The 561468-nt window shown below is 45.7% G+C and overlaps 26 protein-coding genes, 6 long non-coding RNA genes and 1 pseudogene across 121 annotated transcripts in view; 15 read left to right on the top strand and 18 right to left on the bottom strand.

Moving 5' to 3' along the window:
• The window catches only part of LOC309648206, an 80262-nt gene extending 18630 nt beyond the window's left edge, over positions 1-61632 (top strand). The window contains exon 2 of the long non-coding RNA XR_014256523.1: positions 61578-61632. This is a non-coding gene — a long non-coding RNA (uncharacterized lncRNA). The remainder of the gene's footprint in view (positions 1-61577) is intronic.
• S100A16 (S100 calcium binding protein A16) lies at positions 24336-30384 on the bottom strand. 7 transcript variants are annotated; one of them, XM_082436406.1, is made up of 4 exons: positions 30228-30368; positions 29798-29887; positions 25398-25575; positions 24336-25083 (listed from the first exon to the last, which is right to left on the bottom strand). In XM_082436406.1, exons 3-4 carry the CDS (start codon positions 25548-25550, stop codon positions 24925-24927), a joined length of 312 nt encoding a protein of 103 aa, XP_082292532.1. In that variant the 5' UTR covers positions 25551-25575; positions 29798-29887; positions 30228-30368; the 3' UTR covers positions 24336-24924. The 7 variants fall into 7 exon arrangements, with proteins under 7 accessions (XP_082292532.1, XP_082292530.1, XP_082292528.1 ...); XM_082436404.1 differs by having other exon boundaries at positions 25398-25579; positions 30228-30367; XM_082436402.1 differs by lacking the exon at positions 29798-29887 and having other exon boundaries at positions 25398-25579; positions 30228-30384.
• Positions 31437-33739, bottom strand: S100A14 (S100 calcium binding protein A14). Its single transcript, XM_082436366.1, has 4 exons — positions 33603-33739; positions 33080-33187; positions 32475-32621; positions 31437-32251 (listed from the first exon to the last, which is right to left on the bottom strand). The coding sequence occupies exons 2-4, from the start codon at positions 33107-33109 to the stop codon at positions 32114-32116; spliced, it is 315 nt and encodes a 104-aa protein (XP_082292492.1). The 5' UTR covers positions 33110-33187; positions 33603-33739; the 3' UTR covers positions 31437-32113.
• S100A13 (S100 calcium binding protein A13) lies at positions 36191-44899 on the bottom strand. 2 transcript variants are annotated; one of them, XM_082436234.1, is made up of 3 exons: positions 44782-44899; positions 43597-43790; positions 36191-36415 (listed from the first exon to the last, which is right to left on the bottom strand). In XM_082436234.1, the coding sequence occupies exons 2-3, from the start codon at positions 43747-43749 to the stop codon at positions 36272-36274; spliced, it is 297 nt and encodes a 98-aa protein (XP_082292360.1). In that variant the 5' UTR covers positions 43750-43790; positions 44782-44899; the 3' UTR covers positions 36191-36271. The 2 variants fall into 2 exon arrangements, with proteins under 2 accessions (XP_082292360.1, XP_082292361.1); XM_082436235.1 differs by lacking the exon at positions 44782-44899 and adding an exon at positions 43952-44259.
• Positions 44640-49245, top strand: S100A1 (S100 calcium binding protein A1). Of its 2 annotated transcripts, XM_082436485.1 has the most exons (4): positions 44640-44763; positions 45780-45838; positions 47829-47981; positions 48940-49245. In XM_082436485.1, exons 3-4 carry the CDS (start codon positions 47841-47843, stop codon positions 49081-49083), a joined length of 285 nt encoding a protein of 94 aa, XP_082292611.1. In that variant the 5' UTR covers positions 44640-44763; positions 45780-45838; positions 47829-47840; the 3' UTR covers positions 49084-49245. The 2 variants fall into 2 exon arrangements, with proteins under 2 accessions (XP_082292611.1, XP_082292610.1); XM_082436484.1 differs by lacking the exon at positions 44640-44763 and having other exon boundaries at positions 45724-45838.
• CHTOP (chromatin target of PRMT1) lies at positions 51002-59683 on the top strand. Of its 10 annotated transcripts, XM_082436123.1 has the most exons (8): positions 51012-51305; positions 51793-51834; positions 52295-52376; positions 53723-53876; positions 54499-54582; positions 56432-56618; positions 57446-57583; positions 59277-59683. In XM_082436123.1, exons 3-8 carry the CDS (start codon positions 52312-52314, stop codon positions 59480-59482), a joined length of 834 nt encoding a protein of 277 aa, XP_082292249.1. In that variant the 5' UTR covers positions 51012-51305; positions 51793-51834; positions 52295-52311; the 3' UTR covers positions 59483-59683. The 10 variants fall into 10 exon arrangements, with proteins under 10 accessions (XP_082292255.1, XP_082292254.1, XP_082292249.1 ...); XM_082436129.1 differs by lacking the exon at positions 51793-51834 and having other exon boundaries at positions 51002-51305; positions 57388-57583; positions 59277-59416; XM_082436125.1 differs by lacking the exon at positions 51793-51834 and having other exon boundaries at positions 51013-51305; positions 56435-56618.
• A 3195-nt stretch (positions 61633-64827) lies between the features above and the next one.
• Positions 64828-70200, bottom strand: LOC309648209. The gene is made up of 2 exons (XR_014256529.1): positions 68667-70200; positions 64828-68351 (listed from the first exon to the last, which is right to left on the bottom strand). It is a non-coding gene; the product is annotated as an uncharacterized lncRNA (long non-coding RNA).
• Positions 70201-76244: 6044 nt separating this feature from the next.
• On the top strand, positions 76245-78084 carry SNAPIN (SNAP associated protein). Its single transcript, XM_082436264.1, has 4 exons — positions 76245-76459; positions 76725-76771; positions 77017-77135; positions 77469-78084. Exons 1-4 carry the CDS (start codon positions 76317-76319, stop codon positions 77568-77570), a joined length of 411 nt encoding a protein of 136 aa, XP_082292390.1. The 5' UTR covers positions 76245-76316; the 3' UTR covers positions 77571-78084.
• A 183-nt stretch (positions 78085-78267) lies between these two features.
• On the bottom strand, positions 78268-85020 carry ILF2 (interleukin enhancer binding factor 2). 2 transcript variants are annotated; one of them, XM_082435942.1, is made up of 14 exons: positions 84896-85020; positions 84115-84174; positions 83856-83898; positions 83307-83411; positions 82859-82936; positions 82421-82523; positions 81780-81845; positions 81196-81312; positions 80630-80708; positions 79956-80043; positions 79451-79512; positions 79259-79373; positions 78948-79038; positions 78268-78798 (listed from the first exon to the last, which is right to left on the bottom strand). In XM_082435942.1, the coding sequence occupies exons 1-14, from the start codon at positions 84898-84900 to the stop codon at positions 78638-78640; spliced, it is 1173 nt and encodes a 390-aa protein (XP_082292068.1). In that variant the 5' UTR covers positions 84901-85020; the 3' UTR covers positions 78268-78637. The 2 variants fall into 2 exon arrangements, with proteins under 2 accessions (XP_082292068.1, XP_082292069.1); XM_082435943.1 differs by lacking the exon at positions 83307-83411.
• Positions 85021-90167: 5147 nt separating this feature from the next.
• NPR1 (natriuretic peptide receptor 1) lies at positions 90168-106630 on the top strand. 3 transcript variants are annotated; one of them, XM_082435516.1, is made up of 22 exons: positions 90168-91343; positions 92061-92260; positions 92696-92809; positions 93233-93368; positions 93736-93827; positions 94516-94651; positions 95365-95449; positions 96302-96422; positions 97064-97138; positions 97281-97358; positions 97767-97871; positions 98128-98202; positions 98321-98477; positions 99085-99240; positions 99481-99649; positions 100355-100501; positions 100587-100710; positions 100864-100932; positions 101201-101375; positions 101626-101724; positions 103762-103853; positions 105039-106630. In XM_082435516.1, the coding sequence occupies exons 1-22, from the start codon at positions 90632-90634 to the stop codon at positions 105057-105059; spliced, it is 3138 nt and encodes a 1045-aa protein (XP_082291642.1). In that variant the 5' UTR covers positions 90168-90631; the 3' UTR covers positions 105060-106630. The 3 variants fall into 3 exon arrangements, with proteins under 3 accessions (XP_082291642.1, XP_082291640.1, XP_082291641.1); XM_082435514.1 differs by lacking the exon at positions 105039-106630 and adding an exon at positions 104006-104691 and having other exon boundaries at positions 90175-91343; XM_082435515.1 differs by lacking the exon at positions 105039-106630 and adding an exon at positions 104006-104691 and having other exon boundaries at positions 90181-91343; positions 98131-98202.
• A 5185-nt stretch (positions 106631-111815) lies between these two features.
• On the bottom strand, positions 111816-120629 carry LOC309647957 (tubulin alpha-1B chain pseudogene; annotated as a pseudogene). Its single transcript has one exon. The product of its transcript is annotated as a tubulin alpha-1B chain pseudogene (transcript).
• A 4423-nt stretch (positions 120630-125052) lies between these two features.
• On the top strand, positions 125053-163062 carry INTS3 (integrator complex subunit 3). Its single transcript, XM_082435550.1, has 30 exons — positions 125053-125809; positions 133319-133402; positions 134389-134472; positions 140772-140885; positions 141082-141166; positions 142520-142586; positions 144920-145064; positions 146157-146286; positions 147571-147668; positions 148851-149042; positions 150006-150093; positions 150598-150677; positions 151137-151228; positions 151573-151679; positions 152641-152760; positions 153140-153269; positions 153734-153788; positions 154004-154107; positions 154637-154681; positions 154901-155020; positions 156608-156761; positions 157825-157893; positions 158766-158841; positions 159289-159402; positions 159793-159841; positions 160921-161088; positions 161425-161525; positions 161643-161715; positions 161920-162076; positions 162193-163062. Exons 1-30 carry the CDS (start codon positions 125648-125650, stop codon positions 162268-162270), a joined length of 3141 nt encoding a protein of 1046 aa, XP_082291676.1. The 5' UTR covers positions 125053-125647; the 3' UTR covers positions 162271-163062.
• A 1287-nt stretch (positions 163063-164349) lies between these two features.
• SLC27A3 (solute carrier family 27 member 3) lies at positions 164350-169157 on the top strand. 2 transcript variants are annotated; one of them, XM_082435730.1, is made up of 10 exons: positions 164350-165156; positions 165514-165723; positions 166067-166225; positions 166800-166924; positions 167200-167394; positions 167501-167591; positions 167701-167899; positions 168148-168245; positions 168439-168501; positions 168821-168959. In XM_082435730.1, exons 1-9 carry the CDS (start codon positions 164508-164510, stop codon positions 168456-168458), a joined length of 1746 nt encoding a protein of 581 aa, XP_082291856.1. In that variant the 5' UTR covers positions 164350-164507; the 3' UTR covers positions 168459-168501; positions 168821-168959. The 2 variants fall into 2 exon arrangements, with proteins under 2 accessions (XP_082291856.1, XP_082291855.1); XM_082435729.1 differs by having other exon boundaries at positions 164352-165156; positions 168371-168501; positions 168821-169157.
• Positions 169158-187360: 18203 nt separating this feature from the next.
• Positions 187361-197371, top strand: LOC309655237 (immunoglobulin superfamily DCC subclass member 3-like; the record flags this gene model as incomplete). Its single annotated transcript, XM_082450226.1, is given in 15 exon segments — positions 187361-187718; positions 187721-187846; positions 188296-188440; positions 188521-188651; positions 192131-192268; positions 192354-192512; positions 192653-192818; positions 193109-193353; positions 193669-193833; positions 193918-194106; positions 194217-194233; positions 194237-194324; positions 194456-194585; positions 195001-195130; positions 195224-197371. Coding segments are annotated over 15 exon segments (2217 nt in total). The 3' UTR covers positions 195254-197371.
• A 1053-nt stretch (positions 197372-198424) lies between these two features.
• On the bottom strand, positions 198425-282660 carry GATAD2B (GATA zinc finger domain containing 2B). Of its 5 annotated transcripts, XM_082435752.1 has the most exons (12): positions 282292-282660; positions 253158-253199; positions 212874-213209; positions 208764-208893; positions 207954-208085; positions 207514-207642; positions 206887-207057; positions 205881-206196; positions 204661-204863; positions 203620-203730; positions 203345-203462; positions 198425-202693 (listed from the first exon to the last, which is right to left on the bottom strand). In XM_082435752.1, the coding sequence occupies exons 3-12, from the start codon at positions 213206-213208 to the stop codon at positions 202560-202562; spliced, it is 1779 nt and encodes a 592-aa protein (XP_082291878.1). In that variant the 5' UTR covers position 213209; positions 253158-253199; positions 282292-282660; the 3' UTR covers positions 198425-202559. The 5 variants fall into 5 exon arrangements, with proteins under 5 accessions (XP_082291878.1, XP_082291877.1, XP_082291875.1 ...); XM_082435751.1 differs by lacking the exon at positions 253158-253199; XM_082435749.1 differs by lacking the exons at positions 253158-253199; positions 282292-282660 and adding an exon at positions 254406-254539.
• Positions 255321-259598, top strand: LOC309648216. Its single transcript, XR_014256536.1, has 2 exons — positions 255321-256720; positions 257049-259598. It is a non-coding gene; the product is annotated as an uncharacterized lncRNA (long non-coding RNA).
• On the top strand, positions 262279-272688 carry LOC309648212. The gene is made up of 2 exons (XR_014256530.1): positions 262279-265458; positions 265840-272688. It is a non-coding gene; the product is annotated as an uncharacterized lncRNA (long non-coding RNA).
• A 3858-nt stretch (positions 282661-286518) lies between the features above and the next one.
• On the bottom strand, positions 286519-301599 carry DENND4B (DENN domain containing 4B). Of its 5 annotated transcripts, XM_082435206.1 has the most exons (29): positions 301224-301599; positions 300082-300230; positions 298993-299332; positions 298135-298387; positions 297813-297882; positions 297443-297612; positions 297126-297370; positions 296634-296700; positions 296479-296537; positions 296167-296311; positions 295716-295891; positions 295461-295561; positions 294490-294705; positions 293803-293948; positions 293363-293502; positions 293144-293270; positions 292518-292724; positions 292045-292173; positions 291029-291218; positions 290626-290793; positions 289977-290365; positions 289691-289813; positions 289320-289489; positions 289094-289235; positions 288629-288865; positions 287973-288090; positions 287716-287881; positions 287563-287627; positions 286519-287462 (listed from the first exon to the last, which is right to left on the bottom strand). In XM_082435206.1, exons 2-29 carry the CDS (start codon positions 300089-300091, stop codon positions 287317-287319), a joined length of 4515 nt encoding a protein of 1504 aa, XP_082291332.1. In that variant the 5' UTR covers positions 300092-300230; positions 301224-301599; the 3' UTR covers positions 286519-287316. The 5 variants fall into 5 exon arrangements, with proteins under 5 accessions (XP_082291332.1, XP_082291333.1, XP_082291334.1 ...); XM_082435207.1 differs by lacking the exon at positions 300082-300230 and having other exon boundaries at positions 301224-301357; XM_082435208.1 differs by lacking the exons at positions 300082-300230; positions 301224-301599 and adding an exon at positions 300759-301110.
• Positions 301600-302763: 1164 nt separating this feature from the next.
• On the bottom strand, positions 302764-312631 carry CRTC2 (CREB regulated transcription coactivator 2). Of its 13 annotated transcripts, none has more exons than XM_082435622.1 (14): positions 312172-312631; positions 309314-309415; positions 309125-309238; positions 308473-308537; positions 307782-307850; positions 307508-307611; positions 307378-307431; positions 307142-307206; positions 306991-307040; positions 306616-306860; positions 305847-306253; positions 304252-304521; positions 303546-303732; positions 302764-303414 (listed from the first exon to the last, which is right to left on the bottom strand). In XM_082435622.1, the coding sequence occupies exons 1-14, from the start codon at positions 312295-312297 to the stop codon at positions 303194-303196; spliced, it is 2079 nt and encodes a 692-aa protein (XP_082291748.1). In that variant the 5' UTR covers positions 312298-312631; the 3' UTR covers positions 302764-303193. The 13 variants fall into 13 exon arrangements, with proteins under 13 accessions (XP_082291748.1, XP_082291742.1, XP_082291747.1 ...); XM_082435616.1 differs by having other exon boundaries at positions 312145-312627; XM_082435621.1 differs by having other exon boundaries at positions 307378-307407; positions 312145-312624.
• Positions 312632-312904: 273 nt separating this feature from the next.
• SLC39A1 (solute carrier family 39 member 1) lies at positions 312905-317944 on the bottom strand. Of its 3 annotated transcripts, none has more exons than XM_082435910.1 (4): positions 317751-317944; positions 315997-316215; positions 315707-315837; positions 312905-314554 (listed from the first exon to the last, which is right to left on the bottom strand). In XM_082435910.1, the coding sequence occupies exons 1-4, from the start codon at positions 317920-317922 to the stop codon at positions 313898-313900; spliced, it is 1179 nt and encodes a 392-aa protein (XP_082292036.1). In that variant the 5' UTR covers positions 317923-317944; the 3' UTR covers positions 312905-313897. The 3 variants fall into 3 exon arrangements, with proteins under 3 accessions (XP_082292036.1, XP_082292038.1, XP_082292037.1); XM_082435912.1 differs by lacking the exon at positions 317751-317944 and adding an exon at positions 316942-317061; XM_082435911.1 differs by lacking the exon at positions 317751-317944 and adding an exon at positions 316379-316401.
• A 2873-nt stretch (positions 317945-320817) lies between these two features.
• On the top strand, positions 320818-325961 carry CREB3L4 (cAMP responsive element binding protein 3 like 4). Of its 4 annotated transcripts, none has more exons than XM_082435868.1 (10): positions 320825-321223; positions 321647-321758; positions 322069-322315; positions 322460-322581; positions 324353-324445; positions 324579-324685; positions 324802-324870; positions 324979-325063; positions 325257-325353; positions 325483-325961. In XM_082435868.1, the coding sequence occupies exons 2-10, from the start codon at positions 321651-321653 to the stop codon at positions 325674-325676; spliced, it is 1122 nt and encodes a 373-aa protein (XP_082291994.1). In that variant the 5' UTR covers positions 320825-321223; positions 321647-321650; the 3' UTR covers positions 325677-325961. The 4 variants fall into 4 exon arrangements, with proteins under 4 accessions (XP_082291991.1, XP_082291994.1, XP_082291993.1 ...); XM_082435867.1 differs by having other exon boundaries at positions 320827-321223; positions 321647-321824; XM_082435865.1 differs by having other exon boundaries at positions 320818-321223; positions 321647-321824; positions 322069-322581.
• A 135-nt stretch (positions 325962-326096) lies between these two features.
• JTB (jumping translocation breakpoint) lies at positions 326097-328721 on the bottom strand. The gene is made up of 5 exons (XM_082436252.1): positions 327994-328721; positions 327798-327835; positions 327506-327588; positions 326968-327047; positions 326097-326418 (listed from the first exon to the last, which is right to left on the bottom strand). The coding sequence occupies exons 1-5, from the start codon at positions 328074-328076 to the stop codon at positions 326262-326264; spliced, it is 441 nt and encodes a 146-aa protein (XP_082292378.1). The 5' UTR covers positions 328077-328721; the 3' UTR covers positions 326097-326261.
• Positions 328722-331591: 2870 nt separating this feature from the next.
• On the bottom strand, positions 331592-336130 carry RAB13 (RAB13, member RAS oncogene family). Its single transcript, XM_082436233.1, has 8 exons — positions 335875-336130; positions 334117-334177; positions 333205-333265; positions 332888-332965; positions 332693-332782; positions 332506-332571; positions 332348-332401; positions 331592-332156 (listed from the first exon to the last, which is right to left on the bottom strand). The coding sequence occupies exons 1-8, from the start codon at positions 335996-335998 to the stop codon at positions 332079-332081; spliced, it is 612 nt and encodes a 203-aa protein (XP_082292359.1). The 5' UTR covers positions 335999-336130; the 3' UTR covers positions 331592-332078.
• Positions 336131-336317: 187 nt separating this feature from the next.
• Positions 336318-339038, bottom strand: LOC309648220. The gene is made up of 2 exons (XR_014256537.1): positions 338997-339038; positions 336318-336963 (listed from the first exon to the last, which is right to left on the bottom strand). It is a non-coding gene; the product is annotated as an uncharacterized lncRNA (long non-coding RNA).
• Positions 339039-339094: 56 nt separating this feature from the next.
• RPS27 (ribosomal protein S27) lies at positions 339095-340773 on the top strand. Of its 3 annotated transcripts, none has more exons than XM_082436367.1 (4): positions 339095-339236; positions 339527-339692; positions 340208-340318; positions 340690-340773. In XM_082436367.1, the coding sequence occupies exons 1-4, from the start codon at positions 339231-339233 to the stop codon at positions 340716-340718; spliced, it is 312 nt and encodes a 103-aa protein (XP_082292493.1). In that variant the 5' UTR covers positions 339095-339230; the 3' UTR covers positions 340719-340773. The 3 variants fall into 3 exon arrangements, with proteins under 3 accessions (XP_082292493.1, XP_082292494.1, XP_082292495.1); XM_082436368.1 differs by having other exon boundaries at positions 339096-339236; positions 339527-339635; XM_082436369.1 differs by lacking the exon at positions 339095-339236 and adding an exon at positions 339255-339446 and having other exon boundaries at positions 339527-339635.
• A 101-nt stretch (positions 340774-340874) lies between these two features.
• Positions 340875-418783, bottom strand: NUP210L (nucleoporin 210 like). The gene is made up of 40 exons (XM_082435250.1): positions 417711-418783; positions 416060-416196; positions 410393-410524; positions 409428-409521; positions 408723-408873; positions 406981-407113; positions 405923-406081; positions 401030-401098; positions 400314-400420; positions 399511-399651; positions 387381-387518; positions 386755-386913; positions 384256-384454; positions 382127-382272; positions 377939-378160; positions 376685-376858; positions 370262-370454; positions 367190-367278; positions 366877-366981; positions 366474-366575; positions 365375-365503; positions 364720-364847; positions 363488-363620; positions 362972-363034; positions 362426-362605; positions 361963-362043; positions 361744-361875; positions 361424-361582; positions 360378-360469; positions 359067-359241; positions 358004-358179; positions 357099-357316; positions 355324-355463; positions 349819-349945; positions 347081-347230; positions 345376-345626; positions 344704-344893; positions 341975-342076; positions 341398-341472; positions 340875-341300 (listed from the first exon to the last, which is right to left on the bottom strand). The coding sequence occupies exons 1-40, from the start codon at positions 417905-417907 to the stop codon at positions 341200-341202; spliced, it is 5649 nt and encodes a 1882-aa protein (XP_082291376.1). The 5' UTR covers positions 417908-418783; the 3' UTR covers positions 340875-341199.
• A 210-nt stretch (positions 418784-418993) lies between these two features.
• TPM3 (tropomyosin 3) lies at positions 418994-446118 on the bottom strand (the record flags this gene model as incomplete). 12 transcript variants are annotated; one of them, XM_082435991.1, is made up of 10 exons in its annotated part: positions 445902-446118; positions 445174-445299; positions 434167-434300; positions 432379-432496; positions 432189-432259; positions 430844-430919; positions 429988-430050; positions 429739-429808; positions 428699-428777; positions 419929-420291 (listed from the first exon to the last, which is right to left on the bottom strand). In XM_082435991.1, the coding sequence occupies exons 1-10, from the start codon at positions 446013-446015 to the stop codon at positions 420288-420290; spliced, it is 855 nt and encodes a 284-aa protein (XP_082292117.1). In that variant the 5' UTR covers positions 446016-446118. The 12 variants fall into 12 exon arrangements, with proteins under 12 accessions (XP_082292120.1, XP_082292119.1, XP_082292114.1 ...); XM_082435992.1 differs by lacking the exons at positions 419929-420291; positions 430844-430919 and adding exons at positions 427760-427955; positions 431471-431546; XM_082435987.1 differs by lacking the exon at positions 419929-420291 and adding an exon at positions 427760-427955 and having other exon boundaries at positions 445902-446117.
• On the bottom strand, positions 434551-440061 carry LOC309648224. The gene is made up of 2 exons (XR_014256539.1): positions 439185-440061; positions 434551-436464 (listed from the first exon to the last, which is right to left on the bottom strand). It is a non-coding gene; the product is annotated as an uncharacterized lncRNA (long non-coding RNA).
• Positions 446119-451472: 5354 nt separating the features above from the next.
• Positions 451473-455504, bottom strand: CFAP141 (cilia and flagella associated protein 141). The gene is made up of 4 exons (XM_082436285.1): positions 455214-455504; positions 454836-454876; positions 452472-452601; positions 451473-451917 (listed from the first exon to the last, which is right to left on the bottom strand). The coding sequence occupies exons 1-4, from the start codon at positions 455325-455327 to the stop codon at positions 451816-451818; spliced, it is 387 nt and encodes a 128-aa protein (XP_082292411.1). The 5' UTR covers positions 455328-455504; the 3' UTR covers positions 451473-451815.
• An 84-nt stretch (positions 455505-455588) lies between these two features.
• Positions 455589-464627, bottom strand: LOC309648092 (protein C1orf43 homolog). 3 transcript variants are annotated; one of them, XM_082436187.1, is made up of 7 exons: positions 464326-464618; positions 463833-463934; positions 459856-459973; positions 459590-459643; positions 458760-458926; positions 458613-458671; positions 455589-456538 (listed from the first exon to the last, which is right to left on the bottom strand). In XM_082436187.1, the coding sequence occupies exons 1-7, from the start codon at positions 464389-464391 to the stop codon at positions 456343-456345; spliced, it is 762 nt and encodes a 253-aa protein (XP_082292313.1). In that variant the 5' UTR covers positions 464392-464618; the 3' UTR covers positions 455589-456342. The 3 variants fall into 3 exon arrangements, with proteins under 3 accessions (XP_082292313.1, XP_082292314.1, XP_082292315.1); XM_082436189.1 differs by having other exon boundaries at positions 456402-456538; positions 458565-458671; positions 464326-464627; XM_082436188.1 differs by lacking the exon at positions 463833-463934 and having other exon boundaries at positions 464326-464620.
• Positions 464628-464872: 245 nt separating this feature from the next.
• Positions 464873-508166, top strand: UBAP2L (ubiquitin associated protein 2 like). Of its 24 annotated transcripts, none has more exons than XM_082435315.1 (29): positions 464873-464960; positions 469044-469173; positions 470694-470771; positions 471319-471429; positions 475024-475192; positions 475595-475690; positions 476113-476158; positions 476678-476790; positions 478604-478663; positions 480850-480902; positions 482905-482990; positions 485565-485736; positions 490358-490556; positions 491157-491434; positions 491592-491764; positions 492805-492994; positions 493721-493775; positions 494177-494351; positions 494967-495039; positions 496105-496300; positions 496391-496479; positions 497744-497797; positions 498421-498502; positions 499269-499486; positions 499871-499976; positions 504710-504777; positions 505867-506064; positions 506481-506531; positions 507383-507840. In XM_082435315.1, the coding sequence occupies exons 2-29, from the start codon at positions 469084-469086 to the stop codon at positions 507476-507478; spliced, it is 3375 nt and encodes a 1124-aa protein (XP_082291441.1). In that variant the 5' UTR covers positions 464873-464960; positions 469044-469083; the 3' UTR covers positions 507479-507840. The 24 variants fall into 24 exon arrangements, with proteins under 24 accessions (XP_082291441.1, XP_082291435.1, XP_082291431.1 ...); XM_082435305.1 differs by lacking the exon at positions 507383-507840 and adding an exon at positions 508050-508166 and having other exon boundaries at positions 464928-464960; positions 505870-506064; XM_082435304.1 differs by having other exon boundaries at positions 464933-465025.
• Positions 508167-509247: 1081 nt separating this feature from the next.
• HAX1 (HCLS1 associated protein X-1) lies at positions 509248-511920 on the top strand. Of its 2 annotated transcripts, none has more exons than XM_082436103.1 (7): positions 509248-509416; positions 509943-510199; positions 510366-510553; positions 511005-511056; positions 511184-511290; positions 511419-511509; positions 511659-511920. In XM_082436103.1, the coding sequence occupies exons 1-7, from the start codon at positions 509364-509366 to the stop codon at positions 511742-511744; spliced, it is 834 nt and encodes a 277-aa protein (XP_082292229.1). In that variant the 5' UTR covers positions 509248-509363; the 3' UTR covers positions 511745-511920. The 2 variants fall into 2 exon arrangements, with proteins under 2 accessions (XP_082292229.1, XP_082292230.1); XM_082436104.1 differs by having other exon boundaries at positions 509250-509416; positions 509905-510199.
• Positions 511921-524601: 12681 nt separating this feature from the next.
• ATP8B2 (ATPase phospholipid transporting 8B2) lies at positions 524602-547665 on the top strand. 4 transcript variants are annotated; one of them, XR_014256260.1, is made up of 29 exons: positions 524602-524800; positions 527269-527336; positions 529573-529631; positions 529995-530108; positions 530229-530327; positions 530601-530662; positions 530764-530836; positions 531116-531186; positions 531437-531516; positions 532753-532911; positions 533127-533215; positions 535084-535280; positions 538004-538212; positions 539073-539116; positions 539375-539540; positions 539835-540023; positions 540176-540291; positions 540380-540544; positions 540629-540740; positions 540855-540984; positions 541109-541253; positions 541416-541614; positions 541760-541983; positions 542255-542338; positions 542679-542924; positions 543077-543215; positions 545226-545356; positions 545619-546930; positions 547520-547665. XR_014256260.1 is itself a non-coding variant. In XM_082435261.1 (29 exons), exons 2-28 carry the CDS (start codon positions 527306-527308, stop codon positions 545895-545897), a joined length of 3612 nt encoding a protein of 1203 aa, XP_082291387.1. In that variant the 5' UTR covers positions 524602-524800; positions 527269-527305; the 3' UTR covers positions 545898-545924; positions 546789-547513. The 4 variants fall into 4 exon arrangements, 3 of the variants coding, with proteins under 3 accessions (XP_082291387.1, XP_082291389.1, XP_082291388.1); XM_082435261.1 differs by lacking the exon at positions 547520-547665 and having other exon boundaries at positions 545619-545924; positions 546789-547513; XM_082435263.1 differs by lacking the exon at positions 547520-547665 and having other exon boundaries at positions 540879-540984; positions 545619-546443.
• Positions 547666-561468: the final 13803 nt, after the last annotated feature.

Genomic DNA, 561468 nt, shown 5'->3' with positions numbered 1-561468 from the left:
TGCTAGGGGCACTACCTGGACACCTGTCCTTAAATAGGAACTGAGGCCAGGTCAGTGCCAATCAAGGGGCCATATTCCTGAGACTGATGAAAATCACATAATTTGCCACTAACTTGCTGTGTGATCTAGAGCAATTCCCTCCCCCTCCTGGCAGAACAGGAGGGTTGGATAGACCGACCCCTAGAGTCCAATCCTGCTCTACATTCTCCACTTCTCCATGAAGGCAGAGAAGCCAGGACACAGGCAGGCAGTGGGCACATCCTGGCAGTGACTGTGCCCATGAGACTGGGAAGCTGGGTGTCTGCTTTCCGTCCATCCCTTCGCCCCAGCTCCAGGTGCCAGAGGTTTCCCACCAGTGGCTCCTGGGCTTTGCCTGTCTTGTTTATGCCTCCTGGTGGTTGCGACATGTCATTGCAGGCTGGTCTCTGGGCTCTCCTTTCCCTCCCTCCTGTCGGGGTCTGCCAGTTCTTGCCCTGCCCTGCTCCTGACTCAGGCAGGAGAAGGCAGTGCTGATTCTTCTCCAGCGAGCCTTCCCACACCCACACCTCTCACACCTGCCTGATGTATGAAGTTTTTCCAGGCCAGGTGGACTTCTGTAAACTGTTTAAAAGCCACAGGGAGCGGGCAGGAGGGAACTAGGTGGCAGAAGTGAGGTGCTGAACACTGTCAAGCTCTGCCAACCCTCCCACTGTCCCGGGGGCAGCTTGGCAGGAAGGGAAATAGTCTTGCTGTTGGGGCCCCAGGTTTAAGCCCTGGCTTTCTCCTGACTTACTGTGCGACTCTGGGGGAGTTGCACCAACCTCTGAGCTTAAACTTTTTCACTACAAGGATCCCTTTTATTCTACTTCTCCCCCCCCCACGCCCCTGCAAATCTGCTTTGAGATATTTTCTCTTAACAAACTGAATGAAATAATTTATCTACTATCCCCTGACAGCCTGCTCAGCATGAGAGAACCTGCGTTATCACACTGGGTGTGGGTCATTCTGGACCTGCTGTGTGTAATGCATTTGTCATTCTCTTTGCTGGAGGGGTGCGGACTGACATTATGGGGCACCTACTGTGTGCAGGGTAACTGTCCATATATCATCCCATTTAATTTACACAACAATCCCAGGAAATTGGTACAGTCTTACCCCACTTTACAAAGGAGAAAATTGAGGCTCAGGGAAGTTTTCCCAAGCTCACACAATGAATGAGGCATGACTTAAACACAGGTGGTCACAATGGTAAACCTCCCCTATAACGTCCAATCATCAAGAATCCTCAAGAGGGGCTTCCCTGGTGGCACAGTGGTTAAGAATCCGCCTGTCAATGCAGGGGACACGGGTTCGAGCCCAGGTCTAGGAAGATCCCACATGCCGCGGAGCAACTAAGCCCGTGCGCCACAGCTACTGAGCCTGCGCTCTAGAGCCCGCAAGCCACAACTTCTGAAGCCCAGGTGCCTAGAGCCTGTGCTCCGCCGCAACAAGAGAAGCCACCGCAATAAGAAGCCCGCGCACCACAACGAAGAATAGCCCCCACTCGCCACAACTAGAGAAAGCCCGCGCAGCAATGAAGACCCAATGCAGCCAAAAATTAATTAATTGATTTTTTTAAAAAATAAAGAGAGACGTTCTAAGAGATCAATGTATAATACTAGGAAATCGTTGTAGCAGAGAAGTTAAGACGTTAGATTCTGAGTTTGAATCTTGACTCCACCATATTCTAGCTCTATTGATCAAGATCTTTCAGCTGTAAGAGACAGGAGTTCAAGGCAAGCTCACTGAAGATAAAAGGGGATGTATTCTGTCACATAACTGGTAAGAATCACTGTGATAATTCACAGGATCAATGAACCACAGCCTTGGGGGCTAGAACAGGGAACTCAACACCACCCATCCATCCGTCCAGCCTTCTCTCATCACTGTTTGTCTCTCTTTGCATGTTGGCTTCACTCTTACTATAGCAGGGTCTTTCTGTATAACAAGGAACGTGGCCACAGACTATTCCAGCTTTGTAGACCCGGTGTCCGTATATCTCAGGAAGAGCCCTGATTGGCCCTGCCTGGTTCATGTACTCAGCTGTGGACCGATCCCTGTTTCCAGGGAGTCAGGGTTTTATAAATGGCCAGCGTGGTCAGGTACCCAGCCTACAGTCAAGGATCTCTTTCCAAAAGAAGGAAGCAAACTACCGCAGTCACTACACTAGCCATGTGACCTTACAAACATGACTTAACCCCCCTCTAGGAATCAGTTTCCTCTCCTGTAACATGAGGATACTATCACCCACCTCACAGATCAAATGAGATAACGCATGTAAAGTACCTAGTGGGCACTCAGTGAATGTTATTAGATACAACAGAAGAAGAAACCACGACGTACAGTTAGAATCAGCGTCATTGCCGAGATGGGGTCATCTGACATGTCAGCAACATAAAACCATGATCAAAACTCTCACATCCACTGAAACACAAGGATGATACTCTACTCCCAGTTTCCCTGTCAACATTTATAAGTTTTTTGAGCCCTCATTTTGTCATCTGCTAGTATCAGATGTTAACAGTTTAATACAAACTAATAAAGAAAATCTTAAAATTGAGGAAAATCTGCTCATTTGCTTCATTCATTCTCCTAGCTTGGAAATGATCTTGTTTTCCCCAGTATAATTGGCAAAACATCTAGGACCCACTTCAAATATAGCAGAGTTCGGTGACAACCTCGGCTGACCTAGTTCAATGCCTCCCCATACCCCATCTCATGGATAAGGAAATTGACTCCCTACATGGGGGTAGATACACACATCATCCATCCCAGCTTACTCAGGATGTTAAGATCGTCCACCTCCAGTTACCCTGGCTCTTTATTCACCAACCAGCCTCTGGTTTGTATTTGGATTCTCACAGAAACTTTCCTTCTGGGAAGAAATTGAGCTCATTTCTACAATGTTTGTGTTTAACCACACAGTCGTAAGAATGCACAAGAATTAGTCTCTCAGAACAAGATCATCCCTAAGTGAAGTAATAAAGAAAGACTTTCTGAACCTGCCCAGCTAGATAAACATCTGATTCTAAGATGGAAAGAGGGCAGCAGTCAGGTAGAGGGGAAGAAACTCAAGTGTACTGAGTATTTACTCTGTGTAGACATTGTTTCAAGTACTACACATACATTACCTAAATTAATCCTCCCAACCACCCTATAATGTGGGGCATGTCTGTGATTAAGACATCAGGAAACAGAAGCTAAGGGGATTAAGTGTAGAGCCAGGACTGGAACTCAGGTTGGCCTGGCTGCAGAGCACTACTCCTCAATCACCCAGACTGCCTGCCTCTCCTCCGTCCAAAGTTCCTTTTCTGGTCACTTCCCTGGTCCCTCTTCTCCCTACCCCTGCTGGTAGGGCTGACATTAGTCTCATACCCTTTTCTCTCTTGCTTGCTTCCCTCTGTCTCTTTTCTCTCTCTCCCTCTTTCTCACAACATCATCACCCTCCCAGTTTAGACAACTCCTAAAATGAAAGGGTGTGATTCTGCATTCAGGCAGCTCCACCCTCCCAGTCCCAGGCTGTCACTGCTCCCCTGGTCATCCAAGCCCCAACATGGGCATCATCCTGCCTTATTCTGTAGAACCCCAGATCCAGCCAAGCAGCCTCTCCAGCTCAGGTCCTCACTGAACACACACCAAGGGCTGCTGGGTTTTCCTTGGAACCTCACCTGGCCGACCCTTCCTCTCTGTGCCTGTAGCTAGAGGCTCACCACAGCTGTCCTGGGAGAGCAACTTCCTGACCCATCTCTTCTGGGACCCCACTCTCTCCCTTCATCCATTCTGATCGTAGCTATCTAACTATCCATTCTATCCCCTACTTGCTCAAAAACCTTCTGGGTCTCTCCATTGACCATCACATCATTTAAACTCTTCAGTGTGTATGCGTAATCTAAAAAGAAATGATACAAATGAACTTATCTACAAAACAGAAACAGACTCACAGACTTAGAGAACGGAAGTTATGGTTACCAGGGGGGCAGGGTGGAGGGAAGGGACAGTTGGGGAGTTTGGGACTGACATGTACACACTGCTACATTTAAAATGGATAACCAACAAGGACCTACTGTGTAGCACAGGGAACTCTGCTTAACGTTATGTGGCAGCCTGGACGGGAGGGGAGTTTGGGGAAGATGGATACATGCACATGTATGGGTGAGTCGCTTTGCTGTGCACCTGAAACTATCACAACCTTGTTAATTGGCTATACTCCTATATAAAATTAAAAGTTTTAAAAATAAATAAATAAACAAACTCCAGTGTGGCTCTCAAGGGTACAACTCTCTGATTCATTATTTATTCATGCACACAACGAAGGTTAATTACATAGTGACACTGCACTAGGCCCTGGGGATACATTGGTGGAAAAAAACTGACACATCCCTTGCCCTGGTGGGGCATGTAATCAAGTGAGGAAGACAGGCAATAAATGTAAATTATAAGTTGTAGTAAGAGCTATGAATGAAAACCAGTGTGTGCAATGATAGAGGATCATCACCTGGGTAGGGTGGTCAGGAAACGGCCTGCTAAGGAGGAGACCTTTCATCTGAGACCTGAGGGATGAGGAGTTCCCCACACAGGGCATAGAGGATGAACATTCCAGGCACTGGACCAGAGATGGGAGGGAGTTTGGGGTGTGAAAGAAGCAAAAGAAGACCAGTGTGGGTGGGGCATGAATGGTGAGGGAGAGAATGGCATAAGATGGAATTGCAGAGGTCAGGAGGGGTCAAGTCATGCAGAGCCTTGTAGGCCAATGTAAGGAGTTTGGGTTTTATTCTAAGTACAATAGGAAACCATGGAAGGATTTTAAGTAATAGAATGGCATAGCCTAATTTAGGTTTTAAACATGACTCTGGGGTACTTTCAATGAAAAATGGCAGAGTAGGGACTTCCTTGGTGGTCCGGTGGTTAAGACTCCACACTTCCACTGCAGGGGGCACAGGTTCAATCCCTGGTTGGGGAAGTAAGATCCCGCATGTAGTGCAGCACAGCCAAATAATAATAATAATAATATAAAATAAAATATATGATTAAAAAAAAAGAAAAATGGCAGAGTAGAGATATTTTTTTGTTTCTCCACTTTGGAAGTTCCCTAAGTATAATCAAACAAAACAAAATGTAGAGGAGGGAAAGACCATGCTTAATGAAACTGGTATAACTCCAAACCACAAATCATGAAGGGCACCTGCCAAATACAGTTAAGTGTGGATCTGAGCAAGGGCCCTACATGAAAGCAGAAACATGCTGCTCAAACCCCTGGGTTTGAGAACACCCCCTTAAAAGGATAGCCTATGTCCCTTTGATTGAAGCAATGGTATTTGAGGCTGAGAACAAGCTGAAAAGAGGTCTCGCTGAGGAGAGATCTTCCTGCGGAGACCTAGTTTGACACCTCAGGACAACAGGGAAGGGATAGCTTAAGAAGATACCATGCTGGCATGACATTCCTATTGCCTTGTGACATGGCCTCCTAGTCTAGAATGCCACCAGAATGAACTGGGGTAAAGCAGGAAAGGAGGCAGAGAATGTCAGACCGTACGCCACCAAGTTTGACTGTGATGCAACCCTACCTCACAAATGCCAAAAATTGAAAGGAGATATGTGCCTCCACACACCACCAGGTACCATCCCAGCCCACTACACTCCCACCCCACTCTACAGCACACCATCCTTCAGGCAATAGCTAGCTCCATTCAAAGTAAACAATAATCAGAGAAGACAATGTTTAAGAAAATTTCATGCAACATGACCTCTTTTTTAAAAACAACTTTTTTAAAAAGATACAAAGATTCTAAGAAAAGATTATACAGCAAAAGAAAGAAAAGGGAAAATTAGAAGACTTCAGAAAAGAAATAAAAGGAAAAAATTAAATCATTACATAGATGAAGACCATATTTTTAAATAGAATAAACACAGTGGAAAACAAAATCAGGAACATAATGATAGGTTTAAGAAAATCATAAAAAAAGAAATGGAAAAGCACAATAATGAAAATATCATTATGGTAAGAAGGAAAAATGTGGAAAACAGAAAAATCCAACCAATATATAATTGGTATTTCTGAAGAAGAGAACAAAACAAATAGAATAAATTAATCTAAAATAAATACTTGACTGTTCAAATCTAATGCACACAGCATATTCCAAGGAAAAAAATGATCCAGAACTACCAAAACCAAGACATATTCTGATGAAGTCATTGTGTTAAAAAAGAAAGAATTATGGTATATATATATATATATATATATATATATATATATATATATATATTATGGACTATTACTATTATATATATATATATATATTATATATATATATATTATGGACTATTATTCGGCCATAAAAAATAATGAAATAATGTTATTTGCAGCAACATGGATGGACCTAGAGATTATCAAACTAAGTGAAGTCAGACAAATATATGATATCACTTATATGTGGAATCTAAAAAAATGATATAAATGAACTTATTTACAAAACAGAAATAGACTCACAGGCATAGAAAACAAACTTATGGCTACCAAAGGGGATGGGGGGGTGGGGATAAACTAAGACTTTGGGATTAACATACACACACTGCTTATAGGACATTCCATCCGAAAGCAGCAGAATACACTTTCTTCTCAAGTGCACATGGAACATTCTCTAAGATAGATCACATCTTGGGCCACAAATCAAGCCTCAGTAAATTTATGAAAATTGAAATGATATCAAGCATCTTTTCCAAGCACAAAGCCATGAGATTAGAAATCAATTACAGGGGAAAAAAAAACTGTAAAAAACACAAATACATGGAGGCTAAACAATATGTTACCAAACAACCAATGGATCACTGAAGAAATCAAAGAGGAAATCAAAAAATGCCTAAAGACAAATGAAAACACAACGATCCAAAACCTATGGGACGCAGCAAAACCAGTTCTAAGAGGGAAGTTTATAGCAATATAATCTTACATCAGGAAACAAAAATAATCTCAAATAAACATACACACACTACTATATATAAAATAGGTAAACAAGGACCTATACTCAATATCTTATAATAACCTATAATGGAAAAGAATCTGAAAAAGAATATATGTGTGTGTGTATGTATAACTGAATCACTTTGCTGTACACTTGAAACTAACACAACGCTGTAAATTAACTATACTTCAATTTAAAAAAAAATAGAAAGAAAAAAGAATTAGACTTCCATTTCCATCTGATTAAAATGTAATAGTCATACTTTTTCTAATTCACAGCTAAGCTCAAAAGAAAGTAAAGGAAATCCCCGGAGACCCAAAGCAAAGGAAGAACTAAAAACCAAGTAGTAAGCATGAGTTAATGCTGCAGCTGTCCTTGGGAAGGGGTGGTTTCTAGTCTCAGGAAACAAAGGGCTTCAGTTTTTAGGGACCAATGGAAAAGAAGTGAGTCTAAATCTGCAAGTAGCTGGGAAATGGGAAGCCCCCTACATGAAGCAAAGACCCTCAAAGGACTGCTCCCTTAATGAAAGAATGGCCTGAAAGAAAAATCTCTCACCAGCAGAATGAGATTACAAGGGAGCTTGTATAGTGGCATGGTTCAGAAAATCTCAAAATAAGAAATTAGCATAAAAAGTGGTGCTAAACTGGTAATGGCCTGAGGTACTTGATAAAAACAAAATGACTTTGAAGGCCCAAACTCTTAAAACAGATTAACCAGGATTCCCCCAGATAAAACTGAGAATGAGGACTTCCCTGGTGGCACAGTGGTTAAGAATCCGCCTGCTAGTGTAGGGGACACGGGTTCGATCCCTGGTCCGGGAAGATCCCAGATGCCGCAGAGCAACTAAGCCCATGCTCCACAACAACTGCGCCTGCGTGCTGCAACTACTGAAGCCCATGCATCTAGAGCCCGTGCTCCGCAACAAGAGAAGCCACCACGATGAAAAGCCCCCGCACAGCAACGAAGAGTAGCCCCTGCGCACCACAACTAGAGAAAGCTCACGTGCAGCAATGAAGACCCAACACAGCTAATCAATCTTAAAAAAAAAAACTGAGAGTGAAATTTGAAAAATTACATAAAATAGGCAGCTTTGCAGGGGAAAAAATATATATATATTTTATATATATATATATATATATATATATATATATATATATATATATATATATATATATAATTCACCAAAATTGACTAAGAGAGAGAAAATCTGAAGACCTATAACTATTAAAGAAATTGATCTGTAGTATAAATCCACACAATAATGATAAAAATTAAAAATAAAACAGATCCAAATGATTTTTGCAGGCAAGTTTATCAAACAGCCAAGAAAAAAATGTTATACAAACTTATATTTCTAGAAAACAGAAAAAGAGGAAAGAGTGCCCAGCTTATTTTATGTGGCAGTTATGAAATAAACTTTGCGGTAAAGACTGCTGGTTGCCCCATTACCTATTCTCTTGTCTCTCATAGCAAAAGAACCCGTACTTTTAAGTTCAAATAAAGGCCACACTCCCCAGCCTTCCTTGCATCTAGGAGTAGCCACATGACTAAGCTCTGGCCTAGAGAAGAAAACAGAAGTGATGTTACTGAGCAGGTCATTATGAAGCCTTCCCCGGACAGACCACCCCCCCACACCCTCCACGTCCTCCTCCTGTCTCTCATTTGTAGAAAAGCTTCGGTCTCCGAGGCCTCCCATGAGTCACAAAAAGCCAGCTCAAGAGTCAAGGATTGAAAGAATGGGAACATATAGTAACAAAAGATAGCAGTTTGGCCAGGAGACCTGGTAACAATTTAAACAGGTCAGCCATATGGCAGTCACAGAATCGCTCACTCCTCCCTGAAGGACATAGAGAACAGAGTCTGATGCACATTCCTGAGTTGTTTTGCAGATACTAAAACCACCACCAGAGGGAAAAAGCTAACTACATGGTAACCAGACTATAGCCATGATATAAGCTGCTCCATCTTGAGCAGTACTAAATCTATGACTTGCCTAATTCCAGAAACAGGCCTCAAGGAAATGGGAACAAATCAACCCTGGAGTTGTAGATTGACTGCTTTTAAAACAATCAAGATGTTGCTGACCAGATCACTGCATGACCAGTTTTGAGATGATTGTCAGAGTTGACTGTTACTGTTCGGCACATAGCCCCTGCCTGCACACCCCTGAAACTTCCCAGTTTTTTCCTATAAGATCCTCTTCCCACTAACTGGCAACTTGGAGATGGTTTTGTGGGCACTAGTCCACCATCTTCCCAGGTTGCCAGCTTCCTGTATAAAGCATCTGTCTTTTTCCACCAACCCTTGTCTCTCAAACATTGACTTTTGAGCCAAATCTGAGTTTGATTCCAACTCTGGCCAGTAACAGCGATAGATGCAACTTCTGAATCATGTCCTTAATGGCAGAGAACAGGCTCTTCTTTCACTGCTGTTTAGAATACAGATGAGCCATTTGGACCATACAAACCAGGGAGAGCTGAGCAGAACCACCAAACTAGCCCTAGACCACAAACCTCCAGATAGTACATGACAAAGCAGTCAACTTCTTCCTCCTTGCCTCTGCTATTTTTGGTATTTGTTACACACAGCCAAATCTGTGTACTAAGTAAGTCACCCTACATGTTAACACCAGAAATGTACCATATGAGAAAGGAAAATTAGAAACCAATCTCAATTATGCTTACAGATACAAAATCCTCAGTAAACTATTAGCAAATGGAATCCATCATTATACTTAAGAAAAATGCATCATGACTAAGTTGGTCAACGTCATGAATGCAGAGATGGTTTTAACAATAGAAAATGTATTAATGTAAGTCACCCCATTAACAGATTAAAAATTAAAATTAGACGATTATCTCAATAGATGCCAGAATAAATTCAATACCCATGCATAATGAAACTCTTAGTAATCTAGGAATGGAAAGAAATATCTTGACCAACAAAGGGCATCTATCAAAAACCTAGTTCAATTTCATTCTCAATAGTAAATGATTTAAATTATTCATTTTTTTAATATAAATTCATTTATTTATTTATTTTTGGCTGCATTGGGTCTTCGTTGCTGCACGCAGGCTTTCTCTAGTTGCGGCGAGCGGGGGCAACTCTTCGTTGTGGTGCGCGGGCTTCTCGTTGCGGTGGCTTCTCTTTTTGCTGAGCGTGGGCTCTAGGCACGCAGGCTTCAGTAGTTGTGGCACGTGGGCTCAGTCGTTGTGGCACACGGGCTCTAGAGAGCAGGCTTAGTAGTTGTGGCCCACGGGCTTAGTCACTCCGTGACATGTGGGATCTTCCCGGACCAGGGCTCGAACCCATGTCCCCTACATTAGCAGGCAGATTCTTAACCACTGCACCACCAGGGAAGTCCCTAAATCATTCTTATTAAAGTCAAGAACAAGGAAAGGATTCCCACTATTATCACTTCACTCAACGTTAAACTGAAGAGTATGGCCATTTTTCTTAAGGTCTAAGGATTAGGAAAAAATAACAAGATGATATGATTGTCTCCATGGAAAGACAAGAACCCTGACAGCTGACTACAAACAGGGCAGCATAAAAGCCCTGTTGGGATAAGAAGCGGATGAACATAGGTGTGGGCTGACCTGGGGCAGCCAAGCTCCCTCCTGCAAATCCCCAGAGCTGGAGGATTACGACCTAAAGAGACTGCCTCTTCCCAGAGCTGTGTTTTAAATTAAAGTTTGAAGGCATAGCCCTTCCCAGAATGTTGCCTAGTAGAGTGACAGCAAAGAGAATAGTGACCCTAGTTCTCTGGTGTCTTTGGCTGTCCACACTGAGGGCCCCAATACCCATCGCCAGACACAGTAACTGAGAACAAACCCCACCCCAGCGCAGGAAACATGTACTTACAAGCCAAAATAATCAGAACCTGAGGTGTATAGCTATTATAATGACATACAAAAAAGAGCAAGCTAAACCATTTGAAGGAGAATTGTTGAAATTGATGAACCAAGAAATTAAAATAAGATAATAAATATCCTCAAAAAGATAAAGAACAACTGATAGAAATAAGAACAAGAGGTCATAAAAAAAGAACCAAGTAGACATATCGAATATAAAAAATATATTTGTTGACATTAAGAACACAACAAGTGGAAAAAATAAAGGATGGATACAGCTGGAGAACAAATGAGTGAACTGGGAGATCAGACTGAGAAAATCTCCCAGAGGGCAGAAGAAAAGATTAAAGAGAGAATATTTCAAAAGGAGCTAAATGACATAGAGAATAAAAGTGTGAGATCAGGATAATAGGATTCCCCAAAGAGAGGGAAAAAAAAAAAGGTGGGGGGGGAATAGCTGAAGAAATATGGTAATACATTTCTGAGAGTTAGAGAAAGGTGAAAGGTCTCAGCTTGAAACGGTGCAGAGTGCTAACTGGGGTAACTAAGGAGGGGAAAAAACACATTTAGACTCATACTGAAATTTAAGTATATCAAATCAGATAAAATTCTATAAACATCTCCAAAAGAAATACAACGGAACAAAAATCAAACTGCATCAGACTTCTCAACAGAAACATTAGATGCAAGACAAAGTAGCAATGTTTTTAAACGTTGAAAGAAATCTTACATATAGCCAAATAGTCATTCAAATGTGAGGGTATTAAACCCTGGTGGTCCGGGGGTTGGGACTGCTCTTCAGCTGCCTGGGGCCGGGTTCAGTCCCTGGTGGGGGAAATAGGATCCCACAAGCAGCCTGGAACAGCCAAAAGAAAAAAAATAATCCTCAGGCATAGTAGGCCTCAGGAAAAAGACCAACATTAAAAACACTCTTCGGTACTTCCCTGGTGGCACAGTGGTTAAGAATCCGCCTGCCAATGCAGGGGACACGGGTTCGAGCCCTAGTCCGGGATGATCCCACATGCCACGGAGCAACTAAACCAGTGCGCCACAACTACTGAGCCTGCGCTCTAGAGCCTGCTACTGAGCCCAAGTGCCACAACTACTGAAGCCTGCGTGCCTAGAGCCCATGCTCTGCAACAAGAGAAGCCACGACAATAAGCCAGTGCACCGCAATGAAGAGTAGCCCCCACTCACCACAACTAGAGAAAGCCCACGAGCAGCAACAAAGACCCAGCACAGCCAAAAATAAAAAATAAATTTATTTTTTTAAAAAAACAACACTCTTAGAGAAGGTACTCAAATAAGAAGAGAGACAAATGAGGATGATGCCTGAGATATGGAGAGTAAAATTGGTTAAATAATATAATAAAACTGATTATTTTAAAAAGCCAAAGGGCAAGGGACAGAGAGAGAGAATGAAATGGCTGGTTGGAGAGCAGAGTCTCCAGTTGCTGCAGGTTATATTTGCAAAAAAAAATACTTGGCACAAAATTTTATTATCGGCTTGAGGAAAAGTACTTGAGGGACAAGACAGCTAGCATTTGGTTGGGGAATTACACAAAAGAAGAATCAACCTGAATTTTAAGCACTGTCAAGATGATGAGAGGAGAGAGAGGAAAGGGCACGACTAAAAGGATATGAGGGTGTGAAAAAGTACTTCTGCTATTAAGGGAAATATAAAATGAATGATACATTTAGAAATTATTCTAAGGAGGAACATGGAGTTAAATTAAAGCAATCACAACATTGTAAAAATATAGAATGTATAACTTTTAAAATACAAGAAGAAAGTTGGCTCCATCCGTTGGAAAGCAAGAAAGAAAAAAACAACAAAAAAGGCACAGTATATGGAAAATTAAATGTCAGAATAAGTCCTAATGCTATAAAGGAATCTGTAATAAAGATGAACAAAATAAACATACTTGTTAAAAGACAAAGATTCCCAAGTTGGGTTTAAAAATTTTTTCAGCAGTATGTTGCATACAAGAGAAACATTTAAAAGAAAAATGTATTAAATGTTTAAATTTTAAATATTTTAAATAAAAGAACAGGAGAAAATACACCAGGCAAATATAAAGCATAAGAAATATCAGGGAAGTAATTTTGATATTGGATAAAAGAGAACTCAAGATGAAAAAATATGAGACAAGAGGAACATAATACAAGAAAATACAAACATCATGAACATTAAAACACCAATAATATAGCCTCAAAATATACAAAGCAACAGCTAACAAAACTTCTGGAAGAAATAAATAAATTATGATTAGAAATTGTAATGTACTCTTCTCAGAAACTGATCAAGGAGACAAAACAAAAGCAGAAACATAAAATAGCTGAATAATGTTATTGGTAAATTCAAACTATTTGGTATATATATATAGAATCCTATACCCAACAAAGAGAACATAATCATTTTTTTCTAGCACATGTGGATCATGTAATATTGAATAAGCTCTAGGACACAAAAGAAGTCTCAATAAATTTCAAAGAATCATTATTACACAGATTATGTTTTCTTACTATAATACAATAAGAATTTTAATTAATAGATAATAAAATAGTTTTAAAAGAAACAGAAAAAAAATGAAAACAGCCCTAATGTTCATCAACAGTATAGAGAAATAAGTTAGAGCATATTTAAACAATGAAATATGACACAGTAAGGTAAATGAATGAACTTCATCAATATGGATAAAACAAGAGAGGAAGTTGCAGAAGAATCCATGCATTATGGTACTATTTATATAAAGTGCAAAAACATGCAATACTAAATAACATATTGCTTAGGAATACGTACACATGTGATCAAAAAATTTTTTTTTAATCAAGGGAATCATAAACTCATAATTCAGGATGGTGGTAAAAAACTATAAACTCATAATTCAGGAGCAAAATTTGCCACCCCAAAATGTGTCTCTTTGGCTTGAAGATTAATTTAATTTTAAGAAACATAAGACTCAGGAAGTCTTTCTTTTTACCTCCCCCTTAGCTGCCTAAAGAATTCGGATAAAAGCCAGAACAAAGCTATCACCAGAGCTATCTGCAAAGAATATAGGCTAGGTGTGGTAGGGAGAGATCAGAGCCCACTAGTGTCCGATTGTCTCTGCATGGCCCAGCAAACATATATTTACAGAATATTTGCTTCTCTATCTCCAACTGAATTGCCTTCCTCTCCTTTGAAGTTCCAAACAACTACCCCCAAATTCCTCTTTTGTCTTTAGCTGAAGATGGTATTTAAGGTGAGGGTTTTGACCATTTTGGTGAGTTACTTAAGTTTTCCTAGGTCTTGCCCATGTATACATCTTATTAACCTTTTGTTTGATTTTCTCCTGTTAATCTGTCTCATGTCAATTTAATTCTTAGACCAGCCAGAAGAACCTAGAAGGGCAGAGGAAAATTTTCTCCTCCCAATAGTGGCTACAGCTGTGGAGAGGGCCAGTGCAATATAGGACTGCACATGGAGGCCTTCACCTAGATCTGTAAGTTTTGTTTGTTTTAAGGGATCTAAAGCAAATATTTTTTAAATGTTCAAATTCAACAAAGCTTATGACTGGATAATGTGCTATTTTCTATACGCTTCTGTATGCTTGAAATATTTCATCATTAAAATAGTAGGAAAAGGGGGCTTCCCTGGTGGCGCAGTGGTTGAGAATCTGCCTGCCAATGCAGGGGACACAGGTTCGAGCCCTGGTCTGGGAGGATCCCACATGCCGCGGAGCGACTGGGCCCGTGAGCCACAATTACTGAGCCTGCGCGTCTGGAGCCTGAGCTCTGCAACAAGAGAGGCCGCGATAATGAGAGGCCCGCGCACCGCGATGAAGAGTGGCACCCACTTGCCACAACTAGAGAAAGCCCTCGCACAGAAACGAAGACCCAACACAGCCATAAATAAAATAAATAAATAAATAAATCAACCCAAAAAAAAGTTTAAAAAAAAAAAAAAATTCTGAAAAAAAAAAAAATAGTAGGAAAAGAAAAAGAAAGAAAAGAAGAGAGAGCGTCCATGGAAGGAAAGCCAGCCACAGACAAGGTAGGAAAATCCAGTTAGCCTGAGATTTTCCCATGGAACTCACAATGGCAGCAAACAGAGTAGCCATGTCTACAGGGCACAGAGAGAAAGAATGTATGACCCGAGAACTTTATGCCCTGCCAAGCAGCAACAGTCTCAAGCTGAAAGAACTCAGGGAATACAGAAGCCAAGAGCCCTTTGAAATCCAACCAACCAAATAATGACTCAAATAAAGGATGCCGGAATGAAGAAGCCAGGCTAAAAGGTCTGTTTGTGAGAGCTGAATTCATAGAACTAAGACTAAACTTGCATTGGAAATCATGGTTACAAAACAGAATGTGAATACTGTATACGTCGACATTTTTAAATTAACTAATATAACTATCAGAAATTGGTAGATTGGGGCAGGGGAAATGGGAATAAGTGTAAATATACTGTTTTCCTCATCCTTCTGGTAGGTGGTGAGGAGTTGTTTTTTATCTCTGACTCTTTTACAAGCTAATATTTCTCATGATGAAAAATAATTTATTTTTCCCACGAGATTTATTTTATTTCATAAAATTTAGTAATTTGTTCATTTTCCATTTGCCACTTTTCCCTTTTGTTATCTACAAGTAAAACTTAAATAGTACTTTTTATTATAAATAACATGTATTGTGGTCCCATTTTTGTAACTTTTTTTTCTGTAAGTCTATCTATCAGTCTCTCTAGCTGTCTATACTGATAGAGAGAGAGCCAAATGGTATTCAACAAATGTTAATGCTTATTTCTGGGTGGTGGGATAGTGATTAATTTTTTTCTTTCTTCTCTGTATTTTGCTGCTTAATTTGTTGTTGTTGCTGCTGCTGCTAATGGATACGGGTCATGGGCATTCTTTTAGAAGAAACAGAAAAGATGACCTTGGCAGTAATTTCAAGAATGGATCGAGGCAGGACTTGTGGGAAGCAGAGAAGATTGGCCCTTGCAGTGGGGGGAGATGGTGATGGTTTTGAAATGATGGGAAGGGCATTAGAGAGGGAAAGAAGTGAACAGATTGGAGATTTATTTTTGAGGTAGAACCAATAGAACTTGCTGATCAATTAGGTATGGGGAGTGAGAGGTAAGGAAGACCCCAAGAAAACTTCTGGATTTGACTTATACGGCTGAGGAGATGGTAGCACCGTTAATATGGGAAGGTGGGATTGGGGATGTGGATTTAGAGGGAAAACCAGGAGTTTGTTTTTGGACTTGGTCAGTTTCATATACTGTGAGACATCCATGTGGAAGTTCATTTATTCAACAAATATTGAGTATTTACTGTTAGGTGAGCCAACACGGGCTGTGAAAGAATTCACAGAAGTGTGAACAAGGGAAAAAAAGAAAGTTTTTATTCACTTTCTGAGGGAGGAAAGAGGCCAGACGCATAGAGTGGCATTAGCCCCAAAGGCTGGGGGTTTGAGTCTTTCACTGGGCTTCAAAGGGCAAGGTGCAGGAAAGAGGGGGTGGGTTCATATCTATTTTGGTCCAGAGTTGTATCAAAGCTGGATGTGCTTCTACAGGATGTGTTTTTTCCAAGAATCTGTAACTTTTTGTCTTCAGAAATTTTCCAGTCCTTGGGTGTCTGAAAGAGACTTGATAGTGGCCCTTGACAGGGGTTACTCTATTTTGAACATTGTTAGATGGGTTTACACTTACTATGTGCTAGGCACTGGGGGATGCTACAGTGAACAAGAGAGACAATGAAATCTTCCCTCGTGGTGCTTGCAATAAACAATAAGTAGGGACTTACCTGGTGGCGCAGTGGTTAAGAATCCGCTTGCCAATGCAGGGGACACGGGTTCCAGCCCTGGTCCGGGAAGATCCCACATGCTGCAGAACAACTAAGCCTGTGTGCCACAACTACTGAGCCTGCCCTCTAGAGCCCACGAGCCACAACTACTGAGCCTGCATGCCACAACTACTGAAGCCCACACACCTAGAGCCTGTGCTCCGCAACAAAAGAAGCCACCACGATGAGAAGCCTGCGCACCGCAACGAAGAGTAGCCCCCGCTCACCGCAACTAAAGAAATCCCACGTGCAGCAACGAAGACCAAGCGCAGCCAAAAATAAATAAAATACATTTTTTAATAATAAAATTTTTTTAAAAATTAAAATTAAAAAAAATAAACAATAAGTAAAACACAGTATTTTAGAGGTCACAAGTGCCATGAGGAAAAATAAAGCAGGAAGTAGGAATAGGGTATACCAGCCTGTGGAGAGGTTCAATTTTTTTTTTTATATTTATTTTATTTATTTATTTATTTGGCTGCGCCAGGTCTTAGCTTTGGCACGCAAGCTCTTAGTTGCAGCATGCGGCATCTAGTTCCCTGACCAGGGATCGAACCCGGGTCCCCTGCATTGGGAGCATGTGGTCTTAACCACTGGACCACCAGGGAAGTCCCAAGAGGTTCAATTTTAAATAAAGTGGTCAAGGAAGTTTCCACTGAGAGAGAGACATTTGATCAAAGACTTGAAGTAGATGAGGGAGAGGCCATGTGACTATCTGGGGAAGAGAGTTCTTCTCTAGCACCCAAAGAGGGGATAGTGGGAACCTCTGATTTATAGGCAGAAGTTCAATTGGTATCTGAAGTGGGGTGGGGGGGGGAATTTGGGGGGACGTTTTGTAGGACTGAGCCCTTAACCTGTAGATCTGATGCTATCTGCAGGTAGATAGTTTCAGAATTGAGCTGAATTATAAGAGACCCAGCTGGTGTCAGAGAATTGCTTGGTGGCATGGGGAAAAATCTCACACATTGAATTGGAATTGGTGTCAGAATTGCAGATGCTTTTTATTTTTTTTTTTTTATTTTTTTTTTTTTTAATTTTTATTTATGGCTGTGTTGGGTCTTCGTTTCTCTGCGAGGGCTTTCTCTAGTTGCGGCAAGCAGGGGCCACTCTTCATCGCGGTGCGCGGGCCTCTCACTGTCACGGCCTCTCTTATTGCGGAGCACAGGATCCAGACGCGCAGGCTCAGTAGCTGTGGCTCACGGGCCCAGTTGCTCCGCGGCATGTGGGATCTTCCCAGACCAGGGCTCGAACCCGTGTCCCCTGCATTGGCAGGCAGATTCTCAACCACTGCGCCACCAGGGAAGCCCGCAGATGCTTTTTAGACACAACCTCTTCTCTTCTCACTCCATGCTCTATCCCTTGGCATGCTCATCCATGCCCAATGCTTAGGTTTCCATCTATGTTTCTGCCTCCCAAACTGCCAATCCAGCCCTCCTCTCTGGACTTTGGATGTGTATATCCAACTACTTCTTTGACATTACCATGTGACTATCACAAGAAGATGTCTAAAACTAAAATTGCAATATCCACACACCTACCGCCCCAAATCTGGGCCTCCTCCAGTTTTCCCTGGGGCAATAAATGGCACCACTATTTATCTGGTTTCACAAGCCAGAAATATGGAAGTCACATGCACACCTGCCTCTCCCTGGTCCATCATGTCCAGCCCATCAAGGCCTGACTATTTTACCCCCTAAATCTCTCACGAATGCATCCACCTCTCACATTTCCCCACCACACCGCTCCCCAGAACTCACTGTTCTTCATCTCCGCTTTATTTTTCTTTACACATCATATGATTTCTTTGTTTGTTTGCTGCTCACATATCTCCACCTGACTAGACTCCAAGCTCCATAGAGAGAGAATAGTGCCTGGCATGTAGTGAGCACTAAATAAGCACGTGTTGACTGGATGAATGAGCCTGCACTCTCTCCACCGGAGTTCAGGAGATAATTGTAGTTAAGAACAACAGCTCCCGGGCTTCCCTGGTGACGCAGTGGTTGAGAATCTGCCTGCTAATGCAGGGGATGCGGGTTCGAGCCCTGGTCTGGGAAGATCCCACATGCCGCGGAGCAACTAGGCCCCTGAGCCACAACTACTGAGCCTGCGCATCTGGAGCCTGTGCTCCACAACAAGAGAGAGGCCACGATAGTGAGAGGCCTGCGCACCGCAATGAAGAGTGGCCCCCGCTTGCCGCAACTAGAGAAAGCCCTCGCACAGAAACAAAGACCCAACACAGCCAAAAATAAATAAATAAAAATTTTTTTTAAAAAAGTATTCATTAAGAACAGCAGCTCCCAAATCAGACTGCCTGTGTTCCACCACTTGTCAGTTCTATGATCTCTAGCAAGTTATGTAACTTCTCTGTGCCTCAGTTTCCTCTCCTGTAAAATAGAGATAACAAAAGTACTTACTTCATTGGCTTGTGGGGATTAGGGAGTTAATATATGTGAAATAGAACAATACCTGGTATAGAGTAAGTACTCAGTAACAATTGGCAATTATTTGCTATTATTTATTAAATTACCTCTTCACTGGTCTCCCTGCCCCGACTCTACCCCCTCTCTTAATCTTCTCCATATTGCAAAATGGAATTTTAAGTGAAATTTTTCAAAGTGCAAATCTGATCATGTCGCACACTCAAGCGCACACAAACACACACACACTCACATTGCTGAAAAAACCATTCAGTGGCTACCAATCCTTAACATGTCCCCCAGGGTCCTGCCCACCCCTCCAGCCTCACCTTGTTATCTGTCTCCACCTTGTTCTTGGGCTTTAGCCACACTTAACTTTCCCTCGGTAACTCATCATGCCCCCTTTCTGCCACGGAGCCTTTGCATATAATGGTCCTTCTATCTAGGTAGCACTTCCTCCCCTCAACTTCACTCTCAACCTCCCTCCTCCCTTTGCCTGGATAACTTCTGCTCATCTTTCAGATCTCAACTCAAGAGTCACTTCCATAATGACATTCCCCACTCCCAGACTAAAATTCAGGTTTCTTTTTTTAAAATTACCATAGGGAATTCCCTGGTGGTCCAGTGGTTAGGACTCAGCACTTTCAGTGCCATGGCCTGGGTTCAATCCGTGGTCAAGGAACTAAGATTCTGCAAGCCACGTGGTGTGGCCAAAAAGAAAAAAAATTACTGTAAATTTGACCCCTTAGCAGTTGACCTCAGTTTGCAATTATCCACTTGTTTGTGTTATCACGTGGTTATTTGTTGTCTTCTCTAAACTGAAAGCCCCATAAAATCAGGAAACATATATTTCCTCCTCTTTTTATTGCAGTATCTACTGTACCTGGCACATACAAAGTACTACCGTCTGAATGAGTGAATGAATAAATGAATGAATGGGTCCTCAGCAGAAGCAACCACAACCACCATACAGGGCCTGTAAGGGGCTTAACCCTTCATAGTTATCGGGACCAAGACACAGACAACAGCCTCTGCCCTTTGGGCAGTTCACAGAGTTAGTAAAAGAGGGGGTCTGAGTGGCAGGTGTGCTGGCCGTCAGCAGTGTGTCTTTGACTAAGCCACGTCACCTCTCTGAGCCTCCATATCTTCATCTGTAAAATGTGGATCGTGATTCTTGTCTCACAGGGTTAAGGAGGACCGAATGAGCCTTGGATGAGAAAGTGTTTTTTAAAACTTTTAACATTGAACAAACAGAAAGGATTGTTTTATTTTCCAAAAGGGAACTTTACTAGGAATTGAAATGGAAAGAAAAGCCAAATATACAGGAAGTACAAAAGCTGACCCAGGTGGCTTTAGTTTCCTTACCCTAATGTGGCAAGATAAGCCAGGTTCTCACCCCATAGAATGACAAGCCTAGCTACAGATGGGTTTGTGGGTGCAATTTATTGGGCACCCACCACCTCAGTCCCAATAGTTTAGACACTAGGCCAGGCCAGTGTGAGACGCCAGACAGAGGGACCCTTCTCAGCTCCACTGTGGGACCCCCACAGGAGCCTGTTCTGGCCCCCTATCCCCTGCTCTGCTCGGGCCCTGCTCAGGCCATCTGGTCTTCTGGGTGAGGGAGGAAGGCCCACCCTTCTCTGGGCCCAACACTCCCCAGAGAGGCCTCCAGCTGAGCTGCCTGACCTCAAAGTGGCTGCTTTTGCTCCCCTGGGGCCTCTCTGGCTCCAGGCCCTGGAGCCCAATCCTTGATTGTTGTTAAGTTTCTCTGACCTCCACTGAAGCTCAGCATCGTCCCCAGTGCTCTAGGCTTACACTTAGACCCCTCTAGAAACAGGCCTCTAACTGGGGTCACACACCAGCTCATTTCCTGCCAGCTGTTCTAAAGTCTTGACCAGTGAAGTGTTTGTTTCCAGACACAAACCAGGGGCAGTGAAGGGAGCTCTATTCTGAGCTGCCTCCGGGATCTCACATGTCATCCCCACACCTTAGGCTTCACATCAAGTCTTTGGCAGAAGACTTGTACACTGAAAACGACAAACCATTGCTGGAAGAAATTGAAGAAGGCACAAATAGAGGGAAAGACATCCCATGTTCTTGGATTGGAAGACTTAATATCATTAAATGTCCATACTATCCAAAGTGACCTACAGATTAAATACAATCCCTATCAAAATCCCAGTGGCATTTTTTTAGAAATAGAAAAAACTATCCTAAAAGTCATATGGAATCTCAAAGGACTCCAAATAGCCAAAACAATCTTGAGAAAGAAGAGTAAAGCTGGAGGCCTCACACTTCCTGATTTCAAAACATATTATAAAGCTACAGTAATCAAAACAGTATGGAACTGGCAAAAAGGACAGACAGACATACAGGGACTTCACTGGTGGTCGAGTGGGTAAGACACTGTGCTCTCAATGCAGGGGGACAAGGTTAGATCCCTGGTCAGGGAACTAGATCCCACATGCATGCCACAACTAAGAGTTCTCATGCTGCAACTAAGAAGCCCGCATGCCGCAACTAAAAGATCCCTCATGCCACAACTAAAGATCCCGTATGCCGCAATGAAAATCCTGCGTGCCACAACTAAGACCCAGTGCAACCAAAATTAATTAATTAATTAACTAATTTAAAAGATAGACATACAGGCCAATGGACCAGAATGGAGAGCCCAAAAATACACCCTCACATATTTGATTGAATGATTTTCAACAAGGATATCAAGACCACACAATGGGGAAAGGATAGTCTCTTCAACAAATGGTGTTAGGAAAACTGGATATTCATATACAAAAGAATGAATTTGGACCCTTACCTTATACCATATACAAAAATTAACTCAAAATGGAAACCTAAAAGTAAGACCTGAAACTATAAAACTCATAGAAGAAAACATCAGGGAAAATCCTCATGACATTGTAACAAGCAAAGATTCCTTGGATATGACACCAAAAAAAGATAACAAAAGCAAAAATAGACAAATAGAACTACATGAAACTTAAAAACTTCTGGGGAACAAAGGAAATAATCAACAAAGTAAAAAGATAACTTACAGAATGGGGGGAAATATTTGCAAGCCATATGTCAGATAACAGGTTAATTAATATCCAGGATATATAAAGAACTACAACTCAACAAAATAAAATAAAACATAACCAACTTAAAAATGAGCAAAGGATTTGAATAGACATTTCTCCAAAGTAGATTACACAAATGGTCAAGAAGCATATTAAAAGATGCTCAACATCACTAATTATCAGTGAAATGCAAATTAAAAAGAAAAAGACACAAGATACCATCTCACTTTCATTAGGATGGTCACTATCAAAAAAAAAAAAAAAAGAAAATAGCAAGTATTGAGGAGAATGTGGAGAAATTGGAACCCTTGTGCACTGTTGGTGGGAATGTAAAATGGTGCATCCACTATGGAATAGTATGGAGGTTCTTCAAAATTTTTTAAATAGAACTGCCATATAACCCAACAATCCCACTTCTGGGTATACATTGAAAATAATTGAGGGGACTTCCCTGGCTGTCCAGTGGTTAAGACTCCGTGCTTCCACTGCAGGGGACATGAGTTCGATCCCTGGTTGGGGAGTTAAGATCCCACATGCCATGCTGTGTGGCCAAAAAATTTTTTTAAAAAAGACAAGAAAAAAATTTAAAACAGGATCTTGAAGAGATATTATCACTTCCATGTTCATTACAGCTTTATTCACATTAGCCAAGATCTAGAAGCAACCTAAATGCCCATTGGCAGATGAAAGGACAAAGAAAATGTGGTATATACATAAAATGGAATATTATTCAGCCTTCCAAAAGAAGGAAATTCTGTCATATGCTACAACATGGAAGAACCTTGAGGATATTATGTTAAGTGAAATAAGCCAGTCACGAAAGGGCAAGTACTGCATGATTCCACTTATATGAGGTATCTAAAGTAATCAAACTCATAGAAACAGAAAGTAGAACGGTGGTTGCCAGGGCCTGAGAGGTGGTGAATGGGGAGTTGCTGTTCAGTGAGTATAGAGGTTCAGTCCTGTAAGATGAAAAAGCTCTAGAGATCTGCTGTACAACAATGTGCATATAGCTAACAATACTGTAATGTGCACTTAAAATTTGTGAAGAGGGTAAACTGATGTGTGTATTTTATCACAATTATATATATATAATGTGAGTGAGTTCTTCACCACTCAGTCAAGGTAGCATTGTGACCCCCAGGACAGGCAAAGGGTGTTCTTTACTTTTTGGGGGGGGCTATATTGGGTCTTTTTTGTGGTGTACAGGCTTCTCATTGCAGTGGCTTCTCCCGCTGCAGAGCACGGACTCTAGGCACGCAGGCTTCAGTAGTTGTGGCATGCGGGCTCTGTAGTTGTAGCTCACAGGCTCTAGAGTGCAGGTTCAGTAGTTGTGGCGCACGGGCTTAGTTGCTCCGCGGCATGTGGGATCTTCCCAGACCAGGGCTCGAACCCGTGTCCCCTGCATTGGCAGGTGGATTCTTAACCACTGCACCACCAGGGAAGTCCCTGTTCTTTACATTTTTAACTGGAGAAGGGTTGCTGTGAAGGAGAGATGGGAAAGAAGACCAGTGTGCTACCTTGACTGCAAGCCCATTCTGAGGCAGGTCACTTTTAGAAGGTTGAGGATCTGTAATGGATTCCAATAAAACTGTCTATGCCTGTGCATCTTTAGAAAAACCTTAAACCTTAGGGGTAAGCTGCCCTGGGTTGAAAACCATTGATCAAGAGCGCACAGGCTTGATTTCCTGCCCTGTTTCTTTTGGGGGCATGTGCTGTCTTTCCATGGCAGGGGAGAAACATAGAAGCTGTCATTGTCCCCTACATCAGGCACAAGTCCCAACTCTGGCCTTCCACACCCCTTCCTTTGCACCCCACTTTCTCATCCCATAAACTTCTCTGTGTATTAGAATAATCTGTACATGAGAATTCAGTATCTCTGTGCTATTCATGACTCAAGACTGAGGGTTGTGGCGCCTCTCTCATGGAATTTCAGTGAGGACAAGATGGGATACACTGTGTGCCCAGAAGTTGAATGTGAGTTGAGTTTGGTCTATGAGGGACCAGAGGTGATGACACGTGTGGCCTTTGGCCCTTCATGGAGGAGGGAAGTAGCTGCTGACCCAGGGCTAACAGCACCAGCTGGGATCCCAGAGTTCTACTTCTTTCTTGCTCTGCCCTCTCGGTGAGATTTCCCCTTGCCACCCCCTTGCATCGGGGCCCATGGCAAAGATCACCAAGGCATGAGGAAGTTCTAAGGAGTGGAAAGGTTTTAATGAACATTACAAAGGGACTGGGTGAGGGGGACACAAACTCCAAATCCAGCCTTTGTTGCCCATTTCAGTGGCTCAGGAGGGAGGGGGCTCAACCCTGTTCCCAGACCCAGAGGCAGCTAGAGGGCAATCCCTGGAAGTCTCCTCTACCCAGCAGAGGGGCTGAGGGAAAGGGGAGAGAGAAGTCTCTGCTAGTGTTGCCAGGAGCGGGGAGACCTGAAGCAGCAAGCTGACCTCTAAGGTCAGGAGAGACCTGGAATCAGGCAGGAACATCAGAGGTCAGAAGGGTAGATGGACTGAACAGGTGGGGAAACTCTTGGGTCCCCATACAGCACTGTCACAGAGGGGCCCCAGGGTCTGCTGGCTCCAGGGACTGAGACCCTCAGGGAGACACCCCCAGACTGAGACACTCACAAAGGGGCCCTGACGTCCCCCCTTGCCCTGTTCAGCAACGGTCAGGAGAAGGTCTAGAGGGAGAAGAGAGGACAGGGGTCTGGGTGGGCAGAGGAGGCTGAGGAGGGAGTCTAGGAAGAGCATCGGGGGAGGGGACGGTGGGAGGGTCCTCTAGCTGCTGCTCTGCTGCTCCTGCTGGCGGATAAGGTTGGCGATGGGGCTAGTGATGCCGCCTATCAAGTTCCAGTACTCGTCGAAGCTGATGCACCCGTCATGGTTGGCGTCCAGGTTCTGGATGAGCTTGTCAGCAGCCCTTCGGTTCCCCGTGTCCTGGCAAGGAATTGAAGGTCAGCAATACTGAGGTGGCAGCTCTACAGAGGCCCCAGGAAGGACCCTAGGCAGAGTCCAGGGTCTGGCCTGGGCTGCTGCTGCCCTTGGAAGATGGGAACAGAGCCGTCACTGGCTCAGGCCTGGGCACCCTGAGGACAGAGGGCTGGGCGGGGTGGAGACCCCTGGTTTTGGGGGGATAACTCTGAAAGGACAGAAGTGGCAGTGGGGAAGGAAACCCAGAGAGGACAAGAGCTTCAGGAGCTGGGTGGGGTAGGGGCGTGGAGAGGCCAGGCCCTTGGGTGGGGGGACCTCACCGTCAGCATATGGTTGAGCTCCTTCTGAAGCATCTTCCGGAAGCTGCTCTTGCTGATCTTGTTCTTGGCCAGGCTGTTCTTGGACACGTATTTGTAGAAGTTTTCCACCAGGACGACCACCGCCTTCTCCAGCTCCGTGTAGGAGTCCGCCATCTCACCACCTCACACCTCGCAGGGCCTGGCTGCCAGGATGAGGGGAGGTGAGGAGACCCCACAGGCCACACCTGCTCCTTCGTCTCTCTGCCCCTGTCCTCCCGCTGGCCCCACCCCCTGGGCCTCTGGCCCCCCAGGCTGGCTGGTCCTCAGGAGGAAGTAAGCAGGGAAAGGGGAACCCAGGGTGGGCCTGGAATGACAACTATGTGTCTCCTCTCCTCCAGGTGCTCCCCAGCTCAACCGCCTCAACAGGTTTTCCAGGCACTTCCCCAGCCCCAGGCACTGAGCTTGTCAGAGCCCCAGAGAGAACAAGAGGCTCCGTGGGAAGAGGATGAGAGCCAGTGCCCATCCTTCCGCCTTCTCCATACCTGGCCCACCCAGAGTCCCTGGCCCGGGGACAAGCACAGATAGAAACTGCTAGGATGGGCCACGTCCCCCACCCCCAGGGTTGGCCGAGACCCCTGACCCAGGCAACAAAGCAGGAGGCGGGGACCTAGGCTCTCCCCAGTCCTTCCCGCCAGGCTCCAGGACAGTGCGTCCAGGGTCTCAGGCCATGGCTGCCCTTCTCTGATAAAAGACAATGTCCTGATCCATCAAGTGAGGCTTTGTGCAGGCCCCCAGCCAGCCCCGGCTAGCCTAACCTCCCTCATACCCACCCCGAAATATACAGCAGGATACAAGGGCCCCTCCCCACCCTATTACCTAAGGAGGAGCCCGACAGTTCAGCCCCAGCTGGAGACAGCTGAAGATGGAGCCTCCACAGCCAGCCAGAGGCTACACACATCAGCCCCTCGCCCCAGGACAAAAGGCACTCACATTGCAAGCGGATACAGCCTACTGAATAACAGGATATGAGGGGAACAGGCGGATCTACTCTGTGAGTCGCCGCCCATGCCCAGAGCCCCCCCAAGTGAACCCTGGCAAATGAGCCTCCCTTCCCGCCCCCAAGCCCAGGAATGAGTTGCAGCTGCCTTGCCCATTGGGTCTTGGCAAGGGAAGGTGGACACCGCCACCAGGGCATCCCATGTTTCGATATGGAAGGGAAGTCTGCTTCTCCGAGCCCCACCGCAGCCCCTGCCCCTGCCACCTGCTTTCTAATCCCCCTCTTGGCCATCCATCCCTCCTCCTGTGCCCATTGCCCTGCCCTCTCCACCTAGCTGAAGCCTGCCCAAACCGCACCTCCAGGGAAGACTGCCCTGACCCTTGCCCTCTGGTCCTCCTCCCCTGGCTCCCACAGACTCTCAGCCATCCTTGGCTGGGCCCACTAGCTGCTGTGACTGCAGTCTCTTCCTGGATCATCTCTCCCCAGACACCAGACCTTCCTGGAAACAAGGATAGTGTTTCTTATACACAGCCATTGTGTTAGGACTGGGAGACTTTGGGACCACTTTTTAAAATCCTAGATATACAACCTCCCTGCTTTTAATCTCTGCGTCTCCTCTCGCCCACGTGGCCTGGCCCAATGCTTTGCTCAAGGTAGATGCTCTATAAATATTCCACCTCCTGCCAGCCCTGATACCAGGTATCCAAGGCCCCTGACCACCCTTCGAAGATTTTTCTTTTACTAAACTTCTTCTGGAGGAAGGGTGAGACCCAGAAGGACTAAGCCAGGATGCAGGAAGGAAGGAGAGTTGAGAGGGAGAGGGGTCAGGCTAGGGCAACTCTGACCAGGAATCCTACCCTTCTCTCCCCTGCCTCGTCCACCTGACCGCTCTGGTCTGTGGCCGCAAGAATGAAGTATGGAACCAGGGCTGTAGGAAACCTTTTTTTTTTTTTCCAGTACTCTTTATTTATTGTGTGTAATTGTGTGGTTCAATGTTTATACCTTTGTAAGACTTTCATACAAATGCTCTAACATTCACAAGTGAGACAAAAATGTTTCAATCCATGAACTGTCTGCCCTGCTGCCCTTGGGTGGGCAGTTGCCCAGGCCTACGACCAGCATTCCTGGGGATTCCGAAAGCTGCACCCATGTCAGCAAGGATTGTGTCATGCCCTACTCCCAACCAGCCTTGGGAGTGGGGAGAAAGTTCAGAGAATCCCCCACTTTCACCATTCCAGACCTTGTTCCCCAAGTGAGGAATCCTGTGGGAAACAGTCAGGGAGAGGAAAGGATAAGAAATGGGTTTGGGGGGCAGTGTGTCTCTGTCCCTCTCCCCATGGCCCAGCACTCCCCTCCCCCCACCTGCCATCTTGGAGCCCAGTCCTGCCCTTCCTTGATACCATGCCTCAGCCTCTACCTGGCAAGACACAGGTGAGCTCCCAGGAGACATCTCGGCACCTGCTGTCAGGTACACAGTCGCCCCAGAGAGCTGCGCTTCAGCTCCCAGGCCTCCCAGTAGTCCCCACCCCACCTCCTTCTAGCCAAATGGACAATGCTGGAGTTAACAATTTGGACAAATGCTTTTCTGAAGCTTTTTCCGAAGGAAAGGTGTTCGAGGGGAAGAGTCAGGTGTCATTACCTTCTTTCTCCTTCCCTTCCCTGGGGGTCAGGAGACAGGCTCTGCCACCACACCCATGCCAAGGTCACCTGCCCCTCCTGCCTGCCCAGTCCTCCCACCAAACCAGGCCAGAGGGTCCCCAGGCATGTGGTTGGGGGGAGGGGAGGTGGTGGGCCATCCCATCAGCCCCTCCCTGGGAAGGGTGGGGCAAGAGGTAACTCCTGCATTGACTTTGCCACAGGTTGATCCTGGCCTGAGGGTGGGGGGGGGGGGGGGGGGGGGTGGACAGTACACTGGAGCCTTCCAAAAAAATGAGAATGGAGGGACTCGTCCTCCAAAGGACCCTCTCACCTGGGGCCCCCATCCCTCCTGCAATGTTCTCATTGTCTTCACCTTGGCTGATTCATCACTGAGCAACCAAGAGGCCCCCACCCCGCCCACCTCAGCCCAGCTTGCTGACTTCTCCAAAAGCCCAAATTGCCCTGACACCATGCTCCTGGGTCTCAGCCACTCCAGCCCCACCCTCCCACCCCCAGGTGCTGGGCCCCACCCCTCCAAGTGCCTCCTCTTCACCCTCCATCTCTTCAACTCCCCAGTCCCTTTCCGTGTGGAGCCCTGAACATCCACCACACCCTCTAAAACTCACCTCCTCTTCCCACCTCCACACACACTTCTTGAGTCTTAAATTGTTCCCAAGTGTTGGGATATGTCCCTGGACTCCTATCCCTCCTAGTCACCTCTCCTCTAGAGCCTAGGCCACTCTCAAGCCTCAATTTGGCATTCTCTGCATTCCTTTCATCTACCTTGAATTTGTTCACTCATTTATCCACCATTCACTTGCTTACTCTCTCATTCATTTCCTACTTAATTCACTCATTTGCCCCAGCTGCCTGCAATACACAGGGAAGGCACAATCTACACTGGGCTGGTAATGCTTTACTCAATTTGCAAGGTTGTTTCAAATTAACCTCTCCAGCCTCTCCAGCTCCGTTCTGTGTTCCCTCTTCTCCTGCTCTTTTCCCAGTTCCAGAGGCTAGTATCTCACACAAGTGTCCCTGCCTACCCCCCAGCCCCACCCTCACAGGACTCACTGCATCTAATCCACACAAATGTACACAATCACAATGAGCAAGGAATTCTGCTATTTCTGATCCCCTCTGCTTGGGTGACCCACCTACCTTCCAAACTCTTCTGCTTTCAGAATACGTAGCTGGAGGAAGAAGACTGTTCCTCAGAAATTTTTTTCCAGACAAGTGAAGTTGGAGGAGTTTGGTGTGGACACGGACACAGACACACGCACACGCGCGCGCGCACACACACACACACACACACACACCTGCCCCTGGCCTCACCAACACCCAGAGAGCTCTTTTCTAGTCGATGGGGAAAGTCTGAGCTCGTGCTCACCAGCACTCCAGGACTCCGTCATGGGTCTCCAAGCACACCAGCCCTCACCCCCTCCGACCCGGACAGGGAGCAGGGCCAGGCAGGGGAAATGCTCTACAGGGCAGGGGGCTCCACTAAGCAAAGCAAGTCAAGCCAGAACCTGCCTGGGTCTTGAGGTAGAGGAGAAGCTGCCCAGTTTCCGGGCCCCTCTCCTGGAGTTCAGGCTCCAGGGGGCCTCACCCAGGTTCCTCCCGGGCCCCATCGCCCCTCCCAAGGAACAGCTCCCAGAGCACTTGGGGCCGGCGTCCGGCACCTGCCTGAGTTGAGAGGTGGAGAGAAGCAACCCAGGCCCCTGCCTCCCCTCCTCGGGCTGCTCTCAGGCTCTCTGGGCCCTCCCTGGCTTCTCCTGGACCCCATTACCTCTCCCGGACACAGCCCCCAGCGCCCAGCGAGGCCTGTGTCCAGGGTCTAGCTACTCCCCAACCTCCACCAAACACATCTGCCGTTTTTCTGTTGGGGAAAATCGGAGCAGCTGAGGGCAAAGCTTCTGAACACTCTGCCCGGTGGCCCAGCCCTGGGAGAGGAACCCGGTCAGCTGCTGGGCTGGGGAGGGGGTCTTGCCACCCCATCCACTCCTCTGAAGACCTCTCCAACCCCCAAGCCCACCAGAACGCTCCATTCCCAAACTGGCCTTTTGGAAAAGTTAACAATTGACAAAACCTTCCTGCTCAGTCTCTGCAGGCCCCCCTCCCCAGGCCCCCTTCACTGCCCTTTGTCCGGGCCTCCCCAGCCTGCAGGGCCCCTCCGGCAGCCCCAGACCTCCCAGGACGGGCCTGGAGTGCTCACCTACCTTCTTGGTCCACCTCCTCTCCTGCGGGGCTCTGGAACCTGGGCTCTGGCACTGCCAAGTAGCTACGCCCTCAGCCAGCCAGGACTCCTCCCCGCTGCACTCCCAGAATCTGTCCCACTCCCTCCCGGCCCTGCCTGGAGGAGCTGGCTCAGTGGGGAGGTAGGGTCTGAGCTCCCTCTTGACTTACTTGGCCCTGGGGTTGGGCCCATGTTAAAGGGATACACACCTTTTTTAAACACCCTTCCGCCCCCCACCCCAGAGGGAGTGGTGCAAGCTGGCGCTCCCCCAACCCCACCCTCCTAACCCCGCAGGGCCTGAACAGAATTTACAACTTTGAGAAAGGAAGGGAAAGACTGTCACCTGCCCTTCTCACCTGGGTCACTGGGAGCCCCGTTTCAGGGACCCCCTAACAGACAAATTCAGTTAGTATTCCAGGCCAGCGTGGCTGGCCACTTAAATTTCCTTGCTGTTGGGATTTCAGGAGTAATGCCGGATTTCCATGGGCTACAGTCAAAAGGGCCCAGAGCGTGGCTCCTTGTCTTCCACCTCCAGTGCACCCATCCCTAGAACCTCTTGTGTGCAGCAGAGGATTCCTCTGGAAACACCCCTCTACCCCTTCTCCAAGATACCCAAGGAAACTGGCCAGTTTGATGTCCCAGAGGCAACAGCTGATGCCAGAAGTGACCCATCCCCCCACTCCAGTGACTTCCGCTCACTGGCTCTCACTCTGTGTCAGGCTCTCTGCTAAGTACTTTACATCATGTGTCCGATCCCCATTTTACAGATGAGGAAACTGATACTCTGAGAATATGCCCCAAGTTCCAAAGATAGTACGTGGCAGAGCTGGGATTCAAACCCAGGTTGGTCAGCCTGTTTCTCGGCCTCACATTTCCCCTGCTACCAGTCAGCCAGGCACACCTGGGTTCATATTCTTCTCCCCACATGTGCACACACGCCCTCCTGTCCTGTCAGAGGGCCGGGTCCCTGGCAAAGTACAGCCTGTCTCTCAGAGAGAACCAGGTCTCCCACATTTTAGGCCTTGTGCCATCCTCAACCCAAATCCACGGGGGAACGTGAGGCCCCTATTCACCTCCACTGCCGACCACTGCAGCCCCACAGGTACCGTGCCACCTAATGACTCTGCCATTCACCCCAACTCCTCACCCACGGACCCTTGGGGTGGGGGTGGGGTTCAGTCAAGACAACGTCTTTCATTTTTTCCATCTTCTTTATTAATCAAATGATACAAAACAACCATCATTCTGTAAATGCCCAAGCACCCAGCTGGTCCTCTTACTCCCAAAAGTCACCCTCCTCAACCTCTCCCCCACCCTGCTCTCTCTCTTCCCCTGCCCTAAGCCAGGGAGACAGAGTCCTGAGAGGAGGCTGGGGCAGAGCTGGGGGCAGGGAGGGACAGCACTGGACAGACAGTTTGGGTTGGGGAAGAGATTAGGAGGGGTAGGTTCGTAGAGACCCTTTTTAGTACCGAATATCCATTCCTACTTCCACCCCCTTCAAATCAGTTCCCATAGCTCAGCTCCTCTCTGCCCTTCCCCCACTACTAAATGACTTGGCCCTTACAGCATCCTCAACCCTCCAGCAGCCTTCCAATACATCCCTGGCCCCAACCACCCCCTGAGCCTCCCCCAGGTGGGGACCCCTGGACCCATTAGCTCCATGGAGCTCCCAGGAATGAAGTACACAGAGGCCCCAGGAAGGGCCATTATGAACCTGAACCTTGCAGAGGTGAGACAGTGGGGTGGGGGTGGGGGGCTGGGGAATAGTGCGGGGGTGGTGGAGAGAGGAGTTTTATTTCCAGGCCCCCCAGGCTCTGGAGGCCCCCTTTCCCCAATATCCCCCCACCGCAGAATTCCAGGGGAAGGTTTTCAACTCCCCGGGACAGGGCTCTCCAGCTTCACACTCTTGGCTGCTTCTCCAATCAGCTCCCAGAAAGTCCCGAACTCCAGTTTAGAGTCGTTACAGCTGCCCAAGTTGGCAATTTTCTCTTCCAGCCCACAGTTGTTCTGAAAGGAGGGAAGACACCACAGCTCAGCCAGGAAGCACCTTCCAATCTTCCCACTCCACCCTGCCCAGGGGCAGAAAGCAGGTCCTGAGCCTACCTGGCACTGACAAGGGGAAGGGCTGGGGTTTGCCAGTACCAGGGGCCTTGGCAGTGTGGGTGGGGTCTTGGAGTACTTGCTTGGGAAGTCAGGGCACTGCCTGGGGCGGGGTCCACTCCCTCAGTACCGGCATGAGGTGGGGCAGCTGCTGGGTGACCAGGTGCCGAAGCTCGGAGGGGGTCAGCGTCTCCTTCCCACCCTCCACCGAATACTGGTGGAAGTTCTTGATCAGGGTCTCGATGGCCCTCTCCACATCACTGAGTTCCTGGGCTTCCTGAGGGCAACAGACATCACCCATGTTGCAGAGGCCCCACCCATCCTATGACACCCTGCTTCCCCAGGAGCCGGGCAGAGCCAACAGGGCAGAAGACAGATGGCAGGCACAAGACAGCTGGCAGGCACGTGGGCCCTCGCCCACTCCAAAGTCCAGCATCCAGCCCCTTTACCCCCACTGTCCTCTGCCCTGAGCCATGTGTTGGGCAAAGCTTCCTCCCCACCTCCCCCCAGCCTCCAGGCAGGGCAGGTCCCAGCATGAGACCCAGGCATCCTCTTCCAGGGAGGGCCCATCTGCATCACCCTGTGTGGGCACCAGAGAGGGTTCAGGTCTCACAGGCAGGGTCTGGAGTGCAGAGCAAGGCCAAGGTGAGGGGGCAGAAGTCAGTGAGGGACATAGACCCTCAGGGTGAAGGAGAGGAGAGTGGGAACAGAAAGGCCAGGAATGAATGGGCCCACCTCCACGTTGGCTGACCCACACTGTCCCATGGTGCTCAATGCACTTGGTCCTTTGTTGAGAGTTTTGTCGTCCTACAGCCGGCCCCAGAGGATCTGATGTCTCATGATCTGCTCAGAGGAGGGGGGAGGCTGAGCTAAGGAGAGAACTCAGCATTTCTTTCTCAACTATCCCCTTTGGCTCACCCCAGATATTCTGTGCCTCACCCAGGGGGTCAGAGCCAACTCCACACAAGCCCCATCCCTGCCCAGGCTCCCAAAGCTAAGGTCACAGCCCCCAGGCCAACCTATTTAGAGGGAATCCCTTGAGCCTCACCTTAGCCTCCTTCCTCCCACCCCTTCCAACTCCCCACCCCTGTTCCACACACACACACACACACACACACACACACACACACACATACACACCAGCCTCCAGGGCCTGGTCCCCCAGACCCTCCCCTGGCAGACTAGGGTAGGATAGGTTAAGCATGCCCTCTGGACTGGGAACAGCCCATTTTGGGTGAAAAGCCCTGGGACTCCTTACCTGCTGGCAGCCGCTGAGACAGGACTGGAAGAGCCAGTGCACCTGAGCTCAGCTCTTATACCTGGGGGAAGGGAGGGGAGGCAGGGGGCTGGGCCTCCTCCCGAAGCCAGCCCTGCTCCTGCAGCCGCCTGGGCTGTGAGCCAGCCCCGCGGGGGCCCCAGCTCCATTGGCCGCAGCTCCGAGAGCCCGCCCGCACCCCGGCCACGAGGAGGGAACCATGGAGAGCTGGGTCTGGGATGCCCCTGGCCCCAGACCAGCAGGCAGAGTCCAGGGAAGATAGGGAGGGGAGGCTGGTGGGGGGAGAGAGGGAGGACTTGGAAACACTGTGGCATGGAGCCTGGGAGGAAAGGCCTGGAGGAAATGTAGGACAGGAAAGGGTTCTGAGGGGGCTCTGAGTCAGTCACCAGGAAAGAAGGAGAAGCAGAGGCTGGTCAAGGCGGGTTTTGTGGCCTTGAAGGAATGAGGGACACGTGGGTTGAAGTACTTTAATGTGTCACACACACACATTCCTCCCCGCAAGGCCGATTTAGATAGTGACACTCAAGCCTGCCCAGCCTTGCCGAGTCCTAATGGCAGAAATTTGGGTCGGGAGGAAGGAGCCAGAGAAGGGCAGCCCGGTGAAGGGGGCAGACTGAGTGTTGTCCTGATGTCCTTTCAGCTCCCCGAAGCCAGCATGCATGTGTGGGAGGCCCAGATGGGTTATCTGTCAGCGAACAACCTCTCCAAACTGGTTGGGCTACCTGCTTCTCCCTCCCTCAGAATCCCATGCCTTCCCTAACCCAGAGACTCCACGGCAAACCGCCCTCCCCACCGCCCCCCCAATCCAGCACCCGGGATAACATCCCAGGGATCCTGGACTGTAGGTCTGGGGGGAACTCAGCCCAACCCCAGCGGCCTTCTCCACCTGATGAGGAGGAGGAAGGGAGAAGGCAGGGGAGTCTGTGTGGGTCAGGAAAGGATGGGGCAGTACTGAGAGCCAGAGTTCCTGGACTCCTTTCCTAAACTCTGAGATCAAAGCATACCTCCCAGTGCCCCTCTGCGGGTCTCCTTCTAGGGCTCCTATGTACTTTTGGCCTCCACTGGGGTGTCTGTAAGTGTCTCAATGAGGGGGCCCTTCCAAAGTAGCTTATTCTGAGAGTTCTTCTGAGGGGTCTCAATCTGGGGACCCTTCTGAGGCTATCTCGATTTCAGGGTTTCTCCAAGACTGTCTCAGCCTGAGGTCTCTAATGTCTCAGTCTGGGGGTCCCTCTTAGAGTCTCTCACTGTGAGTGAGCCCCTCAGGAATGTCTCAAATGGACCCTCAGAGTCCCAGCCTGGCGGTCCCTCTGAGGTCTCTCAGTCCAGGGGCACTTAGATGGAAGGTCTCAATCTAGGACCTTTTCATGGTGTGTGATGGGGAGCTTGTCTCAGCCTAAATGTTCCTCTGGACTCATAGCTGCCTCAAATGATGGACACCTGACAGGAAGGCAGTGACAGTCCTTGGAAGGCAGTGCCTGCTGGGCTGCCCCACCCCTGCTCCCTCTGGTGGCAGACAGTTCAAACCACATGCCCCTCCAACCAAGAAGGATGGGGAGAGCAGCGCTTGGGTGCCCTAAAGTTCTGCTTCCTGCAGCGTGACCGCCACCCTCACCCCAGTCCTCGAACCAGAACCCTGTGTTCATCCCTCTGCTTCACCCCTGCTATGGTAGGAGGGAGGAGAGGAGGGTCCAGGGTTCCCAAGCACCCGTCCAGAGAGGATCCCGGTTCATTACAGAGGCTCTGGAATTTCAACCCAGTTCTACCTATTCTTGTCTTTGTGACTTAACCTCTCTAAAATCTGTTTCCTTATCTTTAATACAAGACTTAAAAATAGTACCTACCTCAACGGGCTGTGAGCATTAACTAAAATAATACAAGAAAATGTTCAGCCCTGTTCCTGGCACAGAGCAAGCCCTCAACACATGTTCACTGCTGTCATTACCATCCAATGACACAAACCCCAGGAATAAGAAAGTGGGAACCGGGCTTCCCTGGTGGCGCACTGGGTAAGAATCTGCCTGCCAATGCAAGGGACACGGGTTCGAGCCCTGCTCCGGGAAGATCCCACATGCCGCGGAGCAACTAAGCCCGTGCACCACAACTACTGAGCCTGCGCTCTAGAGCCCGTGAGCCACAGCTACTGAGCCCACGTGCTGCAATTACTGAAGCCTGCGTGCCTAGAGCCCGTGCTCCGCAACAAGAGAAGCCACCGCAATGAGAAGCCCACGCACTGCAACAAAGAGTAGCCCTCGCTCACCGCAACTAGAGAAAGCCCGTGCAGCAACGAAGACCCAACACAGCCAAAAGTAAAAACAAACAAATAAATAAATAAATTTATTAAAAAAAAAAAAAAAAAGAAAGTGGGAACCAAGATTCATCAACCATGTATTTATTGAGCACCTATCCTGTACAAGATCTGATGCTGCAGAGTATCTGAAGATAAATAACATTCCTGGTCCTCAAGGAGCTCATAATTTTTGGACCCAACCTCAGGTGGGGACAGAGCTTTCCCATCCCCTAGTCCCAAGAAAAGAAATCATCAGAGTGGGTGTGAGAAAGAAACATCTGTGTTTCAAGGAGAAAGTTTTATTTGTGGGGAGTGGGGTACTGCCCAGCCCTGCCATGCCCACCCCCATCCCGGCCAGCCGGCTTTACTTCTTTCGGATCTCCAGGGCCTTCTCCTTCCTGATCTCCTTGGCCAGCTCCCCAATCAGTCTCCAGTACTCGTTGAACTTGAGCTCTGAGTCCTGATTCACGTCCAAGCTCTTCATCTTCTCATCTAAGGAGCCCACATCCTGAGGAGACACCACAGGGAAGAGTGGGGTTAGAAACGAGGATTTTGACACAGGGAGGGAAGAATTGCCAATCGCCACTCCCTTTCCTCAGAGAGCACTAGGATCTGCCCCAAACCTTCAGGACGAAGCTGCAGCCCCAACACAGGACTGCCCGGGTGCCCAACTCCAAGGGGAAGCAGAGGAGGGAAGTGGGGAGCCTGTTTATAGTGTTTGCTGTGGTCTAAATATACCCACCATGGCGGATTAGGAACCATAAACATGATGTCACTGAACGCAGAGAGAAGAAGAGATGCACACAATGGGCCTTCAACTGCAGGTATGGGTGGGCTCCAGCACGCCGCTGTGCCAGCCCTGGGATAAGCCCAAAGACACTCGGGGAGCCCTTGTAGGCATTGACTCACTCTGACCACCCACAGAGCCTTCTCAGGCCACACTCCTCCATTACAGAAAGCTGGAGAAGTTCACAGCACTTGGCTGCCCATTTGCATAATCCTAATGCCTTCTCATTCTTCCAGTTGGGTCACTAGCCTGGTAGATCAGAGGAATGGCAAGGACACAAGGTATGTGGTTTCCTAGGGGGCCCTTGGCAAAGTCTCTCCCAGCAGAACTGTGAAATCTAAGGATATTCTAAGTTGGACCATCATGATCAAAGGATTTGTTGCCAGATAAGTAACCACAACCAGAAAGTTGACTGTTGAACAATGGATCCATGTCAAACCAGACAAGGGTGCCTCAGGCAGAGCTCATGCTAAACATATGAATCAACATTTGGATGAAGGCAGAGAAGGCTTGCCAAATCTATAGATGGCACAAAGCTAATTTATAGAAGAGCTAAACAAGACTTTTTTTAAAGCTACAATCATGCTTATTTATAAAATACTATAAGTATTGCCAGTGGAAGGCAAAGATGCCCAGTGTAACACACGGAGGGGGAAAACATACAATTAGTCAAGAGAAAGAAATAAAAGGTAAAATTGTTGGGAAAGAAGATGCAAATTCACCTCTTATATTAGCAATTATATAATTGTATACCTAGAAAAAAACAAAAGAGTGATAAAGGTTAACATTTCAACAAGTGTAAGCACTTAATAGTGCTGACTGTTCTGAGCATATGCTGAACACCCTACATGCTTTACATCATTTAATCTTCATAATCTGCTAGAATGAAAGGCTCCTGAGCACAGGGACCTTGTCCGTCTTGTTCACCACCATAATGCCAGTGCCTGGGAGAATGTCTGGCACATAGCAGAGGCTTGTTCACCACTATAACCCAAAGCCTAGGACAGTGTCAGAACAGAACGTAGTAGGCACTCAATAAATACTGACTGAATAAATGCAAGAACAATCCAACAAGGACAGTATTATTATGAGTCCATTTCACAGATGAGAAATGAAGGCTCAGAAAGATTAAACAACTAACCAGGGATGACAAGCTAGACCCTGCATTTGAACCTAGACTGTCGGACTCTGAGCTTATGCTCTTACCCACTAATCTGTATTTCTTCCCCAAAAAAACTATTAGAAATGATAAAGTATCAGGTAACAATATTAATACACAAAAACTAATACCAGTTCGAAAATATAATATGAAAGATCCCACTTAAGATAGTAAAAAATAAAATAAAGCACTCAGGAAAAAATGTAGGACTCTATTAAGCTTTTGTGAAGAAAACTGAACTGAAGGATATGAAAGAAAACAAGAATAAATAGAAAAACATACTTTTTTTACAGAGAAGGATTCAATAGTGTAAAGATGTCAATTTTCCCTAAAATAACATTTTTATATAATCCCAATTAAAATATTTACAGGATTCTTTTTAATATGATTAAATGTTACTAAAATTCTTCTTGAAAAGTCAACATGTGGGATCTACTGGTAAAATTCTGAAAAAAAAACAATAATGAGGGAGAACCAACCCTACAGGCTACCAAAGCATATTTTAAAACCACAGTAATTAAATGAGAATGTTTCTAAATAAGTAATAAACAGATCAATGAAACGGAATAAAGAGCCCCAAAATATACATGTGAATTGAATAAATAATAAGTGGGGTATTTAACATCAGTAAGAAAATTTTAATAATAAAATAAAGTCTGGGAGTTTTTTAATAAGTTAAACTGGGGAAGACCTTTCTAAACATGGCATAAAACACAGAAGCCATTCAGGAAAAGTTTGACAGATTTGACTACATAAAAATTTTTTATATTCTGTATGGCAAAAACGACCAAAAACAAACTTGAAGGACAAAGGGCAAATTAGGGGGAAATGTTTGCAATGCACATAATAGACAAAGGCTATTTTCTTTATTTATAAAGAGCTATAATAAATCAATATGGAAAGAAAAACTCTTTGATAAAAGAAACAAGCAGTTCACAGAAAAGGCAATATATATGCCTATCAAAAATATTTTTTGAAGTTCTATTTCACTCAGAATTAAAGAAGTGTAAATCAGAACAAGACACCATTTCCACATATTAGATTGGCAAAATTTAAAAGCTCAGTAAGGGCTTCCCTGGTGGTGCAGTGGTTAAGAATCCTCCTGCCAATGCAGGGGGTGTGGGTTCGAGCCCTGGTCAGGGAAGATCCCACATGCCACATGCACCACAACTACTGAGCCTGCGCTCTACAGCCCACGAGCCACAACTACTGACCCCATGTGCCACAACTACTGAAGCCCGCGTGCCTAGAGCCCGTGCTCCAACAAGAGAAGCCACCACAATGAGAAGCCCGCGCACCACAATGAAGAGTAGCCCCTGCTCGCCACAACTAGAGAAAGCCTGCACCCAGCAAGAAGACCCAATGCAGCCAAAAATAAAATAAATAAATAAATTTATAAAAATAAAATTTAAAAAAAGCTCAGTAAGACCCATTTTGGGCAAGGATGTGGGAAACAGGCAGTCGCATGCACTGCTGGTGGCCATGAAAACAAGTACAAACTTGTTGAGAGGCAAATTAATAATATCCATAAAAATTAAGAACAAACCTTTTGACCTAATATTTATACTGCCAGACATTAATTCTATAAATATTTTCCCTTGAGTATGTAAAGATATATCGATATAAACAACATTTGCAAAAGGGAAAAGTGAACACAAGAGAAATGTTCATCAGTAGAGGACTGGCTACATAAATTTGTGTTAAGCTACATATTAGAATACAGTACACCATTTTTTAAACTGGGAAAACAGCCTATATGCATTGTTACATTTTTTAAAAGCTATTTGTAGAACCATAAGTAAGATGCATTTATTCATTCACTCACTCAACAATTTTTACTTCTTTTTTTTTTTTTTTAATTTATTTATTATTTATTTTTGGCTGTGTTGGGTCTTCGTTTCTGTGCGAGGGCTTTCTCTAGTTGCGGCAAGCGGGGGCCACTCTTCATCGCGATGCGCGGGCCTCTCACTATCGCGGCCTCTCTTGTTGCGGAGCACAGGCTCCAGACGCACAGGCTCAGTAGTTGTGGCTCACAGGCCTAGTTGCTCCGCGGCATGCGGGATCTTCCCAGACCAGGGCTCGAACCCGTGTCCCCTGCATTGGCAGGCAGATTCTCAACCACTGTGCCACCAGGGAAGCCCATTTACTTCTTTTAAACTTTTTTACTATCTCACTTATTCCCTCAGCATTTTATTGAGCACCTAACTAGGAGTCAGACACTAAGTGCTGGAGATAAAACAGTGAGCAGATTCCTTTCCTTCATGGAATAAGAATGTTTCCTACATGGAAAGGAAGGAAATTATATGTTACTTCTTGGTAATGTAAAATTGTATAATGGAGGCTAAGTTGTGAAGGAAGTGTTCTGAAAGAAAATAGCCCAGGGTAAAGGAACAGAGCACAAGGAGATGATCTCTGTACTCAGTGGTGAAGGAAGGTCATGCTGAGGATTTGCCATCTGAGCAGAAATCTGTCAAATGAGGAATAAGCCTAGCAGATACCTGGGGGATGAGCATTCTGAACCAGGAGAGGAAAAGTAGAGACAGCACAAAGTGGAGAGTATAAGTAACTCTCACTGCTTTTGAGGAGTTTTACTACAAAGGGGAACAGAGATGTAAGGCACAGCTGGAGGGAATTATAGGGTCAAGGGAGGTTTTCTTTTATTTTAAGACGGGAGACAGTACAGCATATTTGTAAACTGATCAGAACAATCTAGTAGAGAGGGAAATTTTGATGATGCAAGAGATTAGAGGAAGAATTGAGGGCTTTCCTGGTGGCTCAGTGGTTAAGAATCCGCCTGACAATGCAGGGGACACGGGTTTGAGCCCTGGGCTGGGAAGATCCCACATGCCGTGGAGCAACTAAGCCCGTGCGCCACAACTACTGAGCCTGCGCTCTAGAGCCGCGAGCCACAACTACTGAGCCTGCATGCCACAGCTACCGAAGCCCACGTGCCACAACTACTGAAGGCCACGCGCCTAGAGCCCGTGCTCCACAACAAGAGAAGTCACCGCAATGAGATGCCTGCACACCGCAACGAGGAGTAGCCCCTGCTCTGCGCAACTAGAGAAAGCCCGTGCGCAGCAACGAGGACCCAATGCAGCCAAAATAAATTTAATTAATTAATTAATATTTTTTAAAAAAAGGAGGGGCTTCCCTGGTGGCGCAGTGGTTGAGAATCTGCCTGCCAATGCAGGGGACACGGGTTCAAGCCCTGGTCTGGGAAGATCCCACATGCCGTGGAGCAACTAAGCCCGTGCGCCACAACTACTGAGCCTGTGCATCTGGAGCCTGTGCTCCGCAAAAAGAGAGGCCACGATAGTGAGAGGCCCACGCACCACGATGAAGAGTGGCCCCCACTTCCCGCAACTAGAGAAAGCCCTCGAACAGAAACAAAGACCCAACACAGCCAAAAATAAATAAATTAATTAATTTTTTAAAAAAAGATTAAAAAATAAAAATTAAAAAGAGGAAGAATTGAAAGAGTAACGTCTTTAAGTAGGTGAGAAGGGATGGGATTTAGTGCACCAATGGAGCGGCTGGCCTTAGCAGCAGAGACAGATCATTCATATTAACAGGAAGGAAGGCAGGCAATGTGCTGATCGGTTGGTAGTTTTGGGGGAGGAAGCATATAGAAGTTTCCTGATGGCTTTTATTTTTCTCAGTGAGAAAACTTCTCAGTGAGAGGGAGACTATGAAAAGAGGTACTGGAGTTTAAGGAGAAAGGAAAAGTTGTGAAATAATCATCTGAAAGAGCTGGTAAATGAATTAACTATGGAAATGTCGAAGAATTGCCAGGCATTGCTAAGGGTCCTACTGGGGGCTGTGGTTATAGATTTAAAGTGAGACAAGTCAACAACATGGCAGTGCATTTTTCTCTAGCCAGATTCAGCTGTACAAGCGCAGACACAGAACGGTGGGTTTCACCAACAAGCTAATGAAGCTGAAATGTTGGATTTAACCTGGGTTGGGATTTTGCCAAATAACTAGGACAGAGAGAAAGAGAATCAAGGGAGTTGAGCGAGTGATTACAGTGGTGAGCCTTAGAACCCAGCTGAGTAAGAAGGGAAATGAGGGCTCGAGGGAGGGTGATGGAAGATGAAAAAGCGATAGGGTCAAGAGACTGAAGTTCCCAGCGGAGTCAGGAAGTCGTGGAGTGGAGGAACTAGATAGAGGAACAGAACTGGAATGACAGGAGGTGGTAGACAGAGAAAGAGAGGCCTGAAATTGAGATTATGGAGATGGTGCATTGGTAATGACAAGATCTAAAGAATGGACAGGGCAGCAGAGCGGAGGGGCAGGGATGCTGAGATGCAGGAAGACAGAACCTTTGAAAGTAAGGAGTTGAAGAAACTGAAAGGCCCAGGGACTTCCATGGTGGTCCAGTGGTTACGATGCCAGGCTCCCAATGCAGTGGGCGTGGGTTCGATCCCTTGTCTGGGAACTAAGATCCCACATGCCACGCAGCGCGGCCAAAGAAAAAGAAACTGAAAGGCCCAGGTGTTGAATAAGTTGTCTGTGTGGATATTGAAGATAATGACAGTGGCAGTGATGAGAAGAAAAACAGTAAGCCAGAAGCTGAAGAGCTATAAGGTGTGCAATTAGAAGGGTGGCACATGGTACATATGAGCTTCCAAGGAGCTGGGTGTCTTAGGAAGGAGAAGAGGGAATTCCCTGGCCGTCCAGTGGTTAGGACTGTGTGCTCTCACTGCTGAGGGCCCGGGTTTTAACCCCTGGTCGGGGAACTAAAATCTCACAAGCTGCGCGGGTGCAGCCAAAAAAAGAAGAAGAAGAAGAAGAAGAAACTAAGATCTGGAAGTTGCAATGAAAAGCAAACAGGTCACTATCTGCATGTCAAGGCCCAGAGGGAGTTGGATTTGGAAGAAAAACCAGTCATTATTTGACAAGGCTACAGGGAATGCTGTACTTTCAGGGCAGAGCCTGAAGTTTCCTGTGAGAAGAGGAAGGGAAAAGTCTAAGGATGTAGGAGATATTGCAAATGATAGACTATGAATTTCAGAGACTAGTTTGTGTTTTTTTTTTCTAATCCATGTTCACACACTTTTATGTGCCTTTGAATTTTCAGAAAGGATGTAAAAGAAACTGTTTACAGCCTGGGATGATGTGCCAACCCAGAGCGGATGAAATGTAAATCCCTACTCCACCCTGTGAATAAGAGAGAAAGAATGATCCTGTCAGTTGCATTATTGAGGGGATTCCCAGAGGGGGTGGGGAATAATCACAGACCACTTACAGGGACCTCCTATACTGAGATTCTATGACTCCATTAATTTGGCTGTGTTTTTATTTTTGACAAACCCTTTCCCATAGCTGGGCCTCGGTTTCTGTATACGTGAAGTGAGGAATTTGGACCGTGTTTTCTCTTGGCCTCCTTCTAGCTCTGATGGTCTATGAATCTCCTGGAAGCCAGCTCTGGGTCCAGTCCTGCGTTGGGGAAATGAGACCAGAGAGGCACAGAGAGACACCACGAGAACACGACAGCATGATCTGATGGGAGCACAAAGTCCAGTACAACACTCGCACTCACACAGACATAATATTACCTAACTATACACACAAACACACCAGGCAAGAACACCCAGAACCATTTACACATGCAGTCACCACACCCCCCTCCACAGTACACCTGTGGTCACCTTATCATGCTCAGTAATAGCTCCTCGTATACACAGTGTCCCACAGCCACTGGCTCCCAAAACCTCACACCCAGAGACCCCCCACCTACCTTGAGCAGGTGAGGCAACTGCTGAGTGACCAGTTCCTTAAACTCATTGATGCTGAGGCTGCCCTTCCGGCCCTCCTGCCCTGCAAAGGTGAAGAAGGTGGTGACCACAGTCTCAATGGCCGCCTCCAGCTCAGTCAGTGGTTCGGCTGCCATTAGGACCCTGGGGCTGGAGCTGACGTCCTCACGGGGCTGACCTGCAGGAGGGGGAAGAGAAAGAGAGAGTCAGGACAGGCCAGAGCGCCCCTGCCCTGGCGCTGCCACCTCAAGCCTCTGCCTGGAGGAGGCCTCAAGGGGAAGTAGGGAAGGGACAGGGATGCAGGGATGGAGATTGGGGCAGGGGACCAGGCAATGGTACCTCAGTGTAGGTGGGGGAAGAAATGTTCACTTCCAGAAACCCCTTCCTCTCTAGGTCTCACAGTCTGGGGGTCCTTTTGAAGTGGCCGTGTCTCAGGGACCCCTGTGTGGTGGTCCCTCAGTCTGGAGACCCCTCTGTCTGGGAGCAGGCTTTCAGTCTGGGGTCCTTCTTTGGAGTCCTCTCAGTCTGGTGGCCCCTCTGTGGGGTTCAGTCCCAAGGGTCCTTTCTTGGAGCTTAACTGGCCTCAAAGGGTCATGGGGTTGTTTGTCTCCAAAGCTTGTTTGTGCAAGGACCTGGGTCTCCACCCGCCTGCATTGCACCCGCCCACACACACACACACACACACACACACTGGCGGCTCTTCCCAGCAGAGAGGCCAGGGTCTGGCAAATGCCCAGCTGTGGTCAGGGTTGGCTCGGTCTGGGCAGACCCCGCCTCTCTGTCGTCCCGCTCGCCCCTCCCCTCGGGGGCAGCTGGGCACACTGCGGAGCCCAGGACCCCATAGCCCTCCCCGCCCCCGTCTCCCAGCGACAGGGTCCTGGATGGGGCTCCGCTGACTGCCCGCGCCCAGGAGGGGCTTGGTACTGGCACTCACAGCGCCCGGAGTGGAGGGGCGCCGGGGGCGGGGGGAGGTACGGCTGGGACAAGGGGGCATGCCCAATCATCCTCCCTTTTCCCACCCACCCCCTGCCCTCTGCAAGGACTGCTGCTGGATTTCCCAAAGCCATTTCCTGAATCCCAGTCTGAGCCGGCTCCAGGGTAGGGACCTGGGAGCCCAGGGCGGAAAAAGGCTCCCCAGGCACCCTCCAGAGGTAAGGGTTGCGACTCACCGGGGCAAGGAGATGGGATGCAGCGAGCAGGAGCCCTAGGGCTGAGGTTTATAAGCGTCCCTGGAGGGAGGAAAGAGCCCCTCCCAAGCCCGGAGGTGTCAAGTTTCCGTCGTGCATTCTGAAGAGAGGGGAGCGCCCAGTCAAGCCTCCCGCCCGGCCCTCCCCACCCCAAGCAATCAGGCCTGGAACCCTGGCCCCGCCCCCCCCCAACGCAGCCCACCGCAGCCTCCACTTGGTGAGGGGGAGGGCCCGCCTGGAGCTGCCTGGCCAGATCCCATTCAGCAGGCATCCTGGGGTCCCATCCCTCCCAACACGGGGAGCCTGCTGCCCCACTACACCCGCCCCCTCTGATCTGGAGTATGTATGTTGGGGGGTGGGGAGGCCACTGTAAATTCAAAGAATCAACTGAGGGAGCTCGGCACTGAGAGGTCCCACCTAAGAAACACCACAAGAGGGCCCCTCAGAATGGGATCCCACCAAGGACCCTGCAGCTCTAGACCCCTACAGAGGATCCAGACTGAGACCCCACAAACAGAGGGGGACCCAGGCCAAGCCCCCCACAGAGGAGACCCTGGATTGAAATCCCGCGGTGGGGTCTCAGGCTGAAACCCCTCGGGGAGACTCCCAAGACTAAATTATTCACTGAGAAGTTCCCTCGCTGAGCCCCTCAGCCAGGTGCGTGTACCTCTTCCTGGCCTAGCAGCATACCCAGTACTGTGGGAGGCAGGGGGAGCCGAGAAGGCCTCTGAGTGTTCCTTCTTCCCAGGACCTTTCCCACCTCCCTTCCTCCTGGGCCCTGCCTTTTGGGACCCAGTGTGGGGGGAGGCAGGGGAGGCTGGAGAAGAGGACACAGGACAGCCTGTTCCAGCCCGGGAGACAGAGGGCGCCTCTGTCCACTCCTGGCCCCTTGCCCCACTGGGTGTCTGTCTGTGAAGGGGTGGAGCCAGTGGGGGGTGTCGGCGGGGGAAGGACGACTGAAGACAGGTCTCCCCACACAGCTCCGGTAGCCACATTTGCAGCCTCGTCTGTCTGTCCAGAACCTGCTCCCAGGCTGACAGTGAGTATCCTGCCCCATCTGCCCTGGGTCCCTGCCCTGGCCAGCCTTGCGGAAAGGGGATTTCAGCAGGGCTCCAAAAGTCTGGGGAGGATGGCACTGTGGTGCCCTGAGGGTCTGGGAGGAGCTCGGGATTTGGGGGAGACAGTGGTTGGAAGGTGGTGAGGGGAGGCAAGTGAAGGACGGAGGGAGATCCGGGAGCTCAGTGAATAAGGAAGCCAGTGGGGAACGCAGCCACTGAGTTTCCAGGAGACCAGGCCCTCCTACCGCAGAGCTCTCATGTGCCCCCGCAAGGCTCCCTCCATCTCCCAGGTGCTGGGGAGGAGACCCAGCTCTCGCCTTGCTTCCAGCGGTGTAAGAATAAGAAAGCAGATGGACCAGCTCCTTCTGCCCACCCACCCCCCGCCAGCCTTGGTCTCTCTGCCACCCCACCCAGCCTTGCCAAGAGCTCAGGTCCCAGGGAAGTTGGGGGGCGGGGGTGGCAGAGCATGAATCATGTGATACCAGGAAGGGGGCACGAGGGTACAGGGTACTATACCCACTCCCACTCTCCCTTCACGTGACCTCCCCTTTCTCCTCCTCCTCTTTCTTGGCCCAGTTTCTCCACTCCTCTTTCCTCTCATTCTTTCCCTTTGTTTTTCTGTCTGCCCCCTCCCTGCCAAGGTCCTCTCAGAATGGGCCCTACGCAAAATCACAGGCTGCTTGAGGTCTCCAGGCAACCTCTGTGTGCCTCTCCTGGATGGCGCTGATAACTGAGCCACCAGCACCCGTCCCTCCGCCCCCTCCCCCAAGCCGCCCCCCAGCTTATCCCCTCCATCAGCCCCAGCTTGGGTTCCATCTCCCCCGTGTCTCTGTGACAACCGCTTCTCACGTCCGGAGTTCAGGTGACATTCACAAGGGCCCCATTGAAGAGCTAGGATGTCATCCGATCAGGGCCCATTGTCCAGCCCCTCAGGTCTGGGGAAGGATGGGGACACCTGATCTGAGACACCTGAGCTGCCCCCTGAGGCTGTGGAGGGGCCGACGTTCCAAGGCCAAGGGAAAGAGACCCCCTGGCTTGGCAGTCCCTTCTCCTCAACAGACCCCTCCATTTTTCCCCTCCTCTCTCCCAGCCCCTTGGATTCAGAGGACCTCATGCACTCAGCCTTTATCTCCCCTAACACATACCAGCCCCATTCTCCCTGCTGCCACTGTCCCCACATCACCCAAGTTGGGCCTGGGGGTGGGAGTGGCAGGGACAAGATCCCACAAGTGTCCTCTCCCCCTCCCTGGGAGCCCTGGCTCCAAGGAAAAGGCTCAGACATTCCTCTTTCCCTTTCCACCACCACACAGTAGAAGGGCTGAATCTGCAGAGAAGCAAGACGAACCAAACTAGAGGTAACGGAGGGAAGCCAAAGTGACATGTTTAGGAGAGAACAGTGTAGAAGGACCAAGAGAGGCCCCCAGTCTGCTGACAAGAAACTCAGAGGCAGTGAGATGCCCCATCCCCATGAACCTTGGGCCACCCACTCGGACTGCCACCCTACCCACCAGGCCGACCAAGGGCACCAGATTGACTCCTTGCTCGGGGTGGGCAGCAGAGCCAAGGCTATAGAGGGGAGCCCAGCCCACCATCCCCAACAGCAGATCTTGGCTGTGCTGGGCAGGCAAGTCCAGGGTAAAAATAGAGCCAGAGGAAGCCAGGCCGGGTCCTGTGACCACCCCAACCTGCCTGCCCCACCCTCCTCAGTATCCAGGCAGCCAGGAGCACTGCAAAGTCCACTGCAGGCCTCTAGAGCCAGCCCAGCTCCAGCTGTTCTACCTCCATGCCCAAAGCCGTGACTCCCTCTGGCTGGGGTGTGGATTGAAGGGCACAGAGAATGAGGCTAGACTTAGGTCTGAACAGTTATGGTGGGGCTCCGATCTCATGGCTCTTTGAGCTGTGGGCCCCTACCCCAACCCCAGCTACCCCAGGCATGGTCCCCAGCTCACTTCCATGGTGGGACGTGGGTAGGTGAGCTGCGAGATGGGCTCTGAGCTGGAGACGGCAATGGAGACTCTCATCAATGTGTTCCACGCCCACTCGGGCAAGGAGGGGGACAAGTACAAGCTGAGCAAGAAGGAGCTGAAAGAGCTGCTGCAGACGGAGCTCTCCGGCTTCCTGGACGTGAGCACAGGGTGGGGGTACAGGGTGGAGTGGGCGAGGGGTGGGGGAACAGAGTGGGCACCTCCCTGCCATCTTCCCCACCCCACCCCAGCTCAGCCCAACCATCTCCTTCCTCTCCCAGACTCCCCTACTCCTCTGGGTTCAAGTCAAAATGCCCTGATTTACTGATCACCTGTTAAGGGCTAGGCCCTGTGTAGATGCATCAATAACAAAACACACAGTCTAGCAGGGAAGGACTGACACTTGAAAGTAAACCTTGAACACCAGGAAGCACCCGGGGCCTTAACAGAGGTGCCAGAAAGGATTATGGGAGAATATTAACCTGACTGAAGTGGACGGCTTCTCCAAAGAGGTGGCACTCAGGCCCCTGGAAGATTATTAGGGTAAATGAAGACATTTTAGGAGGAGGTACAGTATCTGAACAAGAGCATGTGAGAAAGAAGATGGAGCGTGCTCGGTAGTTTTGACTGGACTGAAGAATGCAGAAGAGAAGCCAGTAGAAAGTGTACCAGCCTTGAGATTTTATGAGACCTGGGTTCAAATTCTGGCGCTGCCACTTAATAGCTGTGTGACTTTGGGCATGTTCCTTAACCACCGACTGTCAATTTGTTTCTTCTCTAGAATGGGACTAATGAAAGCTACTTCATACTATTTGTGCTAGAATTAAATGAGACAGTGCTTGTAAAGCTCCTAGTGTAGTGCTTCTCACATTGTAGGCACTCGACATATGGTAATTGTTTTTATTATTCTGCCTTGTTAAGGAGCTGATTCTGTAGGCAACAGGAAGCCACAAGTATTTTGTTAGTTTTGAGGAGGGCAGCAAGAGTCCCATAATTAGAAGTAGTTCTCCCTCTTGCTCATCTCTGCCTCCTTCTCCCCAATCAACCAGCCCCCATGCCCCTGACTCAGTGCTGTTCATTTCCCTGTACACCTACCTCTCCGTCTCCTCCCTCCACAGGCCCAAAAGGATGCAGATGCTGTGGACAAGGTGATGAAGGAGTTAGATGAGAATGGAGATGGAGAGGTGGACTTCCAGGAGTATGTGGTGCTGGTAGCTGCCCTCACAGTGGCCTGTAACAACTTCTTCTGGGAGAACAGTTGAGCAGACGGCCCCAGTGGGCAGCGCCCTTCGCCTCCACCCTACCATACCTGCCCCTTCACCCTGCTTCCCCCTCACCCCACTTTTCCCTCCCCACCAACAAGGGCGCAAGAGTAGTGGGCCAGGCCTGCAACTCATCTTTCATTAAAGGCTCCTCTCTCACCAGCCGCCAGCTGCTGTCTGTCTCCTTTGGGATATGGAAGTGGGTGGGGAAGTGAAGGCTGCTCACTCCCAACCTGCCTTATTTGGGGAGGGATCTTATTTTGAGAGAGGTCAAGGGGCCATTACATCTTCCTACTTAAGGAATGCTCAAGGCCCAGGAAGGTTGGGGTTCAATGTCCCAGCTGGAAGTGGAGGAGACATCAGCTTCTCAGATATAAAGCCAGAAGAATTTCCCTTCAACCTTCAAAGAATATGTACTGAAGACCTACCGTGTGCTAGACAACCTATGGGAACTGGGGACACAGCAGTGAGCAAAACAAACACGACCCTCAACATCACATAGGTAAAGTCCAGTAAGGATGCCAAAACATACACACATACATGCTAGGAAGGAAAATGAAAGGATCTGATGCACGTGATTGGGGTGGGGGGTGTTGAAGACGTGTTCATACACTCATTCTTCAAACATGCGAGCCTTTTATTGTGTGTCCAGCCATAATGAAAATCCCGCATAGGTCTACATCAAAATCCACATGGATGGCAGATGGCGAGAGAGGACACGGAAGGGGGAGCAGGGACGCAAAGGTCCCCCCCAGATAACTATTTAACAATGTTCAGGCCAAGTTGGGGAGGGAAGTGAAGAGGAAAATATGGACGGGTGGTGGTGAGTGGTGCAGGATCTAGTAGAGGTGTGCACCCAGCACTGGCCCCCAGGCCTTGGCTGGGGCGTTTGTAGCAATCTGCAACCCTCTGACCGGGGCCAAGGCAAATGATGAGGGGAGAGCCAGTGCCAATTACCTGGGCCCAGTGGTCCACAAGAGAGACCAAGGAGGGACTTCCCTGGTGGCGCAGTAGTTAAGAATCCGCCTGCCAATGCAGGGGACGCGGGTTCCATCCCTGGTCCAGGAAGATCCCACATGCTGCGGAGCAACTAAGCCTGTGTGCCACAACTACTGAGCCTGCGTGCCACAACTACTGAGCCTGCGTGCACAACTACTGAAGCCCACATGCCTAGAGCCCGTGCTCTGCAACAAGAGAAGCCACTGCAGTGAGAAGCCCGTGCACCGCAAGGAAGAGTAGCCTCCGTTCGACACAACTAGAGAAAGCCCACGTGCAGCAACAAAGACCCAACGCAGCCAAAAATAAATAATAAAATTAATTAATTAAAAAAAAAAGAGAGAGAGAGACGGAGGAACATCCGCATAAATAATTGTAGTCCGTCTGCCTTAGCTTGAGGGGTGGAGGGATGCGCCAGGAAATACGAACATCTTTTTCAGGGGGACCGAATCAGCCCCAGCGACCCAAATTACTAACCCGCAGCCCCCTTAAAACCCAGGAGCAGGGACTTCCCTGGTGGTCCAGTGGCTAAGACTCTGCACTCTCAATGCAGGGGGCCCAGGTTCAATCCCTGGTCAGGGAACTAGATCCCACATGCTGCAACTAAGAGTTCATATGCCACAACTAAAGATCCCGCATGCTGCAACTAAGACCCAATGCTGCCAAATAAATACATATTTTTTAAAAGCTTTAAAAAATAATCCATTTTCCAAAAATAAACAGAGCTATGCCACTTGGCCACGCCCCTTCCTAGGCGGGGCGGGGGGGAGGGGGCTGCGTTTAATAGAGACCAGGCCTTTGCTAAAGCCCCGCCTTCTCCCTAGGGCTCCGCCCTAATCCCGCGCAGGCGTGGCACAAATTTTTCGGCCCCTTAGTGGTGCGACGGATCTGACGCATAACGTAACTGCGTCGACGCCATTTTAGCCGGTCCCTCTCCGTACTGGGTGTGGCGGCCATTTTGTTTTCGACACCGAGCGGGAGTTGACGGCAGCCGCTGTGGTGAAAGGCAGGAAAGGGCAGGCCGGTTAGCAGGCGAACGGGCCAACCGGACAGCCAGCCAACAGCAACGAACTAACATAGCAATCTACCGCTTAACACATCTAACTAACCGCCCACCAAGTTAACCCGAGCCCCTCCACCGTCAGCTTAGATTCGGCCGGCCCCCGGCCCGCCTGCCGCAGCCGTGGTGGCAGCCCCGGGAGGAGCACTGGCGTCCGTTTCCTTCGGTACGTGTTTGTGGTGAGGAGCGCAAGAGTCCTGGGGAACGGAGGGGGTCCGGCGGACGCGGAACGGGAGCTGGCGGGATGTGGAGGCAGACAGGGTGTCCGAGACGGAGGCCCCGGAGGGGGCGGAGCCCCTGAGAGGGAGGCGGGGGAGACCCCGGACTGGAAACTCGCCGCGGGATTGATGGAAAAGGTGGGGATTTGATAGGGTTAAAAAAGAATGTTGTTTGGTGGGTTGAGCAACGTTGGCGGTTCTCACAGGGCTTTGAGAGGGAAGAGAGATCAAAGGAGGACCACACGACTTTAGGGAACGTTGGAAAGTAATGGCGGCTTCAGGGTTAAATTTTGTGGAGCGCTCTCCGGGAGCGAACTCCCAGGTGAATGCCCATTTAGGGAAACCTTGCCTACTCCCTCCCTCCCCCAGCTCCGCAGGCCCTTGCTAAGGCTCCTACTTGATTCTGAAACTGGTATGCTTGTGTCATCTCTCTAGATCAGTGGTTCTCAGTTGTGGCTGCACAAGAGAAGCACCGAGGTAGACTTTTTTTTTTTTTTTTCCCCCTTCGAGGTAGACTTTTTGGGGTTTTTTCCCCTTCTAATTGCTGATCCCCAGACCTCACCGTCAGAGATTGTGCTTTAAATAGTTTGGGCCCAGGCTTCTGTGTTTTGTTGTTTTTTTTAAAAAAAACTTCTTGCAGCCAAGGTTGAGAAGGACCGCTCTAGATGAAAAACCAAACTCTTAACACTTTATTTGACTAGGTCTAAGTCTGCCATTTTGGAGGCTTGGGCAGATATTTTCTGTCCTGTGGCCTTGGAGTTTATTGGTTTGAGGTAGCTAGCTTCTTAAGTTTAAGCACCTGAAATGAGTTTTGGTGTGATCGTCAATAGTCATTGATACAGGCCTTTTCATTCATTTTTGGTTGGGGCCTTTGGCACTTGTTGAAATGAGGTGGTCGTCATTCTCATTTGCTCATTCTGTCCATTGTCCTTTGTAGATTCTCGGGATTTGAAGATGGCTGCACAGTCAGCGCCGAAAGTTGTGCTAAAAAGCACCACCAAGATGTCTCTAAATGAGCGGTGAGGCAGCCAACAGCAACTTCAGCTCGTTCATAAGAAAACATTACTTAAATTGGCCCTGGGGTCCAATGCACAAAAACCGGTTTTAAACTAAATACCAACAGAAGGCTACAGACCTCTGTTCTTAGTTGCATCGTATGTGGTACACAAAACAAATTGGGCGGTTGTTTCAAAACCCCTTATCAGTAGATTTTTATGTTATGCTGTCTGAAATATTTATCTGGTGGGATGTATTTTAAAAAGACTCCTCACACCCTCCCTTTTCTTCACTTTTTTTTTTTTTTTTTTTTTTAACATTGATACAGGGGTGGTGCAGCTCGGTAGCATGGTACCCTAGCTGCAGTAGGCTTGCTGCCCAGTCCAAGGCCAGCAGTGTTGTGTCTGGCCTGTAAGAGGCGGGTAGCAAGCTATGAATATGTCCAAAGGCCCTTGAATATCATTCTTGGGCCTTGTAAGAGGCACTCGCTTTGCTCCATTTCACTTTCTTTCCATTCTGCTTTTAGTTTGTTTTTGCTTTCAATTCTTTTACAATTGAATGTTCTTCTCTTTCATTCCATTAAACTTACCTTGACAGGAATAATAGAAGAGTGTCTTCACAAGCTCTTAAATGATTAAGCTAATCTTAACTTTTTCAGAAATAATCACTTAGAGTCAGAAAAAGTAATCATTTGACACTAAGAAAAGTTAAGGCATTTAAAGGCACTTTCTGTCTCTGAGAGCTTTGTTCATTGAGTGCCTTCGACCAGTGACTTTATTAAGCTGATGTTAGACCACTAAAAGATTTACTTATGTTTGTTTGCCTTTTCTGAAGCATATGTACTTATCTTTATCCCTTAGTAATACACTAATTCTCCATATTCATGTTACTACGTGAACAAATATATGAGAGAATGTGATATGCTCCTATAATTTATGTGGGTGTATCATTTCCATGGGCTTTGAAGGTGCTGTAGTCCTTCCTTATATTTGCCCTTAAAATGCACCCTCAGGTCCCCAAAGGTTTTGGCTTGCTTTGTGTGTCTTTGAAACTACATCTTCTGTCTCTTGTCATCATATCTGCTTATTGCGTGCTTTTCATACTTTCTACCTCTCTAAAAGCCGTTACCTGAGCCCTTGTTATCACTTTTGATTGAATGTGCTACACTTAGCTGCATTTCTAAGTTTCTGATTCTTGCAAGTTTGTGGAAGCAGAGGAGTCTTTAACCCACATCAGCCTTGATCTAAGTGTACCACTTTACTTAAAGTTCGTGGGATCTGGAGCTCCTGGTCTAGCAAGCCATGAAAATGCCAATAAATGTTTTGTAATAAAGCGTTTATTTAAACATCCATTTTGTTCGACCTTGAAGCTTTACTAATATGCTGAAGAACAAACAGCCGATGCCAGTGAATATTCGGGCTTCGATGCAGCAACAACAGCAGCTAGCCAGTGCCAGAAACAGAAGACTGGCCCAGCAGATGGAGAATAGACCCTCTGTCCAGGCAGCATTAAAACTTAAGCAGGTGAGAGAATGGGTCTTAATGCTCCAGAAGCAGCTGGTGATCCCTGTCAGGTAGTCCACTGAGGCTGTCAGGACGCCATGGATAATTACGAGGTGGCTCAGGGCAAAAGCTGAACTTCTCTGGAGGAAAGAGAAGTTCAGAGAATTCTCATTTTGGCAGGTACCAATAAGTAACTTTTTGTTGTCTTTCTCTTTTAGGGAGTTTGCCATCAAGGTGGCCTGTTTCTGTGTTATCAATGAGTATTAATCTCTTTTGTTCTCTGATCCTTTGCCCTTAAAATAGATGCACTGGCTTTTTCCACAAAGAAATTTTGGTTTCTGTTTTAGATGATCTTCAAAAAATCCTTTATTTCTCATTAAATGCTTTACAAATTAGGGAAATGATTTTATTCTTTCTTCCCTAATACACGGAGTCTGAAAGGCCTCTTAGTCAAAGGTTTTCAATGCTAAACAGTAGAAAGAGTGGGGTGACCCTCATCTCCACAACACCTAAAGTTTTGTCAGTAAAGTAGAGCGAGAACACTGAGTAATTAATTTAAGAGTTAGCGGGTTCTCTTTCAAATTTCCAGTAAGAGGTAATCCTATTCAGATCTGAAATAAAACCTGCTCTTTATTATTCATAGACTTTATATGCAAGTCCGGACAGTGGCTGTGGAAGGATATGTCCAAGCTGTGGCTGGGCGTCTGGAGGGCGGTGCCATGCAACTGTAAGGACTTTAACTGGTAGCACTGCATGGCTGTGCATAAAATCAGCAGTTAAATATAACACCCTTCCACCCCCACCCTGAACCACTGGGCTCACTGACCAAAAATAAACAAGGCCTTCTGCTTCAGCTGCCTTAAGCCTTGGAGTGGCTGCATTCATCCCAGACTCAGGAAAGCAGTAAAAGGCGCCACTGTTTTCTAAGAGTAAATATTAAAAATTGTTGAAGACAGGTCTCTGACATATTATTCCAAAGGACCTTTTAATAAGAAGCTTGGAACAGAGGCTGCGCAGAAGAAAGGAGCCTCTAGAGCACTGCTGTCCAATAGAACTTTCCACGGTGTTGGAAATGTTCTGTATCTGTGCTCTCCATACAGTAGCCATTAGCCACATTGACTGTTGCGCACTCAAAATGTGGCTAGTGCCATTGAGGATCTTAAATTTTTATTTTTATTTATTTATTTTTTTACTTGTAATTTAAATTAGCCACATGTGGCTAGTGGTTACCTTAGCATATAGCACAGCTCTAGAGTGGAAACTGAATGATACAGTTGACATCCTTCAGCTTCTTTTCAATGTTAGAGACTAGTATTGGTGGCAAGTAAGGGATGGGAAGGGAGAAGAACTTCTAAGTACTATGCATTCTCCCCTTAAAGCACAGATCTTGGGAGAATGTACCAAGGATGACTAAACACAAGAGACTTGTAGAAAGAAGTCCTGACCTCATGTTGTTCAGAGCCTGCCCCTCTGATTAGAAGCAGTTTATGATCTCATGCTAGAAAGCTAATAATAATAACTCGCAGCATATGGTTGCAGAGAAAATCATTTGTAGTCATTTGTGGGTGAAGCCTGAGGACGCATAATTTATTTTCGTTCATACTGACTTACGGCGTTATAGGAGAACAGGTTTGCTAGGGCTTTGGTGGTGTTCAAGGCTACACGGTCACCCTTTCCTCTGAAGGAATTTTAATTGTCTGAGATGTGGTCTTTGTAGTTTCTCTTTGAGGGACAGATTATTGAAAAATTTCTATCTATGGTATGTCCTTGTTCTCAAATGTGGCCCTGAGTTTTATGATTATAGCTAAACTGTCTTAATTCTAATGCAGGTTTGGCTAGCTTTCTATGGAGATACATTTGAGTTATGTGTTTATTTTGAATTAAAAGTCATTATACTGAATTAATGGAGCTGTTTGCAAAGGTAGACATGGAATTACGGCTATTTAAGATATGTAAGGAAAGGAGATTTGACTTTTTTGTGTTTATTTACATCTTAAGGTAAAAAGTGGACCGTCTGGAGATAGATACTCAGAGGAAAAATGGAACACACTGGCCTCTTTGACTGAGAAATCAAACTTGTTCTTAAGTCACAAGAATTCAAATGAAATTGTAATTTAAACTTTGCCCAGAGTGTGATGAACTTCCTATGGTGTTTGAGTAAGCCTTTGAAGACAGTGGTAGTCCTTGGGCAGGTATGAATCCAGTCCTGTCATTGTCAACTGGTGGTTCAAAAACAGCAGAATCCAGGATTTGAAATACAGTGTTCTTATCAAAACTTATGTTCCAAGTAGTGGTATATGACTTCTGTAGCCAAACTAGTGAGGTAATTTGTGGTGATGCCAATTTCATGGGACCATACTCAAGCTTCTTAGAAGCTCTGGATCAGAATTCTGCTTGTTTTCTACCATGTTCTGAGGCAAAGGCTTGCTTCTGGTTTGGGATCCTTATGACACCCCGTGCAGGTTTATCTCCCGCCACACAGACATCTCACTTGCTTCTTTTTCTCTGCACTTTGAGTTGCTAAATCCCATTGGATTGCTTTTTTGATCTCAATTCCCTAACACCTTTTCTTCCAGAAGAGCTTAAAGCAGCGCCTGGGTAAGAGTAACATCCAGGCACGGTTAGGCCGACCAATAGGGGCCCTGGCCAGGGGAGCAATCGGAGGACGAGGCCTGCCCATTATCCAGAGAGGCTTGCCCAGAGGAGGACTTCGTGGGGGACGTGCCACAAGAACCCTACTTAGGGGCGGGATGTCGCTCCGAGGTCAGTGCTCTGTACCTGATAATTGTCGGGCTACACCCCCTTCCCTTTTCTCTTGGGCTGCTTATGGACACATTTGTTTAACATCTTTAAGCCTGAATTTGTATTAATATAATTAATAACTTCTGAAATCACATATTTTTAATAGTGCTGCATGTTTTTTATCGATACCATTCCTTTTCTGATAATGTGCGATGGTGAGAGGCTAGGACCTGCGTTACAACAGGTAATTCATGTCATCTCCATTCCATTTTAAAACACCCTGCTGCTGCTTGAATCGAAGCACATTCAAGTTCTAGAAATAAGTCAAATCTAAGAAACTTCTTGGCCTGTTGGCCTATATCTTAACTAATCATCTCTGTTCCTGGTTCTAGTGAAATACTCTATTACATCTGGAAAAAAGAGGACAAGTTGACCAATAGCACTTAGCTACTATATGTTACATTTTAGGCACTGTTATACTGTTCTCTATATAGTTCTTGTCCCCTACAAAACTGTATTGAGAGCAGGAACCATATCATTTATTTTTAAATCTACCATAATGCTAGGCACCTACCTGTGATTATTCAATAGATACTCATTAGATGTATGTACTTAACTAATTGACTTAACTCCCAGCTTCTTCCAAAAGTGGATTTGTGGTCAGACTTGTTGAATTGATTGAATAAAGAGCAGCTTAATCTTTTCACACTCAGTGTGCAGCTTGCCCCACCCAACCTGAAAATTAACTGAATTAACTCTCATTTAACCCTCACCGCCTTCCTTTGGTTAGAATCTACTTTGTCTCTCTTGGATTTACCTGCATATACATTGTATGCCTCCTCTCCAAGGTCAAAACCTGCTCCGAGGTGGACGAGCCGTAGCTCCCCGAATGGGCTTAAGAAGAGGTGGTGTTCGAGGTCGTGGAGGTCCTGGGAGAGGGGGCCTAGGGCGTGGAGCTATGGGTCGTGGCGGAATCGGTGGTAGAGGTTAGTCAGCTACCAACTTCAGAGACTAGCTTCCCCTTATTTCTCTCCCTTCAAAACTCAGAGCCACCTTTCTGCACAGCTTTAAGTCATAGGCAGGCTTATTTGTTTGTCTTGTTTGTTTTATGAAACTGGCTTATTTTCTAAATTCACATGCTGGTAATGTGGAGGTATGTCCTGGGTTTTCCAAGAACAGTCAGGTATGTGTTACAGAGCCAGATTATATTCAGACTTATTTCAGGCTCTTGCAAATTTAAATTGTATTGTTAAAAATGACAGAATGGTCAGTTTGGCGTTTTATCTTTTTCTGTCCCTGACCCACCACCACACACCCCACCCCATAGCTCAAAACCCACTTTGAGTCTAAGAAGAGAAAGGAGGGAGATGTACAGAAATGAAGCAGAGTTTAAGAGGATGGTGAGGCTTGGAGCTAGGTATTGACTCTGAAGCCAAGTAAATTCAAGATAAAGTTTGTGTCCATGCGAAACCAGAGATGACTTTTTTTGATCAAAGTAGAAAAAGCAAGATGGTATTGTGTCGGTTAACTAACTGACTCTTGTTGATAATCTTACCTTGAGACTTAGTGATATTTGTCCTGTGACCTCATAGCCCAGACTGGAAGAGAGTTTTTAATGGTGTTGCTGTTAATGCCAAATCCCATGGGAGTTTTCTGGCCTAGAGTTTAGTGGAAAACTCCCAGCAACACCTGTCCAGGAAAAATAAATATATATTCTTGTAGCCCCTGGGTATATTTGCTTTGGTCTTTTTAAAGTGTGTGGTGGGTCTTCCATAATTTATGACCTTGAAGTTGCCAGGGGATAATAACTATTGGGAAAAGAAATTTGATAACCAAGGGCTTGTTTTCTTCTCTCGCATTATATGTTGCTTGGCTTATTGAGTGAAGTACAAGCTAGTTTGGGTTTCAGGATGAAATAGCATGTTTCCAAATTATCTTGACTTGGTTTCTGAGAGAGACATCACAGGGATTGGGCGGGGAGGAGTCTGAAGTAGCTTTTCAGAAAGCTGGGTATGTTTTGTTAAGTGAATTGAAACCACCTCTCAGATAACCATAATTGTTAAAATGTGAATAGAATCGGGAGATAGAAATGGCTGGGACTACTCAAAATGTTTTTCCCCAATTCCCTTCATTGTTCCTATGTCAGAATAACTCCTCAGTCTCCTGACATAGGATCAGTTCATTGGGTTTGATAAATTTGAGGAGACGAGCTAATTTTTCAGAAGGATCTCCAGTAAAGTTTAATTTGAAAACTGTCTAGCTTCACACTCCTGTTTCTCTGTGCCCTTGTTACTTCCTCCCTATCTTACTAAGTGGGATTATCTTTAATGTACTTGTATTTTAATTGTAAACTTATGTAGCGAGTCTCAAATTTTAGTTTCTCTGTCTTAGGAGAGATAAAGAAATTTTTAATTATCAGTTAACTATATTCCCTTACTTTGTTGATAGAATAAAAAAATTTTAAATAGCATTTAGAGATGAGCATGTAATAAGGGATTCATTATGTGTGCTTTCCATGTGTTGCTTTCTACCCAGTATGTTTCCTGTTTTTCCAGATTTCTCCTCTTTTGCCCTGCCCTTCAGCCTTTCTCAGCTAGGCCCCACTGCTCTAAGGGGCATTTACCATAGCACCAATTAAACTTACTTGTAACTGTTTTTCTTTTTTTTCCCTTGGGCCAGGTCGGGGTATGATAGGTCGGGGAAGAGGGGGCTTTGGAGGCAGAGGACGAGGCCGTGGACGAGGGAGAGGTGCCCTTGCTCGCCCTGTACTGACCAAGGAGCAGCTGGACAACCAACTGGATGCGTACATGTCAAAAACGAAAGGACACCTGGATGCGGAGTTGGATGCCTACATGGCTCAAACAGATCCCGAAACCAATGATTGAAGCCTGCCCACCCTCCTGTGAGATTCTTGTTAAAGTCACACATCTGTAAATAACCTTGAGATAACAGATGAGAAGAAACTTGATTGATGCTGGAAGGACCTATCATAATAGGCTATGGACTGACTTGCCACCAGTTTGTGCATTTAGTGTGTTCCTTTTACTTTTTGATACTGTGTTGTATGAAACTCTTTTTTCCTCTGACTTGGGTTTTGTTTTGTTGTTGTTTGGGGTTTTTTTTCCTTTGCCCAGACTTCTCTTTGAACATGACTTTGTTGGCCTTGTGGCTAGTACACCCTCTTCCCCGCTCTGCCTTCCCTCACTTGTCATATGCTTTGACATTCTGACATTTCCTCTGTTCATCTCCCATGAAAAAGTACCAGAAAGAGCCCATCAATGTCCCTCCTTAATGTCTAGGTTTCTGAGTTACAGTTCTGTTCTGCATCATCTTTAAAGAGCCTCTTAAAAGTGTTTAGAAAATCTGGAGCTCAAAAATGCATTCTGCCATGCTGATGTTTTAGTAAAGTAAATTAGGAACTTTGACATAGCTACAGGGCCACCTAACAAGTTACACACGGTAGCAGCTCTGATTTGATTAAAGTTATTACCATGTACATTTACACCACATAACCAGTGTAGTAGGTCAGGTATGTGCACTTTCTACCCTGGAATGAGAATTATAAACTTTTCCTCTTGGCTTTGCATCATGCCCAAAGAGGGTATTTTTGGATTGGCTTACACCTACAAAAGAGTGAGGAAAGCCGTTTGGTTTGGCAGATGCTTCAGAAGGGAAAGGGCTGGAAATTGATGGCAGATATCTGGTGGGAGGGGTCAGAAGATATCCATGCTGAAATGCTATTATCCTTATGTTTATACCAGGCCAATCTTGGGCTTCATTCATTGACTTTGTTTGACCCTTATTCCCCTTGAAGTTTTAATTAAGTTCAGCCATATTCTGTCAACTGTTCCAGTTTCAGTAGAGTCTATTGTTTCTGGTTCATTATAACAAGAAATTGTTCTCTGAAATCCAGTCAGGACTTTCTCTTTATTTGTTGGGCTCTTTGAAATATTATGGCCACTATAACAATATTTTGATATACCCCTTGTAGAGTTGAGAGTCCTTCATAGTTGTATTAAAATTTGGGGTGGGAGGGGGATGTGACTTTGGGGCAGAAAGTGAACAATTTGCCCTCTTTTGAATAATCCCCGAGGTAAGATTAACCACACAGAGTAATGTACCAACACATTTGGTCCATAGGAAGCTCAAACATAATGGTCTCGGGGGCAGTCGAGGACCCTGGCCCTGGTTTCCCTTTTCCCCTGTGCTGTTTAAGGGAAAAGAAGAAGCTAACCACCTCTAATCAAACCAGTTGCCATTGAGCTACCTGGTACCCTAAACTGTTGGGAGGTTGTGTGTGATTGTAGACTGGGAAGGAAATTTTGGCCAGGACAACCTGAACTTGAATCCCATTTGTATGACCTGGGCTACTTAACCTCTGGATTGTGAAGCAAGTTTAGTTGTAGAAGGGAGAGCTTGAAAAGACCATGCGGGGTTAGGACAGAGCCACGCTCACATAACCAATCAGACCTAGTTTTGAAGTGTCTGAACTCTACTTATTCTTAATAGAAGTGGACTGTGAGACTGGAGGTCTTTAGCCCAGACAAGTATTTATAACCTTTAATCGGAAAGAGTGAAAAAGGTATTTTTGTGTGGGCAAGGCCAATTTAAAGGATAGTTCCTTAGATCCCAAACTCCAGTCAGCCACCAACGTTCTTCTGTGGGAGAGGTACTGATTGGCAGTGGGCAGGCTACCCCATGCGAACTTCGCATCCACTGGTAGCCTTTTGTCAGTCATCTTGCAGGGCCTCCAGAATACCTTTGGGAGAAAGGGAGGGAGCTGCAGGGTGAGTGAGTCCTTCTACCCCGGGACGACCCGTCCCTGGGATTTTTTCCCCAGCCCTGTCCTTCCCAAATACTTTGACCCTCCTTCAAGGTAGCTAACAGATACGTGCCCTCAGGATATTTTTAATCTGGTGGCTTTTGGCACCACCCTTCATAATCCACTGAGATCCTCTGTGTAAGAATAAGGAGTGAAAGAGGCACCGGGTTTTTTGTTGTTGTTGTTTTAAATTTATTATTTATTTATTATTTATTTTTGGCTGTGTTGGGTCTTCGTTTCTGTGTGAGGGCTTTCTCTAGTTGTGGCAAGCGGGGGCCACTCTTCATCGCGATGCGCGGGCCTCTCACTGTCGCGGCCTCTCTTGTTGAGAGAGCACAGGCTCCAGACGCGCTGGCTCAGTAGTTGTGGCTCACGGGCCCAGCTGCTCCGCGGCATGTGGTATCCTCCCAGACCAGGGCTCGAACCCGCGTCCCCTGCATTGGCAGGCAGATTCTCAACCACTGCGCCACCAGGGAAGCCCGAGGCACCGGTTTTGAAGCTTATTCAAGGGAAGGGGTAACTAGCCGAGGGAGAGATGGGGAGGGGCCAGCAGTATGAGTCTGGGTCTCACAGTGCCCAATTGCAGTTCCATGGAGCCCACACCAGAGGTCACCCCGTATACTTTTGGCAAGGTTCCAGGCTAAAAGCAAAGTGTTGAGGGAGTCAGGAAATGAGAGGTGAGGGGTGTACTGGGTGGCAGCAAGTGTCTGAGGCCTCCCACCACCGCCAGTCCATCCGCTGATGTAATTCCCTTGTGAGGGAGAGGTCCATTTCAGAACAGAGCTCCTGGATGCCTCGGCCCCTAGGCTAAGGAAGAGAAGCTGGGGCCAGGATACTGGGTCCTTCAGGAAACGGGAACTTCCCGAGGTGCCAGGTGTGCCTTAGCTGCTCACTCTCCTGGGTCAACCTCTTCCAGCTCAGGATTGCCCTGCGCAGGGTGCTTCCAGTCCCACCTCGTCCTGCTGACTCAGTGCTCCTAGTGCCCACAGGTGTCTGTCCAAAAAGACCTGCCCCGTGTCCTCTATGCCCATCTCTTGCACTGGCCCAACTTGCAGGGTAGTGAACTAAGACCAGGTTGGGGCTGCTGTTTCTGGCACCTGTGTGATCTTTACTAACTACGAAAATGTCAAACAGATCTAGTGGTCAGGGGACCCTGAGGCATCCTGGGGAGGAGTGGGGGGGGGGTTACTTTGTGGGTCCCAGTGAAGATGGGCAGTGAGGCAACCACTGGAGCTTAAGGCCCCTTCCCTTTCTGCCTCCTCTATATCCCTCCTACCAGTTGAAGAATTCCTCCCCAACAGTGGGCAAAGGAACTTCCCTACCAGTCATGGACCCTCCAGCTCCACTCACTGCTCACTGCAGTTCCCAGAGTCTCCTTGAGGCCTGCGCCCACTTCTGCCATCCTCGATCCTTCGTGAGTGTCCCGGGTAGAGCAGAGTGGGACAAAGAGAGTCAGCCTGGCTCCTGGGTCAGCCTTTCACTCATTCAGCCACCATCTGCCAAGGGCTTGCCAAACAGACACAAACAAGGCATTGTTTGTTAGAAAGGCATTGGGAGTACAGAGAAGAGATTGATGAGCCAGAATATGAAAGTCAAGGGAAAGTTTAACAGAGAAGGGGGGAAGAATATTCGAAGGAGAGGGAACAAATACAAAGGTGCAGGGAAAGTGTGTTCAGTGGTCCTTCAAAGTAGGGTGGGAGACACAACTGATCAGATTGGGTAGCCTGGAGCCTAATTGTCTGCTAAAGACCTTGGCCTTTATGCTCTGGGTAGTGGGGAGTCATTGAGGACTTTAAGTAGGAGAGTGCCATGGGATGATTTATACAGAATGGTGGCTGGAAGTGAAAACGGGCTAGAGGGAGGACCATGGAGACTGGGAAACTATTAGGTTAGTCTAAAACAAAACAGAGCTGGCCTGAACCTGGGCAGGCCACACCCTCAGCAGTTTCCTAACTATCTGACATCTGGGATGCCTGTCAGCACGAGAGACAGGAGTCAGGGGTGGCCTGAGCAACCACAGTGGAGAAAGCACATGGCATATGCCTCTCCCTGGCCTGCTCTTGTTTGTCTCCTTAGTGTCCCCGTGTGGTGACCCCATGATGCCTGATCTGCCACCCAACCCAGCCTCCACCACAGGTACCCACTCACTATGGCCTCATACCCTGGAAAGAGCTAAGCTTCCAGGCAAGAGGGGCTGGCAGAGGACAGGCCTCCAGCCCCCATAAGTCCAAATGGCAGCACTTTCCTCCCCTCCTCCAGGCCCCCTGCGGCCTTGTCAGGTAGTTTCAGCTAATACCCACCCGCCAGCAGTGAACAGCACCCAGACCAGCACTGTAAATGGGACAGGCCTAGGGGGTGGCTCCTCGAAGGGAGGCAAGGGGCCCAGAGAGGCTGGGACCTGGGAGGAGACCCGGCCTGGCCTGGCCTCTGTGTCCCCTCTCCTCTTCCCGTGGGCTGTTCTGTCCATCCCACTGCAACCCCAGCCCTCCCACTACCTCTCACGCTGATTCTCCAGGCAATGTTGTTACCAAAAGCTCAGCCTCTCTGTACACCGGTGCCAAATCCAATCTCGGAGACAGAGTTTTGGGTGAAATAAAAAAGACAGCTTTACTACTTTGCCAGGCAAAGGGGACACACTGGACTTCTGCCTCACAAAACTATGTGTCCCAACCCAGGAGGATTTGATGAGGGTCTTATATGGTTCAGAGGGGGGTCTCTGCCAAGATTAGGGTGTGAGCAGGACTGGCACTCCCTTAATCTCCTCTCAGGTGGTCGGTCGCCTAATCTTGATGAGCTTCTCTGGTCCCTTTAATCTTGCCTCAGGTGGTTTCTTGGCGACCCCTCCCTTGATTAGCAACTGTTCAAACCTGGAGCTCAGGGAAGGTCATGGAGGCTGAAGTCTTGCCTACAAGAAATGGGGGACGAAAGGGCCTCCATGGCTGGGAGCCCCACAGGGCCCCACTCGGTTTCAATGTGAGAAGGGCAAGGGTGCCCAAGCCTCCAGTTCCCTGGGTTCCGGGCACCTTTAAGGACTAACCTCCTGCTCTCTCCCTCCCCACAAACACACATATAGACACAGTTGTCACAGTGGAGGCATGAGAAATGGAATATTTCCTGCCATATCAGTAAACAAAGGATGTCACAGTCATCAGCTTGCAGCCCTCCAGTGTGAGCTGGTGAGCCTTGAGGGAACTCGGGAAGGAAAGAATACCTGCCATCTAGCAGCCATCAGCCTGCAGCCACTCCCTACGGTGAGCACGGAGGAAACTCAGGATGTGAAAATACAGGGTACTGGCCCCAGATAGCTGAGGTGCATATCAAAGGAATGATTTCAGTGAGCCCAGAACTCTTGCATCTTCCCATACATAGAAAAGCACTAAACTCCTTAACTTGGGATATCTGGTTTTCTTTTTTTTTTAATTTATTTATTTATTTATTTTTTATTATTATTTTTTTTTTGGCTGTGTTGGGTCTTCGTTTCTGTGCGAGGGCTTTCTCTAGTTGCGGCGAGCAGGGGCCACTCTTCATCGCGGTGCGCAGGCCTCTCACTGTTGCGGCCTCTCTTGTTGCGGAGCACAGGCTCCAGATGCGCAGGCTCAGTAGTTGTGGCTCATGGGCCCAGTTGCTCCGCGGCATGTGGGATCTTCCCAGATCAGGGCTCGAACCCGTGTCCCCTGCATTGGCAGGCAGATTCTCAACCACTGCGCCACCAGGGAAGCCCTATCTGGTTTTCTTTAACCATAATCTTTTGATGTTCCCGGCTACCTGCCCTTTGTTGCAAAATATCTGTAGAACTTGGCTCCCCCCTTCGCCTCCTCTGAGCAGTTCTCTCAGGGTTACTTGAGATGCTGCCTCCCGGGCTTGAAGTCCTAAAAATTCCCGCTGAATAAAACATAACTCTCAACTTTTAGGTTGTGTATAATTTTTTAAGTCCACAGGCATATCATCTCGTTTCTGACCCTGAAACTTCCCCAGGCACCACCTCCAGCCTCTTATCAGGAAATCACATCTCCAGACTGCTTATGTTCTGTCTCCAACTTTTAGCTGGTAGTGTTAGGGTTAGAGTAGGATAATCAAACAGTTAGCTCAGAAACCCCATTAGGGGATTGTAGATAGAGAGAAAACTTCAGGGGGGCTTTGGGAGACCACAGTAAGATTAATGATCACTCAAGAAATTAATGGGAAAATCCTGCAACAATGTGGGCTTGCTTGACTCATAAAGCAGAGCAAGTCGTTTAGCATCAAAGCCAGATTGGCTCACTTAACAACAAAACCAAGCTAACTTGATTAGCAACAAAAGCATACAACAGAAGAATGAGACATGCCCCAAAACAATTAAACAATGGTGACATGAGACCACATCCTTCCCAGTGAGCTCAGTAAGTTAATGACCCACAAGACATGTTCTTTGGCCCCTAGGACATGCTCTTTGCACACAAAAAAACAATCATTATGGAAAGGTGAAAGACCCTCATTGTACTGAGACCTGAAATAATTTTTCCAAAGTGCCATGACAGTCCTGGCCTGACCATGTAGGGACAAAACTCCCCTGCCCAAACTGGAGGAGGAGCTGATGATGGAAGCGTGACACCTACTCAAGAAAGACAAAGAAGGTCTTCTCCCCCTCCCCTCTCTTCCTTTGATTAGAAAAATGTAACCCACTAAGTACTCGGGGGAGCACAACGCTCGCCTGCCTGCTTGTTAGCCTCACAAGCATCCTATTCTAATAAATCACTTCTTATCACTTTGCCCCTCACTGAATTCTTTCTGCATTGAGACATAAAGGACCAGAGCTCTTCAGAGCCCCCGGAAACACCACCTATCTGTTTCAGTAGCGCAAGTGGGAGAGGTGTTGCAGGTGACCTCTGGCTGCCCTATTCTCCTGCCTGGGTGGGCTCTCTGACCTTACCACACCCATTCTAGTGACTTGGCCAGGCAGGATGACCCCCGAGAGTGGAGACTGAGGTGAAGGTGACAGCAGTCTACCACCACTAATCCCCAGACAAGGGCCTCTTACTGTGTAGGGCAGGCAGGCCAGTAGACCTGGGGCAGCTATGGCTCCATGAGCCCTCTTTAAAGGATTCTCTTAATTCTCCATTTAGGCTTGACTTATTTAATTTCTTTACCCTTTAGTGTAAGGTGATTATCAATTTAAGATTTAAACACATCTTTGGTGTGATATTATGAGGTATAAGAAATATATATTTGGGGCTTCCCTGGTGGCGCAGTGGATAAGAATCTGCCTGCCATTGCAGGGGACATAAGGTTCGATCCCTGGTCCGGGAAGACCCCACATGCCGCAGAGCAACTAAGCCCGTGCGCCACAACTACTGAGCCTGCGCTCTAGAGCCCGCGAGCCACAACTACTGAAGCCCACGTGCCTAGAGCCCGTGCTCCACAACAAGAGAAGCCACCACCCGCACACCACAACAAAGAGTAGCCCCCGCTCGCTGCGACTAGAGAAAGCCCACGTGCAGCAACAAAGACCCAGCATAGCCAAAAATAAATAAATAAAAATTAAAAAAAAAAAAAAAGAAATATATATTTGGTCGTCAGCCCCAGTTCCTGGCACAGAATTCCTAAAACCCTTAGAATTTCCTGTGATAAGAGCAATAAAGGTGTCTTTTGTTATGTTAATAAGGTGACTTTTGAAAAGCTCCAGGTAACCTAAGGGGGGAGGGGGATAGTTGCCAGGGGAATCAATCAAGTGATTAGAGGGTTGGAAATTCCAGTCCCACCCCCAGACCTCTGGGGAGGGCAGGGAGGCTGGAGATAGAGTTATGTTAATGAGGTGGTTTGGACCTCACCAAAGGATGGGGGCTGATTGCCAGAACCAACCTTGTGATTAGAGGGATGGAATTTTCAATCCCACCCCCCAATCTCCATGGAGGGGAGAGGGGCTGGAGGTTGAGTTCAATCGATGGCCAATGATGCATGCCTATGTAATGAAGACCTCACAAAAACCCAAAAGTGTTGCAGGAAGGGGGACCTCTTTCAGGGCCCGAGAGTGGGCTCTTGTCTTACACTGAGAAATGAATTGTCCAAGGAGACACAGGTGCTGACAAAGCAAGAGACTTTATTGGGAAAGGGCGCCTGGGCAGAGAGCAGCAGGGTAAGGGAAACCAGGAGAACTGCTCTGCCTCGTGGCTCGCAGTCTCAGGTTTTATGGTAATGGAGTTAGTTTCCGCGTTGTCTCCGGCCAATCATTCTGACTCAGGGTCCTTCCTGGTGAGGCGCGTATCTCTCAGCCAAGATGGATTCCAGCGAGGAGGATTCTGGGAGGTTGGTAGGACATATGGACTGGTATCTCCTCTCTCCTTTTGACCTTTCCTGAATTCTTCCGGTTGGTGGGTAGCTTGTTAGTTCCGCATTCCTTAGCAGGACCTCCTGTTTAAGATAATTCATGCAAGTGGTTACTACGGTGCCTGGCCAGGGCGGGTGGTTTCAGTCAGTCTTTCCCCTAACAAAAGGACTGAGAGCTTACTGAGCCTCCTTGACCTTCCCTGAGTTCCAAAATGTAGATTCAAACAGTTGCTTATCAAGGAAGGGCGGGAATGCAGAAATGAAGAAGAAGCAGTCAAAAAACAATAGTGCAGCCATAGGGCAGGGTTCTGGTTCCTCCTCAAGGGATATACATAACAAAATACCTTTGAGTTCTTCTGCTGGAACAAGGCTCCCATCCAGGTGGAGGATGGTGACTTGAGGCTGAGCATAAGACTCCTGGAGCACCATGCTATCACCTCACCACCAACCAATCAGAAGAGAGTCTGCACACAGCAGAAGACAACAAAGACTCTGGACCCCTCCCCAGATGATTCTCCCTTTAAAAACTTCATGGTCAAAGCAGAATCCTCGGAGTTAATCTTTGGACATGAGTCCACCATCTCCCCAGGTTGCCGGCCTCCTGAATAAAGCAAGCTTTCCGGGCTTCCCTGGTGGCGCAGTGGTTGAGAATCTGCCTGCTAATGCAGGGGTCACGGGTTCGAGCCCTGATCTGGGAAGATCCCACATGCGGGAATATCCCACATGCCGCGGAGCGACTAGGCCCGTGAGCCACAATTGCTGAGCCTGCGCGTCTGGAGCCTGTGCTCCGCAACAAGAGAGGCCGAGATAGTGAGAGGCCCGCGCACCGCGATGAAGAGTGGCCCCCGCTCGCCACAACTAGAGAAAACCCTCGCACAGAAACAAAGACCCAACACAGCCAAAAATAAATAAATAAATAAATAAAGCAAGCTTTCCATTCCTACCAGCACTTGTCTCTCTGGTATTGGCTTTGGAGCGGCAAGCGGCCGCACCTGAGTTCAGTAACACTAGGAGGGGGTCGTGGGAACCTCTGACTTATATCCAGTCTGTCAAAAGTACGTGTAACAACCTGAGCTAGTGATAGAGACTGGTGTCTGAAGTGGAAAGAGTGGGGGGTGTGGAGGAGCACTGGTGGCAGTCATAGGAAGATCTTTAACCTGCTGTGGACAAAGAATGTCCTGCCTTTTCAGTAAACAAAGGATGTTGAGGCCATCAAGCCCTCAGCCACTGCAGCTGTGCGAGGGTGCACCCTGAGGGGATTCAGGATGGAGAAAAACAGGATACTGGCCCTATCCTTTGATAGTTAAGGGGTATATCAAAGGAATAATTTCAATAAGCCCAGACTCCTTCATCTTCCCATACATAGAAAAGCGCTAAACTCATTAACCTGAGATGTCTGTTTCTTTAATTAGCCATAATCTTTTGATGTTCCACTAAGTAGGGGTTTTTTGTTTGTTCGTTTGTTTGTTTTTGCAGAAACTCCTATATAGCCTGGTTCCTCCCTTACGTCTTCAGAACAGTCCCTCAGAGCTATCTGAGGAAGCTGTACCTCAGGCTTAAGTCCTCAGTAATGCCCCAAATAAAACATAATTCTCAACTTTTAGGTTGTGCTTTTTTTTTTTTCAGTCGACACTGGAATCTGACGCAACCTCGGGTAGTGTCAGAATTGAGTTAAATTCTCGGACACCCTGCTGGTGTCTGAGAATTGCTTGTTGAAAGTGTGGGGAAACCCACACACACGTTGGCATTGGGTCAAAGAAACCGAAAGACGTGGGGATAAGAGACACACACAGTGAAAAAGCTTATCTGGAAGTGTTGGGTGAAATGAGTTCCCCCAAAATGTTCTGAAGATTTACCCTTTGGATTTTGTGTGTGAAAGCACATCCTCTAAGGGAATTTCATTTCAGAGGGGACACCAGGTCAGCAAATGGAGAAGAGAGAGGAGACGACGGCAAGCTAGACAAGAAAGATAAAAGAGGGGAACAGTCCTCCTCAGCCTCCACCCTCCGACCCCTTTGGGATAAGCAGGAGTCCTGGGGTCTGACCTGATCCTGGTCTGAGGATGGAGGATGTGGAGGTGGTGGATCCCAAGCACCAGTTAAAACAGCAGGGGGCTTCCCTGGTGGCACAGTGGTTAAGACTCTGCGCTCCCAATGCAGGGGACACGTGTTCAATCCCTGGTTAGGGAACTAGATCCCACATGCATGCCGCAACTAAGAGTTTGCATGCCACAACTAAGGAGCCCGTGAGCCACAACGAAGGAGCACACCTGCCGAAACTAAGACCCAGTGCAACCAAATAAATTAAATAAATATTAACCAAAAAATACAGCGGGAATCTCGGGCCTCCTGGCTGCCTACCCCTTCCCCACTCCCACCCCTACTGCCGCCCCTTCAGCTCTGCCATTGAAGCATTGTAGGGCTCCCCAGACAAAGTTCTCACCTCCCAGAAATCAGGGTAGACCAGGCAATACCCAGCCCTTACCTGGACCTGACAGAGGCCCGAAGAAGTCTGACTCTCGGGTCCCCCCATAGTTAAAGCTGCCACCAGACACCACTCTGTGCCCCACTCCAAACAGGAAGGACCCGCTGACAGCCCTGAGCACCCTCCTGCCACACTCGGGCGCCACGTGGGATGTCGGGGTGCTGCCAGCCTGCCAGGGAGAGGGCACAGTGCGCCTTCCCGCAACAGACCCCTCCCCCACGTCCTCTGCCTGCCTCGTCTCCTTTTTTTTTTTTTTTTAAGTTTTTTTTTTTTTAATCAATTTTATTTTTGGCTGGGTTGGGTCTTCATGCTGCATGCCGGCTTCCTCTAGTTGCGGCGAGCGGGGGCTACTCTTCGTTGCGGTGCACGGGCTTCTCATTGCGGTGGCTTCTCTTGTTGCAGAACGCGGGCACTAGCCACGTGGACTTCAGTGGTTGTGGCACGCAGGCTCAGTAGTTGTGGCTTGTGGGCTCTAGAGCACAGGCTCAGTAGCTGTGGTGCACGGGCTCATGTGGGATCTTCCCGGACCAGGGCTCGAACCCGCGTCCCCTGCCTTCGCAGGCAGATTCTTTTTTTTTTTTTTTTTTTTAATTTTATTTGTTTATTTATTTATTTATGACTGTGTTGGGTCTTCGTTTCTGTGCGAGGGCTTTCTCTAGTTGCGGCAAGCGGGGGCCACTTTTCATCGCGGTGCGCGGGCCTCTCACTATCGCGGCCTCTCTTGTTGCGGAGAACAGGCTCCAGACACGCAGGCTCAGTAATTGTGACTCACAGGCCCAGTTGCTCCGCGGCATGTGGGATCTTCCCAGATCAGGGCTCGAACCCGTGTGCCCTGAATTAGCAGGCAGATTCTCAACCACTGCGCCACCAGGGAAGCCCCGCAGGCAGATTCTTAACCACTGCGCCACCAGGGAAGCCCCGCAGGCAGAGTCTTAACCACTGCACCACCAGGGAAGCCCCTGCCTCTTCTTTATGAAAGTTGTAGTCTCCCAGGCCTCCCCTGGGTCACAAAATCCTAGCTCAAGAATTAATGAGTGAGGGAATTCCCTGGCGGTCCAGTGGTTAGGACTCTGTTCTCACTGCCGAAGGCACGGGTTCAATTCCTGGTAGGGGAATTAAGATCCCACAAGCCGTGTGGCAAGGCCAAGATAAATAAATAAATAAACAGTACAACTTTAAACATTAAAAAAAAAAAAGAATTAATGAGTGAAAGGATGTGAACATGTAGGGACAAAAATAGCAGTTGGGCCAGGAGAACTGGTAAGAATTTATACAGTAAATCAGCCATATGTTGGTCACAGAATCTTTAGTTCCCCCCTGAAGTACCTAGATAAAAGTATCTGATGCACATTTCCTGAGCTGTTTTACAGATGCTAAAACCCCCACCAAATAGAAGAAGTTAAATACTTGATGACCATGAGCTTGCAGTCCCCAGACCAGCTGGAGCCTGAGGATTGATAATGTTAACCCCTGTGACACCACACTATTACCTCACCATCAACCAATCAGAGAGTTGTGCACATTCTGATCACATACCCTGTGACTCCCCTCCCTCACCTTTCCCTTAAAAACTTTTCCCTGAGACCCTTCGAGGAGTTCGGGTCTTCTGAGCATGAGCCACCCTGTTCTCCTTGCATGGCCCTTGCAATAAACCTCTCGCCGCTCCAAACAATGATGTTTCAGTTTGCTTGGCCTCACTGTGCATCAGGCACACAAACTTGGGTTTGACAACAGCTGTGTTGCCTGAGCCACTGCAGCGCTCAGCACAGCACAATGCAGAGGTTTCTCGTGGACATACTCCCAGACCCACCTTCAGGTAGCCAGCAAGGAGGGGGCAAGTCAACCTAAGCACTTAGAGTCGGTTGAATCAGCAGATGTGGAACCCGTGGATACGGAGGGCCTACTGTAAAAGCGATTCCTTAAAAGTTTGGACAGTAATTGCAGTGGAGCAAGAAAATCTTCTTGTTTGGTTTTTCTCCCAAGATAAAAACCTGCGCAGATTTGAAGGCACTTTTACCAGTGTTACACAGATGGTTCAAAGTTTTTAAGACTCTCAGAGTCAAGGTTTCTTTTCATTGCAAGTATGTGAATATATCTCTGCAGCTACAGTCTGTATTCAAACTACTGGAATAAAATATCTGCCAGTCAAAAAAAAAGGGGGAGGGTAGACTTCCCTGGTGGTCCAGTGGTTAAGAATCCGCCTTCCAATGCAGGGGACACAGGTTCGATTCCTGGTCAGGGAACTAAAAGATCCCACATGCAGCGGGACAACTAAGCCCGTGCACTGCAACTAGAGAGAAGCCTGTGCGCCACAACTACTGAACCCGTGTGCCACAACTAGAGAAACCCTTGCGCTGAAACTAGAGAGAAGCCCGCACATCGCAAGGAAGACCCAGGGCAGCCAAAAAAAAAAACAGGGGTTGGGGAGCTCAGAGACAGAAGAGAGGGGGAGTTTTTATGACTTACATCTCCTTCAGCCTCTGTGGAAAAGTGAAGGACCAGAGGACTACTGCTATGTGATACTGGCGCAAGCAGGGAGGAGGGGGAGTTTGCACTGAGTACCTTGTGCCATGATGCCTGGAATTTGATAAGTGTTTAGAGAATGAATAATTGAACCAGCACTGGCTTTCAACCTGTTATCCAACTTCAGGGTTTCTGGAAGAGCCTTGCCCAGTCTCCCTCACCGAGGTGTCCAAGGAATCAAGAAAAGATGGATTCTAGAGTCCCTTTCAGCACTTATTTTCTCTGAGCAGGGTTATCATGTAATCTGACTGATACGTTAGCGTGCAGGCTGACCTGGAGGGTACAGAGACTAGAGGCAAGAAGATCAGTCAGGAGGCTGATACAATGCCCTCTTGAGATATAAGAGCTAACTCAAAAAAAAAGCTAAGTCAATGTGATAAGGAGTGAAAAGGAAAGCATAAAAACAAAACACAGAGTGATTTTCTTCAGAGAATCAGCCTTTGAAGTAGGATTACCAGATAATATACTTATACTAAAAAATTATTTGTTGTTTATCTGAAATTCAAATTTACCTAGCATCCCAGAGTTTTTTGTTTGCTCTGTTTTCTAAATCTGGCAACCCTACTTCGAACAGTTACCTGAAAGGGCTGTGGCCTAACTTGGGGGCTTCCTGTCTAGACACAGATCATAAACCTCTTTTCCAGCCAAGGCCAGCCCCTGTTCTCTGTCCCTGGCACAGGCCTCAAGGACTTGGCCCTTTTTCCTTTCCTCTTCAACATTCACACCGCTTTGTCCCGGGCTTCCTCTTCTGAAAGCCTGATTATGAAGCAGGCTGCTGTTGCCCTAGCTACCCCGCTTCCTTGCCACTTACTCCCCAAATAAGCCCCCAGCCTCTCCTGAGAGTTTTACCTCTAATCACTAGAGGGAAAGATAGAGGGAAACAAACACAGTAAACAACAAAAACTGTACAAGGCTTTAAAAGTTGCCATAGTTGGGGTCTCAGGTTTGCAGCTGCTGACCACCACTCTCCCACAGTGATTTAAACACCTTTATTCCTGAGGACGAAACTGTCAATGAAAAAAATTTATCAATAGTCAATCTAAGAAATGGAAATGGAAAAAAGAAATAAAATGGAAAATTTTATTCAAACCAACCTGAAGATATGTATATATATATATTTTTTAACATTTATTTATTTATTTATTTGGCTGCACTGGGTCTTCGCTGCAGCACACAGGCTTTTAGTTGCGGTATGTGGCATCTAGTTACCTGACCAGGGATTGAACCCAGGCCCCCTGCATTGGGACCGTGGAGTCTTAACCACTGGACCACCAGGGAAGTCTCCAACCTGAGCATTATAAGCTGAAGACAGTCTTTCAGAAACTCTGAGGACTGTTCCAAAGAGCTAAGGTGGGAGGCTAGGACTTAACGTGATTTTGACGAAGGGGTATGTGCAATCAAGCTCACGTCTTGGTAGACGGTGACTGCTATTCTCCAGAAATAGAGAGCTTAGTTAATGGTTTAGTGCTTTTCTAAGAATGGGAAGATGCAAGAAACAGAGATCATAAAATTTTCTCCTGAAAACACATAACTGAGGGCCAGTTCTGCCAGTTTTCCCAGAGCATGAAGTGCCTCATCCTGATCCTAAATTCCTTTCAGGGTGTACTGTAGGTCATTGACCGCAGTGGCTAATGACTTGATTCTTATAGAACTGGCTAGTGGGCAACATTCTTTATTTTACAATCCTCTACCTTTCAGTCTTTATTTCAACCAAGGTTTGGGAGGCATTTCATGGCCAGCTTGTTTCATGGTGCTAGGAATGCTCATTCCCAGGTCAGGCAAGGATTTCATTGATAGGCCAATGTGTTATTACTGGACTAGGCCCTGTTAACAGTAACCAAAAGCCTCTGGACTGTCTGTCTTACTTGTCTCTTACGGTCTGGATAATGATTCGCTCTTGTTGTTTCTTCCTATATCTAGAGTTACGCTATTACAATCATTGATCTTATAGAACTATATATTTGGTCAATAGTTTCAAGTTGCCTAGTCATCATTATTTTTATTGGAGGCTCAGTCACACATTTGGTAATGCAAGAAACAATAATCTTGTAAAATAGGCAGAATACAAGTAACATAGTTAGTAACATTAATGAGGTAATAAGTAAACATTTAAGCTAAGAAATTCCATTAGGTATCTCCCCAGGTCATCTGACCTAGTCTGTTCTGCAAGCAATCACTGTCATTAAGGGCAATGATATATTGGTATTGTACATAAAGTTTACCAAAGATATCTGCACGTACAAGGTGAGTGGTGGGTCATCCTGACGTCTTACAGGATTGAGAAAGGAATGTTATCTTCTAAGGAGTTACATGGTTGGCCTCAGAAGAAGAAAAATTTATCTTTATGGTTGAGCTGGTATTTCTGACATTGGAGAGATCTGGTTAATGCATAATGCAGACGCACACTGCACACTAGAGGGAAGAAAAGAGGCCCAAACAGGGAGAACTTTTTTTTTTTTTTTTTTACTAAACCAGCAGGGAATTCCCAAGCAGAGAACATTTTCATGTTTAAATTTTTCTTGTTTGCCTTAAAATAAGAACTTCATTTCATCAAAGCTCAAGGCTGAACATTCTGGTGCCCATTTATTGTGAATCACTGGAACACGTTAGGGCTTAAAGGACAGAGGGCTGTGCCTCTTGTTAAGAATTCAACAAGAGATGTAAACTCTCTGGAAAGCCATGAAAAACAAAATAAAAGTAGGGAAACTTTTTGAGGGTAGATAAAATTAAAATATGGAAACATGCTGGTTAAAAACAATTTTTTTTACTGTGGGAAAATCCATATAACATAAAATTTACCACTTTAACCATTTTTAAGTGTACGGTTCAGTGGCATTAAGTAAACTCACGTTATGTAACTATCACCACTACTAGTCTCTAGAACTTTTAAATCATCCATACTGAAACTCTGTATCCATTAAGCAACAAGCCCCCATTCCCCCTTCTCCCCAGCCGCTGGCAACACTGTTCTGATCAGGAGATAAAACTACATTTTATGTCCATGAATTTGACTGCTCTACGCACCTCATACAAGCAGAATCATTAAATATTTGTCCTTCTGTGTCTGGCTTATTTCACTTAGCATAACGTCGTCACGTTTAACGCATAGCATGTACCAGAATTTCATTCCTTCTTAAGGCTGAACAGTATTCAGATGCAGTTTTGCACATATTTTAGCGCCATTAAAAAATACACTTAAATTTAGAAATATACTATACTATGACTATCATCTGGCTTTCCCACAAAATTAACATGGGAAAGCTATGGACAACTGGGGACATAAGCATTTATTTTTCACCTTTGGAGAAAACAAAACGTACGCATCCCCAAAATGGTTCCTTCTAGCTCTTAAAGTCCGGAGACTTTCAAAACCCGCCACTTCATGGCCTACAAAGAACTACAACTCCCGGTAGCTCCAGGGCCCGGCCCTTCGCCCCGCCCTGCTGGCTCCAGAGACTGCGTTTCCCAGAAATCCCAGGCCGGGGTCAGAGCTGGCACTCCCCGGGCGCCCCCTGGCGGCGCACTTCGGCGGGGTTTCAGTTCCCGGCGGCCCTCGCGGCAGGTTCCGGCCGTAAGGGCAGTTCGTGATGGCGGGAGCTGGTTCCGCCGCTGTGTCCGGGGCAGGAACCCCCGTGGCGGGGCCCGCAGGCCGCGACCTCTTCGCCGAGGGGCTCCTCGAGTTCCTGCGACCGGCTGTGCAGCAGCTTGACTCTCACGTCCACGCCGTCAGGTGCCCTAGAGGGAAGGTTGGGGCGGGGCCTCTCCTCGATTTGGTTTTGTAGGGGCGGGGCCAAGAAAGGGCGGAGACAAGACGAGTTCGGCTTTCCGATGGGACTAAGAATTTGGGGAAACTGATTGGAGGCGGGGCAGACCGTCGGAGGGCCTGCCGGTGGGGGCAGAGGCTGGCTTTTCTGAGCACTTAGGAAACACATAGGGGAGTAGGTTTTTGAGTTCCATTAACTGTCTGACCGTGTAGGCCTTGTACCTCTTTGCAGAGAGAGCCAAGTAGAGCTCCGGGAACAAATTGACAACCTAGCTACCGGTGAGTAAGCATCCCCGTATACCCGGGATCCTACAAGTCACTACAGGACCTTATGTTTTGCCAACCTCTGGGGCTGGGCTTCTGTCATTTGCTTCCAGGGCTGCCGATGGACTCTTCTTTTCTTAAGTTTCTAGTGACTGTGCCCATGTGGAATAAGAGTGCTTTCCATAGCATTTACTAACTTACTTGTTCCAAGAATGAGAAGGCCATTAGGTGTTTAGTTGCATCTTCCTTCCATTTCCCAGAACTGTGCCGTATCAATGAGGATCAGAAAGTGGCCCTGGATCTCGACCCCTATGTGAAGAAGCTCCTTAATGCCCGGCGACGAGTCGTCTTGGTTAATAACATCCTACAGAATGCCCAGGTAAAGGAATTTCCTACCAACAGTAACTCTTTGTTCTTCTAAGTCCTTAAGGTATTCTCCGATTTTCAAGGGGTGTCATGAAGTCCCCAACACAATGAAAGTCACCGTAATTTTTAGTCTTTTTGGGGAAAGGGAGTTGTCAACTAATGCCAGCCAGAATAGAACTTACTGTTCTTATTCTTAACCCCCAGTTGCTCTCATTTATGTTCTTACATACCTTAGAAGACTTAACGTTGAGATGAAGCAAGCCTAAGACATTTTCCAGCCTAGTTGACAGCAAGCTCTAAATCCTTTCACAGGGCAGTTAATTTGATTCCAAATCTTGTTTTGTAGGAACGGCTGAGGCGGCTAAACCACAGTGTTGCCAAGGAAACAGCCCGAAGGAGGGCAATGCTGGATTCAGGAGTTTACCCCCCTGGTTCCCCAAGCAAGTAACAGGCCAGAAGATGGGCCCATGGCCACAGAATAGCACAAATACCATTCCCCGGCTGCCTGTTTCCTCCAGGACTCCCTGTAGGTGTTGGGACATCAAAAGGGCGGCCCTGTGGTTTGTTTGAAGCACTTCAGTCTTACCCATTTATGTGGGGCCCAAAGAAACCTGTGTAGAGCAGGACTCAGGATCCCAAAGGATTTACTATGGCTCTTGCTTCCAAGAATGAGCTGAGGCCTCTACATTTTTTTTTTTTTTAAGCTCCATACTCAAGGCCCACCTCCTCTACCATCTCCGAGCCGCATTAACAAGGGAGGGGCTTCCTCTTTTACATGCGAGGTTGTTGGACCTGGGCAGAATGTCCTCTACGTGTGACTTCCAATATTCCTTTGTTTACACTAGAAAGGGCAGGCAAAGTCAAGGTGAATGACCCACCTACCCTTTTTTGTTGACTGCACTGGCTTGACTACTGTAGCAGTGTTACTAGAACCATTTAATTCAATAAATGCTTAAATGGTATTCCAGTTTACTCTGGTATATGGAAAGGTTCCAAGAGTCTTCTGCATTAATTCAAATATAGCTTCAAATTGAGATCTAGTGTTCACAATGAAAAGACTCAAGTATCATTTTCAATGAAGAGTACAGAAAGCAAAAGGAAGCAAAACAGCTTGCCAGATGCCAAGGAAAAACAAGACCAAGAGCCCTACTAGGAAGTACTTTAATCTTTTTTCTTAGTAAAAAAAACATTGCAAACACTAACAGTTCACAACATTTCAACAGCGAAGTACTGGTTGAGAGAGGTTTCCAGGAGCTCGGGATTCTAGAGTATTAGGAATAAAAGTTGGTATCCTGCTTCACTATAGATGGATGGCATAGGTCATAAATGGGAGACTTCTGGCTACTAAGCCAGTTTCAGAACGCAGTGGAATGACAATTCCTTCTATAGTGTCTTTTTAATCTTCCTTCCTGTCTCCCCTATCCCTCAGAAATGCCACCACATAAAGCCCAGCAGCAGTTAGCTTAGGCTCCAGTCTTCTCCTTGGGTAAGAAAGGGGGTGAAGAGACAGGGAGGTCATTCCTGAGTCTCCATGCTTTCCTCTTCCTCTCCTTGAGGTGGCTCTTCTGTATTCTCCTCCTCTTCCTCTCCTTCCTTCTTCTCTGGTGGCTTCTCATAAGCCTTTTCTGAAGGTGTCACTATCACTCCATCCCAGGTAGATATTTCAGAAGCAAGATCTAGAAGAGAAAAAAGGTGACTTCAGACAAGTAGCCCAACATACAAGTCATGACCCACACAGTGGAAACAGTAAGACATGAGTAGTGTAGAGTTTCTTTGTAGATCACAGAGTACCGTAAAGAACCCCTGTCCCACAGTGGTCACTCACAGCTGGCATCACCCTCCTGGCCAAGGATCTTCCTAAAGCCACCATGTGAGAGGATTCGGACCAGAGTCTGAGCTGTGTAGCAGACCATATCCTGAGGGAGAGCAAAGTAAGGGTAAATTAGCAATGAAAATCAAAATACCTTATTTGACTAACATTCTCATGAAAAGTGAGATAAAAACAACTTTTAATTTCAAGACCAAAGTCTGTGAGAACCCCCAAATCCCTGACCACTAAAAACCACATTCCCTTTGCCTTCTGACCAGATATTCAAGAGTGGGGCACAGCAGACCATTTCAGAGCTGTCCCAATACCTGCTGTTCCAGAGTCATGACTGTGTGTACTCTGAAGTTGCCACTCTCACAGGGGTCAGTGATACCCACTGACCCTGGCAGGAAGAGTCCTGCAGCCAGAATCTGCAAGCATCGTCTGAAACATGGAGAGGTATTAGAAGAACACACAAGACAGCTTACATCCAGCCCCAAACCCAAAGCAGCATGCTATACCTGTATGCCACATTTAGGGCCAAAGGCTGTCTGGTGGGGTTGTTCATCACAGCATAGTGCCCCTAGAAGAAAATGAATGTGGCAGGTGCGCCATAAAGTGGCAATTTTATCTTCAAACAAATTAAAACTTTAAACCATCATGAAGAAAACTGGTTAATGTCTAGCTAAAATTTTAACGTTAAGAAGCAGTTCTGAAATGACTGCTCATTCAGTAATTTCTCTCCATTACCACATTAATGAAATGACAGCAGTAATGAGAAAAACAAAGGTGCAGTAATAACTACTCATTTAACTGAATACTCCAAAAGCCCAAATAAATAATAAACATTGAATCTTTATTGGAGTACTTGTCCACTAATGAGATTTCTTTTTTTTCCCTTTCCCTTCTCCGCCCTTCCCCCCCATTTCTTTTTAATCTGTACCAAATTTCATATTCTGGTAGGTTTCAGAGTAATTACTGTAACATAGGGAGGATCAGGAATTCCAATTGCCCTTCATTACTTACAAGTAGGTCAAGTATCCAGGGAGTGAGGGGCTCAAAGCCAGGAAAACGAATCCTCAGGTCCTTCAGCAGTCTGATGAGAACTTTAACTCTGAAGGTAAGAGGGACCAAGGATTGAAAGTAATAACAGATCATGAAACAAACTAGTGAATGTAACAAAAAGGAAAGAGACTCACAGATATAGAGAACAAACTAGTGGTTACCAGTGGGGAGAGGGAAGGGGGGAGGGGCAAAATAGGAATAGGGGATTAAGAGGTACAAACTATTATGTATAAAATAAGCTACAAGGATATACTGTACAACATGGGGGATATAGCCAATATTTTATAATAACTATAGATGGAGTATAACCTTTAAAAATTGTGAATTACTATGTCGTATACCTGTAACAATACTGTACATCAACTATAGCTAAAAAAAAAAATAAAGTAATAAGATTATTTACTTCCACACCTAAGGTACAGAGATGAAGCTATTTCCAGATCTATACATTCCCTTCTTTCCCTCAACCTAAGTTTGCTTACTTAAGATAAAAATCAAAATCCAGACAGAAGATCACAGCCAAAAATGTTCTGTGAGAGGAAGTATTGGTGGTGGTGTTGGGGGGGTGGTATCCTGCTGTTCAATGTAGTTAGAAGGATCAGGATATATCTTCACTCAAACAGGGAGGGACTCACGTGGACTGAGAAGCATTTTCCTCAAACCAGCGGGCATGTCGGATGGCTGCTAAGGCACTCTGCAACACCTTGATATCCACTAGAAGACAAGCATGACGTCCACCAAGATGAAACATTCCCATTATTGAGCAAGCAATTCAATCCCACTGCCATAGTCCAAGAACGTGGAAGGAGGACAGGATAACATAGTAATTCCTTAAACCACCCCCGTGTTCCCCAGATCAGCAAGTCATCTGTCCAAAAATCACTATTCCTCCCCCAAACCAAATCTGGAAGATGCAAGAGCCCCAATTTTCTCCGAAAGCCTACCCCCCTCCATAAATATTTCCTCAGTCCTTTTTCTTAAATCCTCAAACTGCTTTCTTGGCCATGCTGGCTCTGACAATTTCACTAGGAAGCTGGTAAAACTGTTTCCAAATTACAGAGAAAGACAGCAAAGTTTGGGGGTAAACTTAGTTTGTTGCTATTCCACATGTGACCTTTTGGGACCTAAGTAAACTCAATAGCACTTTATACCATATTTTGAATTTCTCCAAATTTAACAGCAACGGAATAAAAGAACTAACAGTGGAGTTCTGGGTCCAGTTTTCGGAGATTGGGTGGCACTGTTGTAATGAGAATCTTCACTGTAGCATCAGAAGAACTGATTTCAAAGCCAGTTTCATTGGTCAGCATGGTCAAAACTGCAAACAGAAAAATCAAAAGCTGTAACTCATATCTCCATTAGATGACCAAAGGTAAATCCAGGATGAGGGTGGGGGAACAGATAGGGTTTTTTTTATTTATTTACTTATTTATCTTTTTGGCCGCACCGTGCGGCATGTGGGATCTTAGTTCCCCAACCAAGGATGGAACCCATTCCCCTTGCATTGGGAGCTCGGTGTCTTAACCACTAGACCACCAGGGAAGTCCCGTAGATAGATTTTTAAAAACAGCAACAATCCAGAATCAGAACTGAGAATACACAGTTTAAAAGTAAGGGACATCAACTGGATTTTGAACGCTGGCGAACTCTGCCCAAAACTTCCCCAACCTAAAACTCTACATTAGCTCTTCCTTCTAGCCTGACCTGACTTTGTTAAAATGAACTTATAATCATAGACCTGGCTCCTGTGACCACTAAATTACATGTTCAGCAACAAACTCAAACCTTCAGAAGGATCCTGTGCCCTTAGGCTCTCCACGACCTTGTTCCCTAGTGCAGCAACGGCTTCCACTAGATTGAGACAACAGGAGATAATGAAGATTACAATTATTTATGTAGATTTTCTGTACATCTCTGTACTCTGATTTCTGCTGGAGCAAGGACAAGCAGCTGAATGAACACTTTTACAAGGGGAAGCTAACACCTGGACAGAGAAATCGGAAGGCTCAGGGAACAGGACACCTCCTCCTATATACACACACCTTTTTCCACAGCAGGGTTTCTTGTCAGTGGGACTAATGCCATATTGGCCTGGATAATTCTTTGTTTGGGGTTGGGAGGTAGGGTCTGTCTTGTGTACTGTAGAATGCTTAGCAGCAACCCTGGCTTCTACCCAAAAACGTTAGCCCCAGGACATCTCCAGACACTGCCAAATATCCCCTAGGGAGCAAAATCACCCCCCGTTGAGAAACACTGTCCTATAGTAACTGGCCATATTCTTTCACATACAACACACATTAAAAAACTAAATTTCCCATTTGTCTTCCAAACAGCCTTTCTCTCAAGAAATTTGGGCTTTAAAGATTCCTATGCCTCAAATCCAACTGCTATGTTCTGCTCCTAAGGCCAGAGAGAGGCACACTCACATGTTGGCAAAATCTTTAGGATCACCACCAGGTCAGCCACATTGTGTCCTGTAGTCATCGTTCCCTTTTTATACGATCCGACTTGTCGGACTTCTTCAATTTGCTGTTGGAAAAGGGATTTCAAAAAGAAAACTCAGAAGTGAGAACACTGCCTAGTTCCCCTCAGAACTCAGTTACAACACAGCTTATTACCCGGATTTGGAAGTAGCACAGTTCAAATCATATCCCAAAATAAGCACGTGAAAAGCCTGGTTCATCTTGGTTAGCTGACAGTAACGATATAAGTCTGGTCCCCAAGATCAGCACTACAAAGGAATTCCACTGTACTTTCCTATTTTAAGAGTGGCTTTGAATAGGCACCTGAAGAATTAAGAGACAGGAGCCAAGGAAAGTTCCACAAGGCTCCCCTTTCCTAGGACTAAGTCATCAAAAACTCACCACTTCAAATGTCCCTGGAGCCACAATCAAATTGTCAATCACATTGTTAATTTTTGTCACCAGAGAAAGGATAGAGGCCTGAAAGACAGCAGGAAACAAAAATATCCTCAGGTGAAACACTGTAAGCGACTTCTCATCAAGCTTGACTATTTCCCCCTAATCCCTTCAATAGGAGATGAAGCAATACCTGCACGGGCTCTGAGAACATCCTGACCCTTCCAGCCTTGAATACTTTTTGATCCCAAAGATAGATTCCCCAGTAAAAATATGAATGCACATGTAATTTGTTTATATATTCACCTGGCGCTCTCCCTCTACCCACAAAGAGAAATAAGGAGAACGAATAAACTTTCTGTGGAGTTTAGGCTCTGATAACTGTAACCTCATCAGTAGTTATTTACTTCTTTAGCTTCCTTTGAGGAATCTCAGGAGGGAAGCCAAAATATACCTGTTCAGCAGAGTTAGGAGCAAGGTCCTGATTCCTCTTCAGCAAGGCCTCACTGAAGGAAGTTTCATCAGGCGCTGGCTTGACCCGGGGAAAGGCCATTTCACACTAAACCAGAAATAAACAGCTACATACTACTTACCAAAAATAATATACAATAGAGATTTTCTTTCTGTTGCCACAACACAAAAAAATTGAAAACAGAAAATTCTACAGCACTTATTTTTACTCCTTAAGATGTTCAAACAAGGGTAGAAGCTGGAGGGAATAGCCATAATTTAAGCTCTTACTGCCGTTACACTAACAGGTAAGCCAGAGATACCACTGACTGTTCAGAACAAAGATTATAACCATGTTACTGCCCACTGTGGCCGAGGAACTGTCTTCCCCATCCCGCTTACACTGTTTATGTATGTAAAGCAACACACGGCTGACTCAAACCCACCCCCAACTCCACTCACAGATCCCTTTTTCTGCTCCAACTACCACCTGACTTCATTAATAGGGAGATGCTGGGCTCAACTACAAGTGAACAGTGGCCAAGGTACTCACCAAATAGAAATCAAATGGGATATGTGGCACAAAGGGCCTGAACCTAAAATACAGAAAACAATTCAAATTACTCACCACAGAAATCAAACTGACTTTGCATAATGGGGCCAAACTCATCTACCAGGAGAGCATGCAAAGAATGCTTCTAACCCACAGCTGGATCTCACAAAGGCAGGTAAGATTAGTCCACTCCAAACTCCTATTTAGATGACTGAAATGGAAACTAACGGCTGCAGAGATGCTAAAAACTGGCACTCACCCTCCTCCTGGGCCTCCTCTGGAACCAAAGCGCCCGCCACGACCGCGGCCTCTGTCACCCCTAGAAATGCATGAATAGATTTTAACTTTGTTTTGACCTCGTTGAAGCAATCTCCACCATACCGGCCACAGGATTTCGAGTTAGCCTACCTCCATCGCTCTGCACTTCCCTTTGGAAGCCAAGCGATCCCATTCCCACTTACACTTCTCCCCCCCAATTCCAAGTGCCCAGCCTCACCCCCCATGACCTCCGCCTTCTGGATAAATTAATCACATCAAACCTCACATTAAATACTGATGGGGCTCAGTGAACCCTACAAGAAATGCCCCATAATTGCTGAGACACTCCAACCCTAAGACTTCAGAGACTAACGTAACTGCTCATTTATTCGTTCATGTGGTAAAAGCATCAGGCATATCCGATATGTCAAGCACTTGGCACTGAGGATGCATGAGGCACGTTCCAGCCTTCTCAGTCTAGATGGCGGGGTGGGGGGGAGTGCTCCTCCTGAGACCTGAGGACACCCCCTCATCTGAACACCCCAGAGACCGAAGTGTCGAGCCTGCCTACCCACTCCTGGGCCCCACCCCCATCCCCGGCCCGAGTTTCCCCGCCTCCTCGGCCCCCGACCTCCGCCACTCTCCCAGCCCAGGAGCTCTCAGGTTTCCGTGCAGCCCCTAGAAACACGGCCCTTTCAAGTCCTCCGACTCCTTTCAGCCCAACTTCCCACAGTTTTCGGTCGAATACCCGAAACCTCTCTAGAGCACCCCATAGCCGTTACCTCATGGCGTCCTAGAGCCCGAACAATGGAAGCCACACCAACCGCCCCTTTCCTCCGAGGGGCAGACAACTGGAGAGGCAGCCCGCCGGCGTGTCCCAACAAACTCCGGCGCGATTGGCTCCCGCCGTACTCCGCCGCTTGTGCCTATTGGTTTACTTTGGGAAACCGGTTTATGAACCAATGAAAAGCGCCTACTGTGTCAGGAACTAGCCAATAAGAACGGACTTGACAGTAATGACTTTTGCAGACGCTAGGGGGCGCTGTGTAAAGAAATCAGGATGGGTAGCATTCGGAGAACTTTCTGTACACTTCATGGAAAACCATTTTCCGAAGCAGCAGAGTGGCGCAGCGGAAGCGTGCTGGGCCCATAACCCAGAGGTCGATGGATCGAAACCATCCTCTGCTATTTTTTTTTCTCCCTAGGAGTTTAAATTTCTTCAATAAATGTAACCGCCATACTCCTACTTTTTCCTCTCTCAAAAATGCAGGCTTTAGAAGCTGTTTTTGCCATCAGCAAGCGAAATGGAACAGGAAGGGACTTTAGGTGACTGTGAACACTACACGTCTGGGTGTGGTTCACAGAGGCTAGAAACTTGAGACAGGAGAAGCGGATTTGAGTATGTATATTGATTGAATCAGAGGGGGAAAATACTGATGGTGAGGGACTAGCAGGGAAACTGAGACAGCCTTTGGAAAGAGAGCTCAGAAAAAGAGCGCAAGGGAAGTGACAGGAGAGAAGGACCAGACCCCCTGCCATTTGCCCAGTTTCCCCTCATTTCTCTTTTCCTCACTCTACAACCTCCCTGGCGGATTTTACCCTTATACGAAGTTTCACAGCCACAAATATGGATATACTATGGTTGCATTTACATCAAGCATATTACTATGTGCTTTTCGTCCTTCTATAATCCTGTTTCTCCCCCTTCTTGCCTTGTTTTGCATTGATTACTATTTATTATTCCTTCCCTGCCTCTGTCAATTGGAAGTTACACACTCTTTTTCTACTCTTTTAGTGGTTACCCTAAAAATTACGACGTGCCTCCTTGAACTGGCAAGCTCTAATTTTATGTAATACTTTTACCCTCCTCGTGAAAAATGAAGGAATAATTTAATTCCATTTACCACTGTCACTCCCTCCAGAACTATATATATTGTTGTGTAACTTTTTAAAGTACTATATTGATACTAATATACTAATTGTAGTATTATTTACTACAGCAAAATGCACAGATCTTAAGTCTACAGATCGATTAATTTTGAGTAATGTATTCTGCCCATCACACAGATTAACATAAAGAACATTTTTATCACCTCAAAAAATTCACTCATACCCCTTTGCCCTTCCCTTAGAGACAATCACTATTCCAATTTCTATTATCATAGATTAGTTTCGTCTGTTCTTCCCATAAATGGACTCACATCCTATGTACTCTTTTTTGCCTAGCTTCTTTTGCTTGACACATTTCAAGATTCTTCCATGTTTTTGCATTTATCAGCAATTTGTTCCTTTTTATTTATGAGTAGCATGCCATTGCATAAATATTCCACAGTTTGTTTACCCACTCTCCTGTTGATGAATTCAGGACCTCCAACTGGCTGAGACACAGGTGAGCACATCTGGGCTGTTTCCAGTTTGGAGCCATTATGTATAAAGCAGCTATGACCATTTTTGTACAAGGTTCTTGGGGTGAGATGCAATTGTTCCTCTTGGGTAAGTGTAGGTGTATACGTTTACAGAATTTAAATTCCATATATATGTTCAATCCCACAAGACATTAATGCTTATTAATTAAAGCAGTGGTCATTGAGATTTGCCATTTTTAATGCTCTTTATTCCTTCCTGTATCCCCAACACTCATCTGGAATAATATTCCTTCCGCTTGAGAATTAGTGCCCTTCTGCTGGTGGCTAACTTTCTTGGTTTTGGTTTTTCTGAATACATCTTTATTTCACCTTTGTTTTTGAAGGACATTTTCTCTAGATATGTAATTCTAAATTGGAAGTCATTTTCTTTCAGCACATTTACGATATTATTTTACTATTTTATGGCTTCCATTTTTGCTGTGAAAAAAAAGTTGTTAATCAAATGGTTGCTCCTCTGAAGGTAACCAATCCTCTTTTTTCTGCCTATTTTTAAGATTTTATATTTGGTTTAATTTCCTGCAGCTTCACTCTGATGGCTCCAGGTATGGATTTTTTTTTTTTTTTTAATCGTGAGATTTGTTGAACTTCTTGAATCTGTGGCTTGATGTATTTCATTTATTTTTTAAGTTTCTCAGCCATTATCTCTTTAAATATTGCTTCTACCCTATTATTTCCCCCCCTCCTGGGCTCCAAATAAAGGTGTGTCAGACTTTCTCATGGTATCCTTTATATCTCCAACCCCCTCTTTTATATTTTTCATTCCTTTGTATCCATGCTTCATTCTGAGTGGTTTCTTCTGTCCTTTCTTCCAATTCATTACTTACTCCTCAGATGAGTCTAACTTGCTCTTAAACCCATGAATTGGTTCTTAATTTTGGCTTTTGACTATTTCAGGTCTGGATTTTCTGTTTACTTCTGGTTTATCCTACTCCTAGGTTTCCCCTAGGAGTGCAGCCTTTCAGGATCCTAACCCTAAATAGGAAGGTGGTTTACCTAAGCAATCACCTTTGGGGACATTTGGACTCCAAATTTTGTCTCACTTGCCCCACACAGCCTATTTTCTGCCACCAATTTTGGATCAGCAAATGACTCTAGGGTAAAAGCTCTCCTACTGCTGGTCTCCTGCTTTCCTCTCCTTCCATGCTCTCACTGTCTTCTTAGTTAGTTTATTTTAAAAAGCATTTCATCTAACATTTTTAGTTGTCTGCAGCTCAGCTTGAGGATTGGACAAATTATTTAAGCCACCATTGTTGAAAGAGAAGCTCAGTTACTAAGTTGGATTTCTAGTCTAGTTCTCCTGAGCTCCAGTTCCACTAATCCAATGGCCTATTGGACACCTCCACTTGGGTATCTACAGGCACTTCAAAAGCAATAAACTAAAATTATCTTCCCCCTGAAACCTTTCAGCTTCTCTTAGCTTCTCAACTAATGAGTCAATGTCACCTAGACTTCAGTTATTTGTATGCTTTTCCTGAATTCCAGTTGATTCTACTTAAAAAGCATCTCCCTATAGTGAACAAGACCGTATTATACATTTAAAAATTTGTTAAGAGGGTAGATCTCATGTTAGGTGTTCTTAACACACACACACACACACACACACACACACACACAAGGACACAAGGAAATGTTTGGAGGTGATGGAAATGTTTATTACCTTGGTGTTGTGGTGATGTGTTTCACGGGCATATGCATATGTCCAAACTCATCAAATTGTATACATTAAATATGTACAGCTTATGGTATATCAATCATACCTCAAAAAAACTTTAAAAAAATTTTTCCAATCTCCTATCTACCTCTATAGCCTCTGGAGCCCTCGTTATAGAACAAAGACATTATGCCTGTCCCACAAAAGCTTGCATGATCTGCCCTCTGCTACCTTTTCTTGCCTCTCCTCCTCAGTCATTCTTACACCCATAAACCTTACATCCTAGATCAGGGTTGAAAACATGCACTGCTAATGCAGCCAGTAATGCAAATGAGTGAACAGGGTGAATAGGGACCATGATGAGCTAGACTCATCTCAAAGAAGTAATGGATACTTGGTTCCAGATTATTGTTCATGGAGAGATGCAGAACCTAGATTACCAGCTCTCCAATATTTCAAGACAAGTCAGAATTCCAAATATTCATGTGCCATCTGCTGATTTTAAAATATGGGCAATAAATTTATGGGCAAATTTTATATATATATATATATATATATAATATACATATATAATATATAACATATATATATTTGAGAGAGAGAGTACATGCCAGACAAAACATGCCTGCCGTCTGAAGTTGGTCCATGGGCTACTTTTGCTCCAGACCATAAGAATATTCAAAATTCTCCTAAATATGTAGGAAACAGACTTCAGTATTCTGCCGTCTCTGCACAGAATACCTTTCTCATCCTCCTACCCTTGTTGAATTATTTCTCGTTGAAGATTTTCCTGGCCCTAATGCAAGCAAAATAGCCCTTATCTGGGCCTCTTAGCAATTTACCTATCTCTCTGTTGTAGTATTTAACTATATGACATTATGGCTATTTGTCCCAAATAGAGCTCCTCAAAGGTATGGACTATATATATATGATATATATGAGATACATACACACACACACACACACACACACACACACACACACATATATATAGTCTTCATCTTTATGCCTTCAGCCGGTGCTTAACACGTACTAGGTCCTCTGGAAATCTGCAGTACGGAAGAAGTTTCCTGATCTTTAGTCTTGCCTAGGTACAGGCTTGCAGAGGTTGGCAGCGCAATACGGTCAACGACTTCTGCTGGCCATTAGAGGGCAGACTGATTCCACAGCTCTCCGGCCCCCAGCCCAGCCGTCAAGGGCCCCAAAATACTCTCCCCAATTTACCCCTCCGCTTGTCATTTCCAACACTGTCTCCCACCGCCCCGACAAATCCCATTTTAATCATCCTCCTCAAGACACACATTCACACACTGGCAGGGACCCTGAGAACACACCTCTTCGCTCCTCCAGCCACCCGCAAGCTCTCCCTCCCCGTTCCTACAGCCTTTGGGGAACTAAAGAGTTAACTCCGCCCTTCTACCTGGTCCTTTTTCTCCGCTAATCCGCTCAATCTGGAAAACGGGCCGGGCGGGGCGGGGGGGAGATCCTAGATGGACTGGTTACGGGGACCCTGGATTCACCTACTTTAACGCCTTTTCCAGAAACCGTCACCCTCCCGCACCACCCCGACACACATCCAAACACTCACACTTTTTCCTGCCAAGATCCCAAACCAGCACCTCTTTCTCTCTTCCCCAGACGGAACCAGGTAGGAGGGGAGGGAAAGGTGGGGCGCAAGAGGCCCCCTGTTGCTCCCACACACTTCTCTATTCAGTTCTCCTTCCCGACCCCGCAACGGAGCCCTTTCTACCGGTGCCGCTTCTCGGAGGAGGAAGAAGTTTGGCCGCCGAGAAGCGCGAAGAGGGTCTAAAGGAAAGTGTGCGGGCTGAGGGGCTCGGAAGAGCCCGCGACTTCGGGGCGGGGAGGAAGGAGTTAAAGATCCAGGATTGGTTCTACGGTCACGGAGTCTGGGAGGGGAAGCGGCCGGGAGGGAGGGTTCGGAGCTTGGCTTGGGTCCTCCCCAGTCCCCCCCGGACTGCCGGAGACTTGGGCCGGCCGGACGCCCCTTCTGGCACACTCCCTGGGCCAGGCGCTCACGCACACATACAAACCCTCACACTCTCCTTTCCCTCCCTGGCGCCCTCTCCCATCCTTCTCCACGGAGCGCTCGCTCGCGCTCTCGTTTTCTCTCTCCTAACACACTCACACACACACACACACACACGCTCTCGCTCACACTCGCGTCTTCTCGGCCCCCGCGCTCTCCTTGCACCCACCTGCTCTGCAGCGCCCTGGGCGCACCCCTCGGTCGCGCGCCCCTGGCGCTCCTGGCGCAGACTGTCACAGCTAGAGGGGGCAGCGTGCCCCGGGGTGAGCGCCCCCGCCCCGCTCGTCCTCCCTCCCACAGGGGCGCTCCTGGTGCCCAGGACGGGCCGCTGAACCGGAGGGGACGCAGGAGGCCATGGTGGGAGCGCTTGTCCGCCTCGGTGCCCGCTGAGGCCATGCCGCGCCCCGGCTGCCCCTCCGGCGCTCGCCTGCGCCTGCTTCTCCTCCTGCCGCCGCTGCTGCTGCTCCCGGGCGGCTACGCGGGCGACCTGACGGTGGCCGTGGTGCTGCCTCTGGCCAACACCTCGTACCCGTGGTCGTGGGCGCGCGTGGGACCGGCGGTGGAGCTGGCCCTGGCCCGGGTGAAGGCGCGGCCGGACCTGCTGCCGGGCTGGACAGTCCGCACGGTGCTGGGCAGCAGCGAGAGCGCGCTGGGCGTCTGCTCCGACACCGCCGCGCCCCTGGCCGCCGTGGACCTCAAGTGGGAGCACAACCCCGCGGTGTTCCTGGGCCCCGGCTGCGTGTACGCCGCCGCCCCCGTGGGCCGCTTCACTGCGCACTGGCGGGTGCCGCTGCTGACCGCCGGCGCCCCGGCGGTGGGGTTCGGGGCCAAGGACGAGTACGCGCTGACCACCCGCGCCGGGCCCAGCCATGCCAAGCTGGGCGACTTCGTGGCGGCTCTGCACCGACGGCTGGGCTGGGAGCGCCAGGCGCTAGTGCTCTACGCCTACCAGCCCCGCGACGACCAGCCCTGCTTCTTCGTGGTGGAGGGGCTGTACATGCAGGTCCGCGACCGCCTCAACATCACGGTGGACCACCTGGAGTTCGCCGAGGGCGACCGCGACCACTACACCATGCTGCTGCGCACCGTGCGACGCAAAGGCCGAGGTGAGACGGGCACACCCGTCCGGCCGCTTTGCCTCCGGGCCTTCCCCGGGACATCCTCTCTCTTCTCTGGGCCAGACTTCTCCTCCCCGCCAGACTTCTCCTCCCCGCGGCTCCTCGTTCCTGTCTCAGCCTCCTCCGCCCTTTCCACCTCTGAGTTTCTATTTCCCTCTTTTTCTCCATTACCCGCCCCCCTTCCAGTTCCTAGGCTCTCCTCTCTTCTCACCTCCCCCCTCCCTCACCTCCTTCCCACAGGTTCCTCCGGAGTTAACCGGAGGGAGAAAATGCCTCCGGCCACCATGACACTTAGTAGGGCCCCAGCTTAGTTCCTATCCCTCATCTCTCCCCCATTTTCCTTCTCTTCCCAACAGGCTTCTCCCCTCCTCCAGCCTCTCCTCCCGGTGCTCCCACACGCCCTCTCCTCTTCCAGTCTCCTCTCCAGCTGTCCCTTCTCTGCTCTCACCCCCTCCTGACCTCACCTTGCCCACCTTTGGCTCCACTATTCCCTCTCTCCCTATCTGGGCTCCTTCCTCCTCCCCCTCCCACTGCCTCCTCCCTCCCTTCATCTTCCTCAGGCCACAGCCCAGACTGAGCCAGGAGTTCCACTTAACTACCTCGGGGTCTCTGAATTTCCTCCCCTGGGTGCCCCAGCTTCAGTTCCCCCTCCACTCCCTGACACTTAGGCTTTTCTCTCTCTCTCTGACCCCCCTTCCTCCCCAGTTGTCTACATCTGCAGCTCCCCAGATACCTTCAGAACCCTGATGCTTCTGGCCCTGGAAGCTGGCCTGAGCGGGGAGGACTATGTTTTCTTCCATCTGGACCTCTTTGGGCAAAGCCTGCAGGGAGCACATGGCCTTGCTCCCCACAGGCCCTGGGAGAGAGGGGATGGGCAGGACGTCAGCGCCCACCAGGCCTTTCAGGTGAGTGTTCAGCTTGGAAGCGCAGGCTGTGGGGCTCTGGGCTGGTGGCACATTGTTTCTGGGTCCTGGGTCCCTCAGGGTCTGAAAGGATTCCAGAAAAGGGGTTCTTGATGCTCAGAGGGAGTTAGGTGACAAAGGGCAGGGGGCTGGGGCAAGGGGTGTATAGAGGGCCAGGGGACTTCAGAACCACGAGGCTAAAAAGATGAGAGAATGCCCTTGAGGTGGGATAATGTTCACATCTCACAGACCATCTGGACTTGGAAAAGCCATCCCAGTTCATCCCCTGCTTTGAAGCAGGCAGCACCTCACGCAGGATATAGGGTCCAATTTGACCTTGAGCAAGCAGAGATGCAGCTCTGGGAGGTGGGCACCCAGGGTACTGGGAGGACTGGAGTCAGCACCCAGCTCTCCCCTCTCCACTGACCCCTTCCTCAGGCTGCCAAAATCATTACATATAAAGAGCCGGATAATCCTGAGTACTTGGAATTCCTACAGAAGCTAAAACACTTGGCCCATGAGCAGTTCAACTTCACCGTGGAGGATGGCCTGGTAGGAGGGGTTCCTGGGACCCTGCAGCGTGGACCTCCAGCCCCCAGTTCACGGCCCTCTGCCAGTCGCCGCCCTGCTCTCTCAGCCATCCCCGTATTCCCAGGTCTCCCCTTCTTTCCCTTCCCACTGTTCCCGTATCTCTCCTGATGATGGAGGGGGGCATTGACAAGTTGTTCAACCTCTGAAACTCAAATCCTTATCAGTAAAATGAGGATGCTACATCCTGCCCTATCTGCCAAGCAGGATTCAGAAGCAGTGATATACGCGGAGGCGTCTTACAAGTAGTAAAATCTCTCTGTGCTGTGAGCGTGTTTTCTCCCATCCTCTTCCAAGCTCCCAGTGCCTCCCATTCCCCACCCAACAGCGCCCCGCTCTGTGCCCTTCACACGTCCCACCCCAGCCCAGCTCTGCCTGCCCCTGCAGGTGAACACCATCCCAGCGTCCTTCCACGACGGGCTCCTGCTCTATGTCCAGGCAGTGTCGGAGACTCTAGCATATGGGGGAACTGTCACCGATGGGGAGGGCATCACTCAGCGGATGTGGAACCGAAGCTTCCAAGGTCAGGCACTGGAGGTGGCAGGAATGGGCTACCTTGGGGTGCCCCAGGCAGGAAGCAGTGGGAAGCCCCTAGCCCTGCAGTGCAGGTACTCACTTGCCCCCACCAGTCTCTTCCTCTCTTCTACCTCTCTTCTTCTTTAGGCTCTTTTCCCCGTGTCCCTAGTGCCATCAAGAAGTCTTCCTAAGTGCCCAACCCCAACCATTCCTGCTGCTGAAATGTCTGTCTGTCTCTTTTATTCCATATATACATATACACATATTTGGAAGGCAAGACAGAGAAGATCAAAAGATCAACAGACAGAGATGAGGTGTGGGACCAATGAATTTCCACCCTGTCAAAACACAGCCATCTTCCTCCATACCCCCAGGTGTGACAGGATACCTGAAAATGGACAGCAATGGAGATCGGGAGACCGACTTCTCCCTCTGGGATATGGATCCTGACACTGGCGCTTTCAGGGTAAGGCTGTGCCCCCAGAAGACAGTGCCAACTGGGAATGACATTTCACCCTCCCACCGCCCTGGGTAAAAGAGATCCAGCCAATCTCGAGGAGCAACCAGAATGATAGGGACTTACAGGTGTTATCCTTGGGGAACCCCATGTCTGAGGAGGGAGCACAGTCCTGCCCTCAGGAAACTCCATGTCTCCAAAGGTAGGCAAGATCCCCTCCCAGCAGAGACAGACTGACTCAGGGCCAAGATGAATGCACATCATACTGCTCTATAAGTGCAACAGGAGCAGGAAGGGATTGAGACCACAGGCACCAAGGAGCAGATCATCCAGGGAAGGCTTCCTGGAGGAGGGGGTACCTGGATTAGGCCTGGGAATGTGGACTGAGAACACTGCATTTTCCTATTTCCTGTGTGCTTCAATCCAAGATTATAAACTCCCTGAGTGTAGGGCTGTGATTCCATACAGTTTTCTTTATAAAGCCCTTAAGTCATTTCCAAATTTGTCCACTCTGATAACATGGGGCATAGGTATGAGGCTCTCTGCATCCAGTCACGGCAGGGACTCGTTGAATAGTTGACAGTGCAGACACAGTCCCTGGCAGCAGAGATGGGGTAGGTGGGGGGCAGGATTTCTCCCTTGGACAGGAGGCCTCACCAAGGGCCCTTGCCCACCCACCACTCCTGCCCTCCCATAGGTTGTTCTGAACTTCAATGGAACCTCCCAAGAGCTGGTGACCGTGTCAGGGTGCAAACTGAACTGGCCTCTGGGGTATCCACCTCCTGATGTCCCCAAATGTGGTTTTGACAATGAGGACCCAGCCTGCAACCAAGGTGACCGCCCCTTGCCTTCCAAGCCTCCATTATGGAGATGCTGCATCCTTCCTGCTCAGGGAGTCAAATACATGCTCCTCTCCCACACTGAGGGGCTCCTGGAGAGACTCCTCCTGCCTTTTTCTTCCCTTCATCCATCATCCCAGTTCACTGATTGAATATTTTTTTAAACTTTTTACTTTATTTCATTATTATATTAATTTTATTTATTTATTTATTGGCTGTGTTGGGTCTTCGTTGCTGTGCACGGGCTTTGTCTAGTTGTGGCGAGCGGGGGCTACTCTTTGTTGAGGTGCGCGGACTTCTCATTGCGGTGGCTTCTCTTGTTGCGGAGCACGGGCTCTAGAGCGCAGGCTCAGTAGTTGTGGCCCACGGGCTTAATTGCTGCACTGCATGTGGGATCTTCCTGGACCAGGGATCAAACCCGTGTCCCCCCTATTGGCAGGCGGATTCTTAACCACTGCACCACCAGGGAAGTCCCTGATTGAATATTAAAAGGTTCTTCAGGGAATTCCCTGGTGGTCCAGTGGTTCGGACTCCACGCTTCCACTTCAGGGGGCCTGGGTTCAATCCCTGGTCGGGGAACTAAGATCCCACATGCCTGTGCGGTACAGCCAAAAAAATTTTAAAATAAAAAAAATAAAGGTTCTTCCCCCTGGTGTCCAATGTCTAACCCAAATCTCTCTTGCTGCAACTTGGACTCTCCCCTACAGACCACTTTTCCACCCTGGAGGTGCTGGCTTTGGTGGGCAGCCTCTCCCTCCTCAGCATTCTGATCGTCTCCTTCTTCATATACAGGTAAGCCTTGGAATGAGGGTGGTGATTGAGGCTGGGAGACCTAAAGAACCAATAGCAGAGGAGGTGGCAGGGACCCAGAGGGAAGAGGGAGGGGTAAAGGGACAGCACAGCAAGGCCCAGGGAGATGGGGGAGAAAAGAGACTAAAAAGCCTCAGGACACCTGGAAGAGAGAAGGAGGAGGGAACAGAGGTGGAGTGGCCAGCGAGGATCTGGGAGATCCAAGAAGGAGCAGATCTGTTGGGGGCATCATAGGGTGTGGATTCCGGCCTGAGGCTCGTTTATCCTCCCTTCCTGCTTGTACAGACCAGATGGGAAGCAGTGGTCCAACACCTGTGGGGTTGGGCCTATATTAGTTGAGCAGGGATGAAGGCTCTGCTGTGAACCAAGTGCTGAACCCAGAGTGGAGGAGAGAGAGAAGGAAGCCCCACTCCTGCCTTCCAGTGGGAGGCTGACAGGAAAATGCAGGAAAAGTTAAAGACAGAGGGAAGCAAGGAGGGAGAGAAGGAAATCAATGCTGGTCAAGCATATACTGTGTGCCAGGCACTTCCACACACAGTTTTTCTTTTCATTCTTATAACAATGCTTTGAAATAAATGTCGAGGTCCCCAATTCCAAATGAGGACATTTAGACATGAACCTGAGACTCAGAGAAGTGGAGTGACTACCCCAAGTTCCCCAGTGAGGCAGAATTTCACCCAAGCCTCCTGACTCTCAGCCAGGAGGATGTAATTGCCCCACCCATCTCTTAGCAACTGCAGTGGTCCCAGGGCTCTGAGGAGAGGCTGCTGAAGCACCCCCCAACCCTGGGTCAGGGGCTCAGACATGGACTTAGGTGCACATTTCTTGCCTCAGGAAGATGCAGCTGGAGAAGGAACTGGCCTCAGAGCTGTGGCGGGTGCGTTGGGAGGACGTGCAGCCCAGTAGCCTAGAGAGGCACCTCCGGAGTGCAGGCAGCCGGCTGACCCTGAGTGGGGTAAGAACTCCGGTACTGGGGGAAGGGGACAGAGTTGGGAATGGGCGTGTGGGTAGTGCCTGATCGGTAGGGTAGAGAGCAGGCTTCTAGTCCCAGCCCTGCCTTCACTTGCTGTATGACCTTGGGCAAGTCACATTCCCTCTCTGAGATTACTGCAGGTAATGATTACATCTACAGAGCTCCCTCACAGGGCTCTTTCAAAAGTTAGAGATAGCATATGTGAAAATACATTTTACTTTATTTTTTTATTTGTTTGTTTTTTTGTATAATCATCTGAAAGTTTCTGCATATTTTTTTTTCATTGGGGTATAGTTGTTTTACAACGTTGTGTTAATTTCTACTGTACAGTGAAGTAGTAGAGTTCCCTGTGCTATACAGCAGGTTCTTATTAGTTACCTATTTTATACATATTAGTGTATATATGTCAATCCCAGTCTCCCAGTTCATCTCACCCCCCACGCCCCACCCCCCTGAAAATACATTTTAAAAAAGTAAATAAATGAGGAAAGGATTTTATGATGTGGAATGAGAGGCAGGGCGACACAAAGATAAGGCAGGGTAGTGAAGATCAGAGCTCAAGCAACCAGGATGGAGAGCCAGGTCCATGGGCTGACCACCCGTCCTGCATTCCGTCCCTTCAGAGAGGCTCCAATTACGGCTCCCTGCTGACCACAGAGGGCCAGTTCCAAATCTTTGCCAAGACAGCGTATTATAAGGTGGGTCTGGGGAAAGACCACTGGTCCTCAGGACTGGGGCAGAGCTTTCCTGTGATGGAGGACTGGAGACGGTCTTAGCACAGGGGTGGGCTGTCAGGGCTGGGCCATCTCCTTACAGTGACAATCTCCATTCCTCACTCAGGGTAACCTCGTGGCTGTGAAACGTGTGAACCGTAAACGCATTGAGCTGACGCGGGAAGTCCTCTTTGAGCTGAAGCATGTAATGTGGGGAGGGAGGCAATGGCCTGGGGAAGAATCTAGGGACACAGTGGAGGTTGGCCAACAGAATGGGTATGGAGGGACTGCAGGGTATCCTAGGAAGGGATGGGCACTGTAGCCCTGGGATGGGCCCCTGCGTGATGTGGGTAGGAGTAGGGGAATCATAGATGGGAGAAGGGCTGGAGATTTTGTAGGGGCTCCATTGGATGGGCTTAAGAAGCAGAGGGAGTAGGGAGCAGGTTCTGGGGAAGGGTTCTTTAGAACAGGAGTGGGAATCACCAGGGAAGGTCCTAGAATGTCTGCAGAGAATGCATAGGGACTTAAGGAGAGTGATGGGTCCCCAAGGGTGGGGGCAACTTGGCAAGGAGTGAGGTCTCTGTCAGGCTCTGATGCTGGCTCTCACCTGCAGATGCGGGATGTGCAGAACGAACACCTGACCAGGTTTGTGGGGGCCTGCACTGACCCCCCCAACATCTGTATCCTCACAGAGTACTGTCCCCGTGGGAGCTTGCAGGTGAGGCGACAAGGGAGTGTCAGGACAACTAGGTCTAGCCCTGGGTCTGCCCCTGACTCAACATAAGGCCCTGGGCAAGCCTCTCCTTCTTTCTGACCTTTATTTTCCCCATCTGTAAAATGGGAGTGGGGGGAGGGTGGTGGCACTAGAGTAGATCCAAAGCTTTGTCCCGTTCTGCCAGTTAATGTCAGTGGAACCCCTGCACTCCTCCTCCTGGGGGCATGTGCAGGGTACAGGGCTGACTCTCACTGCCCAGCAGGACATCCTGGAGAATGAGAGCATCACCCTGGACTGGATGTTCCGGTACTCGCTCACCCATGACATCGTCAAGGTAGGCCCAAAAGTGCCCACTGGGTGTGGGGGGAGGGGCCAGGCAGTCTTCTCCCCTGGCTGTGGTTGGTTGGAGGTCTCACTCATGCCCAAGACCCCTGCCTCCCCAAATGTCCCAGGGTATGCTGTTCCTGCACAATGGGGCCATTTGCTCCCATGGGAACCTCAAGTCATCCAACTGCGTGGTAGACGGGCGCTTCGTGCTCAAGATCACTGACTACGGGCTGGAGAGCTTCAGGGACCCGGAGCCCGAGCAAGGATACACCCTCTATGCCAGTGAGCCCCGACCTGACTCTGACCCCTAACACCAACCCCAGCACAGCCCAGTGGGGAGGCTGATGCCTGGCCTGTGATGGGCTCGGGCCCACCTTTCCTGACTCCCTGCTCAATTCATCATCAGTAGAAAGCGGAGTCAGGGCTTCCCTGGTGGTGCAGTGGTTAAGAATCTGCCTGCCAATGCAGGGGACACGGGTTCGAGCCCTGGTCTGGGAAGATCCCACATGCCGCGGAGCAACTAAGCCCGTGAGCCACAACTACTGAGCCTGTGCGTCTGGAGCCTGTGCTCCACAACAGGAGAGACCACGACAGTGAGAGGCCTGCGCACCACGATGAAGAGTGGCCCCCGCTCTCTGCAACTGGAGAAAGCCCTCACACAGAAACGAAGACCCAGCACAGCCAAAAATAAATAAATTAATTAATTAATTAAAAAAAAAAAAAAGAAAGAAAGCAGAGTCAGACAAAATGGTCTCAAGGCCCCTTCTAGCCCTAGCACCCCCTGTGATGTCTCCAGATCAGTCCCAGTCACATCCTCTGGCACCTTGTTTCCCCTCATCCCTTAGCTTTGGGGCCCTTCACCCTGTGACTCCTGACCTCTGACCTGCAGAAAAGTTGTGGACAGCCCCTGAGCTCCTGCGAATGGCCTCACCCCCTGCCCGGGGCTCCCAGGCTGGTGACGTGTACAGCTTTGGAATCATCCTTCAGGAGATTGCCCTGAGGAGTGGTGTCTTCCATGTGGAAGGTTTGGACCTCAGTCCCAAAGGTGAGAGGACCATGCTTTCCCCTAATGCTGCCACACTCAACTAACCCCAGCTCCAGAGAGAGGGAACCCTGGAAATGCCACCGCCCTTTGCTCCACTGCTGCCAGTGACCCTGAGCATGACTAGCCCAGTTCCCTGCAGGGCTCCCCTGCCCCGTGCCTTGGTCCTGGACCTCCCCACCCCGTTTCTCAACAGGCCCTGGGCTGAACCTACCCCTCGGCCTCTCTTCCCCCACCACACAGAGATCATCGAACGTGTGACTCGGGGCGAGCAGCCCCCCTTCCGGCCCTCCCTGGCCCTGCAGAGTCACCTGGAGGAACTGGGGCAGCTGATGCAGCGCTGCTGGGCCGAGGACCCGCAGGAGCGGCCACCCTTCCAACAGATCCGCCTGATGCTGCGCAAATTTAACAGGTCGCTGGCATTAGTCCTGGATCCTCCCAGCCTCCTCTACCCCCCACAGCGAGCGCGTGCCTCACACTTAAGTCTTATCCCTGTGGTGGCAGAGGCCACGCACAGCCCCCCATACACAGGCTGCTCCAACCCGCCACAGCCTCGCAGCCCCCTCTGTGAATACTGTAGGACCCAGCTGGTCCCACAGTCCCCTACCTCTCATACCCTGCTCCTCCACTGGCCCCTACTCCATCAGCCTTCAGTGGCCGCAGAGTAAATGGCCTCCCACCTCCTCCCTACACCTCTCTGCCCTCCGTGGGAGCTCCCACCCGGCCCTTTGATCCCCTTCCCCAGTGTGCCCCTGGGGGCCGGTTCCTCCAGGCACACCCCTCTGCCAGCCTGTGTGCCCTCACTCTGTTCTCAACTGGTCCCTGTCCCTTTCTGCCTCTTCTACCTCCTTCTAAGCCCCTTGTGTTCAACAAAGATGTTCAAAATAGCCAATACGTCCGAAGCTTGATACTTGACCCTGGGGTCTCAGGGATGAATTGTACTTTCCTCCGACCCTTTTCCCCTGCCACCCCCATCCTGCTGTGCCCCCCAATCCTGACTCTCGCCAGGGACCCCACTGCAGTGGGCTGACATTAAGCCTGGGTAGGGTGAGAGCCTGGGGGAGGCGCTTCAGGGTAGGGCGTGCTGCTCCTCTCTCACCGCCACCCCTGTCCCCAGAGAGAACAGCAGCAACATCCTGGATAACCTGCTGTCGCGCATGGAACAGTACGCCAACAACCTGGAAGAGCTGGTGGAGGAGCGGACCCAGGCCTACCTGGAGGAGAAGCGCAAGGCGGAGGCCCTGCTCTACCAGATTCTGCCTCAGTGAGTGCCCGTGCTTGGTGCTCCCACCACCCCTGTCCCAGCCCCACCTCTCCTTCTGATCCTGCACCTGTCCCTGACCCCCCAGCTCAGTGGCTGAGCAGCTGAAGCGCGGGGAGACGGTCCAGGCCGAAGCCTTTGACAGCGTCACTATCTACTTCAGCGACATTGTGGGTTTCACGGCCCTGTCGGCGGAGAGCACGCCCATGCAGGTAAGTCAGGCACAGCCCCAGGTGGCAGAGCAGCCGGGTGTGCTTGGCTTGGCACCTCCATCCCATAGGCCTGCCTTCTGGTTCCGCTTTTCCCACCCGAGCCCAGGTGGGGTCCCTTACTCCCCACCCCTTTTGGCTTCTCTTTTCTTCCAGGTGGTGACCCTGCTCAACGACCTGTACACTTGCTTTGATGCTGTCATAGACAACTTTGATGTCTACAAGGTGAGAAAAGATGGGAGGGGACAGACAGACGGATGTGGAGGGCAGAATGACATAGTCTTAAGCGAGAAGACCAAGAGACATGGACAAAGACAGTGTCACTTGGAGACCCAGGAAAGGGCAGAAAAACCGCACGGGGGACGGGGGATGAGCGAACAGTGGCTGGTAGATGGGGGGTGGGGAAAGGAAGGCGGTGCCCACAGTGTGGGGGCCGCACCGGGAGGAGAAAGTTCCAGTCCTCAGGTCCGGCACCCTCTCGCGGCCCTCACAGGTGGAGACCATTGGGGATGCCTACATGGTGGTGTCCGGGCTCCCAGTGCGGAACGGGAGGCTGCACGCCCGCGAGGTGGCCCGCATGGCCCTAGCGCTGCTGGACGCGGTGCGCTCCTTCCGCATCCGCCACCGGCCCCAGGAGCAGCTGCGCTTGCGCATCGGCATCCACACAGGTGAGGCCGCCGGAGGGGCGGGGAGGGGGCTCCCAAAAGCTGGAGCTGCAGGTGAGAGACGAGCCGGCCACGCCGCCACTGCTCCCGGTGCGCGCGTACACCCACACCTCTGGGCTCCCACCGACCGCAGATCCCACCTGCTGCCTCTCCTGGAGCGCCCTAGCCCTGTCCTATGGCCACCCTCCGTTCCTCCCACCTACTTCCCTAAACTGATGGGCTTCCCTCACTGATGGGCTTCCACTCCCTCCAGGACCCGTGTGTGCAGGTGTGGTAGGGCTGAAGATGCCCCGTTACTGTCTTTTTGGGGACACAGTCAACACGGCCTCAAGAATGGAGTCTAACGGGGAAGGTATGCTGGGTCCCCGAGGCGGGACAGGGAGGGCAGGGTGGCTGTGGCTGAGGAAGGCTCTCCTGGCAGCGGGTGCCTATCCAATCCATGTTCTCCCTCCTCCCAGGCTCCCTTTTCATAAGGGTTCAACCTGGCCAGATCACCTTGAATCTAATCAGAGACTCAGGTCCCAGCTGCACCCTCTTGGCAAATGACTGAAAAGTCTTTCCAGACCAATGTCCAGCAGTTCCCAGCTGGGAACTACCTTTAGGGCCCTCTTGGGTGTGGTAAAGAGGGCTCCAAAGCAGCCCACTTGGGTGTGAATCTCAGCTCTACAACCGACTCAGCTGTGTCAGTTTGCTACACCTCCCTGAGCCTCTGTTTTCCTCACCTGGAAAATGAGAATTAAATATCTACCTCAGAAGAGTTACGTGAGAAAGTCATATAACACAACTAGCAGATAATTGTCATTCAACTTTTCTGAGCCTTAGCTGTTGCTCTTTTTTTTTTTAATTAATTAATTTATTTATTTATGGCTGCGTTGGGTCTTCGTTGCTGTGTGCGGGCTTTGTCTAGTTGTGGTGAGTGGAGGATAGTCTTCGTTGCGGTGCGCGGGCTTCTCCTTCTGGTGGCTTCTCTTGTTGCAGAGCAGGGACTCTAGGTGTGTGAGCTTCAGTAGTTGTGGCACATGGGCTCAGTAGTTGTGGTTCGCGGCCTCTAGAGGGCAGGCTCAGTAGTTGTGGCGCACACGCTTCGTTGCTCCGCGGCATGTGGGATCTTCCCAGACCAGGGCTCGAACCCGTGTCCCCTGCATTGGCGGGCAGATTCTTAATCACTGCACCACCAGGGAAGTCCCTGTTTATCTTTAAAATGATGCCTGTCTCAGTGTTCTAAAAAACATAGCCCAACCCCTGGAACACAGTAGGTACCTGATAAATGCTTGCTCCCACCTCTTCCCTGGGGCTTGCTTCCTGTTGATCTTCTGCCTCCTGCTGTAGTCAACACAATTAAATTCAGTAAATATTTATTGAGCAACTACTGAGTACCAGGCCCTGGAATACTAAGATGACCCAGACCAAAGTTTGCTAGGGAGTCCACATGGACCCCAGCTAAGCCTCGTGGTGGGCAAAGGGCTACTTGGGAGCCCAGAGGGGGTCTGGTTCAGCAGATATTCCCTGGGCACTGTGTTGAGGCCGTCGAAGTGGGAGAAAGCTTCTCACTGAGGTTCAGTCCTCAAGGAGCACATTCTCAGAAATCGTTTAACAGCAGAAAAGGGCCTCTGCGATGCAGACCCCAGGAGTGGTAGGGGCGAGTTCAGAGGGAGGTCAAAGAAGGGCTGTGGGGAACAGCAGTCAGGAGTCAGGAGTCTGGGCAGACCTCAGCAGATTTGGGCAGGTCTCCTCCCCGAGGCCTGGGCTCCCTCAGCCCTGAAATAAGGGTGTTGAGTTAAGAAACGATGATAGCAAACACTTGTATAGTGCCTCCTAAGTGCCAGACTCTTTTAAAATATGTAATGAATAATGTTAAATTTAATCCTCACTAGAAGGCTTTGAGATGGGGCCTGTTGCTATCAGCATTTTGTAGACTAGGAAACTGAGGCACAGATAGTTTATACTACTTCCCCAAGCAAGTGTCCAAGCTGGGATTCATACTAGGCAGGGCAGGCTCCAGTGTCTGAGCTCCTGACCACTACACTCTACTGTCTGTCTAGAGCCTGGTGATGCTCTGGCGTGCTGTCCGATAGAACTTTCTGCAGTAATGGAAATGTTCTATAAGCTGTGCTGTCCAATATGGTAGCCTCTGAGGCATTGCATTTTTCACTATATTTCAATTACAGTTTAAATAGCCACATGTGACTAGTGGCTTTCATGGTGGACAACACAGTTCTAGAGTTCTTAGGGAGAGGCCCGTGTGGTCAGACACTACATGGAGGGGGTGGGACTTTGAATTAGGAGGCTTTCTGGGCCAAAGGAAGGAGGGAGAGCATCTTTCTAGCCCCACAGTCCCTGATCTCCTGCTCCCATCTCTTGCATCTCTCATCTCCCTTCTCCTACCCAGCCCTGAAGATCCACTTGTCTTCTGAGACCAAGGCTGTCCTGGAGGAGTTTGGTGGTTTCGAGCTGGAGCTTCGAGGGGATGTAGAAATGAAGGTAGAAAAGGAAGTCCCTACCCTTACCACCCCTTAGGGTCCCCGAAGGGCTTACCCTCCCCCAGGCCCCTTCTCAAGCAGCCAACCCCACTCCCAACATTTGGGAAAGTGGATGAGTCACTCCCCACCCCAAACTCCTCTTTTTCCCTCCAGGGCAAAGGCAAAGTTCGGACCTACTGGCTACTGGGGGAGCGGGGGAGTAGCACCCGAGGCTGACCTGGCTCTCCTCCTGGCCTTCCACACCTCCCTTCCCTGTGCCAGAGGTGAGAGAGAGGTGCCAGGCCTCAGCCTCGCCTGCAGTATCCCCACCATTGCCAAAGAAGTAGCTTGAACAGCTCAGATGTGCAGACCCCAGTGGAGACACCAGACATTACCTCTGAAAGTGGACTGGTATTGAGGGAGAACTTGGAGCTCACAGGACCAGACCAGAACTCACAGCCATGCCCAGGGACACAAACACACACACACACACACACACACACACACACACACACACACGTAGGCACACGCACCTGCTCTCCACCCTGACTCAGGCCAGGCCAGGCTGGGATATGGATTCCTGGATCCTCCTGCCCCTCCCTGTGCCCTCTTCCCTCAACCTTGCTACACTGTGACTTTTATGGGGAGGAGGAAAAGGAAAAGGGATTATAGGTGAATCTAGGGGCTGGGGGGAGTCCACATCTGGGCCTAGCCCAGATGGGCCACAAACATGCCCCCTGTCCCCCACCACCCAACCTAGGATGCAATGCACAGGGGAGAAAGGGAAGGACAGAGGGCTGTGGGCTTGTATGCCTTGCTTCTCCTGTGAGTGGAGACCATTAAAATCTTTATTCCAGTGACAGTGTCTTTTCTTGAGGGAGAGCGGGTTGCCAGAAAACACAGCCATATTCTCCATCCTGTGCTTCAAATAAGGTGTTTCTCAAGTCGGAATGCAGTATCTGAAAAAGGCTGCAGTGCCCCTTCCGTTTTGAGGAGCCAGTGTTACAGCCTACGAATTACCCCAGCAGTGCTGATGCTGTTGGTCTCAGGACCCATTTACTCCCTTAAAAGCTACTGAGGGCCCCAAAGAGCTTTTGTTTATGTGGGTCATACCTATCAGTATATTCTGTATTAGCAATTAAAACAAGTCTTTGTTAACTCATTTAAAATAACTATAATAAACCCATCACATGTTCATTTTTTGCAGCTTTATCAAAGACAGTCTTAAGAGAAACTGGCTTTTTTTGAAGACTACAGTGAGTAGTTTGGTGCTACTGCCTTGATTTATGCTAAGACACCAGCAGTTTTAACCCCACTGTTTTTGCACCATCAGTGCAAATATCAACACAGTCAATAAGGCAAATAATATAATTAGTAGGAGTGTGAAAATCTTGTGTGTGTGTGTGTGTGTGTGTGTGTGCATGTGTGTGTGTGTGTGTGCGTGTGTGTGTGTGGCTTGAGGAATCTTAGTGCCCTGACCAGGGATTGAACCCGGGGCCCCTGGCAGTGAAAGCACCGAGTCCTAACCACTGGGAATTCCCATGAACGTCATTTTGACCTCATCCATCCCCTGAAAGGATCTTGGAGACCCACAGAATCCGTGGACTACACTTTGAGAACTGCTCTATTACCCAATGCCCAGCATACAGTAGGAATATAAGGAGTGTGGACTGAATGGAGAGTCCTGGCATCTGCTCCAGGAGGCCTGGGAGCCAAGAAGGAGGGGTGAGGTGGGAACATATGGATCCCTTTTTACCTCAGTTGAAATGTGGGAATTGTCCACCTGCCCATCCATCCCCATACCAGTGTAGACAAATGTGAGTGATAGTTTACAACATGACTCTCAGCTGGGCTAAGGGCCCTCCTTTCCCTGCTCTAGCCACCCACCCCACCCCCTTCCTGATCAGGCAGGCAGGAATGTGAATGCGGGGGAGAGGTGGCTGCAGCTTCACCTCCCCCATGGGGAAAGAAAGTGCCAGACATTTCTTCAGTACCATCCATCAAGTGCAGACAGGCCCCTCCTCCGACCTCCCCAAGCCTCTTACTGGAGTCCACGCCCAGCGCCCAGCGGGACTGGAGGTCTGTGTGGGCTATGGAGAGCTTGGACGTCTGCCTTCAGGACAGTGCGCCCTGATACACAAATGGTGGTCTGGAGGTGAAGAAAGGATAAATTGTTCTCCCTTTGTCTGATGACCCTTCTTGATGTCCTGTGCTCCCTGCCCACCCTTTTTGGCCTCAGTCAGATTTGATTTATTGGGAGAAGGAGCTAACACAGTCAAGTACGCACCCTCCTCCGCTGGGGATGAATAGCTCTGGGAAGGCCTAACAGAAGGGTGGTTGCCTTGGTAACCATAGCACATCCACCTTCCTGGTGGGCCCTGGTGGCCATGTTGACTCCCAAGCCCCCATTCCTCCTCGCAGGTAGTGGCAGTCCCAGAAGAGAGTAGAAATACTAGAGAACTGTGGGACCTAAGATGTCAGATCAGGGACTTCCCTGGTGGTGCAATGGTTAAGAATCCGCCTGCCAATGCAGGGCACACGGGTTCGAGCCCTGGTCTGGGAAGATCCCACATGCCGCAGAGCAACTAAGCCTGTGCGCCACAACTACTGAGCCTGCGCTCTAGAGCCCACAAGCCACAACTACTGAGCCCGCGTGCCACAACTACTGAAGCCTGCGCACCTAAAGTCCGCGCTCCACAACAAGAGAAGCCACTGCAATGAGAAGCCCGCGCACCGCAACAAAGAGTAGCCCCCCCTCGCCTCAAGTAGAGAAAGCCCGCGCACAGCAATGAAGACCCAATGCAGCCAAAAATAAATTTAAAAATAATAATTAAAAAAAAAAAAGAAGTCAGATCAGGCTGGAGGCTGGGATATCTAGAGAGACTGGGGTTTGGGGAGGGGAGACTGTAAGAGATGAGGTGGGGAAGGAGGGGCGGGGAGCTGATTGACTGAGGAGCCCCGGTAAGACAATTGTAGGAAATTGCCGGTCAGATCCTTCCGGGGCAGCCTGGCTCCACTGCGGGCACTTGGAGGGGAGGGGGCTGGGGGAGTGGGCGTGAGGAGAAGCCCAAGGAGTCGATGACTTCAGCAGCTCAAGAACTTTCACTGGAACTGAGGAGATTTCCTTCCGGAGGAAGGCCCCCGAAGCCAGGAAGGACTGGGAAAGCCATTACTGAGGGGAGGTGCGAGGGGCCGGAGTGGGGGGCGGCGTTCTGAGGGTAGCAGTAGCGCCCCTCCTGCTAGCCAGGGAGACGGATTTGCGCCAGAACCTCCGCCCACGTGGGAGGGGCTGTCTAGCCTCACTGAGTGTCCCAGGCTGTCCTGCTGCGTAGGTCTGGGAGGGTGGGGGGCAACAGGGTTTCCCTGGAGCATGATAAGAAGAATAACAACAGTAATCATTGGCATTCGATTGTGCCTTGCAGTTGACAAAGACTTTCACATATATTATCTCATCAGCCCACATGACACCCTTGGAAGGGAAGGGCAGGGAGTGCAGCTGAGGTAGGAGGGCCCAGCTGTGGTCCAGCTGTGGGTAGGAGGGCCCACTGCAGAGAGTGTGCAGAGGGAACCAGCCCTGTGCAAGGCTGGGACCCAGAAAAAAAAAAAAAAAAAGCTGATAGAAGAAGACAAATATCCTCCCCCTACCCCCTCTTTTCTCTATATCAAAGAGCTAGGGTAATTTATTTATCATAACAGTACATCTAGTGATAATTTTTTTTTAATGATTTATACCTTTCAGGACAGATCCATGGAATCTAATTAGCAGTGGAGGCCAGTTTTGCAGCCTGAAAGTCATTTTTTCATTAAATTGCAAGAGCTGTAAAAATACAAAAATAAGTAAATTAACCATAAAAAAAAAAAAAAACCCTAATGCTGTCCAGGGAGATTTAATCTCATTGAGCTGGAACGCAAGAAAAATTCCAGGTGAGGTGTTTACCATCAAGATGCTGATGAATTTGGATACTGGTGAGGAGGATGAGGCCATGGGAAGAGAGGAGATGCGGGGGCAGGAACCCTGGTAGTGCTAACCCCAGGTTTAGTGAGAGGGACCAGATAGGGAAAAAACCCACCCACCCAGTTCCCTATCACACATATTGTACCAGTGAGTGGGTGGGTGGGTTGGTTGCCCTTTAAGAACCTTTCCATAGCGAAGACTCCATAACCAAATACATCTGTTAATCACTGTGGTACCCCTTCTGGACTTGATGCAGCCATCCCACTTTTACTCTCTGCCTTCGGCTTTCAAATGTGGACTGCATATGGCATACCTTGGCTGTTGATAATGTCCTATGATCAGGTTGGCTTATGTTGTCTCAGCCCACCAAACTCCCAGCAGGCCAGAACCAGGCCAAAATACCACATAGATCTCAGTATTCAGAACTGGAGTAATTTCAAACGTCTATCAAGTGAGAGGCAGTGTGATGCTGGGTAAGAGGCTAACTCTGGATTCAGACCCAGCTCTGCCACCTATAATCCGTGTAGCTTTGGGCAAATTTCTCAACTTCTCTAAGCCTCAGTTTTCTGCTCTAACACGGGAATGGTCATAATAAGACCTACCCCACAGGGTTGCCTGGAGGATTAGAAGAGGTTTTTCTCATTACATCCTTAGAACACTGAAGGGCAGGTAGTAAGGACTAGTTGTTTACTAGTGTTATTAAGAGTCTACATTATGCAAACCATAATGCTAGATGTAAGGAGTTCCTGATGTCCAGGGAACAGTTGGAAGCAAAATGCAGCCCATGATTAGACCCCTCAATGAGAGGTAAGATCTAAAAATCTCAGAAGAAAAACTAGAGGTTATGCACTCCAACCGCTTATCCAGGGCTGAAATCCTTTTAAAAACATCTGTGTAACTTCCATGTTCTATTGGAAAACTTTCAGGGACTTGGAACTAAGACCATTCTATTTTTGAACAGCTGTAATTAGAATGTTCTTCCTGATATAAGAAGATGGAGATATTTCTATCATCAGAACTGCTTTTGAGGAAATCATCTTTGTTTATGGACAAGGAAGCATGCTCATGCTCCTTCAACTGCCACCTAAGGAAGGTACATCTTGTTGGATGAAGGGTCCTTTGTTTTGCTGAGCCTGGAGCTGAGTTTTTATATAAATTGTGAAGCTCAGGACAAGCTTGTCTGATAAATCCACTTGTGTGACAGTTGAAAGAAGAAGCAAGGGTAGAGGTATTCCAGTAGCTGAATTGAGACTTTGCAGACCACCTATAGCTAACAGAGACTTTAAAAAAAAAAGAAGAAGGCTAGTGTGATGGGAATTCCCTGGCGGTCCAGTGGTTAGGACTTGGCTTCCCTGGTCGGTCGGAGAACTAAGATCCCACAAGTGCCGCCAAAAAAACCCAAAAAACAAAAAACTTGTGGCTTTATTGTTTTCTGGAAATGACACACACTTCTATAAAGAGGTACAGAGAAGAAATTTACATTCTGCCATTGAAATAGTTACTGTTAACATTTGATGAACATCATTCCAATGTGAATTAAAAATTGTTTGATATTGGGTATTTAATACAAATTCCCTTTATGTTTATGGAAAGGCCAATCTGCCTCTTATTATCTCTTCCACTGGCCCTACCACTGCCATTCCTAGCTCTGTAAAAGTCTCCTCTCTCTTCCAACAACAGCCAACCCCTCCACCGCTTCCCCCCATTTCCCCGACGCCCACCCCCGCCCCATATTGGAGCCTTAGCCATATAACATCACTAGTTCCTTTAGAGATTCCCCTAAGATCTGACTGCAAACTCTGTACCATTCTGGGTGAGCTCCTGTGGGTTCACCCTGGTCCGTCAACCTCCCTTTGACAGCCTGCCTCCCTGTCAGGAGCAGAATCATCCAGGTGAGTCTGAGGAGTGCAGAGATCAGGCAGCTCTCACCTCCTTGCCTCTGTCACACAATGGGCTATTACGGAACTTGTGGTCACACATACCTCTCCCTTCCCCCACCTCCACAGTTTTTCTCACATTGCTGCTGTTAATCCAAGTCTCTCCCACCTTGTACTCTGTTAAATTTTAAAGTGAAAAATACCTATTTTACTAAAGATTTCATATAAGAGATGAAGAAGAGGAGGGTTATGTCACTGAGAGCACAGTGTTTCTACCTAGATACTCATTAGACAGGCTTACTGTCTCCTCAGAGTCCCTCTCCAGCTGGCCCCCAGCCAGGATGGATCCAGGTTTTGTGGGGCTTGAAGTTTATGCAATCTGGTGGGTCCTCTTTAAGAAAGAGAATACACGGCTTCCCTGGTGGTGCAGTGGTTAAGAATCTGCCTGCCAATACAGGGGACACGGGTTCGAGCCCTGGTCTGGGAAGATCCCACGTGCCGCGGAGCAACTAAACCCGTGCGCCCCAACTACTGAGCCTGCTCTCTAGAGCCCGTGAGCCACAACTACCGAGCCTGTGTGCTGCAACTACTGAAGCCCGCGTGCCTAGAGCCCTGCAACAAGAGAAGCCACCACAATGAGAAGCCCGTGCACCGCAACGAAGAGTAGCCCCGACTCACCGCAACTAGAGAAAGCCTGCGCGCAGCAACGAAGACCCAACGCAGCCAAAAAACTAAATCAATAAAATAAATAAACTAAAAATTAAAAAAAGAGAATACAAAATTAGGTATGAAATATTTAATTAGAATGTGAAGATAAATTACAACAAATTACAAATTTAAAATTTCGAAAAGCTAACAAACATCCAAACATACCAAAACCTAGAAAAATAACAATATCTTTTTTTCCATTATGCTTTATTACAAGATATTGAATATAGTTCCCTGTGCTATACAGTAGAACCTTGTTGTTTATCTATTTTATATATAGTAGTTTGTATCTGCTAATCCCAAACTCCTAATTTATCCCTCCCCCACTCCCTTTTCCCTTTGGTAACCGTAAGTTTGTTTTCTATGTCTGTGAGTCTGTTTCTGTTTCATAAATATATTCATTTGTGTCATATTTTATTTATTTACTTGTAATAAATTTATTTATTTTTTGGCTGTGGTGGGTCTTCGTTGCTGCGCGCGGGCTTCTCATTGCAGTGGCTTCTCTTTGTTGCGGAGCACGGGGTCTAGGCACGCGGACTTCAGAATTTGTGGCTCATGGGCTCTAGAGCACAGGCTCATAGTTGTGGCGCATGGGCTTATTTGCCCTGCAGCATGTGGGATCTTCCCAGACCAGGGCTCGAACCCATGTCCCCTGCATTGGCAGGTGGATTCTTAACAACTGCACCACCAGGGAAGTCCATGTGTCATATTTTAGATCCACATATAAGAGATATCATATGGTATTTGTCTTTTTCTGACTTTCTTCACTTAGTATGATAATCTCTAGGTCCATCATGTTGCTACAAATGGCATTATTTCATTCTTTTTTATGGCTGAGTAGTATTCCATTGCATATATGTACCACATCTTCTTTATCCATTCATCTGTCAATGGACATTTAGGTTGCTGCCATGTCTTGGCTATTGTAAATAGTGCTGCTATGAACATTGGGGTGCATGTATCTTTTTGAATTATAGTTTCTTCTGGATATATGCCCAGAAGTGGGATTGCTGGATCATATGGCAACCCTGTTTTTATTTTTTTAAGGAAACTCCATACTGTTTTTCATAGTGGCTGCCCCTATTTACATTCCTACCCACAGTGTAGGAGGGTTCCCTTTTCTCCACACCCTCTCTAGCATTTGTTATTTGTAGACTTTTTAATGATGGCCATTCTGACCAGTATGAGGTGGTACCTCACTGTAGTTTTGATTTGCATTTCTCTAATAATTAGTGATGTCGAGCATCTTTTCATGTGCCTATTGGCTATCTGTATGTCTTCTTTGGAGAAATGTCTATTTAGGTCTTCTACCCATTTTTTGATTGGGTTGTTTGTTTTTCTTGGAAAAATAACAATATCTTTATTAACTGCCTGACACGTCTATAATATTATTTCCTTCTTGTTGCATACTCTTTGATTGGCTTTTCATATGACAATGATTTTTTTTTTTTTTTTTGGCTGTGTTGGGTCCTCGTTTCTGTGCGTGGGCTTCCTCTAGTTGCGGCAAGCGGGGGCCACTCTTCATCGTGGTGTGCGGGCCTCTCACTATCGTGGCCTCTCTTGTTGCGGAGCACAGGCTCCAGATGCGCAGGCTCAGTAGTTGTGGCTCACGGGCCCAGTTGCTCCACGGCATGTGGGATCTTCCCAGACCAGGGCTCGAACCCGTGTCCCCTGCATTGGCAGGCGGATTCTCAACCACTGCACCACCAGGGAAGCCCGACAATGATTTTTGTGATATCATTCTCTATGGAGGGAATAGAAAGATAATTCAGTCCTTCCTCTGTCAAAGTTAAGTGAAATTTTTTTTTATTATCAATAAGTGGGATACAGAAAGCATGTAACTTCATATACAAACTTGCTGTTTATAATACTGCTGCAGGTTTATGCCCTACATCAGAAGTTCTGATGAAAAATTATATTTTGCACAATTTTCATCAAAAAGTGAAAAAAATATGTTTATAATTATATACTAGATAACTGAGTATATTCCTGATGGGAGAGAACTTCTGTTTTGACTAGGTATCAAGGAAAGTTGAATTCTCCCTTTACAATTTTACACATCTGGTGACTAGAAGAATTTTCCATAGACTAGTTTCTGGCTCTCTGTGTATTTCAAATCTTGTTTCTTCTCTACTAACCGTGTGCTTCCAGAGCTCAGCATAAAGGATATGTTCACATCCTATGTTCATATAGTCTCTGGCCCTGTACCTGTCATAATGCTGGATGAGCCTGCTTAGTCCATGGTAGAGTACTCCCGAAAGCTATTCCTACGTGGAAATGGTTAGCAATAACTGTGTATGAAAGTGACTGCAAACTATGGAAATATATCCCACTGAACTCGAAAGAAATGTATTTCCAACTAAACCTCACCTTAGCCAGATCACCAAAACGCCTCTCATACTACACAACAGAAGGCGAAGCTTGCAGAGGTGCCAGAGTGGAAAAAGAGTGGTGTTAGCAAATTATGGCTAAAATATCTCCCTTTTGCAAATTTTACAAACGCATGTGAGCCCATTGCTAGACACTCTCCCAGGGTCTTGGAAGCAGTCAGTGTAAGTGAGTAGCTCAGAAGCCTAAGCTTCATTAGTCCATATTAAATCTGCCTCTTCTGTCTCCAGCCCTTCCCTATACCACCTCTAAAATTCCCCAGGATCCAGTCCCCAGGGAATCACAGCCAACCCCCCCCTCCCTAAATGAGATATAATCAACATATTATATTAGTTTCAGGTGTACAACATAATGATTCAGTATGTGTATAGATTGCAAAATAATCACCACAGTAAGTCTAGTTAACATCCAACACCACACAGAGTTATAATTTTTTTTCTTGTGATGAGAACTTTTAAGAAATGCTCTCTTAGCAACTTTCAGATATACAATACAGTATCATTTACTGTAGTCACCCTGCTGTGCATTACATCCCCATGAGTTATTTATTTTGTAACTGGAAGTTTGTACTTTGTGGCCATTTCACTGCCCCACCCCGACCACCAATCTGTTCTCTGTATCTGTGAGTTCAATTTTTGTTATTGTTTTTGTTTGTTTGTTTTAGAGCCCACATATAAGTGAGGCTGTACAGTATTTGTCTTTCTCTGATTTATTTCACTTAGCATAATGCCCTCGAGGTCCATCCATGTTGTCCTAAATGGCAAGATTTCCTTCTTTTATGGCTGAATAATATTCCATTGAATATACATACCACATTTTCTTTATCCATTCATCTAATGGAAACTTGGGTTGCTTCCATCTTGGCTATTGTAAATAATGCTGCAATGCACATGGGGGTGCATATGTCTTTTCGAGTTGTTTTCCTTTCCTTCAGATCAATATCCAGAAGTAGAATTGCTGGCACACATGGTAGTTTCTTTTTTTTTTATTTTTGGCTGCGTTGGGTCTTCATTGCTGCAGGCGGGCTTTCTCTAGTTGTGACGAGTGGGGGCTACTCTTAGTTGCTGTGCACAGACTTCTTATTGTGGTGGCTTCTCTTGTTGTGGAACAGTTGCGGTGCGTGGGCTCAGTAGTTGCAGCGTGCAGGCTTCAGTAGTTGTGGCACGCAGGCTCAGTAGTTGTGGCTCGCGGGCTCTAGAGCACAGGCTCAGTAGTAGAGCACATGGGTTTAGTTGCTCCACAGCATGTGGAATCTTCCCAGACCAGGGATCGAACCCCTGTCCCCCTGCACTGGCAGGCGGATGCTTAACCACTGCACCACCAGGGAAGTCCTATGGTAGTTTCTTTTAAATTAAACTAGTTGAATTTTAAAATCAGCAATTACACAGTTGAAAAATAAAATATGTATATAAAGATACACAATGAAAAGTATCTCTTGCATCTGCCCCATTGTCATCTATATCCACGTAAATATAAGTAAACACTTTTATTAATTTCTTTTTGTCCTTACCAAGTTTCTTTACATGAGCATGACCACACATAAGTGTATATTATGTTTTCCCCTTTCTTACACAAATGGTAGCATCTTGCTTAGCTCACTTAATGACATATCTTTGAACTTTTTCCATATCAGCTTGGAAAGAGCTTCCTTATTCTTTTTGAGCTGCATAGTATTAATTTTGTGGATATGTCATAATCTATTAACCTAGTTGATGGACATTGACATGTTTTCAATCTTTTGCTATTATATACAATGTTGTAATGTTTAATCAGATACCTATACCTAATGTGTAATCTTATATCTTTGTCGTGTTCCATGAAGTATATCTGCAAGAGAAACTCCTGGAAGTGGGATTGCTGAGTCAAAGAGTATATGTGTTTGTAGTTCTTATATCTGTTTCAAATTGTCCCCATATAGGGTTTACCAATATGTACACCCACCAACAAAACATGAGTATGACTAATTCCCTAAAACTTTGACAACTGTTTTCAAACTTTGGGATTTTTGCCAACCTGACAGATGAAAATTAGTGTCTCAATTTCATTTCATTTGCTCCGTTTATAAAAATTGAGGTAAAACATATATATAGTAAAATGTACAGCTCAATAAAATTTTACATGTGTATGCCATCACCCAAATAAACCACATAACCGTCACCCAAATGAAGATCTGATTGTTCCTAGTACCTCAGAAGTCGCCTTCATTACCCTTCCCGATCAGTACCTCCTCCAACCCTCACCTCCTCAGAGTCAGTCATTATTCTTATTAATATTGGCATAGATAACTTTAAGTATTCTTGAACTTCATATGCGTGAAATGACACAGTATATAGTGTACCTAGTGTGTCTGGGTTCTTTTTTTTCTTTAAGACTTTTTTATTTTAGTTAATTAATTAATTGATTGATTGATTGATTTTGGGCTACATTGGGTCGTCATTGCTGCACGGGCTTTCTCTAGTTGTGGTGAGCGGGGGCTACTCTTCGCTGCGGTGCGCGGGCTTCTCATTGCGGTGGCTTCTCTTGTTGCGGAGCACGGGCTCTAGGTGCACGGGCTTCAGTAGTTGTGGTGCACGGGCTCAGACTTTTTAAAGAGCAGTTTAATGTCCCAGCAAAACTGAGGGGAAGGTACAGAGATTTCCCATATACCCCCTGCCCCACACATGTATAGCCTCCCCCATTATCAACATCCCACACCAGACTGGTACATTTCTTACAATTGATGAACCTACATTGACATATTATTACCATCCAAAGTCTATACTTTACCTCAGGGTTCACTCTTGGTGTTGTACATTCTATGGGTTTGAACAAATGTATAATGACATGTATCCATCATTATATCATACAGAGTATTTTCACTGCCCTAAAAATTCTCGGTGCTCTCCTTATTCATCCCTCCACCCACCACCCACCCCCTGGCAACCAGATCTTTTTATCATCTGCACAGTTTTGCCTTTTCCAGAATGTCATAAAGTTGGAATCATACAGTATGCAGCCTTTTCAGATTGACTTCTTTCACTTAGTAATGTGCATTTAAGGCTCCTCCATGTCTTTTCATGGCTTGATACATGACTTCTTTTTGGTGCTGTGTCTGGATTCTTTCAGTCAACATTATGTCTGTGAGATGAATCCAGTGTTGTGAGAGTAATGGAGTTTGTTCTTTTTTACCACTATATATTATTCCATTGTATTAATATATCTATAATTATTTATCCTTTTTATTGTTTTTCTTTTTTTTTAATTTTTTTAAAAATTTCTGTTTTTTTGGCTGCATTGGGTCTTAGTTGTGACATGCGGGATCTTCATTGAGGCATGTGGGATCTTTCATTGTGGCACGCCGGCTTAGCTGCCCCACGGCATGTGGGATCTTAGTTCCCTGACCAGGGATCGAACCTGCTCCCCCTGCGTTGGAAGGCAGATTCTTTACCACTGGACCACCAGTGAAGTCCCTATTTTTTCTTTTTTTTTTTTTTTGATTGAAGCATAGTTGATTTACAATGTTGTGTTAGTTAAGGTGTGATTTCAGCAAAGTGATTTATATATATATATGAATATATATAATATATATATTATTCCTTTCTGTATCCTTTCTATTGTTGATGGACTTTTGGATTGTTTCTAGTTTTTTTAAAAAAGACTATTTTTTAGAGTAGTTTTAGGTTCACAATTGTTTCTAGTTTTTTACTGTAATAAATAATGCTACTGGCCACACCACTTGGCATGTGGAACTTCCCTGATCAGGGATCAAACCCACGCCCCCCTGCAGTGGAAGCAGGGAGTCTTAACCACTGGACCACCAGAGAAGTCCTATGAACTTTCTTATACATGCCTTTTAGTGGACACATACACTAATTTCTCTTGGCTGTAAACTTAGAGTGGAACTACTATGTCCTGGGACAGGCAACTGTTTAACTTTGGTAGATACTGTTCAACGGTTTACTAAAGTAATTAGACTAATTTCCACACCATCCAGCAGTGTTATGATAGTGCCAATCACTGGACATCCTCACCAACACTTGGTACTGTCAGGCTTTTCATTCTCATAAGTGTTTAGTGGTATCTCATAAGTTTCTTTTTGAAATTTTAAAAAATTGAAGTAATTTTTAATTTACAGAACTCTTGCAAGAAGGGTACAAAGAACTTCTGTACACCCTTCAACTAGATTTACCCATTAACATTTTACCACATTTTCTTTATCATTCTCTTTTTCTCCCTTTCTATCTACTTATCTGTATACGTCTATATATCTATATCTATAATATGAAGGGTTAGGATTTTATATATATAAGTATAAATATACATATTAATATATTATTTTATATATGTATAAATTATATATGACATTCTCTTACATAACCATTATTTATTTGTCAAAATCAGGAAATATACTTCTATCTAGTCTATAGCATGTATTCAAATTTTTCCAATTTCCAATTGTTCCAATAATGTACATTATAGAAAACATTTTTTTTTTCAGTCCAAGATCCAGTCCAGGATCACACATTACATATAGTTGTCATGTCTCAATATTTTTTAATCTAGAAGAGTCCTTCAGTCTTAGGTCTAAATGACCTTAACATTTTGGACAGGCCAGTTATGTTTTAGAATGTCTCTCAATTTGGGTTTCTCTGATTCTTGCTTAAATCATTATTACTATAATTTTTGTCAAACGGTGATTTTTTTTCATTGTAGTTTTTTTAAATTATTTTTTACTGTGGTAAAATACATGCAACACAAAATTTGCCATTTTAACCATTTTTAAGTGTGTAAGTCAGTGACATTAATTACATTCACAATGTTGTATAACCATCAACATTATTCCCAAAATGTATTCATCACCTCAAAAAGAAGGTCTACAACCACTAAACAATGATTTCCCATTCCCACCTCCCCTAACCCCTGGTAACCTCTAATCTACTTTCTATTTTTATGAATTTGTCTATTGTAGATATTTCATATAAGTGGAATCATGCAATAGCTATCCTTTCCTGTCTGGATTATTTCACTTAGCATATTGTTTTTAAGGTTCATCCATGTTGTAACATGCATTTGATTTGTATTTCCCTTATTACTAATGATGTTGACCATCTTTGCATGTGCTTATTGGCCATTTGTATATCTTCTTTGGGCAAACATCTATTCAAGTCCTCTGCCCATTTTCTAATTGGGTGGTTTGGTTTTTTCTTTTTGAGTTTTAGGAGTTCTTTATATATTCTGGATATTAAACCCTCATATGACATGAAAATATTTTCTCCCTTTCTATGGGTTGTCTTTTAACTTTCTCGATAATATCCTTTGATGTACAAAAGTTTTAAATTTTAATGAAGTCCAGTTTATTTCTTTTTACTTTTGTTGTTCATGCTTTTGGTATTATATCTAAGAATCCGTTGCCAAATTCAATGTCATAATGCTTTTATCCTATGTTTTCTTCTAAGAGATTTATAGTTTTAGCTCTTATATTTAAGTTGTTGACCCATTTTTAGTTAATTTTTGTATATGGTGTGAGGTGGGTATCCAATTTCATTCTTTTGCATGTAGAAATCCAGTTGTCCCATCACTATCTGTTGAAGAGACTGTTCTTTCCCCATTGTATGAACTTGGCACCCTTGTCAAAAATTGACTAGCTATAAATTTATTATCTTATTTCTGGACTCTCAATTCTATTCCATTGATCTATAAGTCTATATTCATACCAATATAATAACACTGTTTTCATTACTGTAGCATATTGTAGTAAATTTTTAAATTGGGAAGTGTGAGTCCCTTGACTTTGTTCTTTTTTTTCAAGATTATTTTGGCTATTCAGAGCCCCTTGGAATTCCATGTGAATTTATAGATTGGCTTTCCATTTCTGCAAAAAAAGCTGTTGGAATTTTGATAGAGATTGCATTAAATCTGTAGATCAGTTGCTTTGTATAGCACTGACGGCTTAATATTATCTTCTTACCCACGAACATGGGGTGTCTTCCATTTGTTTAGGTCTTCCTTAATTTCTTTCAGCAGTAGTTTGAAGTTTTCAGTGTACAAGTCTTTTACACCCTTGTTTAAATTTATTCCTAAGTAATTTATTCTTTTGAAGATATTATAAATATTATATAAATATTATAGATATTATAAATGGAATTGCCTTTTTTTTTTTTTTTTTTTTTTTTTTTTTTTGCCACACCATGTGGCTTGGAGGACCAGCAGTGAAAACTCAGAGTCCTAACCACTGGACCACCAGGGAATTCCCATAATTGCCTTTTTTTTTTTTTTTTTTCCTTTCTTAAAGCCTTTACTTTTCAGACATGACAGAAAAATCTTACAGGTACACATGGAAAAGTGATACATGATCACAGTTGAAAGTGAAGACAGTCTAGTCAGAAAGCTTTTACTCCTGTCAGCTAATGTTGAAGCTGAAGTTCTGAGTATGACATGCTGCAGGGCTGAAAGGAATGGTAATTAGTACTCTTCTCCTTCTTCCTCTCCCTCTCCCTCAACAGCACCAACACCAACCTCCTCATAATCCTTCTCAAGGGCAGCCATATCCTCACGGACCTCAGAAAACTCTCCTTCTTCCATGCCCTCACCCACGTACCAGTGAACAAAGGCACGCTTGGCATACATCAGGTCAAACTTGTGGTCCAGGCGAGCCCAGGCCTCAGCGATGGCTGTGGTGTTGCTCAGCATGCACACAGCTCACTGTACTTTGGCCAGGTCTCTACCAGGTACCGCAGTGGGAGGCTGGTAATTAATGCCAACTTTGAAGCCAGTGGTGCACCAGTCCACAAACTGGATGCTGTACTTGGTCTTGATTGTGGCAATGGCAGCATTGACATCTTTGGGAACCATGTCACCACGGTACAACAGGCAGCAAGCCATGTATTTACCATGCTGAGGGTTGCGTTTCACCATCTGGTTGGCTGGTTCAAAGCAAACACTGGTGATCTCTGCTACAGAAAGCTGTTCATGGTAGGCTTTCTCAGCAGAGATGACAGGGGCATATGTGGCCAGAGGGAAGTGGATGCAGGGATAGGGCACCTGGTTGGTCTGGAATTCTGTCAGATCAACATTCCCCATCAAATCTCAGGGAAGCAGTGATGGAGGACACCATCTGGCTAATAAGGCGGTTAAGATTCGTGTAGGTTGGGCGCTCAGTATCGAGGTTTCTACGACAGATGTCATAGATGGCCTCATTGTCTACCATGAAGGCACAGTCAGAGTGCTCCAGGGTGGTGTGGGTGGTGAGGATGGAGTTATAGGGCTCAACTACAGCTGTGGAAACCTGGAGGGCTGGGTAAATGGAGAACTCCAGTTTGGACTTCTTGCCATAATCGACAGAGAGACGTTCCATCAGCAGGGAGGTGAACCCAGAACCAGTTCCCCCACCAAAGCTGTGGAAAACCAAGAAGCCCTGAAGACCTATGCACTGGTCAGCCAGTTTCCGAATTCGGAAGATGAGGTCAATGATCTCCTGGCCAATGGTGTAGTGACCTCGGGCATAGTTACTGGCAGCATCTTCCTTGCCTGTGATGAGCTGCTCAGGGTGGAAAAGCTGGCGGCAGGTGCCAGTGCGAACTTCATCAATGACCATGGGTTTCAGGTCTACAAACACTGCCCTGGGCACATGCTTGCCAGCGCCTGTCTCACCGAAGAAGGTGTTGAAGGAGTCATCTCCTCCCCCAGTAGTCTTGTCACTTGGCATCTGGCCATCGGGCTGGATGCCATGTTCCAGGCAGTAGAGCTCCCAGCAGGCATTGCTGATCTGGACACCAGCCTGGCCAACGTGGATGGAGATGCACTCATGCATGGTGGCTACGGGTCAGCAGGCGCAGGCCGCAGGAGTAGACACCGGGTCCCGGTTACCCTCCTCGACAAACTAAGAGTCGAGGTAAGTAACGCACTGAGGCAGGGGCGGTGCGGGAGCCACTTAAGTAGCGGTCCAGGGAGGGGAGGGGCTGGCGGGCACAGTTGGTGCCATGGCCGCAGGCCCCTCCCCCCGGCCCAGCGCACCCTCCGTAATTGCCTTTTTAATTTCCTTTTTGGACTGTTCACTGCTGTTGCACAGAAACACAGCTGGTTTTTGTGTGCTGATCTTGTACCCTACAACTTTGTTGAATTCATTTATTAGCTCTAGGGTCTCTCTTATGGATTCTTTGGGGGTTTTCTCTATATAGGATTGTCATCTGTGCATAGATATTTAACATTACTTCTTCCTTTTCAATTTGGATGTCTTTTGTTTCTTTTCCTTTTCTATTTGCTCTGGCTAGAATTTCCAGTATCACATTGTAGTTTTAATTAGTATTATTGCCCTAATGACTGTTGATGTTGACAACCTTTTCATATGTTTGTTAACCATTTGGATGTCCTTCTTTGTGAAATGCCAGCTTACGTCTTTTGTCCATTTTTCAAATGAGTTGTCTGTCTTTTATATATCTATATCTATCTGTCTGTCTACCTATCTATCATCTATCTATCTATCATCTTGTGATACCAGTCTTTTGTCAGATATGTGCATTACATATATTTTCTCCCAGTCCATGGCTTGTTATTATTCTTTTAATGATGTCTTTTAATGGACAGTTCTTAATTTTAATGAAGTCCAATTCATCCATCCTTCCATTATGATTTCTGTGTCTATTAAGAAATCTTTGCCTGTCCCACTTCACTAATTTTTTAATATTAATTTCAGGAACTCACATTTATCCCTGTTTGTTTTAAATCCTTTCTGTTGGGTTGGCCAAAAGGCTCATTCCATTTTTTCCGTAAGATGGCTCTAGTAGCACTTAGTTGTCTTCAACTTCATTCAAAACAATTTTGTTAGATTGTATGTGACAGCTGTTATATCACTGTGCATTTAAAAAAAGACTTATCAAAATTGGTGAATTTTTATGTAGCCATTTTAATATTGAAGATGGAAGAAAAAAAGCAACATTTTCGGCATATTATGCTTTATTATTTCAAGAAAGGTAGAAACTCAACTGAAACGCAAAAAGATTTGTGCAGTGTATGGAGAAGGTGCTGTGACTGATCGAATGTGTCAAAAGTGGTTTGCAAAGTTTCGTGCTGGAGGTTTCTCGCTGGACGATGCTCCATGATCGGGTAGACCAGTTGAAGTTGATAGCGATCAGATCGAGACATTAATTGACAACAGTCAACGTTATACCATGCGGGAGATAGCCGACATACTCAAAATATCCAAGTCAAGCCTTGAAAATCATTTGCACCATCTTGGTTATATTCATCACTTTGATGTTTGGGTTCAACATTAGTTAAGCGAAAAACACCTTCTTGACCATATTTCCACATGCGATTCTCTACTTAAACGTAATGAAAACGTTCCGTTTTTAAAACAAATTGTGACAGGCGATGAAAAGTGGATACTGTACAAGAATGTGGAACAGAAAAATCGTGGGGCAGGTGAAAGGAACCACCACCAACCACACCAAAGGCTGGTCTTCATCCAAAGAAGGTGATGGTGTGTATATGGTGGGATTGGAAGGGAGTCCTCCATTATGAGCTCCTTCTGGAAGACCAAACGATTAATTCCAACAAGTACTGCTCCCAATTAGACCAACTGAAAGCAGGACTCGACAAAAAGTGTCCGGAATTAGCCAAGAGAAAACACATACTCTTCCATCAGGATAACACAAGACCGCATGTTTCTTTGATGACCAGGCAAAGACTGTTACAGCTTGGCTGGGAAGTTCTGATTCATCCACCATATTCACCAGACATTGCACTTTCGTATTTCCATTTATTTCGGTCTCTACAAAATTCTCTTAGTGGAAAAAATTTCAATTCCCTGGAAGACTGTAAAAGGCACTTGGAACAGTTCTTTGCTCAAAAAGATAAAAAGTTTTGGGAAGATGGGATTATGAAGCTGCCTGAAAAATGGCAGAAGGTAGTGGAACAAAACGGGGAATACATTGTTCAATAAAGTTCTTGATGAAAAATGAAAAATGTGTCTTTTATTTTTACTTAAAAACCAAAAGCACTTTTTGGCTTTTAACCCAATAGAATAAGGCCTAGGCATGTAAATAAGCACATTTTTCACTATTAAATATCTTCTTATGTTCAGTTCATTCTCTGATCTCATTAACAACTTTTTCAGTGCAATCTGGCAATCCAGTCTATTAGCTAGTAGTCTCAACTTTATGTTTTTCTGTATATTTTATAAGCATGCCTTTTTAGTCTTTACCCAGATCCTTTCTTTAATTCATCATTCTGTCTGAGGTAGGGAGAAATCCTCCATTGTCACAACCCAAAAGCCTCTCAGGATTATTAGGCATTGGGTTGTTTTTCTCCCTGATGGAGGAACTTTCTGCAGCACTGTCTTTTTAATTTTATTTTTTCTTGATTCTAGGGCCTTATTATTTGATTCTTATTAATGATAACTATAGTTTCCCCTGCCTCCAAAAAAACTTTCTATTTGCAATCTCAATTACCTTCAACACAGGTAATGCAATCTCAATTACCTTCAACACAGGTTTGGATTTTGACAAATGGAAGGTCTTTTGTTCTAGAAATCAACTAGGTAGGGGCAGGATCAGGGAAGAGCTCAGTTTCTTCAGAGGAGAGGAGGAGAATATTTTGAGGTTGTTAAATAGAATAAAGTAGATTTCCATGTTTTGATTTGGGGAAAAAAATTGCCAGGATATAAATGTTAATTGAGCAAGAAGCAAGAAATTGTAAAACATGATTTTATTTTTGTTAAAAGCCAAATGGAAACAACCAAAGAAATAAACTGTGGATACGTGTTTATGCATGTTTGAAAAAGTAGGGAAAGATATACAACAAATTAGTGACACTGATGACTCAAGAGCAGTAAGACTGGAGGGGTGAAAAGGAAAAAAGAGGGTTCACTTCAACTTTAATGTTTGAATTGTTATGAGTTTTTATTACTGACAGGTTTTTTTTAATTATAGGAATTTAAAGTCTTGGGAGACTATATTGATTAGGTAGGGATGAGTCAGATAGGTTTACTAAGGACTTGGGAAATTTAGAAAGTGGCTGAGAGGGTAGTTTAGTAAGATAGAGAAGTGGCAGGATGTTGAATGGATTAGAATCCATTGTAACCCCTAAAGATATACTATATATATATATATGGGCTAGAGAGGAACAAATTCCAGAGATCTTTTTTTTTTTTTTTAATTTTTGGCTGTGTTAGGTCTTTGCTGCTGCGTGCGGGCTTTATCTAGTTGCGTGGAGCCGAGGCTACTCTTCACTGAGGCGCGCGGGCTTATAGCGGTGGCTTCTCTTGTTGCAGAGCATGGGCTGTAGGCATGCGGGCTTCAGTAATTGTGGCACGCAGGTTCAGTAGTTGTGGCTTGTGGGCTCTAGAGCGCAGGCTGGGTAGTTTTGGTGCACTGAGCTGCTCCGCGGGATGTGGGGTTTTCCCAGACCAGGGCTCGAACCCGTGTCCCCTGCAATGGCAGACAGATTCTTAACCACTGCACCACCAGGGAAGCCCCCAGAGACATTTCTAAGAAAAAAAATCAAACAGCCTTTAGTGACTGAATATGGGAAGAAAATAATGAATGTCAAAAACAAGCTTCCACACTGGGCTGCTGGGGGCAAATGCTGACACGAACACAGATAAGACAGGAGAACAATATAGGGCTTCCAGAAGCCTTTCTAATAATGAATCCATGCACGATTCTAATGAATCAGTACACGATTCTAGTGCACAAGTGGGCCCATGAACTTTTTTTTTTTTTTGGCAACGTCCGGCTGATAACTGCATTTGCATGAACGCATACACTGGCTTGTGTGACGTAGTCTTAGCTCCGGGAGCTGGCTCCACACCATCCGATGACACTTGCTCTGGGACTGCTTAAGGGTTAGGGCTCCACTTCCTATGAATTGATAGTGAATGCACTATCAGTTCGTAGCTAGCCTTCGGGTTTCCCAAAGCTACCTAGGAACAGCGCCAGGTTCCCGTACCCACCCTAGCTTCCGAATAAGGGAGGAAAAGAGGGCGGAGGCCAGCGCCGCGCACGCGCTTTAATACACGCAAGCGCAGCCTCTCTCCTTCCTGATAATCTCTCACACCCACCCCACCTCCGGGAAGTCGTTCCGCCCCGCCCTCCGAGAGCAAAGGAGGGATGCGATTGGGCACGCGGTTGTCCATCAGGCCGGTGTCTCTTCTGCTCAATACCATTGGCAGCCCGGGAAAAGGCCAGCGGGCCGACGTCGGCCTACTTCTTCGAGACTCAGCGCCACCGCGGAAGCCGCTATTGGCGGAGGCCAGGGACCGCGACTGCTCACTTCCGGCGCGGGCCACCACGATTCCTCCCCCTCCCCCGCCGTCGCCCTTGGTCTTCCCACCCCCCGCCCTTCCACCATGGCCGCCTCTGTGTGGTGTAGGGAGAAGCTGGTCCTCCGTGTCCTCCTATAGCGCTTACTGCATCACCCTCACTCCTGGGGGCCGGAACCAAAGGAACCTCGCTCCCCAACCCTTGGGGCACCAGCCAGGAAGGTTTCCTACCCCATGCTTCAGGGGCAGGACTCCTCTTTCCCCCACCTCCTGAGGCAGAAACTTAGGGTTTTCTTTGCTTCTCTTAGGGTCAGAAGGCAGAAAGGGCTGCTCTTCCACTTCTTCAGGGACAGAAGCCTCTCCTACCCTTCCCGTAGGGGTGCAGACCCTTACCCCAGCATACTTAAGAGCTAACGGTGTTTCCTCAGCACCGCCACTCCAGAGGCAGGACCTGGAGGCCCGTCTGCCTTGCCTCCTGCACAGGAGCGGCCCGTCGGAGAGGAGGGAGGAGTGGAGAGGCCAGGGAACCTTTCCCTCCCCTCCCCCACTTGTCCCTCTTGCCCCCCAGTCCCTGGCAATCCCCAATTCCCCCTTTCTAGGACTTCCTATCCATCCACTCCCTGGCCTTTTCCCGTCTCCCGGCTGCAGCCATGGAGTTACAGAAGGGAAAGGGGGCGGCAGCAGCAGCAGCAGCAGCAGCAGCAGCTGCTTCGGGAGCAGCGGGAGGTGGAGGAGGAGCGGGAGCAGGAGCCCCAGGAGGGGGGAGGCTGCTACTTTCAACCAGTTTGGATGCCAAGGATGAGTTAGAGGAGGTAGGTGTGGGGGGGGTGGGGAAGGGAGTTAAGAAATGGGGTTGAGGAGGGAAACTGGAGCGAATACGGGGTGGGGGTGGGGGAGGAGGCCTTCACGTGTTTTCTAAGACAGCACAAACACTGCTATAGACTTCCTGCTCGTGAAGGAGGAAGTGCAGGAGGAAGTGTGGGCCAACTTCCTGGACAGGTCGAAACAGCAACAGCAGCTACTAGTGTGAAAATGGGGGGGGGGGGCGCGGGTGTTGATCAGGAAGGGATACAGACAGCATCCAGATCAACTGAATTTATTTTTGACATTCCTTTCCCATTACAGGCCACAGCTATTATTAATAGTTACCCTGTTTCATCTTAGGTCATATATTGAGTTGAGAAGTAATGTATGTGTGTGTAGGTATCTGGGGGGCTGAGAGGAGCTTGCAGTAGACCGTGGACCATCCTGTTAGATAGTATTGACTTCATGTAGACACCGTCAATTGCCAGTGATGTTAACTGGGCATTTAGAATGAGTGAGGACTTAAGGAAAAGTGAGTTGTGTTTTGTTAGGTAGTGGGGTGAGGTGCAGGGTGAATGGGACCTAGGGGACTCTCCTTCAGAACCAGATAGCACACACACAAAGGAGAGAACACATAGATGCTGAGAAAGAGGGTAGGGTGAGGCGATGCAGTGGGCCTGAATGGGGATTTTAGACTACTGAATAATTGACCTGACCCTCCCCGGCCTGTTCCTCTTACCCTGTCCCTGACAATCCAGAGTTGATCATTTATCCCTTTCCACTGCTATACATGAAAAGACATACTTAGGAATGTGAGACCCAGAAGTGGGACATGATTGCTGGACTGTTTGCAAGACCTAATGCATTCAACTTAGTGGTTATCCAGGGACAGGATGAGTAAATTATTAGGCTCTGGCTCTTCACTGGCCATTTCCCTGCTTCTAACTTTGTCACTGCTCTTTATCAGATGTTAGAGGGTGGTCAAGCAGCTAGGTGGAGTTCATAGTTTAAATTTGAAAAAAATGTTGGTGCAGATACAAGATGGTGGAACATACATGCAAAAATGAGCTTTGTGAATCAAGGAGCGGCTGGATAGCAACTTTGTGAATTATCCATCGCAAGTGTCTGTTCACAGACTGTCTGGCTTCCCATCATGCTTCTCCCCCATAATTCTATGTGCATTTAGATGAATCAAAGTTTGTTTTCTGCTGTTGTTTTTATCAGCTAAGGTAGATATAATTAGGAACATAAACAATACTTCTAAAAGTAATGTATTCCCAAAATAAATACAAGTGACTTTGCCAGGATTGCCTGGCAATTTAAATTATCTGCTTTTTTAGAAATGGCCACTGTCATTGTCAAAGTATTTATTGAGCCCTGTGTTCTAGCACTGAAACTCTATAGAATTGTAGCAGGAAAGTCATTGACTACCTTTGATCCCTACACCAGTTGGGTGGAGGGGAAGAGACCCCAAGGGTGGTGGAACTCTGTTTATTCCCCACTCTGATTGCTGGAAAGGTCGTCCTGCTCTAATTTGTACCACAGCATCCTGTTCTGAGTAGTGACATGTTTGCTAGTAAGCGAAACGATATGGCAGAAGGGGACCACAAAAGAGAGGAAGCATTTATTTTCTTGCTTTTTTGGACTGTCTTGAGAGTGAACTTTCAACTGTTTCCAGAGAGAAGGGGGTGGGAGGGTCTCCTTTTTTTCCTGATATCCTTTGTGGTGTAGGTGTTTCCCAGAATGTGTCAGCCTCCCCTCTTTCCTTCTTTGCCCTTTGTTCTTTGCATTTGAAATTTCCAGCAAGCCTTGCCACTGCTTTTAACCCCATGTATGTGGTTCCCACTAGACCAGAGTGTCTCTAAGGTCAAGACTTATTGGTTTCTTCCTCTGGGTCTCTGCACAGATCTCTGCACACAGAAGTTATCAAAACATGGTGTCAACTGATCTCTGCTTGTTCTGGCTTGGTTATTTTCCAGCATAGGCCCACCTATTGCCCAGGAACACAGAGGCAGTAGCTTGCTGACCAGATATATACTTACTCTGTGCTGAGTCTGATAGGAAAATAGAATGAGGAAGACCCAAGGCCTGCCTTCCAGAGCTTATCGTCTAAAGACCGAGTTAACACACTCACAAGAAAGGTAAACACAAAAACCCCGCGAGGGTAGTGAAGAGACTGGAGTCATTACAGCTGGGTGTGATGAGGAAAGGCCCTTAGAGGCCTGGAGTATAGAGCACTGGTGAAGAGCATCCCAGGCAGGGACTGTGCCTCTTCTACCCAAGGGAGCATTTGTTGTATCCTTTCTTCTCTTTGGCCCTGTTCTTCTCTTTGAATGGGGAATTCTTGCTCATCTCCATCCAGATTTGAGGAATGAGATGAAAATAGTGCCAAAGATTGGAGGGGTTTAGAACATGTAGCTCCTAGTTTCACAAGGCTTCAAAGCTCCCGGTCACTCCTTCTCTGGAGAATGACCCTGTCCACTTTGAAATCAGGCTAAAAGCAGGAGCTGTGGCCCAAACAAGTTAGAACTTCCTCTTAAGCTATGGACAGGTCTCAGGGTTGCGTTTGGTTAGAGGTATGTCCCTTCCAGGTTTTCTCTAAGGAGTAATTCACGTCCGGTCTGTGAAGATTCTCCAGGGAATGGGCTTTGAGTCACCTCTAATTTTTTTCCCCTTAAATCCTCATTTCATATAAAAGTGACTCTTGGTTGTAGAATACTTGGAACCCAGTTCGTTCAGTAGTTCTTTACTAATGTGGGTCCTTGGGGATTTTGTAGGTCAGATCATATCTTCTTTTCCTTAAGCCTTTGGATTTTAGTCCCTCAAGGCCACTGACTTCCCATAAAGGGGCAGTATTTAATATACAGTTGTTGTTGTTTTTAATTAATTAATTTATTTTTAGCTGCATTGGTCTTCTGTGCTGCGTGCGGGCTTTCTCTAGTTGCGGTGAGCGGGGGCTACTCTTCGTTGCGGTGCGCGGGCTTCTCATTGCAGTGGCTTCTCTTGTTGTGGAGCATGGGCTCTAGACGTGCGGGCTTCAGTAGTTGTGGCTCGTGGGCTCTAGAGCGCAGGCTCAGTAGTTGTGGCTCGAGGGCTTAGTTGCTCCGCGGCATGTGGGATCTTCCTAGACCAGGGCTCGAACCTGTGTCCCCTGCATTGGTAGGCGGATTCTTAACCACTGCGCCACCAGGGAAGCCCAATATACAGTTTTTAACAAACTGTGTATTCACCTGGCCGAGGGAGGGGAAACTGAGAGGTTAGAGCAATCCTCAGACTTCAGTCTCCAGCTTCAGGTGTATACTTGCAAACTAGAAGACCTCCCCGCTTTCCACCCCCACTCCATCTACTGCTGTTGTCATGGAAACCATGGTCAGGTAGTTTTAGTACTAGAAAAATTATTTTAGAAGCTCCTAGAGATGGTAAATATTTACTCAGCTCTCTGAGGTGCTGTTGTGAAGGGCTTACTCTGAACAGAGTCGTTCTGCCAGCAATTGTTGGCAGCTGCGTGTGTGATTCCGTCTTTACTAAGGGCCTCTGGAGACTGGGGGGAAGAGGGGTACTGCTGCTTGATTGTAGGGATCTGGCTTCCTGCAGCCCTCTTTGAGGGGATGTGGTCCTTCAGTCATCCTGAATGATTTGTAATTAGTTCTCCCATCTCTGTTTGGAAAAGTAGTTTCTGTAGTTCAGGAAGAGCAGCATCTTTTATATACTTCTATTGCCTAGGAAGGACTGACCCTCACAATTCTTTCCTCATTGCTTTTATCCACGCCTCCAAATTCTGGACTCTCCCACTTTCTACATCCTTAGCTGGGCCTCCCTGTTCCAAGAGGCCACTTTTATTTCTTGACTGGGCAGTGACCCATAGAATTGACTCAGGCCTCTGAGTGGAGCTTAGAATATCGAGGAGAGGCCTAGAGAAACCTGGTTTAGTCCAAGGTCTCTGTGTTACATCATAGCTAGAAACTAGGCCACCCCATAGGGCTGTGTATCCAGCTTTGTGTGAGGACCTTGGTGCAGGGTGCATCCGTCAGACCTCCTCCCCTCTCCCGTTACTCTTCTCTCATAGAAGGCAAAAGTAGGAGAGGAAGCTTTGCAGCCTGGTCAGGGACTTACCCATGTCCTGTAGTAGGAGGGCTCGGTTTTCAGGGATCTTTGAGGACGTGCCATTAGAAGTAGTGGCAGGGGGCGTTGGGGGTGGTGGTCTGGTCCTCATGGACTTAGTTGTGTGATCGCTGAGCTTTTTCACAAATGGAATAGAGTCTAATTCAACTGAGGCTACCTGCTAGGTGCTTTCACGTATGTTATCTTGTTTAATCCTCAGAGCAACCTTGTGATATAGGCTTTGTCTCTATTTTTCAGGTAAGAAAACCAGGGTATTATAAGTAAAGGATTAAATAAGTCTTGGTAAGTTAAGTAACTCACCTAAGATTAGCCTAAGACTTGCCAGTGGTGGAGGAATCCTCTTCCTTGCTTGTCAGTTGGCTCCTCAGCCAGCTGCTCTTTTGACTTCCCTTGCATCTCTGTTGATTCAACAGATATTTCTTCCTTTTAGTAGGAAGTAATATCTAGGGTTTTAGGATGCTGTGCTGCTGCTTGCTCACCGTCTTCCTCCACTCTGAAACTGTTTGTTAAGCCAGGCCGGGTAAGCAAGGCCTCGCAGAGCTCCCAGCAAGAACACCCTGGATTTAGCAACTGGAGGAACTGGTCCTCCAGTCGTTGATAACTATCTTAGGAGGAGAGGGATAAGATTTAAAAAGAGAAAATACAACCTGAGGTTTTTTTCTTCCCTCCCCCTATCTTATAGGAGCTGGGCTAGGTAATGATGGATCTTAGAGTTTGTGGGAGAGGTGGGTTGTGAGATTTACAACTCAGCTTTCCTGTGATCTCACAGCTCCTTTTCACAAGTACGCAGGTGCTGTTGATTAAGACTAAGCACGCTTATCTGACCTATTTTGGAGGATAGTCAGACCTGATGCTGGGTAGCGACGTTGTCAAACCTGGGTGGCTTTGGGCCTAATTTAGGTTGAATTTTTGTGGCTATGGGAGCTCCTCGTCTTAACACTCAGTTCTACTTTGCTCTTGGGTAGGGACGGACGTAGGCAAACTCAGGATGATGGTCAAAGGAGAAACGTGGTGGTCTTTCATTCCTAGACCTCTTTCCTGTTGTCCTTATTTGTCGGTTCTTGACAATGTGGTAGTTCTCAACAAGATGTTTTGTGATGACCTTTAGGATTGGGGGAGGTAAATTGTCTGCCTTTGTCCCTGTTTTGCTAGCATCATTACCACTGGGAATTGGGAAGTGGTTTTCTTAAACAGTTTTGGGGTTAATCCTCAAGATAAAATTTTAAAAGACTCAGGAAGTAGTTTAGGTGGTAATAATGGAGAGGCTCACTGACTTAAATGAGATACATTTTGTCAATATTTTCTCAATGTTTAGTGTTAAATGCTTTGGAACAGGATCAGTGACTTAAGATCTCCTTGGAAGGTTGAGCACATGCTGTCTTAGAGTTAGCCTTTGTAATTAAGAATGATCCTTGGATGGACTTTAATGCAGCTCTCCCCGCCTTTGTTTGACTAGAGACCCAGGAAGGTTTTAGTTTGGCCTTTTGTTCTTCATTAGTCCTTTTCTTTCCTACACTCATTTTTTTTTTTACAAGTTTGTTTTTATCTTTTTGGAGCGACATTTCAAACATAAAAAACTAGAATAGTATAATTGCCCTGGAGCCATCACTCTGCTTCAGTACTTATCAGTACATGGCAATCTTGTTTTATCTCCCTTTAGTCTCCTCTGGATTATTTTGAAGCAAACCCAAGCTGTATCATTTCATCTGTAGGTATTTCATATATATGTCTATGAGAGATGGACTTTTTTCTTTTTAACATAGCCACAATATCATACCTAAAAATATTAACAATAATTCCTCAATGTAATAATATACTCATTGTTCAAACTGACTCTCTCATAAATTCTTTTTTTTTTTTTTAAAGGTTTTTTTCCTTAAGTTCCTCAGGTGCTTTGTTGGGTTTTTGGGGGTTTTTTTTGCCCTGTGGCATGGCTTGCGGGATCTTAGTTCCCCAACCAGGGATTGAACCTGGGCCCACAACAGTGAAAATACAGAGTCCTATCCACTGGACCACTAGGGAATTCCCATAAATTCTTTTTATAATTGGTTTTTCAGATCAGTAATCAAACAAGGATCACCCATTTGTTACATTCAGTTGATATATCCCTTTAATTTTTTAATAACTAAAATAATTTCAAGCTTAGAGAAAAATTGTAAGACATAGAACTCTCATATACTCTTCACCCAGATTCACCAATTGTTAACATTTGCTGCACTTGGTTTTTCATTATCTCTCTATATACATGTTATTATTTTAACGTTTTGAGAGTAAGTTGCAGCCGCAATGCCACTTAAGATATAAATATTTCCGGGAGTATTTCCTAAGAACAAGGATCCTCTGTTACATAATCCCTGTTTTATTATCTAAGTCGGAACATTTAACATCGATACGTTACTCTTATAGTACATATTCATATTTTACCAGTTGTCCCAATAATGTCCATTATGGCAGTCCAGGATCACACATTGCATTTAGGTGTACTATCTCTTTAATTCTTAGTCCTATCTCTGTCCTTCACCTTAAACACTTTGACAGGCCAGTTATTTTATAAATCTCTCTCAATTTGGGTTGTCGAAATTTCTTCATGATTAGACTGAGATTATTCATTTTGGGCAAGAAAACCATAGAAGTGATGTTTAGCCTTTTCAGCGCACCATATCAGAGGCACGTATGTCAGCTGTCAGTTTGTGTTGTTATTTGGGATATTAACCCTGATCACTTAAGGTTAAGGTGGTATCCTTCAGGATTTCCTACAGTTATTTTCCCTTTGTAATTAGTATTTCGAACCTATGTAAATATTCTCTTGTGAAAGTTTTGCCTCTGGTTTTAGCATTCATTGATGATATTTGCCTGAATCAGTTATTATTCCTGTCATTCCTTCTGCATTTTTAGTTGGCATTCCACTGTAAGGAAGAGCTTTCCCTTTATTTATCATGTATGTACATATCTATCTATCAGCGTGGACTCATGGATTCTTATTTTATTCAAGGGGTTGAAATCTTAAGGCTCTTTTTTTTTTTTTTGGCCATGCCTCGTGGTTTGTGGGATCTTAGTTCCCCTACCAGGGATCGAACCCAGGCCCCGGCAGTGAAAGCACAGAATCCTAACCACTGGACTGCCAGGGAATTCCATTAAGCTTCTTTTAATACATGGGGTTCTCCCTCCCTGCTTTTTTCCTTGCAATTTAAATGTTAAAGAAGTCAGGAAGCCTGTCATGATTTATACATTCTGGACTCTGCTGATTATATCCTCATGGTGACTTGACTTGTAAACTGGTAGTTAGGTCTAGAGACGTGATGAGATTTAAATTTTTAAAAAACTTTATTGGGGGCCGGAAATACATCACAGGTGGTGGTATGGAGCACTCTGAATTTTTTCTCACCCCTTCACAGAGGTTGGAAAGATGTATGAGCATTGTGACATCGATGACTACTGGTGTCTCAGAGAGAGAGGCCAATGACGCCCTCAATGCCTACGTGAGTATAATACTCTCCCCGTACCCATTTCTGCTTCTTTGAAAGCTTTCAGACATGATCAAAAAGATGGAAAGAAAGAAAAAAAAAAGATGGAAAGACTTCAGTGGTTAAGAACTAGGGGGTTGAAGTTAATGTCTTGGTTTCCTGAACCAGGCTTCCCAACTCCTCTCTTTCTTTCTTTTATTTATTTATTTACTTTTTATACAGCAGGTTCTTCTTAGTTATCTATTTTATACATATTAGTGTATATATGTCAATCCCAATCTCCCAGTTCATCCCACCACCACCCCCCTCTCCCTCTCCTCTCTTTCTTTCTTAATGTGGGAATCCCATCTGTTGGAGCCTTAGGTGTCTTTGAATAACAACTTTAAAAAATAACTCATCGTTCTGTGGTGGCTTTTTTCTTTGTAAATCATTCTCACATATTTGATCTTTTACATTTCTTAATCAGTCTGTGAGGTTGAAAGGATTTAAAGTAATACATGTAAAGGATTTAGAGTAGTTTCTGGCACATAGTGAATGTTCAGTAAATATTTCTTACTTATTAGTAGTAATTATTCTTATTATGTCTTCACCTTACAAATATCAGAGGTTCAGTGATTTGCCCAAGGTCTTGACTTGGTAGGTGCACTTGTTAATCCATGAATGACTGTTTGCAGCTCCCTCTCTACTAAAGCCTGTTAAGGTCTGGTAAAGGTGTGGAGTAGGGTTTTTTTTTTTTTTTTTCTCATTTTAAACACTCTTTTTATTTTCTGCCTCTATCCTTCATCAAGCCTTGGAGAAAGCAGTATGGATCCATCCTTTCCCTCCACCTCTCTCCTAAAACAGATGCCCCATCACTTTTAGGGGAAGGAAATCATCAGATTTAAGAGTTGATGATTCTCCTTTGCAGGTCACTCAAGAGTCCCAAATTTTCTGGGAGCAGCTGTGCTCAAGAACTTTCCTCCTGTGAGTGACAACTAGTTTTTTCTTTCCTCATATCCCAGGTATGCAAAGGCCCCCCCCAGCACGAGGAAATCTGCCTGGGCCTCTTCACGCTTGTCCTCACTGAACCTGCCCAAGCCCAGAAGGTAAGACTCCCTTCTCTGGACCCACACTCCCTTCTCAGATATGAGCTGAGAATATGGTGGAACTTATGGTTTAACTGGAATAGTACCACACCCTTTGACCAGGGCTAGATCATCTTGTTCTCCAAATACAGTTGCAACTCCCTTTTCACTCAGTAAATTGGTCACTCTGACTAAAGTCCTTTCTCTTTTTCCAGATTCTGAAGCTAAAAGGCAAGAAAAGGCAGTTGTGAGAGTGAAAAAGCATTTAAAGAGTTTTAAATTGTAGACTTAGGGACTTCCCCGGCGGTCCAGTGGTTGAGACTGCGCCTTCCAATGCAGGGGGTGTGGGTTCGATCCCTGGGCGGGGAGCTGAGATCCCACATGCCTGGCAGCCAAAAAACCAAAACATAAAACAGAAGCAATATTGTAACAAATTCAATAAAGACTTAAAAATTGTAGATTTATGAGTCAAGGCTAAAAGAGTTGGGATTTAATCCAGAGAAGAGCACAAATATAAGCAAGTCCATTGAGAGTTCTTATCCAGAAGAGTGTGACTTGTAGTTTTCAGGTTTTATCAGTGCAGGTGAACAGAAACCAGGTTTAACATTGCAGCAAGTAGGATTTAAATTAGACAGCTTGGGAGTTCCCTGGTGGCCTAGTGGTTAGGATTCCGGGCTTTCACTGCTGTGGCCCAGGTTCCTGAAAGCCTCGCAGAGAAGCCAATAGATAAATAGATAGATAGGTAGATAGATAGATAGATAGATAACTAACTAAATAAATAAATAAGACAGCTTAATGTTAGGTGAGGCAGTAATAATGTAGTGATTAAGAGTACACTGGAGTCAGACTTCGTGAGGACTACTGTATGAAAATTAGTCTGGGGTTCTTCACAAATAGAAGTGTCTCCTTTATGTAGAATGGTTTAAGAGAAGTCCTTGCTTGAGGCGAGGGACTGAGCAGGATGATCTCTTTGGATTCCATTCTTTCTATAATAAAGGAGCAAAATCCTGTCTTTTGCCTCTCTAGATTTCCACTTTCTTTGTCCTTGAGTCTTGCATGATGGTTTAGAAACATATGTCTGGTATCTGGCATTAACTGCGTGACACTAACAGAGAAGAGCTTGGAGAGGGGGAATTCACTGTTCTCCTTGCCCCTTCCGTGAACAAAAGGAGTGTGGAAGGAAACAAACATGCTCTGTGTTCAGCATTGTGTTCGGCTCTATCCAGACACATTTCATTTATTTATTTGTTTTTTCTTGGCGCTGTCTGGTCTTCATTGCGGCACACGGGATCTTCATTGTGGTGCGCGGGCTTCTCTCTAGTTGTGGCATGCGGGTTTTCTCTTCTCTAGTTGAGGCGCGCCAGCTCAGTAGTTGTGGCGCGCAGGCTTAGTTGCCCTGCAGCATGTGGGATCTTAGCTCCCCGACCAGGGATCGAACCTGCGTCCCCTGCATTGGAAGGCGGATTCTTTTTTTTTTAATATCTTTATTGGAGTATAATTGCTTTACAATGTTGTGTTACTTTCTGCTGCACAACAAAGTGAATCAGCTATATATATACATATATCCCCATATCCCCTACCTCTTGAGCCTCCCTCCCACCCTCCCTGTCCCACCCTCTAGGTTGTCACAAAGCATCGAGCTGATCTCCCTGTGCTATGTGGCTGCTTCCCACTAGCTATCTATTTTACGTTTGGTAGTGTATATGTGTCAGTGCTACTCTCTCACTTTGCCCCACCTTCCCCTTCCCTCCTGGAAGGTGGATTCTTTTTTTTTTTAATTAATTTATTTTATTTATTTATTTTGGCTGCATTGGGTCTTCGTTGCTGCGTGCGGGCTTCTCTAGTTGCGGCGAGCGGGGGCTACTCTTTGTTGCAGTGCGTGGGCTTCTCACTGCGGTGGCTTCTCTTGTTGTGGAGCACGGGCTCTAGGCGCACAGGCTTCAGTAGTTGTGGCACTTGGGCTCAGTAGTTGTGGCTCACGGGCTCTAGAGAGCAGGCTCAGTAGTTGTGGCTCACGGGCTTAGTTGCTCCGTGACATGTGGGATCTTCCCGGACCAGGGCTCGAACCCGTGTCCCCTGCCCTGGCAGGCGGATTCTTAACCACTGCGCCACCAGGGAAATCCCGGAAGGTGGATTCTTTATCACTGGACCACCAGGGAAGTCCCAGACACATTTCATTTAATCCTCTCAAAAAGCCATGTGAAACTGGTAGCTTTGTTCTCTTCCCCCAAACCACTCCCAGTGTACCTGTAAGAAACCTGGAGGTCAGATACATTGTCATTTGTTCAAGGAAAACCAAGGGAAAATCATTCCCAGGGACAAGGACGGATGCCCATGGTCCCCTGGCCTAGCTGTTTGAATTAACCTCAGGGGAAGGACTTACGGGCGTGGCAACCTGATGTATTTGTACTCCTCATGCCAACTGGAGCAGGATCTGGGGTGAGGGTGGGTGGTAGGGCAGCAACTATTCACAAGTTGGTGAATGGCCTTGGGAACCTATGGCCTTGGTTTCCCAGGCCATTTCTGGGCTGGGACGTTGTTGAGTTAAATTGGCATTTCAGGGACTTCCCTGGTGGTTCAGTGGTTAAGACTTCGCCTTCCAGTGCAGGGGGTGCAGGTTCGATCCCTGGTCGGGGAGTGGAGAGCCCTCATGCCTCGTGGAAGCAATATTGTAACAAATTCAATAAAGACTTTAAAAATGGTTCACATCAAAAACATCTTTTAAAAAAAAATTTGGCATTTCATTTTCATACTGAATTTATCATCGAGATCCTTGAAGACAAATGAATGTCTCCAATCTGGTGTTGTTAACCAGTAATGTGATCCAGCCCAGCCCCTCTATTTTAAAGAAAGTGTTGGCAAAGATGGGTGTGAAGGGTTGGGGTTAAGGTTTAGTTTTCTCTCACGTGGGTTTTTATACATACAATTAAAATCTTATTTAGTCATCTCAGTGCAAATTCATCTTGCCCGCTGGTTTTATTTGTGTTTCGAGTGAGATCTGAATCAGCTAGGGTACATCAGTAAACTTCAGTGAAGGGGGCAGGGCCCTGTGGTATTTCTAGCTCTTTGCCTGACCTGGCAGTGAGAGGCCACAGGGCTATGCGTTATAAGTGCTTATTATGTCATGAATTTGGCCATCCACCCATGACAAGGGACTAGAGCACCTTGTCTTCTTTTTGCTCTATGACAGCCCCATGAGGGTGGCGCAGGCCCTCACCTTGGGTCTCATAGTTGGTTGATAGCTGCACCAGGATTATGTGCACATGCTGGAGGTTTCCAAGTACATCCGCTACCTGGGAGCCTCCTAGGCTGACAGGCCCTCAGGTCAGGCCTTTTCAGACGAAGGGGGTGGAGACGAGAATTAGGAGGATACAGTTTTAGGCAAGTGAGGAACTATCAGGTAGTGACTCATTCAGAGGCCTTGAGCCAGGTCAGAGTACGGTGGAAGAATCTGTGACCTCTTACTGCTTTAATCCTTCTCCTTAAAAGGGTGATTATCTTACAAAATGCTTTCTGTACTGCAGAAGTTTTAGGTAGGCGTTACTGATGAGGACTGATCCTAATGCATTGTTTTAGGCTTCAGCTTAAAACAAGGGGAGTGTTTCCTAAGGGTTTATTTGGAGTTAATTCTGTCACTGGAACAGAAACCTCAGGGTGGGTCGGAGATTCTGCTGTTCCTACATCTCCATGGGCTGAGAGGTGGGAGGTGGGGATGCCGGAGAAGGTGGTAGTGGAAACTGAGTCTTGAACACATCAGAAACCTGCTCTGGGAAGGCATGAGCTGAGCAGCCTCTGTCAGTGCTGGCAGGCAGGTTCAAAGAGTTAGGACCAGCTCTCTGGGACTTCTTAGTAGGTGGAGCTAACACGAGAACTTAGTTAAGGAGAGAGCAGTCAGGTATTGGTGGAGAGTGGAACACGCATGGCGTGGATTTTGTTCCAGTTCTACCTTCTTAACTTGCGTTGGCAGCTTTTGTGTTTATATTCTTTGAGTTTATTTCCTATTTGATGTCTGAACTGAATAGCTGGGAGCAGGCCTGGCTGGGGGACTGCAGTGTGGTGGGAGGCTAAGTTGGAGGCCTTAGCTTCTGTGCAGCCTCTCGCAGTCAGTAGATACAGGTGATAGGAAAGGATTTAACATCGATGCCAAGTTCCCTCTTCATCAAAGGTCAAGTCCAGGCCCTGGCAGTTTTTGGTTCAGGTGCTTCTCTCAGCAGGCAGCTCCAGAAAGAAAGCTGGGGGCTATGAGGGCCTAGGCTGGAATATCACTACTCCCAACACAGGACAGATACGCTACCTCAGCACCATTCTGTCACCTCTCCTTTCTTTTGAGATCCTCTGTTTCCCACTGAGTTTTTTTCCCCATCTACTTATCTTCCAAGCCAGGCAGCAAACTGGCACAGAGTTTGGAGAGACAACTGCAGCATCAGGAATAGGATACTCCTGGTACCCAGCTGCCATGTGTTACCAGCAGGTGTGGTTGATAAGGTCCCAGATGGAGCATGGAATTAGGCAGACAGAATCTGCTTGCTTCATCTGACCCTATGTCTCCTGAGGGGCTGTCCTCCTTCCCTGTCCTGGGTCTCTTCTGCATTTCTGGGATTTCTGCTTTTGTTTTGAACAGACAGGGCTCCTCTCTGTTCTCCTCTCTGCTCCTCCACTACTAATTAGTAGTGTCTCTATCTTTGGCCTGACATAGGTTTCCCTTCTGCCTCTGCTTCCCTCAATCCTCTGCCCATTCTGTGACTCACTTCTCCAGGGGAGGCTCCAGGGCTGAACCACATTTACTGACCAGCACGCTGGCAGTAGGTCACTGGGTTCTCTTATCTCTTTCTTGTTCCCTTGCTTGTACTTTTGATCTCCCAGCCCTCCCTCTGCAGATGAATTTAGAGGATAATCAAATTCTCCTTTGGATATGAAAAGTTTATGGCACATGGGGGAATCTCTTAAGTATTCTTATTTTCATCAGATAGATTGTTTTGACTTAAGGGCAATAGAGGAAGTAGAAGTAGCAATAGCTAATGTCTTAGGAGTCCCTAGACACACCAAGGCCAGGGAGCTGGGGTCTTGAGGAGTATCAGTACTTCTCTTTTGAATGCTTAGGCTGAACGTGTTTAGAAATGTAGTAGTCACTAAGCCACTCTAAACGCTTACCTCCATCCCCAGCAGCCTCGTTTCCTTTTAGTTATTTCTAACAGTGGTATGGGGTGGTTAAGAGCATGGAGTCTAGAGTTGCAGTGCTGGGACTTGAATCTTCCTTTTATCTCTAATGTGACCTGGGGCAAATTACTTTAACCTCTCTGTGCCTGTTTCCTCATCTGTAAAAACAGAGATGATAATAAATAGGGTGATTATGTGATTCAAATGCAATAAATAGAATATAAAGTTTGTGCACTACGCCAATGCATGTTCCCTATTATAATTGCTATTATTGTTGATGCTGTCCTTGCTACTGGCCTTCTGAGGTTGTAGGATACTGCCTATCTAAATTTTACCCTTTGTGCTGAGACCCTGACAGCATAGAACTCAGCAGGCTAAGGAGATTGCTAATGAGGTCCCCTAAGATGGTCCTCCAGGAGTCTGGTCTCTTTAGAGAGACAGGGTGAGAAAAGCTCTAGCGGGAAGAGAAACAAGAGCTCTCAGAGGAAATTGGCATGCCTTCCCTCACCTCCCCCAGAGTTGGGTGTGCTTAAGGACCCCTCCTTTTTCAATACTTGGCAGAAGCAAAGGGCAGCCCAGAGAAAAGAAGAAAGGTGTTTAGTTAAGGAAGTTCGGTTTGGTTCTGCCCTTTCTTTCCAGGGTCCTGGTCCCTGGAGCCTCTTTCCTTAATACTCCTAGCCTTTTGCTTCGTCTGGCTGTGTCAATACAAGTCTAAAAATCTCTTTGAGATCCTTTCCAAGCTATTCAACCAAACCCATTCTGCAGTGACCTTTTACTGGCAGATGAAAAGCAGATGGCCTCCACCTGGTTTTGCTCAGCTGGTGGCATCAAACAGTGTGACGCTTCCTAAGAAGGGAGGTAGGGGACAGGGAGCCTTTCTTAGCAGGCTTTTCTGCCTTATTAGAGTAGGTCAGTCCCTTTTCCCCACCCTGTGTGATGGAGCACGGGGTAGGCTTGGGGTGGAAGGATGGCATCCAGAGTGGAAAGTCTTTGCGTTGGTGGTATAGTGGTGAACATAGCTGCCTTCCAGAGTGGAAAGTCTTTCATTGCCACTCATATCGCATTGGTGGTATTTAAGTTGGAGAGGGCAGGGGGCCCACTGTGAGTGGGATCAGGAGCCTATCCTCAGCTTGCTGGCTGCTCACAAACCTCACTTCTCACAGTGTTACCGGGACTTGGCTCTGGTGAGTCGTGACGGCATGAATATTGTCCTGAATAAAATCAACCAGATACTTATGGAGAAGTACTTGAAGTTGCAGGATACCTGCCGTACTCAGGTAAGGCCAGAAAGAAAAGAGAGATCCAGCTCAGAGACGTAACAGAATGGATCCTCTCCTAAGGGGAAGGGAAGGAGGAATCGGGGGTAACATACTACTACTACCTTTGTACACCTAAATTCTAATGTGATTGGATTAGCCCCTTTCTCAAATTCACAGGCCTTTCTCTTCATCTGTCTTTTCCTCTCTCCTTTAGTTGGTGTGGTTGGTACGGGAACTAGTGAAGAGTGGGGTTCTGGGAGCCGATGGTGTTTGCATGACATTCATGAAGCAGATTGCCGGTGAGTTGGATGGCAAGAACGTAAAGAAGAAAGGAGAGCAGCCCAGAGCGTAAATCCAGGCAATGGAGAATGATTAAGTACCTAAGGGACTTGATTCCTGGATTGCTTAGACTCTTTCCTTTTGACCCAGGCATCTTCTGGCCACGTATGTTGCAGAAAGAAATTGAAAAATCACTGGGGGCCTTTTGAAGCAATAAGTCTTGCCTCCTTTTCCTTCCTGCCAAACTCGAGGCCTGGTATAAAATAGGTGGCCTATTGTAACCAGTCCTCACTCTGGGGTTTCATGGCATATTGGACCAGAAAGAATCTGGAAAGAATGGGGAGAGAAGTAAGGGCAAAATAATTGGTTCTCATCACACTGTACTTTCAGAAACCCAGGCATCTTCTCTGGCTCCACCTCAATGTTCTGAACACTTGGGGCCAGTTTGAGGGACGAACTGTGTCACAGAACAGACCCTGACATTTAGGTTTTGTTATCTTCTTGGCATCAGTGACATCTGTCTGAGCCACTGAATATCCAAGAGGCCTGCCCCTGCTACTTCTATTCCCAAAATTACATGTGTTTGTTTAAAAATGACCCTGCCTCTCTATCTCACCATTGCCCCTTGGTTCTTTGCTTCCTCTTCAGGATTTTGTACAACACCGATGCTCCTGTTGTGATGTGTATAAACCTTAATCTATGTGATGTGTGACTCTGTGAACGTGGAATTTTTAAATTAGGACCCGGGGCAAGGCGTAGCATTGTTGTGCTGGCTGTTTTTATCCACTCTCCTGGTACTTTCTTCCCTGTTTGGCTTCTCCCAAATAGGGAGTCCCCACTTCTCATCCTAAGACTTTGGTCTGGCATTACTGAATGTTTAATTCAGCCCCAGGAAGTTTCATAGCAAGCACTCAAGACTGTGATACGTGGAAGCAAGAAACCCTTGGCCTGTCCTGAGCCTGACACAGGATTGGGGACATCCAGTGGCTGGACTGCAGCTCTTGCTAGCCACCTGCACTTCTCAGGCCCTGTCTGAAATACCATCCTTTCTTTCCAAGCATGGGCTTTTCATATCTCCTTCCCAGACATTCCCTTTCAGGGTTCACACTATTCCCATTCCAACCCCCTGTCTATGGAAAAGTAGCAGTTCTGGTTTCTGGAAAAATCCCAAACCTTCCCTTCCCTTCTCTCTGGAGTCAAAGGGGGAAACTTTAAAGCGTGACAGAACAGAAGACAGTTTTTCCAGCACTCAGAACATCAGTGATGGGATAACAGTTAGGGACGGACCAGTAGGATGGTGAAGAAGTGTACTGGATTAGCTGAGTCACTAATCAGAGCCATTCTGATTCTCTGTTTTCTCCCCCTTTGATCAGGTGGGGATGTTACGGCAAAAAATATCTGGTTGGCAGAGAGTGTTCTGGATATCCTGATGGAGCAGAGGTAGAGTCTATCGTGAAGGGTGGGGCAAGAGCCAGATATGGCCTCAGTGGGTGTGAGTGTGGGAAATGGGGATGCAAGGGTTGTGTGAGGACTGTTAGTGGCCCAAGAACACCTTAGGTTAGAGGGGATGAGGTGGGGGAGGGAGAGACCAGTGTATTGGTGGCAAGTGAAGGAATTAATGCCATGGTATGGCCCAGGGATGAAGGAGTGGGAAAGAAGGTCTTTGCTAAAATCTCTCGGAGCCCAGGAAAAACTCGTTTCATCTGATAAGGGTTTATTTTTGATGCAGACCTCCATGGAATGTTTATCTTTGGGGGGAGGTGGGGGAGAATGAGCTCAGCAGAGTAGGGCCAGCCAGCCACCCAGGCCTGGCAGGTACCCCTTTTCTCCCTTCCAAGACTATCCATCCTACCCATGCCCCCCTTCTGTTGAAGTGGCACAGGGGGTGGTGGGAGTGAGGAGGTCACTGAGACCAGTGGTACAGAGGGCATGAGGGGGCATGTTGGGCTTTCCAGCTGATTCTTTCCCTTCCCTGTCAAAGTAAAGGACCAGAAAATATGAGGGCTGTTCCATATATGAACTTGTTTGGGGGTGAGGCCTACCTCTGAGTCCTGTGGCCTCAGTCTTCCTGTTGCTTGATTTCAGAGTCTATTTCTGGGAGAGGACAGCAGAGTAGTCACGTGATTGAGAGGGCTGATAGCCTCCATATTTCCGATGGTTTAGAAGAATGGACCTCCTCCCTTATTCACACTTGTGAAAGAGGTGGCTGTGTTCTGTGCTCTGCCGGAGCTTGAAAGCTGTGCCAGGTCTGCCGTGCAGTGCCACCTAGTGCCCTGGGCCTGGATGCGCAGCTGCAGGTGCGACTGGCGGCACTTCTTCCGTCTTTGGTACCAGCACACAGCACATGAGATCCTAGTGGTTTCTTACCAGGTCTCTGCTTCTCTTAGGTCGCTGTGCCTTCCTAACGTCCTGGGTCAGGGGGTTTCACTTTCATCTCTCTTTCTGTTCATTACCCCATCCCAGGATTCAGATACATTCATCACCTCTACTAGCAAATCTTCCTAAAAAGTGATTTTTCTCATTTTGTCCCTGGTGCCAGATACCTCCTGTTCCCATACCTTAAAGCAGAATTCCACTCATTTGGGCAATTAGAGTGCAGTCTTAGTGTACAGGTGTCAGATAACTGCCCTACCTTTTCTCCTGCCCTCCAAAAAACTCACATCCTTTGATGCAAGTGAGTCCCTAGAAGTTTAAAACTGTCCTCTTCCACACCTTCCCTCTTACTCCTTCCCAAGTGTTTCTAGGGCCGTGGAATTAAAAGATAGCAGGTGCGGGAGGGAGACCCATCCCTGTGTCCTTGGCTGCTGCTTTCATTCTGTGAAAGGAAAAGTCCAGAGTCTCTTAATTAGGTGGCTTGAGCACTTTTCCGGAATCAGGATGTTGCCTGCTTGGATTAATTAAACTCCCTGTCTTCTTCCTCTGGTTCCCTGCCTTCCAGCAGGGGTGCCAAAGCCTTACAAACTACTTGCTTGGGGGAGACAGCTCCCCAGTTTTGGTGCTTTTGAGCCAGCATTGGAGTCTTTGGAATCTCCCCACTGTGTCTTAACACCCCTTTTCAAGCAGCAGGGAATGCACAATTCTTTCATTCCCCCCTTTCCTCAGGGAACGTCTAAAACTCCCGGGAAAATAGGTTTGCTCTCCAAAATCTCGTTCGTCTTTTCAGATTATGATTTAAGGCAGGTGACTCATTGACTGGGAGTGGGATCAGTGGCCAGAGAGCAAGCCAGGGGAAGGTTTGTGACGTGGTGGGCTGCTAATGACAAGCTGACACAGTGTGTTCTGAAATCTCCAGGGTCCTGAAAGGGTCTTGGTAATCCCCAGAGTCCTTGGGCCACACTTTACGAACTACTGACTGAGGGACACTTCCAAACCTTCTTCTTCATAGTCTGAGCCAGGTAGAAGCTCTGGCTTATCTTTGTCCCTTGTACCTCGACAGTGCTTGGCACACGATAGGCACTCAGTTAATGTTTGAGTGACGGAGTCAACAAACAAAATTATTTTATTGGAAGCTAAGTTCTTATGTGGTAAAGAGAGATTGCTTTTATTTAGCACTTACCTTTATTGGGCACTTGGTAGAGTGGAAGGAAGTTGTCCCTACCTTAGCCAGTTAATAGTCCAAGATAGATAACGACAGCAGGAGCGGGCAATTAAGGAACCAAAAACTTACTCCCAGTGCTAATCATCACACATCTGTGAGGCACTGGAGCCAAGTGTGGGGGTGAAGTGGGAGGGTCTAGACGGAGTACAGGTGCCAGTGTCTTCCCTCCCTGCAGGGAATGGGTATTGAAAAGCAGCATCCTCATTGCCATGGCTGTTTACACATACCTCCGCCTCATCGTCGACCACCATGGGACCGCCCAGCTGCAGGCCCTGCGGCAGAAGGAGGTGGACTTCTGCATCTCACTGCTTCGGGAGCGGGTGAGGACAAAAACAGTGTGGGGAAGTGAAACCCAGGATGGGACACCTCTTTCTGTTCTGCATGGTGACCTGGGGCCAGAGATGTTGTGTTGGAGAGGTGGAGGTGGTTCAAGGTCGGTTGTTTTTTCATCACTGTAAGACAGATGAGGATAGAAGGGTGGAGAAATCAGTATGGAGTAATCCTGGTTCCTAGAATGCTACCGGTTACGCTGGCATCCTAGGGATTTTCCTGGTCAGCTTCATGAACACTGTTGCACAGCACACCACAGACAGAAGCTATCTTGTGTTCCCACTGTTATGCTGTCTCCCCCACCTACCCACCTGGGTAATTGCCATGATCATGTGGGATTGTGAATTGTCCACTGTCAGATCTCCCAAGAGAGACAGATGCTAGAGTTAAGCTGTCTAATGCAGTAGCTGCTAGCCACATGTGGCAATATAAATTAAAATGAATTGAAATTAGGGCCTTCCCTGGTGGTCCAGTGGTTAAGACTCTGTTCTCCCAATGCAGGGGCGTAGTTCATTCCCTGGTCAGGGAACTAAGATCCTGCATGCCACACAGCGTGGCCTAAAAAAAAAAAAAATTAATTGAAATTAGATAAAAATTTGTAATTCAGTTCCTTAGTTGAATTAGCCACATTTCAAGCGCTCATTAGCCACCTGTGGCTAATGGGTGTCCTTTTGGACAGCACAGATAGAGATCATTTCCATTACCATAGAATGTTCTGTTGGACCAAGCAAGTTCTGGGGTAAGATGTCTGGGGCTCAACTTGCCAGCCCTAGCCTTTTTGAGTCTTAGTATCCCTTGACCTGGAGTGAAACAATTCTCGGAGGACAGGGCAACGGATTAATGTGAAAACCAGCAGGGCTTCCGCAGTTTCCAATAACCTCTCATCCTTGATATCAGTCCCCCACTTCAGCTGTCTTCCCCTGAACAGCTTGGAGCCAACCCTTGGTTCCAGAAAAAATCGTATAACCCCTTCGACCCTCTTTCCTCCCCTCCCTAGAACATGTTGTTCCTTCCTCCCTGCAACAGGTAAACAATCCATGTTTCTATTCTCTTTCCTGTTTCCTGCCGTCCACCCCATCTAGTTCATGGAATGCTTGATGATTGGCCGAGACCTCGTAAGACTGCTTCAGAATGTTGCCAGGATACCAGAATTTGAACTGCTTTGGAAAGATATTATCCATAACCCTCAGGCCTTGAGTCCTCAGTTCACAGGTAAGCAAGGGTTGGGGCAGCCTGTCCTTGAGAGGTGGCGTCAAGAGGGCAGAGGTTGGTGGACAGGAGAACGTTGGCAGTCAGATTGAGGAAGCTTGGGACTGGGCAGTCTCTGCCAAGCACAGCTGGGTGTAGGAACGGCAGGGCACACAGAACAGTTCAGGTGCTTCCCTCCCAGACAGCCCCTACTTGGCAGGCTCCAGCTGTCATTCAAGAGAAAGTGAGACAGAGAACTGTGATCCTCCTCCTCCTCCTGTCCCGGCAGCTCTTTGGCTCAAGAGGGGAGCTGATGACCAGTTGCCAGCTTCACTGAGTCTGTCAGGGGTGTCAGAGGTCAGCTTGTGAGACTGAGTCAGCAGAGGGGCTGGAATTTGTCCTGTAAGCGAAGGCTCCTCCCCAGGAGCAGTCATGCCTCTGAATTCCAAGGATCCAGCTTGGCCAAAATCCTCTTTGGGGGAGGAAAGGAGTCTCTGTGTGCCTCTGCCAGCAAGGCCCTTTACATTTCCCTTCCCCTTCCCAGGGTCCTCACGGTCTAAACAGTGACAGTGCAGCTTTGCTCCCCACCCCGCGTCCAACACGCACGTGTGTGCGCGTACATGTGCACACATAACATGAGTGCAGTAGTCAGGAAAGGAGAAGAAAGCCCCGGTTTTACCTTATGTTGTACTGCTCTTATATTGAACATGTATTGAGTTGTTTTGAGTGCCTACTGTGTGCTAGGCTCATGTATGTTAACTCATTTAATCCTCAGGACACCCCTGTAAGATGGATATTTTACTTTCCATGTTTACAGGTAAAGAAAATGAGGTTCAAGGAGATTAAGTAATTTGCCCAAGGCCACACAGCTAGTAAGTGTCAGAGGCAGGATTTGGATCCAGGTCTGTCTGACTCCAGAGCTCGTGCTTATGCCACAACCCACATTGATCCCAGGAGCCAGTGATGGGACCGTCAGGAGCAGGAAGAGAGGCTAGGGTTCCCCATATTTTTCCCTAACTTTCCCACATGTTGCCAACTGGAATAATATGAGTAGGGGGCTCTGGATGGCCAGTAGAAGAAAAGAATGAATATATCTTGGTCCTGGGGATGGTGGTTGGTTAGAGCAGATCATTCAGGTGCTGGTTAGAACCCCAACTTATACCTGTGCTCGACCTCTTGGTCATGTCTTAGAATTTCCCCATGAGCAAGACCACTGGCCATCAGTACCTGGCTCAGGTTGCCCACCTGCTTTGTATTCCTTCTGGTCCTCAGTCTTCTCTTTTCTCTTCCCTTGCACACTTGGTTCAGGTATCCTACAGCTTCTTCAGTCAAGAACATCTCGAAAATTCCTAGCATGTCGTTTAACCCCAGACATGGAGACTAAGCTCCTCTTCATGACATCCCGGGTAAGCTAACCTACTGCAGCAGGAAGAGAAGCTGCAGGTGCTGGCCTAGGCTTCTTCCTTCAGCCTGTAGATGTCTTACCATTGGTTACTGCCGGGTGGAGGGGTGGTCAAGTGTGTGATTGGGCATGGAGCTAAGAACTGGGGATATAGTGTTGAGTAAGACATACAATTCCAGTTCTTGTGACGCTTTCAGTCTGTCTAAAGGGGTCATTAAACCAATACTTGTGTACAAATAATGTAATTTACAAGTGTGAAATGTGCTATAAAAGGGTAGAGTGAGAGTGCTCATTCTGGGAAATGAAACTCACAGTTCCTCTGGGTGAACCTTGACCTCTCAGGAAGAGAGCTACGGCCTTTTGGTTTCCAAACATGGCTGAATTATGGCAGCATTGCTTGAGGAGCATGTTAAGAATACATCTTCCTGGATCTTACTCTCCCAGAGAATCTATTTGTGGAATCTGTATTTGTAACAGACTTTCCAGGCAGCAGTGCCTCTGCAGCCAGTCTGGTGTTAGGGAACCACTGCTCTAGCCAACTTACGGTTTCCCACGTCATCCAGGAGAACTGTCTAGATCTGGGCTGTCGCATGTGGTAGCCACTAGCCACATGTTGCAATTTAAATTAGTTAAAATTAAATAAAATTTAAAATTCAATACCTCAGTTGGAGTAGCTACATTTTAAGTGCTCAATCGCCACCATCTAGAAAGTTGTATTGCAGAAAGTTCTATTGGACGGTGTTGGTTTAGTGTTTTTTTGCTTTTTTTTTTTAACCTTTCTGCTCTCTATTTTGGTTGAATTGGGAATAGAAGAGGAAATCTAGATCTTTCCCCTTAGGGTTGCTATTTGTATCCACTTAGAGTCTGTTGAGGGGAAGGACTTGATGCAAGAAGGTTTGGAGAGTCTGTCTGCTTTGGATACTGATCCTGTTAGGTCATTCAGCCTCAGGAAGCTTTCAGTCAGTGCTGAGGAGACAACATTTTTTTTTTTTAAATCAAGGAAGATTTAAATCAGGATGTCTTCCCAAAGGCAGGGAGACTTGAGAGACAATACGAATTAATGAATAAGTTGTGGGAAGAAATTGAGGTCTAGGTCAAGCCGAGAGTTGAATGGTGCTCGTTTCCCTCTGTCCAGAGACCCCACCCTCCCTTCCCAGTTTTTCTTTCTAACGTCCCCTTCCCCCAGGTGCGGTTTGGTCAACAAAAGCGATACCAGGATTGGTTCCAGCGCCAGTACCTGTCAACCCCAGACAGTCAGTCTCTGCGCTGTGACCTCATTCGCTACATCTGTGGGGTTGTCCACCCTTCTAATGAAGTGCTGAGTTCAGATATCTTGCCCCGATGGGCCATCATTGGCTGGCTCCTGACAACATGCACGGTGAGGGGCTGGGCGTGGGGTGGAGGCTGTTGGGTGGTGAAGGGCCCCTCTTTCCCTTGTGTCTCACACTTCCATGCTTCTTCCTGACCCTCTGGGCCACCCGACCGCTAAGGACCCTTCTTTCGCTCTCTTCCTCCTGAGTGTCTCAGCCGTTGCCCCGCCTCCCTTAGTGTCTCTAGAAGTTTACTTACACTTTTTATTTCCCATGTGGGTTTAGGGTTGAACAGGTTCATCTACACCTTTACTGCCAATCTCCAAGCCTGGGTTTCTGAGGCAGCCCTGTCTTTCCTATCAGCTTCCAGAAACCACATGTGATTATTCCTCTGAATTGTTCCTGACTCAGATTCAGGTCTTGTTTTCCTTAGACCCTCACTTCCATGCCTTTTGGCATCAGCTCTGGATACTTCCCTTCTCCAAACATAGTGAATCCGCAGTGGAGCCATTTCCTTCCCAGCGTTTCCTCCCTGTGCCCGGGGTGGGAAACTTGTTCTCTGGCATCTAGCTGCCCTCTGACCTCTTCTGACAGAGTTCCCCCTCCCCTGTCTGACCGGGTCCTTGGAATGTGCTGATTCAGATATAACAACAAGCTATGCCTAAGGGTCTTTCCTTCAGGAATGTGCCTGGGGAGCTCAGCACAGGCAGCCGAGGGGCTAGTCTGAGTGTCTCAGCTCAGGGGTGATCAGGGGACCGCCCCCCCAGGCCCAGCTGTTCTCCCTGTGGGATCAAGGATGTGTTCTCCTGAATGCGTGAGAACCCAGGCCGTTGGTTGGTGAGACCACAGGGTACTCATACTCATTTACAGATTTGGGTGCCTTCAATCCTGCGGGAGGTCCACCCTGTCTCACTAGAAACTGAATTTCATGGATGGAGCAGTCACGTGGGCCCTGGAATCTGCCTTGGGTTTCTGCAGGAAAGGGAGCTGGTTGATGAAACTAGCCCTCTTTTTTCCTCTTTTTTTTCCAGTCAAATGTCGCTGCCTCTAATGCCAAGCTGGCTTTGTTTTACGACTGGCTGTTCTTTAGCCCAGACAAGGACAGCATTATGAACATAGGTATGTGACCGGGACCAGGCAGCGCCACTCCCCATCCCCCAGGCCCTGCTGCCTCGTCTCAGTGATAGCGGCCATAAATCTCAGGGCGGCATGGTGTGGAGGCAGCTTATCTGGGAGCAGTTCCGTTGTTCCTCATCACTGCTCCCTTGACCTGAAAGGAAAATTGCTTTGATGAGGCTAAGCGATCATTCCACCCCCTTCGCCCCATAGCCTTAGGCTTGGGCTTGAGTGGGGAGGGCCCAGGCCGAGGAAGAGGCTGTGCTATCTCCTGCTCCTCTTCTCCTACTGCCTCCCTCCTCCAAGCTGAGTGCTAGGGACAAGAAGGGAGATGAGGGCTATGAGCTGTTTTGGGGGTTGTCTGCTTTGGGGTCTGCTCAGCAGGACGAGGGGGGCGGGGATAGACATAGCTTTCTCTGGAGCCATTCATACATATTGATACCTCATTTTATGGAGCTGGAAATAGACTGTCTGACGTGGGGGGACCCTTACTTGCACACTCTCCAGAGCCAGCCATCCTGGTCATGCATCACTCTATGAAGCCCCACCCAGCCATCACTGCCACACTCCTGGACTTCATGTGCCGGGTAAGTGCCGTAGCCCTTTTTTTCTCCCCATGCTGCCTGAGCAGAGTTAAGTGTGTGTCCCTTCTAACCTTGTTGGTCAGTGCATAGGTCTTCCCAGTGCCCCTTGACTGTGGGAGCAGAAGTGGGTCATGGCCGTGGGTCCTATCTCCCAAGTTAGTGAATGCTTCTTTTCCTCATTCCCACTGTCTCCAGTTGAATCTTTCCATGTCTCCACTGGGTTTCTCAGCTTCAAGGATGATGACTTAAGGTAAAATCTGGTCTCCTTGAGGAGCAGCCAGGTTGAGTAAGAGTTTCCCATTTTAGCAGCACAGGACAATCAGGAACATTCCAGTCCTTTCTGCAGCCATACTTCCCAGTGTCTCCTGATTAAAACCAAAGCAGCTTTTTAGATCTAGTTCAGCAGAACACTCTGGATGGAAAGTCCTGTGCTCATTCGCTGCTCCTCTTCTTCCCTTCCAGATCATTCCCAACTTCTATCCACCATTGGAGGGCCATGTGCGGCAGGGTGTCTTTTCCTCCCTCAATCACATTGTGGAGAAACGGGTCCTGGCGTAAGGACTTTATGTGTCTGTGGGGCAGGGAAATGGGTTGTTTTCTCATTTTTCACTAGGTCGGGCACATCCAGATATTGCTGTACCATTGCTGACCCTTTCCCTCAAGAGGTATAAAAAGTACTGGCTCCACTGCAGACTGCTAGACATATGTCCTCTTGACTCTTAGAGGAATTTCTCTCTTGCAGAGGGCTTCAAATGCCTTCCCTGTGCCCTGGTGACCCTTCCCAAGGATCTGAGTATGGCCCAATTGTACCAGTTGGGCTTAAACCTATTTGCTTAACTCCATGTTGCGTTAGAAGTGAGGAGCTCTGATATTGACCTTCATTCATGTTCCCCATTAGGCATTTGGCTCCCCTATTTGACAACCCTAAATTGGATAAGGAGCTGCGGGCCATGCTGAGGGAGAAGTTTCCTGAGTTCTGCAGTGCTCCCAGCCCACCTGTGGAAGGTACAGACCCATCCATTCCATCACCTGTTTCAAAAGAGGGATGGAGGCATCCAGGGTGCTCAGACTAGAGCCCTTGTTTAGGATGTCATCCCTGTGCAGTGCTCTACCCTGTGACACTGTCCCATTCAATTTTTCTTTCCCTAGTTTTTTCTTTTATTCATTTTTGTGTCATCTTCCTTGGTTCTCCCTCTCCATCTAATCTTATCTGCTTTTCACTGAGCTCTCTTAACTCCTATTTTTTTCTCTTACTAACCTCTCCTCAGTAGGTAGAAGGCCTTCATGGAATGTGCATTTATCTCACTTAAGCTTTGCCCATCTCTTCTCTCTTCCCAGCCCCAGGTCCTGGCCTCTGATGAGAGGTTGTCATATTGGGTCTCAAATCTTGCTCAAATCTTGCTTCCAGTTCCACAGACACACACACACACACACACACACACACACACCCTTCCTCAAATCTTGCTTCCAGTTCCAGACACGCGCGCGCGCGCGCGCGCACGCACACACACACACACACACACACACACACACACACACACACACACACACACACACACACACACACACACACACACACACACACACACACACACACACACACACACACACACACACACACACACACACACACACCCTTCCTTTTTTGTTTTGGGGTAAGGGCTTAAGCCAAGCAGAGCTTCCCAATTTACTTTTAAATTAAAGAGCACTTGGGACTGTGCTTGGTCTTATCTACTCGCTGATCCTCAGCTGAGCATAGAGGAGGCAGGTTCTGTGCTGCTCTCATTCCTACCAAAATCCCCGCCAAAAGCCCTGGAGGGTTGAGGACAAGACGCCTGTCCTTCCGGAATTCATATTCCATTTAGGTCATGAACTCCTTATCCTCTCACTTGTCCTTTAGTCTCCCTTTCCCAGGAGCATGGGACAGAGGAGGCCATCAAATGCCTTGTCTTTCTTTACTCCCAAGTCAAAATTGAGGAGCCAGTTTCCATGGAGATGGACAACCACATGTCAGACAAGGATGAGAGTTGCTATGACAACGCAGAGGCAGCCTTTAGTGACGATGAGGAGGATCTCAACAGCAAAGGTGAGGCTGGCAGCAAAGGTAGTTCAGGCTTGTGTCAATCTCGAGAGGACTGGTTGGCAGGAGCAGCCTCTCTGCGGTCTCTCTGTCATCTTTGCCTCTCCGAGTTAGTTTTGTTAACAGGATTCCTGGATGAGACTCCAAGGTGCAGAACCCTGCACTTGGCACTGCAGCAGGAGGGTAAAAAGGAGAAGTGGTCCCTGCCCTCTCTTGCTTCCTGAGGCTAGAACACGCACATGCTCAGGGAAGTGCTTCAGGCACTCACAGCTCTGAGTGAACGGTGCACACGAGGCGCATGTCAGGAGGGCCACACTGTTCAGGGGGCTGTCTCTGCTTCTCGTGTCTGGGCCAAGTGACTTCTTTCCTAAATCACTCTCTTCAGGAAAGAAGAGAGAGTTTCGCTTCCACCCAATCAAGGAGACAGTGGTGGAAGAGCCAGTCGATATCACCCCTTACCTTGACCAGCTGGATGAGTCCCTGAGGGACAAAGTGCTCCAGCTTCAGAAGGGCAGGTGGGTGCCGGCCCTGCTCTCAGCCTCCGGAGGTCCAGCCCTGGGCTTCTTCCTGGAGCTTAGTGGGGTGGCAGAGTGGTGGGTTTGGAGGGGACGTGGTGGGGGTGTGTGGAGGGGTGGTTGAAGCTGCGTGGGAGATGCCTTCTGCAGTGTTGGTTGGGGGGTGTGGGCTGGGAGGGGGCAGCCGTGTTCCCCAGCATCCCGGGCTCTCACTCCAAGGTTCTGAGTAGAAGAGCCTCTGGGACCCGAAGCAGGGCTCTGGGGATTTCCCTTGTCTTTGGCCTCTGCCTGGAGAGCAGCAGATTCTGCCCTGAGGCCTCCTCAGCCACAGCCCTGATTCCCACAGAGCTCCTTTGTTTTGTCTCTGTGCACCGGAGTGTGCTTGAGCACGCTGTTCTGGGTGTGTGTCCTGCCCTCTGCTATCATTTACGTCCCTGAGATTTCCTCTCCCTTCTGCACTGCAGTGATACAGAGGCCCAGTGTGAGGTCATGCAGGAAATCGTGGACCAGGTCCTGGAGGTGAGGAGGAACCCACCCCCTTAAGGGAGGAAGCAGCCCAGCCTGCCCAGCTGGAAGCCCCGCAGGCATCTGACTGCCTCCTTCCCCTGCTCGAGATGGGTCCCCCTCTGATGGGGGAGGGGCCGGCTGATCCTGGAGGGAGAAAGCTCTGGGTAGTGGGGGCAGTTGAGGCTTGGGCCTGGGTGGTGATAGTCCCTCCTTGTCTTACCACCCAGGAAGACTTTGACTCGGAGCAGCTGTCTGTCCTCGCTTCCTGCCTACAGGAGCTCTTCAAGGGCCACTTCCGAGGGGAGGTGCTGCCCGAGGAGATCACGGAGGAGTAAGGCTCATCTTTCCTGACTGCTCCCCCACCCCACGCCCACCCCCCGGCCTCAGGGGGCTAGAAGGATGACCCAAGTCCTAGAGGCACCTTGCTGAGGACTTGGGAAGAATAATCTCTTCACTTGTTTTTATTCTCACACATACTGATTCACTTAAACGAGGATTTATTTTTGCCTGCCGAACAGCGAGCGTACTGGGGCAGTGGACCGGCACCCCTCGTGTGCGTCCTGCCCCTGCTGCTGCACCCAGCAGCCCCCGCCTTTGCTGCTTCAGGTGGGATCGGACCCTTGCCTGGAACCTCCCTGAAGGGCAAGAATCTCACTTGCAATGACAACAACCAGATTGTGGCTCAGTGTTAGGAACCTGACTTCTCTGTGAGCAAAGCCTCTGGGGCAGCGGGAAGTTTAACGTTGGTTAGGAAAGGAGCAGGCTGGCATCTAGCCTCAAGCTGGTTCTCCATGATATCTGCCTGCAAGCCACCCTTCCTCCCCTCACACGGACTCTCATATATCACCCTCCTCTTGTAGGTCCCTGGAGGAATCTGTGGGGAAGCCTCTCTACCTAATATTTAGGTAAGCCTCTCTACCTCATGTTTAGGTCCAGCTGTAGGAGATGCTGCTCTGCCATCCATCCTCCCTGTCAGCACGCTTATGCTTCTGTCCTGGGGTAATGGGACTCCCTCTCCAGGAGGAGGGCTATGCAGTGGGCACAGATAGCCATGCCCCCTGAAGTGCCATAGGAGAGTCTCCCCTAGGTAAAGCTGTCCTCTGTGCTCCCATCTCCCCCTCCAGGAACCTATGCCAGATGCAGGAAGACAACAGCAGCTTCTCTCTGCTTCTGGACCTTCTCTCTGAGCTGTATCAGAAGCAGCCCAAGATTGGCTACCACCTGCTTTACTACCTAAGGGCCAGGTGGGTGTGGTCCCCACGTTTAAGAAGGTGCCGGGAAGCATCCTGGAGAGCCTCTGTCCTACCATACCTCATTCCCATCCCCCTTTCCTGTCATCACCAGGGCCTTCTGTGTGTGTGTGTTAATAACAGCTTTAACGAGTATAATTCAGTGGTTTTTAGTATATTGACAAAGATGCACAGCTGTTACTACTGTCTAATTTAGAACGTTGTCATCACCGCAAGAAGAAACCCCATACCCATTAGCAGTCACTTTCCCATTCTCCCTTTCACCCAGCCCATGCAACGCTGATCTGCTTTTCTGTCTCTATAGATTTACTTATTCTGGATAGTTCATATAAATGGAATCATACAGTGTTTGATTTTTCATGACTGGCTTTTTTCACTTAGCCTAACGTTTTCAAGGTTTATACCTGTTGTAGCGTGTATCCGTACTTCATTCCTTCTTATGGCTAAATAATCCACTGTATGGATATACCACAATTTATTTACCCATTCAGTTGTTGATGGACATTTGGGTTGTTTCCACTTTTTTGTCTGTTGTGAATAGAGCTGCTGTGAACATTCATGTACAACTTTTTGCATGGACAGATGTCTTCAATTTTCCTGAGTATATAGAATTGCTGAGTCCAATGGTAACTCTATTTTTAAATTTGTGAGAAACTGCCAAACTGTCTTCCAAAGTGACACAACCATTCTATGTTCCCACCAGCAGTGTGTGAGAGTTCTAATTTCTCCACATGCACCCCAACACTTGTTGGCTTTTGACTATAGCCAGCCTAATGGGTGTGAAGTGGTATCTCATCCTTGTTTTGGTTTGCATTTCCCTGATGGCTAATGATGTTGAGTATCTTTTCATGCGCTTATTGGCCATTTGCATATTTTCTTTGGAAAAATTTCTGTTTGAATCTCTATTTTTTAATTGGGTATTTGTCTTTTTCTTGTGGATTTTTAAGAGTTCTTCAAATATTCTGGATACATGTCCCTTATCAGATATATGGTTTGCAAATATTTTCTCCCGTTCCATGGGTTGTCTGTTCAGTTTCTTGATGGTATCCTTTGAAACAGAAAAGTTTTAAATGTTGATCAAGTCCACTTTCTTTTTTTTTTGTCACTTGTGCTTTACTCCTATGTTTTTTTCTAAGAGTTGTGTAGTTTCAGTTCTTACATTTAGGCCTGTGACCCATTTTGAGCTAAGTTTTTTGTATATGGTGTGAGGTAGGGGTCTTGGGGTCTCTATGTGTTATTGCCCTCATTGCTCAGAGCCCGAAGAGCAAGAGAGAAAGCTTTCTCTAACCTGACCTGAGCCCTCTCTCTCTTGTTCTTTACTCTCACCAGATAGTAGCTTCTTCACTAATTGTGGTCTGAGCCCTGTCTGGAACACTGGGGAAAGATGGGGAGAAAGAAGAGTGTCTCCTAATTCCCATAAGTCACCAAGTCCTTGGGGGGAAGGCAGGGGGGCGCCATGAGACAGATTAGCCCAGGGCATCTTGGGCAGCAAAGTGATTCTAGAGTGAGGGTCTACTTAGGAGATGTTTGAGACTGGGGGCTGGGGTCAGGCTGCTGGCTGAGGCCCAACTGGTCTTGCAGCAAAGCCGCCGCAGGGAAGATGAACCTGTACGAGTCATTTGCCCAGGCCACCCAGCTGGGCGACCTGCACACCTGCTTAATGATGGACATGAAGGCCTGCCAGGAGGACGACGTGCGACTGCTGTGCCACCTCACACCCTCCATCTACACAGAGGTCAGCACCTCTATCCGTATCCACGGGGATGGGGCAGCAGTGCTGGCGGGCTCACGGGAGACTGCATTATCTCACGGCACACAACCCTGACCCTCCTCTCCCCATCCCTGCTGGCCTCGGTGGGCCCTTTCCTCCCACACCACAGCCGTCCCCTCCTTCTACCTCTCTTTATCAACTTGAAAAATGTCTAAAACCCCTAGAATTCTTGTTGTGTGAGTTGGGGTCTGGGATTATACACTTGTCTCCTCTGCTTTGGCCCCATCCTCTGGACCCAGGACAGGGCCCCCAACCAGATCCATGTTCACGTATCCAAAGCCCTCTCGCCGTCTGATGGCTCACCCTCCGATCTCTCTAATGGTTCTCAAAGACCGGGGCCTCTGTAGTGGAGACTCACCTTTCATTTCCCTGGTTCACGAAGAGTCTCCTCTAGGAATTGGGACATAGGAGGAGGTATCAGTGCTTCCTCCTCTTGGTGAAAGTTACCAGGAACAGGGAAATCAGGGCATAACAGGAGGAAGAGTGAGTCAGCCAAAAACTGGAGGGAGGAGGGGTGCAGATGCCCAGCTCCCTCCCTGGTGAACTGGCCTCTCCAGAAGGGACCCTGCCTACCCCGTACCCTGCACGCTCCCCAGATATACACACTGTCTACACCTCGTCTTTGGCAAGGGTCAGTATAGACTTGATTTCTTTGCTGCCAGAGATGCAAATGCTAATTCTGTCACCACTGCACACAGAGCTAGCTAACCACCATGTCCAGTCCCTTTCAGCTCTAGCTTTGTCTCTAGATGGCTCCCCATTCCTTTCCTTACACACACACACACACACACACACACACACACACACACACTGTGTGCACACACAGATTTAAAAACTTGGGTTCTGTAAGGATTAAATTTCCAGCTTCATAACTATTGGATCTTTGTTTAGGGATTTATATTAGGACCCCAGGTCTGGCTAGCCCAGCATCCCCTGAGCATGTGGTAGGGAGAGACGAAGATTTATGAGGTGAACGCTGAGGGGTGCATTTTGGACTTTTGCCCTACTTTCCCTCTTTTTCCTCCAGTTTCCAGATGAGACCTTGCGGAGTGGGGAGCTGCTGAACATGATTGTGGCTGTTATTGACTCAGCACAGGTGAACATAGAGCTGTCATCCCGAGAGGCCTGGGGGCAGGCCTGGGGAAACGGGGTTCTGCCTCCCCCTCGGCCTGCAGACAGGGAGCCTGTGTTCTCAGGCACCCTGCTCCTGGCTGCAGCTGTGTGCACCTTAGGCCCTGGGGGCTGGGAAGGAAAGCGGAGCCCCTGGGAGGCGAGCTGGGGCCATGCCAGTGTTGGTGGAGTTCCCCTTATTCTCCATATTTTTGGGCACCCCCGTTCTTCAGGGAAGCCGAGGGGATTGCGTTTTTAAGCTCTCAGTCGGTCTTCCCCTTGGCTTAGAATGAAAATGGTCAGACCATCTCTATTTGACCTTTCTATCATGCATAGGTCCCTACGAGGCTGTAGCTTGGCCTGTGTCCCTTCTCAGGCCTCAACTGGGGTCCCGTTTCTGCTCCTTCTCTCCACTCGTTTGCCCCCTTCATAGAAGGGGAAGCGTAGCACTCAAGAGCCCTTCCTCCTTTGCTTTTCTCCTACCCACACCTGTAATCCCGCCCCCCACGGCCCTTCCCTCAGCACAGGCTGGGATGGCTCAGAGGCCCAGACTACATCCAAGTAGAGGAGCTGCCTGTTCTCCCTCTGCCATCAGGACACAAGGGGTAGTTTTTCTTAACTGTTTTTGCTCCGAATAGGCCTGTGTTTATCACTGAAGCCAGTTGCTCCTTTGCCAGTCCCCTTCATCCTTCAAAGCCCCTGGCATCCGTCATGTGCCATTTCCTCCCCATTCCTTTGACTAGGTTTTCACTTCCTCTGGTTTTTTCCCTGAATGAGCCCTCCTGCTTCTGCTTCCATACTAGCTTCCTGGCCTCTTTTAGAACCAATGGGTTCTGCCTTCTTCCTCCTCCCCCTTAGCTCCAGGAGCTGGTCTGCCATGTGATGATGGGGAACCTGGTCATGTTTCGAAAAGACTCAGTCCTCAATATACTCAGTAAGTGAGCACGCAAAGCCCTGAGGTGGCCAGGGAGAAGAGAGAGGGGTGGCAGCCCTGTGTATTTTCTAGTAACAGGAAAGCTGGTTCTGGGGCTGAGAATGAGATAGAACGTCATTCCACCCTGCCGTGTGGCCTCAGGCAATGTCTGTCTGGATCTGTTTTTTGCTCTAAAAGTCCCTTGGCCCTCCAGCCTCAAGGCTGATGGGAATACAGAAGCTGTATGAAGACTTTGGAACTATGCTTTGTGTGAAAGGGAGAGTTTCTGTAGCCTTAGGATCACTGTCTCCACCCCTATACCATCCCTGCCTGGGGTGCTGATAGTCAGTGGATTAGGGGTGTGTGTGTGTGTGTGTGTGTGTGTGTGTGAGTGTGAGAGAGAGAGAGAGAGAGAGAGAGAGAGAGATTGAGAATATGAATGAGGGTATCTCTTCTCTGTCTCCTCAGTCCAGAGCCTGGACTGGGAAACCTTTGAGCAGTACTGTGCCTGGCAGCTCTTCCTGGCCCACAACATCCCCCTGGAGACCATAATCCCCATCCTGCAGCACCTCAAGTACAAAGGTGAGTCGGGTTGTGGGTGTGGAACACGGCAGGGAGAGGGCACTCCCAGTCCAGCTGCTGCAAGGCTTAGGCCTCTGGGCTTCTTTCTAGATGAGCCCAGATCCACCGTTCCCCTTCCCACCAAAGTGCCAAGTGCGAAAAGGCAGGCTCCCTGTCAGTCGCGTCTGCTCTTTAGGTGTATCCTGCAGGCCTCCTCTGAGCCAGGTGCTAGACTGGGGCTCAGGTGGCTCGGGATTTTAGAGGAGTGGGTTAGGGGATTGTTCTTCCTGGTTTCTTGTTGAAGATTATCTTTGCTCCTTGCAGTGGCTGTTGGTTGGGGGGTGGGAGAGGTGCCAGGATTTCTTGCTGGAATTTTGCATTCCTCTGAACAGCCTCTACCCTCCCCCACAGAGCACCCAGAGGCCCTGTCCTGCCTACTGCTTCAACTCCGAAGAGAGAAGTGAGTTCCACCCTCGGGGGCTCTTTAGTCCTCAATCTCAGCATACCAAGAGATGCTGCCATGTGAAGGACTCCTGTCCTGCTCCTTTGGCCGTGTTTTTTCCTATTGTTGACATCTGCTTATTCTACCCTTCCCCCAAAGTGATTTACAAATAAGCAGCTCCCTTGGGATCTGGGCTTCCTCTCGACTTTACCCCCCTGCCCACCAGGAGCTGCCCTCAGAGGTGGGGACCGGACATCCCTGTTTCCTGCTGCCACAGCAGTTCTAATCCCCGGTGGCTCCTGCCCCCCTCCCCCGTGCTCCTGAGGCCACCATACGGCTAATCCAAGAGGAGGAAGGGTCAGAGTATAGGGGTCAGACACCATCCTCTCGCTCAACCTGCGGAGAGCAGAGCCAGCTGGACCCCCGTGCTCCCTGCCAGGGGTGGGGCGGAGAGGGCGAGAAGGCAGAGGCCCCTCCCTCCACCACAGGCACTTTTCCAAAAGCCCCAGATAAATGGGGCCACAGCTGTATATCTTTTCCTTCCTACCTTCTTGCCTTCCTTCCACCTTTTCTCCTCTCTTGGCTGGGAGAGTAGAAATGGTCCAGCGCTTCCTAAAGGAGGCAGGAAGGTTGGAGGGCTGCGTGGGGGCTGTGGCTTCCCGCCGCCTCCCCTGTACCTTCCTCGGGCTAGACACCAGGGTGGCCCACCCACCTAGTCGGGCAGGGGTTGAGGAGCACGCACACACCACACGCTTGTCCTCCTGCCTCCCTGGCCCACTTCCTGAGTGTCCTGGGCAAAGTGCGGAAGACTCAGTGGGCCTCCCTGCCAACACATGCACGCGCACACACACACCTTCTACTGTCACAGAAACTGAAGAGTCTCACTTCTTGTCTCCTGGCTTCCGCAGAGGATGAAACTAGGCATTCCTTGGCCCAAAGAGAAGAAGGAGAGGGATGTGAGAGTAGGAAGCTACTGCAAGTTGGGGGTGGCGCAGGGATGGGGAGGCCGAGGTTTGGGGGAAAAGCCGGTGGGAGAGCCTCAGGGGTTCCTGTGGCCAGCTGTGTCAGCAGGGCGCTCCGCTCCCCTTGCCCCCCAGGCCCAGCGAGGAGATGGTGAAGATGGTGCTGAGCCGGCCCTGCCACCCCGACGACCAGTTCACCACCAGCATCCTGAGGCACTGGTGCATGAAGCATGACGAGCTGCTGGCTGAGCACATCAAGTCCCTGCTCATCAAGAACAACAGCCTCCCGCGCAAGAGGCAGAGGTGGGACCCTCCATGCCAGGGCTGCCCGCTGTCCACAGGCCGGCACCAGGGCCGTCCAGTTTGGTCCCTGCCTGGCTTGTGGGCGACATCTAGTGGTGTGAAGCTACCTGGCGTGCAGGACCACTGTGGCCCCTTCCCCTCCTTTCCTAGTGCCCTGTCTTTGGTCCCTGTTCCAGGCACACCTCCCTTACCCTGCCCGGCCCTCCTAGCCCTCCTATCCCCTTCTCTGTATGGGCTGCTGCCGCCTTAAGGAGGGACCTCAGTGGGGGAGGGTGTCTCATTCACCTGGAGCCATCACCCCAAGCTCAGACTCTGGCTCTTGTGACTTCCCTGCAGCCTGAGGAGTTCCAGCAGCAAGCTGGCCCAGCTGACTCTGGAGCAGATCCTAGAGCACTTGGACAACCTGCGTCTCAACCTGACCAACACCAAGCAGAACTGTATGCTTTCCTGCCCTCTCCGAGTGCATGGCACTGCCCTGGCTCACACCACCCGTGGATCCGAGTGGGGCAGCTCTCAGACACCTCACTGTTCCTCCTTCCCTGTTCTCCCTCTAGTTTTCAGCCAGACCCCCATTCTGCAGGCTCTGCAGCACGTCCAGGCGAGCTGTGACGAAGCACACAAGATGAAGTGAGGCTCCTTGCACTTTGGGCCTTGGGAAGTAGCGGGAGAAGGCCTGGGTGAGGGTGGCCTGCTGGGGACACAAACTTAGTGACCAGCAAGACCATGGAGTTGAGAACAAATGGAGACCCTGGCATGGGGGCAGAGAAAAGGGTGGGAGGATGGCCATGGGGCCAGGACCCCCACCCTCTGAGAGCCTGTTCTCTCCCTCAGGTTCAGCGATCTCTTCTCCCTGGCCGAGGAGTATGAGGACTCTTCCACCAAGCCACCCAAGAGCCGGCGAAAAGCAGCTTTGTGCAGCCCCCGAAGTCGAAAGAATGCCACACAGCCCCCCAATGCTGAGGAAGAGTCAGGCTCCAGCAGTGCCTCGGTGAGACCCCTGGCCATGCAAGCCATGCACAGGAGGAAAAGGAGAGTTGGGGTGCAGGTAGAGTTGGGGCCAGCAGCTGCCCAGGCTAGTGATTCCCTCCCCTCCATCTCTTCCAGGAGGAAGAAGACACAAAACCAAAGCCCACCAAGCGGAAACGGAAGGGGTCCTCTGCAGTGGGGTCTGACAGTGACTGAGGCCCTGTGTTCCCCATTCCACCCCCAGTTGGACTGCCCTCCCCTCCTTGGTGAATCAGAGGTTAATAGGGGCTGGGGAGATCGTAGGGGAAACACCCTGTCCCCATCCCAGAGCTCCCCCTGGGAGAAGGACGAGCTGCCTCCTTCAGCGCAGCCTGAGAAGCTGCCGTGCAGCCCCCAGTCCCTCCTCCCTCCTCTCTGGGGCCTCCAGCTGCATCACACTGCTGCTCCCACTGATACTGGGGTTCCCACTGAAACCAGAGGCTGTACAAAACCTGGACTGTGGTGGAAGTCTTCAGCCTCCTGCCCCCTCCCCCAGCTTCCCCCAAAACTATTTCAGTAGAGAAGAGAAATGGCAGAGGGGCAGCTGGCCAGAGAGGCTAGGATGAGAGTGAAAACTGTGTGGGTGCCCCTTCCAACTTCCCCCTTCAGGTCTTGATTTGCTCTGAACAGGCATTTTATAGTTGCCCTCCATACACTAGTATGAAGTGGGCATTTAATCTGTGACATGGTCAAGTCGCCTTTTCCTCTCCACGGGCCAGATGCCACAAGTGTTCAGGAAGGAACCTGAGAGGGAGGCCACAGCCCCACCTGGAGGCTTGTGCTGGCCTGAAGCTGGCGCCTCAAGTCGGGCCAGAGTCCAGGGAGTCCCAGAGACATGTTCCACAGAACTGTCAAATGGTCACATTTCCTTGATTCTGTCTGTCTTTTCTTTCTTTTTTTTTTTTTTTGGCAGAGATAATCGCATTTTAAAAGTTGTTTTTAAATGACAATAAAACAAGCCAGAACCTCTTTTGTGCCGGAGTTGCTGCCCCCACTTACCCTGTGCACGTACAGGTGGTCTTGATTTAATGGGCACCCCCCCCCCCTTTACAGCTTCCCCTTCTCTCTTCCTGCCCACCCCCTTCTTTGTCTGGAGCAGAAGGCTTGGCTTTACCCCCCCCCCCATCCTTCTTGCTGCTACGCCCCCATCCTTGCTGATACTGGCTGTGCAGGCCAGGCACTGACCTGTCCAGGCAGGAATTGATGCTGGCACCACCTCCCAAAAGGCTGTTTGTCTTTACCCATCTCTCAAGAAACCAGAGGCTTCCAAAAGCTGGTATTTGTCATACTCTGGTGCTTACCAACTACTGGAGGACTAAATGCTTGGGGGTGAGGGAGAGAGTTCAGATACCTGGGAAAAAGAACTCTCTTCCACAGTCTGGCCACTTGCCCATCCATGTGTACCAGCAGAAAAGAGCTCCTTGGCTATGCTTTTGTTCCCCTGCTGTCCTGGGAGGTTGTGAGGGGCAGGCTGAGGAGAGAGGAGTGAAATTTGGCCGACTGCAGACAGCTCCTTCTGTTCAGCCTGCAAATTTGTCTTTTACAGAATCCAGATCCTCCCTTCCCTCAAAGCTGCTACTTCGTCCTTTAAACTGCCGAAGGCCTCCTTTTTTCCTTCCTCGCTCGTTCCCCAGTTTTCTCTGCCCCAATTAAAACTAGGATGGAAAGCATTAGCTGGCTGGCCCCGGTTATTGTACCTTTGCCCAAAGGGAGGGGCTTCCGCCGTGGCCCCTCCAGAAATCTGGCTGTCTGGGCCTCCACCTTTCCCCTACTTCACTCTCGGCTCCCACCCCTCTGGGGTTGCTGCTGCTGCTGGCGGCTGGAGGGAGGGCATGGCTCCGGCTTTCGTGCCGGGACGTGCAGCACCATGTGGGCAAGGGGCCGAGTTCTTCAGTCTCTTTTGGGAGAGCAGTGCCACCCTCCTGTCACGGGTGAAAATGGGAAGAAAGGGAAAGATGGACTTGGATCCTAGTGCCCTGGCTCTCTGGCCGGGGGTCCAAAGTCCAGACAGATGTCTAGACCTCCCTTGAGGAGAAAACCTAAAACGGACCCGATCCTGGGACTGAGGGAAGGCGTGAGCACCGCCCAGGACCTGGTAGGGTGCGGGCTGCGAGTCGTTCGGGAGGGAGCGCGCCTAGGGCGGAGCGTAGCTGTGGGGAGGGCCGGGCGTGCGGGGCCGCCCCCACTAGCACTCCTCCCGGGCCTCTGCTCTCCGCCCGTGGGGAGGCGGTGGCGGGGGGTGGGGTGGGGTGGGGTGGGGGGCTGGGTGGGAAGAGGCGTGTGCCAGCGCGCGCGCTCCCGGGAAGGAGAGGTCTAAGCACTAGAACCAGCGGTCCCAGGTTTTCAAAAGGGAGTATCTGGGCAGTCTGCGAGCGGCTGGGCCCAGACGGTGCCGAGTCGAGGAAGCGGGCACGATGGCCGCCCTCCTGCTGCTACCCCTGCTGCTACTGCCGCTGCTGCTGCTGAAGCTGCGCCTATGGCCGCAGTTGCGCTGGCTCGCGGCAGACTTGGCCTTCACGGTGCGCGCCCTACGCTGCAAACGGGCCCTTCGAGCGCGCGCCCTGGCCGCGGCTGCCGCCGACCCGGAAGGTCCCGAGGGGGGCTGCAGCCTGGCCTGGCGCCTGGCGCAGATGGCCCGGCAGCGCCCCGCGCACACCTTTCTCATTCACGGCGCGCAGCGCTTTAGCTATGCGGAGGCCGAGCGCCAGAGCAACCGGGCTGCGCGCGCCTTTTTGCGCGCGCGAGGCTGGGACGGGGGACCCGGCGGCGGCGACAGCGGCGCGGGGGCCGCCGGGGAAGGCGAGCGGGCGGTGCACGGCGTACGAGACGCGGCGGCCGGAAGCGGAGCGGCGCGGCCCGTGCGGGAAGGGGATGGCGCGACCCCTCTGGCACCTGGGGCCACCGTGGCGCTGTTGCTCCCCGCCTGCCCAGAGTTCCTGTGGCTCTGGTTCGGGCTGGCCAAGGCCGGCCTGCGTGTGGCCTTTGTGCCCACCGCTCTGCGCCGGGGTCCCCTACTGCACTGTCTCCGCAGCTGCGGCGCCCGCGCGCTCGTGCTGGCGCCAGGTAAGGCTGGAGCGCTCGACCGACGGGGGCGGGGCCAGCCACAGAAAGGGGCGTGTCGGAGGGGCGCAAAGAAGGAGTGGGCTGGGAAGGAGGCCGCACTGTCTCCCTGGGGTTCGGAAAGGGTGAGGAGCCGAGTCTCTGGGTTCGCGAAGGGATAAAGCTGGGTCTCTGGTTTCCCAAGGATTTCCAAAGACTTGGGCTCCAGGTCCCAGACCCATGATGGCACGTCCGTACCGTACTCTTCAGCCTCACTCGGGAGCTCTGCGAGGTGGGGGTGGGGGAACAAATGGGGTAAAGTGTGGGGAAGGCTTCTGGTAGCGGTAGAGCGGTGGAGCTATGCTTTCCCGCCCCATCCAGAGTTCCTGGAGTCCCTGGAGCCTGACCTGCCGGCCCTGAGAGCCATGGGGCTCCACCTGTGGGCTGCGGGCTCTGAAACCCATCCTGCTGGAATCACCGATTTTCTGGCTGAGGCCTCGGCTGAAGCGGATGGGCCAGTGCCCGGGTACCTGTCTGCCCCCCAGAACATAATGGACACGTGCCTGTATATCTTCACCTCTGGCACCACAGGTGAGGGCTGGACACGATATTTACCTCCCAGAAACTAAGGACAAGGAAGGCAGGGGCCTGGGAACAGGAACTGTGACCTCCTCAGCTCGTAGGCCACTCCTCCAAAGCCCCCAGAGAGGAGGCTGATCCCAGCGGCCATATTTCCTGTCTCGCCAACCCTCCCACCCCTCTTCATTGTCCACCTCCCTGAACTTACCACATTTCTAGGACGGCCTGGCCTGCCTTCTTCTTAGTTTCAGCCTTGCCTCTGCCGCTTTCTATGGGAAACCCAACAGGGGCAAAGGGGGAGACAAGGCTTGGAGCTCAGACCTTTCCCCTGATCTCCCCCTCCCCCATCCCCCAGGCCTCCCCAAGGCTGCTCGGATCAGTCATCTGAAGGTCCTGCAATGCCAAGGATTCTACCAGCTGTGTGGCGCCCACCAGGAGGATGTGATCTACCTCGCCCTCCCACTCTACCACATGTCTGGCTCCCTGTTGGGCATCGTGGGATGCTTGGGCATTGGTCAGTCTCCCCCACCCCAACCCCCCATTCAGCCCTCTGGCAAATGTTTATGCCAGCAAACATTTATTAAGTACCTACTGTGGTGTGCTCACCTGGGGATGCTTCCTGAGTCCTTCAGGGTAGAGAATCCAGAGGAAGGAGGCAGGGCCTCCTCTCCAGGAACTCCTGGTTCAAGGGAGAAGCGTCACCTGCACAGACCTACAGGCTGAGCAACTAGGGCGGCCATGCAGTTCACAGAACTCCGGGCGCCAGGGGAGGGGAGGGCCGTGAGTGTCAGCCCAGGAAGAGGCAAATGCAGAAGAGGGTTGGGACTTGGGGGCAGGGTTCGGACGATGGACTGCTTGGGGATGGGAAGTAGGGAGAGAGCATTTACCTCTCCAAATCACAGGTGGGAAATTATGGGGGCCAACTTGGCCTTTGGAAAGTGTGACTGTCACAGCCAGGCCTTTCCGGGGAACTACAGTACAGTGAAGGCTGATGCCTGAGAAGGAGGGGGTCACGACTCCTCACCCCCCACCCCCCAGCTCTTAACCTCACCTCCTTCCTTCCTCCTCGCCCTCTCCGATTCTGGCAGGGGCCACAGTGGTGCTGAAGTCCAAGTTCTCAGCTGGTCAGTTCTGGGAGGACTGCCAGCAGCACGGGGTGACTGTGTTCCAGTACATCGGGGAATTATGCCGATACCTCGTCAACCAGCCCCCGGTGCGTGGGCACAGATCCTGGGCAGAGCCACGAAGGCAGGGAGATGGGCAGTTGGCAGGGGACACTGAAACGGTTGTCTGGGAGTTGGAGGGAGAGGAAGCAAGAAGAAAATGGAAGGGGAGGGTAAGGAGCCTGGGCTGGTAGGATTCTGGTGCTTAGGGCACCTCAAGGAGGTCACAGTGGAAGTGGTGCAAGGAGAGAGGGAAACAGGGCTGCACCTGGGGGAGCTGGCATCTTGGTGTTGAAGCCCCTGCCCCTCTCCCCACTTGTCTCAGAACAAGGCAGAGCATGGACATAAGGTCCGGCTGGTGGTGGGCAGCGGGCTGCGGCCAGACACCTGGGAGCGCTTTGTGCGGCGCTTCGGGCCCCTGCAGGTGCTGGAGACATATGGACTGACAGAGGGCAACGTGGCCACTTTTAACTACACAGGACAGCGGGGTGCTGTGGGGCGCGCCTCCTGGCTTTACAAGGTGAGTTACAGGAGGAAACTGGAGAAACTGTGGAACGTCGGGGGGCTGCTGGGGAGGGGGCTCGTGCAACTGAAATGACCCAGTGCCTGGGTCTCCCTTCCCCCAGCATGTCTTCCCCTTCTCTTTGATTCGCTATGATGTCACCACAGGGGAGCCGATTCGGAACACCCAGGGGCTCTGTGTGGCCACATCTCCAGGTTTGTGTCCAGGCGGGGTGGGTAGGGGTGGTGGAGCTGGCTGGCAGAGGATTGGACTTGGAGAGTGTGGTGGGCGGCGGCCCCCCCCTGACCCCAGTGACTCTACCAGGTGAGCCAGGGTTGCTGGTGGCCCCCGTGAACCAGCAGTCACCATTCCTGGGCTATGCTGGGGGGCCAGAGCTGGCCCGGGGAAAGCTGCTGAAGGATGTCTTCCAGCCTGGGGATGTTTTCTTCAACACTGGGGACCTGTTGGTTTGCGATGACCAAGGCTTTCTTCGCTTCCACGATCGTACTGGAGACACCTTCAGGTATCTGCCCCTAACTTTCTGATTTCTCTCCTGGGCATCCCATCTCTGTGACCCAAACCCTCTAAACCTCCACTCCCCAATCTGCCCCAACCCAGCTTCTCACCTAACCTCTCATCTCCAACCTCCTAAACACATCTTCCCCAAGACCTTCTGGCACCTCGCTCTCATCCCTGACCTCTTTCTCTCCCCACCAAGCTCATTAGGCCCTGACCCCTGACTCCCAGTTTCCAATTTCTGCTCTCTGGCAGGTGGAAGGGGGAGAATGTGGCCACGACCGAGGTGGCTGAGGCCTTGGAGGCCCTGGATTTTCTTCAGGAGGTGAACGTCTACGGAGTCACTGTGCCAGGTGCCCAGCCATGGGGCGGGGGGGACCCGGCCCACCACCCTGAAGTGGTATTACTTGGGCGCAGGGAGCATGAGGCCTCGTGGTGGTCAGCTACCACGGCTGACCCTGCCCCCCACACCTACCAGGGCACGAAGGCAGGGCTGGGATGGCAGCCCTGGTTCTGCGTCCCCCCCACTCTTTGGACCTTGTGCAGCTCTACGTCCATGTTTCTGAGAACTTGCCACCTTATGCCCGGCCTCGATTCCTAAGGCTTCAGGTAACCAGCCGCTCCTGCCCTGACCCTTTACCTCACCCCGTATATCTGCAGCAGTCAGTGGCTCCCAAACCCCACAAAGGGACCCCCACGTAATACACTCTGTGAAGAGAAAGAACAGTTCCTTCCCAGACACATGCTTTTCACCCCCTTCATCCTCCAGGCCTGGCCCCTTCTCTTGCATTTCACCCCCTCCCCTAAACCCTGACCTCATCCCCCTTTCCCCCAGACCTGCCCCTTAATGAAACTCAGGCGATTCCCCCGAGCCATTGGGGCAGAATACCCCTTCTTTCAGCCCCCTTTGACCCCTCCCCCTCCCCAGGAGTCACTGGCCACCACAGAGACCTTCAAGCAGCAGAAGGTTCGGATGGCAAAGGAGGGCTTTGACCCAAGCACGTTGTCCGACCCCCTCTACATTCTGGACCAGGCTGGGGGCGCCTACCTGCCGCTCACACCTGCCCGGTACAGTGCCCTCCTGGCCGGGGGCCTTCGCATCTGAGAGCCTCCACACCAGTGCGCCTGAGGGAGGGACTTTGTGGGGTGGGGTTATTGCAGGTGTATCAGCTGCTGTCAGGGATCTCTTCTATACCAGGTTTGTAATCTTTATTTTGTAATAAATGTGGCCAGAGCCCATTTGGCTCTGTCTTTCTCATCTACAATATTCGCTTCCCTGTCTGTCTGTGGAACTGCTTTTCCCACAGACATTTTCTCCTGCCCGGAGCCACAGGCGCTCCTGCCCTGACCACGTGGCCTGAGCTCAGTGTCTGGACCTCAGTGTTTTTCCTCTCAGGTGACCCCGTGTGATCCTTGTCCTTGGAAAACCCCTGATGACGGATGTCTGTCTGTGCTTGTGGATATCCTGTCCCAGTTTCACTCCCTGAGTGCAGGGCCCCCACTGCTCTCTCTGGGGAGCCAGAGGACCCAAGGGATTGGTTCAAATGGCCGAAGTGGACAGAGGCACAAATGCTACCCCTGTGGGCAGCCAAAACATCTCCACAAACTCACATGTGGTTGGGGCCTGGGGAAGGGTCTCAACTGGGCAAAACAGAGGTTTGATTTTGGGTTAAAGGAAACTCCCTCTCAGCCCCCCAACTCAAATGTTCCTGATGTTACCCACGCTTAGTCCTATATTCCCAGAAGTAGCAGCCCAGGGTGGGGCCCCTCAGGTTCTGGGGAGACTTTGACTGAGGCCCCTCTTGGAGCAGGGCTCAGAGTGCATGTATGCACGTGGTGGCAGAGGGATGGGGGAATCAAAAGGAAAAAGGCCTGTCCTTGGCCCCTAAATGAGGCGTCAAAAAAGTTAATCATCAGGGAGTTCCCTGGTGGTCTAGTGGTTAGGATTTGCGCTTTCACTGCTGTGGCCTGGGTTCAATCCCTGGTTGGGGAACTGAGATCCCGAAAGCTGCGTGGCCAAAAAGAAAAAGAAAAAAAATTTTTAAATAAATAAATAAAACTATGATTCAAGATAGGTAAAAAAAAAAAGTTAATCATCTAAAAGCTTTCAGTGCTGAAACTGCTGCTTGTCTTAGAACTAAAACCCCCTCCCCCTGTTTTAAGCTGTGGGTCCTGAAAAAATTCTACTATGTTCCCTTGGGTTATCTTTCCCCTTCCAACACCTCTCCCCAACCTGAGAAGTCTAGGGATGCACCCCATCACCAATTTTGGGTCCTTATGGCTAACCCTCCTGTTCCAAAACATACACCTTGTCCCACCCTCCACCAACAAATGCAGTTCAGAGTCACCAACAGACCAGAGGCACACACAATCCCTGTTTCATTTGGTTGAAATCTGTGCTGTAGAATATGGTAGCCGCCAGCTGCATGTGCCCAGTGAGCGCTTAAAATGTGGCTGGTCTGCAGCGAGATGTGCCGTGAGTGTGAAATGCACACCGGGTTTTAAAGACTTAGCACCAAAAATAAAATAAATTTCAGGGAATTCCCTGGCGGTCCAGTGGTTAGGACTCAGCACTTTCACTGCTGGGGCCCAGGTTCTCAATCCCTGGTTGGGGAACTAAGTTCCCGCAAGCCACTCAGCCCAAAAATAAAAGATAAAATAAAATAAAATATTTCATTAATAATTGTTTATATTGCTTACATGTTGAAATACTATTTTGGACGTATTGGGTTAAATAAAATATATTAAGATGAATATCACTTGTTTATTATTACTTTTGTAAATTTGGCTACTAGAAAATGTAGAATTACACATCAGCCACATTATATTTCTACTGAATAGCGCTGGCCTAAATCCTGTCCCCACGTCTCCCTCTGCAAACACACAAATACTGAGTGTAATATATCAGCTGTCCCTGTATGATACCTGCTTTTGTGCAGCTGCACTTTAGCAAGGACAGTGAGAGGAGGGGCTTCTGTTCCAATGGGCCGATCCAGGTGGCTGGGCCTGGCACGCTGCCCTCCAGACAGAGTCGCAGCTCTTTGAACCAGCTTTGTCACAGAGGCTATATAACTAGTGCTAGAAATTGACAGCTGCAAGAACACACAGTCTGGATCCAAAAGAATTAGGTTTTCTGTTTACCACAATTAAAAATAAAGTAAAATGCACTTTAAAAGAATTAAGTTTTCCTACCCCCCCCAAAAAAAAGTCCAGTGAAATAAAATAAAATGGAATTATGAGAAATTTGCCAAGATCAAATAGGCTGGTCCTCAGGTGGTGAGTTCCCTTTCTGATGAGTCTTGTCCCTGAGACGTTGGACGCTGGAGTGGGAGGGTGGTGGAATCAGAGAACTGTCTCACCCCATCCTCAGACCAAGGCAATGGTCTCGGCTTTGCGTCTGTGGATTCCCCGGGTTACTTAGGCCACGTGTCCTTGACAAATACCGGGAACCTGTAAAAGGGCACTGACGTAGGCAAACCACGCTGTCTTTTTTACAGCCGGTGGCTAAGAATGGTTTTTATATTTTTACATGGCTGAAGAAATCAAGACTATTTCATGACATGTATGGGATCCAGACTTCCGAGTCCATGAGTAGTTCTATTGGAACAGGCCACGGGCATTCCTTTATATACTGTCTATGGCTGCTTCTGTACTACAGAAACAGAGTTGAGTAGTTGTGACAGAGACCATATGGCCTGAAAAGCATAAAATATTTACCATGTGGCCCTTGACAGAAAGACTGCCCACCCCTGTTCTAGGGCCTCGTCCCTACCCCGCCGCTGGGCTGCAGTTTTCCCCGCGCGCAGGGACAGGGAGTGTCAGGAGGGGCCGCCCGGCGATGCTTGGTGACCGCTCCTTGTAGGGCTTGGCAGAAAGCTCCCAAGACTGGGCGCTGCCTGAACCGATTATGCGGGGAAAGACAGTAACGCGCCCCCACTCCTGCTCATTCCCGAGCGCCCACGCGCTGGCAGGCTCCAGGTGGCGGCTAAGCACACTCGCGGAAACCAAACCTGGACAGCAAGCAAGGATTGGCGCCGGCGGACTCGCCGCAGCCCACGTTCCCGCGCGAGAGGGAAGCGGGGCAGGCCGGGGAATGGGAGGAGTCATCCTGCATGGGCGGGGCGAGCCCCTCCGCGCCTTCCGACGCAGAAAGGCGCCTGCGCACTGCCGCCGCCCCGAGCTCCCGGTAAAATTAAGAAAAGAATGGAGGGGTAGGGTCAAGGTAACTAAAGTTCTCCTCTTTGGGCCTCTAGGGAACAAATGCGGAAACTTTTTTTTTTTTTAATTGAGCTATAATGCAAGTGCCATAAAATTCACCCTTTTAAAGAGTAAAGTTGTATTCATAGGTTTGTGCAACCATAGCCACTATCTAATTTAGAACATTTTCATCACCCTCAAAGAAATCCCTACCCATTAGCATTCCTCCGACACCCAGTTCCTGGCAACCACCAGTCTGCATTCTGTCTCTATGGATTTATCTATTCTGAACATTTCATATAAACGGAGTCATATATGTGACCTTTTGTGTACCTAGTGGCTTTCACTTAGCGTAATATTTTCGAGTAGGTTCATCCCCGTTGTGGCGTGTATCAGTACTTCTTTCCTTCTTATGGCCTAATAATATTCTCTTGAATGTATATACCACAATTTGTTTATCCATTCATCAGTTGATGAAATTTGGGCTGTTTCCACTTTTTGGCTATTTGAACAGTACTGCTATAAACATTTGTGTACAAGTCTTTGTGTGGACAAAGTATTTTCAATTCTTTTGTGTGTATACCTAGAAATGGAATTGCTGGGTCTTATAGAAACTCTGTGTTTGACTTTGAGAGGAACTACCAAACTATTTTCCACAGTGGCTGCACAATTTTACATTCCCACCAGCAATATATGAGGGTTCCAATTTTTCTACATTTTTAAAAAAAATATTTATTTACTTATTTATTTTGGCTGTGCCGGGTCTCAGTTGCGGCATGCAGACTCTCAGTTGCGGCATGCATGTGGGATCCAGTTCCCCGACCAGGGATGGAACCCGGGCCCCCTGCATTGGGAGCGTGGAGTCCCACTCACTGGACCACCAGGGAAGTCCCTCTACATCTTCACTAACACTTTTTATTGTCTTTTGACTGTAGCAGTCACGGTGGGTGTGATATGGTATCTTATTGTGGTTTTGATTTGCATTTCCCTGACGACTAATAATGTTGAACATCTTTTCATGTGCTTATTGGCCATTTGAATATTTTCTTTGGAGAAATGTCTTTCCAAATTATTTCTTTGTTTTTTAATTGTGTTATTTGCCTTTTTACCGTTGAGTTGTGAGAGGGTTTTGTTTTGTTTTTGTTTTTGTTTTGTTTTTTTAATATACTGGACTCAAATTCCCTATCTGATATATGGTTTGCAAATATTTTCTCTCATTCTGTGGTTTGTTTTTTTGCTTCCTTGATGGTGTCCTTTGAAACACAAAGATTTTAAATTTTGATGAAGTACAGTTTGTCTATTTTTTATACAGGGAGAATATTGCAAGAGTTAGTTTTTCCCTAAGGGCAAAAAAAGATGCAAAGATATGTTACATTTCATTTGGTAGTGTACATGTTAGTAGAATTGGTGTTATTTGAAACTATGGCATATTGTATAATAATAAACGTTAGGAGTCACTGTTTCCAGAGAAAGAGAAAAGAAGATATAAGTATAAAATAAAATAAGTGAAGTAAAAATCTTATAATGTCACTGAAAAAACCTAGAAGCAACGGACAGTTTGACAACAGTGAGATCTCCCAGCATCCAGGTCCTTGGAGGAAAGGTTGGTTCCAGGTCGGCAGGAAATACTCAGGATGAGCACTGGGGCATCTTGTGCTGGAAAGCAAAGATATCAAGAAATGGGGTAACAGCAAAAGGACACCCAGCTCCCATTGCCTAAGATAGGGCAATCTGAACTGTCAAAAAGATTAATGAAGGCCCTTGAAACATTGAACATACAAAATGTAGCCATTCAGAGTGATACTAAAAGGGGCTAGGAGAATAAAGGGCTAGAGGGGGAGAGAAACACGTTGGGTAGAGCACCAACTCCTTACTCTGAATACTGGCAAAGGAAAGAACTAAGCATTTGTCCCTCCTTTCCTGCATGAATTGTACTTCAGGGTTACCAAATTGTCCTAGTTGTTGAGGGAAAGTTCTTTACAAAAGAACTCCAGTTAATGAGTGAGAAAGGAATTATAGAACTGGAAAATTACCATTTTGCAACCCCTAATGAAATTGAGGCAGGAAATTATCATCAATGAATAAAACTATCAGATGAAAGGCTGATGGGGAATTTTACGAGGGAGCGATCAGGATGTCACCACCTGAAGCCACCACTCAATCTTTTTTTTTTTTTTAAAGTTTAAATTTTTTGGTTTTTTTTTTCATTTTTATTTATTTATTTATTTATTATTTTTGGCTGTGTTGGGTCTTCGTTTCTGTGCGAGGGCTTTCTCCAGCTGCGGCAAGTGGGGGCCACTCTTCATCGCGGTGCGCGGGCCCCTCACCATCGCGGCCTCTCTTGTTGCGGAGCACAGGCTCCAGACGCGCAGGCTCAGTAATTGTGGCTCACGGGCCCAGTTGCTCCGCGGCATGTGGGATCTTCCCAGACCAGGGCTCGAACCCGTGTCCCCTGCATTAGCAGGCAGATTCTCAACCACTGCGCCACCAGGGAAGCCCACACTCAATCTTATTTATTTATTTATTCATTCATTCATTCTTGTCTGCGTTGGGTCTTCGCTGCTGCGTGTGGGCTCTCTCCAGTTGCGGCGAGCGGGGGGCCACTCCTCGTTGCAGTGCACGTGCTTCTCATCGCGGTGGCTTCTCTCATTGCAGAGCATGGGCTCCAGGCACGTGGGATTCAGTAGTTGTGGCTCGCAGGCTCTAGAGCACAAGCTCAGTAGTTGTGGCGCACAGGCTTAGTTGCTCCGCGGCATGTGGGATCTTCCCGGACCAGGGCTCAAACCTGTGTTCCCTGTACTGGCAGGCAGATTCCCAACCACTGCGCCACCAGGGAAGTCCCACCACCACTCAATCTTAGAATCACTAAAAGTGGAACCACGAGGCATTGCTTGCCTCCCGAAGAGATGCAGTATGCAGCACACAGCACCGCCTATAAGGTCTTCTTTCTTAAAAGTGGAGCCTGAAGCTAACCAAGCCTCTAGGGCCAACATCCATTTACAGAGGAACATATATAATAACACCAAAGGAATCAAACAGATTCAGAATACAGGTACTTCTACTGGAAATTTTAAATAGTCTCTTCAACAACTCAATGATATATGAGAGAGGCGGAGTGGGGGCAGGGCTTGCCTCAATTAGATCCTTAAGACATAACCAAATGTAGCGTAGTGTATAGACCTTGTTCCGACTGAAAAAAAAAAAAAAAGAGTAAAAAGACATTTTTGAAACAATTGGGGAAATTTTATTATGGACTAGTTATTAGGTGATATTAAGAAATTATTGTTACTATAGTAGGGAAGAAACTGTATTCTATTACAAGTTAACCACTAAAGGGATGTTGCCTATAAGCTTAGATTATACATAATGGCCCATCTCTGGGAACCCTGCCTTCCAGGAAAAGAGAATTAAGCTAAAATACCTTTGATTAGCTCACAGAAAACATCCTGACCAGGCCCACCTGGGAATGGCTTCAGGAAGAGAGAAATTAACATCCTGGAACCAGGACATTACTCCCTCCCCTATTAGTATAAAAGAATCCTGAATTCTAATTCAGGGAAGGTGGTTCTTTGGGAAGTTAACCCGCCATCTTCTCGGTCTGCCGGCTTTCTGAATAAAGTCGCTGTTACTTGTCCCAGCAACACATCTCTCAATTGATTGGCCTGTCATTCGGCAAGCAGTATGAGCTTGGACTTGGTAAAAAATTTTGGTGAAACCATCTAGGACCCTTGCTGCTAGTGGCCAGCCAACCCAGTTGGGGAATTTTCGGGTAAGGCCCTAGCAGCTACCAGGACCACTTGTCCTGAGGATCTTCCCCACAAAGTTCCCCAAAATGGCACTGGCTGCCCCAGCACTTGGCAGTTGGAGCAAAGAATCAACATCTGGGAGACGACGGGCTCAATACAGTAGGGTAAGTCGCTCGCTCTGGTGTGCAGCTGGAACTTGATTACCTCTGTTTGGGGCTTTTTTTCTCTGGAATAAGCCAGTTTGTTTTGTATTCGAGTGGCGTACCCTGTTAGAGGAAATAATTGCTGGGTTTTTTTACCCAATTTGGAACCGGTTCGTTTGTTAATCTGGATGCTAGCACATGTGTGCGCCATTTGGTTTTTTTTGTTTTTTGGTTTTTGGCTGCATTGGGTCTTCGTTGCTGAGCACAGGCTTTCTCTAGTTGTGGCGCACGGGCTTAGTTGCTCCGTGGCATGTGGGATCTTCCTGGAACAGGGCTTGAACCCGTGTCCCCTGCACTGGCAGGCGGATTCTTAACAACTGCGCCACCGCGGAAGTCCTGCCACTTGGGTTCTGTTTGTCTTGTATTTCTGTCTTTAAAAATTGGGGAATGTTTCAACTATCTGTAAAGAAAGTCCTCTGGGGCGCATTTTGGATAAGTGACCTTATGACAGCTGTGAAGCCATGACTGAGAGGAAGATGATATTTTATTGCAACAATGTAGCCATAGTACCTGTTAGCATCTCCACAAGGGGTTTAGGCAGGTTTACCTTGGGACCCTGTGCACCATGTACTGTCACCTTTGCTGTGTTAATTACGTTGTTTGTGGTCTCCTGTGTTGTTGGTCTGGATCCAACAGCTCTCCGAGGCGTCACATTACATGGGGGTTGAGTTGATGGTTCTTGTGATATGTAAAACCCCAAGACCAAACTTGAGGGTTTATTTAGGGTTTTCTGTTCTTTGGGGTTTTCATTTCATTTTGTTTTGGTACCATTTCTCCACTTACAGACTGATGTCAGTGGAGGAAAGGACATTCCCAGGGAGAAGAGAAAGGTTCCACTTGGTTTCTAAAATCACCAAAAGCCCCACCCCAGAACCCAGTGCGGCTGGTGGATGCCAAGGCAAAAGGTATCCTTCTAATGGTTAGAGATGATCGATTGCTATTTATGGTTTTACGGTGGTCTTTGAATGGCTCTATACCTATTCTGTGAAGAAGTGGGGAAGAATAATGAAATCTTCTTTGTGCAAGCATTTGTGCTGTTACATCAGGGTGAGAAAAAGTCAGACAGTTGTCACTTTATGGTAAAAAAAACCCAAGGGAAAATCTGTCATACAGGAAGAAAAGAAAGGGAATGAGGGTGAGGGTATGTTGCTCCAATCTCTGGCCAAGCTGGCTGTCCCAGTGGCTCCAGCTGTTATGCCAATATGTCCACCCCTTCCACCGCCTCCCATTCCTATCCAGACCCAATTCCCAACACTGGGGCTCAGGAAGCGGTCAGACTGTCTCCCCCTCCTTACAGGGTTCAATTAGAAAATCCTGTGTTTAGTTCCTGGGGCACAGGGACCTGGTTTGGTATCACCATCTAAGACCCGACCAGGCACCCAATTTGGGCCAAGAGCCACTCCCAGGGCTTCCCTGGTGGCGCAGTGGTTGAGAATCTGCCTGCCAATGCAGCGGACACGGGTTCGAGCCCTGGTCCGGGAAGATTCCACTGCCGCGAAGCAACTAGGCCCGTGAGCCACAATTACTGAGCCTGCGCGTCTGGAGCCTGTGCTCCGCAACAAGACAGGCGGCGATAATGAGAGGCCCGTGCACCGCGATGAAGAGTGGCCCCCACTTGCCACAACTAGAGAAAGCCCTCGCACAGAAACGAAGACCCAACACAGCCAAAAATAAATAAATAAATAAAAATGCGTTTGAACTTAAAAAAAAAAAAAAAAAGAGCCACTCCCAGAGCAGGACAATTTCCCTTACGCAGTTATTTAGGGGATCTAAATGCAAATGGCCAGCTGGCTATGTTTCTATGGGCTTTCTCCACCTCAGACTCGTCTAATTGGTGACCCTTCTTATAGGGAGGATCCTCTAGATGAAAGGAGAATGGTCACTGGTATGGCCAGGTAAGAAGCGTACCAGCTCCACCTAACAGACCCAAATGGTACACCTGAAGCCCGCTCGGCAGTACCCACAGCTGAACCAAATTGGGACCCCAATCAGGGAGGAATGCCGTTATTAGAGCACTACCATAAATGCGTCTTGGCAGGACTTTGAAAGGGGAACCAAAGCAAATGAGTTTGAACAAAATTCAAGAAATTCAGCAAGAAACAAATGAATAGTTACCAGCTCTACAGACGTTACACTGTTGCAGATCCTGAGGCCCCTGAAAATACTAGAATGGTAATTTTATCCCTTTGTGGGCAAAGCACCTCAGATATCAGGAGAAAGTTGCAAAAATTAGGTGGTGCATTTTTTTTTTTTCTATTTTTTGGCCGTGTGGCCATGTGGGATCTTAGTTCCCTGCCCGGGGATCAAACCCATGCCCCCTGCAGTGGAAGCGCAGTGTCTTAACCACTAGACCGCCAGGGAAGTCCCTAGATGGGTTCATTCCCAGTGTACCTTCTCAGTTGGTAGCATCAACAGGGAACAATGACAGAAGAAAGAAGATGCAAAATGTAACACCACTTTCCTGACAGCAGCATTGGATTCCTGGAAGGCGAGTAACCCAAAGAGAGGTGAGCCACCACTGGGGAAGGAACAATATGCTCACTGTAAGGAGGAAGGACATTGGAAAAAAGATTGCCCTAGGCTAAAACATAAGAAAAACAGTAAAAAAAACTGGAGCCTCTCATATTGTTAGGGAACCATTGACCAAAGCTGCCTGCCTTGGTCAGGCACGATGTATGATAACAACTTGTCTTACAACAGGAGGTTCCGATAAGGAATATGGTGCTGCCCCCAAAAACTAACTGGGAGAATTCGGTAGGGGCCAAAAGTAGGGAAGAGATGCCAGTCCATAATATTGTCCTACCAACGTCCCAGGATCCTTCTCGCTGGAATCCATCTTGGCTGAGAGATGCGTGCCACACGAGGAAGGACCCTGAGTCAGGCCAAATATGGGCCAAGCAAGATGAATGGCCAGAGACAACCTGGAGACTAACCCCATCACCATAACACCCGAGACTGCGAGCCACGTGGCAGAGCAGCCCTCCTGGGTTCCCTTCCCCTGCTCCTCTCCGCCCCAGCGCCCCTTCCCAATAAAGTCTCTTGCTTTGTCAGCACGTGTGTCTCCTCGGACAATTCATCTCTGAGCATTAGACAAGCACCCACTCTCAGACCGTGGAAGGGGGTCCCCCTTCCTGCAACAATAAGGTGGAAAGAGAGGAACACCCTGATTTAATGAAGTGGCCCAGGGGCTCCCTTGGACTTGAGGCACTATTGGACTTGAGGCACCCAATTCCAGTTTCACCACAGGAGCCCCAGGTAAAATTGACAGTGGGGAATGAGCTGATTGACTTTCTGATAAATACAGGTACAGCATACTCTGTGGTGAGTGCCAAAGCGGCACAGAAAACCTCTCAATCCATCCCAGTCACTGGAGTCTCCTGAGAAGTACAAAATCGTTCGTTCTTACAACCTCCAGAAGGCCAACGAGGGGACCTCACCTTGATGTCCCTCACCATGTAAAAGGCAACTGGTTAGCTGGCCAAGCTGCAAAGAAGGCAGCAAAGGAAGGTGGTTATCGAGCCATGATAGGATCACTTCTCCCACAGATTGACTTGTCATAATACCAGCTGGTGTATTCAGAAAAGGACAAAGAGAAGACCAAAGAGTAGGGTTTCATTCTGATCACACCTCGCCTGGCTGGAAATGTAGCGCACAAGGAACTGTTTTGATCCCTCGGGCACTCTTGGACACTGTGATGCAGCACGTTCCTAATGGTACCCATTATGGGAGAGACGCCACCTTACAGTGGAGTCAAAACTATGCAATGGGGCCTAACCTACAAAAGACCATTCAGCGAGTCACTCAGAATTGCATGATTCGTGCTAAAAATAACCCAAAGACTGCTGTTAGACCTCCCCAGACAGGGACCCAACGCAGAGAAACCTGCCCCACCAAGGACTGGCCAATAGACTTGCCTGCTTTGAGCTGCAGAAAACTTCAGATACCTGCTAGTGTTTAGACCCTGTCTCAGGATGGGTGGAAGCATATCCCATCTGGACAAAAAAAAAAAAAAAAAAAAAAAGCTTCCAAAGTGGTTAAAGCTCTCCTTAAGGAAATTATCTCCTGATTTGGATTAAATCATTACCATTAACTGGAAACTACATTCTTCCTGGAGACCACAATCAATAAGAAAAACCGAGAAAATGAATCCTGCCTTAAATAGGAGCATTGCTAAAATATGTCAAGAGACTAATTTAACTTGGGATAAGGTCTTGCCAGTTGCCCTGCTACAGATCAGAGTGGCTCCCAGAAGCAAGCTTAAATTAAGCCCCTTTGAAATATTGTATGGTAGGCCATTCCAGGTGTCTGCTTGGGCAGAAGAATGTATAAATGCTCTGAAAGACCTGGCAGCTGTCAATTATGTTAAAGCTTCGGGCACTATACTAACCTCTGATCATGAGTTTACCTCCAACAGCTCTGCCTATCCAACTGAAGCAGCCTTACGTCCTTTCCAACCCAGAGGAGACTTGAGTGCTGCTTAAAACTTGGAGAGAACAAGGGCCTGAACATCAGCTGCTTGCAAGGTGGACAGGACCACATGTTGTATTACTTACCATGCACTCGTCTGTGGGATTAACTGGGGTAAAGCCATGGATTCATCACACTCGGATTAAAGCAGCACCACTGTCAGCAAAGAACAACCCAGCTCCTAAGAGGCCTGGAGAGCAACGGGTCTGTGAACTCTTAGAAGGCTTAAGGTTGCTCTTTAAAAAAAAAAAAAAGTATTGAGACTGTAACTTCATTGTAGCTGGAGAAGGGTCAACCTACTTGTTTAATCTTGCCCAAATGAATAGCACAGGAATCTTGTATAGTTATGGCACAGTCAGAAAGTTAAAATTAATAGATATGTACGGGCAACTGGAACCAAAACTCCAAGTCCGACTACAAATTAGACAACAAAGGGCTAAGGGGTTTCATCGGGTTCAAATAGTTGTCGATAAAAAAAGGAAAGAGGAATGTACTACTGACTAAACGATTCTAATTTCCATTCCATAATCACCTCTTTGTAGGCACAGTTCAGCAGGACTAGAGCGGTCTTCATCCCTTTTCACACAGGACTGTGGAATGGGTCATTGACAGTGGGGAATTATAATAGGAAAGGACCTTATAATATCAATAGAATACAAAGTTAATCACTAAAGGGTTGTTGCCTATAAACTTAAATTATACATAATGGGAACCCTGCATCCCAGGTAATGAACCTTAAGGTAAAATACCTTTATTTAGCTCACATTCCCACCTGGGAATGGCTGCAGGAAGAAATTGACATATCCCCTCTGGGGTCTGGCTGGAACCAGGACTTTCCCCCTCCCCTTTTAGTATAGAACTCTAACTAGGAAGATGGTTCTTTGAGGTGCTAGTCTGCCACCTTCTCAGTCGGCGGCCTTCCTGAATGAAGTCGCTACTACCTTGTCCCAACATCTCATCCACTTGCTGTGGGGCAGGCCAATCAATCCAGAGCAGGAGCTTGAACTTGGTAACATTGCTTTTATTAGATATGATAATGACATTACAGCTACGGAAAAAAATGTGTTTTTAAAAAGATGCACATAAGTATATAGGTGTGGAATGAGATGATGTCCAGGATTTATTTGAAAATGCTTCAGCAAAGAAAGGGAAGACTGAGGGAAGATGCGCCCAGCAGAAGGAACAGAGTGCGAAGTGCCAGAGACCGGCGAGGGCCAAGGCGAGGTGGGGGTGGGTGGGTAGCGGAGGGATTGCCAGGGATCAGGTCCTGCGGGGCTTCGGAAGAAACATCCCAGGGTGAGGACAATACCCCCGAGGGCGTGGGGAGCTTAGTAGGAGAGGGACCGTTCGGGATGGGGCGGTGTCAGGGTACAGGCGCGGGCCGTGGGCGGGAGCAGCCTCCCCAGGCTTTCTGCCCAGCTCTGCACGGGAGAGAGAAGGATGTGGACCAGAGCTGAGGGAGGTCAGGCATGGCTTTGCAAAGCTGGCTGGCTCTCCTTTCATCTTCCCTTTACCCCGTGCTGACAGAGAGTGCCACCTGCTCTGGCTTTGGGCACCCAGCGGGGATCATGTGAAGTCCCTGTCCTGGTGGAGCTCACTCTCCAGCTGGCGAGATGCACAAGAAACCCACTCAGAGGTGAAATGAGGAGCTGGGGTGACAGTGTTGGTGATAGAATATACAGGGATCCTGTAGAGTTTTCTATTTGCTGTATCATATTACCACAGAAGTAATGGCTTCAAACAACACAAAGTTACTATCTTAGGGCTCTGTAGTTGGACTTCAGACTTGGGTCCCACCAGGCTAAGAGCAAGGTGTTCCCAGGGCTGCATTCCTACCTGGAGGCTCCAGGGGAGTGTCCTTTCCTGCCTTTTCCAGTTTCCAGCGGTCACCCACATTCTTTGCCTCTCTGTTCTCTTCCTCTCCAAAATGGGCGACAGAAACTTGGCTCCCTCTCCCATCACATCACTCTGACCTTTCTCCCTCTGACTTCTGCCAGCCTCTTCCACTTCTAAGGACCCTTGTGATGACATGCACCCACCTGGCTCATCCAGGATAATCTCCTTCTTTTAAAGTCAGGTGACTAGTCACCTTAATTTCGTCTTCAACCTTAACTCCCCTTTGCCATGTAACCAAACATATTCATAGGTTCAGGGATGAGGACATGGATCTCTTCAGGGCCATTATTCTGCCTGCCACAGACGGGGAGACAGATGGAGAGAGAGAAAGATGGAGGAAGAAAAAAGGGTATGAAAAGAGATACAGATCCTGGGTGAGAGGAGGGTTGTGGAGAGAGAGAGAAAAGAGACACCGTCCCAGGTGTGCTAGAGGGGCCCTCAGAAGGATTTCATCTGCTAGGCGCACCTTCTAGGGAAGTTGTTCCAGAAGAGCCTGCAGCTGTTCAGGGTTAGGCCAATTTTTAATAGGGAGGGAGGAAAAGAGGGCAGCTCTCAGCAATTCAATCCTGCCAGCATTTCCTGAGCATCAAGGCTATTCGGGAGACTTCCCTGGTGGTCCAGTGGTTAAGACTCTGGGCTCCCACTTCAGGGGGTGCTGGTTCGATCCCTGGTTGGGGAACTAAGATCCCGCATGCCACACAGTGTGGCCAAAAAGAAAAAGGCTATTCGGAGCCCTATTCCTGGGATAGCACCTCTCAACCTGGGGCTCAGGGGGTGTATGCAAATGTAAGTCTCCTTGGCTGGGGGTTGGGGAAGCTTTCACCAAATTCTCAAAGGGTCCTGGGACCAATAAAGTTAACTCCTGTCTTGAGGAGTGCTTAGAATGTACCTGGCTGCAGCCACTTTGGAAAACAGCTTGACAGTTCCTCAAAGTGCAGAGTTACCATATGACCCAGAAATTCCATTCCTAGGTATGTACCTGAGAGAACCGAAAGCACGTCTCCGCACAAACTGTACATGAATGTTCACAGCAGCATTATTCATAATAGTCAAAAAGTGGAAACGACCCAAATGTCCATCATCTGGTGAATGGATAAACAAAATGTGGTATATAGCCATACAATGGAATAGTGTTCAGCCATAAAAAGGAATGAAGTACTGATATGTGTTCACTACGTGGATGAACCTTGAAAACATCATGCTAAGTGAAAGAAGCCAGACACAAAAGACCATATGTAGTATGAGTGCACTTATAAAAGGTGTCCAGAATAGGCAAAGACAGAAAATAGCAGAAAGTAGACTGGTTGCCTGGCAGGCGCAGGGGTGAAGGAGGGGGCAGATGGGTAGTGAATGTTAATGGATACAGTGTTTCTTTTGGAGGTGATGAAAATGTTCTAAAATATAGATTGTGGTGATGGTTGTGCAACTCGGTAAATACCCTAAAGCCATTGAATTGTACAGATTAAATGGGTGAACTTTAAGGTATGTAAATTATCCCTCAAACTGTTCTTTTTTTTTTTTTTTTTTTTTTAGGCAAACTCCCCGCTAAGGCCACCCCACTGCCTCTTTCTTTTCTTTTTTTTTTTTTAATAAATTTATTTATTTTATTTATTTATTTTTTTAGCTGTGTTGGGTCTTCGCTTCTGTGCGAGGGCTTCCTCTAGCTGCGGCGAGCGGGGGCCACTCCTCTTCGCGGTGCGTGGGCCTCTCACTGTCGCGGCCTCTCTCGATGCGGAGCACAGGCTCCAGACGCGCAGGCTCAGCAGTTGTGGCTCACGGGCCCAGTTGCTCCGCGGCACGTGGGATCTTCCCAGACCAGGGCTTGAACCTGTGTCCCCCGCATCGGCAGGCAGATTCTCAACCGCTGCGCCACCAGGGAAGCCCCCTCAAACTGTTCTTAAAAAGGAGGAGGAGAAGGAGTGGCACTTGGCCCTTAAAGTATCAATACAAAGCATTTCACCTGATCATCACAACCCTGAAAGGCAGGTCTTGCCCTTCCTCCCATCTTACAGGGGGGCATATCTCAGAGGTGAGGGATACCAGTCCAAGGCAAGATGACTGGTTAATGACAGAGCTTGGACTTGAACCCAGGTCTTCTGTATTGGTCGTGCTTTGTCCTGTGGGCCACTCTGGAGTGTGAATTAGGAGGTGACAGCATAAGTGCAGCAGATAAGGAGACATCTTCTTAGTAAGTGCTGGAGAGGGGTTTTGACAGGAGGAAAACCAGATAGGGGGGCAAGACCAAGCACTGCAAATGCTCACCTGAGCCACACTCTATCCTAAGCCCTTGCCTCACTTAATCCTCCCAGTCATGAGGGGGAGGTTGTTTCTATCACATCCACCCCCATTTTATCAATGAAGCTGGCTCAGAGAGGTGAGGTTGCCTACAAAGGATACAGCTTGTAAGTGATTTGAACCACATCTTCCTGACCTCAGGGCCTGTGATCCTTTCCCTCTCCAGGCTGCACTGATTGAGGAGGCCACCCCGGGGAAGGGGTGAGAACCTGCATTGGAGGCTCCAGGACAGATGCAGGGCTGGGTGAGGAAGGCCCAGTGGAGAGGCTGCAGGCTCTCTTCCCACAAGGCAATCTCACTTAGGGGTAGCCCAGGCTCAGTCACCCCCCAGGACTGCCGGTCTAGGAGGAGGGGCCTGAGCTGGGAGAGGCAGCGTTGGATGAGTTGATTCTGAATGCCTGTGCAAGAGGTGGGGAGCCAGAGAGGAGGCTGAACCTGTCGGGGAGAAGGCTGAGGATGGGGGTTTGTTCTGAAGAGATGAGGGGCACAGCCTGAACGGGCAAAGCCAAGGAGAAAGAGAGAGGGGAAGGGGACTCGGGGAGACTGGGTCAGGGGCCAGACTGGCTGGAGCTTCTAGGGACAGAGGCCTGGATGCTTGGGTCCTTGTGTTCTGCCCCAACTAGATTCTCTACCTTGCTTTTTCTCCTCATCCTTTCTCACAGACAACCCCCCCACCTCATCTTTCCAGAAACTTTGCTTTTGGGGGGGAGGCTGCAGTTTAGAGGAGGGAGGTCCTACAGAAATAGTTAGGTCTGAACGTCAGCACCTTCCTGAGTCCCAGGCTCCTCTGGTGAAAGGGCAGTCCCCCACTTTTCTCATGTTTAGATGGTCAGCCCGGCTAGGGGAGGGGCCCGGGTTTCTTTCTTCTCTTTAGGATTGGGCAGTGGAGGCTGGATCCCCACCTCCTGCCTTCTGGCCACCTCCCCGGCCCGGACGGCCCCACTCCATTGTCCCAACAAGAATAGAGAGAACAGCTTTGGAAAGTGACACTGTGAATGGTGAGGGGGCTGCTGGGGCCGTGACCAAACTAATGGGATGAGCTCCGTCACGCTGGGCCCGGCTCAGCGCCTGGGACGGCGACTCCTCTAGGAGAGTGGGGCTCTGCGCCCCTCCCTGGGACCCCCAAATCAGACCCCAGGCCTCTCCGTTCTGGCCCTGGATCCCCAGAGTTGGTCTTAGGGAAGCAGATGCCTCTCCCCACCCCCAGAACCTCACTCATTCATCAGTGTTTGAGAGGGAGTAAGGGGTGGGTCTAAGGCTGGGAGAAGATTCTAGAGGCTGGGAAAGGGGCGGGCTCGACCCCCCAGCTTTGCCCTCCTCTCACCGGCCGCCAGCCCTCCCCTGTCCCCGCCCCAGTTGTCTCAGTGTCTGGGTCCTGGCCCTGAGAGGAGGGGCAGTGGGGATGGGGTGGGGGTGGGGAGGGGCTCAGGCTGAAGGCAGAGAGGGACCCGGCTCCGGGGGAGACGGAGCAGGGACAGCAGCCTCCAGCCCGGCCCCCCGCAGACCCGAGGCTCGCCGCAGCAGGGCCAGAGCCCCAACACTGTGCCCCCTGAGTGTGTAGGGGGGATGCCCGCAGCCTGGGGCCCCCAGGCTGAAGGCGGAAGGCCAGAGCTGCCTGGGGGGCAGCCAGGGCTGAGGGGGCCAGGCCTGTGGAGACACGGGGCCAGGGCTGCTGCTGCTCCAAGACTGGGGTACGGGGTCGGGGCCTGCCGGACGTGCAGGGGAAGGAGCCTGAGGGCAGTGGGGGGCAGTGGGCGAAGGCCAGGTGGGACAGGTGAACAGAAGGATAAGGCGGAAGACACAGGGGTGTGAGAGTTGGGGGGCAAAATGGGGGAGGGAGGCGTGGGGCGCCGAGCTGATAAGAGCAGAGGTGCTGGAAACTTGTAGGCAAGCAGGGAGGACAGGTATGTACCTGGGGGCAAGAGCTGTGTAGAGGGAGAGCCTGGGGGAGCAGACTTTGGCTACTGTCCTGGGGCTTCGCCAGGAAGGAAAGCGGGGGCTGTGCAGTTAGGAGGGGCTGTCGGGCAGAGGGTCTTGGAGAGGCAGGGATCAAGAGGTCTCCCTGCAGGTGTCCCGAGGGTCCCGAGGCTGCCTGAGCCCTGGGCCTGTGGGCTCTGGCCCCTCCAAGGCTGCTGTCCGCCTCCGCCCTCCGCTGGGCAGGTCCCTGCTTAGCCTCGTAGGCTGAGTTACCATATCCACGCGTGTGCGTGTAGTCGGGGTCTATGCACGTGGGTTCGCAGCTCTGCTCGTGCATTTCCGGGCCCGGGACATTGGTGTCTTGCGTATTTGCGACTTTGAGTCTGTAGGGACATCTCTGTGTGACCTGTGTTTGTATCCTCTGCGAGAGTGTCTGGGATGGAGACTGTGTCTGGGTTATGGGGTGGCCTGTGAGGTGGGGCTTTGCAGTCCAAGTGTGTGTGTCTGTGAGTGAGTATGTGAGCGTGCTCCTTCCCTCATTCAGCGGCGGGGGTCGCGGCGGTGGGAGGGGAGAGCCAGGAGTCCTGGGAAGCTGACCCTGTGGGCAGACACGCAGATGGGCCGGCGGAGCAGAGAGGGGACGACCTCATTGTCCCCGGGGAGCACAATGCCCAAGCCTGGGCCCCTGTGCCCGCGCCGCCCCCCCCCCCCCCGTTGCCAGGGCCCAGCTGAGAGAGGCCATGGATCATGGCGGCCCTGCTCCTCAGACTGCAAGGCCCTCCTCCCCCTCCTCCCTTGCTGCCCCAAGGTGCCCCCAAACTAAAGTCCTGCCTCCTCACCCCTCGCCCAGGCCGAGAGGGGCTCAAAACTGAGGGGAGGTGGTGGGCGCCAGGAGGCCGCCGCATCCTGGCCTCGCTGGCTGTCCCCGCAGGTCGCGCTGCAGACTCTGAGCTGGCCTTCCTGCGGGAGCCGGGGGACGTGGTGGCCACGTGGGAGCGCCCACTGGTGCTGCCATGCCGGGTGGAGGGTGAGCCGCCTGTGTCCATTTCCTGGCAGCGGGATGGGCTGGCCCTGGCCAACGACAGCAGTGCCATCCTGATGCCCGACGCTCCCTGCATCTGGCCACCCCGCCCTCCCGCTGGAGCCTCCCCTCCCGCGCCCACGAGTACCACTGCGTGGCCCAGAACGGCTTTGGGCGCCTGGTGAGCCAGCGGGCCCGGGTGCAGCTGGCAAGTAAGTGACTGGGCTGCTCCTGTGAGGGCAGGGGGGGCGAGAATGCGCAGGGGTACCCACAGACGGCACCCGCGGGGCACAGAATTGCCCAGGGTGGGCCTGGGCAGTACCGACTTGGCCGTTAGACGAAGTATATGCACAGTGCCTGGGGCACCAGAAGAAAAAATGAATATAATAATATATAATAATGCGTTGTTATTTTATAGTGCTGGATTATATTTGTCTTGATACCAGTGCAAATGTAAAACAGAATTTTAAATGTTACAGAGGAAGGCAAAGTGCTTATGGCCCAAAGAAATCCCAGACGTGAGACTGCAGGGGTGCAAGCGAGGCGGTCAGCAGGGAGTGGCAGCCGTGGGCACAGAAGGGGAACTGGGGCTCTGGGACAGAGCTGCTGGCTGCAGAGCCGGGGGCCAGCTCCCTATGCTCAGGTGGTCCCCGTGCCCTAGGTCTGTTGCGCTTCCATCAACATCCAGAGTCCATCGAGGTTGAGCCGGGTGGAGTCGCCCGCTTCCAGTGCCTGATCCGGGGAGTGCCGGAGCCTTCCGTTTCCTGGGAGCACAACGGCACGACCTTGAGTGCTGCCAACCACCGGTGAGCAGCAGCGAGAAGTGGCGGAGTGGCAGGCTATGGGCCACTGCACAGCCACGGACCCCCGACTCCTGCATCCTCAGGGTGACGCCGCTGCCTCGTGGCATCCTCCACATCACCAGCGTGAGCCGGGCTGACGTGGGCACCTACCGCTGCGTGGCACACAATGTGGCCAATACCCGCCACAGCCAGGATGCCTGGCTGACCCTGAAGGGTAAGCAAGGACCAGGGGAATCAGAGTGGGCACTGGGCAGAGAGGAGGGTGTGGGAGCTGGCACCACTGGGAGTGGGTGTGGCTGATTTGGTTGTATGTGGCACAAATATTCTTGAGCGCCGGCTGTGTATGAGGACTCTGCTGGGTGTGGGAATATAGCAGTCAGCAGGCGGAACGGGCTCGGTCCATCACTGGCTTCCCAGAGCTGCCAACTGAGTAGAGAGGGAGGTGCTGTGGGAACCCAGGGCAGGGGCCTCTAACCCAGCCTTGGGCTGTGGGCAAGGGCTGCTCAGGGCCTCAAGAGAAAGCTATACCAAGCTGGCTGTTGAAGGGTGAGCGGAGAGAGGCAGTCCAAGGTCAGGAAGGTGGAGAGGGTGGCATTCCTGGCATTGCTTTGTGAAAAAGCACAAGGGTGAGAATAGCACAGTTCATGCATACAGTTCCATGTTGCTGGACCACAGAATGGGCAGAATTCAGGGTAACAAAAAATTGATGTAGGACAGGTAGGTGAGGCCCATCATGAAAAGGAGTTTGGACTTGATCCAGAGAGCAGTGGGAGCCCTTTATGGGTTGAGTGTGGGCTCCTGTGTCTCGGCTGGGAGTGAATGGCTGCGTGCGCTTGTGTTTGTGAGTGGTGTGCTTAGATGTACATATGCGTGTGTGTGTGCACATTTGCATGTTTCCTCCTTGGGGTGAGGATGAAAATAGCTTTGTACCTGAGATGAAACACCCAGAACGACCCCAAATGCAGGCCATGTGGGGGTGGGAGAGTTTTGTGCCCAAAGTGAGGGTCACAGCAGAGCCCCTGAAGAGTTGGCACCTAACAGGAAACTGAGGTAACACTGACGCCACAGCCTGAAGCCGAGATGCCACCGGGGATGTGAAGGGAAGGTATGCGTGAATCATCCACTAGGGGGCCCCATAGTATAGATAACCAGTGAACCTTGGGCAAGCATCAAGGCAAAATTTCACCAAAGGGTGCTTAGTTTTTAAACTGAAGACTGAAAGGGGAAGAGGGGGATCTGTTGTGTCTCTGCTCTGGAGCTGACTTAGAAACTGAAAGCAAAGGGTGGGGATCAGGGGCTCCTCCCTGAGAGCAGAGGGAAGCCTGGGTGAAGTTCTTCTGGCTTCCCACTTCCTGTTCCCATCAAGCATCCGGGGCAGGAGGGCAGGGCGGGATGCCAGGCTTCCATGATGATCAGTACTCCTAGCCAAATGCCGGGCTACGGACAGGCACGGTTCCTCCATCCTGCTGCATGTAGAGGCGGGGAAATGAATGTCCAAGAGAGCTTCAGGCAGCTGAGAAGAAGCAGGTGCCTTTTGGGCGCAGAGGATCAACCAGTAACTGAGGGTTCATGGGTTGCCTAAATATCAGGAAAGGAGCTGGGGTCAGTGTAGACTCTTCCCCAGGGACAGGAGCTGGGTACCGAAGCCCCAGCCATTCACTCCTAAAACACTTCCCTGGGGCAGGCCTTACCCTGGGCAGGCACCAGGGACACAGAATTTCCCTGGCTTTCGAGGAGCTCACAGCGGCAAGAGGGGTATGCTGTCAGCTGTCCAGTGCTTCCAAGATCCAGGTTTGTGTTCCGCCTCTGCCGGTCCCTCTGATGTTGAACAAGCTACTTAACCTCTCTGACACTTGCTTTTCTCATCTGTAAACTTGGAGAAATAAAAAGCACTGCCCTCACAGGCTTGTAGTGAGGATTAAAGGGGACAATGCATTTGGGGCTCACAGTATAATGCCTGGCACGCGGAGAGGTTCAGCCAGGGATGTGTGAAGTGTCATTACATGGGCCAGCTCTACCTCACTGAACGGTCTGACCAGGTGGAACATGGCCTCCTTGGCCAAGGCCAGGACATTCCAAGACAGTCCACAGCCTGAACTAGAGCTCGTGGAAGGCAAACTGAGGAGTGCCTGGTACAAAGTAGACCCTCAGTATATGATGGTGGGATGAATGGATGAATGAACGGAGAATGGGTGAAATACTATTCTAGGCCTTGAGGCAGATTTGAAGATGTGGAAGAAGACTTTACACCAGTACTTGAGAAACTTTCATTTTAGAGACAAAATTTTGTGTGAGAAGTTTTATGTTTTTTGTTTTTTTCCGTGCGGCTTGTGGGATCCTAGTTCCCCAACCAGGGACCAAATCCAGGCCCCCTGCAGTGGAAGCACAGAGTCCCAACCATTGGACCACCAGGGAATTCCCGAGGAGTTCTTTTTTTTTAATATTTACTTATTTATTTATTTATTTATTTGGTTGCGCCAGGTCTTAGTTGCAGCAGGCGGGCTCATGTGCGGCTCGTGGGCTCCTTTAGTTGTGGCATGTGAACTCTTGGTTGCGGCATGCATGTGGGATCTAGTTCCCTGACCAGGGATCGAACCCGGGCCCCCGGCATTGGGAGCGTAGAGTCTTAACTACAGCGCCACCAGGGAAGTCCCCAGAGGAGTTCTTAATAAGGGACATTTATGGAAAGGTTAAAGATATGTTGCAAAGTCTCATAAAATACAAAGTGATAAAACAAGAATGGGGGTGACTGGATAAAGGAAAACAAAGGCCTGTTTCCCCTGTTGTTCACAGCTATTTGTTCCCAGTGTGGGAATAGCGCCTGGCATACGGCAGCCCCCCAGTGATGATTGGTTGAATAGCCTAATAAAATGGGAGAGGGTGGCATAAAATGAAGACCCAAAGAGCAGTGTATTTCAAAAAACATTTGCATCCCTTCTGAGCAGTTGAGACCTGCTGACTTCTCAGGGGGGCCTGGCTTTCTTTCTGAGGGAAGGGTCTCCTGCCAGTTTTGTGGGTGACTTAGGGAAGGGGACTAGGCCCCTGGGTATCCCCCCAGGGTACCCCTCTACCTGGCCAGTTCATGTTCTGACACTGCTGCAGGCCCTCCAGGGGCACCCTGTAGCGGGCATGCTTACACCCTCTCCTCTTTCCGCCCCTCCAGTTTAACTTGGGGCCTGCTTAGTACACCAGAGCTGCTTAGCCCTGATACAGGCAGACCTCGGAAGTATTGCAGGTTCCGTGCCAGACCACAGCGAATATCACAATAAAGTGAGTCACATGAATTTTTTGGTTTCCCAGTTCATATAATAATCATGTTTACACTATACTGTATCCTATTAAATAGCACTGTCTAAATAAACAATGTACATACCTCATTTAAAAAATACTTGATTGCTGAAATTGCTAACCATCATCTGATAATGCAGGATTGCCACAAACCATCAATTTGTAAAACAAACCAAAAAAACGCACTATCTGTGAAGCGCAATAAAACGAGGTATACCTGTACTTACTGCCATAGGACCCTGGGCACGTAATTTTCTTTATCTGTAAACCAGGAGTAAAATAGCAGCCGCGCTGGGGTCTGGTCACTTGAGGACTAGACGGGTCCCCCGGGAGCAGAAGTGTGTCCTGGGCGCAGGGGGAGAGTGCTGCTGCCTGACCCTTCAATTTGCTATTTCCACCTCACAGTGGGATCCCCACGGCTGCCGCAGGAGCCCGAGATTCTGTCTGGGCCTCAGAACCTGACGCTCACAGTGCACCAAACGGCAGTGCTGGAATGCATCGCCACAGGCCACCCATGGCCACTGGTCTCCTGGAGCCACCTGGGTGTGAAGCCGCCCCGTCCCACCCCGCCTCCTGGAGCCCCCAGCACTTGGCACTTCCGCAGCTCTGACCCCTCGTCTCCCTGTAGATGGCCGCTCCATCGGCGTAGAGGGCATCCAAGTCCTGGGCACCAGGAACCTCATGATCTCCAATGTGTCGGTCCAGCACTCGGGCATCTACGTCTGTGCGGCCAATCGGCTGGGAACCCGGGTCCGACGCACAGCACAGGGCGTCCTGCTCGTGCAGGGTGAGCCCCGAGGGCCGGCCAGGGAGGGTCCTGGGGCGCCCCATCCCCCCATGGGAACCTGAATAGGGAGAGGGGCAGGGGCAGGAGGAAGGTGAGAGGCCGGGCCTCATGGCGCCCTCCACCTGCCATTGCCTGCCCAGCTCCGCCTGAGTTTGTCCAGTGGCCACAATCCTTGTCCAGGCCTCCAGGCAGCAGCGCCGTCTTCACCTGCGTGGCCCAGGGTGTCCCTGAGCCCTGGCTGGCCTGGTTGAGGAATGGGAAGGGGCTGAGTCCTGGGGATTACATTCGGCTAACCCACAACAACAGGTAGCTGAGATACCCCTGTCCCGCCCCCTCCACCCTGCCTGACTGCCGATGTATCCGCACCTGCCCCAGGCGTCCAGCCCCACCTCCTCACAACACTCTCTACCACCCACACAAACCCCCTGCATCCACCTCCACCCACGGGAGGCTCTGCCCTGCCTGCTCCATACAAGCAATGCCCACAGGTGGTGTGTCCTTCTGCTTCTGGGCAGGTCTGTGGGTCTCACCACCCAACCAGGGCAGGGGACTTGGCGGGAAGGAACCCCCAGTGGCTACGTCTGTTTTTCCCTTAGCACACTGATGCTGGCGGGGATCTCAGCGGAGGACGAGGCCATCTACCAATGCGTGGCAGAGGACAGCGCGGGCTCCAACCAGGCCAGTGCCCGCCTGGCTGTGACAGGGGACCCAGAGCCACCCCCTGCCCCCAAGTGTCTGCAGGCAACGGCTCTCTCCACCTCTGCCATTCTAGTGTCCTGGGAACCACCGCCCTCCAATGGGGACATCACTGGCTATGTGCTGCACCTCCGGCCCGTTGGAGGTGGGTGTGGGTGGGTGGATGGGAGTCCCTGACCCCAGCCCACTTCTCCCCTGACTGGGGGTGTCCCTGGGCAAGTTTCTCTCACTCTTAGTGACCCCCAGGCCTGTCTGGACACTGGCCGGGCCTCTGGACCTGTGGTCCTCTGGTACTTCCTTCTGCTCGTCAGCCCCTTTCTCATCCTGGCTCTGACTTCTGCAGCCCCCTTCCCTGCTCTCCTTGGAGACCTAGCTGAGGCTTTGTGCCCACTTTGTGGGGTTGGGGGATGTTTGTAGTGAGGGAGAGGGATGCTGGTTGCCAAGCTGCTCTGCTTCTCAGAGCCAGCTGGCCCGGAGCTCCAAGAGGCCGTGGGCAAAGGCACCTTTGAGCATGTCTTCTCCAGTCTGGAGCCTGACACGGTCTATTCTATCCACTTGCGGGCCTACTCAGCAGAGGGTGCCAGCCAGGACCCTGCCTCCATCCACGCTTCCACCATGGGCAGCAGTGAGTGACACCCTCTCCAGCCTTGTAGAGCCCCTGGCCTCAGGTGGACAGGGCTGCCAACCAGCTCATCTCATTTCTCTGCAGCCCCTGCTGCCCTTGGCTTCTCCACCAAAGTGCTCAACGCCACCTCTGTTCAGGCCTCCTGGGAGCTGCCATCCCAGCTGGGGCCCATCCAGGGCTTCAAAGTCTTTCACCGCAAGCTGCCCGCTGCCCATTTTGAGGGGCCCCTGCTCCTGGCTAGCACTGTCAGTTCCTTCCTCTACACAGATCTGGGTGAGGCCCTGAACCTTCTTGTGCCCCCTCCTCAGTGTGGTCTTGCCCCAGGCACTGAGCTTCCTGGCCCAGCCAGGCCTGTTCCCTTCACAATCTCCTGCTTCTTGCAGAGCCAGCCGCCCTCTATTAGATCAAGCTCCAGGCATTCAGTGGCAACGGGGATGGTAACAGCAGTGCCCGTGTTGTCTCTTTGCGTGATGTGCCCCTAGCCGCCCCTGGTGAGGGTAGCAGGCCCGGGGTCAGAGCAGGCTCTTCCCATAGGACCTACGGCTGTCAGTCTTCAGGGAGGAGGAGGGGCCTGAGCTTTGCCTCCATCCTGGTCCTCTGACAGATGGCACTGTGTCCACAGAGTCCAAGGCTGGGTGCTCCTGCAGCCGGGATGAGAACAGCTCGCTGCCTGGGGTTGTGGTGGGCATCCACGTGGGCCTGGCTGCCCTCATCGTTTGCCTCCTTTGTCTCCTGCTGGGCTGGAGACACAGGTAAGGGCCAGGATGGCTATATGCGGAAAACTGCTAGGAAGACAGTCTGCACTATGGTGGCACAGGCCCAAAGAGCAAAAAAGGGCTTTTTTAATCCATGACTAATCTGTCTTACAAATGAGGACACTGAGGCAGAGAGAGAGGGCCAGTTCTTCTCACAGCTGTGTGGTATCAGGAGTGGGAGGAGGCCTGGTGGGCTGCAGGAAGCAGGGCAGAGAGCCACTGGGGCTCCCGAGGCAGAGAACAGGTGGCAGAAGTGGGCCAGAGCCAGATCCCTGCCATCCTGTGCACAAGGAAGGGGCCCAGCGTCTCCCGCTGTGGAGTATGGAAAAGGATGAAAGGCTGAGGCTGATGGATGCTAAGCCACAGAGAAGCCCCAGACAGGTCAGGGCGCTGATCCTCCCTATCCGGGCAGCCTCTTCTGCAGACAGGGGTCCCAGGAGTGCTGGGCAGTGCCTCAGACTGCCTCGGACAGAGCTGGGGGCTGCAGAGGCCAGGCTCCGAGTGGAGGGAAGCCGGGGGAGAAGACTGCACTCATCACCCAGGTGAGGGGCATTCAGGTGAGGGGGACTGGGAAGGAGAAAGCAGTGTGCTTTGAGGCTCTGGGGCCGAAGCCTGATCACCACCTTCCCTCTCAGGTGACCGTAGAGCAGCCGCCCTTACCCTAGGGCCCTCCAAGTTGGCTCCCTCCCAGATGCCACTAACTCCGGCCCCACCAAAGAATCTATGTCACCTTTCCCTGCCACCCCGGAGTCAAGAAAGAACCAAAGGTCCCTAAGCCCCTCTCCGGGGAGGGTCAGGTCTGACCATAGGGTGAGAGAAGAGGTTGTGATTTCTGTTTCTCCCTTCTCCTCAAGAAATGGGGAAATCTGTGTCTTCCCCAACACACCAAATAACTCAAACTAAACCATGCTCAGGTGGGAGTTCTCTCCAACCCATTAGTCCTCCCTCATAACACCATCGAATATATCCTCTTGATCCAAAAATGAACTACCCAAAGATATATAGCTTTAAAGCCCCCCCCTCCCCAAGAGGGGACTCAGGGCAAGGGGCTCTGTCAGCAACTCCATCTTCCAACCCAAACCCCCAGTCTGAAATCTGTTTGTCTCCTCATGTCTAAGCTGGAGTCTGACCAGGGACAGGCAACCTGCATTCCTGCTGGTCTAAATAGGCAGGTGGGCAAAGGGGCTGCCAAGTTCCTTGCCCCCTCGTCCCAACAACAGAAGAGTTCTGAACATCATCTAAGCTCACACACGCTGCTTCTCTGAGCAACCAAATGCCCATCTCCCCCTTTCCAGATCCAAAGCATTGACCCCTTTTCGGGAGGCATGCCTCATTTTTCTATTTTTGAAAGGAGATACTAGTTTGCGTTGAGGTTCTGTTGGCCTTGAATCCCTTGTAGAATGAGCACAGACGCTGTGGGGCACCCCACACATCTATTCCCCTCAATTCTAGGTGTCCAAAAAGCACCTCTTTCCCACTCCTCCCTCTGATCCTCCTGGCCCCCTTGTCCCTCCTCGTCCAGCTCTACCACAAACCTAAAACCAAACCCCAGGCTCTCCCTCAATCTGCCGCCCTCCAAGGCTGTCCAGTATTGTGTCAAAAAGGGGGTAGGGTCTTGGAGGAAGGAAAACCCAGGTCTTAGGGGGACCCCAAACACTGTCTCCTCTGTGCTCTTGTAGGATGATGCTCATACCAGTGACAAGACCTCCAGCAAGGCTGGGCCCTGCCCCTCCCCAACTGCACAAGGGGCATAAGCAGCTTTAACTAATAAATGTGGCAGGGGACCAAGAGGTTAAGAACAGCCCCAAACTTCAGGTCCCTGAGGAAGTAACATCCTCTCCTCTGGGTGGGCCTGGTCTAAGAGCTTTGTTGGAAATAAACCAAAATGGAAAAAATAAATTAGGATCTGGTTAACGTTCTGGATTGAAAGGAAAACCTGGGGAAGCGGGGGTGATGACATGGTAAGACAGAGCAGTTCCAGATCTTTCAGGGGATGTTGCACTGAGGCTGAGGAACTACATATTCTGCAGTTTGCTAAGGAAAGAACAGTGTGAGCTGTTTTAAGGTCCCCACCTGGAGAAACCAGCATGCTACAAAGGATTGTTTTACTGGACCCTAGAGCAGTGTGATAAGAAGGGCCAAGGACAGCTAGGGTACACCTCTCCTTAGGACAGGATGGAGGTCCAGCCTCTGGGTTAAATGCAGCCTCCTTACGGATACCTTTAGACCTTAAGTCATCAGGTAACTAAAGTGGGATCAGTGGCTTCCAGAACACTGGATCTACATAAAGGTGAGGGGAAGAAGAATACAGAGGTAAGTAGGGGCTTTAAATGATCAACACAATTGAAGAAAAGGCACAAACTAAAGGTACCCCATTGACTGGAGGGAGTATAAGTCATAGCTAATCTCCAGATCGCCCCTAAAATTCTCCCACCAAACTGCCCCCCCACGCCCCCCATGACTAAAGCACAAGCCACAGGAAAGTTTAGAAACCATTCCTTTCTTTATTAAACATAGCTTGCAAGTGATAAATATTACAAAGTTTTTTTTCTTTTAATCCTTTCTCCAAAAATTAGCTTATTATTTGAATCTGTCACTGCTGAAATGCTCAGCAGCATCTGAAACAGATGGGAGTGTATTTGCCTTTTTGAAAACCAGTTTCTATTGGTCTTAGTTTTTTCATTTTAATTCCCAAACACAATGCAGAAAATTAGAATGAGTTTGTTTTTTGTTTTTTGTTTTTTTTTTAAAAAAGGAAACTTAAAGAGTTGTGCAAAAGGGTCTTGTTCCCCTCCCACCCACCCCATTCAGAGAAGGCCATTCCCCATCCCACCTCCCTGCTCCCCACCCCACCACCAATCTATCCTTCCACCTTCACCAGGGCTTCACCCACTATCCTATACCCTCTCCAGGCTTTACCAGCCAAGACCTAGAGTGTGGGAGTACTCAGCCCAGGCTGTGGGGAAATTGGGCCCCTGAAGGAGACAGCTGTTGAGACAGCTGCCTTTAGGGGGTTCAGATGAGATCTGAGGGAAGGAGACAAGATGTAGACTATATCTGAGCTCTCCTACCAAGAAGTGAGTAAAGTTCTGCATCCTGTAGCTCACTAAGGGTGTGAGTGACCACCAACCTGGGGTATTCAATGGTCAACCACCCTTGAGGGCAGCTGCTTGTGAGGTGGGGCTTGGGGCCTGGTCCCTGCCCTTGGATGACTAGAGACATGAGGGCAAAGATGTCACAGGTTTAACTGATGTCCTAAACATCACTCTGCTGCCTTTCCTAAACCAAAAGGAACAGCAGGGGCCTGACAGCTCTCCAAGGGCACTGTCACACATTTACCCACTTCAACACTAGTAACTTTGGTTTCCTCCATGGGTTTTCAGCCCAACACTTTCCTCACCTCAAGTTTTGTAGGTGGGGAAGGAAGCATTTAAAACTTGGTGGCCAGATGATCTCCCCCTGTCTGCCATCAGTTCACAAATAAGAAAACTGAGACCCAGAAAATTAACTCTACCAAAGGTCACATAGCAAGTTAGTAGGAAAGCTTGGGACTAAACCCCAGGTCTCCAGACTGTGCCACCACCCACCTCCCTTTGTGTTGTGGTTCTCTTTACTCTCCACAGTCCGGACTAAGAGCCTTAGCTTTTGCAGTAACCCAGCCTCACCCCAATTTACAATGATGGATATGGCTCTCCCTAGGGGAGACTTGCTTAGGATGACTTGTTTGTTAAAATCATTTCTATCATCCCATGACAATCCACCCTCAAAGGCCCATGAAACTAGGTTCTTTTTTGGGGTTGGAGGAAATCCCTTGCATAAGAAAGCTTGACACTGAATTTTGTTATATAGGTATATTGTATATATGCTGATGCAATCAGAGGAAAAAAAACAGTGCAAATACAATTACAATTCATAATAATACTTGGTTTCAATGCCCCCGGGAACTGCCCCATTCCTCGGCTACCTCCCAACCCCCAGCACTTCCCCACAGTATCAACCTAATGCTGGGGGGTAGGGAGGGTGGGCAGGTTAGGGTAGGGAGTGGGCTCTGCCAAGGCAGTGCTGGTGACCCGGAGGGACTACTCCAGGGTGGGGAGGCAAGGCACAAATTAGGGGTGGGTGGTGGGGGAGGTGGCATCTCTAAGGAGGGATGGGGTTGGAGCAGCTGCCAGTCTCAGTGTGCTGGGCCCGGCCCACTCCCCTACCCACCCTCCACAGCCCTGCCTCCCTACCCCCTCCCCTTCCCCAGAAACCCTTTTGCACGGATCATACACAAACGGGCACATTACAAAATGACATAACACAGTTTCACAATATCCATGGCTAGGGCTTTTTTTTCTCTTTTTCAGTTTTTTTTTTTTTTTCTACACAATGTACAATTCCTTTTAAATGGATCAAGAAATAGCTTATATACACGAATGAGTCCTTGTTATAACATCTCGGCAGCAAATATCATAAGCTAATGAAGGTCTTGTTGGAGGGGAAGGGAGCCTAGGACTGGGGTGTGGGGTGTGGAGAGAAGGTTATGCCTTCTGGAGAAGTGGGGAGAAAAGGGAGTGGTTGGGGAAAAGGAACAAAAGTAAAATATCAAGAAGCATCTTTACAAAGCAGTTCTATAGCTAATTCCTTTTAAAGGGGAAAGGAAAGGTAACCAAAGCAGGAAAACATTTATCTCTGTGTCTTAAAAAAAAAAAATTGTCTACCATACATACATCCAAAAAATGTGGAAAAAGTACTTATTCCAGGGATGAAAGAAGTCCAGATGCTGTGGTCAAATGACAAAAAAAAAAAAAAAAAAAAAGACAAATAAGGACCTCTGTCCCTCAGTTTTACCCAAGCCTTACTGCTTATCCACCCATATCAGTCTTCTAGAGAGTAAGCCACTGTCCATAAACTACTACTACTTTTAAAGCCTCTGGGGATGGAGGAAGCCAGGCAAAACTGGTGGGATCCTCACTCTAGTATCACCCTGAGCTTCAATGCTCCAGGGGTAAAATAACTCTGAACAGAGGGTCTTTCCTCCTATCTTTAGGGCATGAGGTTTAGTGTCTATGGGGCCCAAGGCCTGGGGATGGACAGCAACAACAGACTTGGAGGGACACAAGGCAATCAGTGATGAAAAAGTAGAGAAATGAGGAAAACAGAAGGACGGGGGAGAGGGAGGAAAGGGAGGAGGTGGAAGGCTAATAATACTTTACCATGATTAGGGGAACCTCACCCCTGTCACTAATCCCTGGGAAGGGTATGAAAATGGGGAGAAGAGAGGGTAAGAAATCAAACCTCAGCGATTGAGCAAAGGGTCACGGAGCTATACTAGTCAACAAGCAGCCTCTGTGTAACTGACCCTGAGGGGATAAAAACAGGGAAGACTCCATCCTCTCCCCTATCGCCTCAGCACCTTGGCAGGCACTCGACTACAGGCTTTCCTTCCCCATCATCCCCCATTCTCGACACATATTACTTCCAAACCCCATTCAAAGGTGGCCTGGCTCCCAGGGAAGGGACTCAGCTCAGGGCAGGGACACCCCCCAGCCAGACGGTATTGCACATTCTCTGTTCCTTACTTTTAATCTCAATTGACAAACTTGGGTACCTCGTACCTCTGAGCACCTCTGAGCTGGGGGAGGGGAGACATAACAGAAATGGCACTTCATCATGGGGGGTGCGGAGGGGGGAAGAAGCTAGACAGACATGCCACAAGGCAAGATGACTTGCAGGGAAAGTATTTTTTAAAAAGCTTCCAATTTCGTGGAAGAGGGAAAAGCAAAACCAAACGATTTATCCAGTGCTTTCAAAGCACAGAGGGCAAAGGAGAGATGTAAGAATATATCTTTATATATATATATATAATTTTAAAATAATCCCAGACCCAGTTCCACTAACCCCCCTCCCTCTCCCACCACTTACAGTCAGGGATTCCACATTCCCCAGAAAAATACTCGAAACGACCCCATCACTACCTGTTACTAGCGTCTAGCTTCCAGATCATTTCACCACTGGGGGAGCCCAGACACAGGCTGCATCTCTGCTCCTTTATTAAGTGCTCAATGAATTTGGGGGAAGGGAGGAAAGAAAAAAAGCCAGGAAGGCCCGTAGGGCCAGTATAATCACCCACAGTGGCTCTGGAGTATGGGGAGTAGAGGCCAGTGTGGGGGGAACTGAGCCTGATTCCAGCTCCTTCTCCCATCCCCTCCCCAAACTTTATGGGGAGGATGTGCAGTTTGTGTGTGTGTTAATTTTAAAAGTGCCTTCTTACTTTAAAAAATTATTTAATTTTAAAAATAAAAGTGGGGGAACTTCCCCAGGTGGCTTTCAAGGGTAAAATGTTAAACTCCTCTCTTCATACCTCTTTGCTGAGAGTATCCCTTCCTTGAACTCTGGCAGCTTCTACGGCTGGAGAGACAGATGGGCATACACTATGAGGAGAGCAGAAACCTCTACCTTTAAGGGGCTTCCCTTACCTCAAAAACAGCCTGGTCCTCTCCCCCTTCCCCCACAGTATGGGCAAATGGGATGCTAATCTCCCCAATCCCCAGAACAGCAACATTGCACAATTCAATTCATTCTCTACATTAGTAGCACTTAAGAAAAAAATAAAAACAAACAAAAAAGCAAAATTTATAGAATTCTGGGGAGAAAAAAGACAACAACTACTTGTATAGCACAAGTCCAGGACTGGTTTTGACATGAATTGTCTGGCTTTGAGCGGCCAGCTCTGCAGTTAGTGCAGCAGGGTCAGGGCAGGGCTCCAATCTGTTAGGTGCCCTCACCCTCATCTCCTGGCGCTCAGAGGGTAAAGAGACAAATGGGAGAGTCGCAACTGTTGGGAGGGAAACCCCTCTTTCTTTCTTCCTCTATTTCCTCCCTTTGACATTTCACTCACTCATGTCCATCCAATGTCCAGGACACCCAGCAAAGTCAGGCTAGGAATAGCCACTCCTCTACATTACAGATGGGGCTGTGGTTACCAAGGGCAGATTAGGATTTAAAAAAAGAAAAGAAAAGAAAAGAAAGAGATGGGGATGGGGGAGAATTTTACAAAGAAAATAAGATGAAATAATTTGGGGCTAGTTGGCCTGGAATAGACTTCTGTGTCTCCACTGGGGTCAGGAGACCAATCTCATTCCCCCAGCATCCAAAAGGCCAGGACCTGGTCTCAGTCCTCCTTGGCTCAACATTATGCTCATTGTCACGCCCCTTTCTCCCCCTTCTTTATGGGTCAATTCTAGGGTGGTTAAGTTTTAAAGCTTCTCCTTCCAGGCTCTTTCCCCTCATTCTTAGAGCCCAACTTCAATACTCAACACTGCCTCCAGAACTGTGCAGCTCAGAGACACCCCACAGCGGGTGTGCTATTCCTCCTTGTTTGATGCCACCACCTACCCCTGACCCTGGGGTTAAGTGCATTAAAAACTTCTGCCCCTAACACTCCCAGTCATGTCCTACCTGGCAGTTGGGGACCCTACTGCAATGCTCCTATCACTTAACTGAATGTCATTTGTGTTTACCAAAAAAAAAAAAAGACGAAAGAAAGAGGAAAAAAAACATATTGGGGGGAAAATAAAAAGGTTTAACCGTCCACTGAACAAAGGGAGGACACACAACATCATTAAAAATGATAATAATAATTAAAGCATAAAAACAAACTTTAGAAACACACGTCAGAGGGCTTGGATTTCTCCCCAGGACCTCATTCTGACCTCTATCAGAGGCAAAGATCCACCTCACTGTTATAGAAAACTGAAGAGAGAAAGTGGCAGAAGAACAGATCGCAGCAGTGTGAAATACAGGGGAGGTGGCGGGGCAGGGCGTGTGTTTTCTTGTTGATCTCTACTGTTTGTCTTCTGTTTTTCTGTTTTGTTTTCCGTGTATGGTAGGCACCAGTACAGGCACTGCATGCGACGGAAGTTGGGGGCAACGGGAGAGGAGAGGAGTAAAGGATACAAGGTTGGGGCAGTACAAGTGGAACAGGCGTTATTTCTGTCCACTGATGGACTGCGATATAGACCGAGGAGGGATCATGTCTAAAAGGTATTCCCGCTGTCGGTCTGCCAGACTGGGGGCTTTGTGTCCTCCAATACCAGTGTTCAAGTATGCAATGTTGACACCTAGACCCAGGAGACAAAAGTGGAGCGCAGGTATTAAAAGAGGAAATGACACCTTCTTCCGCACTACCCTGGGGCTGCAGTGGTGGAGATGCAGAGGAAACATTAGAAGCTGTCTACATCTTTGCAGACTCAGTTAAGCTTTATTTCAGTAGCAACTACCCACCCTGCTCCCAAGTTTTAGGAGAGGTCTTCCCAAAACTTCAATCCTACCAGGAATAATAAACATAGTCCTGATGGTATAGAAGAGTCAGAGAAAACTGGTGAGAGGAAAATAATCAAGACAAAGAGGGAATTACTGAATCTGCTTTGGTTTTGGGGCTGCTGACTGTAAAGAAGCATCCCTGGGTCATTCAAACTGGATCAGGACAGTTAACCCTGCTATTCTGGCCAAAAGAGATCAATAACCACATGCCCACTAAGAGGGTACGCTAGACAGGACTGTGTCATTTTCACCACTAAAACCCTAGTGTACTGTGCCTAGCATGTAATATGGATTTAGCAAACCTCTGCCAAATAACAAGAGTGAAGGGAGTAGGGCCTAAAGAAAGAGCAGAAAACAAAAGAAAGAACAATTCACCTAAAGGGGCTGCTAAAGAATTGCATACTAATTAGTCAATCCCTGAGAAAAGTTCTCAGATCAACCCTTCTTACCTGGCATACCAAGGAGGCCACCTGGCACAGACAGCTGGGGTGCCTGTGCAAAGTTGGAAAGCATGGAACGGGCAGACGTGGGTATACCACGCTGGAGACTGCTTTGGGGCTGTGGAGCCTGCAATGATGAGGAGACAAGCGATCATAACTTTACCGTGATGGAAGGTGTAAGGGGGAGGTAAGGATATGGGAGTACAGAAGAGCAGTATGATTTTCTGCAGAAGAAAGGACAAATTGAGATAAATGGCTGACAAAACCTCAAGAGAAATCCTCACCTGTCGAAGCGTATGATGTCTCATTATGGTCTCTTGTTTACTGACACTGGACACAGCTGGAGCCGTAGTGGGGGAGAGTGCTGCCTGCTGCTGTAATCGCTGTTCAATTTCCTGTTGGGAGTCATCAGGTCAAGTTGGGCAGGACAGCACCCAATTTCCTAACCAGAAAACCTAGAGGTCTTCTTATCTCTAATGTTGCCAGCTAGTTGGAGGGATATGGAAAAGGCAAAAGAGTTTGGTGGGGTAGGTGCACTAAGATCTCTGGGCACAAGTAACCTACATACTTCAATGATTAGGAATCCCTCTCTCCAAGAAAGCTGGCTCTCAGAAGTTGGCTGGAGAGATCTGGGTGGTGGCGATGAGCTGACTAATGTAATTAATTAAGGCTGATGAGTTACTAAGTTTTATTTTTTGACTCTTGTCTACCCATTTTCCAGGAGACCCATGATGCTACCCAAAGGGGTCTGATGGGCGGTGGGGTGGAAAAGAATCTGAGCTTCCCAACACATCTTCCCCACTCCAAGATATTCTCATTCTATTAATACTATATGAGAGTTCACACACACTAGCAACCACTAATTTTCATTGGGCTACTTTATAATCTACCCTTTCCTTTGTCATTTCTTTGTCAAATATGGACTGCAGATAATTACTTCTCTCAAAGAGATTTCTAGTACAAATATAAATCCCTCTCACCAAAATCCATTTGTTTAAGGAAATAAAATCAAGAATAGAGGAATTCTTTAGTACTACCAGGGAAAGCCAAGAGTCTCAAGCCTTTTGTCCCTTTCCCTTAAGCTCAGCCATATGTCATTATGCTCTTACCCAATCAGAAACAGTCAAATGGAAATGGAAAAGGCAGAATGGTAAGAAGAAAAAAAAGGGAACCCAGACCTCTAGGTTCTAGGAACTTAGATTCAGAAACCTAGATCACCTGGACTGTGGGGATCACAGAGACAACTCCTCTAAACTAGAAAGAACTGTCTTTTGGGAAAACCAAACCTGGGCAGGTGGCTGGTGAGAAGCAGTCAGAATTCTTACCTGTTCCTGCTGTAGGGCTTTAACAAAAGCATTTTTCAGTCGGTTGGTGTGTTCTGCCTTTAGAGCCTTCTTCTGGTTGGAGGTCATACATTGCTCACATAGAATCTTACCATTCTTTTCTTGCTTCCAGTGAGGGGTGAAATCTGTGCGGCACTGGGCACAAACAAAGGGTTCAACCCGCAGAAGTGAGGCACAGCTTTTCCCTAGATGCCAACAAAAAGAATAATCAGTGGTTTCACATTTCCTCTGTATCTCCTCTGTTTCTCTTCATCAGATGATCTTTCTCCAGGAGTTTACTCTGCTGAATTAAGAAAGAGACTCTATAATTTATAAAATACTTTTATTTCATTTGATTGCAACAACATCACTTTAGGGAATTAGACAGTACCATCCCCATTTACGAATGAGGAAACTAAGTCTAAGAAACATAGCTCCAAATGACAAAGCTGGGACAAGAACCCAAGTTTTCTGATTTCCTATTACACCACACTGAGAAGAAAATGTGTGTCAGTTCAGTCAAAGGGCTCCACCTAATTCAACCAGTACTTTTGCTTCTTAGCATCTCTTTACCTCAGACCACACTTATCCCTATCATATACATTCATAATTTTTACCTATCAGTGTCTGAGTTATTCACTTTGTGATCTGTTTATAGCCAATACTGAGCCCTTTAGGCACTTTCCTCAGGTGTTCCCCTAAGTCCTTATGTTTAGAAATTCAGGCTTAATAACTTTTGTCAGAATAGACTGTGTGATGTTATTAATACTTTATAGTTCAGTGTTGGTTTACAGCTTTTACGTGGTCCTAGTTATCTTTATCAGTCTATTTTCTCAACTAAAAGCACTCAAACAGCAGGGACTGAATATAATAATGCAAGCACAATGCCACATAAACACTAACAGTAAAAATAAGTGTTCTAGTCTTCAAATTATGCATGCATCACGCTAGGCACATTTAAAAGAGCTAACGATATACTGCAAAAAATAGACAAGATATACAAAATACACAACAAAAATACTAAGTCTAAGATACACAGACACACAAAAAGCTTTTTGATACGCTGCTCCTAAACAGTCTCCGAATCAGAGACGGGAGGTGGTTTGGCAATAGTAAAGAGAGACTATTTAATATTACACAGTACCATGCAATACTCTGCCCATATCAACCAGGTTTGGCAACTTCTCGTTTAGATAAAAAGACTGACCAACAAACAGCCTTACCTTGGCTGTCGATGACACTCTGTACGACTTCTTCCAAGCCTACCATGTAGATGAACTCACTATTGGCTGCACTAGGCAGGAAATGAAGCAAGGGAGCAGGTGGTTTAGGGGGTGGAATCTCCAGGAGTGTCTTTTCCAGCTGTTTGCGAAGAGCCAATTTGGCTGCAGCCTGTGAGTTGGCAGCATCAGTCATGGCGCTGGGGCTAGGAAGCGGTGAGGACACCCTGTTCACGGTCCCTGGCTGAATATGGGAGGCAAGGTTCATATAGATGGCAGAGGATGTTGTACGCTGACAGGGAACAGAAGAACTTGACTGCTGAAATAGATTGAGTATAGGGGTCAGTGATGGTATGTAGGAGAAAGAACCAATTCTTACTTTCGTGGCAGAGGACACTATCTGATCCTAGTCTGAACTACTTAGCTTCCCCCAAACTCAGAAAAAGACATGAGGCGTCCAACTTCTCCACTGAAAAAGGACTCTGGCACATAAGAAAGGAGAATGATAGTGGCTATGAACTAAAACTGCTGAGAGAGAGACTTCTCTGGTGGCACAGTGGTTAAGACTCCACGCTCCCAATGCAGGGGGCCCCGGTTCGATCCCTGGTCAGGGAACTAGATCCCACATGCATGCTGCAACTAAGGAGCCCGCCTGCTGCAACTAAGACCCAGTGCAACCAAATAAATAAATAAAAATAAAACTGCTGAGAGAAAAATAAAGATTTGGGATGCTTTGTCATGCATCCTTTATGCTTCTTATTCCTTAGATCCCTCTCTCTCTTTCTTCTAGGCAGATTTTAGCTTACTGCTGCTCTGCTGCATATAACCTTTCTTCTCTACTACTACATAATTCCTCAGCGTTTCCACTTTTGGGACCACTGTCAACCCACGAAAATTACCTTTGTTGTCCTAGAGTTTCTCAGTGTCCCCAAACTTAAAATCTATGGTCCTTTCAACAGGGAAAGCAAATAAAAGATTTCTCTGTTTCCCCATGAGGGCTCCCTCTTACCGGTTGGTAATTGATGGCGGGATTCATATTGGGTGTTGTGGTGCGTACAAGGCCGGGCTTAGGTGGGCCCCGCTGACCCTGTAGCTGGGCTGGGTTTGGCGCAATCACACGTTGAGACATTAACATGTGTGGGAGGGTGGTATTGGTCGCTGAACGGATAACACTGTGACCCTGAACGGGAAGAAGAGGAAAAGATATAGTCATAGAGGTAAAACGCTTCACAAAATGCCAAAGAGAAAACACTGCCTATAATACATAGCTAAGTGGAAACACAGAAACATAGTCAGACTTGGTAATTTTGTCTAAGGATCTTTGGGGATAAATCTACCACCACTATAAAACCTGATTAGTGGTTAGGAATTCCCTGGCTTCTTTGGTATGAACTATTTAACCCTCTATAGAAAAGGGCTAAGCTGGAAACCTCTGGAAAAGAAAAGACTACGGTGGGAAGATTAGTTATTCATCCTTCTACTGCAGACTAAATCATGCCATTAAGGACCAACAGGACTATCTATGGTAAACACCTCTATCAAGGCCAGGTTTCTTCTATTATCTTCACAAAAGCACCAAAACAGAGATAGGATAACAGGGCCCCCTGAAACTAAGATCACCCTATGGGTCACATACCTGCAATGTCCTCAAATTCTGTTCAACCCCTTGGGCCCCAGGCCGGGATGGAAGCTTGGAGAGGCCTTGCTGTCCCACATGGGCAGGAGATGGCTGAACAATAGATGCTGCATTCTGTACAACTGGAGTCTGGGAGACAGAAGAGAAAATGAGACAGTGCAAAAGGCTAATAATCAGAGGTAGAAATTTGGTACACTTCTAGACTTTCAAAACTCCTTGTCAGTCTGAAGCTCCTGTTGACCAGAGGGGAAAATAAGAAAAACAGAATCACGGTTTTCTTGATTAAGGCCCAAGATTTTAAAAAAATCACTATTCCTAGAGACTAAAAACCATGGAACCAGAGAAGAATGAGCCACCCAGCTGAATCTACCTGGGGTAGCCCATTCTCAAACCAGTTTTTCTTTGCTTTCTGCTAGTCCCTTCTTTCTCAGGCACAGTACCTTCTGGACGACATTCTCTTTCTGTAGCTGACTCTGTCTCAGTTTCTTTAACAGCACCAGTCGGGCTTCTTCCAATCTCAGCTCATCTCTCAGCTGCTTGATGAGCTGCTGCCGTTCCTCAATGCCTTTCCCCTGAGGAAACATGGAGACTATCAGCTATGGCAGCAGTTACTCAGAGTCCTTTCCTGCAAGATGATCTCTTCTTTGAGGTCCCAAACCTCCACCTTCCACAAGAAGCACAAGGGGCAATGGAATTGTTATCTTTGTGTCCCTAGCACACAGTCTGGCACAGTGCCTGGTATTCAGTAGGTACTCAAAAACTGCTTACAGAATGAAAGAAGAGACCACATATAAATGCTAATTAACCAGATTCCTGGCAAAATAGAAGAACAGCCAAAGGGAGATATTGCTTTCCTTTAAAATAATGTTTCTCAATCTTTTAAAGCCATGTTTCCTCTAGAAATACATGAAAACTTAGGAATTCCTCCATATTCTGAGACCCAGGATAGAGTATAGAATGTATCCTTCTAGCTAAGAGTTTACTTTACATGACTTGAATTATGAAGTTTTCATTTTCCAAAGATAAATTATATTGAATATGTGTTTTCAAACTCTCTTCTCCACTTGATTCTAATAGTTCCCTCTAAAAGGGCACACCTTTGAGGTTGAGAATCACATATGAAGAGTTTCATCAATGGGTAGTTTTTAGATCCAAAAAGTAAACACTAAAAAACCAGAAATGGGACTCTCAGGGAATTAAAGAGAATAGTAGAAGCAAAAAATGAAGAAAGGAATCTTTCTTTTCTTTACCTTAAACATCTCTAGGTTGGCTGCTTTGAGTCTTTCTTCCATTCGGGAGCTGGAACGGGGACTGGAAGCCTCATTATCAGACAAAACAATGATGTCTGGGGAGGGAGTTAGTCTTCCTCGGTCTGGCTCACTAGACAAGAGAAGAAAAATTAAGGCACTTCCAACAGTGAAAGTTCATAGAAAAGTTCAGAAAACTTTTCTACACTGACCAAAGAAATTCAAGGGAACTTAAGTCTGTCCTGATTCACCCAGGGAAAGACAGAGACACCCAAATCAAAGGATAAAGTAGACACCAAGATGTAAGTGATGACAAAACCTCAGCAAAAGTATTTTTCCCATCTAAATTCCTTACAGAAGATGCAGACAGAAAGACACTGACTGGCTTTAGGAATGGGAAAAAGAGATGAGTGTTTTTATCACACTGATTTTAATCAAAATTCCAAATGTTTTCCTTATATCTCAGTCTCCTTTTGGGTTGTCTTGTTAGTTACAGAGAAGGTCAAGAAGGAAATGGTTAGCTTCACAGGGGAAGAAAGACAAAGGCAGCAGAGCCTACTTGTCCACCCCAGATACAGATGACACATCGCTAAGGAGGCAACCCATGATACTGATAACATGGTCCTGCCTATCTGACAATTTACAAGAAAGGAGGTTACATGACAACTCCACTGACAGTCTATCCTGTCAAGAGTTAAGGCCAAAAGAAGGTACTGTTGTCAATGGCTTGAGGGAATGGACAGTGCTAAGTATAAATGTCTACAGCCTTCTGGAGGACTGAAACTCCAGAATTAAATATATGGGACTTGCATCTACTTGCGAGTTCTACTTAGCAACTTCCCTCAGAAAGAAACTGTCTAGAAATGACTTTGGAATCTAAATCTTCCACACTGGCTATGCCTTATGGCCAATCCTATTTATTAGACAACTCTGGTTTTGATCTTCCTGGGGCAAGCCTTAAGAGGATCTTGTCCCTCTAAAATCATGAGAAATGACACTCACTGCATAAGACCTGGATAACAAGAATCCTGCAAATTCTAATTGCCGTAGGTTCCCAAGTCAGCGACCATATCCTCTAACTCTCCTCTGATTTCTTAACTCAGAGTTATCTTCGCTGACCCTACTTCTTTGAGATCTATAGTGTAGTCAGGAGTATGTAGGTCTAAAACAATGTGTTCTTAGATCTTATTTAAACAGGTAACTCAAACCTTTTATAACCACAGATCTTTATAGTCCTGAGAGCCTCTGACCATTTCTCAGGGCCTCTTGTCTCAGGTACTGTTGGGACTTGGATGCCTTTTGAACAAGGCACCCTGGATGGTTGGGATAGGCATTCAATTCCTCAACAGGGTAAAACTGAGTTACTAAACCAAGCAAATTTAGCTGAGGAAATAAAGTAGGGAGACAGTGATAATAATGACTATCTTGGGAACTATTAAGTTTGTCTGGATCACTCTATAACCACTGCTCACAGACACAGCAAGCTGAGAATGTAGGCTTACAGAAAAAGAAGTCACTACAGGGAAAAAAGAACCTTCCATTCTCTAACCCAAAGTTCCTGGAGTAATGGTCAGGCCTAAATGAAGAGTTTGAATTTTTACTTATCATTTCTATATTCCTTCATGCCCCCCCTTCCCCATCCCTAACAAGAACATGGGTGAACAACTTTGAGGTCTGGTAGATTTCTACTTCTTCTACATGATTCCCCAATGCTTACATCGACAGTCAGAACTCTTTCCATCCTGGTCCTGGCTAGATACACACCTCACAGATTATTTCTAACCTAAGGAATTCTTCCTTGCTCAAATGAGTGCCACCTACTGCTTAAGGACTGTCCAGCAACAGGACAAGCAGAGACATTCCTACGTGGAGATTTTGGAATTGAGCGACATTTGTGAGGAAGTTGTATCTGAGAAAACCCTAAATGATATTTTATTCCCAGATATAATCAGACTCACATTAGATAGATAGCACAGGTAAGGCAAAGCCCAAGTCAAGTTTCATTCCTCAAATGTTTTTTTTTTAACTTTTGACCTGGAATTCTGGCCTCATTTATTAAGCTTTTCCGGGGACAGAAATTATTTTGCTACTTTCCCAAACACATATACGATTTACAATATTTGGTGTTCTTAAGTATGAAACCCTACCAATTAGATAATATTAAAAGCCAGACTTGCTGCTGACATCATTTTGTGACTCAGACTGGCAGATTCCCAGAAACTATAAAACTCCTAATCCTTATCCAGGTAGTAAAAACAAAACCAGAAAGAAAAATGCTACGTCTCGACAGCATTCCAAAACATAAGGAGTGTTGGTTTCATGCATATCTTATTTCACAGACATCATAACTTGCCCAACTGATGGCAAAAAAGATATTTAGGCAATTATGGCTATCACATCAAGAGCCCTTCCTTCTTTCTGCTTTTAAATTCCAATTCCCTCCTCCTTTTTTATCCACATCAAATAAACCATTGTTCTCCATGCTGAGCAATCTATCAGTCTTGTTCATTCTTACAATAAGCTTGAGGCTAAGTGGAAATAGCTGTCAGTATATCTGGTCTGGTGAAAGGGAAGAAGGACGACAGGGCAGATAGGGCCTATTTTTTCACGCAGAATGGGGATCTAGATGGTTTACATCAAGCCTCTTTTCCTGGAGACCATTAAAAATAGTTCCCAGTTTCCAAAGAATCAAGTTTCAAAAGTTCATTCCTCTAATAAAATTAAACACACTGGTAGAGTTTTCAGGGTACTCTTTTCAATACAGAATTTATCTGTGATATACTGTAATTCCAACAGAACTGAGATCTTATCAAAATGTGTAACAATGTTTCTATGAAAAACACATTTTCAGTTCCAATGTGCATGTAAGGAATCCACCTAACATTTCTCCTCTTCATTGTCCCCAGTGAAGTAGTATTAGTCATCTGCCCCAGAAGGTTAAGGGTGATTATGGGGCAAGTGGGTTACTCAGGTGCATTATCTCATTCACCTACTTTCTTTTTTTCTAAAAGGATCTAAGGATTAATCTACTTTCATAATACTCTGCCGATACTATGTATAGCTCCCAAGAATTTTTCTCTTCTTCCACAACCACTAGAGAACTTACCTGAAGTTTCCTAAGGGTTTTAATGCTATTACCAAGACAATGTTCCCCTACTAGGTGTGGTTTAAAAAAATAATTCTGGGACAATACTAATAAGTAAACATTAAAAAGGTAGAGAAAGAAACCCAAGTAAGATTGTAAACCATTCCTTCCTTTTTTCTTCTTTCTGCATCAGTCCAGCTTCTTAAGGATCCTGCTTTAGATCAGTCCTAGGACAAAGTCAGCAAGGTCAACTGGAGGGCAACTGAACAGTGAAGAGTAATTCTCATGTCTATCAGGTGTTTCTGAACCATGAATAATCTGAATGTTCTTAAAATTAGGGCTGTCTATACTATGATTCACTGTTCAGGTAGACTCTAACCTCAGCCAGTTCTTGGTACCTCTTTATATTGTGTTCTCCACAGTTCCAAGTACTCAACCTTGACCAAGACCTGTGAAAACATGTGCTTGTGTGCTGTGCGTATGTATGAGAAAGAGAGAAACAGCACAAGCATGAGTGTACTCATATAAGTGAACGTGTATGCACATATGGGGCTTGGGGAATGTGGCACAAATGAAGTAAGAATGTAGAGGATTAGCACATAAAGTTCCTTGTTGACACAAGAAAAGACAGGCCCATGCTCTTTGATGTAATAAAAGCTGGGTCTCCATAATAAACACATCCCTAAAACTCTTGGGATGATCTGAAGAAAAGGCTGTTCTTCCCTCCTAAAATGGCCATAAGATTAGAGTGAAAGTGTATATTAACTCGCTTCTAATTGGGGTATCAACTCTTAGTGCCTCCTTTATCCAGAAATGGCCACTTTATCTTAAGGGTAATAATTTTTGGAGGCACCTAGTTTCATCTAGAAACAAGAGGAATTCACGGTCAAGCCAGATAGCACAGATACGTCTTCATTCAAGAAGCTTTAAGATGAAAAACACCCTCCTCTCATTGGAAGTCATTCCTTTTTCATAGGCGTAGTTTATGAGAAGACCCTATCTATGGAGGCAGCTGAACTAAGCCATACCTCCGTCTAGCACTCATATCCACAGGCTCATCATTGATGTTTTCTTTGCCTGGCCTTCCAGCAGTCCTGTTGTCTCCATGAGGCCTGAGATTCCCATTGAGCTTCTCTTCATAGCCCTTGACACCACTGCCATCCTGTTTGGTGGGTAACTCATGTGGCACTTCAAGATTTGCCAAATCCTTCCGTTTGAGCAGTGCCAACATTTTCAGACGTTCCATGGCCTCGTGCCCCTCCATTTTGAGTCGCTTAGCCAAAACATCATCTCGCTCATCAGCTGGGTCCAAGCTCCGCTTCAACAGATTCAGGCGAAGAGCATCCTCTGTCATTCTATCCATCCTATGGAAAGAAATATACAAATGCTTTATCAGAATAAAGTCCCTTAAATAGTCCATAAGGAAAGAAGAATCATAGGTATATACATGGAAGGTCAAAGTTAACTGAGCTAACATTCTACCCTATAACTTCCTAGATGATCTATATTAAAGGAGATTTCATCTCTCAACCTCAGCAGTGAAAGTAAACTTCAAACGCTTTCCAGTCACTGAGGTTCTTACTGTATAGATGCCTGAAACCAAACACCATTCTCACCTGGATAGTCCATTAAGAGCCTACATCTCTCAAAAAAGTAAACATTCTTTTGTGACTGGCTTTCTGTGCATGCATGCTCAGAAGTCAGATGCTTTGGTTTTAATTCTCATACCAAATTCTTCTCCTGGAGAAGACTCTTTTATGAATGGGAAGTTCCTCAGGTCACCCATGCATATCTTTAATTGGTCTATGTTACTGATGGAGACCAAGGGCATCTAACAGGAAGCCTCAGTTTTCTGGACACAGCAAGGGTCAGAGGGGCCCATTGTTATTTGCCCTCAATTCTATATAAATTCAGTATCTTGGCGTTGTTTAATGAAGAACTCAGGCTGATAAAAGGTAATATTTTCTTTACTCATACAGCAAAGTTATTACAGACAAGCTCATTATCATTTGTCCTTCTCATTTTGATTTTTTACACTAACAAAATCTAGACACATAATTTCTCCAGCACTTTTAAATCCAGGGTTATCTTTCTGGTAGGAAAAAGCAATGTGACACTGGAAAGAAAAATTTTTGAGTCATCAAAACATAGGTTCAAACTGCTACTTTTACAAGGTCAAATATTTAATAAGTTACTTTACCGCCCCAAGTCTCAACTTCATCTGTAAAAGTGGGCACTTGGAAGAGGGCTCAACAAAATTTAATTCCTATACCCTCAGGATATGACTACCACACCTAAGATACAAGATCAGGCTTGATAATTCACAGATTCAAGTAGTAAGACAGAGAAGATTACCGATGTTAACTGGTGCTCTTGCAAAGAAAAATATGTATGCACTTGAGACATCTTCCTTCCTGCAGTGCAGAGTAAAATAAGAGCTATCTGATTTTCTTCTAGTTATAATGAGGAAAAACAGTAACCAACAAAAGAATTTCCAGCAAGAGGAAACAGACCTTTTGGAGACCAGAGAAAAGTCAGAACTCAGATCTCTGAATTTTCAGGTAATGTTTCTTAATTCTCTTTCTCTTTTTTAAAGAACAGCTTTGTTGAGATATAATTCACATATCATACAGTTCACCTATTTAAAGTGTATGATTAAGTGGTTTTCAGTGTATCCACAGAGTTGTGCAACCATCACCACAATCAGTATTAGAACATTTTCATTATCTCCTCCTTAAAAAAACCCATACCCATTAGCAGTCACTCTCTTCCCCCTTCACCTCTATCCCCCACTAATTTACTTTCTGTCCCTAAATTTGCCTATTTTGGACTTTTTTTTTTTTTAAGAGCTCTTTATTGGAGTATAATTGCTTCACAATACTGTGTTAGTTTCTGTTGTACAACAAAGCAAATCAGCCATATGCATAAACATGTTCCCATATCCCCTCCCTCTTGAGCCTCCCTCCCATCCTCCCTATCCCACCCCTCTCTAGGTCACTGCAAAGCACCGAGCTGACCTCCCTGTGCTATGCTGTTGCCTCCCACCAGCCAACTATTTTACATTCAGTAGTATACATACGTCGATGATACTCTCACTTCACCCCAGCTTCGTCCTCCCACCCCATGTCATCAAGTCCACTCTCTATGTCTACCTCTTTATTCCTGCCCTGCAACTAGGTTCATCAGTAACTTTTTTTTTTTTTAAGATTCCATATATATGTGCTAGCATACAGTATTTGTTTTTCTGACTTACTTCACTCTGTATGACAGACTCTAGGTCCATCTACCTCACTACAAATAACTCAATTTGGTTTCTTTTTATGGCTGAGAAATATTCCATTGTATATATGCCACACATCTTCTTTATCCATTCATCTGTCGATGGACACTTAGGGTGCTTCCATGTCCTGGCTATTGTAAATAGAGCTGCGATGAACATTGTGGTACGTGACTCTTTTTGAATTACCGTTTTCTCAGGGTATATGCCCAGGAGTGGGATTACTGGGTCATATGGTAGTTCTATTTTTAGTTTTTTAAGGAACCTCCATACTGTTTTCCATAGTGGTTGTATCAATTTACATTCCCACCAACAGTGTAGGAAGGTTCCCTTTTCACCACACCCTTTCCAGCATTTATTGTTTCTAGCTTTTTTGATAATGGCCATTCTGACCAGCGTGAGGTGATACCTCACTGTAGTTTTGACCTGCATTTCTCTAATAATTAGTGATGTTGAGTATCTCTTCATATGCCTATTGGCCATCTGTGTATGTCTTCCTTGGTGAAATATCTATTTAGGTCTTCCGCCCATTTTTTGGACTTTTTATATAAATGAAATCATACATTATGTGGTCTTTTGTGACTGACTTCTTTCACTTAGTATTATGGGTTTTTTTTTTAACATCTTTATTGGAATATAATCGCTTTACAATGGTGTGTTAGTTTCTGCTTTATAACAAAGTGAATCAGCTATACATATACATATATCCCCATATCTCCTCCCTCTTGCATCTCCCTCCCACCCTCCCTATCCACTAGCATTATGTTTTTAAGGTTCATTCATGTTATAGCATATATCATTCATTATTTCATATTTTTTATGGCCCAATGATATTCCATTGTATGAATATATAATATTTTATTCATTTATCAATTTACAGACATTTGGTTTGTTTCCCACTTTTTTTGGCCGCACCATGTGGCAGGTGGGATCCTAGTTCCCCAACCAGGGATCAAACCCATGCCCCCTGCAGTGGAAGCGCAGTTTTTTGTTTTTGTTTTTGTTTTTATGGCTGTGTTGGGTCTTCGTTTCTGTGCGAGGGCTTTCTCTAGTTGCGGCAAGTGCGGGCCACCCTTCATCGCGGTGCACGGGCCTCTCACTATCGTGGCCTCTCTTGTCGCGGAGCACAAGCTCCAGACGCGCAGGCTCAGTAGTTGTGGCTCACGGGCCCAGTTGTTCCGCGGCATGTGGGATCTTCCCAGACCAGGGCTCGAACCCGTGTCCCCTGCATTGGCAGGCAGATTCTCAACCACTGTGCCACCAGGGAAGCCCGGAAGCACAGTTTTAACCACTGGGCCCGCCAGGGTTATGAGGGTTCCAATTTCTCCATATCCTCTTAATTCTCTTTTAACAGCTATAAATATGAAACATATTATAGCATATATAAACATTCTTTAGCTGCAGGTTCCCCAAAGATTTCTTATTTTGACACGTGTTACTTCTGAAGTGGTTTACCTTTAAAAAATACCCCCAGATGGAGTGACTGGAAAGTTGAATGCTACAGAACATCAAAAGTTAAGCCCTGGGCTTCCCTGGCGGCGCAGTGGTTGAGAGTCTGCCTGCCAATGCAGGGGACATGGGTTCGAGCCCTGGTCTGGGAAGATCCCACATGCCGCGGAGCAACTGGGCCCGTGAGCCACAACTACTGAGCCTGCGCGTCTGGAGCCTGTGCTCCGCAACAAGAGAGGCCAGGATAGTGAGACGCCCGCGCACTGCGATGAAGAGTGGCCCCCACTTGCCGCAACTAGAGAAAGCCCTCGCACAGAAACAAGGACACAACGCAGCCAAAAATAAATTAATTAATTAATTAAAAAAAAAAAAAAACAAAACAAAAAACCTTCCCCGAGCAAAAGGTGCAGTCTAGGGCAGGATCCTCTACGCCTATGTTTAAAAACAAAAAAAAAAAATTTAAGCCCTAACTCTACAATAACAATGTCTTGGGTAACTTGATCAACACCTCATATTGAGAGTATGATTGAGAATACCATGAGGAGTTGCAGATGGTAAAAAGTCTGTCACTTGGGCTTCCCTGGTGGCGCAGGGGTTGGGAGTCTGCCTGCTAGTGCAGGGGACACGGGTTCGAGCCCTGGTCTGGGAGGATCCCACGTGCCGCGGAGCGGCTGGGCCCGTGGGCCACGGCTGCTTAGCCTGCACGTCTGGAGCCTGTGCTCCGCAACAAGAGAGGCCGCGATGAAGAGTGGCCCCAGCTTGCCACAACTAGAGCGAGCCCTCGCACAGAAACGAAGACCCAACACAGCCTAAATAAATAAATAAATAGAAACCCTTCTTTAAAAAGAAAAAAAAAAAGTCTATCACTCAACTAATTATAGACCTAGATGAAAAAAGTACTTCAGAAAAGTACACAGCAAAATATATGAGTGTATATTAACACAGTACAGTGTTCTAAGTTTTGAGATAAATTATATTTATGAGCACTGAAAGTATATGACAAAATGGCAAAATTCAACAACCTGGAGCTGAATGGAATTTGGGATGCCATCATTAGGTTGGCTTCTTCAACTGATAGTTCTACGAATAGCTGAAATCAGTTCAAAAAATTTCCTCTTTATTATAATGACATAAATGGGTACACTGGAAGTTGGGAAAAACCAGAACCAGATATTTGAATGTCTGAGGTAAGTAATCTTTCTCAATAGATGGCTTGAGAACTCTGACCAAAATTTCATTGCCCACTCTTGACTTTACTGGCCCAACTTTATGTACTCACAGCCATGCCTGCTTCAAAATCCAATGAAATATGGATGAATCTTGAAAACAATCATACTAAGTAAAGTCAGCCAGACACTGACTTTACTTAGTCAGAAGGGCAAGTATTTTATGGTTCCACTTATATGAGGTACCTAAAATAGGCATATTCATAGAGAAAAAGCAGAATAGAGGCTATCAGTGGCTGGGGGTGGAGAGAAGGTAGTAAGGAGTTATTATTTAATGGGAACAATGTCTCTGGGATGAAGAAAAAGTTCTTAAATGGATAGTAGTGATGGCTGCACAACACTGCGAAAGTACTCATAGCTGAACTGTACACTTTAAAATGTTTAAAATAGTAAATTTTATTTTATGTATATTTTGCCACAATAAAAAGAATCCAATGTAATAGAGACTGATTAAAAATGGGCAAAAGTGATCTTTTGGGGGTGATCTAAAACTTGATTGTAGTGACAGCCGCACAACTCTATCTATCTATCTACTTATTGTCTGCGCCACGAGTCATGTGGGATATTAGTTCCCTGACCAGGGACTGAACCCATACCCCCTGCACTGGTAGCAAGGAGTCTTAACCACTGGACCACCAGGGAAGTCCCTGCACATTTACTTTAAAAAAAAAAAAAAAATCACTGAATCATACACTTAAATTATACTCCAATAAAGTTGTAAAAATAATATTCAATGTAAGTTTGTCACACACAAATTCCTCTCCAAAAAGTAAAACAAAAATTCTGTAAAATGAATGTTGTATGTTGCCTTTTAATGCCTAATCCAACTTTTTTGTTTCTTCTGGGCTGCAAATAATAACTAATATTTCTTAAGTATCTACTTAAAAGTCAAACATGCTACTAGCTACTTTATTATGTATTCTTATTTAAATTACCTCAACAAGTTACTAAGTGATACTATTTCTACTTTAGAGGTGGGAAAAAGTGTCAAATCAAGTATCCCAAGACTGCAAAGCTTTGGATAGTGAATCTGGAATTCCAACGCAGGTCTAGCTCACTTCAAAAATCTATTATACATTTTACAGCTATTTCAAAAAAAAAAAATCGATTACACAGTACATCTCGCTACTCAGAGAGAGAATCTTAAGAAGCAGTGTTGTGTATTCATGTATTTGCACATGCATCTAACACATCCATTCCCCCCCAGACATTACATATATACTATGTGCCAAGTTCAGGGTTAGGTACTAGGAGTAAAGGTGAAAAAAGACCAGGTCACTGTCTTTAACAATTTCATTCTGATAGGAGACAGACGTGCATATAACTAAAGTACTTAGATGTTACAAGAACTCATTTCCTCTGCCTTCCCTATATCCTGCTTTTCTTCCTCATAATGAAGAGAATTCAATTCATCCAGAGGCAAAAGCTAGAAGCCTGGAAATCATCTTTGACTTTTCCAGACTCTTAAATCTAAGTCACCAAGTCCTATCAATTTTATTATCCTCCTCTGAATGAGAAAATATGTAACACTGGTGTGCTGCTATTGGCAGCCATCTTGTGACCATGAGGGAAGGCAGCTTGCAGATAAAGCAGACACTGTGCACAGTAGAATACTGAGAGGAGAGCTAATTACATAGCTGTGCCACCAGATCAAACTACTTTGAAGCTAGTCCTGTTACACAGACCAATAAATTCCTTTAATGTTTAAGCCAGTATGAACTGGGTTTTCTGTTACCTAAACTGAAAATATCCTAAAGAATAGATAACTCTGTCAGAAGTGCTGAAATGAAATCAAAGTGGAGATATCCAATAAACAGGTGGATACATGGCACACAAACAAGAGAGCCAGAGTTCAGGCCACAGCTGGAGATAAATATTTGAACAGGTAAAGGAGGTAATTGAAGTAATGTACAGGGATGAGTGAAACTGTCCAGAAAAAGAAATGAATATATACTCAGAAGGAAAAGAGCCAAGGATAGAACCTTGGGCAATACCTACATTTAAGGATTGGCTGGTCAGAGGAAACTAAGAGAGCTAGGGGGAAACTAGGAAAGCATGACGTGTCAACAAATTAAAGGAGAGTAGTTAATTGTGTCCAACAATTACAGCAGAAAAATGTCCAGCTTTAAATTTACTGTTGACTGTTGTAAAAAACAAGAATGGCCAGATGGTGACAAAGCTTTAGATTCATGCTTGTCAAGTTTTTGACTCACTGTTAGCCCCAAATCAAAATACAGGTCTGCAGCGAAAACTTTTAGAAGATCCTGAGAGGGAAGAGGAGGGATAGAGGTGAGCAAAATGAATTAATATCTACTGAGCTGCCTTTTATTTACTAGGCAATGTACAAGGCCCTTTATATTTATTCCCTCATTTAATCACATTACAGAAATATTAATTTATTTTTAGTGAATTAAACTTTACAGATACACTTGAAGCACTCTGTGTCACTTTCCCACCAAACCATTCTCTACCCTCCCTTCTTCCCTTCCCAGAGAAAGGCATTATGATGGATTTGTTATCATTCTATTACATATATATGTAACCATAAATAGTACATAGTATAGTATTTATTTATTCATTTGTTTGTTTAGGCCGCACCGCACCTAAACAATTCCCTACTTCGTGTATTTTTAAAAGTAGCTCTTGGAACTTCCCTGGCCGTCCAGTGGCTAGGACTCCGTGCTCCCAGTGCAGGGGACCCGGGTTGATCCCTGGTCAGGGAACTAGATCCCACCTGCTGCAGCTGGGATTCCACATGCCGCAGCTAAAAGATTCCCGCACACTGAACTAAGACCTGGCACAGCCAAATAAAAAAAAAAAAAAAAAAGTAGCTCTTGTATGTATCCTTTTTCATTTTGCTTTTCAATGTTTAATTTTTTAATATTTAAAATTTATCCAAGTAAATACATGAAGCACTAGTTCATTTGTTTTAACTGCTGTGTAGAACTCCACAGCAAAAATATTTGATTTAGTAATCATTCTCCAATTCAACATTTAGGCACCAATATGTCGATGTTTAAACCAATGCTGTGATTTCCACTTCTGGCCAAGATTCTGTAACACAGGACAGATTTGCCCTCTCACCTGAAATAACAAAAAAACTCCAGACAAAATACATGAAACGAGGTTTTTCAAGACACTGGACATCAGGCAACAAAGGATAGTGATCCCAGAGGGACAGGAAACAAATGAGGTGAGCTCTACAACTGCACTCGTTTATTGCCATAGGAGAGTTTCTTTCTTTTTTAAAAAAAAAACCCTTTTATTTATTTATTTTTTGGCCTCATGGCATGTGGGATCATAGTTCCCTGACCAGGAATGGAACCCGCACTCCCCGCAGTGGAAGCGCAGAGCCTTAACCACTGGACTGCCAGGGAACTCTGCCATAGGAGAGTTTCTAGGACATGATGTGGGGAGGGGGAAATGAGGCAGCGCCAGGCAGACTCCTGAGTTCAAGAGAGGGAGATGAGGGTGTAAGCGTACAGTGAGACAAAGGCAGCTAGATTTCAAAAAGGACAGAGTACCATAGAAGTAAGAACTGCAGAAAGATGGCTATCATAAAAAAAGACAGGTTAAGTATTCAGCATGTAGAGAAACTGGAATCTTCACACACTGCTGGTAGGAATGTAAAATGGCACAATCCCTTTGGAAAAGAGCTTGGCAGTTCCTCACAAAGTTAAACATAGAGTTACCATATAACCTAGCAATTCCATTGCTAGATATATACCCAAGAGCACCAAAAACATTATCTCTACACAAAAACCTGTACACGAGTGCTCACAGCGGCATTATTCACAATAGCCAAAAAGTAGAAACAATCCAAATGTCCATTAACTGATGAACAGATAAACAAAATGTGGTATATCCATACAATGGATATAAAGTCGTTGTATGTACATATACCATGTATAATAGCCATAAAAAGGAATGAAGTGCTGATGCATGTTATAACATAGATGAACCCTGAAAACATTATGCTAAGTAAAGGAAGCCAGACACAAAAGGCCTTATATTGTATGATTCCATTTATATGAAAAGTCCAGAATAGGCAAATCTATGGAAACAGAAAAGCAGTTAGTGGTTGCCTAGGGCTGAGGAGAGGGGCAAAACAGGGAATGACTGCTAAAGGGTAGGCAGGTTCTTTTTGGAGTGATGAACACGTGCTAATCTTAGATTGTGGTAACAGTTGCACAACTCTGTGACTATACTAAAACCACTGAACTGTATATAAATGGGTGAATTTTATGGTATGTGAAATATACCTCAATAAAGATGTTAAAAAGTACAATGGATGATACTAAGCAGATTAGATATTACAGGAAAAAAAGACTACTGAACCAGAAGACATAGCAATAAATATTATCTAAAATCAAACAAAGATGGACTTCCCTGGCAGTCCAGAGGTTAAGACTTTGGTTCCAATGCAGGGGGTGCAGGTTCAATCCCTGGTCAGGGAGCTAAGATCTCACGGCCAAAAAACCAAAACATAAAAACAGAAGCAGTGACCACCTAGAGGGGTGGAATAGGGAGGGTGGGAGGGAGACGCAAGAGGGAGAAGATATGGGGATATATGTATACGTATAGCTGATTCACTTTGTTATAAAGCAGAAACTAACACACCATTGTAAGGCAATTATACTCCAATAAAGATGTTAAAAAAAAAAGAAGCAATATTGTAACAAATTCAATAAAGACTAAAAATGGTCCACATCAAAAAAATCTTTAAAAATGAAATAAAATCAAAGATAGAAAAAAAAGAAAAAATAAGAAGAGTCTCAGGGGACAAGGGGACAACTTTAAGTAGCCTAGTATACAGATAATTGGAGTCCCTCAAAGAGAGGAGAGAGATAAAGTGCACAAAAAAAAAATATATGAACAAATAATGGCCAAAATGAGGACTTCCCTGGTGGCACAGTTGTTAAGAATCCGCCTGCCAATGCAGGGAACATCGGTTCCATCCCTGGTCCAGGAAGATCCCACATGCCGCAGAGCAACTAAGTTCGTGCATCACAACTACACATGCCACAGAGCAACTAAGTCCGTGCACCACAGCTACTGAAGCCCGCATGCCAAGAGCCTGTGCTCCGCAACAAGAAAAGCCACTGCAATTAGAGGCCCGCCTACCGCAACAAAGAGTAGCTCCTGCTCGCCACAACTAGAGAAAGCCTGCGTGCAGCGACTAAGACCCAACACAGCCAAAAGAAGAATAAAGAAAAGAAAAAACAGTCAAAATGAATAAATGATGAAAACTATAAACCTACAAATACAAGAACCTCAAAAAACCCGAAGCACAAGAAACATGATAAAAACTACACCAAGGGACATCATAATCAAATTGCTCAAAACTACTATAAAGGGACTTCCTTAGCGGTCCAGTGGTTAAGACTTTGCCTTCCAATGCAGGGGGTGCGGGTTCGATCCCTGGTCCGGGAGCTAAGATCCCACATGCTTCACGGCCAAAAAACCAAAACATAAAACAGAAGCAAAGAAGTTGTGGTACATATATACAATGGAATATTACTCAGCCATAAAAAGGAACGAAATTGAGTCATTTGTTGAGACGTGGATGGATCTAGAGACTGTCATACAGAGTGAAGTAAGTCAGAAAGAGAAGAACAAATATCGTATATTAACGCATGTATGTGGAACCTAGAAAAATGGTACAGATGAACCGGTTTGCAGGGCAGAAGTTGAGACACAGATGTAGAGAACAAACATATGGACGCCAAGGGGGGAAAACCGCGGTGGGGTGGGGATGGTGGTGTGCTGAATTGGGCGATTGGGATTGATATGTATACACTGATGTGTATAAAATTGATGACTAGGGCTTCCCTGGTGGCGCAGCGGTTGAGAATCTGCCTGCCAATGCAGGGGACACGGGTTCAAGCCCTGGTCTGGAAGGATCCCACATGCCGCGGAGCAACTGGGCCCGTGAGCAACAATTACTGAGCCTGCATGTCTGGAGCCTGTGCTCCGCAACGGGAGAGGCCGCGATAGTGAGAGGCCCGCGCACCGCGATGAAGAGTGGCCCCCGCTTGCCGCAACTGGAGAGAGCCCTTGCACAGGGGCGAAGACCCAACACAGCCATAAATAAATAAATAAAAATTTTAAAAAAAAGAATATAAAATTTATAAAAAAAAAAAATTGATGACTAATAAGAACCTGAAGTATAAACAAACAAAAACAATAAAAAAAAGAAGCAATATTGTAACAAATTCAATAAAGACTTTTAAAAAAACGGTCCACATCAAAAAAAAAAAAAAAAACAAAACTATAAAAAAACCATGATCACATGTAAAGATAAGGATAACATCAGATTTCTTGCCTGGAAACAATGCAAAAGAGAAGACAGCAACATCTTTAAAATACTGAAAGAAAAAAATCTGACAATCTAAAATACCATACCTGTCAAAAAAATATCTTTTAAAAACAAAGATGAAATAAAGACTTTTTCAGTCATTTTAAATTTCCTTTATCAATCTTCTCCTTTACAATTTATATTTATTTATATCTTAAAAAGTTCCCCTAATTATGGCCTCAAAGCTTATTTTGTCTGAAAACTATATACATAGTTCTACTATAGGTAAAACAGATAAGGAACAAGGATTTAATGTATAGCACAGGAACTATATTCAGTATCTTATAATAAACTGTAATGCAAAATAATCTGAAAGTATATATGTAACTGAATCACTTTGCTGTACACCTGAAACACAATATTGTAAATCAACTATACTTCAATTTTTAGAAAAAGGGTTATTAACTACAGTCACCATGCTGTACATTACACCTCCATGATTTATTTTATAACTGGAAGTTTGTACCTTTTGACCACCGTCACCCATTTTTGCTCCATTCCCCCCACCCACTCTGGCAACCACCAATCTGCCCTCTGTATCCATGAGTTGGGTTTTTTTGTTTTGTTTTGTTTAGATTCAACATATGAATAAGATCATACAGTATTTGTCCTTCTCTGTTTCACTTATTTCACTTAGCATAATGTCCTCAAGGTCCATCCATGTTGTCACAAATAGAAAGATTTCCTTCTTTTTTATGACTAATCCATTTTGTGTGTGTGTGTGTGTGTGTGTGTGTACACATATATATCACATTTTCTTTACCTATTCATCCACTGATGGACACTCAGGTTGCTTCCATGTCTTGGCTATTGTAAATAATGCCACAAAAAACATGAAGGTACATTATCTTTTCAAGTTAGTATTTTTGTTTCCTTTAGATAAATATCCACAAATGGAGCTGTTGGATCATATGGTAGTTCTAGTTTTAATTTTTTTGAGGAACCTCCATACTGTTTTTCAAAATGGCTGCACCAATTTACATTACCACCAACAGTGCACAAGGATTCCCATTTCCCCATCCTTGCCAACACTAACTTCTTGTCTTTTTGATAACAGCCATTCTAACAAGTGTGAGGAGATAACTCACTGTTATTTTTTGTTTTTAATTTATTTTTGGCTGTGTTGGGTCTTCGTTGCTGCGCATGGGCTTTCTCTAGTTGCGGCAAGCGGGGGCTACTCTCCGTTGCGGTGCACGGGCTTCTCATTGCGGTGGCTTTTCTTGTTGCAGAGCACGGGCTCTAGGCTCGCGGGCTTCAGTAGTTGTGGCATGAGGGCTCAGTAGTTGTGGCTTGCGGGCTCTAGAGTGCAGGTCAGTAGTTGTGGTACACGGGCTTAGTTGCTCCAAGGCATGTGGGATCTTCCCGGACCAGGGCTCGAACTAGTGTCCCCTGCATTGACATGCGGATTCTTAACCACTGCGTCACCAGTGAAACCCTCACTGTGGTTTTGATTTGCATTTCCCTGATGATTAGTGATGATGCGAACACCTTTTCATGTACCTGTTGGCCATCTGTATGTCTTTTTTTTTGGCCACACGTCTCAGTTTCCCAACCAGGGACTGAACCCATGCCACAGCAGTGAAAGCCCAGAATCCTAACCATTAGGCCTCCAGGGAACTCCCCATCGGTATGTCTTCATGACCATTTAGTCTTACTCTCCCCTTCACTAGTTTCTACTGATATTCCTAATTCTAACTGTATGCATGCCCTTGGGCTCAATCATGTACCTTTTCTTTATTTGCACCCACTCCCTACATAATCTCATATATTCCTGTGGCTTTAAAGAGCAACTATATGCTAATTCCCAAATTTATATTCCTGAACCTCACCTCTCCTCTAAAATTCTCTTTATATATTCAACTGCCTAATTGTTATCTCCATTTGGATGTCTAACAGGCATTTTATGAACTTATGTCCAAAACTGAATTCCTGAACTCCTGGGAGTTCTCCTGAACTCCTTCCCCTAGTGCTTCCCACCTCAGTAAACGACACCGCCATTCAACCAATTGCTTAAATCAAACTCTTTGGAGTCATTCTTGGTTTCTCTTTCTCACACCCTACATGCATTCCATCTGTAAATTCTGTCAGTACTCTTTTCCAAATATATTTCAAATCTGACATCTTATCACCACTGTCATGTTATTATTCTAGTCCAAGCTATTGTCATCTCCTGCCCAGACTATTGTAATTTTTTTAAACTCTGCTTCTGCTCTTGCCCTTCTCAGTCTATGTTCCACAGAGAAACCACAGTGATCCTTCTAAAACTTAAGTGAGATCATATCACTCCTTTGCTCAAAATGCTTTAATGGCATCTGTAGTGGTTTACAAACACTGTCACCCCAAATTCTTTGAAATTCCTCATATCAAGAGGTGGTGGTGGTGGTGGTGGTGGGGAATCTGTGTCCCCATCCCTTGAATCTGGGTGGGTTTATGACTGCTTCAACCTGTAGAGTATAGCAGAAGTGATGCTGGGTGACTTCTGCCACTGGGTTATAAAAAGCAATGCAGCTTTTGCCTTATCCTCTGGAACACTGAAGTCTGGAGACCTGAACTGCTTTCTAAGAGGTACAACTACCCTGAGGCTGCCATGGTGTGAAGAAGCAAAGCCTCAGGGAGAAGTCACATGTAGACACTTCAGCTGGCAGGCCTACTCTTCAAGTCATCTCAGCCCAGGCACCAGACATGTAAGTGAATGAACCCTCAGATGATTCCAGCCCCCCACTAATACATCTTCCCCACTTCTGCATCTTCCCAGCTACAGCACCATTCACTAGAGCAGAAACAAGCAATCATCATCACTGTGCCCAATCTGAATGAATTACTGACCCACAGAATCCAAGAGCATAATAAAAACAGCTGTTTTAAGTTACTAAGTTTTGGGGTAACTAACTTGTTGCACAGCAATAGTAACCAGAACAGCACTGCAAGTCTTCATCATAGCCTATAAGGCCCAACATAATCTGGCCCACTACCATTTGGCTTTATATCTCCCAATACTCTCCCATCACTCCCTTTCCAGTCAGTTTAGTCTCCATGATCTCCCCTGATAGCCATGTGGCTTGTTCCCTTATTTCCTTCATATCTCAGAGAGCCTTTTCCTACCTTATCTATTAGGGAAAACAAACAACAAAAACACAGCACCTTTCATCATTACTCTGTCACCCCCTTATAAAACTTTATTCTTCTTCTTGGTAATTACGACTGCCTGGCCTATTATGTTTATATATGTTGGCCTGTTTCCCACCCACTAAAATATAAGCTCCTTGCGACAGTTTTTTCAGTGCCTGTCCCATAATATGTACTAGATAAATACCTGCTGAATAGAAGACCATAATCTGCACTTTTTAAGATATTCTATTTAGTTCTTTTTTCAAATCTGTCTCCCCCAAAGCACTTTTTCTTATCTTCTCAAATCTTTGTATTTAATAAATACATTTATTTTATGGACTATAGCCAATGGCTCTATTATCTGAAGTTTTCAATTCCTGCTGCTTGTTGTATCTGTGACTCTTGTTCATGGTAAATGAATTGTTTTCTTGTGCTTTTTGTCTTTTTTTTAAGGGCACCTTGTCTTCATTGGGACTTTATCTGTAGGAATCCTGTGTGGTTTGGATTGTGGACCTGTTCTTCCAGAGCAGTTTTTCATGTGCTTCTGCCACTTACTGCAAGGATATAAAGCATTCTGAATAATTTTTTATATTTCTCAGCTTGGGGATCTCAGACAAAAATAATTTAAATCCATATGAGAGTAGCCTCATACTTAAGTTTTCAGGGGAGATTCCCACACACCCCTAGTCAGAGCCTAAGCTGAGACCGAAAAGTTTTCTTGTTTCCTTGAACTAGGGGATGGAATTTTTTATGGTCACCTCCCTTCCCTGAACATGAGCCTTTAAGGATCTTGGCTTTATAAGGGGATTCTCATCTCTACCTCTGTTCCATACAGGCCTAAACTTTGTCTCTTGGACCCCTCATGAGCATTAAGACCAAGCCTTTTAGGGACTTCCCTGATGGTCCAGTGGTTAAGACTCTGCACTTCCACTGCAGGGGCCCCCGGTCGGGAACTAATATCCTGCATGCCTCGCGGTGCAGCGAAGAAAAAAAAAAAGACCGAGTCTTTTGGTTACTGAAACTAGAAAAGCCCCCAGAACTGCCACAGCATTAAGTCACATGCACACTGCTCATTTTCAGTTCCGTTTCATTCGTGTGGTTCCTGAGAATTTTCCTTACTTCTTTCAGGCTCAGCTATGTATTTAAAAAAAAAAAAAGTTTGTTTTACAATATTTTATCCAGCATCACTAGGTGGTGTTTTGCAATGGAATTGCAAACGGTTTTAGTTATATGGGCTGCTATACTCCAAAGTCAAAACGATGGTCTGGAAGTTCAAAATTTATTTTCATAATAACTAGCTCAGTATCCTTTCAGAGCAGATAGGCCACCCAGCTTAAAATAAACAAAACAATACCAAAGACTACTAACTGCAATGGGGAAAACACACCTTAACAATAGAGAGATCTTGCTATCACCTTAATCCAGGGATCACACTTGGCAGTGAAAACAGTGAGACAATCAGATATTATGTGCCTCCTGATGTGATGCAGTATGAAGTACACAGCATCTCCCATGAAGTATTTTTGCCAAAAACATATAAACTTTACACTGAAGTCCAGTTTACAGGACATACAGAGAGTCCGAGAACAAGCTAAATGATGCCATATGGAAACAATCTGACAAATCTACAATGAAGAACATGTTGCAAATAGACTAGTCTGGTCTCTTAAAAAGTTGATATTAAAAGGGGGGCCGCACTGCAGACTGTTCTAAATTAAGAGACACTTAGAGATATACCAAATGCAAGGTATGATACTTGACTGGATCTTGGTTTAAAAAGAAAATCTACAAAAGATATTATGAGGAACAACTGGGGAAATTTCAAATGGACTGGGTATTAGATAATATTAGGGAATTACTATTAATCTTGTTAGGTGTGATAATGGTATTGTGGTTGAATAGAAAATTGTCCTTCTTGTTTGGGGAAGCAAATTACCACAAACTTAGTGGTTTAAACAGTACAAATTTATTAGCCTACAGTCTGGAAGTCGGAAGTCTGAAATGGGTCTCACTGGACCAAATTCAGGGCATCAGCCGGGACTCTTAATTTCTCCTGGAGTCTCTAGAGGAGTATCTATTTTTGTGCCTTTTCCAGCTAGAGACCACCTGCTTTCCTTGGCTCGTGGCCATTTCCCCATCTTCAAAGCCATCAATGTTGGGCCCACTCCTCATGTTGCCATCTTTCTCTCTTTTGCCTTTTTCCTTTTAAGGACCTATGGGATTACAATGGGCCCACCTGGATAATCCAGAATAATATCCATATTTTAAGGTTAGCTGATTAGCAACCTTAATGCCATCTGCTGTCTTGATTCCCCTTTGCCATGAAACTGAACATATTCATTGGTTCTGGGGATTAGGCTATAGACATCTTGGGGGAACGGGGGCATTATTCTGCCTAACACTTCAATCTTAAGTATTTAGAGGTAATGTCTAAAACATACTTTGAAATGATTCAGCAAAAATATGTACATGTTACTACCTATCAATGAGGCAAAACATTCATTGTTGACTCAAGATAGTTACACAGCTGTTCATTGTACTATTCTTTACATTTTTTCTACATATTTAAACATTTTCAAATTTTTAAAAAATTGAAAAGTTTAAAGACTGCTTTAATTAAAAAAAAAAAAGATAAGCAGAACAGAACAGACTCCTTTTTCAAAAGGAGGCCTTTAACCTGGCTACAGGGAACAGTAATGTGGATATATTTAATACGGACAGTGTGTGACATTCAACAGAGCAGCACTATTAAGGTGAAGTGCATGTAGACTTCCTGATACTGTGGATATGGTTACCAGCTGGGTTTGTTAGGGATTAAGTTGCTCTTTACATGCAGATGACAGGGTCCCACCTGAAAAGTGAGATCATTCTGAGTTAGTTATCACGGTCCTACTAACTGCCTTGGAAAAAAGACACATCAGATGAGAAATCTGGACTCCTTATGTCTTGCTTTTATATTTAAAAAGGAATAAACAGTAGCTTTATAATTTTTTAATAAATATAACTTAAAAAATATATATATATATACATAGCTCTGGCTTGCCTTTGCTACAGTGTCCTTTCATAGAACAAAGATTCCCTTTTCAACTGTAGGCACTAATAAAACTCATTGCATGTGATAAAATTTTCATGTTAATAAAATATGTAAAGATTAATCACCAAGTCCACTATATTCATCTATTCAAGTCCAAAAAGGACTTGAATAAAAGGTAAAAAGGAAAAAAAGTGATAGAGGGAGAATTCAGACTACAGAAGTCTATGGGGTTCAGAATGGGATAATCCTAGTAAATAAATCCTTATGACAATTATAAACAGGCAGTGCTGAAACATCACCCCTTCTTACATTTTAAGAAGGGGCAATTCCTGGTTTGCTTTCTGCCACTGGGAGGCATCAATCAGCTACAGGTCTACCAAGACCTGTTCACTCCCATGTAATATTTTAAATAACTCCAAATCAGACAATCCAACAACACAGAAAGAAGGTTGGAGGAAATGAGAACCTCCATCTCAATGAAGGGATCAAGTGAAGATTTTTCTGAAATCATTCAAACAGTTCTGAAGCACCTAGTATGTACACAGTAGTAAGAAATATAAGTAATTAGAGGATGAGTTCAAGGATCATACAGTAGTTGAGAAATCTGGAGATGTGTTTACCCTCAGAGAAGAAGTGACCTAGTAATAAGACTGCTATGATGTGGATGACTTCAAGAATAGAATCTAAGTCTCAGACTAGATAGCTGACTTCTTCCCCCTTCTTGCAAGATTCTTCTTGCTTCTGCCACATGAGTTACACAAATGTGAGGAGGTATCCTTTCCTCTATCAATCTTATTCTTTCTCTTGTATTCCATATTTATAATAGATACCATCATTCCCTTAATCAAGTTGGAAACCCTAAAGTCATGTGAGATGACTCCTTCCTACTTCATTCATTCAATTAATTTTTTCATAGATTCTAATATACATAATTTCCTCTATTTTAACCTCTGATATCAGGGCGTATCTTATAATCAATGGCATCTAACAACTGACAGTATTTCTTTTTCCTTATTGGTTCATAAAATATTGACACATCTTAAAACCAATGGCATCTTCACGTTTGCAGCAACAAGGATGGACCTAGAGATAGTAAGTCAGAGAAAGACAAATACCATATGGTATCACTTACATGTGGAATCTAAAGTATGACACAAATGAACTTATTTACAAAACAGAAACAGACTCACAGACATAGAAAACTTATGGTTAACAAAGGGGAAAGGGGGTGGGGGAGGGAGAGATTAGGAGTTTGGGATTAGCAGATACAAACTATTATATATAAAATAGACAGGGGCTTCCCTGGTGGCACAGTGGTTAAGGATCCACCTGCCTATGCAGGGGACACGGGTTCGAGCCCTGGTCCGGGAAGATCCCACATGCCTTGGAGCAACTAAGCCCGTGCGCCACAACTACTGAGCCCGACTGCCACAACTGAGCCCGTGTACCTACAGCCTGTGTTCTGCAACAAGAGAAGCCACCACAATGAGAAGCCCGTGCACCACAACGAAGAGTAGCCCCTGCTCGCTGCAACTAGAGAAAAGCCATGCGCAGCAATGAAGACCCAACACAACCAAAAATAAATAAAATTAATAAATTTTTAAAATAAATTAATTAAATAAAATAGATAAACAACAAGGTCCTACTGTATAGCACAGGGAACTATAATCAATATCCTGTAATAAACCATAATGGAAAATAATATGAAAAAGAATACATATATATGTATAACTGAATCACTCTGCTGTATACCAGAAAGTAACACAACATTGTAAATCAACTACAGTTCAATTTAAAAACAAATAACAAAGGCATCTTAGATTCCATGAAATACAATATTTATGAAATACCTAATATTTATTATTAGCATTTTTCTAGGCACTCATGGACTTAACATTCTAGTGGGGAAAAGAAACAATAAACAAATAATACGGGCAGGTAAAGCAGTGATAAGTACCTTAAAAATAGTTAAGCATGAAAAGGGGACAGAGCGTCAGATCAGGGGAAGAGACTATTCTTAAAAGCACAGTTGGGGGACTTCCCTGGTGGTCCAGTGGTTAAGAATCCGCCTTCCAGTGCAGGGGACTCGGGTTCGATCTCTGGTCGGGGAACTAAGATCCCATATGCCTCAGGGCAACTAAGCCTGTGCGCTCTAGAGCCCGAGCGCCACTAGAAAGCCTTCGTGCTACAACGACTGAGCCTGCGCGCCACAACCAGAGAGAAGCCCCCGTGCCAAAACAAAGAGCTGGTGCACCACAACGAACGATCCTGCATGCCTCCATAAAGATCCCGCGTGCTGCAACTAAGACCCAATGCAGCCAAAAAAAAAAAAAGCATAGTTGGGAAAGTCCTATCTAAAAAGATAACATTTGAGCTAAATCCTGACTTAAGTGGAAAGTGAGCTATGCATGTATCTGGGAGAGAATATACCTGGTAGAGAAAAAAGCAAGAATGCTGCTTGAGACAGAATGGTGCTTAGCATTATGCTAGAAACAGTAAAAAGGTAAAGATGAAGTGCCATATCCAAGAGGGAGAGTGGCAAGAAAAGAGGTAGGAGAGGTAATCCTGGGGCCAAACCAAGTATCAGGATATACCTTGAAAGAAGAGCCAACAGAAATGTTGGTGTACTGGATGTGAAGTATGAGAAAGCAAGCAGTCAAGGATGACTTCAGGGCTTTATCATGAATGATGATGCCTTTTATGAAAATGGTGAATAACGGCATGTTTAGAGTGAAAAACGAAAAGTGTAATTCTAACATGTTAAGTTTGAAATGCCTATTAGACACAATCCAGAGTTAAGAGGAAATGTTTGGCTGAAGATACATATTCAGGAGTCATAAACATACAGACAGAATTTAAAGTCACGGGGGTAGACAAAATCATTTAAGGAGTGAATGTAAACAGAGAGGAGGTATGAGGGCTGAGCTCTGGGGTACTCCAACATTTATAAATTGAAGAAAATACCTAGCAAATAAGATTGAAGAGTGGTCTGTGAGGTAGGAAGAAAACAGGAGAGCGTGGTGTCCTGGAAGCCAAGTGCCTTTTCCCCCCACAAGTCTAAATATCTCTAAAAGATCTAAATGTCTCTGGAGTCTTTCCATTCTTTCCAACTTTCCTGCCATTCCTTAATTCAGAATATCATCTTTTCTCTCTTAATCTATGGCAAATATTTTAAAAGATCTTGTGGTCTCAGTATCTAAGGTGTTCCCCGCTTCATCTTCCATATAGCCAGTAAAGTGATCTTTAAAAAAAAAAAAAAAATCTAATCTTATCATTCCATCCTTAATATCAAAGACTTCCCATTATCTACAACACTAGCACACAGGTCCCTACATCATCTCGCCCCAATTTACCTTTGCAACCTTAACTTCTACTACTCCTGCCCTCAAGTATTTCATGCGCTAGGCACACCTACATATTCTTTCATGCTTCCAAGCTTTTCTGTGTGCTATTTTCTTTCCCTAGTAAATCCTCCAACTCTTACTTTAAGACTACATAAAGACATTTATGAATAGGGTGAAATATGTCCTAGTTTGCATGGGACAGTCCCAATTTATACCTGGTGTCCCCTCCTGATGATTAACAATATTCCTTTCACCTTTAACGGTGTCTCAAATTAGATGGTCATCCTATCTATGAAAACTTCCCTGTTCCCCTAGGCAGTTTTTTCTTCCCATGTGTTCTCAAACCATTTTGAACATGTCAGTACCTGTCTCATTACTGAATTACTTGTCCTTTTCCCTTAAAAAAAACTGTGAGCTCCCAGAGGTCAGGAACCTTATGTATTTTTCATTTTCTTATCTCTTTCACCTAACCTGTTCACAAAAGGCAGTCAAAAATTCCTGGTTTAAAGGGACTCTAACTTCTGCAAACACTCTGAGAACAGGAGGTAGTCAGAGGAGAGGAAGGGTATGGTATTGGGCAGCAAGCCTGAGACTGGGAGCCAGTTGGGAGAAGGGGTAATCTGCTCCAGGATTAAGAGCACAGGACCCATACACGAGGAGGATAAGAAGCTTCAATTCAAAAGAGGGCCTGCCTCCAAAATGTTTCCAATATATTAGAGAAATATGTTACATACTTTCAAAAAGTTTTTATCTCAGGCGTTACAAAGAAACATTCCAAAATTACATATTTAAAAAATATAAGTATGCTACTGGAGTTCAGAAAAAGACTGCACAAGTCTAGGAAAATCTTTATGAAGCTGGAATTTTATCAGCTCAGCATACTGCCAACCTTGTGGCAAATATATAACTGAACAGTAAGCTCCTTGTAGTATCTCTATATCCCTAGTTGCTGAAAAAGTCCCTGAACAATAATAAATGTTCAATAAATGTTTCTGATGATTAATGTAACTTACATTAGTTTTTTTAGTTTGCAATGTACTTTTACATACATTACACTTTATATGAAGATAACATCCCTATAAGATAGGCAGAGTAGTAAAACTGTCTCAGTTTTATAGATGAAGAAATCAGGCTTCCTGGGATTTGTAGAAGAGACTAGGTTTCTAGCTTGCCAGTTAACACAAACTCATCTTCATTTTCTGAAGAGCAATGCTACTCAAAGTGTGGTCCACAGACTGGTGCTGGTCCATGAACTGTTTGTTACCACTCTGCAATAAGATAAGCATACAGGTTGCGTGTAAGCATTTAGAAACTTTTATTTTAATTTGACAGAGTAATTTTATGCCCGTTGAATCTAACAATTAAAAATACTGGGCTTGTATTTGGATATCGTTTTTTATCCCCCTTTTCCAGTAATTCATCTCACTATATGTACAAAAGTATTGGTCCATGCTATATTAGAAAACCAAACAAAAAAAATTTTTTTTAATTAATTAATTTATTTATTTTTGGCAGCGTTGGGTCTTCATTGCTACGTGCAGGCTTTCTTTAGCTGCAGCAAGCAGGGGCTACTCTTCTATGTGGTGTGGTGGCTTCTCGTTGCGGTGGCTTCTCTTGCTGCGGAGCACAGGCTCTAGGCGCGCGGGCTTCAGTAGTTGTGGCTCGCGGCCTCTAGAGCGCAGGCTCAGTAGTTGTGGCGCACAGGCTTAGCTGGTCTGCGGCATGTGGATCTTCCAAGACCAGGGATAGAACCCGTGTCCCCGGCATTGGCAGGCGGATTCTTAACCACTGCGCCACCAGGGAAGTCCCAAAATTTGGTTTTTTTGAAGGTTTGGAGAAGTATCACTAAAGAGGGCAATGCAGACCAATGTGTCACTCATGGATGGAACTCAATAAATTTAATTTTGTCATTTTTCTTTTACTTTAAATCCATGTTTCTCTAAGTATCATTTTAGACCCTACATCAGAATTACTTCAGATATGTGTTTAAAATGTATCCTCCCAGGGCCATTTCAAAGTAATGAACTGGAATTGCTCAGTGAGGAGCCAAGGAATCTGCATTTTATCATGTTTTCCTGGTGATTATTATCACTCTATATAGTTTAAGAATGACTGCCCTAAACTTTCACAAAAGAAACAGGGAAGTAAGTAATCTAGGGAGTATATAATTAAATAAAGGAATAGGAGTTAGCCACATTTTTCCAACCTCCTTCAGAACTTATCTATAACACTCCATTTTTCTTTGGGCAAAGTAGAGAAAATGTAAGCTTTCCTTAGGAATATTATAAAAATAATACTTAAAAGAAGAAAACAAAAAAAAAATTTTTTTCATGTTTTATACCAGGGCACTAATAATAATGGGCGGTAGGAAAGAAGAGTTTTGAACAGTTGTGATCTTTCACACTGCTCTGAAAAACATGATCTCTTAGGTATATTTCATACACACATACTCAGGAGAACCTCTTCTCAGATAAATCATTTTTTGAGTGATATATTCATCACACAAATCTGAAAACAGTTGGGGGAAAGTGCACTTCAACAGGAAGAGAATTAACATCTTGTGTACTGGGAGCAAAGGGGCAGGGGATACAGGAGAAAGGAGAATAACATTTGAGCGAGGCTAAATATCAAAACTGTGGGCTAAGAAACAGAAACAACACTTCATTTAACTCTCAAAACATTCCTATGAAGTCCGCATTATCCCCATCCTATGAATGAAGTAATTGAGACTTAGAAAGACTAAATAAACCTGTCTGGGGCTTCCCTGGTGGCACAGTGGTTAAGAATCCGCCTGCCAATGCAGGGGACACGGGTTGGAGCCCTGGTCTGGGAAGATCCCACATGCCACAGAGCAACTAAGCCCATGCACCACAACTACTGAGCCTGCACTCTAGAGCCCGCAAGCCACAACTACTGAGCCTGTGTGCCACAATTACTGAAGCCCACGCGCCTAGAGCCCGTGCTCCACAACAAGAGAAGCCACCGCAATGAGAAGCCTGTGCACCGCAACGAAGAGTAGCCCTCGCTCACTGCAACTGTAACACTCTGTTCCATCAGTAAAGACTTTTATTCAATTATTGTCTGCCATAGGTACAACATATGAAAGTAGTAGCACACACACCAACTAAATATTTACCATATACACACTCTCATACTCAGACTAGTAAAACCAGAGGTATTTGAATTCAGTGGACTGTGAGGGTAACCACATTTTTGCACTTTGAGGAAACAAGAGCTGGGAGGTGGTCATGAAAGGGAAACAGCAGTGATTTGTAAGCTTTAGGAGAGTCTTACAAAAGTTTTTGGCTTCACAAAAATTTCTCCAGAATATCCCTCAAGGATATTCATAGCTCTGTATACTAAATTACTCATAACAGAAAAGGGAGAATGTTATAAGTAGCAGCCTAGCCAGATATTTATTCCACAAAGAGTAGGTCTAATAAAGTTTCTGTAATGAAAATTCTTGTACTTTAAAGGGATAAACATAACCATACCAATAAATTCTATCTCAATGGAGCTTCAGAGATTAGTAGGCTCATGCCCACTACTTGCAAATGTAAGCTGAATGAATGGCCATTTGACTTCCACCAAACTGGAAGCAAATTGTACTTCCAGGTCCTGGCAAAGATCACAGACCAATGGTTCTGTTCTGCACATCTCCAAACTACCCTAATGCAAACCAGATAGCTGAGCTCCTTCCAGGCTATCTAATGCTTCCTACTGCCAATTATTCCCAACAATTAACTCCACACTTTCCTAGGATGGAACCTCTCTATTTTAGTTTCCTAAAGGAACTTAAACACATACAAACCAAACTGCAAAACGAATTTCTCAAACGGGGGTAAAAGCCCCTAAGGAAAAACAAAGTGGCTACAGAATATGTTAGATGCTACAAAGAGTAAAATTATCTCTGAATGTACCATTTTATTGGATCATCTTAGAAGTTGCTTCCATACAGTCCTAGAGGTAACAATCTCTGGAATTCAACATTTGATGCAACAAAAAAGATTGTGGACAAGGGCTTGAGAAGAGTATGCATCAATGTGAATACCTGAGCTCTATTAACTACTTCTCATTAAAAGGAGGTTTCGATAACAGGGAACCAAGAGAGACCACCCTGATCTCTGTATAAGACAAAAAGACACAGGACAAATCATACCCTAAAGTGTTTATTATACTACAATATATCTAGCAATATTATCAACCATAGGTTAGAAATAAACCTGACACAATATAGAAGACACTGGCAGATTACTACAAATATCACTAAAGCTATTACAAAACATCAAGCCTGCAAAGAAGGAAGCTGGGATCCAAAGAAATCACATTTCACTTTTACCAACTTTCTGCTGAGTCAAGACTTACCTCTACAAATTAAAGGTGCAAAAATTACATGTATGACACAGTTAAAACTTGTCTTAAGCCACTCTTAGGTAGAATATCACGAGTCCTACTTAAATTGATCTACACTGAAAACAAAGGCACATTAACCCTTTCACCCAAATCCTGATTTATTTTTCTGATACAGTACGCATTTGGTTATTGTCTTCCTTCTTCCTCTACCAACTTATAAACACTATGGAGTGAAGGATTTGTCTACTTTGTTCACTGCTATATCCCCAGTTCTGAGATAAGTTCCTGGCACTTAAAAAAAAATGACTCAATGATTACCTGTTAAGTGAATAACTGAATCCTTCATTTGCATGCTACTTTGGTAGTGGACAATGGAGCAAATGAGACTGAGCAAATGCTACACAATTTTAACTTCAACAGCAGAGCTGATTCATTTCTGCTATTTCAGGATTATTTAGCTTTCTTACTAGATGGAGACTTCTGATGATTATTCTCTATATAAACATCTTCCCATTTCTAAAGCAAGAAGCCTCAACCCCCATACAATATCCCCACCCTATTCTAGGTGGTCAGCTAAGTTTTGGCTCCCCATTTTTCATTTGGGTTTGTAGGTCAAGGAGGCAAGGGGATATACCATGCAACTGCCACCCCCTGGGGTCACATTAGAGAAAATTATGTATCAGATACACATATATGGGTAATTAACACCAAGGCATCAAGAGCCCCTAAAATGATTTCTGTGGCTATGATTTAGAATGGGAAAATAACAACACAGAGCATCATCAACAGAGAAGGACCTTAAGACCCTTTCAGCAGGAGAGAACAGCTTCTCAGCTGGCTTCTTGCTGAATCAATTTATCATATAAATCTGATTAGCCTTCTTGCAGTATAATACCTTCCACTATTACTTACTACCTGGCCCCCTCTACTCTGCCCTCCTAACCAAGTTACTCTGTCCCAATCTTCCAGAAGACAGTTTCACTTTTATATATACATATACTACTCTCCTAGACTTTCCCCGGCCACACTTCTAAGTAAATTTCTGTTCTTTATGATAAAACATATTGCCTAGTTAATTAGTCCTATCCAAGTATTTATTTTTCCAATGTCTTGATACTGTTGCTCACTGCCCATCAAAAAGCAATCCCCCCCTCCTTCCATAGTAATGGAAATACCGGCTACCTAGCTGTTCAGCTCACTACATTTCCTAGCCTCCCCTGGTGATTGTTAGGCTAAATTCTTGCCTTGCCGATGGAATAAAGAGGAACTGATGTGTGCTGCTTTCAGCCCAAGAACTATTAAAAGTAGGCAAACTCTTTCATGCTTTTTCCCCTTCCTGCTGGCTGCAACACAGTTTCAAGCCTGCAGACAAGGACAATACCCTAGAAGTTGATCCCCCTGATAGTGGTATCAGCATCTCTTAGGAATTTGTTGGATATACAAACTCTCGAGCCCCATTCCAAACCCATGAATCAGAAATTCTGGGGAAAGAGACTAGGGACTGTGTTTTATGTTTTAACAAGCATTCCAGGTGACTCTGATGCACGCTAAAGTATAAGAACCATTGTTCTAGGGATCAGCAGGAAAATTAATATAAAAGAACCTGAGTTCCTGAATTACCACACAAAACAACAGAGCATCAGGAACCAATCACTTTGGGCAATTACATGAAAGAAATACGTTCTATCTTGTTTGTGCCCTTGAGTTTTTGGATCTTTGTTGCAGCTCTTAAGCATACTCTCCCAGTTCTCAAAACTTTTTGGTCTCAGGTTCCCTTTAAGAGGACACTCCTAAAAATTAAGACTCCAAAGAGATTTTTTGCTTGCACGCTATAGCTATCAATAGTCACCATATTAGAAATTAAAACAGAATTTTAAAAACATTAGTTCATTAGGACTTCCCTGGTGGTGCAATGGTTAAGAATCCGCCTGCCAATGCAGGGGACATGGGTTCAAGCCCTGGTCCAGGAAGATCTCACATGCCGCGGAGCAACTAATCCCGCGCGCCACAACTACTGAAGCTCACGCACCTAGAGCCTGTGCTCCACAACAAGAGAAGCCACCGCAATGAGAAGCCCGCGCACCCCAAGAAGAGTATTCCCCACTCCCTGCAACTAGAGAAAGCCTGCGCGCAGCAACGAAGACCCAGTGCAGACAAAAAAAACATTTAAAAACACAAAAAAGACCGCTGGATTCCCATAACTGCTGCTGCATTCAATCTGCTGTGATATGTTGTTTTAGTTGAAGTATATATATATATGGAGAAAAGCATTTTTTTTAATATTTATTTATTACTTATTTGTCTGCATCAGGTCTTAGCTGAGGCACGCGGGATCTATGCTGCTGCATGTGGGATCTTTAATTGCAGCATGCGAACTTCTTAGTTGCAGCATGTGGGATCTAGTTCCCTGACCAGGGATCAAACCCAGGCCCCCTGCATTGGGAGTGTGCAGTCTTAGCCACTGGACCACCAGGGAAGTCCCCCCAAAAATCTGGTCTTAAACAGATGAGTAGTTAGAAAAAGAAGGGCATTTTTTTTTAAATTTAAAGTCTTTAATGAACTCATTATTTAAAGAAACTTTTTCAGCTTTGAAATTTTAAACTTACAGAAAGTTGCAACAATAGTTCAGAGAAGCCCTACATACTCTTCATCCTGTTCTCCCTAATGTTAACATCTTTTTAAAAAATTATTTTTAAAATTGAAGTATTTTAAAATTAAATTTTAACTAAAGTATAGTTGTAGTGTTATCTTACATAACCACAGTATAACATTACTGGAACCAAGAAATGAATATTGGTTTTTCTAAAATTTCTGTTTATTTTTGGCTGCGTTGGGTCTTCGTTGTTGTGCACGGGCCTTCTCTAGTTGCAGCAAGCAGGGGCTACTCTTGTTGCAGTGCGCAGGCTTCTCACTGCGGTGGCTTCTCTTGTTGCGGAGCACAGGCTCTAGGCGCGCAGGCTTCAGTAGTTGTGGCGCACAGGCTTGGCAGTCGTGGTTCACGGGCTCTAGAGTGCAGGCTCAGTAGTTGTGGCGCATGGGCTTAGCTGCTCCGCAGCATGTGGGATTTTCCTGGACCAGGGATCGAACTTGTGTCCCCTGCATTGGCAGGTGGATTCCCAACCACTGTGCCACTAGAGAAGTCCCCTGAATTGCTGATACAATACTATTAGCTACTCTACAGGCCTTATGCACATTTCACTAGTTTTCCTACTAATATCCTTTTCAGACCCAGGATACAATCCACAATCCCACATAGTATTTAGTTGTCATGTCTCTTTGGTCTCCTCTAACATGTGGCAGTTTATTAGTCTTTCTTTACCTTCATATTTTTGAAGAGTACTGGCCAGTTCTTTTGTAAAATATATCTCAATTTGGGTTTGCCTGATGCTTTCACATGATTAGACTGAGCCTATGTATTTTTGGCAATATCACAAAAGTGATGTTGTGGCTTTCTCAGTGTATCATATCAGGAAGTACATAATGTCAATATGTTGAACTATGGGTGATGTTAACTTTAATCACTTGACTGAGGTGGTGTCTGACAGGTTTCTCCACTGAAAAGTTATTATGGGGAGATACTGGAAGGTTATGCTAAATCCCATTTTGCATCAAACTTCCACCCACTAATTTTAACATCTATAAATAATTCTTGTTTTTAATATTTATTTATTTTTTAACTGTGTTGGGTCTTAGCTGTGGCACGCAGGATCTTTTGTTGAGGTGCGGGCTCTTCGCTTCATTGCGGTGCACAGCCTTCTTGCTAATTGTGGTGTGCAGACTTAGTTGCCCCTCGGCATGTGGGATCTTAGTTCCCTGACCAGGGATCGAACGGGCACCCCCTGCATTGCAAGACAGATTCTTAACCACTGGACCACCAGGGAAGTCCTTACAGGTAATTCTTGCCTGCAACAATTATTACTGTAGCATTTGCCTAATGTTTCCATCATTCTTACATATTTTGAATTTTACTGGAATAAATAGCTGTCCCCTCTTCCCCATTTATTTATTCAAGTATTTATTTATAGCAGTATGGACTTGTGGATATTTATTTTATCCCATGGGTTATAGTTCATTACTATCATTACTTATTTTATTCTTCAAACTGTCCCAGACTTGGTCATTGGAAGCTCCTTCAAGTTGACTCTCCATCTTTTTTTTTTTTTTTTTTTAGCATTTCATTACTTTCTGGTTACACGTGATATTTCAGATTCATGTGAATTTTTTCTCTGCCCTAGTCATTTCTCCAAGGAGCTCTGGTTCCTTTTATTGGATACTGGCATCTAGAAACCAAGAACTAGTGTCATATGTGCTTGCTGTGCTACGGTGGTGTCCTCTCAGAACAAGAAATATATGTATGTGCATACAAGCACACGTCCATGTCTATATCTGTATATGTGTATGTGTGCAAAAACATGTATACAGATTAAAACTCGTGAGTTCATACTGATAACAGAGAGGGATATTCTAATACTCTTTTCAATTGGTCAGAATTGTGGACACCTTCATCTGTGATATACTCAAAGCTCAACACACGTGGGCAAAGGACTTGAATAGATATTTATCCAAAAAATATACTAATGGCCAAAAAGCACATGAAAAGATGCTCAACATCATTAGTCATTAGAGAAATACAAACCAAAACCACAATGAGATACCAATTCATACCTCCCAGGATGACTATAATCAAAAAGACAGAAAATAAGTGTTGGTGAGAATATGGAGAAAGTGTAATTCTAGTATATTGCTGGCAGGAATGTAAAGTGGGACATCTGCTTTGGAAAATGGTTTGGTAGTTCCTCAGAAAGTTAGAATTATCAAAAACATAGAATCGGGCTTCCCTGGTGGCGCAGTGGTTGAGAGCCTGCCTGCCGATGCAGGGGATGTGGGTTCGAGCCCTGGTCTGGGAGGATCCCACATGCCGCGGAGCGGCTGGGCCCGTGAGCCACAGCTGCTGGGCCTGCGTGTCTGGGGCCTGTGCTCCGCAACGGGAGAGGCCGCGGTGGTGAGAGGCCCGCGCACCGCGATGAGGAGTGGCCCCCGCTCGCCGCAACTGGGGAGAGCCCTCGCACAGAAATGAAGACCCAACACAGCCAGGAATGAATGAATAAATAAATAATAATTTTTAAAAAAAAAGCTATGGAGTCTACAGAAAATATTAAACAAAAACAAAAACAAAAACATAGAATCATCATATGGCCCAGGAATTCCATTCATAGGTAAATAACTAAAAGAATGGAAAACAGGTATTTGGGACTTCCCTGGTGGCGCAGTGGTTAAGAATCCGCCTGCCAATGCAGGGGACACAGGTTCGATCCCTGGTCCGGGAAGATCTCACATGCCACAGAGCAACTAAGCCCATGCGCCACCAACTACTGAGCCTGCACTCTAGAGCCCACGAGCCACAACTATTGAGCCCACACACCACAACTACTGAAGCCCATGCGCCAAGAGCCCATGCTCCACAACAAGAGAAGCCACCGCAATGAGAAGTCCACACACCACAACGAAGAGTAGCACCCCTGTCCTCCACTCACCACAACTAGAGAAAGTCTGCGGGCAGCAACGAAGACCCAACGCAGCCAAAAATAAACAAATAAAAAATAAATTAAAAAAAAAAAAGAAAACAGGTTTTGTATTCAAACAAAAACCTGTACAAAATGTTTGTAGCAGTACTACTTACAATAGCAAAAAAGGTGGAAACCACCCCAATGTTCACATGAATGTGAACTGATGAATGGATAAGCAAAATGTGGTATATTCTTAAAGTGGATATTATTCAGGCATAAAAATGAATGAAGTACTGATACATGCTACAACATGGATGAACCTCAAAAACATGCTAAGTGAAAGAACAGACGAAAAAGGTCACATACTGGATGGTTCCATTTATATGAAATATCCAGAATAGATATATCCATGGAGACAGAAACCAGACTAGTGGTTGCAAGGCGCTGGGAAATGGAGAAATGGGAAGTGACTGCTTAATGGGTACAGGTTTCCTTTTGGGGTGATGAAAATGTTCTGAAATTTGATTTAGATAGTGGTTGCAAAACGCTGTGAATGTACTAAATGCCACCGAATTATACAACTTAAAATAGTTAATTCTGTTACGTGAATTTTACCTCAATTAAAAAAAAAAACGACACAGTAGTTTCTAAAGGTTAGTTGCAACGTGAAATCTGAAACCTTATCAATAAACTTCATACTGTTACTTTAAAATCCATTGTCTACCTTATACTCTGAATGGCTCTTTTACCCAAGCATGATTTTTTTACATCATGCATTGATCATCTGGAAAATTCTGGTCCACTAGGTCATGTAGATTTCAAATGCTGATACAGTTCATTATAAAATATATATTTTTAAAAATCACATTTGTCGATACCACCACTAATCTCAGCAGAAAAGTATTGATATTTAAGTCCTGGAAGCTGTCAAACTCATGGTTTAATTTTTATTCGAATTTTATCACTGGGCACAAATACAGGCAGTTGCTTTCCTTGAAAAATTTTAAGAATATGTCTGCCAAATACCCAAATCTAAAGATCATAGTTCACTGATAATTCTTTTTTTTTTTTTTAATTTTGTAGGCTGTGCCGTGCGGCATGTGGGATCTTAGTTCCCCGACCAGGGATCAAACCCGTGCCCCCTACATTGGGGGCACAGTCTTAACCACTGGACCACCAGGGAAGTCCCTGATTATTCTTTCATCAAGTAACAAGTAAAATCAATGTTCTATGAAGAAAGCAGCTAGGTAGCTTGTAACTTGATTACACTTTTCCTTGAGTCCTTGAGACAACCACTGTAGCTCAACATGTAGCAAAAGTGGTTTATAAGTACTTCTCATTTTATCACACAAAATATTCAAAACCCATGTTCTGAAAGGCCAAGATTAAATAAAATTCTTTTTGTTTTTTTAAGTGGAAAAATTTTTTTTTAATTAATTAATTTATTTTATTTTTGGCTGTGTTGGGTCTTCGTTTCTGTGCGAGGGCTTTCTCTAGTTGTGGCAAGCGGGGGTCACTCTTCATCGATGTGCACAGGCCTCTCACTATCGCGGCCTCTCTTGTTGTGGAGCACAGGCTCCAGACGCGCAAGCTCAGTAGTTGTGGCTCACGGGCCTAGCTGCTCCGTGGCATGTGGGATCTTCCCAGACCAGGGCTCGAACCCGTGTGCCCTGCATTAGCAGGCAGATTCTCAACCACTGCGCCACCAGGGAAGCCCCTAAAATTCATTTTTACTGCTTCATCAAGAACATTCTTAAGTGAAACTAGATTTTTTTTTTAACCTGCAAGTTTAAACTGCATGGCAATGAAGAATACAATGACTACTAGTACAGTTTGGTGCCACCGCTTTGATTCATACTAAGGCATCAGAGCAGTTTTACTCACCACTGTTTTTGGATCATCAGTGCAAATGCCAACAAAGGGAAAAAGGCAAAATAATGCCTTTGTATTACTATGAAATAGCTTTCATCGCAAGACTCCCTGAAAGGGTCTCAGGGATCCACAAGAGTCCATAGATCACACTTCTACTTTTTTGTGTTAGTTTCTGCTTTATAACAAAGTGAATCAGCTATACATATACATATATCCCCGTATCTCTTCCCTCTTGCATCTCCCTCCCTCCCTATCCCGCCCCTCTAGGTGGTCACAAAGCACCAAGCTGATCTCCCTGTGCTATGTGGCTGCTTCCCACTAGCTACTGATTTTACATTTAGTAGTGTATTTATGTCCATGCCACTCTCTTACTTTGTCCCAGCTTACCCTTCCCCCGCCCCGTGTCCTCAGTCCATTCTCTAGTAGGTCTGTGTCTTTATTCCCGTCCTGCCCCTAGGTTCTTCAAAACCTTTTTTTTTTTTTTTTTTAGATTCCATATATATATGTTAGCATACGGTATTTGTTTTTCTCTTTCTGACTTACTTCACTGTATGACAGACTCTAGGTCCACCCACCTCATTACAAATAACTCAATTTCGTTTCTTTTTACGGCTGAGTAATATTCCATTGTATATATGTGCCACATCTTCTTTATCCATTCATCCGATGATGGACACTTAGGTTGCTTCCATGTCCTGGCTATTGTAAATAGAGCTGCAATGAACACTGTGGTACATGACTCTTTTTGAATTATGGTTTTCTCAGGGTATATGCCCAGTAGTGGGATTGCTGGGTAGTATGGTAGTTCTATTTTTAGTTTTTCAAGGAACCTCCATACTGTTCTCCATAGTGGCTGTATCAATTTACATTCCCACCAACAGGGCAAGAGTGTTCCCTTTTCTCCACACCCTCTCCAGCATTTACTGTTTGTAGATTGCTTGATGATGGCCATTCTGACTGGTGTGAGGTGATACCTCACTGTACTTCTGATTTGCATTTCTCTAATGATTAGTGATGTTGAGCATCCTTTCACGTGTTTGTTGGCAATCTGTATATCTTCTTTGGAGAAATGTCTATTTAGGTCTTCTGTCCATTTTTGGATTGGGTTGTTTGTTTTTTGATATTGAGCTGCAGGAGCTGCTTGTAAATTTTAGAGATTAATCCTTTGTCAGTTGCTTCATTTGCAAATATTTTCTCCCATTCTGAGGGTTGTCTTTTCGTCTTGTTTATGGTTTCCTTTGCTGTGCAAAAGCTTTTAAGTTTCATTAGGTCCCATTTGTTTATTTTTGTTTTTATTTCCATTTCTCTAGAAGGTGGGTCAAAAAGGTAGATCACACTTCTAATACACTTGTTAGAGTAACCTACCAATTCATACTATTTTGCAGGTTTAATGCAAACTCCTTGGCAGCAAATCTCTCCTTTGTACTTCCCTTATTACCCACTACTAAGAAATGCCCCAATAGACCATGTAAGCACTGTTATTGCCTAACCAACTCCAAATGGTACTTTCTTTCACCTAAGTCGTATCAGCTACGTCAACGGACCTCTTCCCACTATTCCCCAGGCTAAAGAATCCCATTCCTAAAAGCCTGAAATGATTAATTCCTTCTGGTCCATTTAAATCTAGTCTATTTTAATTACTTCCCTTTTGATTTCTAGAACTTGCTTTCTGGTTCACTTTTCTTAAAAAAAAAAAAAGGACTCTTGATCTAGAACAGGAGTCTGCAAACTTTTTCTGTAAAGGGTCAGACAGTAAATATTTTACACTTTGTGGGCTAACTTCTCAACTCTGCTGTTGTAAGCAAAAGGCTGTGTTCTAGTAAAACTTTATTTATAAAACCAGGCAGTAGCTGTAGTTTTTGACTCCTGATCTAGACTCTTCCAACATATACATCAATCAATCCAGTGTAACTCAAAAGATGCCAAAAGTTTAAAAAGGATATAGTTACAGACTGGCTAAAGAAACTAATAGGAACAATGAAAACAGTATACACAAACCCAATAGATAGGAATATTAGTAATAGCTGCTAACACTCACTGAGGTCTTATTATTTGCTAAGCACTGTGCTAAAGTGCTTCACAATGCATTACTTCATTTAAGCCCTTTAAAGGAGAGCTTTAATAATTTAAATAATTCTCCTTTTACAGAAGAGAAAACAGAAACATATAAGGTCTCATAGTTTGTAAGTAGCTAAGCCTGACTCAAACACAGGTCTTTCCTACTGCACGGCCCATGTTCCTAATCATCAGACTATGCTGTCTATATTGTCATTTTTTTAAAAATAATCCTTTTTTAAATTTTTAAAATAGATTTTATTTATTATTTATTTATTTATTTATGGCTGTGTTGGGTCTTCATTGCCGGGCTTTCTCTAGTTGTGGTGTGTGGGCTTCTCATTGCGGTGGCTTCTCTCACCGCAGAGCACAGGCTCTAGGCACGCGGGCTTCAGTATTTGTGGCTTGTGGGCTCTAGAGCGCAGCCTCGGTAGTTGTGGCGCACGGGATTAGTTGCTCCGCGGCATGTGGGACCTTCACGGACCAGGGCTCGAACCCATGTCCCCTGCGTTGGCAGGCGGATTCTTAACCACTGTGCCACCAGGGAAGCCCCCCATTTTTAGTTTTTTAATCCAAACTGCTAAGGCAGTAATTCTAAATAAAAACAGACAGTCACTGTTTTAACAGTCTCTTCTATTTCATTGAGTTTACTGCACAAACCTTGGCTCACGTCCTTGAATGGAAGAGCCTAGGTGACCTTGCCTTAGATGACACACTGTTTTGTTTAATAATACACACCAAGGATCATAAAGGCTCCTATGCTTAAATGAGACAAGTTAGGATGTGCTGCCTAAAAAGCTCATGAATAGGAGGGAAGCAGCCCTCTCCCACTATCACCTTATAATAAATCAGCACAAATATAACATTATCTTATTATACTAATACATTTTATAATAACATATATTATAAAGAATAATTATAATAAATCAGCAGAAAAGTTCTGATATGTATCAAAGGAAAGCTGCCAGACATTATTTAAAATATTAGAATGGGGAGATCAGATTGGTGCTTTGTGACCACCTAGAGGGGTGGGATAGGGAGGGTGGGAGGGAGACGCAAGAGGGAGGAGATATGGGGATGTATGTATATGTATAGCTGATTCACTTTGCTATAAAGCAGAAACTAATACACCATTGTAAAGCAATTATACTCCAATAAAGATGCTAAAAAAAAAAATAAAACATTAGAATGAAGGAGACAGAGGTGGTCAAAGGACATATTTTTCACACATCCTTCAAAACTACTCTTCAGTCACTCCTAAACAGTAACTAGGGCCTATGGGAATTAAGAAAAAAAAAAAAATTTGTCCACTGATAGAATGTGCTAACTTATGCCTCACTGATTTTAACTACCTAACCATAGATTATCGCTACTAATCTGCTTCCAGGTACAAAGAGAAAAGTTAAAAGTAAAAGACTGCAAAAGATTTTTGAAACCTATCAGTCGAATACGTAAGCATCCTATAGACAGAATTAAAACATAACAATACTATACATACGCACCTGTAAAACGGCTGGTTCCCATGGAGGACATTACAAATAATATTAGGTTGGCCAAAAAGTGCCTTCGGTTTTTAAGTGAAAATAAAAGACACATTTTTCATTTTCACCAAGAACTTTATTGAACAACGTATTCACCCTTTTGTTCCACTACCTTCTGCCATTTTTTTTTATAAATTTATTTATTTATTTATTTATTATTTTTTTTTTTGGCTGTGCTGGGTCTTTGTTTCTGTGCAAGGGCTTTCTCTAGTTGCGGCAAGCGGGGACCACTCTTCATCGCGGTGCGCGGGCCTCTCACTGTCGCGGCCTCTCTTGCTGCAGAGCACAGGCTCCAGACGCGCAGGCTCAGTAGTTGTGGCTCACGGGCCCAGTTGCTCCGCGACATGTGGGATCTTCCCAGACCAGGGCTCAAACCCATGTCCCCTGCATTGGCAGGCAGATTCTCACCCACTGTGCCACCAGGGAAGCCCCCTTCTGCCATCCTTCAGGCAACTTCATAATTCTATCTTCCCAAAACTTTTTTTTTTTTTTTTTAATTTTTGGCTGCATTGGGTCTTCGTTGCTGCACGCGGGGGCTACTCTTCATTGCGGTGCGTGGGTTTCTCATTGCGGTGGCTTCTCTTTTTGCAGAGCACGGGCTCTAGGCACGGGCTTCAGTAGTTGTGGCTTGTGGGCTCAGTAGTTGTGGCTCGCAGGCTCTAGATGCTGGCTCAGTAGTTGTGGCTCACGGGCTTACTTGCTCTGCGGCATGTGAGATCTTCCTGGACCAGGAATCGAACCCGTGTCCCCTGCGTTGGCAGGCAGATTCTTAACCACTGTGCCACCAAGGAAGTCTCCCAAAACTTTTCATCTTTTTGAGCAAAGAACTGTTCCAGGTGCCTTTTACAGTCTTCCAGGGAACTGAAATTTTTTCCAATAACAGAATTTTGTAGGGACTTCCCTGGTGGCGCAGTGGTTAAGAATCCGTCTGCTGGGCTTCCCTGGTGTCACAGTGGTTGAGAATCTGCCTGCCAATGCAGGGGACATGGGTTCGAGCCCTGGTCCGGGAAGATCCCACATGCTGCGGAGCAACTAGACCTGTGAGCCACAACTACTGAGCCTGCGCATCTGGAGCCTGTGCTCCGCAACAAGAGAGGCCGCGATAGTGAGAGGCCCGCGCACCGCGATGAAGAGTGGCCCCCGCTTGCCGCAGCTAGAGGAAGCCCTCGCACAGAAACGAAGACCCAACACAGCCAATAAATAAATAAATAAATAAATAATATTTTAAAAGGTGCTAATAATTAAAAAAAAAAAAGTTTTTTTTTCACTTAACTTACGTGGAACCCAAACACCAAAGCAATTAACATAACCAAGCTGGTGCAAATGACTTTCAATGCTTGATTTGGATATTTTGAGTATGTGGGCTATCTCCCGTGTGGTATAACGTTGATTGTTCTCAATTAATATCTTGACTTGACCGCTATCAACTTCAACTGGTCTATCCGACCGTGGAGCATCGTCCAGCGGGAAGTCTCCGGTACGAAACTTCGCAAACCATTTTTGACACATTCGATCAGTCACAGCACCTTCTCCATACACTGCAGAAATCTATTTTTGCATTTCAGTTGCATTTTTACCTTTCTTGAAATAATAAAGCATAATATACTGAAAGTGTTGCTTTTTTCTTCCATTTTCAATATTAAAATAGCTACACAAAAATTCACCAATTTTGGTATCTTTTTTTAGATGCACGCTGATATGACAGCTGTCACATACAATCTAACAAAACTGTTTTGAATGAAGATGAAGACAACTAAGTGCTACTAGAGCCATCTTACGGAAAAAACCGAACAAACCTTTTGGCCAACCCAATAGTATAAGAGGATAATATCAACTCAAAAAGGTAATTATTACTTCCAAGAACTAGGGAATCACACAACTTGGAATGAATCTTTATCTAGCCTTTAGGTTTGAGCTAGGCTGGTCTCTGTTGCTGTTTTGTCTTTAGTATTCAACTGACAGGGAAAAAAATCTCCCTTAATCAAAATGGACATTTGGAAGAGTGAGCTCCAGCTACTTGTGGTGGGGAAGTAACTGGGGGCAGCCTAGGGAATAAGCAGGCCAGCCACTCTTCTAAGTCCCAACCTCACACTTGCATCAACACTCACATATCAAAGAGAAAAATATACACAGTATATTCAAAGATTGTTGCTTGTGAAAACATGGCAAGAACACAAATTCATGGGCTATAACACAAAGAATCAAAAAGACTGAATTAAGGAACTTCCTCTAGACTGCAACATGACAAACCTTATTATAGGATAAACTACTTCAAAAGTTCTCTCTTACTCTAAAGTCTCCCTACCCACTTACTGCACATCAGCGTCATTACTCCAATCAGACAGGAGCAAAATAAATTTACATAAAATGACTGTGACAGTATGACCTTCTTTTATTCCCTAACACACTTTACTTCACATTTCCACTTAACACAAGAGCTGTTTCATATATACGTTAACACACCTAAGAAGCACATAAAGTGAAATTAAGAAACTAGGGAAAAAGGCACCATGGTAAATTAGTGGTAAATTGAAATACAATTTCTAAACGAGCTCTTAATGACCAATTAAAGATACATTAAAGATACAATCACTCCAACTGAATCCCAAAATTGTAACACTTGCAATGTCTGGAAGCTTAGATCTTTCATTTTTCCTTCCTTTCACATGCTGTTTGACCTTCCCTTTGAACAATCCTAACTCTGCAGCAGATGGCAGGGGGAGACTACTGCATTTTTGTAATACACGAAATAAAACAAAAACAAGAAATAAAGAGAAAAGAGGGGGAGGACTCAAAGGAGTAGCTAATAGATAGTATTTGCTCTATTATCTGGCCTTTTGCTTCTCCTTAAGAGCACCTCCCCCAGGACTTCCCTGGTGGTGCAGTGGTGAAGAATCCACCTGCCAATGCAGCGGACACAGGGGTCCGGGAAGATCCCACATGCCGCGGAGCAGCTGGGCCCGTGAGCCACAACTACTGAGCCTGCGCTCTAGAGCCTGCGAGCCACAACTACTGAAGCCTGCGCACCTAGAGCCCGTGCTCGCAACTAGAGTAGCCACTGCAATGAGAAGCCCGCGCACCGCAACGAAGAGTAGCCCCCACTTGCTGCAACCAGAGAAAGCCCGTGCGCAGCTATGAAGACCCAACACAGCCAAAAATAAATAAATAAACAAATAAATTTCTAAAAGAAAAAAAAAGAGCACCTCCCCCCTCACCCTGTACCCTTGGCAATACTGAATGATTAGGAACAGTCTGGAAGAAAAGAAAAAAGTAACAAATTATAGCTGTTAAATTCAGGAGGCATTTCTCTTCTAGTCACCCCTCTTCCTCAAGCACACACACCTCCAAATCGGGGCAGGAAGAAGAGACTCGGAACAAACTGCTTCACCTCCCAGAAGAGTTATTACTACACTTCACTAGGAACAAGGTCACTATCACCTGGACACAGAAGCCCTGTCTCATTTTGCCACAACAGAAATATGTGTTTTTTTGTTTTGCTTTTTTTCAATAAAGACAGGAAGGAAAAAAATGTGCGTATGTACATACATCAAAAGGGTATTTTTCTTGCTCTAAGCCTTCCCCTGTTCCTTGTCCATCAGCACAAGTAAGCAGAGATGACGCAGACTTCCTTATATAATAGCCTGTGATTTCCTAGACTGCAGGCTTTTCCCTTTGTGTTCTGTATACACTTACACATGCGAGTGCGCGCACATTCTCATTGCTTTGCAGCCCCTGGCACGATGCCAGCACTCAGTCAGCTGGTTGACTCCATTCACAGAGCAGCGTCGGAGCTGACACGGGAAGGGGGGGTGGGTAGTGAGGATAAGGGGGAGCTAGAACCATCACTGCTACAGACAAAAGAAATTTAAAAAAAGAAAAAGAAGACCTTAGCATAACATTCCTCTCACAGCTTCAGCTTGAAGAAAACTAGAATCCAGAGACCATTATAGCAAAAGGATGAAGTAGAAGGGTTGAGGATCCAAACCAAAAGGAGCTTTGTATGAGAAACAATTATCCTGCAACAAATTTTTAAAAGCAACAGTACTTATTACTTCAATCCCATCAGAAACCTCAGCGTATCACCTTCTACACATAGTGAGGAAAACGTTGTGAAGAACTGAGTTTCTGCTTTTAGAAAAAGAAAAAAAGGGCGGGGGGGGGGCGGGCAAGACAGTTAAACGTACTTACAGGTATACATTTTTCTGCTCCCTCCTTTAGCTGCCAGGAAAGCTGGAGACAAGAAAGGGGAGGAAACAGAAAAAGGAGGAAAAAAAGGAATAAGAGATGGGTTTAGGTTTGTTTGTTTGTTTGTTTTGTTTTGTTTTTTAGGAGGGGTTCCCTTTCTCTATCGTAAGAGAAGCTCTTTCTATAGCACAGGGGAGGCCCCATACGTGCCAGCCCCCCTGGGAGACCTGCACAAACCCGGTCTCCAAGCGGGCACTGCCCTGCCAATCACATGGCGTACTGTTATATTAAACAAAAGAAACAGGGGGATGCTTACTTTTACCCATGATGCCTAGCGGGGGCAGGAGCGGGGTGGGGGGGGGGATAAAAACCAGTTGTAGCCGGTTTATAACCTCAGGACATGGAATTATCTCTTAATTTTTAAAAGTCATTTGTGGTACAAAAGTCAGTTAGTCTCCCCACCCTAACTATCACCCCCATTATTCCGGCCTAGTGCCAAACTTTGCCTTCATTCATGAGAGCTAGTTTCCTCTCAAATCATGATGCTTTAACTGTTTAGTTTCCAAAGCCAACATCCAAGACAGGAAATCACAGCATCAATACCAAACCCCAAATTACCAAAAAACAAAGACATATTGCCAACCAAGCTCCTTTTCTTTATCCCTTATTGCTAGTGCTAGGGAACAGACACTGATAAGACACTAGATAAATTCACTAAAGATTTTTCTCCTGAAGCTGTCTCACAGGTAGATAGCTCATTTAGCCCTATCAATTCACACCACTCAGGGCAGTTGAATCCACATCTAACAAAAATCATATAGCAAGGTTTCACAGCGAAGTAGTCACAACAGTATATGCAAACTATAAAAATGGCTTAGGCCCTTGTAATGTATATTTTACAACAATTTCTCCTAATTAACATTTTTTTGGTTTTAGAACAGATGTCTCCAATCACTTTATAAGGAGTTTTTATTTCCCAAGAGTACTGATTAGGGGTCAGAAAGCAGTGGGAAAGAAATCCAAGCCAACCAAAGAGGAGGTAAGGCAGTGGTAACTGTTTTGGCGATCTACTAGCTGGAGGACCTTTACTCTAGGATCTCTGCAAGAAAATAATTCTTTATAAACAGTAACAGGGAATACTGGGGGCAGGGGAGAGACTTCCTTACTTTTCAATTGATATCTCTTATCAATATATCACCCAAATACCTGCCTCATTTGGGCCTCTGAAACTCAAATCGTAACTGTACTTACTCCATCAGAATCTCTCACAAGGGACTTCCTTGGTGGTCCAGTGGGTAAGACTCCGTGCTCCCAATGCAGGGGGCCCGGGTTCGATCCCTGGTCAGGGAACTAGATCCCGCATGCATGCCACAACTAAGAAGTCCGCATGCCGCGACTAAAAAAAATCCCTCATGCCGCAACTAAGACAAATAAATAAACATGTTTAAAATGCCTTAAAAAAAAAGAATCTCCTACAAAACTCTTGTTTTGTCCAAATATTAAAGCTTCTAGAGTCTAGAGAATAGAGAAAAATAACTGACACCCTACCCAAAGATATTAATTTGTAAATAAAAGTTTTCCTGAGCAATCTAATATTAACTTCAATTTTCAGAAAAGGAATACTGAGCTATATCTGAAATAGGTAGTACTGATCACTGGCATAAGGCATTCAATAATTTACAAACTACAAAGGAAAACCCTACATCTACATCTACACCAAACTAAACTTCAAGTGGTTGATGTTGTACCATCTCAGTCACAATAAGCTGTACTTAATAGGAGCCCATCAGAGGTCTCCAGATCTAGATACTATCATTTTAGGAGATAAAGGAAAACATGATGTCTGTGATAAATGGGGGAAAGAAAATAATCAATTTTCCTCTTAACACATTTCCACAAGAGACCAACTATGAATTTCAAACTGAAGTTCACTAGTTCCATGTTTAATCAGGGTAGGGAAGACTGTCCATCTTTTAACAATCATTCAGAGGTCATGCCCATTTAAATCCATACATTTGACTGCATCTAAACATTGGTCAGCCCGTGTGCCACAACTAGAGAGCCCGCATGCTGCAACGAAAGATCCCGCATGCCGCAGTGAAGATCCTGCATGCCACCACAACTAAGACCTGACGCACCCAAATAAATAAATAAATATTAAAATAAATAAATTAAAAAAAAAACCTCTGGTTATCAGTGTTCAAGATAACATAAAAGGCTTAGATACAGTTAAGCTGTCGGGAGTGATTACCTTTAGCAAAGAGTTAATTCTCCCAACATTATACAGGTTAAGACAGTATACTATGTTTACTACAATGCCTGCCTTTATATTAAACTGATTAGTAGTCCAGGGGTACCAGAGATGCTCTCAAACCAACAGGTATTTTTCTTCAGAATCCTCAAAAATTAAGAACTATCTGGTAGCCAGTGACCCTGCTCTTTTCAGCTAAATCATCATCATCCAAAACCAAAGGTATTTAATTGTGTAAGCTGAAAACTTTAAATTTAGAAATACTCCTTGGTAAATGTTATCCAAGTTGTGATGCTCTGAAGAATATCAAATTCTTTAAGAAAAAGAGACGATCTAACATTCACTGAGCATTTAATACGCTAAATATTTATTTAATCCACGCAACAAACCAGAAAAGTGAGGTCCTTTCCCTGTTTTATAGATATGGAAACTAACTTGGTAAAATTAAGAAATTTGAATGAAGTCACTCATTCAGCTAACTCATTCAGTAGATGCTGGCTCCAATGTCCACACTTGGTCCACTACAGCATGATGACTTGAGCATTTCTTGGCCAAAACTCAAGAGCCCAGTTCACTATGTTTGCTGTGCCAATCTCCATTCTATGCCACTGGACTAAAGAAAATATCAGCCAAATACAACTGAAGTAAAAAATACAAACTCTTTGATTTCTACTCCTAGAAGACTTCATCCAGGACTTCTTTTGAAAGGCTAATAAGCATATACAATCTAGATATGTACAAAAGACATCTGATAGATAAATGTCTGGGAAGGTCAAATCATAAAGGGTACTAATCATCGTGAGGAAAGAGGTGATTATCTATCTGGACTCAGGAAACAGGATTCAAATTAATTATAACTAAAAGCTGGAAGGTACTCCTAAAAGACAAATATGAACTTCAGAGAATCAAATACTTTTTTAAAAACCTCAGCAATATCAGAAACAAATTTGCAAAAACTATATAGTTGCCCATCTCTGCTCTTTACAAATTTTATAAGTAATTTGCTAAATTTTTTGTGCCGGTTTTGATATATATCCTTGGGCTCAGAGAACAAATGGATCAAAATTAGAACCACTGCTAAGGTTAAAAAATAAGATCTATTTTTTCTTTTTTTTCCCCCCACCCACCATAAAAATCTACTTTTTTAAAAAAGCCAACTTAAAAATTTTAACATACACCTAAGATTATTTTGTATAAAATTCACAAGCTATTTATTGGTGTCAAAAGCAAACAAATAAACAAAACAAAAAAAACCCCAAAACCAAGCTAAAGTTAAAAAACCCAAGCTAAAAACCCAAGCTGCAGGGCTTCCCTGGTGGTGCAGTGGTTGAGAATCTGCCTGCCAATGCAGGGGACACGGGTTCGAGCCCTGGTCTGGGAAGATCCCACACGCCACGGAGCAACTGGGCCCGTGAGCCACAACTACTGAGCCTGAGCGTCTGGAGCCTGTGCTCTGCAACAAGAGAGGCCGCGATAGTGAGAGGCCCGCGCACCGCGATGAAGAGTGGCCCCCACTCGCCGCAACTGGAGAAAGCCCTCACACAGAAACGAAGACCCAACACAGCCAAAAATAAAAATAATAAATAAATAATAAATTAAAAAATTAAAAAAAAAAAACAAAACCCAAGCTGCATAGCTGTAAGTCCTCTCCTGCACACTCCTTATAGTCTGTTTTCAGTGGGTCTAGTCTATTTGGAGAAATCAGCTCATGATTTTGAAATTACTATTACAATAACAATCAGATCAAAGAAGAGCAGAACCCCATTCATATGATCAATAAGCTTCCATTTTTTCATTAAGTGTAGATAAACTCAACTAATCAAAATGAGAAGTTAATTCTTAAGGCATGGGAGTTCTTCTCTACATATTTAGAAATAGTACGTGCAATCAAGCAGTACTACAAAGAAAACCATTTTGCTGTCCCAAGCTTGATGCACAAATTGGGAATTACTTCCAGAATAATGCACTGATTTAGTCTTTAAAAACAGGTGATTTATGCTCATTAGGTAAAACAGAATAATTCCTATTTTAATGGGGAAAAAAATCAGTCTTCAATTACTTCAGAGTTATAAATTAGTGATTGATTGATGATACTGAAGTGTCTACCACTAATTGGATGTATTTATTAAAAATTTGGTTAAAGCAAATGAAAACTAACTACGCTGATACAGCAGAATATGGACTGGGTCTTACACAGGCACTAAAGAAAATGAGAAGAAGGCTTCCTGTTCTGAGATAGTATTTAAATTAAGGAGTACTGTTTTTTTTCAAAGTAGTATTCCTCAATGTGTTCAGTCCTGGGTTTATAGGAAATGAAATTGTTGTAAAGGGAACTTGCTGGTGGTCCAGTGGTTAGGACTGGGTGCTTTCACTGCCAGGTCCCAGGTTCAATCCCTGGTGGGGGAACTAAGATCCTGCAAGCCACGTGGTGCGGCCATAAAAAAAAAAAAAAAATTGTTGTAGAGGCGACAAAGATCTCTACTGTTCAAGTATTGCAAATAATAAAAAGTTACTGTTATACCCTACTCTCAATGACTTAATCAGCATACAGAAGAAGCAAATTACATCAACCATTTCATCTCTCATGAGACATAAAATGTTCCTAGACCAGTCTTTTCTATGAGGGTGGTTTACCCTACCAAGGGCACTGGGGAATTTCACTGTCTATCGCTAGGAAAAAGAAACATGAAAATCATCTAGAGCATTAAGTTAGTATTTAACACCTACAAAATAATAATTCTCTTCCAAAAGACAAAGCAACTCCAGCGGGGATCCACAAGGTATCTAACTAGTATAGTCTCCGGGACTTCCCTCATGGCGCAGTGGTTAAGAATCCACCTGCCAATGCAGGGGACACAGGCTTGAGCCCTGATCAGGGAAGATCCCACGTGCCGTGGAGCAACTAAGCCCGTGCGCCACAACTATTGAGCCTGCGCTCTAGAGTCCGCAAGCCACAACTACTGAGCCTGCGTGCCACAACTGCTAAAGCCCACGCACCTAGAGCCCACGCTCCGCAACAGAAGCCACCTCAATGAGAAGCCCGCGCACCACAACAAAGAGTAGCCCCCACTCACCGCAACTAGACAAAGCCCACGCGCAGCAACAAAGACCCAATGCAGCCATAAATAAATAAATATATTTAATTTTTTAAATAAATAAATAAATAAATAACTAGTATAGTCTCAAATCCCTAACTTATTCTCATCCTTGTATCAGCAGCATGCTATTGATTCCTAGGGACCAGGCCTGAGAACATCTCATTTCTTAATACTTGACTGCTGTTTTCATTCTCTCCTATCTGTACCTTCCCTGTACCTTTATAGGGGTACCAAGTTCTTTTCAGACAAGTCACATTTAAATGTTCATACACATCTGACAATAAAAATGCAACTCAAGGGACTTCCCTGGCAGTCCAGTGGTTAAGACTCCATGCTTCCACTGCAGGGGGCATGGGTTCCATCCCTGGTCAGGGAACTAAGATTCCGCATGCCACGTGGCACGGCCTAAAAACTAAAATAAACAAACGGACGAACAAAAAACAAAAATTTCAACCCAAACATCCTAAACACCTGTCATCAACTAAATGCCACAGAGAAAAGTCATGTTTTAGTAGTCAAATTAACATTTTGTCATAGATTTTCTAAGCACATGGATTCTTCTTGACCTGGCTTCTTCCTGTTACTAGGTATCCACCAGCGTCTCTCCCTCTCTAGCTTTCAAAGGGTAGAGCTCCTAGTCTATGAGCAGCTTTGCTTAAAGCTTCAGATATTTTACTCTGCATTAAGCTTCTCATCTTTCGCTTCTGTTGTAAAGACTGCTCTTAGCTTTATCACTAAATCACAAACAATGCCTGTAATATATATATTATATATACACGCACACACGTGCGCGCACGCACACACGCACACACATACACATACACACACAGAGCTACCCTCTGTATGCTCATGTTCCACTCAATCTCCGACTTTAAAAGAGCCTCCAGGGGCTTCCCTGGTGGTCCAGCGGTTAAGACTGCGCTCCCAATGCAGGGGGCCTGGGTTCAGTCCCTGGTCGGGGAACTAGATCCCTGCATGCTGCAACTAAGAGCCCACCTGCCGCAACTAAAAGATCCTGCATGCCACAATGAAGATCCCTCGTGCCACAACAAAGACCTGGCGCAGCCAAATAAATAAACATTAAAAAAAAAAAAAGAGCCTCCAACAAGGAAGAATCTAAGATAAAATAAATTATCACAGCTACACGACTCCCATAAACTTTAAAAATCTATCCTCCACTTTAATAATTACCACACTGAATTCCTCTGCTCAACAGGCTATGCTAGAACTAGATCTACCTATCCATTAATGATCTGATCAGAGATACAGAAATCGCTTTGGAGTCTAACCTACTGTCCTGACTGGGCAAGTTCAGAATTCACTTCAATCTGTGACAATCTTGGTACACCTATGACACAACCAGTTACTAGAATTTCAGGACAACCACCTCATATCACACTAATGAGGTAAATGGAGGCCAACATAAAAGGAAAGATCTGGAAAGAGAAAAGTGGTAAATATCTGATTGTCAAATTTAAATATCTTCAAAATATGTTCTCTATATTTTCAACATTAAAATTAACAACCTCAGTAATAGTGACACTTTGGGCCAGATAATTCTTTGTTCTAGGGTCTGTCCTGTGCACTGCAGGATGCTTACTCTGGCCTCTACATACTAGACACCAGTAGTAGTACCACCACCACCAGTTTTGAGAACGAAAAATGTCCCCATACACAGCCAAATGTCCTGTAGGGGGCAAAATCCTTCCCAGTTAAGGACCATTACATTAGAGTGAACACCACCAACATGATTTTACTCACAAAGAGGTCTGTGGCTTGTATTACCAACAACCTCAACCCTGCAATTTAACACAAATACTACCAGAGGAAATAAGAAAAGTAAGAATAGTGTCAAATACCTTTAGGGGTGGGGAAGGATAATGACTAGGAGGGAGCATGAAAAAGGCTCCTGGGTGGAGGTAATCTTCTGTATCTCTATCTAGGTGGTCACCTTATAAAATATTTTCTGTATTTATACTATACCTCAATTAAAAAAGAAAAGTTTGGGCTTCCCTGGTGGCGCAGCGGTTGAGAATCTGCCTGCCAATGCAGGGGACACGGGTTCGAGCCCTGGTCTGGGAAGATCCCACATGCCGCGGAGCAACTGGGCCCGTGAGCCACAACTACTGAGCCTGAGCGTCTGGAGCCTCTGCTCCGCAACAAGAGAGGCCGCGATAGTGAGAGGCCCGCGCACCGCGACGAAGAGTGGCTCCCACTCGCCGCAACTGGAGAAAGCCCTCACACAGAAACGAAGACCCAACACAGCCAAAAATAAACATAATAAATAAAAATTTTAAAAAAAGAAAAAAAAGAAAAGTTTAACAAAAAACACAAGAAAACAAAACAGAGGGACGACTTCCCTGGTGGGGCAGTGGTTAAGAATATGCCTTCCAATGCAGGGGACACAGGTCTGATCCCTGGTCTGGGAAGATCCCACATGCCGTGGAGCAACTAAGCCCGTGCACCACAACTACTGAACCTGCACTCTAGAGCCCGCGAGCCAAAACTACTGAGCCTGCGTGCTGCAACTACTGAAGCCCGCATGCTCTAGAGCCTGCGTGCTGCAACTACTGAAACCAGCATGCAACAAAGAATTATCTGGCCTGAAGTGTCACTATTACTGAGGTTAATTTTAATGTTGAAAATATAGAGAACATATTTTGAACATATTTTAAAGAGCCTGTGCTCCATAACGAGAGGCCACCGCAATGAGAAGCCCGCACATCGCAACGAAGAGTAGCCCCCGCTCGCCACAACTAGAGAAAGCCCACACGCAGCAACGAAGAACCAACGCAGCCAAAAAAAAATAATAAAATAAATAAATTTTTTAAAAAACTGATAGGCAAGAAGCTTGATAGTATTTCCTTGCTTCAACGCTGCTAGAAATCAGGTGCAAAAGGTACAGAACCAAGACATCTGAGGAGCAGGGAGATGAGTACCTAAATATTTCTTGATGATGCAATGATGTACTCCTGAATTCAAGAGAGTTGACAGTATTCAGGTCCTTCCTTTAGGCACACAGCTCCAATTACTCATTCTTTTTTACCTACAAAGCTTTCTAAGATTGATAATCACATCTGAGATTAGGGTCATATATATCCTGTTCACTGAGACTTTCATACCTTTGAACTTTGGAAGTGAAGAATGGCCCTTCCAAAACCCCTCTAACAAGAAAATCTCTAAGTAGCATTAAAGAGGTCTGCATGAGATCAGGTATGAAATATATTGGCCCCTAACACTAAGACAGTTGCTTATCCCCAAGCAAAAACCCCACTCAAACAAGAACTGGATTCTCTACTCCAACAAATAGGGCAGATAAAGGGGATAATCTGAAACAAAAAGGAAAGTAGGAGGGATCATAAAAACTGAACAGCTTGTGAGCCTGTAAGAGTGGACGGGAATATTTTCAGACCAAGAAAGCAATTCCTAATACTGACTGAAATATTAAGTACAGAGAAGTTTAGAAGATCTTCCTATATCCTACTTGTACATCCATAAATTTCCTAGAAAAAAAAATGTCATCAGACTAGATATTTTATGCTTCATTGCTTTTTATATCCAAGGCAACGGTATTAAGATCCCTTTTTGAAGGGTCTTTTAAAAAGGAAAAATTCATTAACCAAACATTTCCAGTTGAATAAAAAATACTGTAGCTATGGCTTTGAAAACTAAAACAATATCGCTTAAAACACCTTTTATAAGGAAGAAAAGATGAAGAGCACTGATTTTACTTTTCCGTTTCTTCTAATATAATGAGAGCAGAACAGTCTTTTTTTTTTTTTAATTTTTTTTTAAATTTTATTTATTTATTTATTTATTTATTATTTATGGCTGTGTTGGGTCTTCGTTTCTGTGCGAGGGCTTTCTCTAGTTGTGGCAAGTGGGGGCCACTCTTCATCGCGTTGCGCGGGCCTCTCATTATCGTGGCATCTCTTGTTGTGGAGCACAGGCTCCAGACGCGCAGGCTCAGTAATTGTGGCTCACGGGCCTAGTTGCTCCGCGGCATATGGGATCTTCCCAGACCAGGGCTCGAACCCGTGCCCCTGCATTGGCAGGCAGATTCTCAACCACTGCGCCACCAGGGAAGCCCGAGAGCAGAACAGTCTTATGTAACCTGGGGAGAACGTGAACAAGACAGTTACCTCAAATAGGATTACTTGACTTTTGGCGCTGAACGTCTCAGACTACCCAATGGAGTGCAAGGGAAAGATTAATGTTTCTCAGGGAAATAAGTCATGATGTTTTTACAAATAATCAAAATTACATCATGTTGCCCTGAAGCGGAAGTATCTGCGTAAGAAAAATTTCTTCTGTAGGGACCTAGCACTATGTCTTTAAAAAACACCAACTATATTGCAATGGATTCAAAACACCACTACTGCTATATAGGTTAAGTCCCCAAAACTAAACACTTGGCCAAAGTTTAATACACCTAAAAGTAAAAGAAGGATTACTGAAAGAGATGTCCCTACTTCAATGACTTTGCATATTCAAATATTACATTCCTTTAAAGTGCTGCTGCTCTACTGAAAACTGTCGCAAATAATAAACAACAAGCTACCAAAACACCAATCCCAAATCACAAAGCTCTGGTAGATATTTAAAACTGTCAAATATCCAAGGTTAAATGAGAATCAGGAACTTTAATAACAAGCAAGTTAAGGAGTGATTCAAAGGGGGAAAATATATAGATTTAGACTTATCCAAGAAGGTGAGACTACTACTGGGCAACCTGTTTTTTTTTTTTAATTTTTAAATATTTATTTATCTATTTATTTATTTAGGCTGTGCTGGGTCTTAGCTGCAGCATGCGGGGTATTTGTTGTGCCACGCGGGCTCTTTAGCTGCGGCATGTGGACCTCTTAGTTGCAGCATGCAAACTCTTAGTTGCAGCACACGTGTGGGATCTAGTTCCCTAACAAGGGCCCCCTGCATTGGGAGCACCGAGTCTTACCCACTGGACCACCAGGGAAGTCCCTGGGCAACCATTTTTAAAACTTCCATGAAAGTCAATATCTGGCTGACTTTTCTTTGATTAGGATGTTCTTTCAAAAAACACAGTCTGGGTATAACTACCTCCAACTTATTACAAGTATTCACCAAATAGCAGCTCATCTGCCCAGTTATATCACCATTATGCTAGGAAAAGAATTCATCTATACCACACATTGGCCTTTTTCTGTAGAGGGCCAGACAGTAAATATTTTAGGCTCTGAGGGCCTTATCTTTGTTGTGACTATTAACTCTGATACTGTAGCAGTGTGAAAGCTGTCATCGACAATATGTAATAAATAAGTGTGGTTATTTCCAATGAAACTTTATTTATGGAGACCAAAATCAGAATTTTGTATAATTTTCACATATCATGAAGTATCTTTCTTTTGATTTTGTTCAACCATTTAAAGCCATAAAAAGCATTCATAACTTAGCTCATGGACTGGACAAAAACAAGCAGCAAGCAAAATCTGGTCTACCGGCCCTTAGTTTTGCTGACTCCTGATCTATACCTCTCATTTACTTTTTTTTTTTAATAAATTTATTTATTTTACTTTAGGCTGTGTTGGGTCTTTGTTGCTGTGCACGGGCTCTCTCTAGTTGCGGCGAGAGGGGGGCTACTCCTCATTGCTGTATGCAGGCTTCTCAATGCAGTGGCTTCTCTTGTTGTGGAGCACTGGCTCTAGGTGCACGGGCTTCAGCGATTGGGGCATGTGCGCTCAGCAGTTGTGGCTCATGGGGTCTAGAGCACAGGCTCAGTGGTTGTGGGGCACGGGCTTAGTTGCTCCACAGCACGTGGGATCTTCCCAGACCAGGGATCGAACCTGTGTCCCCTGCATTGGCAGGCGGATTCTTAACCACTGCACCACCAGAGAAGTCCCCCTCTCATTTTCTTTTTTTCAATTTATTTATTTTATTTATTTATTTTTGGCTGCATTGGGTCTTCGTTGCTGCACACGGGCTTTCTCTAGTTTCGGTGAGTGGGGGCTACTCTTTGTTGCGGTGCGCAGGCTCCTCATTGCGGTGGCTTCTCTTGTTGCGGAGCACGGGCTCTAGGCACGTGGGCTTCAGTAGTTGTGGCTTGCGGGCTCTAGAGCGCAGGCTCAGCAGTTGTGGCGCACGGGTTTAGTTGCTCCCCGGCATGTGGGATCTTCCCGGACCAGGGCTCGAACCCATGTCCCCTGCACTGGCAGGCGGATTCTTAACCACTGCGCCACCAGGCAAGTCCTCTCATTTACTTTTATTAAACACTTCAAATTTACACAAAAGTGTAGAGAATAATATAACAACCATTTACTTATCACACTAACTTAAGAGATATAACGTTACAAATAAAACTGAAGCTAAGTATTCCAATCCTATTTCTCTCTTCCTTTCCCCAAAGGTAACCACTAGACTGAATTTGGTTTACCACTGCCATGGTATTTTTTTTGTTTTTTTGTTTGTTTTTTTTTTAGTACTTTTACTTTATGTGTGCAAGTATAGCTATATAAAACATTATATCATTTTGCAAGTTCAAAATTTTTATGGGATTATATCATATACATATGTATATCACTTTGCAACTTACTTTTTTAACGTTACCTTTGATAATTTATCCAGGTTGATACATGTAACTTGTTCATTCATCTTAAATGGTATACAGAATGCCAACTATGGGATATCACAATTTAGTTTTCCACTTCCTGTTCACTCAACAAATTAATTACATATTATATGGCAGGAATTGTTTTAGGTGCAAGGGCTACAACAGTGAATAAGGCAAAATTCTTCTCTCCATGGAGTTTACTCTGATAGACACTAGCCCTTTCTCTTTACTGACATTACCTCTTTCCAAGTGAAGTCTCAAAAGTGACCCTAACCTAATTTTATCCAAAGCATAAAAGAAAGTGAAGAAAAAAAAAGCCATCAATTTTATTTAGTAAATGGAAGAGAAATCCTTTCTCCTTCATTAAGGTTTGTTTAAAGATATTTCTTTTTTTTTTTTTTTTTTATTAATTAATTAATTTATTTATTTATTTTTGACTGGGTTGGATCTTTGTTGCTGCCCGAGGGCTTTCTCTAGTTGTGGCGAGCGGGGGCTACTCTTCGTTGCGGTGCGCGGGCTTCTCACTGCAGTGGCTTCTCTTGTTGCAGAGCACGGGCTCTAGGCGTGCGGGCTTCAGTAGTTGTGGCTCGTGGGCTCAGTAGTTGTGGCTCGCAGGCTCTAGAGTGCAGGCTCAGTAGTTGTGGCGCACGGGCTTAGTTGCTCCGCGGCATGTGGGATCTTCCCGGGCCAGGGCTTGAACCCGTGTCCCCTGCATTGGCAGGCGGATTCTTAACCACTGCGCCACCAAGGAAGCCCTAAAGATATTTCTTGCTAAGCTAAAAGAGATAAAAGAACACTGCAGGAATAAATTTCACCCCAAATATCAAAATCATTAAGCTTTCGACATTTTAAAATTAGAACCCGGGGCTTCCCTGGTGGTGCAGTGATTAAGAATCTGCCTGCCAATGCAGGGGACAAGGGTTCGAGCCCTGGTCCGGGAAGATCCCACATGCGCGGAACAACTAAATCCAAGCGTCACAACTACTGAGCCTGCGCTCTAGAGCCCGCGAGCCACAACTACTGACGCCTGTGCACCTAGAGCCCGTGCTGCACAACAAGAGAAGCCACCGCAATGAGAAGCCCACGCACCGCAACGAAGAGTAGCCCCTACTCACCGCAACTAGAGAAAGCCCGCACACAGCAAAGAAGACCCAACACAGCCAAAAATAAATAAATAAAGTAAATAAATTTATTAAAAAAAAAAAAATTAGAACCCCGTTCACAGTTGCCTGCATTTAGACTTACACTACAAACAGGGAGTACTGATGATAAGACATCTGAAGCTTCCAGTTTCTTTTCCTCTTCATTTCCCAAAACCAGTGTCAAGCAATAAGGAAGATAAAGATCAGCAGTGGATCTAAATCTTTTGGTCAACAGAAGGAAATATTATAGTAATCCAAAACTTAATAGAACTGATATTAACAGGCCTAGAAGACAAGTTTTGCTCCTTGGAAATAAAATGACAGACTTTCTGAGTAGGAATTAAACAAGACATCACCACCAACAATAATAAATTAATGAAACAGTCTCCAATGCTCTTTTAATTCCAAAGGAGATGGTAACTTTGAACACATCTCATACCCTTGAATTAGTCAAATTTCCTGTCACTGCTTAAGGATGTGTACGAAAACTAAGTTTGTTCATTTTACTGCTGCCAGTAGGCCATGAATGTGGGATAAAATAAAGAATGTATGTAGGGTCATGGTACCACCAAAGGTTAACGCCCTTCTCTGGGCAAGTGAAGGCCTACTAATAAGTTCTAAGTTCACTAAACAAAATGTAAATCTACTGAATAAAAAGAATCACCTTCACCCTAAAAGCAGAGAAATGCAATGAGGAAGAAGACAAATAACTGAACAATGAGCAGAAAACTAGTTGGAAAGGAAATGAGTCGTATAAGGCATTTGGTCTTATTTGTCTTAACATCCCCATTCCCTAAAAACCATATAACCCTGCTGATTTAGCAGTGTTTGGCTTTCTGCCTCTGCCTACTGGGAGTTTAACAAGAACTCCAGTAAGGAGTTTCCACGAGAGCAGTCAGCTGGGAACTGTATATGCTCCTTATTCCTGAAGTTGTCCTGATTTTAAAAGATTGTGGTGACAAGAAATCACCTTGTCGAAACTTTTACATTTACACTGACAATTGAGAGGTTTGAAGGACATTTCCAAAAAGTAAAATTTGCTTCTAAAATGCATACTCCTCTTCCCAACAACTGGCTACAGTTAACATGGCCAATAATCAAAATCCAAAGATATCTGCATTTAAGGAAGGAAATTCTAATAAAGTACAAAAGTGCTTCCAAAGGCACTTGAAGACAGTACTCATCATTGTCCAGCCACACTACTTCTCTCAAATTTAGATTTAAATTGAGTTGTTTTAGAAACTCTCATAGCCTGTTGGTGTGAATATATTAAATATAAATACAAATTATTGGAAGATAATTTAGTATCTAACAAAATTTTAAATGTGTATGCCCTTTGGTCTAGTAATTATATTTCTAGGAATTTTACCTACAGATATACTAAAATGTATAAAGATGTATGTAAGATGTTTCACTGGAACCCTGGTTATGACAGTATACCCACACACTGGAAACACCCTAAATGTTCCTCAGAGGGGACAGATTAAGTACAAATTAAAGTATATCCATACAATGAAATATTGCACAGCCACTAAAACAATGACAAACATTGTGTAATACACACACACACACACACACAAAGAGTACAGCATAATGCTCAAGAATTTGAGCGCAACAGTCAAACTTCCAGATTTTGTGTCCCAGCTCTTTTACTGACTAGGTATGTGACCTTAGGCAAATCACTTAAGCTCTCTGCGCCTCAGTTTTTTTTTAATCTGTAAAATGGGAATGATGACAGCATCTACCTTTAGAGTATTGTGAGGATTAAACAAGTTAATGTGAAGTGCTTAAAATAGTGCCTGCACATAGAAAAGCCCAGTAAATGTTAGTTATTATTAAAAACATATCCAAGGGAATTCCCTGGCGGTCCAGTGGTTAGGACTTGGAGCTTTCAGTGCCGTGGGCATGGGTTCGATCCCTGGTCGGGGAACTAAGATCCTGCAAGCCGCACAGTGCAGCCAAAAAAAACAAAAACAAAAACAAAAAAACCATATATCCAAGGTATTAAATGGACATGGGCAAACAATTACAATGGCTAAAACTAAAACAACAGAAGTTGGGATAGACAAAGATAGATGGAATAAAGAGAGGTTTTGAAAACAGAATTTTCAGGATTTGGTAAGCTTAACTCACACTCAGACCCAAGTTGTAAAAGGTGCTGATATGTTGTTCCTCCTACGCTGTTAGTTAATTTATAAATACATTGTATCTAGTATTGCAGTTATTTTAATAACTGTCTTCTCTTCTGTACTATGTATCCTCTTGAGGACTGAGGCTGTATCATTTATCTTTACATACTCTAGAACACCTATGTGTATGTCTTTTACATAGTAGGTTTACAATAAACACCTAATACCTATGAATGTTCATATGAATATATGAATGGTCAGGCTTTTTCAGTTCCCCACAACCAGCCGATTTAAGTGGTTACAAAGTAAACAGAGCTCCATGGAAAAGAGACCCAAGTTTTCTCTTTACCTGAGTGATTAACTGTCATTTTCCTAAACCAAACCAGTCTAGGAGAGAGAAAACCACCTGGGGTCTATACTCCAGGAACTGGAAAAATAACCCTGTTATCACTGATCAGAGCCTAGGATTTTCTGACATAATTTGGGATTTAGGACCACTGATGAAATTACAAAAGAGATTTTATGAACTATGTAATCAGCATTCCTAAAATAAGTTTAATAACCTAGCAGTACTCAAATTATGTTTACTCAATGCTGACTAAGAGAATAATAGCAATGAAAGTTATTAAAGAGCAAGACTTGCAGGCAATAGGAAAGGTATACAGCCATAAAGTCGAATATTCTTTCCCAACGAAGTTCTGGTATCCATGAAAAGATTTTCACCCTTAAAATTTTCATTTAAAGAATAAGTAAATTCTCTACATATAGATTTGAAAAAAATCTCCTATATTATTAAATGAAAAAAAGCAAGACGTGGAAAACTATGCCATCTTTTGTGTAAAAAGAAAAACTAAAAATAAATTCACATTTGCTTGCATATATATAAAAAACTCTGAAATGATAGAAAAGAAAGGAATAACAATGATGTGGGGCTTAAAACTAAGCAGGTGAGAAACAATGATGAAAAACTTTTCACCATGTATCTTGATTTTTTTTTTTAAATTTGAACCAAACTTTTAACAATAAACAAAATGTTCCAACCATAACAAATTCATTTACAAGAACGAAAGCTATTTGGAGTAACCTTGTTTCTAATACCGTAGAGAAAAATACTGTGATCCAAGGAGCTAGGTGAAATTAAAACTCTCCATGATAGGAATCAGCTGCCATATTATAGTAACAGCATTCCATTCAGTTTAGTTTTATTTATACTGTTTGGCCCAAAATAAAAAAGGATGTGAACAGAAAAACCCAGTCTAAAATTCATATGGCATCTCAAGGGATCCCAAATAGCCAAAACAATCTTGAAAAAGAAGAGGAGTCAGAGGACCTACACCTCCTGATTTCAAAATTTACTACAAAGCTAGAGTAACTGAAACAGTGTGGTACTGGCATAAAGACAGACATACAGACGAATGGAACAGAACAGAGACTCCAGAAATAAAGCCTTGCATATATGGTCAAATGATTATCAACAAGGGTGTCAAGACCATTCAATGGAGAAGGGACTGTCTTTTCAACAAATGGTGCTGGAAAAACTGGATATCCACATGCCAAAGAATAAAACTGGACCCTTACCTTAGAGCATATACAAACATTAACTCAAAATGGATCAAAGACCTAAATGTAAGAACTAAAAGTATAAAACTCTTAGAAGGAAACAAAGGAGGAAAAAGCTTCATGACGTTGGAGTTGGCAAAAATTTCTTAACACAAAAAACAGGCAACGAAAGAAAAAGTAAACTGGATCTCATCAAAATTAAAAATTTTGGGGACTTCCCTGGTGGTCCAGTGGTTGACTCCCTGGTGAGGGAACTAGATCCCGCATGCCACAACTGAAAGATTCCGCATGCCGCAACTAAGACCCGGTGCAGCCAAATAAATAAATAAATAATTTTTTAAAAAATTAAAAATTTTTGTGCATCAAAGGACATTATCAACAGAGTAAAAAAATAACCCACAAAATGGGAGAAAACATTTGCAAACCATATATCTGATACAGGATTAATATCTAGTATAAAGAACTCCTACCACTCAACAACAAGAAAACAAACAACCCAATTAAAAAATGGGCAAGGCCTTGAATAGACACTTCTCCACAGAAGATATACAAATGACCAATAAGCACATAAAAAGATGCTCAAAATCACTAATCATTAGAGAAATGCAAATCAAAACGATGAGATACCACTCCATAGCAATTAGGATGGCTTTTATAAAAACAAAAATTAAAAAAAAAAGAAAGAAAATAGCAAGTGTTGGTAATAAGAACGTAGAGAAATTGGAATCCTCATACATTGCTGATGGGAATGTAAATGATATAGTCACTGTAGAAAACAGTACGACAGTTCCTCAAAAAATTAAACATAGAATTGCCATATGATCCAGCAATCCCAATTCTGGGTATATACCCAAAAGAATTGAAAGCAGGGACTCAGATGTCTGTACACTCATGTTCACAGCAGCATCATTCACAATAGCCAAAGGTGGAAACAACCGAAATGTCCGTTGACAAATAAACAAAACATGGTAAAGTGTGTGTATATATATACACACATGTATATATACACACACATACATGTATGTGTGTGTGTGTATATATATATATATATAACGGAATATTATTCAGCCTTACAAAGGAATGAAATTCTGACACATGCTACAAAATGGATGAACCTTGAAGGCATTATGCTAAAACGAAATGAGCCAGACACAAAAGGACAAATACTGTATGATTCTACTTATGTGAAGTTCTTAGAGTAGTCAAATTTACAGAGACAGAAAGTAGAATAGTGGTTGCCAGGGGCTAAGGGGAGGAATAACAGGGAATTATTTTTTAATGGGTACAGAGTTACTATTTGCCAGGCAGAGAGAAGTTAAAGGTCTTACAACTAGTAAGCAGCAAAGTAGAAATTTGAACCTAGGACTCTCCAACTGCAGAGCTATACTTTTAAAAGTGACCAAAACTTATTCTAAATTAACCAAAGAAGGAAAGATTTCAACTAATTATGTAAAAATACCCCCAAGATTAGTACCAATACTAGACTATTTTCTCATATCCAGACACCAGAATTAAGTGTATGCACAACACTGAGAATGGTTAGTTCTGAAGGAGAACAAGAGCGAGTGCAAAGTTTTTCAGAATAACCAGCAAAACCTAATGCAACACTCTAGGCAACACATGAAAGATGTGCTAAGCAGCCCCAGTAACAACAAAATTAAAATGACCACTTTCAAAGGCTTATTCAGATAATTCTTAAAGCTGTAAAACAATGAGTAAAAATCTCACTGTTCTCCTCCAATACACCTCTGTACCATAAAAGTGCCCCTTATACAGTCATCTTCACACTCTCAACCAAACTGAATCTAGAAGACAGCAAAGAAGTCACACATAACTAGAGACACTTCTAAGTTTTATTTTTTGATACAACTTTATCATATTGTATTTTACTCCCTCCTGTGAATATTATCAGGTATTCAGCCAGCCAGAATAGAAGGTTTAATCTGGAAATAGAAACTGCTCAGATTCTAACCTTGGTTATACTCTTCTGTGACATCTACCACTCTGTCTTTGACAAAACTGGGAACCTACAATTTAATACCAGATATATATCAAGGCTTCGGTAGTATGAATGCAACAATCAAAACAGTTCATTACAGATGGTACTCCTTCGTGTATAGTAATTCATTAAATCTCAAAGAAATTTTTACACCACTATTTAAGCTAGAGACATCTTATTCCCTTGAACCCTCAAGGCTTTTCAAAGTTGCACTTGCCATTTTTAAGATGTTTCTGCCCACTGCAAGCAGAGCTGTAAAAGATCCTTTTCCAGTCACCCATATTCCTTGAAAGCTTTCAGTTTAATATTAATGCATTATACAGAACTCAACTGGGAAACAGCTCTCCAAGCAGAAGGTGAAGAGTTAAAAATGCAGGCTAATGAAAACTTAAGACTGAATCCTAGTGCAATAAGAGACCCATATTCTGGGCTTCCCTGGTGGCACAGTGGTTCAGAATCTGCCTGCCAATGCAGGGGACACTGGTTGGAGACCTGGTTCGGGAAGATCCCACATGCCGCAGAGCAACTAAGCCCGTGCGCCACAACTACTGAGCCTGCGCTCTAGAGCCCGCAAGCCACAACTACTGAAGCCCGCGTGCCTAGAGCCCGTGCTCCGCAACGAGAGAAGCCACTGAAATGAGAAGCCCGCACACTGCAACGAAGAGTAGCCCCCGCTCGCTGCAACTAGAGAAAGCCCGCGCGCAGCAACGAAGACCCAACGCAGCCAAAATTAATAAATAAATAAAATAAATAAATTTATATATTAAAAAAAGAGAGACCCATATTCTAGTTTCCATTCACTTGGCAGAAAATATCTGGATTTAATATACTCTTAAGAAAGCAAAACTTTCAAATTCACAATGCACTCAGACAAGGAACTCAGCAAGCATTCTTTACTAACTGAATTATAAAATGAGAAAAGAAGAGTATTAAAGTAACATAATAATTATTCATGGACACTACTACATGAGAAGAGTGTCATGCTACTCACATCAGATTTCCATAGAATCTAATATAGGGTCTTCTAGCCAACCTGTCCAGAGCAGTAACAATACACATGACCAACTGCTTCAATCCATTTGATAGCAACAATCAATCTAGCCATATAAATGTTAAAGAGTGGTTAGAAAAGTGCCCCTCCCTCCAAAATATGTTATCCTATTGGGAAAATATTTTCAACATTTTTCACTGGCAGCTCAACCTATTTAGCGGTGAACACCATTCAGGTAACCTTTATGCCTTTAAACAACACAGGACAAATTTCTCAAAGTTTTGTTTTAATTTCAAGACTAATGTATCATCTTTAAAGGACTGAAAAAAATCAAAGGTATTGTTCCTTCTTGCCTCTGATCCCCAGGTCTGTCTGCATGATTCACAGAAGAGAAAGAATGGGGGGCTTTACAGATTCCTTAGTGTGATACTACCATCTTTACAGAAAGGAAGGGTTTCTTGCTCCTGGCTCAAGGGATTCTGCTCACTCACAAAGCTGAAACCTTACTCTCCTGCTTCCTAGAACGTTAGATGAAAGAAGGTGGGGGCAGCAGCTCAGTAACAGTTATCCTCCTGAGAACTCACTGAAGGTGAGGGCCAAGCTGGATGAGCTGTGCCATTTGCCTCAGAAAATTCATAAGGAAAAAAACTGCAGCCTCCGAACCAGTGAAGTTTCTAAAATATATGTAGTCTAATGCCACCATACTAGTTCTCTGAAAAACCAGCACACCAAAGCAGTCAATTCCCTCATTCAAGAGTGACAACCCTTAAAAAAAAACAACAACCCATGAAGAACTACAGGGAAGCAGAATATCAAGGTGCAGTACTGTCTTCTCGAAGAGATGCTCTTTCATGGTCAAATAATTTCCAGAAGCTTTGCATCCTTTAGCCTTTCTTTTACCACTCCTAATACACAGTGTATATTTAGACACGCAAGGCTCTGGGACATTATGCTGTAAAGAAATCTGCCTTAACGCAGAATTTTTCAAAACCCTATTTGACCACATTATATTTTCATATAAGACTTATTAATATTGAGGAAAACTATCTTTCTTTTGTTTGTTTTGTTTTTGTAAAGGCAAAACAAAACTCTATGAGAAGCGTTAGGAGAATGGTAAGATCACAACTTTTGGAGTCAGGCAGAGTTGTTCAAATACTGGATTCACCACTTTCATTAATTTTTGAGATTCTAGCAAAATGACAACCTCCCTGGGAATTGAGTTTTCTCATCTGTAAAATGATCATAATATCTCCCTCACAGAGTTACTGTAAGAATTTAAATAGCATAAAGCCTTACACAAAGAAAGTGCTCAACAAATGAGTTTATATTTACATTTTTAAAATTCCCTTCAGGGACTTCCCTGGTAGCGCAGTGGCTAAGAATCTGCCTGCCAATGCAGGGCACACGGTTCGAGCCCTGGTCCAGGAAGATCTCACATGCCACAGAGCAACTAAGCCCATGAGCCACAACTACTGAGCCTGAGCTCTAGAGCCCACGAGCCACAACTACTGAGCCCGTGTGCCACAACTGCTGAAGCCGGCACGCCTAGGGCCCGTGCTCTGCAACAAGAGAAGCCACCGCAATGAGAAGCCCGTGCACTGCAATGAACAGTAGCCCCCGCTCGCTGCAACTAGAGAAAGCCCCTGTGCAACAAGCACCCAACGCAGTCAAAAATAAATAAATTAATTAAATAAATAAATAATAAAAATTCCCTTCAAGTTCCAAAAGTTGCAAAAATGCAATTTTTTAAAATCTGAGGGAAAAATTACAGAATCCATGACTGAAATACTCCCTGAGAAGTGTAATTTCTCAGGATTTTGCAAACTTTTTAATCCACTGGACTACTGACAAAGCCTTTAAATTTGCCACATTTAAGATGATATAGGGGGACTTGCCTGGTGGCACAGTGCATAAGACTGTGCGCTCCCAATGCAGGATGCCCAGGTTCAATCTCTGGTCAGGGAACTAGATCCCACATGCATGCCACAACTGAGAGTTCGACTGCCACAACTAAGGAGCTGGCGAGCCACAACTAAGGAGACCGCCTGCCGCAACCAGGACCCAGTGCAACCAAATAAATAGTATTTAAAAAAAAAAAAAAGAATGATATACAGGAACACACTACATCTACTGATAAAAATGGATATGAACAAACACATGTTGTAGAAGAGTATTTATGGTTTCAGTGACAAAAAGGGCCTTACATGAATATAAACAAGAAAAAATGAGTTGTGAGAAAAGCTCAGCTTGTGTCAGCACATAATAACTAACAACTGTACAATGTTTTAGCTTATAAAACATCTTTAGGGCTTCCCTGGTGGCGCAGTGGTTGAGAATCTGCCTGCCAATGCAGGGGACACAGGTTCGAGCCCTGGTCTGGGAAGATCCCACATGCCGCGGAGCAGCTAGGCCCGTGAGCCACAATTACTGAGCCTGCGCGTCTGGAGCCTGTGCTCCGCAACAAGAGAGGCCACGACAGTGAGAGGTCCGCGCACCGCGATGAAGAGTGGCCCCCGCTCGCCGCAACTAGAGAAAGCCCTCGCACAGAAACGAAGACCCAACACAAGCCATAAATAAATAAACAAATAAATAAAAAAATTTAAAAAAAATAAAATAAAATAAAACATCTTTACATGCATAATCTCATTTGACTGACAAAGAGACCTAGTGAAACAGATAAAGCAGCTACTGATCCTCATTTCTACGCTGAGAAAACTATGGTTTGGAGACTTCAAGTGACTCAACCAAGGTCACACAGATGATAAATAGAACCAAGACTCCAAACTTGTTCTTCTGCTCCCAGAACATAACAAATAGGGCATCTTCTAAATGTACACAGCATTTTCTCAACCCACAGAATTATTCATATTTTAAAACACTTTTTGGGTGACAGGCACCATGCTAGGCACTGGAGACACAAAAGTAAAAAGACATGGTATCTCTTTATTTCAGAATGTTGTCAGACCATTGTGGGGAGACAAGCAATATTTATAAATTAGAGTGAGATCAAAGAAGAAAGTTTATCTAAGTCTCTTCGGGCAAGTAAAGGAAGGCTTCCCAGAGACAGCAGCATTTGAGATGAAATTTGGAAGCTGATCTGGGAACTAAAAGAACTGTATTTGCAGGACTTCCCTGGTGGCACAGTGGTTGGGAGTCCGCCTGCCAATGCAGGGGACACGGGTTTGAGCCCTGGTCCGGGAAGATCCCACATGCCACAGAGCAACTAAGCCCATGAACCACAGCTGCTGAGCCTGCTCTCTAGAACGTGCAAGCCACAACTTCTGAGCCCGTGTGCCAAGAGCCCGTGCTCTGCAACAAGAGAAGCCACCACAATGAGCAACCCACACACCGCAACGAAGAGTAGCCCCCACTCACCGCAACTAGAGAAAGCCCGCACACAGCAATGAAGACCCAACGCAGCCAAAAATAAATTAATTAATAAATTAAAAAAAAAAAAAGAACTGTATTTGCTCATGTATAAACTGTAAAGGGAGGAAAGTAAGGCTGGATAGAAAAACAAAGGTCAAGATTTACAAAGGGGCTTTGATATTATGCAGAGTACCTTTAAATGATTGGAAACTACTGAATACCTTTGAGAAGGGGAAGTAGAATAATCAGATCTCCATTAGACTATTTTGAAGAGAATATGATTGAGAGTTTAAAAGGAAACAAGACTAAAAACAAACAGAACTGTAAGAGATCATGGCAATATTCCAAATAAGAGTTGCTGTGGTCCTGAATTAGGAGACCCGCAATGGAGATACAGAAAAAAGGTATAGATTCAGAAATATTTGGAAAGTAATGGATAAGGGAGAGAGAGAGAATTGACAATGATGCTCTCATTTCTGGCTTAGGTGACTCAATGAATCACAAAAGGGGAATAGATGATGAAAACGTTGAGCTTGAGGTACCAATGGAATACAGAGATGGATACGTCTAGCACAAAGTAGACAACTGGAAACAGAGCGCTGGAGTTTAGGAAATGTGATAATATATGTGAATATATATGAAGATTTTTTTCCATAATCAAGTATTATTTACCATTTCAATGGGAAGGCAATCATTTTACCATTATTTGTATAATGCTTCAAAGTTCAAAAAACATTTTAATATCCTGTATCATGCTTACCACATCTCATAGTTTTGTTATAAACAAATACGAGGTTAGGAAAAATTATTATTCCTATTTGATCAAGAAACAGTTATTGAGTATTAACTATATGCCAAACACTGCACTAGGCATTAAACAAAACACCAAAGTAAATCCATGCCTTCATAGACCTTCCATCATACCAGGGGAATCAATAAGCAATAAACGTAACAAATAAGTACGTTGGAAAGCTGTAAGTGCTATATGAAAAAGAAAGAACAGAGAAGGATTACCAGTGAGGAGTGGAAGTTGAAGGTGAAATTTTAAATAGGGGTAGGATAAAGTCTCATTGAAAAGGTGCCTTTTAACAAAGGCTTGATTGAAGAAGGTAAGAAAATTAGTCATTTGTATTATCTCTGTGGAAAAAACTAGCTATTTCCCACTAGAGGGAATAACTAGTGCAAAGGTCCTGAGATAAAGAGTGTGGCTGATGCACTTAAGGGACAAGTCAACGTGGCTGGAATGGAGTGAGCAAAAGGGAGGATGACAGGAGATCAAAAAGAGAAGAGTAGGGAGAGGCAGATCACGTAAGACCTTAGAGCCCACTGTAAAGACTGGCTTTTACTGTGCAAGAAACGGGAGTTCAAAAATTTGGAGGCTTGGGAATTCCCTGGCGGTCCAGTGGTTAGGACTCCGTGCTTTCACTGCTGAGGGCCTGGGTTCGATCCCACAAGCCACGCGGCCAAAAAAAAAAAAAATTTAGGAGGCTTACCCAAAATCCTGTATCTAATAAATTGTAAAGCTAGGATTTGACCCGGGATTTCTAGACTCTCTACGCTTGTGTTCTGTTATTCCAATTTGCCACTTATTAGCCCACAAACTCCCTCCAAGGAAGTGTGAATTTAAATATCCTCAAAAAGCTAACTTTATAAATACCTTCTAGGTTAGACACGCACAACCTCTCCAATTAACATTTCTAATCCCTCACAACCATAATGAGAATTTACTAATCTTAAAGTCTAATCTAAATCCTAATATTCCAGCCTATTTTTGGGGAGATTACAAACTCCACCTTCCCCGTAAATGAGACAAGATCAAGAAAGCTTTATTAGGAGGCTTAAAGCATGACTTTCAGGTTCAAGTAACGATAACCTGAATTACTTTTAAAAATGTATACTAGCCAGATGTGAAAAAAAAACAAGAGAATGGCTCAGGAATGCCAAAGTATTGTCATTTTCCTTAATAGTTTTAATAACAATTAAGTTCACATGTAGTCAAAGAAGCTTCTACAATTATGACGACTCTTTGAGGTCTGGGATTTGACCATTTCATACCTCAAAATTAACAAAATATGCGTCCTCATTCATCTGTTGCTTTTGGTACTACAACCCAGAACTCTTGATAGCGTCTTGCCAGTTGATGGCAACTTACGGCAAAGACCAGAGGATTTTGAGGGAAACATCAAACATTACTGAGTAACCATCTAGAAGTATATCAGACTGGTTAAGCCCTTAATGATCCTAGGTCACTCCTTTCCTACTGAATAAACTCAAACTGTATAGGGATATTTCATATATCCATAAAAGAAAAGGTAAAAGATGGAACATGAAGAGGGAGCATTTCAAATCAAATCTACTCTTCAGAGGCTTTCATCACTACTACGCAAATATAGGAGGCTCTCTGCTTCATGGACTCTGGAGCCACCAAAATCCCCAACCAGTACCTACAGAAAAAACGTCACAGGGATTACTAAAGATAAAACAAACTATATGGCTAATAGAAGCTTTCCCCCACAAAGCCAGTTCTTTTCAACAGAAACTGAACTTCCTTATGTATCCTTTCTCAGGCTTAGCCAATGCAAGAGAACTGCAACTTTGTGTGGCACTGCCTGATAGGCTAGATTTTTCCTGAGCAAGAGGTGAACAGCTTTATGCCAGGACTAGATTTATAGTCAATCTGTCTTTTTTTTTCTTCCCCTCTAAACTGTCTCAGAAAATGCCTGGCTATTGTGCCTTAATATGTAATGAAGAAGAGCTTTAAGTACTGCAAGTGGTCTGGAGAAGAAAGTCCCTCAGTTCCAGTGTGGCTCAAATCATGATTTCTCTAGCAATTGTTTTAATCAACCAAAGCTGGTTTGGCTTTTCTCAATGAACTAAATGAGCATCCTGAGCTGAGTGCAGAGGGGCTACTTGTCAGCATGACTCCCAACGAGGTGGCTAACATGGAATATGCTCCTGAATCTAGAAACCAGGACAGCACAGCTGCTGTTTCCCTAAATATGCACCTTCAGCTTGATGGGTGGGGGAGGTAAGGAAGGAAGGAAGAATCAGTAAATTGAAACAAGAGGGACATCCCTGGTGGCGCAGTGGTTAAGAATCCGCCTGCCAATGCAGGGAACACGGGCTCGAGCCCTGGTCCAGGAAGATCCCACATGCCTCGGAGCAACTACACCCGTGCACCACAACTACTGAGCCTGCACTCTAGAGCCCACGTGCCACAACTACTGAAGCCCACGCGCCTAGAGCCTGTGCTCCGCAACAAGAGAAGCCACCGCAATGAGAAGCCTGCGCACTGCAACAAAGAGTAGCCCCGGCTCTCTGCAACTAGAGAAAGCCTGCACACAGCAAGGAAGACCCAACACAGCCAAAAATAAATAAAATTAAATTAGAATAACAACAGGCCTAGTTTACATACAACATACAAGATAAGGCTTAATCCAGAGGTCCCAGCAGAAGATTAGGATACTATTATTGACACACTGACTCTTCCACACTGCTGTTCTCTAAACAAAACCCAACCTGGAGATCTGGCCAGGCCCAGCCAGAAAAAAAAAAAAAAAAAAAAAAAAAGGTGGGGGCGGTGGGTGGTAAGGAGAGACATTAGTCCAAAAAAGGGGAGGCAGGCAGCACACAGACTTTTGAATGTACTTTAAGACTATGAAATTCAGAACAGAATTCTCACGTTTCCCTTCCCCACCACCCTACGGCCTTACGCTAAACACAGCAGTAAAAGTTACTGCCATAACTTACATCTGAAGTGCTGATCAGGGAACCTGGTTAACGTTGTTCCTAGACAAGTATTTGAATGTAGCCTCTATTCAGACCCTACTGGGACTGCCTCTAAACAGGAAGTTAACAGACATCACACATAGGCAGGGAAGGCAAACCACAGTGTCATAAAGATGGATGCTGCTGTCAGCTACTCATCACTCTCACCTCATTGAAAGTGTTCTCAAGTCAGGAATAGGCAAGACAAAAGTCCATAAGCCTCACCTCTTCTCAAACTGGGTCACTCAGCCTAAAGGTCCAGCCTTCTGATTCCTGCTAATTAATACTTATCTACTTCATTCCTTACCATGATGACTGCCACTGCCACTAGACTAAAAAACTATATTCCTCTTAAAACGGAACACAGTACTACCAAATCAGTACTCCCATTAACTCGTTATTTATACAGCCCATCTGCTTAAAAAGCCCAAGGAAAGACTATTCTTGACACAGCCCATTCCAAAACAGAGACTGAATATCAGTCACAAAAAAGCAGCACCATTTCCAACAGGTGTGGGCCTTCCCTCAAAGTATATTAAGCCTGTCCATAGCACCACCTTTACCAGCTCCAGCAGTAGCCTCTTTCCCAACCAAGCACCAACAGAAATGCTACTCCAGGACAATACTCTACCGAGACTGCTCCAAGACCAAAAATATGAATCCAAATGGTTATCTCAAGGAAGAGTTTAAGTCAATGTATCAAAGAAGGAGCATTAAAGTTAGCACTAAACTCCCAAATAGGATAATCTCCAACATACAGACAACAACATATAGACAGCACACTGCTGCAAGAAAACAATCAGAAGTCATCTGTACTGGGACGGAGACTGGATGGCTGGAGGACACAGGTGAGAAAGAGAGAGACTTCTTTTCACTTTGTATCACATGCATGCATTGTCTTTTTAAAAAATAATTTTGAGAGAAAAATGTTTTAAAAACTCAAAAGCATCAGCTCTTCTCCCAACATAGATCTGTTAAACCGGCTTTTACTCCAGCTGCTGCAAGTTCAAATCTCTCTTTCAGTCTGGCCTGAAAGCACTGCTCTTTTCCTTTGCTGAAACACACTATGTTAAGCATCTCCCAGCTCCTTCACACGCACACAAAAGCCCTCTAAATAATCATTTATCAGAAATGAGAAAACTGGTTCTCGGAAGGCTACCTGATTCTCCAGATGACAGCAGCAGAAGAGGCTGATAGCTAGCTCAGTTAGCATCCACATGCCACCCACCCACCATCAATGCCTCCATCTCCACTTCAGTGCCAGCCCTATGAACTAACACCTTGTGTGTGGAGGGAAGTTGATGCTAGGGAAGAATCCAAAGAGGCTACCATACCTTTATGAAGGGGGAAAGTGCCTGGGCCGGCGAATGGCACCGAAAGCTCTCCACTCATAGGAGTGGCTAGCTCCTTAGTGTAATTGAGAGCTGGGAGGCAAAAAGTACTCTAAGTCCGGATTTGGTTTAGGAAAAGGTAAGTTCTAGTTCCATCGACCCTCAGGCACTGAACTGGGATACAGATCCAGTGGGTCCCAGGAGCCCAGCTGAAGAAAGGGGTAGTTTAGTCCCTAGAGAAGACAAGTACCCACACAGGCTTAGACAATTCCCTTCTAAGGGAGGACGAGGGAACGGTGGACGATGAAATAAAGGAGTAAAGGTTCTGCGTTCCAGATCCCTTCGCCTAAAGAAAGGTAATCATCCCGTGCTTCCTTCACCCTTAAGGATCCCCCATTTGTCCCAACCGCCAGCAAACACAAGACTGAGAGCAGGGAGCGGCCCCCGCACCCTGAGGGCACCACTGGGGGTGGAGAGAGTTAAGGGGGGGCGCGCTAGAGAGGAAGGAGGGGAGCATGGCGGGCCTGAGGCAGTGAGTGAAAGCGGGGAAGGCGGGGGAAACGGGGCGCGAGGGAGGGGAGAAAGAGTAAAAGGAGAAGAAATGAAGGGACACGAGCTGGGGGCGCGCGAGGCCGAAGTGAAAGATCGGGGCGCGCGCGCGGAGCGGGGGGAGGGGATGAGGTGAAGGGGGAGCGCGAGGCGGGGGCGCGCGGTGCCGGGGTGGGGGGAGGGGGACGCAAGGCGGGGGCGCGCGGGCGGGCGTCGGCTCGCGGGCGCTTCCCCTCCCCCCGCCCCTCCACCTTTCCCTTCCCCCACCTCCGCCACCACCGCCTCCTCCCAGCCTCCCTCCCTTCCTCGCTCCTCACCGCCCCCGGGCGGGCGGGCGGCCAGGCTGGCCTAGGCCAAAGCTCCTCACCTGGCGGTGGCGGTGTAACTCCCGGCTAGCTCGCCTCCTCAGGCGGCGGCGGCGGCGGCGGCGTCGAAAAAGGAAGAGGCGACGGCACAGTAGGTTCCGGACCCCGCTGACGGGACCGGGGGCGGGGGTGGGAGAGGGGGGCGGGCCGGACCCGGGCGGGCGGGCGGAGCAGACACTGCGGTACAGACGGGGGCAGCGGCGGCGGCGGCGGCTGCACCGGCGGCGGCGGCACCACACAAACAAGGACGCTGATTGGGCAGCTGCCAAGCGCCTCGACTCCGCCTTCCCCACACGCCACGACGCCCATTGGGCGACCTGAGCCGGCCTCCCCGCCCTCCTCTTCTCGGCCACACCAATAGAAGACGGGATGCCGGGGCTACACCCCACCCTTGAAGAGTGAGTGGCTGGAGAAGTGATGATTGGCGTACTTAAGATCCAATCGTAAACGGAGGAGGGGGATGGTCTAGCGGGGGCGCGTTAATGGGTACCTCGGCCAGTCCCAGACACATCCGGGTCTTCAGCAGCCCATTAAGTGTCGGGGGTCAAAAAATCGCTTCAGGCTGCAACTTTACCTTAGAGACGTTTTGGTCCCCAGGCAGCCGCCGTACCCCAGTATCCCAAAACCGGGATTCCCCTTTGGCCTGCTCTCGTTCTTCCAATTCTAAAGATGGAGACTGGCGAACAGCGCTGGGCTCTGTGTTGGGTGGTGTTTCATCGCGACAGAATCCAGAAATTTCACGATAGAAGTAGCTTGAGGCGCTCGGGCCTTGCAGTCTATTTGGGGCGTGGCCTGTCTCCGTCTGCCAAAGGCCTTGAGCTTCCTGGTCTTCATTGTATCCCAGCACGGCCCTGTCGTGACTGAACCACGACAGGAGAAAAAAAGGCAGCTAGCCAAATTGCTGAGAAATTACGCCGTGCAGAGCCCTCGCAGCTCCTTCCCTCGGGATCTCTTGGTCTGGTCAGGTTCACAGTGAGGGAAACAGCCTCCCACTCCACCGACTCCACCTAACTCAAGGCCCAACTCCTGCTAGCCTCCCTACTTCCCCAAAGCAGTTAGGCCCACCTAAACTCTCAGCGTTTCTCGAGCACTTACCACAAGTATTGTTCTTGAGCATCTGAGGATAGGGACCAATTATCAGAGTCAGTGTGTTGAAGGAATAATAATAGCTAACGTTTTGGGAAAAGAGACTGAGGCACTGTTCTATATATGCATCCTTATTTATTCTTTTAAGAGCTATGCGTGGGTTATTTTATTTATTCCTCATAACTCTGTGGGGTAGATGCTGTTATCCCCATTTTACAGATGAGGAAAATGAGGTACAGATCAAATGACTTGCCCAAAGTTACACATGGTAAGTGGCAGAGCTGAAATTTGAATCCAGGTAGATCAAGAAACAGGTTCAGAGAGGCTAAGGAACTTGAAAAGGTCAGACAGCTAATTAGTGACTAAGCAGTGGTTTGAACCCAGAAATAACTGGTTCCAGAAGCACTAGAATGTGTTTTTCGAATCATTTAGAAGTCATGCTGTGCAATAGAAATGAAACTAATGAAGGACATGTCCACAAAAATACAGGTGGGCCCCCGAACACACACACGTGCAGAGGCATGCCCCAATTCTAAAGTGGGTAAAACACCTTCTCTTTCCAAGAACATGGTCTCTGGAGTCCAACTGTCTGGGTTTGGATCTCTTACCAGTTGTGTGATTTGGGTGCAAGTTACTTAACCTCTAGTCTCTATGCCCTAGTTTCCCTATCTTTAACATGGGAATGCTTGATGAGTACCTTAGTTCATAGGGTAATGGTGAGGATTATAAAATATACATTTTAAATGTTCAGAGGGGTACTTCCCTGGTGGCGCAGGGTAAGACTCCACGCTCCCAATGCAGGGGGCCTGGGTTCGATCCCTGGTCAGGGAACTAGATCCCCCGTGCATGCTGCAACTAAGAGTTCGCATGCCACAACTAAGGAGCCCGCGAGTCGCAACTAAGGAGCCCATGTGCTGCAACTAAGGAGCCCGCCTGCTGCAACTAAGACCTGCAAATAAATAAATATTTTTAAAAACAAAAGCTCAGGATAGTGCTAAGCACATAGTAAGTACTCGGTAAACATAATATTAACTATTATGAGAATTTTCCTCACTTTTCCAACAATTCCACCCTCTTAGTTCAAAATTCAGCTTCGATTGGTATTCTACCTGTAGTACCTGTCTTATACCACACTGAAAATTATGTCATTTTAATTCCTTCACTGGCTTGGTTATTTCACACACGATACAAGACCTATTATGTGACTAGACACTCTTCTATGTGCTGGGGATATACAGTAAATAGGACAAAGTCACTGCCCTCATGGAAGGTACAGCCCTCTTTCCCTAACCTGCTGCTTTGTCCATTATCAGTTCAGTGCACTCTCTGCTGTCTGAAGGGCCATTCTTCAAGGGCTGCAAGGATATGAGAAACACAGTGGTGGAAGATACCAGCCTGAGGAAGATACTAGTGAGGCCTGAGAAAATGCCTTTCAGCAAAATTAAAATCAGGTCGTGGAGGGGGAACTTTCAATCTGGAGCAATCAAGCTCCAAGAAAGACAGATAAGCAAGGCCACTGGTGTAGTGGACATGACTTGGCCCCATGCAGGCTCTATTTGTTCGTTTTCTTTTTGGGGCTAACATTTATTGAGTGTGCTTAGCACTTTATGTAGATTATATAATTAATCTTTGAACAACCTCCCCAATTTTCAGATGAGGAAAAACTGAGGCACAGCAGTTAAGTAACTTTTCTGATGTAATAAAATTAGTAAGTGCCAGAGACAAGATTTAACTAAAATTTGTCATACTCGAACCTACACGCTCTAAAGTCAGGGAAGAGAAATGGGGCCAGGTAATTTGGACTTATCCTGCCCCTCATACAGCTCCCTAAGCCACAGGACAGAGATGTCAGATGCTGTGGTGAGTACTTTGCTATTGGAATCCCCAGACACTCTCGCGGTTAAAGAATTCTGTAGTTCCACCCATCTGACTATAGGCCTGTTGAAAAATGAGAAGCACAAGCTGGGAGGCAGAGTCATCATTATCATTTGTGAAGCAAGGGGCACTCTAGACCAGGAAGACTGTATGCTCTATTAAGGTAGGGACTGAGCCCCAAAATTCTCTCTATAATTCCAGACGGTTCAGTGCACAGCTGGGCATGCTACACTCAACAGAAACATGTTTTCAGGAAGGAAGTCACTCAACTTTGCAGAAGGTTGTTGGGGATGATACAGGGAAAGTTTGATTCTAGGGAGTGAGGTCTGATCAGAACCTGGGGTGACATGAGGGTTCCCCTCTGAAGAAGGCATCTCCTAGTCTCTGGCAAAAACAGATGGCATTTCCTAAGCCCCTCCTTTGCAGCTCCTTGAGGACACTGCTCAAGTTAGGATGGGGACGCATCCTCTGGCTTGAAGGTCCCAGAATTCAGTAGTAGTATGGCTCTCTTCATCCACCAATATCCACCCCCAGGAATTTGCACTAGAGGCTCATGTAAGTTATTTCCTCCATTGACACTCCTGCCCTCCTTCCCCAAGATATTTCTGTTTTGTTGGCTAATTCCCTTTGGTAATTGGTTTTGCAGCTCTGTTAGGAGTGTTTCCTGTGTTTATTTCATTATATAGGAAAGAAAGGGAGAAATCCGAGTGGACCAAAAGGATTAGAAAAATGATGCCTGGATGCCTGACGCCCACACGCAGTGAGCCCCTTAATCCTTGCCCCTGTCTTCCTGGTGCTGTCCCCAGGCTGAGACCCTGGTTGGAAGAGTACTGCCTTCAGCTAGAGCAACTAAGGAGGCCTAGAATGAGTTCCAGGGCTCCCAGGATGCGTGAGAGCTGCCCTGTGGAGGTACTGGAGAAGTTGGGAGGGGGAAGCTGTGGGGAGAGGAAAGAAGGCAGAGATGAGCTCAGGGCCCCCAGAGAATGGAGTCTTTGTGTGGGGTACAGATGAGGGACAAGGGGGTGATTGTGTGGGAGGGCCGGAAGTACCACACAGACTGGCACCACCATAGCCAGCACCGGATTCACCCCTCTCCTGCTCCAAGAACTCCCTGTGCCCCAAGGGACCAGTACCAGACCTGGTCAGGGAAAGCAGTGTGTGCCTGAAGGCAGCAAGGGACGAAAGGGTGTAAAGGAGGATGTGCAGCCAGGAGAAAAAGTGAGGTATCCCCCACCATTATCCCAGACTCAGAGAACAGGAGGCAGAAGAAAAAAGACAGAAGCAGCTTTTACTATATTACATCCAACGAAACTTCGCAAGGAACAATCCCTTATTGCACAGTCAGGGCCCTGGGTGGGTGAAGCATTCCCCAGGGTGGAGTGCACAGGCAGGATCAGGGCTAGAGGGGCACCAGTTTTTCCTAAGGGGAGCCTGGGACTCCTCTAGCTCCCACCTCCTAACTTTCAAGGAGCTACAAACCACTGGACCATGCGGCCCCATTTCCCTTCTCTTTCTCACTGTCCATAAGAACCTCATAAGCAAGGGGGCTGTGGCTCCAGAATAAATAACTTAAAATAAAATACAAACACTAAGGTAGAAAGGCATGGAGAGCCTTGGGCTCCTTCGGCAATTCTAGGGAAGAGGGACCATCATTGGTGGGGAATGACATCCCTCCCTCCCATTCAGGGCAAAGGCTCAGTAGCTCTGTATCTTTCTAGTTGTTTTTTAAAACAAAAACTTATAAAATGACCAGGGCAGTGCAGATCTGTGGGTACCCTGGAGAGGAGTTCCTGGTATAGGATGAGGCGGAACAGAAATGTGCCAGCTCCCCCCAGGCCTCCTCCAACATCAACATGAGCACAGAGGGCAGGTTGGAGATAGGGGAATTGTGACTTTTGGTAACAGTGGGTCCCTCTTCCTGCTGCCCCAATTCAGAGCCTACGGCTGGGCATGCTTCCCAGCCTATTCCCAACTCCTCTATGAAAGCAACAGGGAAGCAGGTTATCTCTAGAATCCATTCTCCCTCACCTCCTCAGCCCAGGCTGGAGAAGGAAGCTTAAGGGTCCCTAGCATTCCAGAGGTGCTCCAAAATATTTTCGGCAGTCAATGGCCTTTGGGGTGGGCATCTGTGCCCGCCGCTGCCTCAGTTCCTCCTTGCCCATGCTGCTGGCCAGCTTGTTAAAGGCGGACTTGTACTTCTTGTCGAAGGCCACTAGGAAAGAGGGTGGAGGTAGGTCAGTATATTAGGATTCCAAGCTTCCACACCTGGCCCCAGATCCCTAAACTCCTCAGCCCCCTGCCTGCTCCCTCACCTATGTCCACGTGGTCCTTGCCCAGAGCAGCCAATGTCAGGAATAAGATCTCACGGTAGATGCCCCTGGAGTGGAGACAAAAGGGTGTAAGTGAGATAAAGGGGGTATGGAGCCCGGGACAGACCAGGGACCTCTCAGATAGGAACACGATACCTCTGTAGGTGCAGGCCAGTGGGAGGGGGCCCTAGAGTTTCCAGCAGGAGCCCTATAGCCTTGTGCACCTCACTGAGACCGACATGGCGCAGCACGGACTCCAGCAATGCTAGACTAAGGGATGCAGGTACTGGGCCCGGCCATACCACCCGCTGGGGGATCTGGCCTGGGTGAAAAAAAAGAAGGTAGCCAGGATTATTGAACACTCTAAGTCTGGGACCTTCCCCTTCCCATCCTAGGCCAAATACCAGACTCACTGTGGACCCTCCAGAGCACATAGAGAGGTGGGCAGCTACTGGGGTCAGGGGTCAGGACATCCCACAGCAGCCGCACCTGCACAGATGCTGGATCAGGCATTATCCAAGGAGATGGGGCCTGCAGGGAGCCAAGATAAAGGAGAGAGGCTGATGGAGTGGGAGGCAGGGGACAGGAAATGGACAGGCGTTATTCCAAGAGACAGGGACATTACAGGACATAGTCAAAGAGAAGAGAGAAAGGAACTCTTATTCCCCATGGGAATGCAAGCTCTATGAAAGCAAGGACTCTGTTTTGTAATCTGCTACATCCCTAGTGCCTAAAACTCTGCCTGGAACCTAAAAGGTGCTCAATAAATGTTGGTGCAATGAATAGAGCAATAAACAGATGAACATTAACAAATTATTTTCTGGGTACCAGGCACTACACTAGGTGCCTTAACAACAGCCCTGTTTGTGGGGGTGGGGGGCAGCGCTTATGCCATTTTACAGATGAGAAATTGTAGCTCAGAGTAGTGAAGTGAAAGGGCCGGGAATCAAACCAGGTACAACCAACTCCAAAGCCTGTGCTCTTTCTATAGCACTGAAGACACAGAGGACTGAGAAACAGAGCTGGGAGATGAGGAAGCAGGGACCATATCAGGGAACTGGGAACTGACCTGGGGAGGTGGGGAGCCATCACAGGAGGCCAGCACCAGGCATGGCAGAATACTGGGCAGGCGTAGCCGCTGGAAATACCACAGAAGGTTCCAGAAGATGATGGGGTGAGCAGCAGGCAGCTCAGGCAACGCCAGCACCTCACTGCCCTCGTTCTCTACCAGCGACTCCAGTTCCTTACGCAGCACCAGGGGGCTCAGATACGCCCATGCCCCACTCTCGACACGCCGGGAGGTACCCTGTCAGGCACAAAGCGAGAGGGCAGTGGAGGGCATGTACCACGGCCCCATCCTCAGAGCCACAATTCCCACTGGGCCACCATGTCCAACAGCTTCTGGGACGTCCCTTGCCCTCAATGCCTACCTCTCCCCAGCACCACTGGGGCCACCCACAGGGCAACACACACACACACACACACACACACACACACACACACACTGCTCGTGCCCCTTTGGCCCAGCCCTTACCCCCACGTGTCCGTTGCAGAGCTGGGGCTCATCCAGGGCAAGGCAGAGCCTGCGGTCACTGAGCACAGGGCCTGGGCCCCCAGGGACAGGAGCATCTTTGCTGCCACTGGCACCAGCAGAAGCAGGCTTGGGGCTGGGGGCACTGCAGCGAGATAGCAGGAGGAGGGTCAGCCCTCGGACCTCCACCTCCCTGACCCACCCACAGCACTCGCCCTGCTTTGGGCACCTGAGTCGGGAATCAAAGGTCTGGACACTGAGTAGGGGCACAAAGGGGCAGGTGCAGAAGGGACAGGTTGTGTTGAGGTTGGAGTCGTCAGGTGCCCAGCCAGCCATGATCTCCTCATCATACACCAGGGAATCACAGGCGCGGCACAAGGAGCAGCTAGACAGCAGAATCTGCAGGCAAGAAGACCCCAGGAAGCAGGCCCCTTCTGGCCTCTAGGCTCAGGAGCCCGTGCTCCTTCCCCAGCCCCTCTCATCTTCACATCCCAGCCCAGGCTCCTCCCACCTCCTCCCCAACCCCTGCCTTTGACAGACTGAATGGGTGTCGTGTATGTGTGTGTTCAAGCACATCTGCGTGGGAGGGGTTATCCTCACTTCCAGGGAAGATGGCTGGAAGGATCCAGGGGTGTCACTGAGGCGCTCTGAGGAATGGCGAAGGCTCACGCTGCTGAGAGAAGATTCTGAGAGGTCCCACTCACTGCCCAGAGAGGCTGAGCTCTGCCATCGCATGAGAAAGCATAGTTAGCCACACCCATGCTCCTCTTCACCCAGGATGCTGGCTTCAGCCACCCCTCAGGGCCCTCTCTGGGCACTCCTGGTTAGCAGCTCCTCCCCAGGCCTCCTGGTGCTCAAGTGTCTGGACCCTCCCCTCACTGGCTACCTCGGATGCAGTGGATCCAGGGCGCTCCCGGGGGCGCAGAAGGCTGTCCATGGGGCTGCGGCGGGCTGGGGGAGGCAGGTCAGGGGGCAGCTCAGGTGGGGGAACACGAGAGGCAGGGGAGCGGCGGGAAGGAGTGAGCAGCTGTTGGAGGCGGGCACCCAGCCCTCTTCGGGGGGTGCTGGCCTCATCCTGACGCCAGCCATCCTTGGGTACCCGCCCACTTGGCCCTTGCAGGGTTTCAGTGGACTGGGTACTCAGGGCTGAGCCTGTGTCCCCTGGGCTGCCTCCAGGTGCCGGCTCCTCCCCGGTCAGGCTCAGGTCTGAGAGGCTTCCATCGTGCCAGGGCACAGGTGATCCCCGGGGTTCCAGTACCCCCAAGGCCTCTATCACTACAGGGCAGAAAAGAATCAGGGAAGATGGAGTCCAGCCCCTCCTCCAGGAACTGAGTGAACACAATTCCTGGCTGTACAGACTCTGGCACCACTGCCCCCACCATGGTGACAGTCCAGGCAAGATTCCCTCAGCATCTACGGTGCCCACCACAAAGCACCACCCGTCCATCCTGGCTCTGGCCTTCCCCTCTTTCACTGGCAAGTGGTCAGGGAAGCTGACGGGGCTGAGGGTTGGGGTGTGGGACAAGGGCACTCACTGTGGGCCACACCAGCCTCCACAGTGGGCTGTGCCCCTCGGGCACTACCCAGGCTGCCACTCTTCACCAGGCGCCCCATAGGCGAGGCAGGGTCCCTCAGGCTTCGCCCAGCCCAGGTAGTCTGGCGCTGAAGGGGGCGGGTAGGGGAGGGGCGCTCCAGATAGGGCTCTGTAAAAGACAGAGAGGGGGTTGAAAGGCAGCCAGCTAGAAACCCAGCCCCCGGTTCCAAAACAGAGCTCCTTACGTGGACCTGGATTTATAGGGCTCCTCCCCGGCAGAACTTCGTCTCTTTTGTTACCAGCCAAGTGTAGTTTATCCACTCTGAGAACACCCAGTGCCAGCCACTAGACCAGCCCCAGCTCTCCATGCCTATCCCCCGCCCGTGTCACCAGCCCCTACCCACCTGTCTGGGAGCCGCCTGCCTCTTGTGCTGCCGTCTCTGCCTCCTCCTCCTGCTTCTGATGCTGCCACCGCTGCCGCCGTTCTCTCAAGGGCTGGCGGAACTGAGCAGCCCCCAGGACCACGTTCCGGAGCTTGGCCCAGCGCAGGCGCCCACCCGGTGTACCAGACGGCCACTTGCTTTCCAGCACGGCCTGCCAAGCACAGTGCCCATGAAGATGGCCTACTTCCATACCCTGGCCTCAGCCTGACGCCAACTGCCTGACCTGGAGCCCCAGGGACCACCTTCTCCTCCAGACATCCTGCCTAGGACTGTCCTGCCAGTGGCTCAGCCAGGAACAAGAGCCCAGAAGAGACAGTTGGCAGCTGCCACCCTGGGGTTCTAGAGGAAGCCAGAAGCAGTAGCAACAACCTGGATCCAGACTCTGCTGTTTATAAACTATGGGCTTTGAAGAAATCGGTTCATTTTTTTGGTCATTAGTTTCCTCATCTAAAAAACAGGAAATATAGGTTAGTATCATGGTTAAGGGCCCGAATCCGGGAAACATCGGCATGCCTGTGTGCATCCCCTAACTCCCTAACTTACTCACTGTGGTCCCTCGGACAAGTTACTAAGCCTCTGCAACCTCATGGCCTCATCTGTAAGATGGGGACAATAATCATTCCACTTCATGGGGCTGTGGTAAAGATAAAATGATTTGATGTGGAAAATGTATTTGGAACAGTGCCTGGCATATTGGCTCCCACTATTAGCTATCATCGGGAGGTAGCAGTACTCGCCCAACCTCCTTGTCAGGAGTATTGTGGGTGAAAATCAAAGCAGCCAAGTATGAGAAAACCGTCTGTAGGTGCTAAGGCACTAGAGGAGCACAATGGGTGACAATGGTGACAGGACCTTGTTGGATTGTATGGGCCCGATCTCCAAGGAGAGGGGAGAGCAGCAGGTGTCAGGGAGCAGCATCCTCCCCACACACATACCTGGCACAGGCTGCCATCCCCCCCTCACCCCAAATTAGGTACCTTGTTATAGTAGCCGTAGGTGATGGTGTTGGGCACGATGCCTGCCCGCCGCATGTCCAGCATGACCCGCACGGACAACACGGGCTGCCCATAGTGTGAGCAGAGCTGCATCAACACCCGGTAACACACCTGGGCCAGGAGACGCACAGGATGAGAGCGGACTCACTCCCAACCCAAATCCTCAAGTCTCAGCGAGCACCCTTCTCCAGCCTCCCCAATTCTCACAGACTTCACTGGCCCCTGGCAGCTCCTGGGCTTGCCTCAGAGCCACCTACCCTTCCTGCTGATGCTGCCACCCTGCGGTCTCTACTGCTACACCCTGAACATGCTCATTAATTCAGTGAATGTGATGGAGCACCCGCCCAGCTCTCAACTTGTGCCCGTGCTCCCCGTCTGCTTTCCATGGTCACCAAGTTTCCCTCTCACAGCCCCCATGCCTGCACAAGCCCCTGGGACTGGGCGCGGGTGCCCACCTCGTCGGGCAGCACCACCTTGCGGCTCTCCATCTGGCGCAGCACCTGGTAAGCCGTTTGCAGTGCCCGCACCCTGGAGGGCGCCAACCGCACATAGGCAGGCAGACACAGGAACCACAGCCCATAGCAGTGGCCCAGCAGGCACCGGGCCCAGAGCTCAGGCACAGCTGCTGACTTTTGCGCCATCCTCTGTGCGATCTTCATCTCCTAGGTAGGGCAGGGGACACACCTGGGTGAGTACGATGCCAGGGCAGGGCAGATCTTAAAACAGTGTGGGAGAAGCAGCACCCTCCCTGAGGAAGGGTCTGTGCGCTGACGAGGCGGGAGGGATGCTGCACACACAGCCCAGGATCCCCAAGCAGAGATGCCTAGCTTGAGCATGGGCAGGTGCCCTGGAAGAGGCAGCAAGCCCCTGGTTTCAGAAACCCTCAGAAAATGAAGATGAGGATGATGACAGTGGTAACAATAGCTAATATTTCATGTGCCTTTTATGTGCCAGACATGATTGAAACCTTCCAACAACCTTATGGGGTAAATACTATTATACGCATTTTACAGATGAAGAAACTGAAGCAGCAGCCCTTGGCCTGAGCCAGATGCCTCTGGGGGGCCCACCTGCGGGTTACCTGTTTGGTACGGCGAGGGGCAGGACTGCTGGGGGCACTACGGGATGGACCTGGCACAGGCAGAGCCCCGGGTTGCTCTTGAGGAGACTCAAACAGCTCAGCCTGTAGTTCGGGGAACCCATCGTAGCTGGAGGGGCAGAGAAAGGCAACATCAGGAGCAGTTGGCACTAAGTCAGCCTATGGGGCCTCACAACAAGTGAGGGGACAAGAGGCTCTCACCAGTACTGGGGGGTAGATTCACTGCCCTCTGGCGCCGGCGGCTCCTCAGGAGGTGTGATAAAGACAGTGAGCTCACTTCCCGACAGCTCCTCCAGCTCCACCAAGGGTGTTGGCTCAGGCTTCTCCTGCTCTGGGTGGACCTGGAGCAGGATGGTAAGAGAATGAGCATCTCCCAGGAAAGCATAGCCACAGGGAAGGAGGTAGTGGGTCCAGATTCCACCAAGGCCCTGGAGACAGAGCTGGGGGATGGAGTGAGGAATGGGAAGACGGTATGTCTATGAGGCCGGTCACGTATGCTGCATAGGCTGTGCCCTGTATAACTCCAGGGGCACCATCCCTGCCACAGAGAAGATGTAGAGTGTTTATACCTGGGATAACAGAGACTGCCAAGAGGAGAGCAGAGGGCAAAGGGCATGAAGAGAAGGGATAATGCCCAATACCTTGTCAACACAAGAGTCAAAGAATTCCAGGGCAGCATGCCGAGCAGATCCAAAAGAACATTCCTCAATGAACTGCGAGAACATCTGTGTGTGCAGCAGCTGGGAGTACAGCTTGTGGCTGGAGCGTTCCCGGGATTTGAGGAAGCCTGACGGGTGAGAATGGGGCAGAGAGGAAGGTTACCAGGGGTCCCTACCACAGGCACCCCCTTCCGAACCCTTTTCTTGGCTCCCTGCCAACTTGGCATCCAAGGCCATCAAAGCCATCCCCTCTTTGGCCCCTCTGGCACCACTACACCACACGCCAAGCCGACCAGCTCAGCTACCCCAGCACCACAGTCCCATGGAATCCCTCCCTTTTATCTGTCGGCACCTAGGACCTCAGACTGGGGAGTCTCCAAGGGAAGAGAGTTTCGCCCATGGGGGTGGCTCACCACAGGCGTCACTGTGTCCCCACCAAGCCCAGGGCTTCCCAGAGGGCAGGGCCACAGCTGGTTCATCTTTGTACCCTTATCCCCTCTCCAAGCCCAGAAGAGCATACAGCTCAAAGCTGGTGCCCACAAAAACGTGTGCTGAGTGAAGGAACAAGAAACTGTGTGATTCCCCGTCCCCTCGGGCTTCCCCATGGGGCCCAGCCCCTGGCCACCCCTCCCGTGACACCCTCCCCAAGCAGAGACAGGCTCCCTTTACCCTGCAGGAAGAAGAGGTTGTCGACATCACGAGACCCCTCAGAGGGGGCCTGGGTGAGCGGGCGCAGGAAGTCCCGGTAGCCCTTGAGCAGGCAGGCCATGAAGCGGAGGAAGGCTCCCTGGACCTCGCGCTCCAGCCGGGCCCGGCGGCCGCACACTGCCTCATAGTCTGTCAGCAGGAATTCCAGGGAGGCCTCCTCTTCGGGTCCAGTATATGCTGGGGACCAGGGCAGCCTGAGAATCAGGGCCAGCACCCGTAGGGCTTGCCTCAACCCTGCTCTTCACACAGAAGTCACTGTTGCTACCCCACCACCGGCAGGTCCTAACAGACCTGGTACCAATAGTAACTAAAAAGTTACCTTCAGGGACTTCCCTGGTGGCGCAGTGGTTAAGAATCCGCCTGCCAATGCAGGGGACAAGGGTTCGAGCCCTGGTCCGGGAAGATCCCACATGCCGCAGAGCAACTAAGCCCGTGCGCCACAACTACTGAGCCTGCGCTCTAGAGCCCACGAGCCACAACTACTGAAGCCCATGCGCCTAGAGCCCGTGTTCCGCAACAAGAGAAGCCACTGCAATGAGAAGCCCGCGCACTGCAACGAAGAGTAGCCCCCGCTCACTGCAACTAGAAAAAAGCCCGCACGCAGCAATGAAGACCCGATGCAGCCAAAAATAAATAAGTTAATTAATTAATTTTTTAAAAAAAGAATTTACAAAAAAAAAAGTTACCTTCAGGTAACAGTTTCAAGCCTCCCCAATGACAAGCTCAACCTCCCTGACATATTCAGGAATATTAATGTGACATGCGCTTCCCTCTTGCTTAAACTAGAATTTGAATTCCTCTCACTTCCACCAAATGAAAGCCTAACTCCTCTAACCTCCTCAAGTAAGGTCAGCTCTCCACAGGCCTCCCCAAACTGGAGGTTTAAGGTCAATGACAGTTTCCAGCCTCCCACCCCCACCCACGCTCCTCACTCTGATCCAGCTGCTGGTACAGGTTTGTCAGTGTAGCCAGCAGAACCTTGTAGGGTCTGCGGGGCAGGATCCGAGGGGAGAGGGGCTTCTTTTCCTCAGTCCTGTGAGATAAACAGAGGAAGAAAGGGTGATGGGGCTCCTCGCCAGCCTCCTCCACGTTTTGCCTGAGGCTCCTTTTGAGCAGGTACACTGCATACACCAGCCCTCTCCTGCCCCCCACCTCGAAACCCCCTGGACAAGACCCAGCCCTCTTACTGGAAGAGCGTGTTGGTATCAAGATCGACACAGATGACATCCGCAGGCGGGTCATGCAGATCGAAGTAACTGGAGTGGATACCCACGATGAAGGGCACGGGGGCACTCAGCACGTCTGCCAGCACTAGCGGGCACAGCGGAATGTAGGGGCACTGCCAGTGCAGCGGGAAGATCATCTGAAGCATCAGGGAGTAAGGACCAGTGAGCAGGGCATAGGGGCAGCAGGAGAGGGGGCCTTGGCCCTGGGGGGTGGTGCCTGTTGAGAGAAGCTGTGGGAGTTGGGCTCCAAAGAAGAGCTCCTGACGGAAGCTGTATGTCCTGTAGGTCGTGCCCAAGGGTAAAAGGCTGAGGAACCCTCCCCAAGGAAAGAAAAGTAAGGAGAATCTAGGTAGGGACTGGGGCACCAGAAAGAACACTCTAGGCAAGGCAGTCTGGGCAGGGTAGCACTCACAGAGACGAGGGCCTCGCAGACGCTGGTGAGCAGGTCCGGCCGCAGTGAGTGGACTAGTAGTTTGTGCTCCGTGAGCACAGCCAGCAGCAGCGTGATAGCCAGCTCAGGGCCCAGGCTCTGCAGCAGCTGCAGGAAGCTGGCACCACTGTGGGCAATGCCAAAGTGGGAGAAGAGTCAGCAGGAGGCCTTTCCCTAGTCACTGGGCACAGACACCACCTGGGCCCAGCCTGCACAGATCTCAACACCTGTGCCCACCTGCCTGGCACTTACCATGTCCTTGGTCATCAAAGCCCCCCCAACCTGGGCACATACCTGAGGGGCAGGGGTGAGGATACAGGCTGGCAGAGGAGCAGGTTGTCATAGGGAGACATCTGGGAGACAGAAGAGCCACAGGTCAGGATGGTGAAGACTAGCCCCTGGCAGTTCTCCTCCTCCCATCTAGCCCCAGCCTCAGCCCCAGCTCTCACCTGCACCAGGATGCGGGGTCTCTGTGGGGAAGGGAAGGGGACATTGTGAATGAAGTGGGAGATGTGCCTGGGGGAGAGAGGGGTCCAGTCAGAGGCAGACTCCCAGTCTACTTCATTCAGTCACATTTGCTCTTCTCCTTCACCTGTCCACAAGAACCTTACTCCTCCCTGAGATCCACCTCGAGACCGGTGTGAGCCATCAGAGCCTCCATTATGTACAGCATTTGTGCAAATCAGAAAAGAGATTCCCTCTGGGCCTGCAGAGCCCCTGGCCAGGACTTAGCTAGCAAGTGTAGCCTGGATTTCAGGCCCCACTCAGCCCCTCAGCCAGGGGCATTTTTGAGATGGACCAACTCTCCAGCCACACACTACAGCCCCATCCCCACTCCTCTGCCCACCCAGCTCCCCCTGCCCAGCCTAATCTCGTCCATCTCTCCTGGCCTCCCGATCCACTCATAACCCTTCCCAGTGTCGGGGAAGTCTCGTGCTCACGCTTCCAGGGGCAGGCGGTGGGGGCCTGAGACGGAGTAGCGGTAGAGGAAGGTGAGGAAGGCGCGGAAGGCAGGGAAGGCAGGCCAGCGGGACAGCACAGCAATGGCACGGCGGCTGCGCACAGCTCGGCCCCCCAGTGCCCGGCCCCGCTCCACGGCGCTCAGCAGGCCCAGGGCCCGCGCTTGCCGCTCCGAGAGCCTGGTCCTCGGGAACGCCTCGTAGAACTGCAAGGCAGCACCGTACACCTGGCAGGGGCAGAGGGGCAGTCAGGCGGGCCCTGTGGAGCCCGGACCCCTGACCACACTCTGCACACCCACCTTATCACCAGCTGCACCCGTGAGCACAAAGGTGGAGAAGACGGGCACGGGGTACTTGGTCTGGGCAGGCCAGCACTCGATAGTGGCCCCCATGGGCAGGCAGAAGACGGGCACTGACTCGGGCAGCGGGAACGCCTCATTGTCCTCCTCTGGGTAGCGGCCCAGCAGCTCTGCACCCCCGGCAGAGTGGGGGGTACCCAAAAGGAGTAGGGTCCATCAGACTCCAGGGGAGGGAAGCAGGGGATCCCAGAGAAGGGCCAAGCGGCAAAGGGGAAGTGAGTTCTGTGGACACTGAAGGTACCAGCCAAGAGGCACCAGGGCAGAGGGACACAGAGGGTCAAGGGGTTGGAGAGACAGAGGGGCTACTCACCTGCCTCATACACCAGCGTGTTGGCCTTGGCCAGGCCCACCTTGTAGCACAGGTACACTGCTGGGCCCCACTGCCCCAGAAATGGCAAGAGACAAGCAAACACACAGCTAACAAAAGTTTCTGGGGTTCATTTTCTCCACCACCCCTACGTGGGCTTTGTCTTTATAACTCCCGCTAATCCCAGTCCCCCAAGACGAGAGTCACGCCTCTGGGCCCCGCCCCGCCGTTAGACGCCTTGGTCCTCAGATACCCTTTGTGCCGTGTCCACACTGTCACACAGAGATGGTGCAGGTCTCAGTTCCTGGCTCAGGGCCCCACTCACCATGCCAGGGTTGAGGTTGCGGGGCAATCGGCAGTAAGTATGAGGCGTGCACTCGCCCTTGCTGGGCAGCACCAGGCAGAGGTCAGTGATGCCCAGGGCATGCAACCCTGCCCCCTCTGCTGCCCGCCGGTAAGTGAGGTAGGTTCGGGGGTGCCCAGGGCCTGGAGGGGCCAGGTTGGCTGAGTGGCTGTAGGGTGTCGTAGCTAGTACTTGGAAGCCAGGCTTGGGACGTTCCTTCCCCTCATACAACACCCTTGGCACAGAGAACAGAGAGAGATGTCAAAAGTCCAATACAGAGGAGAAAGACCCCAGTCCTGCTAGATCTGCCTACCTAGTCCTACCTACTCAGCCTAGTTAAACCCTAACACCAGGACCCACTTCTTGCTGAACTCTGCCCTCCAAAATCCTGTGCCCCTCTTCTGCCCTTGGCTCTACTTCTTGATCAGTAACAACTCCTCAAACCTTCCATGGTTCTCAAGCTCATTAATAAATACTAAGAATAAAAGCTACCATTTATTGACTCTGTGCTAAGTCCCTTATATGGATTATCTCGTTTAATCTTCTCAGCCACCCTATGAGGAGGTATTATTTTCCCCAATTTACAGATAAGGGAAAAGGCCCAGAGGGGCTCAATAAACTGCCTAAGGTCACGTAGCTGGCAAGTAGCAGCACTAGTATATGCACCCAAATCTGTGTGAGAACTAAGTACGCACAACTTCAGGCCCTTCTCCCCGGCCTCTAGCCCACTCTCTTCCCATTCCCATTGCACATCCCTCATCCCATACCCCTACCTCTCCCTGCCTCACCCCAGATCTCCTCCCAGCCTCCCTTGGTGCCAGCATGGGTAGGTGCACACACCCCAGCTCAACGAGGGGGGGCCTGTCACGCCCCCTCCGGTAGCAGATGACTGGTTGAGTTCCACCCAGGAGCCCAGCACTGAGTTCCAAGGGGTGGCCCCCAGCAGAAGCCTGGATGCATGTGTAGCCCTGGGGCACCTCCTCGCCCAGGGCCCTAGCGATGACTGCCACATCTGTGATGGGCTCAGCTGGCCGGGGAGGGCGAAGGGGCCCACTGGGTTCAGGAACCCATGTTTCCTCAGGGATGGGTGCTCCGTTCCCTGCAAGCCCAGCTATCACGAAGTAATCCACCAGCCGGGGGGGCCGCTCCTCCGCCATGGCCCCCGCCTCACTCACTGCATCTGGAATGGCCAAGTGGGAGAGAGATGAAGCAAGGAAGGCTGGTGTTGCCATGGCAACCAGGGAGTCCCCCTCTTGCTTCCCTCCTCTTCCTAGTCCTTTCAAGGAAAAGCAGGATCAGTGGTCAGCCAATCCTAAACTCTCCCGCCTGTGACATCACCAGGCCCTCACAGCCCACCACAGCTCCTTAAAGAGACCAGGACCCTCCCTCTTGGTGGTACCAGCCCTCTTCCCAAAGAACCCAAACTCCACTCCACGGCACACAGTTAACCTGGGCTCTGACATCATAGTTTCTGTATCCCTTTTAAAGACCCCACCCCTCTTCACTCCCTAACAACAGAGATCACAATCTTTTCTGTAATGGCCTGCAATGACATCATTCCTTCTGGCCATGACATCATGCCAACTTTACAGTCTTTTTATGGATTTCTGGCCTTCCTACTCTAGTTGACATTCTAAGAACCTCATGAGCCAGCTAATATTCTTAAAGAGCCCACGTCTAGGTTTTTGTGAGGACTCCACAAAACCCAAGCTTTAAGCATCTTTTCGCCAGACTCAAGTGTCCTTTTTTCCTAACTTAGCTCCACTATCTGACAAAAAAACCAGTGCCCTCCAACCTCCAGGATCCTTAGGTATCCCCAGTTAACTCCAAAGCAGCAGTGGGAGACAGTCCCAGAAATCCCCAAGCCCTCCTCCATGGAGCCCAGAGACAGAAACAGGCCCACAACGGGTCTTCAGTAACTCTTCTCACCTGCCTTCATGGCCCAACCCCAGGGAGTAGGAGCCCCAAGGGTCCCAGAGTGCCCCAGGGTGCAGAAGCTGGGAAAGAGCTTGGTGGGTGGCTTGCAGCTGAGGACCGAAGGCGTGGGGGCCGCTTCAGAGGGGAAGGGAGGTGACTTCCTGAAACAGTGGAGGGGAAGCTGCAGCTCAGCGGAAGCCAGCCTATGGGTGTGAGTGTGTGTGTGTGTGTGTGTGTGTGCTGGGGGGGGTGGGTACCGTTGAAGGTGACAACACAGCATCATTCCAAGTTGGAACCTTAGACTAAAGGACCCGGAGCAAGGCAGAGGAGGCTCAGACTGGATCCAGGATGTACAATCCTACCTAACCTCCCACCCTTGCCAAGAGAAGAGGGGGCAAAGGAATCTCAGTAGCCAAGCTGGCTCTCCTTAACCTGGCCTCTGGCCACACACACGCATACACACACCAACTCCAGCTTAATTTAGTCTCCACATCTGCGAGGTGAAGCCAGGAGTTAGCGTCAGCCTCCTGATTTAGCTCTGGGACACAGCCCCATGCCTCGTCCCGTGCTGGCGAATGGGAGCCCTATGCCCTATGCCCAAGGCAGCAGGCGGGAGCCATGAGGTTGAGACCAGCAGAAGAGCGAGTGGCCCCCATCGGCAGGACCTCCGCACCCGGGCCTCTCCTCACCGGGCCAGGGAAGAGTCCTGCAGAAGGCAGCCCTTTCTCCCTGGGGAACGCAAGGGGCAGGGGCGCCACTCCGGGTCGCAACGCCCACAAGCCGGGCGGCGGGAAGTTCTTGTTGGGGCAAAGGGCGCGCCGAGCGGGAGGAGGCTGAGGAAGGAGCAGGAGGGCAGAGAGGAGCGGCCGCGCAGGCGGCCGGAGACGTGACGGCAGCAGCGCCGGCCGCCGCGTGACCCGAGCGGAGGGAGGGGTGCTCGAGCTCTAGGACCCGCGGGAGCAGGAGGGGTGCAGGGCGCCGGGGCACTGCTAGCTAACTCCGGGCTGCACCATCCCCTCCACTTTCACTTCCCCAGGAGAGAGGAACCGGAACCAGATGTGCAGCGCCGGAGAACAGCTGGGGGAGAGCCCCCGCCCCGCCGGCGCTCCCTCCCTTCCTTCCCCGCCCGCCGCCCCGCCCGGTCCAGCCCCTACCTGCCTGCCCCGCGACTCCCCCCACCGGCCGGCCCGCGGGCGGGTGGCTCGGAAGGCGGGTTGGCGGGCCGGCGGGCGGCGCGGCTACCCGGCCCCGGACATGTCGCACCCGACTCGGGCGCGGCTCCCGCCGGGGCGACGAGTGAAGGAAGAAGAAGCGGCCGAGGGCGCCGAGGCGCGGGGCGCCGTGGAGGGAGATCCGGGCGATCCCAGCGTCCCCGCCGCGCTGCGCCACTTGGGGACTGTGCTGCCGCGCCGCTCGCTCGCGCCGCACGGCCCTTCCGGCTCCCACTGCGCTGGGGGACGGGTGCTCCTCCGCGCGCCCCGCTTTCTCTGCTCCCCCCACCCCCCCTCCCCCCTCCCGGACCGCGGGCGCCGCGGGTCCCCCCCACCCCCAACCTCCCGGGCCGGCGGCCGTGACCCTGGCAGCGCCTGCCCAGCGCCCGACCGCCTGCAGCGCGACCCCTGGCGGCTGGGAGGGCCCCTTGCACCCAGGCGGCTTCCCACCAACCAGCCATTGCCGCAGGACACTGACCCCTGAAGTCTGAGGCGCTCTCCCGTCCCACCCTCGGTCCTACTCAGATGTGGCTTTCCTGCCTGCGTGAAGGCCCTGAAAGCCTAGTTTGCGGAGACCCAGGTGGCTGCCCCTACTTCCAGGTTTAGGGCACACTGCATTCCCTTCCAGCCTAAGCCAGAAGCTCTCAGTTCTCTTTTCTGAAAATGACAACAGTTTTGGAAAGAGGAAGAGGAGAGGCCAGGACTGTAGGGTGTGGGAGAGCAGAAGAGGTGGGGGTAATGGAGAAGGGGCACTACTCTTCGGTGCTGCATGGGGGAGAGAATAGAGGGCAGAAGCTCAGATGGTCAGAGGGCTAGCAACCCAAGCCAGAAAGAGGAAACCTCTTCAGAACAGGTTAGCACTCAAGCATCTGAATGAATGAGTGGAGAAGAGTGGGGAGTGTGAAGTGAATTCATGCATTGTGAGGGGGCAGGAATGAGACCTAGGAGCATGGGGTCAGAGGCTGGCCAGGTACCACAGCTAACTTCCAGGTCCTCTGGGCTTAAAGGGCCATAAAGAAGAGGGAGCCAACCTGAGACCTACCTGGCGTCAGTAGTTTTTAAATCCTCTCTCCTTGGGAGCCTTAGCACTGAGGCCAGCTACCCCCAGGAAAACTGGGATCATTCTACCAGAAAAATCCAGAGCTGAGAGCGCAGCCAACAGTCACCTCTTCATCTCCTGACTCACTGCCAGGCCTCAGGGTTGAGAAAGCAGTAACTTGTCTGGCCAGTCAGAGCCCCTGTCCCCTGATGCTGCAGCAAGGCCCTGGACAGATGAGAGGGCGCATGTGCTGCCCCAGGGGCCTATGCCCAGCCTGCACCCCTATGTCCAATGCTGAGTACAAATTCTGAGGCTTCGGGGGCCCCTCCACAATACCATATGGTGTTGAAAAAACGCAAAAAGCATACAGATGAGAGGGCCCGTGCCCCAAGAACTCCCTCGATCCCGACCTGCATCCCAAACAGTAGCCAACGACACCAAGGGTTTGATATGATTTTTTTATTAACATAATATATTTAATAAAAAATAATATCCACTCTGGCTCTCTCCTCCATTGCAAGGGGAAGAGTGGTGAGGAGGGGCTGGCACTGCCCACCCCAGGCATCCGGACAAGCCCTGCCTCCAGGGCTCCCCTCTACCCCCTGCTTTCCAACAGGCTCTGACCTCCAGACAGACGGTTCAAAGTTACAAGTGCTTTAGGCCCTCCCTTGAGCTCCCCCAAGCCCCATCCCTTGTGCAGAATTCAGGGGCCACCTGGACAAACCCCTTGCCTTTTCTCATTCTTGGGATCCTCCGTTCATGTCAGAAAGAGGATCTGGGAGCAGAGAGTAAAGTCTCTACTGGCCAGGGGGAAGGGAGGAAAGGGACAGTGATGGGGGACAGGGCCGAGAAGAGGGATGTCGATGAGGTGCCCTCACTGCAACCGGTCACTGCGGAACGAGTCCTCCACAGCAGGGTCAGGCAGCAGGGCACAGGGGTCGCTCAGCATGTTGAGCCCCTCCAGGCCCAGCGGCTCCATGCGCAGCTCCTCCTCCAGCCCCAGCCCCAGCTCCAGCCCAGCTGCTGACACCTCAAAACCAGGCACTCCAGCCAAGGCCGCTGAAATCTCCTTAGAGAAACCGGGCGAAGGGTCTCCTGTGTGGGCAGAAGAGACGAGTGAGGACCCCATGCCTTGCGAACTCTTCCAAGACCCCCTCAGTCTCCTGCTGCGCCACCAAATGTACCACGCCCTCCTTCCATCCCCCATCACCACCCACACCTCTTACCTGTGAGGATGATGTTAGGCCCTGAGCCATGGCGGGAACAGTGGGTTAAGTTCTGGTGGTTGAGGGCATGGGGGTCCTGGGGACCACTCACTGGCCCCTCACCCCCTAAAAATCCAGGCCCTTCAGAAAAGCCAGGAGGATCCAGCGCCAGGCTGGTTGATGGGTTCTCCATGCTGAACTGCTCCAGCTATGGGCACACAGACAGGCCTTGAGAAAGCGGGCTTCAGAACAGGGTGGTCCTGCCTGCCTTTGCCTAGCTCTGCTAACACATCCTCTTTGCCCAGTAATCTTCATACACCTCCCCCTACCCCACCCCGCTTCCCACCTCCACCATGGGAACAAAAGCAGAGACAGCGGGAGATGGCCACAAGCACAGCGAGAGAAGTGAGCACGGGGCCCAAAGTAGGTGTGGGCACCGTACCTACTGGGACAGAGCATGCGCGTGCCAGGAAGACAACAGGTCAAAGCAGTAGTCATCAAAGAGCAAGCTGCGCGGAGGTAGCTGGGGAAGAGGGGCAGGAGTCGGGGTCAAATGCAGGAAGAGAGGAGCCCCAAGCTGGCGGTACTGTGTTACCTGGGGGCAGGTAAGAAGGCTCTCCCCCACCTAGATCTCCCAGTTCAAAATGCCCCCCTCGATACCACTCAGGCTCTTCTGGCCCACTCCCAGCCCCTCCCCTGCTTCTGAGCTAGGGACCCGGGTACTCACGTTCCCCAGGCTGAAGTCACTCATCGGCCGGTGGTAAGACTGTTGCCCATGCCCACTGGGGCTGGGTGGGTACAGTGTCCCATAGTGCAGCTGCCTGCCTGGGGGCTGCCCACCGGAGGGCTGCACTGAGCAGGCCTGAGAGGGCAGCCCCGGCTGCTGCAGAGGCTTTGGGGTGGGTGGCTGGGTGGGCAGAACCAAACTTGGGGGGCTGTACGGGTATGGAGGCAGCCGCTGGTCACTGGGCAGCTTACTGGTGTCCAGGGCGACGCCCTGAAGAAAAGCGAGGAGAAAGGGGGAAGCTTACCCCTCAATGTGCCCCCTGAGAGGAGCTCTTTGTCAGCGCTTCCCACCCTTTTAAGCTGCGACCATTGTCAACACAAACCCAAAACCGTTCCATTGGGCATCGCTGGGGTACAACTACTCTCAAAAATGCATCTCAGGATGAAAGTGACTGAGAGCGGTTAACACAAGGATAATTTTGAATCCACTCCAGGAGTTAACTATTCCTAAACCTTGGTACTTTAACTACTGCTAGTAATCAACTACTTGTGACACACCTCACAAGTGACTGATCACACAACAGTGACCTTGAGAATGGCTGTTCTAAAGCCTTGAAGAGGCCAGAGGGACTGTGAGAGGAAGGAGGGAAAAAGGAGGGAAGGAGGGATGTTAGGCTTACTCCAAGTTCCCAGAGAGCAGAGCCCTTGCTGGCCTGACCTTAGTCTTTCCTACAGAAAAGGGGACCTGCATAAAGATGGAACATAGAACACACATTCCAGGGAGGAACAACAGAGAAAGAAAGGGAAAGTAGGGCAGAGGAGAAGGGAAGAAGAGCATTAGGGTGAAAGAAGGGGAGCAGACAGAACAGAAAAAGGGAGAAGTATGGGGAGGGAGGGAAGAGCTAAGAATGTTAACATTGAGGAAAAAACCCTAAACAAAAATTTTTAGTAATGGTCCCAACTCTTCCCTAACATGCTGTGTAAACTTGGAAAAGTCACTTTCCGTCTGGGCCCCAGCCTCCTCATCTGTAAGATGAAGGGACTGGGCTCCATTCTCTGACAGTCTCTGACTCTATGAAATCTATCAAAGAAGGAGAGGAGATGGGAGAGGGGATGGGACAGGATGGAGGCAGGAGAAAAAAGACAGACAAGGAAAGAAGGATAGGAACAAAAAAGAGAGAAAAGGGAAAGGACAAGCTATCACTTGTCGAGCGTGCACCTGGGCTAAGCATGGTGCTGCGTACTTTCCGTATGTGATTTCCTTTGATCCTTACATTGCTGTCCTGGTTTTATAGATGAGGATGCTGAGGCTCAAAGAAGTTAAATAACTGTCCAAGGAGACTGCTAGTAAGAGGTGGGGCCAGGATTTGACATCAGAAAACTTAACCCCAGGTTTTGCATTCTTAAGCCAAGAGGAAACAAGGTGGATAAGAGTGGGGCAGGCAGAGGACAGAGGAATGGAAGGGGATGGATGACACCAGGAATACAGGAGTTAAGAAGAAGAGGTATTTGAGGAAAGCAGGGTGGGGGGGAGAGAACTTGGCAGGAGAAGGAAGGGAAGGGAGACAGACATGTAGGGAAGGGAGCCACGCATACCTGAGTGATGGAAGACAAGGTGGGTGACATTGTTGGCGAAAACTGTTTGGGCAGTTGCTGTTGGGACCTTCTGGCGTCGGCTGGGCCCACGGGCAAACTCAGGGGACTGAGGGGCACACGGCGGTGGCGGGGGGAAGCCCCAGGGGTAGAAGCTGGGTAAGGGGGGGCACCCAGCACCGGAGATGAAGCAGAAGAGGAGGAAGAGGAGGAGGAGAGGGCCGGGGCGCTGAGTGAGGGGTGACCCAGGGAGGTGGTGGGCAGTGCATGGCGGGCCAAGGAGGAGGCAGGCAGTGAGGGGTGACTGTGGGAGCCCTGGAGCTGGGGCTGAGGACTGCTCAGGGAAGCCTGGAGGTTGGGATTGCTTAGGGAAGACTGCAAGGATGGGTGGCTGAGAGGTGAATGAAGTCCTGTAGGCACAGACAAAAAACCAGAGATGCCAACATTACTGATGGGAACTGGGCCTCTTTCTGCCCAGAACGGGTAGCAGTGGCCAGACTATGGAAGTGGCAACACAATGTCCTCCCTACTCTGTCCCTGACAGTCAGGATGGCATTGCCCGCCTGGGGGTTGCTCTCCATCTTCTTTCTGGGAAAAGCCACACCTACGAGTTCTCACTGGCAGAAAACTGCTGTGAGGGAATCCTGGGGTACACAGGTGAAGGGCTGGTGTGGGCAGTCACAGGAGAATCCCAAGGTGCTCCAGCCTCCCACCCCTTTGTCCCTCCAGCTAGGCAGCACCCCAGGGACACACAGCCAAGACAGCCACTCACCTGGTGCATCATAGCCTGGGCCCAGGCCCAGGCCCCCGCTGATGCCCAGGTGGGTCATGGTGTGGGTCAAATTGGAGGTACTGTTGCCCCCACTCAGGCTGGGGTAGACTGTCTCCTCTGGGTCCAGGGGGGTGGGCAGCGGTGGGGGAAAGTGCAGGTTGGTGAGGTCAGGTAGGGAGCCTCCCGTGTTCATGGCAGGTGGGAGGACAGGCACAGTGGCAGGCTGGTCAGGAGATGGAAAGATGCTGGGGAAGGAGAGGAAAAGATGTAAATGGGGGTAGGGGGCAGTGGTCAGGGAACAGCAGAGATCAGCCTTCCACATTTCCCTTTGCTTCCCTCCTCCACCTGCTCAGCCGACCTCAGAGAGATACGTACTTAATTCCAGGGACTTCACAGGACCGAGGTCGGGAGGAGGATGAGGACAGCTGAGGAGAGAAGGAAGAAGGTGGCAAATGAGGACAGAGCTCAGTGGAGGACCCTGAAGACCCACCCCATGGAAAGAAGAGGGGCAGTGGGCCACGCCTACCTTCTTAGCATCCCATGGTTTCAGCAAATGCTTGTCATCTGGCAAGTTCTCCTCAATAGCAGGGACTTGAAAGAGAAAGACTGGTGATGAGAGGGTTGAAGAAGGAGGCAGGACAGGAAGCAGACGCAGGTGGAAGGGCTCCCACTCCCTGGCCCTGAACAAAGCTCCCAACACCAGCCCAGAGATTCTCTGGCATTCAGTACCCGCACGTACCAAATGTGGTGAGGAACACATACCTTTAGAGTCCATTTCGCCATCCAGAAAACCTGCAAAGGATACGGTGGAGCTGGCTGCAGTGCCCACTTGCCTACCTGCTTCAAACAAAAGCTCCACGGCTACTCCCTCCCTTGGGACATGGCCACTTACCTCCACGGCGGCTGGGCAGGACGCTGGGGGGTGCAGGGCCTGGATAAGTGTCCTGAGGGCTGGGGTTCATCACACTTGTGTGAAGTGCAGAGTCAGAGCTTGTCCTGTGAGGGGAAAAGAGATGAGCTGGCACCTGTGACAGTCTTCCTGGTCCTCATGCCCTGCTCAGTAGGGGAAAACACTAGCTGGGCTGGGACAGGGTGGGGTGAGGGAGCAGGGCCCCAGAAACTACAGATAAGAAGAGATGTGGCCTAAAGAAGGCAAGGGCCATCACCTGTTAAGTGCAGATGGTAGTCGAAACAACTGCCCCTTCTCTGCAGGGAAATTGCCCCAGGGCATTGTCCTGGGATGGAAAAACAAAGTGATGAGGAGGAAGGCTAGCAATGGACCAGAGGGCAGGCATGGGGGTTGGAAAGTGTGGGGCAGCCAAGAGGGCTGGGCACCCAGGATCATCATGCCTCTTTCTTTCTGGTTCTGCTGATATCTGTGATCCGTGAACCCTCTCCCCAAACAACCTAGGAGATCTGGAAATAACTCCTCTCTGCCAGGACAAGCTGAATAGGAATCTTGGAGCCCAGCAACTGTGCTGGGTATGAGTCTTAGGGATGAGATGGACAGGGGAAGAGTTCAGAAACCTGAATGCCAGAACACTGCACCTGGCACCCACTCTTGACAGGAGGCAGCCATTTTCACCTGCCACCCTACCATTCTCCCCTCCCCCCACACACACCCCAGCTGCCATTAGTCCTGCTCTGGCTGGACTGGGAGGCTTGGCCACACGTGTCAACATGGCCCCGACTGGACTCTGACCCACCCACTCCACCTGCCCCCACCCCTCCCAGCCCTGCCGTTATGGGAGGAGGTACTGCTGAAAGCCTGGCCCAGCGGGCCCAGACCCAACCCCAGCTCCCGCCAGAGACAAGTCAGAGAGTGGGCAGGAGATCCTGCCCGCCCTGGACACTGACCTCCGCCAGCTGGACTCCGGGGGAGGAGATAAGTAGGCAGGACTATAGGGAGAGCTGTCAACGTGAAGAGCACCAGTTAAGGGAAAAAGTGAGGAGGGGGTGGATGCGAGAGAGACCAGATGAGAGAAAAATAACGGAAGGCAGCAGGTGAGTTGTTTCAAGAAACAAACACCTTTCTCCTCCTCTATGAGGGGCAACAATAGGGGCAAAGAATGGAAGAGAAAAAGGGAATCAGGCCTAGAGAAGCTGGAAAATAGAGGCGAATATCTAGGCAGGGCTTGGGGCAGACAGGTCTGTGGAGGTCTCTGAGACTGAAAGCTAAGAACAGAAATGTGAGCAGGAGGGAAGCAAAATCCCTGTAGCATGAGACATATCAGGGAGCCCTGCCTCTAGCAGCCAAGAGCAAGCTGAAGTGAGGATGGTCAGTGCCAGCCAGAGTTGGAGGACACAGTCTCAGGAGGGGCAGCTCCCTGTCACAGGAGCCAGTGCTGAAACACGCGCCAAATGTCACTTTTCAGGGAACCTGGGTAAAGGAGAGCTCCCGCAGGATGGCACTGGACAACACTTCAGGTCCCTTTTCCTACCATGAGCTCCTGAGGAACCCCACCCCACTGCCCTCCAGACTCCGCAGCCCCTCAGTGAAGGATATGTGGCGGGGGTAGCGGCGAAGTGGGGACACCATTCTTCGGGGATCTCGCTGCACCCGTTCCACCAGCCCGTGGTGCCGAGTGCTCCGGGATGAATCCAAAGGGGAGTGGAGGGGGCTCTGCCAAAAGAGACAGGCAAGTCAACAGAGGGAGCTGCATGAGAGCCTGCGCTCCCCCAACTGGTGTCCACTCACCTGGAACTCAGCCAGGCCACAGCCAATCTGGTTCACGTTGGGCAGAGAGCCACCATAATGGGAGCTCCTTGTGTATGCCAGTCGCAGTTTTTGGGCCTGTAACTGAGACATGTAGGACAAATGGGAATGTCAGGGAGGGTCCTGAGCACTGTTCCTGTGGCCACCCTTGCCATCCCTGTCTCCAGGACATGCTACTACTGCTGCTGCTTTTAAGAGATCTGCCAGAAGAAAAGCCAGTACTGGGGAGAAGGTCCACTGAGACCTGGTGCAAACAATCTGCCCTAGCTCTTCCTCAGGCTGCCCCCATCAATGCTATCACTAATGCCTGGCATCACCCTGCCAGGTGGAGCCTGATACTCTGCTCAGGGCCTGTCCTAGTCGGCATCAGTCTAAACAGAGTCCCTGAGGGGTTGCCAGGAGCCCCTAGGCTAGTCACATGGGTTAACTCCTGGGGAAGGGTGCCTATTAGGCACCTCTGCTTTCCCTTCCAGATGCGTCCAGGACTAATTGGAAGACAAGGGAAGGGCCACAGGTGGATGCCATAGAGCCATAACTGCCAGCCTCTTTCCTCCCCACTCTGGAGGGCAGGCACAAGCTTCTGGGCTCTGCCATTTGCCCAGCCTCAGGAAGGCTACACAGAGCCAGTACCTCCCAAACTAGAACAACTAAGGAATGATGGCTCTTCTAACTGGAAAAACAGTGCCAAAACAAAGAAGCATTCTTCTACCTAGTCCTAAAGCCCCTGAATTGGTAGGGGAGCCTGGAGAACGGGGGTGAGAAAAGCACTAGCCCACTCCAGCCTGGGCCAGAGCCGTCTCCTTGGCCTCATCCTCACTTTGGGGAGATACGTCTGGCACTGGAGTAAGACACCACAACCCTCAGCCTGGCATGGTTTTAGTCTGCCTAAAGGTCTCATGTCCCTCTGTGAGAGGTGAGCACCTACTTCTAAGACTGCCACCCCAGCCAAATAAGGAGACCCAGGGCAGCTGATGAGTGGTTAAGATTCTAAGAGCTTCCAGGGGTCACACTGTTTGTGCATAGGCCAACAACAGAATTGACTTTCTGTTCCAAGAGGTCAGTCCAGTGAGTTTAGAGGGCACTATGCTGACCTTTGGGCCACTTCAAGACTGCTACTAATATACATGATAACCCCAGCTTCCAGGAGTATAGGCCCCAACAGCCACATCTGCCTCAAATGAGACCTCCCAGCTGGCCAGATAACAGGCTGAGCTCCAGGTCTCTGATCCCTAGCTTTAGACTCTTGGGTCCCCAGGACCTGGACATGTATGCCCACTAGATTTTTTTATGTGCAGAAGAAAAGTTAACCAACAGGGGCAAGGTGAGTGGAGGGGACCTTTTGACAGACCAAGGCACCACAAAGAAAGAAGGCCCAGTTCTGAGCTTTTGTTTGTACCTATAAGCCCTAAGATCCCACCACTCCTCCGCTGTCAGATGGAGGTCAGCCTCTGGCCCACCTTCCTGGCTCTGCCCCCACTTTGATCAAAAGCTCCTAAAGGGGGGACAGTCCACAGTTAGATCATGATCCTCACGGCGGTTAGAGGGGGTTATGCACACACACACACACACAATTTGCTTCCCCACCTTTCTCTGTTCTGACTCCCAAAAACTAGGACACATGGTCTCTAGAGACTCAAAAGAGTAAAAAACACAAAAAAGACTAACAGAGTCAAGGGAGACACACACAAAAATACAACCGGAGTTACAGTCATAGGCAGGTTCAATCAAAGGCAGTCAGACGAGCAGAAAGAACTTTGAAATGTGGTATTTATGTTTGGCCATCCATCACCCCTTAAATTCCTTCTAGCTCCCTGCCATAAGGGATCACTGCAATATCCTCACCTGCTGTTTTGAGAATAATGTGTCCCTAAATTAGGACTGCATACCAGCTAGGCAAACTCCCACCCCTCTCTCTCTCTGACATCCAGCCCTGGGAAGCAAGAAACCAAGATCAGGGGGCTTCAGAAGCAACGCCGCCAGGATTCCTTCTTTCTGGAACTTCCCAGGGATGAATATTCCCTACACACAGAAGACCCTCCAAGGCACCCCATAACTGACCCACAAAACAGTCGTCTCTCTAGAAAGTTCAGCTAACCATCAGGTTCCACATAACCTACAGCCAACTGGTTACCCCCTTTCGAGATCCAAAGCCCTCTCTCTCCTCCAAGGCGGCCAGGGTAAAATACCACCAGTCTGTGAGCAATGGACCTCACCTTCATTCACGTCAGGAAACCACAAGAAGTATTTGAAAAAGGAAGCAAAGGGACGGGACGCAGGAGGGGACTTCCTGCCCCACTATACCCAGCGCTGCCGTTCAAACCACTCAAGGGGCCCTTTCCCGGAGATACTAACTGCCGAGAGTAGCACAACAGGACAGAGGGACCAGAAGAGAGGAGATCACCAACTGAGAGGAGCCAGACTAGGGCAAGCAGGCCATCCCCCAACCCCATAACCCAACATAGAAGATGCTTCAGCAGAGGCCCTGAGAGAACTCAATCAGAGATGCACAAGGACCACCCACCTCCAACCTCCGCCGGGCTTCGGGGACCATCTCCTCTCTCTGTCCACTGCTGCCTCACTTTCTCAGTTCCCATTCGTTCCCAAACCCTCCAGCCTCTCTGGAGTTTCGACCTCCTCCCGCAAAACCCGTCTTCCTGCCCCCCGGCCCTCCACCCGTGCCTCCCAGACGGCGGCGCCCGCTACCCCTGCCGCGTTCCGCCTCTTTCGCTGCGGCTCCCGCCCCCGCCCCGCCTCTCGGCTCCCCACTCGAGAAGTGCTCTGCTCTGCTCCCGCTTGCCGGCGCGGCCCCTCACCCGGGTGGAGCCGATGTCCATCATCACCTCCTCGAAGGCCGCCGTCTCCTCGGCCTGACGCTGCTTCTGCAGCGCGATCTTCTCACTAAACTTGCGCGGATTGGAAGCTGAGGCCGTGGCCGAGCCGGGCCCGTTCGCCCCCGACGTCGCCATCTTCCTCCCCCGTCCCTCCCCGCCACCCTCCCAATACAAGCCACGGCCTCCGCCGCGGGCCCCGGCCCGGCTCTTCCAGCCGTAGCCGCCGCCGCCGCCGCCGCCGCCTCAGCGAGCACCGCGAACCCGGCCCCAGCCTAGCCCTGACCTGCTGCGCGCGGGGCCCGCCGGGAATTATAGTTTGTTTACGTGACTCCTTCGCAGCCCCAGTCACGCAATACGGGTGAGGAAACGGACACCATTTCCCAGCTGCCCTGTTGACTCCGGGAACTGGGGACTTTGCTCCTCCCTCTCGGCTCCTCCCTGCGCGGGGCAATCTGGGAAAAGTAGTTCTGCATTGGTCCCGAGCCTACAAACGCGAAGGGGCGAGGGATTAAAGAGAGGAAAGGAAAAGGGAGGAAAGGGAAGGGGTGGAGACAGGGAAGGAAGCAGGAAGAGACAAGAGGAAAAATTTGGTCATCTCCAGGGAAGGGAACTAGAGGGACCTGAATGAAAACAGTGAGATCAGGGATATTCAAACAGCCCTAAACATCTGGGACTCAGGCCCTCTCAGACTTGCCATGTGCCCACCCCTTTCCCAAGACAAATGAATCAGATACCGTACAGATGTGTAGAAACTTGTTTTATTTGGGTAACATGTCCCAAAACAGGTCAGTTAGTAAAATAGATTCTAGAGAATATGGCCCTATGCACAGCCCTCCCGCCCCAAAAAATAACCCTGGGGGCGAGCCTTCCCCTTCCCCCTTGGGATCCTCTGGTATAAAAAAAGTTTTGGCATCTCAGTGTTTATCATCTAGGCACGGGGCACCATGTCCATTTTCAGTATTCCTAGGGTGCAGCAGTAGTGGGGGACGGTAGCTCTGCCAACCTGCCCCCCACCCCACCTCAGCAAACATTTCTGTCCTACACCACAATCTGGGACCAAAACAAAGAGCAAGCTGACCCTTCCACTGAGGTGCTGGGCAGGGCTCAGTGCCATCACTTGTGCTTTGAGAAAGAGGGAGGGGATTTATTTGGCACTTTAAAAATACAGGAGTGACCAGGACTGGAGAAGCCACAGAAGGTACCAAAACTGGCAGGCAGATGCCATTTGGCACTAGTCCCCTGGGAGAAGGGAAGAGGAAGATAGATATGAAAGTAGGAGCTAAGAAAAGTTGGAGGGGTCCACTCCAAGTGACAGAGGGCTGAAATGGGCTAGAACCAACAGGACTGCTGACTCTGGGCCTATGCCCTCTCTATACCTCTATCCCACAGCAGCTGGGTACCCACCTCCAGCCTCCCAACTATCAGCTTGTCCCTATGTGTAGTGTCTGATCCCTGATACCAGCACTCAGTGTCTTCCCCAATACTAATGTCCCTTGATCATGTCTCTAGTGACTTGACCATCTTTTGTCCCTTGGGCCTGGGGGCCAGGCTCTTGTCTGCCCACTTCCCTCTCATTGGCCAAATAGTCCCAAAGGCTTCATCCTTACCTCCCAGAGAACTCTTTGGTCCTCAGTACCTCCCTTCCCCACTCCTTCCTATTCCCCACACACTGGGAGAGGGGGAGGAAGGTCAAGGGCACGTGATACCCAACCTCCCGTGCGTATCTTGGAGCCCCCTAGACTTGGATAAAGAGCAGGCCAGTGAGCAGGGCAAAGCCTGCTAGGAGCAGAATGACCTTGAGGATTCTCTGCTCAGAAGTGGCCAGCTCCTGGGGCAGGATTTCCAGGAAGGTGATATAGAGAAAGGTGCCAGCCGCCATGCCCTCCAGCACAGACTGCGCCAGCTGGTGCAGTGGCCCTGCTGACTCTGCCAGAGCTGCACCCAGTCCAATGCCCAGGGGTGTCATGCATGAGAAGAGGATCCCACAGCCAGCCACCACCTGTGCTCGCAGGTGGCTCTGCAGCAGCCGCAGGGATAAGCTGACTGCCAGGATACCCTTGTGGAGCAGCAAAGCCAGGCACAACTCCATTGCCCGAGCCCGGTCTCGCTGCAGCCCCACTGCCAGCCCCTCAAACACTGAATGCAGGGCCAGGGAGAAGACCAGTACACAGGCACGCAGGGCTGAGGGGGCTGCCGGAGCTCCACCTGCCTGTGGGACCTCTGGTCTGTCATGCCAGTGCTGCAGCCCACCATTCGCTGTTCCCAGCAAAGCCCTCATCTCCTCTCGAGGTGGTGGCCCCGACTGTTCCTTGTAAGCCAGCGTGATCTGCTCCATCACCAGGACCAGGAAGAAGCCCATGGCCAGGATGAACTCTTGTAGGGGGAACTGGAGCTGTGGGCAAAGGGGACAGCGTGGACTTCAGGAGACAGGCCAAGAATGGGAAGGAAGAGTCAGATGCAGAGTTTAGTGGAGTCCCAGTTACACAGACCTGGGGTCCCACACACAGAGCCACTCTCAGTTACACAAAAATATAGTCACTTGGTGCCACAGACACAGAATGACACACAACCGTACAGATTATGGTGTCACTCCCAGTGTTACATGTAGATCATGGTTTCTCAACTTTAGTACTGTTAACATTTTGGACTGGACAATTCTTTGATGTAGGGGGCTGTCCTGTGCACTGCAGGGTGTTTAGCAGCATCCCTAGCCTATACCCAACAGATGCCAGTAGCAAGCCCTCCCTCCCTGAGTTGGGACAACCAAAAATGTCTCCAGACATTACCAAATGTTTCCTGGGGAGGTCCGGGGTGAGGGTGGAAGGATGACAGGGGTGGGCAAAACCACCCCCAGCTGAAAGTCACTGAGGTAGATGGACACAAAGTGTCACATGTAGGCCACACATTGGCCGACTTTCCCAAATGTTCACACACAGAGCCACATACTGTCACAGGGACAATCAGGCTTGCACACAGTCACACAGAGACACAAGTCACTCAGTCACAGACTAACAGTTACATTCAGTGTTACTTCCTCAGTTCCTCCAACTGTCTCAGTTTTTCCAATAAGACTGTCCTATGCCTTGGACTTGATCTTCCCCACACCCTACTTCCTTGGGTTATATAGCCTTTTGGTCAGCAACACCGGGTCCCTGGGAATTGCCTCCTACCTGTCCCAGGCCTGTAGGGACCTCTATCTCCAGCCCTTCAGGAAAGGGTGAAGGGTGAAGATGATTCTTGGAGGGCTATTAACTTCCTGGAGGCTGAAACTAGAGAAACCTACAGATAGGTCACACACCTGGTAATAGGGTTCCTCACACTGTCACAAAGGGTACGTAGGGGTCACATAGGGACTGAGGGGGTGAGAACCTACAGAAAGAGTTATGCTCTATGACTAAAAATCACAGCTCATGGGGTCACATGCCAAGAGCCTTCCATACAGTCGTGGAGTGACACACGGACAGAGCTATACAAACACCTCTCCTAGAAGCATGTGATTGAACACCCACATACACAGGGTCACATGCAGATGACCGGGGCTCACCGTCACATGCAGGGCCGCCAGGGCCTCATCTATGGCAGCCAGGTAGTCAGGCAGCAGGTCCAGGAGACACGTGGCCAGAAAGACACCACCCGCAAAGCAGCTTACCAGGCTCAGGGCTTTTTGGCGGGAGGCTGGGCAGGAGTGGAGCATAGAAGGGAATGAGCAAATGAGCCCCACTACCCAACCTAAGCAACAGTCACTCTTGCCGTCCCCTCTTAGGTCACCTTCCTTAACCCCAGAGCCTTCCCTCCCCCAAGCATCCATGGTAGCAGGGAAAAGGAGAGGCTTACCTGAGGCTTCAGGGTTAGTGCCGGGCCGGCGCAGCACACAGATGGGCACTAGGCTGCAGATGAGAGTGAGCACCAGCAACAGCACCAGGGCCCCCAACTTCACCTCCAGTCCCACGGGCACTGGGGGCTCCGAGGCTGCTGCCTCGGGGCGCCACACCAGGAGCTCTGGCTCTCCCCAGGGCCCCATGGTGGCTGTGGTAGCTCCAGTGACTCTCAGACCTAGGAAGACAGGGTGAGTGGGGGAGTGGTCACTAGGGAAATATGGGGCCAAGGAAAGGGGAAGGCTGGTCAGCAGAATGCAGCTCCCTCACCCCAGCCACTCTGTGACCTTCCCTATCCCAGTGTGACTCATCCACTCCTGTATTGGGAATATCCCTCTTACCCCTCAGACTTTACCCCTTTCAAGTGACTTCTTCAAGTGACTTATTCAGGGACCTAGCAAGGGGGAAACTGAGGCATGAGGACTGTGTGGCTATCTCATTACCCTTTCACGCGGAGCTCCCAGAAAACTAGAGAGCTGGGGTCCTCTAAGCAAAGGAGAGGTCAAGCCTCCTTTCCAGGAGGGAATGGATGAAGAGAAGAGGGTTCAGGGAGAGATGTCATGGGTAGCTTCGTGGACCACCTGAACAGGGAGAGCTGGTGTGCTCTCCCGCTCCCACTTCCCCAGCGCCATCCCCCCGAGAGCAGAGAGCGACCGTTTCAGGCCACAGGCTGGGATGTCGGGGCAAACGACCAAAGAGGGGGCCTAGGCGTCTGGGGTCCCGGGACGGGCTGACCCAACAACTGAGGGCGGTGTCTGGAAGTCCGGGCTCCGGGAGGCGGGGTCTGAGGCCGCCAGCGTGCCGGGAAGCTGAAGAAGAATGTGAGAGCCCGGACTCCGGCTCGTAGGCCCCGAGAAGCCTGGGCGGCCGACCCGGATCCCGCTCTCTGGGATCCCGCACTCACCTCTCGAGGGTCTCACTACAAGGCATCCGCTCTGTTCCGGCCTCCAGTCGGGAATTCCCGCCCCCTCCCCATCGTTTACCCCTCCCCCCGCAGCCGCGGCGTACCGACCCCCCCCAGTGGCCAATGACAGCGCCCAGAGGGCGGGGCCAGACTGGGAGTGACGTGAGCTAGGAGCAATCAGAGGCCAGCAGCCAGAGCCCGGCTGAGGCGAAGACAAGCGGGGCGGGGCAAGGGAAGGGAATTAGGAGAGCACCCAGGGGCTGAGGGGCTGAGGGCCTGAGGGCCTGGGGCGCTGTGGTGGACGTCTGACCGGCGAACGTGGCCGGTCAACGAAGGCTTCGATCCTTTGAAGATTCTAAAAGAGGAAGCTAGAAACCCCGCGGTCAAGGCTGGTGCTCCATACCCAACCCCCGCATTCCCAAGTCTTCCGCCTCCCACATCTCTGAGGATATCTGCCTGGTCTTGGGCCGAAGTCTTCTTATCTCTCTTAGAAGATTCTAAGATCCCCTTCTGTGCACCTGGGCACCAAAAGGAAAGCATTCCCTTCTTAGGACTGACTTCCTTGCTTGACTCCCTCGCCAGCGCCCACAAGGAAGAAAAAAGACAAGGAAGAATTGGAAAAGGGGAATAGCAAAGTGAGGGTACTTCTTGAAAATCAACCCTTCTTGAACTACCAATGGCCAGAGCTGACTTCCCTGCAGCCTTCTGCCTGCAAGTGGGTAAAAAAGTGGTGGGACCCTTCTCAGAGCCTGCTGAAACCCCACTCAGTGAGGAGCTTCTCTCGGCACACTCCAGCTTATCACCCTTACCGTGCCTCGAGGCATCTGGCCAGGGTTCTCTCCAATCGCATCTGGAACTCTCCAACTTCTCTCCCTCCAGCCCTGTTGGCCTCCTTTCTGTTTTCTGTTCCTTGAATGAACCAAGGTATTTTCGACTCTGGACCTTCACTGCTTCCTTAGCCTGGATTCTCTTGGCCCACATCACGGTGCTATCGGAATCCTCTTCTAGTCTCATGGGAGGGTAGGGTGCAAAGGAGGAAAATAAAGGGGGGTCAGTCTATTTTTTTTTGCAAATGTGACAAGGCCTCACCTAAAGAAGGGACAAGGTGATGCCTCTGAGAAGGCTCTGGAAATGCAGGCCAGCAACTTCCTTAAGAAAAGAGAATATCAGGACTTCTTGGTGGAGGGGGTCTAGGAGAAAAGAATCGTACAGGATTCTAAGATCAGGATGTAAGTGGAATGTGGTATTGGTGTCCTGTCACTTAATGAAAGTATCGTTGCTGTTCCAAGCTCTTCATTAAAAGATAAAAATTACTGGGACTTCCCTGGTGGTCCAATGGGTAAGACTCCACGTTCCCAATACAGGGGGCCCAGGTTCGATCCCTGGTCGGGGAACTAAGATCCCACATGCTGCGGGGCAACTAAGCCCACGTGCCACAACTACTGAGCCCACACGCTCTGGAGCCCACGCGCTGCAACTAGAGAAGCCCATGCGCCACAACAAAAGATCCCGCCTGCCACAACTAAGACCCGACACAGCCAAATTTAAAAAAAAAAAAAAAGTCCGTATATCGCAACTAAGAAGCCCACATGCCACAACTATAAGCCCACATGACCCAGCAAAGATCCCATGTGCCGCAACTAAGACCCAGCTCAGCCAAAATAAATAAATATTTTAAAATAAAAAAGATAAAAATTACTATTAGGGAAAACAGATTATTCAAGGGAATGTTATTCATGCACTGGTTTGTCTGTCGCAAATTATGCTTTCAAGATTATTGTTAATTAGTAAATTAACAAGGAATCATGGACTGGGAGTCAGGACACTTGGGTTCTAGTCCCAGCTCTACCTTAATTTGATGTGTGATCTTAGGCAAGTCATTTTCCCTCTCAGGAGCTTGATAAATCAGGTGGAAGAAGGAAGTTAGACTAGCAGATGATGCCAGAGGTTCCATCCAGTTCTAACAACAGAGGCTGAGTGCAGTCAGCCCTCCCTATTCACAGATGCAGAACTGCTACCGCGAATACAGAGGACTGCTTGTACTACATCATTTTACTTAAGGGACTTGAACATTTGAGGACTTTGCTGTCCGAGGGGGATCTTGGAACCTATCCCCCACGGATAAGCGGGGACGACTGTATATCTTCCACTTAATCATTTCTACACATGCAGCCTGCAGGAAGCCCTTTGAAAACTTTCTTCCTCTAGGAAAGATCTCAGCAAGGACAGCTCTGCTTTCCTTAGAGCTCTGCATGAGTCTAGGAAGCCTGCTTTGTCTCCTCACTACTTGAACAAGATGCGGGGAGATGAGCAGGAAAGCCAGAGTGGGAAAATTTGAGAAAGCCCCAGCAAGGTAGCTTCGTATAGTGCAAAGAATATGGGCTCAGGCATCCAAATCTTGGTTCAGCTACTTACAAAGTGTGAATGAAAAATGTTGCCTGCCATATGAGTAAACAAAGGATGTTGCAGCCATCAAGCCACTACAGGCGCCTCGTAAGCCCAGAGAGAACTCAGGATGGATAGGAATGGGCTGCCCTGCTGCCAAGCCCTCAGCCACTGCAGCCACCCCCAAAGGTGTGCCCTGAGGGACTTGGGATGGGATAGAACAGGAAACTGGCCCTAGAGAGCTAAGGTGCAAATCAAAGGAATAATTTCAGTGAGCCCAGGCTCTTACATTTTCCCATACATAGAGTGCTAAATTCATTAACTTGAGATATCTGGTTTTCTTTAATTAATAATAATCCTTTGATGTTCCTAATACCTGGTCTTTGTTGCAAAAACTCCTGTATATCCTGGTTCCTCCCTTACCTCTTTGGAGCAGTCCCTCAGAGCTGTCTGAGAGGCTGCCTCCCAGGCTTGAAGTCCTCAGAAAGACTGCCAAATAAAACAAAATTCTCAACTTTTAGGTTGTGCAATGTTTTTCAGTTAACAAGAGTAATCTTGAGAAAGTTACTTAACTTCTCTCTGCCAGCTGTGAGTTGTTATGAGAATTATATGAGTAACGTGAGAATACCTGACCATGTATCAGTTACTCAATAAATATTAGATCCTGTTCTTGTCTTTACCCTCAGCCCATTTAAATTTTCACGGGAAGAATACCAGTTTGAACTCTGGATCCACAACCCAAATTGTTGTGCTTTATTCACTCGGCTATCCTTTATCTGAAGTACTGCTGGGGAGGCAGGCAGATGAAAATCATACCTATATCAGTATTATCCTCTATCCATTATTTTATTTAAAGTGAATTCCTGGGTCATCAGTCTCTGGACCAAGGCAAAATGTCCTGAGTTTCGGTATTACTACATTCTAGTCACGTATCTGTCTTCTCATTGGTAAAGTTAGTAAAACATTACCTGCCCTGTCTACCTCAGCGCTGTTGTGTGTTAAATGAAGAACAATGCTTATAAAAAACATTTTGTAAACTATACAAATGCAGGACACATATTGCATATTGTCGTTGGTAATCATACGCAAAAAATAAGTCATTCCCAAACCAAATCCGAATGATTTTTTAACCTCTTGCAGTTTTCTAGGCCCTTGTCCCTCCGTTAGTTAACAGAGAGTCCTGTGAGTGTGCGTATATAACTGCTGTTCTTTATCAGTAGCATAATGCATGGATTACGGATTTGGACAACCTGCGATTGCGCGACTTTCCGCCCGCTGAGTCAAAGCGCTGTCACATAACTTGGGTCAACAGGTTATTATTTACTCCCTAACACTTCGGAGTCACGTGGCAAGTGAAACCAAACCAAGCCTCAGCCCACATTCCGGAAGTTCCCCCGGCGCTCCACACCCCCCACACCCCACCCCTCCCCTACAGTAAGTCTTCTAGCTCTTACCCTCCCTCAGAACCAAATCCCCGCCAGACAAATAAGTGCTCCGGCCGCATTGGCCCCACTCCTTCTCTGACAGCCCATTCCGACCAGTTACGGCGGAGCCTGCCTCGAGACGGTAATTCCATTGGCTCAATGCACTACCCCTCAAAACCTCTGGATGTCTTTAGCGTCCAATCAGACTCAAGTGTGGGAAGAGCGCCACGGGGTGGGGGAGGGGATGCCTCTGTCAGTCTTCGGCAATCCTATGGACTCTTCCCTCCTTTGTTTTCAACCCCGCCGTGGTCTCCCGCCTGTAAAACTGACGTCCAGAGGACAGGCACTCAAGCGTCCTGTGCTCCAGTCACAGCCATCTCTATCCTTCCCTGAGGAGCCAGCAAACCCTCAGGAAGATTTGCTATCGCTAGGAGAAACTGAGGCAGAAAGGGCAGGCTGCTGTTTTGAGACCGGTTTGTGCACGCTCCTCCTCTTAACCCCCTGCTCCAGCTGCTGCGCCCCTATCGTGGCTCCTGGCTAGGTGCAACCCACTTACGTAGTGTAAGGCTGGGGGCGGGGTTTGGCTAGGCAGGTCCAGGATGCGAGATCCTGGAGGAAAGAAAAGGTGTAGTGTTTAGGGCCATCAACGGGCTAGGCTGGCTTGGCAGGGCTGGGCTCTTCGGAACAGGTAGTACCCAGGGGGGTGCCTGTTGGTCTGAACCAGAGAGATAAGGCCGAAGGCGAGATCTCCGGGTGACAGGTGAGGGGGCTGCACAGGTGAGGAAGGGGGATAATGGAAGAGGGAGAGGAGCCCAGAAACTGTGGGGGGTGGGGGAGGGGGAGAGCCATCATTCTCCTTCTGCAACTGCCCCCCTCCCCCCCATGCCTCCCCGCAGAAGCATGGATTTCAGAACCCCTGACCTGCTGGAAATGTGGCTGGAGCCTCCAGAAGACGTCTTCTCAACAGGATCCTTCCTGGAGCTGGGACTCCATGGTCCACCTTCAGAGGTCCCAGTAACTAGGCTACAGGAACAGGGGCTGCAAGGCTGGGAGTCCAGTGGGGGCCATGGCTTTGTGAGTGTGATGAACGGGAGTGGGTGTGGGTTGAGACAACTCTGTGATAAGAAGTCCAAGAGGCTTCAGCTTCCACTTAGAGAGAGGTCTGAAGACAGAGCCCCTAAAATAGACATGAGCTGTAACTATCCTCATGTCCAAGGACAGAAGGGACTGAAACTGAAGCATGAAGGATCTAGTTTTGACGTTAGATAGGACTTCCAGAATTCTTCCTTATACACATATACACCCTCTTCTACTGTAGGGTCTTCAAGAGAGTGAGCCTGAAGATTTCCTGAAACTTTTCATTGATCCCAATGAAGTGTACTGCTCAGAAGCATCTCCTGGCAGTGACAGTGGAATCTCTGAGGATCCTCGCCATCCAGACAGTCCCCCTGCCCCCAAGCCACCCAGTTCCCCTGCCCTCTATGAGGTTGTCTATGAGGCAGGGACCCTGGAGAGGATGCAGGGGGAAGCTGGGCCAGCTGTAGGGCTCATCTCCATCCAAATAGGTCAGTGTTCTTTGTGGGAAGCGGACGATGGCCCTTCAGGTCCAGCCCTAACCCTGGGGTTAAGGGAGTTTCCCCAACCTGTGCCACTACCCAGGGCCTGCGGCCATCCATCTCCTTTCTCCCAGCCACCTATGTTTCCCTCAGATCAGTGGAGCCCACCATTTATGGTGCCTGATGCCTGTGTGGTCAGTGAGCCGCCTCCCGATGCTCATGCCCACATCCTGCCCAGAGCAGGCACTGTAAACTCAGTGCCTCCCGCAGCCCTGGTGAGTCCTGGGGGTCAGCTGGGTTCAGTACTCCCTGATACACAGAACTGGGGAGAAGGGGATGAGGGAGGGGAAAACTGATGCTGAACACTGTCTTTGCCCTAATTTTTGTGGCATCAGGCCTGAATGCCAGGGAGATGTGGGGAACTTTAAGAGCAGGAAAAGACAAGAGAGACAGAATCCCTTGGGGGTAAGGGGGTGATGCCTCAGTTAAGGAGAGGGTGGGCTGAGGGAATCCAGGGATAGGGCTTAGGAGAAAGCCCGGACCCATGAGCATTGTCTGCTCAGCTAGGGCCATCGTCTCGGCTTTTGGTCAGGATGTGGAAATGTGACAGGCCACCTGGGAATCCAACTGGTTACTGGGCACAGAATGTAGAAGCAACTGCAACTACGTTTTTTACTGGAACAATGGTTCACCAGGCACCCACTGCCCATGGTTACAGTGTAGGGGGGTAACACATCACACACCTTCCCAAGGCTAGCTGGGCTGGTTCCTGCAGCAGGGATGAGGAGGGGGTCTTGCCCAGGTCACTGTTCCTCCCTTTATCCTGAAAAGAACTCCTTGTGTGCAAAAGGCAGGGAATAGGTTCTAGCCTCCCTGAAAATCTGTGGTTGAAGCTGAGACCAGAAGCCAAGCCAAGCATCTTAGAATCTTGGGCTGAGGAATCTTAAAAAGTCCGAGGCATCTAAATTTGAGTGTGCATCAGAAACACTGGGGAGTTTGTACTGGGCCACCAGGGAAGTCCCGGTTTTGTTTTCTTTTGTTTTTGGTTTTGTTTTTAAAATAAAACCCTCTAGGGGAATTCCCTGGCAGTCCAGTGGTTAGGACTCTGCGCTTCCACTGCAGCGGGCACAGGTTCCATCCCTGGTCAGGAACTAAGGTCCCGCAAGCCGCACAGCGCGGCCAAAAATACATACATACATACATACATAAATACCTCTAGACCTCATTTTTAGAGATTTTGATTAGGTGGATTGGGAGGCACACCCCCTCTAACGATTCACCAAATAGTCACAGAGGCAAGAAGGGAGCATCAGAATAAGGCAGAGGTAGAAGTGGGTTAGCTAAAAGCCAAAGACCATCAACAGGCAAAAGCAAATTCCTCTTGAGTCACAAAGTGAAGCATAAATCTTTCAAAAAGAAGTATTAGTTAGAAAAGCAAGTTACTCACTTGATGGGCTCACATTAACCAGACACCTATGTTCCCCACATACTTTGTTATGAGAAGTTGTTCAGTCTGGTTGCCTTTGGGGAATTCTTTGAGAGGGGACAGAACTTCAGTCTGAAAGGTAGGGCTCAGCCCCTAGGGGAGGATGGGCCATCGCCCCAGGGATCTCCTTGTGGTTGGCAGGTAATGGTAACACTCTGCCAAGTTGAAGTTAATGGCTGACAATGAATCATTTGCCTGCTGTAAGATCAAGCAAACCCTACTTTAGTGAGTTACTCCACATCCTCTTCCAATACCCCCAAGGTCTGCGGAAATGTGGACCAGAATAGGCCCTTCCTAACTTGCTGTGATTACCAAGGTCTTAAGTCTGTGGGCAAAAATATGACAAAACCACCTTTCTCCCTTGTCAGCCTCAGGAAGTCCCTGTGGTTTAATCAACAGTCTGTCTGCATTAAGGTCCCTGCCCCTCATCTCATTTTACGGTTTGTTATTCCTCAGTGCAAATAGGAAACACTCTCCAGGAGGCATGTAAGGGGAACAGCATGAGTACTGAAAATGGGATGACCCTCTCTCCATTCTCATCTTCTCTCGTCCCCCACCAGCTGCCCTGTCAAACCTTGTTCCTGACAGAAGAGGAGAAGCGTCTGCTGGGACAGGAAGGGGTGTCCCTACCCTCTCACCTGCCCCTCACCAAGGTAACATGCTTCCCCAAAGGGTATCGTAACCCAGCGGCCCTACCATGGCCTCTGAGGAGCCAGGATAGCAGGGTAAGAGTTGAGGAGTTGGGGGAGGTTAAGGGCCCAGGACTGACACACCCTGGGCCCCCAGGCAGAGGAGAGGGTCCTCAAGAAGGTCAGGAGGAAAATCCGTAACAAGCAGTCAGCTCAGGACAGTCGGCGGCGGAAGAAAGAGTACATCGATGGACTAGAGAGCAGGTATGTTTGGACTCACATTTCTGGATTCACGACTGGGCCCCCTTCCTCACCAAGGCAGGCAAGGTCAGGGACTCATGTGATTACAGAGCCTTATCCTACCTTTCCACCCTTCCTAGGGTAGCTGCCTGTTCTGCACAGAACCAGGAACTACAGAAAAAAGTCCAGGAGCTGGAGAGGCACAACATGTGAGTGAAAACATAGTGTGTGTGTTGGGGTAAGGGTGCAGCACACAGGGATACCATTCTTGGGCCCTGGTTCCCAGGAGATCTAACTCTTCATTCCTCGTTTCCCAGCTCCCTGGTGACTCAGCTCCGCCAGCTGCAGATGCTTATTGTTCAAACCTCCAACAAAGCTGCCCAGACTAGCACTTGTGTTCTGGTACCATTAATCTCTTTCCCATCTCCCCTGCCACCTCCTCCATCTTCTGCCAGGTTGCCATGCTGATGCCCCCACTCCGTAGCCAGACCTATCTTCCCATCCCTGATGACCCCAACTGCCCCCTAGTCACTCTGCCCTCTGCTCCCTTCCCTTATTGTCCCCACAGCCCAAATGTCCTCTTGCTTCTTCCCAGATCCTTCTTTTCTCCTTGGCTCTCATCATCCTGCCCAGTTTCAGCCCCTTTCAGGGCTTACCAGAAGCTGGGCCTGAGGATTACCAGCCTCATGGAGGTGAGAGGCAAGGGCAGGAAAGGACCCTGTTTTCCAGAGTAGTCAAGAAGTGGGAGGGAGGTCCTGTTCTGTCTAGGATCCCCAACCAAGGGAGCACTATTCTACTGCCCTTTTTCCTTCACCCCACAGTGATTTCCAGAAACATCCTGACTCACAAGGACATAACAGAAAATCTGGAGAATCCAGCGGTGGAGTCCAGATTGGAGGGGCCACCTGGGGCCAAGGGTGTAAATGGCTCAACAAGGACACTGCTTGAGAAGACAGGAGGGAGGGCAGGCCCCAGCAGGCACATCAGAACTGTGTTGCATGCAGATGAGATGTGAGCTGTAACACTTCCTGGCCCACTTCTCAATCACAATAAGGAATCCAGGGCTCCGCTGTGGTTCTGCTTCCTCCTGGGGTTCCCACTCAGGGCTCTTTGGCTTCAGGGGTCTGAATCACATCAGGATGCCCTAGATGTCTGTACCCCATGGCTCAGTCTGCCTATGTCAGGAGGCACCTCAAATACTTTTGTCATGTATCTGTGATTTTATTTCTTCTTTGGGGATAGAGTTGAGGGGAAAATGACATTTTGGCTGAGAAATAAATTTTTTTTTTGCTAAAATTGTATCCTGACAGTTTTAACTAATAGTAGAAGAGGGAGGAAGATAGGTACCTGGTAAACTGGGGCCTAAAGTTGCCACCCCCTTTCCCTCTCTACCCCCATGACTTCCTGCCCCAAACCAAATTACACTAGGGAAGGAAACGATTTTACTCTTTTTATTCTGCTCATTAATGATTTAGACAAGGAAGATGGGAGAAAGGGGGTGCCACCGCAAGGTTCCAGAGAACCAGGGGCACGAGTCAGTTCATTCCACTTTCTGTCTGAGGTAGGGTCTCTAAGACCCAGGTGAAAGGGGAGGAGGTAGCTATATGGACTCAATTTGCTTCCGGACCTTTTCCAGCGCCTTTCTGTCCAGTTGTCGCTGACGAACAATGACAAGGCAAGCAAAGACCAAGGCCACACCTATGACAGTCCCTTCGAATTTCCAGAATAAGTGTTGTTCCATCAGAGCTGAGCGGCAGCTGAGGGCAAGAAGAAACAGTTATCCCCAGGGAAGGCCAGACTGCCTCTCCCTCTAATCTCCCTCCTGTTTCATCCTCACCAAGATATATCTGAGGAGAAAAGAGGAAACCAGCGTCAGTCTTCTAAAGTGTTGACAGTACAGGGACTTCCCTGATGGTCCAGCGGTTAAGACTCCGCGCTTCCACTACAGGGAGCACAGGTTTGATCCCTGGTCGGGGAACTAAGATCCAGCATGCCGCATGGTGCGGCCAAAAATAAAAATAAAGTGTTTACAGTACATTAATCCCATTCAAATATTTAATTTATTTTCTGGTGAGATAAGCAGAGCTGGTATCAACCAGTTTTACTGATGAGAAAATATGGCCAATAATATAGTGCTGAGGAGTAGAGCTGGGACTTGGGTTCAAGTAATTTGCCTCCAAATCCCCTCCCCTTTCCAATATGCCATGCTACCTCCATACAAAGAGGAAGAGGCAGGACTATCTACCTAAAGTCATAGGAGCAAAGGAGGTGATCTAGGAGGATTCAAGAAGAGAAACAGCACTTGCCTTTTGAACTCGCTCCTCTTAGATGAGCTGCATGTGATTTTCTCCACATACCCGGTGGAGCCACACTCGGGGGTGGTTTTCTGCCAGGAGGAAAGGACCAAAGCACTTGTTAGGAAGGGGCAGCCGGAGAAACAGGAAGGCTGCCATTCAGAATGGGCAGGTGTCCAAGTGCTACGGCTCGGAGCTGGTAGGCAACAGAGAACTAATGAAGAGTTCTCATGGGGGTGATGAGGTGGTGGTTACAGGATGAGAAGTACGTGTTACCAAGAACACTTCAGGGTCAATAGTCTACGAGAGGAAAGGGCAGGTTCCAGAACCTACTAGATTAAAAATGAACAGAACACGGTTATTAGCTGAACGTTGCCATTAACTTGGAAAGAAAAGGGCACATTTTCAGGGGGAAGACCAGTTCAGATTTGGACTCACACTGAGACTGCAAGGAAAAAGACGAAAAGACAATGCAAAGGCATACTTAGATAGTCAGACAGTCCCTGTCTGATTCGATGTGAGAAGAAGGGGAGAGAAAACAGATACTCACAGCCTGGAAATTAGAACATGGAGCACACTCTTCCGCCACCACAAACTCTTCCACCAGCCAGCACGGCAAATCTGAGGTGCTCACTAGACAGGGAGAGAAATGCAAGCCCCAGACCTCGTTCACAAAATATTTCTCCCCTAAGTTCTGCCCATGAACTTCCCAGCACAGCTGAATGCCCTCGCTCCACGTGGTGCCGCCCTTTTCCACCTGATCTCTAGGTATATGGGAGGAGGTCAAAACAAAACAAAACAAAAAAACTATAGGGGCGTCGGGTTCCCAGACCATCACCCACCTGACAGCTTCTCCTCCCGCACGGGAGCTTCTGCTTGGCTGAAGCGGGTGAGGGGGGGGGGAAATGGGCAAAAGTCAGAAGCCGGAAAACAGGGAACCTCCCCCCCCCCCCAGTCTCCACGGTCCAGGGACACAGGGGGCGGGGACGATCCGATCCTCCCGTCCCCTCCTTTTCCCTGCCCTCAGCCCCTCCTTACCAGAGCCTTAAAGTGAAAGCGCAGAGCAACCAGCAGAGGTGGCGGCCCTGGGGGAGGCCACGCCTCCCTGCGCCCGCTGGCATGGAGTGCTCAGTGTCCCACCTGTCGGGACAGAGGAACCTGCCTGACTGGCCTCGTGCCTCGGTCGGAACGCAGAGACCGCGCTTACACTGCAGTCCTCGGGGAGGTTCCAAGTCAGGGCTGCGAAAGGCTGGGGTTGCCTATCAGATCAAAGGCTCTTTCAGTACGCCCCCATGGTCACGGCGAGAAAAGGCAATACGCATTTGCTGGGTAGGACCGTGAGCTTCCTTCTTCGGACTGGTACGGTCCTCACGGAAGGCCGAGGGGGCGTAGAGCCTAGCACCTCCTCTGCTCCGCTTCCGCTCCCGGCGCCTCCATCTTGCGCGCGGAGGATCCTGGGCACGGGCAGGTTTGCCAGAGCTAGGCCAGTCATCGGAAGAAGAGGCCCGTGGCTTGCCTGATGGGCCTCGTAGTCTTCCGCCCGCTGCTCCCTGGGAATTGGATCTCCCTGCATTTGTGCAGCGAGATGCGACCCATTGGCTCGGCGCACCGTTGCATTATGGTCCTGGTAGTCTTCTGCCGGAACCGAGAAGATGGCGGCTGTCAGGCTTGTGGTCGTTCTCGATGCTCCATGGGCTGTCGCCTTTTTGCCCCTCTGGGCTACGTGTACAGCGAGACATAAAAAAGAACGATACGTCGCCCTCTCAGGACTTTCCTCCCTCTTTAAAATCCGAGGACTCACCATTAAGCATCAGACTTTCTGATACCCCTCCCCCTTCCCGCCTCGAACGAGGGTCAAGGGGAGAACCTGTGTTGGCGGTCCAGGGATGGAGGCGAAACTGCACTTCCTCCTCCCTCCAGGGGCAGGAATACCAGAGACTTTCTGTGAATGAAGGCTTCCCCTGTCTCCGGGCTCCCACTCAGCTCTACTCAGACGTCACCTTCTCGCATGTTAATTGCTAAGTTACTCCCCAGAACCGGTCCTTTGAATAACCTCCTTAAATGTTCTCAGCTCTTCCTTGCTCCTACCTAATGCAATTAGAAGAGCGTGAGATTTGAAATCCCAAGAAGCGTTGAGTCTAGGTTCATAGGTTCAGGTGCTTATTAGCTACATGACTTTAGGACGGCATCTGGCTGTCAGTGTTCTGTGGAAAACGGAAATGCTAATGTGCATTTTCTAGGTTTTTTTTTTTTTTTTTTGCAAGATGCAAATGAAATGTGTATGAAAATCCTTTATTCTCTTCTAATTATATTGCCTCACATTTCTATTGTACTTTTTGAATTCAACGTTTAACTCATTTTGATCCTTTTCAGTAATTCTGAGGAATCAGAGTTGATATTACGCCTATTTTATGAATAAGCTCAGAGTGTGTCACTTGTCCAAGGGCACACAACTAGTAGGAGAGCTGCGACCTAAGCCTAGACTTTCAACTCCCAGGCTACAGATCTGTGCCTGCTTTCCCTCCCCATGGAGCCAAACCTTGACATATATCCAGAACTGCAGTGACTTGACCCACATTCTGGGTTCATGCTTTACTCTCTGGTAATGTATTAGTCACTACCCTAATTCTGCCAGAAATTTCCTCCTAGTTTTACATATATGTATGTCTGCAGCCTCTCAGACAACTGGACTATGAGTTTAGTTTTCATAGTTGCTCAGTAGATAGATAGGAGGTATTTAAAATAAACTTCATATAAATCTAGGCACTATTAATAATCTGTATCCCACCTCTTAAGATCAAAGCACTTATCCCCATGCTTTCTTCTTGTTAACTCTGCTCCACACTCTCCTCCCTCAGGAAGTCTTTTTAGCCTAAAGATCACAGCTACTCCCCTCCCCCACAGCCCTAAGAGCTAGCGCACTTTTGGAGATCAACAGTATATCTGGTGCTACATCCCATAAATTCTCTCTTCCCAGCAGACTGAAATCTGGCTGCTCAAGAGCAATAACTAACAGACTGGAAAGATCACTGGGCGGGAGTTGAAAAAACAACAACCACCTGGTGAGGGCTGAGCTTTAATTTTGCTTGTAACTATTTGTTCCTTTAAGTTATGATTTGTCTGTATATGTCAATAGTTGTATGTTATAGAAAGTAGGATATTGGTTTTTTTCCCAGTATTTTTTAGCCATAATAAAAGTTTTGGCTGAAATACAGTATTCTGTTACTCCTTACCCAATCCCACTGTGCCTCATGACAAGCTGGAAGATTTTGTAAGATCTCACTTCCAATAGCCGTACCAAGCAACTGAATAGGGTCTCCATGCTGAAACTGGATTTTAAAATATCTGCTCTGGGGTATGACAAAGATGTCGGTCAGTCTTCTTCCTGGGATTCACAAAATGCAAGTCTTTCCTCATCTCTTGAGCAAATTAAACTAGCTGAGCAGTTGACTACAGAGCTCACACATAAGCCACAGATAAGGATCATCACCGCATCGAAGCTTGGATACGTAATACATTTATCAAATTATTCTCCACATTTATCAAATTATTTTCTGAGTCCTTTTCCTGGCACCGTCAGACTTTTTCTGAGTGTTGTCTTTTACCAACAGAAACAGCAGCACACAAAAAGGCTTTGCTGACAGCCCCAGGGTTGTGCCTTCCACTTCCACACTGCAGGCTTGGGGATTTCTTAAATGCCTTGAACATCATATCCATGAATAAAACTTCTAATGGTACTTTGTCTAAACCAAACCTGACATTTTCATTATCCTGATAAAAGGTCAAGTCTGTGAGATAATTTTGCTGTTTAAAAGTACTGTGTAAGAGTGAAAGGGGTCTACGTATACTTAAGGGAACTCAAGCCTAAGGTTTTGGGGGTTTTTTTGGCCACACCATGCAGCATGCAGGATGTTAGTTCCCTGACCAGGATCAAACCTGTGCCCCCTGCATTGGGAGGCAGAGTCTTAACCACTGTACCACCAGGGAAGTCCCAAGTCTAAGTTTCTTTTTCGTGGTTCTTTTGCATGCCAATAGTTTTGCTTCTTTGTTATTCAGTAGTTAGGGGCAGTTTTTGTTAAATTTTACTAGTCCCTTTTCTAGTAAGTACCACCCAGAGGTTATATTAACTTGACCATTGTGCTTGGCACATAGTAGACGCTCAATAAATATTTATGACTAAATGAACTTCTTCTGTGTCTCATTTTCCTCACCTATAAAAGCAGATAATAATGCTTACTAGTTACTTAAAGGGATTCTTGGCAGAATCAAAGATGCTAGCAGAAATCACTGGATAAAAAATACTGGTTCTGCTATTTCCCTGAGGCTAGGGCTGTCACTCCTCTGGGGAGGCCAAAGAAAGAGTCCTGCTCTTTTAGAATCTCCTGGACAAGACTCTGCACACAAGGATCCTCTAAATCCCATGCTGGAAAGAAGATGTCCAGACCTTCAGTTTCAAAGAAACTCTGCTCCTTGTTTCCCTCATCAATTAAACAGCTGGGGAAGGGAGAGTTGTAGGATTAGACATCACAGGAACTCAGCCAGATTCAAGCAGACCAACCACCTCAGAGAGACAAGAATTAGGTTTATGAGTAGAGAGCAATTCCGACAATGATGAAAGTTACCCAAAGCAGGGACATTTGTGCAAATGGTGGCCTTTAATACTGAGAAAGACCATGCAGAGTGACAGGATAGGACCAAACCTTCAGAGGGTGGTGCTGAGCCAGCCTCTCACAGGACCCTAAAGCCTGCTCCAGTAACAGAATAAATCAATTATTTATCTACATTTATATTTGCCCTGGAAACCCACAGAAGGTCTGAGGCTTAGGGCCATCTATCCTTCCTTTCCTCCTCCCTCTCTTCCTACCTCCTTTTCACCTTCTTTCACTTTCTCAGTTCTTTCCCTTCTTCTTGCCTCTCCTTCCCTCTCTAGTCTACCTCCTTCTTTTCCTCTTTCCTCCTCGCTCCTTCCTTTTTTCTTCTCCGCATTCTCCCCATTCTTCCACCATCTACCCATCTCTATCCCTCCAAGCCCCACGTGCTACTTCTCCCCTGCCCGGCCCCTCAGCCCTGCCTCCCTCAGGTTCAGCCTCCAGGCTTAGGGCGGAGGGGCAGAAGGGCAGTCCTCAGCCCAGGGAGCACTTGTTGGTGTTCTTCTTGTCACAAGTTTTCAGGTCAGTGCTGGGGGGCTTGTTGCTGTTTCCCTAGAGGGAGAAGGGTACAGGGGTCAGGGTGAGAATGGCTAGCGGGTCTGGGGTCACCCTCATGGGCAGTCTTAGCACTGCTCTCGTCAGTTTTTACTCCCAACGCGCGCGTGCACACACACACACGCACACGCACACACACACACACACACACACGCACAGTTGTACTTAGCCCAGCAGAACCAACTCACTGATCTCCGGCCTCCTGACTTGAGCAAGATGTCCCGGGCCAGGGAACTGAAAGCCTAATGGGGAAAGTAGAGATTGGTCAGAACAGGTTGGAGGGGAGGATAAGTCTATCTTCCAATACTTCATCTCTTTGAGGGATGAAGGATGGGGTGTGTCTCACCTCATCTACATTCATGCTGGATTTAGCACTTGTCTCGAAAAATCGGATTCCATGCTCCCGAGCCAACTGCATGGAGTGAAGCGGTAAGAAGAGAGTTGGATGAAGGGCAGCAGCCAAGTCCTCTGCAATCCGGCCTCATCTTGGCCCTCCTGGCCCAGTTCTAGAACATTGCCCAGCCTGCTCTTACCTTATCGGCCTGCTCCTTCTGGACCTTCCTCTTGGCCTCCATATCACACTTGTTCCCCAGTAAGAGGCGCTCTACCCCAGCCGAGGCATTCTGGGACAAAAGGTAAGAGTAAAAGTTGGGTCCTGCTCATTTTCACAGTCTCCTTCATCCTCCACATTCTACCCAATTCCCTTGTCTCTCTGGGAGGGTCCTCACCTCTTTGATGCTCTTCATCCAGTTCTGAATATTCTCGAAGGATTTCTCATCTGTGATGTCATATACTAGGATAATGCCCTGGGGAATGGCAGAGTTCATAATGGAGCCTTGTACCATATTCCCCTGTTTAGGCTTCCCACTGCCCTCTAAGTGACTCTGCAAATTCTATCCACAAGTCTAATCACTAGGCCACATGGGGCCCTCTGCAACCCATACTGTGCCCCTCCCCATTTTTCTCTGCCCCAACTCCTGTCCCTCTATATTCATACATTCTAGTGCCTCATGCCTCATCCCTTGTCCAGAACCACACTTCATACCATGGCTCCACGGTAATAGGCAGTAGTTATCGTCTTGAATCGCTCTTGGCCAGCTGTGTCCCTGAAGAGGTGGAATATTTCATGGGGTGGGATACAGGGAAGAGGTCTCCAAAGAGAGAATCCCACCCCCACCCCCTAAGAATTTAGCTTTTGCAACTGAAAGGAACAGAATCAGGAAACAGTAAAGGAAGAAAGGGATAAAAGACAGTTGAGCTGATACTGAGTGATGGTAAAGGCCTAAGAAACAGGTCTTTCTGTTTTATTCATTGTTTACTCTGTGCCAAGCATTGTGTATATATCATTTTATTTGTGCCATTTTATGTAATCTTCACTCTATCCTTGTGAGACATGTTTTATTGTCTCTATTTTACAAATGAGGAAACAGATTTAGAGAGGCCAAATAACTGATGAAGGTCATTCTGTACCAGAACCAGGATTGAACCACATTCTCCTCTTATCTGTTGTATCATAATGCCTCCATTAAGCCTTTTACCACTTGACACCCTTAGGGTCTCCAGCTTCCTCAGGGCAGTCAGGTCAAACCTCTACACTTGGCTTTATGGCCTCTCCACTAGACTGAGAGTCAAGTCTTAATTCTGCTATTTGCTATTTAATTGTTTAGAGCCTGTTTCCACATTATAGTTCAACAGACAATTGATCTAGCTAGACAGTTGCCAAGTTCAGAGGATGCTCCAGGTCCGGGAGAGGCAAGAGAATTACAAAAAAGCTGAAAATAGTTGAGTAAGCAGGAAGAGAGATGAAAGGACATCTGAATGAGGTGACAGAAATGGATTAGAAAATGTACTGGAAGGAGCATTGGGAAAGGGAGAGAAATGAAGCTAAAAAGAAGAGAAACACCTATAGGAGGTAAATGAGGAAGTCTGTCTTAGGAGGCCTGAGGGATTCACTCACCAGACTTGCAGTTTGATCTTTTTCCCCTCTATATCCACAGTGCGGATCTTGAAATCAATTCCTAGAGGTGGAGAGTGTACACTGAAATTGAGACATGTATACACATGTATGTAAAAGTGTGTGGTGAGAGGGACAGGAATGGAGCAGTGGCAGTGCCAGAAATTCTGCAGGGCAGGCACTTGGGAAGCAATCTTGTAGGAAGTGTAAAACTAGGGGGATTTTCTCAAAGCTGTACTTGTATAGCAAGCATATTGTTTTTACTTAGATTTTATGGATTTTGTAGGGGAGAAGGTGATGAAAATTCTGCATGGAGGCTTAAGGCCTCTAAGGCACTTATTGGGTCCACTTAGCCGTGCCAGCTGACAACTCTCTCAATTCAATCTGTCTCCCCCAAAATATTACTTTCAGATTCCTTTTTCCTTCTGTTTTCTTAGAACCCTCTACTCTCGGTTCTCCCACCTACCCTCCTGGCCCTACAGGGTAAAGAGCAAGGAAAAAGGTAGCTGATGACAGTCTATGTGAATTAACTGGTAGGCCAGGCTTGGAAACAAGAAAATTTGAGGCTAAACAAGATTCCCCCAAGACTGAATTAGGAGAGAGGGGCATTTTTCTCTCCTCTTTCTAACCACAATGTCTTGATACTCTCCTTGTCTTATTTCCCAGGCCAGAGGAGATTAAGAATGATGAGAGGGGGGCTTCCCTGGTGGAGCAGTGGTTAAGAATCCGCCTGCCATTTCAGGGGACACGGGTTCGAGCCCTGGTCCAGGAAGATCCCACATGCTGCGGAGCAACAAAGCCTGTGTGCTGCAACTACTGAGCCTGCGCTCTAGAGCCAACGTGCCACAACTACTGAGCCCGTGTGCCACAACTACTGAAGTCCACGCACCTAGAGCCCGTGCTCTGCAACAGCAGAAGCCACTGCAGTGAGAAGCCTGCGCACCTCAAGGAAGAGTAGCCCCCGCTCACCGCAACTAGAGAAAGGCCGTGCGCAGCAACGAAGACCCAACACAGCCAAAAATATATAAATAAAATAAATAAATTAAAAAAAAAAAAAAAGAATGATGAGAGGGGAGGAGGGGAGACAACGTTCTCAGTGGAAACTTGTGCACCTCCCCCAAGCCTGAGGAGGCTGAGTCACCAGGCTGACTCAGAGACCCCAAAAGTCCCCTCACTCTGCCTTCCTCACCAGGCTGACTGCATGCTCCTGATCCCAGTCCTTGGGCCACTCTCCAGCACACCCAGCCGCTCTGTTCCATCTTCCCCAACCCCTATTAAGTTGAGGGGCAGGGAGACTGGAGACTGCAAAGTAGATGGTAAGGTGGGAATGCAATGGGAGAGTATGCAAACTCAGTGGGACAGAAAGAAGCTAGCAGAATTGGGAGACAGATGTTCAGGGAGAGGGGATACAGGAAATGTGGAGAGTGGATCAAGAGTTCTAGGTGGATGGGGGTGGGGGAAGAGGAGCTGAGAGGGAAGTAAAGAAGGGTTCATGTGGTTTTGGGGAGACAAGGGAAACAGGTGGTACCAAGAAAATAAGGGGCTGGCACAACTGAGGAGTAACCTGGAGGTCTCAGAGAGGTTAGAGGTTTGGGTACTATCCGGAGACTTATAAGGGGGATGGGTCTGAAACGGGGTTGAGGGACTGGAGTTCAGAAGCCTGACTCTAAGGGGACTTAAAAGTGGGCCACAAATAATCCAAGAGCCTGAGGATGAGGGCATGGGGGAGTCGGGGATCTAGGGTATGGCCAGTGGGCTCACCGATGGTGGAGATGTAAGTGTTGTTGAAGTTGTCCTCTGCAAAGCGAATGATCAGACAAGTCTTGCCCACCCCCGAGTCCCCGATCAGCAGCAACTTGAAGAGGTGGTCGTAGGCTTTGGCCATGGCGGACACTGGGGGTGCCGGGAGAGGGGTGGGGAAGCTCCGTGCACTGGTAGGCGGGATTGGAGGGCTGGCAAACAGAGCGGCCCCGGAGCCTGGGCCAGGAAGTTTTCCTCCCTCTCCGCCCAGGCTCCGGGAAAAAGGAGAGGCGGCACTCCTCTGGGCCCCACCCCCTGCCCGCCCACCCCTGTCTGCTGGCCAAGGAGGCCAGCCCGGTCTTCGGCTCTCTGGGCTTTCCTTTCCCAGCCAACACTGGCCTGTCTCCTTAGCCATTTCCCATAGCTTTTTGCTTACTTCCGTCCCCTTTTTTAAAAAAAAATAATTTATTTATTTACTTATTTTATTTTTGCCTGTGTTGGGTCTGTTGCTGCGCGTGGGCTTTCTCTAGTTGCGGCGAGCGGGGGCTACTCTTCGTTGCAGTGCGCGGGCTTCTCATTGCGGTGACTTGTTGCAGGGTACAGGCTCTAGGCGCGCGGGCTTCCGTAGTTGTGGCACGCGGGCTCAGTAGTTGTGGCACACGGGCTTAGTTGCTCTGCGGCATGTGGGATCTCCTGGACCAGGATTCGAACCCGTGTCCCCTTCACTGGCAGGTGGATTCTTAACCACTGCGCCACCAGGGAAGCCCCCATTCCCCCCTCTTTTGACTTCACTCTTCCAGTCTGAAGCCAGCGACGCTGGGGTGATGTGAAGTAGAAGTTTAATCAAAATGACCAGGGGAAGAGGAATTTTAGAGGAATTAAGGGAAAGGGAAGTTTGGGGGAATAAGGGTGAAGGCCAGGACAGCACTAGGAGTTGCCAAAATTGGGGACTGATTTTTGGAGGGGCGACTCAGGGAAAATAGAATCCTTCTGGGGCAGTTCTAGAATTCTGGTGTTAGTGTTCCAAGCCCTTAGTTTTAGAATCCCAGTTCCTTTTGAAAAAAGTGGGATGCCTGGAGTTGGTCGCTTTTCGTTGAGTCAGTCTGCCCCCTGGTGGAACAGAGTGAAAATTAAAAGTAATTACACTATAGAATCAGCACACACACACACACACACACACACACACATACACACACACACACACACACACACACACACACACACACACACACACATCCCAAGGCGTGCGCTGGCGCGCGCCCACATGCACACACACAGACTTCACCTAGATACATTCTGGAGCTTCATTTTGAACAGTCTTTCTTCTGGGACCCTGTGTGTGAATTCTCTGACAAGCCAGCTCAGGAAGACAGAGATTGGGACTACAAATGTCTGGTCTCGTTCTTTTCATGAGATCTGGATCTTTTAACACAGCCCTGAGACAGTACTACTGACACCCCACTGAACAGACCGTGAATGTGTAGCCTTGGCAACCAGGAAGCTGAAATATGGAGAACACAGCTATAAAGAAACAAATTTATCTTTGCCTTTGGAAAAAGTTACTCAAAATATCTGCTTTTCTAATAGCAGGTCAGTAGAATAGTCCTTGTGTAAGGATAATGTACTGGTTGTGAGAAGGCATCTTTTGTCACTTCACCTATCCTCCTCGTCACCTTGTGTGCCAATGTTTGTCCTTTCTCAAACACAACTATTCAATCCCCTTTTGTCCTTTATCTCACCACCCATTATGTCTTCAAGCTGTATTCCTAACCTTGAGTGTCCTCTACTTCTTGCTGGCCAAACCATCTCTCTCCAGTCTTTTAAATTATTCTTCAATGTTCATGGATTGTTCTGATAAAAATCCATCAATTCTTTTTCATTTCATTTTATTTTGTCTGGATCTGGACTCTTCATCACCAGCAATATATTATTCTTTGTCACCTCTCTAAATTGTACTTATGCTGCTGTATACCTGCTTTCACTGGAGCCTCATCTCCATAGTACTCTCCCCCTAGCTCTCAGAGCTTCTGCAACAGTGCCTTTCCCCCCCCTCAATTTTGGCAGGCTCATTCGGTCTCTGGTTTTATATTCACAAGCTCTTCCCTCAGCCTAGAATTCTATTTCCCCAAACTGCTGTTTGACTGATTCCTTGTCTTTCAGATTTCAGCTTAAATGTCACTTCCTCAGAGGTTTTTCTCACCCATCAGTAGTGTGCTGGAACCAATCCTTACTGGCTCATGAGAACAGATTGTGCTTATCTCTTTCCAAATCCGTGTTTAATGATATCACATTGATAGTCTGCAATTGGCCACGGTGGGAGTATTTACGCCATCGAAATTAGCAAAGACAACAAATCAGGGCTCCCCTCCATATAGTCAGGTGTTAAACGTTTACCAGTACAGCCTTGACTAGAACTCACATCCCTCGCCCTATTAGATTCCTTTGGAATTAAACAGGTCCCCAGATGCCATTTGGGTCATCTTCGCCCCTCCTTTATGACAAACGGACATTCTAACCCTTTGATCACTACTGTAGAAGACCATGATTTGTTCTTCATTTTTTCTTCTCATTCCCTGTCAAGAGTGTCGATGCTGCCAAGATTAGAAATCTTGGAAAGGCAGCGCTGGTGAAAATGTGGGGGAAAGGATGTGGGAATGTAAACTGGCACAACCTTTTTGGAAGGCAGTTTAGTAGCATACTTTGGATAATTTGTTTAATGTCTCTGGGCATCACTTTCCCCATCTGTAAAATGTGGATAATAATAGTATCAACCTGATGGAGTTGTTGTGACGATTAATTAACTTGTGAAAAGCAGTCAGAACAATGCACAAATAAGCACTACATAAGTGAGTGATGTAATTAGTATTAGAGGGAAAGATGGAAAGGAGAGAATAAAATTTAACAATGGTTAGCCCTAGGAATAGGCTGGAGGTGCGGAAAATACGAGGACTTTCTTTTTTCATATTTACATTTCTGAATTGTTAAAAATGGGCAAACTAAACCAATTGAAAAATAGTAAAGAAATTTAATAAGTCCCAGATATGGCTCAGTCTCGCTGTTTTCCTAAGCAGTTCCCATTGTTAAAGTGTAGCGCGAAATTTAAAAATTGTCCATTCACCCCTCAGTAGAGATCAAACGCTGACCTTAAGAGAACATGCTCACTCTCTCAACATGGCGACTCATCTATGTCCCGTCATTTAGAGACCTTCCAAAAATGGCAGCCCCCTCCTCGCCCCGCCGCCCGCACACCGTGAGAGAAGGACCTTCCCAACATGGCGGCAGAAGGCCCAGGCGTCACTTCCTGCGGGACGGCGGATTTAAGGAGCAGGATTTCCGCTTTCGCTCCTTTCCGACGGTGACGACCGCCCCACGAGAACATGCCTGTGAGTTCCTTGGTGCAGGTTTCCGCGGAGATCTCGCTCTTCTGTCCGCGCGCTCTCCTCACGCTGATTTCGGATCGCAGAGGGCCCTCGCCTGCCTTCCGCAGTTTGCAGAGGCCCGCGGGGCCCCCTGCATAGACGGGAGCGGAGAGGCGATAAGATGGCGGCCCAGCTGCGCAGACACCAGGGGCGGCGAGGGGCGAGCTCTCCCCGGTGTGTGGCAGTGGGGGCTGTTTTCGATCATCCCGTGTTCGCCGTTGGTTTCTAAGTCTCTGCATTTCTGCCTCTCTTAGCTCGCAAAGGATCTCCTTCATCCCTCTCCAGAAGAGGAGAAGAGGAAACACAAGAAGAAGCGCCTGGTGCAGAGCCCCAATTCCTATTTCATGGATGTGAAATGCCCAGGTGAGGAGATTACTTGCAGTAGTGGGGAAAGCACTGGACCCCAAGAATTGGACAAAGGTATCCTTGAAGCGGTTCTGATTTCTTAAAATTTGAATGTTTGAGATAGGTAAAATTCAGCATTTCAGGAACAGTGATCTATAGTGATCTCCCTTCCAAACTTTTTGTGCAGACCGTAACATTTCTTTGTGTTGAAAAACACTGGAATGTTATGTTGGGTTTCTGCTGTGGTCATTTTTGTACTTGTACGTGGAGGCAAGGGGGTGGATATGTTGACCGGTTACTGAGCGTTCCTCCTCACCAAATAGAGGATTGTCTATATTTTAACTCTCGGATAGTTTTTTTTGGATGATGGTGGTAACGCATTAACAAAATATTCATAGGTGGGGGCAGATAGTCCAGGTTGCTTCTGAGTTGGCTTTAATGTATACCTAGAGCCAAGTAATCGATTTAGAATAGGAAAGTAAATTTCAAGAATTTACATAACATGCTTGTTGTACAGTTAATACATGACAGCATATGTTTAAGTGAAGAAAGGTTTGGGGAAAATAGGGTAACTCGATGTTTTTTCACAGGATGCTATAAAATCACCACCGTCTTTAGCCATGCACAAACAGTAGTTTTGTGTGTCGGCTGCTCTACCGTCCTCTGCCAGCCTACAGGAGGAAAAGCAAGGCTTACAGAAGGTAAATGGTTTAATTAATGTTGTGATTTTGGGGTTTGAATCTTAAGAGAGGTCATGTATCATGTAAATTATCAGGCTGTGTTGCAAAGAGGGTTGGGTTTGATAGTCTTTTTTTTTTTTTTTCCTCTCCTAAAGCATAATTAGAAAGCACTAATCTCAGTGCTTCTGTCTAAGGCTGGGGTGGATGGGTGATAAAAGGGGCTTCATATGAGCTGAAGGTGATGTTGTCTTTAAGTGAGTCGGTAGCAGCTGAAAGAGTTGAGGAAACTACCGATGTAGGTCCCCTGTGGGTATCAGGCATCGTTTTGTTTTGTGGGGGCGGGGCAGGGCAAGGAGGCTGCTGTCAGTTAACCTTCGGAACTGTCCTTGCAGGGTGCTCCTTCAGACGGAAGCAGCACTAAAAGCCCCTGGAATCAAGATGAATGGGAAACCATCCCAATAAACACATTTTGGATACGTCCTGTTTATTGTCTTGTTTTACTGCTAGGAAGTTCCTACCTCACGTATTCAGGGGCAATCAGAAGAGTGGACTGTAGAGTCATTTGGGGCAAGTAAGTGGTCAAATACTTAAAAAGTCCATTTGGGACATTCCTATCCCTAGGCTCATTGAGTAAATCTGCAGAGCTTGGTTAAAAACTGGAATGATATATAAATGGGGTATTTGCTTTCACTTCTGTGTTTTCTTAGAATTAAGAACTGACAGTTGATCTTTAAAACGCAATCCAGCACACCACTTTAACACAAAAAGCTTAGGATCCTTTATTTACAGTTCTCAGAAGGCTTGTTTGGAGGCTTATGAGTGTAGAGGTTGCTGCTAGCCTCCTGGTCTAGGGCTAGAAATCTCCAGCCCCCTGCAGTTAAGGGGACTTGTCCAAGCAGAGGTTAGTGCCTTGTATTCCAAAGCCAATGTTGTAGCCGACGCTGCGCTGGTGGGGGTTGTGGACTTATGAAGGGAGGAGGAGAACGTGTGGATGTGTAAGAACCTAGAAGTAAAGGAGGAAGGGAAATAGATGAAGGGTGAATAAAAGTGAATGAGGGTGATACCTGAGCTTTTCAGCAATAAAGATGGTGATTCTTTACCTGGTTGTGGTGCACCTAGAGTTGGTACATAAACAACTGGAACTGTCTGCATCTTGTTTAGGAAGGCATTGTATGCTGGAAAAAGAATAAGGGAGATGTCACCAAAGAGAACTGTTTTCACTGGAGGAAGGCCTTAAGGGGCAAGTATTGCTATAAAAAAAAGGCTTCAAATTAAATAATTATACTTCCAGGAAATTTTTATTCAGTGATTTTTAGAGGTATTCCAACTTCTGGTTGAAAGATGGGAAATGCATGTGTAGATGATAGTACATGTTGTGTTGCTTCTATCATCTCTAGCTATGTGTTTGAGCAAAACTAGCTATAATCTAAGGTTTAGTAGTAATTTCCACTTCTGAGTGGTATTTGTTGGCCACATGCAGTTCCTTGCTTCCTAGTAAATTGGGCGGGATCTTTGGTCCACTGGTGACTAGGGGTAGGGAGGCTAAATCAGGTTCAATTGCATGTCCCAAATTAGATGTGATAAACAGCTAATTTTCATCCTCATTTAGTTTGTGAAATAAAATGAAGGCAGTTTCCAAGTCAAAAGGCCACGGTGCTGAATATAAGGACTCCTTACCTAGAAAGAGGAAAGCTGTTGATGCCAACACCGCAAAGAGGGTAAAGAAAATCTGGTAAGAACCCATGAGCTTCTGGAGGACACCTGAATCTTCACATTGATCTACACATTGGCAGAATAAAAGAAGGTTATAGTTATCCAGGACAGATGTTGCATTTAAAAACTTGTGTGGTCCTAAGAGTATCTAGCTGAAACAGTCAAAACCCAGCCCTCTAGGAAATTCTTTTGCTTCTTAACCAGAGGAAAAGGGTGAACTGAACTTGGCTCCTCTTACCTTTTTTAGGCTTTTTACCTCTCTAACAATAAGCTACAATTCTTGAGTCTCATTTGTTTTCAGCTTACAAAAGAATATTTAAATTCTTTGCCACTTTAAAATGCCTGTTACCTTTCCTGTGCACTTGAACTCCAGGTGACTGCTTCCCTTCACCAAGTTTGTGATAGTCTATGGTGATTCAGCTTCTACTTTTAATCCCTCTAACCTGAATGAAATATTTCGTTGGATCACCAATGACCTCTTAAATCCAGGGGCTACTTGTCCTTTTTTATTCAGGTACATTCTGATATGTTTATAAACTTGTCCTCAATAAAACTTCAGACTTCTGTGTTTGAAGCATGCTTGGCACTTGCCTTTGGTTATTTCAAACTTTTCAGTGTCTAGAAATGAACTCTTCCCTGCCCCACAAAACTGCCTGAATTTAACTGGCCTTCCCAGGTAAACTGTCACCAGGCCCTTGGACCTAGTTCCTATTCTGCATCCCTTATGTAGTCCCTCTACCTCTGGGCTCTTAACTGGTCTTACCTCTCACCAGACTCTGTTTCACACTATTGTAACAACTTCATACTGTTTACAAACTGCTTCACTTTGAAGACTAATTTGAGGTTGCTTATTAGTAGAAACAAGACTATATTAATCCCTGATCAGGTCCCACTGTTGGAAGTCCCAATAAAACTTAGGCACGTTAATTTATAGCACCCCTTTGTTCTGGCTGCATTGAACTAATTCCTGTCTTAGTTGGGCCCTGTCTTTTTTAAATATTTATTTATTTGGCTGTGTCGGGTCTTAGTTGCGGCACGCGGGATCTTTTTAGTTGTGGCATGCGAGATCTTTTTAGTTTCGGCATGCGAACTCTTACTTGCAGCATGTGGCATCTAGTTTCCTGACCAGGGATCGAACCTGGGCCCCCTGCATTGGGAGCGTGGAGCCTTAGCCACTGGACCACCAGGGAAGTCCCTGGGCCCTGTCTTAAATCTGATTTCTGCAAGTAGGGACCGTGCTTGGCACATAACAGTAGGCACACACTTGTATGAATGAGCTGAAGGTTGGATATTTGTATCTAAAGACTCCCACCTACTGTGATTGTACTGTTCTACTGCTTGTCCCTCTTATCTCTAAGAAGTGTAGGGGTTCTTAACTGTTTTTTGTGGTTTTTTTTGCCATGGGCAACTTCAGCAGTCTGATGAAGTCAATGGATCCCAATTCAGAATGTTTTTAAATGCAAAAGATAAAATGTAGTAGGAATAAAGAAACCAATTAATATCAAGAGTTGATGAAAATAGGGAAAAAACCTAATTTGTAATATACAGTTAGCAAAATGTTCAAAGGCCTAATTTGTGATACAGTAGTATGTGTGCTCTAGTAATAACAAAAAAGTTGTAGCTTTAGGTCTGATAACTACTGTAATTTTGATGTAATTTTGAAATGAAATATTTTGAGATGTGACAGTTGGAACGTGAGAACATCTATGGTTTCCCTTGGTGACAAAGTCACATATGATACTGCTGTGATTTGTTGCCTATATTCATAATCAATGGAAATGCTAACTTTCAGTTAGAGGTTAATTGAAAATAAAGATGCAATTTTTTTCCCCATTCAAGGCATGGACACCTTGAGTTCTATCTGTGGACCTTTGTGGAGGTCCATGAACTCTAGATTTAAAAACTGCTCTCACAGAAAGCACAGATTGGAGTTGAACACTTTCTAGTTGGTGGGACCCTGAACACCTCAATTTTCTCAACTCTTTAAAGGGAAAAACATCTTTATAAAGTTTTAGAAAACTCTTTAGAATCATAAGAATTAAAACAAAATGCATATAAATATGCTTAGAATATTTATTGACCCGTACAAATTGGGTGCTTATAGAAGCAAAAACCTTTCTCCCATTAGATGTACTAAGGTTCAGCCTAATTCACTCCCAGTAATTAAGACAAATACTGTTTCCCTTGAGACATGGGCAAGTGGGAGTGACAAGTATAAGGAGGATGGTTCTCTGGCTTTCCTAACACCTCTTTCCATTAACGGTTCCCATCCCACCCAAACTTGACATCATTTCTAAACTGGGTAATGGTAGAATCAGGATTTGGGGAAGCTAAGTCTTGGTTCTAGGGTTACCACCATTTGCCCATTGATGCACAAAGGTTTGCTAAATACTTTTGAAGTAAATGAAACATTTATCAAGAGGTTTAAAACAGGGTAAGAAGTATACTTATGCAGCTGACAAACTGACATAACTTACATATTTAAGTATAACATCTAGCTAGTGGTAAGAAAGCTTCCTGAAGGTTACATTTTATCGAGTAGGCTTGGAGAATAAAGATCCATGTCCCAGCTAGTTTGAATAATGTTGGTCAAGTGGCTGAATGTTTCCCATTGACTAAATCGTAATGCATTCTGTCTTTTTGCCTCTAGATTAAAAATAGGCACCCCCAATGCTCACCTGAACCAGACTTACCTTTCATAGCTCTCACTCGCACAGCCTCACTTTGACTGGTGAGCACACAGGAAATATTGATGAAAACAGGTGATGCCATCTGCTGGAGGGAAGTGAAGTTGACTACTTTTATGGGGTAGATAGCCAGGCCACGTGTGAGGGAAGAGTGCCTATGGCCAGAGACCACTAGAACTGGGGAGCTGGGGAAGACCTTGGAGAAAAGGAAATGGAACATGTTTGAAAGAAAAGTCAGTTTTGTGTCAATACATTCCAATCTTAAACATATACAGTGAGACATTTGGATTTCTAGTTCTAGCTAGCTGTCTGACAAGTCACTTTTTCTCACTTAGATGTGTTGAAGGATAAGGGAAGAAAACGATCTGTGAATAATATAGCCTTCAAAAAAAGTTTTAAGCTAGCATTCTAAAATTGTTTCAGGATAGCATTGGTGTAATATATATATACATAAAAGTATTTGTGTTATCTTCCAGACTGACAAGGCTCTTGACCTAGATTTTGGACTCTGGGGGCCCCCCTGGCATTGTGAAGGGGACAGATTTTCTTCATTTTGTTTAAGAATTTCCTGTGGTGAATTTTATCAAGTCATTCAGTAACTGTTCCTTTACCCTGGACTGAGAATGAAAAATCTCTTTTTCAAAACCCTGATTTGTTTTGCTTCAGTCCTTAACATACCTCTAGTTTCTCAAGAACTCTGTCCACTCCCAGTACTCTTATCTCCCCAACTTCGTTTTTGTGGCTAAGAACCAATTCTGATTGATCGATGTAAAAGGCTGGGATGAAAGGAATGAGGATTCTTTGCATTCCATTCTTGCTACGCTCACTGACAAGCGAGGCCCAACCATAGACTGAGGTGTCAGCCGTGCTGAGGGCCTGGAGTAGCTCCTCTGACTGGGGTCGAACCTTGATTAGGCAGACATAAACCCCTGAAGAAAAGAGGAAAAACTGAGCAGGAAGGTTCAGAGGCTCTATTTAGCCAACTGGATTAGGATAGGAAGGAAAAATAGTTACATGCAAATTCAGAATGTGAACTCAAGTTTTGAGTATTCACTATTAGCACACTTTTGGCCACTATGGAGGAGTTTACCAAAGATGAAACAGTCCCAGGGAACCCACAGTTGAACTTAAGGATACCATTATTGGTAAATTGGACATGTCAGGGAGTATTAAATAGTATAGTGTAAATGGAAATTAAGGGGATATAGGATGAAGTAGAGTTGGATCAGTAAAGGGTTTTGTGGAAGAAAGGCAAGCTTTGAACATGGTTTAATCACTTCTCTATCAAACCACCTCTTGATGGCCTTATTTCTGTCAATTGTATTGTTTTTCTAGTTACCCATGCTCAACCTCAGTTGTCTTTTGACATCTATTCCTTCATTCCAGTATCCAAATCTTGCTAACTCATCCTTTGAAATGTCTCACATCTGGCTCTGTTAGTATTTCTGTTAGTCTGGTCTAGACACTCATCAATTCATGCTTGGATTATTGCAATGTAAATTGCATTTACTAGTCTCCTTGCCTCCCATTCTTTCTTATCCATTCTGTGTACTGCCACTATATACTTTAAACTTATTTTTGAAAACTTTTCCAGGGCTCTGTATTGCCTGGAATGTCGTGTTCTCTTCACATCTACCTCAGTCCTAGTCATCCTTCTAAAGGTTATTTCCCCTGTTAAACCTCACTCTAACTGCCAGGTTTGATGTAGATACTCCTTTCTGCCATCATAGCATCCCATGTATATCTTTATTCTATAACTAATCGCCCTGTGCAATTCTAGTAAGAGTTAAAAGCCTTGTCTTACTCCGCTGTACCTCCAGGGCCTGTCCTGGTACCATGCATTCTATTTGGTGCTCAACGGTTTGCTGAATGAACCTTCTATCAGTGGTTTCTCATTACTCATACCATTCAAACTGCCTGACCTTGGAGTAGAAGCTCTTCCATGATATAGCATTACCTATTTACATTTGACATGAATTGTCTCATTTTAGATCAGTTGATTTATTTAAAGTTCTCCCAGTGTCATGCCTGTTTCTGCTTTCTACTTGTTAATGCTGTTCTGCTTGGAATATCCTTCAGTTCAGCAACATTCAAACACTGTGCTACTAGTTGGGGATAAAAGATGAATGAGACATAATCCAAGCCCTCACAAAGATAACAGGCTAACAAAGGAGAAAATAGTAAGTTATAATAGAAAAGCATAGCATATTATAGACATGTGTTAAAAGTTTGTTGAATGGATAGAACAAAAATGCTGACTGAGAAAGATTCCACAGTTATATAGCAGATGAAACTGGAAAGTAGAAATGCAATCCAATAAGAAAGTGACATTTGCACAAATATGAAAACAAGGGGGAAACCAGATTCAACTGGTGGAACCCACCTTCCTCCATGCTGAAATCTGAATGGACATGAAAGACTTTACTTGCTGGAATGTCTAGTAAAGTATTACTGAACTGTACATGGCACAGCATGAGGGTCTCTGGAAGAAGTGTTGTTGTAATGGCCAAGGCCTGACTTGGGGTGCAGGATCCTAATGAGCAGAAAAGAGAAATAGCTCTGTTACTAAGAGGAATTTGTAGAAGGAGAGGCTATTTTATAGAGGCAGTTTGGTACTAAAAAAAAAAAAAAGCAACAAAGAGGATCAGTTCTGCTTGACTTGCTACAGCTGTCTACTTGCCAGCTCTGTTGGGTCCTACCAGAATCAAGTTGAAAGAAGATTGTAAAAAAAAATCTGCTTCTGCTAGTCTGTGACTATAATGGGGCTTCTATTATCAATATCATAGCTGCTGTCCTCTTTAAAAGGTTTTTGGAATTCATCAGTGGGAAGATTACAGAGAAATTGGACAGCTGTTAGAAATAAAGTGCTACACATGGGAGGTAGCTTTTAAGTCTAGGAAGGTTTGTTTTCCAAAACATACTGTTTTGCAGTATGATTCAAGTCAAAGATCTCGAGAAGTTCATTACAAGTGGTGCCTTAAACAGGAGCCACATAGCCAGCAAGAAACAGACTGGCACCAAGGTTGGGTCAGCTGCAATGGATGCATTTTAAATTAAATAGGAACTATGTCTTGTTAACAAGATTTTCCCCTGCACAGTTTCTTAATGGTCTTAGTTTGCTAAAGCTCTTTCTCAGTTGCCAGCAGTCTAGTGACCATTCTCATCTTTTGGAGACTATCAGCAATATCAAAAGAACTGTTACATGAGGTTTCATAATAAGTTGTGGTTTTAGAAAGATTCTGCGGGGGGGGGGGTAAATTACAGTCTCTGTAAAATTTAATAAGGTAGACAACAATGAGTGAATATGTTATGAAGAAACATTTCATACTTTGTAAAAGAACCTGGAGAATTTTAAAGATCAAGTGTTCTTATTTATACATACATAGAGTATATTTATAAGATTAAATATCTACTGTGAAAAGAAAATACATTAAGTGCTTAAAATTGAAGGACAGAAAGGGCAATTAGAGTTTAAATTATCTTGTTTTATAGACAGTTATATTCTGTTATATTCTGGACTTCTCTGGTTGGTTTGTGTTTTCTCGCCCCCTACCCTCTCCCCACCCCTTACCTTCCCCCTGCCCCCAAATCTGGAATTTGTTCTTTAAAAAAAGAGGAATGAAAGGATGTACATGCACTTTGGAGTGGAACATATCCACCACTCCTGCCACTAACTGGTTGTTACCTTGTACAAATTACTTGCTCTTAGACTTAGTATTCTCATCTTTTTTTTTTTCCCGACCAGGGATTGAACCCAGGCCCTTGGCGGTGAGAGTGTAGAATCCTAACCACTGGACTGCCAGGGAATTCCCAGTATTCTCATCTTTAAAATGATGATAATTACTACATGATGAGATTGTTAAATGAGATAAAAGATATAAAAATTCCTAACATAGCATTTGGAATCTATTAGAAGCTTCTTGTATTTTAGTTATCTGTCCTCCCCCTTTTTTTGACAGTAAATCATGGCCCAATACAGAATGAAAAAAAGGAAAGCACAAGGCAAATTTGCTGAGTGAATAACATTTCAGATATCATCTAGTCTAACAATTCTCAAATCTTGGGAAGCTTTAAAAGAATTATATCTTGGATTCCCTGGTGGCGCAGTGGTTAAGAATCTGCCTGCCAATGCGGGGAACACGGGTTCGAGCCCTGGTCTGGGAAGATCCCACATGCCGCGGAGCAACTAAGCCTGTGCGCCACAACTACTGAAGCCTGTGCGCTCTAGGGCCCGCATGCCGCAACTACTGAGCCCACATGCTGCAGCTACTGAAGCCTGTGTGCCTAGAGCCTGTGCTCTGCAACAAGAGAAGCCACTGCAACGAGAAGCCTGCGCACTGCAATGAAGAGTAGCCCCCGCTCGCCACAACTAGAGAAAGCCTGGGCGCAGCAACAGAGACCCAACGCAGCCAAAAAAAAAAAAATTGTATCCTAGGCTCTATCCCAAACTTATTAAATCTGGATGGAGCCTAAGAATCTGTATTTTTAAAAAATTTCTTTGGATAACCTTAAAAATCAGCCATGTTTGGAAATCCTTGGTCTAGGCTACCTCCTGATCTCAGGGTTATAACTAAAAAGACAGCAGTGACTAGGTTGAGCCTATTTCAAAACCTTAATCCAGTCATAATTTCTGAGGTCTCATAGCTCTCAATGATTTTTTTTTTTTTAACATTTATTTATTTATTTGGCTGCGTCGGGTCTTAGTTGCAGCATGTGGGATCTTTCCTTGCAGCGCGCGGGCTCTCCCTTACAGCACACGGGCTTTTTTCTAGTTATGGCATGCGGGTTTTTCTCTCTCTAGCTGTGGCGTGCGGGCTCCAGAGCACGTGGGCTCTGTAGTTTGCAGCACGCAGGCTCTCTTGTTGAGGCGCAAGGGCTCAGTAGTTGTGGTGCATGGGCTTAGTTGTTCCCCAACCAGGGGTCGAACCCGCGTCGCCTGCATTGGAAGGCAGATTCTTTACCACCAGACCACCGGGGAAGTCCCTCAGTGATTTCTTTGTAAAAGTAGAATCAATTTTGAAATGAAAGAAAACTTGTATTGCTAATTCAAAGGGGTAAATGAATTGAGGGAGAATGGGAAAGGTGGGAATAATGACCCAGAACTATAAAGAGATTGCTGACCTTTAAGATTGACACCATTTCTGCCAGTGGTGATAAAGAGCTTGAACACAGTTGAATTGAGGGTATTGGTGAGAGAAGTCTTAAGGTCATAACTGAGTGTTAATCTTGATGATGCATGGACCACCACCTGTCAGCAAACCAAAGGAAAATTGGTACATAAGTTCTTAGAGAATCTGGTTCCCTTCTTCTCCATCCCTCATAACTTATTTAGCTAAAAGCAGTTTCACACAAGAGCAAATTGCCCTTCTAGTGATCACATATTTGAGAACCACAAAATTTGTTTACTTTTGAGAAGAAAATAACATTTTTTTCTAAAAGGAGGTCTTTGTGCATTATTCCTTCTGACATATATTCCCTTTGTATGATTCCCTATTAGATGTCTTTGAAGACAGTTGCAATTTCCTTTAGAAAGTTTTCTTTTTCTCTCTTTAGTTGCATATAATCTCAACCTTTTCTGAAACCTCAAAGTATTGTTTCTCTCAAAATACTTGTAATGTTCTGCCTTATATTGTAGGTATTTTTATACTTGTTAAAATCCCTCCCATTAGATTCTGCGTTTCAACTTAGAACCTTAACATATCTTTGTACATCCTGTACTGTGCCTTGAATATAAGGCAAGTGCTTAATGATTACAGTGGGAGAAGATGGTGATAATGATGGCCCTTTCCCCTCAAATACCTTCAACTTACTGGTTTATTTATTTATTTTTGGGTTCTAACTCCTTTGGGTATCCAGTCCGTCTGTTTTTTTTGGCTGTGGCACGCAGCATGCAGGATCTTAGCTCTTAGTTCCCCTACCAGGGATCAAACCCATGCCCCCTGTAGTGGAAGCGCAGAGTCCTAACCACTGGACCACCAGGGGATTCCTCCCAAATTCCTTCAATTTATATGCAGTATACTGTCCAGTCTCCTCAGTACTACCGTAGTTTTAAATTTTTTCCTATATATTCAAGGACCTTAAAACTGTAATAGGGAAGAACCTTTTGTGTTCTACTACAAGTTAATCACTAAAGGGATGTTGCCTAAAAGCTTAAATTATACATAAAGGCCCATCTCTGGGAACCCTGCTTCCCAGGAAATGAGCATTAAGCTAAAATACCTTTGTTTATTTAGCTCACAGGAAACATCTTGACCAGGCCCACCAGTGAGCGACTGCAGGGATGAAAGAATGAACACATCCCCTCACTGGAGGCTGATGGGAACCAGGAAGTGTTTGACTTTGCCCCCTCCCCTTTTAGTATGGGTGGAGCCTGAATTCTAACTCAGGCAACATGGTTCTTTGGGGCAGGAGCCCACCACCTTCTTCTAGCTTTCCAAATAAAGCCGTTATTCCTTGCCCCGCCCCAACAACTCTCCTGTCGATTACTGGCTTGTCGTGCAGCGAGCAGTACGAGCTTAGACTCGGTAACTAAATCAAGTTAGTTATGTTAAGAGCTCAGTGAGGAAAGGAGTTTTGTCTTTTTCATCTTTGTATTTCCAGAGCCTAGCATAATCACTGACATATAACAGGCCTCAGTGATTGTCTACCACTTAGTGAATAATTAAATGAGCATTTTTACGAAGTACACCAACTGGAATATGACCTTTTGACTTCTCTGTAGCCTCTGACATCATAGCTCATTCTCTCCCTTGCCTTTGTGACACCTTTCTCCTTGCTTTTCTAGCACCTAGAACCTTCTCAGCCCCTTTTTCTAGTTGTCTTCTCATGCTGCCTCTCTCCTCAACCCTCTTTTATCTGCTCATGATACAAATTCTTTGAATGTTATCCAATTTTTCCCTCTCTACCCTTAAAACTTACGCTGAAGGGCTTCCCTGGTGGCGCAGTGGTTGAGAATCTGCCTGCCAATGCAGGGCACACGGGTCCGAGCCCTGGTCTGGGAAGATCCCACATGCCGCGGAGCACCTGGGCCCGTGAGCCACGATTGCTGAGCCTGCGCGTCTGGAGCCTGTGCTCCACAACAAGAGAGGCCGCGACGGTGAGAGGCCTGCGCACCGCGATGAAGAGTGGCCCCCGCTTGCCACAACTAGAGAAAGCCCTCGCACAGAAACGAAGACCCAACACAGCCAAAAATAAGTAAATTAATTAATTAAAAAAAAAAAAAAAACAAACTTACGCTGAAGCCACCCTGATTTATTCATTGGTCTTCAAACACAACATACACTTTTTATTTGCCTTTGTACATATATGCCTTCTCCCTTTCTTTTCTGCCAAATTCCTAATTCCAGGATTCAGTTTAAATGTCATCTGTGGAAAATTTAGCCTTAATGTCTAGGCAGAATTAGTGACTTTCTTCTGTATTCTAAGAGCATTTCTGACATTTATGTTATCATGCCATCTATATGTAATTATTTGTTACGACTAGAGCTCTATAAAAGAACGTACCAGATACCATGTGGGCACTTATTGGGCAATTTACTCATTTATAAAATTGGGATAATACTTTGCAGGGTTGAGAAAATTAAAAATGATAGTTGTACTGTATATAAAATAAAAAATTAAAAAAAAATAGATGCAGAGTGCCAAGCCCATAGTAGATGCTCAAAAAATAATAGCTATTAAGAGGAATGAAAAGAGGAACAAGCAAATTCTTTGGGCACAGAGGAAGGAGATGTTACATGTATTTAAGGGGGAAATAGGAAAGGCTTTATAAAGCTTACCTATTCACTTGTTCACCCATCTCACCTACTCAAGGGTATCACTTAAGCAATTCTCCCTACTCCTACATCAAATTTTCCTTCTCTACTGAATCATTTACTAAGCCATTATTTCTCCCATTTTAAAAAACAATCAACAAAACAAACTCGACTCCAGTTCCTTGAAGAGGACTGTCTCCAAGTCCTCTTTTTCAATTCTCCAATCAAACTTCCAGTCCCTTCATTCCACTGAAGCTACTCCTCAAAGTCACCAGCCTCCATATTGCAAAAAACCATCAGTCATTTCTCAGTGTTCATACTTGACCCATCAGTAGCTTTCACGTGGTTGATCTCCCCCTCCCTCCTTGAAATACTTTCTTCACTTGGCTTCCCGGACACCAGGATTCCCAGGTTTTCCTCCCATTACGCATTCTTTCTTTTTTTTAATAAATTTTTTTTCTTTTCTTTATTATTTATTTTTTTATTTTTATTTTTTTGGCTGCATTGGGTCTTCATTGCTGCATGCAGGCTTTCTCTAGCTGTGGAGAGTGGGGGCTACTCTTTGTTGCAGTGCGCAGGCTTCTCATTGCGATGGCTTCTCTTGTTGCGGAGCACGGGCTCTAGGCGCACAGGCTTCAGTAGTTGTGGCACATGGGCTCAGTAGTTGTGGTGCCCGGGCTTAGTTGCTCTGCAGCATGTGGGATCTTCCCAGACCAGGTATCAAACCCGTGTCCCCTACATTGGCAGGCGGATTCTTAACCACAGCGCCACCAGGGAAGTCCCATTCCCTGGTCATTCTTATAAATCTTATAAATTCCTATAAATTTCTCTTGTTGGTTCCTATTCTTCTTTCAGAGCTCTTAATATTGGAGTGTCCCCAGAACTTAGTCCTTGGACCTCTTCTCTATTTACACCATTCTCTTGATGATCTTATGGCTTTTTTTGTTTGTTTGTTTGGCTGCGTTGGGTCTTTGTAGCTGCGTGTGGGCTTTCTCTAGTTGTGGCAAATGGGGGCTGCTCTTCATTGTGGTGCGTGGGCTTCTTATTGCAGTGGCTTCTCTTGTTGCAGAGCACAGGCTCTAGGCACACGGGCTTCAGTAGTTGCAGTACGTGGGCTCAGTAGTTGTGGCACTCGGGCCCTAGAGCTCGTGGTCTTCCGTAGTTGCGGCGTGTGGGCTCAGTAGTTGCAGCACACAGGCTTCCGCTGCGGTGGCTTCTCTTGTTGCGGAACACGGGCTCTAGGTGCACAGGCTTCAGTAGTTGTGGCACGCGGGCTCAGTAGTTGTGGCTCACAGGCTCAGTAGTTGTGCATGGGCTTAGTTGCTCTGCGGCATGTGGGATCTTCCTGGACCAGGGCTTGAACCCGTGTCCCCTGCATTGGCAGGTGGATTCTTTTTTTTTTTTTTTTTTGGCAGGTGGATTCTTAACCACTGCAACACCAGGGGAGTCCGATCTTATGGCTTTAAATATCTATGCCAATGACTCCCAGACTTTTCTATCTAGCTACCTCAACACATCCATTTGACATCTAATAGACATCCAACTTTACATATCCAAAACTGATCTTCTCTCCAAAACTGTTCCACCTACAGTCTTAACGCATTTCAGTTGATGGTAATTCTGTCCTTTTAGTTGTTCAATCAAAAACCTTAAGTCATTCTTGATTCTTTCACACTCTACATATAATCTATTGGGAAATTGTATCAACTATACCTATAAAATATATTTAGAATCTGATCAACTTTGTACCACCTCCTCTATTATCACCCTGATCCATCATACTCAGCTGCATTCCTGCAATTATAGCCTCCCAACTTGTCTCTCAGCTCCTACTCTTTTTTGTTTTTTGGCTGCGTTGGGTCTTCGTTGCTGCGTGTGGGCTTTCTTTAGTTGCAGCGAGCAGGGGCTACTCTTGCGGTGCGCAGGCTTCTCATTTTGGTGGCTTCTCTTGTTGCGGAGCACGGGCTCTAGGCGCACAGGCTTCAGTAGTTGTGGCACACGGGCTTAGTTGCTCCACGGCATGTGGGATCTTCCTGGGCCAGGGCTTGAACCCATTTCTCCTGCATTGGCAGGCAGATTCTTAACCACTGTGCCACCAGGGAAGCCCTCAGCTCCTACTCTTGCCCCTACGGTTTAGTACCAACCAGTAGCCATGGTGATATATATATATTTTTAAATTAATTAATTAATTAATTTTTGGCCGTGTTGGGTCTTTGTTGCTGCACGTGGGCTTTCTCTAGTTGCAGCAAGCGGGGGTTCCTCTTCATTATGGAGCACGGGCTTCTCATTGTGATGGCTTCTCTTTGTTGCGGAGCATGGGCTCTAGGTATGTAGGCTTCAGTAGTTGCAGCATGCGGGCTCAGTAGTTGTGGCTGGCGGGCTCTAGAGCGCAGGCTCAGTAGTTGTGGCGCATGGGCTTAGCTGCTTCGCGGCATGGGGGATCTTCCTGGACCAGGGCTCGAACCCGTGTCCCCTGCATTGGCAGGAGGATTCTTAACCACTGCACCACCAGGGAAGCCCCCATGGTGATATTTTAAATTATAAATCAGACTAGTCATTCTTTTGGTTAAGAACCTTAATCACGATTTACCTTTATGTTCCGATAAAGTTCGTTGGCTGGCTTTATATCTGATATGTGAGTGTATTTCTTTTCATAGGATGTGCTTTCTATATGCATATTCCCATAGATGGAAATAGTTACTCTAGACTCTTCAACTTTTTTTTTTTTTTTGGCCGCGTTACACGGCTTGCAGAATCTCAGTTCTCCGACCAGGGATTGAACCCCCGGCCACGGCTGTGAAAGCCTGGAATCCTAACCACTAAGCCACCAGGGAACTCCTATAAACCCTTCAACTCATAACATTAGGTTTACCTCTCGATATGTTTTCACTAGTCCTGGAATGTCATGAAAAATTGTTGCTATTCCTGGACTCCTGGCCACTCCTACCCCAGTGACAATGTCTGTTTGTAGAATACTGTCATCAGCAGAAATCATCCACATCCCGGGTTCACCTAGGAAAAGACAAGAGAAAGCACTTGGCTGCAACCTTTGATATAAATTGGTCACTCTAACCTTACTCAGAATCCAAGTCAGTAGACCATTCAAGCATACATATATCCCTTCCCAGGAGGAACACCCAGCTTTGAGGGTAACTTTTTTTTCTTTAAAAAAAATTTTTTTTTGGCCACGTCACGTGGCACGTGGGATCTTAATTCCCTGACCAGGGATCAAACCCACACCCCCTGCATTGGAAGTGCAGGGTCTTAACCACTGGACCGCCAGGGAAGTCCCTAACGTTTTCTTAATGTTGGGTTCCCCTTCGTATGTCATGCCAGCAAAATAAAATAGGAACTGCTGACCTTCACAATCACAAAAGAAGCTACTTAGTTGGAGAATGTAACTGTTCTCCTTAGGAAAAAGAAAAATGCTTTTTACACATAGGAATAACACTGATTAAACTTTGTATAGACCCTGCTAAGGATGAATCTGCTTTGACCTACTGATTGATATCAGCAGGAAGACTGCAAGCATCAACTGGCAGAAGAGAGGATTCGTTTACTTTGGTTTAATTCCCAAGGCAGCAGAGGAATGTCAAATATTAGATTAGATTACTGATCCTGGCTTGTGGCCCTTCTGCTTCCTCATCCAAAGTGGTATGGATTTGAGATGCCCAAAAAATTCCAGAATGGAAGACAGAGGGACAGTCCTGACAGAACCTAGGAAAAGGGAGTTAAAAAAGCCTCTGCTTCACTGACAAAAAGATTAACAATCATGGTATTGTAAGCAGAGTTAGCTCACTGGCCATGGATTACATGTTAGTAAGTAGTGGTTGCTTACAAGTCAACTGTTACAGGATTGGAGGATTTGACCTAGGCTGAATAGAATTCGCTTTGTATCAAGTCCAAAATACACAGTTAATGTTAAAGTCAGGTCCAGTATTACATCACTTTACCCAAACATGTATCCATAGTTCACCAAAGAGGACGCAAAGCCCAAGCCACATACCACCCCAGCCAGCCTTACTTGGATGGATTATTTGGTAGCATATACCCAGTCAGTATATACCATTTTGGGATATGCTACCTGGAAGCCTAAAGATATAACACACATTTCCTAACCCAAGACTGATTTTCTGTAACTCAGTAGTACTTAGAACAGAAATGCTTTGCTGATCAAGAGTATAGTGTAGCCCAGTACAATGCCAAACCTTCTTACCGTGATGGTATATGTAGAAGTTAGGCCTTCAGATGTGCTTCACAAAACAGTGCACACACAATTGGTTCTTAGAACTAAAGCCTATTGCCCTTTCCTTCCTTTTATTTCATCCTTTACTGATGTTCAACTTAGCAATTACCCTCCTTCAGAAGCTGGGAATGGAGGAGAAGGCACAGTACTCTACACTGCCTATATATTCAATAGACACTTGGTAAATATTACTGGCTGACTTCTAATTGGCTGGCTATGGAGAGAAATGGGCACTAAACAGAATTATCAGTTAACATGAAAAATAAAACACACAAAAGTATTTTCTTTCTCAGAGAGCCCCTTAGATTTTAGATAATTTGGAGAAAAAAAAAATCCTCTAAGGGATGAGTTGCTTTCTAATCCTGTCAGTTGTGAGGTTGAGAAAGGGAAGGTATCCAAACCATTCTGGTTGAGGAGGTGAGTACTGAAGCAGATGACATCTCCGACAAAGGTAAGCTTGGTGTCTGGCTCGATGGCGTGCTCTACAGAAACAGGAATATAGTCTGCCATGCCTGGATGTCTCTGGTCCCAGAGCCTCACAAGTGTCACCCCTCTGTTCACAGCCTGAGCCATGTAAGTATAGTTCCTATTCCCTGGTCCAATAAGCAGCAGGTCATCTCTGAAAGCAGACATCAAAGGTAGAAATCTCTGAAAAGAGTCAATAGTTAGGAAACAGTTCTGGGGGCAGACCGTATCAACATTTTATATTCAATAGCTCAAAAGTTCGGATGGAATTCTACAATGGAGAGTAAGCAACTAGGGCCAGGGATCAGGTCAATTACATTTATATATATAGTGCCCAGCTAGGCTTTTTTTTTAATCATTCTTAATTAATTAATTAATTAATTTGGCTATGCCCGGTCTTAGTTGCAGCATGTGGGATCTTTGCTGTGGCATGTGGGATCTAGTTCCCTGACCAGGGATCGAACCTGGGCCCCCTGCATTGGGAGCACGGTGTCTTAACCGCTGGACCACCAGGGAAGTCCCTAGGCTTTTTTTTTAATTAAAAAAAATTGTTTTTCAGTATGGCTTCTTTTTTTTTTTTTTTTTTTAGTATGGCTTTTTGATAATACTCCAATTGGCTCCCTACAGGAGCTTTGTATGAACTAGGACTTGTCAAATTCAAAACATACTGAAATTTTTCTTCATTGAACAACTAATTCTGGTCTTTTCCCCATCTTAATGAAAGAAAGATCAGATTCCAAGTGCAGAATATGAGAGGAATTTACTGGAGCTTTCAGATAATACCAGGTTAATCAATAAGATGTCTACCACAATGTCAACACCATTCCTTTGCCTTCCATACCTGTTCAAAGCCAGATAAAGCTGGGTATTGTGTGTGTGGAATTTCTCTCCGATGCTATTGTAAAACTGAACAATGAAGGTGAGAGACATGCCCAAGGGAAAGGCTGATAGGGTCCTTCCTTGAGCTGTGTATAGCTTGGGGTGGCTGCTCATTCGCAGGTATGTCACTGGTGCTACCTGTGGGAGACAAAACCCTCTAGTACAGAGAAGGATGCATTGGAGACGAGCTGAGACCATATTCTGAGACTTACAATCAATGATAAAAATGATGTTCCTCTTTTGTAGGAAATAGCTCTTGATTTCAGATGACAGAGTGAAAAAGAAATATGACAGTACAGGAAACGGCTTTTTAATTACTAAAACAGTGGAAATGTGAAAAGAAGCTGGAGCTTTTTGAGGAAAGGACTGAATTTCTTCTATTTTGTACAAAGTGTCAATATTTATTGTTAAATAATTGGTCATTTATCAAGAATACTGTAGGTTTTGTTTTCACACTGCAAGAGATAAACTGATACAGTAAGGGAAGTCCAGGTTTGAATCCTAGCTTTATTATTTCATATCTTCATCTAACCATTCTAGGTTTCATATTTATCATCAGTTTAATAGGGCTAATAATGCCTATCATAGGGTTTTTGTGGTAGTTAAAAAAGATAATATACGTAAAAGGAGCAACACAGAAGCTGGAATATACTAGATTTTTAATGCCCAAAACATTTTTTGTTTGTTTGTTTTGGACTAACTTACCTGTAAGGTTTCTTCTAATTAAAAAAAAAAAATTCTAAAAACAAAGCCTAATTTAGCAATAGATAGCAATAGTTCTATGCTTCTCCCACACCAACCCTTTTGCCAAAGCTGCTCAGAAGACAGTCATACCAGTTTGAGGCTAATCTCTTATAACAAGGACTGTAAAGTCCACTTTAATTTGATGGTTCATGTCAAGATTGTCCTCTTATCTTACAGTTCATTTCTGACTTCCAGAGAAGTTTCTAGTTCTTAAAAAAGGAAATCTGCCTCTTAAGGCCATGGTATTCCTTTTATTTTTTTGAGTAAGTCCCTGAACTCACCTGAACCCCAGTTATAGTTGTTTGATTGACTCCAAAAGGTTCTATAGAAGTGACTTCCAACACAGCAGTACCTGCAATGGAACCAGCTTTCAGGAGCCCTTCACCGTCCTCCTCAATGACAGATGAATTAGGGAAACACTTGAGAACACGGGAACTCACAAAGGCGGCCCCTACCCTAGGGAATAAACGGGGCAAATGGCATCTCTTGGGGGTTCTGTTTGACAAGAAAGAAAGGAGTAGAGACCGCCAGGATTACTGTTAGAGGCTGTACTCTGAGAAAACTGCTTGCCATTCTCCATGTTGTGTAGTTATTTTTTCCTCAGATAAAAGTCAGCCTTTGGATTATGCTTATCTCTTTAAAAATCAGATACTATTACATATTTATCATTAAAAAATTATTTGGTTAAAAGAATTGAAAACAGGTACAGTCAGCTTTTCATATCCATGGGTTTTGCATCTGCAGATTTAACCAAGCACAGGCTGAAAATTTCAAAAAGTTCCAAAAAGCAAAATTTGAACTTGCCTTGGACTGGCAACTATTTACGTAACGTTTACATTGTATTAGGTATTATAAGTAATTTAGAAATAGTTTAAAGTATACAGGAGGATGTGCATATATGCAAATACTACACCATTTTTATAGAATGGATTTTTGCACCTGCAGATTTTGGTGGGAGTGCGGGTCCTGGAACCAATCCCTGGTGGATACCAAGGGCCAACTGTATTCAAACAAATACTTGTACGTGAATGTTCATAGCAGCACTATCCACAATAGCTAAAAGGGGAAAACAAACCAAAGTCCACCAACAGATGACTGGATAAACAAAATGTGTTACATTCATACAATGGAATATCATTCAGTCATAAAAAGGAATGAAGTAGCAATACATGCTACAATGTGGATGAACCTCGAAAACATGTTAACTGCAAGAAGCCGACAGAAAAGGTCAAGTATTGTATGATTTCATTTACATGAAATATACAATATTTAAATTCACAGAGACAGCTGATTAGTGATTGCTAGGGACTGAGAGGAGGGGAGAATGGTGAGAGACTGCTTAATGGGTATGGGTCTCCTTTGGTGGTAATGAAAATGTTTTGGAACTAGAGGTGATGGTTGTATAATACTGTGTATGTACTAAACGCCACTGAATTGTACAATTTAATTTTGTTATGTGAATTTCACTTCAACTAAAAAAAATTATTTGTGGGTTAGAAAAATCACCTAGAAGGCAATGATTCTTTCCATGTGCAATGTTTCTCTGAGGGTAAAGTTAGATCCTGGCCTGCCTTCTTCTCCATTCTCCTTACCTGTTGGTATGGAGTTTGAGCTGAGAATTCATGGACATCAGAATTTGTTCAGGTTGGCACTCTGGGTAGAAAAGTTGGAGTTTTTCAAACACCTAGAATGAGAAAATGATGTTTTCCTCATTTCCGGAAAAGACAAATGATGACTTTTACTCACAAATGGACAACTACAAATCAAGTCTGCCCAACTTCAATTTAGCCCAATGTCCCACAGTACTGCTTTCCAAAATGAGCCAGGCATTTAAAACATATTTAGGTAGTGTAGAATATATAACCTAATATTAGCCCTGCTTCTGACTACAAGGGACTGGGCATAGTTTACACTTACTACATCCCCTATATTACTTAGATATTAGGTATGAAATAAGTTTGAAATTTCTAATTTTAGTTCTAGTAACCTGAAAAGAGATTTGAGAATGAAGAACCTGTAGTACTTAATTAGCAAGGGCACTATTCTGGTCTTCCGCCTCCTGGTAAAGTGCTTTTTCCTCTACCCCTCACTGAATCAGGGAACCAAAGCCAAAATAAAGGAAAAAAGAAAAAAGAAAAAAAAATTAGTCCCAAATTCAGAGGTAGAGAAACTTATTTGCCCCACACAAAAAATAGTTTTTCTTTTGAGTTCTAAAAACAATAGGGCCATTCAGCTTTCAGCTTGAGAACATCTGTAGAAACTGTTCGTACTCTCATACCTTACCAGAAGTTAGGATAGGATTTCATTCTGCCTGTGAGTATAGCTAAGTGGACTGTATCATAATATCTATGTTAGGCAGAACAAATCAGAAATTAATTCCTCTTTAGTTATTATGTGTTCATATACTGTATTCACTGTGTTGGGAGTTGAGGGGAGTGCATGTGCTGTAGTTTCTAATGTCAGTACTCATAGAAGCAATTAGCAGGAATAACAAAGATCTAGAAACCATAAGCCTATTCTAGAGATCCCTCTAGCAATTTCTCTATCTCTATCCAGACTAAGCTCTTCATGGATGGTAAGAGAATATAACTTTCTTCTCCTTGATATACAAAAACAAGATTTAGCTTTGGGACCTTACCAGGATCTGAACTTCATCAGACAGTTCCAACAAATTCCCCTCAAACTGCCCAGAGGAACTGTTCATACAGCGGACAGTGACTTTGATACTGGTCCGACCAGCTGCTTTTGTGTGGACAACCATGGCAAAGTTACTCTCTACTGGGAGTTGTAGAAAAACCTAGACAGTGAAGGGATGGATTAAGAAATATTCATGAATAAACACTGTGCCCTTCCCTCTGTTGAAAATAGCTATTTTAGTTAGTCTAAAACTTATGATGAAATAAAATAAATTTAGTATCAAGATCCCTAAGGTAATATAATAAACAGATAAGTTCATACCTCTGAATGCCTGGGCACTAGATCCAATACATCCCTTTTGCTCATGGACCAATGGAATGTGAGCCCAGGGTTGGCATTGCTGAAGGAGAAAGGGGTCTGGGTACTGGTCACTCCCATGACATAAACTGGCATCTGAAAACGAAGAGTGGTTTGTGCTATACATCCTGTCCAGCTGGCATTATCAAAATAATGAACCTGGAACAGAGCCAGCATACTGACCTCAGTAGCTGTGATGAGCCGAGTTGCAGCTGCAAGGATCCTAACAGCCCTTAGCTGCACAACTTCAATCTGCACTTCATCCTGCTCAACAGTGTGGAGAGCAAGCTTAGGCTAAGAGGGGGTGTCTGTGGGGCGGATGCTTATGATAACTAGTTTGTTGTTGTTTGGGGCATTCAACAACAACAACAAACATGCCATAGGTATAGGTTTTTTGTTTTTGTTTTGTATTTGTTCTTGAAACAATTCCTTAAGTATAGGGACTGTCTTATAACAATGCCAAGTACTCTGTGAGTTTTTCACTGAAGATTACATATTTCCCATGCCTGGTTAAGAGAATGCCAAATGAGGGGACTGAAAAGACTTTCCTGGGCTGTTGACACCCTCCCCATCACTATTTCTTCCTCCACCTCCCAGTGATTCCCAGATGGAGGAGTAGAAGCAGAGCAGAACAAAGAACCAATACCTGGGAAAACACAATGACTTTTCCAGTATCTTCATTTACTGTCTGGATGGTGCCATGGACCACAGCTCTGCCAACTACCTTCCCTGTAACTTGGCCCCTCCTATTAACAACAGCCACGGTCTGATTACTGATGGAGAAGTGAATGATAGATTGAGGCTGAGGGCCACCTTCAGACATTACCTGGAATGTAAACACGCCAGTGAATGCCTGGACCTTGGGGAGAAGTCACATCGCCTTTCCCAACCTTTTGTCCAAGTAACTCGACTTTTTCATCTTCCCCCACTTTCCAACCAGCATATGCCACATCAACTCAAATGCACATGAAATGGAAGTGCTATAAATGATCCATGGGATTCCAAGAAGTAGTTCATACCATGTTTCTCATAGAAAAAAGAAAATACTAATTTTCTTCTTTATCAAATCCTGTTGTACTTGGCTGAGAGTAGACAAGGGAAGGTCAACAGGAAGAGGTGTATGTGTATATGTGTGTTGGGGTGGAGCAGAGGTGGGATGGGGAGAAAGCCTCATTTCTGGCTTTAGGATCACCTGCATCATATTAGTTGGAATCAGTGTCATTTTCTCTGGAACAAGTCTGAATGGAGGAAACACCTTGAAGGAGAAAACCAAAAGGACAACAGTGATTAACTACAGTCAAGTTCACAGCAAATGATCATGCAGCTTATTCTAAGGAAAAAAATCCTAATTATGTACAATGAAGTTATATACAAAAATATGTATTTTATTTTATTTATAAATGCAAATTTTATTTATAATAGCAAAAAATTATAAATTACTTAAGTGAGAATGCTTAAATAAGTTATTACATATCCACTCACTGTAATAAAAGTGCTCATTAAGATTATGTTTACAATTACCTGTCTTTTCTACTTTTTTTTTTTTTTGGACATGCCTCACAGCTTGCAGGATCTTAGTTCCCGGACCAGGGATGGAACCTGCGCCCTCAGCAGTGAAAGTGCAGAGTCCTAACCACTGGAAATTTATAAAATTTATAAATTTATAAAGAAGACGAAGTATGAATTTTGGATGAGATAATTTCCTTACTTCAATTTGCCGAGGAGCTGACGTGAATTTTCTCCCCATCTTGTCCCTGGCAATAGCTACAAGTGTGGTTTGCCCAATAGTGATAGCTCGAAGGATATAATTTTCAGAGTATTCGTCCTGTTTCTCAATTAGCCTGCAAAGACCCACAAATTTCTAGGTGAGAAAGATTTGGTTTTAAGAGTGGACAGTTATGCATCTTTCTAAGATGCTTAACATTTTCTGCTTTCTCTTCTTTTTTTTTTGGCCACGTGGTGCAGCTTGTCTTAGTTCCCCGACCAGGGATTGAACCCGGGCCCACGACACTGAAAGCGAAGAGTCCTAATCACAGGGAATTCCCAATCTTCTGCTCATTTTAACTCAGCTTAGAAGGAACTACCAGAAAATAACTTCCAGAGTCAAGACAAAGTTCATAGCAACGGCAGAAGGCTCCTGAAGGGCAAAAATTTGTTCTAAGTCTCCAAAGGAATAAGAGCAATATAAACATAGACTGGCAAAACTGCAAATACTAAATTGCCTCAGAATTCCTGTATTTTCCCTTTTGCAGAGGGCAATACCAGTGCCTCTACTTCTAGACTTTTTGAAGGTCCTCAAGTCTGAAGCACCCCCAAAGGATATCATCCAAGGAGAAGTTTCATAAAATGGAAATATTAATGAGACACATGATTTTAGGCCCAAAATAAGACATCTGAGGATCTGGAAGGGGTATATTGTAGAGAGCTGAATATGGGAAGAGAGTATGGGCTGAAAGGTACCGTTACAAAAAAAGGAAAGAAGGAAATCTGAAATAACCTAAGGGAGAGCTAACCAGGCTACTAGGAGGGATATACTTGTGATATTAAGCATAGGGAGAAAGAAGTATTTTTTTTTAAGATTTATTTATCATTTATTTTATTTTATTTATTTTTGTCTGCGTCAGGTCTTAGTTGCGGCAAACGGGATCTTCACGCTGGCTTCTCTCCAGTTGTGGCACACAGGCTCCAGAGCGCGTGGGCTCTGTAGTTTGCAGCACGCAGGCTCTCTAGCTGAGGCACACAAGCTCAGTAGTTGTGGCGCACGGGCTTAGTTGCTCTGCGGCATGTGGGGTCTTCCCCGACCAGGGATAGAACCCGTGTCCCCTGCATTGGCAGGCGGATTCTTAACCACTGCACCACCAGGGAAGTCCCTAAGGCGGATTCTTTACCACTGGACCACCAGGGAAGTCCCCAAGAAAGGAGTATTAAAATGGTACTCACGTCAGGGTGACAATGGCAGAAGCCAACTGCAGTTTGAGCTCCATGTTCCTGAAGTATTTATTTTGGAATGGGCGTTTGGAAGAGCCAAGAACCCTCACAGTTACTAACACAGTTTTACCTATTTCAACCTAGTGGTTAAAAAACAAAAATTAAAAAAAATAATTTTTTTAACGTAATTTTAGTAGAGATGTCTCATTCACCTAGGGCCGTTTAACTCTTAGAGGTGGCAAGCTCTTTTTTTCATGCTAAATGTTCCTGGTCAGCCTTTGATTGAGTAAGCCTAATCTATGTGTATTCTTTTAAGTTGTTCTTTATTTTTTTTTAACTGTTTTTTAATTTTTTTATTTTGGCCATGCCCTGTGGCACGTGGGATCTTAGTTCCCTGACCAGGGATCGAACCCACACCCACTGCATTGGAAGCATGGAGTCTTAAACACTGGACCACCAGGGAAGTCCCTAAGTTGTGCTTTAACACTCTATTTATCTTCATCATGTTTAGTGTTGGAATCGTGTTCTTTAAGGGCAGGTATTTCCATTCACATCATCAAAGGGCCTGGTATACACACATGGTAGCTGAGCACAGACTATATTAGGTGATGCTAGTGAGTGAGAATGATGCCTGCTTCATTTAAGAGAGAAAGCAAACATTTCTCACCTTATCAATCAGATCAAGCTCCAGCTCTTGCATGTCGGACACCCAGAGGTGAGCCACTGCTGGACCCAAGAAAGCCAAACACAGGTCATAGACCTCCAAGCTGAGAAATCCTGGCTGTACTGGAACTAACTAGAAGGAAGAAGATGGTAGCTGGGTAAAGAAGCAAACATGCTCCAAGCATAATCATAGCAATTATTTCCACCCGAAGTGGAAAATACAATATCTTACTTTCTTTGTTATGGGAACTCTGAGAGGTCACATTATATGTTTCAGGCATAGCACAATATGTACCCTTAAAGTGATGTTTCAGTTTGTGGCAAAATATGTACCCTTAACAAATACTAACTGATAAAGAGCAGAGTTTAAATTGATTGATTTCAAGCAGAATCCTCAACAGGGAAAGGAGTCAGGAAGAAAATCATGTACATTTATATGCAATCACAAGGAAGGAGAGAAAGCACTGGGCGGACTGATACTTTGTTTTTCCTTCTTGTACTACAGCTCCTGCACAGCAGCGTGGTTTTTCACATCCTTTGCCCATAGGGCCTCAATCTCCTCTTTTAAAAAGCAACATTATGACGACAGTAAGTTACATTCCTTTGAGCTCTTTGAAGGAAATAAATACATATGTTAATATAATCTATTTTTTTATTATTACAAGTCAACTAAAAGCAAATCTCTTGGCATATTGACTATGGAGTCAGCTTAATATTTTAAGTTGCCATGTCCTGGCTGAAAATACCATATACTCAGGTTATAAAGTCAATAGTATATCTAACTATCCACACAGTTCTGTGCTTTTAAATTTATAAAAATGAACCTTCTTTTAATGGAAATCTTATAATTAGATGTCTCCTACACTGTTTCCATTCAATCAGAGCCAAAAATTGCAACATATTGTAGCTAGTTACAGAAAAAAACAAACAAACAAAAAACCCTCTTTTTTTGTTGAAGAATCTATGTAGGTTAAATAAGGGAAAAGACACAAATGTTATTTTTTGTAACAAGTTTGAGACACCCAATAAAAATTTTCCAATCATTCTCCTAAGAATGAGCTTTGACCTGAGACCATTAGTCTGGGAATATCTCTAGAACTCACCTGGACAGAGCTTTCTGCTTCCAGGTAAGTGATGGTGGCAATGTCTTGCTCACTACTGTTGACTAAAAAATAACCAGATCCTTCCACAAGGCTAAATATTTCCTATGGAAAAATCAGACAAACAATATTCCGTTCCCTTTGGTTTATAAATAATTCAAAGAAAATAACTTCTACTTACCTAAGAAAGAGTATGACATTAAAAGATTACAGTCAGTGGACCAAAGACAAAATATGACTATTAAAGTATAACTGCTAAGGATAATTATTATATATGCATTATATATGTGTATCACTGATTTTCAACACATAAGTGAGCTTTTTTATTGTTATACTATTAATTTTAATAACCTAGTACTCTCCCCTCCAATATGTTTCCATTTAGCTAGACCCGTATAGCTTCTACCTTCACATCAGGGTGGTTATAGATGGTAGCGTTCTCAGGCGATACTGTTACATCTTCTACCAGGAGCAGCTCTACAGCTGCAGATCTGGGCAAGTTGGAAAGTTCCTAGAAATATAATAAGAACCACAAAGGTAAATACAAACTTTTAATTCCTCAGCTCAGTGAGTGAAGATTCCAGTACTCTTTCAAGTGCCAAAGATAACAGATTCATAGAGGTGCATAGTTCTCAGATTTACATCAGTTATATAAATGACTTCTAAGGAGGCTTAAATTTCAGTTAATTAATATTTTTTATATAACAGTCTCCACTTACCTTTGGACTTTCCTTCTCTGAATAGCCCACAAAATTGACTCCAATGAGTACAGTCCCTTTTATCTGATGTACTTTAAGGATCCTTTGACCTGGAGACATGCAAAAAAGTACCCTGTGAGAAACAGTAACATGTAGAATACAAAAGTGTCTCCAGAAAACCAAAAATCTGCCCTAATTTTTTCCAAATGGTGTTTTATTTCAGGGAGAAAAACAAAAACAAAAAACAGTGAATAGGGAAATACACAAGAAACAGAAAACTGGGGTTCTATGCTGACTCTGCAATTATATTCCTATGTGACCTTGGGCAATCACTTTATTTCTCAGTTCCTTTATTAAATGAGGGGTTGGGACAGGCAAAATCTAAAATTCTCTCCAGCTCTAATGGTTTGTGAGTCCCAAAATAAGCTGACAATAGGGTATGGGGAAATTTTTGTTTGATTTAAAAATAAAAGTGAGAAATAAAGAGATTGTCCTTTGGGACTTTTCACGCTTCTAAACTGTTTTGTGTATGTAAATGTCATGTCAGTCCCTTACTCAAAAATTTTAAATGCAAAAAAAATTTTTTTTTAATCGCTAACTAGTCCTTATTAGAGCAATTCAAACTCCTTAAACTAGTATTTGAAGCCATCCATAATCTGACCCTGCTTTACTCATTCATTCTTTTTTCTTTCTTTTTAACTAACATGAATCTGCCACTTTACTTAGGACAACTCTTATTTTATCCTCAACACATGATCATGCGTACATCTGTAAAGCATTTTCTCATGATGTTACATTCATTCATTCAACAAAGATTTATTAAGGGCCTAACTGTATGCTAGGCACTATGGAAAGTAATTAGGATACAGAGATGAAGAAGAAAACAACACAATTCTTGCCTTCAAAGAAACCCACAGCTTAGGAGGGTGGCTGAGAGGTAAACCAACCACTGCAATACAGTGTGATAAGTACTATTACAGAAGTATGTACAGAGCACATAATACAGAATATATAAGAGCACAAAGAAGGAATATTCTCCTTAGACTGGGAATATAGAGGAACAGAAAACTCCTAGATTACTAGAGGAAGATTTTAGCCTAGTGAAGATGCAAGTAAAGAGAAAATAAAACATATGCAAAGGAAAGAGGTATGACAAGCCTTTTCATGGTTAAGGATCTAAAATTGTTGAGTATGAGAAAAATGTAGAATACATGTGGGTGGTAATAAGAAGTGAAGCCAAAGAAGTAGGCAGGGGTCGGTATGTTAAGCTGCAACATATGAACTTTATTCAGAAAGACACAGTGACAATATGTGTCACTGCGGGCTTAGTTGCCCTGCAGCATGTGGGATCTTAGTTCCCTGACCGGGGATTGAACCCACGTTCCCTGCATTGTAAGGCAGATTCTTTACCACTGGACCACCAGGGATGTCTCCAGATTTGTATTTTAGAAAGATCATTCTGGGGACTTCCCTGGTGGTTCAGTGGGTAATACTCTCTGCTCCCAATTCAGGGGGCCCGGGTTCGATTCCTGGTCAGGGAACTAGATCCTACATGCATGCCTCAACTAAGAGTCCGCATGTTGCAACTAAAGATCCTGCATGCCGCAACTAAGACCCGGCACAGCCAAAATAAATAAATAAATAAATAAATATTTAAAATAAAAAAAAAAGGAAAGATCATTCTGGACAGTAGTATGGAGGGTGGATTAGAGGGTAGGAGAGACACATTGAGATCAGTTAGGAGGCCACTATGGTGATGTAGGATAGAGGTTATGAGGACATTAGTGATGAAGATAGAGAGGAAGAGAGAAAACCTTTAGAAAATAAAATGGATGGTATTTGATGATGGATTGTTACAGATATAAGGAGCATCTCTTTCTTCCCTACCACTTTTTACATTAACTGTATCATATTATTGGTATTATAGTGTTATAGTATCATATACATATTAATATTATGTTATCATATTCTCTAGTTAAGCCCTTAAACTTGTCCTGAGTATAAACTCCCTGTGGGTAAGGGAAAGCTTAAATCTTATTTCTTTAGTGTTTCTTATTCAATTGAATAGTTATCTAAATGGGAAAAGAATTTGAAAAAGAACAGACACATGTATATGTATAACTAAATCACTTTGCTGTACACCTGAAACTAACACATTATTAATCAACTATACTCCAATATAAAATAAAAAGTTAAAAGAAAAGAATGGTTACCAAATACTCATACCAGAAACCTAAAAGTTACCCTTTGTGCCACTTTCTTCTTTACTTTTGGGATTGATTTGTGGTAGATTGTTATATTAATGGCTTGTGGTGAATCATGCCTGGTGGTATCCATGCTCTTGAGTAGTCCTGGCCTACCTTGACTCTGGTTTTGGTCAGGTGACTTGCTTTGGAGAATAGGACCTCAGCAAATGTGATACAAGCAAAGGCTTGATGGGCTGCTGCCCCTGAGGGCTTGTTTTCCTCTTAGAACCTCATCTTGTGCCTCTTGCCCCCTCTCTAAGTCAGTCTCACTTGACTAATTTAGTTCATTCTTTCTATTTCCTCTTTCTGCCATCTCTTCAGGTCTCAGAGTACATGCTACTTTCTTAGGGCAGTCTTCTCTGATCTAAACTAGGTTAGGTTCTCCTGTTATAAGCTCTTAATGCACCCCATATTTGCCCTTCAAAACACCTAACACAATGTAATGTTTAAAGTCCAGTTTCCCCAACTGGACTGTAAGTCTATGAGGGCAGAAGCTGTGAGTGTCTCATTTACCATGATATCTCCAAGCGCCTAGCAGAGGACCTTACATGTAGTAGCCACTCAATAAACACTGCCTAACAAATGAATAATATTTCCAAAGTTTTAGGCAAATAATAGGTAACCAATACCTTTTAAAATTAATTTAATTTTGTGTTCTTGTGAGAAACGTTGGGCTCTAGACCCTAGCTTTGCAAACAAGGGAATCTACCTTTATGCTGTTTTCTAAAAAATACAAAGATCGAAGGTGAAAGGTGAGATAGGATAAATAGACTGTCACCCACAAGGAAATATTTAGTGCAGAACCATTTAGTAGGTATATGAAAGGATTCATAAATATTTACAATACCATGTAGCCGGGTCTGCCCGCTGCCGTCATCCTTTGCTACCATCTCTACTGAATTGTAATTCTCAAAATGAGCTAGTGTTTCGTTTGAGGATTTCCATTCTAGCATCAGTGAACTGAAATTATCAAACTTTCTCCTGTGTTGATCAAACACTACCAGTTCCAGGACTGTGTCTCTCAGGCTTGATACAGGAATCTGTATTAAAATAAAAAGTAAGAAAAGAAACAATAGTTTAAGAGGTGGTAAGATATTCCTGAAGCTAGGGATCATATTTTCTCCCAATATTTTTTCTTTGACAGTTTTCAAAGGTATGGATATGTTAAAAGAATGGTATAATGAATACCTATATATACTTCATCTCAATCCACCATTTGCTTTCTCTGTCTCTCCCTCTACTTTCATACTCTGTGTGTGCGTATTTGTATGTGTGTGTGTCTTTTTTTTTTTTGCCAAATGATTTAGGTATCATGGCACTTTACCCCTAAATATTTCAGCATGCATTTCCTAAGAATGAGTAGCAAAAACTACATTATCACACATAAGAATATTAACATTAATTCAGTGTTACATACTGTATAGTCAATATTTCAATTTCCCCAAATGTCCCCCAAAATGTCTTTTATACCTGTTTTAAATTTTTGATCTAAATTTGATCTTGACAGACTTCCCTGGTGGCACAGTGGTTAAGAATCCGCCTGCCAATGCAGGGGACACAGGCTCGTGCCCTGGTCCGGGAAGATCCCACATGCCATGGAGCAAGTAAGCCCATGAGCCACAACTACTGAGCCTGCGCTCTAGAGCCCACGTGCCACAACTACTGAAGCCCGCATACCTAGAGCCTGTGCTCTGCAACAAGAGAAGCCACCACAATGAGAAGCCCGCGCACCACAATGAAGAGTAGCCCCCACTCGCCACATGTAGAGAAAGCCCGCACACAGTAATGAAGACCCAATGCAGCCAAAAATAAATAAAAGAAATTGGCTGGTCTTTGTCCCCAGTTCTTGAGAAGTAACCCTAAACCCTTGGAATTTCCTGAGTGATAGGAGTGTATCTGTTATTCATGATGGACCCCTTGGATCACACTTGAGTTTATACTTATTAGATGACTCAGGATGGGGGCTGGTCATGCTAGAAAAACCAGCCATGTGATTATAGTGATGGGACTTTGAGCCAGGTGATACCAACCTGACCTCTAGGGAGGGGAGGGGGGTTAGAAATCGAGTTTAAACATGTGGTCAATGATTTAATCAATTATGTTTATGTAATAAAACCCCTATAAAAGTTCTGGACACCAAAACTCTGAGGACCTAAATGAAACCTAAATGAAATAGGAAAATTCAAAATATACAAGCAAGCAAAACTGACTCAATAAGAAATAAAAAATCTGACTAGATCTATAACAAGTAAAGAGATTGAATAAGTAATTTAAAAAAACAACACAACATCCCACAACAAAAATCCTAGGCCCACATGGCTTCACTGGTGAATTGTACCAAACGTTTAAAGAGTAATGAATACCAATTCTTCACAAACTCTTCAAACAAGTAGAAGAGAAGTGAATACTTCCCAACTCATTCTGTGAGGCCAGTATTACTGTGATACCAAACCAAAGATACCACAAGAAAATAAAACTACAGATTAAAATCTCTTCTGAATATAGATGCAAAAATCCTCAACCAAATACTAGCAAGCTGAATCCAGGAGTATATAAAAAGGTTAATACATGATAAACAAGTGGAATTTATCCCAGGAATGCAAGGTTGTTTCAACACATGAAAATCAATCAATGTAACACACCATATTAATAGAATAAAAGGGAAAAAAACACACGATCATCTCAACAGATACAGAAAGAACATTGAACAAAATGTGAAACTCTATGGTGATAAAAACATTCCACAGACTAAACTTCCTCAACCTATATAGGGCATCTATGAAAAATCCACATCCAATATCATACTTAATAGTTATAGATTGGCAGCTTTGCCCCTAAGATCAGGTATAAGACAAGATGTCTGTCCTTGCCACTTCTACTGAACATTGTGCTGGGGGTTCTAGCTAGGGCAACTAGGCAAGAAGACAAAATGAAGGCATCCAGATTGGAAAGGGAGAAGTCTGACTGTCTCTATTTTCAGATGACATAATCTTGTGTATAGAAAACCCTAAGGAACCCACCAAAAAAACTATTAGATCTAATAAATGAGTTCAGCAGTGTTGTAAGGTACAAGCTTAACATGCAAAAATCAGTGGTATTTCTATACAAGAGCAACAATCTGAAAATGAAATAAATAATTATCTTTATGATAGCATCAAAAACAATAAAATATTTAGGAATAAATCTAACAAAAGGAGTGCAAGTGTATACTCTAAACCAGGTGTTCCCAACCCCCAGGCCATGGACCAGTACCGGTCCGCGGCCTGTTAGGAACCAGGCCGCACAGCAGGAGGTGAGCGGCAGGCGAGGGAGCAAAACTTCATCTGCCGCTCCCCATCGCTCCCCATCGTTCACGTTACCGCCTGAACCATCGCTTGCATTACCACCTGAAACATCCCCCCACACCCCCCCTCAACCCCATCTGTGGAAAAATTGTCTTTCACAAAACCAGTCCCTGGTGCCAAAAAGCTTGGGGACTACTGCTCTAAACTACAAAAACTGTTGAATGAAATTAAAGAAACCCTAAATAAATGGAAAGATAGCTCACATTCATGAATCAGAAGACAATATTGTTAAGATGGTAATGCTCTCCAAATGAATCTACAGATTCAGTGAAATTCCTGTCAAAACCCCTGCTAGTTTCTTTGCAGAAATTGACAAAGGAATCCTAAAATTCATATGCAAATGCAAGGGACTCAGAATAGCCAAAATAATATTGAAAAAGAAGAATAGAGTTGGAGGACACATACTTCCCAATTTCAAAACTTACCACAAAGCTACAGTAATCAAGATAGTATGGTACTGGCATAAGGACAGATGTATGGATTAACTGAAGAGATTTGAGAGCCCAGGAATAAATCCTCACATTTATGGTTAATAGATTTTCAACAAGAGTGCCAAGATGATTCAAAGGAGAAAGAAGGGCTTCCCTGGTGGCGCAGTGGTTGAGAATCTGCCTGCCAATGCAGGGGACGTGGGTTCGAGCCCTGGTCTGGGAAGATACCACATGCCGCGGAGCAACTCGGCCCGTGAGCCACAACTACTGAGCCTGCGCGTCTGGATCCTGTGCTCCGCAATAAGAGAGGCCGCGATAGTGAGAGGCCCACGCACCGCAATGAAGAGTGGCCCCCACTTGCCACAACTAGAGAAAGCCCTCGCACAGAAACGAAGACCCAACACAGCCATACATACATACATACATACATACACAAAAAGAATGTAAGCAGACAAGAATAGCATTAAAAAAAAAAAAAACAAAGGAGAAAGAATAATTTTTTTTTTTAAGATTTATTGATTGATTGATTGCTATGTTGGGTCTTCGTTTCCGTGCTAGGGCTTTCTCTAGTTGCAGCAAGCGGGGGCCACTCTTCATCACGGTGCGCGGGCCTCTCACTATCGTGGCCTCTCTCGTTGCGGAGCACAGGCTCCAGACGCGCAGGGTCAGTAGTTGTGGCTCACGGGCCCAGTTGCTCCGCGGCATGTGGGATCCTCCCAGACCAGGGCTCGAACCCATGTCCCCTGCATTAGCAGGCAGATTCTCAACCACTGCACCACCAGGGAAGCCCCAAGAATAATCTTTTTAATAAATAGTGCTGGATCAACTGGATATCCACATGCAAAAGAATGAAGATGGACTCCAACCTCACACCATATACAAAAATAAACTCAAAATGGATTAGAGGCCTAAATATAAGGACTAAAACTACAAAACTCTTAGAAGAAGCCAAAAGCGTAAATACTCATGCCCTTGGGATTAGACAATGGTTTCTTAGATATGACATCAAAAATACAAACAAAAACAACAACAGAAGTGATGAATTGGACATCGTTAAATAAAACCTTTTGTGCTTCAAAATACACCATCAAGAAAGTGAAAGTTTAAAAAAAGAAAGTGAAAGTACTCGCTTCAGCAGCACGTATACTAAAATTGGAATGACACAGAGAAGATTAGCATAGCCCTTGCACAAGGATGACACGCAAATTCGTGAAGCATTCCATATTTTTAATAGACTGGTGGTTGCCAAGGGGGAGGGGGTGGGAGATGGATGGATTGGCAGTTTGGGATTAGCAGATGCAAACTAGTATATATAGAATGGATAAACAACAAGGTCCTACTGTATAGTACAGGGAACTATATTCAATATCCTGTGATAAACCTTAATGGAAAAGAATATGAAAAAGAATGCGCATGTATGTCCAATAAAAAATGTTAAAAAAGGAATGTATATATATGTATAACTGAGTCACTTTGCTGTACAGCAATAATTAACACAGCATTGTAAATCAAATATACTTCAATTTAAAAATGCAAAACAATTAAAAAAGGAAGTGAAAGACAACCCATAAGATGGAAGAAAATTTTTGCAAATCACATATCTCAAAAAGACTTGTATTTAGGATACATGAAGAACTTATATAACTCAATAATAAAAAGACGAACAACCCATAAGATTGGAATAGACATTCTCCAAAGAAGATATACAACTGGCCAATAAGCACATGGAAAGGTGCACAATGTCATAAGTCATTGAGAAATGTAAATCAAAACCACTATAACATACCACTTCTCACACACTAGGAAGGACATAATCAAAATGACAAACATTAACAAGTATTGGCAAATGTGGAGAAATTGGAATTCTCATACATTGGTAATGGAAATGTAAAATGAGGTAGCCATTTTGGAAAACAGCTGGAAGTTCTTCAAAAGGCTAAACAGAGAGTTACCATATGACCCAGCACTTCCACTCCTAAATATATACTCAAGAGAGTTGAAAATATATTCACACAAAAATTTGTGCATGAATGTTCACTGTAGCATTATTCATAAGAGCCAAAAAATGGGAACCACCCATATATCTATCAACTGACAAATGGATGAACAAAATGTAATATATCTATATAACAGAATATTACTCAGCCTTAAAAAAAGAACGCAGTAGTGATTCATTCTACAACCTGGATGAATCTTAAAAACATGCTAAATGCAAGAAGCTACATGTAAACGCCATATATTGTATGATTCCATTTATATGAAGTGTCCAGAATAGGCAAATCTATAGAGAAACAAAGTATATTAGTGGTTTTCAGGGACTTAGGGGAGGGGGAAGTGGGGAGTGACTGCTAATGGGTGTGGTGTTTCTTTTTGGGGAAACGAAGATGTTCTGAAGGTAGATAGTGGTGATGGTTGCACAACTCTGATTTGCACACTTTTTAAAATTGAAGTAGAGCTTAGTTAACAATATTACTTGTACACTTTTAAACAGGTGAATTTTATGGTATGTTAATTATACTCAAATACAAAAAAGAAATAAATGCTAAAGTATGGAGGATCATGTTTGTAACTTACTCTTAAATGGTTCCAGGAAAAAAGTTGTACTTTTCCTGGAAATTTTCTATAAATTTAAATTATTTCAAATGAAAAAAAAGATATTGAATGACAATGCCATTATAGATATAACTTCTATTCTGCTCCATCTAAGTGCTTTTTTAAAAAGTGAATAATTTATAAAGTTCAAATAATAGTATTTAATGTTGAATTTGGTTCTGAAAAAAAAATGAGTTCCTAACCTGCAACATCTCATAAGTTCTTTTATAATAAAAAAGCAGTATAGCAAGAAAGTTAATAATGTGTGCTTTAGAGTCAGATGGAAAATGCTACTTTCTAGCTTTATGACCTTGGTAAAATTACTCAACGTCTAGGATCCTCAGTTTCTTCATCTGTAAAATGGGAATAATTAATGGATTGTTCTATTCTGCAAAGGCTAAGAAATGACTTCTATTTTCCCATGCTTGGAATCATAGTTAACCTCATTTAGTGTATAGTCTGATGTTCCAGTTTCTAGGTTAGATAACTCATTTATTCCTCATTCCCTGTTGCCTACCTTCTAGCTATGTTATTGCTTATCATTATTCCTCATATGGGTTTGGAGTAGAGGTAAATCCTATAAGTTACTAATAATGCTAATAACAGATTTAGTAGGGAAGGATACTAGCAAAACAATTTGGAAGTTATTTAGAGAGTTCTCAATTGCCTATTGTCATAGTTACAAGCTGACTATGTACCTAAGTACAACAAGCAAAGTCACTAAGTGTCACTAAGTATAGCCAACTCTAACCTAATTGAATCACCACTTCTCAGACACTATCAGAGATTGGATAACAAATAAAAGAGTTTCCTTAACTTCAATAAGACAAAAGCTACATTTCAGACCATTTATCTTAAATCAGGTTAGACAAAATGTAAATTAGTTGGAAACACTGTACTCACCAGTTGTTTGTTATGCTGTGGCATAGGACATGGCTGGGCACCATCTGGCACCTTATATACTGGAGTTACTGACATGCTGGCAGGGTGGGCACATATGAAGCGTACCTGCACAACTTCTACAGCTGGACTAGGGTTCAGGACACCTGGATGATTTCCAATTTGGAATGTCAGAATCTTTAAGAAAACACAAGGGCAAGAGATAATTGTGGGTAGACACTTGATGTCAGTTGTGCCAATCTAAATGTGTTAGAATTATTCAAATGCCAGTATAGAGTCCCTTTGGACATTATAATCAGGCCAATCCCTTAAAGACACTATAGTTCTTAATTATCTGTGCTAAGAGAAACAAGGGTATCATAGAAACAAAGGGAACATTAAAAAAATCTAACTGACCAATTACTTCGTTCTTTTCCCCCACCAAATCTTTTGTTACCAGTTGGCAAAAAGTGGAAAAACTAATTTGTGTTTCAACTCATTTCTGGTGGAAATACTAATGAATAACAATGTGAAAACAAAAAGAAGCTAGAGAGCTTCGAAAGGGGGTAATTAGGATTGAAATCACTAATAGCTAGTCATATATACAATACAGTACACTAGAGATATTAAAATGAAGCTCAATTGATTATAGCACAGTTCTTCTTAAGTTAAAATCATACATGGATTCCCTGGGGGCTGGTTAGCTGGGCTATGCCTCATAGTCATACTTTAAATTCTCAATCCTGGTCAAACTGAAAACCTTTGTTACTGGTGTTGGTAGAAGCAGGGTGCAGCTATGGATAAAGCCATCACTACCTCTAAAAATAATCAAAACTAATTAAACTGATAAAGGGAAATATACTAATTACTCTTATCAACACAGATCTAACTCATTCTTCAAAACTGATAACCATAGATGACACTTTAAATTTCCCTTCCTCACATTCTTTGGAGGTGGAAAACTATATACCCTCTAGTCTAGGCAACAGGAAATGAATTACAGTGATAAAATGATTGAAATAAGCCCCCTACTACAAAAAAATCTTGAACCATTTGGTTGGTGAACTGTTAGAATTCTCAGATGAGCAAACCAAAACCTTTGGTGTACATTTAAAGGATAGTAAGCTTTAAAAAAAAAGATCTTTTAATCAATAATTAGAATTTTCCCATCTAGTACATAAACTAAATCCATTAGAATCTGAAAAGGAATGGCTAGAAGTACAAAAGATTTGGAGTATTATTGCTAAAAGAAATGTTAGAAAAAGATCATTTTCCTACTTGTTCCCCTAAATCCAAGCACAGGACCCGATAGATGTACTGATTCTGTTTTCTCTTAGCTGGCAGCCGGACTTGTGTTATTCTAATTTTCTCTGTCTTCTCCATGCTCAGCTCCAAAAAGAATCGTGAGGGCTCCAAGATCCATGGACGAGGGCCCCCTTCAAATATCATTTCCTTTACAGAGTGCCATGTCACCAGTGCCACTTCCACAGGGTTTAGAGCCTGATGACATTTAAAGAAATTAACCCCTGATTGGTTAGAGAATTCAACAGTTTTCTAAAGTGAAAAACTGGTTATATAACTATAATGTAAATGACATTAGACTTAATTCCCAAATGAGGACACATGTATGTTATACCTCTTATTTGGAATGCTTCTCAACCTCTATACTAATTTAGATCCCACCTATCATTCAGCCTAACTCATGTGTCACCTTATCCATTAATTTATGTCTAATCATTCCAGACCACAACCACTTCTGCATCCTCTAAGCTCTTATAGTAATTATCTCTACCATTAATTTGTATACTTGTTTATCCCCTAATGCTATTTAAATATGTCAAATCTTCATATATATACATCTAATAATTCTTGTTACACTGTCTAGTTATGTAAACTTCTTAAGAGAAAAGAGTATCTTATACCCCAAATTTTTAAAAGAATCTCTCCTCCTCAGTGGGATTTAGTACAATGCTGTGCACATAAAAAGTATTGATAAATAAGTGCATAAACATTTTTTCTTTTTTTCTCTTTTTAAAAAAATTGAAGTATAACTGGCATATAACATTACACTTGTCTCAGGTGTGTAACATAATGATTTGATATTTGTATACACTGCAAAATGATCACCACAATAAGTCTAGGTACCATCTGTCACCATATTACATAAGATTTTTAAATGGATATTTTACTAAAGTATCAAAGAACTCCTGCCCTAAAAATATGAAGATAATACATCTATACAGTTCATCTGTTTCTCAAAGAACTCTCACCTAAGAGGTAGTCAAGACAGGTATTATTCACTCCAGTATACAGAGGAGTTGTATCCTACTTATAGATGAGGAAACTGGTTTTTGGGGAATGAAGTATTCTCAAAGTGTAGGGGTTTTTTTGTATGGCACACAGTGTCTACAACAGTGACTAAGTGACAAAATGAAGTATAGAGTTGAAGCAATCATTCTGAAAATGTAAGCAAACCGTGTTTTAATATTTCTTTCCTGAACTAGTCAATCATATTTATTATTGAATACTATTAACATTAAACATTCCTATGTCTAATGGCAGTATTCTCTTAAAAATGTATATATAATTCAATTTAACAAATATTCATTGATGGCCCACTGGTGATACAGTAATAGAAAGCCAAAATAAGGTCCTGCCTCACAGTGGAGCTAATACTCTGGAAAAGACAGATTTGAAGTAGGTAAAGAGTATAATGAGTGTTACAAAAAGGCACAGTACAGAGTGCCAAACAAGCCTCAAATAGAAGAAATTAAAGTAGTCAGAGGCTTCATGGAAGGCTTTCCTGAGAAAGCAAAACCGGAGTTATTCCTTTTTCCTAGATGTATATAGTCCAAAATTAATCAGATCAACTGAATTGAACTGATATATAAAAGGACAAATTGAGAACTATATACCATGTACCGAAACATAAGATTGATAACAAAAGTAAAACATACATATATTTTTCAGCAGCTAAAGAAAAAGATACATGACCAAAGTACTAGGTAGAAAAAGAAAATCACCATCTTACTTCCCTTCCTTTAAGGATAGTTTTCATTCAGGGGAGATCTGATTTGTGGGACATTCAATAAATATAAAATTAGGGTAAGGATAATGATAAAACTAAGAAAAAACCTCGTGAAATGGCCATGGGCTGCAGCCTAGCACTTTCACTTAATTAGGCAAGTAGGATGATTCATCCGCTAAGAGAATGAATGAAATATGCTCAAACCATATGTTTAATACTTAGGCTGCACAATGTACAATGAGGCCAACCTAAAATGCAAATATTAATGAACAAGTTATCTTTTTAAAATTAATAACTTACCTTGCTTCTTCCATTGACAACTTTTTCCCTGTGGATGCCTCCTCATCCTAAGAGGCACTGAGTCAGTATTTGTCAGTATGTATCAGCAAGAACTTGTAGACATCAGTTTTTTTTGTTGTTTATTTTTTAAATTTTATTTTACTTTTTATTATTTTTGTCTGTGTTGGGTCTTCGTTGCTGCATGCGGACTTTTCTCTGGTTGCGGCGAGTGGGGGCTACTCTTCGTTGAGGTGCGCGGGCTTCCTCTCATTGCGGTGGCTTCTCTTGTCGGAGCATGGCCTCTAGGCGCATGGGCTTCAGTAGTTGTGGCTCGCAGGCTCTAGAGCGCAGGCTCAATACTTGTGGCTCACGGGCTTAGTTGCTCCACAGCATGTGGGATCTTCCCGGACCAGGGCTCAAACCCGTGTCCCCTGCATCAGCAGGCGGATTCTTAACCACTGTGCCACCAGGGAAGCTCCTAGACATCAATTTTAGCTCCTGAAGGACTCAAATATATAGAAAGCAGGCCAGGCTCTATCTACTTTTATGTTTTTATTTTTTAAATTATTTATTTATTTATTTAGGCTGCTCTGTCTTAGTGGCAGCACGCGGGATCTTCGTTGCGGCGTGTGGGATCTTCAGTTGCGGCATGTGGACTTCTTAGTTGTGGCATGCATGTGGGATCTAGTTCCCAGACCAGGGATTGAATCTGGGCCCCCTGCACTGGGAGCATGGAGTCCTACCCACTGGACCACCAGGGAAGTCCCTATCTACTTTTATTTTGAACTGCCACCTGTCGTAATATCCCAATTATAATGGACCAATCCTTGGGGTCCAAAATAATGACTGTTGTGCTGAAAATTTGTCAGTATAAAGGGTAAAAGATGATTGACTTCTTTCCCTAGGGTGGAAGGTTTTCTTTCAGAGTTCTTCAAAAGAGAGTATACTAATATGCTATATCTTCTTCCAGGTGGTGTTAAAAAGATACGTACATATGTGAAAATTCAAACAGTACCTTAAGAGACTTCCCTGGTGGTCCAGTGGCTAAGACTCCACACTCCCAATGCAGGGGGCCCAGGTTTGATCCCTGGTCAGGGAACTAGATTCCACATGCTACAACTAAGAGTTCGCATGCCGCAACTAAAGATCCTGCAACTAAGACACGGTGCAGCCAAATAAAAAAAATAAATAGTACCTTAAGATTAGTGTACTTTACTATATGTTTTTTATATCTCAGTAAAAAAGAGGAAAGAAAGCAGAATATCTAAAGCTTGCTGGGACTTCCCTGATGGTCCAGTGGTAAAGAATCCGCCTTCCAGGAGCTTCCCTGGTGGCACAGTGGCTAAGAATCTGCCCACCAATGCAGGGGACACGGGTTCGAGCCCTGGTCCGGGAAGATCCCACATGCCACAGAGCAACTAAGCCCATGTGCCACAACTACAGAGCCTGCGCTCTAGAGCCCACTAGCCACAACTGCTCAGCCCACGTGCCACAACTACTGAAGCCCGTGCGCCCTACAGCCCGTGCTCTGCAACAACAGAAGCCACCACGATGAGAAGCCCGCGCACCACAACGAAGAGTAGCCCCCACTCACCACAACTAGAGAAAGCCCGCGTGCAGCAACAAAGACCCAAGGCAGCCATAAATAAATAAATAAATAAATAAATAAATTTATTTATTTAAAAAAAAAAAAAGAATCCGCCTTCCAATGCAGGGGACACGGGTTCGATCCCTGTTTGGGGAACTAAGATCCCACATGCCACGGGGCAACTAAGCCTGCTCGTGCCGCACGCCACAACTAGAGAGAAGCTGGCGCACCATAACTAGAGAGAAGCCTGTACACCGCAACAAAGAGCCCACATACCACAACTAAGACCCGACACAGCACCCCCCACAAATAAATAAATAAATAAATAAATAAATAAATAAATAAATAAATAACTTATAAATATTCCTGTGGCCGAAACATGAGAGCATAAACTCCCTGATACTCAGATTTGATGAGGGAGCTGTGGGTCTAAAAACAAGAGAGTGGTAAGTAAAGAGAACATAAATATCACTGATCTTTAATAGAGATCACAGATATGTAGGAAGCCCCCAAGTGGACATAGTGGGGTCCGTGAAAAGATATGGCAGTTCCTTAGCATGAAATATCTCACCTTTAGGGGTTCATAAGCAGCAAATGTGGCACTGCTCTCCAAATACTCTTCATATTCAGTCACACTAACTGTTACTAAAGTATGGCCCAGAGATTTGGCTGCTATATGTGCACTGGAACAGTGTGTTGGTCCTGGTCTTTGAATACCTGCAAATCAAAAAACATGACTTCAGTAGGGTAATAAGCAATCAGTCCTCAAGGAAATCAGTCTATAGAAATATAAGAATTTTAATATATTAAAAAATTCTTAACCTCACACACTACTAGACCCCAATTATTTATATTAAGTTGATATAAAATAATGTTTCTTCTATTAACAAATATATATCATGTAAGACACAGTTCTATGTACGGTGAGGATACAAATATGAGCAAAGATCCTGACCTCAAGGCATATATAGTTTAGAAGGGGAGGGTGAACATTTACATAAATTAAACTATTAGTAGAAAATGATAAGCATTATAGAAACCTAGAAAACAGAATGATTACTTTTAGCTGGAGAAATCAAGAAAGGTTTAGATATGCAGAAGAGAGTATCTTAAGCTGACAAATAAATGAACAAAGATAGAAATATAAATGAGATACAAATGAGTATATAAAAGAGATATATGGGAAATTTTAACTAAAGTAGTTAGTTTAGCTGAGCCATACATGAAGCCAAAGCATGAAGTTCCAAAAAGTAGGTTGGGTTACACTGTAGAGGGCCTTTAATACTAAACTAAAAGGATTTTGGCTGTTGTCCACGGGCAGGGAGAAGCCTCTCAAATTTTTTTTTTTTAATTGAATTGTATACTTTATATTTTTAAAATTAATTAATTAATTAATTTTTATTTTTGGCTGTTTTGGGTCTTTGTTGCTGCGCATGGGCTTTCTCTAGTTGCGGTGAGCAGGGGCTACTACTCTTCATTGCGGTGCGGGGGCTTCTCATTGTGGTTGCTTCTCTTGTTGCGGAGCACAGGCTCTAGGTGCACAGACTTCAGTAGTTGTGGCACGTGGGCTCAGTAGTTGTGGCTTGCGGGCTCTAGAGCTCAGTAGTTGTGGCGCACAGGCTTAGTTGCTCCGCGGCATATGGGATCTTCCTGGACCAGGGCTCGAACCCGTGTCCCCTGCATTGGCAGGCAGATTCTTAACCACTGCGTCACTAGGGAAGTCCGCCTCTCAAAATTTTTGAGCAGGAAAATTAATTTTGAAATTGAGCTTTATGAAGATCTATCTGGTAGCCATGATTATCAAAGGCAAGAACAGTTAGGAGGATATCGTTAAATTCTCAGTGAGAGATAATGAGGGCCTAAAAATGGGGAGAGACAGCCTAAGGACAGAGGAGAGGTGAGAGATATTATATAGTATAATTAACAAGGGCAAAAGAGAAGTCCAAGTTGATATCAACCTTATAGATGTATTGTGAGAATTAAATGAGTTAGTATATGAAAAGTATTCAGAACAGAGCCTAGGAAATAGAAATGCTAAACAAATGTTAGATGCTACTAATGTCATTATTATTGATGAAAAAACAATGGTGATCAGGATCAAATATGAAGTTCCATAACAGTAAATGATATTGATCCTTATGGATAGCTTATTCATATTCTTTTCTTATTAAAAAGGTATTTTCTTTTTTGGAATAAATTTAATATATACATACATTAAATGGCAATACAGTCCTCTTAGAAAGAGGTGTAGTATATATATTAAAGAAAGAAAGAACGAAAGAAAGAAAGAAAGAAGAGCTTGAGGCTGGAAAGAGAAACCTTTAATATGACTAAAAACTGATATTGTCTGGCCACAATGAACCCTGGACATGTTATTCAATTTTTGTGCCTTTGTTTCTACATTATATTGTAACACCTAATACAGGCAGTTGACAGAATAAATAAAAGTATTATAAAGAAAGGTAATACCTAAATTTAATTTTTAATTTTTTTGGCCACACCGCGCGGTTCATGGGATCTTAGTTCCCCGACCAGGGACTGAAACCGGGCCCTCGGCAGTGAAAGCCCGGTGTCCCTACCACTGGACCACTAGAGAATCCCCAATATGTGAATTTAGACTTTAATTCATAGTTTCTGAATTGTTGATTGGTCCTTTAATTCAAAGACAAAGAAAGGAAAAAATAAAAAGCCTACTCTTACCTTCTTTGAGAAGAGTGAAGACTCCTTGCTTATCCATGTTCAAATCCAAGGATAAATGAGAGCAGTCTGTGAACGCGATGGCCTCTTTGGTTTCCTTATTTACATGATACATGGCAATGGGGATTTCTATAATCTGGCCAATCTGTACATCAGCATGAAATGGTAACATTTTCATTTTGTTCAGTTTCAGAACACATATCTGGAGAGGAAAAAAATTAATCTTTCAAGAAAGTTATGTTAGGAAAGTTTTAGAAGAAAAGAAAGCATTTCTTAAATATTTAAATATACATATACATAACATATATGTATGTTTTGTGTTTGTGTGTGTGTGTTAGGTGCTGAACCTGTCACTCATTTCATTCCTTAATCAATCGACCTCTCTAAAGCATCTAACACCATTCAACACGAGTCTGGCAAAATATGACCAGTGCACAATTTTCTTGACTTTTGTAAGCTAAGAATGGCTTTTACATTTTTAAAGGGCTGTAAAATAAAAAGCAACAATGACAGAAAAGAAGACTATGAGATAGAGACTGTATGTGGCCTACAAATACTAACATATTTATAACTTAAAAAAAATTTTTTTTAAATTTATTTGTTTTATTTATTTATTTTTGTCTGCATTGCTGTGCTTCGTTGCTGCGCGTGAGCTTTCTCTAGGTGCGGTGAGCGGGGGCTACTTTTCATTGCAGGGTGTGGGCTTCTCATTGCGGTGGCTTGTCTTGTTGCAGAGCACAGACTCTAGGTGCACGGGCTCAGTAGTTGTGGCTCGAGGGCTCTAGAGCGCAGGCTCGGTAGTTGTGGTGCACGGGCTTAGTTGCTCCGCGACATGTGGGATCTTCGCGGACCAGGGCTCGAACCCATGTCACCTGCATTGGCAGGTGGATTCTTAACCACTGCGCCACCAGGGAAGCCCTAACGTATTTACTACCTGGCCTTTTTAAATAAAAATTTGCTGACCTCTGATATAGAGCACTTCCTCTTACTTGATATCTTTTAAAAAAACATTTTATTTTGTTTTTGCTATAGATTGAAGGTTTGTGTCCCTCCAAATTCATATGTAGAAATCTAACCCCCAAAATGATGGTATTAGGAGGTGGGGCCTTTGGGAGGTGGTTAGGTCATGAGAGTGGAGCCCTCATGAATGGGATTAATGCCCTTAAAAAAGGGACCCCTGGAGCTCCCTAGTCCCTTCTGCCATATGAGGTTAAGGCAAAACACAGTCTTCTATGAACCAGGATGCTTTCCCTCACTAGACACTGAATCTGCTGGTGCCTCGATTCTGGACTTTTCAGCCTCCAAAACTGTGAGAAATAAACTTCTGTTGTGTATAAGCCACCCTGTTTATGGTATTCTGTTATAGCAGCCTGAATGGACTAATAGAGTCTTTTTTTGGTCACTTTCTATGTGTCTTTTGCTAGTTCCTCTTACTCTGCCAATGTCCCTTAAAATGACACATAAATCTTATCCAGTTCCAAAGCTTCAGTGACCAACCATATGCTGATCACTCCAAATTTTTATCTCTAGCCCTAATCTTTCAGTTGTACTTCAGATGCCTATTTCCAATTTTAAACGTTCACCTGGATGCTCCATAGGTGAACCACACGAAATGTTTGGGGTTTTTTTTTTGGCAGTGCACGAGGCATGCAGGATCTTAGCTCCCCAACCAAGGATCGAACCTGTGCCCCAGTGGAAGAGCAGAGTCTTAACCACTGGACCACCAGGGTAGTCCCACACTAAATGTATCCAAAACTGAATTCATTATCTTCCTCTTTTTCTTTTTCCTTTTCTTGTTGGTTTTTTTTTGGGGGGTGGTGGTGCTGTGCCACATGGCTTGTAGGATCTCAGTTCCCCAACCAGGGATTGAACCCAGGCCACGGAAGTGAAAGCACCGAATCCTAACTACTAGACCACCAAGGAACTCCCCTTTTCTTGTGTTTTCTATCCATCAAGCTGTCAAAACTTAATCTTTCACTTTTTCCCACCCCACTAGGCATCAAATCTGATTAATCTACCTCTAAAATAACCCTCAATTTGTCCTTTTTTCTTTATTCTCATACCATTTTGTTAGTTTAGGCTTAACTGGATACTTTGCCTTCACTTTCTTCTTTCATTCTATTCTAGTCTACTAGTATATAGCTCCAGAAACTATCTTTCATTCCTTTTTAAAAAAATATTATAGTTGTTGTTGTCTGGCTATAAAAATAATTAGGTATCTTTCTCAACACAGGCTTTACCGTATTATTGACCTTAGGAAAAATCTGTGTTGGCTTCCCGTTGTTGACAGCAGGGGATCTTATTTCGCTGACTAGGGATCAAACCCATGCCCCCTGCATTGGAAGCGCTGAGTCTTAACCACTGGACCACTAGGGAAGTCCTGAGGATCATTTAAAAATAGCCAACTTGAAAAAGAAAAAAAAAATTTAATGTGTTACTGTACTTAAATTTAGACATCAATGTCTCAGAGGAGATATGAACGTTGTTTGGAGAGTTGCTTACCTTAATTTCCCCATATCGAAAAGGATTTTGTACATCTCGGGCCAAAACAGTGCTGTTCCCCCTGACCTGGCCAGCTGTCGTCACCACTCCTTTAGTGGTTACCATGGCCACTGTTTCATTAGAAGAGGTCCAGGTGAAGTTGCCACTGCCACCCTCTACCTATGAAAAAAATACAACCTTATATTGAATTAGTATAGGAAGAAAATTGGAATTTAACTGAAGATGTAAAATCTGGTGAAATAAAGTTTAGGAAATAATAAAACTATACAATAAATTATTTCTGGAACATTAAGAAACTGTGATGCTATACTAAAGTAACTAAATGGGGAAGGGAAATACTAAAGGGAGATTATGTAATGGCAGTATCACAAAATGTCAAAAAAGAGCACAAGGGAGCTTGACAAAACTTTATAAAACTCACAAGGAAAGGATATATGGAAGAGAAGGAAAGTACACCAAGTATTCTTAGGATGACAGTATTCAAGAGCATGATTTGGTTGTCACCCAAAACTGAGTTATACTACTAGGATTAGAGGGAAATAAGATTTAACATTAACCTTCAATAAATTAAGCTATCAGAGAAACTGACTTATTTCTTTGTGAGTTCTCATTATAAGACATCATACCTGTACTTTATAACGATATAACATTCCCATGGGATGATGAGGAAATGCCAGAAAGTTGGGTGTAAGCTTGATGGGAAAATAAATCTTCACTTCTTGCTGATGTATAATTGGAAATTTTATAGGCTGAATATTTTTATTCTATAAGAGCAGAAAAAAAGGAGCAAAACAGATTTTATAAGGACTGTTCTTATGGTCCACATTCACATATAAAGCATCAGCAAAATGGTGTGTTAATAAATTACTCAACCAGTTTCTATCAATAAAAGAAAGAAATAAACGTTCCTGTTCATTAGTGAAGCACAGCTACTACAGTTCAATAATAATGAAAGGGATTTTGATAGACCTAAAAGAAGTATCACAGTCATGGAAAGAAGTTTAAATTTCCTGAAATAAGAGTTTTATCAACATAGAGAGGGCAATCATAGTTTCAGAAAGAAAGATCCTTGGACATCCATCAGCTAAGTATATATATTGTAAAGGCAAAGGAATATTACAAGCTATTCAGAAGAAAATAAAGAGAACATTTAAAGATGCTGGGGTAAGACATTCCCCTCCTGCTTAAAAACAAGAGCAGGGTTTACGGGGGGTACCCATACAGGTAAAATAGAGTTCTCACACTCAACTATGTTGGTGTTTTCTCTTTGAAGGAAAAATCTACCTATCTATCTGTCTATCTATCTATCTATCTATCTATCTATCTATCTATCTATCTATCAATCTATCAATCTATCTATCTATCTATCTATTTTTTAAAGAAGCCCTGAAATATTTAGCAACTGTGTCACATCTGCAGTAATGGCTCTGATTTTCTCTTCACTCTCTTCAGGTGGCTAGCTGGATGTTCTTTCAGTTTAAAAGAACGTCATTCTATTTTAACCTCCTGAGACTGATTTTGGACTTCTGAACTTCACAACTGTAAGAAAGATAATAAATTTGTGTTGTCTTGATCTGAAAAGAGAGAAAGAGAGAAAGAAAGAGAGAGAGAATATCATTCTGATGGTATTTAGGTGATCACTGAGGGAAACAAGAATAAATCTATTGGGAGTAAGAAGCATATGCTAGGCCTGGAGAGGACTCTTATAATTCAAGAATAAGGTAATAATAGTACAAAATGGGTTGGTCCTAGGAAGACATTTTATAACATAAAGGAAAAAGAGAAAGAACATAGTACCTAAAAAGGCACTATGCCCTTTTAGGAGATTACATGCTCTTAAAAAATATTGACCGCAGGGAACAGAAGATTTCAACAGTGTCTGCTTTGGCACACGAGAAAACATGGACATGAAATAAGAGGTAAAAGCAGAGATAAGACAACAAACTGCGATAAAGTGGGACATGGCTGAGTGCAGGATGAAATTCAAAGTGAACTATACAAAATAAGAAAAGAGGTAATAAAAATTTTAAATGTCGGACTTCCCTGGTGGCACAGTGGTTAAGAATCCGCTTGCCAATGCAGGAGACATGGGTTCAAGCCCTGGTCCGGGAAGATCCCACATGCCACGGAGCAACTAAGCCCATGCGCCAGAACTACTGAGCCTGAGCTCTAGAGCCCATGAGCCACAACTACTGAGCCAACGTGCCACAACTACTGAAGCCCGTGCGCCTAGAGCCCGTGCTCTGCAACAAGAGAAGCCACAGTAAAGCAATTATACTCCAATAAAGATGTTTAAAAAAAAAAAAAAACAAGAGAAGCCACAACGATGAGAAGCCTGCGCACCACAAGGAAGAATAGCTCCCACTCACCGCAACTAGAGAAAGCCCGCGCACAGCAATGAAGACTCAACACAGCCAAAAATAAAACAAACAAATAAATTAATTAATTAATAAAATAAAAAATAAATTGCATTATGATTGTAGAACAAGGAAATATTGTCATAAGGGCTTCTTTTAGGGTAGTCATAAAATCTTTTAGATTTCTTAGGTGGATCTTGAGTTGGGAATTCAAAGCCCTGAACTAACCATTTTCTTTCCCAAAGTTACCCAGCACACTTAGAAACAATCAATAAACCCTATTATATCCCAGACTTTCACTAACATGTTTTATGGCAGCAACTACCTGGTTACCAAAAGCTTTGCCTTCTACATGCACTTAACTATAGTGTCTACAGGTAATAATTTAAGTAGCTGTTTTGCTATTTCATACCATGAACTATCAATGGTCACTTCTTTTTTTTTTTTTTTTGGCTACGTTGGGTCTTCGTTGCTGCGTGCGGGTTTTTCTCTAGTTGTGGTGAGCGGGGGCTACTCTTCGTTGTGGTGAGCGAGCTTCTCATTGCAGTGGCTTCTCTTGTTGCGGAGCACGGGCTCTAGGTGCGCGGGCTTCAGTAGTTGTGGCACACGGGCTTCAGTAGTTGTGCCTTGCTGGCTCTAGAGCACAGGCTCAGTAGCTGTGGCACAGGGGCTTAGTTGCTCCGTGGCATGTGGGATCTTCCCGGACCAGGGCTCGAACCCGTGTCCCCTGCGTTGGCAGGCGGATTCTTAATGACTGAGCCACCAGGGAAGTCCCTCAATGCTCACTTCTTAATCACAAGAAACAGGATCAGTAATGCCTTTAAATCTAATAATAGAGAACCCAGAATCAACTTGGAGATGCAAGTCTCCAAGATGGCCTCCACTGACCCCCACCCCCTGGTATTCACATCCTTGTGTAGTTCCCTCTACATTGTGTCAGGAATGGTTTGAATGACCAATAGAATGTGGTTGAAGTGCTTATATTAAAAAGAAGAAAGATATAAAACCGGTGATCCACCGTAAGATTCTTCCACAATAAGAAACTTAAAAAAGAAACGCATTTTAAATCCAAGGTAAGAAAAAGTAATAGAATAACAAAGATAAAAGCATAAATCAATGAAAGAGAAAGTAGATAAAGAACTGGAAAAAAGTCAATGAAACCAAAATCTTGTTCTTTGTAAAAAGCAATAAAACTAATAAATGTCTAGCTGGATTCATGAAGAAAACAAGAGAAACACAAATAACCAATATCTGGAATGAAAGAGACAACACTGCTACAGATCCTACAGACATAAAAATTAATAAGGCAATATTTTGAACAACTTTATGTGATTAATTCAACAATTAAGATTAAACAGAAATTCCTTCAGAGACACAACCTACCAAATTTCACTCAAGAAGAAATAACCTGTATAGTTGTACATAAATTTTAAAAATTGAATTCATAGTTTTAAAACTTCCCATACACCAATCATTAGAGGAATGTAAATTAAAATCACAGTGATATACCACTTCATACCCATTAGAATGGCTATTATCAAAAATAGAAAATAGCAAGTGTTGGTAAGAATGTGGAGAAATCACAACCCTTGTGCATTGCTGCTGGAATGTAAAATGATAGCCACTGTGGAAAACAGTATGACAATTCCTCAAAAAGTCAAACATAGAATTGCCATATGATCCAGCAATTCCAATTCTGGGTATATACCCCAAAGAATTGAAAGCAAGGATTTGACAAAATATTTGTATACCCATGTTCATAGCAGCATTATTCACAATAGACAAAAGGTGGAAACAACCCAAGTGTCTATCAATGGATAAATAATAAACAAAATGCAGTATATGCATTTAATAGAATATTATTTAGCCTTAAAAAGGAATGAAATTCTGACATGCTACATCATGGATGAACCCTAATGATATGCTAAGTGAAACAAGCCAAACACAAAAAAGACAAATATTGTATGATTCCACCTTTTTTTGTTTTTTGGCAGTGCTGTGTGGCTTGTGGGATCTTAGTTCCCTGACCAGGGATTGAATCCGCACCCTCAGCAGTGAAGGCGCATAGTCCTAACCACTGGACTGCCAGGGAATTCCCTGTACGATTCCACTTATATGAGGTAACTAGACTAGTCAAATTCATAGAGAAAGAAAATAGAATGGTGGTTACCAGGGAATGGGGATGGGGTGTTGGGGGGGTGTTATTGTTTAAGGGGTAGAGAGAATCAGTCTGGAAAGATTATAAAGGTCTGGAGAGAGATGGTGGTAATGGTTGCACAACATGAATATACTTAATGCCACTGAACTGTACACCTAAAAATGGTTAAAATGGTAAATTTTACGTTATGTATGTTTTATCACTATAATAATAAAAGACTTTCCATAAAAAAATTCCAAGCTCAAATAGTTTCATTGTGAATTCTACCAAATATTTATGGAAGAAATAACACTAATTCTACAAAACTCTTCCAGAAAATAGAAAAGAATATTTCCCAACCCATTTTATAAAGCCAATATTATCCTAACACCAAAACCTGACAAATACATTACAATAAAAAACAGAAGAAGGAAAAAAAAAGCTATAGGCCCTCAAAAATATATATGCAAAAGTCATTAACAGAATTTTAGCAAATTAAATCCTGCAATGTATAAGAGGATAACAAATCATAAGCAAGTGAGGCTTATCCTGAGAATGCAAGGTTGGCTTAATATTAGAGAATCAATCAATGTAATTAATTCACCATATTTAAAAGACTAAAAAAGAAAAACTATATTGATCACCTCAACAGAGGCAGAAGAGCACTGACAAAATTCAGCACCAATTCATGATGAAAATTCTCAATAAACTAGGAATAGAAAGGAACTTCTTCAACCTAAGGATGAGCATCTACACAAAATCTATAGTCAACATCATACTCAATGGTGAAAGGGTGAATGCTTTCCACTTAAGGTCAGGAATAAGGCAAACATGTCTACTCTTAACAGTTCTATTCAGTATTGTAGTAGAGGTCCTAGCCAGTGCAGTGAGGCAAGAAAAAGAACTAAAAGGCATATTTATTGGAATGAAAAGAGTTAACTGTCTTTTTTTAAAATTAATTATTTATTTATTTTTGGCTGCATTGGGTCTTCGTTGCTGTGCGTGGGCTTTCTCTAGTTGCAGAGAGCAGGGCCTACTCTTCATAGTGGTGTGAGGGCTTCTCACTGCAGTGGATTCTCTTGTTGTGGAGCATGGGCTCTAGGTGCATGGGCTTCAGTAGTTGTGGCACATGGGCTCAGTAACTCCGTGGCATGTATGATCTTCCCAGACCAGGGATCGAATCCGTGTCCCCTGCATTGGCAGGCGGATTCTTAACCACTGTGCCACCAGGGAAGTCCAGAGTTAACTGTTTTTATTCACATATAACTGTATATATAGGAATTCCTAAGGAATCTACAAAAAATTACTAGAATAATGAATTCAGCAAGCTTTCAAGATTCAAGATAACATACAAAAAACCACTGTATTTCTATATACTAGCATGATCAAGTAAAAGGAGAAAATTTAAAAATACATATATAGCTTAAAAACATAAAACAGGGACAAATTTAATAAAATATCTTCAAGACCTGTATGATGAAAACTATAAGACATTGCTGAAAGAAAATTTTAAAGTCCTAAATAAGTTGAAAAAATATCACGCTCATAAATCCTAATAAAAAATACCAGCAGGTGGGAGATGTCTGCAAAAGTGTCAAAGTAGGGAACTCCAAGAACCTGTCCCTCCATAGAAATGCAAAAAAAAAAAAAAAACAAAAGTCAGAATTAACTTTGGAAAATACTCAAAACTACTCAAAGGTTTACAGCAACCAAATGTATGCCGAATCAAGAAAAAGGTGACTTTTTTTTTCATATATATATATATATGTATTTTTTTTTAATTTAAATTTTATTTATTTATTTATTTATTTATTTTTGGCTGAGTTGGGTCTCCGTTGCTGCACGTGGGCTTTCTCTAGTTGTAGGGAGCAGGGGCTACTCTTTGTTGCGGTGCCCAGGCTTCTCATTGCGGTGGCTTCTCTTGTTGCAGAGCACGGGCTCTAGGTGCGAGAGCTTCAGTAGTTGTGGCACGTGGGCTCAGTAGTTGTGGCTCGCAGGCTCCAAAGCTCAGGCTCACTAGCTGTGGCACGTGGGCTTAGTTGCTCTGCGGCATGTGGGATCTTCCCGGACAAGGGCTCAAACCAATGTCCCTTGCATTAGCAGGCAGATTCTTAACCACTGCACCACCAGGGAAGCCCCAAGAAAAAGGTGACTTAAGGCATTAAAGAAATTATTTGTCAAACCACTAACTGCCTACAAGCTAAAGTAATTGAGATTTTATAGTCTACAGATGACAAATAACACAATCTTCAAAAATAGTTTAGAAAACTCACTAAACATACAAGCAACTACAACCCATATCAAGCAATAACAACACACCCTGAGGAAAGGGAAGAATGTGATTTCCAAAGTTACCACATTATACAGTTGACCTTTGAACAATGTGGGGTTTAGGAGTGCCAACCCTCTGTGCAGTCAAAATCCATGTATAACTTTACAGTCAGCCCTCCATATCCATGGTATCACATTTGCAGACCAACCATGGATTATGTTGTATTGTAGTATGTATTAAAAGTGAAAAAATGTATAAGTGGAACTGTGCAATTCAAACCTATGTTGTTCAAGGGTCCACTGTAATATCAAAATGTTAGCTTTTCAACAACAAAAAATTATAAGGCATGCAAAGAAACAAGAAATATGGCCCATTCATAGAAAAAAAAAGAAATTAACACAATCGATCTCTGAGGAAACACAGATATTGGACTTACTAAACAAAGATTTTAAATCGAAGAGCTAGGGCTTCCCTGGTGGCGCAGTGGTTGAGAATCTGCCTGCTAATGCAGGGGACACAGGTTCGAGCCCTGGTCTGGGAAGATCCCACATGCCAAGGAGCAACTGGGCCCGTGAGCCACAACTACTGAGCCTGCGCATCTGGGGCTTGTGCTCCGCAACAAGAGAGGCCGCAATAGTGAGAGGCCCGCGCACCGCGATGAAGAGTGGCCCCCGCTTGCCGCAACTAGAGAAAGCCCTTGCACAGAAACGAAGACCCAACACAGCCAAAAATAAATAAATAAATAAATAAATAAATAATAAAAATAAAGGAATTCCTTTAAAAAAAAAAAAGTCTTTAAATCGAAGAGCTAAAGGAAACGATGGACATCACTCCAGAAGAATGTTTCACCAAACAGAGAATATCAATGAAGAGATAGAAATTATAAAAAAGGAATCAAACAGATATTCTGAAGCTAAAAGTACAATAACTGAAATGAAAACTTCACTAGAAGACCTTCACAGCATATTTGAGCTGGAAGAAGAAAGAATCAGCAAACTTGAAGAGAGGTCCATTGAAGTTATTCAGAGTAGCAAAAAGAAAAAAGAATGAAGAAAAATAACCAACCCTTAGAGACCAGTGGAGAACATCAAGTAAATCAATATATACAAAACAGGGGTCCCAGAAGTAGGGAAAGAAAGGTGCTGAAAGAATATTTGAAGAGATAATGATGAAAATGTCTCAAATTTGATAAAAGACATGAACCTACAAAAATCAATTAAACACAAAAGAAGTCAGTAATGGAAGAAGTAATTACCAAAAAAAGTCACATAGAAATAAATACCAAAATAGCAGAAGTCTTTCCTTATCAGTAACTATTTTAAATGTAAATAAATTAAACTCTCCAATTAAAAGGCAGAAATTGACAGAATGGATAAAGAAGAACATGATCCAATTATATGCTATCTATAAGAGATTCATGTTAGTTTCATGAATGAAAGTGAAAGAAGGGAAAAGTATATTCCATGCAAATAATTACCAAAAGAGAGTTGGGGAGCAGTCTATATTAACATCAAACAAATAGATTTTAAAAAATTGTTACACGAGACAAAGGTCATTATAAATTGATAAAAGGGTCAATTCATCAAGACAATATAACAATTATAAACATATACCCACCTAACAAAAGAGCCCCCCACAAAATGAAGCAAAAATGGACAAAACTGAAGGGGGAAACGGACAGTCTTACAATAGTTGAAGATTTTAATACCTCAGTTTCAATAATGGATAGAACAACCAGAACAAAAGATCAATATGGAAATGGAGGACTTGACCAACACTATAAACCAACTAGACCTAGCAGACATATACAGAATAGTCCACCCCAAAACAACAAAATGCTCATTCTTCTCAAGTGCACATGGAACGTTCTCCAGGATAGGCCATATGTTAAGCCACAAAACAAGTCTTAATAAATTTAAAAACACTGAAATCATATGAAGTATCTTCTTCAACCAAAATGGACTAAAACTAGAATTCACATAGGGAAAACTGGACAATTCACAAATATGTGGAAATTAAACAACCTTCTAAACAACCAATGGGTCAAAGAAGAAATCATAAGGAACATTAGGAAATTCTGAGATGAAGGAAAACAAAAATACAACATGCCAAAACTTATAGGATGCAGTGAAAGCAATGCTCAGAGGAAAACTTATAGTTGTAAACACCTGTATTAAAAAAGAAGACAGAGTTCCCTGGCAGTCCAGTGGTTAGGACTTGGTGCTTTCACTGCCGTGGCCTGGGTTCAATCCCTGGTCCGGGAACTAAGATCCTGTAAGCTGGGCACAGTGTGACCAAAAAAAGAAGAAGAAAAATCTCAAATCAATAATCTGACTGTATAGCTAAAGGAACTAGAAAATGAAGAGCAAACTAAACCTAAAACTAGCAGAAGGAAGGACATAATAAAGATCAGAGCCGTGATTTAAAAAACTGAGAGTAGAAAATCAGTACACAAAATCAACAAAACCAAAATTTGGTTCTTCAAAACGATCAACAAAATTGAGTTTAGCTAGAGTGACTAAGAAAAAAAAGAGAGAATACTCAAATTACTAAAATCAGAAATGAAAGTGGGGACATTACTACCAACTTTACAGAAATAAAAAGGATTGTAAGAGAATACTATGAACAATTGTCCACCAACAAATTAGACAACCTAGATCAAATGGACAAATTCCTAGAAGCACATCAATTAAAAAAACTGACCCAGTAGAAGTAGAAAATTTGACCAGACCTATAGCAAGCAAAGAGATTGAATCAGTAATCAAAAATTTCCCAGCAAAGAAAAGCCCAGGCCTAGATGGCTTCGGTTGTAAATTTTCAGAAACATTTAAAGAAGAATTAACACCAATGCTTCTCAAACCTTTAAAAAAAGAAAAAAGAAGAAGAAGATGATGAAGAAAAAAAGAAAAAGGAGAGAACTCTTCCTAACTCATTCTAAGAGGCCAGCATTTGCCCTGATACCAAAATCAAAGATATCACAAAAAAAGAAAACTACAGACCAGTATCCTTTAAGAATATAAATACAAAACTCCTGAAGAAAACACTGGCAAACCAAATCCAGCAGCATATTAATAGGATTGTACACCATGACCAAGTGGGATTTTTCCCAGGAATTCAAAAGCAGTACAATATATAAAAGTCAATCAATGTAATATACCACACTAGTAGGATGAAAGAAAAAAATATGCTTAAAGACATTCGAGAAAAATCCAACGCCCTTTCACAGTAAAAACACTCAGCAACCAGGAGTGGAAAAGAACTTCTTCGATATGATAAAGACCACATACGAAAATTCCACAGCTAACATCATACTCAATGGTGAAAGAATGACAGTTTTTGCCCTAAGATCAAGAACAAGACAAGGATGCCCACTATTGCCACTTTTATTCAGTATTGTACTATAAGTTCTAGCCAGAGAAATTAGGCAGGAAAATGAAATAAAAGGCATCAAAATGGGAAAGGGAGGAGCAAAATCATCACTATTTGCAGGTGATATGATCTTATATATGAAAGATCCTATAGAATCCAGGAAAAATACTAGAGCTAATAAACTAATTCAGCAAAGTTGCAGCATAGCAGATCAACACATAAATATCAGTTGTACTTCTATACATTAGTAATAAACAAACTAGAAAGGTAAATTAAGAAAAAAATTCATTACAATATCATCAAAAAAGAATAAACTACTTAGGAATAAATTCAACCAAGGAGGTGCAGGACTTGCACACTGAAGACTACAAAATATTGCTTAAAAAAATTAAAGACAACCTGAATAAGTGGAAAGACATCCCATGTTCATGTATTGGAAGACTTAATATTGTTAAGATGGCAACACTCTCAAAAGTGATCTACAGGGCTTCCCTGGTGGCGCAGTGGTTGAGAATCCACCTGCCAATGCAGGGGACACGGGTTTGATCCCTGGTCCGGGAAGATCCCACATGCCGCAGAGCAACTAAGCCTGTGTGCCACAAGTACTGAAGCCCACGCGCCTAGAGCCCGTGCTCTGCAACAAGAGAGGCCACCGCAATGAGAAGCTCACACACCTCAACGAAGAGTAGCCCCCGCTCACCACACTAGAGAGAAAAGCCCACATGCAAAAATGAAGACCCAACACAGCCAAAAATAAATAAATAAATAAATAAAGGAGTAAGGGTGAGCTCAAATTTTAAAACGTAATATTTTTTAAAAGCAGGATTGGTGGGATTGAAGAATAATTGTAGAATAGGGTCAAACTGTCAGAAATACCATAACAATGGATTTTAAAAATCACTGTGTATTAAATATTGTTAAAAAACTGGATATATTTTAATACTGAATATAGATCTATACCTGACCATAACTAATCCAAACACCTTCGTTCATTTAACAAATACTTATTTGTATCAACTGTATGTTTAGTCACTCAGATGTTAGGGCAGCAGCTGTGAATACAGTAGGCATAATCTTTGCCCTTAAAGTTTATAATCTGATGAAAGAAGCAAATAATAACAATAAACTACGATGAATATTTTGATCTGAGAAGTTCAGGGAGCTCTAAGAACATATGAAAGGGGAAAACATGCCTGAGGAACCAACGTTAAGCTAGCCCTGTGCATTGAGTAGGGAGAAAGGGCTGTAGACAAAAGGAATTACATTTGTTTATAAAAAATGAAAATAAAATAGAGGCAAAAAGAAACAAGACATTTTTTAGAAACTGTAAGTTCAGTATGGCTGAAACATCAGAGAGGAAGCGTGACAAGACCTGAGATTGGAGAAGTTGTCAGGGGCCAATCATATAGAGTCACAAACTCAAATGCCTACAGGTATCAGGTAGATATTATAAACAGGTTTATTAAGCTGAATATAAAATAACAGGGAATGGCAGGAAACACAGCAGGCTGAAAAGTATAGTCTAAATGTTGTAGCCACTATCTCTTCCAGATAATCACTGTCAGATATTCATATAATCTAGAGAATCAGAAATCTTGGATTTTATTTGAAATTTCCCAATTAAAAAGAAATTTACACACCTAAATAAAAAACAAGATTTCAAACAAGATAGTCTGCAGGCCACCAGATTGTGATCTCTGTCATAGAGGGTCCTATAAAACTACATTAAGAAGTTTAAACTTTACCTTAAAATCAATGGGAAGCCACCAAAGGAATTTAAATAGTAAATACATAATAATTTTTGTAGTTTTTGGAATACCATTCTAGCCACGGACAATATTGGAGGTCGGAATATCAGTTTAGAAGCTACTGTGAAAGTCTAGGTGAAAGACAGCAGTGTCTTCCTTACCTAGTAAGAAATGGGTTTGAGAGACATTTAGAAGAACTGACATGGCATTCAATAATGTACTGAATGTAGATGGTGAAGGAGAAGGCAGAGTCAAGGGTGACTCTTGGGATTTTGTCTTAAACAGCTGGGCGAAAGGATCACTGGAGAAAAAGTAGGCTTGGGAGAGGGAAACAAATTTGACACAGTTAAAAATCAGATACTTACACATTTTAGAGGCATTAGAAACAGATTCATTCCTTATCCCTTTACTTCATAACTCCATTTCTGTTATTATACCATATGAAAATTAACCAAAAGGAATAAAAATTGTACAAAGATACACAGTTATGCCATTTACAAAGTAAAAAACTGTTAAAAATGCAAAGTTCAAAGTTGGTGACATGGTTGAACAATTGGCATATTAACCCTTTGGATTTTTAGAATAGAAAGTACTCCTATGTGGACCTGATGACACAAGGAAATGTGCATATGAAATAATTTTTAAAGGACCCCCAAATGACATACATACACAATGACCACAAATGCAGATATATGCATTAACAGAGATTGGAACAGAAAATTTGTAGAGGTATAAACTACTAAGTGTACTGTTTATTAGTTTATTTTGTGAAAGATAAAGGTGGGATATGCCATATATGTGCTTGCAAATCAACAAGTCAGGCAAGTCTAGTCAGTGTTCTCAGGATTCAAAGACCATCCTTTTAATTCCTACCTGGTAAATGATGGAAGTCAGGGATGCATTTATCATGACCACACCATCTTTCAGGGCTTTCACTACATTGTAAGATCCATTCACAGTAGTCAGCTGCTCTTCAAAATACTCTCTTGGGAATTGGTACATAATCCTGAGATTCTGAAAATCAGCCCAAAATCAACACAAACCTGAAGACATGCTTTTTCCCTAAAGCCATCTTAATCCCAAAGCATTAAAAAAAAAGTGTGGCTATGAATTCTGGGGGTTAAAGAAACAAAAACAAAATCTTTGCTCTCCCTCACCAAATTCTAAGTTGGAAAGATGTCATTTTAAAATGGTACTAGTTTTTGAAAGATCCATTAATGGCAAGTAATCAAAAATAGGAAGAGTCAAAGCTTATGTAAATTTTAATGTAATCTGTGCTATTCCATAAATTGACAGTTCTCAGGGGAAAAAAATAATGGACACTGGAGAGTGACTACAACACTTCACATTTAATGGTCACACTATTACTCTCACCACTGTAAAACTCTGGTGACCATCTCTGAAATGAAGTTGTAAAATGAGGATCCCCTCCAAAGTGTTATCATTGGTGCCAACTTCATCTCTCTTCTATAATTCTAACCAGATTATATCTTTTACTTCTGGTTTAGCATTCCTCAAGGATAGAACTATTTAATAATAATAATAATAAAGTAGTAACTTGCATTTCCAAAGGTAAAATCTGGAAGCAAAAGAAAAAAAGTCTTCCTAGCCAGAAAGACTGCCCACTCAAGGAGTTATCCTTAAAGGGGCTAGAAAAATACAAAAGAGAGACTCACATCTGAAATATAGACTTTTGTGCTGCTTTTATCAAATACTTCTACTGTAATAACATACACCTGCCCCACCTCTAGACTCCAACGGTCTCCAGGTTGGACTGTGAAACCTGCACACAAATCAAGAAACAAAAATATTAGAAGAGGCCAACATTTTTCTACAATGAATTAAAAAATACAAACTTTAAAAAGCCATTTAAAGAGCAAAACTCAATAATAGATGGAGATGGTTTCCAAAGTAGATCCTTTAGTTGCCTCTATAAAATTGTATAATAATTTGGGGTTCCAAAGATCCTGGCTTAACTTAGCTCATCTCAGGTATAAAGGAAACACTCTCACTTGTATCTGTATACAAACGCCACCCCACCCCCAAATCCACAATTTTGCTCATTTCTGATATGTCAGGCAAGATTTCAGCTGCTTTCAGTCAGATTCATTGTTCCATATGGCTTAAGGACATTAGGTTTCTTTTTTCCTAAAGTCTCTTTTTCTAACCCAACGTTGTATTACATGGAGCTTCATGTTTTTTAACAATCTGTTTCAAGATGCTTTACTCTTGCAGATAGCATTTAACCAGAACAATGTGAGAAAACATGTCAAGTAAGGTTGAATTTGAAATTAGTTAAGTCTCAAAATGAAGCACTCTAGTCTTTAATGCACTCATTTCAGTGAAATACTTTAAGCTATTCAGCTTTCTGAAAATTATTATCTAAAAATACCTAAAAATCCAGGCTCTACAACATATATGGTGCAATTTGGGAGTCCAGACACAGATCGCATATGGACATCTTAATTTTTGCTTAAGGAAATTGTATGAGCTACAGTTGGGTGAAAAGAGAAATATGAGTTACCAAAAATAAATAAATAAGCCCACAAATGAAAGCAAATAAAAATTCTATCATCTTTTATTATCCACTGGAAAGCAAAACTTAAATGTGTATATTCTGAGAAAAATCTGAGGGGTCAGCAATCACAGGAATCAGGTATTCTTGAATTTCAAATATGAGGAAGACGAAATGAGAGAAAAAAGATCATGCTCCATGTTTTTAATATTCATTTAGCTGTGGAACTCTTTCCTCCTGCAAAATTCTTACATAGGAGCCCATTATGGAAAGCAGGACAAAGTGGCATTGCCCTGGCTAAAGAAATGGTCAGTGGTAGATGGAGAGGGAGGGAGAGGCATGACTTGCCATCCAGCCCAGCAACTTGCCTTGGGCTCTGCAGACAGTTTTAAAAATCACTAGTTGATTTTCTATTATCTGTGGCAATTCTTTAATACCAAAATGTTTTCTCTTTGCCAGCAAAGATACTTCTAGGTCACACATCATACTACCCATTATTCCCTTTCATTAAATTTTAGCAGGAGACTTCCCTGTTGGTCCAGTGGTTAAGAATCCACCTTCCAATGCAGGGGACTCGGGTTCGATCCCTGGTCAGGGAACTAAGATCCCACATGCCGCAGGGCAACTAAGCCTAGGTCGCCGCAACTACTGAGCCCATGAGCTCTGGAGCCCCTGCACTGCAACAAAGAGCCCGCCCTCCCCAACTAAGACGTGACGTAGTCAAAGAAGTAAATATTTTTTATATAGCTGGTTAATTGTCAAAGTGGGATTGTGTATCAGGCCTGTTAGACTCAGAGCCCAAGATCCTAAATGTGAGGCTAAATTATGGAAAATTGCACCTCTTTGGAGGTAGTAGACTTGGTGATCAGGGGCGCAGGAAATGAAGTGGCTCAGATCTGGAATCTTCCAGATCTATGAATTGAGTAGATCTGGAAGATCTATGAAATGGAGGTCATAAAAAAAAAAAAAAAAAAAAAATTTTAGCAGAAATAAAAATTTATTCTGTTAGCCTATACACAATCTAATTAGTAACGTACTTTCCTCTCAAAAATATACTACATCCAAAAGCTAAGAAGAAATTATTTCTGCTCTGAGAAATATATTTCTGAAACGACTTAACGGAAAACACTCATTATTTCAAAGTACACTAATTTAGAAGTTCTATTAATTCAGTCATGCACTAGGCTACAGTTTAGCACTACATTATCTATAGTGATAATGAAAGCAAAATATTTAATCTATTTCAGGGATCAAACTTTTAAAGCTGTCCCAGTACGCCAAATGAGCTACTAATATACATACAATTGATATGCTAATTAAAATTACTTTTTATCTATTCATTAGAGCAAATCTTTTAAACACTGTAGGCAACTCTGTGCCAATGTAGGTTTGGTTTTGATATGTACTGTATTCATAAAATATAAGAGCTAGAAGGAATCCAGGAGTACATCATTCCTTTCGTTTTGTTTGTTTGTTTTTTATTCCTTTCGTTTTTACAGACAAGGAAACAGATCTCGATAGGTCTCTACACCAGTTCATTCCTCCATTATCAGAATAAGATATCTTCCTTTCATCTAATCCTTCCATCTGTTCTGAATCTCATTTTCTCTTGCCCCTCAGAAATCTTACTCCATCAACTGGCCTTCTTTTCTTCCATATCTCTGCCATCTCTCTGTTTAACTTATAGACATATTCAAGTTTCTCTTAACTTAAAAAAGTTCTCATGCTTTTTTCAAAGTTCTACATTTTTGCCTCCTTCTTTTTAAAGCCACGCTGTTTTTATTGAAAAAGTGATCCAAGACTTACTGGTTACTACAGTCTTTCAGTCTTTATCTTAGTCTTTATCTCTGCCTATTTCACCTGAGGAACATTCTCTTTGTAAATTCCTCATTTGGTTATCATGAAACCTCTCTCCTGGTTTTCCTACTACTTTTTTTTTTTTTAAGATTTTTTTGATGTGGACCATTTTTAAAGTCTTTATTGAATTTGTTACAATATTGCTTCTGTTTTATGTTTTGGTTTTTTGTCTGCGAGGCACGTGGGATCTTAGCTCCCCGACCAGGGATAGAACCCACACCCCCCTGCACTGGAAGGCGAAGTCTTAACCACTGGACCCCAGAGAAGTCCCTCCTACTACTTTTTATATTTTATTTATTTATTTGGTTGTGCTGGGTCTTAGTTGTGGCAGGCGGCTCCTTAGTTGTGGCATGCGAACTCTTAGTTGCGGCATGCATGTGGGATCTAATTCCCTGACCAGAGACTGAACCCGGGCCCCCTGCAGTGGGAGCATGGAGTCTTATCCACTGTGCCACTAGGGAAGTCCCCCTCCTAATACTTTTTTTGTTGTTATTAATTTTTTTTTTTAATTTTTATTTTTGGCTGTGCTGGGTCTTTGTTGCTGCACTCAGGCTTTTCTCTAGTTGTGGTGAGCGGGGGCTAGTCTTCGTTGCGGTGCGCGGGCTTCTCATTGCAGTGGCTTCTCTCGTTGTGGAGCATGGGCTCTAGGTGTGCGGGCTTCAGTAGTTGCAGCACACGGGCTCAGTAGTTGCGGCATGTGGGCTCTAGAGTATGCAGGCTTCAGTAGTTGTGGCTTGCAGGCTCAGTAGTTGTGACTCATGGGCTCTAGAGCGCAGGCTCAGTTGCTCCGTGGCATGTGGGATCTTCCCAGACCAGGGCTCGAACCCGTGTCCCCTGCATTGGCAGGCAGATTCTTAACCACTGCACCACCAGGGAAGTCCCCTCCTACTACTTTTTAAACATTCTTTCTGGGCCTCCTTAAAGCTCCTCCTCTTCCATATGAACCTTATAAGCTAACATTCCACAGTTCTGTCTTCAGCTCTCTTCTCCTCTCACTCTGTATATTCTCCCTAGGTGATTTTGTCTACAACATCAGCTTCAACTATCACCTGGCTATAAACTGATAACTTTCAAATATCTGTCTTCATCCTGAATCTTTCTCCTCCAGATGCATTTCTGCTTGGATGTCTATCCCACAGATACTTCAAGTTAACATGTGAAAAACTAAACTAGTTTCCTTTTCCCTTAAACCTGCTCCTTCTTTTATATTACCCATCTCTATGAACAACGGTACCACCAGCCACCCTAAGGCAGGTGCTGGAACAAGCTATGAATAGTCACCATCCATGTCAAGAGATAAATGTAGTGTATCTTAATAGTTACTACTTTGGAATAAATAATGATACGAACTGAGAATATGAAAAAAAAATCATGATAAGTCTGCCTGGGGAATTCAGGGTAGTGCCTGACACACAACTGGGGCTCAGTAGATATCAAATGTCTTAGTTTATTTTGTAGGTACTATTGTATTTGTTCACAAATGTCCTAGGCACCTTAAAATGACTAGAGAACAAACAACTTTGAACCAAACCTCTCCTGAGTGTTTTAGACAAATAATATAACCAGCTAATTAACAAATACTATTCTACAAGAAATACTGTACCTTTCAAGACTGATAGGTTCTTACTCAGAGTTAAGCCTACTAAGCCCTACATAATTACTCCCTCTCCTACTCTATTACCTCTTCTACTACTTTCCCCTTATTCTCTGCACTCAGCAGCAGTGTCTTCCTTGCTCTTCTGTAAACATGCCAAACATGCTTCTGCTTCAGAACCTTTGCAACTGCTATTTCCTCTTCCTGGAGCTCTTTCACCCAGATATCTGTATGGTTCATTGCTCTGATGTGGCCTTATCAGAGAGGATTTCCCTAACTACCCTGAGTAAAATAGTCTGTATGCTTAGCACTTGGAGCAATGTTGAACATATAGTAGAAATATAATAAATATTTGCTGAATAAATTAATTTATTTGAGATTCAAAGATTCAAAAATAGGAAATATTTCAGTATCAAACACTGAGAATTTTATGAATTTTCTGAAAATTTCAGTTTTCTGAGAATTTTAATCTTTATACTGTTTTGTTTTCATTGACTATAGTAGAGCTTTATGTATCTCTCTTTGTTCAACCTTACAGAGCAGGTTTAGTGACGTTTTTAAAAATTTATTTATTTATTTATTTTTAACTGCACTGGGTCTTCGTTGCTGCACGTGGGCTTTCTTTAGTTGTGTTGAGTGGGGGCTGCTTTTTGTTGTGGTGCACGGGCTTCTCATTGAGGTGGCTTCTCTTGTTGTGGAGCACAGGCTTTAGGCATGCGGGCTTCAGTAGTTGTGGCACATGGGCTCTGTAGTTGTGGCTTGTGGGCTCTAGAGAGCAGGCTCAGTAGTTGTGGCACCCAGGCTTAGTTGCTCCACGGCATGTGGGATCTTCCCGGACCAGGGCTCAGACCCGTGTCCCCTGCATTGGCAGGTGGATTCTTAACCACTGCGCCACCAGGGAAGCCCAAGTTTAGTGAACTTTTAAAAATTACTCTCAATTTAACAAATATTAATTAAGTAGCCACTTCAGACAATACCATCTTTTCTCAATTATTCATGTGAAAACAGGAAAGAACAAATTAAATAACATTTACACAAGTTCCTCCAAAGTGTTTTCCCCAGTCTCCTATTTATAATTTGATTGAGGTTGCACATAAGGTCTGAAGTCAACAGATTCCAAGTTCTAACTACTCTTCTGTACCTACCCTTTGTTAGAAATTATGACAATAATAATTTATAGTGCTTTGTTAAAAATAGAACCTATAGAAAATAAATGTAGTAGTATTATAATCATGCTTAACTAATTATTTTACCAAGGAACATGTATAGCATGCTCAAGGAAATATAGACTGGCAGTGAAAACTTGAGCAAAAGGATACTTTTATGGATAAAGACAAGGTTAGCGTGGCCCAGTTGGACAGCAGTCACCATGGCTGTTTTCTCATCCAGTAAAGCCACTTTTCCAGAAAGAGACACATTACGTGAAACTCTGTGGTTTTGCAATTCCAGTGTATAATGTTCCAGGGGAAATTTCACCTCTGTAAGACATGAAAGATACATAAATGTAACGAGGGCAGCCATTCCAACGGACAATGGTGTATTGTTGGATTATAAGAGGAAGCAGGTCTAAATAAAAGTACAATCTGCTTTTAATTTCCCTCACTATGATGAAATTCTACATGTAGCCATTTTGAGGAGAATGCTATATGAGTTTATTGTTGGTATTGCTTATATTCTTAAAACTCAGTGAACTGAGAGTAGGAGGAGGGATCCCCACTAAAGTTAAAGGACTAATGTTAATGGAGCAAATGCACACTTTATAAACTCAGTGGGACTTTGGGGGTCAATAGAGTATTCAGTTTTTTAGTTAGTGAACTGAGTTTCTCAATAAACACCTTTTGCAAAGATCATTCAAGTCCCTTCTGGTAAAGTTTCTTCACTTGCCCTATAAAAGCTAGTAAACTTTTGGTTGTTGTTTTAATAGACAATTCAGATGTCTATGGGCACTGAAGCTAAGTAGCATTAGCCTGTTTAAGACATGGAGACTATCTCTGCTCAGTATTAGCTCACGTACAGCAATTGAGGAATATAGTTGATCTTTGAACAATGCAGGGGTTAGAGGAACTGACACCACCCCCCACCCCCTGACCATCATGCAGTTGAAAATCCGCATATTAGTCAACCCTCCGTAACCCCAGTTCTGCACTTGTGCACTCAGCCAACCACGCATCGTGTAGTACTATAGTATTTATTGAAAAAAATCCGTGTATAAGTGGACCTGCACAGTTCAAACCCGTGTTGTTCAAGGGTAAACTGTACTTTATCACAAAATCTAAAGACAGAAAGTAGTATTTTGCATACATAATGTGGAGTTGCTTCTCTTGTCAGTAGAAAGAATTTGGGAAATGTTAGTCTTAGGAAAAGATAAGATATTTACCTGTCATTCTTCCCTGAACCATTTTTGCAACTCGATATTTAATATATGCTCCTACTAAGAGATAAATATCATGGGATGGTATAAGAAATACATTCTCCAAAACAAGCAGACGTATCAATGCTGCTGCCACTTTCTAAAAGAAGAAGGAAAAAAACACAAAGTTTCCATAGGCAAAATCCTCAAGGTCATCTTCCTCGTTAAAGTTTACTTTTAATAAGTTTCTTCTAAAATATTTTATCAAGATTTAAAAAATGCTTTCCTAATCACAGATCATAATTTCAGTTAGCCTTAAAAAGTGATCATGGGACTTCCCTGGTGGCGCAGTGGTTAAGAATCTGCCTGCCAATGCAGGGGACACGGGTTCGAGCCCTGGTCTGGGAAGATGCCACATGCTGCGGAGCAACTAAGCCTGTGCGCTACAACTACTGAACCTGTGCTCTAGAGCCCGCGAGCCACAACTACAGAAGCCCGCGCACCTAGAGACCGTGCTCCGCAACAAGAGAAGCCACCGCGATGAGAAGCCCAAGCAGCGCAAGGAAGAGTAGCCCCCGCTCGCCGCAACTAGAGAAATCCCGCACGCAGCAACAAAGACCAAACACAGCCAGAAATAAATTAATTAATTAATTTTTAAAAAGTGATCATGTCAGCTCGGTGCTTTGTGACCACCTAGAGGGGTGGGATAGGGAGGGTGGGAGGGAGGAAGACGCAAGAGGGAAGAGATATGGGAACATATGTATATGTATAACTGATTCACTTTGTTATAAAGCAGAAACTAACACACCATTGTAAAGCAATTATACTCCAATAAAGATGTTAAAAAAAAAGTGATCATGAATATTAATACTATATTAACTTTCTAAGTCACTCAAACAAAGAATAGAAAATGACAAGCTTTCTAAAGGAGAAGAGTAGGTAAATAAAAAGGCACTATGCTAAAATGGGAAAAGGTAAGACTTAACGGTATGCCATGGAAACTCTTTTAACCAACTTCCAGCGAACTGAATTAGATTAAGTTACTCTATATCCCTTGTTGAACATATTGATTCTTGTGAAGGCTTACCCAATACAAGGTTAATAGGCTGCTCTCTAGATGTCCACACACATTCCCGCCACTTGAATTAAATGCTTACCAAAAGACATTTGTTTTTCCCAACACTGTTTATGTCAGTTGCACTTTTAATTATAATTACATTAAAAAACCATTATATGAAAAGAGTTGTTGTTTCTATAAAAATTTAAGTGTTTTGAAAAGAAGTTAAAGGTAAGCTGCTAAAACGTACTGCTATCAAATTAGGTATAGGTGAGAAATGTAAAAGACTGGGGAAAAATCCTTGAAAAATATAGAATCCTGCACTCAAATTGTTTCACACGTGTGTAATTTTTCACTTGACCATAAAATAAAATGAAAAATGAAAAAAAAAGAAACTAGAAGCTGTAATTTATGCAAGAACGAGTATGTATATTTCTAACCAGTGAACTCACAGCCAAAGTTCTTGGACCTACACTTCAAAGGATTGGTGAATAAAATGCAGTTACCTGTTTTAAGAGAAAATGTCAGTTGTAATTGGGTAATAACATGTTTAAGGAAGACAAGTTTTTAAAAAATGTTTATCCATTTCAAATGACTTTTTCAATTGGCCCAAATCATATCAGGTTAGAGGGCTTCTACTAAGAAAAACATAAAAACTATATATTCCATAGGCAAGACTATTAAATGAAACTTTATAGCACAAACATTTTACCTTATAGAATGGTTCAGAAATTCGAACTTTTACAACAGCAGCACCAGTTCTAATCCCAGACACCAAAATCATATCTCCTTGTTTCTCTTCCTTTTCCATCTCAGCTATATACACAGGGGGAGAATATTCTGCTTCAGAGTATTTCAAAATCCTAAAGAGATAAAATAAGGTTTGTTTCTAGTAAATTAATGAGTCTTCTTCCAAAAGGCTCTGAGAGACTTTAAACATAATCTCTTCAATGTCTATATAGTGTCAAAAGTTTTAAATTTCCACAAGGACTAGATAGAAGAAAAGTACTTAATATGCTTCTGGCTAAAACTGTTGTAGGACTAAAACCTGTATTGTCTGAGAGCTGTTACTTGGTACTGAAGACAAAATTTCATACTATTATCTGCTCACTGTATTTCGGCATGCGTAGATAGCTTGAACAATAAAACTGGCAGAAGATACACCTGACAAATAATTGTACAGTCCTGAGCTCATGAACTCCTCTGCAGTGGCTCAAATTAAACTATCATAAAGGTACCTAAATCCATGCCATATGTCATTCTACCAAAGACATTTCCCCCTGATAAATTTATCTGTTCCAAAAAGTTCCAGATAGAAAGATTATCAAAGCCCACACAAATGATTGCTGTTCAGTGTGGTAACCAAAGGCAGATGTCTCCTTCAAAGTCAGATGGTTATGTTTGATTTCAAGGTTACCTAATTTTGCTAGACAGTTCTTCTCTTGCTGTTTCATTTTCCTGGGCAATGCTCCACTCAAACATCATCCCTGCCAAACTACTAAAAGTATTTCCTGTAGAGCAAGCCAAAAGCAGACAAGACAGAATCACATATTCAAAAATATTCAGGTATCTTTAACAAGAAAGGGAAACCTAACTAGAAAATTATTTTTAGGCTTCTTTCATTAACAAATAGAAACACTATCATTAATGAATTAAAACACAAATACCAGGAAGACCCCTACACAAACAATGTAAGTACTGTTGTCATATAAGCCTTCTAAAAGTGAAAAGGACTCAAGCTGATTAAATTCTGGTTGACAAAATTATGGCACTCTTTCTGTTCCTTTCGACATAAAGGCCACCTTATAGTCTACCTCAGGGTTGACAGGTATCTCTAAATCCTGATCCCTTCAATAAAAATTTTTATAAAAACTAGAGTTGAATATTTCTAATACGTTAATTTTTCAGATTTAGAAAATCACTCTTTACTAGTTTACAAAGAAAGAAGCAATGCATTTAAATGTTCTTTTTTTTACATATTACATTAATATAGTATATTAAAAGCATGTAAAATCAGTCTCAAGAAAGATAAAATTATAAAACTTTTTCACGGGTTTACATTTAATTTTCCTGGCCTATAGAAAGTAGACTGATCAAAACAGAGCTAAAAATAAATTCCAAAAAATGTTCTTAATTGTTGATCTAGGGACCATTAAAACTCAGTGGCAGAATCTGGATTTTAATTAGGAAATTTTAATGAAAGTATGTAGCTAATACATCAAACCATACTCAGAATTATTAATTCCTCATGCACATGAACTTCATATGAGAAAATAAATATTATTTCCAATCTACTTTTATCTCTCAAATTGCTGTTTCCAAATGCTAAACACAAAGGTGTTTATTCTATGTAATTTTGTTGAATCCTTTGACATTCTTTACCTTCAGCATCCAATGCCCTCACCATCAGTTCCAGTGGTGAATCATCTACATAGAGTTCCCGGGTTCGAGATATAATTTCAATGCTGTCTATCACATCAACCTTAACATCACAGCGCAGTTCATGGTCAGTCACTACAATGAACCCCAAAACTGAGAATTTAGTTCAACAGGTCATGAATCTTTTAAATGTCTCATACACTCAGGAGCTTATTCTAAATACTAAGAAAAAGAAAGGCTGTAACAGTTCCTTTCAACCTGTGGAAGAAAACAGCATAGCAACAAAATATAAAAGCATCTGTTTACAAAAAGAGACACTAGACTAGTGATTCCCAAACACTGATCTATAATGATGTTTTCATTCATCCATGGAAAAATGAGAAAAATAAGAATTTTAAAACAGTAATAAAATTAAATATATTCACTTCAAAGGAATATACTTTATTCTTACATTCTATATTACTTTTTAAAAAATTCATTCATTCATTCATTCGTTCATTTTTAGCTGTGTTGGGTCTTTGCTGCTGCCTGCGGGCTTTTCCTAGTTGCGGTGAGCCGGGGCTACTCTTCGCTGCTGTGCGCGGGCTTCTCATCACAGTGGCTTCTCTTGTTGCCGAGCATGGGCTCTAGGCACGCAGGCTTCAGTAGTTGTGGCATGAGGGCTCAGTAGTTGTGGCTCGTGGGCTCTAGAGCGCAGGCTCAGTAGTTGTGGCACACGGGCTTAGCTGCTCCATGGCATGTGGGATCTTCCCGGACCAGGGCTCCAACCCGTGTCCCCTGCATTGGCAGGCAGATTCTTAACCACTGCACCACCAGGGAAGTCCCTGTATATTACTTTTTTTTTTTTAATTTAATTTATTTATTTATTTATTTTTGGCTGTGTTGGGTCTTCGTTTCTGTGCGAGGGCTTTCTCTAGTTGCGGCGAGTGGGGGCCACTCTTCATCGCGGTGCGCAGGCCTCTCACTGTCGCGGCCTCTCTTGTTGCGGAACACAGGCTCCAGACGCGCAGGCTCAGTAGTTGTGGCTCACGGGCTTAGCTGCTCCATGGCATGTGGGATCTTCCCGGACCAGGGCTCGAACCCGCGTCCCCTGCATTGGCAGGCAGACTCTCAACCACTGCGCCACCAGGGAAGCCCTGTATATTACTTCTGAAGTGTTAAAAAAATTTTTTTAATGAAATTATGGTAAGAGTAGATTTTTAAAATATATTTATTTAGGAAAGTAAGAGGGTGGCAACCATATGTCAGTCCTGCCTGCCAATAAATTTTTCTCTCTCACTTTCTTTCAATTTTTTTTTTTTTCCTCTGGACCGTGAGATTAAAAAGCCTGAGAATCAGGGGCTTCCCTGGTGGCGCAGTGGTTAAGAATCCACCTGCCAATGCAGGGGACACGGGTTCGAGCCCTAGTCTGGGAAGATCCCACATGCTGAGAAGCAACTAAGCCTGTGAGCCACAACTACTGAAGCCCGCGCGCCTAGACCCCGTGCTCCGCAACAAGAGAAGCCACTGCAATGAGAAGTCCACGCACTGCAACGAAGAGTGGCCCCCTCTCACCACAACTAGAGAAAGCCCGTGTGCAGCAATGAAGACCCCACACAGCCAAAAATAAATAAATAAATCACTTAATTAAAAAAAAAAAATTTAACTGAAGAACAGAACCTGAAATTAAAAGAATTGAAGACCAAGATATGAGACCTATGGACAAGAACCAAGAGAAGTTGAAATCTCACAGAATCTGCTAGTAGAATATACCATTAAGGAAGTCTTCCAGGGATGGCAAAGGAAGGAAAGAAGGGTGAGCTTAAATAATATACACTAGATAATCAGGCATTGGATAATATAGCATCAATTAAATGTGAAATTAAATTCTTATCTTCTCTGGAGAAATGTGAAGCAGCTGTGACCTTACATAAATAATATGAAAAACCTTGTGTACATAATGCCTATCCATCTGACTACTTCAGTAGCAGAAAGCTTTTCAATATAGGGCCATTGACCATAAAGAAAAAAAAATTACCTTGTATGATTTATAAGTAAATTTAGAGTGATTAGGAGAAATATCAAACATTTAACTTACCTGCTTTTAAAGATAAAAAGAAACAACTAACTTCAGTAAATAATATAATGAATATTCTTATTTACATGTCCATATTACTTCAGGTTCATACAGTAATGAGGTAATAAAGAAAAATTTATGAGGCAGAGAAGAGGAGAGGTGATCCAGGAAGAAGAAGAAGAAGGAAGGAGAAAAAAATAAGAGAATGAAGCCAAGACTGAGAGAACCAAAGGGATGCAGTGCCAGAGGCAAAACAGAGGGAGCAGAAATAACAAATATTTCTGCCCTGATTCTCATATTTATCCTAGCTTCCAAATCAACTCCTCTTGATTTTATGATTACAACCCACTGCAGCAAATAATAAGTATTTACTGAACGTTAACCACATGCTGAGCACAGTGCAAAATGTACTGATCACCCCATTCTGCTCTCTCCACCGAAATCATCCAGTTGTCCAAACCCTTTCTTCATCCTCCATGTGAGCTTTTTTACCTAAAATTATACCCTCATCTCCAAACTCCTCTACCTGTCCTGTCCCTAAGGTTGAAAATCTAGATATCCCACTACAAAGAGACATATTCATATATTCATAGACTATCTCTGGAAGGATACAGAAAAGTGGTTGTCTCTTGGAGAAATGAGATTAGAGATTTACTTTTAACTATATAAACTTTTATATATATATTTTTATAACCTTTTATATTCTTTAAAGATTTTACCAAAGGGAGGTAACACCTAGTCAAAACAAAACAAACAAAAAATCAAAAGAAATCTGGTACTCTTACCAAATAGAATATGCCCAACTTGTCTCTCACCTCTATCCATTTTCTCTGTCATAACCACTAATTTTCTTTACTACACTATCACCAAAAACATCATAAACAAAATCCTAAGCACCTAAACACCAATGGAGTGCTTAAATCTTTTAACCCTTACAGAAGCCTTATAGTTAGTAGGCAATTCAATAAATATTTGTCAAACAAATGAACAGTTTCTCTTAAAGCATGCTCTTCCCTTTCAAAATGTCCCTTCTCCCACCTCCCGTTTCACAGTACCAGTTCCCATTCAGATGAGAATGCACCTGGTAGTACACCAAGACTGCCATTCATTACTGGGAGTCTCCATCACCTATGTACACAATTGTATTAATAGCAAAATTGGGAAAGTTGATTTGAAAGATACTTAACTTTGGAATATTTACAAGTCAGATGAATCAAAGCTGAGAGCCAGATTTGACATTTTCCCTAGCAATTGTGTGAATGAATCTTTCAATATCAGAATGAATTCATGTAGTTAAGAGTAATTACATTAAAAATAGCATATGTGACCAAAGCAATGCTTTTTTCCTGACCTTGGTATCCTTCTCTATCTATTGTAGCTGCCCTGCATGATATGGTCCTCAAAGATTCTCACTTTGAGATCTCATATTTCATTGATTCTAAGACACTCATTTTTATGACATTTTAACATCTCTGAAATTGGGATTTTATAACTGATGACATCTTAGAATTGTCAGCCAGGCAGCAGTCATGACATAGTTGTCACTGACTGCATATGTGAGAACTTTAAAAGGGCCAACATCAAACTTGCAGAATGGGTATTAGTGGTTGGAAGAAAACATGGTGAACAATGGCGGAGCACTCTTTTTCCCTTGGAACCAAATGGTTAAAGAGACAGGGTGGGAAAGGTGGTGACTCAGATGTGGTAGGAACTTTTTCGAAGCTGGAGACAAAAACAGACCAGCTCTATATAATTGCAAAGCCAACTTATGAGCCCAATACTAATACCTTTTAGGTGGTTTTGGTTTTAATTGATTCTTTTAAGAAATGCTATATCACTAACAGTCTCGATGGCACAAAGGACGATGTTGTGGGGATAAACACAGACACTGATGATTCCCAGTCAAAAAGTGATTCAGATGAGGCAAAATGTTAAATTTGTCTTCGGAATATTTTAACCAGTTAATTTTATTTATATTTTCCTTTTTATTAGGCATGAGAGTGATACATAATAAAAATAACCATCTAAGTCAAAGAGTTCTTCAGTAGGTATAAAGTAAAAAGTCTAAGTGAAGAAAAGCATAGTTTAGTTGGCAAGTTGTTCTTTCTTAGTGGTACATTAAAAATAGCTTTACAATAGATGGCATCTTCAATAATAAGAAATATGGTATACCAAACATCTTGAATTTATCTTTAAGAATATAGTATAGATATATAACTTATCAAAATATTTAAAAGCCATACATTGGGACTTCCCTGGTGGCACAGTGGGTGAGAATCCGCCTGCCAATGCAGGGGACATGGGTTCAATCCCTGGTCCAGGAAGATGCCACATGCCACAGAGCAACTAAGCCCGTGCACCACAACTACTGAGCCACCGTGCTGAAACTACTGAAGACCATGAGCCTAGAGCCCGTGCTCCGCAACAAGAGAAGCCACCACAGTGAGAAGCCTGCCCACCGCAACAAAGAGTAGCCCCTGCTCGACGCAACTAGAGAAAGCCCACGCACAGCAATGAAGACCCGATGCAGCCAAAGATAAATAAATGAAAAAAATAAGTAAATAAAAATAAAAGCCATACAGATATTTCTGGCCTATCAATATGACAATATGAAGTGCCAGAAACTCAGGTATACAAAGAGCCCTGCTCTGATTTTGTATACAAATAGCATTTCTCTTTTTTAAATTTTATTTTATTTAATTAATTAATTTATTTATTTTTTGGCTGCATTGGGTCTTCGTTGTGGCGCGCGGGCTTTCTCTAGTTGCAGCGAGCGGGAGCTACTCTTCACTGTGGTGTGTGGGCTTCTCATTGCGGTGGCTTCTCTTGTTGTGGAGCACAGGCTCTAGGCGCTTGGGCTTCAGTAGTTGTGGTACACGGGTTCAGTAGTCGTGGCTCACGGGCTCTAGAGTGCAGGCTCAGTAGTTGTGGCCCACGGGCTTAGTTGCTCTGCGGCATGTGTGGATCTTCCTGCACCAGGGCTCGAACCCATGTCCCCTGCATTGGCAGGCGGATTCCCAACCACTGTGCCACCAGGGAAGTCCCACAATTAACATTTCTTAAGCTGCTCTGGTCTAAAATAGACTAGTGCAGTGCTTCCCAAACTTTAGTCTGTATGAGAATCACCTGGAGAGCTTGTTAAAAATACAGATCCCTGGGTTCACGCCATAGATTCTGATACAGCAGATCTAAGGTGGGACCTGAGAATTTACATTTCTAAAAAGGTCCCAGGTGATGCTGATGATGCAGATGCTAGATTCATAGATGACACTTTGAGAAGTACTAGTTTTTATACTGCCTTTTGCCTCACTCAAGACCAACCTCAGACCTTAACACCCAAGCTAGTTCTGATAAATAGTTCTTTCCTTTCATCATTGATTCAAACAACCAGAGTTTCCACTCTGTATCAGGCACCATGCCAGGGGCTGGATGTACCAAAAAAAAGAGAAAAAAAAGAAAAAAAAAATCACAGAATAGGATGCCACAATTGCAGGAATCCTTTTTTTACCTCTTATCATTTGAAGCCAACACCGTCTCTGTTAACCATCTATAAAAGATATCAGATTATTCTACTCTCGATGAACTGTTACATAGTGTGTTTTGTCTCAACATACCTATCTCTCGAGCAAGAATAATACTGCTGAGGCGTATTGGTTGGGTAGATTCAGCAATGAGCACAGCTTTTTGGGAACATAAGGTGCCATTTTCATATAAAGGCTCAACAGTTACTGCATCATGATGGGTGGAATGCCTGCCAGAATAAAACACTTAAGAGTATGAAATAAGAATGTGGGTTAAAATTAACTTTTGGTATAACATAGATTCCTATAGTTTTTCCATGTTACATACTACCAGGTGTATTTAAATGATTCTTTAAAGTAGAAACATTGCTTAGGGACACAAGATTTAAGTGGGAGAGACTGATCAGAACATTTCCCAGTGATCCCTTGTACCAAGTTACATTCCTCCCTCAGTATTTAAAATAAGATTTTTACTTTCTTCCCTCAGTATGTAAAAATAGGATTGATGCTGTTTTTCCAAAAATGAGAGACCTGGCTTCTCACACTCTGAGGAATGAATTTCCTCCGATCCTAGAAATTGGGCTGCTGCTATCTAAGGTGGAAATGTTGCCCAAATTATGAGGTGTGAGTCCAACTCAAAATACAATTTAAAAAACCATTAATATTTTTAGATGGATGGAAGGAATGGCTTTCAATGCAAGATTCATGCCTTCCATCATCCTCAGTAAGGAAATAAATCACATGGGATCATCATATAAGCCTGATTCCCTTGTACTTCCTCATAAAATGCGAGGCGAACTTCTTATACTCTGGACAAACCTTAGTGCTTCTCTTAAGTGATGGTAAAGGGAAATCTACTCCAGTTAGGATGAGCCCTCTGATACTTTGGAACCCACTTCCGTTAGGTTCCCTCACACCTTAGGAAACCACACCACCTATGTTTGGGTCCTCTCACACCAGAAAATCATGTCTTTCCACCCCCAGTCAGAAAGTCATCCCCCCAGAGTTGATTACCCCAAAGTTGACTGTACACTTTGAGAGTACTCTCATATAAGGGGGGGAACTTATAATATTACAGGCAGATCTCATCTCCACCCAAAATACATCTTCTCATATTACAAGAAGTTTATACTTCATGGTGTTTATGCCTCAATTCACTCATTGGTAAAATGGGAATAATAATGCTTCATAAGACTGTAAAAACCAAATGAGTTAACACATGCAAAGTGCTTAGTTAAGTATGCAATAATTAGTTGTGTTTTTACACTGAAAACCCCACCTTATTTAGTTTGTAGAGAACTCACAACCTCAGCCTCTCTATCCCCTCAGTAAATTTCCTCACACCTTGGGAACTCCCTCTCTAACTGTTTACACTGAAAGTTCTTCGCATTGGGTAGCCATCAATGCCTGAGGCCTCCAACACAGGGCTTCCTTGTGCCCTGATAGCTGTTCACACAGTGACTACCCCTCCCAACACACAATAAGAAGGCCAGTCTCACACCCTAAGTGCTCATATAAGGTCCCACACATAAGCTGAAGACATCCCACACAACGAGGACAGGCCACTTCAGAAGGGCTGGCCACTGCACTCCCACTGACACCCCACCCCCAGCCCCTACGGACAAGGGGCTCTTCAGGCCGAGTGACCGCAAAGCATTCCTGTGGCGTCTTCGGTTGAGGAACCCCTCCCATTCTTCCTGGGTGGCGTGGGGGGTGCATACCCTCGTGACCCTCCACCCCTCACCAAGTGTAGCAGCCCCGCTGCGCCTCCAGCAGGAAAGGAACCCGGCCTGGCTCCCGGCCAAAGGGCAGCAACACCTGTGGCACGTTAAGTTTGTTGGCCAGGGTTCCAAGCAAAACGAGAAGCAGCAACAGGAGGCGCTGCAAAGGCAAGCAGAACAGCCCGTCGCTTCGGGTCCCGGGTGATCCAACTGCCTTCATGGCAACTGCCAGCTCTCGGTTCCCGCTCAACTACACCCGCGCCCTCAGCCCCAACGTCAGCCAATCCGCAGGTGCGACGTCAGCAGGAGGCGGGCCCTCGTTCTGCGGGGAATTATGGGAATGTTTTTATGAAGCGCTCCAGCAAGCCGTTATGGAAACTTTACTGCACAAACCCAGCTACCCACTTAAAGGGCTACTTTCTTAAATATTGAGTGGCAGATTTTTTTAATAGTAAAGAACAAGCAGAACAGTCTAAAAAAATAATCTCTCCCAGCTAAATCTCTCCTTCTGTTGCCTACTACGTGTTTGGTTCCTAGAGCAACGCCCCCCCACCCTTTTTTTGGGCAATAATTTCCAGTCAGCATCGGCCCGTACATATAAACGGAAAAAATTTTCCAGTCTCTAGTATAAACAGCTGGACTTTGTCAAGGAAGCTGTGTCATTTTTACTAGGACGTCAGTTTCACGTCCAGCCTCAAGGCCAGAGTGCAGGAAATGCCAGGCACTGGCGTCTCACAGGCAGCTTAGAAAGCTATCCACTCACGCTGCCTGTCTGTAAGCAAATACTCTGAGAGCACCTCTTGTTAAATTAACTTGTTTTCTCCAAATATCCAACAGAGTATCAGCTCGAAGGCTGTCTCAGGACGGTTTACTAAAACCACAAAGGTATAGGAGTATGTAATCCGTGTCATATATTGTTGAAGTTGTTTAGGGAGCAGAGCCTAATAAATCCAGATTTATAAGAAAGAATCAATACAGTTGTAAAGGAAATGTATAGCTCACCCTGAAGATGCCAGTGTTAAGTAACCTATAAAAGGTCTGGCACATAAATATTTCTAGTCTTCACATTTACCCTAACAATACATATTATCTTTATTTTACAGATAATGAAACTAAATGACTGACATCAGAACACACAACTAGGGATCTGAGAGTTGAGTTCTGACCCGAGTTTTGGTCACCTTCCAAAGTGTGTGCTCTACATCAAATCCTGTTGCTTCCACCCACAAAGGTCTGATTTTTACCCAAACTTCATAGCTCCTGTGTAGAAAGCCCATTTGGATTAGGAAATAAAAGCAAGCACCTCTGAGGGTTGGAGGGACTGGTTCTTTATTTCAAAAAGACATTTATCAATGTTCAGTATCAAAACAGTTACACTATTGTTTTTTCTTTCTCCCAATCGGCCCCCAAAGAGACCACACCAAAGGGGAGTACATTTTAAGCCAATTAAGCTGTAGGATGCACACCTAACTGACCTCACTGAAACCTCACCAAAAAGAGGGGATTGGGTAGGGAAAGAAACTTTAAAAGATCAGCACACTGCCAGCCCAGACTGTAGAGAGCTCTCACAGCCAGATGGGGTGACCAGTGTGCCCCAACCCCAAAGAAGCAAAGTTTCAAAATAATATAAAATTTAAAAACAATTTTGTACATAAGCTATTCAAGATTTCTCCAGCACTAACTGATACAATGCACAATGAGATGGCACTTTTAGAGACAGCAGCTTCAGACCCAGAAAAGGGTGATGAGATGAGTTTCATATGGCTAAATCAGTGGTAAAACATAATTTTCTTTCCTTTCTTTCAAGGAGGCGGGAGAGCAAATAAGTGGTCGCCTCAAAATAAGGGGCACACGATCCATTCTGTGAGCGGCTGGGAACAGGGTAGAGCTGGGACAAGGATTTGGTCTCAGAGGTCTCACCATCTTGATTTCATATGGTCGCTTTTTTTTTTTTTGGCTAACTCCTTCTGGAATCACCTTTCTGGTTTGGCGGGTACTTTTTACAGAGCAATAAGGTTTCCCAAAATGGAGTCCTTCTCTGGGCTGTTTGGCTCTCAGTAAGGCATGCCCATACCTTTTCCCCTCCTCTACGGAGAGGGCAATATGCATTAAGCTGAAAAGTTACCTTCCAAAAGTGAGAAAGGGATTAGACTGCTGCTTCAAAACTATGGAATTATCTGGAATGTTTTACAAATGGCTGCTACATCAACAACAACAGAAAAGATAATTACAAAATGTGTCCATCACAACATGCTTTTAAAGACACTTAGCATTGTGCTCACATTCCCTTAAACGTTGTTCCCAAAGGTGCTCAGCCTCTAGCCCAAATGGACTCTCTGGGGAGAGGCAGAGACAGTTTGGCGAAAAGGACACAGGGGTGGGGGTGGGAGAGGTGGCGAAAGGAGAAAGCAGCCTTCCAGTTAAAGATCAGCCCTCAGTTTAAAGGTCAGCTTCGGGCAGGCTGGCCTCAGCGGAGTCGGGGTCAGAGGGAGGAGCAGCGGCAGGATGGGACTGGGGTGCTCTACATCTCATTCAGGTCAAGCAGAGTCTGGTCCAGCATCCTTTGTGTACAGAGGTGCTCCTCTTTGGTGCATTTCAGTTTATCTAATGGGGGTAAAGGAGAGACGTTATAAAAACTAGAAGTAAATTTCAAGGTCTACCCACTCTGAGAATTGCTCCTGTTGCAGAGAAACTGCAGACTAATAAAGCAGCTGCCTTCTCAGCCACAGAAGTGAGCCATTGCATCACTCGGTTTTGCAGGGCCTCAGGCTTGCCTACTGAAGTTACAGGTGTTGCTGTACTTCTGGGGGAGGGAGCTGGGGACCTTATCAGTCATTTCCTCTCCTCCCCACACCCAACCAAGGCTTTCAGCTTTCAGTCACTGAAGGAGGTGGCCTTAAACACCAGCCATCCACTCTTCTAGTCTCTGCCCACAGGACAACACCTACTCGGAATAGTTCGCTGGAGTTTGACACATTGAGAACAAGGATGGGCATATTTCTACCAGTAGAAACAGCAGAACCTCAACTTGAAAAGAGTACAGGAGGATCCTCATGCACTACAGGCTTTCCTCAACAAGTAGAGAGGAAAGGAATAATTAGTGGGATAAATAAAAGAACCCCCATAGCTAAGTCAGAGAATCCCGAAAGAGAACAAAGTCAAGAATACTACAAAACATATCCTTGTAAGCAAAATCTTAACTGAGATTTTTGCAGAGCTATTCTTCAGAACTAGCCTGTGACATAGTTACTTACAATTAAACATAATACCAGGAGAAAGCAGCAAGAGGAAAAATGTCAGGAAGAAAACCGGCAGCTGAACATCACGGAGAATCAAAGCTTCCCAGCAAGTAAACCACTCACTGCTCTAGGGAGGTGGGGAAAATACTCTTCAACTCAGAGAAGGGGATGGCAACGCAGACCTATTCATATCCCACACCCCTTTCTTTCCCTTCCCTTTTTTCTACCCGGTCAGAAGGGCCCATCCCTGGGCCTGCAGACGAAGCAGTTACAACATCTTGTCAAGTCAGTCCTTTTATTGTTAGAAAACATCCATGCAAGGGAACATATCCTACAGTCAGTGCACAAGTGAAAGAGCAGCAAGTAAGGGTGGAAAACAGAAAACTCTCCCAGGTTTTCTCACTGTCTCTCAGGTCCCTCCCTTCATCACCCACAATCTCTTGAAACGGGACAGAAAGGCAGTATTAATCTTAACTGTTCCCACTTTACAGTGCAGTTAGGAAGTCGACACTATTCTAACTGTCCCAACTAAAAAGCAATTTGCTTAGGGCAAAATAATAACTTTTAAAAGACAATCAGCTTTTTGCTGGGGTCCAGGTCAGTGGTGTGAGCCGTAAGCTCGGTTTAATGGGCATCAGTGAGCCCTGCCCATCAGTCACACAGATCATGCAGCGTTAGCTTCAGCTCATTAGAAAGCAGGCGGTTTCGCTCAAGTTGGCTGTAGAGACGCTCTGCAACAGCAATGGAGAGGAGAGAAAACAAGAGAAGGAGAGGAAAAAGAGGAGGAGAAAGAGAAAAAGGGAAGGTTAGTAGAGTACCAGAAGTAAATTTTGAGACTTTCAACTACCTGGCATACATAACATGCATCTGTAAGGCAGGATGGATGCGAGGAGGATTAGGTCAGTTGGTGGAAAGACCAACAGAGGAATAAAATAAAAAATGCAGACTGACAAGTTGAAAGAATGACATTTTGAGGGAGAAGAGTATCTCCTTCACCGTATTTATTCCCTGGGTTGAGAAACTGAGACAAGTGAAACACGGCAAAGGAAGGAATACACCTGGCTTATAAGAAATACATTTATAATAATCAGGGTCTGTAAGGAACCAGAGTGAATGGTTGAACATTTTTCTGTAAAAGCATTCAGTACAGCATTATGAATGGGAGACTGGGATAAATATCCCTACACTCACTCAATCCTGTACTTTCTACTGCTTCTTGTTGTAGGTGTTGGGTGACAAGCCCATCATAGTGGCACAGCAAATCAAAACCCAACTTCACCTTTTCTAAAAGAACCCCAAACCTGTCCGAGCCAACAGTGTGTCCAGCCAGCCCCAGGTAAGGTGAATTACTGGTACAAGCCAATCAAGACTATCCTGTTATACTCCAAAACCAAATAAAAATTATGTTTGGTTATCAAAAAAAAAAAAGACTATCCTGGTTCTCCAGCCTCATTGGCAGCTTGGGGGGATCATGTGATCCAGTTTGGGCCAATGAGATGTAGGGGGTAGTCTGTCCGGGGCTTCTGGAAAAACTTTAGCTTTCTTTCTTGCCTTGAACATGATGGATGTGATGACTAGAGTTGCAAATTTCAACCTTAAAAGAAAGGGCCGTGAGAATCACGGAAATCCCAACTATATCAGGCCACAGTTGCTCAAATCAAGACTTTTTATTATGAGAGAAAAATAAATCCCATATTTATTTAAGCTGCTATTAAGATGTTTCTTATAACCAAAAGCATTCCTGATACAAGTAATTAAGCGCTCAAGTCCCCTGGCTTTATATGGATTTTCTACTTGGAGCACATCTTAAAGAGGTGTAGAGTGGTGATCGTTTTGCAATGCATAGAAATATCAAATCACTATGTTGTGCGCCAGGAACTAACATAGTGTTGTAGGTCAATTATACTTCAACAAACAAAGCCATAGAAAAGAGATCAGAGTTGTGGTTACCAGAGGTGGGGAGTGGGAGGAGGAGGAATTAGATGAAGGTAGTCAAAAGGTATAAACTTCCAGTTATAAGATACAGAAGTACTAGGGATGAAATGTACAACATAATATAATTAATACTGCTGTATGTTATACATGAAAGGTGTTAGGAAAGTCATCCTAAGAGTTCTCATCACAAGAAAAAAAATTTTTTTTAATAAATAAAAAAGAGGGGGTAGAGAGAATCCAAATCCATGTGACCAACACAGACGTAATGGCAACTGGGGATGGATCTTCCTGGTCTACTCCTAATGTCAGCCTCTGGTGTTCATAAACAAGTTTCTTTCTATGTTTTACAGTCTGTTTCAAAATGGTCTCAGGACCTCAATATGAAAAAGACTTTTCTGCCTTGCCTCTGTGGGCTGACTGCGGGCATTGCTCAGGTACCTTGCCTTCTGGGCTGAGGTTTTCCCAGTTCTACCTGGAAGCTGGGGGCCAGTATGTTCCCAATAATACTTGTCACTCTGTGTACCCAGTCAAAACAGAAAGCATACATGTACAACAAGATCCTGGGCGGAATAACCAAAAAACAAGAGTCGTATTAAGGGGCAGAATTGGAGGCAATTTTTTAAATTGTACTTCCCACTAAACCAGTATCTCAGTAGGAGGAATACTGCCCCTCCCCTCCGCTAGAGGGGAATTTAGAAATGTGTATTTGTCACAATAACTGGAGGGCCCTACAGATATTTATTGGGCAGGGGACAGCAATAAGTAGGATTGTTCTGTATATCCCAGAATTATCCTGGCTTAAAGGACTAAAGTTCATCATTGAGAAGCACTGTACTAGTCTATACTAGTCCATGAGGCCTGGGATTCAACCTGTCTTATTCACTGGGGCAACTCTGACAAATAGCAGGGGTTCAAATTATGTTGAACTCTCATTTCTTGAACTTTCTGGTGTTATATTACATATAAAGACCATATGCAACCTGACTGATCCGTAGCACCTATATCCAAGTTAGGCAGTGTGACTCCCACTTCCTCCCTGGGAAAGAAGGGTGTTATTAGGATCATATCCCCAAAAGCAGCCGGTTCAATGAGGGTTTTGTTCCACTTAGGGAAGAAATAAAGAGACAGAGAAGAAGTGGGAGCATTTTATTGCCTAATTAAATCCCAGAACTTATAGTTCCTTAAGAATTGCAGAAGGTCAAAAAGATAAATGTGGTTGTTCTCTCACCTTGAACTTAGTAATCAGTAAGGTTTCTAACTCTGTTATTTCTAGTAACTAAAAATTCAGGACCAGACACTAGTTCATTAAAGTTCTTGGTTCCCTGATAAGAGCAAATAAAACAAACAAAAAAACAAGCCAGAGAATCCCCATTTGGTCTGATTTTCCTTTCAAGGAATAATCCCATGGATGCTACACATCCTTCACTGGTCTGAATCAGGTCAATTTCATTCTGTAACAGGAAAAGGAAAAGGGATGGGGGTGCTTGGAGTAAAGGGAACTCTATCAGTTTTAAAGCCTCAAAGTTCAAGGAATGAGGTAGAAAAAACAGATTTTGCTCTTTTTTGTTTTTTTAAAACTCCCCCCTCAAAAAAAAAAAAACAAAAAAAACTCCCCCCTCATGTTAAGTCTAAGGAGTATTCAATATGTGAATGGAAGAAACTGGGTGTGACTAAGACAAGGTTGCCTAACATAACAGGTCAGTTCCACCCATCAGGTAACTTGGGGTCCAGTCACATTTTGTTTTATTCCTCATCCCAACAACGGTAATGAGGAAGGGAAGAATGGACTCCAACACAACAGCCTGTGGTTCTTTCTTAGAAATTAAGATGAGAAAAAGTTAAGAGATGAAGCACTTTGCTCTGAGATTACCAATGATGCTTCACCCCATTCCCATAGCTAGTCCTGGCTCAAGTAACATAGGATGGTTTCTATAAGGATACAAAGCATTAAACAAAAGAGTGAATTTATCATGGTACAGTATTTCAAATTTCACTCTGCTACCCTGGCTTCTTGGTCTCTATCCTTGCTCACATCAGTCATGCCATGGGGAAAGACAGGAGCTACCAAAGTATAACACCTCATTTTTCTTCTAATCTCTCTCTACTCTCTCTTCTTTCCTTTGTAAGAAGCCTTTCTCTGTACCAAAGTCAACTCCTTCTGCCTACATACTAAAACATCTAGAACTGTACTATCCAATGAATGCAGCAGCCACTAGCCACATGTGGCTAATTAAATTTAGATGAACTAAGAGTAAATAAAATGAGAATTTAGCTTCTGGGTCACACTAGCCACACTGAGTGTTCAACAACACGTGTGGCTAGTGGCTACTATACTGGAAATCACTGCCAAAAGTTCTATTGGACTTTGTATAGACTATACTTCATGCCTTTATTTTCTTTCCCACCAATTCACTCTTCTCTTCCTTGAAATATGGCTCCTCTCTTTGTCCTTAATGTCCAGTATATACCCTCAGATTAATAAAACATCAGCAACAATGTCCTATTTTCAGTTATCTTCCTTCTCTACCTGAAGTTGAGAATCACTGGAAATCACCCAGCCTTGAAGTTTTTAAAGTATCAAAGTTACTCGTTCTCCTTCTATCCCTCCAACCAATTCCACTTGGCTTCGTCCTCTACACAGATTTTCCTCTGCCTATTTTTTTCTTTTTACATTTGTAATTGTCTTTTAGGGTTCAAATTTACTTCCATGGCCTAAACTGCCTGCCAACCTCATGGATTCCCAAATCTCATATCAATTTCTCCCCTTCAAGTCTTAGGATTTTGTTTTCATCTTGGATACCTGCCAGTTTTTCAGACTTATATTCTTCTCTACTTTCCCGTGCCTCCCCAAACCAAGACCACATGACCTCTCTACACCTTTAATACTACCATTTTCCTAGGCTCCAAGCCAGTCATCCTTGACACTTCCTTCTTGCATTTAGTGACCAGGCCCTTCACAATGCCCAGGTTCAGCACCATCCCCTACTACCACTACTCTAGTTCATATTATTATCTCTGGGAAACTGCAATAACCTAACCCAGTATTTCCTAAAGTGTGCTACAGTCACTGCTAGTGATATGTGAGAAGACTGCAGACAGTATACATTTGTGAACTTAAAAAAAATTTATTAGCTGTATTATTTTAATGTGCATTAGAAAAAAACACTAGCACACGTCAAAACTTTTGATTTCAAATTAGAATTGTGTAGCGTAAGAACAAATCTGAAAACAAGTAAATTAAAAAAATAATGTAGGCTAGGCTGCATGTGAATATGTTTGCCATCAAAAGTGGTATGCAAATGAATGAAATTTGGGAATCATCGTCTTAATGGATCACTTTGATAATCTGCTCCCCTTCTAACATATTCGTAGCTGCCAAATTAACTCTTCTTATATGCTACTCAGAACATATCCTTGTTCAAAATCTCCAGTGGCACCCCCATTACCTACAAAATAAAATTAAAACTCCCCAGCCTGATACAGCACATACCTGTTCCTTACTCTAACTAAATGGTTATAGCTCTGGTGTCCTTCCCAACTCTAAGCCTTTATTCTTTTGCTTCTCTTTAATGAAGATACTCAATATCCACTTTCCTTCAACCAGACTCTGGTTGTCAAAAATCCAATCTTTTGGAATCCAATAAAAACGAAGAGGAAAGCTTTAACATGTTTATTAAGTACCTTTTATGTGCCTCCTATCATGAGACTTTCCTAATCATCCCCACTGCAATCAACCTCTTCCCCGCCTCTGAACTCCCACAAAACTTTATTATTTGGGGCACATATCACACATCATCTTTAGTTTTATACATATGTTCTCTCTCCTACTGGATTTTGAGCAACCTGAGAGTAGGGATGATGCCTCCGTCTTTGGTTATTTCTGTCCCCACCTTAATACCCTGTGCCTAAATTAATAATAACTTAACCTGTACCTTAATCACAAAGGCTGTGTGGCAAAAAGAAATGGTACAGACAGAAAGAAACCTGAATTTGATGAGACCTAAAGTTTTAAACTAGGGAAAACCTCTCTACCTGGCTGTATCTGTTTAAAAGAAAGGCAAGTTTTAAATATATACTCCACTGAGAAACTGAAATACTAAGCGAACAATACTTAGGTGTTTAGATAAGTACAACCGATGACTGCACTACCCAGATTAAACCATCTCTGCTATGTAAATTAGCGTAGGAATTTCCGAAAGGTTGATACTTAATTCTACAACATAAACTAGGAACAATCTTACTAGACGCAATTAACCATATTTATGCATGTAATAAATTACTACCTTGTGTGTAATATTTGAAATATGCATGATTGTTTTTATTTTTCCAGTAACAATCATTTATCACTTGTCTTCTATCCCGGTAGCACATACTAGCAGGCAAATGGTAGTGAGCCTCAAGTATGTAAGAAAGATTTAAAGAAAACATAAAACTGCTGGAAATTCTACCTATTACGTATTTTCTGTGACTTGGGATAATATTAGTCAATTTTAGTGGTAACATATTTGGGTTCATCGGGTATTCCGAGGATGCACCAGTTGAACCACTGGTAAAACGGTAGAGAATATATATTGGGAGGTACTTCTGTGGTCTCTCAAAGGAGGAGAACCTAAAGAGAAGACAAACATTCCGGACGGGATGATTTAAGAACCTGGAAGTAAAGGACTTAGATGATCTTATTCAGCTTGAGTAACTTCTCCTAGTCCACCACTCTGATAGATTCAGATCAGTTGAATTTAAATGTCAAGAAAAAATAGACACACACAAAAGTGGCTTTGATTATATAAGTCAGAGGAGGGAGAGCCTACAATAGCTGCTCCCCACATCACACCCCCAAGGATCCTTTTTAGGGACAGCAGCAGCTTTGTCAATGACACAAATGCAGGGTGGCATGAGGCTTCCGGCAGCTTAACATTTTAATTTGGGGTGAGGGGTGGAAGAGAATACATAAGTTGCTTTGTGGTCCCCCCGCCCATCCTAATGCCTTGGGGGTCAGCCAGGCTGACCCAAATGGAATCCAGAGCGAGAGTGGGGCGTTGGGTTCCCCGAGGAAAGGGGGCAGATCCAGAACAGAGCAGAAACGGTGATAATTATCTGTGTGAAAAAGTAAGGAGACTCTAGGTGAGAAGGACTAGCATCAATCTAGACAGCAATCTGGGAGAAAGGAAGAGGTGAAAAAGGAAGAGGTGGCAGTAGGAATGATAAAAGAGAGCCAGACACTACAACCTGAGTTATTTGGCTTCTTTTCAGGGTTAGTGGGAAAAAGGCAGATTAGCATCAAGGATCAGGGATCCACAGCAAACAGATGAAGTCCCCAACAACTCTTTTTGGTGCTTTTTACTACCTGGCTTGCTCTGGGACTCAGCTTGATTTTTAGGTGAATTTGGTATTTCCAATCATGGGTGTTTCCCCTAAACTTTAATATCAGGGCATCATATACACCCATGAAGTCTGAGTTTTGTTGTAAGATGCTAGGGCCCAAGTCACTGGCTCTCTGGGCCCTAGTTCCTTAAATTTATATGATGACCTGATTCTATCTTCATCAGTAGCCCTTCTGAGACTAAATTTGAGAAACAGATAGAAAAATCCTGGTGTCATAATGAAGGGACTATGAATAAAAAATACAAAAATTACTCGTAGATCAGGGTGCTACCACTGATCCAGTATTAAATGCCTCCCCAGCTTTTGCCAACAAGTAACCAGCACCAGTGTTTTAAAGATAAGAGTGGAGATTCTAGTTTTCAGAAGACAAAACCAGAGCACACTATGCACAGCCTACACCCCCACCCACCCACAAGCCAAGGTCCCAGCCCCACTCTGCTGTCAGAGATAGTTACATAGAGGTCATGTCATTGAGGGCGTGGTCCAGCTCCTCGCTAATGGCCTTGTACTTCAGTTTCTGGGCATAGAGCTCATCTGGACAGGCACAGGAACCACAGGGAGGAACGAGGGGACAGAGTAAAAGGTATCAGAAGCAGATGAAGAGAGGGAATCATTAGAAATTAGGGAAAGTGTGACCATGGGTCTAATTCCACAGTCAGGAGAACATCTATCCTGGTTGCCATGACTAGCCATTTTCAGATCCACTGTCCCCAGGACGAACGGGACTTCTTGACGCCTCTAATCAACTGCAGTAAAGGTTGAGAACCTGGGCATAGTCATGACTAGAAATTCCAATTACCAAAGGCACTCAAGAGGATACCATTCCCACCCAGTTAACCCAATTCTTAGCAGTGATAATGCTGAATTTAACAAACATAGAAAAAGGAGAAAATACACATTAATATTCAGACACTTCTTCTTTACCTACCCATCGTGACCAATATTGTTGGCCCCTTTGCTCTACAGGTTGCCTCCGCAAAACTCTCCCAAAGAATATCCTGCTACCCAGAGTGTACCAAAGGAGCATATCTCAGAGTTCTCAGAGCAAAGTACAAACTTTCCCTTGTTAGGGTAGATGCAGTTGCCAAATTATGGGGGCAGGAAGTATTTAGAAAGCCCCTGGCATCGGTCAGCTCTGAGAAGTGGTCATTCCACTGCTGCATCTCTTGGTGAGGTCCCCCACAACTTGAGTGGTGAACAAGATTGCCAAAAGTAGCCATGGGGTGACATGGAGGTACATGCTATTACCAGTCTCCTCCAAGGGAAGGATGCAAATTCCAGAATATTAGGTAAAGTCTTATTACAGGAAGAGTAAGTATAAAAATCCACTTTCAGGATTTGACCCACTTCACCTAGCTGTGGCACAGGGCAGGGCATAGGATGCATGCCAAGTCATTACCAACTCCCTTTGGTGTACAGGGGAAGAGGCTAACGGTCAAAGGGCAAGGTCATCCTCTAGATTTCTTTATTTTAATCCCTCACCCAGGCTCCATACCTTCCAAATCATCAATTGTCTTTTCCAGCTTGGCTACCGATCTCTCAGCAAACTCAGCACGGGTCTCTGCCTGGGGGAAATATGAAATCAGTCAGAATCAAGAGATGAGTAAGACAGAGAAGGATCTCTTCTTCTTCCACCTTCTACTTCTATACCTTTCAGAACCAAAGCCAGCTAGTGTAAGTCTACATTAATGCCTTACATGCCTCTAAATGTTTTGGGTCCTTCCTTATAATCCCCTCAGCTCACCTCCTTGAGTTTATCAGTAAGAATCTTTATCTCTTCCTCATATTTGTCTTCTTTTTGAGAGTACTGTAAGAGAAGTAGAATAAACATTTCAGAATAGAAATTACTCACACAGACAATACCCCCCTCCTGACATTTACTTTTACACTGAACATCCTCTTGGATTTAATGTGCTGAACGATCCATGAGAAAGAGCAAGGCCGTTTTGGGACAACAGTCCTTAAAATCCATGAATTAATGTCCTTAGAGCCATGATACCCTCAGAATCCTCCGGGACCTTTATTTATTTAAAAAATTTTTTTAATTTTTGGCCAAGTGGCATACAGGATCTTAGTTACCCGACCAGGGATCAAACCTGTGCCCCCGGAATAAGGAGCACGGAGTCTTAACCACCAGGCCACCACGGAAGTCCCCAGGACCTTTATTTTTAAAATGGACCTAAGCTTTGATCTTATTCAGATCAACCCAGGAAGGTATTCTTCCTGCCTCCAGGTTAATGAGTAGGTGTGGTGACACCTTGAGGCCACATGGTTGAAAAGAGTCCCACAAGAAGATAAAGACAAGTCATCTGTCTTGATTGCTCATTAGGTCTCAGATCTGATACTATTTGTTGCCCCCTTCTGTCAGCATAGCAGTATCAGCCAGAGGAGAACATGACCCCAGTCACCTGAGACCAAGAAGTTATTTTAACTACAGCAATCAATGTGCACAGGAATTAGCATTAAACCCAGAATCTGGAGAGAGAGTAGGTGGATACTTCTCACTGGATTATATAAGGAATGGGTTTCTCCAGTCTTTCATCAAGGGCAGGGCTGGGCCCAGGCCCCAAAGCCTGTCACTTTTACAAACCAGCCCCTACCTTCTCCGCCTGAGCCTCAAGAGACTTGAGGTTGTTGGTGACATTCTTCAGCTCCTCCTCCAGCTCAGAACACTTACTGTGAATATTTTAAATACCGCAGGAGAGGAAAAGGGGAAGAAGAGAATAAAAAAAAGGAGAGAGACACACAGACATGAATTGTACCTATATGTAGAGAGAGTTGGAAGGCACACTGGGGAAAAGAGAAGTTCCCAGGTAATCTGAGCAAGCATCAACCCTCCTCCCTCTACCATAGAACATGTCAGGAGCTGGACCCTCCTGGGCTGGGACTCAGAATGTTTGGATACTAATAAAGAAAACACTTGTCAGAAATCACTACCAGGAACAAATCATAACTGCTACCTGGGGTGGAGGTGGGAACGGATGCCCAACCCAAATAGTCCCCCAAATCACCCAAGGGAAGGTGAGACCCTGTGGAAAGGCAGTGAAGCAATTAGGAAAGAAGAGATGAAAGATGCCAAGTAAGTGGAGAGGAATGGAGCATTCCATGAAGAGATGAAAAAGCACTCAACAAATCAACCAGTGGAGGGGAGGCAGCTGCAAAACAAAACAAAACAAAACAAAACCACACCATACATATAACCTCTCTGTGGGTTCAATGGTTAGTACCTTTTCTTCAGCAGCACTCAGACACTTCAGGTTCTGGTCCATCAGTCTGATCTGCTCATCCATCTCTCGGCAACGGCTGTTAGTGATAGTCACAGGGATCGCACAAGCCAGGTTGTGGGGAGGGAGAAAGGTCAAAAAGGAACACAGCAAGGAAACAAGCAGCAAAATGGAAAAAAAAAATAAAAAATCAAAAAATGGGAAGAAAACATCACCATGGTCATGATATGTCACATCTAGGAGAGGGGAATGCAAGGGAAGCACAAATAAATATGCATCAGCACGGACTTTGTTAAACAAGGCCCAGAAGGTGCCAACAGGGGAGCAGGTCATGTCTGCCTTTGCCCTAAAGTTCCCCAGAAGCTTGGCAAAGTGGTAAAAACAGAGGCAGATCTTAAGTTGGCACAGCCACTCCAATGCCTCAAGGAGAAGCAGAACCCAGTTGGAAGGACCCAGTAGGGCCTGCCGGTTAACAGTTCACCATTTTTTTAGGTTTCATTTTCCTCTCAATGAAGAACAAGTGACCTCATTTGTCACTTGTCACTAGTTAAGAGAGTAAGAAAGCCCAAGGCCATTCTTAGGGCTAAAAAAAAAAAAAAAAGCATTCTAGATGACTCCCACTCTCTAGGTCCTGTTTAACAAGGTTGAAGGAATGCTAGTTTATTCACATTAGTGCCCAAGCCAAAGGGGAAGGAACAGAATGGTATGGCAAGATACTCACGACTCTGCCAGCTCAGCTCGCTCCTCTGTGCGTTCCAAGTCTCCCTCAATAATCACCAACTTACGAGCCACCTACGGGACAAGACGCAGGTACAGCTCAGTGAAGCAAAGAAGGAGCCATTTCCCTCTCATGATTCTTTTCAGAAGCCCAATATCGCTGAAGAGAGAGGGACAAGCTAAAAGCGTCTTACCTCTTCATACTTCCTATCTGCCTCTTCTGCAATGTGCTTAGCTTCTTTGAGTTGGATTTCCTGGAGTTCCATTTTTTCTTCATCTTTTAAGGCTCGGTTTTCAATAACCTTCATACCTCTGCCAGAAACAATACGGACAAATGTGGCACTGACAGCCTGGGGAGCCTGTCATCAACTCAACTCCAAGGGACCCAGAATTGCACCTTTTAAAGCCCATTCCTCTCTGCTTGCCACTCAAAAAGAATTTCCATAGCACCCTCCCACCTTAGTTTAATTATTTTGTTTAAAACTTTCTTATAAAAATAATACTTATTAAAAAACTAAATATTTAAGTGTATAGTCTAAAAGCATAAAGCCTCCCTAACTCTAGTCCTGCTCATCAGAAGTAATCTCTTAATTCATAATCCTTCCAGAAATGTTTTATATGCCCAAAATCTCATCTCCATTTCCCCACACCCCAAAGGAATCATACTTCACTGCTCTGCAACTGGTTTTCCTCAATTTCTATAATTTGGACACTACTCTGTAATAGTACACACATAGCTGTCTTACTTATTTTCACAGCTGCACTGCGTTAATGTACTCCCAACAGGGTATTTTTAATTCTGAACGTCTTAGTTTGATCCCATCCAAGTCATCACACACCTTTGTTCTCGTTTAACTCACACGTGACAAGGAGCCAACTGGCTATTTTCGACAAAAATGAGTTGGTTCAAGGACTGTGGTTCTCAACCCTGGGCACATATTAAAATTATTGGAGGAGGGAATTCCCTGGTGGCCTAGTGGTTAGAATTCCAGGCTTTCACTGCCGGGGCCTGGGTTCAATTCCCGGTTGGGGAACTGAGATCCCGCTAGCCTCTCAGTGCGGCCCAAAAAAAACAAAAAATTATTGGAGGAGCTTTAAAAACATCAATGCCCAGATCTCTTTTGCAATGGATTCTAACAGATCTGGGATAGGACCCAGGCATTCTGAGATATATATATATATAAAATAAATTTATTTATTTATGGCTGCATTGGGTCTTCGTTGTTGCACGAGGGCTTTCTCTAGTTGCGGTGCGCGGGCTTCTCATGGCGGTGGCTTCTCTTGTTGCGGAGCACGGGCTCTAGGCACACGGACTTCAGTAGTTGTGGCATGCGGGCTCAGCAGTTGTGGCTCGCGGCCTCTAGAGCGCAGGCTTAATAGTTGTGGTGCACAGGCTTAGTTGCTCCACGGCATGTGGGATCTTCCCAGACCAGGGCTCAAACCTGTGTCCCTTGCATTGGCAGGCAGATTCTTAACCACTGTGCCACCAGGGAAGTCCTTGATATATTTTTTAAACTCCCCAAAGATCCCCACCACACACTCCCATGATTCTAACAGTGCAGCCAGGGTTGAGAGCTTATTAAAACACTGATTGCTGGGCTCCACCTCAAGAGTCTCTGATTCGTAGATGAGGGGTAGGGGCTGCTGAGGATTTGAGTTTCTACCAAGTTCCCAGGTGCTGCTGGTCTGGAACCTCACTTTGAGAACTGCTATGGGTGGGTGCCGTCTAAGTGGAGGCCATCCTGGTGACCCCATTTAAGGATCATTAGGTCCATTTATAGAGAAACACCAATTATAAAAGGGTCACAGGTCCAGGTAACCCCTACTCTGTCGGTCTTCATATGGAGAGAATATGCAGAAGGAAAGAAGATCCCATAAAGATAGGTTACAGTTTTAAAAAACAGGTTTATAAGAAACCTGTTTGATCAGAGCCATTATGAACTTCTTTTGAAATCCACACTTCATCAGGCCCCTCTACACACCTCTCACTCTCATCAGCAGCTTTCTCAGCTTCCTCCAGCTTTTGCAGGGCAGTGGCCAGGCGCTCTTGAGCGCGGTCCAGCTCCTCTTCAACCAGCTGGATCCTACGGTTCAAGGAGGCCACCTCAGCCTCAGCCTGTGTGTAAATGAAAGAATGGGAAAAGGAAGCAGAGGCATGGTGAAAAGAAACTGAACTAATTATGACCCTAAGATTGGGGTTGACTACCACCATGAGGAAGCCAGAGCCTTGCAGGGTAGAACGTGTCTTAACTCAGATGCACATAAGACCTAGCAGACATGATTTTATATTCTATAATATTACATGTATTTTCCTCCCTTTCCCATCAATGAATTCCCATTCGTTCCACAGGAAAAGTGTTTTTAAAACTCAGCTCCTTGCCCAGCCCAGTGTCAGTTACTACCAGTTCAAATTCCTGAACACGCCAGTGTCAGAAAAGGTAGCCAGTAAAGGGGTCCTTCTGCCTGAGCTCTGGCTTAAAGGTGTATCTCACTCTGCAGCAGCTTTCTCATAAGTGTCACATAAAGTGGAAAAATAAGAAAGGTTTCTTAAAGAGGGAATCTTGGATTATCTATTAATTTGTTGCTTAACTCAAGTTGTTAACCCTCTGATCACCTTACCCTAACACCAGGAGGAGATTAGCCAAAAGAATAATGTTTTCCAGAAGAACCTTCCAGAACAGAAAAAGCAAAAGGATGGAATATTGGGATACCTACCTCCCACCCTTTCAACTTGCCCCCTCCTCCCACCTTTTAAAAGTTGGCTACAAGGAGCTTCTTCTGGCTAAAATTATCTGCTCTGACGGCATTACCAAAAAAAACTGGGGGCAGAAAAGAATGTTTCCTTCATGCCCACCACCACCCCTCCAAATTTCTGAATTGTGACTCCTTTCTATTCCTCAAGTCATCCCTTTAGCCTAACCCTCCAGTACGGCATATGACAATCCTCTCCCTGGCCTCCACCCCACAATAAGGCACAGGCTAGAGTCCAAGTAATCCCATGCCTCCTCCTTGGCAATGGAATAAGAAACAAGGAAAGAAGAAGGCAGCTGCATGTGTATGAATTCTACTGGTAGAAAATCCTCCCTCCTCTGACTGCCTTTCCCCTCCCCACACCTTTACTGGTGGCAAGTACACTGACCGCCACAACCGCACAAGAATTTAATCTGCCCTGCACGCTCCCCAGGTTCCGATGCTTATCCAAGTGCTTGGTAAACACGATCTCTCTTCTACAGCCCAGATTGTGCCTGAATTCTATTACCCTGATTTCCTCCTGGCAGTCAGGGGTGGGGGTAGCTAGAGAAATAATCTGGGCCACCAGCCCCTATGGGAAGGGATATAGCCCAAAACACTCCTGTTAAGAATCAGGTAATTTGGCACAAAAATTTCCAAATACAAACATGGGAGATTCAAGGCACTGCAGGAGCTGGGGCTATATAACCACTGACCTACAGGAAAAGAAAATCAAGACATCTATATAAGCTGAAATTACTAAAAAACCATTTGTGTCTCTATTCAAAATATCACAAAGACGAGTATTCTCCGGTCCTGTCTCAGGAAACCAGATGCGCCCTAGGACAACACACATTTCGCCTCACAAGCTCAAAAAGGCTGACAGGTCAAGATTATGAGAACGAGTCTGCTTATCAGCCAAGAACTATGAAACACTGCCAGTACAATGATTTATCCCACCCCGCTCCCTTCAGATGCCTAGAACTGAAAAAAAAAAAAAAAAAAAAAAAAAGAACAACATCGAACCCAGATTTGAAGGAAGCTCATGAAATCTAAGTCCCCACCCAGCTCACCAGAAGTTACCCAAATGAAGTAAAGATAACAGGCTATGGGGGCGGGGGTGTACAGTTTCCATGACAACAAGCTGGCTCGGGCAGTTTCTCCCACAAATCAGCATTTACAATAGAATTCTTCGCAAGGCTGAAAAGGGAGGAGGAGAAAACACATCTTGATGCCCTAACTAGAGCATGCGCACATTGAACAAGCCTGTACCAAAAACAGAACCCAGGATGGGAGTCCCAGCAAAAGCTTTGGAGACCTGGGTGGGGAGGGAAGGGAGGAGGGCAGTCACTGTTCTCTTTTTTCTCCTCCCACAGAGGATCAGTTCTCTTTACAATGAAACAAAAGCTTGCAAAATCAAGATCTGTTTAATGTTTAAAGGAACAAGGGAAGACACCTACCTGACTTTTCCTTCCAGCCAGAACCTATGCACAATGCCTATCCCTTTCAGGTCAATCAAGTGGTACCAAGAGATTGAGTGGGACTAACTTCTGCAGATGAGAATGGGAAACATGGCCCTGGGAAACATTAACTTTATATGCTCTTCTGTCATCCTAGGTTTAGCATGCCTAGATGTGGTTTTGATCTTTCAGCCTGCCCACCTCTTCCCAGCTTGGAGGTACACTGTGAGGTCCTTCCTTCAGGTAATAATAGGATTCTCCATTACCCAAGAAGCAAAAATCCCAAGGCTGGAGAGGGGAACACAGCAGCGATTCAGTCACATCAGAAGATGGCTGACAACAGCTTCAGCTATGAAATGAGTTTGGTTTAAATGCTACCATCCTCCACACTGAAGAGATTCCCCAAGCGCGCTATACCCGTCAAGGCAAGAAACGGACAGGGGACTGGTGTTCAGAGGCAGATCAGGGCCAAGGACAGAAGGGGATTAGCCTAAATCTGGCATTCTGCCACTCTGGGGTTTCTCTTTATAGACAAAAGCCACAGATGAAATTCAAAGGAAAAGAGTAATGGAAAAGTTAGGATTGAGCCCTGTGAGTAATGGACTGCCCCAGTTCACTGTGTTCACAAATATATCTACCCAGGGAGATACTGTGTCCTTGGGGACTTTAAATTTCATCAAGGGGCAGGCAAGTTGGAAGGAAGGGAGCAGAGTTATCTGTCCCAGAGTAAACAAAGGTGGAGTCTAAGCGGAGGCACTCAGAGCAAAGGGCTATTTGCCTCTCCCCTATGAGTATGTGCTCTAGTATGAAGGTAAGAGAAAGGTAATCAGCGGGAAAGCAAACCTAAACCAAAGAAAGGTGATAAAGCCAGTTGCTTACTCCACCAGACCCTACGAACAGAAGAGAGCCACACAACAGTCAGACATTCTAACCACGGCCACCCACCCCCTGCAGACTAGGAATTTGGGAATAAGGCCACAATCGAAACTGCTAGTCAAAGCCCACTCACTCCCTCAGTAGTATTCCTAAATTGTTTAGACCAGAAAAAAAAAGAGACAGAGAAATACCCGCGGAAGTTAGGAGACAGGTATTAACAACAAATAAGGTGAACTGTACACTTAAAAACGGTTAAAATGGTAAATACTTACCATTGTGTATTTCTACCACCACAACACATACACACACACACACACACACACACACACAGAAGGAAAAACACTGCATTTAAATATTATGTTGCAGTCTGTTTCAGTTTCGCAAAAAGTGCAAAGGAGATTCAAAATCAAAAGTGGATTTGACAAGGTGCTACATTATAAAAGGTCAATCTCCAGGCCAAGAGCAGAAAAGATAGATGGATTCCAGAACAACTCAGTCTCTGCTCTGGACTCATCCAGCTTCCCAACAAGGGTTGGATGTTCACACAAAGCAACCAGAAAAGGAATTAAGTGACAATCCCACTAACAGCATGCGATACCATCAGGGAGTGCAGAGCTTCCAGCTCCAGGAGGGAGGAGCCTGCAAAACCCACATTCCAGAATGCCCTAAGAGGATAACAGGCAGTTCAAGCACCACTCCCCTCCCTTCCCACAGGTGTCTCCTCAGGAGGAATTCAAAGTTCACTAGAGCAGAAAGTCAAAAGATTAGGCTCCCTCAAGCTAGGGAGTAGAAGATACTGGTTTCATAAATCTTTAACCCTACTTCCCCATCTGAGGGCTTTCTCACTAGATCTCACTCAGCTCAATAAGCAAATTTGGCAGGCTCTGAGGGAGAAGCTTAAGAAACATCTGAAGCTGCTCTCTCTGCTGCCTATTACCCTAGAGTCACCAAGGGTGGGGAAAAAAGGAGTTAAATTTTCCTGCAAGGAAAATTACCAAATCCTGGGGGGAGTGGGTGACGATCCTAGGGGGAAAACAAAATCCTGGGGGCTGTTGCTGGGGGGACGACATCATCTACCCCAGAACTATTCCTAGCATGCCCCTACTTTGAGCCTGATTCTGGAGCTCAACACATGGTTAGTTCCTTCAAGCCATACCTGTCTTCCCCTTTAAGGGGATCTGGTCTCCAGAACAAAGGAGATCAGAAACTGTCACTAGTCGTAAGGAGTCACCCAGCCAGTCCATCTCACTTGAATTTATAATTAGAAGTTACGGGCGTAATGAATGGAAGAAAAATCCGCTGAGAAATGGGTGACTGAGAAAGACAAGCTCCCAGTATTTCCATGCCCAGTTATAAAAAGAAATGACTATTCTAACAATCTTTAAGTATTAACCTGGAGGGCAGCTGTTTTCCCCCTTTTCCCCCAAAACATTAATTCTCAGCCACTCCATGAAGGAGCAGCCAGAAAGGTGGGGGGGGGGGGGGAGTACTTACCAAGGGAAAGAACAACAAGGAATACCATAAACCACAAGAGTTCTTTCACTAAGTCTTCAAATTTTAACAACAGTTACTTTCCTCTCCAGCCTCAAGATCCTCCAAAACCAAAGCCTCAACTCAGGAGATCAGCTCCACCCACTGGACTGCACCCAAGACCTTGGAAAACCTTATGGCTTACTAAAACTAGTCCACCACTTCTAAACAGAAAGCAGTTTCAGGAATCACCATTCAATCCATTAACATTTTAAGTTCCAACTTTCAGTTGAACAAATATTTATTGAACTTAAAAAAAAAAAAGACACGGTAATGGGTAATTGGGAAAGTACCAGAGTAACATCACTTCGGAACTCATTATTTTGTCTCCATCAACCATACTGCCTAGGCCAACCAGAAACCTTGACAGAAATCGGCACTCCATCAGATTCTCTACCACATACACTCGCTTATCAGCTCTGCTTGGAAGAAGTGTTCTTAACCGGTTCAACTTGCACTCTTCACACTTCAGCAATAAACGCCTGAATCTGGCAGAAGTTCCTGCCTTCCAGGTTATCATGGTTAAGTTCTGTTGGTTCCTACATTTGCACTAACAGAGAGAGTGAAGTACCATCTCCTCCCCTCCTGCTTCACTACGACAGAGAGAGTGGGTTTAGCAGTTGCAAGGGCTCCCCTTAAGAGGAAAGGGCCCCAGGACGGAGGATGGGAGGCGGTGCTGTGGCCTCAACCTCCTCCAGGGAGGGCACCGCGCTTCCTCTCAGCCGACTGCTGCCTCATTTCCTGAGCAGGAGGAGGGAGCGGAAAAGCTGCCAGCAGGCCACGCCGGGGGCTTTCCGGCGGTTCCCACCCCCCACTCCCCACCCTTTCACACTAAGTTCGGCTCTGCCCCCACCCAGACCAGAGACGCATCCACCTACTCTCACCCCTTGGGCCAGAAACCTCAAACGAGAGCACAATCCCCGCCCCCCGCCACGGGGAAGTGGGGGAGGGAGAGGCCGCTGAGCCCCTCCCCTGACCGCGCCCGACTCAGAGGGACTGAATGAATGAGCAGGGAGAAAAGAGGAGGAGGAGGAAGAAAACCACCCCCCCAGTCCCGGTGAAGCTCAATTCCTTCAAAGGTCAAGCCTGCTCGCTCGAGCACCCAGTTCCCCCCTCACCCGCTCGAGGTCCAAATGAAGCTAAGCCCCACCCATCCTCCGGGCTCCAACTTCATCTTCGAGTATGCTGGCCCTCTAAGGACCGTGCTCCACCGCAAAAATGGAACCCACTTCTGTCCCATCTTCTCCAGCGCCTGCCCCTCCCTCACGCGCCTCGCCCTCTCCGTACCTGTTCCCGGGCCCGCCTTTCTCCCTCCACTTCCCGCTGGAGGCGCTCGGCCCTCTCCTCTGCATCATCGGCCTGCTGCTGCAGAACCTGGATCTTGCGCTTCACCGCCTCGATGGTGGTGATTCCAGCCATGGTCCCCACCCAGCCCCTGCTTGCCTTTGGGTTCCTGCCTCCTCCGCTCGGCGTTGCAGCCGCTTCTCACCCCTACTTCCGCCTGCTCCGCCCTGAAATACCGGAACTCACCCACCCGCCCGGATGTGACGCCACCACTGCCGCGCCCTCCCACCGCAGGCAGGCGGGAAGGCCGTCCACTGGAGGGAGACCCGCGGCTGGGAGCGAGGGGCGGGACCTCTTTGTGGCCCTAGGCGACCGCTCCCAGCCTTTCCCTCGGGCCAGTAAAGGGGGGCGGGGTTGGGAAGAGGGAGGGCTACCATGGTAACCGGAAGGCGCGTCGTGGTCAAGCCTCTCCAGTCGCTGGGCAGGCTGCCCGCAATGGTTGCCCCGTGCGGCCTTTACACCCGCCGTTGACCCGTCACTCCCTCAGTGCTGGTCCGACACCACCTACCCGCTAGGGCACCCTGTGTCCTCTCCACAACATAAACACCCTACAAGCCTCTACTTCCACCCACCCCACAAATGCTCCAAACCCAGGTACTAAGAAAAGCCTAGACTTTCTGGGTCTCATCTTCAAAAGACGATGACCTCTCCAGCCTCCTTTTAAAGTCTGCTCAGGTAGGTTCTCTCCCATCTCCTGAAAATCAATGAAAGGAATTAATGGGGGATGAAGAGATGGGCAGGTTGACAAAGTTCTCAATCTATTTGGCATAAGTTATGAACATAAGTGTTCTATTTAGAGTACTGGTCTTTTCCCCTGTTACTTTTGAGAGTCAATATGCGCCAGTGATTTGCCAGCCTCTCCAAACCTTGAATGATTCAGGACTTGGTAATTAATCATCGCTTACAATTCCTTTTGTAGGTGAGGAAGATATCTTATGCCTCCATTTTGTCAGAAGGAATCCTCTATTACAGACTACTGTTATCAGATCCTTTGTGCAACAGCATGATATGAGCACCTGAAAAACTATAGTACTGTGGAACTCAGCCTCCATTCTATGTTATAACTCACCAATTTCACACCGCTCTGCTTCCAGGTACCCCAAGGAGCTATTATGAGTTAGAAACTGCCCCTACAGGCATTGCCATGCAGGATTTTTAGAAGCACAGTAGTACTGGGCCTTGGAGATTTTACTGTTCCCTCTTATTTCGTTGTGTTCCTGCCACCTTCTCAGTAAGTAATAGTAATAAGTCTCTCCTGTGATGCAGCTCTCTTCTCCTCTGGAGAATGAGGGTGTAGAAGAGGATTTTAAATTAAGAATCCTAATCCGCAAAAAGATTGATAGGTAAGTCAGGTGCTGCACTCAATGCCAGGTTCTGAAGACACTCCCACCAGAGGGTGTGTCTTCAACTATCTCCATTTAGAAATACTGAGCATTGAGACTATTCAGAGGAAACAGAAACAACGCAAACAGTAAGTAATTTGCTTGATAGAGTTACCTGTACACTCTGATTACCCCACCCCACCCCAGGAATTGGAAAGAAAAAGCAGGGTTTGAAGCCTCAGTAAACTGCCCTGATGGCCTAAGAAGTTTTACAACTCTCTTTGGAGAAATCTGATGAGAGGGACTATGGGAACAAAAATGAGACTTTGTCATCTGGGTGCTGATCAGCAGGGGGCAGTATTGCACGCGCGCGCGCGCACACACACACACACACACACACACACACACACACACACACACTGCGTGTCCCCGCGCCCCCCCGCCGCTTTGCCCTACTGAAGAATCAGAAGACCTCATCTTAAACAAACCAAAGGAGTGGTGAGAGCACCACTGCATTCCTGAGGCTGGTAGATTTGAACAGATAATCTTCTCTTGATCCCGAGAAACAGGTGGATTGACTCCTAATGACCTTTAAAAGCATGATGGATGGGCAGCAAGGGGCCCAGTGCTACTGTCTTCCTGGTAACCAACGATACAACAATATATCAACAGGTGTATATGTCTGTCCTGTCCCTCTTCTCCCCATCCCTTTCACCTCCTGTCCTTAAAAAAGGGTGTTATGACTCTCATGTCCAAACTATTGCACTCTTCTTCCCCCTTATTTTACCTTCAACAGCTTCTGATTTCAGATTAAAGGAACCCTAGACATGGTTGCACAACAGTGTGAATGTTCTTACTGCCACTGACTTGTATACTTAAAAATGGTACATTTTATGTTATGTATATTTTTTCCACAATTAAAAAACAAACCAATAGGACCTTGGATGAACTCAGGGAGGAAATAAGTTTAGTCTGATCTTGCCACACCCTCACCCTTTCTTTGTTCAAGGAGTCCTGGCAAATCCTACACTTTCCAAAAAGGCTTCTCAGATAACCAGAACTCCCTGCGTAAACATGCAGTTATTGACTCCCTCCTCCTTCTCTTCCCCTTATATCTACATCAAAGTAATATGTCCTGTTTACTTGTTTATTAATCTCAAGGGCAAAAGCTGAGCTGTGAACTCCCTTTGTATTAGACAGAGCAGCCTCCCCTCAAAGATGCATATATTATGTTGCTGCTGACTCTGACCCTTGCTTTCTACTTTTAACCTGTTGCCTCCTCCTTATTCAGCACTTTTCCCAATTCCTATAAACACCTCACTTTCCTTCTTTGAGCCCTTGAGGCAGGAGTCAGCAAACTTTTTCTGTAAAGGGCCAGACAGTAAATATTTCTGATTTTGTGGGCCATAGGGTGTGGCTACCACTCCCTTGTAGGGAGAAAGCCAGTAGGCGATATGTAAATGAATGGGCATGGCAATGTTCCAATAAAACTTTGTACAAAACCAGGCTGTGGCAGGATTTACTCCACAGGTGGTAGTTTGCTGACCTCAGCTTTGAGAAAAGAAACCTTTTTTCCTGGGGCTTCCCTGGTGGCGCAGTGGTTAAGAGTCCGCCTGCCAATGCAGGGGACACGGGTTCGAGCCCTGGTCCAGGAAGATCCCGCATGCCGTGGAGCAACTAAGCCCGTGCGCCACAACTACTGAGCCTGCGCTCTAGAGCCCACGAGCCACAACTACTGAAGCCCGCGCCTAGAGCCCATGCTCTGCAACAAGAGAAGCCACTCAATGAGAGGCCAGCGCACCACAACGAAGAGTAGCCCCTGCTTCCCGCAACTAGAGTAGAGCCCCCGCGCAGCAACAAAGACCCAACACAGCCAAAAATTTAAAAAATTAAAAAAAAAAAAACCTTTCTTCCTGTTTCCATCTTAACCTGGGACTAACAGATGTTTGCCTCTTGCCTACAACCTTCCCCTCCTATTTCTTGTTCTCCTACATATCTCTGAGGGTACTTAATGACTGCTGGGAAAGCTAACAAGGGGGAGAGAAGTTGAATGAGTTTTTTTACTCATACTTTACGTATTTAAATGGTTTTGGTGGATTCCTATATAAATATGAGAAGTTTCTTTCAAATGAATATACTTAGTAGACCCTGTCTAGGTGGGGGCTGACGTGTGTGTATGTGTCTGCGTGTATGTGTAAGGACAGATAGAATTCATCCCCAGCAAATTCCTTTATCTTCCCAATGATATGGGCATATTGTTTAGAGCCTTTACGTCATTCTTTTGCCCCCAAGATCTCAGGTTAGGCTTGTTGGCTCTTTTCATTGTTCCTGGAAACACCTCCCCAAGCCCACATACTAGCTGTTTCAGCCTAAGGACTTTCTCAGAGAGTTGTTACTCAACATGTCACAAAATTGTTATCAACCTGACATTATGTCAGTTTGTGAAAACTTACTCCCATGCCCGTTTATTAGAACCAGAGAAATCTATCCATCTATACCTAGAACCTAGGTTAGGCAACTCCAGCAGGCCATCAAGCATTTGCCCACAGTCCTGGGATTAACCTGTGTTGTTCACAGTTTTGCAAGAAGGAAGAATTAATTAATAGTTTGCAGTGGCCTAAACTTCTGGAAACTATGAACATGTATAATGTATATGATATGCTTTGTGTCTCTGACCTCTGGCATGATATATTCAGCAACCCTCACCACTTCCCCAGGCCCCTGAAAGTGGCAGAAAGCCAAAGAGGAGATCAGAAACCTAATAGCAAAGCGTTCGAATGTGAGGATCCGAAAACATTTCTGAACGGCCTACTCTGTCTCTAGCTGTTTTCCAAATCCAAGTGGAATTTTAAAAAACACATGTTCCTATTAACTCAGTGCTGAGAATTGACTGTATTTCCATCAATACTGGGACATTCTTTTGTTGCTGTTAAGATTCCTATGTTACTTTTCTTACAAAAATCTTTTCTGTGTAGTCTCTCATTTATCTTTGTGGTTAACTTCAGGACCGAAGATGCAGGAAAGTGGGTGATTATGAGATAACATGAAGTGGAAAAGAGAATTTGTTTCATTTTCAAATGGGAAAATTCAGCTCTAGAGAAGCTGAGTAATTTAGTCAAGGTCACAGAATAAGGTCTGGTGGTGACAACTTTACCCCCTGAGTCCTTATTTCTATTATAGTATATCATTCTAAGATTCTCTCTGCTGCCCTATAAGCAATGTTTTCTATGGCATCTCTGTGACATAAGGGTAAATGCCCACATTGGCCAAGATAAATAAACCCATATAGGGCCAGGGTCAGTGTGACCTCCTTTGTCCCATTGTGAAATCTGAGCTGGCTTTGCTGGGCAGTTGAGAGATGAGAGTTTCCCTATTAATACACATATCTACATGCCAATCCTTGGACGCAAAAGCTAAGAATGTGGCATGGGGGAGGAGGTGGGAAAAGTGATAGCAGTCTGGACTTGGAGTCCCCTCCCTTTGTCCAGGTCCTGGGAAAGATAATTAAATTCCTGGATTGGGGGTAAGAAGGTGAGACTTCTACGTGTCTTTAAGAAAGAAAGTATATGCCATTACAAGGGTATGCCACCATGTGGCAAAAATGTATGTGGGTATCAATGTCTATGTTCTCTGAATCCACAAGTATGTATATGTCCAAGTGTTTAGTTATTAACATGAAGATCTATGTGTGTAGATTAAACCCGTCCCCCCATTTCTCTATACTCACATCAGCTGCTTTCTTCTCTGCCAGCTCCAGCTTCTCCTGGGCATCCTTCAAAGCTTCAGAATACTTGTCCAGCTCATCCTCTGTCCCTTTCAGCTTCTTCTGCATGGCTGCCAGCTCATCTTCCAGCTATAGAAGCCCCAAGAATCACACACAAGACATATATACACAACAGTGCAGTCTCAGACCCTAGGCTCTTGAGCCCTGACAGACCCCTGAGCTCAGCCTCTATGTTATCATCCTCAGTGAGACACACTTTCTCCCTAGTCAGTTTCAGCCAACTGCCCCAGGAATTATGCTATGCCCTTCGCCTGTGACCTTGTAATCTCTGACCCTAAGATGACCAAGCCATGCTGGGTTTTCATTAAGACACTTACTTAGGATGTAGATGTCCGTGACTCCATTTAAGGGAAAAGAGATGCTACATGCCAAGCTCCCACTTTTTCCTCTAGAAATCAGGGTTTTTTCTAAAACATGATCCACTCCCACTTAAATCCAGCAGACACACTGTGGCTCAGAAGGGGCCATCGATTTTCCCAAGGTCACACAGGCAGTCTGAGGTAAATACCCTAGATGTCCCCTACCCATCCAGTGAGGCTGGGGAAGAAGAGGAGTCCCTCCCACCCAAAGGATGAGCTGGCACCAGTGGTCACTGCCTTTCCCATGAAAACTCTCTTCCATCTCACAGTCTTGTTCACCAGCAGGTGAGAGAGACCAAGGCCAAGGCCTACCTGTTTACTTCTTTCTTCTGCCTGCTTCTGCTCGGCTTCAGCTTGCTCTGCCCGATCCAGAGCATTCTCCTTGTCCAGCTTCAGCATCTGCATCTTTTTCTTGATGGCCTCCATCGTGAACAGTGGCTGTTGGGGAGCTCACCTGTGAACACTGGAGGACTGGAGACTAGGGTAAGAAAGAAGGGGCTGCTGGCTGAGTGACTAGTTCCCCAGACTTGAGCCTTTATTTCTGCCCATGGCTCCACCTCTTGTTCCTAATATGGTCTTTCCAGCTCCCTCCACCCCATCATTGTTCTCAGGGGAACACAGGGTGAGACACTTTGATGGACTGACATCACCAGCAAAGAAAAATTAGGGAACAGCTGAGGCTGATTTTAGACAATGGAAAGTGGGGGGAGGGGAAAGGTTCTCCCTGACCCTGAAACTTTCCACTCACTCTGGGCAGCTCTATGGGTGTTTTAAAAGAGAAGGGAGGGGGAGGGGGAGGACACTGAAATAGAGAAGGGTACTTTGGCAATTCTAGAATGGTAGTTTTCACCCAGAGGCTCCTAGTTGCCCTTTAGCTTCCCCCTTACTCTCACCCAGACTGTGCTGGATGCTAATCAAATTCCACTGGTTGAGTTTTACCTTTTGATTCCTGGTATTCAGGGAGCTTGAGCAACAGTGAAGAGGGGAGGCCACTCATGATCCTTGACAATTCCCCCAGATCCCCAGATCAAATTACTGTGCTATTTTGAGAGTCTCTAATTGGCAGGGAGACATCATTCCTCCCCCTTAAGAGCCACAGGGATGGAGTAAGAGGGTAAGGTTGGGATCTAGAAGGCCATCCCAGAGCTTCAAGCGGGTGGGGCCGGGGGAGAAAAGAGGGGGATGGTCACAGTAATCCAGATAGGGTAATGTCCTCCATTTCTCCATTTCCCCAGCGTGGTCTTTAAATAGAACTTTTATAGCAACACAGACCAAGGTCTGTGTTGCTCTCTACTCTTCTCCTCACCCTCTGCTCCCTTCTTAACTCCCCCCACTCATCATCATAATCATCATCATTACCCACTCTATTCCCCTTGGCTTAGTTCCAGGCCATGTTCATTCCACTTGGAGCCTTGCTACTGACAGGTGGCAGTTAATCCCAGACACTGGCACCGTACAATCTGACAATATGCCAGGGAGAGGTGGGCACTGTTCAAGGTGACCAGAGCTAACATGGAAGAATATAAATGGCTCTAATTAGTCATTACGTCAAGGATAGATGGGTAGTATTAATACTAGGCCCCAACAATGGGGTGACTGAAACACCCACCAGCGTAGAGGGCAAAACTGGAGTCCACTCAGGAGAGCTTCCAGTCAATAGAGGTAGATACGCAGATGGACCATCAGCTGACTCTTGAAGGAAAGCAGAAAAACCAAAGACCCCTACTGTTGCACTTAGGGAACGGAATGAGAGAGTCCCAGGGACAGGAAGCAGTGGATAATAAGGTGGGGGGATTGAATAAGGAGGAGAAAAATACAAGGACAGGAGAAGATCAGAGCCATATCCCTTCTAGTATAAGGGAAAGGTATAGGAAGATTTGATACTCAGACTTCAGCTCTCTCCTGCTCCCTCACTAGCCCTCCAGTTCAAGACTGAAATCCACATAGGTTGCAGCGACTGGTCTTCCAAAGGGGTCCTGGAGAGAAGAGGTTCAGTAAAACAGACAGGAGCCCCAGAGCCCCAGAGGTTGAGGTAGGAAAGAGTGTGATGCCAAATTGCCTACTGCTGTAAGAATATGTTTGACATTTAGTTGGTTCCTAATTAAACAACCCAATATCAAACATATCACACAGAAGCAGGCAGGAGAGCTTTGGTGGTCCTCTGCCTTCCTCCCCACTGCAAAGAAAGGACAGAGCAGAGACACCAGGCACCAAGCATGGCTAGATGGAGAGCCATCTCCTTGGGGAGGGGCACTGACCCTTGCTCTTTGCCTCCCAAGGCAGCCAGCTCTTAGTCATCTTCTCTTCGTGCCATCCCTGACTCGGCTCCTCTCCTACTAGTGCCTGGCCTTCGCTGGATCACGTTGGCCTAAACCAGGAAGAATATCTGGCAGGGCTCCACATCTGGGCACCTATCCTTCCCCAAAGCTCCAACACGGAGCTTCTCCCCAACATGTCACGGCCCCAGTGCCCAGAGGATCAGCAGTGTCAGCAGCTCCTCATCAACCTTGCCACCTGTTCTCAACTCCCCTCCTGTTGCCCCAAGGCTTTGCCAGAGTGGGGGTGGGGACTTGCACAACCTGCTTTCCCTTTCCAACACCCACACAAGGCTGCTGAAGGCCTTTCAGCGGACACCTTCCTGGAACCCTCCTGCTCTTAAGTACGACAGATTAGTAGCCGTGAGAAACTTCCAGAAGGCTTGGCTGCTTCTTCCCACCATCTTGTCCCTTCTCACCTTCTCCCCATGTCCTCCAGGCATCCTCCTTAAAGTCACCCTTGGGTGTCCAGAAGAGAAGAGTGACCTGTCTCACTAGCAGGCTCCAGCCTGGGCTCCAGAGAAGACGTATGGTCTCTCCTGCCTGGCGGAATTAGAAGTAAGACTTTAGGAGATCAAAGGGAGGGAGGAAACCCCCTCTGCCAGGAAACAGCCTGCAGTCCTTGGGACTCTCCTCCTCCTCTGGGGCTTTTTACAACGCAAGCTCCTGGGCCGGCTTCTCTCATGGTCTTCCCTCACAGGGATCCAGCCTGGTGCCTGCTTTTCTGGGAGATTTTTCTTCTGAAGAGAATCAGGTCTGTTGACTGTCATGTGGCAGGCAGATTCTTCTCTCTACTGTGGCAGAAAGGAGCCCGAGTTATAGCTACACTGGTGGGGTGGGGGGCTTGGGTGGAAGTGTGGGGTGGGAGGAGGATGCTCTGCTTCAGCCCCCAGGCCTGTTCCATGTGTCCTTGTTCCCATTAGGCTGGACACCTCCACACCCCCTCAACACACGCACACACAAACACATATGCCAACTCGACAGTGCCCTTGATCTAGATCGATAGCTTGTCCCAAGCCCCAGTCAATTCCTATTGTGTGGCTCTTGCCTTCCAGGGGAAGACTAACAAATGGGCATACAAGCTCCGAGGTAGGCACCTGTGGTGTTGTCTTATGGGTTTCAATCTGTGTGTAATTTTTACTTTCTTGACCTTCCTTTTTATCCTTAACACCCCCTCTCCCAAGTTCTAGTTCCCTTCTCTGGGAATCTTGATTGTCCTGGAGAGCCACAGGCTGGAGGGAGAGAGGCTGGGAAAGGGACTAGCAGGAACTGAAAGGACTTTAGTGTTTGGGGCACTGGGGAAACAGAGGCAGAGACAGGAAACATTGATGTAGGGGAGGAGCAGCTCTCTTAGAAGGAGACTGACAGGACGGCACATCCAGACCGAAATCTCAGATTGCCTTTGATGAAAGCTTTCTAGCTCTCCTGGAAGTAACTTCTGTGTAGTCATTTCAAGCAAGACTGAGTCCTTCTGAGCCTGAGGAGCTGGGTAAGGCACCAGCCACAGAGGGAAAAGGGGCTGGATGGGTATGATGGGGTGAACTACTCAGTTGATGTGATGAGAGCGGACAGAGTAGGCAGAGAGGATCAGAGGAGATGGGCTCCGTAGGGGGCCGGACTGCCAATACTGGAGCCAGCCTGGCACTGACAAGCCCTGGGGAGAAAGGCCAAGGTCAGGGATCAAGGCACAGGGGGCGGGGCATTCTGTGGGCCCAAATGAACAGAGGAAAGAGGAATAAAAGGGGTTGATGAGAGAGTGTGGTGGGAGGTGGGGGGGGCAGCCAGGTAATGGAGAGGAAATAAAAAGAGAAAGACTATCACAGGGCAGGAAAACATCATTATCACTTAGCATTTATTGGATATTATATGCCACTTCTCTGCTAAGTGCTTTAATCTCCACAGTAATCCAGTGAGGTAGGCGTTATCTCCATTTTACATATAAAAAAACCCCTGTGACCCAGAAAGTTAAAGTTACGTGCTCAAGGCCACACAGGCAGTAAGTGACAGCCAGAATTCAAACCCAGCTCTGTCATGTGGAAGCCTGTTCTCCTAACGCCAGGCTATGCTGCCATATATAAGAGGCGGGGGGGCAGCTGGGAGATAGATACAAGGGAAGATGAAAGAAGTGAAGGCGAGGTGGACCCGCAGGGAATAGAGGGCGGGGGAACAGGCAGAAGGAATGGGAGACTCAGCCAGGTTTGCGGGTCAAACCCAGGACACGTGTGTGGTTTTTCTCCTATAAAACTCTCATCATACCTGTCATGACTTGGTCAACGCCTGCCTCCCTGACCAGCCTGTGAGCTCCATGTCTTGTTTGGTGTCACAACACTTGAGTAGTTATTGACTAAAGATAAGACGGCTTGGGAAGCAGGGCTGATGGGGACTGGAGGATGAATGGATATACAGGACAGAAAGACAGGCCTGGGATGGAGAATGACATTTGAGCTGCATAAGGGGGCTGGCCAGGGGGCCAGTAGGGGACCTGTGAAGGGCTTGGTCACAGGGAAATCTCCTAAGAGGGAAGAGGGAGGATACCTACTGCGTGCCAAGCGCTGGGCTTGCTGTCTACATAATCTTATTTAGTCCTCATAATGTTCCTCTGAGATGGGTATTATCCCCACTTTCAGAAGAGAAAATTGAGGCTCAGAGAAGTAACTTACACATGGTGACACGATTAAGAGGTGAAGCCAGACTTCGAACGCACACCTGACTCCATAGCGTGTGCTCTTCTCTTTATACCTTGCTGCTTCTCTGTGCTCCGCATCAGCGGGGTGTGTAGGGAAAGGAGGAAGGAGAAGCTCCGAGCTAAGATGAAAAATGCATAGTGAAGGACAGAGGCAGACTTGTGGGAAGGGGGAAAGAAAAGGTGCGAGTTTTGCAGTGCAGACAGAGCCACATGGAGTTGAGGGCAGGAAACCATCAGTGTGGAAAGGATGAGTAACCAGTGAGCATGCAGATGGCAAGGTGAGGGAACAGGGAAAAGTATGTATGATGGCAATTGCATCAGAGAGTGATGGCGTGTTCCTGCACCTGTTACTGGCTGCAGAGTGGGAGTCTCTCTGGCTTGAGATGTCATTTGTATGTAAAGCGGATCTTTATAAATAAGGTTCTCTATGGCCTATAGATGCAAATGATTAATCAGTACTTTTCAGAATTTTGAATGCATTTAGATTTCACATGCTCTTTCCAGTCCCCCATAAATCCCACCATCCCTTATTCCCTTATAACTGCCAGACTCCTGAAGGCATTTGAGTCTGGAACCCTGTTATTTTGCCGAGGTGGGAATTCAGGCAGAAATCCAGAGGAAAGAGACTTGTCCAAGGTCTCACAATAACTGGCCAAGTCAGAGCCTAAAATCCAGGCCTCCTGACATCAAGCACCATAGTGCCTGTGGATTAATAGCCATATTCAGAGCTATTTGTCCAAGTATACAGAAGATCAGTGGAAGTGAGATCAGAGAGGTGGTGAGCAAAATCCAGAAAGCTCTATTAAGATTATGGCAGCTGTGAATAAGCACTTTTGAAACAGATCAAGATTTAGGGCTGAAAGAATGAGCCAGTAGTCCAGGTTTGAACCTTTAAGAACTAGCTTTATTTGTTAAACCAAATCAGGATTCGCTTCTCACATTGTGCCTCTATCCACCTCCCCTCCCCCCACTTACATCAACACTGCATATGTCACTCTGACCACAAGGCGTCACTCTTGTTTTTACCATTGTTTCATAGATTGTTTCCCCTATAGCACCAGGGGGTTGACAGGGGCCCGAGAGGTGAGAGTTGGAGCACTGTCTTGAGTCCTGGGCACATAACTAGATCCAGGTGAGTTTTGGGAAGGAAGTTGAAGGTGGTGGGGCTCAAGAAATCTAGGTTAGCAGGTATGGTGAGAATGGAAGGACAATGTTTCAAATGCCATTAGAGTCTCTCCACATAAAAAGCTTTGCCCATCTGATTTAGTTCCTGTTGGTACTGCCGATGCTCCTTTTCAAACAGCTGGTGCAGGGCAGCTTGACGGACCTGGTGGGGAGGGGAGAATAGAGTGTCATGTTTGCCCTCTGTTTACCCATCTTTCTCATTCTTTCTCCCTGGTTTCTTTCCCATCACCTGTGTTCTCTTGGATCTGGACTTAGCTGTGACATAAGCTAGACAGTAGCATAGAGGCTGAACCACTGGAGTGGAAGCCTACCGATTTTTTTTCCCCATGGGTGAAGCTCCAATGTTCAGCAAATATTTGCTGAGAACATACCATGAACCAGAAACTTTTCTAGGCACCTTGGATACAAAGATGGTGACATGACAGCAACTGGGGACTCCAGGGAGAGAGAGAGGTTCCAAGAGGCAGGTGTTAGGCACTAAGAAGCAGTCTTACCAAGGCGAGAGGAGCAAAGACTAGACTGAAGTTTGGGACTCTGCAGCTGGATGCAAAGAATCAATGAAAAGGAGCTTTGGTTTTACAGTTAAAGAGTTGCTGCTCTGGTATAACGGCAGAGACTAAGAGCTTGGGAATCCCAGTGGGCAAAGGCACAGGGCAGTAGGGGATGAAACTTCAGGTCACCCTTGCTAGAACTCACCATCAGTAATTGCTTGTTGGCCAGTGCCAACTCCTGCACCATAGTGTCCTGCATCCTTAGGATGGCATATGGGTTTCTCCTCTGGCTTAATGTCATCTGCCACAGACAGTGAGTGTGTGAATTTTGCCACCTGTCCCAGGCAGAAAGGTAGGGGTTGAATGGGTTAAAGTCAGGAGTGGAGACAAAAACGCCATCAGTGAGGCTGCTTCTTCACCAGAACTTCTGTGCCATCGTGAGAAGACTGCAAACTCCTTGAAAGGATAACTAGAACTGACTTAGAACTTAGTATATTATGTCACTCAATCATCAAAATAACCATGTGTCATAGATATTAATTTTTGCATTATACAGACAAGGAAACTTTAAAGTTCAGGTGAGTTGCCCAAGGTCACTTAATGGCAGACCTGGGTATCAAATCCAATCTAAGGATTAATTCCTTCCATCATACCAGTGATACTCCGTCCTGGCTAGGTCTGAATTAAGGTTTTCTAATATATAAGAGGAATATATGTATGTCTCACACACACACACACACACACACACACACACACACACACACACACACACACCCTCTGTTCAGATAATCCTGTTGACATTTTTTTAAAAAATCAAGTATTTTTTACAGATGGCTGAAAAATTAAATTGATACAGAAATATATATTAAACGAAAAGTGAAAGCTTCATTCTTCTGCCCCAGTCCTTCTCAACAAAGTTATCAGTTTCTTGTGTATCCTTACAGAAAACTTTTCTATATCAGCAAGTGTTATCTTTTAATTTTTTTTTTTAATTTTTATTATTTATTTTATTTTTTGGCTGCCTTGGGTCTTCATTGCTGTGTGCGGGCTTTCTCTAGTTGCGGCGAGCGGGGGCTACTCTTCGTTGTGGTGCGCAAGCTTCTCATTGTGGTCGCTTCTCTTGTTGTGGAGCACGGGCTCTAGGTGCGCGGGCTTCAGTAGTTGTGGCTCGCGGGCTCTAGAGCGCAGGCTCAGTAGTTGTGGTGCACGGGCTTAGTTGCTCCACGGCATGTGGGATCTTCCCGGACCAGGGCTCGAACCCATGTCCCCCACACTGGCAGGCAGATTAGTAACCACTGCGCCACTAGGGAAGTCCCTTAATTTTTTTTAACATGAAATCATATGTTTACATAAGCAGTATTACTTAACAATTTGGACTTTTCATATCAGCACATAGAGATTTGCTTTGTTCTGTTTAAAGGCTGCCTAGTATTTCTGTATCATAATTTAACCAGCTACACGTTGTTTCTAGCTTTTTTATTTTTATAAACAATGCTGTCATGAATACTCGTGTGTGTACCTTCTAGTGCTTTTGCAGGTATATCTGTGTAAATTCCTAGAAGTAGAGTTGCCAGTTCAAAGGATATGTGAATTGAAAATTTTGATAGATTTCATAAAAAAGGCTTCATAAAAAAGGCTGCATCAGGGACTTCCCTGGTGGCACAGTGATAAGAATCTGCCTGCCAATGCAGCAGACACGGGTTCGAGCCCTGATCCGGGAAGATCCCACATGCCGTGGAGCAACTAAGCCAGTGTACCACAACTACTGGGCCTGCGCTCTAGAGCCCGTGAGCCACAACTACTGAGCCTGTATGCCACAGGTACTGAAGCCTGTGTGCCTAGAGCCCGTGCACCGCAACAAGAGAAGCCACCACAATGAGAAGCCCACGCACCGCAATGAAGAGTAGCCCCCACTCACCGCAACTAGAGAAAGCCCGTGCACAGCAACGAAGACCCAATGCAGCCAAAAATAAACAAATAAAATTAAAAGAAAAAAGGCTGCATCAATCTTGATTCCCACTAAAACTATATGCATTCTTGTTACCTCACATCCTTGCTACCTCTGGGTATAACCTATGAAACCTTAAAAAACAGGCTTATCCTATCTAATCCCAGACCATTTTAGAATCTTCTGGGTTAAGACCTGTGTTTTTTAAAAAAGCTCCCCAGGTGATGGAGATATACAGCCTAATCTTTTGAGTTTTCTCATTCATTCATTCAATACATACCTACTGCATACCTACCACATGGTTAGTGCGATGCTGGGCAACAAATACTTGAATTTTCCTTAAAAAGTTAAAAAAGAAAACAACAAAAACTTGCTCCAATTTTCCTTCAGAGAATGGGAAGCAAGGGAAATAGAAACCATTGCCTATGTAGCCTAACCGAGTGGGCACTAGGAGGCTGATCTCTGCTTGTGAGAACAAGGGGTGCTTCTTGCCCCTCCCATACCTGTTTGCATTCTTGAGGAACCCCTAACAAGATGGAGATCTCAGAAGTGGCTTAAGGAGGACAGGAGGGTGAAAAGGTCAATCTGAAGGCTAAGGGAAGGGATAGAAGCAGAGATTACCTGTCCACCATCTTCTTAAGTCCCAGGGCCCTTTGAAAACTCTGCAAGAAAAGGGAGTTCTGTTGATCTGCCTTGATCTCCAGTACCTCACTCAGTACCCTATCATAGTGGGAGACACATAGACCTTTTCTTTAGAGACAGGGAGTAGCCAATTTCCTAGGGGAGGTGGGGAGAAAGTCCTACTCCTTTCAGAATGGACCAAAGGTAACATGCAGCGGTTAGTATGCAACAAATATCTGAATACCTACTATGTGCCAGACATAATCTCCCACTCCTGCTACTACCCTTCTGTTACATCTGTCCATTTCTGGTAAATTGATCTGGAAACCTCATCCAGGGAAACACATCCAACCCAGCCCCTTTTCCAACTCTGCATACCTCTTCTACTTTTACCATCCTTTCCACAGACATGTCTTCAAACTTGCTTGATGTAGTCTTAGGAGACTGAGCAGGCTCAACTTTGTTTTCAGTCACCAAGGTTTCAGTAGTCATAGCAACATTTACACCTCCAACAATGAGCCTAGGCCTAGGAGTTGATTGGTCACCTGGCCTGTTGCCCTGGAGACCTGAAGGGAATCCTGGTTCTCCAGCCTTCTATTAGTGACACAGGCAATTCTATGAGCAAGGACCACGCTCACATTTCAGGATTTCTTCTTTTGTGGTCCCAAGGAGTATCTGTATGGTTCTAGGTCCAGAGAGCATATCACATGCCTGTTTTATTAAAAGACAACTATAAAGGAATGAATCATATGCTTTAGTTTCTAATTGTTCATTTTATTAAATAGTTTATATAAAGTCAGACCAATATATTGGTCTGACCATTCCTTCACACTACCCCACACATGAGGAGGGATGAGATTATGTCAGGTGTCAAAACATTCCCTTTTCAATTTATTCATGACACTATGGAATGAAAGTAGAAGGCAGATCCTTGCACGCCAGGGAAGTTGTGTTAAAGTTTCAACACATCCTGGTTTAAGTGGAGCACCAGGGTAAGTTGTTCCACATACCACTCACGGCCTCACCCAATCTCCCCACCAGTTCCTGTATACCTTTCCCACCAATGAACTCTTAGATGTCTCAAACCCAAGTGGTTCCCATACAACTGTGTTCGAAGGGATAGATACAGAAGACAAGACACCAAGCCCCGTCATCCCAACTGTCACCCTTGGGATTATTTATAGTCTGGAAAAGGACAGATGAACCATGATTAAAACCAAGTGAGGATTTTTAAAGAAGCTTTAACAGAAATATTAAGAAAAACATCTGAATTCAACTCCAGAGAAAAGTGCTACCAAGGGACAATAAAGTCTTAACTCATGTTCTGCAACTGGTCGTAAGAGAGGGTGGGAGAATGATCCTCTAGGCATGAACTCTAAGAGCTCTGAACACAACCAGAGCTTCAGCTGATCCAGTCTGGGCTGCTGAGCCAGATGACCTGAGGGCTGCCCGGCAAGCACACTGCAGTCTGTCTGGCTCCATCAACAGTGACAGTTCTTCAGCTCTATCACAGAGTACTCTCCAGTGTGTTATAGTTGTCCTTAAAGCTCTTCAATTCGAGGAAGTGCTTGGCACGTTTACTCTTCTGACTGGAGGGGAGGTATGTCACCTGGATGGTTGTTGGGGAGACTTCAGGAGACTGGGTTAGGTCTTTGGCTGCTGACTGATGTTGTCGCTGAGAGCTCCCACTTCGGGCTTTGACCCTGAAGAATACAAAGAGGGCAGGTCATGGACAGAATGAGGACTAATGGAAGGAAACAATTCAAGGCTTATCCATTCTATAAATGCAGCTGTAGCCACAAATGGTCTCTGTCCTACCTTATAAACTAGTTACTATAGTTACTAAAATCTCATCTGGTAGCTTAGAAATAGCAGAGAAACCAATTTTCCCACTGAGTCCCCTGCCTCTGACTCAACCTCTTCTTCATTTCACTGTGCTTAAAGCAAACTTTTAATTCTGCTGATTCACCTAATGTGTGCATGCCATTAATATACTCCCAGTCCCTTGAAACAACTGAATAACAAAAAATAATATTGAAGTTAACTACTAAGTACTTATTAGGACATTAAACCTGGTGCTTTACCAACATGTAATTTACTAACATCCCACTATTCCTATAGGGTGGTATCATCCTCTTTTGCAGATTAGGAAACCAAGGGTCCATCCAGTAAGTTGCCTGAGGTCACAAAGCTAGTAAGTGACAGAGAGCTGGGATTCAAACCTAAGTTTGTCAGATTTCAGAGCCTTTACTCTTCAATATACTCATTGAAACTTTCTAGAAACTAGAGATCAAAGAGACAATTTTTTTTAAACTGTGGTAAAATACACATAAAATCTACCATCTTAACCATTTTTCAATGTTTACAGTTCAGCAGTGTTAAGTACATTCACATTGTTGTGCAACCAACCTCCAGAATTCTTTCCATCTTGTAAAACAAACTCTCTGCCTATTAAACAACTCCCTATTCTCCCTTTCCTCTAGCCCCTGGCAACCACCACTCTACTTTCTGTCTCTATGAATATGATTACTCCAGATACCTCACATAAGTGGAATCATACAGTATTTGTCTTTCAAAGAAACTGAATTTTGAACAGGCCTCCTGCCTGACTTCTAGACCAAATGCTCTTTTCCATCCTTTCCACATATTCATTTTCATTAGTTTTCTAAGTAGTTTTTACTAGGACCTTTTGTCTTTAGAACAAGGTAGTTTATTTTTAAGAATAGAGAGGACAGGACAGACATACCCCTTATCTTTTGAGAAAGAGCCATAGTCAACACAGCAGAAAACAGATGTATTCTTTTCATGGCTGGTAACTAACTTTTTATTCTAGACTGGCTTTCCCTCTTTACTCTTTCAGTTACACGTATGCATAAACAACATAATGAAGGTTTGTTAGTATGTATTTACAATGTTCCCAGCGAGGGACTTCCCTGGTGGTGCAGTGATTGAGAATCTGCCTGCCAATGCAGAGGACACGAGTTCGATCCCTGGTCTGAGAAGATCCCTCATGCCGTGGAGCAACTAAGCCAGTGCGCCACAACTACTGAGCCTGTACTCCAGAGCCTGCGAGCCACAACTACTGAAGCCCGCATGCTCTAGGACCCGTGCTCCGCAACAAGAGAAGACACTGCAGTGAGAAGCCCGTGCACTGAAACGAAGACCCAACACAGCCAAAAAAGATAATAAATAAATAAAATACATAACATTAAAAAAAAAAGAGGAATTGTGATGTGGTCATAACATAAATGGAAAAAAAAATAAAGTTCCCAGAGAAAAATCATGATGTCTCTTCTATAACACAAGCCCTCAGCAGCTGATTCTTTAGTGATACCTTTTGTTTCAGATAGGGTTACTAATACTTTAAGTGGTAATAAAAATGGTTGGCATTTAATTCTTTTATCGAACCAAGGCACAAAAGGATGACACTGGGGCCCTGAAAAGAAGGCATCTTTGTGTGCTGAAAAACTTTATTTTATTCCCTTTATTGGTGTAATAGGTTATACCAATTCTGACATTTTACTGAGTTGGACAAAAAACAAAAACAAGGAGAAAAAGAGATGCACAATAGGAGAAACTTCCCTTATTAGCCTGTAGAGCAGCATTTGCTTTCCAATGTGAGCAAGCAGCAGCTCTAACAGTCTAGGACCTGACAACTCTTATGTTATCATAGATTTTGTTCACAGTGCTTTTGAAGGTCATCTCACTGTGGGAACAGTCCAGCACTACCTGTATTCTCTAACCAGCTCCCTTTGACATGTTCCCCTCCAAACTCACACTGTGGCCAGCTCACTCAGGGCCTCCTGATAGCGCAGGTACTCACTCTGGCCAAAGACCTGAAGAAAGAGGAAGGGAGAATGAGAATCTCTCAGTCTGGGGCATCCCTTTAGTTCCCTGAAGGAAAAGAGTGGCCATCTGGCTTACCCCTGTCCCATAGCGGGCTGTCTCATAGCCATCCAGCAGGGTATCAATGAGGGCCTTGCGCACACCCTTGAAAGGAGTACTAGTGTTTCGAAGATCTAGCAGGTAGGAGCGGAAATTCTTGCCCATTAAGGAACGGGGATGCCGGCCTTCAGCATGAAATGGGATCTCTATGGAGATAATAGAACAATGATACCCCCTATCCCATTTGTTTAGTCTTTCTAATTAATTTCCCAAACTTACAAATAGGTCCAATGAGTGAGTTGGGGGGAAATTCTAAGAGAATTCAGAAGACCAGAGATATAGAGCTGTGTCTGAGTGGTCATATGGTGGTGGCAATACAACTGTTAAACTATACCAACGACACACAATAGTGTCATTTTCCTATTTACCCTATTTACCCATAGTTTAAAATATATATGTTTTGGTAGAGATAGAGCATTTTTGACAATGGTCATATGAAAAAAATGGAAAAAAATTCAAGAGCATTTCTGACAATGGTCATATAGAAAAAAATTCAAGAACCATCTAAATAGGCTTGGTGAAAAAGCAGATGCTGCCTGTCTTTTGTGGGAAAACAAGCAAATTACCACCATCTAGTTCATGAAACTAAAGGTCTAGAAAGAACAAAACAAATCCAGACTCTTTGGAGAAAAATAACTTACATACATCATTTCCTTAGGTAAAATAGTAACCCAGTACTCTCAAAACTAGGAAATTCCTACCAGCCGGAGATGTGCAGAAAGGACAAATTCTAACACATAAAGTGGGTTCCTCCCTCTCTTCCCCAGGTGAGCTTTCAGGATCCGGAACGGCTGCTGAGCAGCCCTTACCAGAGGCACGGATGGCATCCAGAGCTTTCATCCTGTATAGATAGTTGTAGCAATCTGTTAAGAAAGAGACTGGTCTCAGGCATAACCCTCAAAAGATTCTCCAAACTCCAGCAAGCTTATTGTGCCTCCCACATCTGACATATACCCAGTAACAAGGACCACAGCTGCTGAGTCTGCCAGCAGCTATGTTTATAACTCTGAGAACAAAGGAATTCTGAGTTTGTGAGACCCCTCACTGAAGTATCCTCCAAGAGCATGCCGCATACTTTGATTTCCCTGGGTTTCCAGCTGTAGCAGTCTTGCGTCATCATCTGCAAGGAGCTGAGGTTCATATTTGATATCCTGAACCCTGGATAGTCGGATATCAATCTCCTCTTTTAAGTCCTGTTCATGTGGAGAAAAGAATACAGTCACTTAGCCTGTACTTTGCTTCCCATCAGTCTGGAAATGGGGCAGAGCAGGTGAACAACTAAGACAACAGAAGCAGAGAAAATGCTCATTTGGCTAATGAAATTGCCAGATAAGACTCAAGAATTTAATAAAGAATGGGGTTGGGTTCGCTAAGAACCTCTCCAAACTGCATATCTCTAAGCTAGATCTTTTAACCTGCCAGAATTCCTTCAAGCTCTACACCATTAACATTATTTCTGATTTTCAACTGAAATTTTGGGGGGTGCTGAGTGGCATGCGGGATCTTAGTTCCCCCACCAGAGATCAAACCCGCACCCTCTGCAGTGGAAGCACAGTCTCAACCACTGGACTACCAGGGAAGTTCCCTTGACAGGATTTAGAAGAATCTTGGTTAGGTGTCATAAAGAATTTCCTGAGCTGGGAAAAAATGGACATCAACTGGAGGTCATAATCTACTCTAAAAACCTGTAAGAAGATCTGTATGTGGTTTAGAAGTCTGGGAATTATCCCTACCTGGTGGACCACAGGATTTCTAGAGGCTTTCTTCTAGAGCTCATTTAATTTTTTAAGTAGGTAATTCAAAAAGATACGAAAGGTGTCACCCCCACTTACCCAGAGCAACCACTGTTAACAGTTTCATATTCATCTGTCTTATGAGGGTTGCCAGAGTCCCAGCAAGTATTTTCTTGTGACATTTAGGAACTTCTATTGTGAAATATGTCATTCGTAGAATACATTTGACATATATATACACCTTGATTACAAAATTCATTAAGATGCACACCTGTATGCACTATCCAATTTATGAACTGGAATATGACCAATGACTTGGAAGCCTTGTGTGTCCACCCGACTGAATGCAACCTCCAACCTTAACTTCTCAAGTTTTATTTTTCTTTGCTGTTTTATCACATCACCCTGAGGAAGATGTTTAGCTTTGCCTGGTTTTGAACCTTATACAAATGGAAAAAAACATATATATATATTTTTTTTGAAAAATACTTTTTGAATTGCTCTGCAACCTATCTTTTAAAGTTTTTGTTTGTTTTTTAAAATTTATTTATTTATTTATTTATTTTTGGCTGTGTTGGGTCTTCGTTTCTGTGCAAGGGCTTTCTCCAGTTGCAGCGAGTGGGGGCCACTCTTCATCGTGGTGCGTGGGCCTCTCACTGTCGCGGCCTCTCTTGTTGCGGAGCACAGGCTCCAGACGCGCAGGCTCAGTAGTTGTGGCTCACGGGCCTAGCCGCTCCACGGCATGTGGGATCTTCCTGGACCAGGGCACGAACCCGTGTCCCCTGCATTGGCAGGCGGATTCCTAACCACTGCGCCACCAGGGAAGCCCCTTAAAGTTTTAAATAAACTTTACTGAGGTTTAATTTACACGCAATAAAATACATCCATTTTAAGTGTGTAGTTTGACGTATTTTGACAAATGAATACATCCATTCAACCACCATCCCAATCAAGATACAGAACACTGGACTTCCCTGGTGGTGCAGTGGTTAAGAATCCACCTGCCAATGCAGGGGACGTGGGTTCGAGCCCTGGTCCGGGAAGATCGCACATGCCGCAGAGCAACTAAGCCCGTGCACCACAACTACTGAGCCTGTGGTTTAGAGCCCGCGGGCCACAACTACTGAGCCCACGTGCCACAACTACTGAAGCCCACGCGCCTAGAGCTCGTGCTCTGCAACGAGAAGCCACTGCAATGAGAAGCCCGTGCAATGCAACGAAGACCCAATGCAGCCAAAAATAAATAAATAAATAAATTTATTAAAAAAAAAAAAAGATACAGAACACTTTCATCACCCCAAAACGTTCTTCATCCCCCTTTGCAGGCAACCTCCCCTTTCATGCCCCAGGGAACACTGATATGCTATCAATATAGTTCTTCCTGTTCCAGAATTCCATACAAATGGAATGGAATCATACGGTACATATTCTTTTGTGAATGGCTTTCTGGCATTTTTTCACCTGGCATGTTTTTGAGATTCATTCATCTTTGTGATTTACTTTTTCCATTCAAAAGTATTTTGGAGATTCACTTGTGTTCATATACTCATCTTCAGTTTATTTTCATTCCTTATAGTATTCCAGAATACTATTACGTTATTATATATCCATTCTCAAATGGACATTTAGAGTAACAGTTTCTTTAAAAAAAAATATTAGAAACAATGCTGTGAGTATTCTTGTACGTGTTTTCTGGTACACATGAACAAAAATTAATTTCCCTATGGTAGGACTGGAATTGCTGGGCTATGGATTAGGGACATTTGCAATCTTACTAGACAATACCCCAATATTTTCCAAAGCACTTTTACTAATTTGTACTTCCACCAGCAATGGATGAGAATTTAGCCAGAACTTTTTAGAGCAAAAGAAATCTTGATCTCATCTAGTCTGAGGTTGGGGGGTCCTAAATAGTCAAAGGTTTGATTAGCTCATGACATACTGGAAACTAACCCTATATCCTTCTTATGGGAGGCAGCTGGCATTTGGAGAACTGGGAGAATGTGGAAGCACTGTTGAGGTTTCAGGCCACAACATCTTCTTTGAGGCTTTCCATGAAATATATCAGCAAAGAACAATGAGAGGAGGGTTACAGTACTAGTTAATGAAAGAACATTGGTCTAGGAGTTGACAGAATTGTGTCCTAGCTCTAGCCCTCCCACCAACCTGCTTTTCACTCAACAATGAATTATTACTCTGTGTAGGCCCTGGCTCTACAACAGTGAACATAACTGGCATGGTGTATACATTCTTAGAGCTTAGGGAAGAGAGAGGCATTAAACAAATAAACATAAAAGAATATTTGTAGTAAAATGCTATCTGGAAACAAAGAAGACCTACTTTATAATGGGTCATAAGCATTCCTCTTTGTAGGAAATAGTATTTGAGGTAAGTTCTAAAGATCAAATGAGCTAGCCAAGTGAAAACCAGAGGTAGATCATTCTAGGCCACAGTGACAGCACACATAAAGATAAGAAATTCAACCAGTGTAGCTGGATCCCAGTGATCAGGGGAGAGCCATACAAAAGGAGGTTGGTAAGGACAGCAGGCAACATTTACCCAGAAGTGTAAGGCGGAAGAAGCAGGATGGGGGTGGCAGTTGGGGTATTAAGAGTTCTGTGGGGCATTAGGACATGTTAGGTTTGAGATGCCTATCAGACATCTAATTGGAAATGTTAGGTAGGCAATTGGATACACAAGGATGGACCTCAGGAAGGAGGCATGGGATAGAAATAAAATTTCATCAGTAGATATTTAAAGACAAGGAAAGGAAAGCAATTACCTAAAGAGAAAGTACAGACAGAGACTGCTTGGTTATTCACTTCCTGTATGTCCTCCAGTAAGCTGCTTCCTTTTCTTAGATTTCAGTTGGTAACATGAATGATAGAACTAGATGATTTATGGGGCCCTTATAAATCTAAAGTTTCGCAATGGCAACCCTTCTCACTGATCTGGGGCTAATTCTAACCACTCTAACCCCATCCTAAATCAAAAAAAAAAAAAAACCCAAAACAGAAAACACTGGGTAGTTTAAATTGAACTGGGAAACATCATACCATAGAGTTGGGAATTTTCATCCAAGTCCTTCATTCTGCAGATGCAGAAACTGAAGTCCCTGGATAAGCTACTTGCTGTGCCACGGCAGTGAGCAGGTAAGCCAAGACCCAAGATGACCTTTATTGCTCAATATACTAATATACACATGGGTAACTGGACAAGGAAATACGGGAATTAAGTCATTTCTAAAGGCAAAGGAAATCTCATTCTGGGCCCTAATGGATCTGGAGAACCAGGCCTATCTCATGCCTTAAGGACCTACCTTGGGGGCATTGTGTCCCACAGGGACATGAGGTCCCCTTCGGGATTTCATTGCAAAGCGCATGATTTGCCTCTTCACAAAAATAAATAGCAGTACAAACACCTGTCCAAAAGATATGAGAAGTAAAGAACCTTGAATTAAAAAGTTAGACAAAAAAAAGGCATGCCTTCATTTCAAATCCCTCAATTCGGGCTCTCACGAATGCTTCGGGGTATAAGTTGGGACAAAGCAAGGCCGTCAGCGATGGCGTGGACATAGATAAGCCTGTAGCGTAGAGGCTTGGGGGTCTTAATCCTAGGGTTTAGGGGGAGGGTTCTCGGCCAGGGGCGGGGCGGTCGGTGACTTATGCTCCCAGGTACTCCTGGGATAGGAGTCAAAGCCCAGAAAAAGCGCAGGTGAGTGGGTGGAGAATGAGGACCGGGAACTGCTCAAGAGGAGGGTCTCTACTGGGTCAGAGGCGACAGCAGGAAATGGGGTGGGGGAATCTCCTCACCAGGCTCCCGTAGGCCATCACCAGCACGACATTCACGCCGGACAGCCAGTTACTGCCGGACGCCATGGCCTCCCCACCCCGCGCAGAACCGCTCCGGTTTACCCCGCTGCCCTGCCTCGTCAGCCCGGGCTGCACCGAGGCAACGGCGCCTGGGTTCCCTGAAGCGCCCCGGCCATTTCCTTACGGGGAAAGACCGAGGCTGACCGGGCCTGAAAACATGGCGGACGGGGGGGCGGGTGCTAGGAAAGAAGAACGACGCCTTCCCGCTTCCCCTCAGCACGTGACTCAGGCACGCAATGACAACCGGGACCGACGAGTGCGGAGACGCGGAACTACGCCAGTAAGAGGAAACGGAGGCTATCCGCGCGTCACGTGGTGGAGGCGGGGCCGCTGCGGAGGAGGCGGGGCGGACGCGCGGAGCCGGAATGAGGTGTCTCGTGGCGAGGCGGCACGCGCACGCTTGCGTGCGCGTCCTTTTTCGCGTCACGTGTTGGGGGACGCAGGAAGGCAAGTGGGAGGGGAAGGCGCGAGAGCGAGCGCAAGAGGGAAAAGGAGGGAGGGGGTGGGGAGGAGGGAACCTTATATCACGTGACAGGGGCGGCGCGGCCCGGGGTGTCAGTGTGGAGGAGACTGAGGTAAAGTTGGGAGCGCAGCGGCGTTGGCGGCGGCGTCGGTGGCGGCGGCAGCGCGGCGGGGCCGGGTATTGTCCGCGGCCCCTTTAAATCCACGATCCCCCTTTTACCCTCCCTTCTTTCTCCCCTACCCCCGCCGTATCCCCCTCCCTCGGTAGGCCCCCCCGCACCGTGTGTTCCCCACTGTACACCCCCCCTCCTAGTCTTGCGAGCCCTGCCCCCCCCCACCCCCGAGTCGGCCGCTGGAGGTTTTGTTTATGGTTGGGTTCGCGGCCTAGTGGGCCGCGCCAGAGCCGGGGCCTCGATTTGGGAGCGTGGCCGGGGCGGGGCTTGGGGCAGCCGGAGCGGGGGGGCCATGCGGCTAGAGCCTGAGAGGGGGGAGAGCGAGAAAGAGCGCGAGCGAGCGAGGCCTGGGCCCCGCCTGAGGTAGGGCACTCTCTCTACCCTGGCCGGTGCCTGTGGAGAAGACGAGAGGGCCTCCTCCCTTTCCAACCCTCTGCGGGCCTCCTCTGATCCGGATCCGGCCTGGTTTGGGGGTGGCGGGGTGGGGGGGGGGAGGGCGATGGGGTGGAGCTGCCCCAAACTCCCCCATGTGGCCCTCAGTTTGGAGTGCGGAGGATTAATTTGTTCCGGGTGGGAGGTAAGGAGGCGATTGGCCCTGGGAGCTCCCGATGTGGCGCTGAGCGGGGTGAGCCTCCCATCCTCCACGCGTGGGCTTGCGTCCCCTTTCCGTTTCCAGCCTCTTTGTCAGCTCCTCTTATTACCTTTCCTTCTTGCTCACCGCTCCAGCTCTTGGAATATATTTTTTTGCTGCTGTCTTTAGTCTCCTGTCTTCCATACTGTAGTTCTGGGTACCCCAAACAATTAATGATGTTATTTGGGAAGCTGGGCCTGAAACCCCCATAGGGTATATTACGCCTAAGGGACGTCATTAGAGCAGTGGGGTATGTGTTCACTCTTCTTATAATGGGACAGGAATTCCAAATTTCTTCGACCCTTCACCTTGTGGACAGTCCTTAAATTGCTTTGCAAACTGATGTCACAAACAGGAGGCCGCTCCTTTTCCACCGTTCTTGAAATGTAGCCATCTCTGGTGTAGGATGTTGTGGAAAGAAAAACACCACAGTAACAGGCATTTTTTTTGTTATTGTTACCCTTTTTGCCTTTGATTGTCCCTGATTATTAGATGGATAAATCCTTTTTGTCTTCTCCCCAACCACTTCCACCACCCATATTCTGCTTTGAGAATGAATGTCTGATGTGACTTGCTGGGATGTGATGAGGGTCAGTGACAACCTGAAATACAGGAGAAGTAAAACGTTTGGCTGTGTATGGGTTGTTAAAACTGCTTTGAGATCCTACAACCATTGTCCTTAAAGATTAGACTATCCCAGTGATTATTTCCGTTGTGAATGGGAAGTCGGGAAGTGTTGCTGGCATGTAAACTAATGATGAAAGGCCTTAAAATGTACTGTTTGGATTTTGATTTTTAAAGCCCCTTGTTGCCAAATGTGTCCTAACTGGGAAGTACTCTTTTTTAAATTAGATTCAAGTTGATGGGGAAGGGGATGCAGGGATCATTTCCACAGAGCATCTAGGGGAATTAGTTGCTCTGTTAGAAGTAGCAAGCCTTACCCACCCCCGTCCAGCTTCAGAGTTTCTGAATTGTTTCTCACATTAGATTGTAAGCTCCCTGAGGGCAGCAACCAAGTCATATTGCTTTTGTATTTTCTAAAGTATTGGACACATAGTAGATACTCAATAAATACTTGTTATTTATTTTTTTCTGTAAAATTTCTCTGGCTATTTTTTTAAGTAGCTGGTTTTCAGAAAACAGTCAAGGGCACTCTTGTGTTGAAACCTGTATTTGTTCCTGCACTATTCCCTTGGTCTCCAATACTTGTCACCTACTTCCCTTAAATATTTTTATGTTTTAAGAAAGAGTACTTAACAAGATTCCTCATCTCCACTGTGATAACTCTGGGTATGTGTCTCTGCTTGCTACTAAAAGGCTACTAATTCTGTGCCCTCCAGTGATCCATCCCAGATCACTTATTTTTGATCTTTTGGTCAGTGTTGTTACTACCTAGGTGGTAGAATTTTCTTAGTCACACGTTTCAAAGCATTTGTAAGAGAGAAATGGAAGTTAATAGAGTGATTAGGAGGATTTTTTTTCCCCCTTTCCTGAGTAATTGGCTTTCAAAATGACTTTTTAATGTATTTACATTGATTAGTACTGTACATGCAGTTGTCCATACAGGTAGTCATGAAATTCATATCCACAGTGTAACTCATGCTCACAAGTTGAAATCACATGATGAGTAGAAAGCAATCAATATTTGTAAGTTACAGGAGAGGCTACTCCCATGCTAGAATATTCATCTTAGAGTCAATTATAATAAAGCCGAATAGTTTTCCTCTAGGTTTTTTCTTTCTTTTTTTTTTTTTTTCTCTTTGATTTGAATCCAGGCGTACTTGGTTGAATAACACTTGTTTATTGTAAATTAAGTGTTGGAACTTGACAATAATGGCAGCCTGGGAAAATGGACTACAGTGTATCAAATAATCCTGTACTACCTATACATATTTACAGGCCTTTTTGTGCACATTTGTGTAGGGAGAAGAGATAATGGTTAAAAATTAGCCATGAACTTTCCTTAAAAATATTTTGGTGACAGGGAATGTAAAACTCAATTCTTAATGACTGCATCAAACGACAAAGACCTATGTAACATATTGACCCAACTGGGTGAAGAATTTATCCACAGGGAAGTTGGCTTTGTGACCCAAGAAACAAGTGAAATTCCCTCTCCTAATATTAATCCTCGCATATTTCTTTAGAAGCCCAGCCTACCTGTCCTTCAAATCCAGCAATGTCTTCTGGGCAGCTTAAAATTACCCTATATGAAGTTTCATTAATGAAAAAAAATTAAATATAGAGCAGAAAAGTATAAACTTCTCCTCTTTGGCAGGGACTAAAACAATGCAATGTAACCTTATTTTGAGCACTCCATCATATGATGAATGTTTTCTTTGTTTACTAAATGCAACAGCTGAGATTGCATTATAAAACAAAGTATGAATGAAGGCAACTTAAATTCAGTAGAATCTTTGCTTGTTAGAAGTGTTATTAACAAAACTGATCTGGTTTTGGGAAGGCCCTGTGTGTTCCATGTCTCTTTAAAGACTCAACAAAGTCATCTTGCTGGCAATAATGTCTCAAGTTTAAAATGACTTCCCAGAAGCACTTTCTTCCAAATAAAACTCTGTGCTAGATGCTTTTGGTTTGGGACAAATTTGGGATTCTCTATATATTAAGGTGAGTGGTGGAGGGTAATTGTAATTCTGGTTTCTTGGAACTGCGGACTTAGGAAACCAACAGAAGCAGCCACAAAAGCAGCGTGTTAGAATTATTATCCAAGGAACTGAGATTCTGGGCAGTCACTGGGGCTGATACGTGCCTTGCTGAAAGGTGTGGGAGCCCCCACACCGTACTGAGAGATAGAAACTTGAGGGAGGAAGAAAGAGGCTAGACTTGAGCTTGTCCTTTCCCAAATGATGGAGGACACATGCAACTTACGTTTAAAAGGTTGTAAGGCAGGTAAAGCTGTTTTCAAAGGTAGGTTGAGTACAGCATTTTAAATTGTTTTTATTTGGAGTATAGACTAATCTCCTTCCTGGAAGGCTTTTGTTTCCAGGCTTTGCTGATTATCTTTCCTTCTGTCAAAGGGACTTTGGGTATTTTCACCTATTGGAAGACTTGATTATTAACATTGTTTTGCTTACTATCAAGATAGCAAAACTTCACAAAGGCTGCTTATAGGGGACTGTAACCAAATCATGCTCATAACTTTAAAACAAACCATCACTTAACACATGTTTTATATATTTTTTGTTTTACAAAAATGGATTAATAGTCACAGTTCCCTAAGGAATTTATCATACTGGAAATCTGTCTCAAGAACAGGTGAATGTTGGTTTGTCTCTTTAAAGAAATGAAAGTGGTGAAGGTGCTGATGAAAGAGAGGTTGAAAACATTTTGCCCACATTTAACATCTAAACTTTTTTTTTTCTTAAATCTTTCAGTATTCTACCTTGTAAATACTGTTATTTGTATATACTGTAAATGATGACGTCGGTGGGCACTAACCGAGCCCGGGGAAACTGGGAACCACCTCAAAACCAAAATCAGACACAGCACAAGCAGCGGCCCCAGGTAAAGAACCCAAGGGATATGGATCCATGGGGTAGCCTTACTGGTTGATACTGGTTTCCATCTAGTGCAGCATCATTCTGTGCTTTGGATTATTAGTTTGGGTTCTTTATTCTTATTTTCTAATCCATGCCTCTTTTCACTTGGGGCCTGATAACTGTTAATGACATGCTGTGATGCAATGTGCTTAATTTACTGCACTATGAGGCTTGGAAAGAATGGGTCCTGTGCTTTGTATCTCTAAGATAGCACTTTCCTTCATTCATCTGGGTTGTTTTAGCAATACGTTTCTTATTTCTTAGACCTTGCACTTTGACATCCCTCTAGCCAATCTTTTTAAAAAAAAATTTTTTTTAATTTATTTATTTTATTTATTTATTTTTGGCTGCATTGCATCTTCCTTGCTGCACATGGGGCCTACTCTTCGCTGCGGTGCACGGGCTTCTCATTGCGGTGGCTTCTCTTGTTGCAGAGCATGGACTCTACACACGTGGGCTCAGTAGTTGTGGCGCACAGGCTTAGCTGCTCCGCGGCATGTGGGATCTTCCTGGACCAGGGCTCGAACCCGTGTCCCCTGCATTAGCAGGCGGATTCTTAACCACTGAGCCACCAGGGAAGCCCTCAATCTTTGTCTTGCCACCTTCTTCCTTTCCTTTGCTCTTCTTTTCCCTAACTTGTCTTTTGTTTTCCTCTCTGGTCTCATTGAGGTCTAATCTGATTTTTCCTTTCCCATGAGGAGTTAGCCTCTTTACTATGTTCCTTCAAGATTAACAAATGAGACACTCTAGAGTATTGCTCAGTTTTAAAGAGTAAATTAACCTCCTTGGCACCTGGGTGCTGAGGTTTATGAGTTCTCTCTTTTTTCTTTTTTTTTAAGTTGGATTTAGATATGATCTTTTTTTTTTTTTTTTAATAACCAGTCTGGTACTTGTTGGCACCTAATATGAATGAATTAATTTGTATTTGGTTATGGTCAGTTAAATTGAATATGTAAGACTAGAACTTTCCTCTTATTCATTTTTCTTTCACTTCTTTTTCCAGGTGAATTTCTAGCAGAATTTTAGTACTTAATCTCAGTTGGGGCTAAAATTTCTGACGTCTTATAAACATACACTGGATACTTGGAAGATATGCTGAGTGTATCCTCAGACTAAACCTTAATGATATTCTCATCCCTAAGGAATAAGAGGGTGGCATTGGTCATTGCAGAATCAGGAACAGGGTTTACACATGACTTTGCAAATAAATGAAATTGAATTAAGGCACAGATGTTTCAAAGTGGTGCTGTGACCCCAAAGTGAAAGTCTCTTTAGCTGTGAACATAGGTGAAAAAGCTCCCTGCTTTTTTAGAGATTGTAGCTTGAAATAGTCACAGCTTCACTCTTTGTTGTCATGGTGGTAGCGTTTTATTAGTTGGGCATTTGTAACAAGGAGAAGGAAATTGGGGTGGGAGATGATGAATATTAACTATATAGGTCCCTCTTATTTCTCTAAACTGTCGTCTCTTGATCATGCTTTCTTAGGCCACTGCGGAACAAATTCGACTTGCACAGATGATTTCGGACCATAATGATGCTGACTTTGAGGAAAAGGTGAAACAAGTGAGTGTATTGCTCATTTGCCATAAGCTGTGGGAAAAGACATCAAAATCAAAGCACAGTTAAATAGAATTGATGCCTACCAGGATATTTTCCACTATAGTATTAAAAGAATTATGAGTGCTTTTATTGTCTGATTGTACCCCTTTGGACAGATACCTTGTTCAAAGAGGTTTTACCTTAATTTTAACCTCTTGTTTATTGAATGACTTTTTTGGTACCATTGTACAGCAGCTTTGAATAGTTGTGGCATCTAGGAAATGTGGAAAGTCATGGTATCCTGTATGCTTCTGGATCCTGTATGCTTCTGCATTTGACTCTCTATTAGATGCTGTATCGTTCAACTGCTTTATAAATACTTTTGCCCCATCCCTAATCACAGGTTGTTAATATTTTGCTTTTGGAACTAGAGTACCAAAATTCTGTATGTTTTACTTTTTTAAGCCTGGTTCTTTCAAACTCAGCTGTGTCTTCTCCCTATTTTTCACCTAGTTTTCTTTTGTGGGGAGTGCAGGCTTGTTCATGATGGTTGCTGATCTTTCTCTTTCAGTTGATTGATATCACAGGCAAGAACCAGGATGAATGTGTCATTGCTCTGCATGACTGCAATGGAGATGTCAACAGAGCCATCAATGTACTGCTGGAAGGAAACCCAGATACGGTAGAGTGCTAATAAAGTGTTCTAGAAAGTGGGTCCCTCTTTGAGAGGCTAGTAAATTCCAGAAATAACAAGTGGGGTAACTCACCTTAAAACAGAGTATCTTATTCAAATAAAGCAAGAAACTGTCTTGGAGCTTATTTGCTGCAGGTTGCAGGTACTTAAAATTTATGTACAATAAATAGGAGAAAACAGATAAAATCAGTTTCTTCTAGTTGGCCTGGAAATAAATTATTCATTCTAGGCTAGTGACTGTTTTCAAGATTTGGTTAGTCTGAGTTAGAGGTGCTATTTAATAGCCTTAGTTACTAATCATGGAAGATTTCTTCTCACATGTTTTATTGCTATTGAACAAAGCCACAGACTACTGGATTCTGATTTCAGAACACTCCCACCAATATCAGCTTTACATTTCACAATACCTTTTCATCATGTGAACTTACTTCTGTTGAATTAGCAGAGAAACAAACTTTAGAGCCTGTTGACCATCCCTGGAGATGATAGGGGATATTGGAGGAACTCTTGCCCTAGAATTTAGAGTTGCTTTCACCTCCTCCTTTCCTTTCCATTTAATGAGAATCCTGTGTTTTGTTATTGTCTTATTACTGTTTCAAATTGTTAAGCCTCTTAAGAACAGGGATTCTGCCTTACTAATTAATCTTTGGGATGTTCCTGCAGTGTTTAGTAGAGAACTTTATTATTATTTTTTTAATAAGGAGTGTATCATTTGAAGTCATTTTTATTTACTTGGTCTTACTCAGGGGATCTTTGGTTGAGATTGATAACCAGATTTCATCCTTAGAGAGATTAACTTACTGATGTTACAGTGTCACTTTAGCTGAATGTTGGAGGTTTGTCGGTTTCCTTGAAGCAATGGGAAATAATAGTGAAAAACTATTTTTAATCATTGAATTTAAATTTGTAGCTTTTTCTCTTCAAAAGTGTGGTCCTAAATTAGATTTTATATTATGGGCCTTGTTTGAAAGTTACTGCCTGGATAAACAGAAAGCGGTCTGGTTCATCTTGAGTTTACTCCAGAGTAATTGCCTCTGTATTTTGGAGGGAGTGGGGTAGAGGTGGAGGTGAATCTACTTACACTTTTAAAAAGTGTGAATTTTGGGGGGACTTCCCTGGCGGTCCAGTGGTTAAGACTCTGAGCTCCCAGTGCAGCGGGCATGGGTTCGATCCCTGGTTGAGTAACTAAGGTCCTGCATGCTGCATGGCACGGCTTAAAAAAAAAAAAAAGTGAATTATTTTTATTTTTATTTTTTTTTGCACAAGTCATATTTTGTTTCACCTTCTAGCATCTCCTGCCTAGTGCTACAAGTCTGACCTTTCACAGTATCAAAAAAGAAAAAAAGGTAGAGAATGTAGGTTTATGCCACAAATAAACCAGCTACTAGTGAAACCGATGGGAGTCAATGTTGGATGTATTTGGTTGGATGAGATCGTATTAGAAAACTGGCAGTGCCTCGGGAAGATTATAGTAATTCTTTTTACTTACAGAACCCATCTGGTGCCAGCAGCTGATGTATAACCATAGAGAAGAAAAAGGTGACAGGTTTCTGAAACCTATCAGGTTTTGAGACAGAGTAGCAAAAACTCGAAGAACTGTGTCCAGTCTGGTTTCCAGTGTTCCTGATGTAGATTTAGCTACAAGGTTACTATAATTTATGAATTGAAGCTACTGTGAGCAAAAATTGACCTACCAGCTCTAATGTGGAATCAGGGTGGGTTGAAAGAGTAGGCAACAAGGAACTGCCAAGTCCTAGGCAGATACTTAATTTTTAGTAAACTATTTCTTATGGACTTTACAGAGTATGTAGGTATGCTTTTAGTATAGTTTTAAATTTACTGTTTTTGAACTTAAAAATGTTTAAATTGTGGTAAAATATACTTAACAAAATTGACCAGTTTATCCATTTTAAGTATACAATTCATTGACATTAAGGACATTCACAGTGTTGGACAACCATTACCACTGTCCATTTCCAGAACTTATTCATTTCCTAATTAGAAACTGTATCCATTAAACAGTTAACTCTCCATTTTCCCACTCCCAGGTTGGGGTAACACCTATTTTCACTACCTCGTGTAAGGTTTTGCCTGTTCTTGGTACCTCATATAAGTGGAATCAAATAATATTTGTCTTTTTGTGTCTTCGTTTAGCAAAATGTTTTCAAGGTTTATCTATATTGTGGCTTGTGTCAGAATTTCACTTCTTTTTAAGGCTGAATAATATTCCGTTGTATGTTTGTAGCACATTTTGTTTATCCACTCATCCACTGGTGGACGCTTGGGATTATTTGGAAATAAGTTGTTGTAGACATCATAGTACTTTATTTCCTAAATTCTTTGGCATGTTTCCCTTAAAGGATACTCTTTTATATGACCACAATATTATTATCAACCCTGACAAAATTAATAGTAATTTCATATTACTATTCCATATTTTCAAGGTCATTGGATATTAGATACCTGTTGCTGAGCAACAGAACAGGGCCATTGTAGTTTGGGTTAGATGGTATCTAGGATAGTAAAGATCTGATAGTCTTGGTGTTTGAACTGGAACTTTTATTTGTACATATTTTCTGCAAAAATTTGTAAATCAATGTATTTGTGTGTTTAAAACTTTATAGGGAATTCGCTGGTGGTTAGGACCCTGCGCTTTCACTACTGAGAACCTGGGTTCAGTCCCTGGTAAGGGGACTAAGATCCCACAAGCCTCACGGAGAGGCCAAAAAAAAAAAACAACTTCAAATTTATAAAACTCATTTTCCTAAGGAATGAGTTTTTGCAAGACTGTTTAGCTCATTTTCCTTACTGTAAATATTCCCTCCTGCAATCTGGAATGAACTGCTTTGAGGAAGGTTGAATCGTATTGTAGCAATTCAGGATGTATAGAGGAGAACACAGTGAATAAAACCAGGAATGGAAGGCTTCCTATAGTCAGCATGTCTCAAGGCCAAGGCTGTGCTTTCCTGACTGCTATTTGGTCTTCTTTTAAATAAAGGAAATTGGTGTTGTGTGAAGGGGGGTGGGTTGGGCTGTAGGTAATAGTTGTTTTCCTCCTGAATTCTAGGTTGCTGAATTAGAGAATATACTCAAGAGTCAAATGCTATTCATTCATTCTGAATTCAGAGTTAACTTTTACAAACTTTCAGTTTTCTTTTCTGCTTTATTTGACATGGATAAGGCTATAAAAAACTGGGAGTCACTGAATCCAAAGGGAATTAGTTTTTTCAGCCCAGGAAACACACTTGAAAGAAAGGACCAGTAAGTAACTAGGTCCTTTGACTACCACACCGAGTGACTGAACTGGATAGAGATCTCGGTAACCCTTTTGGATGTGATCCCTGCAATCCATTTGCTTATAAGCACCTCTTCTACAAAAAGGGCTTCAATTTTGCAGTGATAGGTGTAGAATTTGTTTTGAGGTTCTGTCTATACTCTCCACTTAAACAGAAATAAACTAATAGAAGTTATCTTAGATGTGGATGCTGAGAGGAGAATGGTTAACAGTTGTCCCAGCTTTTATCTCTGGTTTCCTGGTAGCAACCTATATTGATTAGACATGAATGCTCTGCTCTTCTTTAGCATTCCTGGGAGATGGTTGGGAAGAAGAAAGGAGTCTCAGGACAGAAGGACGGTGGCCAAACGGAATCCAACGAGGAAGGCAAAGAAAATCGAGACCGAGACAGAGACTATAGTCGGCGACGTGGTGGGCCACCGAGACGGGGGAGAGGTGCCAGCCGCGGACGAGAGTGTATGCATGGGGCTTTAACAAAAACGGTTGTGGGTTAGTAATGTCTAGACTTGAGGGATGTCAGGGCCCTGCGAGGCTGGATCTAGTAACCATTATATCCTTTTGATTTTTTCTTAAAATTATCTGTTCTGAGACCTTGGCATTTCTTGCATGTAGCCTTTTCTAGCAACAGCCACCAGTTTAGCATGAAGTTACCTTGTAGCCGTTTGTAAAATTGTTTGACTAGTAACCATTCCCTTAGTAACCATCATGTTCCATCCTTCCAGCTCATTTTCTCTTCTTTGTTTTTGTCTCCCCACCACCATGTATACATACCATTTATGTACATACTTTCTATTCACTTTGCTCTGGCCATCTGTGGTGTTTTGTTTTGTTTTGTTTTGTTTTGTTTTTAAATTTCAGTTCGAGGTCAGGAAAATGGATTAGATGGCACCAAGAGTGGAGGGCCTTCTGGAAGAGGCACAGAAAGAGGCAGAAGAGGTCGTGGCCGAGGCAGAGGTGATCAGTTTGTTGGTGGGATGGATATTGGGGGCAAGCTACTCTTATTAGTTTAGTAGGGGTCTGCTTTATTTAAAACCAGACAAATTCACATGGACTCTGGATACCTTAATTGTTGAGATGTCATGCAAATTCTAGAGATTACTGAGTGGGCAGTGGGAAGGAAGGTAGATGTCATTTCCTCTGCTCTTTATTGTTGCTATTATTGTATTTGCTTGAGGATCCAGCAGTTTGATCAGCAAAGGAACAACCTTGTCAATAATAATTGTCCTGCTGTGTTGTATTAACTGATGTGCTACAGAGTGAGAGAAGGAATATCTGATGATGTCAACCACTTACTTTCCAAAGCTGCCTCAGTTGGCAAGGTGATTTTATATCAACTTCTAAAATATTTCTTTCTCCCTCTTTTTCTCATTCTTTAGGTGGCTCTGGTAGGCGGGGAGGAAGGTTTTCTGCTCAAGGAATGGGGTAAGTTTCATTGATCCAGTGTTAAAGTCTTTAATTTTTATTTTTCCTTAAGCATTACCATAATGTCTTAGCATGGTTAATATCCTGGTATCCTGAGGATAATAGGCAGCTGTAACCAAAATGTGATCAGAAAGATTACTGGACTATTTCATCAGGTGTGTATAGGCATAGGGCTTATTTTTGGGAGATAAGCATTTACTACCTGGATTATTTTATCTCATAGCTTCATTTGAATACACATACCTGCTATTTTCCCAAAATCTTCATGTGGATTTTATTGGTGTCCTAACCCAAAAGGGATAGTGGATATAAATTAAGCTTATACCATGAAATTTTAGGTAAGCTGGTAAGTGAGGAAAAGTAGGCAGCTTATAGGCTTATAGAATGGGGCCATGGTTGATCTGTACTAGGAAAGAGACAGTCAAGATTCTGATTGCCCTCCTTTTGAGTTAATTTTCACTGGTGCTGCTTAGAGCTCAGAGGCTCTTTTAAGCTTTTTTTTTTTTTTTTTCCTCCCAGAACCTTTAACCCAGCTGATTATGCAGAGCCGGCCAATACTGATGATAACTATGGCAATAATAGCGGCAATACATGGAACAACACTGGCCACTTTGAACCAGATGATGGGACGAGTGAGTGACTTTTATTAGTTTCTTGTCTCTGAGAATCTAAGGAAATAAATTTTTTGAGGTTATACTAACAAAAAAGTGGAGTACTTTTTGGCTGCTGAGTCAGAGAGAGAAAGGGGTGACAACTGAATTACAGTGTACTCTCTTCATTTACTATGTGCCCATGGGCACATTATACATGCTATTTCACCTGATCTTCATCACTATTTTATGAAATAGACATTATTTATCATCACTTTCCAAATGACAAGACTTAGACTGCAAGAGTGGTTATGAAATTTGCTAGTATTTGAACTCAGAAGTTTTTGACTCTAAACGCTCATGCTCTTTGCATTATACCATTAGCTCCAATTGTATTTCCTAGTGTTTCTGTTTGGCTACTTAGCTTTGCCTTTTGAAAAGATATCCAGAATTAATTAATCAAGCCACTACTTGTAAAGATGAATAGGGCCCAGGATCAAAGCCCACTGTCAATTTATTTGTTTCTGCATACAGAGATAGGAGTATCTTTTTCCCTTAATTTTTGGGAAATCTAAGTATCTGGGCAAGAAGGAAATCTGGAGACATTCTGCCTCTCTTTGTTGGATAGTCTCTTCTGGGTGTGGTAGAGTATTATGGGATTCGCTTTTTTTATTAGCTGACTTTGATGCATATTTGGGTAGCATATATACGTTTGAGGATATGTTAGGCTTGTGGGATACACCAAGATGTGTTTGGGAGTAAGAGATAACTTTTACTACTTTAAATAAGAGCAGCCTCTTGGTTCCAGAGTACTTTCTTATGAGATCAGCTACCTCTTTCTGGCTGAGCCAGCACATGGAAAGCCTGAGACTTTTTTCCTCTTACAAAGTAGGGGAAGGGTTAATAGTAGAGCATGAAATAGGCTCTTTGACTCCTTATCCATTTAAATTTGCGTTGCCCCCTTTCAAAGATCAGTTACCTTAATCCTGCGTCTTTAGGAAGGTCTTTGGCACAAATCATTTCTCATCTACTGCCCACAATATGCTGTAACTCAGGTCCTGAATGTTACTTGCTTTTTGTTCATCAAGCTATCTTATAAACTCATTTTTAATACAGATTTCTCATTGGTGGAGGCTAAAGTTGAGTTATTGGCAAGCTAGATATCTTTTTGAAGTCCCTTAACCATTTGGCTGTGAAATATCCTCTTCTGTTTTAACTTATTATATTTTGGAGGCATTAGAACTGCTCTTCATTCATCTCTTGATGGCTTTGTAGAGCATTGGTAACAGTCTGAATAACAGATACGTTTCTGAGCTCTAGTTCGTTCTTGGGTATTTTGCTTTTTATCATTGGCAGAAAAGATAATAGAAGTCGAGGGATTTGTTTTTAGTTGTGGATAGAAAATCAGGCATGGAGTCCCAGTCCTAGATTGAAAGCCTTAGCTATTTTCAACAAGGATCTGGTTGGGAAAAGAGAGAGGGAAGGAAGAGGTGTGTGTTTATTTATACCGAGTAGAGAACAGCAGATTTGGGAGGCTAGAATCAGAAATCTTTGATTTGTGGCTGAATGAAAAATTATGTGAATTGCTGCTGTCATCTTGTTACTGTGAAAGTGTTGAGTATAGTTTCATGCATTCCCTTCAAGTTTCATGATTTGAACTTACCTTCACGCATGATCTCTTTTTGTGTTTTCATGATAGCAAATTACAAATTCCTTTTTTAATTTAAAAAGAGACTCAAATCTACCCTTAAAATATCCACAGGTACAGTGGGAATTGTGTGTTGGGGGCAAACATTCTCATTCACAAGCAAAATTTCACTGGTTGTTTTTTCTTTTCTTTTCTTTTTTGTTTCAGGACTTGATTTCATTGGGGTTGAGGGGTCAAATTATCCCCGAAAATTTGAGACTGCTCCTGGTATGATACATCCAGGCGCCTAACTGCCCCGGATATTTAATAGATTTTTATGAACTGAAATATCTGTGGATATGTCATTTTTCTGTCTTCCTGCTTTTTATTTTTCTGCTTTTTTCTCTCATATTCTGTGCCTGTTTTTCCTCCTTAAAAAAATTAGTTTATTTAATGAATATTTAACATTTACATTGTCTGTGCTTTTTGCTGATGGAATGGAAGCCCTAATCTTTTGTTCAGAGCATTTGCACTGTTTCTGCGCCTTAACGCTTCCTCAGTGTAGTCCTTCTCCTTAGCCAAGACCATATGTCCTATATAGGAAGGTGTCAAGTAGCTGTCTACAGTCTTCCTTTCCATTCCAGATGCAGTCGCCAGAGTGCAGGGGAAAAAAAATTCTTGCATTGAGAGATAGCCTCTCAGTAGTAAATAACTTCTTAGATCACTTCCAATTCTAGGATTGTGTGTATGTGTTAACCCAGATTTTGGATTCCAATTAGCCAGGGTGGGATGGTTGTCAATGGGGAGGAAAAATGCCATCACTAGAGAAGGAGAGAATGTGGTTTGTAACTTATCTAAACTGAGATTGGACTTTAGTTTGATTTGGAGAACATTGTCATTATTAAGTGGTTTGGAATTTCCCTGGCACAGTTTTAACATTTTCCTGGGAAGGGCATTGCACTGAACATATTTTTCTCTAGGAAATAGGATTTTTCATTATTAAATGTTTAGGAGAATTTCAGACGGTTTTGTAGGTGTTAGAATATTTCTCTTCAGTGACAGTGAAATCTGAATGCCACGCCTTCATTCTTTCATTCTTGTAAGAAGTTTTCTTCATTTGGAGAGAATGTTTTAAGAATTATTAAATATATACTGTTATTCTGAAGAAGAAAATAAGGTGTTTTCTGGTCCTTGCTACACAGAGGTTCCTATTTCTTAGTGTGGTTCTTTGGTTGAAGGGAAGAATTTTAGGTCTCATAGAAACTCACCTACGTTCCTTAAAAAATGACAGGTTCCTTTTCTGAGCATATGCGTATACGTGAAGCAAAACAAGGGGAATGTGGAAGGTGGTTTGATTATTTACAGACTGTGCCATGACCTCAGCAGGTCAGATTTTGTGTTTTGTATAGTTAGGACCAGTACGGTAACTATTACACACATTTGATTTTTCAATCTCATCTCGTGTCTTCTGAAAAGAACAGATCCATTGGGGTTTCTTACAGTTAAATCAATACGATCTATAAACTTGACTTCTGCTGAGTATGCATTTTTAAATTTAATTTTTATTTTTGGCTGCGTTGGGTCTTCGTTGCTGCGCGTGGGCTTTTCTCTGGTTGCAGAGAGCGGGGCCACTCTTCGTTGCAGCGCACAGGCTTCTCATTGCGGTGGCTTCTCTTGTGGAGCATGGGCTTTAGGCACACGGGCTTCAGTAGTTGTGGCACACAGGCTCAGTAGTTGTGGCACACGGGCTCTAGGGCACAGGCTCAGTAGTTGTGGCACACAGGTGTAGTTGCTCCACGGCATGTGGGATCTTCCCGGATCAGGGATTGAACCCGCGTCCCCTGCATTGGCAGGCGGATTCTTAACCACTGCGCCACCAGGGAAGCCCTGAGTATGCATTTTTAAATTCAGTTCCCATAGCAGGTAGGTGTCAGTGCTCTCAGTTTGGATTTCAAGCCTTTCCTTCTTCACTGCCCTTTGACTATAATGTGGCAGCCATTTGTGTTCCTCTGCCCCTGCTGCCATCTTTCTTCAGACTGCCTGCAGTATTGTCTTATACCAAATAAGTATAGCTTGCATGTTTCAGTTTAAATTGTCTGCTGCCATTTCACTGAACGGACTACTAAGTCAGAGGACTGAAGGCCCTTAAGAGATTGCTTGGAGCATTGGGTCCATTGGAGTCTTGCTCTCTCTTGCATTTTCTCTCTCTTTCTTACTGTCTCGCTCTCTTTCCTATTACAGCTGTGTAACAAGAACTGAAAATAGCTGTGAAATCATAATCTTATTAAAACCCTGGTTGTTCTGAGGTATCCCTTTCTAAAAAGTCCTTTCCTCCCTCTGAAGCCCAAGAATCCCTTCTGATTACTAAATTCTGGTTACACTTCTGGCTGCCAAAAGTTTAATACATCCGTATTTTCTGCCTATGCTTGGTACTGGCACTTAAAATTACTTCATTGTTTTTCCTTTATTCCAAGGTGCATGGAGGACTGCAACAGAGGAGTGGGGAACTGAAGATTGGAATGAAGATGTAGGTATTCCCAGGTCATTCCTCATTAGTACCTTCTATCCCTAAGTGGTGTTTAGGGATAGAAAATGGGTATGTTTCTACCCCTCAAAATTCACCCTTAAGATTCTGACCCAAAACTTTTACATCCAAAATAGTGTTCTGAGCCAGAACATTTCACATATGTTATATGAAGGAGACTGGGCATGAACAGGACTCTGTGGAACCAGACTATGGAAAGGGCAAGTGCACTTGTGTAAGTCCAATATCTGATTGTCGGATTTATCCCAGGAAGAGATGGTGGTTGGGTAGGGCACTAGCAATGGAGTTAGGCAGGTAGTGCATTGAGTAACAGCTTCTGGTGGCACATGACTCTCCTTGGAGCAAATCAGTTATTTGGTTCACATTCAGGCATTGGTATATGGTCCTGTAATTGGCTTAGAGATGGGTACAGATGAGAGTTACAGTACCAAGTTCTTAAGTTTACAGTCTGGTTGACTCTGGGACCCCTTTTGTTCTTGTACTAAGAGCCCAACGTGGTGATTGTAATTGAGATGAACATGTAGGTTTGGCTATCTTCCAGATTGACTAAACTAGGAAACCTCATAGATGGATGGCACATAAACAAGCTATATGAATTCACTGGAGTAGTACCTGAGTAAAAGAATTTTGCTGATCCCTGGTCACAGTCAAGCTTTTGCTGTGAATTACAGTTTCCCGTGATCATGGATGAACTTTCTTGTACTTGTATTGATTCAGTCAAGACAGAATATGATAAGAGGAAATGATGTGTCAAACTGTTTTGGTTTTCAGGCCTGAGTTTTAAAATTCTGGATGTATCAGCATCAGAGGGTGATTCTTTTCTATTGTAGCAGAGCTAGACTGCTTTGTGAATACTTTCTAAGATTTGGCTTGTCTGCTTAACCACCTTCCAGAGAATGATGTATTTGGGGGAGTGGATTCCCTGTTTTTAGAGGGGAGATTTTAATCAAAGAGTTTTTTAAAAAAATCAACTTTTGGGGAATTCCCTGGCAGTCCAGTGGTTAAGGACTCCATGCTTTCACTGCTGAGGGCCGGGGTTCAATTCCTGGTTGGGGAGCTAAGATACCAGAAGGCCGGGCAGCATGCCCCCGCCCCCCAAAAAAAATCAACTTTCGAATAGTAGGAAGATTTATTCCCTACAATTGCTTACCTAATTTTAGTGTTTTATAGTGGAGAGACTAGGTGTAGCAAAGTCAGTTTTAAGGCAAAAAATGCCTTAAAAAAAAAAAATATATATATATATATATATATATATATATTTGGTTGCACCAGGTCTTAGTTGTGGCAGGCGGGCTCCTTAGTCACGGTTCCAGGTTTCCTTTAGTTGGGGCTCGCCGGCTCCTTAGTTGGAGCACGTGGGCTCCTTAGTTGTGGCATGCGAACTCTTAGTTGCGGCATGCGTGTGGGATCTAGTTCCCTGACCAGTGATCGAACCCAGGCCCCCTGCATTGGGAGCACGGAGTCTTATCCACTGCGCCACCAGGGAAGTCCCCAAAAAATACATGTTAAAATTATTCCTCCATATATCAACTCATCAGCACTTGGGCCCTTACTGCTCAAAAGCCAAGAATTAACTTATTTCTGTCTTCATCTTGGCTGTGATCTTCCTTTCTTTGAGAGGAGTAGTGGAAGATAAAGTATGGTTTGGATTGAGGTAGGAGTTGGGAGCTGTAGCGGGAAAATATAAAGGGGCTTTCTCTGTTTTTCTGTCTAGCATATTCACCTTCCTGTAAGTTCAGTGCACATATTATGTGACTCCACTAGATTTTATTGGGTTTCTTGATTCTATCCTCTCTTTCGATAAAACCATTGTGCATAGATAGAAGGGGCTTGAAGGTCAGTCCATTCAGGATTCCTTAGAGTAGATAGTTCTCTCTTCTAAGGGTTTTCCCCTTTTTCTTGATGTTGAATTCCCCTTACCTATGCCAGGTTTCTGACTGAAACCTACCTAACACTAGGAGTGACTAATTCCTCTGTTTTCCAGCTTTCTGAGACCAAGATCTTCACTGCCTCTAATGTGTCGTCAGTGCCTCTGCCTGCGGAGAATGTGACAATCACTGCTGGTCAGAGGCAAGTGTGTGGTATAATTCAGTATCTTTTCCCAAGGGTATCTGCTAAGTTAGTTGTAAGGAAGAGTGGCACTGGGCCTCTTCAGACTCCCATGGTGTCGGTAATGATGATAACCAAATCACATTAGGGTCCTATTAAGTTGATTGGTAGATTTGTAAGAGTTGATATTAGTAATCTACTGAATGGAAATCCATATATTACAATTTTAAAGCTAACTCTCCCCCAAATAGCCCTTTAATACATAGGTCAGCCTTGTCAGCATCACAGGTATTGATTAAAGCTTAGAACTTGTAGTTAAGTCAGGTAAAGAGAAGCTGAAAGTGGAAAGTTTTCGTATATTTCTGAATTTGCAGAACTGTTCAACAGTTTCATCTCTTGCTTAATAGTTATGATCTTTGCCTGCTTAGCCCACTGAGTATGGTGATAATTTTTTTCCCTAGGATCTGGCTTATGAAATTTTTAGAACTTGAACATAGGTATTGGGGTCAGTAGAGGGAGATGACACTTGTCAGGGAATATTTTTATCCCCTGAAAGACTCTTGGATTATTTCTAGACCTGGGTATGATAGCTGTTGATTCAGAATGTCCTAAAGAGAAGTGCGATAGGAATAGGATGTTCAGGATGTCATTACCAGAGGTAATGTGTTTTTTGTTTTCATACATCTTTGTTGGAGTATAATTGCTTCACAATGCTGTTAGTTTTTGTTGTACAACAAAGTGAATCAGCCATATGCATACATATATCCCCATATCCCCTCCCTCTTGAGCCTTCCTATCCCACCCCTCCAGGTCATTGCAAAGCACCGAGCTGATCTCCCTGTGCTATGCTGCTGCTTCCCACTAGCTAGCTATTTTACATTTGGTAGTGTATATATGTTGTTGCTACTCTCACTTCGCCCCAGCTTCCCCCTTCCCCTCCGCCGTGTCCTCAAGTCCATTCTCTATGTCTCCGTCTTTATTCCTGCCCTGCCACTAGGTTCATCAGTACCATTTTTTTTAGATTCCATAAATATGCGTTAGCATACGGTATTTATTTTTCTCTTTCTGACTTACTGCACTCTGTATGACAGACTCTAGCTCCATCCACCTCACTACAAATAATTTAATTTCGTTTCTTTTTATGGCTGAGTAATATTCCATTGTATATATGTGCCACATCTTCTTTGTCCATTCATCTGTTGATGGACATTTAGGTTGCTTCCATATCCTGGCTATTGTAAATAGTGCTGCAGTGAACATTGTGGTACATGTCTCTTTTTGAATTATGGTTTTCTCAGGGTATATGCCCAGTAGTGGGATTGCTGGGTCATATGGTAGTTATATTTTTAGTTTTTTAAGGAACCTCCATACTTTTTTTTTTTTCCCCTATGATACCAAGTATCTGTGATTTTTTTTTTCCACACCAATTCTGCAATTCTCTGACACCAGCTGGGTGTTCTGACACTAACTCTCCAGAGTTAGCGCAGACCCAAGTTGACCGCTCAGTACCACAAGACTGCCTTTATTTACTTCAGAGGTCAGCTGCAAATGGGCCACCTGCACATTTCTACCCAGCCGACTACAAATTTGGGAGTTCTCACAGCCCCCTTCTCAGGTTTAATAATTTGCTAGAATGACTCACATAACTCAGGAAAGAGTTTTACTTGCTGTCCCTGGTTTATTATAACCAGTACTCAGGAAGAGCCAGGTGGAAGAGATGCATAGGGCATGGTATGGGGGTTGGTGGAGCACAGAGATTCTAAGCCCTCTCTGCGTGTGCTGCCCTCCTGGCACATCGATGTGTTCACCATCCCAGAAGCTCACTGAACCTCATTGTTCAAGAGTTTTTAATCAGAGTTTCATTACATAGGCATGATTGATAAAGTCATTGGTGATTGAATTCAATCTCTAGCTCCTCTTCCTTCCCTAGAAGTGGGTGGAGTGTGATGGGGCTGAAAGTTCCAACTCTAATCACTTTCTTGGTGTTTCTGGTGACCAGCCACCTTCTTGAAACTCTGTGAGGGGTCCCACCCTCAGTAACTTTATTAGCATAAGCTGGTTGAAAGAGACCAATTATGAAAAACAAAAGACACTCCTACTACTCAGGAAATTTGCAAAGCCCCTAGTATATATTTTCATTATACCACAAGTAACTTGAAATTTTTTAAAAATTTGGGGAAAAATTCCCCAAACCCTTCTTGTTCCAAAGCTGCTTGAGGATGCCAGCCAGCATTCTAGTATGTGGTTTTATATATTAGATATTGGTAATGACAGGTATTCAGTATTAAAATCATGGGTAAAAATTTGTAAATTTTGGCCCAATTATCGAGCTGCTGTATTAAAATTAACGTTTGATATTTCACTAAGTTAATTTCACTAAAATTAAAATATTTAACATTATTAAGGTTGGCAGCCTCATTGGAGCATAGGTAGATACTGTTGTGGCTCTTACACATCTGTTATTTTGATGAATTAAGCATTTCAGGGCTTTGTGTTTCTGGGGAGTGACTTCATTTTGATCTAACCATAATCTGAGTTGGGTGTTGAGGAATGCTGGAATGTTCATTCTTCATCAAGCTCCCATCTCTCCACCAGAATTGACCTTGCTGTTCTGTTGGGGAAGACACCGTCTTCCATGGAGAATGATTCATCGAATCTGGATCCATCTCAGGCTCCTTCTCTTGCCCAGCCTCTGGTGTTCAGTAACTCGAAGCAGAGTGCCATATCACAGCCTGCTTCAGGGAACACGTTTTCTCATCACAGTATGGTAAGTAAGGAAACATGGTGTATCCTAACCAAACTTTTCTGCAACCCCAGCACATACATACAGTAATTCCTTTCAGTGATACCCAGAGGTTTGGGGCAAGGTAAAGCGTCTTCTTTTGTCTTCCTAAGCTGACTTGGGTGTAGAGATGTCGAGTTGGGTAGTAGGGGATAGCTCTAGGAGAGGACTTAGCTTTGGACAGACTGAGTCATCTTATAAAAATGAGTTAGGAGACTTCCCTTGTGGTCCAGTGGGTTAGACTCCACGCTCCCAATGTACGGGGCCTGGGTTCGATCCCTGGTCAGAGAACTAGATCCCACATGCATGCCACAACTAAGAAGCCCACATGCTGCAACTAAGACCCAGCGTAGCCAAAATAAATAAATAAATAAATTAATTAATTAATTGTATTTTTTAAGTGTGTAGACTTTTAAAAAAAAATGAGTTAATATCATTTACTGAATACTTATTGTGCGAACATTGTTCACTTATTCTTTTTTTTTTTTAAATTCTGAAATATCTTTTTTTAAATTTTATTTATTTATTTATTTATTTTTGGCTGTGTTGGGTCTTCGTTTCTGTGCGAGGGCTTTCTCTAGTTGCGGCGAGCGGGGGCCACACTTCATCGCGGTGCGCGGGCCTCTCACTGTCGCGGCCTCTCTTGTTGCGGAGCACAGGCTCCAGACGCGCAGGCTCAGTAGTTGTGGCTCACGGGCTTTGTTGCTCCGCGGCATGTGGGATCTTCCCAGACCAGGGCTCGAACCCGTGTCCCCTGCATTGGCAGGCAGACTCTTAACCACTGCGCCACCAGGGAAGCCCCCACTATTATTCTTGAAGAGTGAAAATCAATGACAACCAATTTTAATACTAATTAGTATTAGTAATACTAACTAAACTTTGATGGAAGGTTGTAGCAGTTCCCTGTTTTTTGTTTGTTTGTTTTTTGTTTTTTGGCTGCACTGTGCGGCATGTGGGATCTCAGTACCCCGAACAAGGATTGAACCCATGCCCCCTGCATTGGGAGCACGGAGTCTTAACCCCTGGACCACCAGGGAAGTCCAGCAGTTCCCTGTTTCTTGAGAGAGCAGAATTGTCATATGTATTCATTTAAACCAGACATTTCTGAGCTAGGCTTCTGAAAACTTGGGGTCTTCCTGAATCTGCCCACTTACTAGCTATTTCTCCCTTTCTCTCTAAGTGGGGATAAGAGTGCTTGCTGTGCCTATCTTACAGGGCTTCAGGAAGATAAATAAGATAATGGGTAAAGTCTCCACAAATCTGGAAGTAATGGTATTGGTTATTAACAACCTAGAGCACTTCTGGCAAATGACTTGTTGATTCAGAATATTTTTTAAAATTCAGAGTCATCAATTATAGCAAAGGCTAAATAACTAAACAAAGATGGTCAGTAAATCCTAAAAGTACTGCTTTTTCTCTCCTCTTTGCTTTTACTTTCCTGTTTATTTTTTGGTGGAGGGTTACTATAGTTGTAAGAGGTAAGAAACTACATGTGTGCATATACTTTTATTTTTCTAGTAGTAAGGTTATAGTAGTTACTTCAGCTGTAAAACTGCTAAGTCAGCCTCTAATCCAGAGCTGTTAGGTTTTTTAAAAAATAAATTTATTTATTTTTGGCTCTGTTGGGTCTTCATTGCTGCGCGCGAGCTTTTTCTAGTTGCGGCGAGCAGGGGATACTCTTCGTTGTGGTGCTCATGCTTCTCATTGGAGTGGTTTCTCTTGTTGCGGAGCACAGGCTCTAGGCGCTTGGGCTTCAGTAGTTGTGGCACAAGGGCTCAGTAGTTGTAGCTCACGGGCTTAGTTGCTCTGCGGCACGTGGGATCTTCCTGGACCAGGGATCGAACCCATGTCCCCTGCATTGGTATGCGGATTCTTAACCACTGTGCCACCAGGGAAGTCCCACTCTGTTAGCTTTTAACTGTTGTCTTAAAATAGTTTTTTGTGTTAATAGTAATTTGGTGGTTGATATTCTGCCATGTATGAGTGGTCACAGGAGAGAAAAGGTGGCAGAGAAGGGAGAGGAGTGTTGGGACTAAAAAGAAAAAGAAGGAAGAAACAAAATGGGACAAATGTCGTAGGAAGATATAATGAAGATCAGAAAATAACTATCAACACCTGAGATACATGACTGGAAAATGGGTTAAGTGCTCTGTGTCACTTTTAATTGCCTTTAATGTCTGGAGTTGAAGATTTACACCTAAATCCAAATTCTCATATCAAAAATAAGTTTTCAGTATACTTCCACTTTAACATTTTGTTTAATGTGTATCGTGTGATATGTGAAACTAAACATAAGTACTATTCTTTTTTCTCATTACCTGTGTTAATCAGTATGCTATTTAATGTAGTTCTTTTCCATTGAGGACAGAGATTAGAGGATTAATTTCCCTTGAAATTTAATACATGTAAGTAATATAGGAGCCTTTCCCCATTATCATAATATATGAATGTTAGGTAGTTTTCTATACCTTCAGTGTTTCACGCCTGCAGAATATTTGGTAATCATTGCTGTGCGGGATCATCTCTGTGCCGCAATCCTGTACTTTCAACTAGATTTCCAGTGTTTCTGTTCTTGTTTGTATAGTCTTGGGATACAGACTGAAGTGGGGGAAAAAAGTCTTACCTTGGGTTGGACAGATTGGTTTTGTATAAGCACCGCTTAATGATGAAGATCATGATGTGCTTAAGTAAGAACCTAAGAGAGACTAGACTAAATCTCCTTGGAGGTTCTTTAGAAAAGTCAAGGCCACATGGTTAATCTTCTGGTCTAGGCTGGTAGTTTTACTTGGTAGTAGGGAATAGAGAGAATCCCCCAAAAACATTAAGAGTAAATTTTGTTTTGTCATCATGATTACCCTGTAGAACTTGGATATACACAGAAAACAAGAAAATCATATTGACTCATTACTTGATCTTTTAGTGCAGAAGTTGAGATAGCCCCTTAACTTTGCTTCTTTGTCTCTATGCTAGTTATTAGAAACATTGAGATGAAGCTCAGTTAGCTATTTTTGTTCTTTTTGAGCTGTTCAGTGGAAGGGGCAAAGATTTTAATGGCTGAAGTGAAATTTTATATCACCTTCATGTTAGCTTAATAATCAAGTATTAGTTGATTTAAAAATTCAAAGGGGGAGAAAACCCCTCCAGTCATTAAAGGAGTCCCTGAGAAGGAGGGAGGGGAAAGTGATGGTAATGGTATAAATATTTTTTAATTTATTTTTGGCCGCATTGGGTCTTCGCTGCTGCATGCGGTCTTTCTCTAGTTGCGGTGAGCGGGGGCTACTCCTCGTTGCAGTGTGTGGGCTTCTTATTGCGGTGGCTTCTCTTGCTGCGGAGCACGGGCTCCAGGCACGCGAGCTTCAGTAGTTGTGGCAGGTGGGCTCAGTAGTTGTGGCTCGCGGGCTATGGAGCGCAGGCTCAGCAGTTGTGGCTCACGGGCTCAGTTGCTCCACGGCATGTGGGATCCCCCCGGACCAGGGCTCGAACCCGTGTCCCCTGCATTGGCAGGCGGACTCCCAACCACTGTGCCACCAGGGAAGCCCCGGTAATGGTATAAATTTTAATGGCTCTTATTTTTTTGACTGCTTGTTTTGTGCCATGCACATATTAAATGCTTTATATAGTATTTGTTTAATCTTCCTGCACCTTTATGAGGTACTACTTTTATTCCTATTTTCAGATGAGGAAAACGAGGTACAGACCAATTACAAGTAATTTTTCCACAATTATTTAACCAGGATTTGAATCTAGACAGTCTGAGTCCAGAGCTTATGCTGTAATGGACTATTCTATTTGGTGACATTCTTTTTTTTAAATTTTATTTAATTTATTTTTATTTCTAGCTGTGTTGGGTCTTCATTGCTGCACGCGGGCTTTCTCTAGGTTTGGCGAGCGGGGGCTACTCTTTGTTGCGGTGCGCGGGCTTCTCATTGTGGTGGCTTCTCTTGTTGCAGAGCACAGGCTCTAGGCGCGTGAGCTTCAGTAGTTGTGGCACGCGGGCTCAGTAGTTGTGGCTCGTGGGCTCTAGAGCGCAGGCTCAGTAGTTGTGCACACAGACTTAGTTGCTCCGCAGCATCTGGGATCTTCCTCGACCAGGGCTTGAACCTGTGTCCCCTGCATTGGCTGGCAGATTCTTAACCACTGCGCCACCAGGGAAGCCCTGGACATTCTTTTTTTTAAAAAAAATATTTATTTATTTATATTTATTTTTGGCTGTGTTGGGTCTTCGTTTCTGTGCGAGGGCTTTCTCTAGTTGTGGCAAGCGGGGGCAACTCTTCATCGCGGTGCGCGGGCCTCTCACTATCGCGGCCTCTCTTGTTGCGGAGCACAGGCTCCAGACGCGCAGGCTCAGTAGCTGTGGCTCACGGGCCTAGTTGCTCTGCGGCATGTGGGATCTTCCCAGACCAGGGCTCGAACCCGTATCCCCTGCATTGGCAGGCAGATTCTCAACCACTGCGCCACCGGGGAAGCCCCCTGGACATTCTTTACTTGTCTTACCTATGCTGGCTCTTAACCAGGATAAGTGTTTTGCTTTTGTTTGTTTGTTTTTTGAGTAGCTGAACAAGGTTGCTTGACTGTGGATTTCTCTAATCTCTGTGTTGATCTACAGGTGAGCATGTTAGGGAAAGGATTTGGTGATGTCGGTGAAGCTAAAGGCAGCAGCACCACAGGCTCCCAGTTCTTGGAGCAATTCAAGACTGCTCAGGCCCTGGCTCAGTTGGCAGCTCAGCATTCTCAATCTGGAACCACCACCACCTCCTCTTGGGACATGGGCTCCACCACACAATCCCCATCGCTGGTGCAGTATGGTGAGAAATACGGAAAGTGATTTGAATTCTTTAAGCATTGGAGCATTACTGCCAAGAGGCTGGCAGAAGTAGGGGTGGAGAATGTGTTCTGAAGTGAGGAGAAGGGCAGCCAACTGGCTCTTTTCCCACAGTGATTTCCCCTGGTGAGATAGGCTCAGTTGAGAAAGCTGGGGAATAATAAATAAATATGTAAGTTGAGGCTGTATATCTCTTTCATCAAATTTAGCCCTGTACACATTTGCAGTCTTCTGTTGACCTGAGGATGTTTTGGGTTTTCCCTAGGTTTATCTTCAGTATTTGAAAACATCATACTGCCTTTGGGCTTTTCCATTTTAGGACCTTACACTTTAAACATGGACAGTTCCTGGATTCCTTTCTTACATAGGCAGGGTAATAGTTTTGATTTGATTCGGTTCTACTTAACAAATAAAATCCTATGATTGCCATCTATAGAAATGAGATTAAATCTTAAAAGAGGACCTGTTTATATGAGTTTCTGATTCCTGGGACCCTAATTCATGGCTCTAGAGCAGGATAATAGCATTTTCTTGAGGTTCACGAGCACCTCTGGCCTCATGCTTATTGGATTTCCTCGTGCAGATTTGAAGAACCCAAATGATTCAACAGTGCACAGCCCCTTTACAAAGCGCCAGGCTTTCACCCCATCTTCAACCATGATGGAGGTGTTCCTTCAGGAGAAGCCACCCGCAGTGGCTACCTCCACTGCTGCACCTCCACCTCCGTCTTCTCCTCTGCCAAGCAAATCCACCTCGGCTCCACAAATGTCTCCTGGGTCTTCAGACAACCAATCGTCCAGCCCTCAGCCGGCTCAGCAAAAACTGAAACAGCAGAAGAAAAAAGCCTCCTTGACTTCTAAGGTATATTTGAACTTTTAGATAGATATTATTTTAGGGCAAAGGGGTGTGGGATTTGAGAATTGAGATTGTAAGGGTGTAATTTGGAGGTTTGAAGCAGAAGTTTTTTATTAGTCTTACAGTAAGCTTATAGTAAACCATTACTTTTTCTTCTCTACAGATTCCTGCTCTGGCTGTGGAGATGCCTGGCTCGGCAGATATCTCAGGGCTAAACCTGCAGTTTGGGGCGTTGCAGTTCGGGTCAGAGCCTGTCCTTTCTGATTATGAGTCCACCCCCACCACGAGCGCCTCTTCAAGCCAGGCTCCAAGTAGCCTCTATACCAGCACGGCCAGGTAGAGGAAACAGCCGTCATAAGACTTGTTTTATCAGACCTTTACCAGTTTTTCTAAATCTCTTGCTGATCCCCAGAACTCTGGACAGGCCAAGCCTCTGATTGAGTGAGGGAAAAGTAGCCAATTGTAGCATTTTGTTGAGCACTTTAAGATATTGTTACTAGGTTTTTCCTAACTCTAAACAGAAATGTATCCCTTGGGCACTTCTAGAATATCCAAGCACAGTTCTTAGAGACGTGTACCCCACCTTTAACAGAGTACCTTGGCATCTACCACAGCTAAAATTGCTTTTGACACTTTTAGCCCCTTGGTGTGGACTTAAGCCTACGAAGGATGTAGCTTTGAACTCCTAGGAAGGAGGTAACATTAATATATTACACAATTAAAAGAAACCTTTCCAGTAGAACCTTCCCTGCCTCCTCTGATAGCTATCAGGGAAGGCCATCTTAAGCAGTAGAAAATCCTGGAGGAATTCCAGAGTACTAGGGTATTTTTTTCAATCCTTAGAATTTAAAAATAGAGATGTCTTGCCCCAGCCTAGCTCCTTTGAATCATAATTGCTGTTAATGCATATGAATATTTTAAAAGTTCCTTTCAAGAGAATTTTACTTCATAGGGTTTTTGAGAGGGCCAGGAGCTCAGAATTCCTTAAAATGAACATGAGCAAAAGGTGATTTTTCCCACGTTTAGGGTTCATGTTATGATGGTATCAAAGGGACCAAGAGTTAGTATATCCTTTCTACTGACTTTTAGCCTCTTTTTCTAATAACAGCAGGATGTAAGGAAACAAGAATTTTTTCTCTTCCTTTAAGAGTTGAAAATGTTTTTAAACTCGATTCTTAGCTTAGATCCCTGGCTCTATAGGAGGTGGAAATTCCTACTGTTGTCAAGAGAAAATTGCGGCAGTTTCTTTTATTTGTTGCTGGAATTTTTCTTTTTGATTGTAATCAACTTAGACAAGTAGTAGATCTCCACTGTTTTAGTATCAGCGGATCTGCTCTATTCATCACTCTCAGATTTTCCTTCTCCGTTCCCCACAGTGAATCTTCATCCACAATTTCATCTAACCAGAGTCAGGAGTCCGGTTATCAGAGTGGCCCAATTCAGCCGACAACCTATACCTCCCAAAATAATGCTCAGGGCCCTCTATATGAACAAAGATCCACACAGACTCGGCGGTACCCCAGCTCCATCTCTTCATCACCCCAAAAGGACTTGACTCAGGCAAAGGTATTGGCTTCACGAACCCCTGGGCATTGGTTAGGAGAATAGTGGGCAAAATCTCTGAAATATAAGTGTTTTACTTCTTGACAAATGGTGCTAAGACACCTCTGAAGTGCTGATTGAGAAGCTGAACCACATTTTTGTGGTTGGTGAAATAAAAGTTCTCTTCACTAACCTTGGAGACTTAGAGCCAGAAGATCATTCTCTTTGCACTAAAGATTCATTCTCTTTAGTAAAATCAGTCTCAATTACCTGTTTTCTTGGAAGATCTGATTGCCAGCCTTCTGTGGGTGCATATCAGTAGACCTCACCTTGCTATGTCTTGGCTTGGTGAGGGGGACAGCATATGCTAGAGGCAATGTGGAGTGACTGTCAGATGCAGCCAGCAGAATAGGTGGTTTGGCTGAACTGTCATACTCCCACATCCTCCCCCAGGGATCACTGGATTTGGACCTTTCCTGTATCTGTTTGGGGTTTGGGATCTCTTCAGCAGTTTGGGCATTGCCTTCTGTTGCCCTGGGTCACACAGGGTTGGTATATCTTATTTTTGTTGTTTCTAAATTTTTGTTGTTTTTATTTTGTTTAGGTAGTATACATTATGTTAATCCTTTCATTAACTTCTAGAATTTCTCTGAAAGAAATTGGTTGACAGAAGTTAAGCTGAGTCAGTGTGCTAACTTGACCTATTCACTTGAGTTTGTCTGTTTCTTATTCCTCTGTTTTTTGTACCAGAATGGCTTCAGTTCTGTGCAGGCCACGCAGTTACAGACCACGCAATCTGTTGAAGGTGAGTGTTCTCCAGGCTTTTTCCTCTCAGTTGTAGTGTTTTTACTCCCCTTTAAATATTTTTGCGTTTCGTAGATTGTTGTGAAAAGAGCCCTGCCTCAATGATCAAAACTCCTGGTATAGTCTTAGCTTGGTTCTTTCTACCTTGCTGTTTAATCTCAAACTATCGTAAGTTTCAGGTTCTCTGTCTTGTAACAGTGATAATCCTCTGGGTTCTCTTTATTGGACGAATGAGATCAGTGCTGTGAAATGCTTGGAATTAAAAAAAAAAGAAAAGATTGTACCTAAATGTTAGTGGTCCATTACTAAATGACTCACACTCTTGTCTTTGGGACAGCCTAGGGCTGTCGTCACCTCTTAATAACTTCCTCTGATGAGGTGAATTCCTTTCTTTATTTCCAGGTGCTACAGGCTCTGCTGTGAAATCTGACTCACCTTCCACTTCTAGCATCCCCCCTCTCAGTGAAACGGTATCTGCAGCTTCCTTACTGACGACAACCAATCAGCACTCATCTTCCTTGGGTGGCTTGAGCCACAATGAGGAGATTCCAAATACTACCACCACACAACACAGCAGGTGATTTGGGGTGAGGATGGAGGTTTGGGTTGGTGAGTAGTAATAACAGAGCTCTCTGGTTCTATCTTGTCCTCTCTGCCTAGCAGAGACCACATTAGCTAAGTGGGTGACCTAAAAGCTATGGGAAGTAAAGACAGGAGGCTTTTTCCCCTTTTTCAACACCCATTCTTGCTTTAACTGCTCACTACCCCTGGCTGGCCATTGTGTTTACCATATGATCTCAGATCTCCTTGGTCCCATATTCTGCCTTCTTTGCCTATGTTCTTTTTTTTTTCAATTGATGTATAGTTGATTTACAATGTTATGTTAATTTCTGCTGTACAGCAAAGTGATTCAGTTATACATATACATATTTTTTTTTATATTTTTTTCCATTATGGTTTATCACAGGATATTGAATATATTTCCGTGTGCTATACAGTAGGACCTTGTTGTTCATCCATTGTATATATACTGGTTTGCATCTGCTAACTCAAAACTCCCACGCTATCCCTCCCCACCCCTCCTGCCAGCAACCGCAAATCAGTTCTCTGTGTCTGGCCTGTGTTCTTGACTGAAGCTTCAGGTCAGGTAACCATAGCCCTATGGCTAATGGCAACCTCTTTTACCTTACAGCACGTTATCTACTCAGCAGAATACCCTTTCATCATCAACATCTTCTGGGCGCACTTCGACATCCACTCTTTTGGTAAGTGTGATGCTATAAAAGAGGAAGTGTGGTCCTGTTACACTTAAACAACTATCCAACTGTAAGAGTCTCCCAAGAAGGGACTCTTGAAAATTTCTTCATGAAGTGGCAAAATGATAATTCATCTGAAGTTTCAGGAAAGGAGTAAAAGGATGTTTGAAGCCAAGAGAGGCAGAAGAATCCAGAAATATTGCAGAGCTGTAGGCCAATTCTCAAAGCCCTGGAAGTGACTTTTTTTGAATATATGACCTTTTTTTTTTTAACACTGTAATTGGGTGGGGGTTTGTATGCTATGATAAATTCTGTAAGAACATACATCCCTTTCTAACTGGTACAGCCATTTTCATTCATTGGTCTGGGGTATGGCAGACATGAGTCCTGAAAATAATCAGTTTGAGTCTGGGCATCCTATGAAAGTAGAGGCCAGATGAGAGCTTTTGGCCAAAGAATTAATTTCACTGTTGTGATTTTATAACAATTTGTGGAATTAAGCTGAGATGGTAAGGAAGAAAACTAACTTCAGAAGGACCTGTTTTGGGCAAAGGTGTCTGGTTTGTTAAAAGCCTGGGGCAAGGTAATGAGGGTTAAGGCTTTCTCAGGAATCTCTCTTTCCTCAAGTATACTATTTCAGGTTTAAATTCATTAGAACTTGTACTTCTTTCTAGCTTGTGAACTGGTCCGTTGTGCTGGCGTAGTGAAGAAGAATGTGGGAGAGAAGACTATGATATATTTTTCAGACCTATCTTCTGTCTCCTCATTGACTAGTCAGTGTTGGTTTCTAGGGAGTTTGTCCCTACTCGCTCTGCTGCCTTTCTGAACAGGGTGATAATGTGCAGTGGGTCTGTTGTTACCATCTTTACCAGATGAATGTTGGGGAATGTGTAGCCAGACAGTATTTAGTAACTTCTTCTAATTACTTTGGCAGAGAGCACCCTAGTACCCTGCCTCAGCCTTCTTAATTGAGAAGTTGGTGTGATATAATCAACAGAAGGGATTGTCTTTCCTGACCTGTTATACTAATCACTGTTTCCTCCTCCTCTCTTCCACTGCACGGCCTTTTTGAAGCACACAAGCGTGGAGAGTGAGGCGAATCTTCATTCTTCCTCCAGCACTTTCTCCACCACATCCAGCACAGTCTCTGCACCTCCCCCAGTGGTCAGTGTCTCTTCCAGTCTCAATAGTGGCAGTAGCTTGGGCCTCAGCCTAGGCAGCAACTCTACCGTCACAGCCTCCACTCGAAGCTCAGTTGCTACGACTTCAGGTAACCCTGCATAGAAGATGAATTGCATTCCTTTGGTATGGACGAGCAAAGTAATAGTGTGACAAGATAAAAGTATAATTTCTCTTTCAGGAAAAGCTCCTCCCAACCTCCCTCCTGGGGTCCCGCCGTTGTTGCCTAATCCATATATTATGGCTCCAGGGCTGTTACATGCCTACCCGGTAAGTGAGACTGAAGGATCTTCTCCAAAAGAGGAAGGTGGTATGGCTATTCTTTATGGCTATGGCTTCAGGTGGAAGAATATAATTAAATAATAAATGAGTGGTTGTCACATGTAAACAAGTTTTTAATCTTTGTAGTTTTGGAAAAAAATAATTTTTTAGAGAGGAAGGACTAAACCTAGACCAGGTCCTCTATTGTGTATTTTCTTGGGTGAAACACAATTTCTGGGCCTCAGAAGCCAAAGGTCAGAGTGTCTAACTAGAATCCCTTTCAATTTCTTAGGAAATTATTTTCTCTAGTTGGATTGATTCCTAATTTCTGGGGGTCTATGCTGCCTCTGACCTAGTCGGAGTAGAGTTCCCTGACTTAGTCTGGGGCTATCTGAGAATAGGTGACTGACAGTAGTAGCCTTTTGCTCTGTTGTGTCTTCTGTCAGCTTCGTGTATTCAGTGCCTATTAAGATGAAGGATATTTATTTTAAAAATTTTTTTAAAAACATCTGTTTTTCAAACTTATGTTTACCAGGGGATTAGGGCGGGGGTGGGGGGGGAGGGATAAATTGGGAGATTGGGATGGACATGTACACGCTACTGTATATAAAATAGATAACTAATAAGAACCTACTGTGTAGCACAGGGAACTCTACTCAGTACTCTGTAATGGCCTATATGGGAAAAGAATCTAAAAAGAGTGGATATATGTTATATGTATAACTGATTCACTTTGCTGTACACCTGAAACTAACACAACATGGTAAATCAACTATACTCTAATAAAAATTAAAAAAAAAAACACTTGTTTTTGCCTTCAGAGAGTCTAGAAGAATATCATACAAATGAAACATCCATTAGCACTTTTTTAATACCTAACACACTACCTTAGTACCCAAACATTAAAGAGTAGAGTAAAATGTGAATCCTTTCTGAAGGAGATAAATTTTAAGCCATATTTTGAAGGGCAAAGGAGACAAAGACAGGTAGAATAAAGCAGGCTATGTGTGTATGACTTGTGCATACCCTACTGCTACCCAGAGGCCAGCCTAGTTGAATCACTGTGTAGCTCGAGGAAAGCTTCAAGACCTTTCATGAATCATGTAATCTCTTTGTATTTCACTTCTTTCTTAAAGAAAATGAAGGAAATAATTTATGTCCTCTTCTTCTTAAGAATGAGGATGAATGTTGATTTATCTTGTCTGTTAGCTCCTTGGTTTGCTACCATCATGACCAGTCCTCATTAATATTGTTACATGTTTGTATCTTTCAGCCACAAGTATATGGTTATGATGACTTGCAGATGCTTCAGACAAGATTTCCATTGGTGAGTATATGGTTGTAGAGCTTAGGAAAAGAAAGTGATCTTAAAATTAATGTTTGGATTATTCCAAATGTTCAGTTGATAAGTCACAGACTTGGCTCTTTCTCAAGCCATACCTCCATACACATACTTTAAGATATATTAGAATGTACTTAGAGAGTGGTTCTAACAGAAGGTAATTTTTTTTTTTTTAATCAGAGTTGTGGCATCTTTGAAGTAAACACATTTTAACCTGTTCTAAAGCTCAGAGTACTGTGGAGCTCTTGGGATGCTTCCTGTATGTCTCAAACACTTTGATGAATTTCAGAAGGAAGATCTGTTTTCTCAGTAGTAGTAGACTATTAGGGATAATATCTAGAGGTTTGAGAATATTATTGGTACTGATGGACTTGAAGTGTTTCCTGGTGGGCATACTCGTAGACCTTGCCTGACTGTCCCCATGGCCAGGCAAGGGGGACAGTGTATGCAAGAGTAATATGGAGTTTGTGCCAGTTCAAGCCAGCTTAATCAATGGCTGGATAAATTGCAGTACTCCAACATTCTCTTGCTTCTCACGCTGAATGACATGTCCTCACTTCTGGGAATGAGTGGCACTGAGTCTCTGCTCTTTTATCTCTCTCTTTCAGGATTACTACAGCATCCCATTTCCCACACCCACCACTCCGCTGACTGGGAGGGATGGTAGCCTGGCCAGCAACCCTTATTCTGGTAGGATTGGGATGGGGCTGAATAAAGGGAAGTTGTGTTGGCCTTGGTGGCAGAAACCTGATTAGTAGAAGGAAGGGATCCAGTTCTCACTTTAATTAAGATCTTTGACAGAAGTACAAAATGGATGTGGTAAATCAGGGTTGGTAGATTCAGAATCCTGCTGAAGATGGGCATGTAGCAACTTGGCTTCTCATCCCGCCTTCTGTTGTCTCCCTGTGACTCCGGATGATGTGTTGACTTCTCAGCTATTCTCTAGCTTTTTCCAGGAAGTACTGTGGTTGAACTTGCCTTCCTCTACTCATCTCTGCTCCTGTTCCTTACTCATGTGGCAGTCTCATTGCCTTGCTAGGCCAGGGCCTGACCTATTGTTGACCTTATTGACCTGTCATTTTCCCTGATCTAGCACTGTTTTTCAAGTCCAGCATGGAGTTTTCCCCATGGAGGGGAAGCAGAGAAGGAAAGGAGGGGGTGGGGTGGGGAAGAGATGAAAGAAAACAGGTGGGCAGGGAAATCATACAGGAGCTTTATTCTGGGAGCCGGTTTCTGCCACAGTATTGCACAGTCATGCAACATTAGTCCTTGACTAGCACTGTGCGGAGTGTGTGCTGAGCAGTGCTAAATGGAGCCGCAAAGAAATGTAATTCAAAGCATTGAACTTTAATAGTCTCTGAAGGCTCTCCTGGAATCATGTGAAACCAGAAGAGGAAATTCTGCATTGGTGTTGGGGGGTGAAAGAGGCAGATACATTTAGCCTCTCGTGTCACAGGTGACCTCACAAAGTTCGGCCGTGGGGATGCCTCCTCCCCGGCCCCGGCCACAACCTTGGCCCAGCCCCAGCAGAACCAGACACAGACTCACCATACCACGCAGCAGACATTCCTGAACCCGGCGCTGCCTCCTGGCTACAGTTACACCAGCCTGCCATACTACACAGGGGTTCCGGGCCTCCCCAGCACCTTCCAGTATGGGCCTGCTGTGTTCCCTGTAAGTACTTGGGCTTGGTCTTTACTTGTGGTGAAGAGTCCTAGCCCTGGACACTATGCTAGCTGCTTTCAAGGCTAGATGACTTTTTAATAATGAATGAAGAGGAACAGTTTCCACCTCTGGCCTCTTTCTGGCCTGGGAGAGGGAGTGGGGCTGGGATTGGGATAAGGGATTACCCATTCGTAGAATCAGCTAAAGGGGGAATGTACAGCTTTGCTTCCCTCAGACTCTCATTCATTCCCTGAACCCATTTTGCTAAGTAAACTGTGGACAGCATACATCAGAGTGGGTAGCCAGCTGAATGCCCAGTCTCTGGAGTAGAAGGGGTCGGTTGAGTGGTACTTTGCTGCCATTTCAATGTAGTTCTGGCCTATTGCTCTTCAGGTGGCTCCTACCTCTTCCAAGCAGCATGGTGTGAATGTCAGTGTGAATGCATCAGCCACCCCTTTCCAACAGCCAAGTGGATATGGGTCTCATGGATACAACACTGGTAAGCTCACCTTGACCCTGGCTGTCATTGGTGTCTGTGGGATGTCATTAAATGAGCTTCAGGGAGGAAGATCTGGTGCTTGAGAAAACAGGGTTGGTGAGGGTGTGCTGCTGCTCCATGTATGATTGTTAATGTCTGCCTGACTTGGGTGTCTGTCTGAGCAGCACCAACAGAGGAGCTTAATACTAGAATGTGTATCCACTACTCATGACGGGAATGCCCTGGCGCATGAGTTGGCTATTAGAATATGTTGGCTGGCCTAAACTTTGGGTGGGAAGCAGAGGGCCCCAAGATTTTACTGAGATGTCAGTGGAGGCAAGTGTTAACATTTAAGGTACTGGTAGTACAATAGGGGATATATTCACTGAATAGAAGAGTTAAATGGGTTCTTAGCTAGCATGCTGTGGTAGGTTTGGCTTAAATCTCTTTGTAGTACTGCTTTTCTCATGTGGCCCCTTTTTATTGCCTATCTAGAGGGCCGAAGATGTGGAGAGAAAGGAGTAAGGCATGAATACTCAATAGAGGGAGAGTTGGACCTTTAGGTTCCTTCATTTGTATGGCTGGTCTCTTTGCAAAGTCCATTTGCACCTCTGATGGCAGGGAGGGAAATACGGGAATCCTCTGAATGGGTGCTGACCTAAAAGATATTTAGCCTATCCCCTGCTCCCATACCTGACACCTACTCTCCATTTTTGGAGGACAGGGAGTAAGAGTCTTTGAATAAAACAATTCCATCTACTTTTTTCAGTGCCTTGTAGATGTGTATGGGGAGGAGGTGGTTGCCATTGCTTGGGGTTGGAGTTGAGGGTTGTCCTTTAAAATTCTTAGCTTAGTTATGGTTACATGGTGATTTGGATGGAGCTACATCTGTGTTCTTCACCCTTGTATGGGCTCCAGGTGGTTAAAATTGCCCAAGCTTTTCAATTATTGGGAAACTGAGCTGAGCAAAGAGGGCAGTAGATCTGGGATCTAACAGGTGGAGCTTTGAACTGTGTTGTATGACTTAGAGTGGGTCAAGATTTAAACTAAAGAAATCCTGAGAGACCCCATTGAGATTTAATAATACCCAGACTCCTTGTGCCTAGGGCCCCCCTCTCACTGAGCAGGTCCACTCTAGTCTTTGGTGGGGAGGATTATAAGCTTTTGTCTTGGAGTGGCCCTATTCCAAGAATATTAGATTTAGGTCTTAGCTGGACCAGGTTCAAGAATTTGAAGGGGTAGATGATTGGTAATAGAAGAAAATGGCATAGCTGATTTTGGAAATCCTAGCTTCATACTTCCCTTAAGATTTCAGAGACCTCCTATAACAGCCCTTTAAGAATCCCCAGTTCCCAACCCCACAGAGGGCTCTTGTCATCCCATTCCTCATCAACCTCTAAATTCATTTATTTTTATGTATTTGATTCCTTTTAGGAAGAAAATATCCACCCCCTTACAAGCATTTCTGGACGGCAGAGAGCTAATTTGGCCCAAGGCTGGGGGCTGTGTTTTGTGTGTGTGTGTAAATTTGCACTGAAGTCTTGTTTCAGAAACCAGACCACTGAGGAGAGCCTGCTGAGCTGTGGCCATGGCCTGCGTGGCTTGGGGAAATGAGTTGGTGGATACCTTCTGGGCTTTTGAACTTGCCCTTCCCCCATTTCCCTCTCCCCCATGTGTCTGACCCTGTCTTACCCATTTCGAATTCAAGCGGTGCAGCACCTCCTCCGAAGCATCAATGCACACACCTGCTGTTGCTTTTGATTTCTGGAAGGCATGTAGTTTCAACTTGTAACAAAATATTTGTAGTCTTCAATAAACTGTGGTATTTCTTTAGCTAACTCTGGCGTTCTTTCCGTGCATGTCTTTCTGGACACTAGGAGCCAATGTTGTGCTGTGGATGAAGGGTGGAGGGTGGCCTTTTCAATCAAACCCCAGCATAGCCAAAGAACTGTTAACTTTTCAGTATGGTGATTTTATTAAGGTGGGGGAGGGGAAGTGGCCTCAGTTCCCAGCCTGTTGATTGGTTAGTCAAGAAAGCTATTTGTAGAAAATGCCCGATTCTCCATGCTTATTATAGCTCTTCACTTTTCCATTTAGATCTTCCCCTTGTCTCTGACATAAGCAGAGGAGAAAGGACAAAAAAGTTCGTGTCATGTCATTGTGAAAGGCTGAAGAGATGGTGTTCAGAGCTTTTGTTAGGAAAGTATCTTCCAAGGCTTAATTCCCACATCTGGTTCCCAAAGGCCAAGTGGCTGATTGAGATCAGATAAAGTCATTAGTGACCAGCTAGTTGATGACTCAGGCTGTGGAAACTGTTCTAGCCTGGAACATTGTTCTTAGTCCCTCGATGGCTTTTCAGGGATTGTGGCTTATTAGTCGTTTTGCACTTGTGGGTATAGTTAAGAATGTGTGAGAGAGGTTTGGTTAGACATCTCCTTGACTATGGAAATTCTCATCCCCTCTCAATCCAACTGGTACACCGTCAGCCCTTCGTTCATAGAGTTAACTTGGACAGTGAGAACTCTGTCCTTGGTTAATTGGAAACCTAGATATTTCACTTTCTTTGTATTTGTTCCCAGCCCTCTGGAGTAATTTTGTCCTGTGAGTGTGACCAGCCTTCCCAGGGGCTGCCATGCTGGGAGAGATTGGTTCTTGTTTCTCCTCCCGGCCATCCACATTGTGTTTGTATGCTCATCACTGCTTGGGAGTGGGGGTAATCAGGGGGTGTTGACTGTTGGAAGGAAAGCAAGAAAACTGTAGTCTGAGGAGATTGCTAATTACTGGTGAATGATAGGTAGGGAAACCAATGCCCATTATTTTCTAGGGTCTCAGATGCTTACACCGAGGCCATTTAGGGCTACTACACAAAGTATTCTCTTTTTTCCAGCATTTCCAGTTGTTTCAACCAACAGGCCAATTAAGGCCTCTAGACTAGAAGCTGTTTTTTAGCTAGTCCACCCTCTGGAAAGAATGAGACCAGGTAGGGGCACATTGGAACTAAATTCCTCCCTGCCACCTGGCTTGAGAATCAGCCATTTCTCCCATTCTGTATGGGGTGACCAAGTGGTGTCAGCAAGCTGTTTGAGCCTTTGCAGTAAAGATCATTGTCTCTTCTGGTTCCCCTCAAAAATGTTCCATTTATATCCTATTACACCTTACTCTCAACCCTTCCACACAAACCTCCTCATTAGCTTAGCTTTTTACATAAATGAACTCCTGTTCTTAAAGTTATGCCTATTACCAGTGATTTGCCAAATGGGCACCTGGGGCTTGAAAAGGGAAGGGAAAAAACTATCATGTTAGTTCCTGTATTGTCCCCTTTTTCTTAAGTGCCTTTAAAGTGTAGAGTTGATACTTTGGAGATGGGAAGTATTTTCTCATGCTTGGTTTCTGTAGTTCTGTTCTTTTCCTAGTTGGTATTTGCTCCTCCCTAGAACTGTCTGGCCTTGTGATGTGGGAGGGTTCTCCAGAGTAAGATGCCACTTCTACTGGGAAGATTCTAAAGTGGCTGTCCAAGGTGGGCTTAGCTTTTGAAGGCTGCCTTGGTCTAGAGAGGATTTGGGTTCTGGAGTTTGAAGGGAGATTGCTGTTGAATTGTGGGTGAATGGAGAATTCCTCATTTGTGATTTGGTCAGTTTAGGGCTTCCAAAAAACTCTCAACAAAGTGTTCTAACAGCAGAGGAGAATGATCCAAAGACATAAACTGAAATGCAAAGTTTTTCTGAGGTTTCATTTTATCTCACTTCCTGAAAACTAACAGATATTTAGAAAGGATGCTCTAAATTCCTAGTTAAATTTGAGTTACTTTTCCTTCAATATTGGTATACAATTTCTCAAGTAAGTTGCTGGGTTATTTTACCTGATGGCTTTTTCCTATCCTTGACTTACTGCCCCATACCCTAGGAGGTACAGTATGTGTATTTCAGTTTAAGGAGTACAAATCAAAATGGAGAATTGTACTATTGTGGTTTCCTTAAAATTGTAGTTGGTGGTAGGGAGGTTTTCAATAGGAAACATGCAAGTTGCTCGAGTATGGATTAGAGCTTTTATCTCGTGGAAAAGGTGAAGTTGTAAACTAGAATGACAGTTGGATTTTTGTGTTCCACCTAGGCTGTAGGAGATAGCCTACCCCTATCTACCTTCCTTACCCCTCTCTCTCCATGCTTTGGCTTAAACTGAGTAAATGGAAATTAGCCTTTGTGCCAGCTCTTTAAATCATAAGTCTGTAGCGTAGAAGTGCCAAGACTGGGGAAGCTGGACTAAGTAAACTGAGGCTCCGAGAATGAAAGTGCTCTTGGGGGTTGAATAGGAGTGCTTCCCTAATACTTGCCTTATGCTGTGGAGGCATGGATTTTGAGCCCATTCAGGAGCAGGACTGCAGAACTGAGTGGAGTTTGGGTCAGTTGATTTGAAATGGACGTTAAGAGTTTAATACAATCCTGTTGGGCTTTGGCACAGAAAAGTGTTTTGAAAACCATATGCTAGTGAGGTTTGGCTATATTCCCTAGTCCTCCCCAGTACAACACACCTCACTCTCACATAAATACTCAGTACACATCTGGAAAGGGCAGGAGAACCTAGGGAGCTTTTGTGTCATGAACTCTTATCCCTCAGGACTGACATGAAGCTGGAAAAACAGACCAAAATTCCCTTGCAGTGCTATAGCTAGAAGGGCTACTACACACATCATCTCCCAGGGATGGGGCCAGGCAGCTAGCTGAGCTAATCCTCCTGTCTGTTTCCTCCTCCCCCAGGTGTATCAGTCACCTCCAGTAACACAGGCGTGCCAGATATCTCGGGTTCTGTGTACTCCAAAACCCAGGTAGGTGCCTGGCTCTGGATAGAAGTGGAAAAAGAAATGACATAGAGGAGGTGGAGTTGGAATGATAGAAGTACAGTGAACATGGGAATTCCCTGGCGGTCCAGTGGTTAGGAGTTGGCGCTCTCATTGCCATGGCCCGGGTTCAGTCCCTGGTCGGGGAACTAAGATCCCGCAAGCTGAGTGGCGCGGCCAAAGGGGGAAAAAAATACAGTGAAGAACAACCCTAAGAGAGGTGTCAGGAAATCCATTCTACTAGAAAATGAGTGTCTCTAAACCTCAGTTTCTTGAAGAAGTTTAAATTTAGCCCTCTGGGAAAAAGCAAGAAAAATGTTACAGGAAGGTGCAGTGTGGTAAATTGTTGTGATATGTCATGTGATTTACTGTGCAAGTATCCTGGCCCTTTACATACCCACTCCCAACCTTTTCGTAAGTTTCCGAGAGAACAGATATGGAATGAAGGGAAACTAGTTCTTTCCATTCTTTTTGTAAGTATACCTATAAACAGAGTAGGAGAGGACACAACCCAGTAGCTAAAGTGAGGCATCTGAATTATCCACAGATTTGTATTGTGTTGCTCCCCCCAACACACATCATAAATAATTAAAAGTTTGATGTAAAGTATGAGGAGTTATGGTGGAGTCTTTCATGGCCAAGACCGTTAACACTCAAGATACCTCAGTGTGTATTCATTTCTTTTGAAATATCCAAGGAGTTCTAATATTTACCCAACTCCAGGGATATCCCTGTTTGTGCTAAGAGTAGTCAGCAGATTTCACTGTGTTCATGAATGATGTTAGAATTTACGAAGTGCTCTCACATCTATCCTCTCATTTGGTCCTTACAACTGAGAGGTTAATAGCATCCGTGATTTATGTTAAGAGAAAATGAAGCTGAGAGATTAATTTTCTCAGGATCACACAGCTGTTAAAGGGTAGAGCTGAGGCTGAGACCTGAATGTCTGACTTCAGGTGCAGCATTCATTCTATGACACCATGCTGCTTTCTGAGGGTGGGGGATCTTGGGTTCAGAAATTCTGAGGATTAGTTTGCTGATCCCTTTTACTCTCTCTCCTCCCATTCTCCTGGATAGCAGTCCTTTGAGAAACAAGGTTTTCATTCCGGTACTCCTGCTGCCTCCTTCAACTTGCCTTCAGCCCTAGGAAGTGGGGGGCCCATCAATCCGGCCACAGCTGCTGCTTACCCACCTGCCCCCTTTATGCACATTCTGACCCCACATCAGCAACCGCACTCCCAGATCCTTCACCATCACCTGCAGCAGGATGGCCAGGTAATAGCCCTTCCCCCTCTTTCCTTTCCCTTCCTCTTCCTTCCTATACCCTAAAACTACCTCCCCTTTCCTTTTCTTACCCTTCCTCACCACCACCTTCACCCAGTCCTCCCCAGCGCCAGCCATGGGCACACAGCACATACAGACACAAGCGCACACAACACGAGTGGCCGGCAAAGGAGATGTCAGAGAAGAGGCCAGATTGAACCCTTTTTTGCCCAGTTCCTTTGGTGCCTTTCTCCTCCACCTCCTCCCATAGCACAGTTGTCCTCATCCTATCAGACCTGGGTCACACCTCCCCTCTTACCTCTCCCAGCCTTCCCCCTTCCCTGACATTATAGCTTTCCCTTCTAATGGTGGAGTTCTATTGTCAAAGTTTGTCCCTTTATTTTCCATATATCCTGGTTCTGCCTCAGCTACCATATTTGCAGATGATTCTCTGTTGCCAGCGCCAGCAGGAGGAGCAGGTAATGAAACTGAATGATGATATGCTTGAACCCACTCCTTTTCAGTCCCCATTTCACCTCCACAGTCTCAGGGAACTTGAAGAGAAAAGATTGCACGGTCACAAATCGGGATACACAAACACAAACACCTTGCTGAGCTCTCTGGCCTCCCGTTCCTCTCTTGTCCTCCTCTCCTCAGTGTCCTCTTTTTCTTTCTACCCTTCCCCGACTCTTGAAACACTTGGTTACTGGAATGGAAAGGATTCTTGGGGCAGCATCTGGAGCCTGGGGCCTCAGACTGTCTCTCTTACCTTCCCTGAAATGGGCTCGCAGATGTGTGGTAGGGGTGGGGAGCCCTGGGGTGGTGCAGGTGACCTCTCCCCCTTCCTCATAGGTGGTTGCGGAGCTAGAATAAGGGCTGCCTTGCTCTCAAAGACAGATGTCCAAATTGAGGCATTCATGGGGATCAGTGAAAGTGAAATCACCTTGTGATCACTCATCTCCAAGAGGCTGTAATTCTCTCTAGAGAGTAGCCTTTCCTCGGATCAGGGGAAGGTGGGTTTGGGGGGTGAGGAGAAGGTGAAATTGAAAATTAGTAGAACTGATGCACTATCTTGTCTCTAAAAGTATCCCGCCCTCTTTTCATCTTTCCCTTATTTAAAGTTTGAGAGTGTTTTTTTACTTGTCAGAGGTGCTCTAACTGCTGTATAAAACAAATTTCCTATGGTTGAGAAGTAAGCTTCAGAGTAGTTTCTAAGCAAGGGGAATGGGAGAGTAAAACAATTTCCAGATTTCCACCTGAAGATGTCATAAATTTGTCCCACTAACTAGACATCTTTTTCCTCCCCATTCACCCTCCCATTCCCCTGCAGACGGGCAGCGGGCAACGTAGCCAGACCAGCTCCATCCCGCAGAAGCCCCAGACCAACAAGTCTGCCTACAACAGCTACAGCTGGGGGGCCAACTGAGGCCCTGACTCTCTTCTCCCGGTCCCATCTTCTGAGAGGGCTTCTCAGCCTGGCAACTATGGAAACAGCATCAAAGAGAGAAAGGAATGTGGGGGGGTTCCACTGCCCCCACCCCCAGTGGCCCATCCCATGCCTCAGCTTCATGTCTGTCGCATTCCCATACCATCCCCACTCTGTTGTATGTATTATAGGATTTGTATTTCTCCTTTTTTTTTCTTCCTTTCCTCTTCTCCTCCCCCCTTGCATTCAAGATTATGAAACTTTGCTGTGGGCCCTGCCCTCCCTTCTCCTCCTCCTGTTCACCCTGGTGGTGTGTGGGTGAGGTAGGGAGGGGGGACCCCCAAATATATATCAGCCCAACAGCCCTAAGTCTCCTCCTTTATTATTAGGAAACAAAACAACAACAACAAAAAAATGGCGTCATGAATATGAACAGCATTGTCAGATGAATTAGTTGAAGTGTTTTTTTTTTTTTTTGTACTGTGTCCTCAAATTTAATGGATTAATGTGTCTTGTATATATAAAAAGAAAACCTCTACCTTCAGCCTCTGCCCATTCTTGCTCCGTCTAGGATATCCTCAGTCTCGTCGATGACCAGCTTGGTGAATAAGTATTACTGTACCAACTGGGCCTTCTCTAGCAGGCCCCGAAGGCAGTGGAATAAAATGAAATCTTCGCCCTTTAAGAACTCCTCTGACCTTAATGTGCTAGTATCATCTTGCCCTTGAGGGCATTCCCTTCCCCCCTACCCCTAAGAATTACACAGCGTGGTGCCTGGAAAGAATCACTGCAAATCTTCATTTCCTCCAGATCTACAGCAGATTTTAGGCAGTGAAGGGAGAGCAGATATTGGGTGGAAGGGGAGAGGATTAAGCAGGAGTTGAAAGAAATGGCTTTGTAGAATCAAAATTTAATTTAGATGGGTCCAGGCAAATGAACTGGAAAGAAATGAGGGCAACATGCACTGTTGGCTAGCAAAACTGAAGCAGTAGTTCTTACTTCTTGAGTGCTTTCACTTCAAGTAGCTAATATCCAACCCCTTGAAAAGGAGTCTAGAGCAAGGCCAGGGTTGGGATGGAGGTGGGGGTAGAGCAAGGGGGAGGCTTTTAAAGTCAGTGACCCGAAAAAGGGGATACTTAATTAGCCCCCGATTCTCTCCCAAGACTCTTCAATAGATTTCCCTTGCTCTCTTACGAAGTCTATCCTGGTGGTTGCAGACCCTGCCTGGAAGAATTAGGAGAATCCTTTATAGTTATGACAAACTCCTTAATAGTTGGAGAGATGGAGTTAAATCCATGCGTTCCTCTGTCTTTTATCTTTTACTCAACTCTGGGGAAGTCACTATACTAGAAGGAGCTTAATGCAACATTTTTTCCATCCCTCTAATATTAGACTTAATTGTGTCAGTCAAGAAACAAACTGGACGGAGGAAAGGGGCGAGGTGGGCTTAGAAGGAAGACTGGTAGCCCATGGGTGTGGTGGGCCGGCGGTGAGGGAGGGTCTCGGTCCGGTTCATTTGTGCGGGTGGGCTGCCCTCTGGCGGCTGCCTCCGGTGCCATCCAGTGTCAAACCCTCGAAACACCCTGTTGGAGCGGGTTGATCGGCAGGAAGGAGAATTGGCTTAGGAGGCAGGTGATCGTTGGAAAACGAAAATTCAGTACGCCCGCTCCCTTCACAGGAAACGGAGTAAAAGAGCCTTTGGAACGTGATAGGCCCGTCTGCCCTGCCCCACCCCCACCCAGTCCGGCTTACGGTCGTTTTACGACAGTGTCCGATCGCAGGCTTGCTTTCCGGTACCGTGGTCTGACGCTTCGCTCAATTTCCGACAGCGTAGCTTTGGCTGCCACCAGCTGTGGGGTTCGAAGGTTCGAGTCCCACTGCGGGAATGAGCCTCTTTGACCTCTTTCGGGGCTTTTTCGGCTTTTCTGGACCTCGGAGGTGAGAGCGGGTCCGGGCCAGAGAAGGCGGGGCGGGATCCTCTGAGGGGAGCTTGACCCTTGACACCCTATTTTTGGAAAAACATCCTTTTCCCTGCTCCTTCAACTCCTGCGGAGAGAACGGAAGTCAACATTGAGCACTCACCCCGCGACAGTAACCAGGGCGGTCGTTAAGAGGAGAGGAAACAGCCGCTTAAACCTTTCTCCAGTCTGGGGTGGTGCAACAGGGGCGCGGGAGGGGGAAGACAATAGGGCTCTGGGGAAGAGAACAATGAGCAAGTGAGCAGGACCTTGGGAGAGAAGGGAGGGGCTGGGGAACAGTGAAGAAAAGCCGAGCGGAAGCGTTTGGGGGAGCCGCGAGGTGAGGACTGACTTTGATAAAAACAAAACAAACCCGATGGCCAGTCCCCTTAACCCTCACTTCAGCTTCCTAGATCGCAACTCTTGTCTCACTGTGTCACCCACTAACTGACTTTATGGTTTAAGTAGTGCTGAAATCTTGGTGGCCGATCTGCCTCCACCCCTAGCCACAGAGATCCCTTTTTTGGAGGGATGACTCGCGATGAAGATGAAGATGATGAGGAAGAAGAAGGAGCCACGTGGGGCCGTGGGAGCTCGAGGTTTGAGGGTCCCCAGCCCCCCGAGGAATTTGGCTTCGGCTTCAGCTTCAGCCCAGGAGGAGGGATGCGTTTCCACGATAACTTCGGCTTTGATGACCTAGTACGGGATTTCAATAACATCTTCAGCGAGATGGGGGCCTGGACCTTGCCTTCCCGCCCTCCTGGTGTGTGGATGCCCCGGGGGAGAACCTGTGGTTTCTGCTGGGTCGGTGGGTGAAAAAAGGAACCTGCAGAGAGTAGTTGGGGGTTGGGAAGTGTGAGAAAAGTGATGATTTCAAGGAGATTTAAAGGAGTCCAAGTCCCCAGCATCCACCTGCCACCTTTCTGCAGAACTTCCAGGTCCTGAGTCAGAGACACCTGGTGAGAGACGGCAGGAAGGACAGACGCTTCGGGACTCAATGCTTAAGTATCCAGATAGTCACCAGCCTAGGATCTTTCGTGGGGCCTTGGAGAGTGATGCAAGAACTGAATCCTCCAAACCAGCACCAGGCTGGGGCTCCCAGAGACCTTTTCATAGGGTGAGTACATCTGGGCCTGAAGTGGGAGCCTGTGGAGAAAACTGACTGCAAAGACTAGAAACCTTGTTGGAATCTTAACAGTCTTGGGTTGGAGTCCTAGGCCCTCCACTTGGTGTTATTTATTTGTTTTCTGTATTAAGCTTCTTGTAGGATTTTCTTTGGGGGGAAATGTGAGTTCTGCTTTCTGTTTAAAAAAAGTTGCTGGTCTAAATGATTCTTGGACAAAGCAGACTTCTTGAGGGAGGACAGAAAAGTATCAGTTGAGGAATGCTTTTTGGTAGAGGGATACATAAAACAGGAAGGAGGAAGGTGTAAGTAAATAAAGCTATCCTGGCTGGGATTATTTCTCCTGAGGAAAAGTAGTTTTGGAACTTGGAAATAGTTTGGGTTCTGTGATCCCCTCAAATTTAATTGAAAGGTGTCATTTAACCTACTTTGGCTTCTTCTGCAGTTTGATGATACATGGCCTGTGACCCCCCATTCTAGAGCCAGAGAGGACAATGGTGAGTTTGGAGGGAAAGGACATTTACCAGCCCTTTGTTCTCCCTCCCTGAAATTTCTTCCTGCCACACTTGTTCCCTTCTTTCCCTTGGACTCTTTCTTTTTTCTTTCCTCTCTCTGCCCTTCTAGATCTTGATACCCAGGTTTCCGAGGAGGGCCTTGGCCCAGTTCTGCAGCCCCAGCCCAAATCCTATTTCAAGAGCGTCTCTGTGACTAAGATCACTAAGCCAGATGGGGTGAGTTGGGAGAGTCGGGTAAAGGGAACTATGGGCAGAGAATGTTCTGGAAAGGAAGACCTATGTAAAGAAATCAGTTAACTCACCTTTAGTGACGTTAGGGATATGGTGGGGGTTTCTCCTTGTAGACAGTAGAGGAGCGCCGGACTGTGGTGGACAGTGAGGGCCGGAAAGAGACCACAGTAACCCATCAAGAAGCAGGTGGCTCTCCTAGGGATGGTAAGTAAAGAGTATGAATCAAAGGGATCCATTTCTTAATTCCTTGGGAGAGGGAAACCCTTAACTCTCTTACCCTTTAATATTATTCCTCTCCTTTGCCCCTATCTAGTCTCTTTCACTTACCCTCTGTGTATCACTTTCTTCCTTAGGTCCAGAATCACCAACACCTCCATCCCTGGATGATGCCTTTTCCATCCTGGATTTGTTCCTAGGACGTTGGTTCCGGTCCCGGTAGCCTTGTTAACCCTCAGAGGCCTTTAGGTTCTTTCCCCCTCCCACCCTTTGCTCACCAGCAATGGGCTTAGTTCTCCTCCTGCTGCCTCAGCACCTTGGGTGTGTGGAACAGTGAATTGAGGGTATGTCAGTATGTCACTCACCCAGACTGACCAATAAAACCTTTATTTATGCTAATTCCTTAGTCTTGGCTTTGTCATGGCTGTTCCACTTTCTCACACTATCCAGGGCTTCCCAAATTAACTTGACCCACAAAAAATTATTTCTTAATTTTTTGCTTTACTTCCAAAACCTGATTTTGGTAAGTAAGGGTCAGGTACCTCTAGAAGATGATTTTCCTTATGAAGAGATAAGATAACTAGTGATAATTCCAGGGGAATTTCTCCATGGGGATGCATTAGATTTAAAAAAAAAGGAAGTATGTATATAAGTGCTTCCCTAGGTGTGGGAGCACTATGATTGGGTAGTTCATGAGATAATTTGATGAAGTACATGGGCAAATATTTCTTCCTTTACTGGCTATGTTTTTATTTTTATTTTTTTGTATATATTAGGGAAAATATAACTAGCAAAACATTATTGGTCTCTTCAACAAGTGGTACTGGGAAAGCTGGACAGCCACATGTAAAACAAGTAGATTAGAACATTCCCTCATACCAGATAGAAAAACTCAAGATGTAAATGTAGGGACTTCCCTGGTGGTGCAATGGTTAAGAATCCGCCTGCCAGTGCAGGGGACACGGGTTCGATCCCTGGTCCGGAAAGATCCCACATCCCGTGGAGCAACTAAGCCTGTGTGCCACAACTACTGAGCCTGTGCTCTAGCGTCTGTGAACCACAGCTACTGAGCCTGCGTGCCACAACTACTGAAGCCCGCGTGCCTAGAGCCTGTGCTCTGCAACAGGAGGAGCCACCTCAATGAGAAGCCCACGCACCACAACGAAGAGTAGCCCCTGCTTGCTGCAACTAGAGAAAGCCCGTGTGCAGCAACAAAGACCCAATGCAGCCAAAAATAATAAATAAATAAATTTATATTTAAAAAAAACCCTAAAAATAGAACTACCATATGATCCAGAAATTCCATTCCTGGTTATATATGTGGAAAGAACCACAAACACTAATTTGAAAAGATACGTGCACCCCAGTGTTTTTAGCAGCACTATTTACAATAGCTAAGACATGGAAGCAACCTAAATGCCCATTGACAGATGATTGGATTAAAAAAGATGTGATATATATATACAATTGAATATTAGCTGTAAAAAAGAATGAAATAATGTCATTTCCAAGAACATGGATGAACCTAGTGATTATCATACTAAGTGAAGTAAGCCAGACAGAAAGGCAAATATCATATACTGTTTATATGTGGAATCTAAGAAAAAAGATACAAATAAACTTACATGCAAAACAGAAATAGACCTGCAGACATAGAAAACAAACTTATGGTTACCCTAGGGGGAAGGCGGGGGAGGGATAAATTAGGAGTTTGGGACTAACATATACACACTACTATATATAAAATAGATAACCAACAAGGACCTACTGTATAGCACAGGGAACCATACTCTTTTGTAATAACCTGTAAGGGAAAAAAATCTGAAAAAGATTATATATATGTATATAACTGAATCACTTTGCTGTACACCTGGAACTAACACAACATTGAAAATCAACTATAATAAAAATTTTTTTGTAATATGTGATTTCTGCAAGGAAGCCAAAAAAAGAAAAATCTATACAAATCTTTCGTTTGCTTCGATGACATCATTTTGAATCTAATAAATGATGTTTGATGGTGAAAAAAAGATGTGATATATATATATATGTATATATATACACACACACACACACACACACACACACATATATAATGGAATATTACTCAGCCATTAAAAAGAGTAAAATACTGCCATTTACAGCAATGTGGATGGTCCTAGAGAATATTATGCCTAGTAAAATAAGACACAGAAAGACAAATACTGTATATCACTCATATGTGTAATCTAAAAAATAACACAAAAGAATGTATATACAAAACAGAAACAGACTCACAGACATAGAAAACAAACTTGTGATTACTAAAGGAGAGCGATGGAACATATTAGGAATAAGGGATTAACAGAAGCAAACTACTTTGTATAAAATATCAATAGATAAAGGAACAAGGATTTTTACTGTATAGCACAGGGAATTATACCCATTATCTTGTAATAACCTATAATGGAATATATAATCTGCAAAAATATTGAATTACTTTGCTATAAACCTGAAAATAACATAATATTGTAAATCAACTATACTTCAATTAAAAAAATTATTGTGCAGCAAAAGCAGTCCTAAGAGGGAAGTTTATAGCAATACAATCCTTCCTCAAGAAACAAGAAAAAAATGAAGACCCAACACAGCCATAAATAAAATTAAAAAAAAAAAACAAGAAAAATCTCACATAAACAACCTAACCTTACACCTAAAGCAATTAGAGAAAGATGAATTAAAAAAACCCAAAGTTAGCAGAAGGAAAGAAATCATAAAGATCAGATCAGAAATAAATGAAAAAGAAATGAAGGAAACAATAGCAAGGATCAATGAAACTAAAAGCTGGTTCTTTGAGAAGATAAACAAAATTGATAAACCATTAGCAAGACTCATCAAGAAAAAAAGGGAGAAGGCTCAAATTAACAGAACTAGAAATGAAAAAGGAGAAGTAAGAACTGACACAGCAGAAATACAAAGGATCATGAGAGATTACTACAAGCAAGTATATGCCAATAAAATGGACAATCTGGAAGAAATGGACAAGTTCTTAGAAAAGCACAACCTTCTAAGACTGAACCAGTAAGAAATAGAAAATATAAACAGACAAATCACAGCGCTGAAATTGAAACTGTGATTAAAAATCTTCCAGCAAACCAAAGCCCAGGACCAGATGGCTTCACAGGTGAATTCCATCAAACATTTAGAGAAGAGCTAACACCTATCCTTCTCAAACTCTTCCAAAATATAGCAGAGGGAGGAACACTCCCCAACTCATTCTACGAGGCCACCATCACCCTGATACCAAAACCAGACAAAGATGTCACAAAAAAAGGAAACTACAGGCCAATATCTCTGGTGAACACAGAGACAAAAATCCTCACAAAATACTAGCAAACAGAATCCAACAGCACATTAAAACAATCATACACCATGATCAAGTGGGGTTTATCCCAGGAATGCAAGGATTCTTTGATATACGCAAATCAAACAATGTGATACACCATATTAACAAACTAAAGGATAAAAACCATATGATAATCTCAATAGATGCAGAAAAAGCTTTTGATAAAGTTCAACACCCATTTATGATAAAAATTCTCCAGAAGGTAGGCATAGAGGGAATCTACCTCAACATAATAAAGACCATATATGACAAACCCACAGCCAACATCGTTCTCAATGGTGAAAACCTGAAACCATTTCCTGTAAGATCAGGAACAAGACAAGGTTGCCCACTCTCACCACTATTATTCAACATAGTTTTGGAAGTTTTAGCCACAGCAATCAGAGAAGAAAAAGAAATAAAAGTAATCCAAATTGGAAAAGAAGAACTAAAACTGTCACTGTTTGTAGATGACATGATACTATACATAGAAAATCCTAAAGATGCGACCAGAAAACTCCTAGAGCTAATCAATGAATTTGGTAAAGTAGCAGGATACAAAATTAATGCACAGAAATCTCTTGCATTCCTATACACTAATGATGAAAAATCTGAAAGTGAAATTAAGAAAACACTCCCATTTACCATTGCAACAAGAAGAATAAAATACCTAGGAATAAACCTACCTAAGGAGACAAAAGACCTGTATGCAGAAAACTATAAGACACTGATGAAAAAAATTAAAGATGATACAAACAGATGGAGAGATATACCATGTTCTTGGATTGGAAGAATCAACATTGTGAAAATGACTATACTACCCAAAGCAATCTACAGATTCAATGCAATCCCTATCAAATTACCAATGGCATTTTTCACAGAACTAGAAAAAAAAAATTTCACAATTTGTATGGAAACACAGAAGACCCCGAATAGCCAAAGCAATCTTGAGAAAGAAAAATGGAGCTGGGGGAATCAGGCTCCCTGACTTCAGACTATACTACAAAGCTACAGTAATCAAGACAGTATGGTACTGGCACAAAAACAGAAATATAGGTCAATGGAATAGGATAGAAAGCCCAGGGATAAATCCACGTACATATGGTCACCTTATCTTTGATGAAAGAAGCAAGAGTATACAATGGAGAAAAGACAGCCTCTCAATAAGTGGTGCTGGGAAAGCTGGACAGCTACATGTAAAAGAATGAAATTAGAACACACCCTACCTAACACCATACACAAAAATAAACTCAAAATGGATTAAAGACCTAAATGTAAGGCCAGACACTAGAAAACTCTTAGAGGAAAACATAGGCAGAACACTCTATGACATAAATCACAGCAAGATCCTTTTTGACCCACCTCCTAGAGAAATGGAAATAAAAACAAAAATAAACAAATAGGACCTAATGAAACTTAAAAGCTTTTGCATAGCAAAGAAAACCATCAAAACGACGAAAAGACAACCCTCAGAATGGGAGAAAATATTTGCAAACAAAGCAACTGACAAAGGATTAATCTCCAAAATACACAAGCAGCTCATGCAGCTCAATATCAAAAAAACAAACAACCCAGTCCAAAAATGGGCAGAAGACCTAAATAGACATTTCTCCAAAGAAGATATACAGATTGCCAATAAACACATGAAAAGATGCTCAACATCACTAATCATTAGAGAAATGCAAATCAAAACTACAATGAAGTATCACCTCACACCGGTCAGAATGACCATCATCAAAAAATCTACAAACAATAAATGCTGGAGAGGGTGTGGAGAAAAGGGAACACTCTTGCACTGTTGGTGGGAATGTAAATTGATACAGCCACTATGGATAACAGTATGGAGGTTCCTTAAAAAACTAAAAATACAACTACCATATGACCCAGCAATCCCACTACTGGGCATATACCCTGAGAAAACCATAATTCAAAAAGAGTCATGTCCCACAATGTTTATCACAGCACTATTTACAATAGCCAGGACATGGAACCAACCTAAATGTCCATCGACAGATGAATGGATAAAGAAGATGGGGCATATATATACAATGGAATATTACTCAGCCATAAAAAGAAACAAAATTGAGTTATTTGTAGTGAGGTGGATGGAGCTAGAGTCTGTCATACAGAGTGAAGTAAGTCAGAAAGAGAAAAACAAATACCATATGCTAACGCATATATATGAAATCTAAAAAAAAAAAGGTTCTGATGAACCTAAAGCCAGGACAGGAATAAAGACGCAGACGTAGAGAATGGACCTGAGGACACAGGGAGGGGGAAGGGTAAGCTGGGACGAAGTGAGAGAGTAACACTGACATATATACACTACCAAATGTAAGATAGCTAGTGGGAAGCAGCTGCATGGCACAGGGAGATCAGCTCGGTGCTTTGCGACCACCTAGAGGGGTGGGATAAGGAGGGTGGGAGGGAGACACAAGAGGGAGGGGATATGGGGATATACGTATGCATATAGCTGATTCACTTTGTTATACAGCAGAAACTAACACAACATTGTAAAGCAATTATACTCCAATAAAGATGTTAAAAAAAATTATTGGATCTTTTTCTCATTAAAAAAGTTTTCAGGGGGGCTTCCTTGGTGGCGCAGTGGTTGAGAATCCGCCTGCCAGTGCAGGGAACACGGGTTCGATCCCTGGTCCGGGAAGATCCCACATGCCGCGGAGCAACTAAGCCTGTGAGCCACAACTACTGAGCCCACATGCTGCAACTACTGAAGCCCACGTGCCTAGAGCCCGTGCTCTGCAGCAAAAGAAGCCACCACAATGAGAAGCCCGCGCACTGCAATGAAGAGTAGCCCCTGCTTGCTGCAACTAGAGAAAGCCCGCGTGCAGCAACGAAGACCCAACACAGCCAAAATAAATTAAAAAAAAAAAAAAAAAGTTTTCAGGGACTTCCCGGGTGGCGCAGTGGTTAAGAATCCGCCTGCCAATGCAGGGGACACGGGTTTGATCACTGGTCCGGGAAGATCCCACATGCCGTGGAGCAACTAAGCCCGTGAGCCACAGCTACCGATGCCCGCGTGCCCCAACCAATGAAGCCCGCATGCCCTAGTGCCCAAGCTCTGCAACAAGAGAAGCCACCGCAATGAGAAGCCGCACACCTCAATGAAGAGTAGCCCACGCTCACCGCAACTAGAGAAATCCCGCGCACAGCAAAGACCCAATGCAGCCAAAAAAATAAACAAATAAATTTTTAAAAATTATATAATGTGGGTCCCATATTAACGGATCAAGTACTCCATAAGTCCTTATAGAGTGATATTAGCTGAGACCCTATGGGCAGGAAAGGCAAACCTATACTCAGAGTATGTGTCAATCCCAGTCAAAAGTGATGGGGAATCTAGTGTCCTTAACTTGTCCCTAAGTGTCTGCTTCCTCTCCTCGAGAGATAGCACTGTATTAGGGACTTAGTGTTGGTATTTGTTAATGGCAGATTGCACGTTGGCCACAGCAGTGGTTAACTGAGCCGTGGTGAGTAGGAGCTCACACTGTTGGGCCTGTGCATAGCCTCTATCCTACCACCAGTTACTCTACTCAGTGTATTCATTGTTCAGAAGTGGGTGGCTGATGACAGGCAGTGGCTAAGTGATTCTTCCTACTTGGTTGTTCAGTGCATCTGTGATGGATGCTTTCTGGTGGGCGTTAACGTGTAATACAAAGACCTTTCCACTTCAAGACTACTCCCATAGGTCCATCCTCAGACTTTCTTGTCCCTGATCTTCCACTCTTTGTCTTTTCAAGCCACTGACCAAACAACCAGGCCAGTTGTGACTGTGTATGTTCTTACCTTCTCTTTCCCCGCAAAGTGGATGACCAGATGTACTGTCCAAATCTCTGTCCCCTGGGGGGATTTCCCCTCACCACTGTCTTTCAAGGACACTCCTGATTTGTTGCAATGCAGCAGCAGTCAATTTTTGGCTTTTACCCACAAACCGTGCCAACTCATGTCTGAACCAAGCTTATTCCTTCTCTGATCCCTCTTCACAAGGAATCCCTGTCATAGACTGAATGTCTGTGCCCCCCCTACCCAATTCATATGTTGAAATCTAACCCCCAATGTGATGGTATTTGGAGGTGGGGCCTTTGGGAAGTGATTAGGTCATGAAGGCAGAGCCCTCATGAATCAGATTAGTGCCCTTATAGAAGAGACCCCAGAGAGCTTCCCTGCTCCTTCTGCCATGTGAGGACACAGTGAGAAGACAGCTGTCTATGAACCAGGAAGTGGGCCCTCACCAGACCCCGAATCTGCTGGCACCTTGATCTTGGAATTGGCAGCTTATAGAGCTGTGAGAGATCAATTTCTGTTGTTTATAAGCCACCCAGTCTATGGTATTTTGTTATAGCAGCCTGAATGGACTAAGACAATCCCCAATAAGGTCATGTGAGCTGAGGGAGAGATGCCTGGTAAATGACATGAGTCTGGGCCACTTACTTTTCAGCTGGCTTGTGCCCTCTGACCCTGCTTATGCCTGAACCCAAAGATGTCACTTCCATTTTACAATGTGTTCTTGCTGGGCCCACCCTTCCTAATGACATGGAGAATCAGGCAGAGCCCACCTTGTGATGGGCAGTTCTGGCTACTTGGTCACTTGATGAATTGTAATCAGATGCTCTGTCGCTATTGGAGCCCAGTAGCACTGTAAGAGCTGCTTTTCAAAAGGTATGTATATCTCTGCTGCAGATGGCATGGCTTTGCTCCAGAGCCCTGTGGGTCTACATTATGATTCTCCTATTAGAGCTTGCCAAACCACACATGGTATCTTTTCCTACTACAGATACTCTAGTCTCACTGGGTCTGCTGGGTCACATGTCTGCAGAGGCCTTTTCTGCTTTGGTCCCACTCGAAGTTGACAGCCTTCAATGGTCAGAGTTGTATTCTCAAGTGTGAAATACATTGCTCCTAAATCCTAAGTAGATTGGTGATGTGTTTTTTTCTCAGTGATGGAAGGTGGGAGATTCAATAATCAGTCCTTTACTTCAGATTGGATATCCAGCATGTCCCAGACCACTGGACCCCTCAAAATTTTACCAAGGTGGCAGTTTCCTGAATCTTTATAAGATTGTTTCCCACCTTCTGAATACATGTTATCTTTCCAGGCCCTCCAATATACTTCCATTTCTTCCTCTTCTGATCTGGTTAGCATGATGTTATATATAGAGCTGACCCTTGAACAACGCAGAGGTTAGGGCCTCTGACCATCTGCCCAGTCAAAATTCCAAGTATAGGGACTTCCCTGGAGGTCCAGTGGTTAAGACTTTGCCTTAACCACTGGAGAGGGTGCGGGTTCGATCCCTGGTCAGGGAGCTAAGATCCCACATGCCTCACAGACAAAAAAAAAAAAAAAAAAATCCAAGTATAACTTTACAGTTAGCCCTCTGTATATGTGGTTCTGCATCTTTGCATTCAACCAACTGTAGATCATGTAGTACTGTAATACATATTTAATGAAAAAAATCCACATGTAAGCGGACCCAAGGAGTACAAACCTGTGTTGTTCAAGGGTCCATTGTATAGTGGACCAATATGATGTTCTTCAAAATGTCCAGATAGTCAAGCTCCCTTCAGATTATATTACGACAGAGGACCAGAGAGTTAACATAGTCCTGGGGTAAGACCGTAAGTGTATATCGCTAGACTTCCCACGTGGATGAAATTCCTTGTGATCCTTCTTTCTGATCTGGTTGGGATGCAAAATAACATATTCACCAGATTAATGGCTACATACTACCAACCAGAGGCTGTATTAAACTGTTCTATGAAGTTACCATTTGGGACACAACAATTGCAATTGGAGTTACTATTTGAATAATTTTACCATAGACCACTGCCATCTGCCATGATCTATCCGGTTTTTGTAGGAGCCAAACTGGTGGTATGAAAGGGGCCACCTCTCTTATATTCTTTACAGCTTTGAGGGTGGCACTAATCTCTTCCATTTACCCTAGGATATGGTATTGTTTTTATTTATTATCTTGGTGTGGGGTAGTCTCAGCCCTCTAATTGGCCTTCATCACTTACTCCACAGGTCAAGAAACCAATATGAGTGTTCTGCAACTTCAAAGAATGTTCATTTCAGTTATATATTGGGGTATCAGGGAAGTGACCACCTGGTGGATCCTTGGTCTCAGTGAATATCCTGTGAACCAGACCTGAGCCCAGGACTCCACTTATTATCTGGACCCCATATGCTCCTGTTCTAACATGGGGTCGTGGTACAGCTTTGAGCTGTCAGCTGTCAATGTTAGTTCAGATGCTTTTTCCAAAAATCCTCAAAATGTCTGAGTATTCTCCCTTTTTTCAATAATGGTCATAAATGTAAATGACTTGTTTAGGCATTTTTACTTTTCTTAGCGTGAGCTATCATTTTCCCCAAGCCTCCTAGAAGTGTATTCACCCCACATCCCAGGGATGTGGTCCACCAGGCTCCTTATTCTTGGTTCCCTCTTCCTCATCTTCCTTCTCTCTACCAGCTCCTCATACAGGGGACTTTGGCCCAGGCTGTCACCAGTGGAGGAACCAAAGGCAACTTCTTCACCATGTTTCTGGCTGGCTCTCTGGGTGTTAGGCTAGCCATCTACGTCAGTGGTAATGTCTCAGGTGAGGAGGGTGAGGTCTGGTCATCAGACGGGGTAGGATGTGTACTTGAGTGTGGTAATGGTGAAAAGGCAGATCCTTTGGTGACTCATAGACATTATCTCCTTGAGCTTGACCAGTGCCCTGGACTGAGATACGCCTTTGGCCCAGTCCAGTCCCTTCCCTTTCTGTATCTTGCCATCCCCCTTCTTCACATTAATCCTCCACTCACATAGATGGAGATCTATGGCAAAGCATCAAGGGTAAGTGCTCTCCTCTTCTGTCCCCCACCTAAGCCCTCGGGGGTTCATCTTTGCTCAGGACCTCACCTGCTCATCCCCCAGGCACACATTGCATCAAGTGCTGTAGTGGAAAGAGCAGACAGATCCAGGTACAAACTTGGCTTCACTGTGTGACCTTGACAAGTTGCTTAACCTCCTTGAGCGTCAACTTCCTAACCTATATGATGGGAATAGTAACATTTGTCTTAAGAGTCGTGGGGAGGAGTAGCAGTGTTACCTGGTGACAGTGCCTGGCAGTGACACAATGGATATTGGTTTTCTTTTCTTGATCCTTGAAGGGGCCCACCTGAATCCAGCCTTCTCCCTGGCCATGTGCCTCCTGGGATGCCTCCCCTGGGCCAAGTTTCCCATTTACTCCTTGGTGCAGTTGCTGTCTGCTTTCTGTGCCTCTGGAGCATAGGTGTATGCTCTCTATCACGGTAACGGAGAGAACAGGGTTGGGGACACCTGTGTGTGGGCAAGGGTGCCTTAGAGCAGTTTTGAATGAGCAAAGATGGAAATACTGGCTGTCCCCCTACACTGCAGATGCCCTACAGAACTATACAGGTGGGAACCTGACAGTGATTGGTCCCAAGGAGACAGCCTCCATCTTTGTCACCTACGCTGTCCCCTATCTGTCCCTGAGCAATGGCTTCCTGGATCAGGTAGGCATGAGGGGGTGATTTGGGAAAGCCACAACCTTTGCCCTTGTCTCCCGGGACCTCGGCCTATTGTTCAGGCTCTGGGTGGGATGTGGGGTTGCATTTACGTTTGCACCTCACCTTCCCCAGCTGCCTGTGTTGGACAAAGTCAGATGACGTGGGGTGGTAGCCTGGAGCGCTTGGGTGAGATAGGGCAGGTGGAGCACCTGACAGCTGATGGGAGCCCCTCTGCCTCTGTCCACTCCAAGGTTCTGGGTACCTGGATGCTGACTGTGGGGATCTTAGCCATCCTGGACACACGGAACAAGGGAGTGCCTGCGGGTGTGGAGCCTGTGGTAGTGGGGTTGCTGATCCTGGCCATCAGGCTATCCATGGGTGCCAGCTGTGGGTTCCCAATCAACCCTGCCTGGGACCTCGACCCACGGCTTTTCACCTATGTGGCTGGCTGGGGCCCTGAAGTCTTCAGGGGAGAGACGGCCTCCCCTGGTGCCGTCCTTCCACTCATCGCTCTGCTAAGGGCTCTAACCCTCGGTCCCCAGATCTTTCCTTTTAAATAGTTCTCTTGGCCTCTTAGGACAGTGAACCTCCTCTAAGCCCAAGTTCTCCCTTTCTCTTTTGTCCCCTGCCTCCCCCTCCACTCTTTCCATTGAAACAGTGACATTTACAGGTTGTGTTCTTGGGCACATCACATTACCTGTTTGGACATTAGTAATCTCATCAACAAAACACAGATATTCAGATAATTCCCTAAGGCAAGAGGCTGGACCAAGCTCTCCTGGGGTCTCCTCTCTAAGCGCTATGCTCTGGTGCCAAGACACCTTCTTTCTGGTGTCTATCACCCCAGGAACTGCTTTAGGGAGTTCTCTTACTACTACCGCCAGTCCTTCAGAGGGACGGCTAAGGGACTCACCCTGATATCGCCCTTCTGATCTTCTCTTGTAGCGCTGGCAATGGCTGGTGGTAGGCCCTCTAGTGAGGGCCACACTTAGCACAGCCACACACCAGCGGCTGGTGCCTCTGCACCATCCTGAGCACTCAGAGCCAGCTCAGGATCTAGAGTGTGCCCAACCTGAAGCCTCAGACTTGGAAAGTCCTGCCGCAACTCAGGTGCAGGAGAGTAAGCTGTGATTCTGACATGACAGTCCTCACCTCCCTCATGGACACTGAAGAGGGCCAGAGACCCATGCCTGGTGACAAGATGTTTTTTCTCTTTATTAATACACCAGGCCGTGGGCAGCTTCTCCGTTTATTCATCTAGGCATCGCTTCCTCCTAAACTGGGGAGGATGCCTGGACAGGGAGAATTGAGGAGGATCAGGTAAGGGACCCAGGCTTTTCACCCCCTCCTGCCCCAGGCAGGTTTTCGGACCCTGGACTTCCAGGAACGCAGTTCCTCAAAGTAGCCGCCAGAGGGTGCGCACCCTGGAACCCAGATTGGGAAGGTTGCGGGAATCCGCAGGATCGTGGGGGCCGACCATCCAGTGCGGGGCATAACCCAGGGGACTTCCTCCAAAGCTTGGTTCCCACTGCCTGACTCCTTGCTCTCGTAACCTCAGCGCCGCCCGCCTTTCCGCTCACTGGGGCGCCTCGCCTAGATTCAGCACCCCGCAGATAGTAATTAGGGGTAGGGGGAGCCGCCTCCACCAAGGGGGCGTGGTGGGGGGAAAAAGGGAGGGCCGCCAGAGGAACACAGGCATGCAAGCGCCTAGAGACTGGGAGAGCAAGCGGGAGAAACTGAGGCACGACCCAATACCTAGACATTCCGGGCTGTGTCATTGAAGGAGAGGGTGAACAGTGAGATGAGCCAGGGCGAGGAGAGAAGGCGAAGGAACAGAGGGAATGAGTGTAGGGGTAAAGAAAGCTGGCGCGGAGGAAAATGCTCGTCGTTCACCGCTTCCCTAACTCTCTCACACATTAGCAGATAAACAGCGTTCTTCTGTTTCCTTTTTTGCAAATAAAAAAAGAAAAAAATCTCAGCGCTCTCTCGCCTCCAGACTTTTGTTTGTTTGTTTGTTTTTGACCGGGGATGGATCGGAGAGTGGGTGGGGTGGGGATCACGGCCTCACACTGCGGAGGCGCATCAGAGGGGTTAAGACCCTCCCCCTGCCCCGCACAAAGATGGCGGCTCCCGCCTTCCCTCTCCCTCATCCCTCCCCAAAACCCCCTCCCGCCCCCCGCCCTCTCCCGCCACCTCCGTCACTTCCGCCCCGCCGTGGCCGAAACTGACACAAAGTAGCGGGCCGAGGCCCGGGGGGGGAGAGGGGCTGCAGCTGGGGGGGGCGGGAGCCCGCGGGGAGCTGAGCCGAGCGCCCCCCGCCGCAGCCCCCGGCATGGGCAGGACGTGGCCGCCGGGGCGGGCGCCGAGCGCTGAGCGCTGAGGTGAGGTTTGGCAAGGCGGGGGCAGCAGCCCAGGAGCGCGGGGCCGGGAGGGCAGGGGGAGATGCTGCTGCGGACGCGGACTCGGGACTGGAGGGGCCGGGGCGGGGGGTGTGGGCAGGGAGGACAGGGGACAGGGAGTCGGAGCTGCGGTGAGACGGAGGAGGGGGAGTGGATGATTGGAGAGAAGATGGTGTTGGGTGCCTGAGGGTGGGGAAGATTCGCGAGGCCGTCCGCAGGATGGGAGGGTGGGGTGCTGAAGGGGCGCGTGGAGACTAGCAAAGGGGCGCGGGAGTGCGGAGGAGAAGCTTATGGAGCAGCGGAGAGGGGAGAACCGGCCAGAGTCGTGGGGGTGAGGGGAGTACCCGGGGTCCGAGGGTTTGGGTGCCCGGAGAAGGGAGTTTGGGGGTGGTAGGCGCTGTCTCTGTAAGGTGGAGGTCTCTGTGCGTGAGGAAGACCAAGGGTGCCAGGCGAGGTCCTAGCTCTGGGAGTCCAGAGCTGGGAGAGAGTCCTGGGTTCTGTCCTTGGCCATGGAAAGTGTCCAGGTGTTGGGGGCAAGTGAGCTGGGGGTCTTGGATTCCATTCTCTTCTGTTTTCCTGACCTGCCCATAAATATCCCTGCCAGCTTCCTCTAAAAGAAGGGGTCAGGCTTCCTGGGTTTGGACTGGAGGGGAGCAGGGGCCAGGCCTAGAGGAGGAGCCGTTTTCCTCCATGGAGCATTGCCTTCTTCCCAGAGCTGGCTATTTTTATCCCAAATGTGGCTGCAGAGGGGGCTGGGGCAGGGTGACGGGGCAGAGCGACGTGGCTAATGGGCCTGGGCTCAGAAAACCCAGGCTGTGTGAGATTGGGAAGGAGAAGTGAGAGGGTCCCTGTTCCCAGGTCTCCCCGCTCCCTTTCCTTCCCTATTATGGCACCCCAGAGGGGTTGAAGTCTGGGGCCAGCCAGCTTTCAGTCTCCCCAGGGTCTTAGAGGTAAAACAACTTTCCTGGGCAGTGTCCAGACTCCTGGCTCCTGAGAGCCTGTGCGGCTCCTTCATTAACTCTTTCTTTCATAGGAGTCAAACCCTGATCTTCAGGCTGATAGTGTTTCTTGACTGCCTCCCTCCCTGAGGGCGGGGCTGGCTATGGAACTTGTGATGCCCACCCTTGCATCCTCTCTTTTAACCTCTCTCTCCATGCCCCACCCTCCTATGACTCATACTCTAGACTGGGTGGAGACCCTGGCTGGGGGCCTTGTAGGAAGGCTTGGCATCTCGAAAACGTGGATGAGGTTTTTCTTCCTGATCCAGGCACCCTTGGTTGCCAGGGTTGGGGAGGGTCAGAGAGGAAAAGGACTTCTGGCTCTAGGTATTGCCTGATTGGGGTTCAGGAAGGGAGTCCGGCTTAGTGAACGAAGAACTGGTGTGGGTGACAGGGCCTTGGCCAGAGTGTGTAATTATAGAGGCTGGGCAGACAGACAATTAGTATCTCTTGGAGCTGACAGGCTGGCAGGGTGTTCCCAGGAGGCTGGAGACAGGGGAACCAAGGGGGATGAAGGCTTTCCACCCAGACGAAGAAAGAGGAGGTGGACAAGAGGACCCAGGACCTGGCTGGCAGCTTCCTTTGAGCCAAGCTGGGATGAGGCTCTGTGACCCTGTCTATAGGCCAGGGCTTTTATCTTTTTAGGTGAAAGGAAGGACATGGGGAGATAGAAAGAAGCAGAGGTCCATCTGACTGATGCTCCCTGAGCTTGCACCCAGTGCCATACTGACTGGACTAGGCTTGGGGTGAGAGAGAGAGAGCTAGGGATGACTCCCCAGCAGGGTTGAAAAGACCCCTTTGCTGGCCCAGAAGGGCGGTTGACCCAGACTGAGAGGAAGTGGTTTGGGGACTGTGTGCAGGAAGTGAAGGCCAAGCCTCTAAAGTGAGCTCCCCTGGAGGAGGTGATAATGGAAGCCCCAGTAATGGAGGGGGGATGGGAAGATTATAAGCTTTTTGAGAAGGGTGGAGCCTGCCCACCCTGTTTCCTGATGCTCTGCCAGGTGTTTCCTGGCTCATGTTCCCTCAACCCCACCCTTTAGTGGAAATTCTGCTTTCCAGCAAACACAGGCACCCACTCACTGCCACCAGGAGGGCACATGGGGCATCCTTTGTCCCTGGGGTGGGTACCTTGAGAGCTGTGCCCCTCCTGTCAATATCTGGCCTCTTCTCTTTGCCCCCTTCCTTTCCCAGCAGGTCTTGGTTTTTGTAAGCGGTCAGTCCCCTCATGTTATCCAAGGCAGAGGCATGGGGGGAGGCGGTGGGGAAGTTCCCTTTTCTTTCTCAGGGACCTATCAGGGTAGTAAGAGCAGAGTGTTGCTGTGGAGTTAGTGGGGAAGGCTGGGGGAGGGGCAAGTTCAGAACTGGGGAAGAAAACCTTCAGGAGGAGTCTGAAAAGGGGAATGAAGGTTACCCTCAGTTTCTTGACCTCATGCATATGTCACCTTCCTGCAGGGTCTCCCATGGGATTGCTGGGACCTTGCTGGGTGAGATGGCACTGTGTGCAAAAAAGCGCCCCCCAGGTAAGACAGGCAGGAGGCGGGGTCGGGGGGAATCCCTGGGACCATCAAGAGTGGGTGTTATTATGGCTCAGGGAGCAAAGGGAAGAGGGACGACAGGTAATGAGCATGAAGGAGGGTAGATTGCAGGCCCTATCCATCCTGCGGGGAGCCTTAGGAAACCGAATTATTAGCCTTGATTCCCTGAGCTGGGTTCTTCCCCAGGAGGGTGCTGAGTACCTGCCCCTCACCCCCAAACACGTAGACTCTTATCTTATCTTGGGGCACCTGGAGCTCCTATTCCGTGGTCTGGGGAGCCCGGGGTGCTGTGTTCCCACCATCTCCTCTCCGTCCTCGCACTTCGTTTCCTCCCCTCATTTTCCCATCCAAGGCCAGGTCCTCCTTGTTTTCCTGAGGGCGGGGGTGGGGGTGGGAGGCGGTGGGATGAAAGCGGTTGCCCCGGACAACGCTGGCAGTCCCCTCACCCGCATTGGCCGGGCCGAGGGAGGCGGGACTCCGTGCTGGCTTTCGCCTACGCGGCGCGCTGGCAGGCGGCTACCCCTGCAGTCGGGGGAGCGGGCGGGGGCGGAGCCCAGGGAGTGCGAGTCGTGTCCGGGGCCACTCAGAGCGCGCTGGCGTCCGCGGGGGGCATCGGGGGCGGGGGCGGCGCAGCAGAGCGCGCGGCGTCGCCGGGTGCGAGCGGCCGGGAGGATGGCCGGGGCTGCAGGTGGGGCGCGCGCCACACGGCCGGGGCTCCACTCTGAGCTGCCGCAGCTCCGGTGCCTCCCCGGGGGGCCACCCCATCGGAGCCGCTGAGGCCGAGGACAGACCAACAGACAGCCCGCCCTTCCCCCGCTCAAACTGGGATCATGACGGTCCCCAAGGAGATGCCCGAGAAGTGGGCCCGGGCCGGGGCTCCCCCCTCCTGGAGCCGAAAGAAGCCCTCTTGGGGGACAGGTAACGGGAGGCAGCGACTGGCAGCTCTCCCGAGCCCGTAATTTACCCCCTCCCTCCCTCACATTCGCTTGTCCCCGGCCTCCCCCAGCCTGCCCATGTCCTCTGCAGACCCAGAGATCCTGACTCCGAAGGTTTTGGTCCCTACCTCTCCTTTTGCATGGTCTTTGGTGACTGTACAGGCGACTCAGCCTGAGGGGTCGCCTCTGGAGAAGTTTTGGGAGTAAGGTGACCACGCAGGGAAGGAGCACTCTGGGTAGGCAGAGGATGCCTGTGGTCTGAGGTTTTTGTTACTGCAGTGTGCTCTGCAGGGGGCTTGGAAGGGGGTGAGGGAAGGCGTCTGGAATGCTGCCTTTGGCTCCAGGACAGGTTTGCATTATGTTTACTACCTAACCAGGGTACCCCCTTTTTCAGCCTGTGGTCGTGACCATGGGAGATGGGCTGGAGAACCCTTCCTAGGACAACCCCATGTTTTGGGACCTGAACTTGGTGCCTGCAGTCCCAGATTTGTGGGTGTTCAGAATAGGTGTAGTTCATTTGTCACTCAGTGACAGATGTGTTGTTTAGGGGAAATATGTGCAGATGGCACAAGAAAGGTTACGGTTAGAGAGCAACTGCTTCAACTACATCCCATTCCTCCCTCTTTCATCTCTGTCTCAGTCTGCATGACCCATATCCCTGACCAGCCCCCGCCCCCCGACTTGAAGATGAGCTTTGAAATAAGATGATGTCATTGTGGGCCAGTCAGAAGCCGCTGCTGATGACATGTGACAAGCAGAGGCTTCTGTAGGGGGGACTGCACGTGGGGCTGGGTTGCTGCCGCAGAGCAGTTACAGGGCACAGTGACCCTCTGTCTTGCCACCCACCCCACCCACTAGGTTAGGAGGAGGGCAGTACCGTGGCTGGATCTGCAGGGGTTTCCAGGAGAAGGAAGCTTAGTGTCTTCAGCTGCTGTTCCTCTGGAGATACCCAAGACCGTTAATTCCTACAGCATTAATTAGAAGGATGGGGGAGAGAAACTGAGTGTCCCCAGTGGAAGACCTTGATGGTTGTTGGTGAGGAAAGGAGAAGGCATCTTGTCCTGAGAATGTAATACCTGCAGAGCCCAGTGGTCAGGCTGGTGGTGAGAGGTGGACTAGAGGGAAGACTTTAGTGGCACCTCAGGTGTGGTGCTAACTCCTTAAAAACTGTGTGCTGTGGAAGGAACCAAGGGCCCTCAGTGGAAAACCCATAGAGCGGGGTGGGCCTGACAAGGTGTTGGGCCAGGCCTCAGTTTGCTCCTGACTGCAGCATCATTCTGTTGCAGAAGAAGAAAGGAGGGCGCGGGCCAATGACCGAGAATACAATGAGAGATTCCAGTATGCGGTAAGTGGCTCTAGACCACCTGTGCTCTCCTCCTGAGTCAGAAAGGGGAAAGGTGCATCCCATCTGTCCTAGGCTGGGACAGAGGGCTGACTGCTGGGAGAGTGCTTGAGGGAGGGGAAGGCAGCCTCCTCACCACTCTCCACCTGCTATGTGCTGAATTTTTCATGGCCTTCACCTGTCAGTGAAGCAGGATACATTGACCCCGTGAGACTCTCTTCTCTCCTCCTCTTTCGCCCTCCCACACCTCTGGTCACTGGCTTTTGGGGAGAGAGGTTTGGAAAGTGTAGACGGAGGAGGCAGCCTCAGTCTCGTTCTGGGTTGGGGTTGGAGGCTGCCTCATGATCTTCTCTCCCACTGCCACAGAGTAACTGCATCAAGACCTCCAAGTACAATATTCTCACCTTCCTGCCTGTCAACCTCTTTGAGCAGTTCCAGGAAGTTGCCAATACCTACTTCCTGTTCCTTCTCATTCTGCAGGTAAGTGACCTGTGGTAAACCCTTTGCAACTCACAAAGCGAAATAAAGTCAAGGAAGAGAAAGGTCTAGGGGAAACGAGGACGGGGCCTTGGAGGCGTGACTTCTCTTTCCTTTTTTCAGTTGATCCCACAGATCTCCTCCCTGTCCTGGTTCACCACCATTGTGCCTTTGGTTCTTGTCCTCACAATCACAGCTGTTAAAGACGCCACTGATGACTATGTGAGTTGTTGTCGTTCTTTTACCTTTTTCCCACCCCCCACCCCACAACTCACCTTCCTCCACCCAGCACAATTCCTCGGTGACCTTGCCATCCCTTACCTGGTCCAGCTAGATCCATGATATCTTGGCTGAGAGTAGGGAGGGGGAGTCAGGAAGAGAGTAGACCTGTGAACAGGTGTAGACAAGGTGGTACCCAGCGTGCTCTGCATTCCACTGATCATCTAAGTCCCTTGGAGCGGGAGAAGGTGTCTTACCTTTCTTTCCTCTTTTCAGTTCCGCCACAAGAGTGATAACCAGGTGAATAACCGTCAGTCTCAGGTGCTGATCAATGGAATGTGAGTGCCCTTTGGAGACTGAGGGCCTTGGGGAAGAAAGGGGTCCCCTGGGAACTTCTCTAGCTACTGACAGCCTCTCCTCTATCTTCTCATTGCCTCAGCCTCCAGCAAGAGCAGTGGATGAATGTCTGTGTTGGTGATATTATCAAGCTAGAAAATAACCAGTTTGTGGCGGTAAGGGACAAGGTGCCCCTCTAGGCCTACAGGGCTCTACCTTTACTTTGGCAGAAAGGGATGAGTCTTTCCTGATTGACTATTGCCTCTTAAACACCCATGGGAGGAAACCTCCTTGAGTGGGAAGCTTCTGTGTCATATTAATATGCCTCCTTTCTAGCCATTCACATGCTTGGGACTAAGCAAACCAAGAGTGCTTAGTGGAAGGAGGGATCATCAGAGAGTCCATTGGGGGTGGAGGATTGGGTCTTTGGCCTTCTCACTAGGTTTTCTTTCTAGGCGGATCTCCTCCTCCTTTCCAGCAGTGAGCCCCATGGGCTGTGTTACATAGAGACAGCAGAACTCGATGGGTAAGTCGCATGCTCAGTGTCACACATCTCCTTCTGCCTCCTTTGGGGTAACAAGCTTGTTTTTGAAAGAGGTTCCCAGGTCTGGGGTCTGTACCTTTTGGAAAATTGATGGGTAAGAAAGGCTTTGGGTGTGTAAAAGTATTACCTACCTCGTAATGCCTGGGGGTGGTGGTGCTCCATGGTCAGGTGCCCCCAGGTAGAATCTAGAGGAAGGGAAGGGAGCCAGGCCTCAGGGACACTGTCCTTCCAGAGAGACCAACATGAAAGTACGGCAGGCGATTCCGGTCACCTCGGAATTGGGAGACATCAGTAAGCTTGCCAAATTTGATGGTGAGTAGTTTTGGAGAAGCAACTTTCAGGTAGAGGAGGTGGGTGGGTTTGGGGCTTTAAATTGTGCCTTCTCTTTTTGGCCTCTTGTTCCTGTGATTATGCAACGCCCTGGACTTTTTTGGGTGGTTGGGGAGCAGGGGTGTCAGGAATGCCGGGTGGCTATCATTTACTTGTGAATTGACGGTCATTTCAAGAGATCTTCATGGCTGATAGCTCCCTCCTTGCTGTACATGTTGAAATTCAGCTTATTCTTATTTCTTATTCGTCTCAGAATAATGATATATGCTCCTTCTAGCAAGACAAACTATGTAGCATGTATAAAAAAAAGCCCTCCTTCCCTCCAATTCTAGTCTCCTTAGGTAGTCACGTTAACTGGCAGTTTAGTGTGTATTCATCCACACTTTTCTCTGTTTATACAGACACGTGAGCATAAATCAGTGGGATCATACTGTACTAAAATCTCTGCAACCGCCTTTCTGTACTTATTAAATTCATCATAAGTATCTTATCATGTTGCTATGTAAAGAAATTTACATCATTCTTTTTCATAACCATATAATGTTTCAAAGAATTGATGTACTGTAATTTATTCAGCTCTCCCCTGACTATTCAGTTGTTTCCAGTCTTTTACTCTTCAAATAATGCTTCAATAAAATTGTTGTGAGCTATGCTATCATTTCTTTTTTTTTTTTTTTAATTTGGCTGTGTTGGGTCTTGGTTGCTGCACGCAGGCTTTCTCTAGTTGCAGCGAGGGGGAGCTACTCTTCGTTGTGGTGCACGAGCTTCTCATTGGGGTGGCTTCTCTTGTTGTGGAGCACGGTCTCTAGGTGTGTGGGCTTCAGTAGTTGTGGCACGTGGGCTCAGTAGTTGTGGTGCATGGCCTTAGTTGCCCCACGGCATGTGGCATCTTCCCGGACCAGGGCTCGAACCTGTGTCCCCTGCACAGGCAGGCAGATTCTTAACCACTGCACCACCAGGGAAGCCCTATGCTATCATTTCTGTAGAATGAGTCCTCAAAGTGGGATTACTGGGTCTGAGGGTATGTATACTTTTAATGGGAGTTCATGCTGTTTCATTCCTTTCCCAGAAAGTTGCATCAGTTCACACTCCCACCAGCAGTGTGTGATGGGCTCACATCCTAACACCATCTCCCTGCAGCTGCTTTTTCTGTGTTCCTGTCTCGTGGTTAAGCTACAGACTGCACCTCGAGCGGGGGCACTCTTGTCTTCTGTTCAGGTGAAGTGATCTGCGAACCTCCCAACAATAAGCTGGACAAATTCAGCGGAACCCTTTACTGGAAGGAGAACAAGTTCCCCCTGAGCAACCAGAACATGCTGCTGCGGGGCTGCGTGCTGCGAAACACCGAGTGGTGCTTCGGGCTGGTCATCTTTGCAGGTGAGCCTCCTAGGTCCCAAAGAAAGAAGGGTGAGAGTTGCTGCCTTCACCCTCCCGCAGGAATGTGGGAGGAGGCTAAGTGGGCCCTGGATCCAAGCTTCTCATCCAGCCAGTGTCTCTCTTCCACCCTGATGTCCTGTAGTCTGGGGACCGGGGCAGAAGCCCAGAGGCAGATTTGTTATTTGGCTTTCCCAGCCCTTTGCATTCCTTTCTAGGTCCTGACACTAAGCTGATGCAGAACAGCGGCAGGACAAAATTCAAGAGAACAAGTATTGATCGCCTAATGAATACACTGGTGCTCTGGGTAAGGCATCCCACATATGGTTCCTGCCCCTGCCCTTCTGGTTCTCCCTGGGCGGGTCCCTTTACTTCCATCTCTCCTCTCTGGTCAGTAGTCAGCCTTCAGGTTTTAGCTTTAAAGCCACTGGCAGGTCAACCACTCAAAGACAGTGTTTATTTCAGGCTCTTTTTGGACTTGGAAGATGTTATTTAAAAATCCTTAGGAGCGTGCATGAATCAACAACTTAAAGAAAGTTAAAACAAATCTTCCCTTCTCTGGATTCCAGTTATGATGGTGACTTAGCTTAGCATGTGACCTTCTGTTTGCTTTGCCAGGGACAAGGAGGCCTTCATGGGGATGGAGAGCGAATTAAAAGAAAAATTTCCATTTGGAGTATGGATAGCAGGGTCTTTTCCCCTGACTTCCAAGAGCAAAGGATCCCAAAGGAAAAGTTTCTGTTTTAGTTTTTGGCAATTCCTGAATCCTTCCCTTGTTTGGCTAGAAATTTGAGCTCCTTGTTGGGCTCTCCTCCCCTTCTTGTGCTCCCACTGCCTGCTGCCTGCCCCCCACACGCCAGCTTGCAAAAGCTGGGGTCAGCCTCTGGTGAGACAGTTTCCTCCTTGGCCTTGAAGGGTTTGCAGAAACCCCAGCCTGAGAGGCTATCAGGCCAAGGCTTGCATCGCCCCCTGGTAGTCCTTGGGCATCAGGATGGTTCCTGCTTTGTTTCAAAGCATCCAGAGTGGAGGCAGCTTTGAAGATAGATGTCTGAAATCACACAATGGTCTCAATTTTTTTCTTTTAAACCACCAAAACTTTCTTATGATCCTTCTTCAAGGACTCCAAGCTTTATAAGTTTTTTGACTATTAAGAAATCTACATTTATGAAGACATAATTTGTGTCTTGGTTAAAAAACTTTTTTTGGCAATCTGTATAAGATAATGAACATTACAGAAACTTGGCATTTTTTAAAAAATATTTATTTATTTATTTATTTATTTATTGCTCCGCTGGGTCTTAGCTGTGGCATGTGGGACCTTTAGTTGCAACATGAGAACTCTTAGTTGTGGCATGTGGGATCTAGTTCCCTGAGCAGGGATTGAACCCAGGCCCCCTGCGTTGGGAGCATGGAGTCTTAGCCAGTGGACCACCAGGGAAATCCCGGCATTTTTGTTGGCTTGTAGAGGCTTAGCTCCAGTAAATGGGTGATTTCTAATAAGCTTCTTTGGTATGTTGAAAGTAGCTCACCCCCACTCTTACCATCTTTGAGGTCTCCCAAATGTTCTAGGATGTCAGAGTGGGAGCTACACAACCATTTCAGCCCTCCCAGCATACAGTTGAGAAAACGTTGTGAGAAAAAGTCCACGTGATGGTCAGTGACAGACTAGAACCTGTCACCAGTTCTGGGTGCTTCCCACTAGAGCATGCCACCATTTTAAAGATGCCTGAGGGGATTCCCTGGTGGCGCAGTGGTTGAGAATTGGCCTGCCAATGCAGGAGACACGGGTTGGAGCCCTGGTCCGGGAAGATCTCACATGCCATGGAGCAGCTAAGCCCGCGAGCCACAACTACTGAGCCTGCGTGCCGCAACTACTGAAGCCCGCATGCCTAGAGCCCGTGCTCTGCAACAAGAGAAGCCACTGCAATGAGAAGCCTGTGCACTGCAATGAAGAGTAGCTCCCGCTCGCCACAACTAGAGAAAGCCGGTGCGCAGCAACGAAGACCCAACGCAGCCAAAAATAAATAAATAATAAATAAATTTATTAAAAAAAAAAAAAAAGATGCCTGAGCTTTCGAGGGCTCAGGAGGGTACCAGTGGTGACCTTCAGGGATGCTCTTGGTTTTGAGGGCTTCCTAAGTGGCAGCTTAGCCTCTGCTTCTCATTCCTCTGCAGATTTTTGGATTTCTGGTCTGCATGGGGGTGATCCTAGCCATTGGCAATGCCATCTGGGAGCACGAGGTCGGGACACGCTTCCAGGTCTACCTGCCCTGGGATGAGGCGGTGGACAGTGCCTTCTTCTCTGGCTTCCTCTCCTTCTGGTCCTACATCATCATCCTCAACACCGTCGTGCCCATATCGCTCTATGTCAGGTATGCGCTCTCTCTGCTCTGGGGTCTCTCCAGGGAGCTCAGGTGGTCCCTTGGCAAACTTCTTTCTTCTGTGAAGGTGAAATTCTCGAGAGGGAACTTGGGGTCCTCTCCTTCCTGTGCTGTGAACATTTTATATTACCTGTTTATCTTTCTGTACAAAGCAAACTTCACCACAGTTTCCTGGCACTTTGGATTGTATTAGAACAAAAACCATATTGATTTATTCAGCACATATTTATCGCATGCCGACTTTGTGCAAAGAAGCATGCTAGGTGCTGTGGCACATACAGATGTATTAGGAATGGATTTCCTTCCCTCCAGGAGCTTCAGTCTAGTAGAGGGAGATAAATCTGAACATGTTCTAAAACAAAATGGGAACTAGTGCTGTAACACCTTCAGTGTTACCCTTATGTGTAAAGCAAGGGGACACAGTTGATGTGTAATACAGCCTCTGCCTTCAAAAGCAGCAGACTGGTAGGGGAGGAGAGATGCAAACAGTGAAAGACACCGAGCTACCATGCATCCCACTGAGATACCACAGAGGCACAAAGTGCCATGAGGATTGGAAGAGCATTACTCCCCGCATAGTTAATCAGGGAGGACATCTTTGAAGAGGTTGCTGGTGAACTGAGCTTTGAATGGCGGCAGGGATGGGTGAAGGTGGAGCCTGGAGGAGAGGGCTGGAAGCAAAGGCACAGAGATAGGGACCTTGGAATGGTTGGTCCTGGGACAGTTTGGCAGGAGCATGGACTGTGAATGGGGGGCTGTGAGACAGAGAGCTGGAAACATAAGCTTGTTCCCTATCGTGGAGGGTCCTGAATCTTTGCCAATGGACTTTTACTTAGTAAACCATTAAAAGATTCTTTAAAAAAAATCTAAAGAATGCTTTAGGAAGTGTTGGCTGGCAGTGGTTAACAGCATGAATAGGAGTAAGAGGACATCTAGGATGTTTGCAGGAAAGAGAATGTTAACAGGGAGAATGAACAGGAAGGGCGGGGGGATGCAGGAGGAAGAAAGAATGGCAAGAAGAGAGAAGATCTCTTTGTATTTAGTGCCTTGCACTTGAGATAAGAGAACCTGTGACTTTTTTTAATTTATCAAATTGTATACTTTATTATTATTATTATTATTTTGGCTGCGTGGCTTGTGAGATCCTAGTTCCCTGACCAGGGGTCAAACCCAGGCGCTTGGCAGTGAAAGCGCAGAGTCCTAACCACTGGACCGCCAGGGAACTCCCAACCTGTGACATTTTTAAGGAAATGCTTTACAGAGATGCTCAGATCTCTTCCCATATGTTGTTTTTGTTCACATAGGTTCCCCAGATCGTCCTCAGATCTCCCCACTAGCCACTGAGTCCTAGTGCTGTTGACAGTGAGTAGGAGATAAGGAGTTTCTGTGCTGAGGGTGGACAGTGGGGCTTTTATCGAGCATTAGGAGGAGACTCAGAAGGCTTGTGGTTTAGTCCTGCCTACTCAGTAGCCACGTGACCTCAGGCAAATCCACAGTCCCTTAGGGCCTTGGTTTTCTCATGTAAAATGGGAAGAATAATACCAGTTTCATCCTCTTCATAGGGACATTTTGATATAAGATACAAGATTGGAAAATACATTTTAAAAATTAAATTACTGTACGAATAACAGGTGGTAGCATGTTCATCATTATCATCGCAGCTCTGGTATTTCATTACTATTTAAAGGTTTTCTTGTTTCCGATCTGATTTTTTTTTTTTTTTCCATCTTTGGACTTTGCTGTCTTTGTTTTGTATCCAAGTTCACTCGAAGCCCATGGTAGCTGCCTGAGAAAGTTTCTAAGTCTCATCAGGTTACAGTACGTGTGTTTGCGGGGAGGGTGGAGAGGGGACGCTTGATCAGCAGAGCGGGGCAAAGGCCATTAAGGCATTTCCAGCCAGCTCATTTTTTGTGTGGTAACTGGATGCTGACAGCAGCCTCAGTCAGGTTGGAAGCAGGGTTCCAGATGTGGCCCCATTGCTTGGCTGTGCTGGACCTAAACATGGGGCCCTTTCTGAGATGCTGACAGTCCAAATCCCAGGGGTAATGCCTAGTAAAGAGGATGATGCGAACAGACCTCTGGGACGCTGAGAGGCCTGTGCCATTGTAAACTGGTGTTATTGCCCAGACTCTCGAGGCCCCGCTCCCTTCTGGAGTCAGCATCTCAGTCTGCCCCGCCTTCTTCCCAAACACCCCAGGTCAGGTTGTGCAGCCCAGAGCCGGGCGGAAGGAGCGAGCTCGGCCTGTGTTCGGGCAGCGAGGCACGGGCTCCAGGGCCTCCTCGGTTTCCCCTCCCTGCAGGGGCGTCTGTGTGCCTGTGGCACGCGCAGCACCCTCATTATTTCTTTTTCTCTTTTTTTTTTTCTCTTCCTTCTCTCTTGCACTTTCTCTTGTTTTCTCTGCATGGTTTCTGTATTATTAGTCCTGAGGTAAGAACTGGTCGAGTGCCTTGTCCGCAGTCCCTTCTCCTCTGCCTGTGCCATCTGTCCCGCCTGCCCAGGCCCTTTGCACCTTTTTGTCTGGAGAGCGTCGGAGGGTCGGGGTCGGGGACCCCCACCTTTAGGCTCTCCTTGCCCTCCCCCACCCAGGTGTCCTTGCCCAGGTATCCGCTCCGTTCTTGTTTCTCCCCAGGCGGAGGGCCTGCAGCGAAGGCCCGTGGGGGTGGGGTCCCCCTCCCCTTCCTGCCCCCAGCCTCACCTCCTGTACCCTGTGCAGCGTGGAGGTCATCCGCCTAGGCCACAGCTACTTCATCAACTGGGACAAGAAGATGTTCTGCATGAAGAAGCGGACGCCCGCGGAGGCGCGCACCACCACCCTGAACGAGGAGCTGGGCCAGGTGGAGTACATCTTCTCCGACAAGACAGGCACCCTCACCCAGAACATCATGGTCTTCAACAAGTGCTCCATCAACGGCCGCAGCTACGGTAGGGCTGCGCCTCCGGGGACCGAGGGCTTGCGTCTCGCCTGAAGGATTGTGCTACTGGGGCTCCCACAGTTGTCTTGATGTTTGGGTTTTACTTCTTTCCTACCTGGGTCTGTGGGACTTGAGAGGGTCTGCTCTGCACCCCGGGTCAGGAGGTAGACACTGACAGTGCTTCCCCTCTCCTCTGCTGGCGCCCTCACCCCGATCCCAGCTCCAGGCAGTAGGGGAGCTCCTTGGCTGTTTGAAGTGAGGCCCAAGACACTGGCCCCTGGGCACCCCGGCCAGGTTGGACCTTGTCAGCCCTGGTGGAGTCTAGACTCTCCCCGTGTTGCTGTCCAGGGCCCTTGTGAGTCTCTGGAATGTGACCATGGCCTTTCCAGTGTGGCCCCGCTGCAGTGGCCTTGTGGCTGAGCTGCTGGGATGGCTTGCACAGGGTGTGTGGGGTCTTTTATGCAGAGTGAACCCCTTTCCTAACTGCTTTCTATACTAACCCAGGCCCCATGGCCAGTGTGTGAGGCTTTGTCTGCTATGCAGACCTAAAGAGCGAAAGGCGCCTGAAGGGGCCTGGGAGCCCTGGGGACATGGATGTGGAATTGGAGCTGCCCTGGGGGGAGAGCTGGAGCGTGGACGGGGATGGGGAGCAGTGGGTGTCATGGCTTTCGGTCCTGGGGTTCTGAGGATCCAGGGTGCCTGCGCCTCCTGTCCTTTGAGTCAGCCGTGTGAATCTGGGTGACATTTACTCAGGGACTAGGGTTGCGGGTTCCAGATGCCTGTGGGGGTCCTGCGCTGGAGGCTTCTCCCCCTGCTCTGCGAGATCTCGAGCTCTGACGTTGCTCCTCCTTCTGTCCTGGCTGTGTGTAGGTGACGTGTTCGATGTCCTGGGCCACAAAGCTGAATTGGGAGAGGTAAGGTCCAGACCCCATGGTGATTGTCTGTGCCAGTGAAACACAGGGTGCCTGGGCAGGGTTGGTGTGGTTAGGAGTGATGTGTTGTCTGGTCAGGAAATGGAAGCTGCTTGGAGGAAATGGTGTTCTAAGGAAGAGCTGGTAGCAGAAGTGGGAATCTTGAGGTCCACAGTGGACAGGATCTTGGTGAGGACAGCGCCTCCCTGGGAGGCAGCCTCGTGACCCACCCTTTCCTGATCGCCCTCTTACCTGCTCCAGAGGCCTGAACCCGTCAACTTCTCCTTCAATCCTCTGGCTGACAAGAAGTTCTTATTTTGGGACCCTACCCTCTTGGAGGCTGTCAAGATGGGGAACCCACACACGCACGAGTTCTTCCGCCTCCTTTCCCTGTGTCACACCGTCATGTCAGAAGAAAAGAACGAAGGTGAGGGACTTCGCCGGAGGTCTAGTGGTTAAGCCTCCACGCTTCTAATGCAGGGGGCACGGGTTTGAGCCCTGGTCAGGGAACTAAGATCCCACGTGCCGCACAGCACGGCCTTAAAAAAAAAAAAGGAAGAACGAAGGTGCGCCGAGGATCTGGCTTGTGTTCTCCCCCACCTGACTTGTGCCTTTGGGCTCGGGCTGTGGTCTGCAGTGCGGCTGCCTGGGGCTTCCTGGGCGGGACACTCGGCTGAGAACGTGGCCACTGACACCACCTGTGTTCTTCCTCCCCACCCAGGGGAGCTGTACTACAAAGCCCAGTCGCCAGACGAGGGGGCTCTGGTCACCGCAGCCAGGAACTTCGGCTTCGTATTCCGCTCTCGTACACCCAAGACCATCACTGTCCACGAGATGGGCACAGCCATCACCTACCAGCTGCTGGCCATCCTGGACTTCAACAACATCCGCAAACGGATGTCAGTCATAGGTGAGGCCGGGACGGGGGTGCCGGGGGCATTCAGGGGCAGCACGGAGACCCGGGATGGGTGAGGTGTACTGGGTGACCCTTGATGTTTTAAGGTTGGGGGGCTTCAGCTGCCTGAATTTTTCTGGGACGTTCTCCCCCCGCCCCACCCGTAGTGCGGAATCCAGAGGGGAAGATCCGACTGTACTGCAAAGGGGCTGACACCATCTTGCTGGACAGACTTCACCACTCCACCCAGGAGCTCCTCAACACCACCGCTGACCACCTGAATGTAGGCGTGAGGAAGGGGGCCCTGTGGTCCTGCTACTCGCGGGGTGGTGGGAGGGGCTGGGGGCTGACTCTCTTGACTCCTGCTCCAGGAGTACGCGGGCGAAGGGCTGAGGACCCTGGTCCTGGCCTACAAGGATCTGGATGAAGAATACTACGAGGAGTGGGCCGAAAGACGGCTCCAGGCCAGCCTGGCCCAGGACAGCCGGGAGGACCGGCTGGCCAGCGTCTACGAGGAGGTTGAGAGCGACATGATGGTATGGGCTGCAGAACGGGCCAAGGGTGGGCAAGGAGGGGTCGTGCCTGGACTCTCTTCCCAGGGACCCTTGTGGTATTTTCAGCTGCTGGGCGCCACGGCCATTGAGGATAAGCTTCAGCAAGGGGTTCCAGAGACCATCGCCCTCCTGACGCTGGCCAACATCAAGATCTGGGTGCTGACAGGAGACAAGCAAGGTGAGAACCAGCAGGGCAGAGGAGATTGCATCTGGACACAGCCCCGTGGGGTCCTTGCATGAGCCTAGGACATCGGGCTGGCAAGTGCGCTGACCTTGTCGGGGGCCTGTCCAGAGCTCCTGCAATCTGTCTTGGTAGAGACAGCCGTGAACATTGGCTATTCCTGCAAGATGCTGACGGACGACATGACGGAGGTGTTCATCGTCACTGGCCACACGGTCCTGGAAGTGCGGGAGGAGCTCAGGTAAACAGGCCCGAGGCAGGTAGATGCTCTGCACTGTACCTGGGGGTCGGGCAGAGGTTCCCCGATTGGGCTTGAATCCCTGCTCCTGTCCTGGCAGACCACGGTCTCGTTTCCCCCTTCACAGGAAAGCCCGGGAGAAGATGATGGACTCGTCCCGCACTGTAGGCAACGGCTTCACCTACCAGGAGAAGCTTTCTTCTTCCAAGCTCACTTCTGTCCTGGAAGCCGTGGCTGGGGAGTACGCCCTGGTCATCAACGGGCACAGCCTGGTAAGTGTCGCCATCCTTCGCTTGGGCAGTATCTTTTCAGAGAGCGGCTCTTATATCTTACCTTGTTCCCATTTCCCTGGACTTCAGGGGGGCTGAGGTCTTAAAGGGACTGGGAGGAGCTGACCCCCAGGTCTCTCCTGGAGAAGACTGGGGCTCTCTCAGCACTCTGTGTTCCAGGCCCATGCGTTAGAGGCAGACATGGAGCTGGAGTTTCTGGAGACAGCCTGTGCCTGCAAAGCTGTCATCTGCTGCCGGGTGACCCCCTTGCAGAAGGCACAAGTGGTGGAACTGGTTAAGAAGTACAAGAAGGCTGTGACCCTTGCCATTGGGGATGGAGCCAACGATGTCAGCATGATCAAAAGTGAGTGAACTGCATAGGTGTGGCGGCTGGGCGCTGGGGAAGGGAGAGGGGCCCAGGGAGGAATGATGGGGGAGGGGGCCGAAATGTGATGTGAGTCTGAAGGGTGTGGCTGTCTTCATCCTCTTGTCATCTCTTGTCTCTGCAGCGGCTCACATTGGTGTGGGCATCAGTGGGCAGGAAGGGATCCAGGCTGTCCTGGCCTCCGATTACTCCTTCTCCCAGTTCAAGTTCCTGCAACGCCTCCTGCTGGTGCATGGGCGCTGGTCCTACCTGCGCATGTGCAAGTTCCTCTGCTATTTCTTTTACAAGAACTTCGCTTTCACCATGGTCCACTTCTGGTTTGGCTTCTTCTGCGGCTTCTCGGCCCAGGTAGTGAGCTCCCCAGTCCCCTGACTTGCCAATCCTTAAAGCTCCTTAAGGACAGAGATTGTGTCTGTCCTGTTCATTGCTTGGTCCCCTTAGGGCCTAGCTGTTGTCTGATGCATGCATTTAAAAAAATGCTTGTTGAAGAAGTGGAGAGGGAGTTCCAGAAAATTCCTTAGGCCTCCACATATGCCACGTCGGCTGTCTTCCTCCGCCTGATTTGTAGTGAAGAAAGACTGCATGTTCACTCCTCTCTTGCTCCCTGTTCTCCTTCCAGACCGTCTATGACCAGTATTTCATCACCCTTTATAACATCGTGTACACCTCCCTCCCAGTCCTGGCTATGGGGGTCTTCGATCAGGTATGGGGGAGTTGGATGACCGGGCGGGCTGGGGAGAAAGACGTTGCTGCAAGGGAGCCACCTGATAGTGGTAGACTTGTGCCCACTGCCTGTGGTCCCTGGGAAGGCAGTTCTGTGAGCTGGGCAGGGTGCGGCTGGTTCTCCCTCTCAGCCACACCTGCCCTGTAACTCCCCTGGGTTGCTGAACAAAAGATTGATTGGGGGCAGCTGGCTTGAGGTCAGATATAGCTGTCAAAGAATTTAGAAAAAAAGAGGTAGGGGGACAGAGTCTGCCCTTGGCCTTCCTGAGTTAAAGCGGCAGCTTCTGAGGCATCCTGTGCCACGGGCCCTCCGCACACAGGATGTCCCGGAGCAGCGGAGCATGGAGTACCCTAAGCTGTACGAGCCAGGCCAGCTGAACCTCCTCTTCAACAAGCGGGAATTTTTCATCTGCATCGCCCAGGGCATCTACACGTCTGTGCTCATGTTCTTCATCCCCTATGGGGTGTTTGCGGAGGCCACCCGCGATGATGGCACCCAGCTGGCTGACTACCAGTCCTTTGCGGTCACCGTGGCTACTTCACTGGTCATCGTGGTCAGTGTGCAGGTAGGAGGCAGTCCGGGAACTGGCCTCCCCTATGGAAGGGGTGGGGCTCCTGTCCTTGGGGTGCCCTGGGCACTGCAGTTCTGTTCCTGGGAGGGGGGACTGGGTTTTGGTGGGGGGGTGCTCCTTCTGCCTGTAACAACTGCTTTTTGCAGATTGGGCTGGATACCGGCTACTGGACGGCCATCAACCACTTCTTCATCTGGGGCAGCCTGGCGGTTTACTTTGCTATCCTCTTTGCCATGCACAGCAATGGGCTCTTCGACATGTTTCCAAACCAGTTCCGGTTTGTGGGTGAGTGCCTGTGGCTTCCTCTTGAATCAGTGAGGAATCACAGTTGTTCTGGGACTAACGGGGTAGGTAAGCATTTATTCAACACTCTTTATGTGCCAGGTATTCTGCAAGGTGCTGTGGGGATCTAGGTGTATCCGACCCAGGCCCTGCCCTCAGAGGGTCTCCATATCCATGAAAATGAAGAACAGCCCTGCCAGGCTACAAGGGAGGCGAAGGGGTGGCAGGCTTCATGGTCAGCAAAATGACTGTTTGTGGGGTGGTCAGGGATAGTCCCACAGAAGAGGCTGCTGAGGGTGTAGCCAGGATTGGGGAGCCAGATTCCAAGTCAGAGAGCTGGAAATGTGAAAAGGCTGTTTATTTCCAGGAAATAGAGAGTGCTCCAGCTAGGGTGGGACAAGAATACCCTTTGAGAAGCAGTGGAAAAGAGGCTAGACAGGCAGGCCATCTGAGGAATCAGAATGCCAGGCTGTCAGGTGTGCATTTGACTTGCCAGGAGCCTCTCTTTTTTTTTTTTTTGAGGAGAGAGTGGGGAATGGCATCAAAGAATTACCTTAGAAAGATGAACGTGGCAGTGACAGCCAGTGAGGAAGCTGCTGTAGTGATCAAGTGCAAGGGTGTTCAGAACCGCCGCAGGGTGGCTCTGGTGGGTGGCCAAGAGGGACTGGTTGGGAGGCATGAGGTGAAAGACTCATTTGCGGGTCTTGGCATTTGCTTTAGATCTGTTCATTCATTAATCCAGTGGGCATTCAGTCACCCGCTATCCTGGATGCCAGGGATGCAACAGTTAACAAAACAGGCAAAATCCTTGCCCTCCTGAATCTCATATTTCAGTGAGAGAGACAAATTATTTACAAGTTAACAGTTATAATGTCTGAAATCAATAAGTCCTATAAAAAACATCAAGCAAGGTAGAAAGGTACAAGGGTCATCAGCAAAGCCCTCTTGAGGAAGAGACTTTGGCACAGAGAAATCTGAATAAAGGGAAGGAGTGAGCCATGTGCCTCTCTGGACAGGAACAGCCCAGGAAGAGGAAACAGTGATACGGAAGCCTTAGGTGAGGGCTTGTGGGGAGGTCGTCAGCAGCAGAGGAGCTGGGGGAGTGAAGGAAACGAGGTTGGAAGGTAGGGCTGAGGCAGGAGGGCAGAGATGAGAATCAGTCCAGATCATTTAAGCCTTTATAGGTCAAAGTAAGAACTTTGAATTTTAATCTAAATGTGATAGGAAGCCATCATCAGAGGGTTTTGAGCAGGGAAATGTCATAAACTGATTTATGTTTTTACAGGATCACTCTGACTGTTTTGTGGATAATAAAAGGTAGAGGGCAAAGGTAGAAACAGGGAGACCAGCTAGGAGGTTATAGCAGTAACCCAGGTGACAATGATGGTGGCTTGGAGTCAAGTGAAAAGTGGTGGAATCCCATAGATATTTTGGAAATGGAGCCAGCAGATTGGATGGGGGCCTGAGATGGTGGGGGTAGGAACCAGGTTGACTCCGGGGCTTTTACTTGGGGCAGCTTAGTGGGTGGTGGCATCTCCTGAGCTGGGGAAGACGTGGAGCAGATTGGGGTGGAGGAAACAGTAGTTCACTTCCAGCCGTGTGAAACCGAGATGCCTGTTAGATGTTCAACAGAGATGTCAGGTTAAGGCAGTTAAAGAAGTAGATCTGGGGACTTCCCTGGCGGTCCAGTGGTTATCATTTGGTGCTTGCACTGTAGGGGGTGCGGGTTCGATCCCTGGTCGGGGAACTAAGATCCTGCGTGTCGTGCAGCCAAAAAAAGAAAAAAAAAAGACAAAACAAAGCAGGTCTGAAGTTGTTTTCAGAGTTTGGAGCTAGAGTCCAATTTGGAGATAAAATATTTGGAGAGCAGAGAGAAAGAGAAGCCAGGGATGACTTAGGTTTTGAGACCGGGGAAGTGGGGCTGCCAGAAAAAGAAATGGGGAACTCAGCGGGGGTGTGCTGCCCTTGCACCTGCTTTGTGACTCCCAGGGCCCCTGACTCCTTTGTCCCCAGGTAATGCCCAGAACACCCTGGCCCAGCCCACCGTGTGGCTGACCATCGTGCTCACCACAGTCGTCTGCATCATGCCTGTGGTCGCCTTTCGGTTCCTCAAGCTGAACCTGAAGCCGGATCTCTCAGACACGGTGAGAGGCCAGGCTGTCTGCTTTGGGGGACGGAGCCCGTGTGTCCGGAAGCCCTCGGGCTTAAATACGCCTGTGGCTGCAGTTTCTGTTAAGTGCGTGGATGGTGGTCCTCTGCCCTTCCCGGGGACAGACGCCCTGTGCAGTCTTGGAGGTGCCCGTGCCTGCCCCATCCCAGGCGCTCTGGGTCCCTTCCCTGAGGCGGTGTGTGACGCTGCCACGCTGACGCTGACGGAGGCTCCTTCCCTCACGCCTCCCCCACCAGGTCCGCTACACCCAGCTGGTGAGGAAGAAGCAGAAGGCCCAGCACCGCTGCATGAGGCGGGTGGGTCGCACGGGTTCCCGGCGCTCGGGCTACGCCTTCTCCCACCAAGAGGGCTTCGGGGAGCTCATCATGTCTGGCAAAAACATGCGGCTCAGCTCCCTGGCGCTCTCCGGCTTCACCACTCGCTCCAGCTCCAGCTGGATTGAGAGCCTGCGCAGGAAGAAGAGTGACAGCGCCAGCAGCCCCAGCGGAGGGGCCGACAAGCCCCTCAAGGGGTGACGGCTGGGACGGGGACGCCCCTTGCCGGTGAGCAGCGCACGCAGGGCTGGCCGGCCACCGAGAGGACAGCATCTCGGAACTGCGCGTCCTCATTCCTTGCCCAGGTCCTCATCCCATCTCCCCTGGTAGACTCTGTCCTGCTGGTCCCACTAGGAGTGGCCAGGGCATCCCCAGCCCAGGGCCCTCCTAGCATCTGGGAGGGTGGAGGGGGCCGGCCCCAAGGGCAGAGCCGGGGCTGACCAGCCCCAGTGGGGGATCAGATGTGGAACCAAAAACAGAAGAAAAAACTGTGAGAGATTGTGTCTGCCCCTGCCCTGCCTGGGAGCCCACAGGGAGACTGTAATCTCTGTATTTTTTTACTCCCACTCCCCAGAGGGGCCCCAGAGCCCCTGTTCCTGAATTACACAAGAATGTATCATGCCGGGAAGCCAGAGACCTGCTGGGGCCCTGGGCCCCTCACAGTGTGTGTGTCTCTCCTTGATTTGTGTTTGTGTCCAGTTTGGTTTTGTTTTTTTTATTTGGCAAGTGGAGGAGGCCTTTATATGACTTTTATGTTGTGATTGGTTTCTTCACTCTCCTGGGGAAGAGGAGGCCGGCTAGGTGTGGAGCAGTTTGGGAGGAGCTGGTGCCCACGAGGGACAGAGAGGCTGACCAGGGAGGGAGGTGCCTGTCAGCCAGAGGGTGCGGGGAGAGTATACAGGGGTCTGCTCCTGTCTCCTTCCTCACCTTGAGAGTGAAGTGCTACCCCTCCCCAACACACGCAACTCCTGGATTCCGTAAGTCCTGCTGGTACTGGGCTGGAGCCTAGGAAAGTGGCCCCGTCCTTCTCAGTGACCTAAAGCTGGGTGTGAAATGTAGTCCTAAGAACATTTTCTTTAATTTTAAATTTAGACCCAAGTTCACTGGCAGAGTCTGTTCTGACTTTCCTTCTCCCTCCTCGTTGGTGTTTTCCCACGCCTGAGGCGGCCCGAAAGGGGAAGCTGAGCACCACGAGACGAGGCTGAAGGGAAGCCGACCTCTACTCCTCCCTCTGGTAAAAGAGGTCCCAGCCCCTCCAGGCCCCGCACGCGGCGGGAGTTGGTGGGGCCCCTGTACTGAGTGGTGGGGAGAAGCAGAGGAGGCGGCTGCCCCGTGCCTGGCTTGGTCTGGACAGCAGAGCTTCGGCTTGCCTGTCCTTCCTCTCCATCATCTACACCTAGGAAGCTCTTCCCCAAATTACGTGTCTCCCAAGCTAGTTGCTACCAAATCAGTCTTGGGAAGAATTTTTTCCTTGTCTTTGGTAGTGGAGAGGGTTACTCAGGAATGGTGTGGAGCTGGGAGCGGGGTATGTGGGAGTCCCAAGGGAACTGGAGGTGGGCTGCGTTGAGGCAGGGTGGGGTGGGCAGGGGATGGGGGCGGGGAAAGCTTGACAGGGAAATTCTTTAGGCCACATGGTTTACAAACCCAACATCATGTCTGTTTGTGTGTCTCTCAAGGTGAGAGTCTGATTTTTATACCAAAGAGGAAATGATTTTTTTTTTCATATTTGGTTTGTCTATATTATATAAATATAAATATAAATATATATATATATATATACAGTTATATATATATTATTTTTTTGGTTCTCTCTCATTTTTTAGGGAGGGAGGAAAGTACCAAGTTGCAATGAGCTGTAATTAAGGAACATTCTGTATAATTTATGACACATTTCTATACTTGCAAAAATTATATCATTTTATGGATATAAGAGAAAAATGCCTTTTTATAAAATTCCGATTTCTGAGAAGTGTGTAATTTGTGTCTTTTCTGATGTTTAACCAAGACTGGTGGTAAAAGTAAAGACAGATAGAAACTGTTTCTTAAATGGAACTGAGTGGGTAGATGTGGGCCGAAGTGGAGAAAACAGAATCTGACTGGTGGGGTAGAGCACCTCCTCTGTTTGCACACCTTCTGGGATCTGAGTTTCAGCTGGAAGATGGGGCAGTGGGCGGGACTGATGTGGATCACAGGGACTTTGTGTTCTGCTGATGGCCGGGTGCTTAGGACCTTGACTGTTTGCTTTTCCAAACACAAGCCAAACTCTCATTCCTAACACATACCAGATAGGTGGGTATGTGTAGGGGAAAGTACTGGGTAAATAGTTTGATTTTTTTTTTTTTTTTTTTTTAACCACCACCCCATGACTTTTCCATTGGCACAGGCCTCATATCCTCCCATCTTCCTGGCTTTTCACAGAAGTAAATATTAAGGAGCCTAAGTAGGGACTTCCCTGGTGGTCCACTGGTTGAGGTTCCACACTTCCACCGCAGGGATCCCTGATCAGGGAACTAAGATCCCGCATGCCTCGCAGCCTGGCCAAAATAAATAAGTAAATAAAAATAAATAAATAAAATACAAAAATCAATGGTGCTTAAGCTTGGAGGGAAGACATGGAGATAAGATCAGTTTTCCTCTTGAGGAATAGTTCAGGGCAGGGATAGCCCACAGACCCCTGGGACACAAACTGGTACCTGCCTCCACACAGGAAGAACCTGTTTAGGGGCAAATCAGCCTTTACCAGGTTCTCTCTGGAACCCTGAGCCTCAGGCAGCAAGTGGCATCTGGCCTCAATCCCCCCACCCCCAGGACAGAGAAACAGGCCTTAATCCCTTGAGGCTGGTTAGGCTCCCAGCCTTCCTGTTCCTGCCACTTTTCACCCCGACCAAAGGGCTGGTGCCCCTCACCCTGTGACAGATCCTCAGGGTCCCCACTCCCCACCCCCCCACTGCTGACCTGCAAGAGAGGTTTCAGAGGACAGACGAAGTGCTATTCAAGCATGGAGAGAATGTTCTCCCGCACTCCTCAAATAAGCAGCTGAGGTCTCCCCCTCACCCAGGATCCCATTATACATATCTGAGGGGCAGGGCCCGAGTTATTTTTTTTACTCTCATTGCCACTTCCAGATATCTTTTCTTCCATCTCTAGATAAGCATGAGTTTGAGTCTCCTGCCGCTCAGATAACCCATTTGTTCTTGATTTCCTACCTCCTTCCCTGCACTCACTGAGGACTTGGGCACCTGGCTTACTGTCTTCTGGTCCCTTCTCCCACCATTACCCTAGTGCCTTCTCGGAATGTGTGTCTGAGAAATCTGTGTGACGGCACTTTGTTCTCCTTCGGCCTCCTCATTTCTGAGGGCGTTCACCTCCTCTCCACAAAACAGCGCACTCCCATGGGCGCCCCACTGCCATCGGGAGTGTCACCTCCAAAAGGTCACAATCCAGCATTTGTCTGTGTCCTTCAGCTCCTCTGCCTTTCACCTATACTCCCAATACATACCACAAACTCCTCTTCTTCTGGTCGTGCAGCTCCTTTGTGTGGGCTCTTACTTGCTTGGCATCCCAGCCCATAGCCTGTGGTCTGGTATTAAACACTCTGCCCAGCAGCACTCCGATGCTGGGTCAACATGCCGTGTCCCACGGTGAGCTGTCCATGTGGAAGGAGGAAGCCGCGTGACCATGTTGAGTAGAGGAGCTGGGAATTCACAGACTCCCGCCGCAGCAGGCCTGTCACACAGTGAGGCAATGCTGTGCATCTCTGCTCACTTTCATTCTGCTTCCCCTCAATGACAATCCCTAACTTTCTCCTCTCTCCTCAACTCCTTCCCACCATCTCCCACCCTACCCTATGCAGATGGTTCTACCTCCTACTTCACAGAGGAAAATAACTTCTTCAGCTCTCCCCGTCACCTACAAGTTTCACTCTGCAGAGGCAGGGCACGCAGCCCCCATCCTCTCACCTTCCATGATCCCCCATCCATTGTCCTCTTTATCTTACCTTCCCCTTCCTCGCTCATGGTTCTTCCCTTTACCAAATAAGGATGCTCAGCTTTTCCCGCACTTCCCCCCTCCTCAGCCCTGTAAACGACTTAGTGATCTGTGTCCATGTCCTCGTCCTCTTCCTGCACTCCCTACCATCCGGCTCCTCCTTGACCCACCCCTCAAATGCTCTCTCCAAAATCGCCTTTGACTTTCATGTGGCCAAGTCCCAGGTTTGATCTTACTTGCAATCTCTTAGTATTTGACTTTGTTGACTTATTTCCTTGAAACTCTGTCGTCCATTGGCTTAAAAACAAAACAAACAAAAGCCCTCTTGGTTTCACTTCTGCCTCTCTGGCTGCTCCTTCTCAGTCTCCTTTCCTGGAGCTCCTTCCTCTGCTCTTCTCCCCCATGGCATCATTTTGGCTCCGAGCTCTTCTGGTCAGTGCAAGGTCCTTGAATGGCCCCATCCAAACCCATGGTTTACATAAGATTTAGGAGCGTCACCATGGTTCACCTCCAGATTGGACTTCTCCCTGCTCACCCCCATACTCTAGGGCCTGTATTCAACTATCCACTGGACTTTTCTACTTGGATGATCCACCAGCACCTCACATTCAACATGCCTCCAAATGAACATTATTCCCCCCAGCACCTGCTCCTCCTCCTGCATCCTCTATTTCAGTGAATGACACGCTATCTTCCCAGTTACCAAAGCCAGACTCACAAGTCCTGGAGAAAACCCCATACATCTGCTCTGGTGCCGCCACGTTCCATGTTGTATATTTCATCTTCCTTGATGTTTAGCATGAAATGAATTAAACTGCAATGTCCTGAGCCACTATTCCGCAGTGATTGTGACCAACCAAATTTCTGGCCCTAAGGGGGAGCCATATAGGTTGAGATTCAAAACACAAAGACATTTTTTTCTGCCAGAAAAGTTGGGTACCACTACATTCCTTGGTGCTGCGGGAGATAATGGGGAGAGACCAGAGGACTCAGGTCAAATAGGCAGGTGGCTGCAGCATTACACCATTGCCACCTCCCTCGAGCACAAAGGAGGGAGTCACTGATAAAGACCCAGGACTATGGTCTGTGGTCTCTACTCAGGAGGGATCGGTTATTAGGAGATTCCCTGCACCAGCAGCTGGAGCTCTGGAGCTGAAGGGAGGAGCTGAATTCTCCCTCTTATCATTTCTCAGAACAAAGTTGGGAAGACTGCACCCAAGTTTTTACATTGTGTGGGGGAGAGTTTGGGTTTGGAGGGCTACCTCCTAAGGTCAGGGATGGGGGAGGCGATGGTGGCTCTGACTGTGTCCAGTGGAAGACACGGTGTCTGTTCCAGGCTTCAGTGCAGACGCTCCTCTGGGGCTTCAGCCTCCTATCTTGAAGGACTGTGTCCTGACCCCAGTTAGAGACGCTGACCTCCTCTCTGACTCTCCCAATACTTCTGGAAGCTTTCCAGTTCTCAGTGAGTTGCTGGGAGCTGCACTGCAGAGGCAGCAGCTGAGCCAGCCAGGGAGGGTGTAGCCTTCATCTTGCTGAGTTGTGACAGGGAAGTCTTTCCCAAACATTTCCTAGGGCCTAGAATCCACTAAAAAAAAAAAAAGTTATGGGATGTGTTCCCTTAAGAAACGAGTGTTTCTGGATAAGAGCATGAGATTCCCCCTTGGCTAGGACAGCTTGAGGCTTGAGGTCTGTCTGGGCCGGAGGTCCTGCAGAAATTTTCCATCTGTCCACGACTGCAGGATCCGGAGGCTCCAGCCACCCTGGAAAAGGTCAGTTCTCTGTCCCCCAGGGCCCAGCGGGGACTAGTGTGGGTCCAAGTACCAGGAAGAGGTGGAGAGGGTGCCCAGGTTTACTCAGGGCCTGCAGGAGGTGAGGAGGGGGCACGGGTGGAAGGAAAAGACAATGTCCTGCCCCACTCCCTCCGCAAGCCACTCTCTTGGCCCTGCTCGCCTCGTGGAGCCAGCCCGGGTGCCTCTCTTCCCTGGTCACCCTTGGGTGCGGCGCTTCTGCAGGAAACGCCCGGGTGGGGGGCTGCTGTGACAGGGATCCAGGTTAGGAACCTGCTCCCAGCGTTGGGGGTGGGGGAGAGATGCTGGAGGCATCTCACAGAGCGTGCCTCTGTTCCTCATAGCGCCCCGGGCTCCCCCGCCAGCACAACGGGAGGAAGGCCAGCGGTTGCCCCTGCAGGGAAAGTGGCTTCTCCAACGCCTGGTGACCCGCGGGGCCAGAGGGGAAAAATGCAAGAGCTTGGATCTTGGGGTTGGGTCTTTACTGGAGAGGAAGGGACGACTCCTAGAAACCCAGCAAGTGTGATCTGTGGGAGTGTTACAAATTTTAGAAACAGATTGACTGAAATAAACAGGTTTATTTGGGGCTTGTTAGGACTGCAGCCTGGGAGACACAAATTCAAGAAGCACTTGAATTGTGTTCTGCTGGACTACAAAGTGGGATATGTTTGTAAAGGCAGAAACTGCAAGGTTACAGTTAAGTTACATGTGTTATCAAGAATTATAATCGAAGCTGGCAAGAAGTAAGGGTGCTGGTTAAGTGAGGATTCGTTGGGGTCCAAGTGGTTGCATAGTTACAAGGGGAGACCATAAGGTTGCAGGTGGCAGGTGTTGCTCTGAATATGCTGGTGGTGTCCCTCGGTCTGGTAGAATTCAAAGAAAGCTCAAGTTCTCAGTGGTGCAGAGACGTGTCTGAGACCAGATCCTCAATGGCCTCCTGACTCCATTTTTAAATGCTTGAACTGTGATTACTCTTGTTGACAAAAAAATGTTGCCTGCCGTTTCAGTAATCAATGAATGTTGCCCACAATCAAGCTGTGGGCCACTGCAGCCAGCCCCAGCGGTGCACCCTGAAGGGAATTCAGGATGGAAAAAAACAGGATGCTGGCCCTAGAGAATTAAGATGCATATCAAAGGAATAATTTCAGTGATCCCAGACTCTTGCACCTTTCCATACACAGAAAAGCACTAAAATCGTTAACTTGAGATGTCTCTTTTTTTGTGATTAGCAATAATCTTTTGACGTTTGACTACTGTTTTTTGTTTGTTTGTTTTTCCCCAGCAAAAACTCCTATATATCCTGGCTCCTCCTTTGCCTCAGAGCTATATGAGAGGCTGTCTCCTGGTCTGTAGTTCTCAGTAAAACACAACTTGCAGCTTTTAGGTTGTGCAGTTTTTGTTTTTGTTGTGGTTGTTTTTTCAGTCGATACTCCTTTATAATTTTGATATGTCATCAGGAGATACAAAGGATACAGGAAGAATGCAGGAGACCTTCATGGCCACCAATGATGGCTGTTCTCTAGGTCTGCCCCAAGAAGAGGAAGAGACAGTCCTTGACTCTGTCTCTGGAACTAGCATGGTGGAACAGGCCGACTTGTCCCAGCAGATTTTCTGCAATATCTCGGCCAGTGGCTCTTAATCTTATTGGCTCAGGGTCCGCTTAAAAGTTATGCAAGAAAACGTTCATGTGTCTTTACAGAGTGCATGTAGCTTAATGGGCTCCTCAGCTGTCCATCCAGGGATGCGTAAGGTAGCTCTGTTGGGTACATTTATGGGCCCCAGGGCAAGTAACAAATGGAGGCCCACATACCACTTGTCTGAGTACTGAGGCCTTAAGAGGTCAGGCTAACGCACTGTTAAAGTGTGTTCTATCCTTCTACCTTGACAGATATTTCTTCATAACAACTTGGAAGGCCAGGTTTAGATTTAGAACTTGCCACTCATGGTTCTCCAACCCTCAACCTGTGCCCTTTCACTTCCCATTCCTCTCCGCTCCCTCCATTCTGCACTGTGAGGGGCCTTTCATGCACACAATGAACACCCCAGCTCACAAGTCCAAGCTCAATCTGCACACCTATGAACAGTGGTTCCTGGCCACCTACTGAGGCTAGGTGTGCACACTTGTAGAGAAATCTGCCCACCTAAGGATGTCCCAGGCAGAGGCCTGCAGAGACCCTGGAGGAAATGGGCTCAGGCTATTTGGGCAGAAAATGCCAGAGTCTAAAATAAAACAGTGCTTCTGGTGAATGGCTAGCTTTTTAAGTTTCCAATCTGGGATGAACTATTACTTTTATAAAATACAATGTAATTTTACTAGCATTAGCACTAGCAACGCAATGTATTATATTAACATTACTGGAAAATGGAGGATGACCAGGAGCTTGGAAGTTGTAACAAAGTCAAATTGTGATAAAAATTTCTAAATGCTTGCTTTCAATTCCTATATTTAGTGTGTGTTGTGGACCAGTAACAAAAAGTTTGCTGACTGGTAGTGGTTAGAGAACCACTTTGAGTAGCCCCGGTCTAGAAAGAGTCAATGTGGGCTCCAGAAAAGCCAGTCCCTAGGGTGGGGAGGCCAGAGGAAGGCCCATGGTGGTGGTGGTGAGAGGGTGCTCTAGATGAACCCAGAACAATAGCCTTTCTTGCCTGAGTCTAAGAGTGGTATAAGGAGAATACCTGCTTTGGGGATATAGACCCTTGAACTGTGTGGAATTCTAGCATAATTTATCCAGAAGTCCAAAACTCCTTTTGCTGTATCATGACACTAGGCTTCTACTTGGCCAGTGGCCAAGGATAGACAAGAGAATCAAAGACAGATTACATATTCATAAATAAGAAAATCTGTTCTATAACAGAAGAGCTTGACTATTAAAAATAGCTATCCAGGGCTTCCCTGGTGGCGCAGTGGTTAAGAGTCCGCCTGCCAATGCAGGGGACATGGGTTCGAGCCCTGGTCCGGGAAGATCCCACATGCCACAGAGCAACTAAGCCCGTGAGCCACAACTACTGAAGCCCGTGGGCCTGGAGCCTGTGCTCTGCACGCAACAAGAGAAGCCACTGCAATGAGAAGCCCGTGCACCACAACGAAGACTAGCCCCCGCTCGCCGCAACTAGAGAAAGCCCCGCGCACAGCAACAAAGACCCAATGCAGCCAAAATAAATAAATAAATAAATAAAATAAAATATGCCATGCTCCTTCCTTTAAAAAAAAAAAAAAGCTATCCATATAATAAATACTACGAAGGCATGAAGGGCTTGCTGATCTTTTTTTTTTTTTTTTTGCCTTCTCCTAGCTGGAGTTGCTATGGTGTCACCTGGCAGCCACAGCTGATTACTCATTCTGTATCCATCAATCCATCATTCCATTTTCTTTCTTTTCTTTTCTTTTTTTTGTATCCATAATTTCTTGACTCTTTGGTTGTGCGAATATGGGCTCTAATCACTGTGTGCTGGTTTTCTTCATTCTTTCCTCCTAGCATTACTGTCGTCTGTAATACAGTTTTTACTTGATCTACTGAAATCATCACACAGTGACATAAGAAGAACCCAGAGAGAAGAGGGGAGGGCAGAAAAGGCTGGTGGGATGAGATGTGAGGTGGAATGGCCACCATCATGAATGACTGGTACTTTCCCATTGATGGACCAGGGCAATGATTGAGGCTCTGCAGGGCTTCCAGAGGCAGTAAGGGGAATGCTGAAAAGAAGGTTCCTGCAGCTGCAGGTTGGCCTCTGCTCACAGAGTCTGCATTGTCACCAACTGGGTCACCTAGGGAGAGGAGCTGCCGCATGCATTGCAGAGTACAAAGAGATAAAAATATCCTCACCCTGGGCAGATCAAGAGTCTTCATTTGTAGGTGTGCCCATTGGGAAGAGAAAGGGGTTGGAGATAGGCTTGCAGATACAGGGTTATTTTCCTTTGGAACAAACAGCCACTCCTGGATCTTGCAAGCCACATATTGTGGCAAATAAATAAATAAATAAACAAACAAACAAATAAATAAATTAAAAATAATAATTTATTTTTATTTTTTAAACATCTTTATTGGAGTATAATTGCTTTTCAATGGTGTGTTAGTTTCTGCCTCATAACAAAGTGAATCAGTTATACATATACATATATCCCCGTACCTCTTCTCTCTTGCGTCTCCCTGCCATCCTCCCTATCCCACTCCTCTAGGTGGTCACAAAGCACAAAGCTGATCTCCCTGTGCTATGTGGCTGCTTCCCACTAGCCATCTAAAAAATAATAATTTAAATTAATTATTTAAATGTGCTGTCCCTTTAAGAAAATTTTAGACATTTGCTGAAGGTAAAACTGGAGGGGAAAATGCTCAGCTTTGAATTAAATAAATGGCTGGTTGCTAGATTACAAGATAAGAAGAAAAGAATTCAAACTGATGTCAGGTTAGCAAATAAAAAGAGAGAGAGAGAGAGAGAGGACTGAAATAAAATTATAAATGAAAGAAGAGGCATTACAACTGATACCACAGAAATACAAAGGATCATAAGAGACTACTATGAACAAATACATACCAACAAATAGGACAACCTAGAAGCAATGCATAAATTCCTAGAATTATACAAGCTATCAAGACTGAATCATGAAGAAATGGAAAGTCTGAACAGACTAATCACAAATAAGGAGATTGAATCAGTAATCGAAACCTCCCAACAAGAAATGGCCAGATAGTTTCACTGGTGAATTCTACGAAACATTTAAAGAAGTAATGCCAGTCCTTCTCAAAGTTCCAAAAAATTGAAGAGGAGGAAACACTCCTAAACTCATTTGATGAGGCCAGAATTACCCTGATACCAAAGCCAGATAAGGACATCACAAGAAAAGAAAACTATAGGCAAATATTCCTGATGAATATAGATGCAAAAATTTGCAACCAAATACTAGCAAAATGAATTCAACAGCACACTAAAAGGATCATACACCATGACCAATGCACAGTGTTATAAAAATTTGCATGATTAAAAAGCCCATTAAAAACGCAAGATAGGGGGCTTCCCTGGTGGTGCAGCGGTTGAGAATCTGCCTGCCAATGCAGGGGACACGGGTTCAAGCCCTGGTCTGGGAAGACCCCACATGCCGCGGAGCAACTGGGCCTGTGAGCCACAACTACTGAGCCTGTGCGTCTGGAGCCTGTGCTCCGCAGCAAGAGAGGCCCGCGCACCGCGATGAAGAGTGGCCCCCACTTGCCGCTACTAGAGATAGCCCTCGCACAGAAACGAAGACCCAACACAGCCATAAATAAAAAAAAAAATTTTAAAAAAAACCGCAAGATAGGGGGCTTCCCTGGTGGCACAGCGGTTGAGAATCTGCCTGCCAATGCAGGGGACACGGGTTTGAGCCCTGGTCTGGGAAGATCCCACATGCCACGGAGCAACTAGGCCCGTGAGCCACAACTACTGAGCCTGTGCATCTGGAGCCTGTGCTCCGCAACAAGAGAGGCCACGATAGTGAGAGGCCCGCGCACCGCGATGAAGAGTGGCCCCCGCTTGCCACAACTAGAGAAAACCCTCGCACAGAAACGAAGACGCAACACAGCCAAAAATAAATTAAAAAAAAAAAAAAAACGCAAGATAGGGACTTCCCTGGCCGTCCACTGGTTAAGACTATGCTTCGACTGCAGGGGGCGTGGGTTCAATCCCTGGTCAGGGAACTAAGATCCTGCATGAAGCACAGCCTGGCCAAAAAAATAGATAAATATTTTAAAATAAAGCACAAGATAGACCAACGTGTTTTAATGTACAAAAAGAACGTGAACATTTTGGGCTTCCCTGGTGGCGCAGTGGTTAAGAATCCACCTGCCAATGCAGGGGACGCAGGTTCGAGCCCTAGTCCGGGAAGATCCCTCATGCCGCGGAGCAACTAAGCCCGCGAGCCACAACTACTGAGCACGTGTGCCACAACTGAAACTCGCGTGCCTAGAGCCCGTGCTCCGCAACAAGACAAGCCACTGCAATGAGAAGCCTGCTCACTGCAACCAAGAGCAGCCCCTGCTCGCCACAACTAGAGAGAGCCTGCACCCAACAACGAAGACCCAACGCAGCCAAAAATAAATAAATAAATAAATCTATCAAAAAAAAAAAAAAAAAAAAAGAATATCCACAATTATCTGAAAAGGCTATTAAAATATTCTATTTTCCAATTACATATCTGCAAATGCCAAACTTTCTTTTTCACAGGCACACCTTGTTTTATTGTGCTTCACTTTATTGTGCTTCGCAGATATTACATTTTTTTTGGCAAATTGAAGGTTTGTGGCAACCCTGCATTGTCAGATAATGGTTAATATATTTTTTTTTAGCAATAAAGTATTTTTAAACTAAGGTATGTACATTTTTTACAGACAATGCTATTGCACACTTAATAGACTACAGTATAGTGTAAACATAACTTTTTATATGTACTGGGAACCCAAAAAATTTTGTGTGACTTGCTTTATTGTGATGTTCACTGTATTGCAGTCTGGACTGAACCCACAATATCTCTGAGGTCTGCCTGTACTTATTAAATCACAATATCCCATTTCCCTCTCTCTCTATCCCCTGGCAACCACCATTCTACTCTCTGTTTCTATGAATTTCACTACTTTAGATACCTCATGTAAATGCAATTTTACAATATTTATCTTTTTTATGACTGATACTTCATTTAGCATAATGTCCTCAAGGTTCATGTGCATTGTGGCTTGTATCAGTCTTTCCCTCTATTTAAAGGCCAAATAATATTCCATTGTATGTATATGCCACATTTTGTTTATCTAGTTATCCATTGATGGACATTTGGGTTGTTTCCACCTCTTCTCTATTATAAATAGTGCTACAATGAACATGGGTGTGCAAATATCTCTTCAATGTCCTCCTTTCAGTTCTTTTGGGTATATACCCAGAGGCGGGATTGATTTTTTTGAGAAACCTTCATATTGTTTCCCAGAGTGGCTGCACCATTTTACATTCTCACCTACAGTGCACAAGGGTTCCAATTCTCCATATCCTCAACAAAACTTATTTTGTGAGGTTTGGGTTTTGTTTGTTTGTTTTTGGTAGCAGCCATCCAATGGGTGTGCAAATTTTCTTTATATACTTCAACTAAAATATCATGTAACAGAATGGAGACAGAAGCTGACATGAGAATCAAGCTGTCTTTTATAAGACAGAATTAAAATAAAAGTAAAAAATGTAAAACAATGCCACTCTTATTTCTGTTTCTTTTTTCTAAACAAACGAACAACAACAACAACAAAAAACCCCAAATAAAGTATATGTTATTTGTAATGGTCTAATTTGTTATTATTTTAGAATGAATTAAAGTATACATAGTTTTAAATTCTCAATTTTAATTTCTAATATGGTAGATATTGGTACATATAATCCACATAAAGAAAAGCTCTTCGAGGTCCTCAATTACTTTTTAAATTGTGGTAAAATAGATTAGCATAAAACTTACTGTTGTAACCACTTAAAAACGTACAATTCAGTGGCATTAAGTACGTTCATAATGTTGTTCAACTATTACCACTATCTAGTTCCAGAACCTATTCATCACCCCAAATGGAAACCTTGTGCCATTAAGCAGTCGCTCTTATTTCCCCACCCGCCACAACCCTTAATCTGCTTTCTATTTTCAGTGAATTTGCCTATTCTGGGTATTTCATATAAATGGAAACATATAATACATAGCCTTTTGTGTCTCTGACTTCTTTCACGCAGCATTATGTTTTCAAGTTTCATCCATGTTGTAGCATGTATTATTACTTGATTCCTTTTTTTGGCCAAATAATATGTCATTGTGTGAATATACCACATTTTGTTTATCCATTCATCTGTTGATAAACATTTGGGCTGTTTTCACCTTTTGACTATTGTGAATAGGGCTGCTGTGAACCTTTGTGTGCAAGTTTTTTGTTTGAACACAAGGAATGGTGTTTTCCATTCTTTTGTGCATATACTAAGAGTGAAACTGCTGGTCATACTGGCAATTCAATGTTTAACTTATCAAGGAACTGACAAACTATTTTCCACGGTGGCTGCACCATTTTACATTCAGCAGTGTATGAGTGTACGAGTTTCTCCACATTTTTTCCAATACTTCTTATTTTCCCCTTTAAAATCCTTTCTTATTAGGGCCATTCATTTTGAGGGTATATATCATTGTGGTTTTGTTTTGTTTTGCTTTTTTAAATATTTATTTATTTGGCTGCATTGAGTCATATTTGTGGCACGCAAGATCTTCGTTGTGGCGTGCAGGATCTTTGTTGCAGCATACGGGATCTCTCTTTGCGGCTCACAGGCTTCTCTAGTTGTGTCGCGCAGACTCATTAGTTACAGCATGCAGCCTTAATTGCCTCACAGCATGTGGGATCTTAGTTCCCCAACCAGGGATTGAACCCACATCCCCTGCATTGGAAGGCAGATTACTAACCACTGGACCACCAGGGAAGTGCCTCATTGTGGTTTTGATTTGCATTTTCCTACTGACTAATGACGTTAAGCATCTCTTCATGTGCTTCTTGGCCATTTGTATAGCTCTTCTGGGGAACTATCTATTCAGGTCTTTGACTTTTTTTTTTTTGCTTTATTTTGTTTTTGTTTTTGAGTTTTAAGAGTTCTTTATGTATTCTGGACCTTTATCACATATATGATTTACAAATATTTCCTCCCATTCTGTGTAATATTTTTTCACCCTCTTGATAGTATCCTTTGAAACATAAAAGCATTTAATTCAGTTTTTTTTCATTAATTAATTTATTTTTGGCTGCGTTGGGTCTTTGTTGCTGTGCGCGGGCTTTCTCTAGTTGCGGTGAGTGGGGGCTACTCTTTGTTGCGGTGCGCGGGCTTCTCATTGCAGTGGCTTCTCTTGTTGTGGAGCACGGGCTCTAAGCGCGTGGGCTTCAGTAGTTGCAGCACGCAGGCTCAGTAGTTGTGACTCGTGGGCTCTAGAGCGCAGGCTCTGTAGTTGTGGCACACGGGCTTAGTTGCTCCGCGGCATGTGGGATCTTCCCGGACCAGGGCTAGAACCCATATCTCCTGCATTGGCAGGCGGATTCTTAACCACTGCACCACCAGGGAAGTCTCAACACTGAACAAAACTGACCGTATATTAGATCATAAAATGTCTCAACATATTTTAAAGGATTAACATGATACAGAAAAGTTCTCTTACCACAAGGGACTTAATGTAGATAGTAATACTGTAGTAAAAAGATAAGTAGAAATCTACAAATGGCTGGAAATTAGGTAATACACTTCTTAGTAACCCATGAACAAAAAGAAGAAATCACAACAATGAGAAAGTAGTTTGAACTAAATGACATTAAAACTATAACATACCAAAATTTAGGGAATGCAGCTATACCCAGTCTCAGAGAGAAATTTATATCTTTAAGTGCATATATTAGAAGAGAGGAAAGGCTGCAAATCAATGATATAATAATCAATTTTCGAGATCAGGAAAAAAAAACCCCAGCACATTAAACCCAAAGAGAGTAGGAGGAAGGAATAAATCTAAGAACAGAAATTAATGAAATAGAAAACAATCATATAATAGTATGAATCAACAAAGCAAAAGCTGTTTTTTTGAAAGAACTAATACAATTGATGACCCCCCTGGCAAGACTGATAAACTTTTTTTTAAAAAAGGCACAAATTGGGACTTCCCTGGTGGCGCAGTGAATAAGACTCTGCACTCCCAATGCAGGGGGCCTGGGGTCAGGGAACTACATCTCACATGCATGCTGCAAGTAAGAGTTCGCATGCCACAACTAAGGAGCCAGCGAGCCGCAATTAAGGAGCCTGCCTGCCGCAACTAAGGAGGCCGCTTGCTGCAACTAAGACCCAGCGCAACAAAATTTTAAAAAATAAATTAATTAAAAAATATATAACAGGCACAAATTACCAATATCAATAATGAAAAGAGAGATATCACAATAGACATTAAAAAGGTAATAAGGGGGTAATTCCCTCTAGGTCCAGTGGTTAGGACTCCA

This window comes from Balaenoptera physalus (assembly GCF_965194825.1).
Source record: "Balaenoptera physalus genome assembly, chromosome: 1".
NCBI lineage: Eukaryota > Metazoa > Chordata > Mammalia > Artiodactyla > Balaenopteridae > Balaenoptera > Balaenoptera physalus.
The sequence above is the reverse complement of the archived record's forward strand: the minus strand, read 5'-3'. Positions and strand labels throughout refer to the sequence as shown.

What these genes read in the sequence shown, in the direction of transcription:
- CREB3L4 (XM_082435865.1), top strand. Translation starts at nt 321,651, where the DNA reads ATGGATTTCAGAACCCCTGACCTGCTGGAAATGTGGCTGGAGCCTCCA. An exon ending in CAGTGCCTCCCGCAGCCCTG is followed by an intron (nt 322,582 to 324,352) that starts GTGAGTCCTGGG and finishes GTCCCCCACCAG; the next exon opens with CTGCCCTGTCAAACCTTGTT. An exon ending in ATCGATGGACTAGAGAGCAG is followed by an intron (nt 324,686 to 324,801) that starts GTATGTTTGGAC and finishes CACCCTTCCTAG; the next exon opens with GGTAGCTGCCTGTTCTGCAC.
- S100A13 (XM_082436234.1), bottom strand. Translation starts at nt 43,749, where the DNA reads ATGGCAGCCGAACCACTGACTGAGCTGGAGGCGGCCATTGAGACTGTG. An exon ending in AGTTGCCTCACCTGCTCAAG is followed by an intron (nt 36,416 to 43,596) that starts GTAGGTGGGGGG and finishes GTGTCTCCTCAG; the next exon opens with GATGTGGGCTCCTTAGATGA.
- CHTOP (XM_082436123.1), top strand. Translation starts at nt 52,312, where the DNA reads ATGGCTGCACAGTCAGCGCCGAAAGTTGTGCTAAAAAGCACCACCAAG. An exon ending in GAGGGCGGTGCCATGCAACT is followed by an intron (nt 54,583 to 56,431) that starts GTAAGGACTTTA and finishes CTTTTCTTCCAG; the next exon opens with AAGAGCTTAAAGCAGCGCCT. An exon ending in GGGCGGGATGTCGCTCCGAG is followed by an intron (nt 56,619 to 57,445) that starts GTCAGTGCTCTG and finishes CTCCTCTCCAAG; the next exon opens with GTCAAAACCTGCTCCGAGGT.
- CFAP141 (XM_082436285.1), bottom strand. Translation starts at nt 455,327, where the DNA reads ATGACTACTGAAACCTTGGTGACTGAAAACAAAGTTGAGCCTGCTCAG. An exon ending in GGATGGTAAAAGTAGAAGAG is followed by an intron (nt 454,877 to 455,213) that starts GTATGCAGAGTT and finishes CTTTTCTTGCAG; the next exon opens with AGTTTTCAAAGGGCCCTGGG. An exon ending in CTTAAGAAGATGGTGGACAG is followed by an intron (nt 452,602 to 454,835) that starts GTAATCTCTGCT and finishes TGCCTGGGACAG; the next exon opens with GTGGCAAAATTCACACACTC.
- NUP210L (XM_082435250.1), bottom strand. Translation starts at nt 417,907, where the DNA reads ATGAAGGCAGTTGGATCACCCGGGACCCGAAGCGACGGGCTGTTCTGC. An exon ending in TCTGCCATTGTCACCCTGAC is followed by an intron (nt 363,621 to 364,719) that starts GTGAGTACCATT and finishes GGGTCTTTGCAG; the next exon opens with GCTAATTGAGAAACAGGACG. An exon ending in AACAGCTTTCCTCTTTCTAG is followed by an intron (nt 341,473 to 341,974) that starts GTAAGGAGTCCT and finishes TTCTTTTTCCAG; the next exon opens with CATACAATGCCTTCCTAAAC.
- JTB (XM_082436252.1), bottom strand. Translation starts at nt 328,076, where the DNA reads ATGCCAGCGGGCGCAGGGAGGCGTGGCCTCCCCCAGGGCCGCCACCTC. An exon ending in GCTTTCACTTTAAGGCTCTG is followed by an intron (nt 327,836 to 327,993) that starts GTAAGGAGGGGC and finishes CACCCGCTTCAG; the next exon opens with CCAAGCAGAAGCTCCCGTGC. An exon ending in CATGTTCTAATTTCCAGGCT is followed by an intron (nt 327,048 to 327,505) that starts GTGAGTATCTGT and finishes TCCTCCTGGCAG; the next exon opens with AAAACCACCCCCGAGTGTGG.
- UBAP2L (XM_082435315.1), top strand. Translation starts at nt 469,084, where the DNA reads ATGATGACGTCGGTGGGCACTAACCGAGCCCGGGGAAACTGGGAACCA. An exon ending in AGGTCGTGGCCGAGGCAGAG is followed by an intron (nt 475,691 to 476,112) that starts GTGATCAGTTTG and finishes CTCATTCTTTAG; the next exon opens with GTGGCTCTGGTAGGCGGGGA. An exon ending in CTCTATACCAGCACGGCCAG is followed by an intron (nt 491,765 to 492,804) that starts GTAGAGGAAACA and finishes CGTTCCCCACAG; the next exon opens with TGAATCTTCATCCACAATTT.
- S100A1 (XM_082436485.1), top strand. Translation starts at nt 47,841, where the DNA reads ATGGGCTCTGAGCTGGAGACGGCAATGGAGACTCTCATCAATGTGTTC. An exon ending in AGCTCTCCGGCTTCCTGGAC is followed by an intron (nt 47,982 to 48,939) that starts GTGAGCACAGGG and finishes CTCCCTCCACAG; the next exon opens with GCCCAAAAGGATGCAGATGC.
- ATP8B2 (XM_082435261.1), top strand. Translation starts at nt 527,306, where the DNA reads ATGGCACTGTGTGCAAAAAAGCGCCCCCCAG. An exon ending in TCATCAACGGGCACAGCCTG is followed by an intron (nt 541,254 to 541,415) that starts GTAAGTGTCGCC and finishes GGGCTCTCTCAG; the next exon opens with CACTCTGTGTTCCAGGCCCA. An exon ending in AAACCAGTTCCGGTTTGTGG is followed by an intron (nt 543,216 to 545,225) that starts GTGAGTGCCTGT and finishes CTTTGTCCCCAG; the next exon opens with GTAATGCCCAGAACACCCTG.
- SLC39A1 (XM_082435910.1), bottom strand. Translation starts at nt 317,922, where the DNA reads ATGTGGGCCAAGAGAATCCAGGCTAAGGAAGCAGTGAAGGTCCAGAGT. An exon ending in CACTAACCCTGAAGCCTCAG is followed by an intron (nt 315,838 to 315,996) that starts GTAAGCCTCTCC and finishes ACTCCTGCCCAG; the next exon opens with CCTCCCGCCAAAAAGCCCTG. An exon ending in TGGCGGCCCTGCATGTGACG is followed by an intron (nt 314,555 to 315,706) that starts GTGAGCCCCGGT and finishes CTTTGCCCACAG; the next exon opens with CTCCAGTTCCCCCTACAAGA.
- HAX1 (XM_082436103.1), top strand. Translation starts at nt 509,364, where the DNA reads ATGAGCCTCTTTGACCTCTTTCGGGGCTTTTTCGGCTTTTCTGGACCT. An exon ending in CCCAGAGACCTTTTCATAGG is followed by an intron (nt 510,554 to 511,004) that starts GTGAGTACATCT and finishes CTTCTTCTGCAG; the next exon opens with TTTGATGATACATGGCCTGT. An exon ending in AGATCACTAAGCCAGATGGG is followed by an intron (nt 511,291 to 511,418) that starts GTGAGTTGGGAG and finishes TTCTCCTTGTAG; the next exon opens with ACAGTAGAGGAGCGCCGGAC.
- ILF2 (XM_082435942.1), bottom strand. An exon ending in ACTGGACCCAGAACTCCACT is followed by an intron (nt 80,709 to 81,195) that starts GTTAGTTCTTTT and finishes CTTGTCTTCTAG; the next exon opens with TGGATATCAAGGTGTTGCAG. An exon ending in CCTGGATACTTGACCTACTT is followed by an intron (nt 79,513 to 79,955) that starts GTAAGTAATGAA and finishes ATTTTCTTCTAG; the next exon opens with GGGCACTATGCTGTGATGAA.
- SNAPIN (XM_082436264.1), top strand. Translation starts at nt 76,317, where the DNA reads ATGGCGGGAGCTGGTTCCGCCGCTGTGTCCGGGGCAGGAACCCCCGTG. An exon ending in TCTCACGTCCACGCCGTCAG is followed by an intron (nt 76,460 to 76,724) that starts GTGCCCTAGAGG and finishes ACCTCTTTGCAG; the next exon opens with AGAGAGCCAAGTAGAGCTCC. An exon ending in AATTGACAACCTAGCTACCG is followed by an intron (nt 76,772 to 77,016) that starts GTGAGTAAGCAT and finishes TCCATTTCCCAG; the next exon opens with AACTGTGCCGTATCAATGAG.
- INTS3 (XM_082435550.1), top strand. Translation starts at nt 125,648, where the DNA reads ATGGAGTTACAGAAGGGAAAGGGGGCGGCAGCAGCAGCAGCAGCAGCA. An exon ending in CCAAGGATGAGTTAGAGGAG is followed by an intron (nt 125,810 to 133,318) that starts GTAGGTGTGGGG and finishes ACCCCTTCACAG; the next exon opens with AGGTTGGAAAGATGTATGAG. An exon ending in AGGATACCTGCCGTACTCAG is followed by an intron (nt 140,886 to 141,081) that starts GTAAGGCCAGAA and finishes TCTCTCCTTTAG; the next exon opens with TTGGTGTGGTTGGTACGGGA.
- GATAD2B (XM_082435749.1), bottom strand. An exon ending in CCGCCATCAATTACCAACCG is followed by an intron (nt 206,197 to 206,886) that starts GTAAGAGGGAGC and finishes AATCTATTTCAG; the next exon opens with CAGTCAAGTTCTTCTGTTCC. An exon ending in TGGCCTCCTTGGTATGCCAG is followed by an intron (nt 202,694 to 203,344) that starts GTAAGAAGGGTT and finishes TCCTGGGTCTAG; the next exon opens with GTGTCAACATTGCATACTTG.
- LOC309648092 (XM_082436187.1), bottom strand. Translation starts at nt 464,391, where the DNA reads ATGGCGTCCGGCAGTAACTGGCTGTCCGGCGTGAATGTCGTGCTGGTG. An exon ending in TGATGGCCTACGGGAGCCTG is followed by an intron (nt 463,935 to 464,325) that starts GTGAGGAGATTC and finishes TCTTTTGGACAG; the next exon opens with GTGTTTGTACTGCTATTTAT. An exon ending in GGATGCCATCCGTGCCTCTG is followed by an intron (nt 458,927 to 459,589) that starts GTAAGGGCTGCT and finishes TTATCTCCATAG; the next exon opens with AGATCCCATTTCATGCTGAA.
- DENND4B (XM_082435206.1), bottom strand. An exon ending in CACGCTGGTGTATGAGGCAG is followed by an intron (nt 297,613 to 297,812) that starts GTGAGTAGCCCC and finishes CCGGGGGTGCAG; the next exon opens with AGCTGCTGGGCCGCTACCCA. An exon ending in GGCAGGCGGCTCCCAGACAG is followed by an intron (nt 290,794 to 291,028) that starts GTGGGTAGGGGC and finishes TGTCTTTTACAG; the next exon opens with AGCCCTATCTGGAGCGCCCC.
- S100A14 (XM_082436366.1), bottom strand. Translation starts at nt 33,109, where the DNA reads ATGGGACAGTGTGGGTCAGCCAACGTGGAG. An exon ending in GTGGGTCAGCCAACGTGGAG is followed by an intron (nt 32,622 to 33,079) that starts GTGGGCCCATTC and finishes TGTTGCCCTCAG; the next exon opens with GAAGCCCAGGAACTCAGTGA. An exon ending in AGCTGCCCCACCTCATGCCG is followed by an intron (nt 32,252 to 32,474) that starts GTACTGAGGGAG and finishes CCCTCCTTTCAG; the next exon opens with AACAACTGTGGGCTGGAAGA.
- S100A16 (XM_082436402.1), bottom strand. Translation starts at nt 25,550, where the DNA reads ATGGCGGACTCCTACACGGAGCTGGAGAAGGCGGTGGTCGTCCTGGTG. An exon ending in AGCTCAACCATATGCTGACG is followed by an intron (nt 25,084 to 25,397) that starts GTGAGGTCCCCC and finishes ATTCCTTGCCAG; the next exon opens with GACACGGGGAACCGAAGGGC.
- NPR1 (XM_082435514.1), top strand. Translation starts at nt 90,632, where the DNA reads ATGCCGCGCCCCGGCTGCCCCTCCGGCGCTCGCCTGCGCCTGCTTCTC. An exon ending in CGTGCGACGCAAAGGCCGAG is followed by an intron (nt 91,344 to 92,060) that starts GTGAGACGGGCA and finishes CTTCCTCCCCAG; the next exon opens with TTGTCTACATCTGCAGCTCC. An exon ending in CTGACACTGGCGCTTTCAGG is followed by an intron (nt 93,828 to 94,515) that starts GTAAGGCTGTGC and finishes GCCCTCCCATAG; the next exon opens with GTTGTTCTGAACTTCAATGG.
- CRTC2 (XM_082435616.1), bottom strand. Translation starts at nt 312,297, where the DNA reads ATGGCGACGTCGGGGGCGAACGGGCCCGGCTCGGCCACGGCCTCAGCT. An exon ending in CCTGCCCAGCCGCCGTGGAG is followed by an intron (nt 307,432 to 307,507) that starts GTAAGTGGCCAT and finishes TGGGCACTGCAG; the next exon opens with CCAGCTCCACCGTATCCTTT. An exon ending in CCCAGGCTATGATGCACCAG is followed by an intron (nt 306,254 to 306,615) that starts GTGAGTGGCTGT and finishes CTGTGCCTACAG; the next exon opens with GACTTCATTCACCTCTCAGC.
- RPS27 (XM_082436367.1), top strand. An exon ending in ACCCCAAGAATTGGACAAAG is followed by an intron (nt 339,693 to 340,207) that starts GTATCCTTGAAG and finishes GTTTTTTCACAG; the next exon opens with GATGCTATAAAATCACCACC. An exon ending in AAAAGCAAGGCTTACAGAAG is followed by an intron (nt 340,319 to 340,689) that starts GTAAATGGTTTA and finishes CTGTCCTTGCAG; the next exon opens with GGTGCTCCTTCAGACGGAAG.
- SLC27A3 (XM_082435729.1), top strand. Translation starts at nt 164,508, where the DNA reads ATGGCCGCCCTCCTGCTGCTACCCCTGCTGCTACTGCCGCTGCTGCTG. An exon ending in GCGCCTCCTGGCTTTACAAG is followed by an intron (nt 167,395 to 167,500) that starts GTGAGTTACAGG and finishes CCCTTCCCCCAG; the next exon opens with CATGTCTTCCCCTTCTCTTT. An exon ending in CTACGGAGTCACTGTGCCAG is followed by an intron (nt 168,246 to 168,370) that starts GTGCCCAGCCAT and finishes CACACCTACCAG; the next exon opens with GGCACGAAGGCAGGGCTGGG.
- RAB13 (XM_082436233.1), bottom strand. Translation starts at nt 335,998, where the DNA reads ATGGCCAAAGCCTACGACCACCTCTTCAAGTTGCTGCTGATCGGGGAC. An exon ending in CCTATTACCGTGGAGCCATG is followed by an intron (nt 332,966 to 333,204) that starts GTATGAAGTGTG and finishes GCCATTCCCCAG; the next exon opens with GGCATTATCCTAGTATATGA. An exon ending in AGAAGGAGCAGGCCGATAAG is followed by an intron (nt 332,572 to 332,692) that starts GTAAGAGCAGGC and finishes CACTCCATGCAG; the next exon opens with TTGGCTCGGGAGCATGGAAT.